Here is a 576,716-nt window from a genome sequence, read left to right on the forward strand (position 1 = left end):
CGTGCGGGAACACTGGTCAAGATGGGGAGGGGGATGCCTGACCTGGACAGGCATGATTAAGCAGGTTTGCAGGGGCTGGGTGACTGCAAAGAGCAGGACAAGGGTGAGTGAGATAAACTCCAGTTCCTAGTATTGCAAGTCCCCACTTTCTGAGACTATGTGACCTATGTGATCTAGACTTTGCAAGGGGCAAGGTGAGTTACAGAGGCAGAAGGAGGTAACATTTTAACTATTCCTCTTCAGAGAGAGTACTTTGGGAAAGAAACAAGAAGCTGAAAAGCTGAAAAAGCAAACAAGATACTGTTGTCACCAGAACCAAGAAATGAAAGTGTTGCACAGAGAAAGGACCACACAATTTTCCTCAATGTTTTCCCTCAAAAGAGCCTTGTACTAGGACTCAGTCTTTACTCTATTGTGTGACTTTCTAGTTGTGTTACAAGTTGAGCAAGTCACCTCCCTAAGTCCAAGATTCTTCACACTTAAAGGGGACTTCCCTGGTGGTCCAGTGGCTAAGACTCCATGTTCCCAATGCAGGGAGCCCAGGTTCCATCCCTGGTCATGGAACTAGATCACACATGCCACAACTAAGAGTTCACATGCCGCAACTAAAGATCCCTTAGTGCCACAACCAAGACCTGCCAAATAACCAAATAAAAATGAATATTTTAAAAAATAATAGGACCAGTCCTTCTTGTTAACAGACTGCTTTGAGGATCAAATGAGAATGGAATCATGTGAAGAAGGCCTTTGTTGACTGCAAAGCAATGGACAAACAGGAGAGGCTGAGAGTTCAATACATCTTTATTGTTATTTGTATTATGTGAAAATATAACTGCTGAATGGAGGACTGAAAGTTTTACTATTGGGAATCCTGAATTTGAAAGGCCATAATTCTTTAAAAGTCTCATTAGATATAATAGCCAGCTCTTAGAACACTGTGCTGGACACTGTTCTAAATCCTCCATGTACCTTAACTCACTTGATCCTAAAAAAAAAAACTTGTGAGACATGTACTATTATTAACCTTGTCTTACAGATGAAGAAGCTAAGGCTAAGAAAAGTGAACAAACACCCTAGGTCACACAGCTAGGAAAGTGGCTGACCCAGAGCTCAAGCCAAGTCTTTCCTATGCCAGAGCCTGACTTCTTGATCACTACACCAAACTTCCTCTAAAAAATATGCCTTGGAAAATTGGAAGATCACCATATTGCAATTTTAATGAATTATGGATCTATGCATCAATGGCAGCTATCATCACAAATGCAACCAGACATAATGTTCCTGAAGGAAGCACATATCACAACCTATGTGAAAACCTTTGACCTCCACCCTCCTCCTCTCAAAATTGAATCTGAATTAAACAAACCTTTTAGATTAGGGTTACAGTTACCAGATAAATTTCAGGATGCCCAGTTAAAACCGAATTTCAGATAAACAACAAATAATATTTTTAGTGTAAGCATGTCCCATGCAATATTTTATATGTCCCAAATGCTATATTTGGGACACAGTTATACTAAAAAAGGTATTGTTATCTGAAATTCAATTTTAACTGGGAACCCTGTATTTTTATTTGCTAAATCTGGCAACCCTACTTTAGATCCATTTATAAAGAACACCAAGGGCAGAGAAACATTAAAGGAACCAGAATGTGGCTATCTGCATCAGACTGTGGGTAAATGTATAAGACAATGCTGCTGCTGCTAAGTCGCTTCAGTCGTGTCCGACTCTGTGCGACCCCACAGACGGCAGCCCACCAGGCTCCCCCGTCCCTGGGATTCTCCAGGCAAGAACACCGGAGTGGGTTGCCATTTCCTTCTCCAATGCATGAAAGGGAAAAGTGAAAGTGAAGTCTCCCAGTCGTGTCCGACTCTTCGCGACCCCATGGACTGCAGCCTACCAGGCTCCTCTGTCCATGGGATTTTCTAGGCAAGAGTACTGGAGTGGGGTGCCACTGCCCTCTCCATAAGACAATGAGACTTCTTCAAAAGAGAAATGTTAAAGGAGAGAGAGAAAAGGAGAAACCTATAGACTAATGAAACATAAGAGACACAAAACTCAATCACAATGTGTAGACTGTTTGGATTCTGATTCAGATTATTAAAATCATCACAATCGTGATATTGTCAGTAACATGAACACTGTTAAGTAATTCCTTAAGTATATTGAGGAATTCATTTTCTAGTGGTATTGTGGGGTTTTTTTAAGAAGCCCTTATCTCTTTTATTTAATAGACACATTTTGAAATGTTTATAGATGAAGTGGCATGTCCAAGAAGTGCTTCACAATAATCTGGATGGGAGGGAAGTGGAAAGGGTAGTAAGACTGGCTTTGAATTGAGGATGTTGAAACTTCCTTAAAATGGAAGCAATTTACATCCTTTACAGCCTTTTTTACATGCGATTTCATTAGATTTTTCTATTTCTGTTTATGTTTGAAATTCCCCATAATTAAAAAAAAGGTTTTTGAAAAAACAATACCTAACACAGTGCCTGACCTATTGTAAACACTTAATACACACTTGCTGGCAGGTAAATGAGTTTGTTAATTAAAAAAAAAAAAGCTTCCAGATGGTCATCAAATGGAGAAACATTTTGAAATGAGACTGTAAACAGACTCTGTATGATTCCAATACCTTTAGACTATGAAATTTTTGCACCTTGTTTTATGTCCCTGGATATGCTTCAGTGTCTCCTGGTTTATGATCTACGGGAACTTGAATAGAATTTGTATCCTGCTGTTGTGTGAAAATTGTATAAATCTTAATTATGTTGAATTGGTTTTAAAAAATAAGTAAAACTCTGGTTACTACATCAAAAAGCTCATATACCATGATCAAGTTGGGTTTATTCCAGGGATGCAAGGATTCTTCAGTATACTCAAATTAATCAATGTGATACACCATATTAACAAACTGAAAGATAAAAACTATATGATAATCTCAATAGATGCAGAAAAAGCCTTTGACAAAATTCAGCACCCATTTATGATTAAAACTCTTCAAAAAAATGGGCATAGAAGAAACCTACCTCAACATAGTAAAGGCCATATACAATAAGCCTATAGCAAACATTATTCTCAATGGTGAAAAACTGAAAGCATTCCCCCTAAGATCAGGAGCAAGACAAGGGTGTCCACTTTCACCACTATTATTCAACATAGCTCTGGAAGTCCTAGCTACAGCAATCAGAGAAGAAAAAGAAATAAAAGGAATCCAGACTGGGAAAAGAAGAAGTAAAGCTCTCACTATTTGCAGATGACATGATACTGTACATAGAAAACCCTAAAGATAGTATCAGAAAATTACTAGAGCTAATCAGTGAATTTAGCAAAGCTGCAGGATACAAAATCAATACACAGAAATCACTTGCATTTCTGTATACTAACAATGAAAAATCAGAAAAAGAAATTAAGGAATCAATCCCATTCACCATTGCAACAAAAAGAATTAAATATCTAGGAATAAACTTACCTAAAGAGACAAAAGAACTGTACACAGAAAATTATAAGACACTAATGAAAGAAATAAAAGACAACAGAAACAGATGGAGAGATATTCCATGTTCCTGATTAGGAAGAATCAATATTGTGAAAGTGATTATAGCACCAAATGCAATCTACAGATTCAATGAATCTCTATCAAATTACCAATGGCATTTTTCACAGAACTAGAACAAAAAAATTCACAATTCATATGGAAACACAAAAGACCCTGAATAGCCAGAGCAGTCTTGAGAAAGAAGAATGGAGCTGGAGGAATCAACCTTCCTGACTTCAGATTATACTACAAAGCTACAGTCATCAAGACTGTATGGTACTGGCACAAAAACAGAAACATAGACCAATGGAACAAGATAGAAAGCTCAGAAATAAACCCATGCACCTATGGGTACATTAATTTTGACAAATGAGGCAAGAATATACAATGGGGCAAAGACAGCCTCTTCAATAAAGGGTGCTGGGAAAACTGGACAGCAACATGTGAAAGAATTAAATTAGAACACGTCCTAACACCATACAAAAAGATAAACTCAAAATGGATTAAAGACCTAAATGTAAGACCAGAAGCTATAAAACATAGGCAGAACACTCAATGACATAAATCAAAGCAAGATCCTCTATGACCCACCTCCTACAGTAATGGAAATAAAAACAAAAGTAAACAAGTGGGACCTGATTAAACTTAAAAGCTTTTGCACAGCAAAGGAAACTATAAGCAAGGTGAAAAGACAACCCTCAGAATGGGAGAAAATAATAGCAAACGAAACAACTGACAAGGGATTGATTTCTAAAATATACAAGCAGCTCATACAACTCAATACCAGAAAAACAAACAACCCAATCAAAAAGTGGGAAAAAGACCTAAACAGACATTTTTCTAAAGAAGACATACAAATGGCTAACAAACACATGAAAAGATGCTCAACATCGCTCATTATTAGAGAAATGCAAATCAAAACTACAATGAGATACCACTTCACACCGGTCAGAATGGCCATCATCAAAAAGTCTACAAACAATAAATGCTGGAGAGGGTGTGGAGAAAAGGGAACATTCTTGCACTGTTGGTGGGAATGTAAATTGATAGAGCCACTATGGAAGATGGTATGGAGATTCCTTCAGAAACTAGGAATAAAACCACCATATGACCCAGCAATCCCACTCCTAGGCATATACCCTGAGGAAACCAAAATTGAAGAAGACACATGTATCCCATTGTTCATTGCAGCACTATTCACAACAGCTAGAACATGGAAGCAGCCTAGATGTCCATTGACAGATGAATGGTAAAGAAGTTGTGGTACATACACACAACGGAATATTACTCAGCCAAAAAAAGGAATGCATTTGAGTCAGTTCTAATGAGGTGGATGAACCTAGGACCTATTAAACAGAGTGAAGTAAGTCAGAAAGAGAAAGATAAATATCGTATTCTAACACATACATACGGAATCTAGAAAAATGGTACTGAAGAATTTATTTACAGGGCAGCAATGGAGAAATAGACATACAGAACAGACTTATGGACATGGGGAGACGGGAAGAGAGGGTAAAATGTATGGAAAGAGTAACATGGAAACTTACATTACTATATGTAAAATAGACAGCCAACAGGAATTTGCTATATGGCTCAGGAAACTCAAAACAGGTGCTCTGGATCAACCTAGAGGGGTGGGATGGGGAGAGAGATAGGGAGATTCAGAATAGAGGGGATATATGTATACCTATGGCTGATTCATGCTGAGGTTTGACAGAAAACAACAAAATTCTATAAAGTAATTATCCTTCAATAAAAAAATCAATAAACTAAAAAAAAAAAAAAAAACCCTCTGGTTACTTAGCTCCAAAAAAGAATTAAAAATTAAATGAGATTGCAAGCATGAATATGCCTGAAAACACAAATGAGATTCATTTATGGACCAAACTATACTCAAATGGAAACAATAATGAATTTGCTCAGACAGGGAATCTGTTTATTAAAGATGAACATCTGTGAAATTCTAGGCAGCAGAGGTTACATATATTACAGGTATTAACTTTGGTATACACAGAAGACACCTTTAACCCTCCAAAAAGATGTTATGCAGAAAACAATCCACCTTAGATTTTCTTCAATATTTACTATTCCACTGAACTGTTGTGGAAAATCACGTTAATTTCCCAAAGGCCTTTGGACAGATTTCAAAAACTTGAATGTTCAAATGCAAGTGACTGCCAATTACTAAAAATTAATGACTTCTCATGCTGAATAATGCATGCACTTGGCAGGAGGACTTTAACAATAATGCAGTGTTGTCAGTTTTGAATGCAGTCTTGCCTTACCTGCTGGGTACATGAAGGCAACCAAATTTAAAAGCAACCCTCTCCAACCTGACAAGGTGCAGGTTAGTGTGTTTAGTGAAGTCTTTAGTGCAGGAGAGATAAGCTGTTTATTTTATGCTTAATATTACACTATATGGATACACTTTAATTAATTCAACCATTGATGGATATTTTCCACTATTATAAACAACAATGTTTTTGACCATATACATTTAGCCTTACATTCTGGTGCTTTAATTTCTACAGGAGAGATTACAAGAAGTGGGTTAGCTGGGCCAAAGAATATTTATAAATATTCTAAATTTTAGCAAAAACTACTTGCATGTATTTTTTAAATTGGGACTACAATGAGGAATGACGTTTTAAAAATGCAATCACCTAACTACAAGTCAACCATCTCACTAATCTCACTTCAAATGCTAAGTACACTTAAAACACTGCTTTAAGTAGAGAACTGGGTTCTTAACCTCTCATTGGCAGTGATTTTGATGTTGAAAATTCCGTGGTTTATTGTTTCAGAACATCTTGTATCAGTATTTTCAGTTTGGTATTCCCTCCTGTACTAGAAAGAAGCAGTGATTTAAATTGACTCTGTGCCACTGTCTCTGAATTCTGAGTGCCACTTCTGTCTTTCCTTGGTCCCTTTTTGCAAGGAGAGATTGGTTGTCTGCACTCTCTAAAAGTATTTTTATTGGTATCTTTCCCTCATTCTTTTTCTCCTTCTAATCTTAAAGATCCCTTTATTTGCTGTTCTTCAAATTCAAAAATAACAAATGCTTGTTATGACCAGTGAAACAATGCAAACAATGCAACTGAAGAATGTATAAAGACAAAGCTAATCATTCACACCTCGACCTCCTGATGTGATCAATATTAACAGGCTGCTGAGGAGCCTTCCACAATTCCCTTTGCTCATTACCAACAGATCAAACATATGTGCACATATATAAAATTGTTTGTTTTCTGCAAAGCATAATCACACCATACACATTATTCTGCAACTTGTTTCACTTAGTGTGTGTGTGTGTGTGTGTGTGTGTGTGTGTGTGTGTGTGTGTGTGTGTGTGTAGATATAGGTCATCGCTGGTGGCTCAGTGGGTAAAGAGTCTGCCTGCAATGCGGGAGACCCAGGGTCAATCCCTGGGTTGGGAAGATCCCCTGAAGAAAGAAATGGCAACTCACTCCAATATTCTTGCCTGAGAATTCCATGGACAGAGGAGCCTGGTGGGCTACAGTCCATGGGGTTGCAGAGTTGGACATATACACACATAGTTGGACATACACACACTTCACACACACATACACGTGAGGTGGTTGTGGTTTAGTCAGTACACATGTATTAATATATATGTGACAATAGACAATATATGTCATTTAACAAAATATAGTGGAGATACTCTGCAGTCTTAAGCTCTTTTCCAGTTCTAAAATTTATTTTTGTATTCCTTTGGAGAACGTACCACCATGTATTTGTAATGGATTATTTAATGTCTTTCTTCCCAGCTAGACTGAGAGTTCCTTAAAGGCAGGGGGCTAATTTTGTTCGCCATTGTATCTCCAGAATTTAGGGTAGTGCTGCCAGGACAGTGCGTGCCTAAAATCTATTTGTTCATTGTTTCAGTGCTTCCTGAAACTTTCAGTCCACTTAAACTGGGTCACTGCCAATACTCAAATATACGTGTCTTTAGGAACTCAGGGCTGGGTAAATCACCACTCAAAGTTATTTGGATGGAACCTGGTGACAGTACATTTTAAAAATGTGTAAGATTTTGTGCTTTTTAGCAAAAACCCCTTTATGTCACAAAAATGAATTTTAAGACAGCTCACATGTTTAGCAGAAAGCGAGCTCTACACTTGTAATTAGACCTGAGTTCTAGTTCCTCTTCTGTCGTTAATTACTCCGTGATCTTTAGAAAGTTCCTTACCCTTCCTTTCCGGTCCTGGTTCCTCACCTGTAGTTCTAACATTCATTAATTCCACAAATATATACTGCCCACGCCGTGCTGGTACTAAGGCTAGTGATACAGGGGTGAGCAGCATAACAGCTAACAGCTAACTCTAGGCTTGGTCTTTTGCTAATAAGAGTCAAAGGCACTATCTCATTCAATCTTCTATGCGATAGCACTACCGTGATAATTTGTGTACTTTACAGAGGGTGAAACTGAGGCATAGCGAGCCGACCTAACCTCCCCAGCGTACCGAAGGACGCGGTGAAGACAGCACTGGATTCCGGTCCGCGGGGCTTCAGATACCGTTCCAATAACCTTAGCGACTCCTTGCCCTCATAATTTGGTGACTGTTTCAGTGGTCTGCATTTAACCCCAGCACAGGGGTACTGGATGGAGCACCCTCTTGGTGCAACCCCTCAAGAGTTCGTCAGAGAAACCATTGAGAGACCTGACACGAGCTCGGTCAGGTGGAACGCTCTACCTCGCTCTCGCAGTTTCCACGCCCGTAAGGTGCAGAGATGGGAGGCGTCTGCGGGTCGTACGCGCGCACGCACGCCTCTCTGGGCGTCCCGTTGGGTACGGGCCAGCGTGCGGGTCACGCCAGCCCGACGCGCTTCTCGGAACTCGGCAGGGGGCGGGGAGAAAAGGCGCGCTGCGTGCGCGCCGGCCCTTCCGACGTCGGTGCGGCAGGAGGCTCCGCCCGTCCGGGGGCTTCTTTGCCCCGCCCCCTTCCCGAGCGTTCGTGGCGGCCACTTCCTGGCCTTCCCCACCTTTTGCGAAACCACCGAGAGGACACCGCCTGCATCTAGAGCAGCCCGACCAGGAACGTAACCGAGTGGCGCGCGAACGTGAGAGGAAAGCTGTGCGCGGCTGCGCTTTCCCGCCCCTGAGCCGTTCTAGACGCGGGTGAGTGCTAGGGCTTCGGCCCGCACCTGGAGCTGCCGGCGGAGCAGCCCCCGGAACGACTCCGCCCCTCTCAGGGATAGGCCTGGGCCCTGGCTCACTCCCAGCATGCTCCACGCGGGGTGCCCAGGCAGGTGCAGTGGGAGGAACAGTGAGGGGGAGAGATTGAGCGCCAGCTTCCTAGAGGTGCTCCCTCTAACCCTCCTTGGGGTTTTGGGTTGACCATGTTCTCCCCCTCACTTCTGTTCTCCATTTCATCCTCCTCCCTTTTCCATACTCCACCCCAACCACCTTCATCTAAAGAGACTCGTATGGAAAACCACTCTGGTAGTTTCTGCCTTGTTTATGCCCGTGTGCAGTTTTAAGTTTCCCTCCCCTCTGCACCAAATATCCTATCATGTGCATCACATATCATGTGCTACTCCTTAGGAAAATTTGTGCAAATGATTTATAACTAGTATCCCCATCAAGAAGAATCCTGACATCCATATGCCATTATCAAGCTAAGAAACACTAGTGAATTATCATATATTGACCAGAAATAATATGAAATGTCGAAGATCTATATAAAAGAATTCATTTTGCAGTGCCTCTGACAATTCTGCTTGTTTCCTGTCAATTCTCTTTTCCTTATTAGAGCTGTGTTTATTGACCGAGTTCTGTGAGTGATACAGAAAAACTCTCCTGCCTCTTCCCCCACTCTCCCACCCCTGCTTAAGAATTACGGCTGTCAAGCTATTCCACACCTGGTCTTTCAAAGGTAATGGAAGTCAAAGTCCATGTCCTCTAAAACCAAGGGATGGTGTCCTTGAGGCAGTATGGTGATGTTAGGTGCAAAATATCAATTATGGTTAACAGATCCTACATGTTTGTTCATTTATAGGAAAACAGGGTTATTCAGTAACTTGTTTATTAAATTATCAATAATTCGGATAGAAGCACTGTTGAGGGCATTATTCTGTACTAGAAAAAGTATTAAACTGATGTCAGGATATCTGATTTCTAGTTCATTTCTACTACTAACTGTGACTTTGGGTCAGTTACCTAACCTCTGCAGACCCTGTGTTTCCCTATCTGTAAAATGAGAAAAGTGACATTAAGTAGCTTCTAAGCCCCACTTTCAACTTTAAGAGACAAAGGGAAACACCAATACAGTATACTAACGCATATATATGGAATTTAGAAAGATGGTAACGATAACCCTGTATGGGAGACGACAGCAAAAGAGACACAGATGTATAGAACAGTCTTTTGGACTCTGTGGGAGAGGGCGAGGGTGGGATGATTTGGGAGAATGGCATTGAAACATGTGTATTATCATATGTGAAACGTATCGCCAGTCCAGGTCCGATGCGTGAGACAGGGTGCTTGGGGCTGGTGCACTGGGATGACCCAGAGAGATGGGATGGGGAGGGAGGTGGGAGGGGGTTCAGTACGAGGAACACATGTACACCCGTGGCGGATTCATGTCAATGTATGGCAAAACCAATACAATATTGTAAAGTAATTAGCCTCCAATTAAATAAAATTTTTAAAAAAGACAAATGCAATAAAAAAGAGAGACAAAGGGAAAAAGCTAAGTAGCTCATAACATTCCTTGTGGAGATAGAGGGGAGATTAGGAAATTTTCAACAGTTGTATTTAATGTTGACATTTCTTTCAATTTCTAATTGAAATCAAAGTGTAGACTTTTTACTTCCCCAAAGAATAAACAGATGCCTTTGGAGGAAATAAAAATGTTCATTAATGGTCCCCAGATATGCCTTATATTGACTCAGTTCTCATCCAAATAATTTAACTTTTTTCATTATGGGCTTTTATTACATCAGTTAGTTGAGATACTGTGTTGGAAATCATTTAGTCTTAGGAACAAGAGGGTAAATATTAACAAATATGGTATCAATTCCAAGAAACTGGCTTTAGATGTACTCAAAACACCTGATAGCAGCCATTGGTTAAATAACGCATTAGACTGAGAACAAAAGCCAGCACAGATACCAGTGGTGATATAGCAATTGTAAGTGGTTTTATCTGTTCAGTTTAAGGTTTTCTTGTAAAAGTCCATTTTTAGCCACAGAGGTATTTAAATAATATAATGCAAGCTTGTGAAACAAAATTCCTTTAAAGAAAATGATGGACAGACGACCTCTGTAACATTGGTTTCTGGGGTCAGTGCTTTAATTCAGTACTTGGTTAATTAAATCCCCATAGATGAAATGCAGAAATAGTCTCCCAGAAAATTCTACGGCTGCAAGGTACTTCTGCAAAGTTCCAGTTTATACCGAGCAGTAATCAGATACTATTGGAAGCAAAAAATTCTTAAGATTCTCTTGTAATATTTGCAACTGATTCCATGTCAAACCTGGGAGCCTTTTTTTCCCTTAACATTAAGAGCCAAATGTAAGTATAGGGGAACTATCAAATCATTAGACTAATCCTTTACTATTAAGTATCCTAAAGTTCTTTTTCTTCTTTATAGGAAAAATGCTTTCTGAAAGCAGTTCATTTTTGAAGGGTGTAATGCTTGGAAGCATTTTCTGTGCCTTGATCACTATGCTAGGACACATTAGGATTGGTCATGGAAATAGAATGCACCACCATGAGCATCATCATCTCCAAGCTCCTAATAAAGAAGACATCCTGAAAATTTCAGAGGATGAACGCATGGAACTCAGTAAGAGCTTTCAGGTATACTGTATCCTCCTGGTCAAACCCAAAGATGTGAGCCTCTGGGCTGCAGTGAAAGAAACTTGGACCAATCACTGTGACAAAGTAGACTTCTTCAGTTCTGAAAACGTTAAAGTGTTTGAGTCAGTTAACATGGAAACAAATGACATGTGGTTAATGATGAGAAAAGCTTACAAATACGCCTTTGATAAATATAGAGACCAATACAACTGGTTCTTCCTTGCACGCCCCACTACGTTTGCTATTATTGAAAACTTAAAGTACTTTTTGTTAAAAAAGGATCCATCACAACCTTTCTATCTAGGTCACACTGTAAAATCTGGAGATCTGGAGTATGTGAGCATGGAAGGAGGAATTGTCTTAAGTATAGAAACAATGAAGAGACTTAACAGCCTTCTCAGTATTCCTGAGAAGTGTCCTGAACAGGGAGGGATGATTTGGAAGATATCTGAAGATAAGCAGCTTGCCGTCTGCCTGAAATATGCTGGAGTGTTTGCAGAAAATGCAGAAGATTCTGGAGGAAAAGATATATTTAACACCAAATCTGTTGGGCTTTTTATTAAAGAGGCAATGACTAATCACCCAAACCAGGTAGTAGAAGGATGTTGTTCAGATATGGCTGTTACTTTTAATGGACTGACACCTAATCAGATGCATGTAATGATGTATGGGGTATACCGTCTTAGGGCATTTGGGCATGTTTTCAATGATGCATTGGTTTTCCTACCTCCAAATGGTTCTGACAATGACTGAGAAGTGAAACAAGAGCATGTATATGATCGCTGTACAGGACATTTGTTGTTGTTATTTGTAGTAACAACTGCATATATATATCCAACACAGCAGTATGTTTCTTTTTTTTGTTTGTTTTCTTTTTCAATTTGGTGGCACTGATTTATTCCCACATTGAAGTTTAGTAGTACATTTTAAAATAGGATGGATTTTTTTTCTTAAAAAAATATGATAATTTCAACTGTGTTGGAAAGAAATGTCTTAAGAATAATAATTTTACAAATAAAGGATATAAGTAATATATGTGATAAATTCTAAAGTATGAACATTAAAATCTGGGTGGCACATATTTTTGCTGATTGGTTAAAAATTTAACATGTCTTTTTAGCTTGCTAAGATACACAAACGAAATGAATCTGTGATTAAAGTAAAACTTTTAGCTATATGTTTTTCTGTTACTTCTAATGTTGGTTTATGTTCTAAGCCCTCATAAGTGCCAATGGATTTGCTTTCTCAAAATACACAGCCAAGCAACCAAGATAATGTTCCCAACCCCTGTTAAAGTGAAAGTTGAAATCTGTCCCTGAAAGTGAAGATTACTTACAAAGGTTAATAATTTTCCCGGGAGCTAGTTTAGTGGCATTCCTCGGCATATACAATTTCTCTATGCATATACTGAAATTGGAGTGGTGACCATAAGGAATGTAATGTCATTTAACTGCATTGTTTCCCAGTTAATCAAGCTCTCAGCTATGGCTTGAATAAAAATATACCGGTTGAGATTGATTTACTCCTGCAGAGCAAGTGAGTTCTGTGGAAATCTCCTTTGTTGTTTAATGACTAAGTTGTGATCAGTTGTTCTGAGACCTCATGGACTGTAGCCCACTAAGCTCCTCTGTCCGTGGGAGTTCCCAGGCAAGAATACTGGAATGGGTTGCCATTTTCTTCTCCAGGGGATCTTCCAACCCAGGGATCAAACCCGAGTTTCCTGCATTGCAGGCAGATTCTTTACTGCTGAGCCACCAGGGAAGCTCCTTTTTCCTTAGTCTCACAGTCATGTCCAACTCTTTGCGACCCCATGGACTATAGCCCGCCAGCCTTCTCTGTCCATGGAATTCTCCAGGCAAGAATACTGGAGTGGGTTGCCATGCCCTTCTCCAGGGAAGCCCCTTTAAATCCCCTTTAAAGAACTCCTTTTGGTAGTCTGGCCGTTTAATTTACCTGGGTTGAATCTGCCCTGGTTTTTGTTTACCTGTTCAAATTTTGAGATTTTTTTTGCATGTTCTTGATTGTACCATATGTTGATTGCACCTATTTGGTGTGGAGGCCTTAACCTCACCATTCCCCTCGGATTGCTATGCCATTTGCCTGATTTCAGTAGCTACCTAGAAGCTTTAAGGATGGTGGATACAATAACTTCTGTCTTTATAAATTTGTGAAATACTTGGAGCTGACTTGCCCTCTAATTGGGCCTGCACAGGCCATATTAAGTCAGATCCATAACCCTCCACAGGGTGTGAGACCATGACATTTTAGAGATCAATTTTTCTTGTAACTGGCCTCATGATGTTAATAGTCTCCCACAGCTTTTATAAGCCAGAAAGAGAATTTCCTTAAGAGGGCCTTGGGCTACAAGTTATCAATCATCAGAGTAGTATATAAAACCCTTTTTTTAATTTGTACGATCTTCCTCATTGGGGCTCTTGGTTAAGATGAAAGGTTATTAATTTTGAAAAATAATAAAAACCCTTTTATCAAGCACCCTAATATGTGGTCTCAGATGTAATTACTACAAACCAAATCATATTCAGTGAGTACAATGATGCACAGTATCTCACTGAGTGTGACACCCAGTTTACAAGTGTCACCTTGCCCCCAACACCAATATATTAAAATTTTTTCTAGTGTATTATCACCTCCAATTACATTAGGGTATCAAAATATAGTTGAAATAAATATATTAGAGAATGCATTCCATTGTTTGATTTCCTAGTGGGTACTAAGGTAACAATTGCTTTTTAAACCAAACTGATGCTCTTGATTGTATTTTTATATGAGTATTCCTTTATAAAAGGGACTTCCCTGGTAGCTCAGCTGGTAAAGAATCCACCTGCAATGCGGGAGACCCCGGTTCAATTCCTAGGTTGAGAAGATCTGCTGGAGAAGGGATAGGCTAGCCACTCCAGTATGCTTGGGCTTCCCTAGTGGCTCAGCTGGTAAAGAATCCCCCTGCAATGCGGGAGACCTGGGTTGGATCCCTGGGTTGGGAAGATCCCCTGGAGAAGGGAACAGCTATCTACTCCAGCATTCTAGCCTGGAGAATTCCTTTGTAAAATGTTAGTTGTCTTAAATAATATACTGTCTTTTTTAACATATTTGTACCTAGTCTTATAGATAAAACTGGAATCAGTAACACAGAAAATTGTGCTACAGAGGTCATGGTTACAGATTTGATCATCATGCATTCAGTAGTCAAAAACTGTAACCCTAACTACACTCTTACTGGGAAGAGAGTTGGGAAGAATGGAGGTCTAATGAGAATTGATCATGACTGTGAATATATTTTACATAAGGCTGGCTAATGCCTGCTATATTGGACAACACAGGTCTAAACCAGTTACACAAGTGTGAGAACCACTGGCTGAATGTGAATGAGAGAAAACTAAGTTTCTTCTAAAAGTTATATTTATCTTTCTGGTTTTCTTGAATGCAGTGGAAACTGCACCTTGACTTTCACTAGGCCCCAGGCCATCTCCTTGCACAAGCTCAGTCACTAGACCTTCTTTTTCAAAACACTGGATTTGGAGCAAAATGTAGATTAGATCTCTTGGCTTTTTTCTTCATGTAGCTAGAAGATTGCTTGTGTATCAAACCTGATTTATAATGCCCAGATTTTTCTGTAATGCATTTAAACAAACCCATCTATTGGTCCTTCTTAAAGCAGGGAACACCTGTACTAGAAAAGTTACTGAAAGCACAGTTTAGTAATGATGTACCACTAATTTTCCACTCGTTTAAAATATTCCGTTCCTTTTAGTGCCAGCTCACTTTGATTGATGCATTCAATGCATGTCTGAGTGGTTATGTGAAGAGCCTGTTTGTAAAAATTTAGCTTTCTACTGGCATAGGAAAAAAAATTCAGAAATTTTTGCCAACCTTCCCACAAAGGAGTCCCCAAAGTCTAATGAAAGAATAATAACTCAATTCCAATGTCAGTTCAGTTCAGTCGCTCAGTCGTGTCTGACTCTTTGCAACCCCATGAACCGCAGCATGCCAGGCGTCCCTGTCCATCACCAACTCCCAGAGTCTACCCAAACCCATGTCCATCGAGTCGGTGATGCCATCCAGCCATCTCATCCTCTGTCGTCCCCTTCTCCTCCTGCCCCCAATCCTTCCCAGCATCAGGGTCTTTTCCACTGAGTCAACTCTTCACATGAGGTGGCCAAAGTACTGGAATTTCAGCTTCAACATCAGTCCTTCCAATGAACACCCAGGACTGATCTGCTTTAGGATGGACTGGTTGGATCTTCTTGCAGTCCAAGAGACTCTGAAGAGTCTTCTCCAACACCACAGTTCAAAAGCATCAATTCTTCAGCACTCAGCTTTCTTCACCGTCCAACTCTCACATCGATAGATGACTACTGAAAAAATCATAGCCTTGACTAGATGGACCTTTGTTGGCAAAGTAATATCTCTGCTTTTAAATAGGCTATCTAGGTTGGTCATAACCTTCCTTCCAAGGAGTAAGCATGTTTTAATTTCATGGCTGCAATCACCATCAGCAGTGATTTTGGAGCCCCAAAAAATAAATTCTGACACTGTTTCCACTGTTTCCCCATCTATTTCCCATGAAGTGATGGGACCAGATGCCATGATGTTAGTTTTCTGAATGTTGAGCTTTAAGCCAACTTACTCTCCTCTTTCACTTTCATCAAGAGGCTCTTTAGTTCTTCTTCACTTTCTGCCATAAGTGTGGTGTCATCTGCATATCTGAAGTTATTGATATTTCTCCCAGCAGTCTTGACTCCAGCTTGTGTTTCTTCCAGCCCAGCGTTTCTCATGATGTACTCTGCTAAGCAGGGTGACAGTATAAAGCCTTGACATACTCCTTTTTCTATTTGGAACCAGACTGTTGTTCCATGTCCAGTTCTAACTGTTGCTTCTTTACCTGCATAGAGGTTTCTCAAGAGACAGGTCAGATGGTCTGGTATTCACATCTCTTTAAGAATTTTCCACAGTTTATTGTGATCAACACAGTCAAAGGCTTTGGCATAGTCAATAAAGCAGAAATAGATGTTTTTCTGGAACTCTCTTGCTTTTACGATGATCCATCAGATGTTGGCAATTTGATCTCTGGTTCCTCTGCCTTTTCTAAAACTGACAGAATGTGGTCCACTGGAGAAGGGAATGGCAAACCACTTCAGTATTCTTGCCTTGAGAACCCCATGAACAGTATGAAAAGGCAAAAAGATAGGACACTGAAAGATGAACTCCCCAGGTCGGTAGATGCCCAATATGCTAATGGAGATCAGTGGAGAAATAACTCCAGAAAGAATGATGGGATGGAGCCAAAGCAAAAACAATATCCAGCTGTGGATGTGACTGGTGGTAGAAGCAAAGTCCAATGTTGTAAAGAGCAATATTGCATAGGAACCCGGAATGTTAGGTCCATGAATCAAGGCAAATTGGAGGTGGTCAAACAGGAGATGGCAAGAGTGAACGTCGACATTCTAGGAATCAGCGAACTAAGATGGACTGGAAGGGGTGAATTTAACTCAGATGACCATTATATCTACAACTGTGGGCAGGAATCCCTTAGAAGAAATGGAGTAGCCATCATGGTCAACAAAAGAGTCCGAAATGCAGTACTTGGATGCAATCTCAAAAACTACAGAATGATCTCTCTTCGTTTCCAAGGCAAACCATTCAATATCACAGCAATCCAAGTCTATGTCCTGACCAGTAACGCTGAAGAAGCTGAACTTGAACGGTTCTATGAAGACCTACGAGACCTTTCAGAACTAACACCCAAAAAAGATGTCCTTTTCATTATAGGGGACTGGAATGCAAAAGTAGGAAGTCAGGGAACACCTGGCGTAACAGGCAAATTTGGCCTTGGAGTACAGAATGAAGCAGGGCAAAGGCTAATAGAGTTTTGCCAAGAGAATGCACGGGTCATAGCAAACACCCTCTTCCAACAACACAAGAGAAGACTCTACACATGGACATCACCAGATAGTTAACACCGAAATCAGATTGATTATATTCTTTGCAGCCAAAGATGGAGAAGCTCTATACAGTCAGCAAAAACAAGACTGGGTGTGGACTGTGGCTCAGATCATGAACTCCTTATTGCCAAATTCAGACTGAAATTGAAGAAAGTAGGGAAAACCACTAGACCATTCAGGTATGACCTAAATCAAATCCCTTATGATTATACAGTGGAAGTGACAAATAGATTTAAGGGACTAGATCTGATAGAGTGCCTGATGAACTATGGACGGAGGTTCGTGACATTGTTCAGGAGACAGGGATCAAGACCATCTCCATGGAAAAGAAATGCAAAAGAGCAAAATGGCTGTCTGAGGAGGCCTTACAAATAGCTGGGAAAAGAAGAGAAGCAAAAAGCAAAGGAGAAAAGGAAAGATATTCCTATCTGAATGCAGAGTTCCAAAGAATAGCAAGGAGAGATAAGAAAGCCTTCCTCAGCGATCAATGCAAAGAAATAGAGGAAAACAACAGAATGGGAAAGACTACAGATCTCTTCAAGAAAATTAGAGATACCAAGGGCACATTTCATGCAAAGATGGGCTCGATAAAGGACAGAAATGGTACAGACCTAACAGAAGCAGAAGATATTAAGAGGTGGCAAGAATACACAGAAGAACTGTACAAAAAAGATCTTCACGACCCAGATAATCACGATGGTGTGATCACTCACCTAGAGCCAGACATCCTGGAATGTGAAGTCAAGTGGGCCTTAGAATCACTACGAACAAAGCTAGTGGAGGTGATGGAATTCCAGTTGAGCTATTTCAAATCCTGAAAGATGATGCTGTGAAAGTGCTGCACTCAATATGCCAGCAAATCTGGAAAACTCAGCAGTGGCCACAGGACTGGAAAAGGTCAGTTTTCATTCCAATCCCAAAGAAAAGCAATGCCAAAGAATGCTTGAACTACCACACAGTTGCACTCATCTCACATGCTAGTAAAGTAATGCTCAAAATTCTCCAAGCTAGGCTTCAGCAATTCCAATATAATGAAAGGTAAAATGCTGTATTCAAAGGATAATGGAGGAAATGACTTATTTAGAGTATGAAATGATGAAATGAAATGATGGTGTATATCTGGGGTCTCTAGCATAGCAGAAAATTCCACTTTTATTAGTGTGGAATCTGTACAATATACTATTCCTTGAATATACTGAGTATCCATTAGCTCAACACTAGACTTGGTTATTTTGTGGAAACCAAAAAGGCCAAACACATGATTCATACAGGCAGTCAGAGAATCATTTCGTATATGCTTTGCATGAGCAATAAAACAAGACATTGTTTACTATTAGAATATGGTGGTCCTTTTTTCCTTAAAAATCATTTTGGTAAGTGCCGTTTCTCTCAACCCACATAATTCCCATTTCTTTGATAGCTTTCACTGATTCTGTGCAAGAATGGCCACACTGGTTTTGCTATTGCTTTGGCAGTTTAGTGAAAGACCTGGCAGGAAGAGCAGGGCCTAAAAATAAAACTCAGATTTTCTATGAATGGATGGATGGATGGGAGTGAGAAGCTCCATGTGCTCACTCGTGTCTGACTCTTTGTGACCCCATGGACTGTAGCATGCCAGGCTCCTCTGTCCATGGGATTCTCCAGGTGCAAATACTGGAGTGGGTTGCCATCCCCTTGAGGGATCTTTCCGACCCAGGGATTGAACCCAGGTCTCCTTTGGTGGCTCAGGTGGTGAAGAATCCACCTGCAATGCAGGAGACCTGGGTTCAATCCCTGGCTTGGGAAGATCCCCTGGAGAAGGGAAAGACTACGCACTCCAGTATTCTGGCCTGGAGAATTCCATGGACTGTATAGTCCATGGGGTCACAAAGAGTCAGACACCACTGAGCGACTTTCACTTCACTTCTGCATTGCAGGCAAATTCTTTACCACTGAGCCACCAGGGAAGTCCAGGAGTGAGGAAGTATGCCCTTAATTATGTGACAGGCTTACATTTGGGAAAAAAAAAGTAAGCAGTTCTTCTAATGAATGAGTGATAAGAGACATCTACAAAGGTACTCAAAGTGTAGAATGGGGATGTTGTAATAGTCAAAACACCAAGCCCATACCATCAGGAGGAAAGTGGTCCTAACTTGAGGCTTCCCTGGTGGCTAAGACAGTAATGAATTCGCATTGCAGGAGACCTGGGTTTGATACCTGGGTCAGGAAGATCCCCTGGAGAAAGAAACGGCAACCCACTCCAGTATTCTTGCCTGGAGAATTCCATGGACAGAGGAACCTGGCCGGCTACAGTCCAGTCCTAACTTGATGGAAGACTATTTTTTTTAATTAATTTTTATTGGAGTAGAGTTTACTATGTTGTGTTAGTTTCAGGTGTACAGCAAAGTGAGTCAGTTATACATATACATATATCCATTCTTTTAGATTATTTTCCCACATAGGTTATTACAGAGTATTGAGTATTTCCTGTGCTATACAGTAGGTCCTTATTAGTGTACATAGTAATGAGTATATGTCAATCGCAGTCTCCCAATTTATCCATTCCACTGATAGAAGACTTTAAATACTGCCACTGAAAATCTTCTTTTCCCTATTTACCACTCTAAGGTATTCCACCTCTAGAAGGAAACTTCAAGGAACACTGCTCATTCTCCATCCCAGTGCCATCCAACAGAAATGAAAGCCACATATGTAATTTAAAAATTTCCACTAATATTAGCCACATTTAAAAAGACAAGTGAAATTACTTTTAATATTATATTTTAACTCAATATATCCAAAATATTGCCATTTCAATGTATAAGTGACAGAAAAATGGAATAGTCTACATTATTTTATTAAGTCTTTGAAACCCAGTGTGTATTTTACAGTTACAACGCGGGTCTAACTAATTCCAGAAGTGTGAGACAACATCCCACCCTGGGGCTGACATGTGAATGGAGAAAACTTGAAGTTTCTTCTTAAAGAGCTGTTTATTTTTTTGTCTTGAATGCTATGGAAATTGCAACCTAACTTGTAGCAGGCCCCAGGCCATCTCCTTGTACCAGTTCCATTACTGGATCTTCCTTCTCACAATTAAATCATTGGATACTCCTTCTCCAAATTAACTCAGTAGATCTGGAATGAAATATAGATTAGACCTCTCAGCCTTTTCCCTTATATTGTTGTTGTTATTTAGCAGTTTCAGTTGCGTCTGACTCTTTTGCGACCCCATGGACTGTAGCCCATTAGTCTCTTTGTCCATGGGATTTTCCAAGCAAGAATACTGAATGGGTTGCCATGCCCTCCTCCAGGACATCTTCTTAACCCAAGACTGTAGCCCATGGACTGTAGCCATGTCTCCTGCTTTCAGGGAAATTCCTTTTTTGTAAGTATTTATTTATTTATGGCTGTGCTGGGTCTTTGTTGCTGCATGTGGGCTTACTCTAGTTGTGGTACACGGGCTTCTCATTTCAGTGGCTTCTCTTGTGGCAGAGCATGGCTCTAGGGCACGCAGGCTTCAGTAGTTGTGGCACCCAGGCTTAGTTGCCCTTCGGCCTGTGAGATCTCAGATCAGGGATCAACCCATGACCCCTGCATTGCAAGGTGGATTCTTAATCACTGGACCGCCAGGGAAGCCCCTGCAGGCAGATTCTTTACTATCTTAGCCACCCAGGCTAGGCAGCCACCCACTCTTACCTCATTCTAATCCTACTCATATTTTCCCACTGTGGTATACAGGCTCGGCCAACTTAAACTTATCTCCAGTAGCCCATAAACAAAGATGGTGATGCAACTGTGGGCCGAGACTAACATTTTATGAAATATGAGGGGAGATTTTCTGCAAAACAGGCTTAGCAATCAAGTTGAAATTAGGTTCAAATCCCAACTCTGCCATTTATTAGCAATGTATCTTCAGGAAAGGTAACCCTTGTTTCCTCATTTGCAAAATGAGAATTAAAATCTACTTCATGGAGGGACTTCCCTGGTAGGTACAGTCGCTAAGACTCTGTGCTCCCAATGCAGGGGGCCCGGGTTCAATCCCTGGTCGGGGAACTAGATCCCACATGCCACAACTAAAGATCCCGTGTGGCACAACTAAGATCTGGTGCAGTCAAATAAATCTATAAAAATAAATAAAATCTACCCCATGGAGCAGTCATAAAGATTAAGCAATATATATAAATAGAGCTTATATATACAGTAGGTACTCAAGGAATGTTATTTCCCTTTCCCTCTGGCCCATTTGAGCAAGTTTAACTAGCACTTTACACAGTTAAATATGTATCAATCCTTTTTATTAAGTATCTTTCTGGTAAAATATTAAAATATTGATGTGAATAACAGCTGGTGTTGCATATTCAAAGTCACAAGGGAACTCCTTAATTAATAGTTCTAAGATAACATCTACACACTGAATCTGTGCCATGCAATAAAACAGCTCTTCCTTGAGCAGCTTTTTAATAAAGTAAATATTTTTTAAGGAGAAAATTGGAAGTTCCTTTTAAGAATACATGTTCCCCTTTCAAGCAAATTAGACATTATTGGAGCCGAAATTGCCCAAATCAATATGATTTCTATCTCCTCACACTTTAATCAAGATACTTCTCTCTCTCTCTCTCAGTCTCTTTTGTTTTGTTTTGGTGTTTTGGCCATGAGGCACGTAGGATCTTAACTCCCTGAGGGGATCAAACCAGCACCGCCCCGCCTCCCCCCCATACACTAGAAGGCAGAGTCCTAACCACTGGACCGCCAGGGAAGATGCTTCTCTATATCAAAACAAACAAACAAACAAACTACTGCTTTAGTAAGACTCTTCCATCCACAATAAAAGCATCTGGGCTGTTGGTACTTGAGAGAAAACTGGATTTGACAATACCAAGAAGCTCACAAGGCCATGCGCCTTCTCTCAGACCTCTGCATTTGGGAGCAAGAAAGCAGAACTACTTTGTGGACTCCTTTAAAAACATTTTACAAAATATAAGATTTTTAACCCTGTAAAACACAAGATAAGTGCAGTGTAAGCTTACAAGTTTTTATGACAGTTTAGCCCCTACTATTTTTTAAGCATAATAAAGCATTGCCAGTGATAAATTATCTTCCAGTCATGTGCTTTTTTGAAAGCTATTTAGGAGATAGAGGTTAATTTGATGGGTTAGAGACTGCTGTTATCCCACTAAATGAAGCTGTTTGTACTCTATATTCAAATACAGTTCAGGTTGAGCTTTTTACAGGATTTTAGTTTCCTGGCCAGAGACTGAACTCATGCCCTCTGCAATGGAAGCAATGGAAGCACAGAGTCCTAACCACTGGACCAACAGGGAATTCCAAGGTTGAACTCTCTTAAACCCAAAATGCTTACATAAAAAAAAACTTTAGAAAGACTTTATTCATGCAGAAGCATACTTTTTCCTCACCCTGGATAAGCCAACTCTCTAAGAAAGCTGTCCACAGCCTATAGGGCAAAAAGGACCCCTCATAGCTCAGTCAGTAAAGAATCTGCCTGCAATGCAGGAGATCCAGGTTCGATTCCTGGGTCAGGAAGATCCCCTGGAGAAGGAAATGGCAACCCACTTGCCATTAGTATTCTTGCCTGGAGAATCCGATGGACAGAGGAGCCTGGCAGGCTACAGTCCATGGGGTTGCAAGAGTCAGACACAGCTTAGCAGCTAAACCACCACCACCCATCCTCCTCACCCTGCCCAATTTAATCCAGATGCTTAAGTGAACAGTGAATTTTGGCTTTAAAGAATGAATTCTGGATGGGGCAGCATTAGAACTACTGAGAACAGTATCCAGACTAACAAGTACATACAAAATCTTTCAGATCATGAAAAACTAAAAATCTGTTTAAACATCAATATGATGAAAAAGGCATTCCATACCTCACAGATAGGGAAACAAAAGTAGAAATTAAGTGCATGCAGCTTTTAAAAGTTGTCTTGGGACTTCCCTGGTGGTCCAATGGTCCAATGGTTAAGAATCCACCTTCCAATGCGGGATGTGGGTTCAATCCCTGGTTGGGGAACTAACATCCCATATGCTGCACAGCAACTAAGCCTATACATTGCAGCTACTGAGCCCATGTGCTCTGGAGCCCATGTGCCACCATTAGAGTCGATGTGCTGCAGCAAAAGGTCCCAGATGACACAAGGAAGATCTCACATGCCACAACTAAGACCTGACACAGCCAAATAAATAAATAAATACAAAAAATTATTTCACTAATCCTTTTATTTCTCAAAATGTTCAGGGACAAAATTTAGTGTACTTTAATTTTTCACTCCAAGAGGCAAATATTAATAGTACAATTAGTTTGGATGTTTTTTATCTATTTTTCCTCCCCATGACCTGTTCTAATGAACATGATATTATCAGTAGAAATTCCTGTGAATCATCTCCATGTCCTTTTCCATATATAAATTATATTCTCCAGGAAGCCAGCTCCTACACCAACTGACCAACCAGCCTGATAGTCTCAACACAGATTTTAAAACTGGTTCTCAATCCTGTTCATTCACTCCTGTTCTGATGGAGTTGTAGTCCTTTACAAGTACTTAATTAGTTTTAATACAATATTAGATAAATTTGCATTATAGTTCATTATATCTACTTATGTTTTTACCTGCTATAAAACAAAGCATAATAAAGTATACACATGATGCATAAAAACATAGACTACAAGTATACATTTACATGCATCAAACTCCACGTTGACAGGCAAGATTTCTTTAGGAGTATTGCTGAGAGACTAGGATATTAAGAATATAATTGTATTTAGTGTAATTTTTACTGCCCTGATACAATTAATGACATACTAAACGTAAGTGTTCTGACGGGCTTTCAAAATTTAATGGCCTAATTCTTACAGGTTATTGAATAACTCAGTAAATTTCTGATTGCTTGAGACCTCAGAAGTGATGGTTATATTAACACAGGATGCATACATACATTTTCTGTTTTTTCTCTCATCATAAATCAGTTTCAGTAGATACTCGTTTAGAAATTGGAACATTTTGAGTTTCCTGAAGAGCCTTGAGAAATGTATTCTCAAAATTAATGAACCTAGATAAACAAAGTTAAAATATTTACCACATTTTGTTTGGGCATACATTCATTTCATATTCCCATTACTATATAATTGCTACATAATTAATAGTCTCATGAACAACAAAAGGGTGAAATACTTATTATAATGAAATACCTCTGTAAATTTAGTCATTTACCATTCTTATAACTTCTGAAGTACTTCGCTTAGAGATACTGTATCCTTGGTAGCTGATTTGAATGTGCAGGGGGAACTGGGCTGGATATAATCATTATTTGACAAATGCCATCTGACTTTATGTTTGGGGACTATCAAATCTCTCCAATTGGAAATGTTCATGCCTGTCCTTTAGCTAAATCCAGCTGCTTGTTTTGGGTCCAGAACATTAAGAAAAGGAAAAATGCAGCTGCCAACCGAGCACCACCAAACCATTATAATAGTCTGCTAGAAGAGGGCTGACCGGGTCTTTATACTACAGCAAATCGGGACAACCATCTGAGTTGGAATGCTGAACTGTTGCAACTCCAAGACACCTGGATTTTTTTAACCTCACATTGGATACAATCTAAGGAATATGTTTATATTTGGTTCATGTATAATTTGTAAGTTTTGATGACTGAAACTGGAAATGTATTAGTAACTTCCTACTCACCATTACCCAGATTTTTAAAAATGTAACTTTACTCACTAGCCTGGAAGCTCCTTAAGGGCAAGGGTGACTTGTCTATTATTCATCTTTGTGCCACACACCTAGAACCTAGTAGATATTCAATAAATGTCCAGTGAGCTGAAATGACCTTGGCTGAGGAAAAGTGCACAAAAATGACTAGATTGTAGGTTGCCTGACACAAAAGTAATTTTCAAACTAAAAGTGAACTGAAGACACATTACCTATGAGAAAACAGGCTCTCCCCATATTCCTACTCTCAGGAATGTGGGTAAACTAAGTTTCCTTTATGCACAGTGCATCAAGAGGTTGATATACCTGCTAGTTCAACCTCTTTGAATTGGTTGACTGGGCTGCATGACTGGGCTCCCACCTGTGGAATCACAGCCCCAATTAACTCCATGACCTGAGGCCTCAGACCCGGGGGAAGTAGGAAATGTACATATTTAGCCCACATCACCAAGGCAACAAAGTCAATGTACCTGAACATAGTAAAAAAACAAGCACAGATGATGTTGAATATTTTAAAAGTGTTCCCTATACCCACTGTAACCGTGGTCAGAAACATGGATCAATTATTTCTGAAATCACACAATTAAAACTTCTCTAATATATGTGTGTGCTTTGTTTTTCATCGCTAACACTCCATAGGCAATTTTGGTCAATTAACATTATCTTAGTACCAAGAACAAAGATTCAAAGTTTGGTTTTGACATAAATGACTTATTTTCTTTTTAAGCATATAAGGAACTATAGACCTCAAATACGCTGCCTGTCTCCCAAATGAGGAGACATCTGAATTTGAAACTAGTAAGTCAGCATGAAATGAGACTATCTATTGAAGAAACCTACCCTGAAAGTTCATTTATAATTATGCCACTGATCAGATTATTTACACTTTTATCCATGAGGAATAAATAATAAAATATTAAAAATATAGCAAGTTGTAGATTATAACTGTCATAACAAAGGAAAATACATAGGACTTAAAAAGGATATAGGAAGAAAAATATCAGGGCACCTCTATGGGCTAAGAAAGAAAGATTTTGGCAGTCATAAGCATTCTAATTAATGATGAAGGAAGAAAAGTTCTCCAAGCCCTACCCCAGCCCAGATGAAAGACTCCCCCAAATTATCAACCTTCCTTTACTCCAATCCATCTTCACCATGAAACCTCCTGTTTACTAATTGTTTACCCGAAGCAGACTTACAACTATAAATTAATACACTTACATTCTAACATGGGAATCTCCCAAGTCTTACAGATTTTGCGGGAAATAGTTTCTCACTCTGAGTCAGACTCTGGATCTATACCCTTCACCTATGTTGTGAAGGCCCAGCTGCAACAGCCAGCCCAATGGTATCTCTCTTTTTACTATCCACCCTCACCTTTCTCACCAACTTCTAACTGTAACACAGGTCACCACAATCTTGTAAATGTCTGTATCTATCTTAAAAATAAAATCACATGTAGTATATTTGTCAACAACTAAATGAAGATGGCTGAGACATAGTATAACAGCAATGTTATTATGAAGAAAGACCTGTTATCACTATATAAATTCACAACTGCTGTTTAATTCTCAAAACAGCTTACTGTTCTTACTGAAGTAGGTTGATAGTCTTCACATGCCACTTATGATAAAAGATACTCATTCTTTAGGGAATACAGTAGGGACTCTAATCTGGAAGTTCTGGGCATCTGTGGAGTATGATTTCACCCATCTTCAAGACAGGGCATTAAATAAATTGAACCAGAATCTGATCAAGCCAACTGTTTACAGGCTATACGAGGAGTATAAAAACAAGTTAAATTACTTTACAGTGATACAATCAACAAAATCCAGAATGTGACAGGAAACTATAAGGCAAAACAACTAGATTTCTTAAATAATTAATTTAAAGGGAAAACGAAGGAGGGGGAACTTATAGATTAAAAGAGACAGATAAATAGCAACCAAATGCAACATAAGAACCTTGGCAGATACCAACTTCAAGCAAACCAATGGTTAAAAAAATAAAAAGGGAAACAATTAAGTCCATTTGTCACATATCTGAACACAGTTCAGATATTTGATAATATTAAGAAATAGCTAAATTTTTAGATGTGATAATGATATTGTGGTTATTCTTTAAAAGAAAACATATCTTTTAAAAATACATATTAAAGAAACTATGGATGAAATGATATCTCTGAGATTTGCTTCAAAATAAGTGGGAAGTAGGGTGGGAAGGAGTGAGACAGAGACGAAACAATATTGGCCATGAATTGAAGCTGGGTGATGTATTAGAAAGTCCAATATACTATCCACCCATACTTTTCTATGCTCAGAATTTTCCATAATGAAAAGTTTAAAAATGGAAATAGCAACCAAACTAAAAACACACACAAAAGAGAAGGGGCACTTCTAGGTGCCCTTGGGTAACGGGATAAAAATCCAAGTCTAATATATACACTATAATGTGTAAAATAGCTAGCTAGTGAGAAGCTACTGTATAGCACAGAGAGCCCAGCCTGGTGTTCGTGACACTCTAGAGGGGTGGGATGAGGGGAGGTGGGAGGGAGGCTCAAGAGGGAGGGGATATATGTATACTTATAGCTGATCCACACTGTTGTACAGCAGAAATAAACACAACATTGTAAAGCAGTTATCCTCCAATTAAAAATAAAAAATGTTTAAAAAAACCAGTCTAGCTTCCAGCCCCATTAATTGGTCAGATTTTCTGAGGCATCAGCCATATACTAGCAAGTTCATTTACCAAGTCTTGCCCTTCATCTTGCATCATTAGCCTAAGAAAGGACATTAAGTTGTCTTAATTAAGTTTAGTTACTTACCAGCTACCTTTTAATGTCCAACTTTGTAACCCAAATTTAACTTGAGTTTAAGAAAAATTAAAATAATTTTTGAAGCTAACAGAATTTTAGCATCTGTTGAATTTATTCAGCATAACCACAGAGGTATTGTCTTCATGTTGTCACACATAGACACAAACACAGATACAACACAATATCCATTTTTAGCCCAAATGCATTTCTTCTGAGGCTCATTTATATGTCTTCATATGCCACAGCCCATCATTTAAATAATGGATATTTTCAATGCCAATTCCTTTGTTGACTTTCTCACTGCAGAAGGAATAAAGCACATAAACATGTTGTTAAGTACTTTTACAGGCTTACTCATGGTAAATATAATTCAGGGTGCATTGCTATTTTGCAATTATTGAGCCATATATAGGGAATTTATTTATATTACACTAACATGATCATCTACATTAAACTACATTACTCTGCTGAAGTTCATGTCTTAAAGCGATTCTAGTGATCTAACTAGTAGGATCACAGAAACAGAGTAATGATGTTGCCAGACCAGGAGAACATCAAAGTGCTATAATTAACCCTGAAACAAAAGTAATAGGAATAATTTGGTCATCAAATGAGTTCCAACCTTTTTAAGTTTATTGACTATATTTTGGTAAACTGAAAGTCAAAGTCGCTCAGTCATGTCCAACTCTTTGCTACACCATGGACTATGCAGTCCATGGAATTCTCCAGGCTAGAATACTGGAAAATATACTGGAAAAAATACTGGAAAATACTGGGAAAGGGTAGCCTTTCCCTTCTCCAGGGGATCTTCCCAACCCAGGGATCAAACTCAGGTCTCCTGCATTGCAAGCAGATTCTTTACCAGCTGAGCCACCAGGGAAGCCCATGTTTTGGTAATGTATCACTAATATTTCCTTAATATTTTATGCCACCATGTAAAAATACAAGATAAATACTGTGTGGCACTAAATTATGCCACTGTTTCTAAAAACTAACAGCAAAATACCTTTCCCCACACCTAAGTGAAATCACACTAAACAAAAAAATTCCTAAAATACCATACACATACATATAATATAGCTGTGTTGGCACACAGGTTCTTTTCAGAGTACTAAAGAAAGAATGCAATCCCAGAGAGGAAATAACTTTCAATGGATTCCTAAGTCTTAGGAAAAATCAGAAATGAGGCTTCTGTGCATAAACATTTGTAAAACGTGGTATGAACGAGAGCAAAGTTCACCTGTAATTCTGACTCCTCCTGCGTGTGCACTAAGTCACTACAGTTGTGTCCGACTCTCTGTGACCCTATGGACTATAGCCTGCCAGGCTCCTATATCTATGGGATTCTCCAGGCAAGAACACTGGAGTGGGCTGCCATTTCCTTCTCTAGGGGATCTTCCCAACCCAGGGATCAAACCAGCATCTCTTATGTCTTACCTGCATTGGTGGGCAGGTTCTTTACCACTAGTGCCACCTAGGAAGCCCCTTACTCCATAGGTTACCTATATCTGAAAAACTAAGAGGGACTAACAGGAGACTTACATATCTTCTGCAGACATCTTCATGACTCCAACACACAGAGCATGCTGTTTTCCTTCTGCCATGATTGCCTGAAAACACACAGCTAAGAAAACCATTTATCTATCAAAATACCTTCGAGAGGGGGTGTCACATTACTGCTTAAGCCACTGGGAACCCAACTTGCATTTTCACCTAGTCCATTAACTCCTTGAAGGTAAGGATGTAGCACCATTTATGGGCACACTGCAAATATTCAATAAATGCTAAATGAATGGAATCTAATAATCATTCTCAGTTTTTGGGTCAAATGCTAATACTATAACCCAATGCCAACAAAAGAAGGAGAAGAAGAAAAAGAAATCATGCAAAAAAGGAGATAAAATTTTGCATATAAATATTAAAAAGAAATAAATATCAATTTTTCTAGTGCTTTAATCATTAAATGGTGGTTTTATATAAAGGATACATTAAAACAATAATTATATCCCCTATCTATCTTTAAGAGCCCAATGTAAGTTGCAATCTCTCCAGAACAACCAGAATGTTCTTGGTTCATTTAAAGTGTCTAAAATGGTAAACATTACAGTCCATATTTTCAAAGTTTCAAGTGTACACAGCACCTCTCTGTACTAGTTTTGCAGCTTTCCAACAGTCCATAATTATTTCAGAATAAAAGTAATTTAAAAAGTAAAGGCCAGATACTAGGAAAATTTTCCATTTAGGGGAAACTCCAGAACTTTATAAACTTAAAAAACTTAGAGTAATCATAAACATAAAAGGGTAACCTGTCCTCAGAGAATACTTTTCTCCATTGGTTTTCAATTCATTCATTCATTCCTTCAATGTTCCAAACATATTTGAACACCTATTACGTGACCAGTATCTATGTCAATACAAGTTGTTCCTAAGATATACAATTTATACTACCCCTTAGATATAACTTCCACAAGAGAGGACACCCTCCTCTGAGCACTCTTAAACCCATTCCAATGGCCTTCCCATTCCAGTGATTTCCCATCAAATATGGTTCCTTTCCTCAACCTGAGGCAAATGATCATTTTATCAATGACAGAAGATGTCATCCTGTCCAGACTAGTTGACAAAAAACTAATCTAGAATATAGCTGAAACAACACCAGAGAAATGGAAGGAATTCAGAATTATTCAGCTATGTCATGAGTTGAATAGATTCTTAAGGGCTAACTCTGACGTCAACATTTCTCTTTGAGAAAACATGTTCCGAAGCCCAAACAACCAAGTTAAAAATGAATTTTAAAATAAAAGTTCATTGGGACTTTAAAATAAAGCCATAGGGATTGCCAATGGTTCCTACTATTCACCAACATTTCACCTGATGCCTAAGTTCTTTTCCCTTTTGAGTGCTTTTTTACCAGGGTAATTCAAATGTAAAAGTAGCAAGATGATGTTCAAATAAGTGATCCAATCATATCATATACAACCTCTCTATTAATAATCAGGAGTTTTATACTGTGTCCCAAGTCTCATAACACTGAGCCCTAACAGAGCTGAAATGCAGCTGGGACTCTTTATTACTTGTTCTCATTTAACTTCTAACACAAAATAATGTTGCTTCCCACATCTTCAAATGTAAGCAGAAAGATACAACATAACAGTAACTTCCAAAAAATACATCTAATGCTCTCTTGGATGTTAGTTCTTTCAGTGATAACAAGAATACAATGAACACATATTTCAACAGAGCCTGGGAAGGATACAACAATCGTATCTACTGCAGCAGGGTAAAGTTTAGCTCCAGGAGAAGTTAAGCCTGGACACATGATATTTGCTCCACTGAGTACAAATTTGATGGCTCCTTTGTCAACCTGCTGATGTGGCAGGATAAAAGGATCTAGAAGAAAAGAAATACATTACACCAATTAATAAAACTAAAGACTCAACAGAAAAAGGCAAATGACATGAAAAAATATTTCCTGAAATTATAGTACTTTGACAAATGCGAAGTAAAACTGAAACACATTCCTTCACTTATAAAATTGGTATATATTTTTGAGAAAAGTAATTCCCAGTGCTAGCAAGAATGTCAGAAAACTGGCATTCCCATTTACTGCTAGAAGGATTATAAATAGGTACAGGCTTTCTTTAGGACTACTTGGCAATATGTACCAACAGCCTTGAAAAAGTTCAAACTCTTTGATTTAGTAATTCTACTTCTAGGACCTTATCCTAAGAAATAAATGAGGAATGCACAATATATTTAGGTAGAAAGATACTCATTATACCACTAATATTTATATTAGAAATAAACTGGAATCAACCTAAATGTCCAACAATTAAGAGATAAATGACTTAAAGTACACGTATAATATCTGTATAATAGAACCAAGTTTTTGGAGAATATGTAATACCCTGGGAAATATTGATAATATATGACAAGTGAAAAAAAAACAATAAAAATTTCCAAAAAGATCAGTGGTTGCTAAGGGTTGGAGGAGGGGAAGAGGTGGGAGGGGTGAGTAGGTAGAACACAGGGGATATTTAGGGCAGTGAAACTATTCTGTAAGATATTATAACCGTGGATACAGTGCCTGCTCAGTCGCATCAGTCATGTCTGACTCTTTGCGACCCCATGGACTGTAGCCCACTAGACTCCTCGGTCCATGGGATTCTCCAGGCAAGAATACTGGAAAGCATTGCCACGCCCTCCTCCAGAGGATCTTCCTGACCCAGGGATCAAACCCACGTCTCCTGCATTGCATGTAGATGCTTTACCACTGAGCCACCAGGGAAGCCCATGGATATATGATATTATGCAACTGACAAAACCACAGAATGTGCAACACAAAGAATGAACCCTAATATAAACTATAGACTTGGTTAATTATAATAATATACATAATAACATATCAATATTGGCTCATCGATTGTAACAAATGAAACATACCAATGCAGGATATTAAGAAGAGTGGGAAGGAAGTATATGGGAACTCTCTGTACTTTCTGTTCATTTTTTCTGTAAACCTAAAACTGCTCTAATGCTATCATATGACCCTACAATCCCACTCGGGGGCATACACCCAGAGGAAAATATGGTCTGAAAAAATGCATGTACCCCAATGTTCACTGCAGCATTGTTTACAATAGCCAAGACATGGAAGCAACCTACATGTCCATCAACAGACGAATGAATAAAGAAGATGTGGTACATATATACAATGGAATATTACTCAGACATAAAAAAGAATGAAATAATGCTATTTGCAGCAACATGGCTGGACCTAGAGATTGCCATGCTGAGTGAAGTAAGTCAGACAAAGGAGAAATATCCTATGGCATTCCTTATATGTGGAATCTAAAAGGAAATCATACAAATGAACTTATTTACAAAACAGAAACAGACTCACAGACTTACAGAATGTGGTTGCTGGAGGGGAAAAAGGATGGGGGAGGCAATAGTTAGGGAATTTTGGATCAGCATGTACACACTGCTATATTTAAAATGGATAACCATGTAGGTTCTACTGCATAGCACAGGGAACTCTGTTTAAAGTTATGCAGCAGCCTGGATCTTGGATGGGAGGAGAGTTTAGGGGAGAATGGATACGTGTATATGTATGGCTGAGTCCCTTTGCTATCCACCTGAAGCTATCACAACATTGTTGATCAGCTATACTCCGATATAAAATAAAGTGTAAAAAACTGCTCTAAAAATAAAGCTTATTAATCAAAAAAGGAAAAATATGCATTTACACATAACACACAGACACACAGACACACACAATATTGGAAATAATGCTATGGAAGTACACTGATATATTAACCATGGTTACCTCTACGTCATGGGAATACAAGTGATTTTACTTCTGTATTTTCAAGATCTCTAGATTGAAAACATGCTCCTTTTATAATCCTTAAAAAAATTTATTTGTGTGTGTGTATGTGTTTCTACTGGGCTTCCGAGGTGGCGCTAGTGGTAAAGAACCCACCAGCCAATGCAGGAGATGTAAGAGATGCAGATTCAATCCCTGGGTTGGGAAGATCCCCTGGAGGAGGGCCCAGCAACCCACTCCAGTATTCTTGCCTGGAGAATCCCACGGACAGAGGAGCCTGGCGAGCTACAGTCTAGAGAGTCGCCAAGAGTCACCTTCGCATGCACACACATGTGTCTACTAATAATTCATAACCTAACAACTAAATCCCTGAAGGATTTAAAACAACAATTATGAGAAAAACTTTTTAGACTTCTCAGGACTCTCTAGGAATAATAATAATAATTGGTAAAATGTAATCACTTTAATGTCTTACCACTAGCCTTCCCATTAGTCAGAGAACAAATAAGTCTTTTTCCTACCAAGACTAGAAATTAAACATGGTTCCAAATTAATTAAAACGGGTACTGATAAAAAGGAACCTGAAGGAATGAATGTGTTTACTACTCAGAAGTCATAATTTCTTTTGTAGATCTCCATCCTTATTAATATCTGCCCTTTAATAATAATTATGGTGATGATCCAGATCATGGGGATGATAACAAGTAACAGCAGTGGATGGACATTTACTGAACAATTACTACATCATAATAATGGCTATAATATTTCGACCACTTACTATGTTCCAGGCACTTTGTTAGGTGCATTACGTCTGTGTTACTATCTCATTTAATTCTCACAACCCTGGGAGATGTAACATATAATTGTGTCCATTTTCAAAGGTGAGGAAACAAAGCTTAAACAGGTTAAGTAACTTGACAAAAGTGACATGCAGTGGAACTTGAGCCTAGATCTGCCTGACAACAAGTTCACAGTTTTAACCACCATATCATCGTGCTTCTTGCACAACAGTAACTTTAAGATGTTCTAAAAGGTTGGTTCCCAGCAAAATATTATTAAATGGAAACATCTTTTTCTTCCAACTTATTATGAAAATGCTTAACATATAGAAAAACTGGAAGAACAGTTCAATGGACACTTTTCCTCTACCATTTAACATTTCAGATGCAATGCTTCACCATAAATAAGCATACATGCCAGACACATACTGGCTTGAAAAGGAGAAATTTTACTTATAGTTGAAAAACTCTTATACACTGGGACAGCATCTTCCTTTGGGTTTTCTTTTGCAATGTAATCAATCTAACAACACGCAAATGTGGGTACATAACAAACACTATTTTGTTTCTTAACACCTGGCCTTGACACTACTAGGAACTGGGATCCATGCTTTCCCTTATATAGAATTATCTCTATGAAGCAAATCTGGATACAGATGTAAAAGAAAATGTTTACAGCACTTATATAGTTTGTGAATATATATGTGTAATTATCGAATTGTTGTCTATTCTCCTCACTAGACTGTTAGCTTCCTAGGGACAGGGACCATGTCTATCTTTGCTTCCTATCACATTCTCAATACCTAGCTCAGTTCAAAAACTTTAAATATTTTTTCAATGAATGAATGCTCTTTCTTGGGCTTTTGGAATGCATAATGAGAGAATATGCATTTTTCAGATTTACCACAAGATGGAGAAGGGAGAAATCTTTTTAGTTTTATATTCCATATAACCTAGTACCAGTAAGTTAACTGTGGGACTCCCTGGTGGCTCAGAGGGTAAAGAGTCTGCCTGCAATGAGTTCGATCCCTGGGTCGGGAAGATCCCCTGGAGAAGAAAATGGCAACCCACTCCAGTATTCTTGCTTGGAGAATCCCATGGACAGAGGAGCCTGGCGGGCTACAGTTCATAGGGTCGCAGAGAGTCAGACACGACTGAGAGACTTCACTTTCACTTTTCTTTCAATAAGTTAACCAGAAGTCACTTTCAACTCCTTTTGTGTCTTTTCATATCCCCAAATACATATTTTCTAATAAGACTTACATTTGTGAAGTAATCTTAGGGTTGGATAAAAAGGCCCTTCTCTTTGTCTAAAAAATAGTAACTCTCCATTTACTGTAAGGATTTCTATATGTTCATGGCTGTAAAACAAACATCACAAAGCACCACAAGTTAGATATTTTCTTTCAAAAGTGAATATGCCAAACATCCTAAATAATGTATAATATGAATTATGCATATACAGAAGTTTTAAAAAAAATTTCAGTAAAGATCCAGGCCCCCCCCAAAACCCCACAAAATACTGCTTAAATTAACACCAGTCCAGTAGAGAAAAATACGATCTGCTACAATTTTATTTCACATTTTATTACATATTTTAATTTCCTTGGTAATTAATAAAACAAATCTCTAAAGCACAAGCTGAAATAAATTTGACTCTGAATAAAAACATTTAATTAACTCTTTAATAAAACAATTAGTACACAAAGCCACATTTTTCACATAGAAAAACGTGAAAATACAAATATTGATAAGTTTTAGGGTTACACATTTAGAGTAGATAAATAGTTAATATAAAGATAATCACAGTTATCATGAGTGCAATCCAATAATATGGTATTCAGCTTCTCTGAGTTTTACATAGAAAAAAAACAAAGACTTACCATCGCACTATTTTGACAGGGTCTTTCTTAGGCATGATTTGATTAAGCCATGGTTCAATACCTGGAAATTGTTCTATCAATTGATTCTTAATACCCTTTATAACTGAGGTTTTCAACTGGATGCAGTTGGACACATTTTCTTTTTCATCAAATCTGCCAAATGATTTTTGCAAGGAAAAACAAAAGGCATTTCTAAGAAGACATAACAGAATAGCTAACGGTATTATTGTAATTATTCACCTATTCCCAAGCAAATATTTAGATGTCTAAAATAATTATGGAAGAAATTGCTTTTAAAAATACAATTTCCCTTTTATTCTGTCCAGCACAAAACCAATGTCTTAATATCACACTGTCATATACACACAATTAGCTGGAGGGGGGCAGGGAAGGGGGGAGGATATGAGGCATATTTAACACAATAAACTGTAATCAGCTACACAAATGCTTTTCCTGGAAAATCTTACTCAGTTCTACCCAGAAAGAAACAGATTTCCACCTATAACAAAATCTGTGTAAAACAAAACAAAATGAAAATACCCTCAAGCGCAGGATACAAATGACCAAAGCAAACATTAACACAGAAAAGCAGCCCCTCCTATGCTAAGTAATCTGTTGAGCTTTTTTTGAAGTGATAATGACGGTATTTAACATCCCTAATTATTTTTGCTCAAAATGTCATGCACAAAACCCACCTTCCTTTGCCCATGTTCCCCCTTTGCTTTTTGCGTCTACCAAATCTGCAAGGCAAAGCCACTAGGTGCGTTCCAAAGAATTTTTGTCTTCCTCAACTGAATAGCCTATGGAGCAATCACGTTATTTTCAGGACAAGGTTAATCTGGCAGCTAGGCAATAGGTATGACAGTCCGCTAGCTTCCTGTCACCCAGACTCCTTCACTCCCATGACCCAGGAAGTCAAGCCTTCCCTTGTTCAGTTCCTAACTAGTAACCACATGGCAGAGAGCACAGGGCTGTCCTCTTGCTAAAGAGGGCATGTCCCTAAATCACAGTGCGAGGATGTGATTGGTAGAATTCTAGGAATGGAGCTAGGACTGGGAAAGGGGGCAAATGAGAAAGAGGGGTAACGCGATAGAAAATGAGAGTGGGAGGACCCAACCCGATTGAGGATTAGGGGCGAAAAGCTTAAAGAAATGTTGCAAGCATAGTACAGAGACATATAGTGTTGAGAGCATGGTACTACTGAAAAACCTTAAAGAGTAAGGATGGCAGGGGCGGAGGAGAGAGAAAGAGAATCTTTGCTCTTGTCCTCTTCCCCACCCCCACCCCCACCCCCCACCACCACCTTCGTGAGCAGCCGAGGGAGGCCACGGCATGTCCTTACTTCTTGAACATGATCCAAGGTGAAGGGGGCGACGATAGGGAAGGGCCCGGAATGGGGAAGAAAAACTGAATTAGCAAGGGTCCGGCAGATCCCCTTACAGGAGGAAGGCCAGCACTGACAGTCGGAGCTGTTGTCTTTATCCGGAAAGGGGGACAGCCAGCTGCACTTTACGGTGTTCAGAGACATTTGACTACTTCCGCTCCTCTAAACACGTCGGCGCTTTTGCTGGCCCTTTCTGGGTTACCGATCCCCATCCAGAGCCGGTAGCTGCAAGGGCGGGACTAGAGAAGGAAGACGAGATAGAGCCATCATTCTAGTAGCACAAGTAGAAGAACGGAGCCCAAGGGGCAATCAATCAAAGCTGTGGTTAAGGCCGGTGTGTCACTACGGATTCCTCAAAGGGTCAAGATTCTTCCAAGTTTCATCGCTACCTGCTGTTTACTTTTTAGTGGGAATGGGTTTTGCTCCCTGAGACAACCGAATGGATTGGTGCTTACCGACTAGCTTGAACCCGGGCAAACCTCTTGACATTATGTTAACATACTCGTGGCCTTGCCAAATTTAGCAAATAAAAGTACAGGACATTTGGATTTCAGATAAACAATGAATACTTTTGGGTTTTTTTTTTTTTTTTTGAGGTATAACTATATACCTCATCCATACTTACACTAAAAAAAAAATACTTGCTATCTGAATTTAATTGGGCTTCCTGTATTTTAATCTGGCAACCGTGTCCACTGACCACAGTGAGGTGCCCCCAAAGAATTATTCACGAGGTTACTGTCCCCTGCCTCACCCTCATATGAATTCAGCTATAAACTTAAAGAGGTACCTCCCGTGAATGGTAGAATGGCCTCTAGGCGATCAATACTAGACTAATCTGATTGAAGAGATAACAGATAAACACGTTTTACCTGTAATTTTAAAAAGGAGAGCAAATCAAGGGTTTTGATCAGCAGAGAAAGCATGCGTGTGTTAGTCGCTCAGCCGTGTTGACTCTTTGCGACCCCATGGACTGTAGCCCTCCAGGCTTCTCTGTCCATGGAATTCTTCAAGCAAGAATACCAGAGTGGGTTGCCATTTTCTTCTCTAAGAGAAAGCATAGAAAAATACAAAACCTGAATAAGCACTACCCAGGCGGTGGGGTAGGGTGCATTGATCTGTAAAACAAATATAGCAGTCTTTTCCAGGAGCAAATACTCTGCTGGGGAGATGGACGGTTGGAGCAATCACAGCAAACAGCATCATGTGTTTGAATTGTACAACTAACAACTCACCTTACCTTGATTCTATGGTAGCAACAATCTTCTGATTATAATTTAGCTTCCCATGAAGCTCTGCCCAGAAAGAACTCTGTTTTCAAATCACATCCACATGAATAACTGTAAATTAATAAATTGTCATTCTGTTTATACATCAGTTTCTTGTAAATGTCTTTAGCATTAATCTGCTTTCCCAGCATTAGTCGACTCCCTAACATTGAAAATATTGTTTAGGAACATGCAAAACTGAAGCCCAAACCCCCAGCTGTGCTTAGTGCTACACGGCCAAGACTTCTTACAAAGCAGGAGAATATTACTGGCAACTCTCACATCATCCTCGATGCCTGCCATGGAACAGCTAATACATTGTAACAGCCATAAACACTTATTAGTAAGCAGTTTGAGGTGGGAGAAAACAGATATTTTGCATTCTATCTAAACATGGTAACACCATAGTAATAACAATGTATTCCACTAGTAAATAAATTTTAACTTGATGAACTCTCAAACTAAAAACTTCCCAGGTGGTGTTAGTGGTAAAGAATCCGCCTACTAACGCAGATTAGACATAAGAGACCCATTCCAACCATGGGTCGGGAAGATCCCCTGGAGAAGGCATGGCAACCCACTCCAGTATACTTGCCTGGAGAATCCCATGGACAGAGGAGCCTGGCGGGCTACAGTCTATGGGGTCACACAGAGTCGGACAAGACTGAAGCGACTTAGTACACAGCACAAACAAGTAACACCTTGATGAAATTCCTAATTTCTTGAATTTCTTAATTTCTCTTTTTAATTTTACTTTTTGGCTGCTGCGCAGCTGTTCTTGAACCATTGGTGGAACCCCTGCCCCCTGCCTTGGAAGTTCAGGGTCTTAACCACTGGACAGCCAGGGACTAATTTTAGACTTATTAAAAAGTATTATGCTGAGTATTTGTAGTGCTAGAAATAATAGCCAACGTTTAATTCTATAAAAATTATACATACTCTAAGGGACTTCCCCTGGTGGTCCAGCTGTTAAGATTCAGTGTTTCCACTGCAGGGGGTGCGGGTCCGATTTCTGGTTGGGGAACTAAGATCCTACTTGCCGCCAGTCGCAGCCAGAAAGTAAAAAAAGAAAAAGAAATTATACATACTCTAAATTATAACAAATCCCACATACATGGAATAGACATATAGCTATATGTGCATACATATTTTAATCCACTTTCATATACTCTGATAATCACAGAGACCGAATCTGAAATATTAATATAACAAATGCCAAGTTAGGTCATTAGTATTAATGAGGGAAGTATTTAGTTCTGTATGCGTGCATGAACATCTTTATTCATAACCCACCTACACAGATACATAAGCAGGGTCCACTTTTCACTGCAGTGTGTTTCTGGTTTTGTGTTGTTCAGAGGATCACTGTAAAGTGGCTTCTATTTTTCCAAGACTACATTTGGGGGTTAACTCCTGACAGAACTCATCTTCAAATAAATCACTGCTACAACAAACAGCGTGTCATAAAAGAAGAAATATCAAAATAAACCTCTTCAAAAACAGAAACAATGAACTTCATTTATTCACACAATAGTTGTAAAGGACCTTGATGTTTTAGACATATATGCAGTCTCTACTATAATTGATGCAGAAATGTTCTGCGCAGTTTATTTTACAAGAGACCTCAATGTATATGCAGCACAGGACACAGAAAACCCAACTCTAGCATACATTTTACTAAACAAGTAACCTAGCTATAATAAGCTTTAAACATTGCATGATTGTATTTGCCATCTTAGAATTTTGAAAGAATTTTGTAGGGTCATCTTGACATGAGGCTCAAAAATGCTGCCCAAGGAAACTTATGGCAAGGCCTCCTTTTCTTCTTCATCAACTTCCTCAAGCAAGGCACCAAAACCCTTCAGTAAGTGCAAGTCGCTCAGTCGTGTCCGACTCTTTGCAACCCCATGGTCTATACAGTCCATGGAATTCTCCAGGCCAGAATACTGGAGTGGGTAGCCTTTCCCTTCTCCAGGGGATCTTCCCAACCTAGGGATCGAATCCAGGTCTCCTGCATTGCAGGCGGGTTCTTTACCAGCTGAGCCACCAGGAAACCCTTCAGAGTGTCTAGTAAAAAATGGTTTCTTTAGGAGGTGGGCCATACCTTTGAACACTGGGGGAGGTGCTTTCAACGCAAGAAAGAATTGGGCCACTGCCAGATCTCTACTGGATCTCTCATCTCAGAATCTGCAGCCTGTGAAGTCTTCCCTTAAGGTTACTTTTCCCACAAACTGCCCCTCAGCCTTCTACTTTAGAGCCCCCTGCAGCCTGGCTTTATATCCCCTACAAGATCAAGACACACCTAACAATCACACCACTACCCCCACCTATCAATCACTCTGCAGACCACAAGTGAGAAAATACACTGGCCCAGCCATTGCCTGGATCTTTCCATACCGAACAATATAAGGAACACCAGCAAAACAGCCTCTCCTACCTCCAGTCCCAAATACAGTTAAATCTGGGGAGAGCTGAGAGACCCCTGTTTATCAGAACTGTCAGAACTAACCATCTTGCCAGATTTATGGTAAGCCAAATCCACTGTGCCTCACTCACATCCCTGTTCTCTTTTGTCATTGTCCAAGGGGTTTCCCTGATAGCTCAGTTGGTAAAGAATCCACTTGCACTGCAGGAGATCCCAGTTTGATTCCTGGGTCAGGGAGATCCACTGGAGAAGAGAAAGGCTACCCACTCCAGTATTCTGGCCTGGAAAATTCCATGGACTGTATAGTCCATGGGGTCGCAAAGAGTTGGACATGACTGAGCAACTTTCACTTTTGATATGTAAGCACCCAGTTCAATCTATTTGCTATGTGACCTTGGGCAAGTCACTGAAACTCTTGTGCCTGTCTTATCAGCTGCAAAATAAAGGCTCTACTTTCTGAGGCTGTTATGATGATTAAATGAGAGAATCCATGCAAAGCATTCTTAAATTATTTGTATTGTTGTTATTAAACTATTGTTGTTGTTATTCTGCTTCTCTAAATTCATTCTTACATTCCTCTGTGCTTCTCCTCCTGCCACCTGAGCTCTCATTTCTACCTTAACTTCCAGGTGCTTCTGATGCCTCCCTGGAACACCATCCCAAGATTAACAAACTCTCCTACCTGTCCTCCAACTCATCCCTGAGTGTCCGCTGATACTCCTGGCTTTCCCCTGAGGTTTGAAATTCCCTTTCAGCCCTTTCCAGTGAAAGTGAGTCACATCAAGACACTACATGTATTGGGGAGTCAGGAGGTGACCTGGCATCCTCTTCCATCCACACTACAACTTCCAGACGATTCCTCCTTCACCCTCACACAACACAACCCTGATTCTCCTTCCTCTAAGTTTCAGACCATCTGGTTACACCTCGACTTCCTCTGTATTGTCCTCTACTCGTGGTTTGTTGAGGGCTTCTCCTGTGCCTCAGCCTTAAAGAATCCACCTGCAATGCAGGAGATGAAGGTTGAATCCCTGGTTCAGGAAGATCCCCTGGAGGAGGGCATGGCAAACCACTCCAGTATTTTTGCCTGGAGAATCCCCATGGATAGAGGAGCCTGGCAGGCTAGATTCCATAGGGTCGTAAAGAGTCAGACAGGACTGAAGCGACTGAGCACACACGCACGCACTCATTCACTGAAGATCCTGGTTCATTTCATTTTCTACTACTCTCCATCTCCTTCTCTTAATCTTTCCCAATTACACTGACCACCGTGCTATTTTCCAACACACCACATCTTAGGGGTTTTGCACTGTTTGCTCACATCTTAGGTCTTCTCACTGGTTGGTCCTTCTACCTGGAAGCTGTCTGTGTCTGCATGCATGCTCTGTCACGTCTGACTCTATGCAACCCTATAAACTGTAGCCCGCCAAGTTCCTCTGTCCATGGGATTTCCCAGGCAAGAGGACTGGAATGGGTTGCCATTTCCTCCTCCAGGGGATTATCCCAACCCAGGGATCAAACCTGTATCTCTTGTGTCCCCAGCATGGCAGGCGATTACTGCTGAGCCGTCCGGTCTACCTTGAAAATTCTCCCTCAGATCTCCATATAATCTTCACCTCCTCAGACCTTGGCTCAAAAGTTACCTTCTCAAAAAGAATTTCCCTAATCTTTCCATTTAAAAATGTCATCTACTCACCCCCCCATCCTTTTCCTTAGTTCAATTTTTCTATAGCATGTGTCATCTTCTAACATACTATAAAATTTACTATGTTATTATTTATTATGCTTCTCTGCTAAATTGTAAGCTCCACAAAGACAAGGATTTGTCTATTTTTTTGTTCACTGTTATATCCAAGTTCTTGGCACATGGTAGACATTCAATAAATACTAATGGAATGAGTAAATGAAATACTACTCTGGCTACCATGAAATTTCACTATTCCTCATTACAGCAACAATCTTTGATTCAGTGGCCTGTACTCACCATCTCTAATTCATCTACTCCTATTCTTTCTTGAGTCTGCTCCAGTCAGGCTTTTGCCACGACTATGCCACAGAAACAGCTCTCATCAATCAAGCTTACCAATGACTTCTATCTTGCCAAAACCACAAATCATTCTCAGTTCTGATTTTGCCCAAACTCTCAGTAGTATTTGAGTTGACTATGGTCTCCTTTTTGAAACAGTTTGGTACCTTAACTGCCTTAACACAACCCTCTCCTGATTCTATTTATCCCACACTGGCTCAGTTCAGTTGCCCAGTCGTGGCCAACTCTTTGCGACCCCATGGACTGCAGCACACCAGGCCTCCCTCTCCATCACCTACTCCCGGAGTTTACTCAAACTCATCTCCACTGAGTTGGTGATGCCATCCAAATATCTCATTCTCTGTCGTCCCCTTCTCCTCTTGCCTTCAATCTTTCCCAGCATCAGGGTCTTTTCAAATGAGTCAGCTCTGTGCATAAGGTGGCCAAAGTACTGGAGTTTCAGCTTCAACATCAGTCCTTCCAATGAACATTCAGGACTGATTTCCTTTAGGATGGACTGGTTGGATCTCCTTGCAGTCCAAGGGACTCTCAAGAATCTTCTCCAACACCATGGTTCAGAAGCATCAATTCTTCAGTGCTCAGTTTTCTTTATAGTCCAACTTTCACATCCATACATGACTACTGAAAAAACCATAGCCTTGACTAGATGACCACTGGGAAAACTATACCCTGGGCTATATGGACCTTTCTTGGCAAAGTAATGTCTCTGTTTTTTAATATGCTGTCTAGGTTGGTCATAACTTTTCTTCCAAGGAGTAAGCAGCTTTTAATTCATGGCTGCAGTCACCATCTGCAGTGATTTTGGAGCCCCCAAAAATAAAGTCCATCACTGTTTCCACTGTTTCTCCACCTATTTGCCATGAAGTGATGGGAGATGCCATGATCTTAGTTTTCTGAATGTTTTGCTTTAAGCCAACTTTTTCACTCTCCTCTTTCACTTTCATCAAGAGGCTCTTTAGTTCTTCTTCGCTTTCTGACATAAGGGTGGTGTCATCTGCATATCTGAGGTTATTGGTATTTCTCCCAGCAATCGTGATTCCAGCTTGTGCTTCCTCCAGCCCAGTGTTTCTCATGATGTACTCTGCATATAAGTTAAATAAGCAGGGTGACAATATACAGCCTTGATGTACTCCTTTCCCAATTTGGAACCAGTCTGTTGTTCCATGTTCAGTTCTAACTGTTGCTTCCTGACCTGCATACACATTTCTCAAGAGGCAGGTCAGGTGGTCTGGTGTTCCCATCTCTTTAAGAATTTTCCACAGTTTATTGTGATCCACACAGTCAAAGGCTTTGGCATAGTCAATAAAGCAGAAATAGATGTTTTTCTGAAACTCTCTTGCTTTTTTGATGATCCAGCGGATGTTAGCAATTTGATCTCTGGTTCCTCTGCCTTTTCTAAAACCAGCTTGAACATCTGGAAGTAGACGGTACACGTATTGCTGAAGCCTGCTTGGAGAATTTTGAGCATTACTTTACTAGCGTGTGAGATGAGTGCAATTGTGCAGTAGTTTGAGTACTCTTTGGCATTGCCTTTTTTACGGATTGGAATGAAAACTGACCTTTTCCAGTCCTGTGGCCACTGCTGAGGTTTCCAGATATGCTGGCATACTGAGTGCAGCCCTTTCACAGCATCATCTTTTAGGATTTGAAATAGCTCAACTGGAATTTCATCACCTCCACTAGCTTTGTTCGTAGTGATGCTTCCTAAGGCCCACTTGACTTCACATTCCAGGATGTCTGGCTCTAGGTGAGTGATCACACCATCGTGATTATCTGGGTCATGAAGATCTTTTTTGTACAGTTCTTCTGTGTATTCTTGCCACCTCTTCTTAATATCTTCTGCTTCTGTTAGGTCCATATCATTTCTGTCCTTTATTGTGCCCATCTTTGCATGAAATGTTCCCTTGGTATCTCCAATTTTCTTGAAGAGATCTCTAGTCTTTCCCATTCTATTGTTTTCCTCTATTTGTTTGCATTGATCGCTGAGGAAGGCTTTCTTATCTCTCCTTGCTATTCTTTGGAACTCTGCATTCAAATGGGTATATCTTTCCTTTTCTCCTTTGTTTTTGGCTTCTCTTCTTTTCCCAGCTATCTGTAAGGCCTTCTCAGACAGCCATTTTTCTTTTTTGCATTTCTTTTTCTTGGGGATGGTCTTGCTCTCTGTCTCATGTACAATGTCACGAACCTCCATCCATAGTTCATCAGGCACTCTGTCTATCAGATCTAGTCCCTTAAATCCATTTGTCACTTCCACTGTATAATCATAAGGGATTTGATTTATGTCATACATGAATAGTCTAGTGGTTTTCCCTACCTTCTTCAATTTCAGTCTGAATTTGGCAATAAGCAGTTCATGATCCGAGCCACAGTCTGCTCCCGGTCTTGTTTTTGCTGACGGTACAGAGCTTCTCCATCTTTGGCTGCAAAGAATATAATCAGTCTGATTTCAGTGTTGACCATCTGGTGATGTCCATGTTTAGAGTCTTCTCCTGTGTTGTTGGAAGAGGATGTTTGCTATGACCAGTGTGTTCTCTTGGCAGAACTCTGTTAGCCTTTGCCCTGCTTCATTCTGTACTCCAAGGCCAAATTTGCCTGTTACTCCAGGTGTTTCTTGACTTCCTACGTTTGCATTCCAGTGCCCTATAATGAAAAGGACATCTTTTTGGGTGTTAATTCTCCTCCTCCATTCAGCGTCTTCTTGTTGGATTGCTCCAGGACTCAGTCTGTGACCCTCTTGTCCATGATTTTTCCCTTGGTCAGTTTCATACCTTTAAATACAATCTATATACCATGGACGTCCAATTTTAAATCTCCAATCTGGAAATCTCCTCTACACTTCAGACTATCCGAAGTTAATATCTCCACTTGAATAATAGACATTGGAAACAAATTCATATCCAAAATAGAATTCTTAATTTCAGCCCCTTCCCCAACATGCAGTCATCCTCATCTCAATAAATGGGAGTTCTATCCACATATTTTCTTGTGTCAAATATCCATGAAGCCCTCTCTTCCTCACACATCCTTCACTTAGTCCATCACAAAATACTATCTTTAGGAAATATTTTTACTTTCAAAATATATCCAAAATCTGATCACTTCTCACATACCTCCAAGAGTATGACTTTAGTCAAAATCACTATTGTCTGTCACCTTGACTATCAAACTTGTCTCTTACTTGTTTTGCCTTCTCGCTTTCATTTCTTATGCCTGCCCCCTTACAATCTATTTTTTACACAGTAGGTAGGATGAACCTTTTAAAACATAAATCAGATCCTCTGACTCCCTTGCTCAAAACCTGCAGTGGCTTCCCATCTCAGTTATAATAAGATCCAAGGTCCTCCTCCTGCCCTGAAGGCCCTACATGGTTCAGCCTCCTCCACTCCTCCATTTACTATTACTCTCCCTTTCCCTCCCTTTGCTCCAGCCACCCTGGTTTTTTTGCTACTTCACAAGTATACCAAGTATGGTCCCTTGCTTCTCAGAGTCTTATATTTTTCCACTGGGCCTTGGATGAATAGAATTACATTAATCATAATCTTTGATTGATGGCACATTCTCTTATTAATCCAAGCATGTTCACTTTTAGTTACTTGTTTTTAATAATGTAACAAGCATCCATGAACCTAATAACTAAATCTAACTATATGGCCCCCAGTCTCATTCGTCTGCCTCCCCTCAGCCCCTGGCAAAGGATCATCATCCTGAATCTTGTGTTCATCATTTTGTGGTGCTCCACTTAATACAGTTTTACTTTATACATACATGTTGTTGTTGTTTAGTCTCTTAGTTCTGTCTGACTCTTTGCGACCCTGTGGACTGTAGCCCGCCAGGCTCCCCTGTCCATGGGATTCTCCAGACTAGAATACTGGAGTGGGTTGCCATTCCCTTCCCCAGGAGATCTTCCCTACCCAGGGATTGAACGTGCATCTTCTGCATTGCAGGAGGATTCTTTACCACTGAGCCAGGGAAGCCCACACATATATTCACACACATATATAGATATATACATATATGATATATATATATACAACATACATATATGTTATATATATGTGTGTATGCATACATATGTGGATATGAGTCTTTCTTTCTTAAAGTATATATATATATATATATGTATATATATGTATATACATATGTATTAACTTTTTGGTGGCATGGTACAGCATGTGGAATCTTAGTTCCCCCACCAGTGATTGAACCCATGCCCTCTGTGTTGGAAGTGCACAGTCTTAACCATTGGACCTCCAGGGAAGCCCCTCTTGAAGTATATTATTTATCATAATCTATTTTAACTTTATAGAAAGGTTATTAGGTTGTATGCTGTATGTACTCTTTCAGAACCTAATTTTTCCTCCTTAATATTTACTTTTCTAAGATTCATTTGTGTATCTTTGCATATTACTATAGTTCATTCATTTTAATTGATATATAATATTTCATTGTGTGAATAACACTTCAGGGTCTTGCCGCTTTTCCCCTCTGCCTAGAATGACTTCTCTTACATATCTACTTGTCTCTCTCCCTCCTTTCACTCATGCCATTATTCAAAGGCCACCTCATCCTAACACTATCTAAAAGAGTGCCCCATTTTACACTCTCTCTTTTACTCTTCCTTACTTTTCCCCATAGTATTATCACCCCTTCCCTGAATATTTTTGCTTTGCCTATCCAGATCCACTTTCCCCCTTTCCGCCCTGCTCTGTGCCCTGCAGTAGATTTTAATAATTAAATCCTTATCAATCCTTCATTTTAAATGTACCTCTCTTTTCTGCCAGTACCCTGACAGACAGGACTGCCTGATACTACTTATCTATCTTTTTGTTGATTGTTTCCCCCACTAAATGGTAAACTCCAAGAATCCCTGCTATATTACCAAGGCCTAGATTGGTGCTGAACTCATAATCAGCATGCAATAAATATTTAAGCGAATTGCTCATACACAGAATACCACATTTTAAATGCTTACACACAAAAAGTGCCTGCATGTATCCCTTTCAAACAAATGCCAATATTTCTTTGAGCTACATATCTAGTAGAATTGTAAAGTTGAGGCCTAAGTGGATATTTAATTTAGTAGATAGCACTAAATTTTCTCCATTCTCCAACAGAAGGAGCCAAGGCTCCGTGGAGAAATGGCTGACTCTAGGACTGGGACAGGGAAAATATAAAATGAGTCAGGAGCACCATAAATTTTTTTAATTATAAAAAACTGAACAAGCAGATAAACAAAAAACTCCTACAATTATAGACGTATGTCAAAGGGATACAGGAGCCAATTGAAAGAGCTTTCAATGGCCAAATTTGAAACAATTTGAGTAACAAAATTAAATATCATTGGATTATAATTCAAAGTATAGAATAAATGTTAACAAATCCATACTGATATTAACAAATGATTGAATAAATAAATAATAGGAGAGTAGATAAATCTCCTGTACAGGAGAATTCCAAATAATTTATATAGATGCTCTCTCAAGCCAGGGGAGCATAACTGCCCACTCCTTAAGTGTAGGATGTGCATAATAACTTCCTTATAAAGAGCGGAGTTTGAAAAAAGAGAAAAAGAGGAGTGTTGCAATAGAGAAACAAGCCAAACACTGCCTCAGCCAGGCACTCAAGGTTCGCTCATCAATGATAAGTCATGGTGAGAACACGTACCCTTGCTGTGATGTATAATTATGGAAAATGCATTAGACAAACACAAACTGAAGGATATTCTACAAAATATCTGACCAGACTCCTTAGAACTGTCAAGGTCATCAAAAACAAGGAAGGTCTAAGAAATGGTCACAGCCAAGAACAGCCTTAAGTGATATGATCACTAAAGATAATGTGGATTTGGGGTGGGGTCCTGAAAGAGAAAAGGGGGCATTTTGGTAAAAAGTAAGGAAATCTGAAGAAAATATGCACATATAGTTAATAATAGTGTATCAAGATTGGCTCATTATTTGATGGCATCACTGACTCCATGGACATGAGTTTGAGCAAACTCTGGGAGACGGTGAAGGACAGGGAAGCCTGCTGTGCTGCAGTCCATGGGGTCACAAAGTGTCAGACATGACTGAGCAAGTGAACAACAACATGGGTAAATTAGTTGTGATAAATGTACCATAGTAATATTAACAATAGAAAAAGCTGGATACAAGGTATATATGAGCTCTCTGTAATATTCTTATGTCTTTTCTGTCAATCTAAAACTATACTAAAAGTTTGTTAAATGTTTAGGAAATACCCTATCAGGATGGATATAATTAAAAATACAAGAAATATCATGTGTTGGCAAGGATATGGAGACACTGGAACCCTCACACACCACTGTGGGAAGACAAAATAGTACAACTTTGGAAAACAATTTAGCTGTTCCACATGATGTTAATTAGTTAAAGTGTTAGTCGCTCAGTCGTGTCCAACTCTTTATGACCCCATGGACCGTAGCCTGCCAGGCTCCTCTGTCCATGGCATTCTCCAAGGAAGAACACTGGAGTGGGTTGCCATTCCCTTCTCCAGGGGATCTTCCCCACCCAGGGATCAAACCTGGGTCTCCTGCACTAAAGGGAGATTCTTTACCATCTGAGCCACCATGGAAGCCCAATGTTAACTATGGAGTTATCAAATGGTCCAGCAATTCCACTCCTAGGCATCTATCCAAGAAATGAAAACGTAGCCCCACACAAAAGCTTGTACATGAATGTTCATAGCAACATTGTTCACAATAGCTAAAGAGTAGAAACAACCCAAATATCCTTCAGCTGGTGAAATAAACAAATCTGACTTACCCATACAACAGAATATGATTCAGCCATAAAAAGGAAGAATTCTGAGACATGTTACTACGTGGATGAGCTTTGAAAATATTAGGCTAAGTAAGAGAAACCAATCACAAAAGCCACATATTATATAGTTCCATTATATGAAATGTCCAGAATAGGCAAATACATAGAGACAGAAAGTAGATTAGTGGTTGCCAGGGTATGGGGAAAGGTGGGAATAGGATGTGTCAGCTAATGCATTCAGGAGTCTTTTGTTTTCCTGCAGCAAAGAGCTCAGTTTTTTATTAAACATGTAACCAAAAAGGTTTAGTCAAAAAAGCCAAAGCCCATGTCATCAACAGACTCTTCAGATTCTTCTTTCTCTGCTTCTACTTTCTTCTCCTCAGCTAGGGCAACAGTGGGGGAGGGGGAAAGACCTCTTGCCACGCCAGGTCCACCAGCCCCCACATTGCAGATGAGGCTTCAGATGTTGACATTAGCCAAAGCCTTTGCAAACAAGCCTGGGCAGAAAGGATCAACATTTACACTGGCTGCTTTAATGAGGGCATTGATCTTATCCTCCGGGAATGTCACTTCACTGTTGTGCAGGATGAAGGCCAAGCAGATGCAGGTGAACTCAGAGATGGAGGCCACACTGCAGGTGAATGCTAGGCAGGGGCTGCCTGAAATGGTCCTAGTGGCTGGATGAAGTGAGGGCCTCACCTCAACACGGCCTTAGCTTCCTCAGTAGGACTGATCACTTTAGAGGCAGCTGAGGAAAGGGACAGGATATCTTTATGGGGTGATGACTATGTTCTAAAATTAGAATGTGACAATGGTTGCCCAACTCTGTAAATATACTAAAACCATTGAATTGTCTGCTTTAAAAGGGTGAATTTTATGGCCTATAAATTCTATCTAGAGAAAGCTGTTATCTAAGGGACTTGAACCAGAAAAGAATTCTAAAGTGTGTTAATTCGGGGGGGCCTTTTTTCTGTTTTTAATTTCTAGTGTTATTGTATTGTGATCAGAGAATGTCATTCCTATGATTTCTTAATTTTTGCAGACTAATAAATGAGTTATTTCTGAAAATGTTCTTATGAGTATTTGCAAAAATAAATGCATTCTATACTGGTACAAGGTAATCTCATTTATATATATATATATATATATATATATATTTACTCAACCTTGTTAAGTAGTAGTATGAGCTTCTCTATATCCTTACTTATTCACATGATCTGATGATGTCTCAGAGAAATATCTCACTTCAAATATGTCTGAAAGTCTGCCCAGCAACCCCAGTACTTATGTCTTGTTAAGTTATTCTGAACTATTTCAAGCCTTCTCCATGTTTCTCAAATTTCTGCCACCCTTCCCCTAATCGTCACATCCTACTTTATATATAAGATACAAAGGAAGATTGCATCGCCTTCATCTGCCTAGTACCAAACATACAACTTACAACTGTCTACCCTCATCCCATTCGATTTAACTTTTTTTTTTTTACCGTTTCTTTGCTCACCACTATTTCTATTTCACATCATCCTCTTTTTCAGATTCATTTATTTCATTTTGCTGTAATTGGGCTTCTGTGGTGGCTCAGACAGTAAAGAATCTGCCTTCGGTGCAGGAGACCCAAGTTCAGTCCCTGGATGGGGAAGAGTCCCTGGAGAAGGGAATGGCAACCCATTCCCTGGAGAATGGGTCCTGGAGAATCCCATGGACAGAGGAGCCTGGTGGGCTACAGTCCATGGGGTTGCAAAGTGTCGGACACGACTCAGCGACTAACACTTTCACTTGCTGTAATACTTACCTGAGTAATTCATAAAGGTTCTGAATATGCCTACAACGAGTTCTAAATATATCAGAAAATTAGAATCTGAAAATTGGAGTTTTGTTCCTTGTATTACTTCACTCCTCATCCTTCCCCACTCAGGGCCAGTCATTCTATTTACAGTCACCCCTTGGCCTCCACAGAAGATTGGTTCCAGGACCCCAATGGATGCCAAAATCCTCAGATGCTCAACTCTCATATAAAATGGCATGGTATTTGCATACAAGCTATGCACATCCTTCCCTGTACTTTATTATCATATTTTTGAGTGTATTTATTTATTTTTATCGAGGTAATGTTGATTTATAATATTAAATAAGCTTCATATGTACATTATATTTCTACTTCTGTATACCCTACAACATACTCACCACCAAAAATTTAGTTTCCATCCATAACCTTACAGTTGATCCCCATTTCATCCTCCCCACCTTCCTCTGGCAACCACTAGTCTATTCTCTGTGTCTATGTCTTTGTTTTGGTTTGATTTGTTCATTTATATTGTTGCAATGGAATACTACTCAGCCATAAAAAAGAAATCTTGCCATTTTGCAACAACATGGATGGACCTTGAGGTTTTTATGCTAAGTGAAATAAGTTAGATGGGAGAAAGACAAATACTGTATGATTTTTACTCATGTGCAGAATATAAAAAACAAATAAACAAAAATCAAAACAAAATAAATAAACTTTTAAAAAACTGAAATATGGTTGATTTACAATATTATATGTTACAGGTGTATAATACAGTGATTCACATTTTTAAAGGTTATATACCATTTAGAGTCCATCCTAAAGGAGATCAGTCCTGGGTGTTCATTGGAAGGACTGATGTTGAAGCTGAAACTCCAATACTTTGGCCACCTGATGCGAAGAGCTGACTCATTTGAAAAGACCCTGATGCTGGGAAAGATTGAGGGCAGGAGGAGAAGGGGACAACAGAGGATGAGATGGTTGGATGGCATCAGCGACTCAATGGACATGGGTTTGGGTGGGCTCCGGGAGTTGGTGATAGACAGGGAGGCCTGGTGTGCTGCGGTCCATGGGGTCGAAGAGAGTCGGACACGACTGAGCGACTGAACTGACTGATTGACTTGAGAGTTATTATTGAAACTCCCATGATACTTTAAATCATCTCTGTGTTACTGATAATACCTAATACATGTCAGTGTTATGTAAATAGTTGTAAATACAATGTAAATGCTATGTATATAGTTGCCAGCTCTGCAAATTCATGTTTTGCTTTTTAGAACTTTCTGGATTATTTTCTATCGAAAGCCTTGGTTCTTCTTTATATGTTGTAGCTTTTCTCTAACTATTTCTGGTAATCCTTTGTTGTCTGTGCATATTAGTGAATAAGGGACAAATTGATTAGCAAAGATAGGTTGCCTGGGTTCCCTCTGCAGTTGTGTGTCTCTGTCCCGTCTCCTTAGCAGAAGGACTTTGTATAAGTGGGTTGTGTTTGTTAAACTGTCAGGCTTCCCTTAAAGTAAGTGCCTCTGCCAGAGTCAGAAAGGGCCGTTCTCCTTACTCTCTGCAAATTGCCAAAACAGTTTTACTCTGGCAGTGGAGAGCTTTAGTGTATTTCTCTCCTGTCCAAAGTTGCTTCTCTCTTTTTGTTTTTCCATATATTTTGTGGAAGTCCAGATTACACCAAGGTCTGCTCTGTTGTTGTTGTTGTTGTTTTTTTCTAGGATCCTGTATTCACACTAGCAAATTTTTGGAAGCAAATAGCTCACTTTCTTTAGTGTGAAATTTTAGGCTTTAACCTTGGAATGGGTTGGGGAAGGGGGTGTAGGACTGATCACAAGGAGGCCCAACTGATCCTTCTTTCCTGAATGCAATTCTTTAATTGACAGGAGAGCCTCCCCCCCTCCTTTGCATTTATTCATTCTGAAATTTTATTTTCTCTGGATTTAATCCAGTAATTTTCCCTTGCAGGTTTTGAACTGGACTCCTCCTTCTCTTTTATCACTATAATCATATTCAATTTCTATCCTCAAGGGATCTTCACAATTTCTGAACTGCTGATGGTACAGTTTGCTTTAATTATACCACTCTTGGTCCTTTTGCTATTCTGATGTTTTAAGAGATTTGGAGAAGAGAGGATGGAGACAAAGTTACAAGCACTTAGGCTGCCATCTTGATCTAATCTGAACAAAGTCATTTTCTTCTGTCAATTTGACTGAGGCAATGATAGTGGCTCACTCTGAGAGACCAGGGGAAATGGCCTCTTCCAGTTCTGGCTTCTGATTAGTCAAGATTTCTAATAAGGGTGCATTAAGATTGAGAAATCTAGTTATCTGCATGTCAGTGCTTCTGAGAGTGCCAAGGTAACAAATAGCTGGCATGATCTCAGAGCAGAAAAACTGTACACAAAAAAAGTGCCCCCTTCCAGTGAGCTGATTAGAAAAAGGCACTCCTTTGGGTTGTTGTTATTGCTGTTTAGTCGATAAGTCATGTCTGACTCTGCGCCCCGTCGACTATAGACTGCCAGGCTCCTCCTGGGATTTTCCAGGCAAGGATACTAGATTGGGTTGCCATTTCCTTCTTCAGGGAATCTTCCCAACCACAGGATGCAGAGGTAGAGCGGACAATACCTTAAGGGTATGAGGTGTCTTTCAGGGGTTTCAGAAATGTTCTGAAACTGACTAGTGATGATTACATGCATCTGGAATTCGCTAAAAATCATTGAATTTTACACCTTGAATGTGTAAATTGTATGGTATGTGCATGCGAGCTCAGCTGCATCTGACTTTTTTGTGACTCCATAGGCTGTAGCCCACCAAGCTCCTCTGACAATGGAATTCTCCAGGCAAGAATATTGGATTGCCATTTCCTCCTCCAAGGGATCTTCCCACCCCAGGGATAGAAACCATGTCTTTTTTGTCTCCTGCATCAGCAAGCTGGTTCTTTACTATTAGCATCTGCTGAGAAGCACTTCAAACACAAAGAAAAGTTTAAAGAACTTCACAATGAACACCAATATGCCCCCCAGGTAGATTGTAGATTAACATTCTATTGCTATATTCCAATAGCTTTATTGTATTCTAGCAGTACTAGAAAGAAACAGGAAAAAGAAGTATCCCATTCACAATAGTAGGTATGTGTGAAACATTAACTGGCAAGACAAATAAGGACTCCCCAAATTCAGCTGTCCCCAGACAAAGGATCAGGAAAGGAGAAACCTAGCAAGACAGAACATTTTAGAAAACTGATGTACTCTAGCCAAATGCCACGGAAAAACTGCGCCCCACCCCTCAGCCATGCCACCCTGGGAAGGCTACCTCGAGGCTGCCATCTCATTTCTTCCCCCCGGGCGCTCAGTGGAGACCACGTGAGGAGCCTGCCGCCCCTCCCTCTCCACTGGGAGGGCATGCAAGGAGACTCTGAGGAGAGTCAGAACTTTCCCAATCATTAGTGTTAGCTCAGGAAGTGCACCAGTCTTGAAACAGAACAACTTTGGTTGACCTGCCGATGTCCCATGGGTATTATTATAAAAGAGTGAATAACTCAGACTTTGGGAAACAAACATATCCATCGACAGTACATCTTTTGAGGTGTTCCTTTTTTGGCGCTCACTAGGCCTTGAGAGTTTCCTCTGAAGGGATTGGTCAGATTTGCTGTCAATTATCCTTGAAACCCAATAAGTCCGCCTGAAATCCAACCTTGGTAGGGAGCATTTAACTGGAAGGTTGGGCACTTGCCGCTTAGTGCGACCTTGTGAGCCCTGAGGTTGGTTCTAAGATCGAAGTAGATAGAACAACAAATAACAACCAGTCCTGTACATCCTCCTAGGACGGTGAGTGAAGTGGCCCCTTTGAGACTGGGTAACGCGGGGAGGGTTTCATGTCTGAACTTACTAACATGGACCTACTTTTTCGGCCAAGAGACCCTAAGTGGTCCCACATCTTTAGTTAGGTTTTCAGTTATTCTATATGTTGTCCTTTCGTTCGTTATTCTCAAACTTTTAGAAGAGGTAGATTAGAGTTACAGCTTTTATTAACGTGTGGGATGGAGAATTAAAGGCAACGTATGTGAGAGAGTATCTGTCAGAAAACTGCCTCCGACAAAGTGACGACCAGAGGAGGACCCTCAGCCACCGTAGGTCAGTAGCCCTGATGAGGTCACAATAGGAGATTATTAGAGACCTGGCTCAAATCACAAGTGAGCCCATACTTTGGAGAGCCCTCAAGGTAGTTGCGGGACAGTTGGAGGGGAGCCTAGCGCTATGCATTCAAGCCAGCAGGGGCTCAAGCCATAGAAAAAAAAAACTTTTTACCTTCCCGCTCTCACTAAGCCATCGGTATTTGAGGTAAGATTTGAAGGGCTATGCCAGACTTCCAGTTGAAGATGTTTGTCTTAACAAATGTGTTTTTTCTCCCCCAGACTAGCTTTCAATGAAAGAAGAGAAATAAGAATAGATCAATAGCCCTAGGGAATTACAGGGAAGGGTATGATTAGCGGGCTGAAATTGTGAGTATTTTCTTGAAGATAGGAAACAAATATGGTAAAATTAGTTGGGAAACCAGAGTCATTGAATCCATAACGCCATAGAGATATGGGAGAGGGCAGCTGTAAAACTGAATTCTCTGTTCTTTAACCTAACTCCCAAATACAGACGATGTCACAGTCACCTGGATCATGGGATGGAAGCAACAATGAAGCCATCCTAGAAAGCAGTGAAGATGAGGCATCTACTGGTGAGTAAATGAACTTGTAACACTTTAAGTCCAAATAATTGTTAAGAATATGTCCAGGAAGCTTGAGTCAATTACTAAGTTATTCCTGAGAAGATCAAGTATAATGAAACCACTAATAAAAAAAAGTAATAGCAAGGTGGAAATCAGTTTCCCTGAGAGGGATCAGGGGATGGTGATCAAGTGGGCACTTCTGCTTTTACTTTATTGTGGTTGTTTTAGTGAGAATGAACTCATGTAATATTTTGACAAAAACTTTATAACAAAGTTTGATCATATTTAGTGTTGCTAATGGTGTGCACAATCGGTGGTCATTCTGATGGTGGGTGTGTGTCTGCAACATTCCTTAACGCTAATATAGCTGTCTATCAAAATTTAAGTATACCTTCTGCCTGACCCAATTCTGTTTCTAATATATCCTCAGAAATACTTTTACACAGGCATAAAGGTCTATGTTACAAAATATTCATTGTTTGTAGTAGCAACAATTGGAAGTAACCAAATGTTCCAAAATAGGGGAATGGTTACATAAAATGTGTCTTTATTATGAAATAGTACGCAGCCCTCAAAAAAATTAGATAGACCGTCATGTACTGTCATAAAAAGATCTCCAATGTATATTAGGCTTAAAAAGCAAATTTTAGAGCTATACATATAGTAATGATACCATTTAAAAAAACACTAAAGCTTTCTATTTGTATAAATATATATATATATATACACATAAATACTGAGGAAAGCTATACACGAAACTTAGTGAACAGACACTTCCACTTTTTATCCTATATTCTTCTATACTTTGTATTTACAAAATGTTTGTGTGTCATTTGTATAAATAAACAAAACTGAAAGATAAGCATCAATGGAATAGAAATAATTCATAGAACTTCCCAACCACTAATAGCTAAAAAAAAAAAAAAGGAAATTCAGTCAGTCCAGCAAAACTAAGGAAAGGGGAAAAAGAAACAATGAAGTGTGGTAATTAGAATTTTTTTCTTAAGTGACAGGAATGTATATACATCCATAAACAGTTGTGCCTTGCTATCCACTAGGGAGTGGCTCCACGATCCTGTCTCCGCATCCCCCTCCCTCCCCGACCCCATTCCCCCATCTGCCCCCATCTCCCCCCACCCACTACCTCTGGAATCCCCAGATGTTCAAGTCTCTTATTAAAATTGTGTAAGTCTCATGTAAAATGATGTAGTACAGTCTCAACTCCACATATGCTAATGTGAACTGGCAGATACAGAGGGCTGAATGTACTATGCTGCCCCTAAAAATGGTAAGGTGAATTCTATGAGTACTGACACAGAAAAATGTCCATGGTATAATATTAAGTGAAACAAATATTCACAGAACAATTCACACAGTGTGATCTATTTTTTTTAAAGCAAAAACTCTGTAAATAGCTAAATATATAGAAAAAGATATTTAATTAGAAAACCGTTAACTGAAGTTACCTTTGGGGATTGGAAGAAGGTGTCACCTTTTTTTGTAGTCAAAGATTGTTGAGACTTGTACATCTCTAAATGTACAACTGATTGTATTACTCTCTTCCCTGCTTGAAGCCCTTCAGTGGGTTACCCATGACCTAATGGATTGAATCCAAATCCTGGAGCATGACGTACAAAGTTCACCATGATCCGAACCCTACCTGATTGTCTTCATCTCCCACCATCCTACTGCATGCCAGTCACACAGCATGTTATGCTTGTATTTGCTTAAACGCGCCATGCTTTTCTTCATACTTGAATGTCTTTGTACACATTGTTGCCTTTTTCAGTTAACCTGTAGGTTTCTAGATGGCACCATCCTGATATGACAAATTAAGTGCAGATTTGTATAATAACAATTCCAAGTATCCATCTTGTGGACTATGGAAAGTCTATTCTTCCACCAGGTTGGAGGGTGATTCCTCAAGCTCTTGAGTAATTGGGGGACTCCGCAAGTAATGCGTAAATATTCAAAAAATCAGTCCTAGTTGTCGTTTGTCATCTCTGCCAGGTATTCATTCCCCAAACTGCTATGCTAGCATTCAACTGATCACTGCTTGCTGTCTTTATACTTTTTTAAACTTTTTAAATATAATTTTAATACGTACAAAAGAATATGTGTGACATGTAATTTATGGAGTGTAATAAAACAAACATCCAAGAACCCATCATCAGCTTAAGAACTAGAACACTACCACTGCTTTTTTTTTTTAAACAGGACATTTTTTAAAATAAATATTTATTTTTGGCTGTGCTGGTAAATAAATATTTATTTTTGGTCTTTGTTGCTGGGTCTGGGTTTTCTCTAGCTGCGGAGAACTGGGGCTACTCTCTAGTTGAGGGGCACGGGCTTCTCACCATGGTGGCTTCTCTTGTTGCAGGGCACAGGCTCTAGGGCACTCAGGTTTCAGCAGTTGTGTCTTGGGGACTCCAGACCAGGCTCAGTAGTTGTGGAAATCTTAACCACTGGACAGCCTGGGAAGTTCCTACTAGAACATTACCAATGCTTTTGAATCTACATAGATTCTCCACCCTCTTGCTTCCCCTAAAGCAATCCCTTATCATGGATTTTGTGTTTATTACTTCCTTTCCATATTTTATTTTTATCACATTATATATCCATGAATTTTCTTATTTTTGAGTTTTAAAAAAAGTATCAAATTGTATGTATTCATCTGTGATTTGCTTCTTTTTGTGTAACATTCCTGTGATTTATGGATGTAGCTACAATTTATTTTTTAACACTGCAATATTTGCTTGTGTGAATATACCACATTTAGTCATTCTGTTGAAGAATATTCTCTTGCCATTCTTTGAAATCTGTCACAGGTGATACAGACTAGGAACAGAAAATCCTTAGCATGTTTTAAATCATTTTGTCCTTTGTGCTACCACTAAACATTCTCCATATGCCTCTTTTTTAGCACTTAGCATATTTAAGAGCAAGGGTCAGCAATTTTTTTTCTGTAAAGGACTAGGTAGGAAATATTTTAGGCTCTGCAGGCCATATTGTCTGTTGCAGCTACTGAACTCTGTTGTTTTAGCATAAAAGCAGCCACAGAAAATATGTAGATGAATGAGTATGGCAGTGTTCCAATAAAACACGCAGCTGGTTGAGTTTGGTCCACTGGCCATAGTTTCCCAAACCCTGCGCAAGTTCATCTGAATTCCTGTAGCATTGTCCACTATCATGGTCATAACATGCATCTGTATCATCTCATTTCTTTTTCATTATCATATTTCCCATGCCTCATCACACCCTCCTCCTGCCGTTTGTGATTCTGAGCTCCTATAGTTAATGATGAGGCCAACTTTTAAGTCCAATTCCTAAATGAGTGTGACTCAATGCAAGAATTATTATCAGTAGCCACAGCTGCAACAGCAAGTAGGGTACAGAAGTAAGGCCCAGTACTAAGAGACCTAGGAATTGCTGTACCAGATTTGAGTCTGGGCTGCTGCCTTGATTTCTCCCCTGTGCATTCTGGGGTTTCCAGTTAGGAGTAAAGCTATTCCCTGAAAACTAGTTTCCTTGGAATTTCCTAAATATGCCTTATTCTCTCTCACCTTCAGGATTTAAAGTGAAGGTGAAAGTTGCTCAGTTGTGTCCGACTCTTTGCCATCCCATGGACTATATAGTCCATGGAATTCTTCAGGCCAGAATACAGAAGTGGGTAGCCTTTCCCTTCTCCAGGGGATCTTTCCAACCCAGGGATCAAACCCAGGTCTCCTGCATTGCAGGCAGATTCTTTACCAGCTGAGCCATGAGGGAAGCCCAATGTGCTCCCTGTTTTCCTTCTTTGTGCCCCCTGCTCATTCACACTCCCTTGCCTGGCTAATTCCCACTTGCCCTCTGAGATTTACTTTCTCTGAAAACTATTCTTAACTGCCCAGCCCAACCCTTTCTCCTCCCCACCACACCCTACCTTCCTAAGCTGTGCAGAGGTCTCTCCTCTGTGTTCCTCTTCCAGTTCAGTCTCTCAGTCATGTCCGACTCTTTGCAACCCCATGGACTGCAGCACACCAGGCTTCTCTGTCCATCACCAACTCCTAGGGTTTGCTCAAACTCATGTCCATCGAGTCGGTGATGCCATCCAACCATCTCATACTCTGTCGTCCCCTTCTCCTCCTGCCTTCTATCTTTCCCAGCATCAGGGTCTCTGCCAATGAGTCAGTTCTTCACATCAGGTGGCCACAGTATTGGAGCTTCAGCTTCTGCATCAGTCCTTCCAATGAATAATCAGGATTGATTTCCTTTAGAGTGACTGCTTTGACCCCCTTGCTGTCCAAGGGACTCTAAAGAGTCGTCTCAACACCACAGTTCAAAAGCATCAATTCTTCTGCGCTCAGCTTTCTTTATTGTCCAACTCACACTTCCATACATGACTACTGGAAAAACCATAGCTTTGACTAGATGGACCTTTCTTGGCAAAGTAATGTCTCTGCTCTTTAATATGCTGTCTAGGTTGGTCATAGCTTTTCTTCCAAGGAGAAAGCATCTTTTCATTTCATGGCTGCAGTCACCATCTGCAGTGATTTTGGAGCCCAAGAAAATGAAGTATGTCACTGTTTCCATTTTTACCCCATCTATTTGCCATGAAGTGATGGGATCGGATGCCATGATCTTCGTTTTTTGAATGTTGAATTTTAAGCCAGCTGTTTCACTCTCCTCTTTCACTTTCATCAAGAGGCCCTTTAGTCCCTCTTTGCTTTCTGCCATAGGGTAGTGTCATCTGCATATCTGAGGTTATTGATATTTCTCCTGGCAGTCTTGATTTCAGTTTGTGCTTCATCCAGCCTGGTATTTTGCATGAAGTACTCTGCATACAAGTTAAATAAGCAAGGTGACAATTTACATCCTTGATGTACTCCTTTCCTAATTTGGAACCAGTCCTTTGTTCCATGCCCAGTTCTAACTGTTGCTTCTTGACCTCATACAGATTTCTCAGGAGGCAGGTCAGGTGGTCTGGTACTCCCCATCTCCTTAAGAATTTCCCACAGTTTGTTGTGATCCATGCAACCAAAGGCTTTAACATAGTCAATAAAGCAGAAGTAGATGTTTTTCTGGAATTCTCTTGCTTTTTCTCTGATCCAACGGATGTTGGCAATTTGATCTCTGGTTCCTCTGCCTTTTCTAAAACCAGCTTGAATATCTGGAAGTTCTTGGTTCATGTACTGTTGAAGTCTAGCTTGGAGAATTCTGAACATTACTTTGCTAGTGTGTTTGATGAGTGCAGTTGTGTGGTAGTTTGAACATTCTTTGGCATTGCCTTTCTTTGGGATTTGAATGAAAACTGACCTTTTCTAGTCCTGTGGCCACTGCTGAGTTTTCCAGATTTGCTGGCATACTGAGTGCAGCACTTTAACAGCATCATCTTTTGCTCATCAATAGCTCAGCTGGAATTCCATCACCTCCACTAGTTTTGTTTGCATTGATGCTTCCTAAGGCCCACTTGACTTCACATTCCAGGATGTCTGGCTCTAGGTGAGTGATCACACCATCATGGTTATCTGGGTCATGAAGATCTTTATTGTACAGTTCTTCTGTGTATTCTTGCCACCTCTTCTTAATATATTCTGCTTCTGTTAGGTCCATACCATTCTGTCCTTTGTTGTGCCCATCTTTTCATGAAATGTTCCCTTGGTATCTCTAATCTTCTTGAAGAGATCTCTAGTCTTTCCCATTCTATTGTTTTCCTCTATTTCTTTGCATTGATCACTGAGGAAGGCTTTCTTATCTCTCCTTGCTATTCTTTGGAACTCTGCACTCAGATGGATATATCTTTCCTTTTCTCCTTTGCCTTTTGCTTCTCTTCTTTTCTCAGCTATTTGTAAGGCCTCCTCAGACCACCATTTCGCCTTTTTTGCATTTCTTTTTCTTGGGGATGGTTTTGATCACTGCGTCCTCTACAGTGTCACAAACCTCCGTCCATATTTCTTCAGGCACTCTATCAGATCTAATCCCTTGAATCTATTTGTCACTTCCACTGTATAATTGTAAGGAACTGTGTTCCTATTACCAGCCTTTATCCACTCTGTCCTATAATCGTCTGCCTCACCCACTAGGCCAGTTGAGAACTGTTTGAGGGCAAGGGTTGTCTTTGTATACTCAGTGACTGGATCATAACTGGTCCTGAAACAAGGTTTGTTCAGTGTTTGCCTGGATTTGACTAGGAGAAGGAGCTGGATTCAACCTCCAGTGAAGATCAGCCACTGGCTGAGGGTCCAGCCAGGGGATGGACTGACTTTCTATAGCCAAACTGCCACTCTCTCCTTGAATGTGCATTGCTTGCTGCTGTGTCCTGTGTACTTGATGATAGCCTGCACTAAGTCCAAGAAGCTTGTTCACCTTTTGGGCACTGTGATTTGGCTCATCTCAATAAAGGAGTTGTTTCATTATTCCTCATTTTTTTCTCCTGGTGAGTGGGGCTCTGGACATTTTTTCCTAAATTGTCTATACCTGAAAGAATTTTATGGCATATCTCCTTACTAAATTATAAACTATGGGAAGTGTACTGTATTTGGAGTTAGAGAAAAGCTAGATTTGGTTAAGTCTGTGCTTTTTGGGCTTCCCTGGTGGCTCAGATGGTAAAGAATCCACCTGCAGTACGGGAGACCTGGGTTGGATCCCTGGGTTGGGAAGATCCGCTGGAGAAGAGAATGGCTACCACTCCATTATTCTTGCCTGGAGAACTCCATGGACAGAGGAACCTGGCAGGCTATAGTCCATGGAGTCACAAAGAGTCGCACATGACTGAGCAACTTAAATGCCAATATTCAAATGTTTGTTACTTTTGCAAGTCATTTTAACCTCCTTCCACAAGCTTATTTCTCATCTGTAAAATGCGGATGGCACTTGACCTATCTCACAGTGTGGTTATGAGGACAAAATAAGATTATGTGTGAAAGTGCTTTGGAAAACTGTAAAATCAACTGCAAATGGAATTTTGTATTAGTTCTGTATTCCCTTCTGACATCTAGGACCATGCCTTGCCCAGAGTAGTTTGCTCAATACATTTTTGTTGAATGACCAAATGAATTGGCAAGAGAGATAATGCTATCTGTGGGAATAAAGGACATTTAATAGAATCAGGAAAAACAGATCATTTGGCAATAGAAACATCCATATGGTGAGTGATAATTCAGAAGTGGGTATTTATGGATAGCTCCAAACCCACATTCCCAATGTCTGCTCTTTGTTTTGCTTATTTTAAAAAGATGAATTTTCTTTTAACATGATTTTGGCAGCTGAGATAGCTGTTAAATTTGACTTGAAGCTAAATATGCAGTCCTTTCAAAGCAGGGTTGGCCCCAGGCAATACTGTGAGGTCAGTAAAATGTACTCTCAGAAATCTTTCCTCCCTTGATGGTAGCTTTTCCTCCTACCCACACTGCAGGGCCTACACAGAGTTCTGTTTACCTCCAAGCCCTAAAGGCTTTTGTATTATCCTTTGTTTCTAAGAAGCATTCACCTAAAAGGGTCAGGAACTAAGTCTTTCTGGTTAATTTGCATTTGAAAGGATTCACAGAGAAGGCTACTATTTTTATCAAAAGGAGTGAATAAATCGTTGTGAAATTTCAGGCATTAAAAGAAATACAAAGGGTTATTAGCCTCATTCAGATCACCATGGTACTTACTTCACTTACTGCTGTGGTCTCAATTCTGGAGTTATTTAGAATCACCCAGAGAGCTTCTTAAAAATACTGATAATTGAGATTTAATTCCATTGGACTAGGTTCAGTCAGTCCAGTTGCTCAGTTGTGTCCGACTCTTTGCGACCCCATGGACTACAGCACGCCAGGCTTCACTATCCATCACCAACTCCCGGAACTTGCTCAAACTCATGTCCATCGAGTCAGCAATGCCAACCAACCATCTCATTTTCTGTAGTCCCCTTCTCCTCCTGCCTTAAATCTTTCCCAGCTTCAGGGTATTTTCCAATGATTCAGTTCTTCGCATCAGGTGGCCAAAGTACTGGAGCTTCAGCTTCAGCATCAGTCCTTCCAATGAATATTCAGGATTGATTTCCTTTAGGATTGACTGGTTGGATCTCCTTGCAGTCCAAGGGACTCAAGAGTCTTCTCCAACACCACAGTTCAAAAGCATCAATTCTTCCACACTCAGCTTTCTTTATGGTCCAACTCACATCCAAACATGAAAAGTGAAACTGAAAGTCACTCAGTCGTGTCCGACTCTTTGCAACTCCATAGACTACACAGTCCATGGAATTCTCCAGGCCAGAATACTGTAGTGGGTAGCCTTTCCTTTCTCCAGGGCATCTTCCCAACCCAGGGATTGAACCCAGGTCTCCCGCATTGCAGGCGGATTCTTTACCAGCTGAGCCACCACATGACTACTGGAAAAATCATAGCTTTGACTAGACGGACCTTTGTCGGCAAAGGAATGTCTGTGCTTTTTAATATGCTGTCTAGGTTGGTCATAGCTTTTCTTCCAAGGAGCAAGCGTCTTTTCATTTCATGGCTGCAGTCACCATCTGCAGTGATTTTGGGGCCCCCAAAACTAAAGTATGTCACTGTTTCCATTTTTACCCCATCTATTTGCCATGAAGTGATGGGATCGGATGCCATGATCTTCGTTTTTTGAATGTTGAATTTTAAGCCAGCTGTTTCACTCTCCTCTTTCACTTTCATCAAGAGGCCCTTTAGTCCCTCTTTGCTTTCTGCCATAGGGTAGTGTCATCTGCATATCTGAGGTTATTGATATTTCTCCTGGCAGTCCTGATTCCAGCTTGTGCTTCATCTAGCCTGGCATTTCGCATGATGTACACTGCGTATAATTTAAATAAGCAAGGTGACAATATACAGCCTCGATGTACTTCTTTCCCAATTTGGAACCAGTCTGTTGTTCCATGTCCAGTTCTAACTGTTGCTTCTTGACCTCATTCAGATTTCTCAGGAGGCAGGTCAGGTGGTTTGGTATGCCCATCTCTTTAAGAATTTTCCACAGTTTGTTGTGATCCACACAGTCAAAGGCTTTAACATAGTCAATGAAGCAGATGTTTTTCTGGAATTCTCTTGCTTTTTCTCTGATCCAGCAGATGTTGGCAATTTGATCTCTGGTTCCTCTGCCTTTTCTAAATCCAGCTTAAACATCTGGAAGATCTTGGTTCACATACTGTTAAAGCCTAGCTTGGAGAATTTTGAGCATTACTTTGCTAGCATGTGAGATGAGTGTAATTGTGCAGAGTTTGAACATTCTTTGGCATTGCCTTTCTTTGGGATTTGAGTGAAAACTGACCTTTTCCAGTCCTGTGGCCACTGCTGACTTTTCCAAATTTGCTGGCATATTGAGTACAGCACTTTAACAGCATCATCTTTTAGGATTTTCAATAGCTCGGCTGGAGTTCCATCAACTCCACTAACTTTGTTCATAGTGATGCTTCCTAAGGACTAGGTTCAGACCTGGGCATAGGTGTTTTTTGGGAACCTCTGATTTAAACCTAAATTGGCCCTGCTCTTGAGAGAAGGAAAAGCTGAAGGCCATTGGAAGATTAAACCTTAAAGCAAGATGGAGGTAGAAAGACTCAACTCCATAATAAGCAAGTGCTTGGCAGCACCAAAGGAAGAAGTAGTCTGTGACCGATTTGTCCCCCACTCCCAAACCCCCAGGGGAAACTGCCTGGCCCTGTTAGTCCTTAATTCTACTTTCCAGATGGTTCACAGGTAGGACAGTACATAAAATTTCTGAAACAAGGGGATAAATACTCTAATGGTTGCTATACCCAAGTCAGTAAATCTTCAGTTGATAACTGTAGAAATGATATAACATAGAAATGATCTTGTTTTAAAAAATGAGATGTGTCATTTATTTACATTTTACTGACTATCATAGATTAAGCGTTTGTAATTAAGTTCCTTGCTTTATAAAGCAATTCCAGCATGGGCAAAGGGTGAATACACATTGTATAGTTGGATCATCATTGCTTAAGCTTTGGCCTCCTCAGTCAGCCCCCAGCAGTCCCTTGCTGCTGATAGCATAACAAAGCCCTTATTATGATACAATGTTTACTATGTCACCACTGCTTGGTTTGACGCATCTGTATTTCTCTCCTTCAAAGATGGTCCTTCAGAAAAGTGGATAGAGAACATGCACCACCTTTTCCCCAGAAATTGTCTTTTCTGGACACATTCTTAAACAAGGCTTGCTGCAGAAACATGTTTCTGAGCAAGCACTGTCTGCTGTTTTTAAGAAAAAGCCCACCCATGAATAAGAAGGCTTCAAAGAGTGACTATTCACTGACAAGCCCCTCCTCAGAGATGTCTAGAGAAGAACCCAAACCAAGCACCCTGGGGAATCCCCATGATCAAAAAAGGAAAACTTCTTACACTCTGCCTTTTTAGAGATGCCTACAGAGTAAGAGGGGTGGACATTAGATAGTCCTGTCTTTATTTGTATCTCTTCCTTTATGCATATATTTACCTTTATAAATAGCTACAGATTTATTTATTTACTTGATTAAAAGAAGGCCAGTAATAACTATACTTCATCTGGCGGTATTAAGTTTAATTAATGTTTCTAAGGTATGAGTTGAACTCACAAGATGAAAGATTCTGTGTATGGAATATGTGTACAGTGCCCAATTGGATTTAATCGGATAATGCCATAAATGTGTGGTATCTACATCGCACAATTTTATTAATGTGGTTTCATTGAGTTAGCCATGAAAAATGTATTTTACTGTTGAGAACGTCTTTAATATTTGTTGACAAACATTTCAGTAGACACCCAGGTGGCGCTAGTGGTAAAGAATCCACCTGCCAATGCAGGCAACACAGGAGACAGGGGTTTGAGCCCTGGGTGGGGAACATTCCCTGGAGGAGGAAATGGCAACCCACTCCAGTATTCTTGCCTGGGATGTCCCATGGACAGAGGAGCCTGGTGGGCTATAGTCCATTGGAGACACAAAGAGTTGGACATGACTGAACATGCACGCATGATTGTATGTTTTGTTTAGCCCCAATTAGTTGATTCTTGACGTCAAAGATGTTTTACAAAGCAACGTGGGTTTTTCTTCCTTTTAAATTGGTCCAAAGTTCCAAACAGACACAAAGTTCTAGTCTTCATACATTACATAGTAATATCTAAGTTGGTTTGTGCCATAAAATGTAAATGTTAAATTTTTAAAATTACGTAAATTACATATCCATACTAAGATGTGCTGACACGACTGAGCGACTTCACTTTCACTTTTCCCTTTCATGCACTGGAGAAGGAAATGGCAACCCACTCCAGTATTCTTGCCTGGAGAATCCCAGGGACGGCGGAGCCTGGTGGGCTGTCGTCTATGGGGTCGCACAGAGTCGGACACGACTGAAGCGACTTAGTAGCAGCAGCAACTAAGATGTGCTAAATATGTAAGAATCGACCTGGACAAAATAAATTAAGGTTGTAAAATGTCAAAAGGAAGATTTTTATTAATAAGAAAAAAAGAAAAAATATTTTCCTCTAAATCTCACTTGAAGATATTTCACGGAAAACTTAACTAGTAGGTTAGCTACTGGGTCATTCAAAGTGAGCCTAGAGCTCAAGAGCCAAGTATCTGTGCTTTTAGAGCTAACATGTAACACGGAAGACTGAAGGGCTTAGATAACCACGTCAGATTGGGAGCTATTATTACAGCCACATAGTTGAATATTAACAGGACTTGGCTATCCTGTATGTTAGCATAAAAGTTTATCTTTGTATGGCACTAAGATTTGTAATTTTTTAAACAGCTAGCACTTCCATACATCCTTCTAAGGAATATAATTACATGAATTAGAACATAGCCTACAGGTTTTCTTTTTTTGGGGGGGTCTTGAAGGGTCCCTGGTTAAACTGCAAATCCTCCTAGAAAGGGTACCACTTTGGGCCATTATCAGTTGGCCCATCCATATACCCTTCTAAGGAATATAACTACATAAATGAGAATGACCTTTATCATTAAGTCCTGAAAATTGGCCAGTTAATCCTCCCTTATGAAGACATGGTGTTATTCTCATTCAATGAAATATTCAACTCACTAAGTATTTACTCTGCATTTACAGTTGTTCAGCACCATGTGAAATGTGAGACACAATAAGGAAGGGTTTAATATTTGGGGACACCTTCCCTGGCCTTAAGAGCTTACAAGTCTCATTTTGGGCAGGAAGAACATGGCACATTCAAAACAAATAGGAGCCCATCTTTCCCCTTTGAGGCCTCTTTCTCACTTCTCTGTGGCTCTGGGGCCTAAGTTCCATTAGAGCCTTGCTTTCAGCCTGTTGTCATCAAACCACACAAAGCTGGATAGTGGCCCAAGGTGGTACCTTTTCTGGGAGCATTTGCTTTTTAATGAAGGACTTTTTTAGACAAAAAATAAAAAGTGAACCTGTGTAAACAAAATTAGAAAACTGATTTATTCTTAGGATTCTGATTTGTCTATCTCAAACTATACAATACAAACTGCTTTTATTCCCCCACAATCCCGTTACTACCCTGCTTTTAAAAGCCCAGTTTGGTCTCCATACTGTCTACTTTGGCCTACAGGGTAGACTCCAAAATTGTTTACTTCACCTGCCAGGCATCCTTGAGCCTCATCTTTCTTACTTCCAACCAGAGATACTGCTTTCCAGCCTCACTGCATTTTTCATATTTCCATAAACAGGCCAGGTCCTTTCACAACTCCCTGCTTTGCCCGTTTCCACTGCCCAGGGTGCCTTTCAATCCTCTCCCATCTTGTCTTTTTGGCAACTCCCTCTTTGAGACCCAGCATAAACCTCGATTCCTCTGTGAAGCTCAAACTATTCCAGACTTCTCTCAAATGTCTTTCACCTGTTCCCACAGCACTTTGTATGTTGGTTATAGTACTGCTATAGAAACTAATTTTGAAACTCTTCTCCCACTGCTTCTCAGTGACAGGACCTGGTATTGTGTCTGGCATACTAAGTGTTTCAGTACATGCTCCTTGAATGTTTCTGCGGTTAGGAAGAGCAACAGGTTGGCAAGAATAGTTTTGTTTGCCAGGTTCTCCTACCTCCCCTCCCCAATACCCTCGGGTTAAATAAAAACTCCCAACAGGGGATTTACATGGCTTATTGTTAATGTAACCAAATTTAAAGGTTTGTTTTTAGGATTAATGTTTTAAAATTTGGGCTTGTGTACTATATTGGTAGAAAACATTGACTTTTACCGATATTGTTCTCTTAAAATGTCTGGGAAATAACATGAACCAGGATTTCGTAAAAAGAAGTGGCTTTGTTTAGTCTGTAAATTACCGGGTTAACGGCTGATGGGAGTTGGGGTTGGGATTGGCCCTAGGAATTGTGCTAGAGGGACGTGTTAGTTACCTTCCTATTTCTTGGCCTTTTAGAATGCACCCTTTTAACTCTAGCCAGCCATCTTAGAGAATGCTCCCGGTAGGAAGGTAACAGGATTTGCATCTATGTTACTGAGGAAGGTATCAAAACTCAGTATTGAGTCAGCGGTGTCCTTGACATGAAAGAGAAACAATGTATAGCTCAACTGAATGAAAAACTCATGTATCTTTGTATCTAAGCTCTTTTCCTTTTCCTTCCCTATCATGACATCCTCCATAGCATCAGGCATAATGGCATGACCGTGTTTTCCTCCATTTCGAGTTACTCCTCTCGCCTTGCAACCCCTCCTTATTCCTTTCTTTCAAAGTTCTATTCTCCGTTCCTTTACTTTTACTCCCTCCCTCTTATTTTCCCAGCTAGCTCACCCCGCCCCTCACCGTCACCACCTTCCCTCCCCTGCAGACTCCTTCCCGCTCCTTCTCCCGCCACCACCTCTCCCTGCCCGCCTCGCATTCAGGAAGCTCCAATCCGGAGCTTCGAAGGTGTCTCGAAGGCCCGCCCCCCCTTCCTTTCCCCTTCTCTGCCCCCCCTCCCCCCCCCCAGTCCTGCAGACTTGGGGGCTTCAGGATCTGGGCGCTATGAAAAGTGTCTGCCCAGTCACTTCCGGTAAGGGCGTTGCGGCGCGAAGCTTCCCGCGGGACCGTTTAGGAGAGGGTGGGAGTTATCGGTGGGCCGGGGGAGGAGAGTGCTGCCTTGGAAGGGGAGCTGGAGAGGGAGGGGTAGGGAGAGCGAGCGCGAGGGCAGGAGCGCAAGCGTCTCGGGCGCCTCAGCGGCCCCTTTCCCACCGTCTCCCCCCGCACCAGCTCCCCCGCCCCCCGGATGCCTGCAGTGCTTCTCTCCACACCCCCCCCTTTCGCAGTCTGACGCCGCTCCTCCCTCGGCGCCGCGTGACCGGAAGTGGCGCCATCTTTAGCCTCCTGTGCTATTGACAATAACGAGCTCCGGTTCTCTCCCCCTCCCCCCTCCCCTCTAGCACTGCATCTCCCCTCCCAAAGAGGGAGAAAAGGAGGAGGAGCTGCAGCCTCACAGACTTACTGAGTCGCTCCTGCAGAAAGGGGGGAGAGAGACTGAAAAGCAGGGGAGGGGGACGGCACGGCCGTTTACCTGTCCGCCTCCTCATTCGCTCTCCCCCCTTGTTCTGCTCACTCCTGGTGTCAGCCTATCCTCCTTCCCAAACCCTCCCATTCCCCGGGTGGAGCCCCCCCTTCACTTTCCTTCTCGTCCTCTGTGTTTCTCCTCTCTCCCTTCCCCCTCTAGCATTGCCACCTTCTCTCCTACACGCACGCAGGCATATAAACGTAGGTTTTTGATGCTCGTCTGCCTGTTGACCCCGCTATTTTCATGTTTCCAACAGGTTTTTCTTCCCCCAATCCCTCAGCTGCTGCTGCTGCTCAAGAGGTCAGATCAGCCACTGATGGTAATACCAGCACCACTCCGCCCACCTCTGCCAAGAAGAGAAAGTTAAACAGCAGCAGCAGCAGCAGCGGCAGTAACAGTAGTAACGAGAGAGAAGACTTTGATTCCTCCTCTTCCACTCCTCCTTTACAACCCAGGGATTCGGCATCCCCTTCAACCTCGTCCTTCTCGTGCCTGGGGGTCCCAGTGACTGCTCCCAGCCACACACCGATACAGAAGAAGCTGCGTTTTGAAGATAACCTGGAGTTTGTAGGGTTTGATGCTAAGATGGCTGAGGAATCCTCCTCGTCCTCGTCCTCATCTTCACCAACTGCTGCAACATCTCAGCAGCAGCAACTTAAAAATAAGAGTATATTAATCTCTACTGTGGCTTCGGTGCATCACGCAAACGGCCTGGCCAAATCTTCCACCACCGTCTCTAGCTTTGCTAACAGCAAGCCTGGCTCTGCTAAGAAGTTAGTGATCAAGAACTTTAAAGGTAACCAGGGCCAAAATCCATGATCACGTACTCAGGATTTGACACTTGAGTGGTCACGTGCTCTATTTATGCTAATATGTTAAACAGTATAGAAGTGGCCTAATGTGTTATGCATAATCAATGAGGAGGAGGGAGGTCCTTTTTGGGTGGAGGGTTCATTTTCCGGGGGTGGTTAGTATCCTTCTGCCGAAGCATACACCAGGTATTTCTGTGCAGTATTTTGAGGTCTGTCTCAGCCTATTGTATCTGATCTGTTATTCTTCATAACATTGACAGTCGATATGATTGATCCGGATTTTACAGGTGAGAAATTTGTATTCTAAAAATGTTTATTTATTTCAGGTGCATAGTGAACCTTGGCACTGCTGGGATTTTTATTTTTATGCTTCAGTAGGCCATATTATCTGGTCCCTAGAAATTGAGGTAGCAATAGTGATCTTTTCATGTTCCAAGAAGACCTTTGGTTAGATTTTTAATGTTGAATACTACATTCTTGAAACTCATGAAAGCAGTAGGTGGAGAAAAGTATTTATGATCTCTGCATTTCTTTCCAAAGGTAGGGTTTGGAAGTGGAAAATACTGTGTATACACAGAAGTAGTAACTCGAGTAGTAACTCATCTATTTTTTTATCACTGAAATGGGTTTTAAAGTACTGACCTGCAGCTTTTAGGAGAATTTGTTCAAGTTTTTGAGGTATGTGATTGAGAGTATTATGAATGCATTGATGCAAATATAAAATTAGCAATTTTGCATAATGTAATTGAGCTGAGTTACTTTTTAATCTATTTGTTTTGGTTTCTCTGCCTGACTTTTTCAACACCCTAACTGGCAACTAATGCTACAATGTTTATTAAGTGGAAAAGTAAAATGAATGAACTAAAGTAATATTTACCAGATCAGTGCCTTGTGGCTAAATATTAGTATTGAGAGAATTAGATTCCCCATGCCTGTATTTTCACCATTGGTGTACAAATCAGGAATATGCTCTATTTTGTCTCAAGCAGAGGATTATAGTGTTGTTTATTTTTAACGTTTTCTTCTTCCTATCACTCCACTCCCACCTCCAGGCTCTCAAGTGTTGTAATCTTTCTGATTTAATAGTAGACCTTTCTGAAGTAAATATGAATTGTAATTGACTAGTTTGTTCACTGTTTTACTTTAAATATATCAGTTTAATAGCCAAGGATTTTTAAAGAGATGAGCTATGACCCTAATTGTATACTGGTTTCAGAGATTTTGTTTGGGTTTTTGTTTCTCCCCTCCTGAAATAGAAACACATTATTAAGGTATCTGGATGTTCTAATAAAACAATTGCTGGTCAAGGAAGTTTAAATGAAAGCCTGAATTAAGATGTTCCTGTTCATTCTGAAAGTGCTACATAGGTTCTGGAGTTATTATGATGTTTTGATTTTTTTATATTTCATTCTGCTCATAAATGTAGTTTAAATTAAAAATTGAATTAAGGTGTTTCTCTCCATTTCTGTAGATGGTACATAAATATGGGAGTCAAACAGACCTGAATTAGAATCCCAGTTTTGCCATTGACCATCTGTGGTGACCTTGGGCAAACTTTATTAAATGAGTCTTCCAGCCTTAGTTTCCTTAGTTGCAAAATAAGGATAATAATACCATCCTTAAGACATTATTAGGAAGATTAAGATGTTTATAAAGTACTTTGTACATAGCAGGCACTCAGTATTTTAAATCTCAGGTACAAAATTCATGTTGACTTAGGTTTTACACATGATGAAATAGGAACAGGATTAGTTTTATCTGTCATTTTCAGATTTTTATCTTTTGCAGTAATTCAGACAATAGAAAAAACTCTCACCTTCAGTTTTAATAGGTGAGATAAAATGACTTACACAGTGTTCTGGCATTTTAAATTTTATTACTAAGCCTAAATATAATGGTTACTTTAATAACTAGGTATGATAATTATAAACATCACAATTTACCCTTGAAGAACAATAATACTAGTAGTTTATGGATACTTTTGTTAGTATATCTTACATGTTATTCTGATTGTCAACCTTTTATATATCATCTAGATAAGCCTAAATTACCAGAAAACTACACAGATGAAACATGGCAGAAACTGAAAGAAGCAGTGGAAGCTATCCAGAATAGTACTTCGATTAAGTACAATTTAGAAGAACTCTATCAGGTATGTATAGATGTGGATAACCAGATTTGGTTAGCGTAAATTGAGGTGCAGTGCATATGGAGTTAACTTTCTGAAATGGGTGCTTATGTAGACTTTTTGTTCCCTTCTCGTTCCAATTTCTTGTTTAATGCATGCACTGACTTATAAACAGACCATATATTCTGACATCAACTATGGCTACAGTCTTATTGGTATAAATTGGGCTTATCTTGGACCCTTCTAATTAGGATTTATAGTTAGGAGTACCTTGGTATAGTAAGTTTTACCTGTAATAGAAACCTATAGCTTGGATCCCAAAGATAATTTCTGGTGACATTTTCTATTGTGATACTTCTTGCTAAGCGATGTTACCTATACGAAAGGCCTCAAGAAATGCCATATACATTATTCTACCTCTTTCCTGTTAGCATGCTTTTGTCGTTTCGTTCTCTTCTTTATGTTTGTCTTATCTCTTGGCCTACAAGACACACCTTAGCCCCCAAAACGAGCAGCAGGTTGTTCATCAACTTGGTCTGACGTTCAGATTTGTTTCTTTTGCTTAACAAATGGATCTGTCCTTGAAATGTTTAACTTAAAAATACAGTTGCTGGTTTAGACTTCTTGCTACCAAGATACTTTGCCCTACTGTATTTTTGCCATAACCAATTCAAGAAGTTACTTTCTATTATAGTGTCAGCAGTTTCATATTTTAAAAAAATGCTGCACAGTTTTTGGCTTGAGTGTTTGTATTCATGAGTACCTTGTAAGAAATTATGTTAGTTCAGTTTATCAGAATTTGTAATTTTCATCTATTCATTTTAGTTGTAGAAGTAGTATGGTGATGGACAAATAGTGGATCAGGAGTCAAAAGACAAAGGGATCTAGTTTTGGCTGTATTAGCCTGTTATCTTGGGCAAGGTATTAAACTTCTCTCAGCTTCTGTTTCCTCCTCTGTAAACAGGGGGAAGAACTACTGTATCTATTTCACCAAGTTGCCTATAAGACTCAAATAAGATGTTTGTGAAAAATACCTTGAAGCACTATGATAGAAATATAAGTTGATGTTATCACTAGTTATTTAATAAGCCACAGTATGATTTCTTTTACTTACAGTGTGTCAATTGAGATCACCAGTTTCTGTTGCTATTTAAATAAAATATATCAGTACTTGCCAAACTCTCAGAAGGGTGCCCACTGCATAGTAATAATGCTGTGTAATCTACACAAGGGTCAGGGAGTAGTAGTAGTACTAAGGTGTTACTAAGGATAAGCCCACCTCATTTGGCTGTGTTGGTACATTTCACATGTGGATCCTGAGCTGTACAATAATCAATGGAGAATTACAGTTAGACTTGAAGCAGTTATGTGGTCCAGTGTCTTTTCTTCATATAGTGTATATGATAGCCTACAAAGTAGGGTTATCCCGTTTAAGCATTATAGAAACGCTTTGTGAACTAAGTAAGGTAGTAGTTACTATCCCCACTCTATGAGGAAATGAAATCTCAAAGGGACTCTGCACTGGAGAGCATATTGGCAGAGCAGGGGACTTAAACTGAGATGCTCAAATTTTTAGTCCAGTGCACGCACTCCACATGCCTCTGTAGTGCAGTGTTTGAAGCAAATAGATAGTCTTACTTTAGGGGAAAAAAACTCTGTCATCAGAGAAGGTAATTTTTGTTCATACATGAATGTATATGGTGTTTCTATGGATATGCTGGCATACAGCTTTAATTTCAGTAATACGTTACATATTTCATGTTTATAACATATTTAGTTTCTAGTTTTTTAATTTTATTTTTTTAATTGGTGGAAAATTGCTTTACAAGGTCGTGTTGGTTTCTGCTGTACAATACAAATCAGTCATAATTATATATCTATATCTATATATATATATACTCTCTCCCTCTTGAGTGTCCCTCCTCTCCCCCCACCCTACCCCTCTGGGTCATCACAGAAGGCCAGACAGGGCTCTCTGTTATATAGCAACTTCCCACTATCTATCTATTTTACACATGATAGTGTACATATGTCAATGCTACATTTTCAATTCATCTCACCCTCCCCTTCCCCTGCTGTGTCCACAAGTCCATTCTCTACTAGGTTCATCCACTACCATTTTCCTAGGTTCTATATAAGTGCCTTAATATACAATGCTTGTTTTTCTCTTTGTGATGATTGTAGTTGTTAATGAACTCTATTTACTTTACTTTGAATATTTTTCTGGAGCTTTTGGGTTAAAAAATATTTTTCCTGATAATTTTTTTTTTGGCCATGCAATGTGATTTGTGGGATCTTAGTTCCCTGACTAGGGATCGAACCTGCGCCCCCTGAAGTGGAAGCACGGAGTCTTAACCCCTGGACTGCCAAGGAAGTCCCTTTTCCTGATAAATTGCTTCTGTTAAATCTCTTGATGTTTCAGGAGCTCATAGCTCACATTTTTTTGTGTTTTTCCTTTCTTATACTTCAGAATTTCTACCTGCTGTTGTTGAGTTGCATTTCTTTAGCCTAAAATCAGTTATAACTTTTCACTGTTAGCATTTTTATAATACTTCACTACTTCTGCTATAATAAATTTAAAAGCATTTGTTTCTAGCTCTTTTGTTGTTTTCTACCTTAATTTTGTAAATGCTCCTTTGGATTGTTCTCAGAAAGATTATATTGAGATGTTCAAGTTCAAAAAAGAGGATAAAAAGTTAAATTATTTCATACCATCTGGATTTCAGGTGCTTGTTTGATTTTTGAGTGGTTAAAATGTAACTTAAAAATACTCTCCTAAAATTGAAACAATGTAGAAATATGTAGCATACCAAACAAAAGTTCTCCAAACTCCTCATTCCCCACCTCTCTCTCTCTATCTGTGATGTAAATACTTATTTGGCATATGTCTATGCATAACTTTTTTCTATGAATGAAAAACCATTTAGCTTTAAAGCTTAAGCATGGAAGTCTTCCCTAGTGTAGATTGCATGTACTTCCTCTTAAGTTTTTAATTTTTAGAGAAGGACTTGCTGTTCTGAGTATATTTGCAATAAGTAAATGTCATCTTTTAAAAGTGATTCAAAGTGAGACTTACCTTTCCTCCACAACCTTGAAATCCTGTGAGTGAGACAATGGTTCGTGTTGTTTTGGTTTAGATATTTTTGTTTGTTTACTTGTTTATTTTTTAATATTTATTCTTCATTGTGGCATGTGAACTCTTAGTTGTAGCACATGAGATATAGTTCCCTGACCAGGGATTAAATTTGGGCCCTCTGCATTGGAAACACGAAGTCTTAACCACTGGACCACCAGGGAAGTCTCTGCTTGTTCATTTTTGATTGACGACAGATAGGAGTATGGTTAAATGCACTGACTTTTGAGTTGATCAGCCTGCCTTAGATTAGAGATCTGCAACTCATGGTAACTTTGGGTCAGTTACTTTTCTTTTTTTTTTTTTTTAAATATTTTATTTTTATTTATTTTTGGCTGTGCTGGGTCTTTGTTTCTGCACAGCTTTTCTCCAGTTGCGGGGAGTGGGGGCTACTCTCCACTTGTAGTATGAGAGCTTCTCGTTATGGCGGCTTCTCTCATTGCAGAGCACGGACTCTAGGGTGCTCGGGCTTTGGTAGTTGTGGCACATGGTCTCAACTAGAGCTCAGGCTCAATAGTTGTGATGTATGGGCTTTGTTGCCCCACGGCATGTGGGATCTTCCTGGATCAGGGATCGAACCCGTGTCTCCTGCATTCGCAGGCAGATTCTTTACCACTGAGCCACCAGGGAAGCCCCGGTCAGTTACTTTTCTAAGCCTTGGTTTTCTCATTTTCAAAACAGGGAGACTAACACTACCTGTATGGCATGGTTGTAAATAAATACTGCGAAAAAGTACTTAACTACACAGCCTGCTATATGTCTGTGTTATCGATGATAATGATAATAAGCAGTATTTGGGGCTTTAAAAAAAGAGATCTTTATTTTGAGATTACATTTTATTATACAGCTCTAAAGCCACACGTTTTTAAATTCTAAATCCACACTAGGCCAAAGCAGCTGGCTGATAAATAGATTGTATTCCAAAGGTGCATCAGAAAACATCATTAGCCAAACTGAAAAAATAATAGAAAAAGAGAAGAACTGTCTAGGAACACTGTCCTTCTGCACTTCTCAAGAATGTGTCTTGTTTTTACATGTGGTATCTTAATAGTTGGAATCTTGGTTTTAGTGTGTGACTTTTTTTTACTAAGTAATTTTTAAGTAATGGGATTATTTTCCTCATGTTCTCAGCCTTGTGTGAGTAGCTGTGTAGTGTTGTTGTTGTTTTAATAATTATTTATTTATTTGTGGCTGTGCTGGGTCTTCATTGCTGTGTGGGTGTTTCTCTAGTTGCGGCAAGCGGGGGCTTTTCTCTAGTTGCTGCGAGTGGGGGCTTCTCTGTAGTTGCAATGCTCAGGCTTCTCATTAAGGTGGCTTCTCTTGTGGAGGACATGCTCAATAGTTGCGGCACATGGGCTTAGTTGCTCCATGGCATGTGAAATATTACTGAATCAGGGATGGAAGCTGTGTCTCCTGCATTGGCAGGCAAATTCTTTACCACTGAGCGACCAGGGCAGCCCCTGTGTAGTGTTTTTAAATCAGCTGCTTTTTTTGGAGCTGGCTGGTTATTTCTATATGAAAGTGTTACATTTATTCTTAATATGAATGTCTAGTTCTTATCTTTGAAGGTAAGTTTAGTTCCTACTTCAGATCCGATGAAAATAATTCATTAATAATGGGAACTCTGGTTTGCTTCTTGTGAAATAAATCTTAAATAACGAGCCAATTAGTGGTTGTAAATGAATCAATTAGTGATTTATTAATCTAGTGGATGGCCACAATACTAGAAACAAATAGTGCATCCATCCAAGTATAGTTTATTTCCCATTGTAAACTGGAGTTTCTTAAGCAGTCATTGGATATGAGAGACTAGGTAGATTCTTAGCAGAGGTGATTATTGTATTCTGTGTTGATCACTAGCTATTGTGTTCTGTAAGTTTAACTGTTGATATTTTTAAGCTTAGTCTGTCACATTACTATTACTCCTGTTTTTACTGAATTGTTAATACTATCCCTGCTATTTATCCCAACTACAAATTCTTAGTCCTTGATAATGTGTCTTATTTAAGCTGTTTTTATTGGATGTAAAAAGAAAAATAATTTAGGTTTCATTATTTGGCTTCCTTCCTGCAAGTCTCAGTTTTTGATAATTTTGATCATTTCATTTTAGCCATTTTTACTAGACATAAAAAGACATAATTTGGGTTTTATTGCTGTATCAGTTGAAAAGTTTTGTGGTGTGCTTTTTCTTTCTCTGTTTGAAAAATAAGCCCCAACTCATTACATCAGCGACCAGAGTTCAGCACCCTGGAGGGAATTGAATCTTTCTTAAGTGTCTCTTGTTGCTGAATCAGAAAATTTTCTAGATTTCCTCTCTTACCATTAATTTTTGCATTCTTTGTATTTTTTATCCTTATTTTAATCCTCATTTTTTAAATTCTAGTCTTAACCTCATTTCTACTCTTTATCCTAAATGGAAGCTTATGTGCCTTTGCTGTTTCTTAAATCTTGTATTCCATAAAGCATCAAATTTCAGGAACTATAGTTTTACATTTCATTTGCTACACATTGATGTTTTCTTTGGAGTTTTGTTTGTTTGTTTTTCTTCAGATAAACGTTTCTGATGCAACTTGGAGGGAAGAGGCTGGGATTTGGAACAATAAAAGTTAAAACTTTATTAAAATGTTCTTATTTTATAGCTGACACCTGCAAAAAGGATTTAAGGCAGCATATTTAACCAGTAGTGATTGGGAGCTTAAGTAAAAAGATAGTTTTATTTAAGAGTCTTATAGAATTATCTAGATTGTTTAATATAGTTACCTGTGAAATGATGTTATGTTAGTAATAATTATACCAGATCAAACTTCCAAGGATTTCCAGAGTGTTTAGTGAAGTGTAAAATAATACATTTCTAAAATTCCTTTTCAAAGATCTGGAATAAAATAGAGTTTACCTCAAACTCCTAAGTGGTGATTTAACTCTTATTCGTATTTCTATCCCAACACCTAACAGGATAGAGTTCTTAGTAAACACCCCATTCTTCTTGAGTCAGTGACTGTTTACTCTGTGCAAAGCTAGACAAATGCCATGGACATATAGAGATCACTTAGACCTTGCCCCTGAGGTCTTGATATTCTAGTAGACTCATGAAGTTAGTAGTTCGTGACCAGCATTTTTTTAAAGAAGTAAAATAGAAAATATCGGAATAGGTCACATATAGTAATAGTAAGTGCAGGTTCATGAAGATATTGTTTTGTTTACAAGAATTAATTTTATGTGCAATGGGTTGTGACATAAAATGTATTTCTTACTGTGGCTTGTCAAAAACTTTTGGAAGCTACTGTTTTAGGCACACATGATTGTTCCAAACAAACCTTGCTTGAAAGTGAGGAAAGCAGAGTATTTAGATCATGGGGTGTATGGAAGATTATAAACAGACATGAGAGTAAATAATGGTAATATTGAGCCTTGAATGCCATGCTAGAAAGTATGATGGTGGGAAAGATAGTGTTTTATTGGGGGAGGCAGGTACTTAAATTTTTCGAATATTTTATATATTCATCTGGCTCAAAACCCAAAAACTATTAGAGAGCATGTAGTGAAAAGTTTCACTTCCACTCCAACCTCCCTCCCCCAGCAAACAAATGTTATTAGGAGTAGCATTCCAGAAATGTTTCATGTGTGCAAAAACAGCTGTGTGGAGGTGTTCTCAATTAATTTTCTTTATATATATATATATATATAGTAGACCATGCACCGCACCATTCAGTCCTTTGTATTTTTTTATACCTGTTAGGGAACTTCTCCATAACAGTACCTGAAGAGCTTGATGGAAAGGTTCTTAAGGTGGAAAATTATTGTATCTGGTCTATATGTTAAGCAGTCAAGGCTAAATTAGAGACTAGCAAGGGGTTGTGTTCCATCTTGACCTTCAAAACTCACCTTAGAGCCTCCTGCCTTTGCCTTTCCTTCTTTTATTGCTTCTAATAACTTAAGCCTGGTGACAGAGGATGAGATGGTTGAATGGCATCACCAATGCAATGGACGTGAACTTGGGCAAACTCCAGGAGATGGTGAGGGACAGGGAAACCTGGTGTGCTGCAGTCCATGGGGTTGCAAGCGTCGGACACAACTTGGTGACTGAACAACAACGAGCAGTCTCAAACCACTCTCCAGCTAAGCGCACACGAAGCCACAGGCATATAATGTGTGTGCACATGCACTTAGCTGCTTGGCTGTGGCCAGCTGTTGGCAACTCCACGGGCTGTAGCCCGCCAGGCTCCTCTGTCCATGGAGCTCCTCAGACAGGAGTGCTGGCGTGGGTTGCCATTTCCTACTCCAGGGCATCTTCCCAACTCAGGGCTCGAACCTGCATCTCTTGCATCTCCTGCATTGGCAGGTGGATTCTTTACCATTGCTCCACCTGGGCCCAGTTCTCTGTTTCTCACTATTCCCATAAGCTCTTTCTCCACTTCCCTCTGGGTCTTTGGAACTCCACGTCTTCACTTCTGCTCAGCAAGCCTTTCCTGACTTTTCCCTGCCAGAAAGATTGAGTTAGAGACCTCACCTCTATGCTTATCCCCATCGTAGCACCTAATAGTGTATTGTAATTACATGTTTTCTGACCAGTTTTCGCTTTATGCTGTAAGCCCTTTCTGTGTGTAGGACACATTGCTAGTTATAAGTACATTAGTTTTTTGAATATTTACTATAGTCACCTGGTTTAGAGCCCCAGAATTATCAAAGAACATACAGGTACATGAGCCCATGGTCTGGTCTCTTGCTGTCATTAAGGAGAGTTGGGAGCTGGGATATACACATTGAAAGATACAGTGTTGATTCAGTGACAAGTCAGTGTGGTATGATTGTTGATAGTGCCGTACAAGTCATTGGTAGCTGAGACGGTTAAGGAAAGCTTATTGGAAGAAGTGGAACCTAGCTGAGTAGTAAGGGAATGCGGTATCCCGTATGAGAAGATAAACAGGTGGGATGACAACTAATGTATGGGAGAAAGTATCACAGCAGAAGGGAATGGTAGAAGTAGGACTTGATTGAAGTGGGAAACGTAAAGAAGATGCAGTACAAAGAATTTAAGCAGAGAAACAAGAAATGCTGACAAAATTAGTCATGCAAAAGGAACACCAAGATACAATGAGAAGACTACTAAAGGAGGAAGAGAGAGAGTCCATAGGGGACCAGTGTGAGGCACATGAAATAAACATAAACACACTTGGACATTTGTGGCCTGACCCAAGGCCCCATGGTAAGTGGTGTCCAGCAGGAACTTAGCTTTCTTATTCCTCTTTAGCTGCTGGATCTAAGTGGTCTGCTATTTCCTGGGAAGATGTAGCACCTTTCCTCCTTTGGTATAAGTGGTTTCCTTTAAGCTTTCTTTTCATTTATGATTTTATTTGCTGGACCTGCATGCTGGGAATATGACTTCCAACTACATATTTATAAAATTCCAGTCCAACCAACAGGACTTGGATGGTCCCTTAGAGTCAATCTTAATGGAATTTTTGCCTTCTTTTATGGTGAGAAAGAAATCCTGGTGTTATACTTAAGTCATTAGTGGTTGGAATTGTGGATTATTTGAGTTCTACCATGCCTGTTGTATTAAATTTGAAAGTCTTTTGATACACCTAAGAAGAAACTCAGTGAAATCTCAGTTTTGTCCTTTTGGGATCTGACTATAAAAGACCAATCCAACAATTAGAAGAAATAAAAATTCAGTATTTCTTTAGTAATTAATGTGTATTCCATTGTGCAAAATTTAAAACATCTTTATTTAAATATTCTTAAGCTGCAATGTTGGAGAAAAATCCTTGTATTATTTCATTCTCATAACACTGCTTGCAATAAATTCTGCATTGCTCTGTTCAGGAAAACCAAAGAAAGTATAAATAAATTTAAATTCAGTGGTAGTTGAACTGCCCAGTGAAAGTGAAAGTCACTCAGTTGTGTCCGACTCTGCAACCCCATGGACTATACAGTCCATGGAATTCTCCAGGCCAGAATACTGGAGTGGGTAGCCTTTCCCTTCTCCCCAACCCATCTAATAAACAATTGGTGAAATTATTTTTCAAACTCAGAATGGAATTCTGCTTATGAAAACAATTAACATTTTTATGAATAAGACAGAATTTATATGTAGCAGTTGTTATAATTTGGATGTCTTTACAAGGGGAGAATTTGGCTTGATTCCCCCCATACTTAAACTGTACTGCCAGAATAAACAAGATTAATTTGGGGAAGGGTGGTATAGTACACTGGTTATGAAAAAAGTTCACTACTTGCATTGATAATTGGTTGTTTTACCTTGTGTTTTAAATGGATGAATAATCCTTTTTAATAAGCTGACATGGTAGAAGTAACAAATAATAGGAATTTGATGTCAATAATCAAGAAATATGTACACACACACACACATTCACTCCTTAAGAAAGTATGTATTTAATTTTGCAGGCTGTGGAAAATCTCTGTTCTTACAAGATTTCTGCAAACTTATACAAACAGCTGAGACAGATTTGTGAAGATCACATCAAAGCACAGATTCATCAGTTCAGAGAATATCCTTTTAAAAACAAAAAACCTTGTATTTTCATCTTTTCCTCCCTCTCTGTCCCTCACTTTTTAACCCAGCTTAAAATGGAATGCCTATGTTTTGTAGATTTGTTATTTTTTGTTCATCTCGCCTCTAGGGAAAAAAAGAAGCAAAATCTCACTTTTTACCTCTAATTAAATTAGGGTCCAAATCTACATTGTACTGCTAATGTAAGTAAAGTTTCTTTGTGTCTTTACTCTTTTTGTCCTAACAAATTTCCATTTGAGGGAAGATAATCAGGAAATAATAAACTGAAAACACAATGCTCAATTATATCTAAGACTTGCTTTTTGTTGTTTTGTTTTGACCTTGTGACATGTGGGTTCTTAGTTCCCAGCCATAGATTGATCAGACCCATGGCCCCTGGAGTGAAAGCAGTCTTAACCACTGGACCACTGGGGGAGTCCCTAAGACTTGTTTTTAAAGGTTTTTTTTTTTTTTTTTCTTAGTGGAATCTAACATGTTTTTACAGTTTAAGAAGTAGCATTTTGTTCTATAAGTACTATTTAGTTTCATTTAGTATGTAGGGCATTCCATATTTAAGACAAATGTGCTCTTAAACATTGCATGTATTACTTCTACTAAGCATTTTTAAAATGTCCTTAACGTGTATCTCACAGACTCTTTGGATAGTGTTCTTTTTCTCAAGAAGATTGATAGATGTTGGCAGAACCATTGTAGACAGATGGTAAGATAGAAAAAAGCATTACATTTCAGTTAAATATTGTAGTTAAAATAAGTGTCTTCAAATACAAGAATATTAGTTTTAAAAGTTTTGCAATAGGGGGACTTAAAACTAATTTTGGTTGAGGTTTCTACTTTAAAATTGCAAGTTATGGGCAAACCAGTAGTTTAGAATGACTTATACCTTAGACTCATTTTTATTTTTGTAGCACTATAAGTAAGTGTTACAAGTGCAAAATGTAAGTAAGTGTTACATTTTATCAGTTTTAATGGCTATCCCACCTGTTATTTGGTTACCTACCAAAGTGCCTCCTGGTCCTGCACTTTAGCTTATTCACATCACAACCTTTCCTTTTTCCCTAATCTGATATTATTTTAAACCTTATATTCTGCAAGTTAAAAATCTTAAAATCCATCCCACACACCCAAAATCACATGTATACAATTTTAAGATAGTTTCACCCTGAGAACTGTTGCTGAGAAAAAATTACATGCCCTTTTATTCTGTTTTGATTTTTAGTTAATTTTCAAGTTTCAAAGAGGTCATAGACCATTTTAAGTGTCTTTTTTTCCTAGAAACTACAGCAAGAATTAAGATTTATTAATAGCTTAATAAAAAATGGTATGGGCGTATTGTCAGATGTGTTAATCTGTATGTTTGATCTAGTAGTCTAGTATATATACAAGTAAACCCTGCAGTCTTATTTTATAAAATATTTCAGCTTCCACAACATATAAAAAATTGTTTGATTTCTTTTTTTCATTGACAGATCATGATCAGGAGCATATTTTTGTTTCTGGATAGGACTTACGTTCTTCAGAATTCAATGCTACCATCCATTTGGTAAGAATGCAAGAAAAAAAATTATGAAAAGATTTGTTAACAAATCATAGTCGAATTTTAATTACACTAATAGAGCAATACAGGGAATATTCTCCTAAAAACTCACATTTAGCTTCTAGACTTGTATTTAGAGCAGTTTTACCTTCTTATTTATGTCTTTTCTATGCTAATATTGGAGATAGCTAACATTCTCTGAGCATATATAAATTTATGAAGAAGTTTTTTGTTAGCCAAAAGGATTAACGTTTGCTCTGGACTGTCTGAATGTGCATCATTTTGTTGCTGATCAAGAGTTCACTCATTATCTTTTAACATTATTAGGGAAAATTCCATGTATACACAAAAATAGAAGAGTATAATGAGCTCTTCCCCCCACCATGTGCCTAGCGTCTACCTACAGTAATTATCAGAGTTCACTGATTTCTAAGTACTGAAGGCAGATGACACGTGAGCAATTAAGCCTTCATTACGAGTACAGTGAAGACCATTTTATAGCTTTGAACTAATTTTGTCTCTTGATTTGACCAAGGAAGAAATCCACCAAAGGAAATAAATCAATAAAACTTAGTTATGGAGGAAGATGGGAATTTAGCTTCAGTTCTCATTAAAGACAAAATGAGTTTCCTGTATGCTTTAATCTAATAATGTTATTTAAAATTAAATATGTGGATTTTATACTTTTACAGTTGTTGCTTCAAAGCCTGGAACCCTAATGAACATGTGGTGAGAAGTTAAGCAAGCCTCTCCAGAAGTGGTATCGTTTTAAATTAATTTAGATTATGTGTATTTTTTTTTTTTATTTTAGGGACATGGGACTGGAGTTATTTAGGGCTCATATTATAAGTGATCAGAAAGTCCAGAATAAGACAATTGATGGCATTCTTCTTTTGATTGAGACGGAAAGGAATGGTGAAGCAATCGATAGAAGTTTACTCCGAAGCCTTTTAAGCATGCTCTCTGATTTGCAAGTAAGTTAACTACTTCACTTAACTACAGAAATGATTGCTATACCTAGTCTGATGTTTAAAAAACAAACAATTTCCTGGCTGTCCAGTGGTTAGAACTCCATGCTCTCACTGCTGAGGGGCCTGGGTTCAATCCCTGTTCAGGGAACCAAGATCCCACAAGCCCCGTGGTGTGGCCAAAAAAACTTAAAAAAAAAGCCAGACTCATAATGCTGTTCACATAGAGGGCATTCAGTAAACATTTATTGAATAGTTGAACTTCTTTACTTTGTTACCTGCTCCCAGATTTATCAGGATTCTTTTGAACAACGATTTTTGGAAGAAACTAACCGACTGTATGCAGCTGAAGGCCAAAAATTAATGCAGGAAAGAGAGGTATTTAAAAATCATGATGAATAAATCCACTGTGTCTCATAAACCCCCCCCCTACTTTATAGAATGTAAGCTGCCCTTTCATTTATCTTCCAAATATTATGCTGCTATAATTTTACATGTGATTTTACATATGATTCAACCCTGTCACATTTGACAGGGCTACTCCCAGGATCTTTTGGACTTGACAGTTACTAAATGATTTATGGGGAGGAAAACAATATATAAAAAACTTATCTTTGTAGGTACCTGAATACCTTCATCATGTTAATAAACGTCTAGAAGAAGAAGCAGACAGACTTATTACTTACTTAGATCAGACCACCCAGTAAGTATTACACGCTCAGCCTTAATAGCCTTAACCTGTGCTGCGGAATCACTTAAGGCACTTTGGGCATCCCCAAACATGTTAGTAAGTATTTTCAGGTAAAACTTGAGACTTTAACAGTTGTTTTCATAATGCAAACTTCAAGTTGTTCTTTTCCCTACTTAATTAGTTTAGTCAAGGGTTTGATTATTGGTTGTCCATATATGTTTAGCATGTAATTAAAGAATAGTATTAAAAGCTAATGTGATCTTTGAAATCTTCAGGCTGATTAAAATTCAGCGAGTGTTCATAGGAGAAAGTATTTGTCTGCTTTCCTAAATATTACCAACCAAGAAATTCCTATAAGCAGATAGGCAGATACTTCCTAGTAAAAGCAGAGAAGTTTGGGAAAAGCCAGCCATGGCAAGACCATTGAAATATTTATTTCGTGATATACCAAAATTTTGAAATACACAATGTTTTCCTTCTAGGCATAAAGTAGAGTAACTCTGAGTGCAATAAATTTATACAGAAGAATAAGAATATTGAAATTAACAAAGTGAGCTAGTTAATTTGTTTATCCCCCAGGAGAGACTAAATTTTCAGCAAAATCAAATGTCTAATTCTAAACTTTTTTTTCCTTATAGGAAGTCATTAATTGCTACTGTGGAAAAACAACTTCTAGGAGAACACTTAACAGCAATTCTTCAGAAAGGTAATTGGCAATTTACAAATAAGAGATTACTTTTAAAATGGTAGCAAACAAGTAGAAACATTTTTAAAGCTTGCCTTTTTAAAGGTTTGATAGCAGATTACTGCATTCCTAAGGTAGGACACAACGCTTTGCCCTTATTCATCACAGTAAACTTTCAGGAGGTGCCTCTTTCCTTAACTTTAAAGATACAAGAAGTGAGATGAGAGGAGTCTTAACCAACTCCAGTAAAGAAACAGTAGGAATTTGGGGATTCTTAATTTTTGAGGAAAATTAAATAAGGAATAATAATAAGGAAATATTAAATATTAAGTATTTAACATTTAATATTAAATTAATATTAAGTACATTAAATATTAAATAATAAGCAATAATAAGGAAATACATTCCTTTTTGCACTAAAGTGTTTTGTTTCTAGCATATAAAACCAAGCATTTCTATTAATCCTAAGTGATATATGAGTATACCCTGAATTTTACTTTAACAGTGTTACAAATAGGCAAAAGTCTTATCTTTCTCTCCAGCCATCTTTTGTATAAAATATCTTAGAACTTTAATGCAGTTATACTTTTATTTCATTCTGAAAATCAAATACTTTAGGACTTCATTTAAACTTGGCCTATTGATGCATACTTTTTATATACCACAGGCCTTATCCAATACTCTGAAATATAACTGTGTACAGTAATACAAATATAATATGGCTATTGCACATATGAGGTATTTGTAACATGTATTTGAAAGTGAAGTGAAAGTCGCTAGGTTGTGTCCGACTCTTTGCAACCCCATAGACTATACAGTCCATATGATTCTCCAGGCCAGAATACTAGAGTGGGTAGCATTTCCCTTCTCCAGGGGGTCTTCCCAACCCAGGGATCAAACCTGAGTCTCCTGCATTGCAGGCGGATTCTTTACCATCTGAGCCACAAGGGAAGCCCAAGAATACCATATTTACACAGACCAATTTTTATAAGTTGGTTTATACATGTGATCTACTGTGTTAAATGGTATAGACCATTATATAATTTTTCTTTTTATGTAAGTTCCCTATATTTAGTTTTCACTTGGAAAGGTAATTCTCTTTGAGTTTAATTCAAAGCACATCTCTATATTAAAATTCACAGACTAGTCATAGTTCAAACCAGTATCAGAATAATTTTAACTTCTTTTTCATTAAAATACCTGATATTTTTGTTCACTTTTTTTTAAATACCAAATTTTCAAAAATCAGGTTTAAATAATCTCCTTGATGAAAACCGAATTCAAGATTTATCTCTCCTGTATCAGCTCTTCAGTAGAGTTCGAGGTGGCGTTCAGGTTCTCTTACAACAATGGATTGAATACATTAAGGTATTAACATTAACCATTTTTTTTCTCTCATGGCTTATAATCTGTACACCTAGAGTACATATGAATAAGTGGTTTCTTATTTGTTAAGATCCTTTTTTTTTCAAGTAATGGGAGTTTTGAGAGCAGTCAACCTGAGAATGATAGCCATGTGGCAAATTAACAATAAAACAGTTCTCTTCTTGATGTCTGATGTGATTTCTAGCTCCAATAATTATAGTAGTGAATGTGGAAAAAGGAATAGGACTTTTATTGGATCCAAATTTCTTTCCTTTGATCTTACACTGAAGGCAGGTTGCCATTTTTTAAAAATTCAAGCTGACTTTAAAAGTAGGGAAAAAACCCTAGAAACTTCTACAATAAGACCCCATTATGATATTTTATACCCAGTGGCTGTTCCTTACCTTGTGATTATAGATGAGTGGTATCAGTCTGGATGTTTTATCACTTTATCTTTTCTTGATTTCAGAACCTGCTTTATTTTATTTAATTTTTTGAAATTTTAAAGTATGTGGGTATGTGTATACACTTAAAATATAATTTAGGGGATTGTTTTCATTGCAGATAATTAAATTCTAGTAAAAAGTCATTTTTGTTTTTTTAGGCATTTGGTAGCACTATTGTAATTAATCCTGAAAAGGATAAAACCATGGTTCAAGAATTGCTGGATTTTAAAGATAAGGTTGACCATATAATTGATATCTGTTTCCTGAAGAATGAAAAATTTATCAATGCCATGAAAGAAGCATTTGAAACATTCATTAACAAAAGACCAAACAAGCCTGCTGAACTTATAGGTATTTTTCCAGTCTCTCTTCCCATTTAATGTTCTTCTTTTATAAGGTTTTGTATATTAACATCTTTGTGCCATGTCTTTCAGTAACAGTCTAATTTATTTCTAGTTGCTTAGTTGGTGGTTTCTAAGAAGCTGGATGCAAGGAGTAGTCCTTCATGCTAAAGAATATCTCAAAGCCCACATTATCAAACATGGTCTTTCTTTGTAAAACAGTACATTGGACCCTGTTTACTTTTTATATATATAAAAAGCTTGATAGCTGTTTTACAAGCCAACAGCAATTTAGAGGTGGGACGGGGTACTTTTTCTAGAGGCCCACACACAGGAAAGGCTAGCACAAAATTACAGTTGCCGGTGAGAAAGAATGTTCAAGATGAAAATAAACTTAGGAATCTGGGCCTATTTAGAGTAGAGAGTGTGGTGTACTGCAGTTCTTCTCAGTTTTTCCCACCTGGGTCAGAGGAGGAGGTACGTGAGGAGATCCTTCACTAAAAGGATGAAATTTTGTTGGTTTATATTTACCCTTAAAATTTTTGCAATTTTTGCCTCCTACTCTGTAATGTATCTGGTTTGTTTTAATAGAAAAGTAGTATTTCAGATTGCCTACCATAAGTGTAAAATGAACATTCCAGAAGATGTGCTGTGTCTTTCAGTGACTTTGACTCCTGCACAAGGCTGTAAACACCTCCACCACCACCACCCCACCAGAGTTTCTTTATCCCATCAGTATGATGGAAAGTACATTATGTCTGGAGCCAGAAGACTTGGGTTTGAGTTGAGGCTCTTATGTTTTTTAACTCTGTGACACTAAACAAGCCGCTTGATCTCCCTGACTTTGGAAACTTTTTTTAAAAAAATGCATGTGTACCATACTCCTTTTTGGTATTTATAGTGACCAGTAGCTCATGGGTACTGATGATCACTGAACAACAAACTTTCCCCCCATTTTAGCAAAGTACGTGGATTCAAAGCTTCGTGCAGGCAACAAAGAAGCTACCGATGAAGAACTTGAAAAAATGTTGGATAAGATTATGATTATATTTAGATTTATATATGGTATGTATTTTTGTTTTAATATTATTCTTTTAAAACAAGGTACTCAACAGAGAAACTGGCAAGTAAAATCAACCTGTAAGGTATATTTACTTGGGGGTTAAATATTTAAAATTCTATTAAATTCCTTGCATTTAATTTATTGGGATACTTGAGGAATGTTGCTTAATTGCCTTGTGCTCTGACTTTTCCACTATTAAGAGTCTTGAATTTTGCTACTTATTTTAATCTCAGGAGTACTGATGCTAGAACTACTAGTCAAATAAAGCTTTTCTAAAGAAAAGTTAATTCAGTCTTAATTCTCTATAGCAAAGAAGTCTTTAAATGTCTGGCACAAAAATCTACCTCTAATGTTTCTTGCATTTAGCAAACTTGGATAAAATGTGTACATTTAAATGACTTGGGTTAATGGTGTGATTTATTAAGCACTTTGAGTCAATTGTGTCAAAACCTTATATTGGAATATAAGAGTTATATTTTATTATTTATATAGGCAAGGATGTTTTTGAGGCCTTCTATAAGAAAGATTTAGCCAAGCGCCTTTTAGTTGGGAAAAGTGCATCTGTAGATGCGGAAAAATCAATGCTATCCAAACTTAAACATGGTATGTTTGTCATTCTTCTGTTCCTTTTCTTCTTTAATTTCTGAGAGAAAATATTAGCTTAATTTCTACTCTTTCAGTCAGTTGCCTCTTTTGTCAGTCATTGTAAGTTCATATGATTAAAAACGTAAATTGAGTCAGCTCATGAGGTTTCCAACCTATTTACATATCCAGAGCTGTCGTGATTTTTTTTTAATAAAACATTGTTCTTGTTTTTATCATTGGTATAAAATTTCCCATTTATCTTGTGCCTAAAAAGTAGATAAAGTTACTACAGGATTAAGATTTGACTCTGAATTAGTGGGGCATACACTTTGGGGTAAGGCTTTTTTTATTCTTATGAATAGTTACAGACCATATTTCATCCTAAAGTAAGTTTCACATTTCATGTTTTCAATTCTAAATGCTTTGTTTTTAACCACTTTAAAATATTGTAATTGTACAAACATCTTTACTAGAATGTGGAGCTGCTTTCACCAGCAAACTTGAAGGAATGTTTAAAGACATGGAACTTTCTAAAGACATCATGATTCAGTTCAAACAGGTAAAAGTGAGTTAAACTCTCAATTCCTCCAACTTAAATGTATTTTGTTATCTTCTTACTTTGGTTTGTACTGAAGAGGATAAGTAGAAACTTGTATTTGTTATAAATACTTCATAGCAACTTTGATGATAGTCACAGTAGAGGAAAATAATTACCAATGAAATGTAAGTATATTTGACCTACTTCAAAATTTATTCTCAATATACTCCCAAAATAACCCAAAAATAGAGATGAAATGTTTTGAGCAGAAGAAGTCAGGACAGGAAAGGCTGTAGCTAGGGAAAACAGGGCTTCTAGCATCTAACCACTGTTGGTGAGTTGCATGTTCAGAGCTAGTGATGGAGATGGAAAAGGTGATAGAGTGGTTGTATAAGGCCTTTGGGGACCTTGGGAATGAAATGCTAGATCTATATATTTTGCAGATGTTGGTAGAAGCTAGTTTTGAAAAATTTAAGATTATAGGTAACAGTGATAGCAAGATAGATTTTCCTCTCCTAGGGTTTTAACAGTGATTTCTTTACCACTATGTTGCTATGGTGGGAGATGAGAGTGGAAGACTCAAGAGAAAGATCAGGGTTAGTAGGATCATGGGTCCTGTAGTAGCTACAGAATAGGGTTTACCTGCTTTGCCCTCTCCCCTTCTCCTTCCTTCCCCATTTCACGTCACTCCCTGCAAACACACAGTGGAACAAGTGAAAAACCAGAGACTTGGGCTGGCTGGTGGGGTGAGGAATGGGGGGTTGCTGCCAGGTTTTCCAAGCCACATAGCGGTCTCCAAAAACGGAGACTGCAGGTGGTATGAGGAAAAGAATGGAGAAGAAATCCTGTAGCAGCCCAGTCATATGTGAGAAATTATTTAAGTTGTTAATGCCTCTGAAGGAGTCACCTGATCCTTGTGTACATTGTAGCAAAATGTTACCTGGTGTACTTTTCTGGCGCTTTTAATACAGGCTTCGTTTATAGCCCTTTTAATAGTTTTGCATTTTATTTTAAAGATGGTCAGTATTCACGTGTAGTTTTGTAGTGGGGAGCTTCTTGAATGGGTCATTTTTATGGCATGAAATGTATGCATTTTTATTTTTTAAGATCTGTGTGTGTGTGTTGATCTTATTGTAGTATATGCAGAACCAGAATGTACCTGGGAATATTGAATTAACTGTGAATATCCTGACAATGGGTTACTGGCCAACATATGTGCCTATGGAAGTTCATTTACCACCAGAGGTAAGAGTTACTGTTTTTAAAGTTTGTGTAAACACACCCACACCAAATGTCAACTGTTTTTAATGTTTTATTCTTTTATTTATATTACTCTTGTACTTGTATCATTAGAGCATAGCTTAAGATGCCAATTCCTGAGTTTGGAGCCAATTTCCTTGACTCTTCTTTCAGTTCCCCAGATTGTATTAGTACCCATCACTGCCCAACTCTCAAAAATTCTTGATGGTATATTACCTGGGCTGGAGGGTGGGATTGATGAGTGATGGATACTTGAGTAAATCCATCCTAACTCCTGGGGAAATGTCGTGACCCAAGACTGAAGCTTAGGAAAGGGTTAAGGTTAGAGAGATAGATACTGAGTCCTTCATGAAGATGATCATGGAAACTCAGGGAACAGATCTTCCTCATTAAGAGAGAAAATGTGGAAACAAGAAGAACAGGCCTAAGGCAGAACTTTGAAAAAGGCTCACAATTAGTAGGTGGTAGGAAGAAGTACCTATGAAGGAAACCAATGAAGAAGCACTAGTGAGATAAAGGAACTAGCATGGTGCAGAGGCACAAAAAACATTGGAGATGAATGTTTCAGAAGAGGGCTATGGGACTTCCCTGGTGGTCCGATGGCTAAGACTCCTGGCTCCCAATGAAGGGGGCCCGGGTTCGATCCCTGGTCAGGGACTATATCCCATATACTGCAACTAAGTTTATAAATAAATATTTTTTTTAAAAAAAAGAGAGGATGATAAAATGTTGCAGACAGATCAGAGAGGGTAAAATCTGATTAATACGATTAAATTTGGTGGTTATTACCTTACATCAAAGTGATCAGTGGCCCTATTAGGTATAGTCTTTAAAACTTCCGGACTTCCCTGGTGGCTCAGAGGTTAAAGCGTCTGCCTCCAATGCGGGAGACCTGGGTTCGATCCCTGGGTCGGGAAGATCCCCTGGAGAAGGAAATGGCAAACCACTCCAGTATTCTTGCCTGGAGAATCCCATGGATGGAGGAGCCTGGTAGGCTACAGTCCACGGGGTCGCAAAGAGTCGGACACAACTGAGCGACTTCCCTTCCCTTAAAACTTCCACACATTTTTACACATGTAAATATAAAAAAGTAGTGAATGTGATTCAGAGCTTAAATAAAGCATTATTTATTGTAGATGGTAAAACTTCAGGGGATCTTCAAGACATTTTACCTTGGCAAACATAGTGGCAGGAAACTTCAGTGGCAATCAACTCTAGGACACTGTGTGCTAAAGGCAGAGTTTAAGGAGGTAAGTGGATGTTCCCCCAACTTAGTTTTCATCTTCATCTTTGATAGAGATCATCCCTCTTAACTTGAAGGTTTTTAAGGTGTTTTATAACTTTGTCTTATATATGTGCATGACATAGTGATAGCTTGTCACAGCTCTGTGTATATGAATGTGGTCTTTTCCACACTTGATTGGGCTCTGCTGCAAAACAAAACCAGTAACTCTTTTCTCCCACATCCTTTCCCCACCTATGGATGCAAAATTCAAGCTGCCACTTTTGACAGGAAACTTCTTTTTTTGTTGCTGGGAGCTAGAGAGGAGAGTGGGAGTTAAGGGGAACAGTTCTCATATCTAATTTCAAAAAATCCTACAGCTTTTCATGACTAATCCGAATCAGACAAATTGAAAATGCATTGAAATAGTGATTTCTTACTGCTCATAATAAATATCTGTAATGACAGATAAAGCTGAGTTATTAATTTTCATTACTTTGTTGTTCTGTTTTAATTATAAGGCTTAAAAAAGACCTGTAGAAAGGTCACTCAATCCTTCCTCCTATTTTAGGTAGGATCACACCTAAACCCTCCATTGCACATACTGGCTTTTCTGGATAATGTTAATCTGTGTTTTAAAATCCACTAATTGAAAAATGCTTTTCCAGTAAGAGATTAGTTACTTGATTAATTTTCATGTGCTTTTTAAAAAAAAATGATGGCTAAACACTGTTGTTTCTCCAACAGGGTAAAAAAGAACTCCAGGTCTCTCTTTTTCAAACACTGGTGCTGCTAATGTTCAATGAGGGAGAGGAGTTCAGTTTAGAAGAGATCAAGCAGGCTACCGGAATAGGTTTGTGTTGAATCAGTTGATTAGCAAGCATTATTCAGTGTCCACTATGTGCACCCCACTTGGTTAAGTGGTCTGGGGGACTCTAAAGAAATAATCCCTCTCCTCAGCACTTAGAACCATGGGGAAGGGGGGAAATGACACTCAAAATAATTTCACAACCAGTGAGCACCAGTCTGTGGTGCTGACGGAATGTGTTAGTTCACTGAAGCAAGAGATCACTGTGGGCTGGCACAATGGGGAACACCTTCATGAAGGAGGTAGGGTTTCAGCTTGAGCCTTCAGATTTTAGTTATGTTGCAACAGGAAATAGCGTGAGAAAAGGTGTGGAGAAAGAAACGAGCACACCTTGGGCAGATGTCATTTGGGCAGCTTGCCTAGAATCAGTAGACAGTAGGGCAGCTTGGAAGGTGAAGAGATTCCAGGCCAGAAGCTCTTGGGGTAATTCAGGCATAAAGTGATAAAGAGATTAGACTACAGTGAGGCCAATGAGAAGAGAGACAAGGCATCTCTAAGGAAGCAACTACTAGATGCATGGAGGATGAAGGAGAGGAAAGAGTTAAAAGATGATTCCGGGATTTCTCACCAGAGTAGGTTGGTAGCTTCATGACTAACAGTTGGAAAGAAGATGCAGTTTTATGGGGAAGATGATGACTAAAATATTGGATATACTGAAATTGATGAGAGTAAAAGAGCCAGGTGGAGGTAGCCTTTAAATGTGGGACTGGGGAAAAATGGGATGTCATTTCTGAAGGTGTGATGGTTATCCACGTGGAATGATAATTGAAGCCTTTAGAGGACGACCAGGGAAAAAGTGATTGGGTGGGACAAAGAGGATGTTGTTCATGAACCTTGAGGAAAAAGGAAACAGTTGTAATAGATGGGTAGGGTAGAAGCTAGACTGAGGTTGAATGTAGCTGTCCGTGTTGATGTGCTAGTAACACATAGCTAAACCACTCTTTCTTCTTCAGAGGATGGAGAGTTAAGGAGAACATTGCAGTCATTGGCCTGTGGCAAAGCCAGAGTTCTGGCGAAAAATCCAAAGGGTAAAGATATCGAAGATGGTGACAAGTTCATTTGTAATGATGATTTCAAGCACAAACTTTTCAGGATAAAGATCAATCAAATTCAGATGAAAGAAACGGTACTTTTTTTTTGCATTCTCCTCATCCTGATGTACTGGAATTATATGTGTTCATAGTAAAGATTTATAAAGAAGATTTTAGCCTAGAATACCACCACCAGCATTAATATTATCTGGGCCTGTATCTAGCTCAGTGTATTTCAGTATTTGATTTTGCAGGGTTTTGCAGGGGGTAGGGTGTACACAGTTGGGCCTAATACTCAACATAGTTTTATATAGTGCTTTTTTGTGTGTTTTAGGTCTTTATTTTTCCATGCCATTAAACATCTTTGTAAAATGGGAGATGGCCACACAATATTCTTTTACACAGCTCTAATAATTTATTCAGCCAATACCTATTGTTGGGCAGTTAAATTTAAAACTTCTTAGTATTATAAATAAAACAGCAAGGTACATCTCTATACCTAAATCTTAATCTTTCTGATCTTTCCTTATAAATTTATCACGGAAGTAGATCTTTTGAGTTAAAGAGTGTGAACATTTAAGAGTCTTAATACATTATGCTATTTTGTGTTCCAGAAAGACTGGACTAATTTACACTAATAGCATGAGTGCCTGTCTCACTGTGCCCTCGCCAGCAGTAAAGATTATATTTTCTTTTTCATTCTCTTCCAGCTTGCTTGGTGAAAAATTGGAATGATTTAGTTAGTACTTTTTTGATCAACAGTGAATATTTTGTTTTTGTCATTTGAGTTTGTAAGAGACTTTTATTAAGGAAACCAGCAACTCAGCATTTCCTGAAACCAGTTGGTTTGAATCCCAACAAAGTTTAATGTAGTACTTGAGAAAAAGTTTTAATATGGGGTAGAGGTCAATGTGGGCTTCCCTCATAGCTCAGTTGGTAAAGAATCCACCTGCAATGCAGGAGACCTGGGTTCGGTCCCTGGGTCGGGAAGATCCCCTGGGGAAGGGAAAGGCTACCCACTCCAGTATTCTGGCCTGGAGAATTCCATGGACTGCATAGTCCATGGGGTCACAAAGTCGGACAGACTGAGTGACCTTCACTTGCACTTTCAGAGGTCCATGTTGAGCTTCCCAGGGGGCGCTAGTGATAAAGAACCCACCTGCCAATGCAGGAGACATGAGAGGCATGGGTTTAATCACTGGGTCAGGAAGATCCTCTGAAGGAGAGCATGGCAACCCACTCCAGTGTTCTTGCCTGGAGAATCCCATGGACAGAGGAGCCTAGTAGGCTATAGTCCATAAGGTCGCAAAGAGTCAGACACGACTGAAGTGATTTAGCATAGCACAGAGGTCAGTGTTGCAGACAAGTCCCTATCTTGTTAACATTCACAACAAAGATGTGATATTCCCTTTAAATTACCGTGTCATTTTAAAACGTGTGCTGTATCAGAAAGAAGCTGACTACAAAATGCCCAAACTAGGGACTTGCCTGACAGTCCAGTGGTTAAGACTCTATGCTTCCACTTCAAGGGGCATGGATTCGATCCCTGGTCGGGGAATTTAGATCCCACACACTGCACAGTGTCTCAAAAAATAAAAAAGCCCAAAGTACTCTTAATTTACATACTAAAGAGGAACATGCTAGCTGTAATAGTAACACTGGTTAACTGGCTTTTTCAACTCTGCATTTCTGATTTCTGTATTACAAAATCAAAATCAATTTTAAAGTTTGACTCTTAGAAGAAAAGAAGTTTGACTCTAATTAGCTTAGCTGAGCGGTACCATATTTTGTTCGAGTCAGATATCAGTGTCGGTCACTTTTACAGATAAGCTAATGTCATACAGAAATCTGGTCAGCAACTGCTTGTGACACGTTAAGACTTGGAGAACAGAGTAAAAGGAAATGATACATTCTTCATCAGCTGTCCCAAGAAAAGCCGAGATGATATTTTTCTATTAACTAATATTGGCATTACTTCATTGATGTAGGACACTAGGACAGACAGGAGTTATGGTCATGGGGTTTTTTTTTTTTTTTCTGTCATTGTCTGTATTTATGAGGTTTCTGTTGATAATTCGGCATATTTAAAGCGTTAATTGTGTCATGGACCTAAAAGGTACAGTGTGTCAGTAATCAGGTTTCACTTCAGGTGCAGTTCCTAAGTTTAAAAACTTTTTTCTTAGGTTGAAGAACAAGCTAGTACTACAGAAAGAGTATTTCAAGATAGACAATATCAAATTGATGCTGCAATTGTTCGAATTATGAAGATGAGAAAGACACTTAGCCACAATCTCCTTGTTTCAGAAGTGTATAACCAATTGAAATTTCCAGTCAAGGTAGGTACTTCTGTATTTTATTGAGCTGCTTATATATAAAAATTATATTGTTTTATATGTATATATAAATTAGATTTTTTAGACACAAATCTTACAAACATAGAATAAACCCTCAAGACTATTTATTAAGTCTTCTGTTTAGTTAGCTTGTGTAAGGGTCCATTAAAAACCATACAGGCAATTACATTCCAATTTAATAAAACTCTATAATGTCATCATTAGGCATCTTTTTGTAAAATTTACTGATAGTTCTGGCAAACTAAAATTAGTCATCACCTGGATATGTTTCAATATAAATTCCCAGTAATAAAGCACCTTAGACAATGTGGTGGTGTACTGGACTGTATGTATCTCATGTTTTAGAAGATTCCCAAACTCTTGAGATGATAAATACTTGTTAGACTTTGGATAGACTCACGGCCCTTTCACCTTTTGAGCTTGTTTTCCTCTTTTGTAAAATGGAGATAATAATAGTACTTACCTCATAGGATTATTGTGAAGCTTAAATGAGATGATATTTGTAAAAACTCAGCACTGGGCCTGACACATAAATGCTAGTTAGCTGTCAATACTGTCTCCTCATGACCACACTCACCCTCATCCTCTGCCTTAACAATCATTTCACCTCCAGCCAGAGAGCTCACTGATACTAGCTAGCTAAGGAAGTTATTAGGACCACTATAATAAATATGCTGATATTCTTGGTCTTTCGCCATAATTAAGAGCAAGTCATTTTGATTTTCAAACCTTGGAATTCAAACTTCACTGAAATTTTGACTGCCCCATCAAACTACTTTCCCTCTTTAACTTTCTTGATCAAGTAGGCATTTTACACAATCTGAAAAGCTCTTAGCAAGCAAGATTATATTTTCCTTAAGGCTAGATACAAAAGACAGTGGACTTTTGTTGCCCAACAGCTAAGATTGCAATTGAGAACAAGCTATAAGCTTTCTTAATGATTTTTCAACAAGTAGAATTTAAAAATTCAAATCATTTTTGGCAAGTAACAGTTAAATCTTACATTAAACCTGAAATACGGAGATCTGAATTATGAGATGATACTTCACTTATCAAGCCATTTGTTGTAGTAGTCTTGTAAATAGTGATTTCCATAGTATATCTGTAATTTATCAAAATGCAACCTGACTTTGAATTTGAGTAAACTCTGGGAGATAGTGGAGGATAGAGGAGCCTGGCATGCTACAGTCCGAGGGGTCTCAAAGAGTTGAACATAACTTAGCTATTCAACAACAACAGCAACAAAACCTGACTTTGAGAACCAGCTTTTTTCCTAATTTAGGATCTAGTTATCTTCTCAAACTATCTTGGCAAAACTAAATAGCGTTCTGTTTCCTTAAACTAGAATGTGTTCTTCATGTGAAGTTATGATTGTCTTTTGTATTTGTGCAGAGAGTAGCTGGTTCTTAGCAGACCTCTCTAAAATAGAGAATGTACTATATAACAATAGGACAAGATATGACAGTATATGTATAGTAGAAAAACATTTTTAACCTGATTTATTTTCATCATGCTTTCCTCTTTAAGGAGATTTGAAAAAGAAAAAAAAAATATTAAGGAGATTAAATACATTCAGTGAGCCAAAGCTGTTGTTTTTTTTTTTTTTTTAATTGAGTATTGGTAAAGGGGCTTGAGCCAGTGGGTTATGAACTATGCACTGAAAATTTGCCTTCTCTTACAGCCTGCTGATCTTAAGAAGAGGATAGAGTCCTTAATTGACCGGGACTACATGGAGAGAGACAAAGAAAATCCAAACCAGTACAATTACATTGCATAAAATGTTGTTGGCCTTGAAGCATTTGCTGTCGTACAATAGCCAATGGATAAACTAACCTGTTGTTGTTTGAATTCTTTTATACTACCAATGACCAAATGAAGCAGTGTAATGGGAATAGTTGAGTGACTTTTCAGTGGTTAACATGCCCATTTAAAGAGTAATACTTAACTTTAAGAAGAATGTTGTTGAACTCTTTGCATGTTATTTAGTATGATGTGCAGAAAACTCTTTAAGAAAGTACCCGGTTTTCATGATTCCTATTTGGAACTGGGGAAGAGGTCCTTATGGCTATTACAGAAGGAGGAGGGGGTTCTTATACACCATTTAATTATGAAGCAAAAGGTTTATTTGCTTAAAATGTCATTTAAAGATACTTAAACTGCATGCAAACTTTATTTACTGTACAGAGTTCTGGATGTATTTATCAAATAGAAAAACCACCCTGGAATTGATTGTTCACCTGTTTTGTGATTTCCCTTGAAGAGAAAAATACGTTGTCATAGCTCTTGATATTTTACTAAGTAATGTTCTGTTACACTGAAAGGGACGTTTTTAAAATTTTTATTTGGAAACAAGTTTTCAAGTAGAGGGACAGTTGCTTACATATTGTCTTGTATACACACCTCCTAAAATGTTCGATTTATGAGATGTGTGTATATAGTTCAGCCCTGAGTTTACTGTGCTGATTAACAGGTACTTATAAAAATAGCTGAAATAGAAAATTGCTGATCAGTTGTACTAGAAGAACATGGTAGGAGAGAAAAACCCAACCATTTGTTCATATTAAAAGTGAATATAATATGAACTTTGCAAAAGAGACCAAACCTACATTTTGTAACTTTTTACTAGAGCAAAAATTCACAAACTAGTTTTCAACTTCCTCTAGACTTTAACATTGTTTGGACAGTTTTGTCTTTAACTTGGACCAATTGTAGATTGTTACAGGCTTCCTGGGATTTAGCATTCCTATTTTCTCTACCAAAGTTTTTTTGGAAGCACCTCAACTCTCCTTTTCGTTGGCATATTAGTCTTTCCTGTCATCCTTATTTTAACTTCCTTAAAGCCCTAGATAGAACTAGATCCTTCCTCATTTTCCCCACACATCCCCTAGTTGAGATTTCAAATTCTGTATTATGCTGATCTTATTCTTTTCAAAGTTGTTTGAAAATAAAGAGTTCTCATAGCCACTGGACACCTGCTTTTCAGAGGAATGTCCTAGGATTGTTCATACATAGAAAACAGCAAAAGTATTGTTTTTTTTTTCAAATTGATAATGTGAGTAAAAAGCTTCTCCTTACCATCAGTGGTTTTTTGTTTTTGTATTTGGGGTTTTGTTTTGCTTGTTTGTTTGTTTTTCCTTGAAGCTTTGAAGGGAATTGATCTTGGAGGAGAAGCAGAAATTTTGTTATGGTTAAAAAAAATCAGAACTGCTATAATGCTTTTTGCAGCAGTTTATTTCCTTGACTATTTGAAGCTATTAGGAAGAATACTTAGGTCCTAACTGAGAAGATGTTTGGCTCTTGTGTTTGCTATTGATTGTTTTCTTGAGATCTCAAAGACCTGTGACCATATTTTTTTTAAGTTGCCCGTTTTCTAATTGCATCACTTTACACACTGTTGTCTAATAATATGTGGTATTTAGAATGCCTTCCTAATTATTTTGAGCAGCCATTGCCTGTATTTTCTTAGCACCTCCTTGGTTTTCTTACACGAACTCATCTGACAGGGAAATGTAGCTTTTTTGTTTGCCCTCTCTGCATACTGGACTGTCTGAGTCAGTGTTCTAACTAATCCCTGATGGTCTCTGAGCTACTGTTCTACCAGACTCAATAGTTATGTGCTTCAGGAATTTTTCGGTAGAATTGATCCTGTTAGGAGACTGTTTATCTTAAAAGCTGGTCCCTTCACTGAGGCTATTAATTTTTTGAAAACTTGATGCTATTTCAGCTGAAAAAAATTGGCAAGACTATTTAAAAAATTGAGGGAAGCCATATAAGAAATTGAAAAGTAATCGCAAACAACATTGAGTAGTTGTGACTTTCAGTTCTGTATCAGTTGAATTTTTGTGCTCTTTTCCCTGTGTACGTGGTGGTTCTATTTTTCTCCAATAAAACTTTTTATTTAAAAAAAATTTCTGGAGAAGATCTTTAAAATTCAGATATTGTAAGAAATATACAACCACAGAACTTAAAATATTCTTCCTAGTGATTAATGAATTCATAGTTGTCAATTTTATTTTTAAAATTTCTCTTTATTTTTGTGGTGGTTTAATGAGAATGCTATAGGAGTGTGGAGGGGAAGGGGATGGTAACGGGTGATTTCCAGGAATCCCCAAGGTGAGTATCATTAACTGTCCTATTTTAGAAAAATCAAGCACAAGTATAAACATTGTTGCATCCAAATCTTTAAAGTAAAATAGTTTATAAAGTCAATATGAAACTAGTCTAGATTAAAGTTGAGAAGTTATTTATTGTTTTTGTCACTAAGTCGTGTTTAACTCCTACAGTCCCATGGAGTGACTGTAGCCTACCATGCTTCTCTGTCCATGGGATTTTCCAGGCAGGAATATTGGAGTGAGTTGCCACTTCCTTCTCCAGGGATCTTCCTGACCCAGGGATTGAACCCGACCACATCTCCTGCATTGTTAGGCAGGTTCTTTACCATTCAGCCACTGAGGAAGCCCCAAAGTTGAGAAAGAAAGAAAGCGAAATTGCTCAGTTGTGTCCGACTCTTTGTGACCCCATGGACTGTAGCCCACCAGGCTCCTCTGTCCATGGGATTTTCCAGGCAAGAATACTGGAGTGGGTTGCCATTTCCTTCTCCAGGAGATCTTCCCAACCCAGGGATTGAACCCGGGACTCCCGCATTGTAGGCAGACGCTTTACCATCTGAGCCACCAGGGAAGTCCTCAAAGTTGAGAGGGATTGGTGTTTTTCAATATTTACTAGAATTCACCAATGGAGCTATCGGGTCCTGAGCTTGCTTTTATGGGGAATTTTTTGATTATTGATTCAGTCTCTCCACTTAACAGTTTTTTTTCTGATTTTATGTTTCTTCTTGAGTTGGTTTTAGTATTTTGTCTTAAAATAACTACTCTGACTTTTGTCTAGTATTTGCTTGGTATAGCTCTTCCTTGCCTAACAGCCTTTCCTTATATTCTCATACTTTGGTGAGTCTCTTCATGTTAGGTGAATTTTCCCATTTTTTCCCCTAATCTGACAATTTTTGTCTTTTTTTTTTTTTACATAATATACATTAAATTTTTTTTTTTACTGGAGTATAGTTGACAATTTCTGTCCTTTAAGTGGAAAATTATATCCATTTGCATTTGTTTCTAACATCTTACTTGTTGCTCTCTATCCTACTTTTCTTTGCTTTTTCTCCTTTCTCAGCTTTAAAAAATACATATATTGAGTTCTGTTTGTTTACTTTCTTATTCTATTTTCCCCACTACTTATTTGGAAATTATATATTCTATTTCTTTTCTTTTACTGATTACCTTCACTATCTTAGTATGTATGCTTAAAATCTAAAATGAATGTCTAAATTTTCCTCCCAATTAATACTAAGATGTTAGAAAACTTTAATACTGATCACCTCTTCCCCAACTTACACATAATTATTGTCCAGTGCTTTAGTTTTGTCCTCTTTTTTAAAAATGAATACCACAAATTAAAACATTAGTCTGCTCAAACACCACCTTCTCAGGGAAGCTTACCATAGCCATTATATTTAAAATTTCAACTTGCCCACCAGCCCTACCACACACTACCAATTCCACACTCACCCTACTCTTTTGCCTTTTTCACGTATCATCTGTCACCTTTTACATGCTATGCGGTTTACTTGTTAATGATACTCATGGCACATTGTATGTTGAGAATAGAGTTAAGCTCTATTAGGGTAGAGACCTTTGTTTTGTTCACTGATGTATCTCAAACACTTACGGAAGTTTCAGGCCATGGTAGGTGCATTAGTTTCCTGTGGCTGCTGTAACAAATTACCACAGATGTCATGGCTTAAAACAACAGAAATTAATTCTCACAGTTTTGGAGGCCAAAAGTTGGAAATCAGCTTTATTGGGCTGAAATCAAGGTGTTGCCAGGGCCACACTCCCTCTAGAGCTACATTCCCTGACTCAAGTCCCTTGCCTCCACTTTAAAAGCTGGTTCCATAGCATCTTTTCTCTGACTGCTTCTATCACATGACTTACTTCTGTAATTTCTCTTTACCTCTCCTTAAAGGACAGGTGTGATGGCATTTTGGATCTACCCAGATAATCCCAAAAGAACCTCTTCTAAAAATCCTTAAATCACATCTATAAAAGCCCCTTTTCCAAATAAAAATTGCACATTTGTTATCCCCACTGTGATTTTAATTTTCATTTTCTTGATTACTAATAAGGTGTGACATTTTACATGTTCCAGGGATTAAGACCTAATATCTTTGGGTGAACATTATTCAGCTTACTATAGTAGGTGATAAATAATACATGCTAAGTGAACAGTTTATTTTATACTAAGTATAGATTATATACTTGTCAGATTCTTCCTTCACCATCCCTCCTGGCATCTCAGAGCTTGTTTCTCAGTTAATTTTCTTTCCTTCTTGAAGTACATCTTTCAGAAATGTATTGGGTGTAGGTATATTGTGTAAATTTGTTTTTTCTTGACCAGGAACATTTTTGATTCAACTCTGTTTTGAAATGTTATTTTTCAAGCCACACAATTCTTGGTTGCCTGTTATTTTTTCTCAGCACTTGGAAGATACCATCATACTGCCTTCCAGGTTCCATTATTGTGATAAAGAATCTGCCATTAGCCTCATTTTTTTTCCTTTACAGGCGATCGTGACTTATCAGTCTGATTACAGTTCAGATCGCCTCTTTGCAGCAGATGTTCTGCAGCTTCAGTATGGAGAAGTGTGGATTCGCTCTTATTTATCCTTGGCATGTAATAGTGCCTCATTTGCATGTGAATTCATGTCTTAAATTAGTTCTGAAAAATTCTCAACCGTTTTGTTTTTCGACTGTTGCCTCCTCCATTCTTTCTCCTTTCTCCCCCTGGAACTAAGTCAGGCATATAAAGCTTCTTAATCTTATTTACCACGTCTATCTCTCTTTCATATTTTCCACCCTTAAGGCTGCCTTCTTGGTAATTTCTTTAGAACTGTTTTCCAATAAACTAATTCTGTCTTCAGTGCCCAATCTTCTGTTTAATTCATCTACTGAACTTTTAAACAGTTTGAATTTTTTTTATTTCTAAAAATCCTGTTTGCTTCTTTTACAAATCTACCTAATCATTTCGATAATCTGCTGTTAATGGCTCATTTTCGTGGTTCTTTTAATTAAATATTTTTTTTTACATTAGCAACATTTTTTTTTTGTATCAGGTAATTGCAATATATAAAGCACTTGAGGGATATGTATTTGTTGTTTATTATTTCTGCTGATTCATTGAGGGTGGTTTGTTTCCTTGCATATTTGTTATCCCCACTGGGATTTTAATTTTCATTTTCTTGATTACTAATAAGGTTAAGCATGTTTTTCATATATTAATTTAGCCGTATGGATTTCCTCTTTTGTAGTGTTCCTGTTCAAATATTTGGCCATTTTTCTTATGGATAGTCTGTCTTTTCCTTTTTTTAATTTTTCTCTTTGTTTTGGGTTTTTTGTTTTTTGTTTTTTTTTTTTTGCTGCTTCACGTAACTTGCGAGATCTTAGTTTCCCAAGCTGGGATTGAACCCAGGCCATGGCAGTGAAAGTGCTAAGTCCTAACCACTGGACTGCCAGGGAATTCCCTCTGATTTCCTCTTTGAATAACGTTGGTATCCACTTGTTTGTACTTTTCCCATTTTCTTCCTGTATTGGTTTCTAGTTTCATGCCATTATGATTCAGAAAAAAATGCTTGATACAGGGAGTTCCCTGGTGGCCTAATGGTTAGGAATATGAGCTTTCAGTCTGTGTGTGTCCTTATACTCATGTCTGACTCTTTGCGACCCCATGGACTGTAGCCTGCTAGGCTCCTCTGTCTGTGGAATTATCCAGGCAGGAATACTGGAGTGGGTTGCCATGCCCTCCTCCAGGGTATCTCCCTGACCCAGAGGTCTAACCCACAACCCTTACGTCTCCTGCATTGGTAGGCGGGTTCTTTACCACTAGTGCCAAGAATTTCCAAATGTATAAGCTGGATTTAGAAAAGGCAGAGCAACCAGAGATCAAATTGCCAACATCTGTTGGATCATCAAAAAGGCAAGAGAGTTCCAGAAAAACATCTACTTCTGCTTCATTGTCTATGTTAAAGCCTTTGACTGGGTGGATCACAACAAACTGGAAAATTCTTCAAGAGATGGGAATACATCTGTGTCTCTTTTGCTGTCTCGCATACAGGGTTATTGTTACCATCTTTCTAAATTCCATATGTATGCGTTAGTATACTGTATTGGTGTTTTTCTTTCTGGCTTACTCAATGTATGGCAAAACCAATACAATATTATCAAGTAAAAAAATAAATAAAAATGGGAAAAAAAAAGAGATGGGAATACCAGACCATCTTACCTGCCTCCTGAGAAACCAGTATGAAAGTCAAGAAAGGACAGTTCGAACCAGACATGGATCAATGGACTGGTTCCAAATTGAAAGGAGTACATCAAGGCTATGTCACCCTGCTTATTTAACTTGTATGCAGAGTACATCATGCAAAATACCAGGATGGATGAATCACACCCTGGAATCAACATTGCTGGGAGAAACATCAATAACCTCAGATATGCAGCTGACAACCCCTAATGGCAGAATGCAGAGAGGAACTAAAGAGCCTCTTGATGAATGTGAAAGAGGAGAGTGAAAAAGCTGGCTTAAAATTCAACATTCAAAAAACTAAGATGGGGACTTCCCTGGTGGTCCAGTGGCTAAGACCCTGTGCAGGGCGCCCAGGTTCGATCCCTGGTCAGGGAACTAGATCCTACGTGCTGCAACTAAGACCTGGCACGGTCAAATAAATAAAAATAACTTAAAAAAAAAAAAAAAACCCTAAGATCATGGCATCTGGTCCCGTCACATCATGGCAAATATGTGTGTGTTAGTCGCTTGGTCATGTCTTGACTCTTTGCAACCCCATGGACTGTAGCTTGCCAGGCTCCTCTGTCCATGGGATTCTGGCAAATAGATGGGGGAAAGATGGAAACTGTGACAAGTTTTATTTTCTTGGGCTCTAAAATCACTGTGGACAGTGACTGCAGCCACAAAATTAAAAGATGCTTGCTCCTTGGAAGAAAAGCTATGACAAACCTAGATAGCATATTAAAAAGCAGAGACATAACTTTGCCAACAAAGGTCTGTATAGTCAAAGCTATGGTTGTTTTTTTCCAGTTGTCCTGTACAGATGTGAGGGTTGGACCACAAAGAAGACTGAATGCCAAAGAACTGATGCTTTTGAACTGTGGTGCTGGAGAAGACTCTTGAGAGTCCCTTTGACTGCAAGGAGATCAAACCAGTCAATCCTAAAGGAAATCTGTCCTTTCAGTGAAAGGACTGATGCTGAAGCTGAAGTTCCAATACTTTGGCCACCTGATGCGAAGAACTGACTCTGGAAAAGACCCTGGTGCTGGGAAAGATTGAGGGAAGGAGGAGAAGGGAGTGACAGAGGATGAGGTGGTTGGATGGCATCACCAATTCAATGGACATGAGTTTGAGCAAACTCAAGGACAAGGAAGCCTAGAATACTGCAGTCCATGGGGTCACAAGGAGTCAGACACAACTGAGCGAATGAAAAATACGGGGCAGAAGCCAGAAGCTGGTTTGTTGCAAGCATGTGTGTGCATGCCTTGTCAGAGGGCACAGCCTCTGGGCACCTCTGTGAGGGTCTGCACTTGCCCTGCACGTATCCCATGTCTGAGAGAGTATAGCGTTAAACAGCACATAAAAGCCACCATGGTGGGTTAAGAGAGAGACTGGGGAAAAAAGGAAAACTTTTTCTGTGCCTTTTGCATAAAGGCGTTTACATTTTCATTTTGACTGGGCCCTGCAGCTTATGTAGCCAGCATCCATCAAAGGACTCACCTAATTTTTTAACCATCTTTCAGAGATCAGTTTTTATTTATTGCCTGATGTGTGTTTGAAATACAATCATTGTTTCATGAGTTTTGTATGTTTTTTTTTTAATCTTTTTTGGTTGTTTCAAGCAGAACATAAATTCAGTCCTTGTCACTCCATCTTGGCTGAAGGCAGGAGTCCTCTACCTTTCCATACATTTATCTTGAGTGTTATGCATTAGTATTGTGCATAAGTATTATGCAACTGTATAAAAGCTCAACATCAGATTAATGGCAAGCTAAACTAATAATAATATTTGGAATTCTTAAAGATAAATACATAAGACATAGAGACAATATTGGGGACTTCCCTGGTGGTCCAGTGGTTAAGAATCCGCATTCCACAGCAAAAGAGACACATGTAAAGAACAGACTTTTAGACTCTGTGGGAGAAGGCGAGGGTGGGATGATTTGAGAGGATAGCATTGAAACATGTATATTGCCATATGTAAAATAGATGACCAGTTTAAGTTCAACGCATGAAGCAGGGCACTCAAAGCTGGTGCTCTGAGACAATCCAGAGGGGTGGGTGGGGAGGGAAGTCAGAGGGGGGTTCAGAATGAGGGGACACCTGTGTACCTGTGACAAATTCATGTCGATGTATGGCAAAAACCACAATACTGTAAAGTAATTATCCTCCAATTAAAATTAATTAATTTTTTTAAATTGGAAAAAAAAAACAAAAGAATTCACTTTCCAATGCAGGGGACGTGAGTTCAATCCCTGGTCAGGGAACTAAGATCCCGCATGCCGCAGGGCAACTAAGCTTGTGTGCCACAATTAGAGAGCCCCTGCACTCTAAAACCCATGTTCTGCAATAAGACAGGCCTGTGCACTGCAACTAGAGAAGCCCCCATACCACAATGAAGACTCAGCACAGCTAAAAATAAAATAAATTTAACATTTTTTTAAGAAAGAAAGAAATGGATACAATCTCATTAAAATGAAAAACATATAACTCTCAGGGAAATCATTTCAGGAAATTTGACCAGAATCTGTTCTTAGGCTTTAATATCTGCTCCAGAATCCCAGCACCCTCCCAGGCATCCCTGAGTTCCAGGATAGCATAGTGAAAGGGTTAGTTGCTCAGTCAGGTCTGACTCTTTACAACCCCATGGACTGTAGTTCACCAGGCTCCTCTGTCCATGGGATTCTCCAGGCAAGAATACTGGAGTGGGTTGCCATGCCCTTCTCCAGGGGATCTTCCTAATCCAGAGATCAAACCCAGGTCTCTCACATTTCAGGCAGCTTCTTTACCGTCTGGGCCACGAGGGAAGCCCTATAAAGTGTTAATCCACAAATGGGTTATCCTGCTCAATTTCCCTAAAGACACAAGCTGGCAATTAATCATACAAGACCAGTTTGTCACCAAACCAATTATCCAGAGGCCTCCTAATCCAGAACACAGTGTTTTGAAAGGGCACATGAAATCTATCATACCCCATGTAGCCTGGCCAGGATTGCATTTGAAGAGTAAAGGTCAACAAGGGGCAATTTCCACCAGACAGATTAGTAATGTCACTAAAAGGCCAGGGCAAGGGCAAGTACCTAGAAGCCGGGGGACCAGGGCCTCAGGTGCGGCTCCCTCCCTCATCCCACCAAAAGAGCACACCGCCTCTCCCTTACCTCTCCTCAGGCACATTAAGGTCCAACCCCCATCTCCTCAGGCACACGCTCCTCGGTCATTAAGGTCCAACCCCCATAAAGGCTCCAACCATGAGCATTTAACCAGTCTATGAAGAAGCAAAGGTATGGTCACCTGGAAAGAGCACTGGACTTGGAGATAAAAGATTTGAGTTTAGGGCTTCCGTGGTTAGAATTCTGGGCTTTCCCTGCTATGGCCCAGATTCAATCCCTGGTTGAGGAACAAGATCCTGTAAGCTGAGTGGTACCACAAAAAGAGAGATTTGAGTTTACTTCTATTTCTCACACTACCTAATGGTGGGACCTTGAGCATTTCTGGGCTTCCCTGCTTCATCTGAAGATGGAGAAATACTTTTCTTACCTTCATTTGTATGACTGTTGTGAGGATGAAATTAGATAATAGGCTTTTTGGTGTAGTGAAAAGAGCATGTTGGGACTTCCCTGGTGGTCCAGTGGTTAAGAATCTGCCTGCCAGTGCAGGGGACATGGGTTCGATCCCTGATCTGGGAAGATCCCACATGCCTCAGAGTAACTAAGCCCATGTGCCACAACTACTGAGCCCGAGTTCTACAGCCCGTGCTCCACAACAAGAGAAACCACCGCAATGAAAAACCCATGCACTGCAACAGAGAGTAGCCCCCATTTGCCGAAACTAGAGAAAGAACCTGTGCAACAATGAAGACCCAGCACAGCCAAAAATTTAAAACTTAGTTAATTATTAAAAAAAAATAAGACATGAGGCATGTAGGAAAGAAAAGTAGAATACCGGATGTAAATCCAACTATATCAATAATAAAATTGAATATAATGGGATGAAAATTTTTTAAAAAATAAGAGCATGTTGGATTCAACAAAATAATGCTTCCCATTCCAGTATAAACACTTCATAGATGTGTGACTTTAGAGAAGTGGCTCAGACAGTAAAGAATCTGCTTGCAGTGCAGGATATCCGGGTTCAATCCCTGGGTCAGGAAGATCCCCTGGAGAAAGGCAACTCACTCCAGCATTCTTACTTGGAGAATTCCATGGACAGAGGAGCCTGGTGGGCTCCATGGTGTCGCAAAGAGTCAGACACAACTGAGCGACTAACATTTTCTTTCGTAGGTTTCCAATTCCAATATAAATACTCCATAGTTGTGTGACTTTCAGGAAGTTACTTAACCTTTCAGAGCCAGTTTCCTAATCTGTAGAATGGGATAACAGTATCTGTCTCACAGGGATATTGTGAGGATTAAGTGAGATAATGTTCAGAAGTGCCTGACCTCTAACAGGCATTCAAGAATTCTCTAAAGAAGACATACAGATGGCTAACAAACACATGAAAAGATGCTCAACATCACTCATTATTAGAGAAATGCAAATCAAAACCACAATGAGGTACCATTTCACGCCAGTCAGAATGGCTGCTATCCAAAAGTCTACAAACAATAAATGCTGGAGAGGTGTGGAGAAAAGGGAACCCTCTTACACTGTTGGTGGGAATGCAAACTAGTACAGCCACTATGGAGAACAATGTGAAGATTCCTTAAAAAACTGGGAATAGAACTGCCATATGACCCAGCAATGCCACTGCTGGGCATACACACCGAGGAAACCAGAATTGAAAGAGACACGTGTACCCCAATGTTCATCGCAGCACTGTTTATAATAGCCAGGACATGGAAGCAACCTAGATGTCCATCAGCAGACGAATGGATAAGGAAGCAGTGGTACATATACACAACGGAATATTACTCAGCCATTAAAAAGAATACATTTGAATAAGTTCTATTGAGATGGATGAAACTGGAGCCCATTATACAGAGTGAAGTAAGCCAGAAAGAAAAACACCAATACAGTATACTAATGCATATATATGGAATTTGCAAGATGGTAACGATAACCCTATATGCAAGACAGAATAACAGACACAGATGTATAGAACAGTCTTATGGACTCTGAGGGAGAAGGTGAGGGTGGGACGTTCTGGGAGAATAGCATTGAAACATGTATATTATCATATGTGGAACAGAACACCATTCCAGGTTCGATGCATGAGACAAATGCTCAGGGCTGGGGCAATGGGATGACCCAGAGGGATGGGATGGGGAGGGAGGTGGGAGGGGGGTTCAGGATGGGGAACACATGTAAACCCATGGCTGATTCATGTCAATGTATGGCAGAAACCACTACAATATTGTAAAGTAATTAGCCCCCAACTAAAGTAAATAAATAAAAAAAGAAGTAATAATCAAGTATAAAACCTAGATGATAATATTTTATAAAGTTCTATACAAATGGAACAAAGGTATATGCAATGGGGGCAACTTGATTTTTTTTTTTAAGGATGCAACCCTTCTTCATAAAATTGATTATCCTGGCTCTTGGCTATAACATCTTTAAATTCAAGATTTCACAATAATGGTTTTCAGTGAAGCTCTGACAGTAGTGTCATTAAAGGATGACAGAAATGACTTTCAGAAAGTTGGCAGAGACCTCTAGCTCTCCCCATAATAAGGTGTTCTCGGAATTAGCTTAGGACATTAACTTCCTTAGGCAAAATACATAGTTCTTCTTGATTTTTTGGCCTCCATAGGCTTCACGTTGTTCGCATGTTGCATAATCTAGTGTTTGCCCATCAGAATATTTACTATTTTTCAATTACTCATGTATATTTTTGTACAACACTGGTAATTTTCATACCTATTCTAATTTCCTTTCTTTTGTAATCCTATGTCATTATTACTAGGACTTTCAACACTCTTACTGCTTTTGTATGTATCATATATATTAACAATGTTCATTGAACAGGTCAAACCTAGGCAAAATCACAGCAAACACACCTGATGAATGTCAATGCCAGAGACCAAAATGACAATCAATAAGCTGCTGGAGGCAGAGAAAGTTGATGACATTTGCCCTCCATAAAGCTTTGTGGCTCTAAGAAATGTCTCAAGTTGAGGAGTTTCTGTACATATAGGGAACTTACTTATGCCAGGCATTGTGCCAGGAGCTGGGAGTGCAATGGCCAGCAAGAGAGACCTAGTCTCTGCTCTCCCCAAATTCTCAGTCTAACAAATCAGGAAATGGACAACTGCCATGCAGTGTGATAATATGATGGGGAGCTAGAGACGCAGAAAGGAAGGTCACCTAAACCAGATTTGCAGAGCAGAGAAGACCGCTGGAGGAAGTGATGTCTACACTGAGACCAGAAGCACAAGTAGGATTGAGTCTGGTCAAGATGGAGAGAAGAAGGTTCTACGCAGGAAACATGGTCTGTTCAGAGAACTGGACTTCATTCCTGCTGGGTGCAAATTGTGATGAGGAGGGCTGCAGAGAGAAGCTGGAGCCAGGCCACACAGGGCCTTACAAACCATGGGGAGGGAGTGAGGAGGACCCTTGCAGTCTCCGCTGTCTCTTCTTAGTGTAAACTTGGACAAGTCATTTAAGATTTTACGCCTCAAAAAAAAAAAAAAGATTTTAAGCCTCAGTTTCCACATGTGTAAAATGAGGACAGTACTCTAATAATACTTACTTCATAGGCTTGTATAAGAGTTCATGAGATAGCACACATAAGATACCTAATACATAGAATGTGCTTAATAAATATTAGCAATTATTATTTCTATGTTATTTCATCTAATATGAACTTGACATAATTTGGCTGGTTGGAAAATTGCTGATCTCATATATTTTTATAGTATATATGTGTGTATGTATATACATAGACATAGACATCCATATCTATAGTTTTTTTCAAATTACATTTATCTTTGTTTTGTTGATTATAAAACGGAAGTTTTATACGTTGATATACTCCTATTCAGCCTCCCTTTATTTTCTCATTTGTCTTCCATGACTTTATATCTTAAATATTATCATGCGTCTAGTGACAATATCTTCTGTCTTCCTGTCAGTCTTTATTTGAAGCTTGCTTGTTCTGTGGCTTCCTACTCTTCGCGTCTAAATTGATAGCCTTGGGAACGGGCGCCCTCTGGCGTTCATCTTGTGTCAGTTCAACAGACAACGTCCCATTAACTGTGATCTGTGGTCCCTTGCCGTCTATGGGGTCGCACAGAGTCGGACACGACTGAAGCGACTTAGCAGCAGCAGCAGCAGTGGTCCCTTACCTATTGCCTTATGTGCAGAAACCCTCAGTCCCAGAGAATGTGAAGTTTGTTAAAGCTACAGGTTTTGCAATACAAAACCTCTGGCTATCATAAAGTGTCCTTGGCCTTGAATTTTCAAAGGTATCAAACAGCTACTTATTAGCCTACAGTTCATATTATTGTTGTTGCTCTTGTTCAGTTGCTCAGTCATGTCTGACTCTGCGACCCCATGGACTGCAACATGCCCAGGTTCCCTGTCCTTCACTATCTCCTGGAGTTTGCTCAAACTCATGTCCATTGAGTCAGTGATGCCATCCAACTATCTCATCCTCTGTCACCCCTTTCCCCTTCTGCCCTCAATCTTTCTGAGCATCAGGGTCTTTTCCAGTGAGTTGACTCTTCACATCAGGTGGCCAGAGTATTGGAGTTTCAGCTTCAACATCAGTCCTTCCAATGAGTATTCAGAGTTGATTTCTTTAAGGATTGACTGATTTAATCTCCTTGCAGTCCAAGGGACTCTCAAGAGTCTTCTCCAACACCACAGTTCAAAAGCATCAATTCTTCAGCACTCGTGGTCCAATTCTCACAACCGTACATGACTACTGGAAAAAACCATAGCTTTGACTCTACAGACCTTTGTCAACAAAGGGGTATCTCTGCTTTTTAATATGCTGTTTAGGTTTGTCTTAGCTTTCCTTCCAAGGAGCAAGCGCCTTTTAATTTTGTGGCTATAGTCACCATCCACAGTGATTTTGGAGCCCAAGAAAATGAAGTCTGCCACTATTTCCATTGTTTCCCCATTTATTTGCCATGAAGTGATGGGACCAGATGCCATGATCTTCATTTTTTGAATGTTGAGTTTTAAGCCAGCTTTTTCACATTCCTCTTTCACCTTCCTCAAGAGGCTCTTTAGTTCTTCACTTTCTGCCATCAGGGGGTTGTCATCTGCATGTCATTACTGTTTGAGCCACCAGGGAAGCCCGAGTTGGACCATAAAGAAGACTGAGTGCCAAAGAATGGATGCTTTCAAACTGTGGTGATGGAGAAGACTCTTCCGAGTCCCTTGAATTGCAAGGAGATCAAACTGGTCAATCCTAAAGGAAATCAACCCTGAGTATTCATTGGAAGGACTGATGCTGAAGCTGAAGCTCCAATACATTGGCCACTTATGCGAAGAGCCGACTCAATGGAAAAGACCCTGATGCTGGGAAAGACTGAGGGCAGGAGGAGAAGGGAACAACAGAGGATGAGATGAACTCAAAGGACATGAGTTTGAGCAAGCTTGGGGAGATGGTAGACAGGAAAGCCTGGCGTGCTACAGTCCATAGTGTCACAAAGAGTCAGATATGACTGAGCAACAACAACATCTGCATATCTGAGGTTATTGATATTTCTCCCCGAAATCTTGATTCAACCTTGTGATTCATCCAGCCTGGCATTTTGCATGATGTACTCTGCATAGAAGTTAAATAAGCAGGGTGACAATATACAGCCTTGACGTACTCCTTTCCCAATTTGGAACCAGTCCATTGTTCCATGTCTGGTTCTAATTGTTGCTTCCTGACCTGCATACAAGATTCTCAGGAGGCAGGTAAGGTGGTCTGGCATTCCCATCTCTTGAAGAATTTTCCACAGTTTGTTGTGATCCACCCAGTCAAAGGCTTTAGCATAGTCAGTGAAGCAGAAGTAGATGTTTTTCTGGAACTCTCTTGCCTTTTTGATGATCCAGCAGATGTTGGCAATTTGATCTTTGGTTCCTCTGCCTTTTCTAAATCCAGCTTCAACATCTGGAAGTTCATGGTTCATGTTATGTTGAAGCCTGACTTGGAGAATTTTGAGCATTACATTGCTAGAGTGTGAGGTGAGTGCAATTATGCATTCTTTGAGCATTCTGTGGCTTTGCCTTTCTTTGGGATTGGAATGAAAACTGACTTTTCCAGTCCTGTGGCCACTGCTGAGGTTTCCAAATTTTCTGGCATATTGAGTGTAGCACATTCACAGCATCATCTTTCAGGATTTGAAATAGCTCATCTGGAATTCCATCACATCCACTAGCTTTGTTCGTAGTGATGCTTCCTAAGGCCCACTTGACGTCGCATTTCAGGATGTCAGGTTTTAGGTGAATGATCACACCATCGTGATTATCTGGGTCATGAAGATCTTTATTGTACAGTTCTTCTGTGTATTCTTGCCACCTCTTCTTAATATCTTCTGCTTTTGTTAGGTCCATACCATTTCTGTCCTTTATTGTACCCATCTTGGCATGAAATATTCCCTTGATATCTCTAATCTTCTTGAAGAGATCTCTAGTCTTTCCCATTCCATTGTTTTCCTCTAATTCTTTGCATTGATCACTGAGGAAGGCTTTCTTATCTCTCCTTGCTATTCTTTGGAACTCTGCATTCAAATGGGTATATACTTCCTTTAATCCTTTGCCTTTCATGTCTTTTCTTTTCTCAGCTGTTTGTAAGGCCTCCTCAGACAACCATTTTGCTTTTCTTTTTCTTGGGGATGGTCTTGATCACTGCCTCCTGTACGATGTCATGAACCTCCATCCATAGTTCTTCAGGCATTCTGTCTATCATAGCTAATCCCTTGAATCTATTTGTCACTTCCATTGTACATTTGTAATGGATTTGATTTAGGTCATACCTGAATGGTCTAGTGGTTTTCCCTATTCAATTTAAATCTGAATTTGGAAATATGGAGTTCATGATCTGAGCCACAGTCAGCTCCTGGTCTTGTTTTTGCTGACTCTCCATTTTTGGGTGCAAAGAATATAATCAATCTGATTTCGGTATTGACCTCCTGGTGACGTCCATGTGTAGTCTTCTCTTGTGTTGTTGGAAGAGTGTATTTGTGACCACTTAAGGTCACAAAGCTACAAAATTGCAGAGCTGGGACTGAAGCCCTGGCCAGCTGCTGCCCAAGCACATATTTAAGTGTGCTATACCTATGGTGATAAAACTTCTTGTCCAAACTGAGACATTTTTGAGAGTGAAGGAGCTCTAAAAATAACTATATAATTTTTGAAATATTAAGTTTTTTCACCAAATCTGATTTAATTATCTACTGTGCAAAGCTTATGGTCAAAAGTAAAATCCTTTGTTAAAAAATGAAAATCAAATCTACTTGTATATATTAAAGCAAGATATAAGTTACTTATATTGATTGGACATTTAAAAGTAGCATAAGTAGAGTAATTTTTATTGGTACATATTCACATAGTCTGATCAGTTTCTTAGTTCTGCCTTTTACAGTGAATCTTTAATACATCTTTGTGAAAATGTATATTTTTCAATATGGTATTCTTATTTTTAAATTTTTTAAATAAAATTGTCTGCAATAATTTTCAACCTTGAATTTGATGGTTAAGAAATTTCAAATTGTTCATGTCTTCAATTGGCACATTTCTGTAAATCACCCTATTTTTCTTTCTTTAACATATCATCTATTTTATTTATTCATTTCTGGCCACACCATACGGCTTGTGGGGGCTTAGTCCCCCAAATAGGGATGGATCCCGTGCCCTCTGCAGTGAAAGAGCTGAATCTTAACAACTGGACCACCAGGGAAATCTCTGTCTATTTTATTTTTATTGAAGTGTAGTTGATTTACAATATTATATTATTTTCAAGTGTACAGCACACATAGTGATTCAGTAGTTTTATAGGCTATACTCCATTAAAAGCTATTACAAAATAATGGCTATATTTCCCTGTGCTGTACAATATATCCTTGTTGCTTACCTACTTTATATATAATAGTTTGTATCTCTTAATCCCATATCTCTCTCTTGCCCCTTCCCACTTCTGTCTCTCCACTGGTAACCACCAGCTGATTTCCTATATCTGTGACTCTGTTTCTGTTTTGCCATATATATTCATTTGTTTTATTTTTTACTTTCTGCATATAAGTGATATCATACAATATTTATCTTTGTCTGAGTTATTTCACTAAGCATGATAATCTCTAGGTTCATCCATGTTGCTGCAAATGGCAGAATTTCATTCTTTTTATGGCTGAGTAATATTCCATTGTGTATATATATATATATATATATATATATATATATATATATGCCTGCTAAGTCGCTTCAGTTGTGTACAACTATTTACGACCCTATGCGCTATAGCCTGCCAGGTTCTATGTCCACTGGAGTGGGTTGCCATTTTCTACTCCAGGGGCTCTTCCCAACCTGGGGATAGAACTCCACATCTCTTATGTCTTCTGCATTGGGAGCTGGGTTATTTACCACTAGTGCCACCTGGGAAGCCCATATATATATATATATATAGTATATATGTATTGTATATACATGTGTGTAAGATATTACCACATCTTCTTAAGCCACTCTTCTGTTGATGGACACTTGGATTGCTTCCATCTCTTGGCTACTTTAAATAGTGCTGCTGTGAACATTGGGATGCATGTGTCCTATCGAATTAGTGTTTTTGTTTTTTCTGGACATATACCCAGGAGAGGAATTACTGCATTGTATGATAGGTCTATTTTTAGCTTTTTTGAAGACCCTCTGTACTATTTTCTATAGTGGCTATACAAATTTACATTCCCAACAACAATATGGGGGGTTCCCTTTTCTCCATAACCTCACCAGAATTTGATGATAGTCATTTTTGACAGGTGTGAGGTGATATCTTGGGATTCCCAGGCGGCGCAGTGGTATTCCACCTGCCAATACAGAACATGCAGGAGACACAGGCTCAATCCCTGGGTCAGGAAAATACCCTGGAGTAGGAAATGGCAACCCACTCCAGTATTCTTGCCTGGAAAATTCCATGGACAGAGGAGCCTGGCAGGCTACAGTCCATGGGGTCACAAAGAGTCCACCACGAGTGAGTGACTGAGCATGCATGAGGTGATATCTCATTGTAGTTTTGATTTTCATTTCCCTAATAATTATTGATGTTGATCATCTTTTCATGTTCCTGTTAGCCATCTGTGTATCTTGGGGAAAATGTCTATTCAGGTCTTCTGTCCATTTTTTGATTGGGTTGGATTTTTTAAAATAGAGTTGTATGAGATATTTACATATTTTTTATATTAATCCCTTGTTGGTCATATCATTGGCAAGTATTTTCTACCATTCTGTAGGTTGTCTATTCAAAGCATCATGCATCAATGTACCCACTGCTATATTCAAAATAGATAACCAACAAGGACCTACTGTGTAGCACAGGGAATGCTGCTCAATATTCTGTAATAACTGAAATGGGAAAAGAATTTGATAAAGAATAGATCCATGTATGTGTATAACTGAATCACTTTGCTGTACACTTGAAATTAACACAACATTGTTAATCAACTATGTTTCAATATAAGTTTAACAAGAAAATACCACACATCAGGAAATACTTCCATAAAAGTTACTTAGAAATTGTCTCTATGTTTCTTTTGAAACTTTTGCCAAATTTAGATGCTGAAAATCATAGGCCTTCTCAATTTCATTTCATTCAGGTACAGAACATAAATCTAGCCAATTAAAATTTTATTCAATTAAGATATAGGAGCTCTGTCAACTTTTTTTTCCTGCACTGCACTGAGTCAGTTGTGGCACATGGGATCTTTAGTTGCAGCCTGAGGGATCTAGTTCCCTGACCAGGGGTGGCACCCAGGCCCCCCACATGGGGAGCAGAAAATCTTAGCCACTGGACCACCAAGGAAGTCCCAGGAGCTCTATCAAAATTTTAAGTGTCTTCTCACAAGTCAAGATATCCCAAAGCACAGTTGCAGAATTTCACAATTAAATCCTACTCATTGTTTACCATAATTTGCTCCAGACCTTCATTAGGGTTACATTTGAATGCCTTCCTGTTTTTGCTAACTGCCATTTTGCTATGCCAAAGCCTTTGACTGTGTGGATCATAGCAAACTGGAAAATTATTCAAGAGATGGGAATACCAGACCACCTGACCTGCCTCTTGAGAAATCTGTATGCAGGTCAGGAAGCAACAGTTAGAACTGGACATGGAACAACAGACTGGTTCCAAATAGGAAAAGGAGTACGTCAAGGCTGTATATTGTCACCCTGCTTATTTAACTTATATTCACAGTACATCATGAGAAACGCTGGGCTGGAGGAAGCACAAGCTGGAATCAAGATTGCCAGGAGAAATATTAATAGCCTCAGATATGCAGATGACACCACCCTTATGGCAGAAAGTGAAGAAGAACTAAAGAGCCTCTTGATGAAAGTGAGAGAGGAGAGTGAAAAAGTTGGCTTAAAGCTCAACATTCAGAAAACGAAGATCATGGCATCTGGTCCCATCACTTCATGGCAAATAGATGGGGGAACAATGGAAACAGTGGCAGACTTTATTTTGGGGTGCTCCAAAATCACTGCATATGGTGATTGCAAACATGAAATTAAAGACACTTGCTCCTTGGAAGCAACCTATGACCAACCTAGACAGCATACATTAAAATGCAGAGACATTACTTTGCCAATAAAGGTCTATCTAGTTAAGGCTATGGTTTTTCCAGTAGTCATGTATGGATGTGAGAGTTGGACTATAAAGAAAGCTGAGCACCGAAGAATTGATGCTTTTGAACTGTGGTGTTGGAGAAGACTCTTGCGAGTCCCTTGGACTGCAAGGAGATCCAACCAGTCCATCCTAAAGGAAGTCAGTCCTGAATATTCATTGTAAGGACTGATGCTGAAGCTGAAAGTCCAATACTTTGGCCACCTGATGCGAAGAACTGACTCATTTGAAAAGACCCTGATGCTGGGAAAGATTGAAGGCAGGAGGAGAAGGGGACGACAGAGGTTGAGATGGTTGGATGGCATCACTGAGTCAATGGACATGAGTTTGAGTAAACTCTAGGAGCTGGTGATGGACAATGAGGCTGGCGTGCTGCAGTCCATGGGGTTGCAAAGAGTCAGACATGACTGATCGACGGCACTGAACTGAACTGAACTGATTTGCTGAGAGCTTCAAAAGCCAAAGGGATTTTCTTTTTAGGACTCTATTTGTTGATTTTTATTAAACATTTCCAACTAATGTTGAATAAAATAACCCCAAGTTCAGAGAACTCATTATAAAAAGTTCAATACCACTGTAGGACACTTAGGTGGACTAACAAAGGGTTTCAAAAGCACAAACATTTCTAACATCTGACTGATGATGAAGGGCAAAGAGAGAAAGCACATGCTGAGTTTTTCTTTCTTCTTTTGGATAATCAACATAAATTTTGTCACATACAAAAATAATAGTTTAGACCCTAATTATGTTTATAGAAAAAATATATTTGTAAATTTGACACTACATAATCTCTTTCAATAAGCATCCAAACAGCTACTTTGGACGCAGTCATCAATTGTATATGAACTACAACCGTCCCAAGGATCTTCCTGCTCTACAGATTTCTTAATCAAGTCAGAACACTATTTTTTACCATGACAATTTCCTCTGTTAAAATTTATGCTCATCTTATCACCAAAAAAAAAAAAAAAAAAAACCAAGTAACTTTATCTTCAATGTTAAACATTTTTTACTGAACTTACAATAGCATTTACAATGCTGGCAAATGTTTCACCTTCATCAAAATTTACTTCCAAAACTTATTTTGGGAAATTCCCTTGGTGGTCCAGTGCTTAGGACTCAGCACTTTTCACTGCCAAGGCCCAGGTTCAATCCCTGGCCAGGGAACTAAGATCCCATAAGCTATGCAGCACAGGTAAAAAAAAAAAATTAAAAAGTCAAAATTGTTATTTGATTGCATGTGTTGAATGAAATAACTGAACCATTATTAATCTAGCTTCTCTTCTATTTGAAGCACCTAAAGGCACTAGTATAAAGTTGGCATCATGGAACCATTCGTTGGACTAATACAGCCAATACCTTCATGGCTACTGTTTCACTTTTCATATGTGAACAAGAACATTTAGAGTAAAAAGTAAGCAAAATAATTTTAGGACAACCACTTGATATACTTGACAAGTCACGCTGCACAGAGTTACATGTAAACCTTCTATACCCGCACGTGGAAATCCTTGATCCCTTCTTCTGAAATAGATGGTGATTCTTCTTCAGCAGATAGATGTCTTCTAGTTTCTGTGCGGTTATATCAGTGTGGCCTCCATGAATAGTAAACATCAATAGACATTATGTGTGAGCTACATATATGTCATCAACTTCAGTGCCTAGATTTTTATAAACACATACTTTCATTTACTTGTGCTCCTTACTTCTAAGAAGATTTATTGCAAAATAGAAAAGCATTATCAATCAATAAAATATAGTTGTAGATTTCTACTATGTAGAAATTATACAACCACAGTTGCAAGAATATTCAGACTGTTTGGATGGACTGCTAGCTTCTCTTCCCGATACATCTTTCCTGTAGACCTAACCTTAATTTCCCACATCTCCCATTGACCCTTCTAACTAGTGACCTGACAGCTTCTACAACTCATATCTGGAGCTCTCAGGCAAGAAAACAACTGGCCAGTGTGCAGGTGGCAGGCAGTGGAACAGTGTCAAATACGTCCTCCAACACCACCTGAAACCTGACGTTGATAGCTGTCCCTGGCTGCCGCGATCTGGGCACATTTCCTTTTATCCCTCGTGGGAAGGTTAAACTATGTTTGTCTGAAAAGGGTTAGAAAAGGAGATGCATTATCACTAGCTGTTGTTCAGATGTGCAGGATTCTCAAACTGAAACTTGCAGAAGAAGCAATGTGGGCTGCTCTTGTCTTATGAGATGGTCCACACTCTCCGTGGAGTGTGCTTCTCTCTAAATAAATCCATTTCTTACCTATCACTTTGTCTCTGGCTAAATTCTTTCTGTGATGAGACATCAAGAACGTAAGAGTCCTGAGACAGGTGTGTGATCTCCGTTAAAAGACTGTGGCTAAGACTCTGTGCTCCCAATGCAGGGGACCTGGGTTCGATCCCTGGTCAGGGAAATAGATCCCATATACTGCAACTAAGGACTGGCACAGCCTAATTAATTAATTTTTAAAAAGAAGCAGCAGCAATGTGGATGCCTATTAAACACACTGATCCTGGGTCTAACCTGAGAGATTCTAATTGGCTAGAACAGTGTAGTGACCTGGGTCTGGGAATTTAAGAAGCATCCCAAGCCATGAGAAACATTGTTATGAAGCCAGATTGATCTCTGGGGCAGCTCTGAGCTAAGAGTTACTCTGCCTCTAGCCCCTGGGCTTCCACGCTAGCTCAGGTGGTAAAAAAAAAAAAAAAAAAATCTGCCTGCAATGCAGGAGACCCTGGTTTGATTCCTGGGTCAGGAAGATCCCCTGGAGAAGGGATAGGCAACCCACTCCAGTATTGTTGGGCTTCTCTTGTGGCTCAGCTGGTAAAGAACCCGTCTGCAATGCAGGAGACCTGGGTTCGATCCCTGGGTTGGGAAGATCCCCTGGAGAAGGGAAAGGCTACCCACTCCAGTATTCTGGCCTGGAGAATCCCAAGGACCATATAGTCCATGGGGTCACAAAGAGTCAGACTCGACTTTCACTTTCAGCCCCTGGCCTCCCCTCATTCTAACTTCTTGTTCCCATGCTATAGAAAAGCCTGCCAATCACAAGGGACCCATTTGGCAATAGACTGCTCTCCTTTCCTCTTGGGGAGAGCAAACTCTGCTCATATATGTACAAGTGTCTGGAGCACAGACATTTCAACTCACTTTTCCTGCTATCCTCTATCAAGGGAGGACTGCCAATCTTTTTCCTTAACATGTTGAGATATGCTTGGAATTCAGTGTTCTGAACAGTCAGGAATGGTGTGTGCTTCTGCGTCATTGGTTTACCCCCTAATCTGATTCCCGTTCAAGGAAGGACCTGATGCCCAGCTCCAGAGAGTATGCTCAGACCCCAGCAGTCAGCCCAGCCACTTTGGGGTCAGCTTCCGTGTCAGGTCTCAAGGTCATGGGGGTAGCCTGCTTCAGATGATTGAGAGAGAGAGGCAGATAAAGGCCTGGCCTTGTCAGCCCATCGGGGACAGTCTGCCGGGCAACACTCGCTCCAGACCTCCCTGTGGGGTTGTTCACGGTCTGTAAGGCTGGCATCACTGTTCCACATTCCCCTCTGTCCAATCCTGCCTCCCACACTGCCCTTTCACAGATACTGATCTTTAAACATCTTGCACCCCCAATTCTACTTCAGCATCTGCTTCTGGAAAACCCAAGCCATGAAACCCCACTTCTTGCCCCCACAGCAACTACACTAAAGTACATAAAGTCCATGGCAGCACTTCAGTGCAAACTTAGATGATTCCCGGTAGTTCAGCACCAGGTGACACGCCCTGGGTCCCCCGCATGAGGCTTCCCTGTGTCCTGGCCCTTAGCCACAGGAAAGGCCGCAGACATTGCCTTGAAGGACTCGAAGCAGGGAAAGCTTCACGGAGTGGGCTGAATCTCAGGTGAACATTTCAAAGCAGGGAGAGAAAAGAGGGAAGAGAACCAGCACCCACTGAGTATCTCTTTCATCTAGGGCTCTCTGCTAGCAACTTATTTTATTTCATTAATGCGGTGCTCACAATACTATGGGGTAGGTAGTTCCCCAGTAATAACAAAATAATAGGTATTTTGATTGAGGGAGTGCAGGACTTAAGAGTACCTGACACATTGTCAGGTACATCAGGTACTCTTCTGAGCCTTCACATTTCACTGTTATCTCATGCATGCCTTGCCGGTCTTCAAGGCCTTGGAAGCTTTCAGATTTTGAAGACATTCCTCAGACTCCCAGCCTCTAATACCAGAGTTCCATGGATTTCACTTCAGATCAACTTTTGTGATAGTCATTCTCCCAGCAATTCTGCAGGAATTTACTATGAGGAAGTGGTCCAGATTTGAGGCCCCTCTAGACGCGGGGCTTCAACCGAAGGATGCCGCTGTCTACTCCTCTTCTGCTGACCCTGATTCACTCAGGACTCTGTGAGGGAGCTGAGGCTTAGAGAAAATTGGGAACTCACTTCCGCGAGTACAGCTAGCAAATAGCAGAGTTTGAGTTCAGACCTTAGTCAGCCTCACTCCTTAGCCTGATTCATCGCCTACTGGTCTGTGATGTTTTCTGTTCTTTCTGTTCTTATTTGGTTTTGAGGTACACTGGCTTGGTGTTTTCTTAGCTATCACAGCCATTGTAAATAAAACGCTAATGAAATAGCCTCCTCTGGGGAAAAAAAAAAATCTGCAAATAAAACCATGTGCTCCAAAGATAGAAATATAGATCAATGGAACAAAATAGAAAGCCCAGAGATAAATCCACGCACCTATGGACACCTTATCTTCGACAAAGGAGGCAAGAATATACAATGGAGAAAAGACAATCTCTTTAACAAGTGGTGCTGGGAAAACTGGTCAACCACCTGTAAAAGAATGAAACTAGAACACTTTCGAACACCATACACAAAAATAAACTCAAAATGGATTAAAGATCTAAATGTAAGACCAGAAACTATAAAACTCCTAGAGGAAAACATAGGCAAAACACTCTCCGACATAAATCACAGCAGGATCCTCCATGACCCACCTCCCAGAATATTGGAAATTAAAGCAAAAATAAACAAATGGGACCTAATTAAAATTAAAAGCTTTTGCACAATGAAGGAAACTATAAGCAAGGTGAAAAGACAGTCTTCAGAATGGGAGAAAATAATAGCAAATGAAGCAACAGACAAACAATTAATCTCAAAAATACACAAGCAACTCCTGCAGCTGAATTCCAGAAAAATAAACGACCCAATCAAAAAATGGGCCAAAGAACTAAACAGACATTTCTCCAAAGAAGACATACAGATGGCTAACAAACACATGAAAAGATGCTCAACATCACTCATTATTAGAGAAATGCAAATCAAAACCACAATGAGGTACCATTTCACACCAGTCAGAATGGCTGCTATCCAAAAGTCTACAAACAATAAATGCTGGAGAGGGTGTGGAGAAAAGGGAACCCTCTTACACTGTTGGTGGGAATGCAAACTAGTACAGCCACTATGGAGAACAGTGTGGAGACTCCTTAAAAAACTGGGAATAGACCTGCCATACGACCCAGCAATGCCACTGCTTGGCATACACACCGAGGAAACCAGAATTGAAAGAGACACGTGTACCCCAATGTTCATCGCAGCACTGTTTACAATAGCCAGGACATGGAAGCAACCTAGATGTCCATCAGCAGACAAATGGATAAGGAAGCTGTGGTACATATACACAATGGAATATTACTCAGCCATTAAAAAGAATACATTTGAATCAGTTCTATTGAGATGGATGAAACTGGAGCCCATTATACAGAGTGAAGTAAGCCAGAAAGAAAAACACCAATACAGTATATTAATGCATATATATGGAATTTGAAAGATGGTAACGATAACCCTATATGCGAGACAGAATAAGAGACACAGATGCATAGAATAGTCTTACAGACTCTGAGGGAGAAGGTGAGGGTGGGACGTTCTGAGAGAATAGCATTGAAACATGTATATTATCATATGTGGAACAGAACACCATTCCAGGTTCGATGCATGAGACAAATGCTCAGGGCTGGGGCAATGGGATGCCCAGAGGGATGGGATGGGGAGGGAGGTGGGAGGGGGGTTTAGGATGGGGAACACATGTAAACCCATGGCTGATTCATGTCAATATATGGCAAAAACCACTACAATATTGTAAAGTAATTAGCCCCCAACTAAAATAAATAAATTTATTAAAAAAAAAAAAAACCAACCATGCGCTCACAATATTGTAAAGCAATTATCCTTCAATTAAAAATAAATTTTAAAAATGTGCTTATATTTACAGAAATTTAAGGCTTTAAAATAAGTAACAACTCACCGAAAAGGGCAATCAATATTAATTTTTAAACCACTGAGTGACATAGATAAAAGAAATATGTTTTTGCATTTTATCAGTTTCAAGCATATCTCATTTTATTGTACTTTTCACATATGGTGTTTTATTGGGTTTTTTTGTTTTGTTTTGTTTTACAAATTGAAGGTTTGTGGCAACCCTACATTGAGAAATTTATCAGTGCCATTTTTTCAACAGTAATTACTCACTTTGTGTTTTTGTCATGTTTTGGCAGTTGTCACAATATTTCAATTTTTTTCATTATTATTATATTTGTTAGTGACATGTGATCAGTGATCTTTGATGTTCGTATTGTAATTGCTTGGGGGCACCACAACAGTACCCATATAGGACAGAGAACTCAATGGATTGTTGAAATGACAACAAAGGAGTTTAGAATTTTGTATAAACTTAACTAATAAAGCAGCAGGGTTTGAGAGGACTGACTCAGTGGACAAAGAACGTCATCTGCCATTTTAGTAAATAAAGGATGTTGTGGCCACAAAGCCATCAGTCACTGCAGCTTCCCCCCACAGTGCACCCTGAGGGGATTCCGGATGGAGAAAAACTGGACACTGGTCCTAGATGGTTGAGGTTCATATCAAAGGAATAATTTCAATGACTCTTGCATCTTCCCACAGATAGAAAAGCACTAAAATCATTCACTTGAGACACCCAGTTTTTGGTGATTAGGAGTAATCTTTTTCTGTTCCGAATACATGTTTTGTTTTTCCCAGCAAAAACTCATATGGCTCCTCCCTTACCTCTTTAGAACAGTCCCTCAGAGCTATCTGAGAGGCTGTATCCTGGGCTATAGTCCTCAGTAAGTCTGCTGAATAAAACATAATTCTCAACTTTCAGATTGTGCTTTTTTTTTTCAGTCAACAACTCCAATTTTGAAAGAAGTTCTATGTGGGTAAAATGCTATCAGTATATTACATCCTATACAATACATTACCTTAATACAGAAATCATTCATGACAGGAAGAGTCCATCGACTTGGCAAACTTCATTCTTGTCTTATTTTAAGAAATTGCCACAGCCACCCCAGGCTTCAGCAAACACCACCCTGATCAGTCAGCAGTCATCAACATGGAAGGAAGACCCTCCACCAGCCAAGACATTACGACTTGCTGAAAGACATTACAACTTGCTGAAAGTTCTGATGATAGTTAGCATTTTTTAGCAATAAAGAATTTTTTAATAAAGTGTTTTTAAATAAGGCATGTACATTGTTTTTTTCAGACAGAATGCGGTTGCACACTTAATAGACTACAATATAATGTAAACATAACTTTTATATGAACTGGGAAACCAAAGCATTCATGTCCCTCACTGTGTTGCCCTGGTCTGGAACTGAACCCCCTATAACTGCAAGGTATGCCCATACTTATATAGTCTTGCTTAGCATTTATTAGTTAATCCGCTGTGTTCCTTTTAAACAGCTTTATTGAAACATAATTGACATTCAATGGCAAAGAGTCGAGGCACTGAGGGACTTTCACTTTCACTTAAAATCATGTCCGACTCTTTGCAACCCCATGAACTGTAGCCTACCAGGATCCTCCGTCCATGGGATTTTCCAGGCAAGAGTATTGGAGTGGGTTGCCATTTCCTTCTCCAGGGGATCTTCCCGACCCAGGGATCGAACCCGGGTCTCCTGCATTGTAGGCAGATGCTTTTATCATCTGAGCCACCAGGGAAGTCCCATTTCATTTTCAAACTACATACATTTGGTGTCTTGGCCACTGGTTAAGACTCCATGCTTCCACTGCAAGGGGTGTGTGTGTGTGTGTGTGTGTGTGTGTGTGTGTGTGTGTGTTTTCTCAGTCCTCTGTGGCTCTTGTGTGTGTGTGTGTGTGTGTGTGTGTGTGTTCTCAGTCCTCTGTGGCTCTTTGAGACCCCATGGACTGTAGTCCACCAGGTTCCTCTGTCCATGGAATTTTCCAGGCAAGCATACTGGAGTGAGTTGCCATTTCCTACTCTAGGGGTAGGGGAACTGGGTTCGATCCCTGGTAAGATCCCACATGCATTGCCGCAGTGAAAGTCACTCAGTCGTGTCTGATCCTTTGTGACCGCATGGACTGTGGTCCACTAGGTTCCTCTGTCCCTGGAATTCTTCAGGCAAGAATACTGGAGTGGGTTGCCATTCCCTTCTCCAGGGGATCTTCCCCACCCAGTGCTTGAACCAGGTCTCCTGCATTGCAGTCTGATTTTTTTACCAACTGAACCGCAGAGCCAGAAACCAAACCAAAACAACGAAAAAACTACACATATTTAAAATGTACCGTTTGATGGGCTTTGACATAGGCACATTTACGAACCAGTTGTGGTGTGTCTTTCTAAGTGACGTATAGCCAACCCAGCAGAGGCAGCAGGCTTTGGTGCAGATTCTTGCAGCCATAAAGGATACCAGGTGACTAAGTGCGCCGGAGAAAGACGTCAAAGCACCTACTGTCAGCGAACTTCTGAAAGCACCAACTTTAGACATAAAGGACCGTACTTTATTCTTTTCTCCGAGAGGTCGTGATTAACTGCTAAGAATTACAGGCTCCTCTTGGCGCCAAAGCCAAGAATAAAGCAGCATCACACTGCAAAAACAAAAGGCGTTTAAAGGCTAGGCCTCCAGGGGGAGAATGGTCCTGGAGGAATGCCTGGAAAGCGACAAAGCCTCCGGAGTCACTAGCTCAAAGTACAATTGTCGCTTTGCTGAGCAAGGTCGCCTTGACCGCTGGCAGCAAGCACGGCCGCCCACAGCTGCAGCCGGCCCTCCGAAGGTACCAAACGCAGGAGAGACAAAAAGCCAATGTTTCGCCCAGATCGATGTGTTCCAGTTCCCGAAACGCTGACCCACGTGTCCAGAGGCGCGCCTAGCTGGCCCAGATCCCCCTCCTTCCGCCACCCCTCCCGCTCCGACCCTCGGCGGGCCACCCCGCCGAGGATCCAAAGCATAGAAACCCACGCTCCCCGCGCCGGTAACAACACCAAGAGGGGGTGGAGAAGGGAGGGGCCAACCACTTCTTGTTAAGTTTCGTTTTCATTAAAAACTTCACGTGACTGCCCGACTCTTGACTCAGCGATTTCTCCAAACCTCCTCCTTTAATGTATTGGTTTGTCGTCACCGCCTTCACCTTTTTTTTTGATATACTCCTACCTGCCAGTTTTGAACTTCTACACGGAATTCTCCCATTCAGTGCAAAGAACAAATAACTCACGCGTTAAATTCCTTTCACCAATTCACTTCAAGCCGGTAAAATGATGAGATAGGGATTTTAAATAATCACTTAACATAGTTTCCTCACTCATTTTCCACGGAAGCAACTGCCACGCATTTTCTTGAAAAGATCTTAAAGGTGTTGATTATTCCCTCCGTTCCTCTCCCATAGTTTCTGAATTATTATAGATTTATTCTTAAGCAAATAGGGGAATTAGCTGAAGACGATAAACGGATGTCCTGAAATTCCGACACCCCTCCCCCGACAGGCACACCCCACCAGTGACAATTCTGAAAAGTTTTTCAAATTGAATTTTTAGAACTCAAACCTTGATTTTTGTTTTTAAAGGTTTATTTTTATCTTTGTGATAAAAATACTTACACTTATTATAGAAAATATGGACAATCAAACAACTCAAAAGACAAAAGGAAGTTATTTACAATCTCAACATTCAGAAACAATCCCTGTTAATAATTTGATGTCTCTCCTTCCAGGTTTCTTACTATGGATTTTAAAAAATTATTACAATGATACAATTTTGTTTCCAATTTATGTTCCCGCATAACAAGACTTGCATTTCCCCACTGTATGAAGAACAGAACTTTTAATGACCCTTGGAGAGTCCATTGGATGAATGTGACACGGTTCACTTAATCCTCCATTTTGAGACATTCAAGTCCAACATTTTCAACTGAGCAAACTATTTGAAATAGTTCTGTGGTAAATTCGTCCTGGGAACTGAGGCATCCTCTGAAATGCACATAGCCACTCCCAGGTCAAATCTACCTTTATATAAGTGTAAGGGCAGAAAATTTCTCTTCCCTTCTCATTTCTTTCGCTGAGTTGACGTAAGACAAGTTAACAGGAGAAAAAACAATTTAAATTACGTTTACTTACATATGTACAGAAGCCGCACAGGGAAAAAGAGGAGTCAGCAGTAGTCAGGTACTTGAGGTTTCTGTACTTTGCAGAGCTGAGGAGAAGTGGGTAGGGCTCTGGGGCTTCAAAGGAAAGGAAAACCATTCACAGGGAGATGGGAAGAGGAAATGTTTGGTAAACAAATGTTTGCCAGGCCAGTCAGGAAGTCTTTCTGATATAATAAAAGTTCTCTCTGTTAATTGCCCTCTTCCTGGTGCAGGCTGCCTACCTCAATTCTTCAAGGGGGAGGGGAAGAGCTTTTCCTGAGTCTGTTGGGGTTTGCCACAGTGGCACATTTCAGGGTGGTGTGTTGTACTCCCCCCTCATGAAGTTTCTGAGTTCTCATTTATTTGGTTTGTTTGAGGTAATACGGGCTTCCCAGGTGGCGTAGTGGTAAAAAAATCCGCCTGCAAGGCAGGAGATGCTGGTTTGATCCCTAGGTCGGAAAGATCCCCAGGAGGAGGGCATGACAACCCATTCTGGTATTCTTGTCTGGAGAATCTCGTGGACAGAAAAGCCTGGAGGGCTACAGTCCATAGGGGTGCAAAAGAGTCAGACACGATTTAGCGGCTAAACAACAAGCTAATATAGGGGCTGTTGTATGAGTTTTCTGTTCCTGCTTTAATGGATCACCACAGACTTGGTGACTTCAAACAACACAAACTTATCTTACAGTTCTGGAGGTCGGAAGTCCAAAAATCGAGATGCCAGCGGGGCTGGGTTCCTTCTGGACACTCAAGGGGAGATTAGTTTCCTTGCCTTTTCTTAAAAAAAAAATATTTTTAGTTTATTAATGTTTTTGCCTGCTCTGTGCAGCATTCAGGATCTTAGTTTCTTTACCAGGGATGGAACCTGTGCCCCCTGCGTGGAGTCTTTAACCCCTGGACCACCTTGGAGGTCTCTCCTTGCCTTTTCTAGTTTCTATAGGCTGCCAGCATTCCTTATCACATAACATCACTGTCTTTTGTTATTTTCAAACATTTGTAAATTCCCTCCTCTAACAACTACTGAGGCACAAGGAATTTCAGGAAGCTGTGGAATCCAAGATGATAAGAGTGCTTAGAAGTCATTTTACCTAACTTTTCTTTTAATGCTGAAATGCATTCTTACCTTGTCTGGATAAATGCTCCTTCAGCTTCTTTGTAAACACTTCCTGTGACTCTGAACAAGTCACTATGAGTTATTACTTTTTAAGATCTTATTGTTAGAAAGTCTTCCTTCCTACTGACCTGAATTCTGGCCCCTTGTGACTTCAAGCTACTCTTCCTATTTTCTCTCCAGAGTTCCGCAGGACACTGTCCGCCCTCTTCCTTGTGCTCGTCCTGTAGGACTTTATAGACAGCTGCCCTGTTAGGACTTCGGTTCTCCAGCCTGAGCAAGTCCCCATGGGGAGATTTCTCAGTTCCTTTCCATTCTGGTCTCCCTTTCCTGGAGGCTCTCTAATGTGCTGAAACTGTGGTACCCAGCACAGAAATCCTTTTTTTTTTTTGGCTGTGCCAGGTCTTAGGTGAGGCATGTGGGATCTAGTTTCCTGCCTAGCAATTGAACCCGTCCCCCTGCACTGAGAGCATGGAGTCTTCGCCACTGGAGCACCAGGGACTGGATCTATGGCTCCAGGGCAAAGTGCACTAGAATATCACTGCCTTTGACTCAAGTTTTCTTCTAAGTGGTCCAAGCTTGCACTTGACACTGTTTCTTTTTTTTTTTTTTTGACTCACACTGTTGACTCACATTGAGTTTGTCAGTAATAAGGACCTGCAGATCTTTTTCATGTCAGTGTTCGACAAGTAGGGTCTCTTCCATCCTGTACTTGTGAAACAGATTAAAAACAAACAAATGAAAAGTAAAACCAGACTTTATGTTGATCTCTATTTAATTTTACCTCACTGGTTTGGACCCATTATTTCAGCCTAGACCAAGTCCCTTGAGGAGCAGGCCTTCTACTAGGCTGTTTATCCTCAGCGCTGCCTGCAGTGCTTAACAGGGTGCTGCAGTCATCTACCTTCCTTGTCTGAATACTAATGGTATCTGTAAACTACTGGAATGTTCAGTGCTGAATAAAAGGCATCTTGTTAGAAATATTGATTCATTTGAATCTCAGTCATCAGAATAGCTCGATCTCCTAGATTGGGATCATTTGCAAAGTTTATGACCACTTAATTTTAGGGAAAGTGTTTATATCATTTAAAACACAGTTTTTTTCTTTTCCATACTTACAGTCAATTCTAATGCATTGGAAATTAACATTGTCCTTCAGTGTGAGTCATTAGTTTAACAATGAACAAATCTTGTTTTTTTTTTCTTTAGAGCAGAGAACCATAATTGCTTTCCCGTATCTGGCTTATAACAGCTACAGATTCATTTTCTGCCAAAAGCATGTTTTTAAGCAAGTAAATGGACCACAGACTTTCCTAGGTATATTTTCATTTAGACTAGAGTTCCTCAAAATGTATCCCACAGACCTAGTACACCTGAATAACCTGGCTATTTTCTAAAAATGCAGGTCCCTGGGCCCCAACCAGTCTCTTAGATTCTCTGGTAGTGAGGCTCAGAAATTATCATGTGACATTAAGCACAAAATATTCTTATGGACACTAGAGTTTAAGAACCCTGCTTTAGGACTTCCACACAGTGATCTATAGCAGTGGGTCTGAACCCTGGCCATACAAGATAATCATGCAGAAAGTGAAAGTCGCTCAGTGTCTGACTCTTTGCAACACCATGGACTATACAGTCCATGGAATTCTCCAGGCCAGAATACTGAAGTGGGTTGCCTTTCCCTTCTCCAGGGGATCTTCCTGACCCAGGAATTGAACTGGGGTCTCTCCTGCATTGCAGGCAGATTCTTTACCAGCTGAGCCACCAGAGACCTCAAAACCTCTGCCACACAGATCACACCTGGGATGAAGTCAGAATCTCTCGAGAGGGACCCTGGCATTTGTATGTTTTTTAAAGTTCCTGGCTTTTCCGGTAGTTATGTATGGATGTGAGAGTTGGACTCTAAAGAAAGCTGAGTGCCGAAGAATAGATGCTTTTGAACTGTGGTGTTGGAGAAGACTCTTGAGAGTCCCTTGGATTGCAAGGAGATCCAACCAGTCCATCCTAAAGGAAATCAGTCCTGAATATTCATTGGAAGGACTGATGCTGAGCCTGAAAGTCCAATACTTTGGCCACATGATGTGAAGAACTGACTCATCGGAAAAGACCCTGATGCTGGGAAACATTGAGGGCAGGAGAAGAAGGGGATGACAGAGGATGAGATGGTTGGATGGCATCACCAACTCAATGGACATGAGTTTGAGCAAGCTCTGGGAGTTGGTTATGGACAGGGAAGCCTGGTGTGATGCAGTCCATGGAGTTGCAAAGAGTCAAATATGAATGAGCAACTGAACTGAACTGAACTGAAAAGTTCCTCAAGTGATTCTAATGTGCAGTCATTGTTGAGAAACACTGATTTTTTTGAAGTACAGCTGACTGAGAAACACTGATTTATATGTTCCACAGTATAGTTTTTTTTTTCACGTCTTTAGGTTAAAATCTATGTTTTATATACAAAATTGTATACCTAAAGTTCTCTTTTCTTTTTTAAAAAGTTTTATTGAAGTATAGTTGATTTACAATGTTGTGTTAATTTCTGCTGTCCAGCACAGTGTTTCAATTATACATATATATCCATTCTTTTTCATATTCTTGTCCACGATGATTTATCACAGGATATTGAATATACTTCTGTGCCATACAGTAGGACCTTGTTGTTTATCCATCCTATATATACTAGCTTGCATCTGCTAATCCCAAACTCCCCATCCATCCCTCCCCCCATCCCCCTCTCCCTTGGGAGCCACTAGTCTCTCTATGTCTGTGAGTCTATTTCATTCCACGAGACAGATTTCAGGGTTAAATAATATTTAAAAACTTGTGAAATCTCAAAACAAAAACCCCTTGAGCTTATAAAATGTCGCCCACTTACTTTGGACTTTGAATTACTTGTGCTGGAGTAAAAAAAGAACTTGTCTCTGTGAGGAGATATACAAGGTGCCTCTTATTCAACACTAAACATTCCAGTAGTTTACAGACACCATTATTATTCAGACAAGGAGGGTTGATGATTACAGCACCCTGCTAAGCACTGTGGGCAGTGCTGGGGATAAACACCCTAGTAGAAGGCATGCTCCTCAAGGGACTTAGTCTAGCTGGAGAATCAAAATGAACCTAGGAGGAACTTTCCTGGTGGTCCAGTAGTTAAGACTCCGGGTGCTTCCAATGCCAGGGGCTTGAGTTGAATCCCTGGTAGGGGAAATAAGATCCCACAACCTGTGTGGTGCAGCGCCTCCCCCCCCACCCCCGCCCAAAAAAAAGAGCCTGGAAAAGGAGTGAAAAGCAGCTATACAAAACCTCATCACAATGAAGTACCAAACTGCAGAACATATGTTAAATGCTAGTTTAGAAGCTCAGCAGAGAAGGAGGATTTGAGCTGCATCCTGAAAACATTTCAAGATTTGAATTGTTGGTGGGACACATGGACAGCTTCGTGGATGCAGGGTATTATAAGTTCAGATGACTTCAAGTGCCAGGCAACAAAGTTCTCCAACAAACATTGACTTAAGGTCATTTGGACTTTTATTATCCCACTTAACAAGAAGTTGGGAAGTGGGCAGTTCCAGGATTTATATAGCAACTCAACCATATCATCAATATTTTTGTCTTTTTGCTCTGACATCCTCAGATGTCTTGCCTCATGGTTCCAACAATGATGTCTCCCCTCGTGGTTCCAAGATAGCTGCCACAGCACCAGACATCATATCCTAAGTCTACTACTTAACTCAAGAGGTTGATAGAGTCCTTTCCCACATTTATCTCATTTTGAAAGAAGAAAAGTCTCTCCCAGAAGCGGCCTCGGAGTCCTCCTCATGTCTCATTAGCCAGAACTAGGTTACTTGATCATCCCTATATCCACCATTAGCAAAGGCTTGTATCAGTGATTTAGAGCAATTGTGACTCACTTCTTGGAGATGTGCATATTGTCACTTGTAACATAATCAAGTTTCTGTCACTTAGGAACTAGGGGGAATGACTCTTTGGTAGGCAACAGGCTGTGCCTGTGACAGGTGTGATGTCAATGAAAACTTATGCAGCAATAAGGAGACCAACCAGCTAGAGCAGATAATGTAAAATGTATAGATAAGATTGGCTTGGTAGAGAGGAACTAAATTTTGGATGCCTTAAAAGCCAAGCAGAAAAAATCTAGAGTTAATACAGTTGGAAAGAGAGCTAGCAAAGGGTTTTGAGGAGGAGGAATATGTGATAAGAGCAGTCTTTGAGGGACATCAACGTGACATTGGTGTGCAGGAAGGGCTGGAGTCAGGGAGATCAACTAGGCAATGAGGGCCTGGTCTAGGGTGGGAATAGAAAGCTAAGGATGGATTCAAGAGAAATAGTGAAAGAAACATCAACAGAATTTGGTGAGTGGCTAGTTTGGGGTATGGAGGAGCTGGATTAAAGATAATGTCAAGATATTAAAAACAATGTGTAGGGACTTCCTTTGTGGTCCAGTGGTTAAGACTCCACTCCTTGCCTCCACTGTCGGGGAGAGGGGACACAAGTTCGACCCATTGTTGGGGAACTAAGATCCCATGCCTTGCAGCGCTGCCAAAAAATAAATAAATTTTAAAAATCACACTAAAAAATAAAAACCATGTCTAGAAATCTTTGTGAGGACAAAGGGAATGAGGAAGGACACTGGTCTTGGGGAACAAGAGAAATGATTAATTTGGTTTAAGAGAAATGAAGTTTGCGGTGACCATGAGCTGTGTAAGTGGATACGACCAATGGGCAGACAGATTTTCAGAGATCAAAAATAGCACCTAGTGTTAGAGACTTTGCACAGCAGTGTAATTGATAGAAACAGCGACACTGGAGCTAGCTAGTGGTGGTTGTGGTTTAGTTGCTCAGTTGTGTCCAACTCTTTGTGACTCCATGGACTGTGGCCTGCCAGGCTCCTCTGTCCATGGGATGTTCCAGGCAAGAATACTGCAGTGGGTTGCTATTTTTTTCTCCAGGGGTTGAACCTGGGTCTCCTGCATTGCTGGCAGATTCTTTACCAACTGAGCCACCAGAGAAGACTGCTAGGGTTTGCACTTAATAGATATGCTGTCATGGGCAATGCTATGATTGAATGTCTGTGTCCCCACTAAATTCATATGTTGAAGCATTAATGCCCAATGTAATGATGTTCGGAGGTGGAGCCTATGGGAGGTAATTAGGTCATGAGGGTGGAGCTTTCATGAATGGGATTAGTGCCTTATGAAGATAAACATTAGAGAGATGATGTCTCTACCATGGGAGGGCACAGAAAGAAGGTAGCTGTCAGCCAGCTCTGACTGTCACCAGACACTGAATCTGCTAGCACCTTGATCTTGGACTTCCCATCCTCCAGAATTATGAGAAAGAAATATCTGTTGCTTACGCCACCCAGTCTATGGTGATTTGTTACAGGAGCCTGAGCTGACAGACAGGCAAGTTATTTAGCCTTTTTGTGCTTCTGTTTCCTTATCTGTAAAACAGAGACAATACCTACTTCATAGAGTTGTTGTGAGAATTACATGTGAGAAAGGCTTATAACAGTCCCTGGCATATAGGATGTGCAGCTGTTACTATTTTTTTTGGTGTCACCAGCTTAGAGGTGACCCTAGAGGCCTGCCATGGGTGTGCTCTTCAAGTCTTCTTGTTTCAGCTGTTCTTTTTAGAACAAAAGATACCAGAATCCTTCATTATCAGACAGGCTTATCTTGGAAACCCAGAAAGAACCTTGGGTTTTATTTATTTATTTGGCTGCACTGGGTCTCAGTTGCAGTAATGTGAACTCTTAGTTGCAGCACGTGGGATCTATTAATAGTTCCCTGACCAGGGATCGAACCTGGGCCTCCTGCAATGGGAGCTTGGAGTCTTAGCCACTGGACCACCAGGGAATTCCCAGAACCTAGGACTTTTGACTGTTACAGCTGAAAGTGATCATGGTGATTTTCCAGTCCAATGTTTCTTTTTTTTTTTTATAAATTTATTTATTTTAGCTGGGGGCTAATTACTTTACAATATTGTAATAGTTTTTGCCATACATTGACATGAATCAGCCATGGGTTTACATGTGTTCCCCTTCCTGGACCCCCCACCCACCTCCCTCCCCATCCCATCCAATGTTTCTTATAAATTTTTTTTAGCCAGAGAGCCCTTTGTTCAAAAGTTTCCCACAAATTCCACCATCTAAAAGAGAAAACTGGAGCCATTCCAGTTGGTGTGGGTAGGACATCCCGCCTGCCTGCTCTGAGATACGTCCTCTGGACTCCCTGGAACGCACTTTGGGAAACTCTGCTGTTGTTCAAACCCTAAGCAGCAGAGGAAATTGTGATTAAGTGGCCAAAAGAGATAAGGTGCCTGAACAGGCCACAGAACGAGGAGCGGCCAAACTGGGCTCAGGAACCAGCTTCCCTGGGTTTTATGCTGAGGTGCGTGAGCGAGTATTGGGTGCTAGCCCCGTGCTGGATGCTGCACGACGGTCGGTGTCTCCATTCTGGTTAGCGGGGCTTCAGATGGATGTGCCTACCCCTGGAAGCCATCCTGGCTCGCAGAAATCACTGAGTCTGGGGAGAAAGGGTGGGGAAATCCAGATGGAAGGAAACGGATGGAATCAAGTGAAGTGAACTCATTTTTCTTGCCTCCTATTATATCCCTAATGAAGGAGCTGGCCAGATGGACTGTTCCTCAAAGCCCATTGTAAAGGCAGCAAGGACTTCCATGAACAGTCAGCCAGAAAAAGGAATAAATAACGTCTGGAAGAGTGAAGTTGCAGAGGTGTGGGTGGTAGGATGAATCGGGAGATTGGAACTGACATATATACACAACTATGTATAAAACATTGGCTTCCCTAGTAGCGCAGATGGTAAAGAATCTGCCTGCAATGCAGGAGACCCGGGTTCGATCCCTGGGTCGGGTGGATCCCCTGGAGAAGGGAATGGCAATCCACTGCAGTATTCTTGCCTAGAGAATTCCATGGACAGACCGTGGGGTCACAAAGAGTTGGACACGACTGAGCGGCTAACACACACGTGTATAAAACAGACAATGAGAACCTACTGTCTAGCACAGGGAACTCAATGCTCTGTGGTGACCTAAATGGGAAGGAAATGTAAAAAAGAGGGGATACATGTATACTTATAGCTGATTCACTTTGCTGTATAGCAGAAATTAACACAGCATTGTAAGGCAACTATGCTCCAATAAAAATTAATAATAAAAAAAAGAATGACGTTGCTAGGAAACTTACATATTTCAATTCATAAGAGTGCTAAAGTCTCCATGTAATAAATTCCGGAACTGAACAGGGCCCTCAGCGTCTTCCTGGCCTTTCTCACTGACATGAAAATTTAACGAAGGGGGCCTTTTAGAGCACAGGGTGTGAGCCAGCGGAGAATAGAGCGCTCTCCTCCAAACCCTGACTGCAAAGGAAGGGAGTGAGATGACATGATTGCTTCAGCAGCACACCATCTCACAGTTCCATGGGTCCTGATGTTCTGGGTTCCCTCTCCTTCATAATCTACTGAGTGCAAAGAGAAGCTGGAGATTCCAGTGAAGAGCTAAGCGAGGAATGTATGAGTGTGTGTGAGAAAGAGAGAGAGACTCAGATAAAAAAGAGAGAGTGCGACATAGAGACATATAGACACAGAGAAAGCGAGAAAGTGGTAGAAGTGGAAGTAAGAAGTGAGTTCACGGTCAGCTGGCTGGCCTAGTGGAAAGAAGGCATGTATGTGGCCACTTTCCCTGATGTGATGCAGATGGAAAAAAACTTGGGAAATATCCTGCTGGGGAGACCATTCTGGCCAGCTCACCACCTAGGTTGTATGATCTCCAAAAGCTGGAGCCTATTCTTAGATCTGCCATTCATTTGTGAATTCAACAAGCATTTACTGAGCACTTACTATGAACATAAGATTGGTGGAAAAAATGGCCATGTTCTCTGCCCTAAAGAAGCCTGAAGGCTCCTGTGGGGTCTAGGCCAGTGAACAGTCAATTAGAGCATGCTGGATGCCATAATGAGGGAAGTACAGGGTTTTAGGGAAGCAGTCAGTGAAACCCCCTTAATTCAGCCTTGACTGGTTAATGATTTCTTGGGAGAGGCTCATGTCACCTGAAAGAGAAGCAGAAGCCAGCCTGGTGTTGCAGGAGGTAGGAGGAGAAGGAATATTCTAGGCAGAAGTCAGACCACAGGTTATTTTAATTTTCTTCTTTGTATTTAGCGGTGTGTCACAAATGTTCTTCATTGGCTATGTGTTCATTTATATAGAAAGAATTTTAGGGACTTCCCTGGTGGTTCAGTGGCAAAGACTCCAGGATCCACAGGCAGGGGGCCTGGGTTCCATCCGTGGTCAGAGATCTAGGTCCCACATGCCACAACTAAAGATCCTACATGCCGCAACTAAGACCTGGTGCAGCCAATTAATAAATATTAAAAAAAAAAATTAAATATGAAGCAAAGCAATGGCCCTCCCTCAAGCAGTGAGCACCAGTGCCAACTTCTTTAGGTCTGTGACACACTGGCAGAGAGAAGGGAATGCGACAATTGCTACTACTAATAACAGTGACAGCAGTATTTGTTGAGTGCACTACACATCAGCGTTTTCCCTGTACCTCATTCAATCCTTACCATAATCCTATGTGATAAATATTACTATTATTACCTCCATTTTTATGGATGTGGAAACTGAGGCCCTAATTGTACTTACTTATACAATTAGTAAGTAGCAGAGGGAGGACTCAAATCGTGGCAGTCCAATGCTAGAGCCAACACTCAACTACTTCACTATCTCTGCTGCTACTGCTGCTAAGTCGCTTCAGTCGTGTCCGACTCTGTGCGACCCCACAGACGGCAGCCCACCAGGCTCCTTCGTCCCTGGGATTCTCCAGGCAAGAATATTGGAGTGGGTTGCCATTTCCTTCTCCAGTGCATGAAAGTGAAAAGTGAAAGTGAAGTCGCTCAGTCGTGTCTGACTCTTCGCGACCCCATGGGCTGTAGCCTACCAGGCTCCTCCATCCATGGGATTTTCTAGGCAAGAGTACTGGAGTCGGGTGCCATTGCCTTCTCTGATCACTATCTCAGCCTTCTTTAAATGATAAAGGCGACACACACAAGAGACTGATTAGTATTTAAAGTTGGCCCTCTTCTAAGAAGCAACTTCCTGCCACCAGCTGAGTATGTTGTTCTCCTCCAAGTCAGGAGGGGGTGTGTGAAGAGGAAGACTGGATGCACACAGAGCATGGACTGACCTTCCCAAGTTTGCATGATAATCTGATGGCTGAAAAGGGTGCCAAACATCCACTTCAGCATCACAATGGCTGGGCCACACACCGCTCTGGCCACACTAGCAATGCTTACCTCATGACAAGTTTCCCCTTTTGAAAATAGCCACATAAGCCTAAATGATTTATTCAAATTCCCTTATTATTAATGGTGGGTTTCCCTGGTAGCTCAGACGGTAAAGAATCTGCCTGGAGTGCAGGAGACCCGAGTTCAATCCCTGGATTGCGAAGATCCCCTGGAAAAGGGAATGGCAACCCACCCCAGTATTCTTGCCTGGAGAATCCCATGGACAGATCATGGGTTCGCAAAGAGTTAGACATGACTAAGCGACTAACACTTTCACTTTCATTATTAATGGAGTTGTCCTGTGATGCTCAGGTGGTAAAGAATCTGCCTGAGATGCAGGAGACCCCGGTTCGATTCCTGGGTCAGGAAGATCCGATGGAGAAGGGAAAGGCTACCCATTCCCGTTTTCTGGCCTGGAGAATTCCATGGGCTGTATAGACCATGGGGTCGCAAAGAATCGAAAAGGATTGAGAGACTTTCACTTTCCTGTGATGCAATCCCTATGCTAACCACAAGGGGGTGCTGCAGACAGATCTAGGGATTTGTTTGGGGGAATGGGTTTAAGAATATTTGGGATTTTATAAATCGAGGTACAGCTACACAATGAAAGCTAATTAGAAGAATGAGGTCAAGATATATGACTTTTATGGACCGTCTGCAAAATATGCCACTGAGTGAGAAAAGCAAGTCACTAAACAATATGAAGAGCATGCTTGTAATTATGCAATTTTTAAAATGTAAATATATATGCAGGTACATGCATCATTTTTTCCTGAGAGTTAAAAAAAATAGATTCTTACCAGTTACTACTTTGAGGAGTGGGACTGGAGTCCAGGGGGAGGCGAAAGTGTGCTTCTTTTCGGTTTTATAAGTTAAAAAATTATTTGATTATTTTAAAATGATTTGCACTCACTAATTTTAAAACCATCATTACAAAAACAATTTGATTGCTGTAAAAATTGAAATATTGCAGGAGTTAACAGAAGTCCTTTCTCTTCCACCTTTTAACCCCATCCCCCAGAAGACAGGTGACCTCTGTTTGGTTTCTGGATCAGCAGCATCAGAACCGCATGGGAAATTGCCAGAAATGCAGATTCTCAGGCCCCACCCCAGACGTGCTCGAACTCCACAGTGGGACCCAGTAATCTGTGTTTTCAAAAGACTTTTTGGTGATTGTGATACACTCTCCAAGTTGAGAGCCATTAGCAGGTTAGACCAGCTCTTTGGCAGGCAGGTGGAGGAGAACACCGCTGCAGAAATGAGTAACTCCAGCGGCCTGCCTCCACTCACTCAGTGCACTCTAGGTTGAGGCTGGCAGCCCTTCCAGTTCACTGTGACCTCTCTGTTGGGGCTGAGTCACGACCAGCTTGTCTCAGTTTGGAGGGGCAAGGAAAAGAGTGGAGTAGAAACTTAAAAAATAAAAGAGTAAGGAAAGGGGAAAAATGGCAGAGAAAAAATGCAAATAAAATAATTACATGATTTGGAGACAAAAAAATGTTGCCCGCCATTTCACTAAACAAAGAATGTGCCTCGCCCCACCCCATCAAGCCATCAGCCCCTGCAGCGCACATGCCCAAAGGCATTCAGGATGAAGAAAAACAGGATGCTGCTCCTAAATCCTTAAGATGCATATCTAAGGAATAATTTCAATGAGCCTAGATTCTTGCATCTTCCCATGCAGAGAAAAGCAGTAAAATCATTAACTTGAGATTTTTTTTTGTGATTAGCAGTAATTTTTTTTTGATGTTCATTTACTTGTTTTATTCCCAGCAAAAACTCCTGGCTCCTTCCTTACCTCTTTGGAATAGTTCCTCAGACCAGTAAGTTTCTCGAATAAAACCTAACTTTTAGATGGTGTGTTTTTCTTCAGTCAATAGATGGCAGGGAGATGAGACTAGAGCCTCAGGGCTGCTCATTCATTCATTTAATAAGCATTTATCATTTTTCCATTCTAAATCTATACGTTGATGTTCATTTCCTCCCTCGGACCTACACATTTCATTGTCATCATTTACCAAATCTGAGAGGGTCATTATCTCTTCCACTCTTCGGTGTGTTCACTTTTCAGGGAAGTGTTTACTAGCGATTCTCTGCTCTCAAAGCTGCTCAAAAGGAGTCAGAATCTACCCGGGGTGGTGTGGGGCTGGGGGTGGGCGTGGGGGAGGGGACTGAGGAGTTTTGCGCGGGCAGGTGGGTACGGGGTCCCCTAAGAGAGGAAGTGCACGTGAATGCGCTCCCTTTCCTGGCAACAACAATCAAGTCCACAGCTGGGAAGCTCCGATCCCAGGGGAATCTCACAAAGTTCTTCAAACCACCGACCTTAGTCCCACTTAGGAATCTGCCTCTCCTGCAGAAGAGTCAGGGGCAAGTTCCTTCAACTGGCGAGGTGATGGGAGACAGGGCAAAAAAAATGCGAGTAGTTCTCGCAGTGTCTCCGAGGGCGGAGACATTAAACAACTGCGTGTATGGACGCTCAGCCCAAACAAAGGTTTGAGAATTTTGAGCCTGTGTTTTCTGACAAAAGAACCTAACCTTTACTCACGAATCCCCCACCCCCACCCCCATCCTCCAACAACAACAACAAAAAACAAACACTGTTCTGTCTCCTGAAGGAGGCTGTCCGGGTCAAGAAACCAGCGTTTGTTTTGTGGGAATGGCGGTGATGGGGGCGGGAGGGGGCGGATTTAGCTTGTAAGAGCTCTGATATCTCTCTCTGTTCCATGTTTTCATTTGATTGACATCTGCAAGAAGTTCAGTACAATTGGTTAAACGGACTACTTGACTCACTGGGGCACTTTGTTTTCTTATATTTTAAACAAATGAGCATTTATTTTCATAGAATCCTAGACTTGCAAAGCTGGGACTACCTGACAGTTCATCTCTGGCCCATTAATACTGTCTTGGGGAGTTCTAAGAAAAATACAATGCCCAGGCGCCAAGCCTTACCTACTGAATTAGAAAATCTCAAGGGGCGGGACCAAGGGGCATCTCTAGTTTTTAAGCCCTACAAGTGATCCCAGAGTGCAGCCAGCGCTGAGAAACAGCTCTAGTCACACGTTTCTATTTTACGGATATAGAAGCTCAAAGAGATGAAGTGAAGGTCATGGTGTCAGTCAGTGGTATCTCATGCCAACCTCTTCTGAATGTCCGCCCAGTGTTCTTTCCACTATGCTCTTTTATCTCTTCTTAGCATTTCGCTGAACATGAAATTTAGGCAGTTTATAGTTGAGGGAGAAGGGACAGAGTCCCTTCATTAAAGATTGAGCGGGGAGGGGTGGGGGCTTGGTATGCTTCCTTGGAGGTCCAGGGATTAAGACTCCTTGCTTCCACTGCAGGGCTCATGGGAACTAAGATCCCGCATGCCTGCATGCCATGCAGCACAACCAAAATAAAAAAAAAGAATTAACGGGGTGGGGGGGGAGCACTTCTGAGCGCTCAACTCAGCTGCGGGTTCTCCAGGACAGAGCTGCTTCCTAGCTTTATCGATGGGGCAGTCCGTTTCACTCATGACAGAACACATTCAGTGTTCTCACTTTCAGGAATTAATCACAATCAAGCGAAGGACAGTGGGGGAATAGATCTTAATATTGGAGCAGGGGTGGGTGTTAGGGTGAGAAGTCACAGGTCCTACGTAAGAAACAGTAAAAACTACCAACTTCCTCAGAAAAATACACATATGTAAATCTTGCCTGTAATTTTGGGGGATTCACAGACACCCATCCCCCACCCCTAGTTTATCCATTGGAACCAGATTAAGATCTCCTGGGACTAGATGATTTTGAAGCTCTATTTTCTGGTCCTGGAAATGTAGTCTGGGAACCATAGGAATCAGAATCACTTGGAGTTCTTGTTAAAATAAAAGAACTGATTCCTAGGAGTGCCACAGACCTACTGTTTCAGAATCTCTGGGGAATGAGGTGAGGATTCTGCATGTTATTAAAAATGACCCTTTTGGAAACTAACTGAGAATCAACACTTTGTCCCAATTTGAGATCTTTATAGTTTTTGAATGCTTTCATTTGTTGAATAGTTTAGGTTTCATCTGCTCAGTTGTCAACTATACCAAATAGTGTGTTTAGCGTGAATTCTAATTAAAGAATATTTACATGTGTATAGGTAGAGAAAAACAGCTTGTTGGATGGACAGGTAGATAATGGTGTCCCTCTCTGTGTACTCGGAATATGGATGATCCTTTCTTCCCTTGTCCTTCTATTTTATTTCTCTCTTCCTCATTTTCTTTCTTTCTATATTTAAATAAGACTCTTCCTCTTTCTGAGTTCAGTTTCCCCATCTGAAAAACAGGGTGTTGTAACTAGGTGAACTTGAAGGCCTGCTCTGGCGTTCACTGACTCCATATCATCCTCTAGCTCTCTTGTCCTTTTAATGACATGAACTGCATGGGCAACAGCGTTTGGAGAATAATCATGTTTTATTTCTGTAGGTATGACGTTGCAATACTTGCTGCTGCTGCTGCTAAATCGCGTCAGTCGTATCCGACTCTGTGCGACCCCATAGAAAGCAGCCCACGAGGCTCCTCTGTCCCTGGGATTCTCCAGACAAGAATACTGGAGTGGGTTGCCATTTCCTTCTCCATGCAATATCTAGCAACCATTTTTACTCCAGCAAAAGTGTTCTCAAGGAGTCGGAACTGAAATAATCTATACTATATACACCCCCCAAAAAAGTTCGTCTCTCTTTAAAAAAACCGCAGAAAGGGCCGTCCGCGCGCATCTTTTAGGAGCGTAAAAATGACTGTGAACCAAAAAGCCAGGGTGTGGTCACCCCTGCCACTGGGCCCAGCATCACCACCCCTCGGGCCGCTTTCAAGCGCGCAGATTGGCTGAAGGCGAGAAAGAGCCCCGCCCCTCGTCTTATGACCCGCGCCGAAAGCGCCGAGTCCTGGCTTTTGCAGCGTTGTGGTCGGTGGTCAGCGGTGCTCTTATCAGGGTTCCGCGAGTCTTTTCTCTGCTGTCGCTGCTCTTGTCGCCGCCGCCCGCTCTGCGGAATCATGGTGTGCTTCCGCCTCGCCCCGGTTCCGGGCTCTGGGTTCCTTCTCCTTTGCCTAGTCCTGGGTGAGTTGTCGGGCCCTTCTGCTTAGTCCGTGATCCTGGGCCCGGGGCTCCCAGTTCAGAGGCCGTAACCTGAAAGACTGGTCCGGAGGAGAGGGGGTTGAGAGGCTGAAAGACAGACACTGGGCGTTGGCGCTTGGCCCGAGGTGATGAGCAATGACCTAGCGAAGGCCCGACCGAGGGATGGCGAGAAACAAGGGCCCATGAGAATAAAAAGGAGCAAGGGGTGGGGGTGGACGCCGAGGAAGTAGGTAGGGAAGAGTGAGGAGTGGAGCAGTGGGGGTGGAAAGAGTAACTTGGGGGAGATGCTAAGGAGAGGTGAGCGTGGGAGGGCGGTACGTGCGGATTCTAGGGTGGGACGGACAATTTGAGCCTTGGTCCTAGGTTCAAGGAAGAGTTTTGAAGATGGTGGAAACCTGTAGGGCGGGAGAGAAAACTGAGGAGGGAAAGGGACTGCCTGCTTGGAGAAGCTTGGGTTAAGGGGGGTGGGGGACAGATAGGGGGGGATTCTGAGGGGCAGTGAGAGCTTGGGGGGGTAGGAGTTTAACGCTGTGGAGGAAGGGTGATTAAAGAGATGATAAATTGGGGTTTGGTACTTGGAGTGTTGATGGGGAAGGGGGAGCTAAGGTGGCTGGGGCAATTTCCACACGAGAAAACTTATACCCAACCTCTAGAGACTAAAAGGGATGAATACAAACTTCGGTGGGGAGTGAATATCTGACTTGGAGGTGCTGAGGACATAGTTATTTTTTTTAAACCAGTTTTGTTACTCCCTTCCAGCTAGACTGATTAAAAAAAGGTCCCCAGATATCGAGGGTGGTGTGTCTGAGTCTTCTATACTGCCACTTCGCGTTTAGAAGCTTCTTTTCTTCTCTCTCACACAACCGGCCTATTACCGCCTTGTTTTCGGAGGAGAAGGAGGGCAGGTGATTTCCTAAGGATCGGGTTTTTACCAGGTCTTAAGAATGATTGGCTGACTGCTGGCGCTGTGAGCGCTCCACCCCCACCCCTCGACCGGCACGCTTTAGGTCGCCGAGGCCCTTAAATGCCTGAAAGGTGAACTTTGACCAGAATGTTTCTTCCTGACCTGATAAATTGAGCTTGTTCCTACCTGACTTGCCATTTGTGACATAATAAAAGACCAGAAGGGGCAGACTCAGATGGGAGTAGGGAAGAAATAGGTACATTAGGGGCCCGGGAAGGGCAGTGAGAGGCACACATTTTCTAATTCACACTTCAGTAGAAGAATAAAGTCAACACGTGGAATGGTGGATTCTCAACCAGGGGGCATTTGGCAATGTCTGGAGACATTTTGGGTTGTCATAACTGGGGATTGCTTTTGGCATCTAGTGGGAAGAGGCCAGTGGTGCGTCTAAACATCCCACAAGGCACAAGACAGCACTCCCCCACCCCCACCCCTACAAAGAATTACCCATCTCAGAATGTCAGTAGTGCCAAAAGATGAGGAATCTGGCTCCAAAGCCATGGCGTTGGAAGGGGTCTGGATCATCTGCTGATTCTTAAGGATCTTGGGTGGGGGTGGGGGTGGGGGTGAGGTGGGGGGAAGTTCCTGTCAGATCAAAACTATTTCCAGACTAAAATTAAGACATTTGTCTTTTTCACTCTCATTCTCTCCTCAGTACGGTGGAGTTTTCCAGAAGCTATAGAATGTGTGACGACATCACCACTCTCATGGGTCTGACGTGTTTTAGTCCCGTTTTTAGTTTTAATTTCTAGTACAGCAAGTAGCAATGGATATAAGTCACATAAACAAAGCCCTTTGAGGTCCTCAGTGGATAAGAGAGTAAAGGGGCCCTGATGCCAGAAGGGAGTCCAGCTGTGCATTTAGTGCAGGAAAACCTTCTGTAGCCCTTTTGAAAGGGGCCATAGAGCTTTGCTCAAATGTAATGTGCAGCCTTGACTCCCCTGTGAAGCACTTAGGGAGGCCAAGTGACCCTATGAGAGGATTGTTTACAGTGAGAAGCACCTTATCAGTGACTAGAACACATCTGACCAAGGCATCTGGTAATCAGTAGTTCTCTGCCAATTGGATCGGCAGAAACAACACTGTTATTATTCAGAGAAAGGGAAAAAAAATCATTGTCTTGTTGGCTTTCTTGTCTTTTTTTTTTCCTTTTAATGAAAGCGTTTTTGTGTGTTCTTTTTACAAAAGCAGTGCTTGCTCATTGCAGAAAATAAACACGCAAAAAGAAGCACATAAAAAAACCCATCAGCTCATCTGCTAGTTTGCCATTTATTGTTTGGGACTAAGCTAGATTCATCCTCTTGGAAGATTTCCAGAATGGAGTCCCTCCACAGGGAATCCAGTTCAGAACAGGGTTTGCAGAAAAGGTAACAATGTTCCTAGGTCAGATTTTTGGAAGGTACCAGGATAAAGTAGAAACGCCCTTTTCTTTGCAGCTGCTTTTGCTGCCAGCTGTGGGTGCAGTGGGGAACTCAGACTCCTGTGTGTGTCTGTGTGTGTGAGAGAGAGGGAGCTCATCCTATGTGTGTTTAAGAATTTAGCAATTCTTCAGTTGCTTGGAGGATTTTGCAACTTCCCTTTATATATCAAAATGGATACCAATAATAGTTTTTTGGAAAGTCAATAAAGTATCTGCTGTAAATTTCACGCTGTTCCTGAGTACTGCAGAGGGTCCCATGGAGGAGGATTTGTTCCTGGATTTATGGTCTTATGAACCCTTAATGCACCAGCTGCACCGGTTTCACTTGGTAACTTTATAACTCTCCCGGCTCTACCAGGTAGCTCTTTAAAAATAGCTGCTTTAGAGTAAGTATAGAAAGGAATTTTTAGAGCCTGTGTATTGGCCTTTTTCATAGAGATTCAGTTATGCTAGTATTGATTGGGATGAATTAGACCTGCCTAGAGAACTTCTAAAGAAAAGCTGCCTAGAGGTGTTATAGAGTAGTGGATGAAAAACTTTTCCTAGCATCATTGCTTATGTTACCCCTGTGACATTATAGATTTCAGAGTTCTGTGGTTACTGATTCCCATAACTAGTCTGACTTCTGGTTTTTATAGGGTGGAGGCTTTTCTGGGTGGGGAAAAACCTGATAGAAATGTCCCAAGTGTGTACTTCGCTGGTAGAGGAGTCCCTCCTTCCCACAGTTGTTGATGGAAGCCACTAGGCGAAAGGGCTCCATGGAGCAATGAAGAAGACGGTCAGGTTCCTGCTCTCAGGGAGCTTACCCCTTAGTGGGGGAACACAGCCCCGCAGGTCAAGAATCGAATTGCAGTGTGATAAGCAGGTGAAGGCAATGAGGGCAGGATATGAGGAAGGAGAAAGAGCAGCCAGTAGGGAGGGAGTGGTGGGGTTGACCCTCGTTGACGTTTGTGGTCAGAAGGCCTTCATTGTTGGGTGACTTTTGAGCAGAGACTTGAAGGAGGCCAGCCCAAGTGACTTATTTGAAGGAAAAGGAGTCTTGTCTTGCCCAAACACCTAGGTTATTAGGCTGGCCTGTTTTCCATCCTTTTATTCCCCCCCCAGTACTAGGCAAATCCCTGTGGATTTAGTCTCTGAGTGGAGACTGTCTGCTGTGCTGTTAATGTTAACTTCCCGTTGCCTCCCTGGCACAGGCACTGGGGGGACGGAGTTAACTCAGTAGGCTTTTGTTGAAGGTCTTTGTTGGTGAGCGCTGGGGAGACATCGGTGAACTAGATTAAGTTGGTTCCCTTTTTCTTCTGTGAACCTTACATTAGGCTTTGCAAGATATTTTTCTGTGTTTTCAGATGGAGAACTTTAAGATCAATGCTAAGCTGTACAGATGATTATAAACCAACTGATTAAAGTATAATCCCATATAATAATGCTGGTATCTTACCTATTGTTCACTAAGTTGTGTCTGACTCTTTTTGACCCATGGATTGTAGCCTGCCAGGCTCCTCTGTCCAGGGGATTTCCAGATAAGAATGCTGGAGTGGGTTGCCATGTCTTTCTCCAGCTTCAGGGTATCTTTCCAACCCAGGGATTGAACCCGCGTCTCCTGCATTGGCAGGATTCTTTACCGCTAGGCCACCAGGGAAGCCCCATCTTACCTAGATCCCTTCACTTAAACCTAAGCGGTAGTGAAGGTTCACCTGGGGAACTAGAACCTCCTAGGTGAGGAGAATAAGATTTTCACAAAGAACCAGTTTATCTCTCTTGGAGATGATTGAAAAGTGAAAAAGGAAGCTCTGAGATTTTTCTGTAGCCTTTCCACTGATAACTTTGGTTTCACTGTTCTGCTGAAATTATTCTAGTTTTAATAAAGATACTCGAAAGGACAGGCTTATTATTCGTCTATTGGTCATTGGTTATCACATCTGATAGGATTTATAGATATTCACATATTTCCCATGAGTGCAGCTTTCTTCCACTATATCCTTGAGTGGAATTTGTGATGAAGGATTATTTCACAGCATTATAGCTGAATTCAGTGATCCTTGGTGCAAGAAGATTGCTCTTCCTCCTATAGTGACGAAAGCATTCCGATCATAATTTCAGATTAAAGTGATCAGAGATCCCGTCAGCTCCAAAAGTGTACTTTATAAGTACTTGCTGGTATCCTGCCGTGCATTGCAAAAGAATTCTGGAGGTCTGCCCAACACCACTCAGCAATAAGCACTTTCCATTAGTTGAATGGAAATCTTTTATTTCCTTACCCACTCTGACCTTAAAAAAATATTTCATAGCTTGAAATCTATTATTTCTTTTAATTTTTAAGAGATTTACCAGAAATCCAGAGTACCAGGAACTACCACGTGGTAATTGTACTTACATTAGGAATTGAGGAACAGTCAGTTTGACTTGGTTGACTCAACAAACCTATAAGTTGAAAACAAAGTGTAAATAGATACTGTATGCCTATGTCCTGATTTTTTTTTCATGTTTTTGTTTTTAAGATCTTTTGTTCAACCTCATTCTGAATTGATAAGTTTGAGGACAAGAGTCCATCACTTAATACAATGAAAGTAGACATACCGAAAATTGGGGAGGGATCCCTTTAGGTGCTGTGTTTCTTAGAAAGGAAAAAAAAAACTTTTAAGTTGGAATCTCTTAACTTGCATGGCAAAGGTCTCTTAGCTCTGAAGGGCTCTCCTGCTTTTGAAGAATGTGTTAGAGAAATACACTGTACAATTCTTAGCAAGGTTAACTTGCCCAGAATCTCACAACCAGTGTTTAAATTGGACTGCCTGATTTGAATTCTAGCTCTTCAGCTCCAGTGATGTGACTCTTTAATTGTCTCATCCTGTTGCCTCTTAGATCATTGTTTTTGATTGGTTTTGTTTTACCACTATTATGATGTTCCCACCCCACCTCCATATTGTTTACAAATGTATGTTTTTCAACCACACTTTGGATCGAAAAGACTTAGGAAAACCTAGCCACCTTTTGCTGTGTGTCATGCTTAGAGACCAGAGTTCTGAGTCCTAAAAGAACCTATAAACGATTTCTTTGGAAACGAGGATATTTGCATTTGGGAAAGTTGATTTTGCCTCCCCACCCCCTTTTGGAGAGTAAACTCTCAGGTCTATAATTACACAACCTAGGATATATTCAGCTGTGTTTTTTAATGTCATAAAGCCTTTTAGACAAAAATGGTTGGCTAGTCTAAAATCAGACACTTTGATAGGATGGAAGTGGCTTGCTGAAGATTTTTTTTAACCAAAATGTAAATGTTTCAACTATAAACTTCTGGGAAAAGCATTCTTAGCTTAAATCCATGTCAAAATGTATTGCAAAAAACCAACATGGGGGTTGAGGGCAGTATCCAGAAGACTGATGGGTTGGGTTCATGATTTGGAAGAGGTGAAGGCTTAGACTTCCTGTAATTAGATTAAGCTGTGTTCCAGGTCCTGATTGCATGGTATTTTCACCTGGATATAATCAATCAGTATTTATTGAGAATCTAATATATTCAGCACTGCTAGGGATGGTGGGAGATAGAGGGAAGTAATAGGTATAGTCTCCCCTTCTCTGACACCTATGATGGATGACATTCATAAACAAGGCACATTCCTAGGGGCTGTGCATAGATAAGATCATCTGCCTAAGGGAGAATATTGGAATTCAAATGAGTAGCAGAGACCTTATCAAAAGGGAATCTTGAATCTATTTGTGTATATCATTCATTCACGGACTTTGATACTTTTTTTATTAGCTAACAAATTACCTGCTGTATACTATAATATACCCTGGCACATCAGTTTGTTGCAAAGTTACAGTTGAAAACTGTTTTCGAGCTTTCAGCAATAGAGGAGACAGGATTTACAGGCATATAATAACTGAATAATTCAGGGTAGTATAAAATACATGGAAGTGTGGCAGTATGCACTATGAATGCTCCTTGAGGGCTGTTACAGTCAGGAAATCTTTAAGGAGAGAATGGTGGCCGAAAAATGGACAGCTTATTAGTCTGGGTTCTTAATTATAAACAACAGAAATTAAATCTCATCAATTTTTAAGCAGAAAAGGAATTTCTTAAAAAGATATTGGGACATGTGCATACCCTTAGACCCTGCAGTTTCGTTTCCAAACATATACTCAATAGACACACAACACACACCTGTGTTCACTGATGCATCCATTTGTAATAGAACCAAACTGGAAACTATCCAAATGTCCATAAGCAGTAGCATAGACATGTAGTGGAGTATTGACCCAATGCAAGCAGGCTGTACATAGAGAATTAGAAATGACCGACCACAATTACGCACAATTCCGTGGGTGAATCTCAAAAGACATAATATTGTGTGAAAGAAGCCAGATACAAAAGAGAGCATAGTGAAATGATTTCATTTACATCAGGTTGAACAATAGGCAAAAGTAAACTGTGCTGTTTGTTAGAAGTCAGGTTGTTGGCTGCCCTTGGAAGGGAATTGGTAACTGGAAGGGGGGGGGAAGTGAGGGAACTTTCAGAGGAGCACTTGGAATGTTCTGCATCCTGACACAAGTGGATTCAGTTTGTGAAAATGCTTCAAGCTGTATACTTTATGCACTTGAAATCCCTTCCATGTGTATGCTATATACTTTTCTGTATGTATGTTACACATCACACATCAAAAACAAAAAAACTCACCTTGTAAGAAAGGTACAGTGGATTACTCAGAATTACTGGAGTTCTTGACTATGTATCCCAAAGCCAAGTTTAGTGCCCCAACTCATGCCACTGAGCTGCACTGCCACCGCCAAGCATTAAAAAGCAACTTGCCCTGCTGGCTGGCCACTGCCACATTTTCAGCTGTTACAGTGGCGGGGAGGCAGTATCGGCCAGAAATTGTTTTTTAAAGAGGGTGGGGGTGTTGTGGATTTTGGGACAGCCAGAAATAGTGAAATCCCCTCTGAGGTAAACAAGTCTATTTCAAATGTTAGGAGCGGTAGACACCTGGGACAGAGGTTGACTAGAGCATGGCAAATGGGTCCAGTGGAACAAGTTCAGCCGGATTGAAGGGTGTGTTCTGGGAACATGGCCTTGAGAGAAGTTGAAGGAATAGGGTGGGACAAGATTAAAGATTACTTTGAAAGTCGGGCAGAGGAATTAAATTCTAGCATGGGTATTTTGGAGCCTGTAAAAGGTTTTGAACAAGACAGTATCCTGAGAGGAAGACCATTAATCGCAGCACCTCTAGGGGTTGCTGGGAGGCATCTGTAGTAAGTTAGGGGTGTGCTGGTGGATTTGGAGTAGAAATTAAAGGCAGAGATTGGATTTCAGAGGGAATTGGAAGGGGAAAAAAATCAATAGGACTTAACGAAGAGAAGGAAGAAGCCAATTCCCAAAACCTTTTGTGCCTGAATGTCTGTACAGGGTGCTGCCTTTCCTTTCAAGCCAGTGAGGCTGAGAAGGGGGGAACGAGTTTGGAGGAAGTTGAAGAATGGATGTTTTGGAATTGTCAAGTTTGAGGTGACAGGCATTGAGTAAAAGTGGCCCTTGGGCAGTTGGGGGTGGAAGAAGCCCTCTGAAGGCACAGTTCTCCCAGGGAGCTGGGTTGTGAAGTTGGAGGACAGAATGTGCTGGGCCCTTGGGCCAGTCCTCGGTTCTGGGGTGGTGGGTAGGCTGGCTGTTTTGATGTTAGTTTTGATGTCAGTTGCTCAGTTGTGACCAACTCTTTGTGACCCCGTGGACTGCAGCACACCAAGCTTCCCTGTCCATCACCAACTCCTGGAGCTTGCTCCGACTCGATGGACATACAGATGGACTCACGTCCATTGAGTCGGTGATGCCATCCAACCATCTCATTCTCTATCGTTTTGATGTTAATGTAGCGGCAAATACAGACGACTGCCTGTGCCTTCTGTTCCAGAGAGCCGAGTTCTCCGCCCTTGATACTGATCCGCTGAAACCAATTGCTGTTTCACACGGTTTTGTTTGCTACTCTAATACCTTTGGAAAGAAAATGATTAACACATGGCAGGCTTTTTTGTTTTTTTTTCAGATAGTTTTGAATGCTTTGGTTTTTTTTTTAATGAGTTTATTCAGAATCAACAAAGAATTTATTTTATTTTTTGCTTTGTGTGGGCTTCTCTAGTTGCAATGAGCGGGGGCTACTCTCTAGTTGCGGTGCACGGGCTTCCCTGGTTGCAGAGCACCGGTTCTGGGGCTCACAAGCTTCAGCAATTGTGGCACACGGGCTTAGTGGTCCCGCAGCATGTGGGATCTTTCCAGACCAGGGATCAAATCCATGTCTCCTGCATTGGCAGGCAGATTCTCATCCACTGTGCCCCTAGGGAAGTCCTGAATACTTCGAATACTAGGAGAATATGTTAAGATGGAGGACTTTAAACAGACCAAGAGAATGTGTATGGAAAGCAGGCCTCCAGCTGATTAGAAGAATTCTGAGCTGCAGTTCTCAACACCACTGCAGGGTAGCCTTGGATCAGTGATGGCAGCTCCATTCCAGATTGTTCTGAGAAAAAAATGACTGTAAAACCTACTTAGGCCTCACAGGTCTTTTGGAGCCTGTAGCCAGTACATTTAGGCATTATTGGTAACCACGAGCTTAGGCATATCAGATTCAGGCTTGGCGAGGCAGCTTGGTCTCCAGAGCATGACGCGGGCTTTGTGTACAGCTTGAAAGCTGTTGCTGAGGCACGCCTTCTTGGTATTCCTCTTGGGACTTGATTCTCTATAGTCTAGAGCATGCCTTCACTTGTAGGTGACGCTGGCATGCTCAGGTATCATTCATGGCTGTACAGTTACTCAACAGAAAACCGTGCACCCCTTGGTGAGACAGTGAAGAAAATCCTTAGATGGTGGTCCATCATTTATGCTGCTGGTGTGTTTGCTGGCATATCGTGTTTTGAGTCCTTGGGCTCTTCAATGAAATAGGTGATGTCCCCCATTTAACCTAGTGTAGAAGATCAGAGTCAAGTTAGCTGGAAAGCCCCAAAGCTTTTCTGTCCCTGAAAGGTTTCTCTGCTAAAAAAAAAAAAAAAGGTAGCACGTTGAGAATGGAGGAAGGGACTTGGAGTCCACGTCAAAAGATGAATTAGGCTTTCTAATCGATTAGGTTTTAAAATGAAACCGAAATGATGAACGTTGCATTTATAAAAATTAACTTTTTGCTTGTGGATCTAACAACCTTTGCAATATGCTTTCTTTGGTCACATGATACACATGCTTAGACCTGGCCCACATCTTTACATCAGAATAAAAGAGTTTGCCAAGACTTCTCAGTGTCATAGGTCATGTAGTTTGTGACAGGATTTAAAGCACCAAGATATCGTTATTTTTGTAGAGAAGGTTCCACCAGCTGGTTTGAGAAAACACCCCTTCCACATTTCCCCATCACCTCATTTACCTAAAAAAAGAACAAAAGTCTTAATAAGTAATAATTGCCTAAAACTAGCAAGGCACAGAGTATGGAAATGATTATTAGGTTGAACTTCAGTGATGAATAGAGCTTGCTTTTATTTTATATGTTTTTGTAGTCCAATTTAAAAATCTTATTGTTTTTAATCTAGGCGCTGTCTCGTCTTATGCATTGGAACTTAATTTGACAGATTCATCAAAAGCCACTTGCCTTTATGCAAAATGGCAGATGAATTTCACAATACGCTATGAGACCACAGATGAGCATAATGTAAGTGTTATTTTTCTTTGGGTTTTATAGTAGGAATTTAATTGTACTTTTTTTATCCTTTGCATTCATTTATACAAATTTAATTTCATGTTAACTGACACCATGTACATTTTGTGGAGCCATTCTATTTAGCATGTACACTTAAAGGTATTCTATTTAGTTTTAGAGTGAATTTTTTATTTAGGAATGAATATTTTAATTCATCAGTTCTTTGGAGGTTTTTTGGAGTTGGTTAAGGGAAAATGATCTGAAGACTGTGGTGTTTCAGGTCTAACTACTTCTATAATTTTTTAACATGTACTAACATCAAAGCTTTTTTAATTAGCCTGCTATTAAAGTCTCCTTTGGGTGGAGGTGGGTTTATCCTCTCAATCCTTTTTGCCTTATTTCTTTTGGTTGAGATTCTGCCTGCTTACAGCCTGATATATTTTTTTTTTTTTAAAGTCAACAGCTGAACTTCGGACTGGTTTTCCTTTTGTTTTTAGACATACATGAATTTGTTCAGAGGGACTGGTGTGTAGCTAAAGAATCGGAAACCTGTCAGCATAGATGGGGCAGGCTGGCCAGTGGGGTGTGATGGCAACTTCACAGTGGCACTCCTGGTGGAAATGCTTGTTCTCATTGCTGCCTGTTTGGGACTAAGCCCCAGATGTCTTTTTCTTTTAGAAAACTGTAACCATTTCAGACCTTGGTGCTGCAACCTACAATGGAAGCTTTTGTGGGGATGACCAGAATGGTCCCAAAATAGTGGTGCAGTTTGGGTCCGGTTTTTCCTGGATTGTGAATTTTACAGAAGAGGCATCATCTCCATCTACTTATTTAGTTGACCACATCTCATTTTCCTACAACACTAATGATAACACAACATTTCCTGATGCGAAGGAAAAAGGTAACCTTAAGAATTGGATTGTGTTTGTGTTCTCTTGCTCTTCATTAATAATGAACTATGTAAATAATTTAAAAGCCATGCTGATGCACGTCTGTCTCCCTAATTGGAATGGAAATGTCATGTCTTTGGATTCTCTTGCACAGCATAGTATTTGACACAGTGAGAATGTTTGATGTCATTGCTCGATGCTTTACTGTGTACCATGTAGTACCCTAAGTATGTTGCCAGCATCATCTCACTTAAGCCTTAACAGCAACCCTGGGAAGTAGATGTCATCTCAGCTTTACAGGCCTGATGAGATTAGATATCTTTCCCAAAGGTCACACAGGCTAGTAAGTGGTAAGCTGGTGTTTGAACCAAAGTCTGTTGAGCTTATAGAGTCCATGGCACATAACTACTGTTATTTACTTCATTCAATAGTGGGCAGTCAATAAGTGTTGAATGAATGAGAAAATCCTTTACTGATAACTATTTTAAATGGGTACAAGTTTAGTAACCTGAGACCAGCAGAAAAACTTCAGCTTCAAATCTTGTTACCATTTATACAGGATTTTGACTGTAAAGTAAAAAAGGTAAGGGGAAAAGTTGTTAAAAAAAAAAAAAAAAGGTAAGATGACTGAAGTCAACATTTGCTGCTATTTTAATAGAGACAATTTTAGGTCAAAATGAACTTGGGAAGGCATTGGGAATTAGGCCATTCTGGTAACTCCAGAATATTGGAGTTGGGTAGCCTTTCCCTTCTCCAGGGGATCTTCCCAACCCAGGGATCGAACCCAGGTCTCCTGCATTGCAGGCGTATTCTTTACCAGCTGAGCCACCAGGGAAGCCCAAGAGTACTGGAGTGGGTAGCCTATCCCTTCTCCATCAGATCTTCCTGACCCAGGAATCAAACTGCGGTTTCCTGCATTGCAGGTAGATCTTTACCAACCGAGCTACCAAGAAAGCTGCTCTGGTAACTTATTAGAAGTGAAATGTGTATTAAAATATTCTGAAGGCATGGATAATGGAGATTTCAGTCTTGTTAGGGATATAGTTGTCTCCTTTCTTTCTCTTCCACTGAGATTGGGATATTAACATGGTGTTCCTAGTAGCTTAGCATTTCTCACAGATGGTATTTCATCCTGACCCCAGAAACACAAATAGATGGGCTTCAGTTGCCTGGTCTGGGGGATGAGTAATTCATTTGGATTTATGGAGTATCAAAAGATTATATTTTTAAAGACCCAGAAATGAGTGAGCTCATGTAAAACATGGGCGGTATCACTAACTGAGACTCAGAAATCAAATCCTAGTTTTCTTTTTATTGATCTCTTAGTTTGAGAGGATAACTGAGGCAAGTTTGGTATTGGATATCTTGTATATTTAGCTTTCTGCCATATATCGTCTTTCAGAACTAGGATTAGGATTTGCCCCTAACTTTCAAGGAGCTTAAGAACTAGTTGGAGAGACAAAGTGAAGTTGTTTTCCCAAGTATACATGGAAAAATTGGAAAGTATTGAGATCTGTGTGGTTTTGTTATTGTTTGTATTTTTGTGGTAGAGGGTTCATAAATCTTTTCTGACAATGTGAGGAAAATTCTAGACTCTTTCTCAAGGTACAGAGTGAACTTTGCCTATGGTACATAGTCCCTGAGCCCATCAGTGGATGCCTGTGGACTAGAGGGCTTGATGACAAGCAGAGGACGGCATGCATTGTAGGAGTGAGAAAGCTTGGTGTAGAGGAGGAGGGCCTGAGCTGAAACTTCGCCTAATGGTAGATTTTGAGTAAGCGGAGAATTTTGAGCAGAGTATTTCCAGCAGGGGGAAGCACAGTATGTGCAGTAGTGATTGGAGAGCTGCCCAGTTAAAATAGAGGCTGTGCATAGTAGAAGGAAAATCATGTTGGCCAGGTGCAGTGAGTCTAAATTAATAGGGGGCTTTGGAAGCCAAGGAACTGCTCTTAGCTTGATCGGGTAGGCACTGGGGAACCATTTCAGATTTTTAAGCAGGAGAATGATGTAACAAAAGCAAGAGACAGTAGTTTATAAAGAATGTTCTGCAGGATTAATTGGGAAGTGAGACTACAGGCAGAGATACCAGCTTAAGAGACTGTTACAGAACTCAGCGGATGATGTAATGAGTACCTGGACCAAGGGGGGGGTGGTAGTAAAAGCAGATGGGGGTTAATCTGACAGATTTGATGGGTAGACTGTGGACTCTGAAACATTAACACCGATCTCTCCCCCCATTTATTTATTTATCTTTGGCCATGGGCTTCCCAGGTGGCTCAGATGGTAAAGAATCCTCCTGCCAAGTGGGAGACGTGGGTTCGAGCCTTGGGTCGGGAAGATCCCCTGGAGAAGGGAATGGCTACCCACTCCAGTATTCTTGCCTGGGAAATCCCATGGACAGAGGAGCCTGGCAGGATACAGTCCATGGGGTCGCAAAGACTGGGACATGACTGAGCTACCAAACAGCATCAGCAACATTTTTTTGGCTGTACCACATGGCTTGTGGGAATCTTAGTTTCCTGACTAAGGGAAGATACAGTTTTTATTGCTAGCTTCTGTAGTATTTGAAACTATTTGAGATTTTAAATGACTCCCTTAAACTGTTGATGTTAGTTTTTTGAAATAATTTAGCATAGTATTTTTAGGCATCTGGTAATTGAAGTGACTTTGAAGTTGTTTTTTGTTTTTGGCTGTGTTTCTGGGAGTTTAGTTCCCCAACCAGCAATTAAACCCGCACCCTCGACAGTGAAAGACTGGAGTCCTAACCACGGGACTGCCAGGGAATTACCTCCTGCTGTTTCCTTTACGTTTTTCTTTTTCATGATTAAAATACAGTGTACTCTGCTCAGTGTTATGGGCCAACTTGGATGGGAGTTGGGGGTTGAGGGGAGAAGGTGCTGTGCTTCACCGCCCAGTCGTGTCTGACTCTCTGCGACCCCACGGACTGTAGCCCACCAGGCTCTTCTGTCCATGGGGGTTCTCCAGGCAAGAATACTGGAGTGGGTTGCCATGCCCTCCTCCAGGGGATCTTCCCAGCCCAGGGATCGAATCCTGGTCTCCCTCATTGTAGGTGGATTCTGTACTGTCTGAGCCACCATGTATATGTATGGCTGAGTCCCTTCACGGCTCACCTGAAACTATCACAACATTGTTAATTGGCTATACCCCAATACAAAATGTATTTGGTGTTAAATAAATGAAAAAATTTTAAAAAATTACAGTGTAGAAATATAAAAGTACAGGAAATAACAGAACCACACATAAACCCATTACCCAGAACTAATGCCATTTTTTCCATGTTTGCCTCATTGATTTATTTCAAGAAATAAAACCTTGCCAGGTACTCTAGAGGTTTCCTTTGTACCCACTCCTCAGAGCCATTTTCCTCCCTGCCTCCCAAGAGGGGACCACTCTTGGGAGTTAGGAGTGTAGCCTTCCTGTCTATATGTTTGTATTTGACTAATATATATGTCAATATATGTTCAGACACAATACATCGTTCTAAAAATGACAGTTTTATAGTGTAACTCCGGTGTGTCTACGACTTGTTTTTGCACTCATTTGTTTTTTAAGGTCTGTCTATGTACAGCCAGTTCAGACATCTGTTCACTTAGTTAACAGTGAAAAACGGTTTTGGAGGAAACTGTTCTGGTTCATTGGTTAAAATTTTTTTTTTCCTTTGGCATTTCACTATAGGCATTATAATAACTACACAGAAAGCAAACTTATTGCTTTCATATTCTGTGATTTTCCTAAATGGAGTAGTCTCTCAATTCTTTCCAGGAAGAGGTTTCAAAAACTCATTTTAGTTACTTTCACTTTGGGATTGTAGCACAAAAATAATCCTTGATTATTCCATCTCTCTTGTTTATTTTGTCACTAAGTCCTGTAGATTCTACCTTAGATATGTGTTTTCGATTTGCCTCTCTGCTCTCTTCTTGGGCTTCCCTGGTGGCTCAGTGTGATAATGAACCGCTTGCCAGTGCAGGAGATGTGGGTCCAATCCCTAGGTCGGGAAGATCCCCTGGAGGAGGAAATGGCAACCCACTCCAGAATTCTTGCCTGGGAAATCCCATGGACAGAAGGACCTGGCGGGCTACTGTCCATGGAGTCACAAAGAGTCAGCCATGACTGAGCACGCACGCATGCTCTCTTCTTACTGCCCCTCACTGTCTCGGTTTAGGTAACTCCTCCTCATCTCCCCTGCTTTTTAATACTTTTATTTATTTATTTTTGTGCTGGATCTTTGTTGCTTGCAGGCTTTTCTCTAGTTGCGGTGACCAGTTGTCACCTCTAGTTGTGGTGTGCGGGCTTCTCATTGAGGTGGCTTCTTGTGGAGCATGGACCATAGGACACATGGGCTTCGGTAGTTATAGCACGTGGGCTCTGGAGCACAGGCTCAATAACTGGGGGCTTAGTTGCTCTGCGGCATATGGGATCTTCCAGATCAGGGATTGAGTCCATGTCTGCTGCATTGGCAGGCGGGTTCTTTACCACTGAGCCACCAGGGAAGCCCTCATCTTTCCCCTTAACCAGGTCATTAGCCTACTAACTAGTTGACCTCTTAAATGACTTGGCTTAAAAAGTTTTCTGCTCTGCCTGACCTCTACAGTTTTGCTGTCTTCCTTAAAATAAATGACACGTTTGTTATTTCCAGCTTTAAAAACTGAAACTGACCTTCTATTGCTAACAAAACAGTGCCCAACCTGTCCTTAGGTCATAGAATATGCTGCAGTGTGACCACCTGCAATTTATCTTTCCTTCATAATCCCAATCACCCCTTTCCTCTTAACCCCTTGTGTTTCAGCCACAGTGAATTTGTCGGTCCCTGAACGGGCCCTGTCTGTTGTCACTTCAGGAGTGGGGTGGGGCAGGCACACAGAAAAGGTGAAAGTCTATGTATTTATATGATCACTTTCCTCCTACCTTCTTGGAAATAGCTGTTGTTAAATCTTGTCTTACAGGAGTTTTCACTGTTAATTACCATGTGGCACTCAAGATTCCATTGAATGACATCTTTAGATGCAATAGTTTGTCAACCTTAGAAAACAGTGATGTTGTCCAGCACTATTGGGATGTTCATGTACAAGCTTTTGTCCAGAATGGCACAGTGAGCACAACAGGTGAGCACTTTAAAAATGGAGACATTTCTATACTTGGGTCCTAACTTAAGATTAGAGTATACCAAGAAGCTTTAGTTGAAGTATTATCTGAAGCATTTATATGTTAAGACTTACAGCTACATTACATTGTAAAGTTTTTATAATTAACAGCAATTCTTATTTTGGTAGAACTTGCACTTTCAGGTTTCTGTTGGACATGTGGCAGGATGATCTTATGAAATGCCCTACCTCTAGTGTTCTCTGTGGGTAAAACCTAATCTTTGTTGGAACAAATCCTCAAATAGCATTTGATGCTCAGCTCTTAAGCTTTTGAAGATCCCAGACAAAAGCTGAGAAATTGGATTTCTGTGTTCTAATCTTGACTTTTATAAATTGATTTTGTAACTTTTATATGACTGTATTGGAAATACATTAATTTCTCAGGCACCAGTTCTGGAAAATGACCAACACTTCCTAAGAAGAGGTTGAAATGCCTATGATTTGCTGTAGGGGCAACGCAGATAAAAGGTTCATTTGTATTTAAATCTCAGTGATTTTTAAATTTTTTTTTCAGCTAAAAAAACTTTTTTTTTTTTTTTAATGTAGGGGCAAACTGTTTTCAAACTTAAATCTCTGATTTTCATCTCATAAACAGGTGATGTTTTGGGGGAACAAAGGGTATAAAAAGATGAGTGTGTGGCCACATGTGAGTAGATAAAGGATTTGTATGTGTCTGGAGCCCATCTGCTGTGTCATAACTTTTTTAAGATTGTCTGCATATGAAGCAGCAGTTTGAAGACCTGCCTCATTTAGTTTAAAATACTAATAATACTTTCAAGACATTCCCTATCCCGAATATAATCCTTTTGGACTTACGTTTTGAGAAATATGTTGCTCTTCCCTGACCTTATGAATTAAACAGTTTATTTTGTCCTTGTATGTTTTTAGAGTTTTTGTGTGATAAAGATAAAACTGTAACCACTGCCGTGCCCATCATTCCCACCACGGTGCCATCTCCAACAATACCAGTGATCGGATCCTATTCAGTTGTAAATAGCAATGGTACCTGTCTTCTGGCTACCATGGGGCTGCAGCTGAACATTACTCACGATAAGGTATAGTTGCCTGTTTTTATTGATATGTTCTTTTCTGTATCTCCTTCCCAATGTGGTGGCTCCAGCCTTCAGCTCAACAGTGGTGTGATAGACTGATGCAGTTTTAAATAGTGATCTGATGTTGTCTTATAGAATTGTAACTAATTTGAGTTAATACAACCATAAAGAGTTAATGTCGCTGTCAAGGGATTGTCTTGGCCAGCGGGAAACCTATTAGTGTAGATTCTTTTGCCATCAGCAGGTCAGAATATGAGCAGTTGTTTTTTGTTTGTTTGTTTGTTTTTAACAAGCAGTCTCTTCTAAAAATTTTATTTTTATTTTTTTCTGTGCTGGGTCTTCATTGCTTTGGGTGGGCTTTCTCTAGTTCGTGGTGAGTAGGGGTTACTCATCGTTACCATGCACAGGCTTCTCATTGTGGTGGCTTCTCTGTTGTGCAGCACGGGCTCTAGGCACACGGGCCTCAGTAGTTGCTGCTCTCCAGCTCTAGAGCTTGGGCTCAGTGGTTGTGGTACACGGGCTTATTTATTTGCTCCATGGCATGTGGAATCTTCCTGGACCAGGGATGGAACCTGAGTCCCCTGCACTGGCAGGCAGATTCTTATTCACTGCACCATGAGGGAAGCCCAAGTAGTTGATTTTTGTTTCAGTTAGTTTAAAATACAACTCCTTCACACTTATGTGAGGGCTTCCCTGGTGGCTCAGATGGTAAAAAAATCTGCCTGCAGTGCAGGAGACCCTGGCTCAATCCCTGGGTCAGGAAGATCCCCTGGAGAAGGGAATGGCGACCCACTCCAGTATGCTTGCCTAGAGAATTCCGTGGTCAGACCATGGGGTTGCAAAGAGTCGGACACAACTGAGCGACTAACACTGTAAACATGGAACAGTGCAACTGTTTCTCCAGCTATTTGATGATTTGAATGGTATAGGTAGGTAAATACAGAAAGGAGTACCTGATGGCACTTCTGCTTGCAAAGCTCTGTTGGGCCTACAGAGGGCGTCCTGGAAAACTGATCCCATTTCCAGTGTCTTGGGACTTAAACAAGCTAGACAGATGGCTCTTGTGCTCCATAAAAAATGTCTTTTCATTTGGCTCATTGTTTGAGGAAGCTTCCCTCTTGTCTTCCTTTTTTTTTTTTTAAGTCTGCTGAGTTACAGCTTGAGGGGCTTGTGCCAACTTTGAAAGTAAGACATCATACATTTAAGTATCCAGGAGACAAAAGGAGTTTTTGTTCTCCATGAACTTGATCTTATTGGAATATAAGGTTTTGCTATAGATTTTTATGGTTAATCTATGCCTTTCTCCCCTCCTCTTCCCCTAAAGGTTGCTTCAGTTTTTAATATCAATCCCAACACAACCAACGCTACTGGCAGCTGCCACCCTCAAACTGCTCTGCTCAGGCTGAGCAGCAGCAACATCAAGTATCTCGACTTTGTCTTTGCTGTGGTGAGTAACAAGTTCATCAAGAATTAGGATCATTCTCTCAGAAGCACATCTGAAAGTCTCTTTGTGAATGGGTGTGTATGTTTATGTGTTGAGGGGGATAATTATCTCTATTTTCCATTTCAACATTACTTAATTATACTGTGTAGTCCACTGATTCCTGTTAATCCCACAGGGTCACTTCCATGTTCTGTAGACTGGGCTCATTCTCCTCTTCTGCTGTTATATAGACTTAGGTAGGAGTAAGAATTAACCCATATCAAAAAAATATATAATCTGTCCAAATAGATACATGTAATAATAAAGTCTATTTATAAAAGACAAAGTACTTTCCATAGTTTTTTTCCATTATTGGTTAGAAAATTCTCCTGTTTGTCTATTATAATATTTAGGCTTTTTCAAGGTTATACTACTTGTCAGAGTATCAGTAATAATGATAGCTAACACTTACTGAGTACTCACTGTGTCCAAGGCTCTACATGTTTATAATGGCAGTTTATATGGATGGTTTATAATGGCAGCATCCAGGTTTTCTTTGTTCATGGTCCTATCAAAGGCTGGACCCTAAACAGAAGTTTTCATGCATGTTCTACTTCTAGCTAGCATAAGTTAATCATTGGGGACCTTTATTTCCACCTTATCAAAAGCAGTTGTTATCCCCATAATTTTTTGAAGGGTGTGTGTGTGTGTGTGTGTGCGCGCGCGCATGTGCGTGCACAGGTTATGGCAAATTGGAATGGGGAAGAGGGGCTAGCTACCCATGAGGGAACCTGTTGACCCACCAACAGTTAATATATAAGTGGCTAAAAACAGTTGTACTTTTAAATCAGATTACTCATATCTAGGGATGGGGAAATAGCTTCAACATGTGATATATGAAAAGTTAGGTATGTCTTTGTTTCTTGTCTAAACTTGGTATTTTGAGTATAAAGCCTTTTTCCTCTATGGAATATATACGGAGTAATTCATAATTATATTTTAGAAAGATTTATAAGAATCTTCTTTTTCCAGTATGTAAATAATTTCTCCATTACAGTACATATATGACCAGTGAACCGCTATTAAGAATGTATAGTTAAGCTTGTCATCTTCGATGTGGTAGACCAAGCTTCCCAAGTTACCTCATAGAGATTATATTGTAGTCAATAAAAACGAAGAAAGCAATATATTAGATTCATTCCCTTTTGAGTGATTGAGCTTGATCTTTCTAGCTGAGGTAGGATCCTAGAGGGAACATGGTTTTTTCTGACTCTCATGGGGAAATATGTAATACTTAATTCCAGAAGACTATTGTAAAATGTAGTTCAAAATAGTGACATTTTAACCCTGCTACAGGCACTTTGAAAAGTCTAGAAATATCTGCAGTGTCACCAGAGTTCAGTGGGGCCCATCTCACCTTCAATCCTATCATGACAGTTGCTTCTCAGGATAATTGAATTCAGTGTGTATACAGGATGCTTTTTATACTGTTGATGAGGTTCTAATGGCAAGTATACTGGGGTGGTTTGCCATTCGCTCCTCCAGTGGATCACATTTTGTCAGAACTCTCTCTCCTATGTCCCGTCTGTCTTGGATGGCCCTACGTGGCAAGGCTCTTAACTTAATTGAGTTACACAAGCCATTCGCCATGACAAGGCATATGGCTTTTTTTTTTTTTTCCATTGGAAAAGCCGTGATGCTGGGAAAGATTGAGGGCAAAAGGAAAAGAGGGTGTCAGAGGATGAGATGGCTGGATGGCATCACCATTGCAATGGACATGAACTTGGGCAAACTCCAGGAGGTGGTGAGGGACAGGGAGGCCTGACATACTGCAGTCCACAGGATTGCGAAGAGTCAGACATAACTGGGCGACTGAACAACAACAACACAGGATGCTATGGTGGGATACAAAGAAGGCCTGTATTCTTAAGATGCCCATGATTTATTGGTCAAGGTGTGTGTGCGCATGCGCCCAGTTGTGTCCAACTGTTTGTGACCCCATGGACTGTAGCCCACCAGTCTCCTCTGTCCATGGAATTTTCCAGGCAAGAGTACTGGAACAGGTTGCCATTTCCTTCTCCAGGGGATCTTCCTGACTCAGGGATCAAGCCTGCATCTCTTGCATCGGCAGGCGGATTCTTTACCACTGAGCCCCTGGGGAAGCCCCAAAGTGGTAAAGATAACAGTGTACAAATAACCACCACTTTTATGGAAGGCCTTGAATGCCATGCTGGCTTTTGGATTTGATTCTGTGGAAAAGTAGACTGTGCTGTAGGAGGTGCATTCAAAGTGGGGTGAGTGCTAGACCAGAGGAAAGTACAAAGTGCTATGGGAGTAAAGGAGGGCTTCCCAGGTGATTCAGTGGTAAAGAATCTGCCTGCTATTGCAGGAGACACAAGAGTCCCAGGTTCGATCCCTGGATCAGGAAGATCCCCTGGAGAAGGGGATGGCTGCTTCCAATATTCTTGCCTGGAGGGTTCCATGGACAGAGGAGCCTGGCGAGCTACAGTCTGTGGGGTCACAAAGAGACACAACTGAGCGCCCCAACACAACAATGGGAGTATAAAGGAACAAGCTATTAATTCTGGCTGGAGGAGAGTCAGGAGGGTTTAACAGAAGAGATGGCATTAAAGCTGGACATTCAAGAATGGGTCAGATGTGTACACATGGAATATAAGGGGAGTAAGTGAAAAAGTATAAAATATCTCTGGATAAAGGAACACAATCAAGACCAGGTGGAAAATGAGACATGGAGCGTGTTTAGTGAGTGATAAGTTTGGAAGAGTGTTTGGGACAAATTGCGGAGAGCCTTGAATGGCGAACCAAGGAGAGATGGGGTGAGGTTGTCAAGACTTCTGTGTCCTTTCTCCTGAAGTTCTCTTAGTCTGCCCCCTTGTTTTCATTCCCTACCAATTTCAGCCTACATTACCACTTACCTCCTAACTAGTTTCAGACCACCTTCTAACTAGAGCCCCCTTCACCTCCCCTCCCCTAATGTACTTCAGCATCAGCTGAATCTTCTTGAAGTTTAGCTCTTTCTCAGAAACCTGCAGTAGTTCTGTTTTGCCAACAAGAAAACATCTAAATCCCATGCCAGGGGTAGTTCAAGCCTCCCCTCCCCACTGTGCAAAGTAACCTGCGTATCCAGCTTTATGATTCCTTCTTTGCCTTGTGAATCTCATGCTTCCATCACCCTGTTCCCTGTGCACATCCAGTGTGGTAGGAGAGCGGCCAAGGAACCAGCACTCAGGCTCTGCAGCCGGACTCCCTGGGGTCAAATCCCAGCTAACTCGGCTAACTCGGTAGCCCTGCGGAAGTTGCTCAACACCCTCCATGGATCAGTTATCCCATCTCAAAATGGGGTGTTGAAATGCTTCCATGAAGCCTCCTGGGTAAAGTTTTAGGAACAGTGCTTGGCACTTAAAGTTCTCAAATGCCAGTGTGCTTGCGATGATGCTCATTTCTGACTTCTTTACTCAGGCTCTTCCCTTCTTGAATACTCATTTCTGCTTCTTTCCTAATTGAATCCTACCCCATTCGAATGGCCCGCCCCTAACCTTCTGTTGCCTTTGCTCCTTCCCTAGTTGGAATTCCTCTCCTTTTATTCATAATTTTATCACTTTCTTTTTGGTAGTATGGTTATTTATTTTTTTTATTTGTCTTCTCTTGCAGATTGTAAACACAATGGGGGCAGGATCCAAATGTGGTCCATTTTACTGGCTCCCTGGAACACTTAGATGTGTTACCTTGTACATACTAAGTGGTGAAATAATTAGAAGGATTGTCTAATCAGGTTAATGCTTCAGAAAGAAAGTAGCATTGGAGGAAAAACAGAGCTGGACAGGCAGAAAGGCAGGGAGCCCTGTGAATAGGCTGTTGTGATCCAGGCTAGAGGTGGTAAGGGCTTGGAAAGTGACAGAAAGATCGGAATGGAGGGAGTGAATTGCTGAGTGTCTGGGAACCAGGTGAGCACATCATCTCTGGTCCCAAAGTTGGAAACAAAAATGAAGAGGAAAAGGGTTTCAGTCGCATTTTGAGTCTCTTGACTTAGTTGCAGTTTGTGCTACTGGGCCAGGTCTAATCCTTGGTTGGATCTTCTGGGTAATAGTATTAGATTGTTCTCCTTCCATAGATGTTAACTGTGTTTGTAAACAGCTGTGATGCGTTTACTAACTGGATGCTTTTTTTCACACAGAAAAATGAAAACCGATTCTATCTGAAGGAAGTGAATGTCAGCATGGTTTTGGTTAATGGCTCTGGTAAGCAAACCATTGGCCTGGGGGGCGGGGAAGAGTATGGGTTTCACTGAAAGAATACAAACCATAATTTTCTTGTTAACCAAATAAGATAAGAGCCTTATTAAATGGAACAGAAGATTCTATGTCAAAATTGGGCTTTGACCATAACTTAAAATCGGTAGCTTAGAACTAGTGTTCTATCTTTTGCAATATCTCATATTTTCAAAGCATAGTAAGTAATAGTTAAGAATGTGACTGGGTTTTAGACTGTCACAACATCCATAGAGAGATAGGGAACCTAGTTAGTGATCTTTAAGAATGGCTTTTTGTGGGCAGACCCTGTACCCTGAGCTCTCCCGTATTTCACAGAAAAATCCTCAGGATTGTCTTCCCCCTCCCCCCTTTTAAAAAAATATTGACAGGATAAGAAGTTACTAGCATTTTTTTTCCTTTAAAGTTTACAGCATTTCAAATACCAATCTCAGCTACTGGGATGCTCCCCTGGGAAGTTCTTATATGTGCAACAAAAAGCAGACCGTTTCCGTGTCTGGAGCATTTCAGATAAATACCTTTGATCTAAGGGTTCAGCCTTTCAGTGTGACAGAAGGAAAGTATTCTACAGGTAAGAATCAAGCAAGTTTTATTAATAATTTATGCTCATAGGTTGACTGCTAGGTGGCTTTTCTTCTGGGTCGTGGAAATTTAAGCCCTGGAATAGAGAAATATGAATTCACCTCTCAACTCTTGTAGCCCTGAGCAAGTAGTGTAACTGTATTAGCTCATCATTTTGCTCAAATTAGGTGTGTTTTGTAATCTCAAAACCATTTGCAGCAAAGTTCTTAAAGCTAAAAACTGATAGGTGCTTTAACTGAGCTTCACATAAGACGCAGACACTCCTCCATGGGTTGTCATTTGTGGGAAGGATGGCATTAGAGAGCAGCAGTTTTTGAGCAATTTGACTGCCTTCCTGGGGCCATCTTCTCACTGGAAACATTTTCATACTCGAATTAAAGCAGTTTGGTCTCATTTTATTAAGACAAAAGATTGCGGTAGGAAAGCCTCAGATGTAGCCTATGTTTTGGCCAGCTAGAATGATCTGGAGAGTTTTAGAAGCATGTGCCAGTGTGAATGAGGCTCTTTGAAGGTCTACTCGGGGCTAATGGTGGTATTTAACAGATTTTTAGTGAAAGCTTTGTGAACGGCTCATTACACTGTTTATACGATTATGAAAGATGCATTTGGTATTTCAAGATTAAAATCTGCATGAAGAGGGAAAAGTACATAAAATTCATTAATTGACTCGTCCTTTAAACCTGATTACATAAAATGGACGGTTTGTGGATCACAGCTCTGCCTAGCAGAGCCACACCAGTCACCCACATCCTTTTCAACAATGAATTGAGTGGTTTAGAAAGAAATGTGGAAGCTGCATCGGAAAGTGAATGTGCCATGAGCTGCTCAGCGGTTTTGTAGTAGTGCTGAACACCTAGCCGGTCTTGGTTAGGCCAGAATAAATTAGGCTCTTGACCCTACCATTCTTGTGATTAGAGGGGTTGATCACAATTAAAACATAGTCTCAAGAATTCATTTTCCCCTTTGTCAGTTTTTGCTTGTGTGCTCAGTCACTTAGTCGTGTCTGGCTCTCTGCAACCCCATGAACTGTAGCCCGCCAGGCTCCTTTGTCCATGGAATTTTCCCTGCTAGAATACTGGAGTGGGTTACCATTTCCTTCTCAATTATTATTTTTTTTTGCTTCTCAATTATTTTGATCCTTTAATCGTTTTACTTTTAAGTCTTTATCAAACTCCTCCCCTACATTATTACCTTCAAATTATAAGTCCAGATTTGTGTTTAGAACTTCAGATTATTTGCAGTGTGCAGTCAGCTCAAGCCTGTTAATCTAGTCAGCTAAAACATAGATGAGCTGTATTTTTTTCTCTTATTTGCCGCTTTGGTTTTCATATACATAGAATTAAAAATATCACTCAAAGGAGTATACAACATTTAGTACTGATACTGAATGTGTAATATATTTGTGGAGCTAGGTTCTTGACTGGTAATACTTGACTGTATAGGAGGAGGAAATAGACTTTCAGTAAGGTAAAGAGTGTTGATTGGATTTTACTGAATCAGACTGCTCTCTAGAAATGGAAAAGATAGCCCCTGTGAGCCCTGACTGGATTGATAAATGTGGTAAACACACTCAAATTAGTCAGAGGTCTCAATTTCTTGACTTTCAACAGCCACTAGAAGCGTTTCCTCAAAGTTGAGAATCTGCAGGCTTTTTTTGTAAAGGCTCAGACAGTGTTGCAGCTTTGGAGGCCATATGGTCTCTGTCACAACTATTGAGCTCTGCTGTTGAGGCATGAAAAGAGCCACAGGCAATAAACAAGTGAACGTGGCTGTTTTCCAGTAAAACTTGCCTTGTGGATACCAGAAACTTGAATTTCATGTAATTTACATGAATCACAAAATCATCTTCTTTTGTCTCCCCGCCCCGCAATCATTTAAAAATGTTCAAATGGCATTTTTTTTAACTTTTGGGCCAGATCTGGTTCACAGGCTATAGTGTGGCTCTTCTGATCCCATGATGAAACCTTCCTGAAACCTTCCTGATCTGCTCCCAGTTTCCCTAAAGACATCACTCTTCCACGAAGAGTCTGTACTGGCTATGTAAAAATCTGGCTAGATTGGCTCCCTTCATTTCTGATAAAGTAATACTCCTATTTTGGAAAGCACTTGGAATATATAAACAAATATAGACACATGTATGTGTTTTACAAAAAGGAGTATATATGCATATATATCTAATATATACATACATACATGAATGAAAGGACAAATAAGTTTTAGGAGTTTGATTCTAGAACAATCCATAATTTATGTAGCTTTATCATAAAAACAGACCTGTCTTAATTAAAGTTGATCTTTTAAGAGCATTTTCTAACTTTTTAATGAACATCTTTTACTTTTGGAACATCTTTTTTTTTTATTATACTCATTCTTTGTTACACACTTTTTCTCACCTACAGCCCAAGAGTGTTCGCTGGATGATGACACCATTCTAATACCAATTATAGTTGGTGCTGGTCTTTCAGGCTTGATTATCGTTATAGTGATTGCTTACCTAATTGGCAGAAGAAAAAGTTATGCTGGATATCAGACACTGTAACACTAATCTACATGAGGCTCTGTTACAGAATAATAAAAGCAAGTACAAGTTCCAACATGCAATACTGTTCAACTTAAGGTATATATAGTTTACAGTGCTGATCTTAAAACAGGTGGTATTGGGGGATTTCAAACTCAAATAGATAAAAACACCCCTAAAATGATAAACTATAAATTAATCACATGATTTTGGCTTTTCCAGCTAAGGAATTTAAAACATTTTTATAGTGCCTCCCCTTCAAATGTGCAAAATCTCATGGATTATAGATTCTGTTTTACATTGTCTTGAATTGGTATTTCATTGTTGTCACTTTAGACATTCTGACTAGAACTACGCAGTTTAGGAAAAAGAGCTTAACCCCCTCCCCACCCTGGTATGTAGTCAAATTGAGACAACACATTCTACAGTGGATTTGTACTTGCTCCTTTTGCATTTCTTAGTGATTTTGTTTGCAGGTTAACTTAGCTGCTTTGGCATTACTGCATATTTGACTATGAGAGATATGCCAATAGATGTGAACAGGGTCTAATAGTATTATGTTCTTAGCAACTCATGCTTTTCTAATGCCTTTTGAGTACACTTGTACTTAATATGGCTGTAGTGACAAAAGATACAAAAGCTTTTAAAATTTTAGAATAGGTGTTAATCTTACCGTTGAATCCTTTCTTTAAAAAAAAAACTGGGTAATTCAGCCCTCTAAGTGGTAAGACACAAGACTATTCCAACTGGGCATTTCAATCCATTTTCTAGATGCTTTAGAGATAATTGCTAGGCAGTGCCAATTTGGGGTGTTAGTTCTTTGTACCCGTAAATTGGCCCCTACACACAGTGCTAATATTAATGTCACTAGATTTATGTAGATTTCTCTTTAGTCTTTGAGTCTCCGTGTTGGTGGTAGTTTGTTTTATTCTATCCTTTTCCTTAAAGAAGAAATGCCAGTATGTCCTAGAACCTAGATAAAGAACTTGGACCTAACCCAAAAGTCTTCCTCTCCTCTTTGTTGACAAAAAAGCTGTTCTTCCTTTTCAGCTTGCATTGATGGCTACATTTACGAACGTGGCTTTCATATTTAAATAGTTCCGTGCTAATCAAAGCTTATGTTACTATTGTTCATTATGGTAGCATCATCAATTCACATACTTTGTGTTAAGTTTTGTGCTGTGGGGAGAGGCACCAATTGTCCATTTCACCTGCACCACCTAATGTTTATAGGAGAAGGCAAAGCATTTCAACTTGATAACAGGTATTTCCTGCTGCTTCTAATAGGTCTTTTTTTGGCTTTGAGATGGCGGAGCAATTAAAAGAATTGTTAATATTCAGCAATATTTGGCAGGTTCTGTGTTTTGGGGAGGTGGGAGATTATGTACCCCTCCCTTCACTAGAAAATGAGATAGCTAGGTTCCAAAATGTTATTTGTGTTGAATTAATTTGGTAGTCCAGCAGTATACACACAGAGGCCATAGCATGTTAGCCAGCATATGTCTGTAACTACATTTTGAGTTATATTGGCATGATATTTTCTCCTACTTAAATTTGCTCTGTTTAGAGTGCCCTGAAAATCTTACTGGCTCAGAATTAGATTCCTAACTAGCCCCTCTCTAGAAAGCTACTCGGAGCTGCTTTGCCAGCCTAAGGCACTTTTTAAAGGCTAAATATAAATCTGATTTTTTGAAATTTTTTATTTAAATAATGTTTTAGTGTAAGATTGTTACTCTTATAGGAATGGACAACGCTTCCAAGAGTATGAGCCTTAGATATTTCTCAAGAGTCAAAACAGAGCAGCTTTTTTAAAAAATAAAAATTGGAAGCACAAGTGGGTGGCCCTGGCTTAATGCTGTTAATGTTTCTAGAAGTTTCTACCTTTAGATTATATACCTGATTCATATTAAAATACCTCTAGTTAGCACTGTTTTATGGAGAACCTGACTTAATTGACTATTTTCATACTTTACATGGGCCAGTTTATAGGCTATTGCTCACACTTATTATTTCATATAGCCATGTGTTCTTTGTACCTTTTGTAGTTTTGTTTTACTGGGTTTACATCTTGATGGTCTAACAGTATTTGGTTTCTGGGTGTTTCTCACGGGATAGCATTTATATAAAGAATCTGGTCCATGTAAAAGCTTTTCATGTTTTTTCCTCAAATGTTTAAACCACTAGTTGATGTATGGCATTTCTCTTCGGTTATATGACTGTCCATTTGCTCAACATATTGCTTCTAAAACAATAAAGATTCTTTTATTTCTTAAGGAAATTTGCTCACATTTCTTTCCTGTTGGCTAAAGTCTAGATTTTGTATACTATATAATGGTAATTTCTTCCTAAATGAAAAACTTAAGAAATGCTTAGAACTAAATTATTTCCAGAATGTTCTGTGTATTACTATCTGGGAGAGTGGTGTGTGTGTATATATATATATAGGTCCTTACTGACGTTGGGGTGGCTACAGAGTAAAAATCAGGTCAGGGATGAGATGTGTATGGGGTGTGTGTGTGTGTGTAAGCTCCCCAGTTGAATCTAATACGTAGCCAGTTAGGAAACCAATGATCTAGAATATTTTATAGTAAAAGCGACAGAGTATCTCTGTATACTTTTCTCAACATCTAAATTGAGACTGATATTTAATACCTGTACATTGCAGCCACACAAACCGAGCTATTGATCCAAGCCAAAACAGGATTGTATGTAATCTTTCTCTCAGATCACCTTAAAATGCATGAAACTTCGAATTTCTAGATGACTTCCCAGTCTACCTTAGTGTGTCACATACAACCATTTAGCAGCCTGGCTCCCTTTCCTCTGGATTACCCAGTTAAGCCTGTGGCTGCCAGTTAATTATCACAGTTCCCAGCTCTACTAGCGACCACATGCCTTTGGTCAAGCTACTCAACTGGGGTCTCGCAATTTTTTCATCTGGGGGCTGAGGGTTTTCAAGTCTTGTTACTCTTATTTCTTTGAGTGAAATTTTTCATTTCAATGAAGAAATACATCTGAGTATTTCTAGAAGAAACCTGATAAGCTATTGTTAGGGATAAAAAACCTATTTTCATCAAGTGTAAAACATACCATCTGAAGTTTATTGTATTTTTTAGGAGCAATTCTTAAAAGAATCAAGATATTTTTAGGATTATAGCATTTTTATTTCTCTTTAAGTAGATAATATTACTTTGTCTTAGGCTTATCTTTCTCCTACCTATCTCCTGATCTTTTATCCTAGTACCTAATTTTCTGCATCAGTAATATTTTTGAAACTAGTATAGAGTAGCTTCAAGTATCTTTTCAGATCCCTGTAATAAACTTCAAACAGTTTGACTGTAGATCTGAAAGGTATGTGATAAATGTCACATAAGAATGTGCTTCTTAATGCTGACTCTTCCAAAGTGAAATTGACTCATTGGTTTTAAAGAGGTGTTTGTTTTCTATTTTATTATAAATGTACATCTTGACTTTTCAACCTTCACCCTGAAAATTGTATCTGACAAATTTCTGAACTAACAGAAAATTGAAGATTAACAGCATTTTAAAAATCCATGAGATTTGAATGGCCATGAAATTTTACCTTCAAAAATCTTCACTGCTTCTGTGATTATTAAACTCTTCCACTTTTCCATTCCCCAGAAATACTTTCAGTATGGTCTCAAGTGTACATTAGGCAGATAGAGCAGGTCAGAATGACTTACAGAAAGAGGTTTTTCTTTAAGATGTGATTTTATTAAAATTTCTGTTTTACCAAAACATCTTTCTGTTACCTGAACAATTTTTACAGGTTGAATTCGTAAAATCAATAGTTATTATAAATTAATACTTCACATACTAATTGAGAGCATTTTAGGTAAATGACAGCATCTAGAAAGATCTTTGTGTTAGTGGAAATTGCCTTTTTGATCTAAGAATATTTGTCTTACATGAAAGCCTTACTGGCAGTATTTATGAAAGTCGTTTCAGTACTGGGCCAAATACCCAATTTGGGAAAGAGAGGACTTTGAATTTGTTTCCAGAATAAGAAATTTATCTACTAATGAATTTTTTTAAAATCAAGTTATATAAAATCCAAGGCATAATACTTTATGGTACATGTCACCCAAGTGTTTATATGCTGACTGGTAATTTGGGAAATTGAAGGGGAGGAGCTCACTGGGTGATCTTAACACCATAAACCCACAAAAGTCACATCTGGCGATCTCAGCTATCCTGATTGTTAACAAAACCAAGAAGCAAGTGAAAAAGATCATTGAGCTGGCAGCCAAAGTTGATGTCACAAAGTCCATAAACTCTAGGATTGCATCTTGTTCCCAGTTATTGCTCCAGAGACTAGTGAAAGGCTGGCACATTTCCTACATGAAAATACAGATTTGCCTTGCAGCTATTCATTCTTGTCAGCGCAATTCTAATAAGCATAATTATCTGATTTATCAATCCCTGGTAAATTGCAAGGGAGGAGGAGAATTAGGTCAGTAAGAAGCAAAGAAATAAAAATAGAAGTTGTGGTTCAACACACTAGCTGCTTCCTGTCTCTGCAAACATACCACTGTCTACACTGTTGCTTTCTTCTGGAGTCTCAATAGGTTTTCTTCTGGTCAGTGCTTCTAGAATTGCATTTCTCCTGCCTCCCAGGAGGCATCTTCAACCTGTAAAAAACTCATGGCTTTTTCCTTGATCTTGTAACCACATAAGTCTCTCCCACCCTGAAGATAACCTTTCTTGACCCTGTGTCCCCCTTCTGTTTACCTTTCTTTGGTCCCTCTAAACTTCTCATAACAAATACTGTGTTCCCCATCCCAAGTTCTTGATCTCCTAACCAATCACTTGCCACTCACTCTTAAACCTGCAACAATATGACTCCTAGCCCCCACCCTCTGTATTGCTTCATCCAGTGGACATTTCTCAGGCATCTCTAATGATTGACACTATTCTCCCATGATAATGGAAACTATTTCCTTCGCTTCTGAGGCACCGTTTTCTATCTACCTTTCTTTTTCCCTACTCGTTTCTTCTTCGTCCCTGGTTTGACCTATCACTTAAGTACATCAACCACTTGGTTAAGACACAGGCATCTGAAACTTGAATGTCTCCCTGTTCCACAGATCCCTCTCTACCCTCTCCCAACACACAGATTTTAAAAATTAAGAAATTAACCCTCACAAAAATAATTACATATAAAACTGAAATGCATATTATTCCTCTGTATTCCTTATCACCATGAATGGCACCAGCATCTTACCTAATCACCAAAGCATGGGATTGGAACCCATTCTATTATCTCCTACCACACCGCCTACATCCATTTGGTCAATTCTGTCTTCTCATTGGCTCTCTAGTCCATCCCTTCTACATCTGCACATTACTGAGTTCAGGACCGAATTATTGGTCATCTGGCTTCTAGCAGTAGAGTTGCTTCCTAACAATACCTCCAGCCTTCCATCTGCCATAACTTCTGAAACAAATATACTGCTTAAAATTCTGGAATTTTTTTTTTTGCTATCAGTATAAGGCCAGACTACCTAGAGCATACAGTTCCTTTGTAAGCTGGTCCTAACATCCTTTTTCCACCTCTTTTCCAAGAGTATTTCTTAATCCATTATTTTAGCTATGCCAGCCTGCTTACCTTTCACCCAAAACCCTGTGTTTTGTTACCATCCATAGGTCCATATTTTTGTCTATGCTATTTTGTATACCTGGAATGCATGCACATTACATGCACAGCTAATTCCTACTCATTCTTAAAATCTCAGCCCCAGTGTCACCTTTTTCAAACTGTGTCTTGGGTAACAAGGCTGAGTTGAGTGTGCCTCTGAAAAAATTCATTGACACTTTGTGTGTTCCCTGCCTGTATTATAGCACATTTTGCAATTGTAATCACTGATTCTCTTGTCTGACTTGTATACCAGACTGAAATCTTGAGGCTAACAGTTATTTAATCTGGGCCGGTTGATCTCTTTCTTTCCTTACTACTAAGTGACCGCATATTGTTCTGCATCGAGTCTTCTGCCTGCTTTGTATAGTTGCTCATTTGGCTCATTTCATTATTGCTTCCCAATCTGCGGTGCACCTGGCACTATGCTGCTTCAACTTCATAACAGTTTGCTTCTGAAAGCTCACAGCTTGATCATCAAGGAAAGGCTAAATATATTTATCCATTATCTTCTGTTTAAGAAATCTGGGAAGTAGGCGATCGTTTTATGTCTTCCATCCAAAATGTGACTGTATTTTGGGGGGGCAGGTACTTAAAAGTATGTTTTGGTTATTTGGAAAATCACTTGTGTGGGACATCTCATCTGCTGGTAATGAGTGCCAGTGATTTGTTGCCTGGGTATGAAAAACGAATGTGTGTGTTGGGAAGAACTGTCATTTTTAACTTAAAGTGTACACATTAGAAATGTCACTGTTTTTGTTCTCAATTGTCCTTTCTCCACATCTAGCTCAAGACTGCAGTGCAGATGACGACAACTTCCTTGTGCCCATAGCGGTGGGAGCAGCCTTGGCAGGAGTGCTTATTCTAGTGTTACTGGCTTACTTTATTGGTCTCAAGCGCCATCATGCTGGATATGAGCAATTTTAGAAACCTGCATTCTGATTGATTATATAAAAATACATGCACATAACAAGATTTTCTTCCTTTTCAGTTTTGAAATATTTTGTGAAGATTGATATAGCGAAACTTTAAGTCTTAAATCAGTCCCAGCGTTTTGAGATCATTCTTTATTAATAAAAACTGTAAATAGAACAGCTTAAAATGGAAAATGCGTCATGTTAACTGGTTCTGGAGACAAATTTGTTGAAAAGAACGTCGGTATGCAGTGTTTCAAGGTCTATCTTAAGAAGCCTTGGCCAAATTTGGATTCTAACCTAAGATGCCTGAAACTTATTAACATGGCCGTATGGAGGTTGAATGTGTAGTTGTCTCTTCATGGAATTAATAAATATTGTTTCACTACCTGTGTTCTGTTTTCAGTGTATAAGAACTGAACTATCCTGATTTAAACTCATCACAGTGCTTTTGCATATAGTTGATTAAATAAACGTTGATGTGGCATAAATGCCCATCATATGCTTAAACTTGGTTTTCAGTTGAATGTCCTCAGGACCGTCAGCATTTTATGTGACTTTTGCTGACTTAACTTTGAAGCTGAAGTCAGTATCTTAGGCTTGTGATTTTTCCCTAGGTATAAAACAGACCCAAGAGACCACAACAGAGCTTAAACTGGCTTCAGAATTAAGAGCTTTTTTTTTTTTTTAACAAAGTTTCTTTTTCAGCAGTATAGACTGAAAAGATTCAAGCCTATTTAACCACTTGCCTTTTTTTTAATGTTTTTCTCTTCCTTGGATGCCCAATTAGCATTGAAAGATAGAAATATTCTATGAACTAATTAGGAGAGATGGTGTTGTGTTTCTCTACCTCATCTTGTTGATCTCTGGAGCATTAAAATCTATTTAGTGTTGTCATGAGACTGGTACTTGTGAAATGTAAGCTAACAGCGATCTCAAAAGGCAGGCAGTGAGGCATAGCAACTAGGCTCTTAGTTTTTCCAAGACAGCCCCTGTGGAGCAGAGCATAGATGGGGGTGTAGAGAGAAGCTGTTGGCGTTAAAATGAACTAATCAAGTCCCTATTGAAGCATGCTCCGTGTTAGAAGTGCAGCACAGATACTGAATGTATAGACAAGTAAATAGGAAGCTTGAGAATTTCACATTGAAGTGATTATTTTGTTCAGAATTTTTATAACTCACTAATCAGTATTTTGGCACCCAGCTATCAGTCTCTGAAAGCTTTCAGTAAAAGACGGTAAATCCTTTTAATAAAAGCTATTGTCATTGCTGAAATTCATATTACATATTAGAATGGTAGCAACTTTTTTTTTATGCATGACAAAAATGCAAGAGGAGAAAAATAAAATCAGGGTAAAAAAGCAAGTTATTGTTTGATCATAAATCACACCAAATACCATATTTGTTATGTGCGTGAGATTTATAAAGGACCTTAAAGACTATTTACTATAAACCCCGTAATTTTTACAGAAAGAGAAGTGACTTCACTGAGGTTATATATCTAGTGGACAACAAAAGCATTATTACCATTTTGATTTAAAAGAGTCCCAATGAAATCTAGTCACTCAATAGTAAAACTGGTTTAAACTTGAAACTATGAGATCAGCATTGGACACTTTGAGTTTCTGTACTAATTACTTCCAATAACTGATACATGACACCAACTTATTTTTGAAGGTAGTGTTGGCTTTTTGAATGGCTCCTATTTTGATCTGTTTGCTACTTCAAAGCCTAAAATCTCCTTGGATGGGATCACAAACATGGGAGGAAAAGAGAAGGGAATAAACACTTGTTGACCTTCTGATGTGTATCAGATACTTTAGAAATACAATTGTTTTTAATCCTCATACCTTATAATATAGGTATTATCCCCCTTTTATAGATGAAGAAAGTGAAGCTCAGTTTAAGTTACTTGACCAACATCCTTTAGCTAGTACTTGAAGGAGTCAAGATTTAAGCTCAGTTCTGTCTCAATCCAGAGCTCAGAATCTACACTGCACGTGCACACAGCCTTCCTGGTGGTCCAGTGGAGTGTCCACTGGATTTTGCTTTTCTTCCAGGCCACTGCTCAGCGAAAAATATATGTAACCTAATAGTTACCTAATGCTTGTATGAAAAAAATTATACTGCATTTTCTTGATCATAAATCCTTTTTAACTTGAATTTTATTATTCATTCAGAATTTTTATTTATATTTTCACGACAGTTGTGGCAAGGGAGGAAGGGAGTGGGGAAATACACAGGCAGTGGTTTTATGTGAAAATGATAGCTCTTTTCCCGTGGTGCTATTAGACAAATCAACATAAAATCTTCCCATATTAGGCAAGCACAATTCTTTGTTTCAGACCCTTTCCCGTTGTCCCCTTATGGTTTTTGTACTGAGGAATTCGGTGTGATTGAAGATGGAGTGACAGTGAGATACAGGAGAATTGGTTAGTTGGAAATGTTAATATTTGGGTGGATATAGTAAAAATAGAAGATGGGGTAATGCTCTAAAAGACTAACCTATGTACACTTTCAAAATGCTTGTTTCTTGTTTGCTTGTTTCTGCTTAATTGCATTCCTTACTAATTTCCTTTCCTTGCTTTCTGTCTGTTCTTTTCTGACAGCTGAAGAATGTTCTGCTGACTCTGACCTCAACTTTCTTATTCCTGTTGCAGTAGGTGTGGCCTTGGGCTTCCTTATAATTGTTGTCTTTATCTCTTACATGATTGGAAGAAGGAAAAGTCGTACTGGTTATCAGTCTGTGTAATTAAATCTAGTAGGGTTTGTTTTTTTTTTTTTGGCTATCAGAAGTTATGTCTTCCATTGGCTAAAAGCCGGGAAATGCTGTGCAGTTGTTTGGGATATGCAGATTAACCTCAGTGAGTTGCTAGCTAACTTGGGTATGAGTAGCACTCTTAGGACCAATTTCTGTTTTTTATTTTTCTGTTTTTTGTTCCTTTGTAAAAGTGTAATTGAAAGAAAAATTGTGGCTTACTGTATCTTTTTTAGTAAATAATGATTTTAAGCCTCTGACTCCAATTATGAAAGCATTTCTATTGAAGGGTAATTTTATATGTTGCAGTTACTTGTATTTTGCCTCTTTGTTTGACATTATTTGCAAAATTAAAGCTGTTGGAGAATTTAACTTGGTTCAGAAAATAAATTCAAGAACATAATGGAATTCATTTTCATTGGTGGCAAACATAAAATTTGGTTTGTCATCAGACATAGTTTTCCCAAGATTATTTAAATCTTGATTTTTCTGCTAGTTAGCAAGAAAGGAATGTTTTCCCAATATTGTATTTAATAGCAAAAGTCTGGCTGTTTTCTTAATTACAATTAGTGGCTACTCTTTTAACAAGGACGTCTTTTTTTTCCTACTAGAGTTTGGAATATATTGACTATCTCAGACTTGCCATTTATGCTGAATGTTGAAGTAAGATCTACAACCCTTTTTTTTTAAGGTGTTCATAGCAAATTTTTTTGCTGTACCCTACAACACGTGGTATCTTAGTTCTTCCACCAGGCACTGAACCCTTCCCCCTGCAGTGGAAGTGCAGGGTCTTAACCACTGGACCGCCAGGGAATTCTCTGGGTTATTTATTTTTTTTAGAGTTATAAATTAGAGTTTTTGTTTCCCCATGGAGCCTTACCTTGTTCAGAAAGTTAATTGATCCTCCACTAAAAAAGAACAAGACAAAGCTTTATTTTGTGTGCTGTCTGCACTCTCTCATCCCCTGTATGATAAATTTTTAATGTGTTGGTTTATTTTTCTTACAACAGCAAGTGCTAACTCCAGAAACTAGTGGGCCCTAAAGTATCATCAGTCAGATGGCTGCCTGGCCAAAACTGGACCAGGAATATTCTGTTAATTTGTTGATCTTGATAACAGACTTGTATCCCTGTAAGGGCCCCTAATGGCTCTGGCTGCTGGAGCCAGATACTAGAGGCCTCTCCCAGTGTCTGCTTGATTGGCCAGGCTATTGAATCGTCCTGTGATTTGGAAGCACAGTGCTGTATCTCTCTAGTGTGCAGCTTTGCACACGTGTGATTCATGTGATTTGCAAGAAGGCAGATGCTGATTTTATCAAGCTATTTTCTCTCTATGTAACTAAAAAACAAGCGTCTTCCAAAGATTTGCCTTTGCTTTAAAAACTTTCTTGGATTAAAAAATTAGGCTTAAACCTTAAATAAAGTTCATTATTAAATCCAAGGATACGATCCCCATCTACCTCTCAGCACAGTGCAGATGCTCTCCACTGTATTGCTGCCATTAAGTGATGCCAGAACTCTGCCAATAACTGTGGCTGGAAATTTTCATTAAAAAATTCATCAACATCTTTCTTTACTATCTTTATATGTGCACCTCAAAAGCATATATTCCAAACTGGAGTAGAAAGTCAGAATGCTCAACTACTCTTCCCTTAGAATTTTCTAGTTCTGACTTGCAGACTTGAGCTCTCCTCGATTTGCTAAGTATATAAAGAATGTTTTCTTTAAAAAAAGTTTTTACACAATTGCTTAGCTGTTATTTGGTCAAAGTGATGGCAACATAACAGTGGCTTCGTTTCAATAAATATTTTTGAGATGATTGTCTAAAAGCCAGGTTATTTAAATCAGCTTGTGACCTTGCCAGGTATATGGGTTGGAAAATTCAGATACATTTAAAAGTATGGGTTCATTTAAAAGTTTTCTACCTGTTGGGTAAGACACTAACATCATTAATTCTTCAATGAGTATCATGGTTTTATCTTAGATAATTAGCAAACATGTTTAATTCTTCTTTGAAAATTAAGATTAATTAAAATATAAAATTATCAGACTGTTAGAGAAAAAAAACTGCTTCAATTCCAATAAAATACAGGAAGCCCAAAATCTATGAACTGAGTGTTCAATAAGCTTTGCTCACTGAGTTCATGTTTATGTCAGTACAACAATGGATCAGATAGTGGGGCTTTGAACTCATGAATATAAAGAATTATTTTCACCTGAGCTTCTTTGGAAGAACTGATGCTTGCTGTTACCTAAAGTTTTGGATATATCAATATAGTGAACTAATTAATACCTACAAAATAAAGCATACTGTGGCACTCCTGTTTCATCTGATATGTGTGAATTTTAGATCGATGGATTAAAATATAATAAAGATCATTCAATCTATATTACTATGGATAACTTCATTTTCATTCCATGTTCTCAGTATTTAGAGGTTGGATTGGTTTGTATAACTGAGTTCCTCACATTTTTGTCTCTTGAATTGTCAATAAGACTCATGATATCATAGGTCTGCAAATTTACATAGGGCTGTCATTAAGGCATTAGAACCTTTAATGTAGACATTTCAAATATGGGGACCTATATGGTCACGAAAATTCCAAGAAGATATTGAAAATAAAAAAAATTAAGAGCTTTATAATAATTGTACTTTTAACATATATATCTGTCTGCATTGATAAACTGTATTCACTGTTGAAATTGGTTCCATTCTGAGCAAGATACACCTCAGGGATATGACGGGCAGAAGAGGAGCTATCCATTTTCTGAAAATTCCTTTGAATTCCCAATAACCCAGTCTAATGCTCAAATGTTATATGACTCAATTAAATGGCACACATTCCTTTTTACTTAAGAGACATTTTTGGTGGGAGAAGGAATTGAACTTTGGATCTCTCCATAGTTCCTGAGTAACGGGGTTTCATTTTCTGATTGTTAAATATTTAATGGGCTTTAATTCAGTCAGAAAATGGCCTTACCTTGCATTTTTGGGACTGGGGCAGGGTGTCTTTCTTCTCTCAGCTGAATATATTTCATAACTGCACCTCACAAAATCTCTGAAAGAAGCATTTTATAAAAGATAGCAAGTAGAGTGGTTCCATGTATGTTGCTGTCTATCTAAAAAGTCAATGTGGAGGTCCATCTTTTTTAAGTTCAGTGTGTATACTGTAAGTGCTAGAACACCTTTTAGAATTCTAAGGAAACGTTTTGCTTTCTCTTTGCTATTATTGTCTTTTTATTATATTTTGATGGCAGTGTAAATTTGAGACCCTCTATTTCAAGAGAGTGTGAACAGGAAAAATCTTGGTATCCAATTCACTTTTAGTAGGAAAATGCAGCTATAGTTTTATTGAACAATTACAGTGCTGTGCATTTTATACACACATTTAATTCACTTAATCCTCACAGCAACTCTCTGAGGTTGGGTAGTATCATTCTCAGTTTACAGAGGAGATAACTGAGGTTTGAGCTGTTATTTAACAAAAGTCCCACAAAGAGTAAGTGATGAAACTGACATTTGAGCCAAGCTCTGTCTACCTTCAAAGACCGTGCTCTTCACCACCATGCATCTTGGCTTCTAAGAAAGAATAGATTAAAAAAAAAAACATATACCTTACATTAAATGGTTACAGAAATCTGACTTCTGTACTCTTCTGTCCTACATGTAGTCGCCCTATAAACGTTCTTCAGTATTCTTAAAATAACTTGAGTTTAGTTCAGCCCAGTTGAAGTGAGAACGAATTTGGTGGCAGCGTGCGTTGTGAAAGATCAAACCAAGGCCACTTTGTGCTGCATCTCGTTAGAGATGTTAAGCCCTGAATGGCACTGTTTTTCAGAGTAGCCTCATCTAGTTATTCTGATCACGTATCATTATCATTCTGTCCTCAAATTGTTCTGCACCATGAATCATTCTGACCGTGCATTAGTGTGTTTAAGAGACTAAATGGATCTGTCTCCTCACTTTACCTAAATTAATGTCATCCCTACTCCCCAGCCATCCCCTAACTTTAAGTGCAGTGTAGCCATGACACTTGGCAGTCCTTGCTGGGTGGTTCTGAGCCCCCAGTATGCAGTTCCTACTCCTATCTAGAGCCTTTCTGAGAGGGCGTTGAAACATGTATATTACCATAGGTAAAATAGATAACCAGTACAAGTTTGATACATGAAGCAGGGCACTCAAAGCTGGTGCTCTGGGACAACCCAGAAGGATGGGGTGGAGAGGGAGGTGGGAGGGGTGTTCAGGTTGGGGGACATATATACACCCATGGCTGATTCATGTCGATGTATGGCAAAAACCACCACAGTATTGTAATTAGCCTCCAATTAAATAAACAATTTAAAAAAATCCTCATTCACATTTGTTGTTAGTCGCTCAGTCATGTCCGACTCCTCGTGACCCCATGGACTGTAGCCTGCCAGGTGCCTCTGTCCATGGGATTTTCCAGGTAAGAATACTGGAGTGGGTTGCCATTTCCTTCTCCAGGGGATCTTCCTGATCAGGGATCGAACCCACGTCTCCTGCACTGCAGGCATATTCTTTTACTGCTGAGCCACCAGGGAAGCCCTTATTCACGTACTTATTTTCCAGCCATAATCTGCAACTCTTCCGCTCCCACCTTATCTACTCTCCTGTACTCCCTCCTCCAGCCATACTGGCCCTCTTGCTGCTCCTCAAAGACCCTAAGGGTGTCTTTCCTTCAAGGCCCTTGTGTTTGCTCTGCCTTCTACCTGGAAAGATCCCCTAGCTATCCTCATGGCTCATCCTCTAGTCCCATTTAGGTCTCTTCAAATGTCACCTAGTCAGGGAAGCATTCCTTGACCACTCTATAACTCCAGTGTTCCCCCCTACACCACTTTCCATCCCCTTTAGTCTGTTTCACTTATATTACTTACCACCCATTACCATCTGACGTACTATTTCACTTGCTAATCTGTATTTCATGTATGCTTCCCACTAGAAGGTAAACTTCACAAAAGCAGGAATCTGCAGTGTTTACATAGGCTGTTCCAGTCTCTAGTGCCTGACACATGGTTCACACTGAATAAATATTTGCTGATGGATAAGTGGTCATTTTTTGTAGTAATAGCTAAACACTAACTCCTTAATACCTTGTTTTATCAAATCTAAGATGCTATCAGTTGTAAGATAAAAATGTGAAAAAAACATACATCTTAGAGTTGATATGCATCAGGCACTGTGGAGAGTACTATTCCTGCATTATATAACACCTACCATTAATCCACTGAATGCATCTGGGATTCAGACCCAAGCAGTCAGAGCCAAGCCTTAAGCATTCTACCATTATAACCTCCCTTCAGTATGACATACTGCTTCTTGTGTCATCTTCAATTCCAAAAACAAAAGTCTGGCGGCTATGATTTTCCATTTTAAAGCAGACAGTATTTAATATTCATGTTTCCTTCTTTTTAAGTGCTACATAGCATAGCATGGCAGGTATATCAGAAAAGAATTTGCATCCTTGCTCTTGACACACAGCAGGATGATAAGTAACTTGGAAAAGTTATTCAACCTCTCTAAGCCTAGGTTTCTTCATTTGTAAGATGGAGATGGTACTATCTTGTACTTACTATCTTGTAGGGTTTTAAAGGGAATTGAATAAGATAATGCCACCAAATTTACATAGTAAGCTCACATAAACAAGAGCTTTTAAAAAGTCATATAGGTTGGAATCTTCTTCCTAAAGATGATAGATGTCAAATGTTTAGACAAGATCATGGAAAGAGGAAGTGAAGAGAATAGGGCTGAGATAAAGCCTTAAGGAGCAGAAATCCACTCAAACTAGGTTATAAAAAGAACAATGAAGTATGAAGTGATTGTATAAGTCTCACAGAATCCAGTCGAAGAAGTACATTTGAGACTCGAAGAGAGTTAAATTATAAAGCTTCAACTGAGAATAAACAGGTGATAACTATCAAAATATAGAAAAAAATAAGTGATAACTTTACTGCATTTATTAAGATGTGTTATAAAGCTCGGATCAAATGTTAGATGGATAATAATAATAGACCAACAATTTAATGGACAACATATATACACACACTGTATTAGGTATATGATAAAGATGGTCCTTTCAGATCAATGGGGAAAGACTGGAACATTGAAAAATGATGCTGAGATACTAGGTTGATTATTTTGGGGAAAAATACATTGAGACCTACCTCATAAGTACCAAGATAAATTCAAGGAGTTAAATTTTGAAAAACTGTAAAAGGTACAGAATCAGATATAGGTGGTTGTCTTTTATCTCAAAGGCCTTCCTAAGAATAAAAGAAAATGAATAAATGACAATGGAAAAGATTTCAGTATATAAAACTATAATACTTCTATCAAAATGCCACCACACACAAATCAGAGATAATCTACAAACAAGGGAAAATACTTGGCATCCTAATTATGACAAAGGGTTAGGTTAATATCCTTACTATCAAATAAAAAGATGAGTATTCCATGAGTACACTTAGGACATGAATAAATCATGACAAGAAATACAAATGGATAAGTAATTTCAAAAAATACTCCATCTTTCTATATGAGCAAAGAAATACAAATCAAACTAAGATCTTTCAAACTGGTTAAGATTTTTTAAATGGTTATATTTACTATTAGATTTTGAAGAGCTGACTCATTTGAAAAGACCCTGATGCTGGGAAAGATTGAGGGCAGGAGGAGAAGGGGATGACAGAGGATGAGATGCTTGGATGGCATCATCGACTCGATGGACATGGGTTTGGGTGGACTCCGGGAGTTGGTGATGGACAGGGAGGCCTGGCGTGCTGCGGTTCATGGGGTCACAAAGAGTAGGACACGACTGAGCGACTGAACTGAACTGAACTTTCTTCTTGTAGCTCAGCTGGTAAAGAATCCACCTGCAATGCAGGAGACCCATTGGGAAGATGGAGAAGGGATAGGCTACCCACTCCAGTACCCTTGGGCTTCCCTGGTGGCTCAGCTGGTAAAGAATCCACCTGCAACGTGGGAGACTGGGTTTGATATCTGGGTCGGGAAGATCCCCTGGAGAAGGGAATGGCTACCCACTCCAGTGTTCTGATCTGGAGAATTCCAAGGATGGTATAGTCCATGGGGTCGCAAAGAGTCGGACACGACTGAGTGACTTTCACATTCATATTTATTCTTGAGCATGGTACAGAAGAGTCTGCACACTAATATTGTTGAGAGTGAAATGAAAATTTGAAAATAAATGCCCAACGAGAACTCCTTAAGTACAATAAGTTGAAACACTGACATGACAGCATATTACATGACCATTTAAAGTCACATTCTCAAATAATTCAAATATGAGACAGTGTGCCTTATTGCTAAGTGAGAAACAGATGTAGGAAAGGAATATGTACTGAATTAATTTGTTTTGATAAATAAATCTCTATATATCTGTAACTGCTCTGCCACCCAAAAAGTGCTTCTCTCAATTCCTATACCTTCCCCCATGTGGGGTGCAGAGCCCACCATAGAAGGGATCCAAATTTGAGTCACTACTTTTACAGTTGAGGAGGCTACAAAAAGTATGTACCATATTGTGTCTTGGTGTATATAAATATGTGGTTCTAAGTGTGTGTATATGTAAAGTAAATACATTAAAGTATAAACAGTAGTTACCTCCAGGTTTGGGGATTGTGCATGGCTTTAATTACTTTTCCTACTTTTGTTTTGGTGAATCCAGTTTACTCTGATAGTCAGAAAGGGCCTCAGGAAAATAATTTCCCAGGAGAGTGAGTTATGAATCTCCTTGGTTCTCCCTTGCATCTTGCTCATAAATAAGGGTTGACTCTCTGAGAGGACAAACCTTCCACTCCTGCCAGGTATCAGGGCTCTGCCCTCATTTGAAACTTGTTTTTATTAGAGAAAACTTTGACATTGCTCATTAGTCTGGCTAGCTGGCATTTGCCAGGCACTGGGCACAGCTCTCACCCTCGGCGGAATGCAGAAGCACACCTATCATGGAGCAGTCTTTTGTTGCCTCCAACACATGAGCGGGGCTTCTCCCCATCCCTACACTTGCTGCCTGTAGAGGCCCCCAGAGGAAGGGTCAGCTTGGAGCCACTACTTCTGCAGTTGTGTGAGACGAATGGGAGTGGAAGTGTTTATGGCAAGGGGCTCTATGGAGGTGGGGTGGGGAGCGTGGCAGCCACCCTACACTTCTCCGCTTTCTGCATCACTCTCCCTGTAACTTTCAGCAGGCTGACACCCCTAGAAGCCATGTCCACACTCCTTCCAGCACTTTCTTTTGTAGCATCAACACTCCACAACAACCAACCCTGACTCTTTGGCCACCTCCACTCACTTCCCTCTCCACCAGACTGGCTCTATGATTCTGAGTCCTTCCATTATAGTCAGATACATCCAGCAAGGTATTGACAGACCCTGTTAACTGCTAGTAACTGGTAAGGGTACAAGGTTGAGGTTCTGATATAGCAGAAAGGGCATGGAGTTCAGTGCCAGGTGACTAGGGTTAGAACCCATGCTTCACCAACTCCCAATTAAATGACTTTGGGTAACTTACTGAGTTGCCACATTTGTTAAAATGGGAGTAAAATATCCTCCTTGAAGAACTATTAGAGGCATCTATTATACCTATACTTTACAGAGCTGTCACCAATGAGAATAATAACCATAGTGTCACATGATGGTCACTCTGTGGTATGAGAAGTCACACTTTTATACCCATTACCCCATCATCACAGAGATTCTAACGGTGGGGGAAGGGAGCCGGCACTTTTGGGGGATCAGAGAAATTCAGTAGCTTGTTTTAGGTCACACAGCTAGTAATTGGTAGAGCAGGTGTATGAGCCCAGTCACCCAGACTCTTAAACAACTTACTGCCTTTACCTGCGTGTGCCCAGCCTGGGCACAGCCAACCTTAATGATTCTGGCCAGAGATTCATGCAGGTTGCTCTGAAAAAAAGTCAGCCCTGAAACGTTAGGTGATTACATTGAGCTACGGAAGAGTTGTACCTGGAGAGTCTGGTTTTTCACAGTTCTACAGACATTCCAATGGACATCAGAGTGTGTTGTGAAGCCTTAAGTGAGTCAGCCATAATGAGATCCAGGGTGATTTGTTCCCATTACACTATGGGTTACAAACAAAGGTTCTCAAACTTTAGTAAGCACCAGAAACACCTGTTAGACCCTACCCCCAACAGCTTCTGGAGTCAGGAGGTCTGAGGTAGAGCTTGAGAATTTGCATTTGTGATTAAGTTCCCAGTTGATCTTGATGCTGCTGGTTCAAAAGCCATGCATTGAGAACCACCAGATTAAAATATACTATAATATTCCCATCTCATCTGTGTCCTGTCCTCCCAGAATTCCAGGGAGTTACCAGCATACACAAGTGTATCACAAAACCAGGGCTCCAACCCAGAAAGCTTAGCTTTGTGTTGATGTCCCCGATGGTCCCCTTCCTCCCCAGCGCCCTCCTGAATAACCAAGGCCTCCCGGTAATCAGGACCCTGGGAGCAAGGGCGCTGGTGGGGCAGCTTCATGTCTGTTCTTTGCCCCATGTGTCTCTACACCAAGCAGGGAGCCAGACTCGACCCCTTTTGCCTCTGGGGGCCTTCGCCACGTTAGCCGACTGGCTAAGCCTGGCTCTTCTCCAGAATCCTGAGCACCTTGATGGGATTGTGCATAGGAGGGAGGGGACAGTGCCCTGCGGGGCAGGAATTTCTACTCAAGGCACTTCTGGGAGACAGGGCCTCAGGGAAATGGCTTCTTGGTGGAGGTGAGGAGGCTGGACACGAGGCACTAGGGCTCCCAGCCTAGGCAGAAGCCCCCTCCTCACCTCACCTCACCTCTCCTCTCTCATGCCCCATGGGCCCAGGAGTAGCAGAGAAACCCACCTTCAAGGACTTGGAAGGTGAGGGGAGCAGGGACAATCACAATGGACTGAAGACCCCACAGAAGTCCCTCCTCCCAATTCTTGAGTAACTTGCAGGAAGAGAAGGGGCCCTTCAATAGTGAATGGGATTGAATTCTCCAGTCACCTCAGTGGGATGGAGGGAAGAGGTAGATTTAAACCGCCGCTTCTGACCAAACCTGCCCCTCGGTACACACAACACAGAAGACACAGCAGGTAAGTGAACACTCTTTATTACTAGTTAGAAGCAGAAAACCTCTGACAAATGCTGAGCCTGGTGAGCTGGAATCTCCTGGAGGAACTCGAGGACACCTCTTGTTCAGACTGGAGCCTGAACTGACTTCCAGCCCCTGAGCGGACCCTGGCTCCCCCTGGCTTGCAGCAGCTGCCTCAGGGGAGCAGAGAGCCTGAAGACACCAAGTGGAAGAGAAGGGCCCAGGGGCATTCTCAAGAGTGCCTATCCCAGTCCAGTTCTATTTTTAATCTAGTTCAAGAAAGCACAATTCGTAGCACAATGCCTGTCCTAGAAAATACATTTTATTCTTCATCTACTCTTGACTGAAAAAGGGCTTGGGATGGGAGCAGCCTGGGGCTGAGGGCTTGAGTGTGTAGCAAGACAACCCAGTAGTCTATCAGAAAATCAGGAAAATAGTTGTCCCTCTGGGGGGGGGAGGGGATCAGCAGGAGTATGAGAAAAGTCCTGCTTGTACTTTTGTGAGGCTACATTCCCAATATATGCTCCTGCTCATTTATTGCCACTGGGATTAATGTGATGAGCAGTTCAGTCATTTGAATTCTTCCATGAAAGTCTCTTTGATTTTGCCCCCAGAACTGTAGAAATGAATGTTGACTTTATTTCAATTGGGTTTACTTAAAAGCCACACTATATTTAAGGCAAAGAAGTCATACCTGGGAGGCGGTCCTAAGATGGCGGACGAATAGGACTGGGAGACAACTTTCTCTCCCACAAATTCACCGAAAGAACATTTAGACGCTGAGCAAATTCCACAAAACAACTTCTGAATGCTGGCAGAGGACATCAGACACACAGAAAGGCAGCCCATAGTCTTCGAAAGGATGTAGGACAAAATATAAAAGATAAAAAGAGAGACAAAAGAGGTAGGGACAGAGATCTGTCCCGGGAAGGGAGTCTTAAAAAAGAGAGAAGTTTCCAAACACCAGGAAACACTCTCTCCGGCGGGTCTGTGGCAAGCCTTGGAATCGCAGAGGGCAAAATAACCGAGAGGAAAAATATATAAATAATTAAAACCCGCAGTTTACGTACCTAACAGCAACTCCCAGTGGGTGCGCAGCCCAGATGCGCGCATCCCCAACTAACAAGAGGGGGCTGGGCAGGGAGGGGCGGGCTGCATTGCTTTGGGTAAGGACTGGGCCTGAATGCCCTGAGGGCAATCTGAGGGAACTAGACTGAGACAGCAACCTAGACCGTGGGATAGCTTTCCCGTGAAAAGCCTTAACCTAAGACACCGCCAGGCCGGCCTGCTCCCAGAACAAAGGACTGAGCAGAGTAAACAGGCCGTGGACCGGCCCATCCCCCACAGGAGACAGGCAGGGGAGGGCAGCCAGAGCCGGAAGGGCGGAATCGCGGCCCCAGAGAGGCATCCTATACCAAACTGCAAACAGACCTCACTGCTAACCAGGACTTCTTGGGACTCTGGAGGGTCGACACCTGCCAAGAGGGTCGCAGCCAGAGATCAGCTCCCCAGGGGAGAGCATGGCACAACTGGGAAGCTGCGCCCGTTGTACACCCAGGAAACCGAGCAGCTGGGACGGGGGAAGGGAAAAAGTCACAGGCCCCGACCGCGCTAGCCAAAAACCTGGTCACTTGAGCTGCTCGGACCTGGGAAGGGCACAAAACCCAGGCTCAACCAAGTCTGAGCCTTTGTGAAGTACCCGGGAACCAGAACCTGAGCCGCTTAGACCCAGGAAGTACAGGCAACCCCAGGGGCCGCTCCAGACAGTTCCCAGCAGTGCAACCTAGAGCCTGAGCAGTGTAGACTGGGAAAGCACATAGGCCGTGAGCGGGGCAAACCCAGTGTGGCCGAAACATTGTAAGCACACGCCAGTGAGATTTGTTTGCAGTGTTCCTCCCTCCCCACAGCAGGACTGAACAAGTGAGACTGAAACAAACAAACAAAAAAAAGTGACCACCCCCACCCCCCTTCCATCAGGGTGGAAACTAGACACTGAAGAGACCAGCAAACAGAAGAAGCTAAAGGAAACAGAAGGAATCGCTTTGCAAGAGACAGATGCAACAGATTAAAACTCTAATTAGCACCGACTACATAGGAAGGGGCCTAGAGACCTTGAAAAGTACAAGCTGGACCAAGGAACTATCTGAAAATGAACTGACCCCACACTGTCCATAACAGCTCCAGAGAAAGTCCTAGATAGATTTTTACTATTATCATTTTTTTAAATTTTTAAAACTTTAAAAATTTTTTTAAATTTTATTTTATTTTCTTATTTTATTTTAAGTCCCCTATTACTCCTTCAATATTCATTTTTATAACCTACTATTACCTTGCCAAAAAAAGGCCCTATTTTATTTGTATTTTTTATATATATATTTTAAGACCTTATTTTTTTAAAGCAAACTTCATATATATATATATATATATATATATATAATAATTTTTGTGACTCTGGTGGGTTTTTTTTTCTTTTTTTTGTCTCTTTTTTCGTTCTTTTTTTTCTCTTTTTTTAATATGGTATTTTTGAGAACCTAACCTCTGCTCTAGATTTTTAATCTTTGCTTTTTAGTGTTTGTTATCAACTTTGTATCTTCAAGAACCCAATCTTCAGCACCCGTTTTTACTTGGGAGCGAGATCACTGGCTTGATTGCTCTCTTCCCCTTTTAACTCTCCTTTTTCTCCACCAGGTCGCCTCCATCTCCCCACTCCCCCTTTTCTTCTCAACCCAACTCTGTGAATCTCTTTGTGTGTTCTGGGCTGTGGAGAACACTTAGAGAACTGATTACTGGCTGGATCTGTCTCTCCCCTTTTGAGTCCCCCATTTCTCCTCCTGGCCACCTCTGTCTCCTTCCTCCCTCTTCTCCTCCCTGTGTAACTCCGTGAACATCTCTGAGAGATCAAGATGGTGGACAGCACATAGGGAAGTGATTACTGGCTAGCTTGCTCTCTCCCCTTTTGATTCCCCTCCTCCTCCTGGCCACCTCTATCTCCCTTCCCTCTTCTCTTCTCCATGTAACTCTGTGAACCTCTCCGGGTGTCCTTCACTGTGGAGAAACTTTTCATCATTAACCTAGACGTTTTATCATCGGTGCTGTATAGATGGAGAAGTCTTGAGGGTACTGTAAGAATAAGACTGAAAACCAGAGACAAGAGACTTAAGTCCAAATCTTGAGAACACCAGAGAACTCCTGAATCCAGGAAGCATTAAACAATAGGAGCTCATCAAACGCCTCCATACCTACACTGAAACCAAGCACCACCCAAGGGCCAACAAGTTCCAGAGAAAGATATACCATGCAAATTCTCCAGCAACACAGGAACACAGCCCTGAGCTTCGATATACAGGCTGCCCAAAGTCACACCAAACCCACTGACATCACAACAGACAACACAGACATACAAAGGATCATAAGAGACTATTATCAGCAACTATATGCAAATAAAATGGACAACTTGGAAGAAATGGATAAATTCTTAGAAAAGTACGACTTCCCAAAACTGAACCAGGAAGAAATAGAAAATCTCAACAGACCCATCACAAGCACGGAAATTGAAACTGTAATCAGAAATCTTCCAGCAAACAAAAACCCAGGACCAGATGGCTTCACAGCTGAATTCTACCAAAAATTTAGAGAAGAGCTAACACCTATCCTACTCAAACTCTTCCAGAAAATTGCAGAGGAAGGTAAACTGCCAAACTCATTCTATGAGGCCACCATCACCGTAATACCAAAACCTGACAAAGATGCCACAAAAAAGAAAACTACAGGCCAATATCACTGATGAATATAGATCCAAAAATCCTGAACAAAATCCTAGCAAACAGAATCCAACAACATATTAAAAAGATCATACATCATGACCAAGTGGGCTTTATCCCAGGGATGCAAGGATTCTTCAATATCTGCAAATCAATCAATGTAATACACCACATAAACAAATTGAAAAATAAAAACCATATGATTATTTCAATAGATGCAGAGAAAGCCTTTGACAAAATTCAACATCCATTTATGATAAAAACGCTCCAGAAAGCAGGAATAGAAGGAACATACCTCAACATAATAAAAGCTATATATGACAAACCCACAGCAAACATTATCCTAAATGGTGAAAAACTGAAAGCATTTCCCCTAAAGTTAGGAACAATAAAAGGGTGCCCACTCTCACCACTACTATTCAACATAGTTTTGGAAGTTTTAGCCACAGCAATCAGAGCAGAAAAAGAAATTAAAGGAATCCAGATTGCAAAAGAAGAAGTAAAACTCTCACTGTTTGCAGATGACATGATCCTCTACATAGGAAACCCTTAAGACTCCACCAGAAAATTACTAGAGCTAATCAATGAATATAGTAAAGTTGCAGGATATAAAATTAACACACAGAAATCCCTTGCATTCCTATACACTAACAATGAGAAAACAGAGAAATTAAGGAAACAATTCTATTCACCATCGCAACGAAAAGAAGAAAATACTTAGGAATATATCTACCTAAAGAAATGAAAGACCTATATATAGAAAACTATAAAACACTGGTGAAAGAAATCAAAGAGGACACAAATAGATGGAGAAATATACCGTGTTCATGGATTGGAAGAATCAATATAGTGAAAATGAGTATATTACCCAAAGCAATCTATAGATTCAATGCAATCCCTATCAAGCAACCAACAGTATTCTTCAGAGAACTAGAACAAATAATTTCACAATTTGTATGGAAATACAAAAAACCTCAAAGAGCCAAAGCAATCTTGAGAAAGAAGAATGGAACTGGAGGAATCAACCTGCCTGACTTCAGGCTCTACTACAAAGCCACAGTCATCAAGACAGTATGGTACTGGCACAAGCACAGAAATATAGATCAATGGAACAAAATAGAAAGCCCAGAGATAAATCCATGCACCTATGGACACCTTATTTTTGACAAAGGAGGCAAGAATATACAATGGAGAAAAGACAATCTCTTTAACAAGTGGTGCTGGGAAAACAGGTCAACCACTTGTAAAAGAATGAAACTAGAACACTTGCTAACACCATACACAAAAATAAACTCAAAATGGATTAAAGATCTAAACGTAACACCAGAAACTATAAAACTCCTAGAGGAAAACATAGGCAAAACACTCTCCGACATAAACCACAGCAGGATCCTCTATGACCCACCTTCCAGAATATTGGGAATAAAAGCAAAAATAAACAAATGGGACCTAATTAAACTTAAAAGCTTTTGCACAAGGAAGGAAACTATAAGCAAGGTGAAAAGACAGCCTTCAGAATGGGAGAAAATAATAGCAAATGAAGCAACAGACAAACAATTAATCTCAAAAATATATACAAGCAACTTCTGCAGCTGAATTCCAGAAAAATAAACGACCCAATCAAAAAGTGGGCCAAAGAACTAAACAGACACTTCTCCAAAGAAGACATACAGACGGTTAACAAACACATGTAAAGATGCTCAACATCACTCATTATCAGAGAAATGCAAATCAAAACCACAATGAGGTACCATTTCACGCCAGTCAGAATGGCTGCTATCCAAAAGTCTACAAGCAATAAATGCTGGAGAGGGTGTAGAGAAAAGGGAACCCTCTTACACTGTTGGTGGGAATGCAAACTAGTACAGCCACTATGGAGAACAGTGTGGAGATTCCTCAAAAAACTGGAAATAGAACTGCCATATGACCCAGCAATCCCACTGCTGGGCATACACACTGAGGAAACCAGAACTGAAAGAGACACGTGTACCCCAATGTTCAATGCAGCACTATTTATAATAGCCAGGACATGGAAGCAACCTAGATGCCCATCAGCAGACGAACGGATAAGGAAGCAGTGGTACATATACACAATGGAATATTACTCAGCCATTAAAAAGAATACATTCGAATCACTTCTAATGAGGTGGATGAAACTGGAGCCTATTATACAGAGTGAAGTAAGCCAGAAAGAAAAACACCAATACAGTATACTAACATATATATGTGGTATTTAGTTAATCGGTAAACATAACCGTGTATGCGAGACATCAAAAGAGACACAGATAAATAGAACAGTATTATGGACTCTATGGGAGAGGGCGAGGGCGGGATGATATGGGAGAATGGCATTGAAGCATGTAAATTATCATATGTGAAACAAATCGCCAGTCCAGGTTTGATGCATGATACAGGGTGCTCAGGGCTGGTGCACCGGGATGACCCGGAGGGATGGGATGGGGAGGGAGGTGGGAGGGGGGTTCTGGAAGGGGAACACATGTACACCCATGGTGGATTCATGTCAGTGTATGGCAAAACAAATACAATATTGTAAAGTTAAAAAATAGATAAATAAACTAATTTTAAAAAAATAAAAAAAATAAAGATTAAAAAAAAAAGAAGTCATACCTGATATAATCGGTATGTCAAACTAGGCTCTCTCCTGTCATGTAGCCAATTTCACCCAATTGAGTTAAAATGTGTGCACCAGATAACCACGTACAGTAGTAATTCCTAGTACATACTAGACAATCAATAACTGTTCAATGAATTAATGAATGCAATTTGACAAACTTGCTAAATCCCTAAAATTTAATATTACCCTCCCACCCCTCTTTGAAATTGTCATTCCCTTTTCCTCAACAGACACATTAAGCTTAACAAAATCTGTTAGCCCTCCCTTGTTACAAGATGTGCGTCAGAATGTCTTCTTTCCTCTGATTCTTCATTCTTTTTTTCTGCTCCAGCCAGCTGAGATCTCAATGAGGCGAAGGCTGCTGAGAGCTGGAAGGGCATTTTGTGGCGATTCACAGATGGGGAGCTGGACCTTCTTCAGCCTCATCCAAAGGTCCTGGAGCTTAGAGACACAAAGAACAGGCCCAAACCAATGAATGTTATAAAAACAAATCAAGGAGCAAATATGAACATGGCTGCAGTATAGAGCATAACAATAGCATTCTCAAGGAAAGGCAGTGTTCCTGGAATAAAATGTTATCTTATGTTCTAAAAGCACAGTTATTCTCAGCCAAAGTCCTGGTATCATGGGAGAGAGGGGCTAAGAAGAATACAGGAAGGAGAAAAAGAGAATGTTTAATCACATCAGCCCCTATACCTTAAGGTGTCAACCAATCGGTAGCAGCCATCAACAGTCCACCACCTGTGAATTTAAATGCCATTGGAGAAATTTTTCTTTAAAATTTAACATATTCAATAGAATCTCATCTTTCTTTGAAACAATACACATATACACACATATACATGTATAATATGAAAGTGGGGGAAGAGATCCATATGTAGAAACATATTGTGTTAAAATGGTTATGGCTTGTTGGTAGGATAATGAAAATTTTTGTTTGATGGATTTTCAAATTTTCTATGATGTAAATAAAAGTTTTTGATCAGAAGGGGACCTCTAGAAATTGATTTCCCTTTAGAATATGTCTCCATTCTTTTTCCACATCCCTGAATTCAGTGAGGAGCTTCTTTGGGGCAAGACTTCCCACCTCAGTTAGTTTCTACATTTTCTTGCATTCATCGCAAGCCAAACATCAGGAAAAATTAATCCCATTCTGTACCTTAGGCAGTCCCAATCCCTCCTCCTGAGGATCCCTATTCCTAGGGTTTAAAGGCTTTCTTACCATCTGGCGTCCTGGGCATCTGATCCTGAGGTTGTTGATCCATTGGGTCATCTTGGAAGTCCCCCACAGTGTTTCCGAAGTGGGGACTTTCCCCTTGGCCTTCGATCCTCTGGTCCCCCGGCGGGGCTACCTCTTCCTGGGACACAGCTACAGGCCACATACCAGGTGCATACATCACCCCAGCAGGCATCTGGGGGGCCGGGTATGCTGCTGCGGCGGCGGCTACTTCGGCTTCTGAGAGTATCCTACGTTGGAGAGGTGGTGGATATGGCATGTGCATGGGGCATGGCATATGCATGGGGCATGGCATGGGAGCTGGGGGTTGAACAATCTGGGCCCAGGGATCCTGGGCTCCCGGCACATACAGCACACCGCCTGCTGAAGCATTCTGCGCCTCCTCCCTCTGGGCCTGCAGCTGCCTCCGCTGCGAGGTTGCGACTAGCAACTTGTTGCGCTCCTCAGGGGTCAGGGGCCACGTGTCAGCCCGGAGCTGCGGGGATCCAGAGGGCTGGGACTGCCTCTGGGCCTGCAGCAGCTGGCTGCGCAGGGCCTCGCGCTCGCTCAGTGCCTGCTGCAGGTCTTGGTGCGTGCGGCACAACTGCATGATCATCTGCTTACGCTCCTCACACAGACGCTGCAGCTGCGAGGCCAGGGCCCAGGTCGCCGTCTCGCGCTCCTCCACCTTCTCCTGCAGCCGCTGGATGCGGCGGGCCTGCTTCTCTTGCTGCCTCGTGGCTACCCGCACGCTCAAAGCCAGCGCACTCCAGGCACAGGCCCTCTTGCGGTTGCGAGGCATATGCAGGTCGGCCAAGACGGACTGCAGCTCGTCTTCGATCTCATTCCAGGGCCGCGAGCGGTAGGTCACGTAGAAATCTGGGCCGCCGCCGTTTCTAAGTACTTCCTGGTTGATGAACATAACCACGTCGCTGTGGCGAAAACCGCTCTTGGGATCTCCGATGTCCAAGGCCATGACCTCCGCGGCCTAGTCTGCAGAGACGCTGCAGCTGTGGTGAGCGATGGCCGCTAAACCGATCCGCCTCTCGGCTCCTCACTCAGTCCTCCTTCAGCTCAGTCCTGGCCTCCTCTTTCGCCTCCTTCCCCTCACACTCACGAGTCCCCTAACGAAGAGTGAGGTGACCCGCTCATCACACCGCGTGGTGCATCAGAGTTGCGGGCTTCGAGTGAGGCTGCAAGGCATGGTGGGAGCCCCCGTCCTCTGCCTGGAGCCCCTTGTATGGCGGAAAGTGGGGCGCCTGCTCCACCGGCGACGCACTTTCCTTGGCACAACGCCTCCTACAGGGCGGGCTGGCTAGTGACTACGGTGCGCCGCACAGTGAATTCGCGTTTCCAAGCGATTCTGAAGCACCTGGATACTAAAGAATTTCGAATCTGGGAGTCAGCTGAGTGGGCGGGGTCTTGGGGATGGGGTCTTGGTGTGGGGGTGGGGTCTTTTGGTTCAGCGCCCTCTCGCTTTACTGTCAGCCGCTATTTCACATTTTCTATATGGTTTCAAGCTGTCTGTACTCTTCCCTGGAGAAGGCAATGGCACCCTACTCCAGTGTTCTTGCCTGGAGAATCCCAGGGACGGCGGAGCCTGGTGGGCTGCCGTCAATGGGGTCGCACAGAGTCGGACACGACTGAAGCGACTTAGCAGCAGCAGCAGCAGCAGCAGCACTCTTCCCTAAACCTAAAGCAGACAGCCTTGGAGTTCGGCTCATCAAGAAAATCAAGTGATTGAGCCATGAAGCCCCTTGGTTTTCCTTGCTGAACCCTATCTTCAAGCTCTAGATCCCAGTTCCTCCTATTCCTTTTATTCAGGGACTTCACTACATCTTCCCCACCCTTCTCCACCCCCACCCCCACCCCCCTTATTCCCTGCATCTCAGCCACGCTGCTCCACCCCTGTGCTACTGGGTATTTTTCTCCCAGACGGTAAGCCTGTTCAGGTTCCCTATGTGCTTGGAATAATTTCCTCCCTCTAACCTATGTCTTGGACTTTCTCTCTTTTCATTAGAATAGTCTATACTAGGTCCACTTCACTGTGCTCCCTTTACCGTTCAACCTGCTGCACTTTGGTTTTCACCCTACAAAAACTTTAGTGAAAAATCTCTGATAAGGTCACCAGTAGTCACTATCTCACTACAAAAGCAAGTGGATACTTTGATAGTTTTTATGTGATTTTTTTCAGCAGGCTTTGATTCTTTTGACCATTACCTCCTTGACACTCACTCTATCCTGTCTTGCTTTCTGTGACATCAAATTCTTCTGGTGCTCCTTCTGTCCCTCTGGCTTATCTTTCTGTTTCTTTCAACTGTTTGTTTTTCTCTGCCCACAGCTCCAAAGTTAGTATTTTCCCAATTTTGTCTTCAGACCCCTCCCCTTTTCATTCTATATGTTCTCCTTGAATGAGCTTATTCACTCCTATACTGTTATTTTATTTTCTCTGGACTTCAACCCCATCAGCTGTAAAATGGGAATATAGGTAGGATCTACCTTATAAGGTTGTGAAGATTAAAATGTTTAGAATATGTTAATTCTTATTACAATGATTACATAGTTGCTGCTAATAGAAGTCATAATAGTGGTAATGGTGGGGTGATAGTTTTAACAGTCTATGCCCAGTCACAGCCCAGATCCTGTCTGGTTATATATGTGTATATATATATATATATATATATATATATATATACTCATACACATATACATAGAGAGAGAGATAGTTGATTTATAATATGATATTAGTTTCAGGTATATAACATAGTGATTCAACATTTTTATAGATTATATTCCATTTATGGTTATAAAATATTGGCTATGTTCCCTGTGCTATACAATAAATATATCCTTGTAGCTTATTTATTTTATACATAATAGTTGGTACTTCTTAATCCCATACTCCTATCTTGCCTTTCCCCCTTCCCTCTCACCCCTGCTAATCACTAGTTTGTTGTCTATATCTGTGAGTCTATTTCTTTTTTGTTATATTCACTAGTTTGTCTTATTTTTCAGGTTTTTTAGATATAAATGATAATATACAGTATTTTACTTTCTCTGACTTACTTTACTAAGCATACTATCCTCCAGGCCCAATTACGTTGTTGCAGATGACAGAATTTCATTCTTTCTTATGGCTGTGTAGAATTCCATTGTGTGTGTGTATGTGTGTGTGTGTACCTCAGATCTTCTTTATCCATTTATCTGTTGATGGACACTTAGGTTGCTTCCATATCTTGGCTATTGTAAATAATTGTAGGTAATGCTGCTATGAACATTGAGGTGCGTGTGTCTTTTTGAATTAATGTTTTCATTTTCTTTGGATATATACCAAAGAATGGAATTGCTGGATCGTTTGGTAGTTCTATTTTTAGTTTTTGGAGAAACCTCCATACTGTTTTCCATAGTGGCTGCACCAATTTACATTCCCACTAACAGTGTACTGCAGTTGCCTTTTCTCCACATTCTCACCAATACTTGTTATTTGTGGCCTTTTTGATAATGGCCATTCTGACAGGTGTGAGGTGATAGCTCATTGTTTTTATTTACATTTCTCTGATGATGAGCACTGTTGAGCATCCTTTCATGTCTGTTTGCCACCTATATATCTTCTCTGGAGAAACTATTTTGGTCTTCTGCATATTTTTTGAATGGGTTGTTTGTTTTTTGATGTTGAGTTGTACGAGCTATTTATATAGTTTGGATATTAACCCCTTATTGATCATATCATCTGCAAGTATTTTCTCCCATTCAGTAGCCTATCTTTTCATTTTGTCAGTGGTTTCCTTTGCTGTGCAAAAGTTTTTAAGTTTAATTAGGCCCCATTTGTTTACTAGCCAGAGCTAGTGCCAGCCTGCTGATAGGTAAAGCCAGGTCCTGGGATCTGGCTACAGGGCCTAGGAGGGGTCCCAGAATTGGTTCCTGACACAGCTGGCAGCAAGGCCCAGAGTATCTTGAAGCTTGTATTGATCTGCTTGTGGGTGGGACCAGGGCCCAGTCAGTCCTAGTGCTGGTTCTGTCCTGCTGGTGATTGATCTGGGTCTGTAGACTTCAGGACTATGGTTTTCCTGGGGCTGGTGTTCACCTGCGGGGGCTGAGGCATGTCTTGAGGCTAGAGGAGGCTTGCTAATGGGCAGGGCCTGGGATTCTGGGGCTAGTGTCTGCCCACTGTTGTGTAGAGCTGGGTCCCAGGATCTCTGGCCACAGGAACCTGATGGTCCCTGATCTATTACGTGTGCACTGATGTGTGGGGCCTGCTTCTGGGCCCTCTCATGGGCAGGGCCTAGTCTAGGGGTGGCTGTGGGCTCAGAGGATCTTAAGGCAACCTGCCTGCTAGTGCATAGGGCTGTGCCCCCTCACAGTTAGTTGCTTGGCCAGCGGTATCCCAATACTGGTGCCTATGGGCTGCTGGGCATGAGTGGGGCTGGATCTTGAAGCTAATAAGCTAGAGGGAGGATTCCAAAATGGTGCTTGCCAGCACCAGCGTCTACATGTTAGAAAGAGCTCTTGGAAATGGCTGCCACCAGTGTCTGTGTCCCCAGGGTGAGATATAGTTGCCTCTTGTTTCTCTGGGAGATTCTCCAGAGCAGCAGGTAGGTCTGACCAAGGCTCCTTTCAAATTAGTGCTTCTGCCCTGCATGCCGGAGCATATAAGATTTGGATGCACACTTGAAGAGTGGAGTCTCTTTCCTCCAGTCCTCTTCGTCTTCGGAAATTGAACTCAGCTGGCCTTCAAAGCCAAACCTTCTGGGGGATCATCTTTCCCCATGCAGGACCCCTGGACTGGGGAGTCCAATGTTGGGCTCAGACCTCTGTAGTTATAATTATTCTCCCCTTTGTGGGTCACCACTTGGGGGGATGAGACTTGACTATATTAGACTCCACCCTTCATACCCCTCTTGTTGTGGTTTCTTATTTATATCTTTAGTTGTAGATTATTTTTTCTTGTAGGTTCTGGGCTTTTTCATTGATAGGTGTACTGTAAATCATTGTAATTTTGATGTGCCTGTGAGAGGAGATGAGCTCAGGGTCTTTCTACTCTGCCATCTTGGCCCGATCCCACAATTTTATTTTTTTTAATTTATTTTATTTCATTATTATTTTTGGCCACACTGTGCAGCATATGATATCTTATGTGAGATCTTAGTTCTCTGACCAGAGATCAAACCCACATCACCTGCAGTGGAAGTGCAGAGTCTTAACCACTGGACCACCACGGAAGCCTCTCTATAATTTAAAATACTACTTCCACCACAAGTCGAAGTATTCCCAACCTAGACATCTCTCTTAAACTTAAGATCCATACATTTTTCTTCCTTTAACATGTAGCTACTGAACACATATAGAGTCACTTTTTGAAAGTAAATTTGACAGATATTATAGATTGTTTGGATGGGGGTTGTAAAAATTGAGAGGAAAAAAAAGGAGACAAGGATGACCCCTAGTTTTTAAGTTTGAGCAATTGTTTCAGAGATGTGGTTTGTGACGTTTTTTAGTGACCAGACTAGAGATATCAAGCAGGCCTTCTGGGATATACAGGTGTGGAGCACAGGGAAGAAATCGATGGTACTTAACAACCAAGGACTTGAATGAGATCTCCTAGGGAGAGAGGAGAATAGAAAACAGAGGACTGAGTCTCAGGGCACTCCAATTTATAAATACACAGTTATAGTATAGTCAGTTATTAAAAGCACAAAAATGATTCTGTGCCAATTCCTATTTAACCTTTAAAACCAGGTAATTATGATGTATGCCATTTCAACCATAGAAAAATATGAAAAACTCCCCCAGATCATTTTATATAGCCATTATCATATAATATCTGATGACAAAAATATAGTACCAAAAAGAATACTATTGACCCATCTCATTTATAAATATAGCTGCAAAGAGATTGTACCAACATTTATATGGTACTTTTGGTTCATATCCAAGAACAATTCCTTGTTGTGAGATTCTTGCATTATATATGAAGGAGTATAATAACTCTTAAAGGTATATTAAAGATGCGTATTGTAAGTTAAAGATATATATTCCACACCATAGAAAAAGATGGGCAGCTCCCCAGTTCATTTGTGAAGCTGATAAAGCTAATAGCCAATCAGAAAAACAGTGTGCAAGTTAATATTGTATAAATATACTGACCCATCTGCAAAAATCCTACATATCTGAAAATGGACAGTATCGACATTCCTATGACAGCAAACCCTACTTTCTTCCTTGCTAACAGAACCTCTACATTGCTTAGTCAGTGGCGTATGAACCCTGGGCAGGGTCTTGTGATTGACTTAGGGGTGGACATGCAACCCTGTGCTGGTCAGTGAGATATATCAGGAAATTCGCTGGGAGTTTCAGAGAAAGATTTTCCTTTGTGATTAGATAGAGGGCCAGTAAAGTGAAAACCTTTTACCACGAGCCCTCATCCTTAGGATGCCAGTATGAGGTTGTGTTGTTTGCAGCTGCAGCGGTTACCTTGAGACTAGGAGGGGAGACATGGCAGACATATGTTGTGACCATGATGTAGGGTGAGCCTCCATCCAAAATTTGGTCCAGATGTCCAGACTGATGACATCATATGCACAGTAAGAGGGTTTTAAAATGTTTATTCTATTAAAGAGCTTTCTGAGGAGAACAGCCAGACCTCCTGAGTTGGTCCAAAAAAATGGCTTGAGAGAGCAAAGAAAGACTGGCTGGGGATTTTAGTTGTAGTTAGAGTTGGGGCTGTGGTGACAGTGCCTGTGTATAGGTGGGGGCTTGTGGTTTGAAACTCTTGCCATTACCAAAGGAGAAAGCACTAAGGCTTTCTTCTTAGCTTTCCCAGATGAGGAGGTACAAGGGGAGTGTGAAGGTTGAGGCCTAAAAGCTGTCCGCAGTCAAACATCAAAAAGCGAAGTCAGACTCTTCATGATAATTCACCCCAATGTTTGAGTGATGACAGAAGTGTACATCACTTCATTTAATTGAAGTTGATTATGGCACTCTATGCAGCCTGAGGGCTTCCCAGGTGACTCAGCAGTAAAGAATCCATCTGCCAAGCAGGAGACACGGGTTTGATCCCTGGGTAGGGAAGATCCCCTGGAAAAAGAAATGGCAAACCACTCCAGTATTCTTGTCTGGGAAATCCCATGGACAGAGGAGCTAGGAGGCATGAGAGAAGGCATGAGAGAAGGAGTCTAGCCAAGGGGCGCTAATGAGAGTGGGTGTTGTATTGCAATTTTGACAGAATCTAGAGCGTTTGTTGGAAGGGGCTCCATTCAAGGTGGGCTGATTTGCAAATAATTGCATAAATGGGTTAAAGGAAAATTTGTAAATAAGGAATATGTAACCTCCAGACACGACTGAGCGACTTCACTTTCACTTTTCACTTTCATGCATTGGAGAAGGAAATGGCAACCCACTCCAGTGTTCTTGCCTGGAGAATCCCAGGGACAGGGGAGCCTGGTGGGCTGCTGTCTATGGGGTCACACAGAGTCGGACACGACTGAAGTGACTTAGCAGCAGCAGCAGCAGCAGCAACCTCCAGAACCCAAAAGGCCTAAAAGATACTGGGCTTGTTTTAACACTGTGTAAGTTGAGAATTAATAACTATTTCTTGACAGTGTCAGGTACAGAGGGGTCCTCCGTTTACCAAATAATTTTCAGGAATTTACAGAGGTATTGGGGTCTTGCACTGTGTGTGAGGCAATGGCCTAGCCCCCTTTTTGAGCTCCCTTGCGATCATGTGTTTGTCCTGAATAAATGTGCCTAGTGAATAGCCTCAGAGGAGGGTGTCAGGAGTATAAAGCCGTATCTGTGCCCCTGGAGAAAGCTGGATGCAGTTAAGATTATTTTGCAAAGATTGTGTGCGATGGCAAGACTGTTGATGTGCTCCATAGATAACCAGGTAAAGGTGTATCATGTACCTTAGGAGGGGAAGGCACACTACAGGTGAGAGACTTTTGAAATAGAGACTGAACAGAATGTATTAGTCAAATCCGTTACAGAAAAATACCTACGATTTGCTTGGACATAGTGAGTAGTTTCAATAATTTTGAGTATGGAGACCTTAATGGGTGGGACCACAGCACTGAGGCTACAACAATCTACTGTGGGGCATCATTCATTCTTTTTTCACTTGAAAGTCTTTAATAATTAATGCCAAAAGTTATACATTTTTCTTTATTCACTTAAGACTTATATAACATACCTTTTTCTCTTGGTAGATAATTGCTTTACAATGTTGTGTTGGTCTCTGCCATACATCAGTGTAAACCAGTCTTAATTATTGTTGTTGTTCAGTCACTAAGTTACGTCCAACTCTTTGCAATCCCTTGGACTGCAGCACGCCAGGCTTCCCTGTCCTTCACTATCACCCGGAGTTTGCTCAAACTCATGTCCATCGAGTTGGTGATGCCATCCAACCATCTCATCCTCTGTCATCCCCTTCTCCTCCTGCCTTCAATCTTTCCCAGCATCAGGGTCTTTTCCAATGAGTTGGTTCTTCTCATTAGGTGGCCAAAGTATTGGAGTTTCAGCTTCAGTGTCAGTCCTTCCAATGAATATTCAGGGTTGATTTCCTTTAGGATTAACTGGTTTGATTTCCTTGCTGTCCAAGGAACTCTCAAGAGCCTTCTCCATCACCATAGTTCAAAAGCATCAATTCTTCGGCACTCAGCCTTCTTTATGATTCAACTCTCACATCCATACACGACAATTGGAAAACCATAGCTTTTTGACTATATGGACCTTTGTCAGCAAAGTGATGTCTCTGCTTTTAAATATGCTGTCTAGGTTTGTCATAGCTTCTCTTCCATGGAACAAGCATCTTTTAATTTCGTGGCTGCAGTCAGCATCTGCAGTGATTTTGGAGCCCCAAAAAATAGAGTCTGTCACTATCACTTTTTCCCCTTCTATTTACCATGAAGTGATGTGACCAGATGCCATGATCTTAGGTTTTTGAATGTTGAGTTTTAAGCCAGCTTTTTCACTCTCCTCTTTCACCCTCATCAATAGGCTCTTTAGTTCCTCTTCACTTTCTGCAGTAAGGGTGGTGTCATCTGCATATCTGAGGTTGTTGATATTTCTCCCAGCAATTTTGATTCCAGCTTGTGCTTCATCCAGCCCAGCATTTCGCATGATGTACTCTGCATATAGGTTAAATAAGCAGGGTGACAATATACAGCCTTGACGTACTCCTTTCCCTATTTGGAACCAGTCCGTTGTTCCATGTCCCATTCTAATTGTTGTTTCTTGACCTGCATACAGGTTTTTCAAGAGGCAGGTTAGTTGGTTTGGTATTCCCATCTCTTTAAGAATTTTCTACAGTTTGTTGCGATTCACATAGTCAAAGGCTTTAGCATAGTAAATGAAGCAGATGTTTTTCTGGAACTCTCTTGCTTTTTCCATGATCCAACGAATGTTGGCAATGTGATCTCTGGTTCCTTGCCTTTTCTATATCTACCTTATACATCTGGAAGTTCTTGGTTCGCATACTGTTGAAGCCTAGCTTAAAGGATTTTGAGCGTTACCTTGCTAGCTTGTGAAATGAGAGCAATTGTACAGTAGTTTGAACATTCTTTGCCATTGCCTTTCTTTGGAATTGAAATGAAAACTGACCTTTTCCAGTCCTGTGGTCACTGTTGAGTTTTCCAAATTTGCTGATATATTGAGTGCAGCACTTTAACAGCATCCTCTTTTAGGATTTGAAATAGCTCAGCTGGAAGGAATTCCATCACCTTCACTAGCTTTGTTCATAGTAATGCTTCCTAAGGCCCACTTGAGTTCACACTTCAGGATGTCTGGCTCTAGGTGAGTGACTGCACCATCGTGGATATCCAGGTCATTAAGATCTTTTTTGTATAGTTCTTCTTTGTATTCTTGTCACCTTTTTAAAATCTGTCCTGCTTCTGTTAGGTCCTTGCCATTTTGTCATTTACTGTGCCCATCTTTGCATAAAATGTTCCCTTGGTATTTCCAATTTTCCTGAAGAGATCTCTAGTCTTATTCTATTGTTTTTCTCTATTTCTTTGCATTGTTTACTTAAGAAGGCTTTCTTATCTCTCCTTGCTGTTCTTTGGAACTCTGCATTCAGTTGTGTATATCTTTCCCTTTTTCCTTTGGCTTTTGCTTCTCTTCTTTTATAATTATAATTATGACTGATTCACATTGATGTATGATTATATATATGGCTTCTCTGGGTCAGGAAGATCCCCTGGAGAAGGAAGTAACAACCCATTCCAGTATTCTTGCCTGGGAAATCCCATGGACAGAGGAGCCTGGTGGGCTACAGTTCATGGGGTCGCAAAGAGTCGAATACGACTTAGCGACTCAACAACAGCATTAGTCACAGCTTAGGCTGGAATCAAGACAGATGATTCATTCTAAGACACACAGATAGGTCTGGGCCAAGACAGACAACCCAGGGTCATTCCCTTTAAGGAGGGCTCTGATCCCATACTTCTAAATGCCAATTAATTATTGAAACGTCTGACTTAGTTAAATCTATAACAGAGCTCTGTAGGATTCAGCCAATGCAGTACAAAGCAGCACAACTCAAAGGGCAAGCTAGCCAGCAGGCATCAGAGTCAGTTAGCAAGCCAGAGCAAGAGAAGACACACCCCTGGTGGTGGTGATCATTGTCTCAGCATTCTGCTCACAGTACTCACTGTGGACACCCTACAGAGACAGCATGGACTCCCGCCCCAAATTTGGTTTTGATGTCAACACTGAAATTGCTTACATAATGAGGCTTTCTGGGGCAACCAGGGCAGGCATCTCAAACTGATCTGAAATGATGTGAGGGAGGAAGGAAAGAAAGACTGGCTTGGGATTTTTTCTTTCTTTTTTCTTTTCTTAATACTGGAGTGGGCTGCCATTTCCTTCTCCAGGGGACCTTCACGACCCAGGGATCAAACCCACATCTCCTGCATTGGCAGGTAGATTCTTTACCACTAGTGCCACCTGGGAAGCCCTGGCTGGGGATTTTTATGGTGGTCTGGGGAGTGGTGGGCTGGAGTGAAGGTTTCTGTCCATGGTTTGGGGCCCAGGGGTTTGAATCTATGGTTGGTGCCAAAGAAAGGAGAACCCAGGCTTTCTTACCAACTTACCAAGATGTGAGGCACAAAGGGAAGAGGAAGGGTGAAGCTTAAAAGCTGTCAGCAGTCAAACACTGAAAAAGGGATTCGACTTTATTAGAGCACACTTCTAATGGCAATATGGAAAAGTGAGAGAGCTGGGTCCTTGATGAATTTATTCAGCCTCTCAAAGGCCTTGGAAACACCTGCTCCAGACTTCCACTGTTGCTGAATAATTCAGTGTCTTTCTGGTTAACAGGCTATTTTTAATTATCTTTCTGTTAGTTGCAGTTAATTCTGAACTGATCTAGTGTTGAAAATATTGTATAATCCATTATTATCATTTTAGATATATTCAAGGAATACAAAGGTGGTTCAGTATAAATAAACCTGTACTTGTAATTCATAACAAAATGAATTAAAGAAGAACATCATGGGTCATATTAATAATATACTTTAATTGCTTTCATAAAATCCAGTAACTATCCCCAATAAAAACACAAGGTAAAAGAGGAATAAAAAGACCTACCTAAAGGCTCCTTACTAAAAATAAACAACAAATATCATTCTGAAGAATGAAACACTAAAAAATTTCCAAGATAACCAAGAATTACACAGGAATGCTATTATAATTATTCTTCCACATATTATAATCAATGTAATAAAGGAATAAAATGATTTAGTATAATAAATATTGAAAAAAATCATAACTTTTTCTGGTGTGAGTATATACCCAGAAAATCCAAGAGACACTAATAAGTACTAATACGACTGATGACATCATCGAGGTTGCTGGATACAAAGTAAATATTTATTCAGTCATTTGTTTATTTATTTTAAAATATCTGTTTATTTATTTGGCTGTGCCAGGTCTTATTTGCAGCATGCGGGATCTTTACTTGTGACATGCAAATTCTTTAGTTGCACCATGTGACCTCTTAGCTGTGGCATGTGGTATCTATTTCCCCAACCAGGGATCGAACCTGGGCCCCCTGCATTGGGAGCACAGAGTCTTAGCCACTGGACCACCAGAGAAGTCCCCAAAGTAAATATTTAAAAGTTAAATTTTCTCTGTAGTAAGAACAAATGAGGATAACTAAAAATGGAGAAAATACCTCATTCACTGAAATGACTTAAATTATAAAATACTTCACAGTAGATTGGTAATGAGGTAATTCCTTTAGGTCCAACTACATTTCCCAGAATTCCCTTTCCTTTATGTTTCCAGCTAGGGTGGGACACAGGAGAGATTATTGTGGGGGACTTCGAGGCCTGAAGGGAAGCAGTAGCCATCTTGTAGCTTGAACACATTATTTTTTTCTGCTGACTGACTTCAGTGGCACAAGACGGCAACTGGGTTTGAAACTGTCCCACCTTCCCCTCAATTCTCCTATAAGTTTTCTGAGTCCTGGGTCAGGTGTGTGAGTTTAGTTTTGTGACAGTGCCTTAGCCTCTACAGGATACACAGTCCATCAGGGTCAGAGGAAACAAGAACTGACATGTTTCAGTTCATCCTTAGGAATGCTAGCTCATGCTTGTGAGGTCCAGTTTGTTTTTGTTCTCTCTCATACTTCATATCTACATCCATCTTGCCTTCCTGACTATCTGCTCTGTGGACTTCAAGTTCCAGCTTCAGATGTGAAGATAGGAGCCTTACAGTGACTTCTTAACTAGTTCTCACAATTGTGTAAGGTAAAATCTCTATAACAAATCCCTTAAAAACTACACACATACACTCACATGCACACTCACATGTGTGCACATGTACACATACACGCAGAGTAGTCCTACTACTTTAACTGAAGCATGACTGAAATACTTTGAAATAAAATTTAACAAAAAAGGAGGTAGATTTTTTCTACCGGCCAAGATGGTATAGTAGAGACTGGATTTACTCTCTTATTACAAAAAGATTACTACATTTTTACAAATGGACACCAGATATGAAATAACGGTTTTCAAGTCACAGGACATTAAATAATGAAGGACAGTGATCCCTGAGAAATGGGAAACAAATGAGGTGATCCCCATGTTTGCTCAGCATACTGTCTGGAGAGTTTCCAGGACACAGCATAAGGAGAGGGAGTCAGGTAGAAACTGAAAAACTCCATGAGTTGAGGAGAGGGAGTGAAGAATCTGGGAGACACTAATGCAGCCAGTATTTGCAAGACAGAGTAAGACTATATACATATATATGTATATGCATATAACTTCAGAGACCTGCAGAGGGTCCTCTCAAGTACTGATGTGTTCACATGTGAAAAAACTACTCAAAGCTAAGGAATTAATCACAAAAAAGGATTAGAACACAAATAGACATGGAAATAGTGCCTGTTCCCTTAAGCCAGACTGGTAATAATCTCACAATTCATGGAACATTGGGTAGAATACTGAGGTTCTGGCTTAGGTGGTGGAGGAAATTTAGACTCAAACTGAACACTGCTCTCAAACCACCTAAAATATCATAAAAGTAAGATCCTAAAGGATTTAACTGTTTCCATGCAATAACTTAAGTGTCTCTGAGGAAAAAGCTTCAATAATTGTAGGATTACAGAAACAACTAGTACTCAACAAGTTAAAATTCTCAATGTTGGTTATCTAATAAAAAATGGCTAGGCATGCAAAGAAGCAAGAAAACTTAAGTCATAATGAGATGAAAAAAAAAATCAACCTATCAAAAGCAGCCCCAAATAACAGAGATGTTGGAATTAGCAGACAAGGGCATTAAAACAGTTGTTATAGTTACTAAAACAGTTATAACTATAACTCTGTATGTTCAAAAGTTGTAAAGACATGTATAATATAAAAAGACAGAAATAAAATCTACGAAATTGAGAACTGTGCAATTTGAAATAAAAATATACTGAATGAGACTAACAATAAATTAGACATTGAAGAAGAAAAAAATAGTAAACTTGAAAATATACCAATGGAGACTATCCAAAATGACACACTCAGAAGAAAAAGCATCCAAAGGAATGAACAAAGCATCACTGAGCTATGGTAAAACTGTTTTTGTGTAACTGGAGTTCTCAAAGGGAGTACAGAAAATGGTTGAAAACTTTCCAAAATTACATGAAAGCTATGAACCCACAGATCCAAGAAGGTCAAAGAACCTCAAGCACACAAAATATTAAAGAACACTACACCAAAGCATATATGATTAAATTGCTCATGAGTGAGAGAGAAAATCTTTTTTTTTCACCCCACTGTGTAGTTCGCAGGAAGGATCTTAGTTCCCTGACCATGGTTTCAACCAGAGTCACAACAGTGAAAGTACTGAGTTGTAACCACTGGACCACTAGGGAATTCCCCGAGAAAATCTTAAAAGCAACCAGAACAAGGCATGTTACATAAAAGGATGATAGTAAATTTCATATCAGAAATTATGTAAGATGACAGAAGAGCAAAACCTTTAAAGTCTTGAAATTAAAAAATGATTGTCAACCTAGAATTTTACCCAGTGAAAATATTGTTAAAAAACAATTTTTACTCAGTAAAAATTAAAGATCTTATTTGCTTTATTCAATGATTCATGAATTGGACAGCATCCCATCTAGTAGAAAGGCATTTCCAGGAACTGTACAAAATGAAAGATTTTTATAGGTAGAAGGGAACAAGAGCAAGGAAATTATGCTAGCAGATTCGTTGTGGCAAGGTCACTTTCCTTTAGGGGATGGCGGGGGTCTATCAGGAAGATTGACTCACTAGTACTGATCAGGTAATTCCTGACTGATTGGTTTAAGATTCCATTTCTGGGAAAGCTGAAACTGTAGTTAAGTCTTGTTTGGTGATGTGAGGCTTAGCATAAGTGACTCCATTTGTGACCTGTTGTATTATTTTTAACAATATCAAGAAAGAAGGTGAAATATTTATTCAGATATACAAAAGCTGAAATAATGCATTACTAGCTGACCCAAACTGTAAGTGTTAAAGGAATTTCTTCAGGCAGAAGGAAAATGATAGATGGAAATGTAGATTTCTACAAAGGAATAAAGAACGCTAGAAATTGTTACAATAAGGAGATATACACACATATATGATTTTTTCTTATTTCAATCCCTAAGATATAATTGACTTAAAATAATATTAACAATCTAGTGTAGATAAAGCAACCCTAAAATAACAATAGAGAGCTAATGCTAATAAAACCAACAAAGGCAAAAGTGAAATAACAAACAATATGCAATTAATCAAAAATAAGCCAAAAAGAGGAGAAAAAAGAATAAATGGGGCAAATACACCATTGAAGTTCTACCCCAGTTAAGTCAGAGGTTCTCAAGAGAATGGATTTAAAACCAAGGCTCAATTATAAGTTGCCTGCAAGAAACACACTTTAAATATAAAAATGCAAATAATTTAAAAGTAAAAGAATGTCGGGAAGGGGAACACATGTAAACCCATGGCTGATTCTTGTCAATGTATGGCAAAAACTATTACAATATTGTAAAGTAATTAGCCCCCAAGTAAAATAAATAAATTTATAAAAAAATAAAAAAAAAATAATCTGGAAAAAAAAAAAAAAAAAGTAAAAGAATGGATTTAGCAATGATTTATTGGATTTGACACCAAAAAATGCAGGCATCAAATTTTTTAAAATATATAAATTGCACTATGTCAAAATTTAAAACATCTTTGCATTAAAGGACACAATCTTTGCATTAAAGGACACATTAAAAACACAGATTGAAAAGGAATCCTCATGGAAAGGGAGAAATATTTATAAATCTGATAAAGGGTTAGTATGCAGAATATATAATGAACTTCTACAACTGAATGATTTAGAAAACCTTATTTAAAATACGGGCAAAGGTAACAAGATGGTGGACTAGGAAGTTACAGGCCCTCCTTTCCCCACAGAGTCACTGAGTTACACTGAGTTAATAATACACAGACCAGAATACCTCTGTGAAAACTCTAGAGACCAGTTGAGAAGCTACAGCAACTAGGCCTTTATAAAACCAAGAGGGATTCCAGTGAAAGAGTAGGAAAATTCATGCATTTTGGTTACTCGTTCGTGTCACTCCCTCTGTGTAGCATAGTACAGAGTAACCAGGAGGAAAACCTCCATACCAGAGCACCTCCCCCCAGAAGGAATAAAAAAGGAACATATGTCCAACATTCTGACTTGTCTGGGACGGCCAGAGGGACTAGTTTCTGTCTTGCCTGATTCAGAACACTGATGGGACCAGCACCACGGTTTGGAAGCCACTGAGAGCAGGTTTGGGCTTCTCAGGTGGAGCTAGTGGTAAAGAACCTGCCTGCAAATGCAGAAGACATAAAAGACGTTGGTTTGATCCCTGGACTGGGAAGATCCCCTGGAGGAGAGCATGGCAACCCACTTAAGTATTCTTGCGCGGAGAATCACATAGACAGAGGAGCCTGGAGGCCAAAGTCCATAGGGTCGCAAAGAGTCGGACACGAACGCATGAAAAGAGAAATATTTAACAAAAAAAAAAAAAGAGAGAGAGATTTGAAAGTCACCGAGAATAAAGAACAGCATGTTAGGACTGTAGTTCTTCAAGCAGACACCAGGGGGAGCAAGAGATCAGAAACGGTTTGAGAGGTTTCAGAGATGCTTGGAGAACATCTTCCCTTGCAAGTAGCTAGCGCTTAAACATTGGGAGAAGTGGTTGTTTTTCAAATGCCCAAAGCCCAGCAAAAAATTACAAGAAACAGAGAAACATGGCCCAATCAACGGAACAAAATAAAACTCTTGGCATCAACCCTAATGAAACACAGATCTATGAGCTGCCTCACATTCATTAACATGGCTACTATCACAAAACGGAAAATAACAAATGATGATAAGGATGTGGAGAAATTGGAACCTTTGTGCACTGTTGAAGGGGCTGTAAAATGGTGCAACTGCTATGGAAAATTATATGGATGTTCCTTTAAAAATTAAAAATAGAACTACCATATGATCCAACAGTCCCACTTCTGGGTGTGTACCCCAAAGAATTGAAAGCAGAGTCTTGAAAAGATATTTGTTCACCCATGTTCATAGGAGCATTATCCATAATGGCCAAAAGGTAGAAACAGCCCAAATATTCATCAGCATATGAATGGGTTAACAAAATGTGGAATATGCGTACAATGGAATATTATTCAGCCTTAAAAAGGGAGGAAATTCTGTCATATGTTACAACATGGATGAACCTTGAGGACATTATGCTAAGTGGAATAAGCCAGCCACATGAAGACAAATACTGTATAATTCCACTTATATGAGGTATCTAAATTCATAGAAACATAAAGTAGAATGTTTGTTAACCAGAGGCTGGGAGGAAGGGGAAAAGAAGAGTTGCTGTTCAATGGGTACAAAGTTTCAGATTTGTAAGATGAAAAAGTTTTGGAAATCTGTTTCACAAAAATGTGAACTCACTGAACAGTACTGGACTCTACACCTAAAAATAGTTAAGATGGCAAATTTTATCTTGTGTGTATTTTTTTTTGGCCACAAAAAATATCCTAAAGGAATAATCAGAAGTGTGCAAAGGGATTTTAGCACAAGGATATTCACTGATATTTAATTTTTAATATCAAGAAAAAATAAATAACAACCTTAATGCACAATTTAGAATTGATTAAATAAATTTTGATGCATCCATACTCTGGATAGTACATAATGCTATTTAGCTATTAAAAGTCATGTTACGAACAAAAAAGTGATACATGTTAAAGCAAATGTAATATTAATAACAATGAAGTGTGGTGTTTATAACATACATAGAAGAAAAATGTATGATAAATAGCACAAAGATGAAATGGAAGTTAATTGTTGTAAAGTTCCTATACTATACATGAATTGGTGTAATATGACTTGAATGTAGAGAGTGATAAATTAAAGATTTCTACAGTGAAACCCTAAAGCAATGTCTAAAAACACACACACAAGAAATAAATGAAACAATAATAGCTAATAAGTCAATAAAGTAGAATCATTTTAAAAACAATTAATTCCAATGGAAGACAGAAAAACAAGAAAGGGAGAACAATAAACATATGGGACCAACAGAAAACAAATGGCAAGGTAGTAGATTTAAATACAACCAAATGAATAATCACATAGTATATAAATGGTCTAAACAACTCAAATGGTAGAGGTTGTCAGTATAAAATATATGATATCTACATAATTAAATATATAATGTTTTTTCTTATTACTGAAATCTCTTTAAAAATAGTTTACTGTTTAAATAAAAATAATAACAATGTGCTGAGCAGCTTATGATATATGAATCAGTAAAATGTAGGATAACAATAACAGAAAGACCCACAGGGGAGAAGTCGAACATATGGTTCTATGGTAAGGCTCACATACAATATGTAAAGTGGTATGATATAACTTAAAGGTAGATTGTGATGTTAAAGATATATACCAGAGGTTCTCAATCAGGGGTGACTTTGACCCCTGGAAGACATTTTGGAATGTCTGGAGACATTTTTGATTTCCGCAACCAAAGCGGGTACTACCGATGTGTGCTGGGTAGAGGCCAGGGATGCTGCCAAACATTCCAAAATGTACAGGATGGTCCCTGAAACAAAGAATTACCTGGACCAAAAAGTCAACAATTTTGAGATCGAGAAAACCTGCTATAAACTCTAAAGCAACCATTGAAATGGAATCTTTCTTGCAGAAACTGACAGGCAGGTCAAAAAATTTACACGGAAATTAAAGGTATGCAGTAAAGTTAAATTTTTTTTTTTTAAAAAGAAGAACAAAGTTGGAAGACTCACACTTCCTGAGTTCACAACTTGCTCCAAAGATTTTGGCAAATCTTGTATTTGATAAAGGTCTAGTATCCAAAATATATAAATAACCCTAACAAATGAAGAGTAGAAAGACAACCAAACTAAAAATGAGCACAGGGTCTAAATAGACATCTCTCCAAAGAAAATATACAAATGGCCAATGAGCACAAGCAAAAAAATGCTCTCTGTCCTTAGTCATTAGGGAAATGCAAATCAAAACCACGATAAGGGGACTTCTCTGGTGGTTCAGTGGCTAAGACTTCAAGCTCCCAGTGCAGGGGGCCCGGGTTCGATTCCTGGTAAGGGAACTAGATCCCACATTCTGCAACTAAGACCCAGAGCAGCCAAATAAATATATATATAAAAAAACATGATAAGATGCCACTGCACTCCCAGTGGGATGGCTATAATAAGAAAAAAACAATAAAAGTGTCAGCAAGGATATAAAGAAGTTGGAACCCTCATACTTTGCTGGTGGGACTGTAAAATGGTGCAACTGCTTTGGAAAACAGTATGACAGTTCCTCAAAAAGTTAAACATAAAATTACCATATGACCCAGAACTTTCTCTTCCTCTATATATAGATGGATAGATAGATAGACAGATAAGTGATACATAGATAGATATTCTCATCCCTATTAAAAGTCACTCTCCATTCCCCTTCCTTCCAGCCCTTGGCAACCACAGATGTATTGTGTCTTTATGGATTTGCCTATTCTGGAAACATCATATAAATGGAATCAAACATGTGACCTTTTGTGCTTGGCTCTTTTAGCATAATGTTTTGAGATTCATCCATGCTGTGGCATGGATCAGTATTTCATTCCTTTTATAGTTGGATAATATTCCACTGTATGGATATGTTATATTTTGTTTATCCATTCATCAGTTGGTGGACATTGGGGTTATTTCCATTATATATTATTCCAACAATATTATGTAGTTTTCAGTGTGTAAGTCTTACACTTGTTTTGTTAACCTTTTCCTAAATATTTTATTCTTTTTTATTCTATTATAAATGGAATTGTTTTGTTAATTTCATTTTTGAATTGTTCACCACTAGTGCAGAGAAAGACAATCAATTTTTTTTGCTGATATTTTATCTTGCAACCTTAGTGAACTTATTCTCTAGCTGTCATAGTCTTTTAATAGATTCCTTGGATTTTCTATATACAAGATGATGTCATCAGTCAGAGGATTGGAGGGGAGGGAAAGGATGTTACCCTCATCCTGCATCTTATTTGTGAACATATTTGTTCTGATGCGAGTCAAATACTTTTATGATTCAAGTTATTAATAACTATTTTATGAAGATTGTGTCATTCTATTCTGAGAAGAAAACGTTTTATGGAAGCCAGACTTTGAATGTAGATTTAAATTATGGAATTCTCTTTGGTAAAGACAAAGTAGAATAAATCAAGATAGCTTCTTTCTCTCTTTCCACCTTGCTTTTTTTCCAAGCCAAAGGTGTTGACAAAATGCCAGAGTAGAGTGAAAGGGCTGTCTTTGGAGACCTTAATGTTAAAATTTTGAAAAGATTTTAGTCTACAAGTATAGGAACAACCATAAGTGGATGTAGGATTTGACAGGACACTGACAAAATGCAGTGGACAGCTCTTCTATCTTCCACTCATGCACCTTTCTTTGGTAAAATCACTTCAGTTTTCCTCAGGAGGATCACCTCTTCCTGACTTTCATTCCAGGCAAGCTGAGTGGTATTGATATCACCCCAAGCTCCAGGGCTGGGCATGTGACTCAAGCCTGGCCAACTAGAGAAGTTTCTCCTTGTGGCCACAGAGGTTGGTTCAGGGATGGACACAGAATCCAATTCAAGCCAAAGAGAGACTCAGAATTTTTATTTGATCAGGGAAGAGAAGCTACCTTTTCAAAGGGAAAGTGAAAGTGTTAAGTTGCTCAGTTGTGCCAGACTCTTTGCAACCCCATGAACTGTATAGCCTGCCAAGCTCCTCTGTCCATGGGATTCTCCAGTCAAGAATACTGGAGTGGGTAGCCATGCCTTTCTCTGGGGGATCTTCCCTACCCAGGGATCGAACCCGGGTCTCCCAAATTGTGGGCAGATTCTTCACCATTTGAGCCACCAGGGAAGCCTTTCAAAGGAAAATTAGCCTTTGAGGACATAGGCCTGATAGTGCTGACAGCCATTGTACATATCTTGATTTGTGGAGCCTGAGAATGAAGCCAATGTGATGGAAAGCAGTATAGAGAGATGGAGAAAGACTGGTTCCTAATGACATAGAGTTCCAAGACTTGGCTCTGCCTGAAACCAAAGTAACCGGGACCTGGACTTTTTAGTTATATGATTCAGTAAATTTCTTTTTATCTTTAAGTCTATTTGAGATTGTTTTTATTCATTTGTTTTGTGACTTACAAGCAAAAGAGTTTTAAATGACATACCGAAGGATACCAGATTAGGAAAGTATGAAGGAGGAAATTGGAAAAGGGAATGAATATTAAGGAACAGAGAAAAGAGTTTCTATCATGGGAAAGCCTGCTGCCTCTGACCCCAAAGCCGTGGAGCAGAGTATGCATGAAGACAAAATGCCCCGGTCACTGGAGTCAGTTCAGTAGATGGTTCTAGCACTCTACCAGGTTCCCAGGAGTCTGTGCTCAGAATCTCAAAATCTTGGTGGCTGTGCTAGATGTTTTGTGTTTGACCCTCCAAAAGTAGTCCCCCCTCCCCTTTCCACCCTGCTTTCTTCCTTGGGAGACTGACCTGTATGGACCACACCAGAGGGTTTACTTGCCCTCTGACTTTTGGTTGGGTTTGGGCAATGGGAATTACCAGCAGGAGATCAGAAGGAGGGAGGAAAATTAAATCAAGGTATTTATTCTCCTGTTTCCCTACCTACTAGGTCACCTTGAGATAGCTTAGTTCTCCAGCAAGGTCACCACTTCTTTCGAGGTGGTCAGCTGTACCCTAGTCAGTCCTTCTGGGTTTTGGGAACCAATTCCTAACCCCGTCCCTTAGGGCCTAGGGAAGGTTAAGAGTTTAGCTTGTACTAGCCTAGGTTATTGTGCTATTCTTTGTGGTTCCCTACATTGACACATTTATAATTAATCTGTTTGTAAATAAATCCTTTACCAATTATTCTATTTTGTCAACATGCTGTCTATTTCTTATTGTAATCCTAACTGATGCTATGGCTAATCAGGGGCCCGCAGAGAAGTATATCTTGAATACAGGGCTGTCAGATTGAGAGCCTACTACATCCTTCTTAAACCTTTTGGATCCCTCTATCAGCTTTTCTTCTTTTCTAGCCTACAACTAAAGAACTGTGTGAAGTAGGCGGGACTGTTCTGCATCCTAGCCCCCCTCACACCCCTCAGTACATACACAGACACCCAAAATTATTTTCTGCCTGGATAAAATCACACTGTAAATCACACTTCTGCATGATTTGGTTAAATTGCTTTATCATGTTTGAAATTAGTAAGGAAAAAGGACTCCAACACAGAACCTAGGTGGGGGAAATACATTGGGATCACAGACCTCCCCCCAGTCAAACCATATCTGCCTAGTAGACCTTAGCCCAGGGCAGCTTACAAAGAAAGAAGGGGTTCCTACTGCAGCCTAGCCTCTGAGTCAAACAAGGGAATGCAAATATTTCTGTCTTTAGCTGCAATTACCACTAGAGATTTGCTCTGGGAGACAGTCTGTGGTCAGATGTGCCCCGAAGTCACTTAACTTGCAGTTTCTCTTTGAATTTCTGTTCCTTTTCCCTGCCTCAAAGTTTCTCGTGACGTTCCTCTTCTATGCAAACAAACAGAATAATTTATACTAGAAACTCAACCTTGATGAAGAAAGGCAGTTTACTCTGACAAAACAGTCTTTCAAGAAACTGGAGCATGAATGATGCAAAAGGAAAAACGCTTAGAAATGGAACAACTTTTAGTTTCAACCTCCTGTGGCTGAATCCCAAGAGTCGGGGGAAAAAAGGTGGGAGGGAGAAGAAAAAAAAAAAAGTCTTAAACTAATAGGCTGTCAGTTGTCAAGTTTTCCACCCACGTGTCTGCCCAATATTCCTGTGGGGAAATCAGTGGTACAGTTTAGAAAGAGGAAATCATACACTCCTTTTTTATTTTAATTTATTGCTGTCAACATCTCCCCAAGACAACATTAATGTTTTCTACATGAAGATTCCCAGCAAACAGATGCCTAAGAAAGGTAACGTTAGAATAATAATTTCAAGGGCTAAGAAGTAAAAAATCCTAAGTCTAGCATGGACAAAAATCATGAAGGCATTTGGAAGTAGTATTTCTTATTGACAATCAAGTAAAACCAAGTGCAGTGCAACAGATGGTATACAAATCAAATCCTGGTACAGCACCATTTAGGGGACTATTTAAATTAATCCACTGGAAGTTTCTTCAATTGTTAGAATCCAGTTTTAATGACTATATTATAATATCCAGTTCTGTATAATAAAGCTATTTTTAAATGTCCTGGCTGACATCCCCAAGTATCCTACTTCTATTCAACATTGCTTTGAAACTGTGGAAATGATGGATTCCATTGAATGAGAAATACTGTATGACAAAAGATTCATAATTCCTTGTCTGTTTTATAGTCAACGTATTTAACAGGATAATGTATTATGTATAATATATAGCACCAGTTGAATTCCTGTGAAATGTTAACTATTCTAACTCAAATTTGACATATGTTTTCAAATGTTTGGGATATCATTCATTGATTTTTAAAAAGATGGTACTTCCTGGTAAGCAGCAGCTCAGAGTAGAAAGAGCACTGGACCTGGAGTCAGATGCAATGCAGGTTGTTTTCACTAAACGCTCTCTAACTTCCTTTCCAGATCTACTGTTCTATTATCTGTTACTACTAAATCTCGAGACTTTGATCATTTGAGGTGATTGTTAAGAGGTTTTCAAGTTGTTATCTTCAAGTTGGTTTCTTTTTAAAGGTGAGTTTTGAAAGTCGAATTTGGTAAGGAAAGGAGTTGAAGGGAGACAGTTTCGTTGTTTTTTGTATTTTCCACAGATCTGCTGTTGTGTGTCTTTGAATCACTTGTTAATAGCAGTCAGCCCCCCTTTACTGTCACTAAGAGTTGGAAAGGTGTGTGGGAAGGAGATTCCAAAGAGCAGCAGCAGTCCTTTCTGCCATAAGCCAAGAGAGAAGCACTACCTGAGAGACCAGATTGCTGTGATATGTTTACATAAGTGGCTCAAATTCCCATGATTAAATACCGTGGACTTTCTTAAGAGAGTTCACTTAAGCAAATGTTGCTTTTGTTCTCATATTTCCTTCTTCCCCAACCCACTTATATTTACAGCTCCACATCAGTGTCTGACAAGTAGAAATCACAAGACTAAAATGTCCAGAATTGATCTCAACATCTTTTTCTCCAATCCTACTTCACTTATGTATTCCCAGTCTTAACTGACAGTATCACCATCCCAGTGGTTCTTGCCAAGGTCAGAACCTTAGTGTCATTCTTGAGTCCTTCTCCCTCACTGCCCATTCCCCAGTCTTGTCCCTCTGCAATGCACCCTTCACAATGTGGCTGCCAAAGTGCTATTTCTGAAAAGTAAGTATGATCGCAAAGTTTCCCTGCATAAAAAGCTTTTGTTTGTTGTTGTTTAGTCACTAAGTCGTGTCCGACTCTTTGTGACCCCATGGACTGTAGCCCGCCAGGCTCCTCTGTCCATGGAATTTTTCAGGCAAGAATACTGGAGGGAGTTGCCATTTCCTTCTCCAGGGGATCTTCCCCACCCAGGGATTGAACCCATGTCTCCTACGTGTCTTCTGCTTAGCGGGTGGATTCTTTACCACTGAGCCACCTGGGAAGCCCATAAAATGCTTTAATGACTCCTTTTCTCCTACTGGGTAAAACTCAAAGGCCTCTTTCAGTACCTGATGCCTTTCTAGCCCAGTCCACTGCCCCTCCCTGCCGTTGCTCTGAGCCCTTTACATTCGAGTTACATGAGCTGCTCACAGTTACCCAAACACACCATGGTCTTTCATGATTGTGACTTTGCATGTGAAATTTCCTCTGCTACTTTCTCAGCTTGAGTTATTTTTCTTCATGTTCCCATAGCATTCCCACATACTAATATTAAAACTCTTGCCACACTATATTGTAGTTACTTCTTTACTTGTTTGTCTTCACTACCAAACTGTCAGTTCCCTGTTTTGGGAGAAGGTAAACACTGTAGAGGAGAGTCTGACTCTGGATATTTCCAGGTGGCCTTTAAGCTTGCTTTGAACCCTGAGACACTATGCTCTTCTCTGACACTCTCTTTTTCTCCTGGTCCCAGCCCTCCCCCTAGTAGAGATAAGCAGTGGAATGGTCATATGGCCAAAGATAAGACAAAGCAGCCTGGCTGATCTACAACCTGGATAAACATCTGCCTCGCACCATTATTTTTTTTTTTTAGAAAATGAAAAGCTGGCTAATGGGACTTGAATATAGGGTGGCCTGGGAGGAGATTTCTGTCTTACCATGTATCAGTTGGGAGACCCTGACTTCAATCCCCAAAAGTGTAGCAGAGGGTGTGAGTGTGGTCAACACATCCATTCCTGAGGTCTCAAAGAACATCACACTGCTGTCAAACAAATAGCCCAAGAAGAATTAGGTGGTGGAGATCATCCTTGTCTTTTCCTCTGCCTGAAGCTGAGACAACCTTTTTGCAGGAACATTTGCCTTTGGATGACTACACCATAAAGCAAGGAATCTAATAACAGCCACATCCATGTGGTAGGTGTTCTCCCCAGTTGCACTGGGCCTCACCTCCCCAAAAGAAGTCACAGGGAAGGTCTATGTTCTGGTCTATCCCAGAACAACATCCAGTTATCAGTGACTTCTGTTCCAGTTGGAGATAACCTAGTTGGTGAAGAAGTATTTAGTTGCCCATGGAAGCCTATTTCACAAGCACCGTTGGATACAGAGTTCCCTGGGCATGGTGGCCCTAGGTGTATTCTAGATTGGTCTGCTTGGTGATTCTCAGGGCAGGACCTTGCCAGGCAGGTTAACAAAAAGGGTTAGTTATCAGCCTGGTTGGAAGGAATCTCACCTCTAAAAACAACACATTTTTAGAAAACACGATGAATTTATAATTGTTACGGAAATTCTCCTTCATGGCTACTGTGAATTTTATCAGATACTATGTTTACACTACAATGAGACTTCTAGCAGCAAGTAAGGGTTTTAGTTGTAAGTGGGGGAAAAGGAAACGAATATCATCTATTTGTCATCAGGAGAGACTACCTTTAAAAATCAAATAGTTCCCACAATGCCATTTTGTACATATGTCAAAGGCAAGGAAAAATGGTCTACTGTCTCAGGTATCCATCTGGCTGTGTCCTGATTGAAGAAAAGAATTCAGGTGCTACCAGGGTAACATGAAATAAAACAGAAACAGAACTGGTGGGAGTGGCCCCCCGAAGTTCTTAGGTTTCTATGTTTAGAGTAAAGATTACCCTACCCACAAAACGATCATTGATGACATCATTTATGATGCCTTTGCCCTTCAGTTGGCACTGCACAGGCACCGCTTGGTTCTTCACTACATCTGTAAAGTGCATTGCCACCAGCGGGGAGGTGTAGTTAACCTGTAGGTGGAAGAAGAATGAATTCTAAGTGGGAGGAGGGGAGGGGGCATGGGGAAGGACTGTAGGATGGATGTGATTGGATGGTCAGTGCAGGATGGAATAACCTCCACAAAGGGAACTGTGTAAATCCCATGATGCCGAGTCACAGGTGGCTGAAGCAACTGAGATGCTCTCTCTGCCCTGGGACTGGGGTAAATGACACATTTCTCTCATAAGTCGGTGTCAGTTGTCTGACTGTCCTCTGGGGAGAACCAGTTCTAACTCAGCACGATATGGTTTTCTGGGTATCAGACCATGAATCAAACCAGAACTAGTATTTATTAAGTCTCCATGCTGGCGCTGAAGCCTTCACTGCCCCAAGACTCCAAGCAGGAGAAACAGGAACCCGATTATTTGGGCATCATTGAGTGCAATGGTAAGTGATTAGTCTGCTCCTGGCTCTGCCACTAATTAGCTGTGTGACCTTGGGCAAGTCACTTCCTCTCTCTGAGCTCTCATTTCTCTAACTGTAAACTGAAGGAGTGAGGCCACACTATGTTTGAGATTCCTTCAGATTTGGCAAAGAGTGGTTGGGATAGGAATTGGTGGAGTGAACTCCTGGTCTGGGCCAGCAGCTGTTCACCCCTTTGCTATTACTACCTGCTGCTCCCTAATTCTCATTGATCCCAGTCTTCCCTGTCTCTAAGCCCCTTCTGACAGCAAAGACTAAAGGGGAGTACAGACTTACATGAGTCAGTTTGCCATAGTAAGGGTAGTAGCGGAGGTCAAAAGAAGCCGACTCTGGGTAGTAATTGATGGATCGGATGTCATTTTCGTCACCTCTCTGTAAGTAGAAGCAAGTATGTATCAGGTGCTGGGTCCCTGAGTTGGAGCCTGAGCTAAAGGGGCCTGAGGCCCAGGTGGAAACACTGTGTGTCCACCTCAGGAAGATCAGGAAAGCAGAGTGAGGCATAGTTCAGGCCAGACTTATTGCCAGAGGAGTGTTTCCAGGGAAAGACTGGGCTTTGGTTTTGCAGTTCAAAGAATTCCGAATAGAAGGCTCAGACCATGGGAGGCTGAAGGTTCTCAGTGTAGCTCCGTGCTAGCTCCTAGGAGACTCAGGCGGAAGGGCTCCAAGGGGCTCCAATGGGCTTGCAGTACCTGGTGTTGCTCTGGCAAGAGGGCCTACCATGCCAGCCCCTCTGCAAAGAATCATACTGGGCCTGGCACCCAGCCCTGGACTCTGGAACCGAGGCAGGTGTAAATTAGAACATGCTCTGTAAATCCCACTCTACAACACCATACACGTGGTGTGCTCAATTCTGGTGGAGGTCAAACCAGATGCACAGGGACACAGCCTGGATGTGGCTCACCTAAACGCGTGTCTCTGACCACATTCTCTGAGGGGCTTCATTACAGGGGGTAGGGTCAGGAGGATAAGCAAAGGGGGAATGATTAAATAAACAAGTCTACCCTCATTTAACTTCTATGCAGAGTACATCATGTGAAACGCCGGGTTGGATAAAGCATAAGCTGGGATCAAGATTGCTGGGAGAAATATCAATAACCTCAGATATGTAGATGACACCACCCTTATGGCAGAAAGCGAAGAAGAACTAAAGAGCCTCTTGATGAACGTGCAAGAGGAGAGTGAAAAAAGTTGGCTTAAAACTCAACATTCAGAAAACTAAGATCATGGCATCCGGTCTCATCACTTCATGGCAAATAGATGGGGAAGCAATGGAAATAGTGAGAGACTTTATTTTCTTGGGCTCCAAAACCACTGCAGATGGTGACTGCAGCCATGAAATTAAAAGACACTTGCTCCTTGGAAGAAAAGCTATGACCAACCTAGACAGCATATTAAAAAGCAGAGACATCACTTTGCTGACAAAGGTCCGTCTAGTCAAAGCTATGGATTTTCTAGTAGTCATGTACAGATGTGAGAGTTGGACCATAAAGAAAGCTGAGCGGCGAAGAATTGATGCTTTTGAATTGTGGTGTTGGAGGAGACTCTTGAGAGTCCCTTGGACTGCAAGGATATCCAACCAGTCCATCCTAAAGGAAATCAATCCTGAATATTCATTGGAAGGACTGATGCTGAAGCTGAAACTCCAATACTTTGGCCAACTGATGTGAAGAACTGACTCATATGAAAAGACCCTGATGCTGGGAAAGATTGAAGGCAGGACTGGAGAAGGGAACGATAGAAGATGAGATGGTTGGATGGCATCACCAACTTGATGGACATGAGCTTGAGTAAGCTCGGGGAGTTGGTGATGGACAGGGAAGTCTGGCATGCTTCACATGGGGTCACAAAGAGTCAGACATGACTGAGCAACTGAACTCAACTGAACTGACCCTTATCATAGTATGTCAGGTAGGACTTTCTGCCCATGCATTAGGTTTGCCCTAGAGAGCCGAGGTCTGGAGGTTAGTAAGAGACAAATAGTGAATCCCTACTAGCAAATCACTCACTCAGGTCATGTGATTACTTCTATCAATATACTATAATGGCTTAGTATAAACTGAACTCTCCTTAATTTATTCTAGTAATTACCTCATCCTGCTTGACTTCCACAAGTGGGTGTGGATTTGACCAGTATTGATTATTATAGAATGTATAATGACTCAATTTTCTTTTTTTTTTTTTTAAAAAAAGACAGTTCTCAGCAAGGTTCAATGTAAGCTGAAAAATGAATGATTTCCACTAGGGAACTCTTAGTTCATTTGAGTCGCTCAGTCATGTCTGACTGTGACCCCATGGACTGCAGCACACCAGGCTTCCCTGTCCATCACCAACTTCTGGAGCTTACTCAAACTCACGGCCATCGAGTTGGTGATGCCATCCAACCATCTCATCTTCTGCCGTCCCCTTCTCCTCCCACCTTCAATCTTTCCCAGCATCAGGGTCTTTTCAAATGAGTCAGCTTTTCCCATCAGGTGGCCAAAGTATTGGAGTTTCAGCTTCAGCATCAGTCCTTCCAATGAATATTCAGGACTGATTTCCTTTAGGATTGACTGGTTTGATCTCCTTAGGGAATTCTAAGCAGGACTCAATCCAATTACTATGCTAGTTTAAGACTGAGTTCATCTTCATGGTTTATTTATATATTCTAAAAAGTAATGAAATTTATTTTTGGTGAATGGTGTGTGGAATCAATTCCACCATTTGTAGTCACACCTCTCATGTGTGTATATTTATACATGCTCACGTATATGTGAACAGAATGAATGTCCTTCCTACCTTGGTCACTGGGCAAGCATGGCCTGACCTTTCAAAGCTCATCTTCAGTGTCATCACCTCCCATGTGGAACTAATCTTTCCTTCTTTTATGTCCCCACTGCATCTGTATTACTTGACTGCCTTGATTTCAGAGACAGATTCATATTTATCTTGGCACCCCCAACACCGAGCAGAGTACCTGATACTTAATAAGTGATTCATAAATTCTTGCTGAATGTGAACTACTGCTGAATAAATGCCACCTTTTGCTGCTTTCTGATCTGCCACCATCAAGACTGGAGTTTTGAGTGGCATTTCTGGTACTGAGAATGGGATTCCCTGGCTTCACTTATTTGTAAGACATCTGCCCAGGACTGGGGGCACAGTGGCTGTTAGCAAACAGGAGGCAGCTACTGCCAGTTTAAGAAGCAAACCCAAGATCTAGGGCTTTTTCCTACAAGGGAGCTAATTGGCACAGATGAGATAGGAGTTAATGGTCCCTTGAAGGACAGTTAATTAGCATATTAATGGAGTTCTGTTTATACTTCCTTTGTAGTCATTTGTTACTGCAACACCCAGTGCCACTGGTCATTGCTGCAAAAAGTGAAATTCAGTTTTAAAAGCAGGGACTAATGACTCTAATGAAAGCCGCTTGTTTAGTTCAAAGAAACAAGTAATTAGAGCTAAAAGCAAAAGTGTAAACAGAATCCCAATTAATGACTTGGCACATTGTTGTTCCCTGCTGTGGCCCTTAGCTGAGGTTCAGTCTTTGGCTTTCACAGGTATAAATCAGCACACACATACACACACAAACACTACACACACGAATACACATGAATGGAATGCTTTCTGGAAACAGGGAGGACTGAAGTTATAAATGGAGGCGTAGTTATGAAAAGATTAACCCTTTCCCTGATCCTTAGCCAACTGTCCATGGCAAAGCCCTTGGAAGAGATGACCCACCTTTTTGCAAGAAACAGATGTGCTAACAGTACTTATTCAAAAGGGCACTTTACCTGAACTTTGCAGGAAACCTTCACAGGGTCTCCACGCTCAGGACGAAAGCCAACAATCTAGCAAAAGAAAAAAAAAAAAAAAACAGATTTGACAGTAAAAAAGTGAGGCTTTTCTAAATCCCCCTAGAGTCATCACTTCTTTAGGCACAAACTTGATCTATTTGTCCTCTCAGAAATGTTACAGAAAGCAGAAGATGCAAAATATCTTCAGAGCTACACAGCTCAGGTTACTCCTTGTTTTATTTGTGGCTGATATTCATACAATGGTAACTGCAGCAAGATTATCCTGAAGATGTAAAGAACGTACTGGTGTCAAGAGGAGAGCATGCCTGATAAGGCTCTGCCACCCCAAGGCATGGCGGGAGAGGAGGAAAATGCATTTCTGGTGATATAAGAATTGCCTCCCACACCACCTTCATGTCAGTCCCCTGTGCCAAACAGCTCAAGATCTCATTCCTGATACAGGCATCCAAGGGCAGGTTCAGGGGTGCTGGAGAAGAATCCAAATAGAAAGTGTTCAGGGAGAAAAGGAATTATTACTTGGTAGGTTTATCCAGTTGTTTGCATTACTGATGCTCTTGGTAAAAATGGCCAAGCTTAACAGTGTATAAAGACAGAACCCAAGAGACATGGAGTGGCCAGAGCCCTCCTACCCAACTCATGCACTTTTCATCACCAGAGTATCATGGGCCAATATACCCGGTTCATCTTTAGAAGGATGCAAGGCTGTCCAGTAGAGTAGCCAAAAGTTGGGTCTTCCAGGCCAGAGCAGTTCTTCAGGAAGGAGCGCTTAAATTGGCAGGCCTTCTTGTCTTCATCCTCATCACCATCTTGGATGAAGTACTGGCCCGGGGGACAGTCTACATTCATTTCCTCTTGAAGACTGTCATTGTAACCTAAAGCATGTGGGGATGGCAAAGGGTCATGTTAGGTGCCACAGAGAGGGCCAGGTTTTCAGTGGTTCTCCTCCCTGGTTTCCTTTCCCCAGCTTACTTGTGCTCCTCTGAAAGCCCACTCAGCCTGTCTTAGACCCTGTGACCTGGCATCAGGGGCCCCAGGCCCTTCATCAACAACATCTCTCCAAGAAGCCTTCTAGGCTAGTCCTCCTAGCCCACTTGGATTGCCTGTCCCCTTGCTTTTCATTCTCTTGGAACTTCTTCCATATCCGTCTCTGGATTGTAGTATGTTTGTCGCTTTATAACTCTTCTATATTTTCCATTATTTCTTTTCTGACATGGTAAATTGTAAACGTGGAGGGCTGCCTCTTTTATTAATACTTCTGGGAGAGGAAGAGGCGCATAGTAGGTGGATTTTGAAAGAAGGATTGAGTCATATCGAGGCATGGGATATAGATAGAGGCAAAGCACGGGGGTCATATCTCTTTAAGTTCAGTCTAGGCAACCTCTCTTTGAGGTCGATCAGAGGCACCTAATGCAAGAAGGTGAAAACTGTGTGTTGTGGAACAGGAGGAAGGGGGAGGAAGAAGAGGAGGAAATAAACCAGCTCCTCATTCTTTATAGAGGGAAGTTAGCACTGAAAAATAGAAACTTAGGTTGAAAGACAGGAAACAATGACAAACGTAGGATCTCCACTGAGAGGGTGAGGGGGTGAGGTCTTGTCTGCTGAGACCCGAGGCACTCAGAGTTAGTGTCCCTTTCCCTTGCATGGAATTTAGCATGTGTCCAAGGTACACATGGCTTCCCTGATAGCTCAGTTGGTAAAGAATCTGCCTGCAGTGCGAGAGACCTGGGTTCAATCCCTGGGTGGGAAGATCCCCTGGAGAAGGGAAAGGCTACCCACTCCAGTATTCTGGCCTGGAATTCCATGGACTGGGGTCCACGGGGTCACAAAGAGTCTGACACGACTGAACGACTTTCACTATCACTTTCAAGGTACACGTATCAGGGAGAGGGCTAAAAAGGTCCGTCTGTGAGCTGACTCTTTGAGCTAGTAGACGCCATAGAACTGGGCTTTAGAAATGACTACATTATTCCCAGTTTGGTTCTCAATGATGAAATCCGGTTAGTCCTATTAGATCCAGCCTCCATGCATTTATGTTCCAAGTAGCTCAGTTTTTCAGAGGAGATTGTGCCACCAGAGGTAAAACTCCAAAAGTACTGCTGGACCCTTATCTAGACAGACTGTGACTTGGGCTTGATATTAGAAGCAACTGGGAATTTTAAATCGATTCCAGTTATGGCTAAGCTTTTATTTTTCCTTTGACAAAGCTACATTCAATTCAAAGTTTTGTTTTAATCTCTCTCTCTTTTTTTAATCTTTTTTTTTTTTTGAAGAACAAGAACTATGTTCAAATAACTTTCTAAATAGAAACTCTAATCACGTGTTCTTTGTTTCTCTTGAGGATGTTCCTTTAAAAATAATGTGACATGGGCATGACCCTTATTGCAAAATCTCTGTCCTCACAGGAATGAAATTGATACTCTGGGATGTCTATTTCAGAGATGTGTTCCTTTTAAAAAGGGCATAGTATCTACACTTAGGAACTAAAAAACCCAATGCTTTTCCCAATGTTCCCCACCTCTGTCATCAGGTCAGAACTGATATTTCTGCATCTTCTGTCTTCTCAGAGGAATTTCCTCAGCAGAGATTCTGATAGTACATTTGCAATAGCTCACAAGCATTTTGAAAGAAGAGAAGATATTGTGCTGGCTATGATGCCCAAAACATTTTGGGGAGCCAAAAATGGGACTCCATGGATTCACAAAGAACCATGCCCCTCTCATTGTACAGGTGAGGATTCTGAATCTCAGACTTAATCAATATGACACTGATACAAACCTGAGTTTCTAATTCTTGGTCATATGGCAGCAGCATAGAATTGTGAAAAGCAGCACTTCTCAAGCTTTAAAGAGTGTAAAGACCACCTGCAGATCCTCATTTAGCAGGTCTGGGTGGGGCCTGAGATTCTCCCTTTCCAGCAAACTCCCAAGTGATACTGATGTTGCTGGTCCCTGGATCATACTTTGAGTAGCAAGGGTGTCAAGAACAGAAACAAGGGTTTAAATTGAAACACTGGTTCGGCTACTGGAAGACTTTGATCAGGTTTCTTCCCCTTTCTGAGCCTCAATTCCCCCATTTGTAAAATGGGGACAATAGACTCTGCGATGCAGGGTTAAAGTTCAGTGACAACATTTATGCATTTAAATAACGCTTCCTATCACATAAGAGAATCCTCTTAGTTCAGTGCATGTTCTGAAGGCCACCCCCATCACTAGGTTTCAGCCAGCCTAGGACAACCAAACCAGTCTAACTGGCTTTTCCCCCACAAATAATAGGTGCAGTTAACCCATGGGTTTACTTTGATAGCTGAAGAAATACAGAGACTGTGGGCTCTATGTTTAACCTTAACCAAGCTGCTACGTCAGTTTTCACCCTGTGTAAGGGCTTCTCAGAAAGCCATTCATTTGCCCCTAAAAATGTTATCTGATGATACTATACAGATAGGCATTTTGAAAACACTGGCTATCAAAATATTGGAGTGACTGCCACCCAGAGGTTTGTCCTCCAACTCCCTTTTGGACTGCTATTTAAATAAAGAGCCTTAAATAAAGGCTCTTTAAGATGGATCATCCTTTAAGATGGATCATCTCCAAGAAATGAATTCTCTCACCTTGAGAAAACACAAGAGGTAAGAGTCTTCCAGTTCTGGAGAACACTCTCCTTTTCTCATCACCACCTGCCCCCCCCCCTGGAATTATGTTTTATAATTGATCATTATTGAGCCATCTGAATATGTCTAGGACATAACTAGGTGCTCTAGGGTATTGCCAAGAGAACACACTGGTTATAGCAAACACCCTCTTCCAACAACACAAGAAAAGACTCTACACATGGACATCACCAGATGGTCAGCACCGAAATCAGATTGATTATATTCTTTGCAGCCAAAGATGGAGAAGCTCTATGCAGTCAGCAAAAACAAGACCAGGAGCTGACAGTGGCTCAGATCATGAACTCCTTATTGCCAAATTCAGACTTAAATTGAAGAAAGTAAGGAAAACCACTAGACCATTCAGGTGTGACCTCAATCAAATCCCTTATGATTATACGGTGGAAGTGAGAAATGGATTTAAGGGACTAGATCTGATAGACAGAGTGCCTGATGAACTATGGACGAAGGTTCGTGACATTGTACAGGAGACAGGGATCAAGACCATCCCCATGGAAAAGAAATGCAAAAAAGCAAAATGGCTGTCTGAGGAGGCCTCACAGATAGCTTGGAAGAGAAGAGAAGCGAAAAGCAAAGGAGAAAAGGAAAGATATTCCCATTTGAAGACAGAGTTCCAAAGAATAACAAGGAGAGATAAGAAAGCCTTCCTCAGTGATCAGTGCAAAGAAATAGAGGAAAACAACAGAATGTGAAAGACTAGAGATCTCTTCAAGAAAATTAGAGATACCAAGGGAACAGTTCATGCAAAGATGGGCTCGATAAAGGACAGAAATGGTACGGACCTAACAGAAGCAGAAGATATTAAGAAGAGGTGGCAAGAATACACAGAAGAACTGTACAAAAAAGATCTTCACGACCCAGAGATAATCATGATGGTGTGATCACTCACCTAGAGCCAGACATCCTGGAATGTGAAGTCAAGTGGGCCTTAGAAAGCATCACTACGAACAAAGCTAGTGGAGGTGATGAAATTCCAGTTGAGCTATTTCAAATCCTGAAAGATGATGCTGTGAAAGTGCTGCACTCAATATGCCAGCAAATTTGGAAACCTCAGCAGTGGCCACAGGATTGGAAAAGGTCAGTTTTCATTCTAATCCCAAAGAAAGGGAATGCCAAAGAATGCTCAAACTACTGCACAATTGCACTCATCTCACACGCTAGTAAAGTAATGCTTGAAATTCTCCAAGCCAGGCTTCAGCAATACGTGAACTGTGAACTTCCAGATGTTCAAGCTGGTTTTAGAAAAGGCAGAGGAACCAGAGATCAAATTGCCAACATCCGCTGGATCATCAAAAAAGCAAGAGAGTTCCAGAAAAACATCTATTTCTGCTTTATTTACTATGCCAAGGCCTTTGACTGTGTGGATCACAATAAACTGTGGAAAATTCTGAAAGAGATGGGAGTGCCAGACAACCTGAGCTGTCTCTTGAGAAATCTGTATGCAGGCCAGGAAGCAACAGTTAGAACTGGACATGGAACAACAGACTGGTTCCAAATAGGAAAAGGAGTACATCAAGGCTGTATATCGTCACCCTGCTTATTTAACTTATATCCAGAGTACATCATGAGAAACGCTGGGCTGGAGGAAGCACAAGCTGGAATCAAGACTGCTGGGAGAAATATCAATAACCTCAGATATGCAGATGACACCACCCTTATGGCAGAAAGTGAAGAAGAACTAAAAAGCCTCTTGATGAAAGTGAGAGAGGAGAGTGAAAAAGTTGGCTTAAAGCTCAACATTCAGAAAACTAAGATCATGGCATCCGGTCCCATCACTTCATGGCAAATAGATGGGGAAACAGTGCAAACAGTGCCAGACTTTATTTTTATGGGCTCCAAAATCACTGCAGATGGTGATTGCAGCCATGAAGTTAAAAGACGCTTACTCCTTGGAAGGAAAGTTATGACCAACCTAGATAGCATATTAAAAAGCAGAGACATTACTTTCCAACAAAGGTCCATCTAGTCAAGGCTATGGTTTTTCCAGTAGTCACGTATGGATGTGAGAGTTGGACTATAAAGAAAGCTGAGTGCCAAAGAATTGATGCTTTTGAACTGTGGTGTTGGAGAAGACTCTTGAGAGTCCCTTGGACTACAGGGAGATCCAACCAGTCCATCCTAAAGGAGATCGGTCCTGGGTGTTCATTGGAAGGTCTGATGTTGAAGCTGAAACTCCAATACTTTGGCCACCTCATGCGAAGAGTTGACTCATTGGAAAAGACCCTGATGCTGGGAAGGATTGGGGGCAGGAGGAGAAGGGGATGGCAGAGGATGAGATAGCTGGATGGCATCACCGACTCGATGGACATGAGTTTGGGTAAACTCCAGGAGTTGGTGATGGACAGGGAGGCCTGGCGTGCTGCAGTTCATGGGGTCGCAAAGAGTCGGACACGACTGAGTGACTGAACTGACTGAACTGACTGACTGACTAGGATATTCCAGAAGAGAAAGCAAGTTCTCTGTCCTAATAAACTTATCACCTTACTGGCTTATATGCTTTCATATAAACATATAACTTACCATCTTTGGCTTATATGCTTTAAGGCAACATACAATTACAAACCACAGTACTTTTGATTGTATCTACAGGTGCTAAGGGGGATGCAAGGTAAGGAAAAACCAGAATGGGCAGCGTTAGTTAAGACTGGGATTTCAGAGCCAAGTGATTTTTGCATTCCCACTCATCACCTTTCCAAAGATATTCTCACCATTCAGAGGCACTTACCCTGGAGAAAGCCATTTAGACTAATCACATAATGCTGCCAAGTGTCAGGTTCAGAAACGTTGAAGTTGAAGTTAAGGCTATGGGCGAAGGGTCTGATCATAACTCCTGGCAATGAAAACAAGTCTTGGATATATTAACCCGTTCTTGGGATAACTTTTTTGTATCGATTCCCATGAAACCATTCCCCTCCACCCCCTCCCAGGCAATCAAAATGAAAAGGACAATAATCTGCCAAGTACCATTTTACTTTTACTCCTAATAATTGAATCCCTAAGTCATTACCGGGAAGAGCCAAAGTTAATTGAGGCTGAACATGCCGTGCAAGCAGATTTCTGTCCAAGGTGTTGGGACAGCTCAGGGTATTTGGGCACTCACCAGGAGGCTTCACCCTCTCAGTGAAGGTCGGCATGTAAGGACTGATGGTCAGAAATAGCGTGTACATGCAGAGGGTGATCACAGCAGCCAGGGAGGCATAGAAGAAGAAGTAAATGACTAAGATCAGGCCTGCAGAAAAATCAGAGATGAGGGTGGTCAGTGCTGGCCAATAAGCCCTGCGTCTGCATTTGAACTCACGAATCAGAACCATCGCAAAAACACGTGACGTGGCTTTTTTTGTAATTCCCCAGATTCAGTATGTCCTTGCTTATTCAGATTTCACCAATTTGAAATTGGTGAGAATTGCATCAGAGGTCTGATTGCAGTTTTACTCTTTACAGCATCTCCGATGGAAGGGCTTGCTGAGCAAATGGTGACCATGAACGAGATTACAGGGGAGCAGAGTTTAAAGTACTGCAGAGGGCAAGTTGCTTGGGAGTACTCTGGGCGATGGCCGATGTCCTACGTACAAATCATTCTCTGCTATTCATCAAAGCAGGTGTCCTAAAGAGTTCTAGCCACTTGGTTCTGATGATTATATATATTTGCAAGTGATGAAAACAGCATTTCTTCACATAGCCCATAATTCAAACTTTTGATTCATTTCCACTGGACTTGCCTCTAATGAAGGCAAAGCAAGGTTTCACTTTATGTACTTCAAATCTTATTCATATTTGGCAAAAGTTTAAGTGACTCTGATTTCAAAAAGGACACTAACACAGGATGGGGAAGGAAGGAGGGGGCAACTGTACTTACAGATACCTGCCACCTGTGAGCTCTAACTGTGCGCTTGAGCAAGTTATTGAACCTTTGGGCACTCCCCAATTCCTTGCAGATAAAATGGTGATAAGTTTAGCACGTCCCTCATATTCTGATCTGTGTCCCTAACAATATTCGAAATTCAGCCTTTCCTTCCATCTTGTGCTGATGCTACCACTTTCTAGCTGTTGAATGTTAGACATGCTATTTACCTCTCTGGGCCTCAATTTCCTCATCTGTAAAATGAAGATAATAATAGTACTGACTTCTTAACATTGAATGATGCATATAAATAGCATAGCACAGGCCCTGGCAGACACTCAGTGCTCTATAAATGACACTCTTCATCACTGTTATTATTAATATTATTATTGCCATAGTTTCCAGAGGCACAGTTGTGTGCATTCTTCCTCCGTGGGCTGGATCAGGGCCAGGTTTGCCCCGGGATTAGGCAGCACAGAATGAGTGAATAAGCATGCCCCTTTTGGGGGCTGTCTCAGAAAATAGCATTTAAGTCTGCTCACAGCAGTGACATGATGTCAGAACTATGGATTTGAACCATGTCATGAGCTGGAAACCAGAACAAACCACCTAACTCTGCTGTACCCCAAACCAAATCCAAATGTCAATTTTTAAATTGAACCATGAACCAAATAAAATTAACGACCCCCAAAAGGAGTCAGGAAAAGGAGAAAAAAATTCCTTAGGAATTTAACTGGAGGTGAACCTTTATGTTTTCTAAGACGCACTAAAGTGGAACTGGAATACGAACACCTCACTTCAGTTGGAGTCCCCAGAGAAGAAACAGCAGCACCTTGTGTGTCTGTGGTACTTGGCTCCTGTCCACTGGCTGGCCTGATAGGATGTGCCCTGTGCCTCCTCCTCCATTGCTCTACCCCTGTCCTCATCCTGGCAACCCATCCACAGCTGGAACCATCCTAGGGGACCAGAAGGCTCAGTTTCATGGATGAAAGGAAAGCAATGGAAGACAGGTACATTCCCCTGGAGACGTCTTCCTTCTTGCCCAGGATGTGTGGCCAAGAAGCTGTAGACGGGAGAATGGCCAGGAGTCTGTGCCCTGGAGCCTGTGATAGGCTGTCTCAGCTACACTGTACCACCCCCACCCCCGGCAAAACCAAGCACGGTACCCACCCAAACCCACTGATCCCTCCAACCTTTTCTGCTCCAAATATCCAAATTTTACTTGGGCTGCTCCTCTAGGTAATCCAGGGTTCGCCCCTGAATGCCCCACCCAAGCTTGGATAGGCAATTATATCTTGAATAGACAGGATACTCACAATCCCAACTCTTCAGTCCTTCCACTAAAACACCCCATCAGGTCCTGAGGCCCTACCATCAGGGCCTTGCTCACTGCTAGAGTTCATGAAGACAGTGTGGTATTCTGGCAAGAGAAGGAACTCCAGTGTTCGTCCAACCTGGGTTTGAATCCCAGTCCTGCCACTTATTAACTGTGTGACTTTAGCTAAGTTACTTACCCTCTCTAAGCCTCAGTTTCTGCATCTGTAAAATGGGGACAATAATATTACTACCTCATAGACTTCTGGTCAGTACCCAATAAAATAACATATAGCTCCTATGAATAGAAGTTGCCCAGCTATAAGAGGAAAAGCCCAGAATATAATAACAGGCTGGGTGAATATGTCTGTCATGTTGATGTCCAGGCTGGACGGGGTTAGTAAGTGCTTAATTGGCACCTAGTTCTCAAGCAAGAGGACAGCAAGGCATGTGGTGACCTGGGCATTAACATAACTATTTGCCCTTTGTCCAAGGCTAGCCTTCTGAGACCTGCTTCCCAGAGGCCTGGATATGCAATGTCCCCACTGCCACATCTCCCCTGGATACTCGAACCTTCCTCTCTTGTCTCCATGTATTGGCTTATGGATTCTTCTCTGCAGGCACAGTTTGGGTCAGCTTATCTGGTTAAGTTCCAATGGCTGTTTAAGGGTTAATGCAGGGCTTCCTCCTCCCAGAACCACACTTGCATTTCACAAGACCTGTTTTTCCAGTCCTCTTTAGGCAAGCCAGAGACAGCTGTGCGCCCTATGGAGCCCCAGTGAGTGTCCTGCATTTGTCTGCAGCTTCCAGAATGTCGGAATGTTCCTTGAAAGGTACATTTGTTCCAGTTGAGAGTTGAGAGTTCAAGGGATGGGCAGGGGTGGGGCTGGGAACTGAAGAGGGGTGAACGGAGGTGGGTGTTGTTCGGAGCCCCACACCTGCTATTCCCAATTCCAGGAAGCTGGGCTGGCCGTCTCACCCTGACTGAGCTGAACTAGAAACATCAGCTACAAAGGAGAGAATTCTCAGTTAAAGGGGCCTTTAGAAGGCATGAACGTTGACTTCAGCAATGTAGACTCTTGGCACTGGGGGACTCTTATTTCACCCATAGACTTATCTGTTTTTTCTTCCATGGGTTAACTGAGTTTAGCCCAGCAGCTGCTCTTTTCCTGGGATGTGCAGAGAGTGTGGCGAGTGTGAATTTTACCACAAGCTAAATCACCTGAGAAGGATCAGCATTAAGAGTTCAAGAGGTGAGTAGGAGGGACCCTGGGAGAGGAGTGCTGGGGAAGCTGTGAAGTAACAGTGGTGGCTGCATGTGGACTGCAATTCTGCCATGTATCAAGAAATACAGGAGCTTGGGCTTGAATTGCTAGAAATGATCCCTTTAACCCATTTTTCTCTAAACACCCTGGAGCTGTAGAGCACTCACAACCTGGGGCCAGCGGCAGCCCTGGCTATCCTTCTCGGACAAAATGGGGTGAAATGATGAGACTGTACAAACTCTTGGTCAGGTTAGCAGGGACTTGAGTCTCGTATCCTAGGAATAGTCTTCTGTGTAATACTTTCGATTTTACCATGTCCATACCTTATTGGAGTCTCAGGCTGCTCCTGTGGGAGAGAAAGGGAGATACTGCTTCCCTCGTTTAGCAGGTGAGGAAACTGAGGCTCAGAGAGGATAAATGATGAGCCCAAAGTTACAGATAGAAAATGACAGGGCTGGGGCTTCCATAAAATCTGTGCTTTTTCAACTCATTCTTACTGTCTCTCTGCACTACAAAATGCTGTTGAGCCCAGTGGATTTCAGCTACACAATCGTCTGTTCACCCACTTGGAGTTTGTTCTGATGAGATCTGCCCATTATTTCCCTAGGCATTGATCCGGTTACGTGAAGAGCTAAGAGAAGTTTGCAGACAAGCCCATCCAACGTGTGGTAAAGGAGTCCTGGACACCAAGCCGAAAGCAAAGGACACCCGACTGGGGCATTGGGACCACTGGGACTTACTCCAACTCTGACCTGTTCGGGCCAGAGACGTCCTTTTCTCCGGATCCCACAGGTAATCATTTACAATCTGCAGTTTCTGCCACCAGGCACCGTCTGTTTCCTGACTGTGACTCTCTTCCTCCTCCTTTTCCGCCTCTTCTTTCTCCTCCTCTTCTTCCTCCTCCTCCTCCAAATCAGGTACCACCATCACCCTAGCCTCTTCTTCTGCTTCTTCCTCTTCATCCGCTAAGTAGTTCTGGTTCACTTCATCCTGATCATCCTGAAACAGTCACAACACATAACCCCTTCTTTTGGAAAAGAAAATTTCCCATGGCACATCCCACCAGCCAAAATAAATGAAAAACAACTCAATATTTGGAGATGCTTCCGATGTCCACTTACCCAGAAACATACCTGTTGTTACAAGAGGAAGATTTCTTTCTCTCTGTTCTCTTGTAGGAAATATCCTTTCTATGACCCATTTTGACCCAATATTCTTTCCATAGAGGTGCAAGTGTTATTCTCGGCTGCAGGCATTTGGGCTGTTCCCCTAGGACTGTTCATGTCATTACTGTGTCCTGGGGCCATGGCTTCCCATTAACTTTGGCCTGTCAGGGCAGACTGAGCTCAACACTGGAGGATGGAGGAGTTTTAGACACTTATGTCCGTGATGGCACATTCTCAGTCCAAGGCAGCTTTGTCCTAACACCCTGGATGCTTTCAGCTGCTCACCCTCACCATCCTAAGTTGTGGCTAAAAATAGCTTGGAACAGACATCAGGAGGAAAAGCCAGCTGCTGTACCCCTCCTCAAAACTTAGACTGTCTTCCCCACAGAAACAAGAGATTGGGGGTGCAGTTCTTTGCTGCTTCTCTGACTATTGCCCACGCTGGAACCTCTGCCTGCCAGAAGCAGGTTGGACAGACCACCTGAGGGTTGGGATGGCAACTGATATTTCCCTCGTCTTCCCCACCCCCAAGCCCGTACCCTTGGAAGAAATCTGGGCACGTAGAAATGCTCAGCACATATTTGTTGATTGACTGATTGCAGCCATTACTTGAGATCTGAAACTGTAATCTTCTCCAAGTGGTTCTAAGAAAATTAAACAAAAATGAGAAAAACCCAGACTTCACCAAATGGTATTTCAAATGCCTCCCAGCCACAGGCTGGCGAGTTGGATCTCTGCTCGTTGTGGGTCTGCCAAGGCTCATTGCAGCAGCAGAAAATGAGGCCACCCTCCCTTCTCTGTGCCGTCCAAATCTGAAGAGCGGCAGGGCCTGTGCACCTGTTGGGGGGATGTGTCCAATGATAGAGGCCAGGGGCTCCATGCTGCCCTCTCCCTGCCTGATTCCTCAAAGGCCATTTAGAGGACACTCAGCTGAAAGGGCTGACGGGGGGAGCGGGGTGGGCCAGAGAGCTAGATTGTTCAGGATCCGTAAAAGTGACACAGAATGACAAGGCTCTACTCTCAGCATTCAGTCTGCCCAGCGTTGTCTAGCTCTTGATTACAAGCACTCTTGAATTGCTCTCTAATTTGTTCAAAGGTACAGTCTTAATGTCACGCGCGTATCAGACCTGACAGGGATCTTGAAGATTCACTTGTCCACGTGAGGCCCAGAGAGGCAACAGGATGTAGCCAGAATCACGCAGCTAGTTCACGATAGAGCAGACAGTCTCTGAACCCATGTCTCGCAATATCCCTGAAAATGATGTTTCTCCCCTACCACTCTGAGCGCAAGAGCTGAGAGGTGATTGAGCAGATTGATGGAGCACAGCAATGTGTTAGATTCTGTGTTCCCAAGAGGCTGGAGGTGCTCACAACTGGAGATTTCTAACTCTGACAAGGACTCACGGGGTAAGGCTTAGGAAAATAAACCCCCATCACTCAATGTTGAACAGATTAATACATGTTCTTAAATCTCTTTCACTTGTTTGTGTACATAGGTACCCATTTGACCTCCAGAATTACATTCTGAGCACCTGGGATGGGGGTGGGTGGGACGGAGCCATATTTTCTAACTCCTTGATGGCCCTCCACATCGTGGAGCCTGCAGCTAGATAACCAGTGGGCACTGAACAAACATCAGTGATAACTGCCTGACTGAAAACTCCTGAACCATGTCCTTGCCTAGGCGCTCATCTGGACTGTAGTGGGTAGTCAGTCATCCTGGCCTCCAGAGAATGTGATGTAACTTAAAATCTCGGAGAATTTGAAGTATAACATTTCAAGGTGAAGGAGTTTCTATTCCCTTTATATTTTCTGGAAAATCTCCTTTTCTCTCCCAGTTGCCTGTTTTGCCTGCCTTCCACCCCTGCTCCACAGAGGAGGCAGCTGGCTTTGGCCTCTGCCTGATCTTGTTTGTAGATATGAGCTCTCACGATAATCCCATTAAAGATGGCTTGTCATTAAAGCTTTACCCTCCCGGGAAGAATTAACCTTCTCAGAGCTAATTTCCCCACAGCTCTCACACTGCCTGGGCTTCAGGAACTGCAAATATCTTTCTCCCTCACCCCAGCTTCCAGGTATAGGAGAACCTCACACTGTACAAGAGGGGCACTTTGGGGGCAGCTCAGTGTTTCATGGAACCCAGTAGGGAATCCTTTTGTAATGAGAGGGCCTGTTTTTGTCTGTTTCCTAAAGTGGCACTGACCTCCTGTGATAGTGTGTGTGAGTGTGCAGAGATGGAAGAGTGGGTGTGTGCTGGGGCCGTGGTGTTGCCCTAAAAGGAAAGAGTCTGAAGGGCAGAACATGGCTCCATTTTGAGCACTCTAAATATATAAACATATAAACAAATACATAAACAAACAGTATGACCCGGAAGATAAATTTGTGCCCTGCATTGAGTGACACCCTGTAAACATTCGAATGGTTGATTAATTTTAAAAGAGACATTAGCACACAATTATTCACTGCATCAAATTCTCTCTTTGTAAACGTGATCAAGTGTTCCCGATAAAGCAAGATCCCCTGATGTATTTAAAATCCAAAACAAGGGACAGATAATTAAACTTGTACACAACACTTTAGCAGCATTATAGAGAAAAGAATCCAAATAAGGAATGATTTTATATGCCCTACAGACTGTGACTGCTCTGAGAACTGGAAGGGACTTTGAGGAGTGTCAAAAGAGAGATTCTACAAACTGTGGCTAGAAAGTTACGAGAAGCCCTCCATAGGTTGGTATGAGGTTAGAATTCATGTCTTCCTCTGCTGGCTGTTGAGAGTCTCCACTTAGCTCCCTGGCTGGGGAGTGGTCATTCCCCAAGAAAAAATGGATTAAGCTTTGTTTCTTCCTGAAGCTCAGATCACAGCCCTCTCTGGGGGAGATTTCAGAATATACTTCCCAGCAAAAAAAAAAAAAAAAAACAAAACACTGCATGTGGCATATACTCATGATTTCTAGCAAAGTAAATGCAAGGAAACTTTGGGTTCAAAGAAAATTTTAATGCACCCTGGAGATAAATGGTGGCATTGAAGGTGGGGTGTGTGAGTGTTGGGCAGGGTAGGGTGGCAGGCAGGAAGGCCATGGGTGCTGGAGGGTTAGGGAGTTGCATGCTGCAAATATGAAAGAGCATAGGATGAGAAGTGAGGAAACCTGCATTCTCACTTTGGCTTCTCCAGTAAATGGCCAGTACCTCCCGTGCCCTGAGCCACAGCAGTCTCCTTTACGTGATGAGGGATTCTAGAGAAATGATGTCTGGGACTGCTCCCAGCTTCTATCTAGTATTCCAGGATTTTAGCTATAGCTTGGAATTTCAGCTTTAGAAAAAGAGTAGCCGGGTTCCTCAGAAGCTCCCACCCAAAGGGACTGAGACAACTGGGTAGGCAAACGCCTTTCATTTCCTCTTTCCCTTCCCTTCTCTCTTGGCTCCATTTCTTGCTATTGGAATGAAACCTCTACTCCCAGGCTCCAAAAGGTCTGTTCAAATTCTAGACTCCCACGAAAACATTGTAGAAGGCCCCCTCATTCTCTGGCATCTCCCCCTGTCCCTTATCTTTGTTGCGCAGGAGAGAGGCTTCCTCCTTCAGTCTAGCCATTCAGGGTGCAATGGGGTCCCGGGAGTCACTGCTCACGCTTGAAACCCTGGGCTTCCTTAAACTTCACTGTTCCTGCCCATCCTAAAGAGAAGCAGCCCTAAGTCATGACCTACACAACCCCCACCCACCCCATTCTAAAGGGACAGCAAAAATATTCTGCTCCCCGGGACTCACAAGTCTGTAGCGATAACCGTAAGGCAAGGCCGGAGCCCTTCTGGACCGGAGCTGCCTTCTCATGGCTGTGCAGTGGGCAGAGGCGCAGCAGAGGCAGGCGAGTGGGTGAGAGCTCTGGAGCTGCTGCTGGTACAGGAGACACTGGTTGCTGGGGCTACTTGGCGCCTAGTAAAAGTGAACCCTCCTGGCATGAGCCCTTCCCCAAAATAATCTAACATGCCCCTCTCTCATTGGTTGGCCCCTTCTCTGAATCAAAGGAAAGCCCTTATGGAAAAGCAAGCTCATCATTACAGGGAGGGGGAGATATTCTGGGTCACAAGGATGAGCGACTCACCCCCCCCCGCAGCTTCACTTCTCTTCCCACTCCCTGCCCTTCTCTAGCGCCTGAGCTACTATGGGCCCAATGGCAGTCTTCAGTTGTGTCCTTCTCAGTTGAGAGCTGGATATCAGTGTGTGCAGAGGGTGGGGCCTGGGTGGGAGTTGGGGGTGAGGGGAGTTGGCCAAGAATAACTTTCTTTTTTCATAAGGCTGATCTCATGCAAAAGGATCTAAGGTGTCAGGAAAGATTCCCTTTGCTCTCCCCACCTCCCCCGCCCCACACTAAGCCACCTATAATATTCCTTATTTGTGTCAATCCACCAGCCCCTTAAATATGGATTATGCATTCTGATTTTAGAGGCCAGGCTCCTGCTTGGCCCATCCCCCCCACCAAAGAGGGCCTTGGATATAAAGAAACCTTTTTTCTCTCCCACATGTCAGAATGGCCCCATCAGCACTGCCCCTCACACACACACCCCTTGGAATCCTGGCCAAATTTCTGTAGTGGTTGAGATCTATATTTATCCCTTAGCATCAGGGCAGGGAACAAGCCAGAACTTTGCAGTGTCGGTTTCCCAGACATATATAACTTCTGAAGCCAATGTGGGATCCACCAAAAGAAAAATTAGTAGAAACAGTCAAGAACATTGTATAGCAGTTTTGGTCTGTTTGGTTCACCCCACTGGAGCCTGGGTAGCTAAAAGGCCTAGGAGGAATATGTGATCCTTCACAAATCCCCTCCCCTTCCCATCACACCCAAGTGACTGAGAATGTTGCAAGCACTGAGATTCTGGGCATATTGATAACCAGGAAAATCAGCCCAACCACTTAGAAAGATCGATTTATTCAGAATGCCAAACCTAGGCTGTTCTTATGAAGACAGCTTCAATAGTGGCTAATTTAAAATAAAGACTCTATTTACTAGAACGTTACTACATAGGATTCTTTTTTAACAGAGTCTCCTCTGATACCCTCACTTGACGAGAAAGAGAACACTGACAAAGAAAAGAGAAACTCATTCCTCTTTTGGGATTTCAATGAAAGCAAAATATATTCCAGGGTTTACCCTGGCCTCATTAGACATTGAGCTTTACCTCTTATGCTTTCTCCACTTGAACTTTGTGTGTGATTCCTGATGTTAAGTATATGAGAAACTCGAAGCTCTTGGAAGCCTCAAAAACCAAACAAAGGATAGATACATTGGTCTTGTCTTACTAAGGCAGAAAAGAAGTGTACAGTTATGTTAGCAAGATTTAAAAAATCAGGAGTAGGGGGTAGCATTATTCACGGTAGCCAAGATATGGAAAGAGCCTGAGTGCCCTGTCAACAGAGGAATGGACGAGGAAGGTGTGGTGTGTATACATACATATGATGGAATATTACTCAGCCATGAGAAAGAAGGAAATTATGCCATTAATGACAACATGGATGGACCTTGAGGGAATTGTGCCAAGTGAAATAAGTCAGACTGAGAAAGACAAATACTGTATGATTTCACTTCTATGTGGAATCAAAAAAAGCCAAATTCATAGAAATAGACAGTAGTTACGCTAGGCATGGGGGAATTGGGGAGATGTTGGTCAAAGGGTATAAACTTCTAGTTTTGAAGTGAATAAACTCTGGAAATCTAATGTGTGGCATGGTAATTGTGGTTAATAGTACTGTGTTATATACTTGGAAGCTGCTAAGAGAGTAGATCTTCCGTCTTCTCATCATAAAAAAGAAATAGTAATTATGTGATGTGCTAGAGGTATTAGCTCGCCCTATGGTGGTAATCATTTTGCAATATATATGTGTATCATGGACAAAATCACATTGAACACCTTAAACTTACATAATGTTGTATGTCAATTATATCTGAATAAAGCTGAGAGGAAAAAACCAACAATAGAAGACAAAAGGGAGTTTGGATTAAAGTGAACTCAGGTAACAAAGTGTTCCATTCTCCAGAATCTCTCATTCCCTAGCATTCTGGGTGATTTGGGGTTTGCCATATACTTAAGATATTTGCAATGTACTTTGACTATAGCCCAGGCTGCCTTCTGGAATGCCAGCTGTTGGGTGGGGTACAATAACAAAATCCCGTAGGATCTCAAAGACAGAAATCTGTCTGAGCTCACACTCAGAAGACTAAAGGAGAAACCATTCCTGCCAATTTTGGAAAAAAAAGCAATCTGCTTAACAGGACAGCAGACTGGAGCCAGAAGTGACCAATGGAGCTGCAAATGAAGCAGTGGCTACAGAGGCGAGAGAGGAGGGAGAAAGGAGAGGCTTTGAATTTGATACTGAGTTCAGAGGCAAATGATTCAAGTCAGTCCTTGTGCACAGATGTTAGCAGCTGCTTCTGTAAGCCCCTTTTCCTGCTTGCCTGCCTCAGTCAAACCACATGGCTGCTGATGGGGAACAGAAACAATCTTATGGACCTGGTCGTCCTGTTCCCAGGAAGGAAGAGAACATAGCACTTTTGAGAGATTCTTTCCTTCTGCCATGAGAGAGGCTAGTTTATGGCATCTGTTCTTGTGAGCTATTTACACAGTTGGGTGGGGGTGGGGGTGGGGTGTGTCCCTGCCTGGAGTTTGGCTAAGTCCTCGGGGAGCCTCTAGAAGGTCATGTGCAGTGGCATTATGAGTACTGCCTAGAACCCCAGTCCCTCCCAGTGACCTTGAGGACTCTGAAGTCACGGGTGAGGGAACTCCAGGCTGGCCGAGGAGCTGAGGCTGCCATGAATGCTGCCTGCATAGGGTGTCATCTTGAAAATTCATGGAGGAGGGGAATCTCATTCGAGACTGCAAAGATCAGGGAAGGCTTCCCAGAATAGGCGGGATTTGGGCTGGACCTTGAAGGGCAGTCCTTCAAGCTGGAATGGCTACTGCTCGACTTTGATGATGCCAGTATGGTCCCGGGTGCCCAAAGCCCCCCCTCCCGAACAACTAGCCTCTGAGTAGTGGCCAGCAGGCGTGGCCACCGGGCTCACTGGCTAAGGCCAAAGGGTTTCTTTGACCTGAATGGTCCAGATAATGGCCCCGGATCCTTATTTCGCTGGGTTCCAGGAAGAACCCTTAGCGCATCACATTCCTGAGCAGTTTCCATCTGTCGAGTACAGTTATACAGTGAGAGATGCTTTCATTTCGAGGGACTGAGGGCCCTAAGTTGGTGACTGCATCAATCTAGACCCCTGGGGAAAATATGAAGGCTTGGGAAATAGTGAGGTCCTTGTGGAGTTTCAAGCCTATTTCCAGTGGCTAAAAGGCACTAATGAGTATAATGCAGGCAAGAGATGTTGGTTCAAACAAACAACTAATTGGAATTAAGAGAAGAAGTGTGCAGAGGCCCCTAATGAATGGATATGCTAATTGGTCTTCTTTGCTAGCCCCTTGGGCTTTGGCTGTGACATAGACTAGCCTATTAGACGCCTGCTCTGTAATAGCTGCTGAATGCTGGGGCCCTTTATTGCCATGGTAACATTGATGTCGAGAGTCTAGCTGAGCCCCGGATCTCTTAATTTACTACTCAGGCGGCTACAATTCTTTGGGTTTTATTATTCTTCGTGCCCCGGGTGCCAGAGTGGCAGTGAATCATGCTTATTCATCCTCTGCACCGCCCACGGTGTCTTTGAATAAGTCAGGGTGTCTCTTACTGTGGGTGATGAGCAGATTATTAAGTTCGAGCCTATTTCTGCCTTAGCTACACTAGTGCCTCTCAGAAACCCAATGCACCTCTCTAACCACTTGCTTCCTTGCTGTGTCACATGGCTTTTGGCAAGCTGAGTGATGGCACTGCAGTGGGCCCACGGGCCCAGCCTCCCAGGAGCTCTGTGCTTGCTTGCCGGGTGGGGTGGGGTGGGGGTGGGGGAAGCAGAGCAATACAGGTGGGACAGCAGCAGCTAGGAGAGTGATCCTTGCAGATCCATGCCATCCAAAGGGGGCGGTCAGAGGGGGAGGAAGGTCACTGCAGAGAAGATCCTGTCTGGGCACTGGTCCTGGAGGTTTCAGTCTCTCTAGGGTCGGGGGACAAGCCTCTATAGAAAAGGAGATCCCTTATTCTGCATGACTCTTACGGAGGAAGGGAGCATCCCCTAAAGCCAGGAGTTACTAGGAGGATGGATTTCACTTTATTTTATAAGAGATCATTATGGAAAAAAAAAAGCTGGTCACAGGCACCAGCTGCCTCTGAAACTTTTGCATAACTTGATCTGCATTGTTGTTTAGTCCCTCAGTCGTGTCTGACTCTGTAGCCCTCCAGGCTCCTCTGCCCATGGGATTCTCCAGGCAAGAATACTGGAGTGGGTTGCCTTTTCCTTCTCCAGGGTATCTTCCTGACCCGGGATTGAACCCAGGTCTTCTGCCTTGCAGGCAGGCAGATTCTTTACCTTGCAGCCACCACAGAAGTCCCAACTTGTCACGATGCTATGCTATGCTAAGTCGCTTCAGTGGTGTCCGACTCTGTGCGACCCCATAGACGGCAGCTCACCAGGCTCCACCGTCCCTAGGATTCTCCAGGCAAGAATACTGGAGTGGGTTGCCATTTCCTTCTCCAGTGCATGAAAGGGAAAAGTGAAAGTGAAGTCACTCAGTCGTGTCCGATTCTTAGCGACCCCATGGGCTGTAGCCTACCAGGCTCCTCCGTCCACGGGATTTTCCAGGCAAGAGTATTGGAGTGGGGTGCCATTGCCTTCTCCACAACTTGTCACTGGAGATGCCCAAACTTTGGTCTCTGAGTAAGAGCTGTTCTGAGCATGTGCGGCCAGGGGATGAAGAGTAGGATGGAAGGTTTGCCAGATGACCTCTTAGGACTCCTCCAACTATGGAATCTTTTGTGTCTATATATGACGTTGTTTAATTTGTCAGGACATATGCTAAACTTGGATGATACTTTATATGTATGGGTGCTTGCTTTAACAGCACATAGGCTAAAATTGGGATGATATTCTATATGTGTTTGTCTGTGTCTATCTCCAGCCAGAGATGAAACCTTGCAACAGGTGCAGAAATATTTTCCTGACACCCCTGTCACTAAGAAACGGGCAACCTGAAGCTAAAGATAAATCATTCAATAACCCCCCTCCTCGATTACAAATGACTCTTACTAGCAGGAGAGAGTCTTGGTTTCTGTGGTTTTGTTTGTTTTCTTTTTTTCATTTCACTGCAGCATTTGACTGGGCATCGTCATGGCAGAATTGGCAGACTAGAGAAAACTGTGGGCTACACAAATTTGGAGCACCTTTACAAGTTTTTTTTTTTTGTCGTTGTTGTTCCTGTTTATTGGGAATGGAGGGTGTAGGGTGAGAGCGAGAGGTTTTCTTGACCTAACTAGAATCTAAGAGGTAGCATTTTCCCCCGTGACAGGCTGGACAGAGTGCTGTAAACCTAAAGGCAGTCAATCAAATGTGCAAAGCACAGAAAGGGGCTGTTAAGCAACACCGGTCTTTTCCACCAAAGCCTGCAAGCCTGTTGATTATCAAGCAGCAGCCTTTCCTCACACAAAGGACAATGATATTAATCCAACCTGAACCCACTCTGGATTCAGCAAGCACCAGTCAGAAATCACAGTGGCTCTCAGCTGCCTCTTAAATCAAAATGAAATTCATAAGCAAGAGCTTAAGGTCCCTCCATCAACATCCCTGTTCGGTTACTCACTTGTTGCAAGACCACAGGAATGCCAATTGATCTCGCTGTTCTCCATCTTGAAAGATAGTAATGTTCCTGCTTCCTCATGCTTAGGGATGCTGTGGGCCTAGAACTCTTCAGAGGAAAATGGAAAGAGGATTCTGAAGTCAGTGGGATTCTTGCTCATTAGGGAGCAGAACTGAGTGTTTAAAAGCATATGCTTTTTAATTGGTACTGGATTTGAATCCAGTTCCCACTTTTTTTTTCTACTATGTTTTAATTTATTAATTGAAGGATAATTGCTTTACAAAACAGTTCCCACTTTTAATAGCTGTGTAACCTTGGGGAATTTGCCTCACTTCTCTGAGCCTCACTTTTCTCATCTGTAAAGTCACCTGATTGGCATAGGATCCAATGATGTAATTTACATACAGTGCTTGGCTTAGTTCACCCCACTATTATTATTATTATTGATAATGATACAAATCTAACAGGCAAAAATACCTTGTCCATTTTCAAGGACTCTTCCTCACAAGGCCAGTGACCTAAGTAAGGGGAGCAAGCTCCCTTGGGTTGTAGGCAGTGCCCCCATCTGGTCTACTAATGTCTCTCAAGCTAGGGATTTGGAGCTAGGCAAGAGGGAGAGGGTCTTTGGAGGTGGAGTTAGAGGTGAAAGGTGAAGGCTGATATGCTAAGCCCGAGGTATTGTGGAGGCAGATCAGGCCTTGGAGGACCCTCATTCACATCACACCATGGAAAACAGTGGTTCAAACTTCAGTGCACTCAAGAATCACCATAAGAGCTCCTTAAATATGCTTATTCCCGATTACTCCATAGATTACTTATTAATTACAAAGGAAACATGTACCTTTTCAAAGAAGAATTCTAGAAGACACCACCTTAAATAAGGGATCAAATTTAGCATCACCAATAACAGGGTAATGGCATGTGAACCTCCCGATGTGACACGCTGGGAAGTAAACAATATTATTCCTGTAGTATTCTTGCCAGAGATGTTTAATACGAATCTAATCATGAGGAAACAATCAGACAAATCCAGACAGTAAACAAGACAGCCAACCTGGACTCTTTAAAAATATCAGTATTTCATTAAGGAAAAAAGCCAAACGTACTGTTCTAGAATCTAGATTAGCAGAAACTGAAAAGACAGTAAAACAAAATCCATGATTCTTGATTGAATTACAAATAGCTAGGATGTTTGGGAGATAATTTGAGAAATTTTGAAATGAGTCAATATTGAATAATGCTATTTTGTCAATGTTACATTTCTTGGATGTGATAATGGTATTATTATTTTGCAAGGGAATGAGAGAATGCTCTTGTTCATAAGAGATACATGCTGAAATTAGATGCAATTTTAGATGCAAAACTTTAGATGCAAAGTGGCATGATACTTGCAATTAAATTTCAAATGTTGTAGCCAAATACATACAAATACATACATGTTTTTATGTGTGTATATAGAGAGAGCATACGTGCAAATCTAAAATGTTACTGTCCTGGTTAATTTCCAGGAAGGATATGCTGCTATTCATCATAGTTTACTCTCAGATTTCTCCAAATATAAAGTTGGGGACAAAACATAAACCCTTTCCTACAATTCCATCCTTCCCAGATATGCCTTCTCATATCCCCAATGTCCCTTGAACCCCAGTTCTTAGATGCCTAGTATCCTCTATCCCATAGCACCAGGAGATAGTTTCAGTTAAGGAGACATGAAATCAGGGAAAGCATCATGAAGGCAGCTACATCTGAGCTTGGCCTCCAGGATTGGAGCAGGATTTTGCTAAACAGAGATAGCAGGAGAAGAACTTTCCAGAAGGAGATGATTACTCAAATGGAGCTTGAAGAATATAGAACAGAGGTCCTCAACTTTAGTGGATACAGAGTTATATGAGGAGCTTTTACCTATGCAGACTCTCTGATCCCAACTTCAAAATTCTCATTCTGTAAGACTGAAATAGAGCCCAGAAATTTGAAGTTTTAAAACACTAAGATGGGTCTCCTGCAGGGGTCTGAGGACCATGATTTGGGAAAGACTGGCACGGGCAGCTGCCTATTCCACATGCACACACAGAACTGGCCCTGTCTCTCTTGTGTTCAGTCGAATCTCTCATAGATGGATTGTCACCAAGGCTGATGTAAAACTTCAGGGGAAGTCCTCTGTACTAGACCTGTCAGTCATGGTGCCTGCTGTGTCCACTACTGTGCTCATTGCCTCCTGGTCAGGAAAGCAAATCCAGCTAGGTGTGGCCTAGGGTGTCCTTGACTGTAGCAGGAATGGGCCCCCACAATTTGGTGACAGATAAGTGCATGTGTGCATGCTAAGTGGCTTCAGTCATGTCCAACTCTTTGTGACTCTGTGGACTGTAGCCCGCTGGGCTCCTCTGTCCATGGAATTCTCCAGGCAAGAATACTGGAGTGGGTAGCCATGACCTCCTCCAGGGGATCTTCCAGACCCAGGGATCCAACCCACATCTCTTATGTCTCCTGCATTGGCAGGCAGGTTCTTTACTATTAGTGCCACCTGGGTAGCCAGGCACAGTTCTGTTCAATAGGATTGACGGTAACAAGCTAAGGCAGTCAGACCAGCAACCTGTGGCACTGTTCCTATAGACTACGGAGGGAGAATTTCCCAGTCCCTGGCAAGAGGAGACTGGAACAGACTTCCAGAGGGAATCAGGGACGTTGTATAATAACACGATGCTGATGACTAAGCCACTTTGGAACCTAGTAGTTCTCCATGCTGTGTGTATCTTCACCGTAATCTTTTCTCGAGATCTCCTAAGTAGACCTCTGTTATCTAAGATAAAAGAAGTAAATTAATGTGCCTTCTCTGAGGTTTCCAGTTCTTGGAGAATTGCTAATGCCCACACTAGCAAGAAGGAAACTGTCTCTACGGCACGTTGCTATTCACCTGAGGAGCCTGCAGGACTGAAATAAACAAATTGTTTCCTTGTCTCTGGCCTCTTCCAACAGACCTACAACTCAAGAATAGAAACCCTGAGCCCACGTGCTGGAGACTCTCCTTATCTTTCAGATGCCTGCATCCCAAATGCCTCCCTTTCTTGTCCCCAGTCATCTGTGCTTGGTTCAGGATGGTGGCACCTCCAAGTTGTGTAGCCCTTTTCTGAACTGTTTGCTTCCCACCAACCCTGGCTCCAACCCAAGCAAAGCCCAGCTTGGTAAATCCACGCCCAGAAGTCAAGGAAGTGAAACAGTCCTCCTCTGTTCAGATAAGAGCAACAGCTGCTAGAGGGGGTCAGGCAGGGGATAGCTGAAGGTTGTGGGGAGGTTTTGTCTACTACTCTGCCAGGGGACCGTTTGGCCAGGAGGACCGGTTATCTGGCTGGACTCTCAGGCCCAAAGACACAAATCTACATGTATGTAGATTTTGCATGCAGAGAATTCATGCAAAAGAAGAATTCATGGTCCAGTCAGACTTTAGGACTCCCAGTCCCCAGCTCTGTGCAGTACACCAATCCTTACATCACCCTTCTACCCTGCCTCTGTGGCAGGAAGCATGACATGTCTAGGCATTGGCCCTTTCTTCTGGCAGGATGACAGAAGCTGTCAAAAGGAAGAATCCTCACCCTACCCTTCATCCTACTCTTCTACCTCCTGGAGACTAGGACACCAGCCTCTGAACTCACTAAATATACAAGGTATGGAAAGGGATGCTAGCCCCAAATCTGCTATGAGTGCACAGCAGAATGTTGAACTGCTTAGTCACTTAAATTTTTTGGACCTATTTCCTTAAAGGGCTCTTGTGAGGATGGCATATGATCACTCTGGTGCAAGAGCTAGACAAATCATCAGGTCTTCTGGTAGACCATTCCTCTGGGGACATGATCAGAGGGAATGACCTCACTGCTCCCCAGCCTCTGATTTCCCCTCTCTCCAACCGTGTGCTGGCAGCTGTAGTTCTAACTTCAGTGAATACAGAGAATGATGGCCTGACATGCCAACACTGTTGAAGATCAAAAGAGTTTGTAGATAATGAAAGCAAAAGACCTATATGAACAAAAGGTATATTTGGGACTCCTGAGATTAGAAATCTCTACTGAAACCACTTTAATACATGGGTTCAAAACATATGGAAAATGGGATCTTGGGGTGCCACCATTGTATACTCTCTGAACTACTACCTAGATGGCCCAGCAAGTACTCTCTGAACTACTACCTAGATGGCCCAGCAAGCATATAGGAGCCCCAGGGCCTCGTGATGTAAAGTTTGGCAAGTATCCTCCAAAGTGCTAAACCTAGCTGGCTATTTATTTAATTGTATTAAAGTGTGAATGTTAATTTACTTTCTTTTTTTAAAAGTTATTTACTTATTTATTTTTGGCTGTGCTGGGTCTTTGTTGCTGGGAGGGCTTTCTCTAGTTGCAGTGAGCAGGGACTACTCTCTAGTTGCAATGCGGGAGCTTCTCATCATGGTGGCTTCTCTTGTTGCAGACCACAGGCCCTAGAGTTTGCGGGCTTTAGTAGTTAGAGCACTCGGGCTCAATAGTTGTGGCTTGCAGGCTCAGTTGCTCTGAGGCATGTGGGATCTTTCTGGACCAGGGATCAAACCCATGTCCCCTGCATTGCAAGGTTTCTTAACCACTGGGCCACGAGGGAAGCCCTAGTTGGTTATTTATGAAATATCTAAGTTGCTCCAGTTGTTGTGTCCTCTGGGAATTTTTGTTCATTGAGATGAATATGCCTGACAAAAGCCTGACTATCATAAGAACCATAACCCTGGGCAAATAGTATGATTAAGAAGATGAGATGATAGATGAAGGACTCCCATTCACCTGGGAGACAGAGGGAAAGACAATTATAATCAGATACTTTAAACCTCTTTGCTTCACCGAACACTCCAATCATCCAATTTGAAAAGTAAAGTCAGACTTAATGACACACGGTATGGGGCAGCGGAGGGCAGGGAGAAATGACATCATATGATATAGCAACTAGCCCTATGTATAGCTCAGGAAGCAGCAGCATCCTGGGAAAAGAGTGTGGGTTCTGGAGTCAAACAGGTATGGATCCCATTCCCATTTTTGACACTTTACCTGTGTGACCACAGGACCTGTGACGGTTCTGAGATTTTATCTCACTTGCAAGTTACCAACTGAGCTGCCACATCTTTTCATGAATGCTGGCAGAAGATGTGAGACTCCTGGGCCAGCCGTAGTAGTGACCAGAGTATAAGCATTTTCTTGTGTCAGTTCCCTTTGCCCCCAAAGTCTCAGAGGAGCTACTCAAAAAGGACCAGGTGACAATTGCACATGCTGTGGGTTGTATTACAGGAGAGCAACACTGACCTTAACGAGTCTGAACCTTTCAGGCTGAGCAGTAGGTTTGCCTTTCCACTGGCCCAGAGGGAAACACTGGATCTTCCAAAGCTGTTTACTGTACAAATATCCTGAAAAAACTAGTCCAGTACAGGGTCAGTCACTGTCTCTGTTCATAGGATGTGCAGAAACAGGAGAGATTCATGAGCATTTGTCTCACAATAATGATCATCAACAAATTATTAAACCTTTTTGAATCTCTTTTTTTTTCACCTGTAAAATGTAAAATTGTCATATTGCCTATCTTGAAGAATCATGAAGATTAAATGAGTTCATACACGTTAAAGCACCAGATACCTAGAAGATGCTCAACAACTGTTAGTGTCCTTTTACTCATGCTCACTTTCTCACCACAGTTACTAGAAGGCCCTACTATTCTACACTTCCTGTTTCCTTCTTGCAGTCACTTCATGGCTCCCAACAAAGACTTCAGTTCATTTATCCCCACCTTTTCTCACTCATTTGCTAGTTTCCATCTACATCCTGTCAGGATTTCAGTTCAGTTCAGTCACTCAGTCGTGTCCGACTCTTTGTGACCCCATGAACCGCAGCACACCAGGCCTCCCTGTCCATCACCAACTCCCGGAGTCCACCCAAACCTGTCCATCGAGTCGATGATGCCATCCAGCCATCTCATCCTCTGTCGTCCCCTTCTCCTCCTGCCCTCAATCCTTCCCAGCATCAGGGTCTTTTCCAATGAGTCAACTCTTCGCATGAGGTGGCAGAAGTATTGGAGTTTCAGCTTCAACATCAGTCCTTCCAATGAACACCCAGGACTGATCTCCTTTAGGATGGACTGGTTGGATCCCCTTGCAGTCCAAGGGCCTCTCAAGAGTCTTCTCTGACACCACAGTTCAAAAGCATCAATTCTTTGGTGCTCAGCTTTCTTCACTGTCCAACTCTCACATCCATACATGACCACTGGAGAAAACATAGCCTTGACTAGACAGACCTTTGTTGGCAAGTAATGTCTCTGCTTTTAAATATGCTGTATAGGTTGGTCATAACTTTCCTTCCAAGGAGTAAGCGTCTTTTAACTTCATGGCTGCAATCACCATCTGCAGTGATTTTGGAGCCCCCCAAAATAAAGCTGACACTGTTTCCACTGTTTCCTCATCTATTTCCCATGAAGTGACGGGACCAGATGCCACGATCTTAGTTTTCTGAATGTTAAGCTTTAAGCCAACTTTTTCACTCTCCTCTTTCACTTTTATCAAGAGGCTCTTTAGTTCTTCTTCACTTTCTGCCATAAGGGTGGTGTCATCTGCATATCTGAGGTTATTGGTATTTCTCCCGGCAATCTTGATTCCAGCTTGTGTTTCTTCCAGGCCAGCGTTTCTCATGATAGAAGAACTTCTATGCAGCGTTTCTCTGCATAGAAGTTAAATAAGCAGGTTGACAATATACAGCCTTGATGTACTCCTTTTCCTATTTGGCACCAGTCTGTTGTTCCATGTCCAGTTCTAACTGTTGCTTCCTGACCTGCATACAGGTTTCTCAAAAGACAAGTCAGATGGTCTGGTATTCCCATCTCTTTCAGAATTTTCCACAGTTTATTGTGATCCACACAGTCAAAGGCTTTGGCATAGTCAATAAAGCAGAAATAAATGTCTTTCTGGAACTCTCTTCCTTTTTCAATGATTCAGCGGATGTTGGCAATTTGATCTCTGGTTCCTCTGCCTTTTCTAAAACCAACTTGAACATCTGGAAGTTCACGGTTCACCTATTGCTGAAGCCTGGCTTGGAGAATTTTGAGCATTACTTTACTAGCATGTGAGATGAGTGCAATTGTGTGGTAGTTCGAGCATTCTTTAGCATTGCCTTTCTTTGGGACTGGAATGAAAACTGACCTTTTCCAGTCCTACTTAACTGATTAATTATGTAACAGATATTTATAGGACACTGACTACCTGTCAGATGCTGTGTTGGGTGCTGGTGATAAACCAGAGAATGAGAAAGACATGGTCAATAGCCTCATGGAGTATGCCCTTTTGTTGGGGAGATGGACATTAAACAAATAAATTAGAAATGATTGGTCACCAGGAAAGCATGGCATATGGAAGAGAGGATTATCCCCATTTCTCTCATTTGACCTGCCCCGGCTCACTGAGAGAGCCTGTCCACATAGGATCCTATCTCTTACCACTTTTCTTTGATGGACTCAACTTCACTCCTGGGCCCTAAGTAGGTGAAAGGTCAATCTAAACTTGTGGACCAGCTAGGATGTAGAACACTGTCCATGGAGTGGAATCCTATTACTTTCCAAGACAGGCAGCAGCACTGGCGATAGAAAAGAGGGTCAGAGAAATAAGATTTCTGTAATGTGCTGAGGACTTGAACACGTCCCAGTTGACATTAGCAGACAGTCTTTTTATAAAACTTTTTCTTTTGTATTGAGGTAAGGCAATGGCACCCCACTCCAGTACTCTTGCCTGGAAAATCCCATGGACAGAGGAACCTGGTGGGCTTCAGTCCTTGGGGTCGCTATGAGTTGGACACGACTGAGCGACTTCGCTTTCACTTTTCACTTTCATGCATTGGAGAAGGAAATGGCAACCCACTCCAGTGTTCTTGCCTGGAGAATCCCAGAGACAGGGGAGCCTAGTGGGCTGCCATCTGTGTGGTTGCACAGAGTTGGGCAAGACTGAAGCAACTTAGCAGCAGCAGCAGCAGCAGCAGCATAGCCAATTAACAACATTGTGACAGTTTCAGGTACACACCAGACCAACTCAGCCATATATATATACATGTATCCACTCTGCCCCCAAAACTCCCCTCCCATCCAGGCTAGCAGACATTCTTTAAGAGAAAACACAGCTGCCAAAGCTGTTACTTTGTTGTTGTTGTTGGCTGCACTGCAAGGTGTGCGGGATCTTATTTTCCCAATTAGGGATACAACACGGGGGCCCAGCAATGAAAGTGCGAGTCCTCACCGTGGACCACCAGGGAATTCCCCAAAGGTGTTTTTGAAAGCAAATCCGTTGGCCTTCACTTTTAAGGAATCTACCTAATGCCCTCATTTACCACAATTAATTAGCAACACAGCCCTCCCTCCCCATCTTCAAAGGTCAGCCTCACCTCTGGCATATAAAGATATGATCATATCTCCAAACCAGTGAGATGTTTTCTCTTCCTTCTCCTAGCTGAACATTCTTTCTCTCCAATAGGATTGTAAGAACCTTGAAGGCAAGGCCTGTACCTTCTCTTGTAATGCATGTCCACTGCTTCCCTTCCCAGCAAATCCTGCATCTGTTCAGTGACACAATCTGTTCTCCAAAAAAAAAAAAAAAAATCGAGCTAAAAAAAGGAATGATGCTGTGCAATGGTATGGTGTTTACAAGCATATTCGAGGTTATTTTATTTATAAAAATTCCCAGACTTCTCTGGTTAGTCACTCTTATGGTATCAACAAAAACATTTTTCCCCCGAGTATTTTGTTAGGCCAAACAGATTTGTCTCCCTAGTTTCACAGATAGAAAGTCAGGTGTTAATTTGAACCAACCCCGTGCAAATACAGTACTGCTAGGAATAGAAGCAAGGAAACATTATCCCTAACTCTCTCTTTAATCATTAGCTTGGCCTCTTAGTCTAATCCCCTTGATCAGGAGTCAAGGACCTTTCCAAGCAGTATACCAAGACTTCTGTCACTGTTCCTCCCCAGGGCAAGGGGCAAGAAGTGATTAACCTCAGGGGAGGGCATGAGGGAGAAGATGGTTACCTCTCAGCTATTGTAACTTGGAGGTCAAGGGGAGAAGCCAACTCTCTGAAGAGAATGAGATTGGAATGAACTTTCAAGTGCTTATTCTGAGGAGACCCTCATAAGATGGGAAGAAGCAGCTATGACATTTGCAAAGATGAGCCCATGCACTAAATCTGACTGTTTACTTATCAAGAGTGAACCTAGAGACCTTGGAAAGTCAATAATTCCTTACTTGGTTCTAGAGAGAAAGATGGTGTAATAGGGGAAAGCATAGAATTTTGACTTTGATGGCCCACTATGCTTAATTAAGTCTAAAGTTAATATATTGACATACCTCCTAAAACATGTGAGAAACTTAGAGCACTATAACTGTAATCACTTCTCCCCAGACATTCCTTCCTTTCAAAAAGCTGTGAAACATAATATACATACAGATTTTAAAATAGACTTTGCTTTTTAGAGCATTTTTAGGTTGACAGCAAAAATGAACAGAGTATAGAGAGTTTCCATATACTCCTTGCCCTCAACAACCTCCCCCACTATCAACATCCCATACCAGAGTGATATATTTGTTACAATCAATAAGCCTCCACTGACACATCACCACTATCCAAAGTCCTTCCTTTACATTGGGGTTCCCTCTTGGTGTTGTACATGCTTTGCATTTCGACAAGTGTATAATGGCATGTATCCACCACTGTAGTATCATACTGCCTTAAAAGTCCTCTGTCCTTCATCTATTCATCCATCCCCCTACACTAACCCTTAGTGACCACTAACCTTTTCACTGTTTCCATAGTTTTACCTTTTCCAGAATGTTATATAATGAAAAAATGTGAAAAGCTAATGCCATAGGAAAACCACTAACCAGGTCAAGAAATAAAAGATTGACAACACTCAAGAAATAACCATCCTCCCATGTAGACTTCCAAAAGTCTGGACTCTTCAAAATATAAATAACATGAAAAGCAACATCAGGAGGTTTTAAGTTAAATGAATCTAGATAGACAAAGCAACAAAATGCAATACATAAACTTTGGTTGTTGGTTCCCCACCTCCACCACCCCAAAAAAGGCCCATAAAAGACAATTTTGGAGGTATTTGAATATGGACTATTTATTAGATGATATGTACAATTATGTTCATGAATTCAAGAATGTAATTGTATTGCGGTAATATAGGAAAATGTCCTTATTTAGTGGAGATGCATACTGAAGTAATTAGGGATTTTTCCTGATGTCTGAAACTTATTTGATATGGCTCAGCAAAAACTATACATGGATATATATGGAAGTTCCACTCTGGCAGGACAATGTGAAGAGCTCAGTGGACCAGCTCTCCAGTGAAACTGGTGAAAATTATGAAAAAACTCGCTGGAAATGATCCTAAGGACATACAGAAAATGAAGAAACATCTGCTTAAGAAAGAGTCTACTAAAATTTGATTAGAACGTGGGGAGTATGTGGTATTGGAACCAAGACCCATTCTCTTCCACCCCCTTTCCTAGCTCTGCAAGAAGGAAATGCCTCTCCTGATTGGTGCAAGCAAGAACACAGGGCTCCAGCTTTCCCTAGCTCGCAGTTGGAAGGTTGCCTTCTTAGCAGATGCAGGATGTGAGCTTTTCTCATCTTGCCCTTAGCTACCTGTTGCTGAGGCTAAGATCCAGTGAGCATGGCCAGGAAGCACAGGCTTCATTCTTTTACCCACCACCCACTAGTGGGATGCAGGCTCTACCTTGGGCATGGCCCCACTGAGAATACTGGGGCCCCATTACTTTCGTTCTGGCTTGTAAGGTGGTGGTTCTGTGCTGAGAGAATTGAGTCTAGAAAACTCGGAGCTATAGCCCTCCATTCCACTGAATACCAAGCTCCTAGAAGCAGAAGAGATGGAAGGAACAGAAAAATTATTTGAACAAATGATGGCTAAAAACTTCACAAATTTATTGAAAAATATTTGTTTACACATCCAAGAGGGGCTTCCCAGATGGTGCTAGTGGTAAAGAACCTTCCTGTCAATGCAAGAGATGTAAGAGATGCAGGTTTGATCCCTGGGTAGGGAAGATCCCTTGGAGGAGGGCATGGCACCCACTCCAGTATTCTTGCCTGGAGAATCCCATGGACAGGGGAGCCTGGCGGGCTACAGTCCATAAGGTCACAAAGAGTCGGACACGAGTGAAGCGACCTAGCACAGCACAGCACACATCCAAGAAGCTCCACAAATTCTAAGGATATACAAAACAAGACAAAAACAGGAAATGCAAGGAAATACAAAACAAGGAATTTATAAAAAAACACTTAAAACTCATTATTACCAAGAGAAATAACCCAGTTGAAAATTGGGCAAAGGATTTGAATAAACATTTCTGCAAAGAAAAAATGTAAATAGTCCGTAAGCACATAAAGAGGATGCCTGACATCATGATTGATCAGAGAAATGCAAATTGAAAGGGCAATGAGATTCCATTCACACCCACTAAGATGACTATAATAAAAGGTCAGATAACACAAGTGTTGTCAAAGATTTGATAAAATTATAACCCTCATACACTCCCGATGGGAATGTAAAATGGTGCAGCCACTTCAGAAAGCAGTCTGGCAGTTCGTCTAATTGTTAAACATAGAGTTATCACATGACCCAGCAATTCAACTCCTAGGTACATACCCAAGATTTGTACACAACTGTTTATAATATAGCAGTATTATTCATAATAGGTAAAAGGCAGAAATGACCCAAATGCCTATCAACTGGTAAATGGATAAACAAAATGTGACATATCTATACAATGGAATATTATTTGGCCATAAATAGGAATGAATTTGGCTTCCCTGGTGGCTCAGACAGTAAAGAATCCACCTGCAATGCAGGAGACCTGGGTTCGATCCCTGGATTGGGAAGATCCCCTGGAGAAGAGAATGGCAACCTACTCCGATATTCTTGCCTGGAGAATCCCATGGACAGAGGAGCCTGGTGGGCTACAGTCCTTGGGATTGCAAAGAGTCAGACACGATTGAGCAACTAAGCACAGCACAGGAATGAATTGCTGTTATAGATTGAATTATTCATCCCCCAAATTTATATGTTGAAACCCTAACCCCCAATGTGACTGAATTTGGACATAGAGCCTTTAAGGAGATGCTGAAGGTTAAATGAGGTGCTAAGGATGGGGGTCTTCATCCCATAGCACTGGCATCCTTGTAAGAAGAGGAAGAGACACCAGCGACCTCTCTTTGCAAGTCAGAGTGGAAAGAGTAGAAAGGCCATATGAGAACACAGTCAGAATGTAGCCATCTGCAACCCAAGGAGGAGTCTCACCAGACACCAACCCTGATGGCACCTTGATCTTGGACTTCCAGTCTCCAGAACTGTGAGAAAATAAACTTGTTGTTTAAACCTCCCAGGTTGTAGTATTCTGTTATGACATACCAAGCAGACTTAACACAAGTAGTGACACGTGCTAGAACATGAATGAACTTTTAAATGAAACTTTCTACATGAAATTTTTTAAACTTTTTTAAAACTTTCTACATGAAAGAAGCCCATCACAAAAAAATCACATGATTCCATTTACATGAAAGGCCCATGATAGGCAAATCTACAGAAACAGAAAGTATATGCTTGCTTGCTGAGAGGAGGGGGGTTGGGGAATTGATAGCTAAAGTATGAAGTGTACATCTGAGGTGATGAAAATGTTCTAAAATTGAATATGCTGATGGTTGCATATATCTCTGATTATGCTAAAAACCATTGAATTGTACACTTAAAATGGGTGAATTATATGAGATAAGAATTACATTTCAAAAAAGTTGTTAAAATATAAGTGTACATGGAGAGATATAAAGCAAAACACTAAAATGTTAGCAACTGCTATATCTAATTAGAGGGTAGGTGAGTATTAATTGTATTATTCTTTCAACTTTTCCTGTATCTGCAAAATTTTCCATAATAAAAAATTGGGAAAAAATAGAAGCAGCCCTCCCATGTGCTCTTCCTGATCACTCCCATTTTTCCACTTCTAAGAAATAACCGATATCCTGACTTTTGTTAACCATGTTCTTGCTTTTCTTTATAGTTCTACTGCCTATGTATGAGTTCTTAAACAATGTAGATTAGGTTTTCCTATTTTTCTACTTTGTATATATGGAGTCATACAGTATGTAATATTTGTTCTTGGTTTGTTTCCATCAACATCATGTTTGTAAGTTACATTCATATTGTTGCATGTAGCTGTAGCTCATTAATTTTCACTGCTGAATAGTTTTCCATTGTTTGGAAATATCACAATTTTTTATCTTCTCTACTTCTGGTCAACATCTTCGGTTATTCAAGTGTAAGGGCTGTTAAAACAGTGCTGCTGAGAACTTTCTTGTATATGTCTGTTGATTAACATATATACAAACTTCTGTTGGGTGTATACATAGAAGTGGAATTGCTGGGCCACAGAAAATACATTAGCTTTAAACCTACTAGATAATGCCAAACTCTTTTGAAATGGTTAAATCAGATTACATCTTCACTAGCAGTGTGTCAGAATTCCTATTGTTCCACATCCCTACCAATGGTTGGTATTGTAAGGATTAAAAAACAACATCAGCCATTTCTGGTGGATGTGATGGTATCTCATAATGGTTTTATTTTGCATTTCTCTGATGAAGTTAAGGACATTTTCATGTATTTATTGGCCATTTGGTTTTCTACTTTTGTGAAGTAACTGTTTATTACTTTTTACCCATTTTTAAAATTTTCTTATCATATTCCAGCAGCTCGGTATATGTCCCAAGTCCTAGAACTTTATTTGCTACATGTATAATGCAAATATCTCTGCTATTGTATGGATTAATTTTTAATTCTCTTAATGGTAATTTTTAATGAAATGTTTAATTTTATTGTAGTCAAAGTGTTAATTTTTTCTTTTATGGTTAATAGTTTTGTGTGCTGTTTAAGATTCTTCACTATCCCAAAGTTGTGAACACAATCATTTACATCACAAAAGCATAATTTGCCCTTCAAATTTAGACATATAATCTACTTGTACTGATCTTGGGGTATTCATTGAAGTAAGGGTCCAATTTCTTTCTTTTTTTTCTATATGGGTAGCCTATTGTCCCAGCACCATTTTTGAAAAGAACCATCTGTATCTCTTGGCTGTTCTTTCAAGAAGAATTTGCCATCCAGCTGCAAGGAGTATAGTCAGCTGTCAGCCTCTAGATGAAGCACCTTTGAGATCGCTAAAGCATTTAAGCAGATACAAGCTCGTCCCACGCAGCCCCTAGCTAGTACCTAAGCATGGGAGGCATACTAAGGCCTGGTCCTTTGAGGGTTTTCTTTAATGAGCTCTTCACTTTCACAATCTGAGGTTCTCCTTTCCCAAACCTGCTTTCCCGTCCTTTCAGATGTTACCCACCAATAAACCTCTCGTACTTCGTTCTCCAGTTCAGTGTCTCCTTACCAGAGGACCTAAACTAACATATCTGCTACCAGGAGTGATCCAAGAAATCAGGCAGTAAAATGGAATTTGGGAGATGGGATCACTCACGACCAGGCTGTCAATGCAGACCCCGCACCCAGTAGTATGTGAAGGATGGATTGTCCCAAGCACCAGATGGTGGCGCTCTTGCTAAAACTTTCGCAGGTAGTGTCTTGGGGAAATAGTCTATGAAAGGGAATAATGCCTTGTCAGTGCAATGATTCAGGCTTTTGGGAAATGGGTTGGGAGAAGAGGGAATCATACAAAGACAATGAAATTTGCCAGCTCTCATTTAGTTGCATTGATACCTACAGAAGGATAATAAAAAGGTGAGGGTTGTTAAAAAACACTGTGAAATCCAGAACGTCTCTTTGGTAGCTTACACCAAAGCTCTTGTCTTCCGCGGTGGAAGAACAGAAAAAAAGTCTCAAGGCCACAAACTCACGATTGTAAAGAGTCGAGGAGCTTCGAAGATGACTGAACATCTGACGAAGGCAAGTCTGTTGTGCTAAAGTGAGAACCTTGGTTGGGAAAACTTGGGACATGGGCTGGTGAGTGAGCCTGAACATTTTGACGTCTGTTTGAGTCTGTTTGGGCCGCTCTAACAAAATACCACAGATTGGCTGACTTAGAAACAAAAGAAATTTAGTGTTCACAGCTCTGGAGGCTGGAAGTCGGAGATTAGGGTGCCAGCATCGTCGGGTGAGGGCCCTCTTCCCGGGTTGCAGAGTTCTCTCTGTGTCCTCACATGTGGAAGGGGCTAGCGAGCTCCTTGGGGTCTGTTTTATAAGAGCACTAAGCCCATTCGTGAAGGCTCCAAACTCGTCACCTAATCACCCCCAAAGGCCCCACCTTCTAATACCATCACATTGGGTATTAGGATTTCAACATATGAATTTAGGTGGGGACACAAATATTCAGATCATAGCAGCTCTCTAGGCTCACATTGCCAGATTTAGCAAATAAAAATATAACAAAAATTCAAATATCACCTGGGACACACTTATACCCAAACCTTATTCATGTATCTGAAATTCTCACTTAACTGGGCATCCAGTCAATTATCTGACACCCCTACCCTAGCCCCCTCTGCACCCTCAGAACCTGTTCAATGGCCCATTTCTTCTTATTAAAAAATAGCACTCCAGCCAACCCCATCCCCCATGTGGGAAGACACAGCAAAGGTTTCTGTCTCTGAAGGCAGCAGGAGAACCCCCTCAGGATCTGCCCCCACCTCTTCTCCTGCCAGCCCCAAGTATCAGCATAACCCATGTAAGAACAACATGAGCCCACTGCGGAGGACAGGCCCTAGAGCCCAAGGTTTCATTTAGTCGCTAAGTCGTGTCCGACTCTTGCGACCCCATGGACTGTAGCCTGCCATGCTTCTCTGCCCAGGGGATTCTCCAGACAAGAATACTGGAGTGGGTTGCCATTTCCTTCTCCAAGAAGCCTAAGGGAGCCACACATATTAGCTAGAATGTGTCAGCAGGAGTCAGAAGGGTATTCATGGGACTTGATTGTGATGGTGCTCAATCAAGGGGGCCATGTCATAAGACTGGAAAAGGGAGAGTTTATAGATTTTGTGGTACTCTTAAAGAGTTGGACACAACTGACACTTTCACACTTTCTTGGGATACAAGATTTAATTGTCATAATACTTCATTTTCTGTGTCCACTTGACTGGGCTAAGGGATGCTCAGAGAGCTGATAAAACATGATTTCTGTGTGTCCCATGGGAGTGTTTTTGGAACAGATGAGCATTTAATTCAGTAGACTGATAAAGAGATCCACCCTCACCAGCGTGGACAAGTATCATCTAATCTGTTGAGGGCCCAAACAACAAAAAGGCAGAAGAAAGGTGAATTTCCTTTCTCTCTTCCTGAGCTAGAATGTTCATTTTTCCTGGCCTCAGACATCAGAGATCTTGGTTCTTGGGCCTTTGGACTCAGAAGAAATTATATCACCAACTTACCCGGTCTCCGGCTTACGACAGCTGATCATGGGACTTCTTGGCCTCCATTACCATGTAAGCCAATTCCTATAAATCTCATCTTACAAATGTCTATATATATCCTATTGATTATATTTCTCTGGAGAGCTCTTACTTTTTAAAATATTTATTTATTTGGCTGCGCTGGGTCTTAGTTGCAGCTGGTACTGCATGCAAGATCTGTAGTTGCAGCATGTGGGATCTAGTTTCCTGATCAGGGATCAAACATGGGCCACCTGTGTTGACAGTGCAGAGTTAGCCACTGGACCACCAGGGAAGTCCATGAAGAGCCCTTATTAACACAGATTTTGGTACTTGGGGTAGAATGCTGCTGTAACAAATACCTACAAATGTGAAAGCAGGTTTGGAACTGAGTAATGGATAGAGGGGTCTTCCCTGGTAGCTCAGTTGGTAAAGAATTCACCTGCAATGCAGGAAACCTGGGTTCGACCCCTGGGTTGGGAAGATCCCTTGGAGAAGGGAAAGGCTACCCACCCCAGTATGCTTGACTGGGAAATCCCATGGACAGAGGGGCCTGGCAGGCTACAGTTCATGGGGTCACAGAGAGTCGGATACAACATAGTGACTAAACAACCACCTCCAATGGGTAGAGGCTGGAAGAATTTGGAGGTGCATGCTAGAAAAAGTCTACATTGCCATGAACAGGCCATTAAAGGTGGTTTGGGTAAGAGTTCAGAAGAAGGTAAGAGTATAGAGAGAGCTTCAGTCTTCTGACAGAATACCTCAGTGGTCCTAAACAGAATGGTCACAGCATGGACACTAAAGGTCATTCTGATGAACTCTCAATGGAAATGAGGAACATCTCATTGGAAACTGGGGGAAAGGCCATTCTTTTTATAAAGTGGCAGAGAGTTTTGTCGACTTATGTTCATGTCCTAGAGTTTTGTGGAAGATAGAATTTGTGAACGATAAAGTTGGATATTTGGTTGAAGCTATTTCTAAGCAAAGTGTTGAAGGAGCAGCTTGTCTTCTCTTGACTTCTCATAGTAAAATGAGAGAAGAGAGAAATGGCTTAAAATTGTTCATCAAAAGAAAAACAGAAATTAAAAGTTTGGAAAATTCTCAGCCTATCTGCATGGCAAAATATTGAGAAAGCATGTTGGAATGAGACCATGATAGCGTGACCAAGCGATAAGGGGATTAGTAGGGGTGTCAGCCAGGAAGAGGGCCCTCACCAGGACATGACTATGCTGGCCCCTAAATCTTGGACTTCCCAGCCTCCAGAACTGTGAGTGATACATTTATATTGTTTATAAGCTACCCAGCCTGTAGTATTTTATTACAGCCACCTGAATGGATTGAGGCAATACTCCAGCCAGGACTGTAGGGAATGACACACAGACACTGCTAGGGTGACTCCTAGAAGCCTGGGGAATGTGAGCCTCACATTAAGTGAGGTTGAAATGCCCGAGTTGCTATGGGAGACACTGGAGAAAGGGATTAAAAGACCTAAAGCCATAGGCACGTTGGAATGTATATATTTTGTTCAGTCACTTCAGTCATGCCCGACTCTCTGCGACCCCATGGACCATGGCCTGCCAGGCTCCTCAGTCCATGGAATTCTCCAGGCAAGAATACTGGAGTGGGTTGCCAGTTCCTTCTCCAGTGATAAAGTATGAAGTGAGTGAAGTGAGTGGAATGAAGTCGCTCAGTCGTGTCCGACTCTCTGAGACACCATGGGCTGTAGCCTACCAGCCTCCTCTGTCCATGGGATTTTCCAGGCAAGAGTACTGGAGTGGGTTGCATATATTTTATGTGAGCCCAAAAGACCCACTGGAGATTATGTTCCATGGAGGGGCTCAGGGAACACACTATTCAGCAAGGTCATGAGGAAAGTTCTAGCAAGATGGGCAGCAGCATTACCAGGAAGCTGAGTGCTCATTCATATATAGACCTGCAATGAATGAGCAGGAGCCTGAGAAAACCATGATCCCTTGCCAAGTTCCTGGACCTGATTCAGTTTTTAAGACCTGGAACCCAATGGCTGAAAAAGTGGCCAGGTCCCCAGAAAGAAGGACCGTAAATCACCATGGAAATTATAGACCATAATACTAGCCCCGGTTTTTCCCCAAAGGGACCTAATGGCATTTATTTGGGTGACTGTCCATTGGGGAAAGAGGAGACATTTAGAGGACTACTGGACATTGATACCCAGACACCCAAAGTGTGATCATGACTCCCTTATTAGAGAGTGGGTTATAGGGAGACTGGGTAATAAATAGAGTCATTGCAAAAAGACATCTTACAAGGGGTTCACTAGGTCTTTAGACTTACCAGATGCTCATTTCTCTGGTCACTGAGTCTTTGCTGGGATTGGCATACTTGGCAGCTGGAATAACCTTCACACTGGGTGTCTTGTGGGGTAAGAGCTACAATAGTGGAAAGACTAGGTTGGTGATTCTAAAATTTTAGGTGACAGTCAAGATAATAAATAAAAATCAATACTCCATCCCCTACCCCAGGATGGGACATGGCAGAGATTGGTGCTACCCTAAGGATCTCAGAGATGAAGGGATGGTGTTCCCCATTTCATACATTCGCCAGTACAGACCCTGCAGAAATGAATAGAACTTGAAAGATGAGTGGAGGTGACTGTAAGTTAAGCAAGTAGTAGCCAATCACAGCTTCTGTGCTGGTCATGGTATCTTTACTAGAGCTGATTAATTTGGCTTTTAGGTATTACATGATGTATGGCCATTGATTTAGCAAATATGTTCTTTGCTAGTCCAAACAAGAAAGAGGATCAGAAAGAGTTCACAGTACATGGAACATATAATAATATTTTTATTTACTGTTTTGTCCAGTGATATGTTACTTCTTCTCCCTATGTCATAAAACAGTTCAAAGAGATCTGGCCTCTCTTAACAGCCACAAAACATCACATTTATCCATTACATTAATGACATCATTGTGCTGATTGAGCAGGATGAGCAAGAAATGGCTACTACTCCACAAGCCTTGGTACTGGTACAGACACGTGCTCTAGATTGTGGGAGATAAAACCTGTAGAGATTTAACGAAGTTTTGTTGTTGTTTTTTTTTTTTTTTTAAAGGATCCAGTGGTTAGGAGCATGCAGGAAAATCCCTGCCAAAGTAAAAGACAAATTGTGGCACCTTGTAATCCCTCCTACAAAGAAGAAAAACCCAGTACCAGGAAGAACTATTTGGGTTTTAGAGCAAATCATTCTATACCTAGGAACACTAGGTCATATACCTGGAGTCAGGGAAGTCTACCACCTTTGAATAAGTCATGGAACAGGAAAGGACTCTTTTTCAACAGATCCAGGAAGTGAAAGCAGTTCTGCTGCTTAAACCATATGATCCAGCAGACCCTATGGAGTGGGAAGACTAAGGGGTGAGAAAATATGTATTGTGGAGTTTATGCCAAGTCTCCGTGGGCTGCTGTTACAAAACAGGGACAAGATGAGATATGAATGGAACTTATGTAATCCATTTGGACAACTCCTGGTAGTCCTTTGCCTTGCTCCATTTTAATTGTGAATGGACAAGTGCAGCAACCCCAAACCGAGGTGTGTATGGTTGCCAGGGACTCAGGTTTCACAGTAATGAGGGTTTCACTGACATCACCAAGTAAGCCAACAGGACTAGCAGAGGTGATATCTGAGGGTGAGAAGAACTTAGGATGGATAGTGAAGGAAGCAGACAACACACATAAAGCAGCTGCAGAATTTTTCACCCATACCCCTGCAAAAAATATACCCACTACCTAGAGTACACAATTTGTTTACAGCTATTTTAAGTCTAGGTTAGTCAAAATATTGTGTTCAGAAGTTTCTTGGGTTAGTTCTCTCTCCACTCCCAATCCCTAAAGTGGTTGTGTTATTTATTTGAAATACTGTTAAGTTAGTTTGTTTCTGGTTTTATTCCATTTGGGGCTTCTGTTCCACCCCATACTTGTGGAATTTATTTATTTATGACTTTTGTATATTGATTTTGTATCCAGCAACCTTGCTAAACCTGTACTTACTCTCATGCAATTACTGCTTAGTATTTTCACTGTAATATTTTTTAAAATACCACAAGTTATACATTATTGTTTTGCCTTGTTTGTTTGGATTTACTCACATCATCACCAATTCTTTCTCAATGTTTCTTTTTGTGGTTTAGACCTTCTTTTTGATATCATTTTTTTCTTGAAGTACATCCTTTACTAAACTCTCTGTTTATATGAAAATGCCTTTATTTCACCATCATGCACAAAGATAATTTTTCCTGGGTATTAATTCAGAATGGACAGATTTTTAGCCCACCCTTTGATATCATTGCACTATCTTCTGATTTTCATTGCTGCTATTGAGAAGTCTGCTGACAGTCTGCCTTTCCTTTGTGGGGGAATCTATATTTTCTCTCTGGCTACTTTTTTAAAACCAAAAATTGTGTTGATATAATTTTAGATTTACATATAGTTGAAATAATAATACAAAGACATATCTTGTATACTTTGCCAAGTTTCTCAATATGCTGTGCTGTGCTAAGTCACTCAGTCATGTCTGACTCTGTGACGCTATGGACTGTAGCCCGCCAGGCTCCTCTGTCCATGAGGATTCTCCAGGCAGGAATACCAGAGTGGGTTATCATGCCCTCCTCCAGGGGATCTTCCCAACCCAGGAGTCAAACCCAAATCTCCCAAATTGCAGGCAGATTCTTTACCATCTGAGCCACCAGGGAAGCACCAGTTTCTCAATAGCAACATGCAAAAACAATAGTGTGATATCACAACCAGGGTATTAATATCCACTGAACTTATTCAGATTGCCCCAGTTTTACTCACATTCATTTTTGTGTATATGTCTGTATGTGAGTGTATTTTAAGTTCTATGCAATTTTATCACCTGTACAAGTTTGTGTATCCACCACCAGAGTCAAGACAATAAACAGTTCCAACACCACAAGAATCCTTCATCTTGCCCCATTATAACTACACCCACCTCCCTCTGACCCCTTTCCCCTGTCTATCTTTAAAAAATACCAATCTGTTCCTTGTTTTTATAATGCTGTCATTTCGGCAAAAAACAAGCTGGGAACTACACTGGATTTCAAACCATGAAGAACATGGCCAAGGACAAATGCATTTGTAAACTCAGGTTTTTCTCGTTTCTCTTATCTTTCTTATTGTGCCTTCTCAATCTTCTGGGTCTCAAAATTACCCTTAAATATTGCTGTTATTCAGACTTGTGGACACAGCTGGGGAGAGGGTAGGGATGAATTGAGATAGTAGCTTTGAGACATATACATTACCATGTGTAAAATAGATAGCTAGTGAGAAGTTGCTGTATAACACAGGGAGCTCAGCTCAGTGCTCTGGGGTGAACTAGAGGGGTGGGGTGGGGGGATGGGAGGGAGGCTCTACATACTATCATATGTATACTGATAGTTGATTCACGTTGTATACAGCAGAAACCAACACAACATTGTAAAGCAACTCTCCTCCAATTAAAAATAAATTTTAAAAAATATTGCTGTTCTTCACAGTTCTTTCCTAAAATGTCTGTTCTTCATATCATACAAATTCTTCCTGAGTGAGCTCACCCACTCCAGTATTTTAAACTATTCTGATACCTTCCACATTTTAATCTCTATATCAGATTGACCCAGCCTTCAAATTTATATATTCAGTTTCCTATTGGATATCTCTAACTAGATAACCAACCGATATCTCAAACTCCAAATGTTCAAAATTGAATTAGAATGATGTCAGCAATAATGATGTGGTAAGGACCACAGAAAATACTCTTTTCCACAGAAGCAGTGTGAACACTGGTAATAATGGTCACAGTCAACTTTTTTAGATCTCTGGGAATTAACAAATGCTTGCAGGAATCAGAGAGTGTTTATTGAAGGAAAACAGGTAAGTTATGGTAAGAACAGCAAACTTAGTGGCATTGCTCTATGCCCATCCCCTTCTCTCCAGCTGTGTAGTAGCCTTTAACAATGACAACCCACAGTCATGTGGAAAACTGAGAGCCTGGCAGCCACTAAGGGAGGCAAAATGAGGTTAGAGCTCCTTCAAAGCCCTATGCCCATATAACTGTCATCATTTGACCTGTCTGATATTTCTCTGGAAGACCTCACTCACAAGACTTGTCTTTATTTGACCTGACTCAGAGCTCACCCATTGTGAACAGCCTTTTCCCTGAGGGTGTTTGTTGAAATAGTAAGTGGCAGTTATTTAACATCATTGGTACTAAGTGTAATAGATAATAGTTGGGACACAATAGGCTAACCATAAAACTTAAAAGGAAAAGCAGGGAAACAAAAGATCCATAGGGGTTTTTACAAGCTCTGACAAATTCCTAGGAATCTAGAAGGCTACATACATGTGTTGGGCTATGTGCATGCTCAGGAAAAACCTGAGGAGGCCCAAAGCTCTCACCTCTGGATGATTTTGAGGTTCTACATAATCATGAAATACAGCTAAGGCAGAGTTTCAAATGATTTGGCTCAGTGTTGAAAGCTCCAAAGTAAACACAGAGCCCCTCAATAAATACTTGGAGACATTGATTCCAGGCATTTAAGGAATCTCTACCTAATCATGAGCTGATCAGTAAGCTAACCAAGCAAAAATTTCAGTGGTCACACATGACAAAGAATACAAACTTTACAGAATTACTTCAGAAAAGTCATTAACCAAACAAATAGCAACAATAACAAAGACAAACAGAAAAACAAAGCAAAACATAAAACACCCTGAACATAAAAGAGAATCTAATTTCAGGAGTAGCCATATTATATTTTTCAAAGAAAACAGTTTGAGACATTCAAAGAAACATGAAAGATTGGTTCATACACAGTGGGGAAAAGAAGTCAATAAGAACTGCTCCTGAGAAAGCCCAGACACTGGAATCACTAGACAAAGACTTTAAATGAGATGTTTTAAATATGCTGAAATAAAGGAATGCAAGTCTCCTGAACTAAAAGCAAAATATGAAAATGATGTCTCACCAAATAGCAATCATCAACAAAGAGATAGAAATTATAAAATTAATGGAATAGAAAGTATGGAATTGTAAAGTACAATTACTGAAATGAAAAACTCACTAGAGGGACTTGACAACAGAAATGAGCCAGCAGGAGAAAGGATTAATGAGTTGAGGATAGGTCAATTAAGATTTTTGAATTTGAGGAGCAGAAAGAAGGAATAAAAAGAAAAATAAACAGAGCCTCAGAAACCTCTTGGACACAGTGAAACATAGGCACAATGGGTGACTCAGAAAAGAGAGAAAAAATGGGGCAAAAATATACTTGAAGAAATAAGGTTAGAAAGCTTCCCAAATTTCATTAAAAAAAGAAAACATGAATCTACGCATCTGAGAAACTAAACAAATCCAAGTAGGATAAATGTAAAAAGATCCACACCTAGACACATCATAATCAAATTGTCAAAAGACAGAGAAAAAGAGGTCATCTTGAAAGCAGCAAGAGAGAAGTGACTCATTAGATACAAAAGTTACTCAATAGATTGGCAGCTAATTTCTCATTGGAAACAATGGAGGCCAGAGGCAGTCAGATTACACTTTAAAAGTGCTGTAAGAGATGGGATGGGATGGGGAGGGAGGTAAGAGGGGGGTTCAGGATGGGGAACACATGTACACTCATGGCTGATTCATGTCAATGTATGGCAAAAACCACTACAATATTGTAAAGTAATTAGCCTCCAATTAAAATAAATAGATTTAAAAAAAAGTGTCAGTTGTTGGGAATGTAAAAAAAATAAAAATAAAAGTGCTGTAAGAAAAAGACTGTCAATTAAAGAATTCCATATCCAGCAAAACTTTTCTTCAGAAATGAAGGAGAAATTAAGACATCCTCAGATAAACAAAAACTAAGAGAGTTTACTGCTGGCAGATCTGCCCTACAAGAAATACTAAGGTGATATTTTCAGGCTTAACTGAAAGAACACTAGGTAGCAACTTGAATGCACATGAAAAAAAGTCAACTGTTAAATTTAATTACATAGGTAAGCATGAGACAATATAAATATATTTTTTTCTTCATAAATCCTTGTTTTGATCACCACCTCTTCACTGGTGAAGGATGAATTCCCCATTCTAGGTTTATAGGGATGGCTAGGACTGATGAGATGGATAGCAGTTTATTAGTCACATATACTCACAGCCCAGGGGAGGAAAGACACCGCATGCCATGCAGGGCCACGAGGGGGTTGTACTTGGAACAGGGTGAACAAACATGATCTGAAGGAGTCAGAGTTTATAATATCAAGAGAATGAGGTGACTCTTAGTTTCCACACAAGGACGTGATTGGCTTGTTTGAATAATTCCAAGGGCTGGCAGACAACTAAGGCATGCTACTCTGGGTTGAGTAAGAACTGTGCCTAATCCCCATGGTAAGGAGAATTTTTTGGCTAGGGGGCTTTATCATCCATATGAGCAGAGTGAGGAGGGGAACTTGGAGTTAGGCTATTTGAGGCCCTCCTGATTTTACCAGCTGTCAAGGCACCACTTATTAAGAATTACATCACACCTGACCTCTTGAAGGCCTTCATATCAATTTAAATCTTGGTCACAGACTGAGAGTTTCAGGGAGTAGGAGAAGTACTTCCCTAGGAAGTGAAGGAGCAGCTTGACCAGGAGAAAGAGGGCCACGTGGTGAGGTGAACATTGAAAAATATTAACTTCAGATGTGATCCGCTTTTGGCCAGTAAAGTCACATGAGGGTTATGTGTGGCATTGGTGAAGAGAGTACATGTCCCCAGGGGGCATGAATTGAAACTAATCAGAGCCTGTGGCAATAGTGACACCCAGTGGGGGGTCCCTTTGCCACTCTGTACCTTAAGTAAGAGTTCTCTGTGGAGCTCAGTTTGCCGTTCAATTAAACCAACTTCTTAGGACCTACAGTAGAGGTGGAAGTTCCAGTGAATACCTTCTTTAAGAGCCAGCATTGTGTATTCTGAAAAATGAAATGAGTCTCTTTGTCATGATCAGTAATGTCTACAACTCCAAAGGGAATAAGAAGTATCCTGGTAAGGCCTTGTACTGTGGCCTTAGTATATGTCAAAATGTGGGTGACCTTGATTTATGTTTTGGGTATCTATGAATCAAGAGATTTTCAGAGTTCTTTACCCCAAAGGGGGCACTTCTTGGGCAATGACCCAAGAATTTGTAAAAATATGTAGATGAGACTACTTTTTGGCCAGGGCATCCAATGTTAAAATGACTACCTGAAGTATGGCCCGTTGTGCTGACTCTCATGTACTATCCTTTTCAGAGACACTCGGGTTAAAGGATGAAAAACAGCAACATTCTACTGAACTGCATCAAGTATGATGGTGCAATACCACCCATAAAGTGTATGAACTCCCATTACTGGTCACTTAGTTGATCCTAAGGGAGTCCCATGGTAGCCAAGGGTCTGGGAGAGGCTTGACCTCCTTCAGCATCATGACATCTGGCAAATGACTGAGGAGGCATATGACTGGCTACGCCTCCTGTAGCTGGAATCTACTCGAGGGCACAGGTTTGGCTCTATCCTGGGTCAAGGAGGCCTCATTAGCTGTGATGTGCTTGTGGGGTGCTGCTTTCAAGACCCAAGGCATAATGTGCAGCGAGGTATAGAAGGTAAGAGGCTCAGGGACTGTAAGAAAACTGCGAGAAACTCAAATTTCAGGGGATCTCAATATGTGGCCTTCAATTGCTGTCCTGATGGTATATAGTGCAGGCCTGTGAAGGGCAGCTGCTTGCATCAGAAACCTAGGGACAACCTATGGTCATTTGTAGGTGGCCTAGAGATTCCAGGAGGCATGAAAGGAGTTTGCCTAAGCTACAGTGAAGGAGTCTGTGAGGGCACTAACAGAAGTGCTTTTTGATTTCAATTTGACAGATTCTAAAGCTTTCTGTTGGAGAAGGCCCCATTTAAAATTGGTCAGTTTGCAAGTAACAGCATTAGTGAGGTCAAGTAAAATTTGTAAGTGAAGAATATGGTGCCTCTGGAACCAAAAAAAGAAAAGAAATACTCAAAGATGTGGGACTTCCCTTGTGGTCCAGTGGTTAACACTCCACCTTCCAATGCAGGGGACTCGGGTTCGATCTTTGGTTGGGGAACTAAAATCCCACATGACCCAGGTCAACGAAGTCTGCCTGCTGCAGTGAAGGCCCAGTGCAGCCAAAATTGAAAAAAAAAAAGGTTTTCATATTGGACTTGTATTAACGTTGTGAGCACTTAAAGGGTCAATAACTGTTTCCTGACAGCATCAGAGATGAAGCAGCTGTCAGTCTACCAAAGAATTTTCAGGATTGTAACAGAGGTAGTGAGGCTTTGCACTGTGTGTGGAAGAATGGTCTGTCCCCTTTTTGTGAGCTCCTTGTGAGTATTTGCATATCCTTAATAAATGTGGTAAATGAACCTCCTTGAAGTAGGATATCATTGAGGTAATGTCATATCTGTATTTCCAAAGAAAGGCAGATGCAGTTGGGGTCTTGGGTGTGACGGCAAGGCCATTGAGATTGAGGTACCCCATGAGTAGCCTGGGAAAGGTGCTTTGTGTCCTTTCAGAGGCGAAGCCAAACAGCAGTTGAGACAGATACTGGACAGAATATATTATCCAAATCTATAATACTTATAGCAAAATAGTTGCTGAGTGGCTGGAGTAGGTAATTCCAATAATACTGAATATTGGATGCAGGAGCCATATGGATAAGACCACAGCATTCAGGCTGCAGTTACATACTATGAGGCACCATTCCTTCTTTCCAGGTTGAGGAATAGGCCAAACTAGGATGTCAAATGAAGGAGCAGTGGAGATAATCACTCCTTCACTAATTAGGTCTTATCTGTAATAAGTTTTAATCCTGGAAGGCCCTATTTTAGGTTACATTAGGTCACATCAATTATTTTAACTGGGGAATCCATGGCACCTCACTTATTCAAAGAAATTTGTAAGTGCCAAAACTTTATTTAATTTTGATTAATTACTCATTGGGTCAGAATGCCCATGCCCACTTCAGTTCAGTTCAGTCGCTCAGTCGTGTCCGACTCTTTGTGACCCCATGAATTGCAGCACGCCAGGCCTCCCTGTCCATCACCAACTCCCGGAGTCCAACCAAACCCATGTCCATCAAGTCGATGATGCCATCCAACCATCTCATCCTCTGTCGTCCCCTTCTCCTCCTGCCCTCAATCTTTCCCAGCATCAGGGTCTTTTCAAGTGAGTCAGCTCTTCGCATCAGGTGGCCAAAGTATTGGAGTTTCAGCTTCAATATCAGTCCTTCCAATGAACACCCAGGACTGATCTCCTTTAGGATGGACTGGTTGGATCTCCTTGCAGTCCAAGGGACTCTCAAGAGTCTTCTCCAACACCACAGTTCAAAAGGATCAGTTCTTCGGTGCTCAGCCTTCTTTATAGTCCAACTCTCACATCCATACATGACTACTGGAAAACCCATAGCCTTGACTAGACGGACCTTTGTTGGCAAAGTAATGTCTCTGCTTTTAAATATGCTGTGTAAGTTGGTCATAACTTTCCCATGCCCACTACAGGATATTTTAGGATAATGGGTGCTGTGACCATGGGGAATTTAGGCAAAATAATTCTGATGGCTAAGGTAGGGCATACCTATTTGTCCTACATTTTACAGTCAGTAATTCCCTTAAGATTATAGTGGGTACCTTGTTTAAATTTAATGGGTCCCCAGGTATAACGATAATTTGAGCTCCAGTATTGACTAAGTCCATGAAGGTTTGTTAGTTGGTGCATTTCAACTGCAAATGTTGAAGTTAATTCAGAACCTGTGTTGTAGAGGTGTGAAAGTGCCCTTTCGTCTTTCTGCTGTATAAATTATTTTAGTCAATGTTGTATTTCCTGTTGTATCAAATTGGGGACTTGTGTTTCAGTTTAATTTTTTTCCTGTAGCCCTGAGAATTGAGCTCCTGTTGCAGTGGAGGCATAAGCAGAAGAGTGGTGTAGCAGCAGATCACTGGGGCCACAAGTCTGCTACAGCCCTACTCTTTCCCCCATGGGGACTGCCCTTTTCCTCCTCTCTTCTTTTTCTTAAAATTTCCTCATAAAAACTTAGATTTCTAGCCATGTAGAACTGCTGCTTTCAGTTTCTGTCTCTACCCAATCGCCTGTGATGTGGACCTTCTTGGTTGTTATGGGGAAAGGTTCAGGGCCCCTGGGGCCCACTTCATAGGCAGCTGCCTCCTCCTCCAGGGAATGCCAATCTTTCCTGAGTTGAGGTCCACATCCAGTAAGATCATTTTGTCTGTGGCCTGAATGGGATTCATCAAGCCCTGTGATTGCAAGATTAGGACTTCTGGCGTGCTGGCAAGCAGCAGTGTTAGGCAAAGCCCAGGCACACTGGCTAGGGGTTATAGATTGGGATAGAAACTAAGTATGAAATATTCCTTCCCATTTTTAAAATCATGGGTGCCTGGGCCATGGGCCACCATGAATGTGCACCTCAATACCTTTGGGAGTCAGGAGAGCATACAGGACAGTAGCAAGGGAAGCAGCAGTACAGGAGCGAAGCAAGAATGCTATCCTCGCCTGAATAACAATGACTATTAGGCAACGAATAATCAAGTAATTCTTCTCAGGATGATGGTATCTTTCCTTTCCATGAACCTTACAAAGAAGTGTCCCCAGGCCCGTCCTGGCAGTGCACAATCATGAACAAGGTAGGTGATGGCTGTCTGAATGCCTAGTGACAGTCACCAGGCTAGACACTGACCAGAGAGCTATAGCTCCACCTTTGGTAACTGTGATCAAGTGCCAAGTGGTCAAGATGCTGTGTGTGCTGTCTTGACGGGCAGGTGCCTCAAAAACCACCTGCCAAATATGGGTGAAAACCAATAGCATACCATAATGGGATATACTCAAACAGCGACCATTCTTATCTTGAGGATTAGAGCGTTCAGAGCAGGAAGAGACCAGCAAAGACAACACATTGCCTTGCAAGCCAAAGCACAAGTCCACTGGACAGAACCGCCAAGTCTAGACAGCATTTGCCACATGATGGAACCATTTCATTAGCCATGAATAGTTAATTAAACCTGAGGGTGTCCTTGGTCATGGTTGGTCCACCTTGTTCATGACACTGATTGTGCTGATTACCTCCTCTTCAACCCCCTGTTGAGGGAGGGATGCTGCCCTAGGGTTATGGGGATGACCAAACATACAACACCCAACACTGGACAGATGAAACAGACAGCAGTTCATTAGTCACATATATTTACTGCCTGAGGGAGGAGGACACTTCCTGTAACACAGAGCCACAAGCAGTTTGAGCTTGGGAACAGAGTGAACAACCAGGGCTGTGAGCGGAGACTTTGTAGTATCTAGAGGATGGGGACTTCCCTGGAAGTCTAGTGGTTAGGACTCTGCGCTTCCACTGCAGGGGGCATGGGTTCAATCCCTGGTCTGGGAATTAAGATCCTGCAAGCTGCAAGGCACAGCCAAAAAAAAAAAAAAAAGAGGATAGAGTAACCCCTGGTTCACATAGGAGGCTGAGATTGGCTTGTTTAGTTCTCTGGGCTGGCAGGAAACTGGAGCCCACTACTCAGGGAGAAGCAGGAACTGTGCGTGGTCTCCATGATAGAGGGCCGTTTGCTAGAGGACCTTATCTGTGGAAGCAGAATGGGAAGGGGAATTTGCAGTGAGGTCATTCAAGGCACTCCCAGTTTTACCACATATCAAGGCAATGTGTGCGTGCTGCGTGCTTAGTCACTCAGTCGTGTCTAACTCTTTGCAACCCCCAGGACAGTAGCCCACCAGGCTCCTCTGTCCATGGGATTTTCCAGGCAAGAATACTGGAATGGCTTGCCATTCCCTTCTCCAGGCGATCTTCCCTACCCAGAGATCAAACCCGGGTTTCCTACATTAGCAGGCAGATTCTTTACCACTGTGCCACCGGGGAAGCCCATCAAGGCAATACATAATATTCATTTTAGGCCATATACCACATTCCTTTCCCCCTTCTTTCTGTTTTAAAAGACAACTTGTGTAAAGCAATCATGATAAATCTGTGTTGATGACATACAATGTATAAAGATGTAATTTATGTAACAATAACAGCATAAAGGAGCAGGGAGAGAATGGAGCATTCTTGGATCAAAGTTCTTAAATAATGTTGAAATTAATTTGGTGTTAATTTTGGTTGGTTTTTATAAATTAATATACTAATTGCAACCCACAGGGAAGCCACTAAAAATAACTGAAAAAATAGTAAAAGAAACAAGGTAATAAAAATGGTAGAGTAGAAAATAATTCACTTAACCCAAAAGAAGGCAGTAATGGAGCAACTGATGAATAAAAAAGATGTGAAATATAGAAAAAAAATAGCAAAATAGCAGACACAAATCCTACCTTTTGCTAATTACATTAAATTCAAATAGATTAAACACTACAATCAAAAGGCAGAAATTGGAAGAATGGATAAAAAAGCATGATCCGATTATATGCAGTCTACAAGAGACATGCTTTAGATTCAAAGACACGATTAAGTTAGTTAAAATTAAAAGGATGAAAAAAGACATATCATGAAAACAGTAACCCAGAGAGAGTTGATATACTAATATAAGAAAAATAAACTTTAAGATAAAAATTGTTACAAGAGACAAGGAAGGGCATTTTATAATAATAATAGGGTCACTAATTCAGGGAGATATAACAGTTGTAAATATATACATACCAAAAAACAGACCCCCGCCAAAATACATGAAGCAAAACCTGAGAGAATTACAGAGAGAAATAGACAATGCAACAGTTATAGTTGAGGACATTACTACTGATCTTAGAGAAATTTTTTAAAGGCATATTATGAACAAATGTATGCCAACAAATTAGATAACATAGATGAAATGGACAAATTTCTAGAAAGACACAAGTTAGCAAAATTGATTCAAGAAGAAATAGTCTGAATAGACCAATACAAGTAAGATGATTGAATCAGCGATCAAAAATTCCCACATACACTCACAGACACAAAAAGTCCAGACCAGATAGCTTCCCTGTCAAATTCTACCAAGTGTTTAAGGAAGAATTAATACCAATCCTCTGCCCAAGCCAAAAACCTAGAAATCTTCATTGACTCTTCAGTTTTTATCACCCCACCCCCACCAGGTATCCCAAGTGCTTAGCACATTTTTGTTGATGTTGTTGCTCATTCACTAAGTCGTGTCCAACTCTTAGCAGATAATAGGCATGTATTTATTTATTCAATGAATATTGTGTTCTTACCATAGTCCAGGTATCGTTCTAGGCATTAGACCTCCAACAACAAACAAAACAAGTCCCTGACCTCATGGGATTTACATCCTAGAGAATGAATGCGTTAATCTTTTGATACTTAAATCAGGCACCACTTCTCCCCTCCCTTCTTGGTCCTTTCAGAATCCAGCAGAAATCTCCTTTATCATTCCTTTTAGTTTCCTGTGCTGAAATTTTATATACATATATATATATATGTATATCATATGTTATATACATATATATATATTGGGGGCTTCCCTTGTGGCTGAGCTGGTAAAGAATACTGCAATGCAGGAGACCTGGGTTCGATCCCTGGGTTGGGAAGATCTCCTGGAGAAGGGAAAGGCTACCCACTCCAGTATTCTGGCCTGGAGAATTCCATGGACTGTATAGTCCATGGGGTCGCAAAGAGTCGGACACAACTGAGCAACTTTCACTTACTTACTTATACATATATTTACAAACCTCTCTCTGCCCACTTAACTGTGAATTCATTGAGGGAATTCCCTGGCAGTTCAATGATTAGGACTCTTGTTTTCTTTGCCAGGGCCTGGATTCAATACTTGGTCCAGGAACTAAGATCCCTACAAGTTGTGTGGGGAACAAACAAACAAAGCAAAAACCAACCAAACCAAACCAAAACAAAACAAAACAAAAAACTGCAAACTCGTTGAAGGAAGGATCTTATTTATTTTTCGAATCTTAATTATTTCTAGGACCTGGTACGTAGCAGGGGCTTCCCTGGTGGCTCACATGGTAAAGAATCTGCCTCAATGCAAGTGCTCAAAATAGTCAAGATGTTTTCTAACTTTGAATACAATGTCTACCTTCTCTGGTTCAGTTCTGCCTCTAGACCCTCTCACACGCATCCACAGCCTGATGGAGCCAGGAACACTGGTCTCTGCTTTCCTGGTTTTCAGATTCATTTCATACACAGTACCCTGGGGTGGTGCCTTGGGGAAGCCTGAGGGTCCTTGCTGGTGGAGAAGAGCCTGCTCAGCATTACTTTGAGTTTAGAGAGGGTTGTTACAGCCCTCTCCACTTTGATTTCTTTTCATTCTATTTTTTTTTAATTTATTTATTTTAGTTGGGGGCTAATTACTTTACAATATTGTAGTGGTTTTTGCCATACATTGACATGAATCAGCCATGGGTTTACATGTGTTCCCCATCCTGAACCCCCCTCCCACCTCCCTCCCCATCCCATCCCTCTGGGTCATCCCATTGCCCCAGCCCTGAGCATTTGTCTCATGCATCGAACCTGGAATGGTGTTCTGTTTCACATATGATAATATACATGTTTCAATGCTATTCTCTCAGAACGTCCCACCCTCACCTTCTCCCTCAGAGTCCATAAGACTGTTCTATGTATCTGTGTCTCTTATTCTGTCTCACACATAGGGTTATCGTTACCATCTTTCAAATTCCATATATATGCATTAGTATACTGTATTGGTGTTTTTCTTTCTGGCTTACTTCGCTCTGTATAATGGGCTCCAGTTTCATCCATCTCAATAGGACTGATTCAAATGTATTCTTTTTAATGGCTGAGTAATGTCTAGTCAAGGCTATGGTTTTTCCAGTGGTCATGTATGGATGTGAGAGTTGGACAGTGAAGAAAGCTGAGCGCCAAAGAATTGATGCTTTTGAACTGTGGTGTTGGAGAAGACTCTTGAGAGTCCCTTGGACTGCAAGGAGATCCAACCAGTCCATCCTAAAGGAGATCAGTCCTGGGTATTCATTGGAAGGACTGATGTTGAAGCTAAAACTCCAATACTTTGGCCACCTCATGCGAAGAGTTGACTCACTGGAAAAGACCCTAATGCTGGGAAGGATTGAGGGCAGGAGGAGAAGGGGATGACAGAGGATGAGATGGTTGGATGGCATCACCGACTCGATGGACATGGGTTTGGGTAAACTCCGAGAGTTGGTGATGGACAGGGAGGCCTGGCGTGCTGCGATTCATGGGGTCGCAATGAGTCAGACACGACTGAGTGACCGAACTGAACTGAATATTCCATTGTGTATATGTACCACAGCTTCCTTATCTATTCATCCAATGCCTTTTCATTCTAAAAGGCTACCATTTCCACTGTAAACTGGGGCCTTAATTCCAAGCACTTCCCCTGTGCTGGGTCAGGTCCCTGTGGTGATTCTGGGGTACACCCTGGAGGGGTTAAGTGGAAGCTTTTCAAACTGGGGAAACAAACAGCAGCAAGAAAGTGTGACTACCTCCTTCACCCTGGCTCTACTACTGGGAAAACCTCTCAAACCACAGGTCTTGGTGAGGACAGCCCAGCTCAGTCAGCTTGGGTCGAAGGCACACCATGGCATTTGAGTGGCAGTACATGGCAGTCAGGGGCTTCCCTGGTGGTTAGGTTGGTAAAGAACCCACCTACCAATGCAGGAGACGCAAGAGACGAGGGTTCGATTCCCTGGGTCTGGAAGATCCCCTGGAGAAGGAAACAGCAACCTGCTCCAGTATTGTTGCCTGGAGAATTTCATGGACAGAGGAGCCTGGCGGGCTACAGTCCATGATGTGGCAAAGAGTTGGACATGACCGATCGCACATGCATACAGACACACACACATACATGGCAATCACCTAGGTATCTGCTGCATTTCCTACCTGTTAGGGAGTATAATACTGACTACAGCGACTTCTCGGACAGTCCAGTGGTTAAGACTCCAGGCTTCCAACGCAAAGGGTGTGGGTTCAATCCCTGGCTGGGGAACTAAGATCACACAGACCGTATGGTGTAGTCAAAAACTTGTTAGAAAAATCATTTAAAAAAATACTGACTACAGAATTTCTGCAAGTCAGTATTATGGCCTCTGTGCTTCTGATGAGAAAATAGGCCAAGAAGGGTTAATTAGACCAAGGAGAGACCATTTTTCATTTCGCTTAAGCCTTGAGAACACCTGTGGGAGGAGTGGAGGAACGCACGCTTGCATGTCTGAGTGTGCTGGAGGAAGCTGTCAGGGAAGGCCTTGAAGCTGGTGGGGGGAGCACTAAGAATGATGGATCTGAGGGGCCTTGGGGATGGAGAATAATGATAGGAGTGGGTTAAAGGAGCTGCCAGGGAAGACCCCCGGGGGCAGGCAGGAGGCTGACAGTAAAGGTCTTCTGAGTGGGGAGGAGCTGACAGTCTGAAAGTAGTGACCCTACACAGAGCCATAGAAGGGCTGCGGCTGTTTGCTGAATTTCCTTACTAGTTGAGCCAGTGTCCTAGCTGGGCCCCCCTGGGCTGGACTAATAATGTACGTGCCCCACTACAGTGCCAACACATCAAACAAGCCACCATTAGAACAGGATCATTTTCCTCCAGGCAGCTGCTTGCTGCAATCATTCTGCTGATTAAATTTCATTCTGGAAAGTACTGCACAGACATTAATCAGGTGTCACAGCCACTCCATCCTATAGAGCCAAAGCCTCTTTGACCTTTAAAAATACACCCAACAGTTGCTAGAACACAGGCCCGCCCACAGAAATCTATGCTGTTCTCGCCCCCATTCCAACCCATCTTCCTCTCTCCTGGAGACAGAAGAGGGAAACAGAGACCCTTCTGCCATTTTAGCCTGGGGGGAGTCTGGTCAGCCTTCCATCTTGGGGGTGCCCACAACCCCCATCATATGTGGGTTTGAAGGTCTGGAAGGGATTCCCCATCTCAAAATAGCTTCCACACTGGCCCGATCCACAACCTGACATTTTCACCCTCATAAGCACTCTTCCCAGTTAAAACACTGTAGTCTCCAGAAATCCCCCATCTAAACAAAATCAAATCAAATTGGTTTATCTGGAAGAGAGAATCCATAAATAATAACAGCACCTCACAACCACAGAACACTCTTCCTTGCTTTCAGTGGCCTTTTCCCTACACTACCTCGTTTCATCTCTACATCAACCCTGAGAAGAAGATGTTAGTCCTAACCCCATCTTGCAGATGTCAAAATGGAGGCTCAGAGAGATTAATTGATTTGATCAAAGGCCGAGGGCTAGGAAATGGTCTCTTGATGCCAACCGTTAAGCGCTCTCTGTCATGCTAACACAAATGAACACTGGCAACTGAGAGTTCTGAAAAGAAATGTGTTCTGATGGGGGTGCAGGCAGTGGCTGAGGTCGCCTCCAAGGAGGGTGACTCTTTCTAGGGCCTGCAAGCCACCAGAAGGTTAGTGGAGACAATGAGCACCTGGGCGTAGTGGGGAGACATGGGGAGGGGAGAAGGGTGGAAAGCAGTCTGGTCTCCCTCCATTCAGATGTTACTATTACTGTTCTCGTATTTCTTTCCCCCAGGCCAGTCGGTGGCAAAGAAAATACCTTTATATCTCATTGGGTCTTCCTGCCAGAATTGGTAGAGAGATGCTGAATAGAAGTGGATGAGGGAAGGTCACATATTTGTGTCCCCCTGTGTTGGGCCGCAGTGCCCACTCTGGTCCAGGGCATTAGTATGAAGATAGAGCATTACGACACTGTCAGTAATGCAAGACAGTGCCCTGTCCTTAAAGCATAATGTCATTTAAAATGCAGTGTGTAGTAGACTGCAGCTTAATTGGAAAGGATGCCTTAGACCATTCTGGATGCTACAGAACATTTGGCATGGCCATTAAAAACTGTTCTCCAGAGCCCAGGAAACTAATTGCAAATACTTAGGTAATGCACAGTTGATGGAAAGAAGATTCCCCCTAAAGCTGATTCCATGGTATATACACAGCGATGTTTATTGCACTATTGCTTGCAACTATGAAAAACTGGATCTAAATGAAATGTGCAACCAAGGGGACTTGGTTAAATAAGTCTGAAGCATTCCCACGATGGAATGTTACACAGTTGCTAAAAAAATGAGAGAAACCTATATATACTGACATGGAAACATGCCCATGAAATAATATTGGGCTTTTAAAAAATGTAAGTCACAGAATAATGTTTATAGTTTGGCTCCATTTTTGTTCACTATCTATGTGTGTAATTCTCTGTGTGTGTGCCTATTCTTGTATATGCATAGGAAAAGTGGAAACACACACCAGACTTTTAATAGAAGTTACCTCTGAAGAGTGAGATTGGGGGGGGGAAGAATTTCACTTTTTAATTTATACAAATTGCTATATTGTTCAAAGTTTAAGTTCATATTTCACTTTTGCAATCGTTGGCTGTTTGTTAAAGGAAGTCAACCTCTATTGAACCCCCTCCTCGTTACAGTAGGATCTGAGCATCTGACAGAGCTGAGAGGCAGGCAGAACTTGCTACAGGTCTAACTGAGCTACAGAGCTGTATTTCTTGTAAACACTAAGACCCTAAAATACAACTTTACTAAGGGTATCCTTTCTAATAAACAAAGCTGCTCATTTTACCCTCTCTCTAGGCTATCTTTCCCTCAAATTCCCACTGCCCCACCTTACCCCAGGCAGCATTCCTCTTATTTTCCCAGACAGGTCAGTTTTCCAGAAATCTGTTCCTTTCAGACAATCCACAGAGTAGACAGCCCCCTACTGGTGTAATTTCCAGGGCATAGAAAGAGTTGGATCAGAGAAAGTACTTGCCACCTGCCAGCATCAACAAGCTTTAATCACAAACTGAAAAAGAAGTACAAATTCCCTTTAGAGAGGTGGCACATTGCCTGAAACTTGCACTCAGGCAAGAAATACTGAAAGCAAAGCAGTGTGTGTGTGTCTCTGTGTGTGTGTGTCTGTGTGTCTGTGTGTGTGTGTGTGTGTGTGTATGAGGGAGAAGAACCAAAGTGAGTCCTGAGTGGCCCCAAATGCACACTGCAGGGAGGACAGAGTACAATTTATGAAACATTCACCTGTTCAATTTGTTTATAAAATAGAATTTGGAGGGTTTGGGAGGCTAATTTTAATAAGAATACATGCTCACTGAATATATTTGAAAGATACAGAAAAGTATAAAGAAGCAGGTAGTCGCCTGAATCCCACCTCCCAGAGGTAACTACAGTGAATGTTTATGACTTTCTTTCTAGTCATTTTGCTCTGCATATAGATGTAATTTTAAACAAAATCGGAATCAAACTATGCATGCAGTTGTTAACCTATGTGTTCACTCATTATTACGGATATTTCTATGTCCTTAATATTTGAAACAGCTTTGATACTGGGTTGGCCAAAAAGCTCATTCAGATTTTTCCATCAGATGGTACAGAAAACACGAATGACCTTTTTGGCCAAACATAACTATATAACATGTGCATCCTATGGCTGTGGTATCACCTGGTTAATCTTTCCCCTAAATTTGGGCATTTCAGGTTTTTTTCCCCCCAGTTTTCCTCCTTATTATAAATAACATTGCCATGGACATCATTGCACATAAATCTCAGTCCAGATTTCTCTTTCCTTAGTACAGATTCCCAGAAGTGGAATTACTGGGTCACAGAGTGTAAACATTTTCAAAGGCTCCGTGGAGCAGTTTGAACTGGGAGCAAATCTATTGCTTCCCAGAAAACACTGAACACAGAAATCCTCTCCAGTCCAAACCTGAACAAAGCAGTTGGACACACACGCCCCTGCCTGCGACAATGCCACATCTAATTAGGTGTTTAATGAATGTTTTTTGATGGGGATAAGGGAAAAGGATGTACTGAGCTCTGTAATTAATTAGAGGAAGGAAACAAGGCAGTTACAGCTTCATTAAATCCTATTTGATGCTCCCCACCAACTACCATCTCTGGCAGGTAAACCAGGGCATCCAAACCATGAAACCCACCAAACAATCCCCCAACCCATTTCTGTGGGCTTGTGGCCACTCGACTTCATTTCCTGCCCCTTCTCCCTGATCAGAAAACAATACGTACGGTGAATTTTTCTGTACGGATTTTTCCTTCAGTAAATAGTTTACAGTATAAAATATGTTAATTATGTTTACTCACTGACTACTCTCACTCTAACCTTAACATTCTGTGATTATTAACCTCTGTCACATTTATTCTAAAATTCAAAAAAGCATTATCTGGCCTTTTTGAATATCAAGATTTCCCCAGTGTATTCACTGCTGCATGCATTATTGTTCTCTGTTTTAGGCCTTCAAATTGAGAAAATGTGAAATTCTGTGGAAAAAACCACTAGGTTTTAAAAAGTAACTACCTTCTTTCTGTAGGAAGAAACAGGTTGTTTGTTCTTCAGAACATTCCTATCAAAAATTTACTAGAAGTATGTATACCTGTATCATTTTTTATGCTTTTGGTAATGTTTCCAAACCATCTACTTTGAAATCAGAATCATTTCGTTATATTCATTTTCATATAATTCTCTTGATACTCTTCACCACACATTAGTGATCAGAAGTGAGATGTAATTTCTATTCCCTGTCCATAAGAGCTAAGTAGGTGTAGTAATATAAATTGAAGGGAATTTTATTGTGCAAGAATGGACTATTGTTAGGCTTGACTGATTGAAGATGAACTTTGATGTGGTGTATTGGAATGCTACTAAATGCAGCTTACAATGCCTAACAAAAGATATATTATCTTATTATTGAGAAAGTTTACTTTTTAAAACGAGTATTTAACTCTCAAAACAAACAAAAGTAAAAGTATGCATGGAGAAAAAACTCAGAAAAGATGCATTCCAACTTGTTATCTCTGGAGAGTAGAATTGTGGGGGAGGGGGTAATTTATCACATCATGCATCTCTGCAGTTTGGAGAATATTTAGTGTTATGTTTTATTTCAGGAAGCAGATAAAAGCTAGGGGATAACAAGTGCCATAGGTATACAGGATGTAAATTACCCCCTCTCCCATAATTCTACTCCCTAGAGACACATGTATACCAACAGCCGATTCATATTGATGTATGGCAAAAACCATCACAATATTGTAAAGTAATTATCCTTCAATTAGAATCAATCAATCAATTAAAAAAGTGCCATACATTCAACAAGTATCTAAGTTCCTACTTCATACCAGGCATAACTAAGAGATCATTATAGAAATTTTGAAAGCTGCAAAAAAAGACATTGGGTATGTATGAAGGAGAACAAAAGTGAAAATAAGGAAACGACTGAGCAGTTGTTTCTAAGGTACTTGTGGACTGGGACACTTGCTGCCATCTGGACCTGCCCTCCAACTCTTGCTCCTACATCTGTGGTTCCCTGTGGACACCTGCTGCCTAGCTGAACCCCAGGTTGGCTTCTTAACTGGTCCTTCTGGTCACTGACTGTAACCAGGTGTGTGTTACATGCTAAAACTTCTCCTTTGTAAGGTAAAGCCACAAGGGTGATGACCCAGACACTTTCCCATGTTGATGATGGGAATGTATTTACTACAAATATTTTGGGGGGAAATTTGGCAATATGTATTAAAAACCTTGAATATATTCAGCCTTGATGATCAAAATCAGAATAGTGGTTGCATCTAGAAAGGTTACTGGCTGGGAACGGGGCTAAAGGGAGTCATCTGAGATGCTGGAAAGGTTCGACATCTTGATCTGGGTGGTGGTGACAAGTATATTTATGTAAAAATTCATTAATAGGTACACTTTAGGCCTGTGAACTTTACTGTATTTTTTTTTTACTGTATGTTGATAAACATGTTTTAATTGGGAAATATACATTTGAAACTTTAGAACCAATGATTCCACTGTAATGTTGTATCCCATGGTAATAAATATGCCAATATTTAGTTCACTGTGTTATTTATAATGTTGAAAATTAGAAACCTCTAAAATATTGCTGGGAGAAATATCAATAACCTCAGATATGCAGATGACAACACCCTTATGGCAGAAAGCGAAAAGGAACCAAAGAGCCTCTTGATGAAAGTGAAAGACTGAAAAAGCTGGCTTAAAAGTTAGCATTCAAAAAACTAAGTTCATGGCATCCGGTTCCATCACTTCATGGCAAATGGATGGGGAAACAATGGAAACAGTGACAGATTTTATTTTGGGGGGCTCCAAAATCACTGCAGATGGGGACTGCAGCCATGAAATTAAAAGACGCTTGCTCCTTGAAAGAAAAGCTATGACCAACCTAGACAGCATATTAAAAAGCAGACATTACTTTTCTAACAAAGGCCCAGATAGTCAGAGCTATGGTTTTTTCAGGGGTCATGTATGGATGTGAGAGTTGGACCATAAAGAAAGCTGAGCACCAAAGAATTGATGCTTTTGAACTGTGGTGTTGGAGAAGACTCTTGAGAGTCCCTTGGACTGCAAAGAGATCAAACCAGTCCATCCTAAAGGAAATCAATCCTGAATATTCATTGGAAGGACTGATGCTGAAGCTGAGGCTCCAGTAGTTTGGCCACCTGATGCGAAGAACTGACTCACTGGAAAAGATCCTGATGCTGGAAAAGACTGAAGGCAGGGGGAGAAGGGGACAACAGTGGATGAGATGGTTGGATGGTATCACCGACTCAATGGACATGAGTTTGAGTAAGCTCCGGGAATTGGTGATGGACAGGGAAGCCTGGCATGCTGCCGTCCATGGAGTCGCAAAGAGGTGGATACAACTGAGAGACTGAACTGAAAATATTCCATAGCAGGGAATGATAAATAAATGATGTTCCATCCATTTAAAATCATGTCATCAAAAATTTCTTACTGGTACTGGAAAACACTAATGAGACAGTGTTTGGTAACTGATGCAGGTCACAGAATAGGAAGGAAACAATAACAAAGTAAAGACAGGTACCAGCTTTGTTTCCTGGTGCTGTGGTGATTTTCCTGGTACCCAAAGAAAATTACCAGCTAATGATAGAAACCAGTCCTGCTTTGTTGGCGAAATAACACCATCAACCATGGTTCTCCTCTGATTTACCTGTTTTCAGTGCAGGCACTGGTACTAGACATTGACCTGTGGTAGCCTGGGTGGACACAACTGAGACGTTTGGATTCTTTCAGGTTCTCCTTTATTCTGAAGCTCCTTTCTTATCCTTGTCAACTCATGTCTGGAGCTGAGAGGTAGGTGGTGGTAACCACAGTGGAGAGGGAATGGTTAGGATGTAAATATGTATGTGTGTGTATGTGTGTCTGTGCATTTGTGAATACTGGTGTTGCCACTATTCCAAATATGCATGGATGCATATATGTGTATGTACACATGTAGACATGATCTCTCTAGCCTACATCCCCAAATTTGGAATCATGAAGGTACTACAGTAATTTGACCAGTCAAACTGATCATCAAAATAAGGAAGTGATGGAGTGCTATGGCTATTCCCAGAGTGAACGTGTTAGAGGCAGGGTGCCATCTGGCATTTTTCTAGTGGTCTGAAGGCTTTTGGGGAGCACGCTCATCATTGGTTTGAAGGAGAAGAGAGAAGCAGGCTGCAGCCCCACTGGCAAATGTCTCCTCATGCTATAAAACAGCTTGCAACCCAGGGCAACACTGTATGCTTGATTAAGCTTGCAATGAAAAGGATTTATTTTAAGCCATTTTAATAATTTCTTTTTTATCAGACGCTAACCAAGCAGTTTTATAGTATCTTTCATTAGCATGAAAGACCTGTTCCTTCATCTAGGCGGCTTGCCTACTGGTAAATTTTACTATGAGCTGATGTATGTAGAAAACCCACAAGTGTTTTGACAGGAAGAAAATCAGGATAGAGCCCATGAAAAATCGCCTCTTGCTTTTTAATTGTCCGGCTCATTCTGAGTTAAAATAAACTTTCTTTTGGAGGAAAGGGGGTCTCTGTGCCAGGCTCAGCTGAAATGTGTTTTTTTTTGTTTTTTTTTTTTCCGATTTCCCATTCTAGTCCCTCCACTTGTGCCAGGTCCTCTGAGCAAACAAGCCCAGCATCTCTGGGGAGAAGACTGCTACTACTCTCTGAGCTGCCGCAGCTGCTGCTATTGTCACTGCTACTGGTCTCCAAGTCATTTTTAACTTGACTGAGAGCCTGCTGTGTTCCAAGTCCCATACGGTACCCCGAGAGACAGTGTGAAGGAAATACACAGTATGCTGTTCTTTGAAATAGCCAGCTTCTCTAGTATTTTGTAAAACAGTGTTTCATTTTCGCGCCAGATTCAGAAATACAGATGGTGCATAAAGCAAGGCTCACTCCCCCAGTAAGGGTTTCCGGCTTTGATTATAAAGGTCAAATTACATATGCCTTCTGTGTCAACTCACAGGTAATGTGCTTCTCTCTCAAGTGAAAAGACCGCATTCGATCCACTGTAACCAGCATAGTAACAAGTTTCCGTTTGGTTTCTTTAGGGCTCTCTAGCTGTATGGTTGCTATTGGGGAACCCAAATCCCTGAAGAAGGTGTAAAGCTGTCTTTTCCCGCCTGTATAAAAACCTCTTCAAGGCTACCTTCACAGCAACAAAATCAGTTAATCATGAAGTACTCCTGAGAAATCAGTGCTGGTTGCAGGAGTTCTTCCTGTTAAATCTGTGGATATTTAGAGTGGGGAAAGAGACGAGTAAACAGAACTGGAGACAAACATGGCAGAATATATATATGGGGTTTCTCTCTGCCTTTGTGGGGCTCTTGGAGACTCTGACACATAAGCCAAACATGCTTAAGACACACACCTCTACAATCGTGGGCATCCTATCTCTTTCTAGGACATGAATCACAGATTTTGAAACCGCATCTATAGCATGCTGCTGCTGCTGCTGCTGCTAAGCCGCTTCAGTCGTGTCTGACTCTGTGCGACCCCATAGACGGCAGCCCATCAGGCTCCCCCGTCCCTGGGAGTCTCCAGGCAAGAACACTGGAGTGGGTTGCCATTCTATAGCATAGGGCTGCTAATAATACCTGACACAGCCTTCAGCCTGGCCCCTGGGGTGCCCAAGTTCTTGACAAAGGATTGAAAAGCTCCCTTTTCAACCGTCAGGAAGCATCTCTTCTTCCTTGGGAAGATGGGAAAGGACAAGGGCCTTTGGTTCCGTTTCCTGGATAAGGAAAGAAAGTAGATTAGCCAGCCAGAGCTGGAAAGAAACAGGTATTCTTCTTCATCCCATCAACTCTCAGGAGAGTTTTATACTTGATCTGGGTGTGTTTTGAGGGTACACATGGAGAGAGGGTTGTAACAGTCATCGGGGGAAGTGGTCGGAAGGAGGCCTGGCAAGCAGAGCCCGGGAGCTCTCACTGGGGCAGAATGAACGCCTTCAAACCGTTGATTCACCCACTGCTCTCCCCTCCCTCACCTTCCACCTCCCTTGGCCATCAGGCAAATGTCTCAAGGCACACCAAGGAGACCTCCTCTTGTTCTGCCACTTGGGAGATGTCAGAACCATCCTCTGGGCCAACAACAGAGTGATTCCAGCCCAAGAGCCTGATGGGGTCTGGAAGAACAGGTTGGGGAGGACTTGATTGTTCTCCAAGAGCAGGAACCTTCCTACTGTGTCCCCAGTTTCCCTCAGCAATCCACAGTGGGTCTGTCAGCCATGACTTTCTCACTCTTGGTGAAGCTACTTGTGTTTTCATCCTGTTGCACCTTTCCAGGCTAATGAATTCTTCAGGTTTTCAACGTGCTATACACAGTAGCATTTCTCTACTAGCTGTCTTAGCAGGAAGAGCACTGACCTGGGAGTCCAACCAACTTAGGTTCACATTTCACCTCTGTCACTGACTAGCTGAGTGAATACAGGAATTTTTCATCTCTTCTCTGAGACTCAGTTTCTCCATCTGTAAAATGGAGCTATTGATACCTCCTCTTCCTGCCTTGCATGGCTGCTGCGATGAGAAAATGAGATCGTTGACCTAAAAGAACCTTGAACAAAAGCACAAATTCAGGTGCCGATGCAGAGTCATATTTGCTTTTGCTGAATCTACATCTAGCTTTTAGGGAGCTATTGGTTCTAGAATTCTCAGATTTGGTGAATAAGGCTGTGTTCCCTCGCTCTATCCCTGGATAATTTTATACACTCTAGTCACATCCCTTCCCAGCCTTCATCTTTCTAGACTGAAGAGTCTGCATTTGTTTAATCTATCTTCATATGGCAGCCCCCTCCACCCTCCCCCATCCCCTTGATTATAGAGTGGCCCTTCTCTGGATCATCTCCAGCTCCATTATGTCATTCTGGAAGCACTAAGACCAAATCTGCACAAATGTGCGTGCGTGTGTGTGTGTGTGTGTGTGTGTGTGTGTGTGTGTGTGTTCTCAGCTCTGAACCTCTTACTCTGCCCCCTCCCCAATTATAAATCCTAGAACAGGATGCTAGCCCAAGACCCTCTCTCCAAAGTACAGAGAAGGCCACTCGGCCCCAGGCTGTAGCCTCCCCCTCTTTCTCTACGCAGTCCCGGCCCCAAGGGGCTAAAACGGCTCCCTGTCTGGCTTGGGAGGCTGGGAGGTGGATAACTAGGATGTGGGGGGGACGAGGGGGAGGGAGGAGAGGGGTCTTGCGCAAGCGCACGTCGCTGCTCGGACCGCCAATGCTGCTGCCTCCCGGAGCAGAGGGAGGCAGGAGAGGAGGGAGGGAGAAGAGGGGAAGGGAGGGGGAGGAGGCACTTGGGCTGCAGCTTGCAACCGAGGCAGTCTCTTCTCAGCTCTCCGGAGGGACGGGGAGCAGCAGCCGCGGAGTAGGATGCTCAGCGGGGCGCCCTGAGCCGGGGGCGCCTGAAGCAGCTTCGGGGGCCGGGGCCACAGGGCAGCTCTCACCATGCATCAGTCCCTGACTCAGCAGCGGTCCAGCGACATGTCCCTGCCGGATTCCATGGGTGAGTCTAGCCGCCCTGCCTCGGGGCGGCGGCGGCCAGGAGTGAGTACGCTGCCCCCTGGACCGCGAGCGCCCGGGCCGCCCCGGGGAGCCAGGGGGCGGGAAGCGGGGCGAGGGAGGGGGGTCCGCGCGCCCCAGCATCGAGGTCGCGGACCCGAGCCCCAAGGGAGCTTGCCGGCGGGGGCGGGGGCGACGCGCGGAGCTGCGAGCGCCCAGCTTGCGTCGGAGTATCCCTTACCGGAGTGCGGGTGTGCGCGTGTTTGTGTGCGTGTGCCGACAGACTTGCAGCCGGCGGTAAATCTCAGCTGTCTGGGGGATCAAAACACTTCCCTGCAACCTGCGCCTTCGCTTTCCATTCGACGCTCCCTCTTTGCAAAGTCCCCGTCACTTCTAAGAGCTCACCACTAACGATAATTAGAAGAAACAGGGTCCTCGCCCCCTCCCAACTCAGTCGAAGCTGCCCTGAAATTCAGAGCTGCAGTGGGGGGAAGCCTGACTTGCACCTCGCTGATGGGGGTGGGTGGGTTGCGCAACCCTGGGGGATGGGCGGCAGGAGGGGGGTAAGAAGAAACGGAGGGGGGGCTGGCAGGAGGGCAATTCCTTAGGAATCTCTCAACACAGCCCAGCTCGGCCGTCTGCAGCGGCAGGATCAACATTCCTTGAATCCTATTTTGCTCCTAGTGCACGGAGTGTGCGTTGACTGTAAAAAAAAAAGGGGGGGGGGACGAGTGAAAGCGCAAGAAAGAGCGAGCGCGAGACCGCACATCTTCTGAAGTCGCGCTTTTCCTCTCCGGGTGGAAGAGAGGGGGAGGGGGGATCCACTAGACTGATTTTGTTCAACACCTTTCCTCATGAAAAGTGGGGAACAGCTGCCTCCAGGCATCAATTTGGCTGCTCCTTGAAGCCGCTTTTAGGTAGTTACAAACAAACAAAAACCTCCGTCCCCCCTCAGCTGTTAGGCACCTTCCCAAGCCCTATGATTTCACTGGGCGGAGAAATTAATTTGGAGCCCAGGAGAGCGGGAGGGGATCGTCAAGCCACGATTCCACCTAATCCTCACATTCGCCTCGGATACATGTGAACCACACCGAATCCCCGCTTTCCAACATACTTTACATTCTGCAAAATCCCTCCGTCCCGAATTCTTGCCATCCAGCCTGCTCAGATCTTCTCCAAAGAATTTGCGGGAACATCGAGGGGAGGGGGCAGGGAGAGGGCTGAACTCCCTACGTAAGCTCCCTACTGCCTGCAAAAGACTCTGCCTCAACAGAATTCGTTCACCCGAGGGGCCTCAGAAACTATCTCTTGGATGGTGGAAAGATCCCTATTTTTAATTGTTTTGCCTATTCAGTACAAGAATTTGCTTTTTTAAAAAATTATTTTTAAGGGTGTAGTTATTTGCAACGTGGTACAAATAAGGCCAAGGACTCGGGTCCGAATCCAGAACACAGCAGTACCAGACTCGCCCCACTCCCCAGGTCTCTCTACCCCCCCCCACCCAACGCGCGCGCGGGCGCGCGCGCGCAGACACACACACTCACAAGCGCACACGCACACAGAATGCACTCCTCACCTTGGCCAGCTGTGGCGCCAACGCAGCCCTGGCTCCTCGACGCCGGGCTGGTGCGCGAGCGAGGGCTGGATGGCAGAGTGCGAGGTTCCGGCCGCGCGCATTCCCGCAGCGGCCACAACCACCTGCAAAGCCGGCCGCCCGCGCCAGCCCCTCTGCCAGTGCGGGAGTGGGCAGGTTAGGGACCCCGGGTTAGAGCGTTGCTCTTAGGCACCCTGTTGGGGAACGGGGATGAAGAGAGTTCTTTCTTGGGCTCCCAGGGGCCCTCAGCCAATCAGGCGTTTCCCGAAAGATCTGCGCAACAAGAAGATGAGTGGGCTTCGCCCAGTCTAGACTCGACACTGCGGGAAAAAGAATCACAGATCCCCTATGGACGTGCGAGCCAGCTCCACGCAGCCCGCTTCGTAAAGTGCGCAGACCCAAGGCAGAGCAAATTCCCAAGTCGAGTGGTAACCCTGGGTTTCCAGAGTTTGGACAGGGGAGTCTCCCCGGAGTTCCCTGGCGTAGGTCCCGCACAGCCCAGGCCTGAATCAGCGTCTGGCTACTTCGGAGCTGCTCCCACTTACCTCAGCCCTGGCAACGCCACCTTCCCTTGCAGGGGGGAGGGGAAGTGGAGGTGGGTGGGTTAGTGTTTCAGCCTACAAGGGTAGCATTTCTGAGGGAATTCCCTCTACACGCAGGACACAACTTCAGCCAAAACAATAAAATAGAAAACACACAGACACACACTGCACCAAGGTGCCTGCACTCTAAGCTTGCCGGCTGCCTGGAATTGAGCGATGAATCCGTGACCGGGGCGGAGCAGGCGCTTGGACGGTAATTTGACTCTGGCGCCCCTTCATCCCCCTCCCGGCAACCCCGATCTCCCTTTTGGCAACACCGCCCCCAGGCGCTAAAGCACCTCTACTACAGCGGGGCTCTCCTACCCTTGCAAATAACACATTTGTAATTCACCGGTGGACTTGGAGGTCTCTAGTCAAAGTATTGCCCGAAGCGGGGATTTCAGCACCTTTAAGGAAACGTTTGGGAGATTGGCAGAGCCTTGAGGCTCTTGCGTGGGCAGCCACCTGTTTCCACGGATGCTCAAGGCTGGACTTCCTGACACCCACCCTGTATGGTCCAGCTGACCCAGGTAAGCAAATCCTAGTGGGTTCAAAGGTCAGCGCGAAGGATTAGCCAGTCAGCAACAACCTAGTGCACAGGACAAAATTATGGGCCTCAGTCCTTGCTGCACTCTGATAGAGACTGCATCCCCTGTCATCAAGGTGGCAATCGAGAACATGTACATGTACAAGGTTAAAAAAAAAGTGAGCAGATACCATCCATCCTACCTTGTGACAACCCACACCTTGGTTCTTGTCAGATATATAATCCTGGGACTGGTGGATATCTTATGGGTTGTGGACCAGACGCACAATTACAGCATAACTGTAGCAGTTATAATGAATAGACTTCCTGAGTGAGGTAGCTAGGAACTCAGGGACATGAAATAATGAGTGATTAGAGGAGATCAAGCTTGATCAAGGAGAACTTCTTGGAGGAGGTGAATTTTGAGCAGGTCTGAGAGGAAGGGAGGGACCCGGATTCAATGACCGCAGTGCAGGTGGGGGCTCTGACCAGGGAGGGGACTGCGAGGAGGGAGAAGCTGGCTGTATTTGGAAGGGTGGAAATGGCAAATAATTGGGCCCTTCTCAAGAGCAGAGCATCTTGGTCGTCATGAATCTGGAGTGGAGGTGGGGCACTGCAGAGAGGGAGGGCTGCAGTGGTTCTGCAGGGAGGCTGCTGGGGGCGGGGGGGGGGCGCAGACAATGCCAATGACGGGATTCAGACTCTCCTACTGCTGGTGGTTGCAGGGGTGGTTGTTGTCTAAACAGAAAGATACTGGGCACCACGTAGACAGGCTACTGGAAGCCAATGGAATTATCCCACTGGTTGGGCAGAAGGCTTTTCGTTCTGGGGAGCCCTCAGATGCACCCTATTAAAAAAAAAAAAAACAATTCTATGAGTCTCGCCCATGTTTATTCACACAACCTCCCCTACAGCCTTCCTGATTAGGAAAGGAAGCGATTTTGAGATGTGGCCTCTTGTTTATTCAACAAGTATTGACTGCTCACTAGGTATCAGACACTGGTGGGCGCTGTTTTCACATACCTGCGGCTGTACTGAAGTACCTCATGGTGTTCGAGTTTTTTTTTTTTTTTATACACTGATTTAAAATCAGAATAAGATGTCCCTGTGTATATGGGAACATCTAAGGCCGGCCCCACGTTGTACACTAAGAACAGAACTCTGCTTCTCTGTTCTTCAATAAAACAACAGCCAGGAAAATGTCCTAAGCAGACACGAAGAGCTGCTTTTGGGAGCCTGGACCACACCATCAGAGAACAGGTGTGTCTTGCTCGAGGTAGATGTGACTTTTCAGTCAAATTGCCTCTAAAGATAAATGGAAGGGTGATTCTTCACTTTTCAAAAGGATTCACCCTGGGGTTCCTTAAAATGGTCAGCTCCCTAAGTTCAGCTAGAGATAATTTCATTCTACATAATTTTAGTCCTTATAGTATAAAACAAGGGGTGACTTGGGGGAGGGTGTGAGGGGACAGAGGATAGATATTCAACCTAGTGATGGGAGAGTTTTCTTAGGAATTTGATCCAAAGCTAATCCTATCTGGGGGCTAGGCCCCTGTGGAGCTCCAGGATCTCTGCCTGGGTTTCTCAACTGACTGGATTTTCAATTTAGGTTCTAAAGCAGTAGAAAAAAAAAACAAAACCGATTTTCAAATGACACCATGTGGTTTGCTGAGTCACTTTTCTGACCTGGCTCCTGTGCTTTTAAGAGTTAGAGTGATATTTGCTAAGGGGACCCAAAAGCTGTGAATAAAATCAAAAGCCAGTTGGCCGGGAAGGAGCCAGGTGAGTGATACAGCCCCAAATTTAGAAAGACCAAGACCGTATATACACACACTCCCCCACCTCTAGACTCTAAAGGTGAAGTGTTTTCCCTGTGAGGTGTTGAGACACTTTCGTGTGTCACAAAGATACCCTTGTTGTGTCCAGCTGTTTCCTAACTCTCTTTGGCTAGCATGGGGTCTGGGAGGGCTCAGATGGTGTAGAAATGCAGACAGGGATGGGAGGCCATGTTGGTAAGTTTATGTTGTGTGCTTGCATACTCAGTCGTGTCTGACTCTTTGGGACCCCACCAGACTCCTCTGTCCATGGAATTTTCCAGGTAAGAATACTGGAGTGGGTTGCCATTTCCTTCTCCAGGGGATCTTCCCGATCCAGGGATCGAAACAGAGTCTCTTGTGTCCCCTGCACTGGCAGGCGAATTCTTTACCAGTAAAGTCTATGTTAGAGCCCCTCTGTGGAGCCACCTAGCAGATTCACTGAGAAGCTGTCATCAAATGGATGTCAGACCCTGGTTTAGAGACTCATTTAAGGTCCCTGTAATCCAGAGGAAGGGTAACACCTTCAGATAAACAGGAGAAATCAATCCTGCTCCCCCATCCCCAACCCTTTGCAGTCCAAACCTCCCAGTTCAGCTCCTCTGATTACCAGCAGTCAGCTCCCCATTTGCAGCCCAAAGAGCCCTCTCACACGAAGGGCCCTAATAACACAGGTGTCTCCAGCTCTCCTGAGGTTTTCCCCTGAAGGCAGGACTCAGCACACACATCCCAGAGGAGCCCCCTTTCCCAACTCACTTTACCTCTCCTCGCAGGGTGCGACAAGATGCTTTAGTCTGTGAGTGCCTCTAAACACTCAGGCCACTTCTACATTTCGATGTAAAATGGTCTTACAATAGGACCGTATTAGAAATGACCCTGATGAGTCACGTCCCTCACTTTCGAGGCTGATGTCAAGGGAGAGACCGCCAGCCCCTCCCATCTCCCTTGGAGCCTGAGGCAGGGACTGCACTAGGGGAGACGAGATGGATGGTGGGGCTCACCCAGGGTGGCTCTTCTTCCCTCAGGGGAGGGGGCATCTGCTGGGGGCGGCAGGGCCAGCCACAGCCCCTCCCTCTCAGCACCGCCAGGCCTCCTGGGTCTCACTGGCTCTCTCGCCCCCCCCTTCCTTCATCCCCTCTCCCCTCCCTCCCTCCCTGTGGTGCAGTCTGAGCTTCAATGGCAGCCGCTTCCTGAGGCTGCAGCGAGGCCTCCCAGAATGACAGGGTCCTAGGAACAGTCCCAAGTGGCCTCTTCAGGCCCATAAATGACAGCCAAGCCACCTGGGTGGGTGACCCCGTCATAACACTCCCCTCGAGAGAACTGGACTCTCAGAACTAGTCCCCCAGTTGTTTATTTTTATTAGAACTCCTAGGTGGTAGGTACCTCATCCCTCCTATTTCCTGTTGAGAACCCCCTCTGAACAAGGAGTGTTGAACAGTGCTCTATTCCTTTAAAAAAATTAAATTGAAAAGCGAGTCTAGATACCATTTTTCTATTTGACTTCATAAGCCTGTTTTCGAAAAGAAAAATATTGGTTTGCGCTATCATGTCTGATAAGCACTGAGTAGGAGAACGGGTCTCTCATCATTCGTATTTACGTCATCCTCACATAAGCCTAAACAATGTAAGCTATAATCCTCCCCATCTACCTCCTCTGATATAGATCTTTGGGGACTAATGGCCTCCAAACATTTGCTTTATTACACACATTTGTTTTGTGGCAAACCTTGCCAACACACCATTTTAAAGTTTATACATGAGGTGGCAAATGTCAGAAATAAATGAAAAAAAAAAATCCCAGTACCTGGCTTGGTTCTGGTATTTACACTGAAAATGAAATTTCATATCTCCAGCTTATGAGAAAATCCTTCTTAGTTGCATATTGGTTTTAAAATATTGTCATTTAATATCTTCACAGTATGCTTTTCATTTATCATACACCTGGTAATTTGGCTTAAAAAAACACTCTACTAAGTGGGTATGACACATCTTTTATCAGATGCCAAAAGCACAAAAATGTGTTCAGTTTTGTTTTTATGTAACTGGTACAGTTCCTTCTGATGTTTATTTTCAAACAGGAAATGTATATATTTTACTGTAAACGTAACCCCTGACGACTGCACAAACCTAAAGCTCCATCTCTTCTCCATCATCCGACTCCCCAGAGATCATCCCACTTACCAGATGGAGTAGGGAAAGAACACCTTCCTAGCGACTTTTTTCTTTAAGTCCATCCCTTCTGCGGCCGAAATGGGCAATTTCCGTTTCTCTCTGTGCTTTCAGGAGCCTTCAATCGGAGGAAACGAAACTCCATCTATGTCACCGTGACTTTGCTCATTGTGTCCGTGTTAATTCTCACGGTGGGCCTCGCTGCAACCACCAGGACCCAGAATGTGACTGTTGGAGGTTATTACCCGGGAGTTATTGTAAGTATCAGAGGCATAGGTAGGTCTCAGCAGCTTGCTAGCTAGAGACTTTTGGTTCTATTCTGATGGCTTTCAATTCTGTTTGAGTTTCTGTGTTTGCTCAGGTTTCCTCGTTTATATATCTCTGTGTTCATATAGAGAGACAACTCGGGCCTATTTAGAAAAGCACTGGACTAAGAAGAACCCTAGCTCCATGCCTAACTAGCAGTGTGATCCCGAGCAAGTCCCCTCACTCTTTGGACCTCAGTTTTCTCATCTAGAAGATGTTAGTAGTTAGCAGTGTTAACTTTAGGCTGAGGTTCTTTCCTCTCTGGGCATCTGGTTTCCTATACATAACAGAGGTCACTCGACCTTACTTGAACTCTGAGGACCCTTGCAACTGGATAGTCTTATGACCCACAGCACACTGATCTCCAAAGTCATCCTGCCGTCCTCTCAGGAAAAATATGTGGAATATCCACTCCTAAAGTATGTGTATGTATTCACTTACAAATTATATACATGTTCATAAACCTATTAAAATGGAAATTCAAAAATTAGATAAAAGTGAATGCACTTTTAATTTTTAATATCTTCATACTAACACTAATATTCAAGGAATGATACACACTTTGTATGAAGTCTCATTAAAGTTAGTGGCTATAAATCCTTATTTCAAGTAACCTACTAGATAATTTTGAATATGTGGGACTTTCTTCTCAGATATGATTGTCATTGGCATCATTGCGTTTTGAATGTACTTTCACATCTCACAGGTTGGCAAAGAGCTTACCCTGAGAGTTCCTGTCATTTTCTCACTGTTACTTTATTAGGGTCATCTTCTTTGTGGTTTATCAACAGGAGTCTTTGCTTACCCCTTGTCCGTTTTGTTATGACTAGTTAGGACTAAATAAGACTATCTGGGAACACATAATCTGCCCCACCCCCAACCTCCTGCTGCTTTCAAACCGCTTTCCTCCCAAAGGATAGCTGCCTTGTCACCTGACGTTCACACTGAGGGAGGGCGCCAGTGACAGTCCGTGTGTTGAATAATTGTAATGCGCAATTTCCTATTCTTTCGGATAAACAAAAAATAGGAAACAAGAGTTCGAATAATTTCTTTCCCTACTTGAGTGGATTGTTTTACCCATCCCCAGGCTGCATGCAGTCCACTCTGGAAAGCGCTGAACTCTGCATACAAAACCTCATTTGATGCTAAATCATCACATCATATATGAAATGAAATATATACCATTTTGTCAATTATACCTCAGTTGAATTAAGGAAAAAGAAAAACAAACAAAAACCTCATTTGGATCTACACATGCTACTACTGACCCCCCAAACTTAATTGAATATCAATTAAATGACTTCCCAATTGTAACTGCTAGAGGGTGGGAAGGAAGTTAGTTAGGATGGGATTTTGTTGTTGCTGTTTTTACATTTTAGGTTATCACAGAGGACAGACGAATTTGTTGTTTTTTGGTCTCTCTTCTTTTTTACTCTTTTTTTTTTTTGAGTGGTGGGGGTTGGAGAGAGAAGCAAAGGAAGGGAAAGGGATTAAAGATGGATGCCTTTGACAAGCCAGCACTGTGAGTGACCAAGCCTGACGCCTGTTGCCTAGGTCACCGATTCCACAGTCAGCCTCCTCAATAGCCCTGGACGCTGGCACCCAGCTGCTGAAGGCCGCCCACCCCACTGGGGGAGTTCCTTCTTGGGCCCACAGGGCTCCCCTCAGCCAAGGGCAGGTGTCCCACAAACAGCATTTGGTGCCCTCTGCTAAGCATGTGACGTGAGAACTCACCCGGTCTACTTCCTGTGGTGAGGCAAGAAAACCAGTCGTCAGCAGAATTGGATTTTATTTTTAAACACATGAAGGAGGGGGGGAACGGAGCGGGGGGGTAAGATTGCATTTTGGTGGCTTGGGAAAGCAATTTATAGGGTCTGTGTGACTTTGTGGGCTTCAGGTAACTGCATTTAGTAAGAGATTTCTGACTGCTGAGCACATGCTCAAGCCAAGATTCAGACTCCCCCTGGGTGAGGGGAAGGTATTTTCCATGTCATTTAAGAGTAACAGCTGCTATTCATGAACGGTGGCTGTGAACCTTCTCTGTAGAATATCCGCCTGTGGGTGGCTGGGTTGGAATACATTAACAAAGGAAGGAGGGCTGGTGATTGTTGTTATTGGAGTACCTGATGTTCAGCTAGCACTGGAAGTTGAAGCAGTGGGAGAGCGTCTGTGTGTGTGTATCTTACTGAGAGCTGATATGGAAATGTTAATCAGAGAGCTGGCCTTATGGGTTAACCTTAAAATTTTTGCTTTTATAGTTCCTGTGGATTGTTTCTTTAAAATGGGTTTTAATTATAGAAAGTGAAGGGGGGAAGATTGCAGGTTGAACAGCCGAAAAATCAATTTGAGGTGATAGGTCAGATCATGTTATAACAGATACAATAATGACTCATACCTCTGAAAAAATAAATGCCTGAGAATCTAGATTTATTCGGGACCTGGGTGCTTTCACTAATGGAATAGTTTGGTTATTAGAGAGTTATTATATAGACTCTAAGCCAGTGGTTTCCTTACCTTGGTGTGTATTTTAATAAACACCCGGGGGAAGTCTTAATTCAGGTGGATCGGCAGCCATTTGGAGAACTAAAACACAATAAATAAACTATGCTTAGCAATAAAACCAGAATGAGCGAAATGTGGCATCTTTAGATTCCGTACTATCAAGTTGGCCAGTCTGAATATAAATAACTATTGTATAGATTTGGGGAAAAAAATGTCAGGTTATTTGGAACTCTGCTGTTTTAGGACTCTGGTTAAATGCGTATGTGAGAATGTAAAATTTTAAAACAGACCAATTAGGGAGCAGTTATGAGATTAAATGATGACTTACCATACACTTCATTTAAAAATATTGAGATCTCAGGCATTGAAAAATCTAAGTCATGTGACACTTTTCTGCGGCATCTTTATTTTACCAAATGAGATAGATGCCTTTTGACAATGAGGTGCGTTTTGATAGGGTGTTAACTACTGTACCTGAACCAGAATGTGGTGTCATCATCTTAAGACACGTGTGCAACAGACATCTTTAAAGGTGTGCTCATCTCTACAGGCTGAACTGTGTCATTTTTAAAAAATTAAAACCAACCCAGAAAGACAAACTGGCTTAGGATTTTTACTGTCCTCAAATATTCAAGACATAGTCCATTCTGGAAGAGTTCCAGTGAACTTTCTACCCAGGAGTACTAAAAAAAATAATAATAATAAAATGAAATAAAACAAGAGCCTCGGTTGTATGAAGCCGGAAAAGACAAAGGAGAAAGCCCACTCCTTCTCTATAGCTCTAACCTTAGATCCAGGAGAACGAGGTCTCCAAATGTGTTTCCCATGCAACCCGCAAGATGGAGTTGGCCACCTGATCAGTGCTAAAAGTCTTTCATGCCAACATCTTTTCCCCTACCTGTTGTACTGCTAGGGCCCACATCCACCTGGGTTTTCTTTCAGGAAAGAAACCAGGAGTTTCTGTCCTCTTTCCCAGGCAGGGAAGGGAAGGCTCAGTTAACTGAAAATTATATCAGAGTTGCCATGGGGGAGTAGGAGGCAGAGACAACAGGGATCATCCAAAACTATCAATAGCCCAGAAACCTTCTCTAAGGCCAGTGTGGCTTCAGCTTCATATATGAATACTCTTGAAATCCAACAAAATTTTGACTAACTGGAATGCTCAGGAAATATAAGGAGCTCTGAACAGTGGGATTTTGTGGTTTTGTAATCACAAAATAGTTTTATAGTCACCACAATAAACAGTGGTTTATTGTGAATGAGGAAGAAATTTTTTCTACCTCTTGTTTGAAACTGTTTCTAAAATATAAGATCATTCTAAGATAAAGTTCCTTGCTTAGTAAGTATGTTTCAAAGATGAGTCTTGAGTCTTGATTTGCTTGATAAGACTAACCCTCCACTAGCTTCCTGTTGTCTCCTTAGCATTGTCATTCAAATCTCTCTGAAGATGCCCTCAGCCTGGTCTCCCACACCTTTCTTTTGCCAAAATTGTCCATTCACAGTCCCCTGAACATTACTTGGGCTGGGACGTCCTCCCAGTGCTCTCTCTCTGTTTATCCAAATGTTCTTTTCTATCCCATCTTAAAGACAGCTGGGACATTTCTCAGCTACTGGGATCCACAGTTGTGTCTACCATCTTTGAACTCTCTACCTTAGATTCTTTCTACTCATAATTGTTGGAAAATAGTCACAATTTGTTTTGTGGGATGTTGGGCTATATTCTCATTTAGCTTTTGTTTATATACATCAACAATACCTTATCTAAACCCTTGGGCCAGCTGTGTTTGCAAATTTAGTTTTTTTTATATATATTTTAGAAAGATAATACAGTGCATCCATCATATATTGGGTTGGCTGAAAAGTTCATTTGTGTTTTCCATAAGCTTTAGAAAAACATGAATGAACTTTTTGGCCAACCCAATATTATCTAACATCCCAGTGGAGTCTTGAGATATACCCAGTAATCAAGCATCTTCATCCTTCTACAGTGAACTGTGAATTTTTACACTAAGTAGATAAACATTATAATATAACCTCACAGCAGTTTGAGGTCAGGTTTTGCCACTAAGTTAGTTACAAAAAAGCCTTTTGGTTTTAAGAGCTTTGTTAATTTCAGGATTACAGAATGGGATTGTAGACCCATTACCTAATTATAGTTCCTTGAGGCTATCTCATTGGTCTTGGTATCGTATCCTACCTCATTTCCTGGCCTCCAAATCACAGGTCTAGCACTGAGCCTGCCAGAGTAGCTGTCCAGTGAAAACTTATCGAATGATTAATCCTTTTGAGCTTCATCCCTAGGACGGGACTAGGCATGGGTTATAGGGTGCAGTCTAAAAAGAGCCCTGGAATCTGGTTTCTAATGATTTGTCTTTTTTCCCCTACAATTGGAGAGCAGCCAAAACAAAGCAAGCTGGTTATTTGTTCAGGTAATGGGGAGTCAAGATGGAGGTCCAAAGGTCTGAACATTCCACGATTCAGTGCAGCTCTCGAGGGAGGACCATAGAGCTTACCTCTCTGAGGCCTCTGGGGAGCAAACAGTTGATTAGAGGCCGCTGCCTAGTTGCAGGAAATTCTGTTGAATTTTTTCCTCCCTTGCTTTCACCGCCTCAGCTCTTCCTCAAACAGGATCTCTCACTCCCTCCTTGCAGAGAGCATCTTCCCTGATGGGAGTGGGCAGTGGCAAAGGTCACTGTTCTGCTCACAGTGGCCACAAATGCAGCAAAGTGTGGCCGGAAGAACACCAGCTGTTAATCAGGGGATCTGAGGGCTACTCCTGGTTCTGCCTGAACTTGCTGTCAGAGGGGACAAGCCCAGACAATTCTCTAGGCCTCCATTTTGCTGTCTAGCAAATGGGACTCATAGGAGCTCCACCAAACTCTGTAACATGACTGTGATCAACATGGAGGGCAAGCGCTTCTTTAAATTCAAATGCTTTTCATACGTAAAGTAGTTTTAGCGGCACTGGCGAGTTAGTGCCATCATCCAGATGAGTGCATTCTTCCAGTCAGAACTCAGGTCATCTTAGTGTCCCACCTGGTGAACTCTGCCTGTCTTTGACCCCGTTTATCTCCTTCTCTGTGAGATCTGAAAACGACTGTGTATTTAACAGCCTCCCTTGTGCAGGTCACAGTACATACATGCCTTGTCTCATTTTATCCCCACAGCAGCCCTGTGTGGATGAGATCTTTGTGATTCCCATTTAATAGAGGAATAGAGGAATAGAGGAGGAAACTGAAGCACAGAGTGGTTAAAGAACCAGCCCAAGACCACACAGTTTCTAAAAATAGCAGAGTCAAGGATATAATACAAAATGAATTATTCTCAGCTTCTTTCTCACCTTGTTTCTACCTCACCTGTGGTCCTTCGGCCACAGACTCTCTCCCTCACTAGGCTATGCATTTGTACAGGGCAGGGGCCATGTCACCTTATTTATGTGACAAAGGTACTCAGTGAGGGTTAGAAAATGGAATGAGTTGGAGTGGAATAGAAATGGAATGGAAGGAAAGGGGAGGGAACTGGGTAAAGTGACTGGCTGCCCTGGGATTTCCAGACAATTCCATGAGGCTTCAGGCTGCCTCTTCCGGTCATTGCCATCAGAGAGTTATTTGTGAGTGTCAACAAAAGCGAGTGTCTTTGCTTTGCTTCCTGTCTTAAGGCAAAGATTGCCATTGGGGATCAGGGGACATTCAGTGAATATCTGTGGAAACTGATGAACCACTCAGTAAAAGGACTTATTTTCCTTGTAAGAAGCTGCCTCTAACTTTCTTTCAATCTCCACAAATGGCCCAGAGTGTCATAAGCACAGACTATTCATGGAATTCTTCCTGAAAAAATAGAAACTGTGAACATATTGGAAGGGCAGATAAGATGGAATATGAAACTCTTCTGAAATAGAGCAAAGAATAATAGGATTTCCCAGCTTAAATCAGATTCAGTTCAGTTCAGTTCAGTCGCTCAGTCGTGTCCGACTCTTTGCGACCCCATGAACTGCAGCACACCAGGCCTCCCTGTCCATCACCAACTCCCGGAGTTTACCCAAACCCATGTCCGTCGAGTCAGTGAGCTGCTCAAAAGTCAAATGTCTTTTAAAAAAGTGATAATAATCACTAGAACAATAACTCCTATTTACTGAGTACTTGCTGTGTGCTAGGCTGTGTGCAAAGTTCTTTGACTGCAGCATCCTGGCTAATCCTTACAAAAATCCTGCAAGACAGCCACTTTGATGGTCCCCATTTTCCAGCTAAGGAAACTGAGGTTTAGGGAGGTCAGTCAGTTTGTTCAAGGTTGCACAGATACAAGTGAAAGAGCTGGGTTTAGAAGCCAGGCTAGTCTGATGACCAGCTTTTGATCACTATACTTTAAAATTTTTATTTATTTGTTATTTGGCTGTGTCTGATCTTAGTTGTGGCATGTGGGATATTTTGTTGTGGTACACAGGCTCTCTGGTCATGGTGCCCAGGCTTACACAGTATGTGGGATCTTAGTTCCCTGACCAGGGATCAAACCTGTTTTCCCCGCACTGCAAGGCAGATTCTTAACCACCGGACCACCAGGGATGTCCCTAATCACTATACTTTTATCACAACGCATTTTAATTACATTTTAAACAAGACCAGGTGGGAGACAGGCATAGAGTAACTGTTGAGAGGATGTTCTCTGTAGGGCCTTGGATGGCACGGAATACACCCTTATGCTCTTCAGCTTGTATTTCCCAAGAGGGGCTGCTGGCTGAGTGGCCCTACAGAATGAGCCTTGGAAATTTGCATTCATTCCTTCCCTTCAATCTCTTTCTTCCTTGGGTCTCTGAGGCAAGCGCCCAGTCCCCCTACACTGTCCCACCAGGCTCCTGCCCAGCCTTTGGGTCCTTTAGATTTCCAAGCCTGGTGTAAGGCCTGGAGGGCCTCAGGCTGAAAGAGATACTCCTGTGAGCCAAGGTAAGGGTGCAGTTGGAAAGCCTGATCATTAGTGAAGCTCAAGAGAAATGTAACTACACCACTGGACTTGCGCTAAGATTTATTGGTCCATTCCCACCACATTTTACTTCTTCCACTTTCATTCCTGATAACGGCCATCGGTTAGTGATTGTTCCAGCCGAGACTGGCAGACTCAGTCCACTAATGGCAGAACTGAGAGCAAAGTGGGATTTGCTACTCCGAGCCATCATCCCAGACACTAAGACAGGGAGATTGTTTCTCAGCGTTTTACACTGCCATTTCTGCTCACCCTTTAATGAATGCTTTCTGTCCATAAATGAAGCAGAGATGGAAGAAGAGGTGAATAAGTGCTCACATAAATTGCAGTGGGTCAACCACAAATACAAGCTTTCAAAAAAAATTGTTCTTTTTCTTTTTAAGTCTAGGTTAAGGTGCTTGCTGATTTCTAAAGTACTTCCTAGGTTTGATTAGTGTGGCAGATGCATCAAAAATTTCTATTTCCAACCTTTATTTTGTGATTTGTGCATCAGGGTAGAAGGTCTCTTTTCAAAAAAAAGATAAACATCAGAATATAATGCGTGCTTTTCACCGTTATCCAACTCTTACTGACTCACTGGTCACATGCTAGGTAATGGATATGGAAATCGAAATCAGCAGGCTCTGAAAAGATATGGTTGACTTTTACTTTTAGCTTTCGGGCACTTGAGTTTCTTTTTAGGTGTGATTCATATCTACAGGGGCAAATTGGCAAATGGTGGGAGAAATGCTTTTTTAGCTCATACTGTATTTGTGTGCATAACAACTGCACGAGTTTAGCAGGTTATTTTCTGCGATCCTGAATCCTGTCCTGAGGCTGGAATGATTGTGTGGTCAGGCTGACCATCTATGCCCTGTTGCTTTACAGCTTGGCTTTGGATCGTTCCTTGGAATCATCGGATCAAACCTCGTGGAGAACAAACGGCAGATGGTAAGTTTTCATGGCTACACAATCAGACCACCTCTTCATCTGAAAGAGCTCAACATTTCTGTGGATGGGTAGCACACTTCCTAAGGTTGCCCACATTGGACCACGAAAGAAACAGCTACCTTCCCCTAAGCTTCCAGAAAACTTGTTTTACAGTGACCCTGTGGTGTGGGACTTATTCTCACCTTGCCTGATGCTCTCTCAGTTGCCCAGCTGGTCTCCTTATGTCACAAGGATGCAATAATCTGTATCTTCCCCTTTGCTTTTCTCCTCATCAGCAAATGAGTGCATCAGCCTAGCCAGTCAGGCCACTGTCCTCTCTTGGGGTACCTTTGCTACTCTGATTCCCGCACTCAGTGGCCACCCTTACCCCTTCCTCTCTGATGTATAGCCTGAGATTTCCATCTAAGGGACTTTAATTAACAGAACAAATACATATAGGGCACAAGAAGACAAAATAAAATTACAAAGCCGGTCTCCAGTAGTCCCATGACCCTTGGTTCAAAGCTACCTGTGTGATGAGGTGGAGAAGAAGGATGGGCATATACTGGGAGGTAAAACTCACCAAGTTCTCTGTCCGAATGGGGCCCTGCAAGGGCAAGCTGTTGTGTCTTCCTGCTTCAGCCTGAGACGGCTTTGTAGAGGGCAAGAGAAGAAAGTACAGACCAAATTGCAAGCTTATTGCAGCTTTATAGGCTTGTAAATCAAGAGGCCTGGTGAGTGGTCAGATGGTGGACTGATTAGGCTCCCCAGTACAAGTCTCTGTGGCATCTAGACTTTGATAATGGAGTCTATTTAACAGCAAGTTTAATCAGATAATGTAATAGCTCCAGGGACAGAGAGCTCTAACCATATGTTCTCCCCCAGCAATGTGGGGAATTGGCCTCGGGGGAGTTCTAATAGTCCTCTTCTTCCATTTCACCTGGGCTCTCCCACAGCCAGTTGTGTTTGCACTCTGGGTTTAAATTATTCAAAATAACAGGGGAGTTCTAATTGTAGAGCTGATCGTAGCATAGCTAGTAATGCCAATTTCATGACATCGTTCATCCATTATTTACCAATCCTTTGTACTGCTGTGAAGTGAGATTTATGGGACAAGGTTTCTGAACAACTCCCAAAGGAGATCTGTATTTCCTTGTAGCCTGTTGAGATGGGAGAACCTTAGGGTGGTCTTGACTTTTATTTCCCCTCTTATCCCTGGAGAGCAGCCTGATGTCATCCTATTTCTCCCCTTTCCCCCCCAAAAAGCACCTCAAGGAGTGTTGTTTTGAGGGTCAACAAGGGCAGATGGGGGCTTCCCACGTGGCTCAGATGGTAAAGAATCTGCCTGCAATGCAGGAGACCTGGGTTCGATCCCTGGGTCAGAAAGATCCCCTGGAGGAGGGCATGGCTACCCACTCAGTATTCTTGCCTGGAGAATCCGATGGAGAGAGGAGCCTGGTGGGTTACAGTTCTTGGGGTTGCAAAGACTGGGACACAACTGAACAACTAACACTTTCACAAGGGTAGATGGTGGGCTCAGACAGTACCTACCCCCGACCCTGGAAACACCTGGAAATGTCTACCTCTTCATTGGATTGTAGTATTACCCTTGTAATGGGAGACACATTATTAGGAAAATTTCTGTTACCTAACACGATCAGGGAATGGAGCCATCTAGTTCCAGCAAACAATTTTCATACTTGAATTTTTTCGTATAGACTGCACAGAATTGATCCATTTCGGAGACTTCAACGCTTGTAAAATGTCTTTGACATCTAAGCCATAAGTTGTGTGGTCTCCTTCCTCTGTGATGCAGGGCCATGTCGGGTTGTGTGGGGCCTCAGAGTCATCCCTTCTTCATCCCTCCCCACACCACGAGGGGTTGGGAAGATCACTGCACTAGGAGTTGGTGGGCACAGGCTCTCCCATAGCCTGACCAGTGACCTGGGACACACCATTTCCCCTCTCTGAGCCTCCAACTCCAGAGTAAATAAAATAGGGATTGGACTACATGATGTCAAAGGTCCAACACTTTTCTGAGTCTGAGAGTGGAAGAGCCATGCAGCCTGATTCCTCAGCCGCCTCTTCCTTGGGTACTCACTGACTCATGGAGTGAAATTCTTAGCTTGCCCTGAAAATGTAGGACATGCCCCAGTGGCCCCTTCTCTGCGTCCCCCTCCCACTCATGTTACTGAAAAGGGCCCCTCCATGGGGTGGCAGGCCAGCGTTCTGCTTTGCCTGGCAGTCTCTTGGGGATCGCCTTGTCCCCGGAAGCAGTACGAGTGGAAGGCTAACAGACACTTTTGCTTTGTCCCCCCACAGCTGGTGGCTTCTATTGTCTTTATCAGCTTTGGTGTGATTGCGGCCTTTTGCTGTGCCATAGTTGATGGGGTCTTTGCTGCCAGACACATTGTGAGTATTTTTAGTCTGGGGTTAAGGTAAGTGTGCAATACAAGGAGGCTTCATCGAGCGGGTGTGTGCTGGGTGTGTGCTGAGGGCTGTGAGGGGTGCGGAAGAAGTAGAAGACAGGATCCCTGCCCCATGGAGGTGACGTCAACGTGAGGACCTCCCGGAATGCACTACAGAACTGGGGCTGAGCTGGGGGGGTGAACTCTAGGTGCCAGAGTGGTTTACCTTGGGTCAGGCCAGGTTTCCCAGTCGGGGAGGGGCTGGAGGTCGTTGAGATTTGGAAAAGTCAAAGAGAAGGGCATCGGGGCCAGGGAATTGGCATTGGGAGTGAGGAGGCAGGGAGAGAGAACCCCGGTAGCTGACCTCTGCTCGCCATCTCCAGCAGCGACAAGAGTGGCCCATGAGGACAGATGCGTTGTTTTTGGCATGTGGAATCTAGTTCCCTGACCTGGGCTGGAATCCGTGTACCCCTGCTTTGGGAACGCAGAGTCTTAATCCCTGGACTTCCAGGGAAGTCCCCCAGACACCGTTTCTAGGATCGTTGAACTTTGCTGTCTTCATAGTTGGAGAGGAGTGATGTGATTGGGGTCTGGAGAAAGCCCCAGAACTAAAAGTCTCCAGAACAATCCCAGTCCTGGTGTTCAGGCGCCAAGTGCTTCCAATTCTGGAGAAGCTAGGCCTCGAGGAAGGCCTGAAACCCAAATCTGTGCTTCTTCTCAGGGAAGCCTGGGATTCGGGTCCTTCTCGTGGGCCCCTCTAGAGGAACCCTCACCCCTCACTCTGTGCTTTCTTAATCTGGCCTAGGGCCACCTTCTCCATTGGACTCAATAGACACAGTGCCCACAACCATGAACTTTTATAGGGTCCCAGAAAAATATAATTTATTTTCAAATCAGAGGAAAAATGATGACCTTTTAGGCTGAAAAAAAAGTTTTCACATGTAATAGAAATTTGTCTTTATACCAACGCAGTCATAACATATAATTAAAATAAATGAAACATCTTATTCAATATTTTGAATGGAAGAAGGAGTCCACAGAAGGCAAAAGTCCCGGGGAGGTCATAGCATGGCCCTGATCTGGCCCACAAACCCCAAGCAAGAGTGAGCTAAGCTGCTTACTGAGCCCCCACAACCCACTCAGACACTTATTTTTATCCCCAACTGAACCAATAGCGAAAATGAAAACATAAAGCAATTAAAAATCCATAAATAAAAAAGAAAATGAAAACATCCTATGAACTAGTTGGAATTGTATGTTTTCTAAAACAAGTGAATTAGAGCAAAATTGAATCATAGCATATTCTGTGGATCAATGATATTTTATTCCATTTCAGTCATTGGCTAACAGTCCAGGTTAGCCTGAGGGAGAGTCTTGGGTATGGATGGATCTGGGCAAGGGTGATTTGCAACACTGTTTCAATCCCAACTTGTTCTTGGACTCTCCTCCCAGACATAAGAATCAGTCCCTCACTTGCCAAGCTTAGTGGAATTCACATTGTCAGTATTGGCATGTAAGGAGATCATTTCTGGACAGGGGGAAAAGTATGGTGTGGGAGAGAGAGGTTTTTTGCCCAGTTTTCTTTTGGGGCCAAGAATACGTCGGTTCTTGTATCAGATTCATCCTTTATTATTTTAGCTGAGAGCAGCCATCTTTTTCTTTTTGAAAAGGCAAATGACACAACAGGAACTTGTGACATCCACTCTCCTACCACCCTAACCACCCTAAAATAGCAATTCTACCGCATAGGCAATTTTCACATATTACCCCCTGAGTATATATACTTATTTTTGTAGTGTGCTTGCAGTCAGTCATAGTATTGTGAGCTATTTTGTTTCAACAGGCACCATCTTAATGACAATAATTCTGTTTTTGTGTGGTGAATTTAGCGTTTCAATGTGCCTTGACATCTATTATCTCATTTGAGACCCACAGCCATCCTGTGAGATATATAGGGCAGGCATTATTATCCCCATTTGACAAGCACTCTTCACTCCGAGGTAGTCTCCATGGCAACACAGGCCTAGTGGCCAAGAAGCCTGCAGTAGATTTTCATGGCATCATGAGCTAAAATGGCTTCCTCCTTTTCCCTCCTCCTCCCGCTTCTAATTTTTTTTTAACCAGCTTTATTGAGACATAGTTCACATCTCATCTAATTTATCCATCTGAAGTACATAATTCAGTAGCTTTTAGTACATTCATGGGTATGTGTAAACTATCACCAAATCAATTTTATAAGGTTTTCATCATCCCCCAAACAACCCCATAACCTTTTAGCTATCACCTCCCTAATCTGTCTGCTACCTCAAGTCCTAGGCAACCACTAATCTACTCTCTTTTCCTATAGATTTCCCTTTATTAGTTAACATTTCATATTAATGGCATTATATAATATGTGGTTTTCTGTGACATCTTTTACTTAGTATAATGTTTTCTACATTCATCCATATTGTACCATATGTCAGTGCTTCCTTTCTTTTTGTGGCCTAATAATATTCCATTGTATGGATATACCACATTTTGGTTGCTCATTCACCAGTTGAAGGACATACAGGTTGTTTCCACCTTTTGGCTTTTATGAATAATGCTGCTATAAACATTTGTGTACCAGTTTCTACGTGGACCTATGTTTTCATTTTCTTTGTGTATATACCTATGATTCGAAGTATTGGGTCATATGGTAACTATATTTAAAATTTTGAAGAACTGCCAATTTTCCAAAGTGGCTGCATCATTTTATAGTTGCACTGAAAGTGTCCGAGTGTGCCAATCTCCCATTATTAGCTGAGTTTTTAATTCTAACCATCCCAGCAGGTATGAAATGGTTTCTCATTGTGGTTTTGATTTGCATTTCCCTGACTCCTAAACTCCAGAAGGTTTTGATTGGTGGTCTTAGCCAAAAGGCAATGGGAGAAAAATCCAAGTTATATTTACTGTAAGTTTCTTCCAGCCTCTGACTCTAGGTCATCTGTACCTCCTGCTGGTAGTGGCCTGCAGTAGAGCATTTGATTCAAGGGTTTGGGGTAAAGCTGGATGAGTCTTTGAGAAAACCTTTGTGCCTACACTGTACCTGTCCGGAGACATCTACCAGTCCTCACTGACACCCAGTTCTGTTTTGTTTTGTTTTTTACTTCCATATGTGACATGACCCTGTGAAATTTTGGAGAAGGAGGCTTTATTAATCAATGGTGATATCTGTTGGCCAGCTTAAATGAAAGGCACATTTGGACCCCAGCACTGCTTGGGTGGGTTAGAACCAGCCTTTCCTGTTGTGGAGCCCCTTTAACCTCATGGTGTCCTGTCCTTTTGTTTATTTTTTTTGGCCGCATCCCATGGCATGTGGGAATCCAGTTCTCTGACCAGGGATTGAACGTGCGGCCCCTGCAAGTCTTAAGCACTGGGCCACCAGGGGAGTCCCATGGTGCCCTGTGCTCTGGCTCAGGGGCATATGAGCTTCACTTGCCTTCTTACACAGCCCTCTGAATATGTCTCATTCCTTCTCTCCCTTGTCTCTAATTTCCATCCTTCCCCTCCCTGAAGATCGCCGTTAACTAGCCGGGAAAGTCACATCACCTTGTGCCAGTTTCTTCTCTTCTACCTGGATGCACTAGGAACTTAGTTACCCCTCGGGGTAACATGAGGACGGGATGAACTCATGGGCGTGAAGGCACCCTGAGAGGGCCTGGCCCTGAGCACTCCGACTCTCAGTGGAAGGAAGCTCGTGGCCAGCACTCCGGCTGGCCATTGCTCACCCTTCAGACATAAATAAAAAGCTGTCGGCCGGCTCAGTGGCCTTTTCTTACCTGCCAGTCACGTGGGCTTATTCCTCCCCTGGGGCCTCAGTGCAGAAGGGCAGCCACAGGCAGCACACGGGCCACCATCACACACACACACACACACACACACACGTTGATCTTCGTTTAGGCAGTTGGCAGCTGAATGCTCTTTGTAGAACCAGGAGGTCAAGAGGTTACAACCAGCACATCGAGCTCCCCCCTACCCCTGCCACAACCGCGGAATGATAACTACTACCATTGCCCAAATTGGGACAATAAACCCCGCCAGTCGTGACCATGAGAACCCTCATGCCTTTCCAGCCTGACTCCAGGCTGAGTCCCAGGGCAGGATACTTTGAGAACACAGAGCAGCCAGGTAGAAGCAACTGGACGGGGCAGCAGGCAGGGAGGCAGGGAGCACGTGGGTGACAGGTACAGGAGACGCTCAATCACACGTGTGAGGGAAAGCAGCCATCAGGATGATTGGCAGTGGTGAGAGAAGTGGGTTCAGTGGGGATGGGGCAATAGATAAACTCCCTCTGCCAGGGTGCTTTGGCCCACCTCCAAAGGTCAGTGTATAAACTGCTGATCCTGTGCTAACCTGCTCTTGGCTGAAGCCCCCTCCCACTCGGGATGCTTTGTGTCCTGTGAAAGTTGGACAGCATCCCCCGCCTGCCACTTTCTGGGCAGCATTGGGTGGCATCTGTCTGTCCCACCCCAATCCCCACCCCCCGCCCGTGCCTGAGAGCTCCCTCACAGGAAGCTGGCCAAACCAGCAGGGCTAGTCAACTTTTTCTGGGCTTTAGCAGTATTTTTGGAGTTCACTGTCTTTTTCTAATCTGTGTAGTTGAGTGAAAATGGCTCATAATTCAGTTGAGTTAAAACCTAGTGTGGGCTCCATGGTTGCCCATCCCCCTGGGATTTGCTTCCTGAGCTCTTCTTTCTGGAAAAACTGTGGCAATGACAACAGGGAGGACGAGTCAGCCTACCCTGGTCCTGTCCTCAGGTGATAATGAGACCTCATTGTTGGAGCTGGCCTCCCTCCGTTGCAGAGTGTCATGTCGCAATCACCTGGAGTTTTGACTCCTGTTCCCTGGGGATTCTTTGCAAAGAGACAAAGACTAGAAATAAAAGAAAACCAGAACGGAAATTTTAAGAAACACATTTCTCAATCAATTTCCTAATTTCTCATTAACTAAGTGGCCCAACAGAAAGTAGTTACTAGAACATTTTTATCTGATCCTCACAGAAATTAACCCAACACTACTTTCTCTGGGATGTGTGTGTGTTCAAATCTTTTCTTACCCATCAGAGTACCTGCCGCTTTGTTTTCCAAAGCCCAAAGACTTTTGATTTGCTGTTTCCCTTTCCAGGATCTGAAGCCCCTCTATGCTAACCGGTGCCACTATGTCCCCAAGACATCTCAGAAGGAAGCTGAGGAGGTAAGAGCCAGAATGGGGCTACCCGTCTTACCTTTGGGGAAAGTCTCCTGTTCTGCCTGGAACCCTTTTTCTTTGACTCTCTTCCCGAGGCCTGCAGCTTGCTGAGAGGTGTCTTTAGTTGATTTGTTCAGTGGTTCAGTTCAAGGCAAGGTGCTAATGGGGCCACGGTCATAGGTTAGTGCCTCATGAGGCCTAATCAGATTCACTTTGTTCTGTGGTCACAGGCTGCCCCTCTGACCCCAGCAGGCAGCCTCACTGTGTGTGGCTTTGATCCTGAGAGGGACAGAGGAGAGTACAGAGGCCACAGGGCAGATCCTTCCCCACGTCTGCGGAGGATGGTTCAGCTGCCTGGACTTGATGTTTAGCTGGAAGTAAAGTGGGAGGCCCACCAAGGCAGAAGGCCTGGACCCGGGAGGCAGAGCCTGAGTCTCATATGTGGGAGGGGTCAGGAGCCAAACGAGGGTCATTGAGAAGCCTGCTTCAATTTGAGGCTCTGGGGCAGCTGTCGGCCTGGCCCCGACTCCCCTGGTCTCGTGACACCCCCAGGAGGCCAGTCTGATGATGCTTGAGTGGACACGTGAGGTGGTATCTCTTCCACCCCACACAGCTCTCCTTGGGTCCCTGTCACCTCACGGAGAAGCCGAGGCAGTGGGTGGTGAAGTGAGGTGAGGCTTCAGGTCATTCTCGGAGAGCTTTCATTTCAGCTCACAGCCACCCTTCCCCAACCCAGAGAGCCCTTTAACATGAACCTCTACCGTATGCTTCTAGCAACATCGACCATTTGGTTCTCTATTAACCTCAAATTGAGACTCAACCCCCACTCTGAGAATAGTTAGAAAAATGCTAAACTTGTGATTGTTGGAAAAGGGTGAGAAGTGGGTGTAAAATGGTGACTGCATTCCATAAAATGGAACGGCATCAGGGGAAGCCGTTCTCCCTAAAATCCAGTGTGAATGGTGCCTGGGGAGGCCGGCAAAGCTATGGCCCTGCTCCCAAGGCGTTAGGTCAAGTACTTACATGGTGACTTTGCCACCCACTTGCCCCACTTTCCTTCCCTGATCAGCAATCCACTATTTTTCCTAACTATTCTTGGGTTATAAAGGAGTAGAAAGATGTACATGCTGACAATGTGTCAGAAAGGCTTGAGCTTTCGGATGAAGGACCCAATATAGAAAAAGTGCCTGTTTACCACCCATATTCTCTGTAACACAGCAAAACACATTTACAAACACTTCGTTGCACCTGTATTGGGGTGGGGGGAGCCTGGAAGATTTTTCACAAACAAGAGACGGTAAATGGAAGTTAGTTTTTCTTTTTTTGTGGGCAAACTCGAGATGTATAAAATGTCATTGTTATTCTCTTGATTTCATCATGATCGCATTCTTGTGTTACCTTGGTGACTGTAAAAATATGAATGATGACTTCCATAGGTTCACTTGTAACCCTGGTCCCCCTAACCCTATTTTTCCTGTATAAGGTCATAAGTTCCTCAACCAAAAATTCTCCTTCCGCGAGGGTTATGAGGAACCTTACGCAGGCAGCTCGAGAGGTACTAGTGTACTTCAGAGTGCATGTGACCACCCCTCTGTCTTCCTTCCTCAATGTGGTCCTCTTTCCTCCTGTACCCCGATTCCCCCTCGTAGCCTCATTTCCTACCATCCATTTGTTCTTCTGTCTGCCCTTCCATCCGTCCTTCCTCCTCTCCATCTCCACCCACCAGGGATGGGGTGCTGAGGGCTGTGGCTGAGGCTGGATGTGAGCCCAGCTCCACAGTGACTTGCCTCATGCACGAGATCAGCCAGCCGCCCGCCCAGCCCCATCCCGGCTGTGCTTTGGTGTGTTCATTTCACAGCCATCCTTACCGTCTCCATCAGTTCACTAGCTCGCACTGCCAGTCCTGGAGGGTGCTGCTCCCCCATCCAACTCCAGCTCACCCGCTCACTGCTGTGTGTCCGCAGGTGAACTGCCCTCACCTCAGCCGTGGATTCTGCACACCTCGCATTCGGGGCAACACCTGCTTCTGCTGTGACCTCTACAACTGCGGCAAGTGAGTGCCAAGCCCCTGATGGTGTGACCACCATGGGCACAAGAAGGACTAGGTGGGGGAACGGTCCACAGTAGGGATCAGAGAAGCAGAAGACATTGGTGTGTCCATGGATTTCAGCTGACAGGCGTTACCTGCCATTTCTATGCCAGGCAGCATGCTAAGTGCTTTCAAAGTGCTGATCTCATTTCATTCTTACCCATGATTTATGTACAATTATTCTTCCCATTTTACAGTTGGTAAGACTGAGGGTCAGAGGAAACAGATGGCTAGTCCAAGGTCACACAGAATTTGACAATGGTAGAGGGAGGGTTCACACCCAGTTCTAAGTCCAAGTTCAACAATATTCAACAAACAGTTATTGAGCATTTTCTCTGTGCCTGACCTTGTTCCAGATGTTGGAGATTCAGTAGCAGCAGCAGCAAAAAAAAAAAAAAAAAAAAAATTCCTTGCCCTTATGGAACTTAGATTTTATTAGGGAAGATAGTTAACGAACATAGGAATATGTAACATGCCAGGTGTCAATCAGAGCCCTGAAAAAAAAATGAAGCAGGAAAAGTAGGTAGATAGTTTCAAAGTGGGGAGTGTGAGTGCCATGTTGGATAAAAGGAGCCAGGGAAGAGCTCTTTGAGGAGGTGAAATTTGTGAAGAGATCTGAATGATGCCAGAGGGCCAACCAAGTAGATACTTGAGGAAAAGAGTATCCCAAGCAAACAGAAGAGCAAGTGCAAAGGCCCTGAGGCAGGAGCAGGCTTGGTGGTGCTAGTTCTGCTACAACCACTCTGGCGCTCTGCCCTTCAATGTTAAAACATCATTTATTCTCTTTCAAAGCACATTTAGGTGCCAGAAATACAGAGAGTCCTGCTGAGGAGCTTGTAGGCCAGAAGGGATGACAGACTTGTGAGCCATTGATTACAGTCTATTGTGAGAAGTGTGGTGGGGATCTGGGGAGGTACTGGGGAACCTCTCAATGCAAATGACTGGAAGCCAGAGTTGCTGAGGGGTGCAGGGAGGAGGCCTGTCCAGCAGGAGGGGATGTGGGAGCTGAGGCTTAAAGGATAAGGCGGGAGTTAGGAGCAAACTTAAATTAGGGGTGGAGATGGGGAGGGTCTTCCCAGCAGTTGTGGGGGTGGGGGTGGTTTTACTAGGTAGTAGGAGGTGAGGAGTAGAGCCCTAGTCACATACCAGACCATAGGAATGCTTTTGGACTTGACCCTGTAAGCAACTGGGAGCCACTGAAGGGTACAGCATGGTAGATGGATTTGAGTGGCTAGAGCCCGGAGACAGTGAGGGAGCCACTGCCAGAGTCCAGGCCAAAGGGAATGGAGCCTAGATGAAGTTGTTGTGGGGATGGTGGAAAGCAGGGAGTACTTGTAAGAGGAATTTAGAAGGTGGAGTAGACAGGAGTGTGTGAACGTGTGATTCAGAACATAAGTAAATGATCCTGCATGTCATGCACGTGTTTTCTTCCAGCTCTCAGTGCAAGGGGGCTGAGGAGGGGAAGGGAGGAAGGGAGGAGTTGGCAGAAGGGGCCTGGATGGAGCTAGATCCAGAAGGGTCAGGTGGATGCACTCCTCCTCACTCACACTCCTTACTCTCGGTATTGGGGGACCAGTTTCTTCACTTTGAGGATTAAGACCTGACAGACCAGAGGCAGGGGAGGGGGAAGGGGGAGTAGGAGGAGAAGGGGGAGTAGGAGGAGAAGAGGGATTCACCCCAGCGCGTTTACTTTCTCTGCTAGCACTGGTCTCATTTTGTTAAAAGATTTGGCAGTGGAGGAAGAGAAACTGAAAGACTCAAATGAGGTTTGGGGATTATCTGGGAGGTTCAATTATTCATGTTGTAATAATAACTAACGCTTGAAAAGGACTTCCCTCCTTAGTGGTGATGGAGAGCTGGCTATAATTGTACTTCCTGAGCCCATCCTTCCAAAAATGATCAAAGAAATGTAAAATAGGTCCTAGGGGATTTGGGGTTATTTTGCTATCTTTCCTCTTGCCTCACCTTATCTGCCTCCCTCCCCCTGCTCAGTCCACCCCTCCCTTTTTACCTCCTCCTTCCTTTGGACAACCTGTCCTCTGGCCACGTCTCCTCTCCCCTCTCCTTTTCCCTTCCCAGGCCTCCTGAGATCCCAGGAGGTGAGAAGAGGCTGGCTGGGAGGGCTGACAAGTGATTCCTCGTGGGCACACCTTTCTCTCTGCAATTAGGTGTGTTTCTGAAAAAGGTCTGAATAAACGAAATCCTACTTTAATTTCCATTTAGCTGAGCCCTTAGGTGAACTTTTTTTAAAGTGGAGACTTAAGCCCAATTTATCTTCCTGTCAATCTGAACTTCATAATAAGTGACTTTCTTAAAGCAAGTTATGCCAGGGTTGTCTTCAAGGCCCTAAAGAAATTTTATGAGGTGCTCTGCTAAAACTCTGGGCTCCCCAAAGGCAGCAAACATGACTTCATCTTATCTGTATCCTCAGGCCCCAGCACAGGACCAGGCTCGATTAAAACACCTGATGACAAGGGAGTGACATGTATTGGAAAGGATCAAAAAGAGGAACACCCTTTTCTCCAGGAAAATAAAGTACTGGACCAGGCGACTAACAGGGCTACGGGCGGACAGTGGGGGTGTGGGGTGTGAGTACTGCTCCTAAAGACCTTTGAGCTGGAAACACTGCTCACCCACCTGATGTCTGGAGACCAGCCTCAGGCGGTCATCGAGTCCTTGCTCAGGTCTGTAACATTGAGAGTCCAAGGGCAAAGCCACCAGAAAAGCACTTCCTGAGCTTTTCATCAGGAAACCGTCCCATGCGATCAGAAACCAAGGCCATGAGACTTCAGAGGTGATGATCCTACAATAGAAGGAAAGGATTTTCCTTGACCTGAGGCTTTTTCCAGCCAGCTCGAAGGAGACCTAACCTCCAGGCCTAAATATAGCTAGCTGCAAGCCTTCTAAGGCTCGGAGACTTTAATTTTGCCGAGTGCATATTTGTTTTCCTCACACGAAGCCTATTTTTAATCAATTGCCAGCTCCTCCAGTCCATTTCCTGGAAAGGAGGCCAAGAAAAAAAAAACTGGGAACAAAAACATCAGGCAGTCATTTGTAGGGCACTACGGAAACAGAGTTTCTACTGTCCCCTCGAAGCCACAGACCTTCTTTGACGTCAGGGGCAGTGAGGTTTTAACACCAAACCTAGATGATTCTGTTTCAGCCTGTGCAGGAAGGTGGTTTTTTTAGGATACAGCTCCTCAGAGGCTGCCTTCTAGCCTTCCCTTGCCTTTCGAGAGGTCAAGTCAATATCATTGGTTTTTGTCGTGTAACCTACAGGAAGGGAAAGGAAATGGGGGTGGTTTGTGAACTGCCGCCACTGGTAATGAAATGAAAGATGATAGCTCGCTTTCATCCATTCCTCCCTTTGGCGAACTTTCTCTTGAGCTCCTACTATGTGCCAGGGACTGTTCTAGAAGAATACGTATTGATAAAATAACATTTTGCCCTTAAGGAATTGAGTTTACCAGGGGGATCATGGGAAGGTGGAGAAAGGTGCGCAGAGGTGGCGCACAGCCTCTATCTGTCCATGGGGAGTTGGTGAATAGTTCCAGGCCCTTATGGAAGAGCAGAAGGATGCCCTTCGGCTTTATCCAAGATCTGGTGCCTCCTAATGTGTTGAGTGGGGACTGAAATGAAGAGAGGTTATCTGTTTCTCCAGATATACCCAGCAAGTTAAGAGCATGTGGGTGAAAGCCCAGATTGGGTAATCAGTCTTACGATCAATGCAATGATTTGTCTTTGAACTCAATTGCTCATTCCCCAAGTATCTGTTTATGACCCACAACAATTCTCTCACTGAGCTCGGAGGCAGTGAGGGAGACACAACAGAAGTGTAAGAGATAACCTTGCCCTCCAGAGGTTAGAATTTAGATGGAACTATCATGTCCACCTTGGCCTTGGTTGCAGCTTCAGCTCTGATTAGGCTCCAGGTAAATATCGGATCAAATGAATAGCTGCATTACTGATATATGCAAAGTGCCGAACTAAGAAGAAGAGACTGAGGCTGTGGGAGCCCAGGGAGAAAGGTGATGAATGGGCACTGGAGTCCTTGAAGAATGAGACGAGTGTGTGGAAGCTCTGTGCAGTGGGAGAGATCAGGAGAGGCTGAGAACAGAAGGCAGTACCTCCCAGGCAGGGGGAGAAATCTGAACAAAGGTCTGGAATAACTATCCCACCTGGCTAGTTTGGTGCTTCTGAGGACCAGCCTGGCTGGAGTGTGGATTCCATTTTGGAGTCGGATCATGGCAGACTGAGGAATTGGGGCACATTTTCTTGAAGGTAATGGAGAGCTGTGGAAGGGTTTTGATTAGCTGAATGACTTAGTTTTTCAAACATGTTAGGAAGCTGAAGCAGGCGGTGGTGGGTTCTGGCAGGAGACCTTGCAGTCATGAAGGTTTGAGGGTAGGAGCTGTGAGAATCGGAGAAGGCAATGGCAACCCACTCCAGTACTCTTGCCTGGAAAATCCCATGGACGGAGGAGCCTGGTAGGCTGCAGTCCATGGGGCTGCACAGAGTCGGACACGACTGAAGCGACTTAGCAGCAGCAGCTGTGAGAATACAAAAGATGGAATTTCAGAGGAAGTTCTGCCCGGAGACTAAACCAAATGGAATCATAAATCTCAAACAGAAACAAACCACATTAATTTGCTAAACCCTTAACCAGATCTAGTATTAATGTTCTTTTGCTTCATGGCTCAGTAAAAATAACATAGTAGCTGCTGAACCCGCTCAAACTGAAACCAAACATATATTCTCTACAATTATTGAATATTTTTCAACGAACTACTAACCAAGCCCCATGTTGTGGTCGGTGTCCTTAAAGCATCACTACCTTTAAGAACACAATTCAGGACTTTGAATCATTTTGCCAGAGGCTGGCTCTTAGAAGGGAAAAAAAACAGCTACGTGTTCAGGTGGTAGAGTACTGCTAGAATACTTATATTGTGCTGGAATACTACTTTCGTGCATTCACTTGTGAAATCCCCCAGACTCAGAGAGGTTAAGAAAGTTGCTCAAGGTCAGACAGCAAATAAGTGACAGAGCCAGGGTTCAAGTGCAGTCTGACTCCAGAGTCTGCTCAGCTGTACTGCCCATCTATATATCTACAGGTGTTACCAGCCTGCCCTTGGTGTATTAGGACGTAAGCACTTCACTACTTTCAAAGATAACTTGGGAGAAGTCAGAAGCTGATTCTCAAGCTTTCCCTGCACCCCTACAACCCTAAACTCACCATTACACACAGGGATCCCCTTTACAGGGGAGCATCCTTGTAGAGCGGTGCCTTTTTGAGCAGTAAGTCATCTGTGTATTTGTCCCATCCCCAGGCCTGAGTACTGTACCCACTAATAGGAGGCGCTCAGTGTATGCTTCCAGGCAGTGTCCAGCTATGTTCCCCAAAACCCTGAAATCCAATTCAAATTCTGATGAATTGAAACACTGTTAAAATTCCACTGTGGAAGCTTACTATTTAAAACAGTGGGTCTCAAAGATCAATGAACTCAGTTAACACAAATCCCAGAGCCTCACCCCCCGTGGCAGGGCCTCAGAGTCTGGATGTTTAACCATCTCTTTCTCAAAGATGCATGTGCACACACAGAGACGCAGAGAGACACCCACGAATAACACACTGACACACACAGGCTGGCACGCAGACACACAAACACAGATGATTTTGACACAGGCTGTCCCATAACCACACTGGTTTCAATTCTTTAGAGATACACTGGTTTTGAAGAATTCTAAGATAATTCATCTGTAAAGTTTAAAAGTCTTGTGTGAATAATCTCTCCCTGATTCATTTTGGTGGTTAACCTTTAATTTATTTTTTTTTTTCATTTTTGGTGTTCTTATAGTAGGAAAGTCGCATGTAACAACCATCCTGATGCCAGGGTGTTTGGTTGTAAGTTTAAGAATCACAGTGTTTGAGATTCATTATTGATTCCAGTGGCCAAGTTGTAAACTAATTTGCAATGTCCAGGAAGACAGGAACTTTTGTTTAATTAATTTAACAGATAACACCTTTCCTCAGTGTGTGCAAATGTGTGGAGAGATTTCTCTTCCTCTTTTTGTAAAATCCTCCAATCCCATTGGACTAGGGCCCCACCCTTAGACCTTAGGGGCTTCCCAGGTGGCGATAGTGGTAAAGAACCCGCCTGCCAATGCAGGAGATGCAAGAGACTCAGATTCGATCCCTGGGTCAGGAAAATCCCCTGGAGGAGGGACTGGCAACCCACTCCAGTATTCTTGCCTGGAGAATTCCATGGACAGAGGAGCCTGGTGGGCTACAGTTCATGGGGTTGCAAAGAGTCAGACACAACTGAGCGCTTAACAGTGTCCTGTACCTTAGACCTTATGAGCTAACCTTAATTTATTTTCTCCTAAAAAGCCCTTCTCCAAATACAGTCACTTTGGGAGTTAGGGTTTCAATATATGAGTTTCAGAGGGGGACACAATTCAGTTCATAGCAAGTAGTGGGCTAGAGAATGACGGGGCTGGATTAGGGATTATCTTTGGACAGAGTGGTCAGGGAAGGTATCTCTGAGGAGGCGCTATTCAGATTTTGTGCAGGAACTCAGCTTTAGTACTTTATTGGGATGTTGTTGTTTGTTGGCATTTCATTTTATTTTGAAAAAGGAAATACTGAAATCATTGAAGCCTGAATTCAGATCCCAGCTCTACCACTTACAATTTGAGGAAGTTCCTAACCTCTGTGTGCTTCAGTTTCTTCATCTGTAAAATGGGAATGGGGGCTAATACTTATGTCATAAATATTGTAAGGATTCACAGTGCTGCCTAATAGAACTTTCTGTGATGACAGAAATGCTTTGTCCAGTATAGTAACCAGCCACTAGTATGACCCTTAAAAGTGTGGCTGCTGAGCATTTAACGTGTGCCTAGCGAGACAGAAGAACTGGATTTTTAACTTAATTTTAATAGACACCTGTTGACTAGGAACAGCCATAGTAGCACAGATGTGATGAATCCACGTCTGTAAAATGCTTAGCCCAATGCTTAGCCCCGTGCCGGCACACAGCAGGTATCAATAATTGCCATCTGGGATTAGCATTAGTGATGGTAACAAGTATTTCTCTGGCAGATAGGAGGGGTTTTGGGGAGGAGGATAAACAGCAGTGACACTTTGATTCATTATACTATCTTGATCCCCAAGTGCTTCCATGTCTGTTATAATAGTGCCCCACATGACCCCCTGTCTTTTCACTGGGCTGCATGGTAGCCAAAGCCCTGGGGGATAGCCTGCTCCCTGGCGACTGACTGGGTCCCCTTCTCCCCTTCCAGCCGGGTAGAGATCACTGGTGGCTACTACGAGTACATCGATGTCAGCAGCTGCCAGGATATCATCCACCTCTACCACCTGCTCTGGTCTGCCACCATCCTCAACATCGTCGGCCTTTTCCTGGGCATCATCACTGCCGCTGTCTTGGGGGGCTTTAAGGACATGGTAAGGAAGGAAGTGACTTCGAATTTCCACAGAGGCCCCTCTTCCTGTTAAGGGTGGGGCAAGGCTCGGCGGGTGGGGGCCATGGGGACCCACGTTTTGAAGGGAGGAACAGAAACCATTGCTTCAAGAATGTAGCTGCCGTGGAAGGGGGGAGGGCGGGATTTCCTGGCGGTCCAGTGATTAGGACTCCGTGCTTTCACTGCCCAGGGCGCCGGTTCAATCCCTGGTCCGGGAAGTGAGGTTCCACAAGCCACATGGCATGTGGCACAGACAAAGGAAAAAAAAATGTAGCTGCCTTCAAACATCTTAAGTCGAAGGAGCCAGGTCATGTCCTCAGCCTGCAAACGTGTCTTGTTAACATGAGACATTGCCTGTGTTTTTGACGCACATTCTGGGGACGGGTGGGGTTCATGCTTGTTATGTAAACATAGCCTGTCATTACCCCCACTCCACCCGCACACACTTTTAGTAGAGAATCTTTTGGGGTTGTTTTCCCTGTTACAGACTTTGGGAGAGCTGGAAGACGTTTTTAGCTACAGGTAGAAAGTAAGGCTGTCTCCCCCTCCCCAGGAATTTCCTCCTGCAGTTTCTCCAGAAAGAGTGAAAGGGAAAGCCCAGCCTCAGGCTGAGCTGCTTGTACATATTCATGTGGCTGTGAATATGCACCTCAGGGCTCAGCACCCAGGAGGTCCTCCATAGTCCTGGGGTCTTCCCTCTTTTGCTTTTAAAGCATTTCAAAGCTTTTGTTTGCTTATTTAACAAACCTTGATCTCTAATTATGGAGATAATAGCTTTAGAGCTCGGGTTGTCAACCTGGCCTCCTGTTAGAATACAATCACCTGAGGTGCTTTAAAAAACCTGCTGGCCTGGGCCACTCCTTCAGAATGCCAATTTAATGGGTCTAAATTGAAGCTCAGGCAGCAGTACTTTTCCCAGGGATCAAAGCCACGTCTCCTGCGCATCTCTTGCATTGAAGACGGAGTCTTTACTGCTGAGTCACCAGGGAAGCCCCAAGGTTGAGTAGGGTTGCTTTAAAGGAATGTCCCACCCATGTCTAGGAAATTATTTTGTGCCTAAAAAGGGCTTCCTTTGACCCCAGAAACCACGGAAGAGAAAAAAACTGTAGTTTGCGGCAACAAGTTCCCAGCAGAACCGGGCTGACTGGTAGTATTGAGTGTTCTGCTGTTGACCCTATGGCCAGAGAAAGTCTTCCCTGCTCCTATACAGCCTGTATGTCTGTCTTTTTTCCCTCCCTCTCTTATACATGAGGCTTCCCAGGTGGTTCAGTGGTAAAGAATCCACCTGCCAAGGCAGAAGATGCAAGAGACGCAGATTTGATCCCTGGGCGGGGAAGATCCCCTGGAGGAGGGCATGGCAACCCATTCCAGTATTCTTGCCTGGAGAATGCCATGGACAGAGGAGCCTGGTGGGCTACAGGTCATGGGGTCGCGAAGAGCAGTTGTGACTGAGCACACATGCATACATGCATTTATTATTTCCACGCCCCTTCTCCCACTCAGGAGAGCTCAAGCCCTAAGCCTGGTGGAGGCATGGGGCTAGGGTGGGGGGCGGCTTGGAGGGAGAAGGCTGTCCTCTCAGTTCGAGCCTGAGGGAGCTTTGGCATGAGAAAGCTTCTTCAGAAAAGCTGTTTCTGGGTTGGGGTTTCTTTGGAGAAAAGAATGCACTTTGTCCTTTTCTTTAAAACTTGTATTGGAGTATAGTTGCTTTACCAGGTTGTTACTTTCCACTGTGCAGCAAAGTGAATCAGCTATACATATACATATATCCCCTCTTTTTTTGGATTTCCTTCCCATTTAGGTCACCACGGAGTACCAAATAGCGTTTTCCCCAGGGGACAGACAAAAGTAGTGGTCTTGTGTAGGCTCTGAGCCGCTCTGACTGGAAGAGAAGCTTCTGGTTGGAGTTGGCGAGTTGAGATGGGTGTTAAGGGTTCTCTGAATTTTCTCTGAGCTCTGAGACGTGGACAGCCAAGCACCCTGAGGCACAGAGTGACTGGCGGCCACTTGCTAGGCTCTGTGGGGCTCCTGTAAGGATCCCTGTCACAACTCAGTAAACCAATGATGTATAGATTTATTTCTGAACTCTTTTTTTAAAAATCATTGAGGTATAGTTGACTTTACTAGAGCATATTAGTTTCAGGTGTACCATGTGGACTGTTCATTTCACTGTAACCTTTGATCTCTAGGGGAGTAAGGGGTTTGTTGACAGTCTGTCCTGAGAGGTGGCAATAATGGCTCCTTTACTCTCTATAAAGGGCTTTTGCACAATTCCTTTCTCCGCTCCTCCCCCACTACTACTACCTCATGAAGTATTACTCCCACCATTAATGGTTGAGGAAACAGGCCCACAGGAGGTCAAGTGACCTGCTCAAGGCTAAATAGCAGAGCTGGGAGTGGAGCCCAGGTGTGTCAAGTGCCAGAGCCTTTGCTCCCGCCACTCCATCCCAGCTGCCCCTGAGGTGCATTCGACTAGCCCTTTCTGGTTCCATAGGTGTTTTAATAGACCTCACCTTCTTTGTTTAGTTTCTTTAATTTTAAAAATTAAAAGCCAGTTGTTTCCGACTGTTGGGAGCTTCTCTGAGAAATGAGGAGGAGATTGAGGGAAGACCTGAGCCTCATCCAGTGCCAAGCCTGGGAACCCAATAGAGGGCCAGTAGGGAAAACAAAAGATGAAGGCAAAGAGCAGAGGCAGGAGATTTGATTAATGACCAGAGAGAGCAAGTATGAGCTATATACTAAGACAGGGCACCAAAGAGGAACCATTGTTTCGATCGCTTTATGAAAATGAGACATGGTGTAGAAAATCCTGGAACATCAACCAGAAAATCCTTGGCCTACGTCCAAATGTGCTTGGTGCCTCATGGTGATGTGTCTCTACCCTGAGTAGAATGCCTTCGGGGCCTCAGGGAGGCCCAGGGGTGCTGGCTGATGAAAGTCATTCCTGAGGAGTGAGGCCAGGAGCCAAAGGCTGTGAGCTGGCAGCCTTCAATGGGATCAACTCGGAGCACTGTTTCCAGAGTTGTGGGAGCCTGAAAGGAAAAAGGACATCTTCATTCCCTGACCAGAGGGGCTTGGTGCCAAGGATCTTGAAGAAATGTTGGATGACCACAGTGTTTGTGGCTCAAAGATATGAGAACTTGAGATGAATCATAAGAAGTAATACTATCTTGCCATTTTTTCCTGCTTAGTGTATCTGGTGTAAAGTAGGGAGAAATCAAAGTGGTCTTCTTTCCAAAGTCCACAATCATTGTCTTTGAAGGGACTCAGTTCTGTCTGGGCAAGATGGATTTGACCATTTCCTGTGCCTGGAGGAGGAAATGGCTACCCACTCCAGTATTCTTGTCTGGAGAATCCCATAGACAGAGGAGCCTGGTCGGCTACAGTCCATGGGGTTGCAAAGAGTCAGACACAACTGAAGCAACTTAGCACAGCACAGCACATTTCCTGTGCTTGCCAATCACCATTTGTTTCACTGGAGCTCAGAATGCTACTCATCAGAAGTGGAGATCTCTTAACTTAAGCCCCAGAATTATTGGTACAGAAACACACATTCCTATATACACACACGAATAGAAACAGAGCCTAGATTTATTGTAAAATCAGAATTATGGATTTAAAACTGTAACCAGACCATGCTCTGGGGCAATCCCTTTTGCTCCCTCCCTGCCTCACTCCCAATTTCACCCCCCTTGACACTCTCAACCTCTATTGGTACCTTGTCCATTTTCTCTACATCCTCTGCACCTCTCATCTGTGGCTTTCCTGTGCTTATTTCATCTTCCCCCTGTGTTTCTTTCTCTATAATATTCAACTTCCTTTCAAAGAGGATCCTGGACCCCCAGCCTTGCTACACACACAAAACCTTTTCTAGACAGAGTTTATATTCCCTGATTGCTTCTCTGTGGTTGCATGTGTGTGCTCAGTCGTGTCCCACTCTTTGTGACCCTATGGACTGCCAGGCGCCTCTGCTCATGGGATTCTCCAGGCAAGAACACTGGAGTGGGTTGTCATTTCCTCCTCTAGGGGATCTTCCCGACCCAGGGATTGAACCTGCGTCCCTTGCATCTCCTGCACTGGCAGGCAGGTTTTTACCACTGAGCCACCTGGGAAGCCCTCTCTTTGCATAGAAGAGCTGGTTTTGTTTTGCAAGAGTTGGAAGGTGTGGTTTTAACTGGCACAAGGCCAAGGGAACATGATTTCTGGGACTTCTTCAGGGGTGACATTTCTTCTTGGAATCCTGGTGGAGAGGTAAGGGCATTGCTGAACACTCTGCTTCTGTAATGCGAGCCAGCCCTTGGAATGGTCAAGACCTCAGCCCTCTCCCACACATGAGAGAGGCTGAGAAACATTTCTGTGGTTGTCTGTGAGCAGCATCATAATGACTGAGGTTTGTAGCTCTTCAAACCTCCTAGAGATGTAAACAGTAACCCACTCCAAGGAAGAGAGCAACAGACTGTGTTGAAACTTGTTCTACGGGAGTTTCCTCTGCCAACACCCCAACATGGTTGTCTGTGCCATTGCCAAAGCCTGCCCACACATTTTCATCACTTGAGAGGAAGCTTCTGCTCGCCGTTAACGCAAAGTAGATACATAACCAGAAACAAGACACGTGGACTTTGTGGACAGCTCTAGATTATATGCACGAACAGAGGGGGTGTCAATGACATGGACCATGGAAAGGACATTTCTCCCACACCTTGAGCCATGTGGCACTCATAAGGTACAAAGCACAGTCCTGCTTGGGAACTCATGAGCAGTGGTGACTTCCTCTAGCAGTGTTTTGGCCTTATTGAAATCCAGACTCCCATCTTAGACAAGATTGGCTTTAACCCTTGAAGGGCTACACACACCATGCTATAAAAAGGGTATTCAATTCTTTCTGCATTGTTTTATTTTCCCATAAATGTGTGTGTGTGTGGGGTATCAATATACTCTACTTGGTCTTGATTTCTGTGCTAGGGTTTTGCCTCCAGCCCCATAGGGCTGAGGCGAAGTGAATACCTTCATGTATGCCTGCATGCTCCTTAGCGAGGCTGGAATCTGCAAGAACCCTTACAGTTTTTACAAACTCTTCATGATTGATCATATTTTTGTCACAGTGAGAGCAGTAGTCTTGTTGGTTTGACATTTTGTATTGGGGGGGGTCTCAATTTTTTTTTTCCTTTGTGTTTTGAAATCAAAGATTTCAACTATTCTATTGGTTTGAATTTTTCAAAATAGTCAGTGTGGGGAAATGACACAAGTGATACATAGTAGTTGTGAAAACTTTGGCTGTATAGTTGAGAGTAAAGAGTCCCCATTTACTTCCTAATACCACTGCCCTCCCCACAGACAGCCATAGCTAACAGTTTGTTGTGAATCTTCCCAGATTAATTTCATTGACAAGTGTATATTCATATATAATTGTTTGGGTCTTTACATAAACTGGGATTATGCTGTAGTAATAGAACATGGTGACTTTTTAAAAGATTTTATTTTTAGAGCAGTTTTAGATTCACAGCAAAACTGAGATGAAGGTACAGAGATTTCCCATAGACTTTCTTCCCCGACACACAGTCTCCCCCATTATCAGCCTCCCCTGTTATCAACACCCCCCACAGAGTGGTACATTTGTTAGCAAAGATGAATCTATATTGACGCATCATAATTACCAAACGTCCATAGTTTACCTTAGGGCCCACTCTTGGTGTTGTAATTTTATGGGACATAGAATATTGGACAAATGTACTGGACAAATGAATTCTATTGGACAGGTGTATAATGACATATATCCATCATTCTGGCATCAAACAGTATTTTCACTGCCCTAAGTAGCCTGTGCATTCTGCCTGTTCATCCTTCTTCCCAATCCCAACCCCTGACAACCAGTGATCTTTTATTGTCTCCATAGTTTTGTCAGTGGCTTGCTTTCTTAAACACTGTTTTTAAATTTAATTTTTGACTGTATGCAGGCTTTCTCTAGTTGCAGTGAGCAGGGGCTACTCTTCGTTGAGGTGTGTGGGCTTCTCATTGCCATGGCTTCTCTTGTTGCAGAGGCTGGGCTCTAGGCCCTCAGGCTCAGCAGTTGTGGCACCTGGGCTTAGTTACCTCGTGGCATGTGGGATCCTTTCGGACCAGGGATCAAACCTGCATCCCCTGCATTGGCAGGCAGATTCTTAACCACTGGAGCACCATGGAAGCTCTGTTTTGTTTTTTATATTTACCAATATATCCTGGACAACTTCCCTGTCACTAACTATAGGTGCACATCATCGTTTATCAACAGCTCCATAGTATTCTGTAGTATGGATGTCCCGAGGTTTATTTAACCATTCCCCTAGTGATGAACATTTATATTGTTTTTGATTTTACAGAACCCAACTCTCCCAGCACTGAACTGTTCTGTTGAAAATGCCCATCCAACTGTTTCTTACTATGCTCGTCCTCAAGTGGCATCCTACAACACCTACTACCATAGCCCTCCTCACCTGCCACCTTATTCTGCTTATGACTTTCAGGTATGTTTTGAGAGAAAAAGAACTCTCTGTTACCCTTGCTCTCGCTCATCCTCTCTTATTCTCTCCCTAATTATGGATCCCTCCTAATATATATGAGGTAGCCAGGCTTTCCATCCCACAGCTTGTGGGTACCTGTGAAGCTTAAGGACTGCATAGGCAGGCAATAATGGTGGAGGCTGGGAAAGACACAAGAGGAGAAGCAACAGAGTGATGGATGGAAGGAGGAGAGAAGGAGATAGGATTCAGATGTCCCAAGTGGCGTTGACCTCCCCTGAGGTACTCATGAGTACGTCACCACAGACCCCTGTCCAACGGTGGTTTTTTCCATTTCTCTGCCACAGGAAGAGGCTTGTCTAGTCCTGCTCCATAGCACAAGGACATGCTGAGTCACACAAGGGTTTGAATCAAATCTGTAATGAGAAAGCAATCCCTTCTTTTTTTCTAGACTTCCTAACTGGGACTATACAGAGAAAATATTTTTTATAACACCCTTCTCCCTTCCTTTTTAATTTTTTTGCCTTATTATCATGTGGGTCAGAAATAGTGTTACCAAATTTGCACTTTCCCATTTTCCTGGAGAAGGCAATGGTACCCCACTCCAGTACTCTTGCCTGGAAAATCCCATGGACAGAAGAGCCTGGTAGGCTTCAGTCCATGGGGTCTCGAAGAGTCGGACACGACTGAGCGACTTCACTTTCACTTTTCACTTTCATGCATTGGAGAAGGAAATGGCAACCCACTCCAGTGTTCTTGCCTGGAGAATCCCAGGGACAGCGGAGCCTGGTGGGCTTCCGTCTATGGAGTCACACAGAGTCGGACACGACTGAAGCGACGCAGCAGCAGCAGCATTTTCCTTTTGAGCTAAGATGAAGCACAGAAAAACAGAACCCAAAAGGCACTTCATTAAAGGGAATTCATTGTACATGGGCAGAGCGCTGAACTAGACACTTCAGGAAAACAAATGAAACAGTCTTTTAGGCATTTACAGTGATTATAAATCCCGGACCACAGAAGAGTGGGATTCCACTTGAATCTGATTAATTCAAAATTGGGGACCAGGGAAATGCCTTTGAAAGGAGGCAAACCCATAATGAATTTCGTTCTATTGACTGAGAGTCCTGAATGTTCCAAAGGGACATAAAAGCATGACTGTTTGGGGGTGCTTCCAATTAACCAGCCAGTTTGGAAAAATAGAGCCCTTGGAAAACCTAATTTCTGCCTCAGATTAACAAAATAATTGAAACTGAAAACCCTCCCCATTTAGTTGAGTAAAGTGTGCTTTGGTTTGATTTAGACACTGTATGGGCAGGTCTAGGATTCTATACTGCAATAGGAATATGTTTCTATAGTGTGAATGTAGACTTGTTCACTGTCATAAAATTTAGCACCAGCACAAGGAGGCATCCATTAAAGCTTGGGGGAAAGTGTTAGAACTTGTTTTAAAGCCTACTGTATTCACAGGTAGACAACTCGGGGGACTTGTTCCCCAAATAGATAATATAGACTGGAAAACACAAATATGCTCTGAAAGGGCATAGATAATTGCAATAGTGACAGGGGCAAAAAGGAATCCTTTAAGAGAATTCAGGGACATTGAACCTAGCATGAGAGGGTCACCATTCTTTGAGGCATCCATAACCAAAAGTCATCCTGGGATAGAGGGGCCATGCATGGCTCTCAAGAGGCTGCTTCCATTTTTTTTTTTGCTTCCATTTTTTTATATGGAAGTAAATTATATTGATTAGATTGGTTTTTGGACTTTTCACTTTATAACAAACCCCTGGAGTAGGAACAGTAACCTCCTTAGTAATGGCTACTGCAAACTCTTAAGATAGGAAGTTCCTGTTTGTGTAACGGAGCTATCTTTCTGTCCATCATTACTCATTCAGAACCATCCCAGGCATGAAAACAAGGTTGCCCAATGCCAATGGTGGCCCAGACTGTCGGTTTCAGTTCAGTCAGTGTTTACTCTGTGTTCCCATGTGCCAGACACTGTACTCGGAGCTATGGATGTAGAGACTAAGTGAGACCTAGGCCCTGCATTAAGAGATCAGTCTAAGGACCTGAGTGGGGATGCTCAGGGGCAGCAGTGAGAACAAGGATGTATATCCAGGTCTGTCTGAGGCCAGAGACTGGCTTGGGGAATTCTTTGCAGAAGCTGTAAATCTGAGCACAGTATCGATCTTTTCCCTAGTTAGTTTCAGAATATTTCCATGTTTTACTGGTTTAAATTATGGGCTTTCTAATCATTACTCAGAAAGGTTCTCTTGACTCACTCTTACCGTGTGATTACATGGCTCCCCACTCCAAGGACTGCTGGGCCACTTTTTATACCTCTCCTGGTTCTTTCCAGAGGTTCAAGCTGTCTTTTATATTTCCTTTTTGGAGACTTTCTAAACTTGTGGGTTTTAAGGGATATGATTTTATTTGGCTTTGCTGGGTCCCCATTGCAGCGCACAGGCTCTTCGTTGAGGTCTGTGGGCTTTCTCTCATTACTGTGTGGGCTTCTCTAGATGTGCCGCATGGGCTTAACTGCCCTGTGGCGTGTTGGCATGTGGGAATTTAGTTCCCTGACCAGGGATTGAACCTGTGTCCCCTGCATTAGAAGGTGGATTCTCAACCACTGGACCACCAGGGAGATCCCTAAGGGATATGTTTTTAAGTGGTATTTGTTTCCTTCTAGAACTTATTCAGCATTTTGTTTTAGTATTTGAATGGAGCTTTCTTTTGTTCACCAAGTTCTAGTCCCTTGTCGTTTCATACAAGGAAATACCAGTCTTTACCCAAGAAAGCCAGGAGGATTAGGGCCATCTGCTGTGTTCCCAGATAAATGGAAAGCAGTCAGCAAAATGCATACCAGCTCTGACAATAAAAGCAGCAGAAGCACAGACCTAACAACAACAACAAAAAGCCAGAGCTCCCTTATTCTCTTAGATTGTATTGGGGGCCCAAATAATAGCAGGAAAACGGACCTTTCTGGGTTTTGTTCTGAATGATTACCCCAATTTGATCATTTTCAAATAGAACTATTTATGTCATTTTGAAGACTTCTCTTTCCCTTTTTATCCTTGAGGCTGATGAGATTTATAGGGTGTTCTTTTAACCCCGCAAAGTCACACCCTTGTTGGGTAGCTGTCCAGTCAGCAAGCTTGGGAAGCATTTCTTGTGGTCAGATGGGAGCGAGGACGTGGGTCTGGTCAGGTGGCCCTGAGGATGTTGTGAGGGCTGGGCTTGGAGAAACAGGATTCTTGCAGACATTGGACTTGAAGCCAAGGCTGTCAGTGCCTCCTTGCTCACCTTCCTGCACTCACTTCTCTTGTACCTTGCACTCACTTCCAGGTAGCCAGGCAGTCCATATCCTGTAGGGTCTGAAGCATCAGTTTCTACTTCTGCTGGGAAATTCAACCCTGTGTATCTTTGGGGTCCACTTCCCTGGGGGCTCAGTGGTAAAGAATCCACCTGCCCAATGTAGGAGATGTGGGTTTAATCCCTGGGTTAGGAAGATCCCCTGGAGAAGAGAATGGTAACCCACTCCAGTATTCTTGCCTGGGAAATCCGATGGACAGAGGATCCTGGAGTGCTATAGTCCATGGAGTTGAAAAAGAGTCGGACCCGACTTAGTGGCTAAACAACAACAACAAGCTTTAGGGTAAATCCCTTAATGATTCCAGTCTGACCTACTGGGCCAGAACCCCTACTTCACTCTAACCATGTCCCTGCCCTGTCCATTTGGTGAATCGCCAAGTTTAGCTTAAAACAAAAGCCTTTGCAAAATGCCACTGCCTCTGTGGATGGTCTTTATTAAATCACAGAAAGGTACACTAGGTTTCGATGTAGCCACTGAAAAGGACCCCATTATAAATTGGGCCTACTGAATGAGAGGATGGAGGCCATCTTGGGGGAGGTGGTAGATTGAGCAGGTGACTGACAACCTTAGAAGGCCGCCACCGCCACTCAGCCTTCTATTTCCCCTCTCCTGCCAAGCTTCTCCTTGCCTCTCCTCCTCTCTCTTGTTTCTGATCCCTCCCTTTTTCTTGCTCTTCCTTTGCTCCACTCTTCTCTCTGTCTCTCCTGGGTTTGCTTTCTGGGCCAGAAACAGAGGGGGAATGCAAAGAACCAAGAGACCCTGGATTTTACCCTTGGAACACAGCATCTTTTGCTGGTGTAACCTTCATCACCCGGCCAGTTCCAGGGCTCTTTAGGGAGTTACTGCCTACCAGCGCTTCTGAAGAGAGAAGCACACGTGATAGAAATGCACATGGGTCTTGCAGAGTGTGGGTCCGCCTGGGGCAGGGAGGGGCAGATTGAGGCGGGAGAGGGGAGCCAAGTGTCTGTGAGGGTGCTCCTACCTCCTCTGTCCCTGCAGTAAGCCACCCCAGCCTCTCAGAAGCAGCTCAGGAAGCTTGGAGCCCAGCAGTAGGCTATTTAGATGCTTTTCATGCTTTGTGGTGTGAAAGGATTCAAAGCTCTGTTCTTCTGAGTGGCCCATCCTGTCCCGTTAGTCAAGTCTTAGGCAGGAACTAAAGTGCACCGGGCCTGCTCCCCAGCTGCAACAAAGCCGAAGCTTTCCCAAGGTGCCTGCTTGTTGCTAGGAAACTGCATGCTGGTGCCACCCCTCCACCCCAACCCCGCCATCCCAAGGGCGGGGGTGGACTATGGCCGGTTAGCTTCCTCGCTCTGCCATTTATCCCTAAGAATCCAGCATCATCAGAGGGCAGTGAGAAGCATCCCACCCCCATCCCCCTAAATACCTTCTTATACAGGAAACTTCCCTGGTAGTTCAGTTGGTAAAGAATCTGCCTGCAATGCAGGAGACCTGGGTTCGATTCCTGGGTTGGGAAGATCCCCTGGAGAAGGGAAAGGCTGTCCACTCCAGTATTCTGGCCTGGAGAATTCCATTGGACTATAGTCCATGGGGGTCGCAAAGAGTCGGACACAACTGAGCGACTTTCACTTTCACTTCACGGGAAACTGAGAGGTGAAAACCCAAGGTGGCTGTGCCACCCCCTCTTAGGATCAAGGTCTACAACTGCCCCCAGCAGCCTGTTACTGCCTCTCAGGACAGAACAAATGGCCTTTAGCTCCACCTTCGAAACTTGCCTTCCCTTCTGTCTGGGGGGCAGAGAACTGGCCTCCTGACTCTATCCTGGAGCGGGATTTAGAAAGGCAGAGTGTCACATCCCTGGACACAGAGATCTTGTCCCTGGTGGGATTTTGCTCTCCTCTCTGGTTTAAGAGGATGGCGAAAGCAACAGAGGAGGAGGGAGAGAGAGGAGAGATCATGAGACTAATGTCAAAGAAAGCATATCTCTTCCTGGAGGGAGAAGAAATTTGGAGATTTTTGGAAGCAGTCTGGCTTGTCTCAAGTCAACTGCCTCAAGCTCTTTTATTTATTTATTTTTCTGCGTCGGACACGACTGAAGCGACTTAGCAGCAGCAGCAGCATGCAGCATGTGAGATCTTAGTTCCTCAACCAGGGATTAAGCCCGTGCCCTCTGCATTGGAAGCATTAACCACTGCATTGTAAGCACTAACCACATAACCAGGGAAGTCCCTCAAGGTTTTTTTTTGTTTTGTTTTGTTTTTTGTCTTTAAAGGCTTTCTATGACCCTGTCATTCCTTCTCTCAGATCAAAAGGATGGATGGGGTGGGGGAGGATCAGTCCTGACATTATGTGGTAGGAGACAGAGATTTCAATGGCTAAAGCAAGACCTAGAAACCGGGATATCCCTTTCTAAGGAGTGCAGAAGTCAGGACTGGGGATAAGGAGAATCAGCCAACTGGTCTCAGGCTCCAGACACCTCATGGCAAGGCTGACTCTAGATTGTTCTAGGCCTGGAAATGACATGATCAGCTTAGACTCCAGGGCTTCCTAGGTAGCTCAGTGGTAAAGAATCCGCCTGCCAAGCAGGAGACGTGAGTTTGACCTATGATCCAGGAAGATCCCCTGGAGAAGGAAATGGCAACCCACTCTAGTATTCTTGCCTGGGAAATCACATGGACAGAGGAGCCTGGTGGGCTACAGTTCCTAGGGTCTCAAAGAGTCAGACATGACTTAGCAACTAAACAATCAACCACTTTGACTCTGGCCAGCAGAACAAAGTAAAGGTATTGACCTCCCCAAACAGCACTTGAACTCTTGAGAAATTTTGGTATAAGTGGGTCTTTTTTTTTTAATATAGCAGTTCCTCCTAGAGCTAAGGCACAACAGAAAATTGCCATTCTGCAGCCCTATTGGTTGGCTTATGTTTGCTCTTATTGGAGACCCCTCCAGCCTTCAGGCCTCAGCCATGCTCCACCACTGGAGCAAGGCCACAGTACCCACAAGATGTGACTGTAGTCTTTGAAAACAGATTTTATTTCTAAAAAACATGCCAAGTTCATCTTCTGTGCTCTATGAGTGACTGAAGTCTTAGTCACTCATCCAACATTGATTGAGCAACTTCTACTTTCAAATCACTGTTCTGAGCTCTGGGGGAGAGAGCAGTGAACAAAACAGGTCAACTCTCCTTAAGCAGGAAAGTCAGGATCAAGGGTATACACTGGCTGGGAAAGAGAAGTGGCAGATTGACTCCTAACATGCTGATTCACTGGGTATTTTTTTTTTTATCCCATATCTTGCTCCCTTCCCAAAGTGCCATGCATGCTCCATTGCTTTGTCATATCCAACTCTTATGGTCCCATGGACTGTAGCCCACCAGGCTCCTCTGTCCATGGGATTTCCCAGGCAAGAATACTGGAGTAGGTTGCCATCTCCTTTTCCAGGAGATCTTCCCAACCCAGGGATCCAACCCATGTCTCTTGTATTGGCAGGTGGGTTCTTTACTACTGAGCCACCTGGGAAGCCCCCGCCAAAATAACACAGAAGTAGGAGCAACAAGTGGAGAGGGCAATGGCACCCCACTCCAGTACTCTTGCCTGGAAAACCCCATGGATGGAGGAGCCTGGTAGACTGCAGTCCATGGGGTCGCTAAGAGTCGGACATGGCTGAGCGACTTCACTTTTACTTTTCACTTTCATGCATTGGGGAAGGAAATGGCAACCCACTCCAGTGTTCTTGCCTGGAGAATCCCAGGGACGGGGGAGCCTGGTGGGCTGCTGTCTATGGGGTCACACAGAGTCAGACACAACTGAAGCGATTTAGTGGCAGCAGCAGCAGTAGGAGCAACAGGATAACTGACTGAGAGGTCCAAAGGGCTGGGGAAGAGGATTCTAAGGCATCTCTGCCTGAGCTTTGCAGCCTGAATGAGAGAGAAAGTGGGACCAGCTCTGTTTCATGGCCCTCATTAACCCTTCGAGGTTTAGGGGCTCTGGGTTGTTCCAAACCAGGACACACTGGGTCCATATTCATTTTTAAATAATGACTAATGTTGGGGAATTGCAACCTCATGGTGGAAACTGATGTTTTATTTTGATTGCACAGCATTCCAGCATCTTTCCATCCTCCCCTCCCTCTGGACTTTCTGACGAGCCCCAGTCTGCCTCGCCTTCGCCCAGCTACATGTGGTCCTCGAGTGCTCCACCCCGTTACTCTCCACCCTACTATCCACCTTTTGAGAAGCCACCCCCTTACAGCCCCTAAAGAGGAATGCCCGCTGGCTGTTGAGATTATTGTGGCTTTTGTATTTCTGCTTTAATGGAAGTGTGTAGGGTACAAAATTTAAAGTGTGACTCATGCATAAAGTTTGACAGTGGTTGCCAGGCTAGGGAAAGATAGGGAAGAAGTTTATTTGTTATTAGTGCAGAGGAGGGGTGGCCAAGCTGAGCCAGGACAGTGTGGCAGGATAGGTGGCAGGACAGCGCGAGGCTGGGGAGCCATCTCAGCAAGAAGCGTGTCTGGTCTGGGCCTGCATTACCCTATAGCCCCACCTCTGTAGCCCACAGAAGCGTGGTTGCCATCTGCTTCACTTGGTGTAAAAGGAGTGTTGTCCTCACCCTTGGCAGATTGCCACCCTAGCACCTCAGTTGAAGCGCCTGGCTTAGAGGCCCTCTCTTTCCCTCCCACTAAAGTCAGTCCCTAAGGAAAATTTCCCAGATGACAGGGCTACATGGTAGTTCCAATGCAGAGAGTTCTGGCTAAGATTTTGTTTGCTTGTGTCTGATGCTGAAAAAAGCTGGCCATATCCCTTACTTTTTTCTCTGTATTGTAAAAATGGATGTTGTGATCATTCAGCTCAGCTTTTGTGATTGGTACCTCCCAAAGGGAAAAGTGCAATATTCCTTTGAGTAGTGGGGAACAGGATTGATTGTTCAAGAAGCACTGACATACACAGAGCCGCATGTGAGATGTTTTAAGTAGATCCCAGTTATACATCAGGTAACTTAGGAAAACAGCGGTTTACTACATGTTGCGTTTGCTGTGGGAGATAGAAGTCTTATGGTTAAAACTGAGTTTTAAAAATGCTAGAATAGGTTCTTGGGTCGTGTTATGAACTGTTACTAATCTTTGTGACTATTTAATCTTCAAATATTGTGCTTCAACCCCAGCAAACCGCATGTATCCTGCACCCAACCCCAAAAGAATCATCTGTATTTTAATGCCACTGCTCTAATTGGTCCTTTTTTCTGTTGAGACCAATCATGACAGTATTCAAGATTATGGAAGTGTTACAATGCCGCTTTAAGTCTGCAAAACCTCAAATGTAGCCAACTTAACAAACTCTTAAGTGTTATTGTAGATTTAAAATCCATCTGGCACATTGTGGTAGGTATTTGTACAGTTCTTTTAATTATATATAGCTTTAAAACTCAACCTGATGAATTTAACACTTTGGCACCCATGCCTTCACTTCAGAATGAACACTTTCATTGCGATCTTACGTTAACCTGAGAATTGATTTAAAGGAAGATCGATAATCCTACACTTGTAAAAAAAAATACAGGGCTATTGTATTTTAGACAGAACATATACAGGAAAATTTTCCAGCCAATTTCGCTACCTCCCAACTTGATGGATTAGAGGTAGCAGGCAAATGCTGGTGCTCCCATCTACCTTGTAGACACCCAGCCATCAAGAATTCTCAAGGCACAACAAGTGCACTCACTGTTCACAGTAAATGTTTGCAAAACATTCAGTTTAACTTTTGACATCACAAATGATGTCTCATCTGAATTTCAAATCTGAACAATTATAATCATTTTGCGTTATGTAACACTATTATTTTCTACTGTTCTGAGCATATTAAAAATTCTATTGGATTTCAAAAAGGGACTAATAACCAATTGACTTACTATACAAATATCAACTTGTGATACTCAATGAAATTTCTTGCTGTTTACACTTTACATTTTGCTTTAATGAACATGTATGAGTATTTAATTTTTTAAAAGGCACCATTACACAGTATATCCTACATTTATCACATTTCTTAAAGTGTTAAGATTCTAGGACTCATTTCTATGTATTTTTCTTACTTTACAAAATAACTTGAAACAGTATAGATTTTGTAACTTAATTTTAGCAGCTTTTTTATTACATTGAATTATAAGAACTGCATGTTACCTTAGAAAAGTTAATTTTGCTGCTTTACTCTTTTGCAAAAACATTTGCTGTAATGAAGGAATTTGTATTTCCAAAATGTACCTTGACTGCATTTTGTAATATTTACCGCTTTATTCCTAATTCTGCTTTAAAGTATTGAACTGGGCATGAAAAATTAAAATAATCCAGAACCTGTGTAAACTGGATGTTGCTTAAAATCTGTATCACTGCCATGTTGGAAACCCAGACTGCTTTTGTGATGTTTCAAATTAATAAAACTATTCTCCTCCTTATCAACTTACATGTGTCTTCATGGAATCAACAGAAGTATCACAAATGCTCTAAAGCAACTGACAGCAGCTGACTCACTTCTGACTATTATGGTTCAAGATATAATGGGCATGCGATTAACCAACATATAAAACCTAACAGGAAATTCTGTCGTACTGTCATCAGAAATATAGTTCCAGTCTCCTGCTACAAAAATTTAAAAATAACAGAATGTAATAGTCTATATAATTAATGAAAAATCATCTTGTAAAAAAAAAGACACTCAAAAATCAGGATTAAAACATTTTATTTTTGCCATAAGAAGCTCTACGAACTACTATCAGGTAATGGTTAATGAAAAGTAGAACTTAAAGTCATGACAGGGAAGACTGTACAAGTATGAACACTACAGCACTGGGTGGAAATGAACAAAAGTTTCATATGATTGACAGAGGTGAGAAAGCCAGTACTGTTGAATTAGTATTTAATTCTTTAGAGTATGCACACCTTGACAATACAAAAAACTTTTACCATTTTTACCTTTATCTTTTTGGTACAATGGGAAAAATGCAGCATTGACTCCTCATAGTGGTTGTATGTGGGGGATCATTACCAGCAAAATGATAAAATATATTTTAAAGTGACTCTCTCAAGATTGCTATGGCATATAAAAATCTTTGCTTAGTTTGATCACTTTCATTTTCTGTCATCTCTTTGAACAAATTGCTATTTCAAACAGTTCCTATCCAGAATATTTATAGGTAATTTAGCATAGGAGCAAATCTGAAGCCAACTTGAAAGAATAAAAAGAGTTCAATTGCCAGAAAACTAAGTATAAAATAGGAAAACACCATGACAGGTTTTGAACAGCATCTTGCTACAGATTTCCAACCCCATAAACACTGGGAGTGAAGGGTTTTAATTCCCAGAGTATTCCACATGGATCCTGAACTTTGGATATAGAGACTTCTAAAAAAACTGAAGACCCTGACATACGTTCAAGTAAGAGTCTTCTGGCAAAAATACAATTTAAAGTGAATTTTCCAGTTTTCCTCCTCCCAAAAAACTCTAGAAGATACCTTCAGTAGGCAAAGTTGAAATTTCAGACTCAGAACTTAGATAGAGCACAGCAGCAGCAAATAATTTTATCAAGATAATTCAGAATGGATAGTTTTCCATTATAGAATTCCTAGTTTGTCATAATGGCCTTGTAGAAACCAAGTTTTATTGAAAAAGTGAAAGTGTTCCTCACTCAGTCGTAACTGACTCTATGCAACCCCATGGACTGTAGCCTTCCAGGCTCCTCTGTCCATGGACTTTCCCAGGCAAGAATACTGGCTTGGGTAGCCATTCCCTTTCCAGAGGATCTTCCGGAGTCAGGGATAGAACCCAGGTCTTCCGCACTGCAGGTGGACTCTTTACCATCTGAGCCATCTGGGAAGTTAGCAGTTAAGTCTGAAAGGACTGGAAGTATCATTCACACTTGTTGAATTATGTCTAACTGGTGAAACAGCATAAATGAAACAAACAAATTTCCACTGAAAACATTTCAGAGTGTACCCTATAGTCAAAGAGTAATGTTATCAATACATATACAGAAAGGAAACAGATATTGCAATTCCAGAGCTCAGACTCTTAAGCTGTATGGTAATTTAAAAATTTTCTAAGGATTAGTTTACAAAATGATCTTAAGGTCTCAACTCACAGAACGGAAAACATAAAAGATGCACATCATTCTAACCCTCGGTAAGCAAAGGATTGCATTATTTTTCTTTCTCCTCATTGTACTGCAAACGCTGATGCCTGAAACCCTCGGTTACCATCTTAAGAAATACTGAAATCATTATCTTCAAGTCTAGCTTACTGTCAGAAGGATGATGTATACATGAGAAATTATGATTAAAGCTTTAAGTTCAAAGTCAAGAAATAGACTATTTTCAAAAATACATCGTTAAGGAGAAAGAAAATATCTATGTTGAATTAAGAAATACTTAAGCAAGTTTACAAAGGACTAATAACTATGCACAACAATCTTTTTCAGTATCTAATCATATTTTTTTTCCTTTGCAAAAATTTACAGAAGTTTAACAAGTCAATCCTGTTATAAACGCTAGGCTATATATTTGTTCCAACCTGCTTCCCTTTTAGTACTGGCACTTCAGTAAGTTGTGACTTTATTTTCTAAGTGTTTAAACGTGTCATTTTAAAAGGGAGAAAGGTGGTATTTATTGTTCTCAAGATAAATGGGAATCAACAAGCCTATTTAACTTCCTTGTATAGCTTCTGATTGCTATAATACTGCAGCAATTTGCAGACGGAATGGAACTTATTTTAGGAGTAAGCACCTAAAAGGTCTCTCTGAAAGGAAAATACTAGATATCTGATTCAGCTATGTCAAATAAAAACTTCCTATTAGAGATTCTAAGTAATATGAACATTTAAAAATACATGCCAGTAGCCTCCCACCCAAAATATGTAGGAGTCTCATTTATGAAATTTGTCATTTATAAAGATGCATACATAAACATTAGTTTGGTGGTGTTCAGATTCAAAATTTGAAAAATTTCATGGGAATATTTTTTAACCATAATGAGCAAAAAGGAAATCTCCATTCACTTCCATTCTCTGTCTCTATCATATAAGAGCACAGAATTTAAAGCAAATTTGATAAAACTTTTAATCTCTTCCTGTCTGCATTACAGAGATTTCTTTTTTGCCCATAGAAACCACACTGCAAAGGTATATATACAGTAGTCCAGGCGCCAAGTCTTTTCGAGACTATGGTAATAAAAGTGAAGTTTAATTCTAATTAGCTAAAACTCGTTCATTCTTCAAATGAGAAACTTGTCTGCACGGCTATTTTCATGAGGGGTGGGAGGCAGGAGGCTGCTATCCATTTGGGTTAGCGAAATATACAACCAAGCAGAGACTTACTCTGAAAATTTCCAGGACAACTTTAGAAGTTCTCATTTACTCTTTATGCCATATACAAGACACAACACACATTTATAGTCTCAATAATAAGAAAATTGAGAATTCAGCAGTAAAGTGCTAACACGGAAGGGGAAAGTTGCAAGATATACTAGGATATGCTAATAACTCCAGTTATTTTCAAAGAACATTCAAACTGATTCAAATTCTATTCAGCAAACTATCTCTCCAAGCTTTTTTTTTTCCTTTTTGCCTCTTTTAAATGTGCTGAAAGCTAACTATATAAACAGATACTTGGGGGAGGGGGAAGTTCTCAACCTCTATTCAAACTTTCAGAATAATTTGCTTCTAAAAATTATGAACAAATAATACAACTAGACTACCTTCAGATGACATGGCAGATCAAATGAACTTGTTTTCACCTTTGTTTTACAGGTATTTTCAAAGCCCTGCCCCTTAAATCCAAACCAAAACTTTCTGATATTTCAAAGGAGTTCAGTAAGATTCTGGTATTATAAATTCAAACTCAGTACTGCCATCTGTTACATTCTGTTTAAAAATGGAATCATTTTCCTGCTGAATAAAAATATCTTCCCAGGTCATGGGCTTGTTCTGAGGAGCAGATGTGGTCCCTACTGGAGGTTCTTTCCCAGCATCAACCTTATACCCAATACCATCATCCTTCATTACAGGCATAGTGCCTGACCTATCAGAGAGGTATGCATATTGTCTGATCTGTAAAGACCTGCATGGATGTAAACGATAAAGCTTTGAGTCTCCAGAAGGATCTTGACTATGAACAGACTTTATGTGTGAAGACATAAACTGATAGTTGATGAAAGACTTGCCACAGGCCAAACACTGATATCTTCGCTCTCCTGTGTGATGAATTTCATGCTTTGTGCGATATTCTGCAAGAGGAAAGACCTTCTCACAGTAACGGCAAGGATACTTCTTCTCCCAAGAATGAATGTTAAAATGTCTCCGCAAGCTTGTCAGGCAGACATATGACCTTTTGCATACAATACAGATATAATAGACCCTTCCATCTACTATTAACTCATAGTGATCATCATGTTTAACTTTCATACGTTTATTTGCCATCTCACTGCTAGGTGTTTTTGGTATCTCGTTCCCAAGTCTGGCCTCCCCTTCGTCAGGGTCATCTTTGACAGGGATAACTATATCATAAGTATCTTCACCAATATTTGCATAAACCTTGCAACCCGTTGACAAGCCTTCAATTTCAGTAGCTGTATCTAAAGTAATAATCTTCTGACCCTCCATTAGATGTTTGGATCCTAAACCTGGATCATTAGTGTTTCTCGTAATTATATCTGAAATTTTTAAAGAATTGGAAACTGGCTCTTGCAGAAGTGTAGGAATCTGCATCTTCTGTATCAACGATCCATCAAAAGTGGTATTTGGGGGGATCTCAGCCTGTGGGACCAAAGATGTATTACTGACAGCGGAATCTGGACTGGAGCTAATAGTGTCATCATCATCATCTATAATTTCCTCCTCCTCCTCTTCATTGGCCTTGTTTCTTGGTAAAACAGCACTGTTTGGTGGCTGCTGATTCTGTACAAGTAAATTGATTGAAGGAGACATGTGATTTGGAAGTGAAGAACTGACATTTGGTGGTGTAGTAAGTGGTGTCTGATTTAACAAAATGATGTTGGGAGTCAGATGTGTTGGGGCCGAAGACACCAACAATTTTTCACTTCCCTGTGTCTGGCTCAGAGTTGCCTGATTCACAGAAGCAGGAAGTTTCTGAGTAGGAGTGATGTTTGTTAAAGGGGGAGAGCTATTGCTCACACAAGGTGCATCATCTGAAATAGCAACAGAACCTGGGTTAGGCTGGACCTCTGCCACTGTGTTGGTACTTGGCAAAGTCTCCTTTGCAGGCAGAATCTCAGAGCAGAAAATGACATCATCGTCGTCATCATCTGAATCAGTAACAATGATCTTTTTTGTCTCATAATCTTCAGCAGACAAGGAAAAAGATTCTGTTATAATTGGCATTATAGTGGCCCCATTTTCTTGGGCTTCATCTTTTGATTTTTGTATTTCAGGAGGTGAGGTTTCTGCATTACCATCCTGAGCTGTACCTGAGATGCTTTTAACCTGTGACAGCGGGACACCAAGCTCTGCTATAAACTTAACTCCTAATAACTGCCCTGATTTAATTAACTCATCAAGTAAATCTGATCTAACACGAACAATTTTAGAACTATAGATATAATTGAGAATTTCTGCAAAGATCTCTGCTCTTATAAAGCTCAGTTCAACAACTTGCCCAGCAACTGAGAAGAGCTGATGGAAGTAAGTACTAGAAGCTGAAAGAATGTTCCTATGGGCTCGGAATTTTCGGTCTTCCACAATAACAGTAACATCACAAAAGAGTCCATGGCCACGTTGCTCGTTCAATGAGTTCAGCAGACTGCCAGAGTATTGAATGTCTGTAGCAGAAATTAGTTTTCTACTCTCCATGCCTGTAAGAGAAGGGAGAAGGGGAGATGCGTGATTAGGAAAGAAAAACACAAGTACTTCATTATTTAGAATTTTAGCTACAGCATCATTAAATAGTTTGTTGGAGTTTTAACGGAAGTTTGGTGTAACTTTTTGGTTTTTATATAAACTGATTTTACAGGTTTTTATATATAACTGTTCTTTGGACCACATGTCAAATCTCATGACTTCCCCCTGAGAAGAGACAAGCAAGTTTTAAACTGATCTACAGATTTGAACACTAATCTCTTCCTTTGAATCTTAGATACATGCATCACCACTAAGCAATTTTTAAAGACTAATTGTCTTGTTCCAATTTTGGATTTTCTCAAGAGTTTAATTTTTAACTGTCTGAACACTTTAAGAAAAATCTTCATTATGAACACATAAAAAGTTATTTCACTTGTAAATGAATGATGTATCAGAAAAGCTTGATGTGTGCAATACTAAGTCCAAAATAGGTAGTCTTTCTAAAAGTGTAACTTATCTTTAACAACATATTCAACAGCTACTCCCTGCGGCCACAGACTGAACCAGTGTTCATAAACACTGGCAACTATTACCTCTAAAGTTTTTATGTTCTTATTTTAACGGGGATGCTTCATCTGGATAAACTATGAAACACCTTTCTTAACCTCTCCTCTTTTCTTCTTCCCCTCACCTGTCTACCCCCACAATCTCCTGAGATGGAATGTTAGAGCGCCAAATGAAGTCAACAAATGCTATTGTGAAAAAACAAAACAAGGGAAAAGTTTACCATTTCTTAAAGCTCAATTGTGTGAAAACACAAAACATTTCCTTTTGTTGGGAAAGAATTATGAGCACTGATATGAGAATTTTCTTCACACGGAATGAATTAGTCAAAATGAAGATATAAACTTACTGGAACAGACCAGACATCACTCTAGAAAAGGGGGAGAGGGAATGTCAACAAATAGTATTGCTGTATACCACCCTCTAAACAGTTTTCAGCACTTCGCATAAGATATTTCCGGTAACGATTTAAATGCATAAAATGATGCATGTATATATAATTAAAAATTAGTTGATAAGTATTTTTGGTAAAGAGACACTTATATTGCTAATATTCTTTCCCTTTAGAGTTACCAAAATAGTACCACTGTCACAGTGCTGAAGTTATACACATGTGGAAGGCAGGGAGTCTCAAATATCTTCTAAAGTTTTCAAAATTATAGCTTAAAAACAAAAAAAAAAAGGAGAAAAGTCTAGAAATCAAGGATTTAAAACATCATGTTATAAGGCATTGCTTGTTAACAGTACCAGGGAATTCCAGGTTACCACGAAGGCATTCATCAGAAAGGGTGACCTTTGGACAGCGAGACAGCTACCAGCGCTTCCGAAATATGGGCATTTCGACACAAGTCACTTTTCAGTGGATAGACAGGTTTTCTGAATACAGTTCCACTATTTTTGTCCTTTGCAAATGGGATTTCCCAACGGGGCAAGGATTTCAATGTATGCGTCCAGGTGACACCAGGACTTGGTTTCATTTTGTTGTTTAGGTTTCTTCCTCTTTCCCGTCCAGGTGGACCCAGGATCAGCACAAATCGGTTTGAACCCATCCCAACCCAGATCCGCGACCAGACCGTGGAAAAGCCATTCTGCACGCCCATGAGACAAATCCTTGACCGAGGGCAGGTGACGGGGGAAAAGAGAGAGACGCCACCCGCGAGAGTGAAACAACCTACACGCGGCTCCCACAACGCGGCAGCTGAACCCCATCTTCCTCTCTCCACCCCCTCTTCCCCATTCGCACCTGACCGGCTGCAACCGAGGTTTTCAACCCGGATTCACGTGGAAAAGCAGTTTCTTGCAAATACAGATGGAAGGCCGGCCAGCACGGCCAGGGCGGGGGCAGTCGGGCAAGGCGGCCGGCCGGGAAAGTAGAAGGTGGCGAAGCGGAGGGTGGGGTGTTGGGAGGGGATGTGGCCAAGCAGGCGGCATTGTTATGCCCTGGGAAGGGGAGGATGGGCCTGGCCGAAAAGCTCTAAATCAAAGTCGGGGCGAGGAGGGGGAACTGGCGCAAAAAGGCAGGCGAGGGCCGTGGAAAACGCCGAGTGGTTCTCCGCGGTGGGCTCTCCAAGCTCCGGGCCTACCCCGGACGCCCGCAGCCCCGCGGCCCCTGACGGCGGAGGGAACCGCGCCGCGGCCCTCCCGGTTCGTCCCCTCCTTCGCTCCCGAGCCCACACAAAGAAAAGGGCCGGAGAAGCGGAGCCTCCGACTCCGCCGCTTCCTGGTTCAAGTGAGGAGAAAGCGAAGGCAGGCGCGGCCCAGAGACGGAGGAAGCCGGTGCGCTCCCTCGCCCCGTCCCGGGTCGCGGCCGGTTCCTCACCTGCTTCCCGGCGCCGCCGCTTCTCGTCGTCGGGCCGCCTGGAAGGGTGGGAATCCTCCAGGAGTCAGAAGCCGGACTCTGCGGCTATTCGGCTTCTTCTTTAAACGTCGCTCCAGTCTTGGTCAACGTTGACGCGGCTACCGCCTCCCGCCGCCACCGCTGCCACAGCTGCCTCACGCCGCCGACAGAGGGCACCGCGCGGGGGCGACACGCTGAAGACGAAGGAGCCCTCCTCTTCCGAGCGCGGTTCGCCTCTTTCCGGAGAGGCCCGAGCGCTAGGCCGTCCCACTTCGGCGCCTCGCTCCGCCTTCGGCTCCTTCCGCAAGGGGCGGAGGAAGACTGGGAAGCGCCTGGAGCGCTCGGCCCCTTCCGGAGGGCGAAAGGGTGGGAAAAAGGAAAGGGAAAGGGAAAGATGAGGTAACGCGGTAATAACGGTTGGGATGCGAGGGATACTAGTCCCTTTCCTCTACGTTCCGTGTAAGCTTCTAGGGCGTAAAAACTTCTAGAGACTAAGGTTTCATTTCTTTTGAAAGTGCGAGACTGCCCTATTTAATAGCCTGTTTGTTAGATGATAACGGAGAAGGCAATGGCACCCCACTCCAGTACTCTTGCCTGGAAAATCCCATGGACAGAGGAGCCTGGTAGGCTACAGTCCATGGGGTCGCTAAGAGTCGGACACGACTTCACTTTCACTTTTCCCTTTCATGCACTGGAGAAGGAAATGGCAACCCACTCCAGTATTCTTGCCTGGAGAATCCCAGGGACAGCGGAGCCTGGTGGGCTGCCATCTTTGGGGTCACACAGAGTCGGACACGACTGAAGTGACTTAGCAGTAGCAGCAGTAGCAGTAGATGATAAAGCAATCCTAAAGGAAATCAGTACTGAATATTCACTGGAAGGATTGATGCTGAAGCTGAAGCTCCAATCTTTTGGCCATCTGATGCGAAGAACTGACTCATTGGAAAAGACTCTGATGCTGGGAAAGATTGAAGGCGGGAGGAGAACCGGATGAGAGAGGATGAGATGGTTGGATGGCATCACTGACTCGATGGACACGAGTTTGAGCAAGCTCCGGGAGCTGGTGATGGACAGGAACGCCTGGCATGCTGCAGTCCATGGGGTTGAAAAGAGTAGGACATGACTGAGCGACTGAACTGAACTGAAACCACCTTGACATATAATCAGAATGAATATAATCAAACGTAATGAATCAAGTCATGATTTATAATTCAAGTTGTAGGATAACAAGCACATTCTAACACCTACTTTGAAGAAATCAGTTTTGGGGAAAGTAGTATCTTCTGAACTGAATACTAAATGATGCAATATTGTTAATTCCTTCGTTGCAACTATTGTTTTCTGACCACCTGTTTGATCTGTACCAAATTAAGATTCGGTACAAATTCATTCAAAGTGAATAAGCCAAGGTCTCTACCTTTTCAAGGAGCTCGGTAGACAGGTACACAAACATCGACAAAATACAGAACACAGAGAAGGGACTAGCAAACTGAATTAGAGCTGCATCTTGAAAGATAAAGAATAACACTTGCATTGTGTGTGTGTATTACTTTTATTTACATAGCATTTCTTCCACAGAGGGCTTTATTGTCCACACATAGTAGGTGTTCAATAATTGTTAAGTGAATGAATACATGAATGAGTTGTGCTAATTTGAAAAGCCCCTCTGGTAATCCACTTCTGACTGAGCACCATGATGAATGAAGTGACAGGATGGGTGTTTGGAGAGCCAACTATTTCCCTTCAGGCTGGTTATTGATCATATCCAACTAAGGAAACAAAATAGTAGCATTTTCTTCAACAATCAGAGCCATTCACTACGTTCCTTTCCTTTTCTAAAACAAATATGTACAGGATAATATTGCATCAGTTTCCAAAAACTTGAATTGGCACTTACTTACCATTCAGTTGGAACCTTTCCACTTCCTTCCTACAAAAATCCTGGAGAAAATGTCCATCAGGATATTCCAGAATAAAAGCAGATCTACTAAGTATATTTAATTTTCTTCAACATAAAAGCAGACAAGGATGTCATCATCTATCGACCTCTAATCTATTCTACATTCTCCTCAATAAAGTCAAGTCACATAGTAAAATATCAAAGTAGTGTAATACAGCTGTATTTTCACATGGAGATAAGAAATCCATACGAAATTCCCTAGGCGTTTCTCGAAGGTTTTGTATTGTGGTAAAAAAAAATTTATGTGGGAATCACTGCATTATTAATATAAACACGTTTCATGGAAAATAGAAGTGTGCTGTTGTAAAAGAAACTAAGACAGATGGTAGTGTTTTCTTGGCAACTGAGCACTTAACAAAACTACTTAGGACATTAATGACCATTTTTCTGAGTCATCCTCTCACAAAATTTAGTAGCAAAAAAGTATTTAGGAAATAGGACAAAGTACATCTTCAAAGTTTAGGATCTATTTATCTTTCAGTAGCTTAGTTGAAAAAATCTAAAACAAGATATTTCTTTGAAATACAGATCATAGTAAATGCCACTCTTGATATCAAATAGGTGCTGGTTACCTCTCAGTAAACTGTAAGATGCAATACAATTTCTTTTACGTCACCACCAACAGCACCAAGACCTCCAACCGAATTGCCTAGCCTTTGTCCCTTTCCTGAAAGGGCTTTAGAAGTGTGGAGCCTCAGCTGAGGTATGATGAAGGCCTGTTACTTCAAAGTGTAGGAAACTGCCTCTTCCCTTCTGTCCACGTGGCTCACTCCCTAACTCAGCAAAAACTAAGACAAAATTAAGAAGCTGCCTATAACCCACACACCTAAGGTCAATTAATCTATGACAGAAGAGGCAAGAATATACAATGGAGAAAAGACAGTCTCTTCAACATGTGGTGCTGGGAAAGCTTGCGACATGTAAACCAATGAAATCAGAACACTCCCTCACACCATATACAAAAAACTCAAACTGGCTTAAAAACCTAAATGTAAGACATGACACCATAAAAATCCTAGAAAGGAACATAGGGAAAACATTCTTTGACATAAATCATTGCAATATTTTCTTAGTTCAGCCTCTCAAGGCAAAAGAAATAAAAATGAAAAGAAACAAAAGGCACCTAATCAAACTTAAAAGCTTATGCACAGCAAAAGAAACCATCAACAAAACGAAAAGACGACCTATGGAATAGGAGAAAATGTTTTCAAAGGATGCAACTGATAAAGGGTTAATATCCAAAATACAAAAACAGCTCATACAACTCAATATCCAAACAATTCAATATCCAAAATGTAAAAACAGCTCATATAACTCAATATCCAAACAATTCAATCAAAAACTGGTCAGAACACCTAAACAGACACATACAGATGGCCAACAGGCACATACAAATTATTCACTAATAATTAGAGAAATGCAAATCAAAACCAGTCAGAATAGCTATCATCAAAAAGTCTACATATAATAAATGTTGGAGAAGGTGTGGAGAAAAGGGAATCCTCACACACTGTTGCTGGGAACGTAAGTTGGTGCAGCCACTATGAAAAACAGTATGGAGGTTCCTGAACAACAAAATTCTGTAAAGCAACTATCCTTCAATTAAAAAGTAGATTAAAAAAAAACAACCCTTATGCTATCATTTGTGACCAGAAAATCATTGTATAAATAATAAAATATGTAAACTTGAGAACTATTGGATCACAACATTACACAGAAGCATTAAAGCACAATTACACCCTAGCAAAAATAAAAATAAAAACAACTAAAAATAGAACTACCATATGATACAGCAATTCCACTCCTAGGTATATATCTGGAAAAAACACAAACTTTAATTCAGAAAGATACATACACATTAATGTTCATAGCAGCACTATTTACAAAAGCCAAGACATGGAAACAATCCAAGTGTCCATCAACAGACGATTGACTTAAAGAGATGTGGTATATCTGTGCAATGGAATATTATTACTCAGTCATAAAAAAGAATGCAACATTGTCATTTGTAGCAACATGGATGGACCTACATAGTATTTTGCTTAGTGAAGTAAGTCAGAAAGAGAAAGACAAATACTATATGATGCCATTTATATATGGAATCTAAAGAATAATACAGATGAATCTGTATACAAAACAGAAGCAGACTCACATTCACAGAAAACAAACTCATGGTTACCAAAAGGGAGAGGGAGAGAGGGAGGGACAAGTTGGAAGAATCGGATTAACGGATACAAACTATTATATATAAAATAGATAAACAACAAAGATTTACTGTATAACACCAGGAACAATATTCAATATCTTATAATAACTTATAATGGAAAATAATCTGAAAAAATAAACATATATAACTGAACACTTTGTTGTACACTTGAAACTAACACAATATTCTAAATCAACTACTGTTGTTGTTTAGTTGGGAAGTCATGTCCAACTCTTTTGCGACCCCATGAACTGTAGCCTGCCAGGCTCCTCTCTCCATGGGATTCTCCAGGCAAGAATACTGGAGTGGGTTGCCATTCCCTTCTCCAGGGGATTGTCTCCACCCAGGGACTGAAGCCGTGTCTCCTGCATTGCAGGTGGATTCTTTAGCTCTGAGCCTCCAGGGAAGCCCTAAGTCAACTACACTTCAATTAAAAAAAGAATTTAAGGGCTTCTCTGGTGACTCAGTGGTAAAGGATCCACCTATCACTGCAGGAGAGCCGGGTTTGATCCCTGACCCGGAAAGATCACATGTGCCACAGAGCAAGTGGGTCCATGCGCCACAACTACTGAGCCTGTGTTCTAGAGCCGGGGAGCCACAACTACTGAAGGCCGAGCACCCTAGAGCCTGTGCTCGGCAACAACAGAAGCCACCGCAATGCCTCATGCCGCAACTAGAGGAAGCCCGTGCAGCAACGGAGACCCAGAACAGCCATAAATAAATAGATAAATAAAATCTTTTTTAAAAAAGAATTGTAATAGAAAAAAGTTAGCTGTAATCAAAGGGGATCTAATAATCCTGAAACGTGAGTTCGATCCCTGGGTCGGGAAGATCCCCTGGAGAAAGAAATGGCAGCCCACTGCAATATTCTTGCTTGAGAAATGCCATGGACAGAGGAGCCTGGCAGGCTACAGCAGTCCATGGGGTCCCAAAAGAGTCAGACACGACTTAACAACTAAACAACAATAATAATCTGAAAAGGACTTTTTTGGTAGTAAAAGCACATCAGACCAAGAAATTTGAGTGGCCTAAACAGTTGCTTTGGAGACAAGATATTTGGAAAGTTTCACTAATTTTCTGTTTCTCAACAAGTTATTTCACCTTTCACTTTCTCTTTATCTCCAGGCTTAACCTTACTTCAAATAACCTAGCAGGTTTTTTTTTAAAGATATTTATTTGGTGTAGTTTTTAAAGACAAGAACCTTTATCAGATGGATTTGGAGGTATCAATTGTTTCAAAGGCTAGAAAGATTTTTGACTGGCTGATAATGGAATCCGGTTTTAAAACTGCATGTCGGGTTTGTTTGCCTTTGCCTTTTTTGAACTTGATTATGAATTCCATGAAGCCAGCAACTGTCCTCTCCTATGTTAAAACACCAAGAACCTTGTGGGTGCATAATATATATTAATTGATGATGATAAAAGAGAAAAAATGACATTTATTCAGTCCTATAGCCCTTCCCCTAAGTTGTGCTTAGCTACACAAATTTAGAAAGGTCACTGCATGAGTATAAGAAGAAACCACAGTAAGGTATCATGGAAAAAACAAATACTTGGGCAGCTGTGAGAGCACTGGGATTCTGGTATTTCCACTTAGCTGTGTGACCCTGAGCCTGATTCTTCATCTGTAAAATAAAGATAATAAAACCTCCCCATAGAGTTGTTTTGAGGATTAAATGAATTAACTACGGATAGTGTCAAACTGCTTACATTTTCCATTTGTGAGGCCTGCCTTGACCCAATAGATGGTAGACTGATATGGTTACTTGAATTATTGAATGAATGAGTGTCTGGAACCTTATAAGTGCTAAATATGCTTACTTTGTCATCACTCTCCCCTTTTCTGCTTTATCTCAACTATTCTTTCTTTAAGTGACTTGCTTGATAACTGCTGATTCTCTTTTTCTTCTTAAACCCTTCCAAAGGCAATTGCATAGGGATACATAACCCTCGTACAGGGAAAGAGGAAGTGGACATTGCTGACAATAATACAATCTACTCCCCAAAAGCAACAGGTAGCCTATTTCAAATATGAAAAAAGTTGAGAGAATGCACTACCCAGGCATCCTTTGTGAAAAACTGCTTGGCAATATGAAATCAAATCTGATAAGAAATGAGTCAAAATAAAGAATTAAGACTGGACATTTTGCAATGAGCCAATCTACTTAAATGGAGGACTAAGACCAAACAACAAGGTTGATTATGAATATGTGATAGAAGAAACTATTAATATTATATACAACCTGACACAATAAAAATCCATTCATGTGTTCATTAAATTCATATCACTTAGTACCTACTCTGTGCCAGGAAATGCCCTACACACTGTAGATACAATCATCATCAAGATGAAGTCCTAGTGGGATTTCCCTGGCGGTCCAGAGGTTAAGATTCCGCCCTCCCAAGGCAGGGGACATGGGTTTGATCCCTGGTTGGAGAACTAAGATCCTTCATGCCATGTGGCTTGGCCACATTTAAAAAAAAAGAAGGTGAAGTCCTAGTCTTCACGAAACTTAGATTCTAATGTGAGAGACATGCAATAAATATGTTGTCTAAATATATAATATCAGATAGCAATGAGTGCTATGAAGAAAAATAAACAGCATAGAGGGAGAGAAAATGATGAGGGTGGTCCTGTAAATCTTTTCAGGGACGACCTCTCTGAAAAGATGATGTGTGAGCAAAGAACAGAATGAACTAAGGGAAAGAGTCATGCAAATATCTGGGGAAGCATTCTAGGCAGTGGAACACGTCAGTGCCCTTCAACCAAAGACCACCAGGAACATACTCACAGCTGACAAGTTGGGTTTATTTTTCTTTGCAGGGAGGGAGAACAAACACTATAGGGAACTGTAGGGGTGTTTCAGTAAGAGAAAGTTAGAAAGAACCTACTATAGTATTTGGATGATTTAGGGCATTGGGCATCTCAATGATCTCATCTGTAGGGAGGACAGACTAGGGCAAGGATAAAGCTGTAATGGGTAAAGAAGCAGTCACCCATGTTGGTGAAGAAGGGGGTGTTTGGTGTTTTGTGGGTGGCAGAGCAACCATTTTTTTGGTCTGTGCTTAGAAAAAATTATGAAGTGGTTTCATTTTGTCTCACGTCGTCAGTCATCTAGTGATGACTGACATGTAGACTGGTGTTCTGTAAGTTTATGTCCAACAGAAGAACATGGCCTGAGTGCTAGCTGGCTTCCAGATATCAGGGGCTGCTTTCCAACCCACTTTCTCTAACAGCAAGTGAAAGACCTTAGAATATCAGGAATGAATTTGAGATGGTGGGGGAGGAGGTATAATAGTGGCTATTTCTTTATCTTTACTAGAAAGAGTTGATAGTGCATTATTATTGTAAGGGACATACTTATGCCTGTGTGCTAAGTAAGTCGCTTCAGTCGGGTCCCACTCTTTGCTACCCTACGGACGGTAGCTCGCCAGGCTCCTCTGTCCATGGGATTCTCCAAGCAAAAATACTGGGGTGGGTTGTCAGCCCTCCTCCAGGGGATCTTCCAGATTCGGGGATGGAACCCAAGTCTCTGCATCCACAGGCAAGTTCTTTACCATTAGCACCACCTGGAAAGCCCAGGACATACTTATACTAAAACATTATTCATTGGTTAGTGAAATTCAAATGCAATCAAGCCTACTGTATTTTTTTTCCTGCTAAATCTGACAGCACTAAAATAAACACACAGTCAGGTGCATAGGAAATACTTTGAATACTTTGTGCCTTTTCTTTTCTTCCCACTTCGATTTTTATTTTAAATCAAGATAGACTCAAAAAAATAATGTAACTCGATTTGGGCCATTCCTGTATATTCTGTATGTACATATATACGCACATCTGTGCATATATTGGGCTTCCCAGGCAGCGCTAGTGGTAAAGAACCCGCTTGCCAATTCAGGAGACATAAGAGACCCGGTTTGCGTCCCTGGGTCAGGAAGATTCCCCCAGAGAAAGGAAAGACAACCCACTCCAGTATTCTTGCCTGGAGAATCCCATGGACAGAGGAGCCTGGCAGGCTACAGTCCATAGGGTCGCAAAGAGTCAGACACGACTGAGCGACTTAGCACGCGCCTGCATATACTATGTATATGTACACACACACACACACACACACACACACACACACACACACACAAGAAACAGTAAGCACCCAATAGTACAGAGCATAACGTAACACACAGGCATAGAAAGCACCTGAAACACAAGCAGAACTGGCTGTGTTGGTGATATGGCCACTCTGAAATGTACCTTGTGGTGTGTCATCCTTCCTTTCAGTCATTTCAAGGACAAGGCTGAGGAAGACACGGTCACTGATCCAACTTAGACCTGGCGAGCTTCCTGAGGAACCGGAAGGATGCGCGGAACCGATTGCAGCGGGCGGCTTTTTTATACGGACGTACACGTCGTTTCACTTTGGCTGGACGCCACGTAGGCCCGGGGAAGGGTTTTGCCGACGTACGCGGAAGGTTTCTGCGGTTTCCTCGGCGTTGGAGGGCTTGTACGGCGGCGGGTTCTGGGAGCCAAAGAGAACGCGATCTTCGCCGTCTCGCGAGTGTGCCCTCTTTGGTGGCGACAATGGCTCTGGTGTCTGGCTCGCGCAGCCCGAAGTGGGACGCATCGCAGTTCCTGGAAGAGCCCCGAGCCCGCGGAGCCGGTGCTCTCGCCTGCTCTCGGCCCTGGGACCGGAATGGCCTCGGTCGTCAGCTGGGTGTCCTCAGCCGAGGCCCCTGAAACCAGCCCTGCGACCCCGGCTCGCGGTGTCGTTGGCGAGAGCGGCCCTCGGCTCCTCGGGGCGGACCCTCCTCCGCGTCTGCCTCCTAGTCCGCCGAGCGCGGCCGCCAGGATCGCGGCTGCGGGAGCAACGAGCCGGGACGATCTCCTGGACAAGGCCCAGGAGGAGGTGAGTGAGACGGCCGCACCTTCGCTCTGAGGAGCCCACCTGCCTTCAGAGTCCGCCTCATCTCTCGTCCCACTTCTGAACGGTCTCAGTTAAGTAAGCATTTCTACCTTACTCGCACCCATCTCCATCTTTTGCTTCTGTCCTCGACAGCTCCTTATTCGCCCGTTTTCTCCCTTAATTCTCACGCATCCTTGGGCCCCTTCATGTGGGCCCCTGACCCCTCCACCCGCTTCCAGCTCTGGTCTGGCAGCAGACATGGCCAAGGGTCCCAGATCGATTTATAGTGTTTATTTACTTTGTCATTTGTGAGCAAGTTTTTATTCTCGCTAGACTGAGTTCCTGGAAAGGAGGAGCCCGATTTTATTCATTACAGAATTCGCAATGCATAGCACTTAGTAAGAGCTCAACCACTGTGTGCTGAAGGATCAGTTTGAGATGATAACAGGATGTGTAAGTGAAGATTCTTTGTAGGGAGTTGGAAAGGGTTGTAATGAAAGAGTTTCAATTGGAAAAGAGAAAACTTTCTCCGAAGACACGATTGGGTGAATGTAGGAAAAGTGATGTGTGTAACAGCAGATGAAGCTAAGATTGAGACCACTTTTTTGTGAAGTGATCTCAATCTTAACCTTGAGGAATGAGGGGAGGGTGAGATCAGTTTTCCTCTAATGAAAGTGAGTATTGGAGTGGGAAAATAGTTTAAGAAGTTGTTCAGTCGCCCAGTCCTGTCTGACTCTGCGACTGCATGGACTGCAGCCCTCCAGGCCTGCCTGTCCCTCACCATCTCGGTAGGTTTGCCCAAGTTCATGTCCATTGCATCAGTAATGTCATCCAGCCATCTGAACCTCTGACTCCCTCTTGTCCTTCTGTCCTCAATCTTTCCCAGCATCAGGGACTTTTCCAATGAGTCAGCTGTTCGCATCAGATGACCAAAATACTGGAGTTTCAGCTTCAGCATCAGTCCTTCCAAAGAGTATTCAGGGTTCATTTCCCTTAAGATTGACTGGTTTGATCCCCTTGCTGTCCAAGGGACTCTCAGGAGTCTTCTTCAGCATCACAGTTCAAAGGCATCAATTCTTTGGCATTCTGCTTTCTTTACAGTCCAGCTCTCACAACTGTACGTGACCACTGGGAAAACCATAGCCTTGACTATAGGGACCTTTGTCAGCAGAGTGACGTCTTTGCTTTTCAGCACACTGATTGCTTTCCTGCCAAGAAGCAAACGTCTTCTGATTTCATGGCTGCAGTCACCATCCGCGGTGATTTTAGAGCCCAAGAAGAGGAAATCTGTCACTACTTCCACCTTTTCCCCTTTTATTTGCCATGAAGTAATGGGGCCGGGTGCCATGATCTTAGGTTTTTTAATATGTAGTTTTAAGCGGGCTCTTTCACTCTCCTCCGTCACCTCTTTAGTTCCTCTTCGCTTGCTGCCTTTAGAGTTGTATGATCCACATATCTGAGGTTGTAGATGTTTCTCCCACCTATCTTGATTCCAGCTTGTAACTCATCCAGCCCGGCATTTCTCGTGATGTGCTCCGTGTATAGATTAAGCAGGGTGACAGCAGACAGCCCTGTCGTACTCCTTTCTCAGTCTGGAACCAGTCGGTTGTTCCATAAACGTTCTAACTGTTGCTTCTCGGCCCTCATCCAGTTTTCTCAGGAGACAGGTAAGATGGTCTGGTATTCCCATGTCTTTAAGAGCTTTCCACAGTTTATTATGGTCCACACAGTCAATGGCTTTAGCGTAGTCGATGAAACAGAGGTAGATGTTTATCTGAAATTCCCTAGCTTTCTCTGTGATCCAGCAAATGTTGGCAATTTGATCTCTGGTTCCTCTTCCTTTTCTAAATCCAGCCTGGACATCTGGAAGTTCTTGGTTCACATAATGCTGAAACTTAGCATGCAAGATTTTAAGTATGACCTTACTAGCATGGGAGATGAGTGCAGTTGTCCAATGGTTAGCACATTCTTCAGTACTACCCTTCTTGGGAATTGGGATAAGGATTGACCCATCCCAATTTAAGAAGGAAAAGTTCAAATTATTGCTCTGTAAGTATTCATACCTGCTAGGTGCTTCGAATGTGTTAAAAATGAGAAATTTACAAACGTTACAGGCATTGAGGGGCAGATTGACAAGACGACAGCTGGGAGATGTCTCAGTTCAGTTCAGTCGCTCAGTCGTGTCCGACTCTTTGCGACCCCATGAATTGCAGCATGCCAGGCCTCCCTGTCCATCACCAACTCCCGGAGTCTACCCAAACCCATGTCCATTGAGTCAGTGATGCCATCCAACCATCTCATCCTCTGTCGTCCCTTCTCCTCCTGCTCCCAATCCTACCCAGCATTAGGGTCTTTTCCAATGAGTCAACTCTTCACATGAGGTGGCCAAAATATTGGAGTTTCAGCTTCAACATCAGTCCTTCCAATGAACACCCAGGATTGATCTCCTTTGGGATGGATTGATTGGATCTCCTTGCAGTCCAAGGGACTCTCAATTGTCTTCTCCGACACCACAGTTCAAAAGCATCAATTCTGTGGCGCTCAGCTTTCTTCACCATCCAACTCTCACATCCATACATGACCACTGGAAAAACCATAGCCTTGACTAGACGGACTTTTGTTGGCAAAGTAATGTCTCTGCTTTTAAATATGCTATCTAGGTTGGCCATAACCTTCTTTCCAAGGAGTAAGTGTCTTTTAATTTCATGGCTGCAATCACCATCAGCAGTGATTTTGGAGCCCCCAAAAATAAAGTGTGACACTGTTAGATGATTCTTTTTCTTCCAGTAGTGGAGGTAGTACAGCATAGTGAAGAGGAGGATAGTGGCTGGATTCAGGATTCAGATTGCCTGAGTTTGGAAACCCTGCTTTGCCACTTAATACCTGTATAACTTTGGGTGTCAAGAGTTTACCTGAGCTACTCCGTGGTATTGCTGCCTTCACATCCATTTTGTTTGCAGGGACCTTAAACTGACCCTAGCCCCCTCCTCTAAGCACATGCCCTTGATAGCAACTCATAGAGTCACAAGCAAATTTAAGTTCCGACATGACTTCCCAATAGCCCACGTGATCTTCAGTCTCCCCTGCCTCCCAGGGCCTCTATGCTGTGTGGCCACCTTAGGGAAACCCCTGTGGGGCTTACCGAAACCCCCATTCTTTTGGTCTAAACTGACCAAAATGGCCCTCGCCTGGGAACTCCAAAGCACTCCATCCACAGACCATAACAAAGGCGTGTGCCCCAGGTCCTGCCACTCTGTGTCTGTGCCCTAGCTTGACCTCCCCGCCTGGCCCCTGGAGGTGTGCTGGGCACTTCCTCTAGGACTTATGAGGAGTAAACTACTCTGTTTCAGTTTCTCTTGTGGTCTGGTGTGGAATTCTGGCTCAGCATCGGGCACCCTGTGCTCCACTTAACAAATGTTAATTTAAGAAAGTCAAGGAGCTTCCCTGGTGGCTCAGTGGTAAAGAATCCGCCTGCCAATGCAGGAGACACGGGTGCAATCCCTGATCTGGGAAGATTGATCCCACGTGCCGGTGAGCAACTGAGCCTGTGCACTGCAACTACTGAGCCTGTGTTCTAGAGCCCGGGAGCTGCAGCTTCTGAAGCCCCTGCCCTCTGAAATGGGGGAGGCCATGGTGTTGAGCAGCCCATGCTTGGAAGCTAGAGAGCAGCCCCTGCTCCCCGCACCTAGAGGAAGCCCACGCAGCAACAAAGACCCAGCCCAGCCAAAATAAATACATAAACAAAGTTATATATAAAAAATCCTCTGAAAAAGTCAAAACATCAGGCAACTTACTTAACCTCCCTAAGCTACATTTTTTCACCTATTAAAAAAAGGGGGGGATAAAAATAGTGCTGACATTTTTAGGGTTGTAATGCTTTAGTGCCTGGAAGCAGGAACAATAAAAATAGTCCTGAGTTATATTGGAGACCTACCTGTCCAAGTTACAGGTTTCGGAAAGGTTCCCCCTCGCCCCATCTGTGTCCGTCAAAGACCAAACAGCTTATTTAATTTTTATAGGTATTTATTTTTGGCTGTGCAGGATCTTCGTTGCTTTGCGGTGTGCAGGGGCTACTCCTTGTTTTGATGAGTGAGCTTCTCTTGCTGTGGAGCACCGGCTATAGGCACTCAGACTTCAGTAGTTGTGGCTGTCAGGACCCAGAGCTTGGGTTCAGTAATTGTGGCACAGGGCCTTAGTTGCCCTGAGGCATGTGGAATCTTCCCGGGCCAGGGATCAAACCCGTGTCCCCTGCATTGGCAGGTGGATTCTTATCCACTGTGCCACCAGAGAAGTCCTCAAACAGCTTATTTTAGAATCCTTAACCAAAAGCTGTAAAACAGCTTGGATGAAATTTGCATTTGTGCATGTAGAAGATCATTTATCTTTAAGAGTCCAGATGAAACCAGGTAGCAGCAGGGACTGTTTTATTAGGTCTCTTCTTCACACTTGGTGAGAGAGAGGATCCCTCCCAAGGGTTAGGGGACTGCTGAACACAGGCCACCTGACATTGGACACATAAGATCCACTCTGCAGGGATAACCTCGAGCTGTACTCCCCCTTGGATAAAGGCGGTTGTTTGGCTAGGGGACCTTTTCTGCAGGAGCAGAGCAGGAAGGGGAATTTGCAGAGCAGGAAGGGGAATTTGCAGTTAGGCCATTGGAGGCCCTATGCGTTTCCCCAGATGTAAAGGCAGTACCTATTATTGGGCCTTAATTTTCAGCCCCATACCACAAGGACTGTGCATCTTTACAGTCTGGCAGGCATCATTCCTTACATATTCCAAGGACTATTTTCTGTATGTTTACTTTTTAAAATTAATTTATTTTTTATTGAAGGATAATTGCTTTACAGAATTTTGCTCTTTTCTGTCAAACCTCAACATGAATCAGCCATAGGGCAGCAATGGAGAAACAGACATAGAGAATAAACTTAGGGACATAGGGAAAGGGGAGGAGAGGGTGAGATGTATGCAAAGAGTAACATGGACAGTTACATTACCATATGGAAAATAGATACCCAACAGGAATTTGCTGTATGGCTCAGGAAACTCAAACAGGGGCTCTGTATGTTTACTTTTTTAAGCATTTTATTTATTTATTATTTTTAATTTTCGCCCATGCTGGGTCTTGGTTGCTGTGTGGGCTTTTCTCTAGTTGCAGCGAGTGGGGGTTACTGTCCAGTTGCAGGCTTCTCATTGCTGTAGCTTCTCTTGTCGTGGAGCATGGGCTCTAGGGCACTCGGTTTCAGTAGTTGTGGCTCCCGGGCTCAAGTGTGTGTGTGTGTGCGTGTGTGTGTGTGTGTGTTAGCTGGTGAGTCGTGTCCAACTCTTTGCAACCCCATGGACTGTAGCCTGCCAGGCTCCTCTGTCCATGGAATTCTCTAGGTGAGAATACTGGAGTGGGTTGCCATTTCCTTCTCCAGGGGATCTTCCCGACCCAGGGATCGAACCTGGGTTCCTGCACTGCAGGCAGATGCTTTACCGTTTGAGCAACTAGGGAAGCCCCCGGGGCTGACGAGCACAGGCTCTGTTGCTCTGAGGCATGTGGGATCTTCCTGGATCAGGGACTGAACCTGTGTTTCCTGCATTGGCAGGTGGAGTCTTCACCACTGAGCCACCAGGGAAGCCCCTATACCAAGGTTTGAGTAATTTAAAGTTTAAAACATAAAGGGAGAATAGAGTTACTGGACTTGTTCAATTTGAATATATATAAAATATGATAGAATTCAGCTATTTTTAAAAATTTTGTTGCTATAAAATATTTCTATATATTGAAATCCATGGGTTCACACCAATACCTCCAATCCCAACCCATAGCACAGGGCTCATTTTAGCTTTTCCCTTTTGTCCTGAATTCAGCTATTGAGCTATAATTTACATGCCTCTAGCATCTGGATTTCACTTTCACTTTTCACTTTCATGCCTTGGACAAGGAACTGGCAACCCACTCCAGTGTTCTTGCCTGGAGAATCCCAGGGATGGAGGAGCCTGGTAGGCTGCCGTCTATGGGGTGGCACAGAGTCAGCCACGACTGAAGCGACTTAGCTTAGCAGCAGCGTCTGGAAAATTAAGTGAGATATAATTAGAGAATTGGGAGCTCCTGAAGTGTGGGGACTCTCTCCAAAGAGTCCTTGTTTTAGACTGAATTGTGTGCCCCCCAAATGCATATGTTGAAGCTCTAACCCTCGAAGTGACTGTAATCAGCTATAGAGCCTTTGAGGAGGTAAGGAAGGTTAGATAAGCTCATGAGGGGGCTTCCCAGGTGCCGCTAGTGGTAAAGAACCTGCCTGCCAATGCACGAGATGGAAGAGATGGAGGTTCGGGTTTGATCCCTGGAGCAGGGCACGGCAACCCACTCCAGTACTCTTGCCTGGAGAATCCCATGGATGGAGGAGCCTGGCGGGCTTCGGCCCATAGGGTGGGTTGCAAAGAGTCAGACACAACTGAAGAGACTTAGCATGCACCCACAGCCAATTAACAATCTAGTCAAGGCTATGGTTTTTCCAGTGGTCATGTATGGATGTGAGAGTTGGGCGGTGAAGAAAGCTGAGCGCCGTAGAATTGATGCTTTTGAACTGTGGTGTTGGAGAAGACTCTTGAGAGTCCCTTGGACTGCAAGGAGATCCAACCAGTCCATCCTAAAGGAGATCAATCCTGGGTGTTCATTGGAAGGACTGATGTTGAAGCTGAAACTCCAGTATTTTGGCCACCTGATGCGAAGAGTTGACTCACTGGAGAAAACCCTGATGCTGGGAAGGATTGGGGGCAGGAGGAGAAGGGGACCACAGAGGATGAGATGGTTGGATGGCATCACCGACTCGATGGACATGGGTTTGGGTAAACTCCGGGAGTTGGTGATCGACAGGGAGGCCTGGTGTGCTGCGATTCATGGGGTCGCAAGGTGTCGGACACGACTGAGCGACTGAACTGAACTGAGTACCTTCAGGTGAACAGTGAAGGGACCTAGCCATACATATACCTGTATCCATTCTCCCCCAAACTCCCCTCCCATCCAGGCTGCCACATAACATTGAGCAGAGTTCCATGTGCTAGACAGTAGGTCTTTGTTGGTTATTCGTTTTTTTTTTTTTTTTTCAGTTGCTCAGTTTTTTTTTGTTTTTTTTTTTATAAATTTATTTATTTTAGTTGGGGGCTAATTACTTTACAATATTGTAATAGTTTTTGCCATACATTGACATGAATCAGCCATGGGTTTACATGTGTTCCCCTTCCCGGACCCCCCACCCACCTCCCTCCCCATCCCATCCTTCTGGATCATCCCATTGCCCCGGCCCTGAGCCCTTGTCACATGCATCGAACATGGAATGGTGCTCTGTTTCACATATGACAATACACATGTCTCAATGCCATTCTCCCAGAACGTCCCACCCTCACCTTCTCCCTCAGAGTCCATAAAATTGTTCTATGCATCTGTGTCTCTTATTCTGTCTCGCATATAGGGTTATCGTTACCATCTTTCAAATTCCATATATATGCATTAGTATACTGTATTGTTGTTTTTCTTTCTGGCTTACTTCACTCTGTATAATGGGCTCCAGTTTCATCCATCTCAGTAGAACTGATTCAAATGTACTTTTTTTAATGGCTGAGTAATATTCCATTGTGTATATGTACCACAGCTTCCTTATCCATTCGTCTGCTGATGGACATCTAGGTTGCTTCCATGTCCTGGCTATTGTAAACAGTGCTGCGATGAACATTGGGGTACACGTGTCTCTTTCAATTCTGGTTTCCTCGGTGTATATGCCCAGCAGTGGGATTGCTGGGTCATATGGCAGTTCTATTCCCAGTTTTTTAAGGAATCTCCACACTGTTCTCCATAGTGGCTGTACTAGTTTGCATTCCCACCAACAGTGTAAGAGGGTTCCCTTTTCTCCACACTCTCTCCAGCATTTATTGCTTGTAGACTTTTGGATAGCAGCCATTCTGACTGGTGTGAAATGATACCTCATTGTGGTTTTGATTTGCATTTCTCTAATAATGAGTGATGTTGAGCATCTTTTCATGTGTTTGTTAGCCATCTGTATGTCTTCTTTGGAGAAATGTCTGTTTAGTTCTTTGGCCCATTTTTTGATTGGGTCGTTTATTTTTCGGGAATTCAGCTGCAGAAGTTGCTTGTATATTTTTGAGATTAATTGTTTGTCTGTTGCTTCATTTGCTATTATTTTCTCCCATTCTGAAGGCTGTCTTTTCACCTTGTTTATAGTTTCCTTTGTTGTGCAAAAGCTTTTAATTTTAATTAGGTCCCATTTGTTTATTTTTGCTTTTATTTCCAATATTCTGGGAGGTGGGTCATGGAGGATCCTGCTGTGATTTATGTCGGAGAGTGTTTTGCCTATGTTTTCCTCTAGGAGTTTTATTGTTTCTGGTCTTACGTTTAGATCTTTAATCCATTTTGAGTTTATTTTTGTGTACGGTGTTAGGAAGTGCTCTAGTTTCATTCTTTTACAAGTGGTTGACCAGTTTTCCCAGCACCACTTGTTAAAGAGATTGTCTTTTCTCCATTGTATATTCTTGCCTCCTTTGTCGAAGATAAGGTGTCCATAGGTGCGTGGGTTTATCTCTGGGCTTTCTATTTTGTTCCATTGATCTATATTTCTATCTTTGTGCCAATACCATACTGTCTTGATGACTGTGGCTTTGTAGTAGAGCCTGAAGTCAGGCAGGTTGATTCCTCCAGTTCCATTCTTCTTCCTCAAGATTGCTTTGGCTATTCGAGGTTTCTTATATTTCCATACAAATTGTGAGATGATTTGTTCTAGTTCTGTGAAAAATACCATTGGTAGCTTGATAGGGATTGCATTGAATCTGTAGATTGCTTTGGGTAGAATACTCATTTTCACTATATTAATTCTTCCAATCCATGAACACAGTATATTTCTCCATCTGCTTGTGTCCTCTTTGATTTCTTTCATCAGTGTTTTATAGTTTTCTATATATAAGTCTTTTGTTTCTTTAGGTAGATATATTCCTAAGTATTTTATTCTTTTTGATGCAATGGTGAATGGTATTGTTTCCTTAATTTCTCTTTCTGTTTTCTCATTATTGGAGTATAGGAATGCAAGGGATTTCTGTGTGTTAATTTTATATCCTGCAACTTTACTATATTCATTGATCAACTCTAGTAATTTTCTAGTAGAGTCTTTAGGGTTTTCTATGTAGAGGATCATGTCATCTGCAAACAGTGAGAGTTTTACTTCTTCTTTTCCTATCTGTATTCCTTTTATTTCTTTTTCAGCTCTGATTGCTGTGGCCAAAACTTCCAAAACTATGTTGAATAGTAGTGGTGAAAGTGGGCATCCTTGCCTTGTTCCTGACTTTAGGGGAAATGCTTTCAATTTTTCACCATTGAGGATAATGTTTGCTGTGGGTTTGTCATATATAGCTTTTATTATGTTGAGATATGTTCCTTCTATTCCTGCTTTCTGGAGGGTTTTAATCATAAATGGATGCTGAATTTTGTCAAAGGCTTTTTCTGCATCTATTGAGATAACCATATGGTTTTTACCTTTCAATTTGTTAATGTGGTGTATTACATTGATTGATTTGCAGATGTTAAAAAAACCTTGCATTCCTGGGATAAAGCCCACTTGGTCATGATGTATGATCTTTTTAATATGATGTTGGATTCTGTTTGCTAGAATTTTATTAAGGATTTTTGCATCTATGTTCATCAGTGATATTGGCCTGTAGTTTTCCTTTTTTGTGACATCTTTGTCTGGTTTTGGAATTAGGGTGATGGTGGCCTCATAGAATGAGTTTGGAAGTTTACCATCTTCTGCAATTTTCTGGAAGAGTTTGAGTAGGATAGGTGTTAGCTCTTCTCTAAATTTTTGGTAGAATTCCGCTGTGAAGCCGTCTGGTCCTGGGCTTTTGTTTGCTGGAAGATTTCTGATTACAGTTTCGATTTCCGTGCTTGTGATGGGTCTGTTAAGATCTTCTATTTCTTCCTGGTTCAGTTTTGGAAAGTTATACTTTTCTAAGAATTTGTCCATTTCTTCCAAGTTGTCCATTTTATTGGCATATAGCTGTTGGTAGTAGTCTCTTATGATCCTTTGTATTTCTGTGGAGTCTGTTGTGATCTCTCCATTTTCATTTCTAATTTTGTTGATCTGATTCTTCTCCCTTTGTTTCTTGATGAGTCTGGCTAATGGCTTATCAATTTTGTTTATCTTCTCGAAAAACCAGCTTTTAGTTTTGTTGATTTTTGCTATGGTCTCTTTTGTTTCTTTTGCATTTATTTCTGCCCTAATTTTTAAGATTTCTTTCCTTCTACTGACCCTGGGATTTTTCATTTCTTCCTTCTCTAGTTGCTTTAGGTGTAGAGTTAGTTGATTTATTTGATTTTTTTCTTGTTTCTTGAGGTACGCCTGTATTGCTGTGAACCTTCCCCTTAGTATTGCTTTTACAGTGTCCCATAGGTTTTGGGTTGTTGTGTTTTCATTTTCATTCGTTTCTATGCATAATTTTATTTCTTTTTTGATTTCTTCTGTGATTTGTTGGTTATTCAGAAGCGTGTTGTTTAGCCTCCATATGTTGGAACTTTTAATAGTTTTTTTCCTGTAATTGAGGTCTAATCTTACTGCATTGTGGTCAGAGAAGATGGCTGGGATGATTTCAATTTTTTTGAATTTACCAAGGCTAGATTTATGGCCCAGGATGTGATCTATCCTGGAGAAAGTTCCATGTGCACTTGAGAAAAAGGTAAAATTGATTGTTTTGGGGTGGAAACTCCTGTAAATATCAATTAAATCTAATTTGTCTATTGTATCATTTAAAGTTTGTGTTTCCTTGTTAATTTTCTGTTTAGTTGATCTATCCATATGCGTGAGTGGAGTATTAAAGTCTCCCACTATTATTGTGTTATTGTTAATTTCCCCTTTCATACTTGTTAGTATTTGCCTTATATATTGTGGTGCTCCTATGTTGGGTGCATATATATTTATGATTGTATATATTTATGATTGTTACGTCTTCTTCTTGAATTGATCCTTTGATCTTTATGTAGTGTCCTTCTTTGTCCCTTTTCACATCCTTTATTTTAAAGTCTATTTTATCTGAAATGAGTATTGCGACTCCTGCTTTCTTTTGGTCTCCGTTTGCATGGAATATGTTTTTCCATCCTTTCACTTTCAGCCTGTGTGTGTCCCTAGTTTTGAGGTGGGTCTCTTGTAGACAGCATATATAGGGGTCTTGTTTTTGTATCCATTCAGCAACCCTTTGTCTTTTGGTTGGGGCATTCAACCCATTTACATTTAAGGTAATTATTGATAAGTATGATCCCGTTGCCATTTACTTTGTTGTTTTGAGTTCGTGTTGAAACATCCTTTCTGTGTTTCCTGTTTAGAGAAGATCCTTTAGCATTTGCTGGAGAGCTGGTTTGGTGGTGCTGAATTCCCTCAGCTCTTGCTTGTCTGTAAAGCTTTTGAATTCTCCTTCATATCTGAATGAGATCCTTGCTGGGTACAGTAATCTGGGTTGTAGATTATTCTCTTTCATTACTTTAAGTATGTCCTGCCATTCCCTTCTAGCCTGAAGGGTTTCTATTGAAAGATCAGCTGTTATCCTTATGGGGATCCCCTTGTGTGTTATTTGTTGCTTTTCCCTTGCTGCTTTTAATATTTGTTCTTTGTGTTTGATCTTTGTTAATTTGATTAATATGTGTCTTGGGGTGTTTCGCCTTGGGTTTATCCTGTTTGGAACTCTCTGGGTTTCTTGGACTTCTGTGACTATTTCTTTCCTCATTTTAGGGAAATTCTCAACTATTATCTCCTCGAGTATTTTTTCATGGCCTTTCCTTTTATCTTCTTCTTCTGGGACTCCTATGATTCGAATGTTGGGGCGTTTCATATTGTCCCAGAGGTCCCGGAGGTTTTCCTCATTTCTTTTGATTCTTTTTTCTTTTTTCCTCTCTGCTTCGTTTATTTCCATCATTCTATCTTCTACCTCACTTATCCTGGTTATTCGTTTTAAATACAGCAGTGTGTACATGTCCATCCCATACTCCCTAACTATCCCTTCCCTCCATCCTTCCCCTCTGGCAATCATAACTTTGTTCTCTAAGTCTGTGAGTCTCTTTCTGTTTTGTAAGTTCATTTGTTTCATGTCTTCTAAAATTTCACAGATAAAGGATGCCATACGATATTTCACCTTCTCTGTCTGACTTACTTCACTCAATATGACTATGCAAGTCATTCATAAAAATGTTATACAGGAGAAGAGGAAGGTCAGAGCTCAGTGGCACGCCACTGGAAACCTCCATGCAGGTTGACATTTATCCATCAGGCAGCATTCTACATTTCTCTGTCTTGTTCACAGACATACCATAAAGACCTTGTCAAACGCCTTGCTGATATACAGATACTGAGTGCTTACATTTTTACTGATCTGCCAAGCCAATAATCATAATCAAAAATAGAAATGAAATGAGGTTTGTCTAACGACTTGTTCTTACAGAATTTATGCTGCCTTCTGATGGTTACTACTTTTTTCTAAGTGCTTACAAATCCTCCGTTTAATAGCCTGTTTTAGGATTTTGCACTCAATCAGCATCATGCCCCTTGTCTAACCCAAGGAGCCCATGTTCTTTGTGTCCCTTTTCAAAACCAAAGCTCATATTAGGGTCTTCAGTCTTCTGACACATGTCCCCATATCACAATCCCAAAACGTGAACAACTGTGACTAGGCCATCTAATCCACAAGACCTCTCACGACTCTGGAATATAATTTCAATTCATTTAGAACAGTTGAGTGCCTTCTTACAGCCGCCTTGCCTGTATTAGGCTTCAATTTATGGTTATGATATTGATTACCCTTTTAGGTTTGAATCATTATTTTTCACAAAAAAGATGAGATCATTCATTCAGTACCATTCCGTGAGTTCCATGTCTATCCTATCCTTGCTCTTCTTGTTCTGAACATATTTATTATAAACTGTTCTGTTATCTTTAGCAGGTTTTTTCAACCTTTAGGGTCATTTCAGGGATGGTTCTTTTTGGCATTTTTTTACCACACCCTCTTATATTCATTGATCCTTGATTTTTGTGCCTTCTTTTCCGTACATGTTCTTTAGAAATACAGGGTGGAGAGCACCCAGTAGAGGCACCCTGGTTTCAATAGCCAGCACATCTCCCAGCTGACTCTTTATTCATCTCCTTTTTTTCACTGTCTCCAGGCACGTAATCATACCTACTTCGGTGTAGAAAACCACTTTCCTAAAGTCTAGGATCTTGCTTTATAGAGTAGTTAGGGAGTTTCAGCTAAAATGGTTGCTTTCTCTAAAAGTTTCTGTCACCTTCAGTTCACCAATTTCTCTTTTTTAGTCAGTGAGACAAGCAAGTCTCTTTATCATTTTCTCTACCTTCTAGGAGGTGGAGTTGTCAACAATGGAGGTTGAAAACTTGTCAGATATTCGCTTTTAGTTAAATGATATGTCTAGCAGATGTCTGTGGAGCTGAAATCACTCACGTTTACTACATTTGCTCTTAGAACAAAAAGCCTGTCAGGCTATAGTCCATGGGGTCACAAGGAGTTGGGCACAAGTGAAGGACTTTCACTTTCACTACTAAGTAAATCCACCATGTTTTATTTTTCTTATTAAATCACAAATTAAGTTAGATTTACCAGACAATCCATTGCAATGGTTACTGCAACTAAGATGTGTGGATTGGTGAGAGTATCTATTGAAATGATTTACCATGAGACTTTGAAAATGCAGAAATATCAGGTTAAATGCAAGTACAGTAGGTTGAGTGGGTTCAAGATGAGGAGATATTAATGGCAAACACTGTAACTTTGTTCTGACTTCTGTCATGAACTGGACATTATGGGACTTTGGATAAATAGGTTAAAATCTCTTCCTCCACTCCATCTATGCCGTATCATGGACCACCTCGGGAGGGTAGAGTAGGAATTCATAAATAGGCATTCAGGTGAAAAATGTCAGATAACAACTGTAACACACAAGATGATTTTTAAATGGCTTTCTGTGGTTGAAATAAAAAAAGTATTATATTTCAAAATAGTAAACCATTTCACTCTCAACTGTTGCTGAGTCTGTAAGGATCATGGGGTTGTTTTTTTCCCCCCTTGCAGTTGCTGTGTAACCCAAGTAAGATCTTTCACTGAAACGATTTACTGCTTCTGTTTCCCATGCAGATTTCTTTCTGATATTTCATTGTCCTCTATTATCCATTATACATAACCTTTAGCTACTAATGCCTGTAGGCTGTACTGCCCCCAGTCCACTAGTGGAAATCACATCAGTATCAATGGGACATCAATAGTTGTTCTGTGCATTATGGCTCTGTAAGTGGTCATTGAAAATCAGTGGAAATCCAGCAAGTGAACAGTCAGAGCTGGATTATTCAGGCAACCAGCCCCATCCTCACTTCTACCCACTATTACCTTTTGGGTCAGCAAAAAAATTTGATTTCTTTGAATAAGTTTTGAGGTCATAAAATTTAGTGAAGGGAGGCATGGGAAGATACTGATTATATGAAGATATTATGGCGATTGTCATCACTTACCCATAAATCTGTAATATTTTCCATCTGAATCAAAAAAAATGTCCTTATGCTTCATCCTCTCTGATATTTTGGCATCAGTGATGTATCAGTGCCAGTCAGAAGCACATTTGCTTGAATTTACAAATAAGTCATATGAAGTCGTAGTCAGGAAGACAGATGACCATATGGAAGGCATCAAGCGGAGGCCAGGCTAAGGTACTTCATCAGTGGTTGTAAAGGGCACAAACTTGGCTTCTCTGGTAATATTTGATGTTTTGATCAAGTTTCTCCACAGTCAGCAGTTTGTACATAAGAGGCAATAGAAACTCACAAGAATATGTTGTGTTTGGGGCCAGATGGACTGTTGCATTAAATGAGTTAGGGAGTAGGGATTTCTGGCTCTCAAACTAAATATGATCAGTTAATGATATTGATGTTCCTTCTCTTTTGCCATGAAATTAGTAGTGATTCCTACCACCTTCAGGGGATGCAAGTAGTGTTCAAACTCTACAGATGAAATAAGTCCATAAATCTCTTTGCCATGACATACTATATACTCCACATGTAGAAAGTTGACCAGTTCAGTTCAGTTCAGTCACTCAGTCGAGTCCGACTCTTTGCAACCCCATGGACTGCAGCACTCCTGGCTTCCCTGTCCATCACCAACTCCCGGAGTTTGCTCAAACTCATGTCCATCGAGTTGGTGATGCGATCCAACCATCTGATCCTCTGTCGTCCCCTTCTCCTCCCGCCTTCAATCTTTCCCAGCATCAGGGTCTTTTCCAATGAGTCAGTTCTTTGCATCAGGTGGCCAAAGTACTGGAGCTTCAGCTTCAGCATCAGTCCTTTCAATGAATATTCAGGACTGATTTCCTTTAGGATGGACTGGTTGGATCTCCTTGCAGTCCAAGGGACTCTCAAGAGTCTTCTCCAACACCACAGTTCAAAAGCATCAATTCTTTGGCGCTCAGCTTTCTTTATAGTCCAACTCCATACATGACTACTGGAAAAACCATAGCTTTGGCTAGACGATCCTTTGTCGGCAAAGTTGACCAGAATGATTATTAATACAGAATTAGGAGAGAGAGAATATTGAGCCCAATTCTGTGATCAAAACTTTAAGAATGGAACTATTCAAGAGGGCAGAGTGCCTACTTCACTTGCTCTCTGCACAAAAATTGAGTAACAGTGAGTTCAGGGTTTTCTTCTGCCCCCTTTGTGCTAGTCCAAATTAACCTCCTTTCTAGGGCTGTGATTATGGTGGAGGAATAACATGCTGAAAACGACAGAATGAGAGGAGTAGAGTGTGCTTATTTTGCCTACGTGACAAAAAAGTGCAAATATTTTAAAATATAGGGAAGAAATAGAGTAAGACAAATTTTGATTTTTGGAAAATTCAAAAACTTAACTTTTGTTTTCTTTTTTAATAGAGAGAATAGAAATGGAGTTTTTTTCCCCCAACAATCTAGCTAGACAATGCCCTCTCCCACAAGCTATACTAGATATAGATAAATACACTCACCAAAAAGCATCTCTTTCAATTACTAGTTAACTTCATTAATGCCTCTGTGCCTCACTTTCCTCATCTATAAAGTGAGAATGTTGATAACACCATCCTCACAGATTTTCTTTTTATTTTTTAATATAAATTTATTTCTTTTAATTGGAGGCTAATTACTTTACAATATTGTATTGGTTTTGCCATACATTGACATGAATCCACCACGGGTGTACATGTGTTCCCCATCCTGAACCCCCCTGCCACCTCCCTCCCCATCCCATCCCTCTGGGTCATCCCAGTGCACCAGCCCCGAGCACCCTGTCTCATGCATCAGACCTGGACTGGCGATTCGTTTCACATATGATAATATACATGTTTCAATGCCATTCTCCCAAATCATCCCACCCTCGCCCTCTCCCACAGAATCCGAAAGACTATTCTATACATCTGTGTCTCTTTTGCTGTCTCACATACAGGGTTATCGTTGCCATCTTTCTAAATTCCATAAATGAAGCAGAGCATATAAAACACTGAGGACATTTCTTAGTAGATCTAAGGAACATACTTAATTTTGTTTTTTTTAAAAATAATATTGAAATCGAGTTTTTTTTGCCCCAGCAATCTAGATAGAAAAACCCCTTTCCCACAAGTTTCCTGGGTATAGATAAATACTCTCACGAAAAACCCATCTTTTTCACTTACTTGTAACTTCATTAATGCCTCTGCACCTCAGTTTCCTCATCTATAAAACGGGAACATTGATAATACTCTCCTCGTGGATTTTCAATTTAATTGAATGAAGCAGAGCATGTAAAACACCCAGGACATCACTTAGTAGCTCTAAGTAACATTAAGTTTTTTTTTTTTAATAGATAGAATTGAAATCAAGTCCCCCCCCCAATAATCTAGATAGACGATGCCCTTTCCCAAAAAGTTTACTAACTGTCGATAAATACGCTAACCAATAAAACTTTCATTTACTAGTGACTCATTAAGTCTCTGTGCCTCAGGTTCCTCATCTATAAAATGGGAATATTGACAACACCTTCCTCCTAGATTTTCTTTTTAATTAAATGAAGCTTAACATGTAAAACAGCCACCATTGCTTAGGAGATCTAACTAACATACATAATATTGGTTTTTTTTAAGAGTGTTAAAATCTTTATTTTTCCCCACAGCCTTGTAGATTTTCTTTTACCTTACTGATTTTTATTTTTAATTAAATGAAACAGAGCATGTAAAAACCCAGGACATTCTTAGTAGAGTTAAGTAACATACTTAAGTTTTTAAAATAGAATTCAAATTGATTTTTTCCCCCCAAAATCTAATAGACAGTTCCCTTACCAACAAAGTTTATTAAGTATAGATAAGTATGCTCACCAGTACATCATCTTTCACTTACTAATAACTTTCTTAATGCCTCTGTGCCTCAGTTTCCTCATATATAAAATGGGGATGTTGATAACACCTTCCTTGTAGATTTTCTTTTTGATTAAATGAAGAAGAGCATGTAAAACAACCACGACATTGCTTAGAAGATCTAAGCAACACACTTACTTTTTTTAATAGAGAGAATTGAAATTGGGTTTTTTTCCCCCAACAATCTAGCCAGAGAATGCCCTTTCCCACAAAGTTTTCTAAATAGATAAATACACTCACCAAAAAGCATGTATTTCCCCAACTAGTAACGCCATTAATGTCTCTGGGTCTCAGTTTCCTCATCTATAAAATGCCAATGGTGATAACACCTTCCTCGTACATTTTATTTGTAATTAAATGAAGCAGCGCGTGTAAAACACTGAGGACAAGCTTAGTAGAGTTAAGTAACATACTTAATTTTGTTTATTTTTAATAGAATTGAAATCAAATGTTTTTCCCCAAACATTCTAGATAGATGATGCCCTCTCCCACAAAGTTTACTAAGTATAGGTAAATATGGTTAGCAAAAGCATCTCTTTCACTTACTAGCAACTTCATTAATGCCTCAGTTTCCTGAAGTATAAATGGGGATATTGATAACAATTTCCTCCTAGATTTTCTTTTCAATTAAATGAAGCAGACCCTGTTAAACACTGAGGACATTGCGAAGTAGTCTAAGTAACATACTTAATTTTGTTTTTTCTTTTTAATAGAGATAACTGAAATTGACTTTTTCCCCCACAACATTCTAGATAGACAGTGCACTTTCCACAAAGTTTACTGAGTGTAGATAAATATGCTCTCAAAATAAAGGATCTCTTTCACTCACTAGTAACTTCATTGATGCCTCTGTACCTCAGTTTCCTCATCTATAAAATGGGAATGTTGATAACATATTCCTCGTAGATTTTCTTTTTAAGTAAATGAAGAAGAGCATGTAAAATACCCAGGACATTGCTTAGTAGATCTAAGTAACATACTTAATTTTGTTTTTTTTAATAGAGAGAATTGAAATCTAGATTTATTTCCTCACAATCTAGATAGTCAAATCCCATTCTCATGAATTTTGCAAATGTCAATAAATACCTCACCAAAACACATCTCTTTCACTCACTAATAACTTCATTAATGCCTCTAGCCTGTTTCCCTGTCTGTAAAATGGGAATGTTGCCAACACCTTCCTTGTAGATTTTCTTTTCAATTAAATGAAGCAGAGCATGTAAAACACCCAGGACATTGCTTAGTAGATCTAAGTAACATACTTAATTCTGTTTACTTTTTTAGTAGATGGAATTGAAAACAAGTATTTTTCCCCAACATTCTGGATAGTCTTTTCCCAAAAAGTTTACTAAGTCTAGTTAAATATGCTCACCAAAAAGCATCTCTTTCACTTACTAGTAACTTCATTAATACCTCTGGGCTTCAGTGTCCTCATGTATAAAATGGGAATGTTGATAACACCTTCCTTGTAGATTTTTTAAAGTAAATTAAGCAGCGCATGGAAAACACCCAGGAAATTGATTCATAGATGTAAATAGTATAGTTAATTCTGGTTTTTTTTAATAGACAGATTGGAAATCAAGTTTTTTTCCTGACAATCTAGACAGACTTTGACTTCTCCACAAACTTTACTAAGTATACATAAAAAATGCTGACCAAAAAGAATCTCTTTCACTTATTATTAACTTTTTAATCCCTCTGTGCCTCAGGTTCCTCATCTGTAAAATGGGAATGTTGATAACACATTCCTCGTAGATTTTGGTTTTAATTAGATGGAGTTAATCACGTAAAACACCAAGAACATTACATAGTAGATCTAAGTAACACACTTAATTCAGGTTTTTTTTTCGATAGAATTGAAATTGAGTTTTATTTGCCAACAATCTAGATAGCCAGTGACCTTTTGTGAAATTTTACAAAATGTCCATAAGTACGTTCACCAAATAGCATCTCTTCCACTTACTAGTTATATCATTAATGCCCCTTTGCCTCAGTTTCCTCATCTATAAATTGGGAATGTTGATAACACCTTCCTAGCTGATTTTTTAATTAAGTGAAGCAGAGCATGTAAAACACACAGGACATTGCTTAGTAGATCTAAATAACATATTTAATATTTTTAATAGGTAGATTTGAAAGTGGGTTCTAGATACAAAAAGCCCTTTCCCACGAAGTTTTCTAATTATAGATAAATACGCTCACCAAAAAGTATCTTTCACCTACTGTTAAATTCACTAATGCCGCTGTGCCTCAGTTTCCTCATGTTTAAAATGGGAATGTTGAAAACGCCTTCCTCGTAGATATTTTTTAATTAAATGAAGGAGAGCCTGTAAAACAACAAGAACATGCTTAGAAATGTAATACTTAATTTTTGTAATACTTAATTTTTGTAATACTTAATTTTGTAATTAATACTTAATTTTGTAATTTTGTAATACTTAATTTTTTTTTTTTTTTAGAAGAGAGAGTTGAAATCGAGTTTTTCCCCCCAATAATCTGGACCAACAATGCACTTTCCCATAAAGTTTAGTGAGTCTAGGTCCATACACTCACCAGAAAGCATCTCTTTCACTTTCTAGTAACTTCATTAATGCCTCTGTGCCTCAGTTTACTCGTCTATAAAATGGGAGTGTTGATAACACCTTCTTCTTTGATTTTTTTCAGTTAAATTAAACAGAGCATATGACACATGCTAAGTAACATAAGGGTGTTACTTAGTAGATCTAAGTGAAATACTTAATTTCTTTTTTTTATAAAAGAGAGTTGAAATTGAGTTTTTTTTTCCCAACAATCTAGATAGACAGTGCCCTTTTCCAGAAAGTTTACTGAGTGTAGATAAATACGCTCTCAAAGAAATCATCCGTTTCGCTTCTTGTAACTTCATTACTGCCTCTGTGCCTCAGTTTCCTGTAAAATCTGTAAAATGGGAATGCTGATAACACCTTCCTTGTAGATTCTCTTTTCAATTTAATGAAGCAGAGCATGTAAAACACCCAGGATATTTCTTAGTAGATCTAAGTAGCATACTTAATTTTTTAAAATAGAATTGAAAGAGTAATTTTCCCCCAAAATCTAGATAGACCATGCCCTTTCACACAATGTTTACTAAGTATAGATAAATAATGCTCACCAAAATCATTCCTTTCACTTATTAGTAAATTTGATAAAGCCTCTGTACCTCAGTTTCCTCATCTATAAAATGGGAATGTTGATAACACCTTCCTCATAGATTTTCTTTTTGATTAAATGAAGAAGAGCATGTAAAACACCCAGAATATAGCTTAGTAGGTCTAAGCAACACACTTAATTTTTTTGTTTTAATAGAGAGAATTGAAATCGAGTTTTTTCCCCCAACAATCTGGACAGACCCACCCTTTCATAGTTAAATATGCTCACTAAAAGCAAGCACTTTTGCCATCTCCTGTTTGACCACTTCCAATGTGCAGACTTTATTTTTGGGGCTCTAAAATAACTGCAGATGGTGACTGCAGCCATGAAATTAAAGGACGCTTACTCCTTGGCAGGAAAGTCATGACCAACCTGGACAGCATATTAGAAAGCAGAGACATTACTTTGCCAACAAAGGTCCATCTAGTCAAGGCTATGGTTTTTCCAGTAGTCATGTATGGATGTGAGAGTTGGACTATAAAGAAAGCTGAGCGCCGAAGAATTGATGCTTTTGAACTGTGGTGTTGGAGAAGACTGTTGACAGTTCCTTGGACTGCAAGCAGATCCAACCAGTCCATCCTAAAGGAAGTCAGTCCTGAATGTTCATTGGAAGGAATGATGTTGAAGCTGAAACTCCAATACTTTGGCCACCTGATGCGAAGAGCTGACTCACTTGAAAAGACCCTGATGCTGGGAAAGATGGAAGACAGGAGGAGAAAGGGACGACAGAGGATGAGATAGTTGGATGCCATCACTGAGTCAGTGGACATGAGTTTGGGTAAACTCCAGGAGTTGGTGATGGACAGGAAAGCCTGGCATGCTTCAGTCCATGGGGTCGCAAAGAGTCGGACAGGACTGAGCAACTGAACTGAATTGATTGATAAAAACACTCACCAAAACGCATCTCTTTCCCTTAGTAGTAACTTCATTAAGGCCTCTAGCCTCAGTTTCTCCATCTATAAAATGGGAATATTGACAGCACCTTCCTAGTTGATTTTTTTTTTTGATTAAATGAAGCAGAGCATGTAAAAACCCAGGACATTGGTTAGTAGATCTAAATAAATATTTATTTTTTAAATATATAGATATGAAAGCAGGTCTATTCCCCCAATAATCTATATAGAAAATGCCCTTTCCCACAGAGTTTTCTACATATAGACAAATACGCTCAACAAAAAGCATCTCTTTCACTTGCTATTAACTTCATTAATGCCTCTGTGCCTCAGTTTCCTCATGTTTAAAATGGGAATGTTGAAAACACCTTCCTCGTAGTTTTTTTTAATTAAATGAAGGAGAGCCTGTAAAACAACAAGAACATGCTTAGAAATGTAAGTAGCATACTTAATTTTGTTTTTTTTTTTTTAGAAGAGAGAGTTGAAATCGAGTTTTTTTCCCCAATAATCTGGACCGACAATGCACTTTCCCATAAAGTTTAGTGAGTCTAGGTCCATACACTCACCAGAAAGCATCTCTTTCACTTTCTAGTAACTTCATTAATACCTCTGAACCTCAGTTTCCTCATCTATAAAATGGGAATGTTGGTAACACCTTCCTTGTAGATTTTCTTTTTAATTAAATGAAGTAGAGCATGTAAAACACCAAGAACATTGCATAGTAGATCTAAGTAATACACTTAATTCAGGTTTTTATTTTTCGATAGAATTGAAATTGAGTTTTATTTGCCAACAATCTAGATAGCCAGTGACCTTTTGTGGAATTTTACTAAATGTCCATAAATACGTTCACCAAATAGCATCTCTTCCACTTACTAGTTATATCATTAATGCCCCTTTGCCTCAGTTTCCTCATCTATAAATTGGGAATGTTGATAACACCTTCCTAGTTGATTTTTTAATTAAGTGAAGCAGAGCATGTAAAACACACAGGACATTGCTTAGTAGATCTAGGAAGCATACTTAATTTTTTTTAATAGAATTGAAATAGAGTTGTTTTTCCCCATTAATCTAGATAGACGGTGCAGTTTCCCACAAAGTTTACTAGGTATCCATGCATGTGCTCACCAAAACGCATCTCTTTCAGTTACTAGTAACTTCATTAAGGCCTCTGTGCCTCAGTATCCGGAGAAGGCAATGGCACCCCACTCCAGTACTCTTGCCTGGAAAATCCCATGGACGGAGAAGCCTGGTAGGCTGCAGTCCATGGGGTCGCTAAGAGTCGGACACGACTGAGCAACTTCGCTTTCACTTTTCCCTTTCATGCACTGGAGAAGGAAATGGCAAACCACTCCAGTGTTCTTGCCTGGAGAATCCCAGGGACGGCGGAGCCTGGTGGGCTGCCGTCTGTGGGGTCGCACAGAGTCGGACACGACTGAAGCGACTTAGCAGCAGCAGTAGCCTCAGTATCATCATCTATAAAATGGGAATCTTGATAACACCTTCCCTGTGGATTTTCTTTTTAATTAAATGAAGCAAAGCACGTAAAACACCCAGAACATTGCTTAGTAGATCTAACTAACATACTTAACTTTGTTTTTCTAAACAGAATTGAAATGGAGATTTATTTTGCTCACAATCTAGATAGTTAACGCCCTTTCCCAAGAATTTTACTAAGTATCGATAAATATGCTCAACAAAATGCATCTCTTTCAGATACTAATAAGTTCATTAAGGACTCTAGGCTTAGTTTCCCCATCTATAAAATGGGAATGTTGATAACACCTTTTTTGTAGATTTTCTTTTTAATTAAATGAAGTATTGCGGGTAAAACACCCAGGATATGTTTAGTAGATCTAAGTGACATACTTAAATTTGTTTTTGTTTTTAATAAAGATAAATGAAATCCAGTTTTATATCACCTGCAATTTAGGTAGTTAATACCCTTTACCACAAAATATACAAAGTTCGGATAAATACACTCACCAAAAGCTTCTCATTTACGTTGACAACTTCATGAATGCCTCTGTGCCTCAGTTTCCTCATCTATGAAATGGGAATGCTGATAACACTTTCCTCGTCTATTTTTATTTAATTGACTGAACCAGAGCATGTAAAACACACAGGACATTGCTTCATAGATCTAAATACCACACTTAATTTTGATTTTTTAAAATACAGAATTGAAATCGAGTATTTCAATGTGTGATACTTTCCACAATAATCTAGATACAGAATGCCCTTTCCCACAAGTTTTCTAAGTATAGATAAAAACGCTCCCCCAAAAGCATCTCTTTCACTTATTGGTAACTTTATTAATGCCTCAGTGCCTCAGTTTCCTCATCTATAAATTGGGAATGTTGATAACACCTTCTTCTAGATTTTCTATTTAATTAATTAAAGGAGAGCATGTTAAACACCCAGGACATTTCTTATTAGAACTAAGTAATGTACTTAATTTTTTCAAATTAAATAGTAGTCAATATTTTTCCCCAAGAATCTAAGCAGACAATCCCCTTCCAACAATGTTTACTTGTATAGATAAATATGCTCACCAAAATGCATCTCTTTCAATTACTAGTAACTTCATTAATGACTCAGTTTCTTCAGTAACTTCATTAATGAATCAGTTTCCTCATCTATGAAATGGGAATGTTGAGAACACCTTCCTCGTAGATTTTCTTTTTAATTAAATGAAGCAGAGTATGTAAAACACCCAGGACATTGTTTAGTAGATCTAAGTAACATACTTAATTTTGTTTTCTTTTTAATAGAATTGAAATCGAGTTTTTTTGCCCACAATCTAGATAGTTAATGCCCTTTACCACAAAGTTTACAAAGTTCCAATAAATACTCTCACCTAAAAGCTTCTCATTCACTTTGGTAACTTCATTAATGCCTCTGTGCCTCAGTTTCCTCATCTATGAAATGGGAACGTTGATAGTATCTTCCTTGTCAATATTTATTTAATTTTATGAACCAGAGCATGTAAAACACACAGGACATTGCTTTGTAGATCTAAGTAACATACTGAATTTTGATTTTTTAAAAATATATAATTGAAATCAAGTATATTTACCCAACAATCTAGATAGACAATGCTCTTTCCTACAAAGTTTACTAAGTACAGATAAGTACGCTCACCAAGAACCATGTCTGTCGCTTACTACTAAATTCATTAATGCCTCTGTGCCTCAGTTTCCTCATGTATAAAATGTTGATAACACCTTCCTGGTAGATTTTTTAAAGTAAATTAAACAGAGCATGGAAAGCACCCAGGACATGCTTCGTAGATCTAAGTAACATACTTAATACATTTTTTTTTAATAGATGGATTGGAAATCGAGTATTTTCCCACCAATAATCTAGATAGACAATGCCCTTTCCACAAACTTTAAAATGTATACATAAATTTGCTGACCAAAAAGACTCTCTTTCACTTATTAACTTTTTAATCCCTCTATGCCTCAGTTTCCTCATATATAAAATGGGAATATTGATAATACCTTCCTCATATATATTTTTTAATTAAATGGACCCAAACATGTGAAACACTAAGGACATTGAATAGTATATCTAAGTGACATAGTTAATTTTTTTATATTGAATTATTAAAATTGAGTTTCTTTTGCAAATAATCTAGATACTCTAACCTTTTGTGAAAGTTTTACTAAATGTCCATAAATATGTTCATCAAATAGCATCTCTTTCACTGATTAGTAAATTCATTAATACCCCTTTGCCTCAGATTTGTCATCTATAATTTGGGAATGTTGATAACACCCTCCTAATTGATATTTTAATTAAATGAAACAGAGCAATTAAAACACTGAGATTATTGTTTAGTAGAGCTAAGTAACATACTTAATTTTGGGTTTTTTAAAATAGAATTCAAGTTGAGATTTATATAGCCCACAATCTAGACAGTTAATGCCCATTACCACAAAGTTTCCAAAGTTCCGATAAATACACTCATCAAAAGCATCTCATTCACTTTGGTAACTTCATTAATGCCTCTGTGCCTCAGTTTCCTCATCTATGAAATGGGAATTTTGATATACCTTCCTTGTCTATTTTTATTTAATTGACTGAACCAGAGCATGTAAAACACACAGGCCATTGCTTAGTTGATTTAAATAGCATACTTAATTTGATTTTTTTTTGGAATGGAATTGAAATCGAGTAACTTTCCCCAGAAATCTAGATACACAATGCCCTTTCCCACAAAGTTTAATAAATGTAGATTAAAAATGTTCACCAAGAAGCATCTGTTTCACTTCCTGGTAAGTTCATTAATGCCTCAGTGCCTCAGTTTCTTCATCTGTAAATTGGGAATTGTTGCTAACAGCTTCTTGTAGATTTTCTATTTAATTAATTAAAGCAGAGCATGTTAAAGACCCAGGACATTGCTTATTAGAACTAAGTAGCAGACTTAATTTTGTTTTTTTCAAGAGAGAGAATAGAAGTCGTTTTCTTCCCCCAACAATCTAGGTGGACAAACCACTTCCGACAGTGTTTACTTGTATAGATAAATACGCTTACCAACACGCATCTCTTTCAGTTACTAGTAACATCATTAATGCATCTGTGCCTCAGTTTCCTTATCTATAAAATGGGAATATTGTTAACATTTTCAAGTAATATTTTTAATGAAGCAGAGCATATAAAACACCCAGGAAAATCTTAGCAGATCTAAGTAACATACTTCGTTTTGATTTTTTTTAATATAGAACTGAAATCGAGTATTTTCCCCCAACAAACTTGATACACAATTTCCTTTCCAACCAAGTTTAATAGAGAGTATAGATGTCGATTTTATCCCCCAACAATCTAGATAGATAATGCCCTTTCCCACAAAGTTTACTAAGTATACATGAACACGCTCACCCAAAAGCATCTCTTTCACTTACTAGTTACTTCATTAATGCCTCAGTGCCTCAGTTTCCTCATCTGTAATATGGGAATGTTGATAACACTTTCCCCATAGATTTTTGTTAACTAAATTAAGCAGAGCATGTAAAACACTGAGTATATTGCTTCAGAGATCTAAGCAACAAACTTAATTCTGTTTTCTTAAATAGATTGGAAATCGAGTTTTATTTCCCTGACAATCTATGTACCAATGCCCTTTCCACAAAGTTTACTAAGTATAGATAAATTTACTGACCAGAAAGTATCTCCTTCACTTACTATTAACTTCTTTAATACCTCTGTGCCTCAGTTTCCTCATCTATAAAATGGGAATGTTGATAACACCTTGTTCGTAGATTTTCTTTTCTCTTAAAGGGACCCAATCATGTAAAACACAAAGGACATTGCTTTGATCTAAGTAACATACTTAATTTTGTTGTTTTCAATACAGAATATTGAAAACGAGTTTTTCCCCAAGAATCTAGATAGATAATGCCCTTTCCCACAATGTTTACTAAGTATAGATTAATACACTTTCCAAAAAGCATCTCTTTCACTAACTTGTAACTTTAATAATACCTGTTTCTCAGTTTCTTCATTTGTAAAATGGGAATGTTGATAACACTTTCTTTGTAGATTTTCTTTTATTTTTTATTAATGAAGCAGACCATGTAAAACACCCATGACATTGCTTAGTAGATCTAAGTGAAATACTTAATTCTTTCTTAATAGATAGAATTGAAATCGAGTTTTTATCCCCCCAAATCTAGATAGGCAACTCAACCTTGAAGAGTGGGGCAAGGGGCCGTTCCTTTGACGGTGAAGGTAACTGTGGAGCTCTGCATACAGGGCTGGACTCAGCTCCCCACCTCTGGCTACAGGCACCCTACAATGGGGCATGTTTGCCCTTTACTTGGGCCTGTGTTGTAGATCAGGAAGAGTTTCCATCTTCCCCATCGCTGCCCTTCTCTCCTGCACCTCATCTCCCTCCCCTCCCTGCTCTCCACCCTACCCCTTCCCTCCCCTCCCCTCCCCCTCTGTCTCTCCTCTAACTTCTGGAATTCCCTTTCTCCACTGAGAAGTGCCACACGAAAGCCAGGCCAGACTGAGGGTTTTATGGTTGTACAAGAGCTGTTTACAGGTGTCTTGGGGCACGTGACTATCCTGAATATTAAGAATAGCTCGTAACCATGAGTCCTGTGCTTGACGTTGTACTTGATTTATCCTGTTTCTACCTGCTCCCTCATCACTATCATCATCCCCCTTTTAAAAGAAGTCAAACCGGGGTGGAATTGCTCAGTGTCACTCCGTGACAAGCTCTGCGCTGGCCTGATGATGAAGTGGTTCCACTCACTGCGCTTTCACATGTGGCCCCTCTTCTACCACTGGGTTGGAATAGAGAAGGAGGAGCAGGTAGACAGAGCTGGGGCTGCTCTATCAGCCAGCCTGCCTTTGAGGGGGACAGGGATTTGGTCAGACAGCCTCTTAGGTACCTTAATCCTGGAGGACATTAATCATTTTTGTCATTAATTCTCTTGATAAATTCTTTAAACCTCTCTTCATGTCTCTCTCTCTCTGTCTCTCTCTCTCTCTTTTTTTTTCCATGCTGCATGGCATGTGGGATCTTAGTTTCTGCCACCAGGGATTGAACCGGCATTCCCTGCAGTGGAAGTACAGAGCTTAACCACTGGACTGCCAAGGAAGTCCCTCAAGTATGTCATTCTTAATGACACTTTAGTGCAGGTGTGGGGGAGAGGAGGTGACATTTGTGTGCACATCACTAATGCGCTCTTTGGAAGCTTGTCTTTGGGAGAAGTAGTTCCTTATATTGTGGGCAGTAACGCTTTGGCATTGAAGATTCCCAATAAAACTTTATTTATATTTTATGCAGAAGAAAACAAGAAAAAAAGAAGTCTGGTCATTCAAAAGAAAGATCCAAGGAAAGGAAGAAGAAAAAGTCATCTAAAAGAAAACACAAGAAGCATTGTGACGATAGTGACAGCGACTCTGATTCTGACAGACTCCAGTGGTGAGAAAGCCAATATCATTCTGCCCACCTTGCTTTCAAGAAGTAAAACTTAATACTAGAAAAAGGTACTTAATAATAGCCAAGGGTTTTGAACACGCACTGACTTTCTGTCAGGGACCCTGCTAGGTGCCTGATACCACCATTGCTGTGTGCTCCACACAGTCACTGTAGGACGCATCTTAGAGTTGGGGAGACAGAGGGCCCGAGCAGGTTATAAGTACCGCCTGAACCCAAGGTCACACAGTTTGGATTCAGAGCTAAGCGGTGTGACTCCAGAGTGGTGGTGTGTAGCTGCACAAGGCCTGTGGCACCCAACCAAGTTGGGGTCAGTCCGTGAGACGTGTGGTGCCAAACCAGGCCATAGGGGGCTGCATCAGCCCAGTGGAGCGGCTCTTTTGAGAGATTCTCACATTCAGTGGGCAGCTTTGTGCGATTTTCAAAGAGGCACAACATAGGGGACCCTTCAGGCCAGCAGCTGATTTCTGGAAGACACTTCCTATGGGGCTGCATCACAACAAAGCCCCCTTTTTGTGCCCTCCCCTGGCTGGCGATCGACAGAGGGTGCCTCCTCTGGGGACACATTACAGACAGACCCCCTTCCCCTGATGTTACCTTTCTTCCTTCCTGCTGGAAGACTGAGTTTTCCTGAAGCACAGATCTCAGCATGGCAGTCCCTGCTTAAAATCCTCCCATAGCTCTCCGTGGCCTCAGGGTCAAGTCAGACCCCTGTTGATCGGTGGATCTCTCATCACATGTACACTGCGCTCTCCTGCATTGTCCAGTGTGGCCTGAGAGTGACTTTCATCTCCTCATCTTGCACGTCCTTTCTCCTGACTCTGCCATGTGGTACAGAGTTCGGCTGCCTACACTGCCAATCTCTCCTTGCATGTGTCTTGGCCTACTTGCTGCATGGATGGATGTGCATTACTCTTGTAATTAAACTGACTTTAGAAGGAACTAGCTTAAGAGTCACCTTTTCATGGTCAACCATTCCTCACCCACCCTCCCCAAATCAGCCTGATGGTGAGACTCCTCTTATACCCAGAGCACCCCCCCAACTTCCCTGTCACTCAGATTCTGCTGACCCCCTTCCCTCTGTCTCCTCCACTAGACTGAGCTCCTGGAAAGCATCCCCCCAAACACACACAGCCTGAAGATACTCAAACATCCAGAAAAGCGAAGGGAGTTGTGTTATTAAGGCCATATACAGTGCTTGTCACTCACTGAGGTATAACATCTGTTAGCATTTTGACATTTGCTTCAGATAGGGATTTTTTTCTTGTCCTTGACATATTCCAGGTAAAATACACTAAGAATTTCTGTATGCAGCTCATTAAAAAAAGGACATCTTCTTAAATACAGTACCATTATCTCAACCAGTGAAGTTAATAATTCCTAATATAATCTAATACCCAGTATAACTTTAATGTCTATGCTTCCAATGCCTAGCACGGTTCATGACATAAATGTTGAATGAATAAATCTCTGTGATATAACAAATGGGACAGCAAAAGCATGTCTACCTGGTCAAAGATATTAACGTTTTAGAGGTATACATTTTATCAATTTTAATGTGTTTTATTTTTCATATGAAGATAACAAAAGGAAGATGAAGAACAAGCCCAGCAAAAGTAAAGGAAGCACAAAAGGCCAGGTTTTTTTCTTTAATTTTTATTATGGAAAAGGTCAAATATATATACAAGTATGGAGAATAGCATAATGATCTACCATGTACATATCACCAACTTGAACAATTATCAATTTACGGGAAGTTGTCAGCATTCCACATTTATTGTGAAACAAAACCCACGTATCATTTCATGTATAAACAACTCAGCATGTTTCTCTAAAAGATAGACATTCTTTTTTCAACATAAACTTATTACCATTACTGTGCCCAAAAATTTGACGGTAACTCCTCAGTTCATTTTTCTTTTTGTTTGTAGCCTGGCAGTGTCACATGAGGAAGACGGCATGAAGAAAGCCGAGGTCTCGCTGCTTCTTTTCAATGATCCATTCATCTGGACTGTTAAGCAGGGCTGCCCTCTTGCTTCCCGCAGCACTGAATGGAAAGGTTCCCTTTTAGTGTTTAATCGTCAGGCACTGGGGTCCTCTCAGTGATTCTGAATGAGACAATACCTTTGAAGGCATGACTGTCACTCCTGAGCCGGAGATGACACAATAATATGGCTCCTGTGGTGGGGGCAGGGGAGAAAAGGGAGAAGAGCCTTTCTGGGCTTGATGGAGTCTCCTGTGTTTCCTTTGAAGCAGTAGTTCCTTTGGGCCAGAATGGTTTGTTCCCCTCAATCCTCCACATAGAGGAAGAACAGTGAACAGAATTTGGAGCATCTAGAACAAAAGTAGGGGAATGTTAGGATGCTGCCTTCCCAGAAAATCCTATGAACAGTAGTTTCTTAGGAAGATTCCTTTAGAGTCCAGGCTCGTGCCTGAACTCTTCATCAGGAATGGAGCTCGGCCCCGTTTTGCAGCACAGCGTTCTCTCACTCGAGACTTTCCCCACCCCATCTTTCACCTACATGTGTCTGAGAAGTGCAGGCCTAGTGATAGTGACTCAGGGATGTCACCTCATGAAAAGGGACCAGGTTGACATTCCTTACCAATTCTTTTTTTTCTTTTTGACAACAGTTTTATTTATTAACTTTTGGCTGGGCTTGGTCTTCATTAGTTCTCATGGGCTTTCTCTAGATGCAGCAAGCAGGGGCTACTCTCTAGTTGTGGTGTGGAGTCTTCTCATATGGTGGCTTCTAATTGCGGAGCATGGGCCCTAGAGCATGCAGGCTGTAGTAGTTGCAGCCCTGAGGCTCAGTCGTTGCAGCACATGAGACTTGTTACTCTGTGGCACGTGGGATCTTCCCAGACAAGGGATCGAACCCATGTACACTGCATTGGCAGGCCAATTCTTAACCACTGGGCCACCAGGGAAGCCCTCAGCAATTCTTATCCATACAGTACTAACCCCATTTTGCATATAAAAGCAAGTAAACAAGAGAATTCACATCTTTTCTGAAAATACGCCCAAAACGCCTTAAAAAACACAGTGTTCTGTTTTCATTTATTCAGTTCATCCATCAGGCATTTGGTGAACTGTTCTTGAGGTGCTATGAAAAATTTGAATCTGGCAGAAAAACAGTTTAGAAAAACTGTCATAGAAAACAGGTCTTTCAAGACAGGGGCAACAAAATGAATGCTGTAGACATGGGCCCTTGCCAGGCTAAACCAACCTAACACAAAGGAAGGCACAGGTGGAGGAGACAAGGATGGCATGGGGTGCCTGGGTGTTTGGGGCTGCAGTGGCAGCAGAGGCACCCAATTCCAGATGGGCCTGAAAACAATGTGGCCCTATGGGGTCCATCCAGGATTAGGACGAGAGGGTGACCCATGGCCACAGGGGACATATGTCTGAGAATTACAGCCCTCTGATATCACCAACACTTGGCCCTCCCATTCGTAAGCCTTGAGCAGTTAAGAGAAAAACGCAACATGCAAATCTATATGCTGGTGATGAAATGGAAGAAACTATTTTATTGCTAAAACCTCATAGGAAGGCTAATGCTGCATCCCTCCCTCCAGCCCATCCTTCGTGTTGGTAGACTGTACGTGCCAAGCTCTGGTCTAGGCTTACTCTTTGCTCTTGTCCTCTCACTTTTAGTTGTCTTGGATTATTTTCCGGGTCCTACATGTAAGCCCGCTGGCGAACAGTACCGTGTCCTTGCTGTCAACGCTTTGCCTGGTAACAGGGTAAAGAAATGTTAGTGCTCTAACAGCAGTCCAGCCGTTCTCTCCCTCCTGGCTATGGACAGTGTTACCCTGGTCTTCGGGGGGAGCTGAGTGTGATAACAACTCAACCCCTTTCAAAGTCATAGTGAGGGAAACAGCACCTATTTTAAAAACCCATCTTCAGTCTGAACTAAATAAATAATAGGAAGGAACATGTTGGCTTTATAGACAGAACGATGACTGAGGGGATCTTTTATCCACCTAACCTCTTGAGAGTTAGAAAGGTGGTCTGGCAAGGGGGTTCAGGGGGCTTGTGACTTGTCTTACTGGGACATGAGAGTTGCTGAAGCTCTGGATACTGCCTTAATATTTTAGTCTTGAATGCTAAGGAAAGTTCACCTAACTAGGTTCAACTCCATTCCAACTCAGTTTCTTCCCAGCCAATAATTTGGAGGGAAAGAGGCAGACCACCGTCATTTCTGCATACGCCAACCTGTCCCCACCCTCCAGCTTTTGTGGGCTCAGGACACTGTCAGCTGATTCGGTTCTACCCTCAGGTTCAGGATTCTAGATGGACGGTGATGTTGCCTGGAGTGGTGAAACACCATAAGTCCTACCAGCCCGTCTCCTCACCTAGGAGATCCCAACATCATCAAGTGTTCTAAGGCAGGAGAGTGGAACTAGGCGTTTTAGAACAAGGTCAACCACAGTGTGGCACCCCCGTGCTCACTGCAGCATTACTTGCAATAGCCAGATAAGGAAACAACCTCACTGTCTATCCACGGATGCATGGACAAAGAACATGTGTATACAGGCATGGCTCGGAGATACTGTGAGTTTGGTTCCAGACCACAGCAGTGAAGCAAATAGCACTACAAAGTCATCCACACGAATTTCTTGTTTTCCCAATACATATAAATGTCATTTTTACACTGTATTTGTAGTCTATTAGTTGTGCAAAATCATTATGTCTTAGAAAACAGCATAAATACCCTAATTTAAAACTACTGCTAAAAAACGTTAACCATCATCTGCGCCTTCAGCAAGGTGGAATATTTTTGCAGTAGTAAGAGATCACTGATCATAGATCACCATAACAAATATAACAATGATGAAAAAGCTTGAAATATTGCCGAAACTGCCAAAATGTGACAGAGGCAAGAAGTGAGCAAATGCTCTTGGACAAATGGCACCAGTACACTTGCTAGATACAAGGTGGCCACAAACCTCAATGTGTGAAAAAGAAACACATTATCTGCAAAGTGCAGTAAAGTCAAGCACAATAAGTGAAATATGCCTGTATATGCAGTGGAATACATCCAGCCACAAAAAAGAAATCTTGAATATGCTACAACATAGATGAACCTTGAGGGCATTATGCTAAGTGAAATAAGTCATAAAGATAGATACTGTATGACCTCACTATTACATGGACAACTATGAAAACAATCCGCCAAAAAAAATTAAAAAGAAAAAACTCACACAAAAGAACAGATTGGTGGTTGCCGGAGGTGGGAGAAATGGTCAAGGGGTTCAAAGGTACAAACTTAAGTCACAGGGGGAATGTGTAATGTACACTGTGGTAACTACAGTTTATAATATTTGTATTTTCTATTTGAAAGTTGTTAAGTGAGTAGCTATTAAAAGTTCTCATAAGAAAAATTTTGGTGTGGTGACGATGTTAACTAGACTTATTGTGATCATTTCACAGTATATAAGATAACTGAATCACTGTGTTATACACCTGAAACTAATGTATGTCAATTCCATTCATTACAGTCGCTCAGGCATGACCGACTTTTGTGACCCATGGACTGCAGCATGCCAGGCTTCCCTGTCTATCACCAACTCCCAAAGCTTCCTCAAACTCAGTCTACTGAGTCGGTGATGCCATCCAACCATTTCATCCTCTGTCGTCTACTTCTCCTCCCTTCAATCTTTCCCATCATCAGGGTCTTTCCAGTAAGTCAGGTCTTCCCTTCAGGTGGCCAAAGTATTGGAGCTTCAGCTTCAACATCAGTCCTTCCAATGAATATTCAGTACTGATTTCCTTAGGGTTGACTGGCTTGATCTCCTTGCACCCCAAGGGACTCTCAAGAGTCTTCTCCAACACCACAGTTCAAAAGGATTAATTCTTCTGCACTCTGCTGTCTTTATGGTCCAACTCTCACATCCATCCATGACTACTGGAAAAACCATAGCTTTGACTAGACGGATCTTTGTTGGCAAAGTAACGACTCTGCTTTTTAATATGCTGTCTAGGTTGGTCTTAGCTTTTCTTCCAAGGAGCAAGTGTCTTTTCATTTCATGGCTGCAGTCACCATCTGCAGTGATTTTGGAACCCTAGAAAATAATGTATGTCAATTGTACCTCAATAAAAATAATTTATTACAACTGTGGAGGTGGGGGTCACACGAACGCCTTTTCCCAGGATGTCTGGCAACTGTTACCAAAACCATGTCAATTAAACCGCACCATCCACTCAGCATCTTAGTTACTGGTGTTTACATTGCATTTAATCATTTTGGAAGTTTCCAGACTACAAATTATGTCAGTATAGCTTCCTCTGCTTTCCTGACTCCTCATTTTTGCTCTGTAATTTTAGGATTTAGGATCCTTCCTCTACATGAGTACATAAAGAAGACCAGTGTAATAGAGCTCATTTTGAAACTGGAAGTGTTAGTCGCTCAGTCGTGTCCAAATCTTTGCAATGTCGTGGACTGTAGCCCACCAGGGTCCTCCGTCCATGAAACTTTTTAGGCAAGAATAGTGGAGTGGGGTGCCATTTCCTCCTCCAGGGCATCTTCCCAACCCAGGGATTCAACCCAGGACTCCTGCATTACACGAAGATTCTTTAGCTTCTGATCCAGCAGGAAAGCCCAATTGAGCTCATTTTCAGTTCAGTTCATTCGCTCAGTTGTGTCCGACTCCTTGCGACCCCATGGACTGCAGCACACCAGGTTGGGAGAATTCAAACAGACCAGTGTACCTCCCTAACAACAAAATGTACCTCCCTAAACAACCAGAGCCCACAGTGGGCTATTGGGCCAGCATTAGGTCTCTATTCCCAGTAGTGGTTACAGAAAGAGCAAGTCTACTATATTTGCAAAAGAGAAAGGGAAAAGCATATATTAAGTGTTTCTTCCTGGGAGTTCCCTGGTGGTCTAGTGGCTAGGATTCTGAGCTTTCACTGCCATGACCTGGTCAGCGAACTGAGATCCTGAAAAGCACAAAGTGTAGACCAAAAAACCCCCCAAAAACCAACAGTAACAAAAAATGAATTTCTTCTCATCAGTAGAAATAATCATCTGTAACTATGTGGTGATGGACATGAACTACACTTGTAATCATTTTGTAATGTATGCAAATAATAAATATTATATTATACACCTGAAACTAATATATGTCAGTTATACCTCAATTTAAAAAAAAAGGAGAGAAAAGGAAGTTCTTGGGTATTCATGCTGTAGCTTGGAAATAGATGAGAACATTTTCTCATTTCCCTTGTTTCTTGTGGCTCTTTCGCCCTTCAGAAGTCCACTAACAGACCACTATGTAAACCTAGGTGAAGCAAGTCACCAAAACGTCAGGTTTTCTTTCCCTGTGAGCTTCCTTTGCCTGTGTGACAGAGCAGAGGCCTGGGCTTCCCAAGCCCTGACCAGACCTGACTGTGAGCCCAGCCTCCAGCCTTAGGCTCCCAGCCCTGCTTTCTAGACCCTTCACCTCAGCCCCAACCAGGTCTGCAGCCCAGGTCCATCACAACCCTCATACAGAGTTTCTGCAGCAAAGGTAATGAAAAACCTTTCCTGATTTTTCCTCCTATCAATGCTTCTTTGATACAACTTAAGGTTTTCTATGGTCTCAGGTATTCACCTCTTGATCCCATGACCTAGAAATAAGTCATCACTACTTGAGGAAATGAAAAAGTACTTCAGATTAACACAGGTCCAAATCTACCCTGAATTGATAGCTACCCCACCATCACCAAACAAATTCCACAAAACCCACTTGTTCCTAAATTGTACCACAAAAAGTGGTTTAAAAAAATCCTTAGATTAGAAATTCCTCAAGAGAATATTCACTTATGCCTTTGATAGTTTCATAACATTGAATCTGTGTGATATCTTCAAGGCATATTTTGACTATATATTAAAATTCTCATTTCTTACCCTTTTTCGGTCACTGAAGTTTTGTCCGTAATTGTTCATTTTTGGTTTTGTTTTTATTGACAAGTTTAGGGCTGCCGCTCCCTACCTTGCATTACCACATGCTGAAAAACAACAGCAGGACATGGACTTGAAGGTTTCAACCCCATTCATCTGAGTGCAACTAAGCATGCTAGTTACTCCTATAGTGTGTTCTCTGAACCAATTACTCCCTTGTACCAGCGCTGAAATAGTCACAAAATCACAGATTTTACCTCAGATTATGCTTGGTTTTGAATATTTGAAATAGTACAATTGAACCCTCTTATAACCCAGCTCCTCAGTGCATTAAGTACTTTCAGGTCATATTGAGTCCCAATGTGAACTACTCAGAAGATAGAAGTATTGCTTTTAGGAGGGCTAACTTCCTCCCTAAAGGATATTTGTGTGAGGAGGACCTGAACTTTATTGGAAGAGACTGTATCTATATATATATTCAGATAGATAGGTTACCACAGGTGTAGGAAAAGTGGCTCTATTTTTTTCCTTTGGGAACTATGTTCTCACTGGTAATGGGCTATTTCCGTAAGCTTGAATTTACTGATCCCATTTACTACCCCTTAGAGCCCCTAAGGGCTTCCCTGGTGACTCAGCTGGTAAAGAATCTGCCCACAATGCAGGAGACCTGGGTTCGATCCCTGGGTTGGGAAGATCCCCTAGAAAAGGGAACGGCTACCCAGTCCAGTATTCTGGCCTGGAGAATTCTATGGACTGTATAGTCCACGGGGTGTCAAAGAGTCAGACAGGACTGAGTGTCACTTTCACTTTCAGAGTCCCGAAAGTTCCAGTCTTATTTCCCAATCATGGAAATCGCCATAAGCACAAATCAACATGAGAATGGCCAGGACAAAAGTCCACGCCCGGAAGCAGGTTTTAGGATGGCTGATCTGCGAAATTTTTTTCAGGTTTACTCACGTGCACCCTGACTGCAGTCTCATCCATGTGCCTTCCAAGCTCCTTCCTTAGAGAATGAAATCAAAATGTTCAGTATTTGGAGATGTGGGTGAAATTAAATATATGGATGTTATTTCCTGCTTGATTTTAAAATTTCCAAGAGAGTGCCAGAAAAACATCTATTTCTGCTTCATTGACGATGCCAAAGCCTTTGTGTGGATCACAATAAACTGGAAAATTCTGAAAGAGTTGGTAATACCATACCACCTGACCTGCTTCTTGAGAAACCTGTATGGAGGTCAGGAAGCAACAGTTAGAACTGGACATGGAATGACAGACTGGCTCCAAAGAGGAAAAGGAGTACGTCAAGGCTATATATTGTCACCCTACTTATTTAACTTATATGCAGAGTACATCATGAGAAACGCTGGGCGTGAGGAAGCACAAGCTGGAATCAAGATTGCCTGGAGAAACATCAATAACCTCAGATATGCAGATGACACTACCTTTATGGCAGAAAGTGAAGAAGAACTAAAGAGACTCTTGATGAAAGTGAAAGTGGAGAATGAAAAAGTTGGCTTAAAGCTCAACATTCAGAAAACTAAGATCATGGCATCCGGTCCCATCACTTCATGGCAGATAGATGGGGAAACAGTGGAAACAGTGGCTGCCTTTTTTTTCTGGGCTCCAGAATCACTGCAGATGGTGACTGCAGCCATGAAATTAAAAGATGCTTACTCCTTGGAAGGAAAGTTATGATCAACCTAGATAGCATATTAAAAAGCAGAGACATTACTTTGCCAACAAAGGTCCGTCTAGTCAAGGCTATGGTTTTACCAGTGGTCACGTATGGATGTGAGAGTTGTAGAAAGCTGAGTGCCAAAGAATTGATGCTTTTGAACTGTGGTGTCGGACAAGACTCTTGAGAGTCCCTTGGACTGCAAGGAAATCCAACCAGCCCATCCTAAAGGAGATCAGTCCTGGGTGTTCATTAGAAGGACTGATGCTGAAGCTGAAACTCCAATACTTTGGCCACCTGATGCGAAGAGCTGACTCATTGGAAGAGACCCTGATGCTGGGGAAGATTGAGGGCAGGAGGAGAAGGGGCCGACAGAGGATGAGATGGCTGGATGGCATCATTGACTCAATGGACATGGGTTTGGGTGGAGTTAGGGAGTTAGTGATGGACAGGGAGGCCTGGCGTGCTGCAGTTCATGGGGTCACAAAGAGTCAGACACGACTGAGGGACTATACTGAACTGATCCCCTTCATGCCCCCTACCCTAGTACACATTCTGCAATACACAGCTCTAGGCTTGCTTTAGGGGGTGGTATTCCCTCTTGTGCAAAATGTTATTGTGGCATCAAAAAAAATCAGTAAACAAGACAAAAATATTTTAATGCAGTATTTAACAAATATCAAAATAAAATAGCACATGATGAAAATATTATTAAAATTTAAACGTAGGTAATTATGACCCAGAACTTGCTCCACTGTACCTCATGCGCCGTTCCAACAAAACACTATTAACAAACCAGGTCAGTGGCCAGAGTTTCCCTACTTGATGGATTTAAATACCGCAGGATGCCCAGGAGGTACCGCCTCCACCACAGAGTCCTGAGGGAGGTGTCCCTGTTAGCCTTGGGCCATCCAGGTGGATTTTGGCTCTGAAGAGGGACTGCAGAAGAGAACCAGAGGAACCCAGAGCCAACCGAGCCCCCTGGAGAACTAGGCAGCTCCAGGGTTAGCCGTGTACTTGGGAACCAGGTGAGGTATCTAGTGCCCTGGAAAAGGCTCTCCATCCATGGGCTCAAAGGGTGAATGTGATGCGGTGGAGGCGCCTCTGCAGGTTCCTGTGTTTCCCCACCCCCACCCCCTCATCTCTGGGCCCCAGGCGGTCAGCTCCAGCTGCTGCTGCTGCTGCTTCCGCCTGGGCTCCTGGCCGCCTCCTCGTCCTCCCCCAGCCCCACTTCAGACCGCACTTAGCCCTCTTCTCCTCCTACTACCATTGCTGAGACCACGGGAGGCTTCATATCTGGAAAAGGAGAAAGGCCGAGAGAGAGGCTATAGGGAGACGGAGGGCCGTGACTGTGCAGCAGCTGAGTCCGGCCCACCGGCCTCTCCCAGGGAAAGGGCATTTCCTGGGCTTCGCCAAAGCACCTGACCCAGCCCGGGCTCTGACCATGCGGTTCTTCGCCATCTTCCAGGCTGCAATAGCATCACCCAGGCTGCGCCCCCCCACCCCACCTGCCCCCAGCGGAGGCTCCAGTCTTGAGTGCTGTGAATGAATCGGCCTCTGTGCCGGGATCTGTGCAGATGTCCCACTCTGGGATAGATCAGAGGCAAACCGCCAGGTCGGTGCCTCTTTTGGGCACCTGGTCCGGGTTAAAGCTTGTGTTGCTGGTCCAATGTGTACCTGCTCTTGCTTAGGTGTCCTCCCTCCTCGACCCTCCTCCCTCCCGCCCTGCCCCTTGACCAAGGTAGGTGGGACCCTCTGGGGGCACTTGAGGCCAGGGCATGGCCATAAGCTGGAGGCCTGCCAACTTGGGGTGGGGAGGGGCAGGGAAACGAGCCCTCACTGGCCCCTGGAGCCAGAGCCCTGGAGAAACGTTAGGAGAACATCTCTCCAGGGATGCAGGCTCCTAGCCCACAGTTCCTCCAGAGCGAGAGATGCAAAGATGGGGCTGGAAAAACCCACAGCCCAGTGGTCCACCTTGTCCTGTGGGCTCTGAGTATGTCTCCACCCCCCACCCCCCTCCACCACGCCAACTCTGTAACTAATGGATGGGGCTCTGGTTCTGTTTCATTCACCCGCAAACTCCATGAATGGGGCTAGTGATTCAAATGCAATGATTAGCTAGGGGGCTGCTTGCTCTGGCCCTCGGGGGCTCTATCTGCAGGGCACACAGTGTGCTCAGAAGCCGGCTGTACGAAACGCAACCCGCCCCAGGCGAAAGCAACAAGTACTACAGATTTGCGCTAACCCACGTCAGAGTGCAGGCGGAGACCCCGGCCAGTGCTTGGTGCTCTCCTGAAAGCTTACAGTGAAAGTGGACCTTCCTTCAGGGCCCTTCCTTCAACTTAGCAGGTAACTTGGAGCTCTGCATACAGGGCTGGACTCAGCTCCCCACCGCTGGCTGCAGGCACCCTACAACACTTGCGCCTGTGTTCTAGATCAGGAAGACTTTGTTTCCATCTTCCCCATTGCTGCCCTTCTCTCCTGCACTTCTGTTCCTTCCTTCCCCTCCCCCTCCACCCCTCACCAACCCACCCTTCCCCTCCCCTCCTTCTCTGTCTCTCCTCTAACTTCCTGAATTCTATTTCTGCAGTGAGAAGAGCCAAATGAAAGCCAGGCCAGGCTGAGGGTTTTGTGCTTGTTCAAGACATATTTACAGGTGTCTTGGGGCATGGGAATATCCTGAATATTAAGAATAGCTTCTAACCATGAGTCCCATGCTTGACGGCATACTTGATTTATCCTGTTTCTTCATCATAATCATCATCCCCCTTTTAAAAGAAATCAAACCAGAGTGTAATTGTTCAGTGTCACTCACCGACAGGCTCTGTGCTGCCCTGAACCACTCACTGCATTTTCACACGTGGCCCCTCTTCTACCACTGGGTTGGAATAGAGAAGGAGGAGCAGGGAGACAGAGGTGGGGCTGCTCTATTAGCCAACCTGCCTTTGAGGGGCACGGGCATTTGAACAGACAGCTACTTAGGTACCTTTATCCTGGAGGACATTAATCATTTTTATCATTAATTAATTGTGTTGATAAATTCTTTAAACCTTTCTTTCTCTCTTTTATTCCCACGCCCCATGGCATGTGGGATTTTGGTTTCCGCCACCAGGGATTGAACCGGTGTCCCCTGCAGTGGAAGCACAGAGTCTTAACACCTGGACTGCCAAGGAAGTCCCTCAAGAATCTCATTCTTAATGACACTTCAGTGCAGGTGTGGAAAAGAGGTGACATGTGTGTGCCCATCACTAATGTGCTCTTTGGAAGCTTGTATTTAGGAGGAGTAGTTCCTTACATCGTGGGCAGTAACACTTTGGCATTGAAGATTTCCAATAAAACTTTACAGATGACCACATCACACTGCTTTATATTCACCACTTCAGTCACTTTCTCTTTATTCATTTATTCATGAGGGTCTGTGAGAAGGGAGATGTTTATCCTCTGATGATTCCCAATGAGGACAGGATGGTTTCCTGTGAAAATGACATCTGTCCTGCGCGTTTTTGAACCTGTGAGCATCAGTAAGCCTATGTTGGCTCTGGTATACAGGCCCTGTGCTGGGCGGTGTGGGAATGTCACAATACGCAACCCAGCCATTGTGCTGTGGGTTCTCAGCGTCTCCAGAGTCAGATCAGCGCCCACCAGAGAAAGAAGCCACTGATTACGGAGGCGCGTTGCAGAGCCCCACCATCTCCTCACTCTGTGACCCCGGGCAAGTTGGCTGACCTCTCTCTGTGCCTCAACTGTCAGGTCTATAGAATGGATCTAACGATGGCACCTGCCTTTCGGTATTGTGAGGTGTAAATGGAGTAAAAAAGGTAAGGCCCGTGGTGAGCACTCAACCAGCATCAGCTGATGCTGGAGTCAAGGGATGAAGAGTGTGGTCAGTCTGTATCCTCGTCCACACTGACACTGAAGTTGTCAGGTGAGGAGTTATTGGCAAGAACAGAAGAATTTATATGTTGAAACCACATAGAACAGTGCCTGGCACAGTAGATAAGGGCTTGATCCATGTGAGTTATTGGTGTTATTTGTATTGCTATTGCTATTATTTATATTGTTACTTTCATGTTATTGATGAAATCTGCTTCTAATTCAGAGACTCTGACCTAAGTCATTAGCTGGGCGTGAGAGCTGAACCTGGAAAGAGGGGATGGTTAGGAATCCAATAGAGTACAGAGTTCAAGCAGAAAAGACGTGCGCCAAGGGCCTAGGCTAGGAGCATGCAGGTATGTCCAGGAGACGGAGGAATGTCAGGGATCCATAGACAGTGCATGTTGGAAGGGAATCTGGGGCATCATAGGACATTATTTTGAAAGGGAGGAAATCAAGATGTGGCAAAAACTGTGCAAAACTGTTTTTATTCTATATGTAAGGGGGAACTAGGCTTCTGAGGTGGCTCCATGGTAAAGAATCGGCCTGCCAAGCAGGAGCCATGAGTCTGAACCCTGGGTTGGGAAGATCCCCTAGGGAAGGAAATGGCAACCCATTCTAGTCTTCTTGCCTGGAGAATCCCATGAACAGAGGAGCCTGGCAGGCTATGGTCCACGGGAATGCAAAGAGTCAGACATGACTGAGCAACTGAACAACAGGGTGGAACCAGGAGCTATTTCCAGCAAACAAGTTACATAAGCCCATTAATATTTTGAGAAAGTAACACAGGCTGCAGGAAGTAGGAAAGGAGAGATGGAGAAGCTACAGTTAGGCATCAAGTATGAGTTTGTGGTTAAAGTAAGCCAGATGAGGGCCTGGGGATGGGAATGGGAAAAGGGAAGAATCAGAGAACTCAGGGATTTGGAGATAATTTGGGGGAAGAGTGTTGAATGGCTCTGAAGTTTTGAGCAAGATGACCGGAGGGTGGTGATGTCATTATGCAATTTAGGGAACACTGCCTGTGGTGGTAAACCAACAGTGAGCGTTACACACCTAGAATCTGAGATTCATGGGCAACTCAATGAACTTTTAGAAACAATCCTGGCATTCAGGATAGACAGCAGAGATAAAGGCATAGATACGTATGGACAAATCATGACAGTGAAGGGACGATGGTGGAATCCACAAGGGTAGAGGAGATCATAAAGGGAAAAGTGAGAATTCAAGAGTGCTAAGGACTGGGCTTTGGGTGACAACTGAACCTTGAAGAGTGGGGAGAAGAAAAGTCAGCAAACAAGGCAGACAAGGAGCAGCTGGAGAAAGACACTAAAACGCCAAAGAGAGCAGCTCACGGAAACCAAGAGAGGAGAGAAGTTCAAGAAAGAGAAAGTAGCCAACTGTGGAGAGACATACGCAGAAATAAAGGAGGCTGAGACCTGAATGTGCTGTTTGGTAAGTCCTCACTGAACTAAAAAAGCCTTTTGTAAGGCAGGAGTCCTCTTCAAGGGATTGTAGAGAAAATGAGAGGAAGAAAAATAAGTTGGCACTAAAAGCAGAGTACAGTTTAAAAGAGTTTGACATAAAAAAGAAAGGAGGCTTCCCTGGCGGTTCAGGGGTTAAGAATCTGCCTTGCAGGGCTTCCCAGGTGGCTCAGTGGTAAAGAATCTGCCTGCCAGTGCAGGAGACACAGGTTGGATCCCTGGTACAGGAAGTTCCCACATGCCATGGAGCAGATAATCTCGTGTGCCACAACTATTGAGCTTGTGCTCGAAATCCTAGGAAGCACAACTGCTGAGCCCACAAGCTGCAACTATTGAAGTGCAAACACCCTAGAGCCCGTGCTCACAGCAAGAGAAGCCACTGCAATGAGAAGCCCATGCAGTACAACTAGAGAGTAGCCCCCACTCACCACAACCAGAGAAAGCTCACACGTAGCAACAAAGACCCAGCACAGTCAAAAATTAATAAATAAATATTTTTTTAAAAAGAAAGCAAGGGTGGGACTTCTCTGATGGTGCAATGGCTAAGACTCTGTACTCTCACTACACGGGACCTGGGTTCAATCCCTGGTCAGGGAGCTAAGATCCCACCTGCCACAACAAAGACCCAGTACAGCCAAATAAAGAAATAAAATATTAAAAAAGTAATAATCAACAATTAACACTAAAAAAAGAAAGCAAGGGTAATAGAGCTTTAGTTAATTGTCATGTACAAATCTTTTTCTTTTTTGACAAATCAAAAATTCTTTCATCAGCCGCAGTAGTCAAACCACCATGGTATTGGTACAGAAACAGACATATAGATCAAAGGAACAGAATAGAGACCCCCAAAATCAACCCACGCTCCTACTGTCAATTAATCCATGACAAAAAGGGCAAAACTATACGATGGATAAGACGGTCTCTTCAGCAAGCAGTGCTGGGAAAACTGGATGCTACACATGAAAGAGTGAAATTAGCTCATTTCTTCACACCATACACAAAAATAAACTCAAAATGGTTTAAAAACTTAAATGTAAAACAAGACACTGTTCAACTCTTAGAAAAAACATAGGCGAAACATTCTGTGACATAAATCATAGTAACATTTTCTTTGATCAATCACCCAAGGCAAAAGAAAGATCAATCAAAGCAAAAGTAAACAAGTGGGACCTAATCAAACTGAAAAGCTTATTATTCACAGCAAAGGAAACCATCAACAAAACTAAAAGAAAACCTACTGAATAGGAGAAAATATTTTCAAAGGATGCAACTGACAAGGGGTTAATATCCAAACTATAGAGAATTGCCTGGCAGTACAGTGGTTAGCACTCCTCACTCACTGCTGAGGGCCCGAGTTCCTTTTTTTTTTTTTTTTAATTTTTTTTGTATTGTAGTATAGTTGGTTAACAATGTTGTATTTGTCTCAGGTGTACAGCAAAGTGATTCAGTTATACATACACATGTATCTTTTTTTTTTTTCAAAAATTTTCCCATTTAGATTATTACAGAATATTCAGCAAGACTTTTCTGGTGGCTCAGTGGTAAAGAATCTGCCTGCAATGCAGGAGATGCAGGTTCAATCCCTGGGTCAGGAAGATCCCCTCGAGAAGTGCATGGAAACCTACTCCAGTATTCTTGCCTGGAGAATCCCATGGACAGAGGGGCTTGGTGGGCTATAGTCCATAGGGTTGCAGAGTCCAACACAACTGAAGTGACTGAGCATGCACTTACGTTGAGCAGAGTTCCCTGCGCTATACAGTAGGTCCTTGCTGGGTATCTATTTTATTTTATTTTTAATTAATTTATTTATTTTAGTTGGGGGCTAATTACTTTACAATACTGTAGTGGTTTTTGCCATACATTGACATGAATCAGCCATGGGTGTACATGTGTTCCCCGTCCTGAACCCCCCTCCCACCTCCCTCCCCATCCCATCCCTCAGGGTCACCTTAGTGTACCAGCCCCGAGCACCCTGTCTCATGCATCGATCCTGGACTGGCGATCTGTTTCACATATGATAATATACATGTTTCAATGCTATTCTCTCAAATCACCCCACCCTCGCCTCATCCCAGAGAGAGCCCAGGTTCTATCCCTAATTTGGAACTAAGATCCCACAAGCCATGCAGCATGGCCCCAAAAACACTGCAGAAAAAATTAAAGATTAAATTTAAAAAGTAAACCTAAGAAATCTAAAATACACAACCAGCTCATACAACTCAATGCAGGAAAGATAAGCAACCTAATCAAAAAATGGGCAGAAGACCTAAATAGATATTCTCTAAAGCAGACATACAGAGAGCCAAGAGGCACATGAAAAGATGACCAACATGGCTAATCATCAGAGAAATGCAAATCAAAACCACAGTGAGGTAACACCTCACACAGGTCAGAATGGCTATCATCAAAAAGTCTACAAACAAATGTTAGACAGGGTGTGCAGAAAAAGAAACCCTCCTATACTGTTGGTGGGAATGTAAATTGGTGCAGGCACTATGGAAAATGGTATGGAGGTTCTTCAAATAATTAAAAATAGAATTACTATTTGATCCAGCAATTCCATTCTTGGATCCAGAAAAAAAAATGAAAACTCTAATTTTCAAAGACATATTCACCTTAATGTTTATAACAGCCAAGTGCTCATCAGCAGAAGATTGGCTGAAAATAATCTGAGATACACACACACACACACACACACACACACACACAATCGGCTTCCCTGGTGGCTCAGTGATAAAAAATCCACCTGCCAACCAGGAGACTCGGGTTCAATCCCTGGGTCAGGAAGATCCCCTGGAGAAGGAATTGGCAACCCACTCCAGTACTCTTGACTGGAGAATTCCATGGACAGAGGAGCCTGGAGGTCTATAGTCCATGGGATGGCAAAGAGTTGGAAATGACTTAGCGATTAAACAACAAAACAAAACACGGTTGTCGGGTTTGATCAGAGAAGCAGAGTGAAAGTCCACGAGGGATATATTATAGAGATTAGATCTCATGCACTGGTGGGAGCGGAGATGAAGTCTATGAAAGGCTATCGCCTTCACAAATGATGGTGGCCTGAAGTCACTGAAGACAGTCAAGGCCAACAGCTGGGCAGACAGGTGCATATGAAGTGGGGGAGAGCAAAGACCAAGTGGAAGCTGCAAGGATTCCCTTGAACCCACAAGGACAAAGTAAAACCCGTGAAGACATAAAATCCTGTACATCTGCCTCTTACTGTCTCCAATCGAGAGAAGGAACTGGCATCCTGTGCCACAGAGCTGCTCGTGAACACGGCCCAGGTCCTGGAGCTGTTGCAGGAGATCACTGTGCGGGCTGGAGTTGCTGCGGGCCCCTCTGCTGGCCCACGCCCACAAGGGGTGCCGGGGAGTCGGTGCCAATGCATACAAGTGGCAATCGCACCTGCTCTTACACCAAACTTCGGAACATGATGGCCGTGGCCTCACTCCCACCTGCCAAACCTTGCCCCAGCTTTTCTTCCGGCCAATCTTCACTCAGGACAGGGAAGGCAATCCCAGGAAACAAAGCTCGAGCCTAGCTCAGTTGACAACGCCACGACAACAAGCGGAGACAGACACCACGGTAGAGTGGACCTGGTCATTTCTGGAGGGAAGGATGACACACCATGGCAAAAGACACACAGGGGGTCATTCCGGGCCTCAGTTACAGACAAGGATGTCCCAGCATTCGGTGCTCAGATTCCACAAAAGCTGTGTCCGCAAAGGACTCACGTAACCACCACGTTTATGCCGCCCATCCTGTTGAGTGTCTCTGTCCACAATGCTCGGTGGAACGAAGAGGAAGCTACCGTAAGTGAGCATGGAGCTGCTGGCAGCATTTCAGAAAACTGGTCACCATGACATCTGGTCACTGACCGCGGACTTCTGAGCTAGGCCACCAACCTCCGGACGTTCCACCCAGCTTCTCAAAGAGGGTGAGTGTTCCTAGGGAGATACCCGAAAAAATGAAAAGACGAATTTGGAAAGATACATGCACCACAGCATTCACTGCAGTACTATTCACAATACCCAAGATACGCAAGCTGCCCAAGCGCCCATCAGCAGAGGGATGCGGAAAGAAGATGAGGTGTGTATATACAGACACACAGTGGAATATACTCAGCCGTAAAACGAAGGAGATCCTGCCATTTGCAACAACATGGACGGACGTGGAGAGTATTATGCTTAGTGAAGTAAGTCAGAGAAAGACAAACACTGTATGATATCACTTGTATGTGGAACGTAAAAATAAAACAAGCTAGTGACTATGACCCTAAAAAAGAAACTAAACTCACTGATATAGAGAACAAACTAGTGATTCCCAGTGGGGAGACAAAGTGGGGAAGGACAAGATAGGAGTAAGGGATTGATAGGTACAAACTACTTTGTATAAAATAAACCAGCTACAAGGACATATTGTACAGCACGTGGAATATAGCCAGTATTTCATAATAACTATAAATGGACTATAACATTTAAAAATTCTGAATCACTATGTTGTACCCCTGAACCTTACATAATATTGTACATCAACTATAACTCAATTAAAAACAGGGAAATACAAACAAAATCAACCAATAAAACAGAGTGAGTGTTTCCTTATTTTTCATGATCCTTGGACAAATAAGGGTGACACTATATAGGCTTTGGTAAGAAGAGTGACTAGTTTCCAAAGCTTTAGGTGGGAATATGAAGCTGAAATCTGTTCCGGTGTGACTCTTGGATATCTTCCAAGATTAAAAAGCAAAGTTTGAGAGGCAGCAACTTCTGATTCTGTGCTCTCTCCCACATCTATTAGGAATAAGAAACAGTGGGCCCGTGGATACAAGAGAAAATCACAGGAGAACAGCTTGAAGATACGGGGAAGTTGCAAAGTTGATAGCGCAGATATTCTGCTGATTTTATGGGATAAGATGGGCTTGGAGCATTTTCCAAATGAGGAAGAATCAGAAGTGGCTTTATTCATCACAAAATAGTTGATTTTTACATAGAACATCCAACGAAAAGCTCTGCTTTCCTGGTTTGACTGGCAGAAAGCTATATAAGCAGAGTATGGTAAATAGCTCCATAGCCCACACTTCATTACTTCATTTAAACTTATTACTTATCCTCTGGATAAACAAAGTTAGAAATAGAAAATATTAATTCAGCTTCTAAAGTTGTACACCTAAGAACTTCGTCAGGAAATTCTGATTACTCTCTTTTAAAGAGTAATAGAAACTATGGGAGTTATTTTGAAGAATCAGTTTTCTTCAGGGGTCATGGTGCTATTAACAACAATAGTAACAACAATAATGGCTACACTGATTTAGGACTTGCTATGTGCCAGGCACTGACCAATTATTTTACATGTATTATCTCATTTAATCCTCCCCCATACCTGTAAACAATCAGTAGCCTGATTGCTTCCACTTAAAGATGAGGAAATTGGAGCCTAGAAAGGTTGTGATTTGTGTAAAGACACACAGCAAGCTCCAGAGCCAGAGTCCAAACCCAGTTGCCCTATGTTCCTACAAAAATTCACACTGGGGACTTTCCTGGTGGTCCAGTGGCTAAGATTCCGAGTTGCCAGTGCAGGGGTCCCGGGTTCAATCCCTGGTCAGGGAACTAGATCCCACATGCCACACCTAAGAGTTCACATGCAGCAACTAAGACCCAGCGCAGCCAAATTAATTAATTAAAATAGTCTTTAAACTTGACATATAAAAAAAAATTGACACTGATCAAGGGGTAGGCATTACTTTGGCAAAAGATGTATAAACAGGAATGTTGAGTGCAGCATCTTTTAAAAGAGTTTAACAGTTGAAAAAAGCTTGTTTATCATAAGGAACTGATTAAATTAATGAAGGCCCCTCCATCCAACAGGTTTATGCATCTGGTAGGAGCTATATGGCAAAGAATTATGGATAATATGATGCAATTTTAGTTGAGACAGCATTTTACCAGTATTTACATATACAAATATGTATATTTGTATACAGGGGCCGGGGGCTGGGGGCAGCGGCAGCCGACAGGGGCTAGGCCGGGCTGGGGGCTGGGGGCCGGCGGCGGCGAGAGGAATTACCCAAGGCCCAAGGTAAGAGAAACCCAAGTAAGACGGTAAGTGTTGCGAGAGGGCATCAGAGGGCAGACACAGTGAAACTAGAATTACAGAAAACTAGCTAATGTGATCACTCGGACCACAGCCTTGTCTATCTCAATGAAACTAAGCCATGCCGTGTGGGGCCACCCAAGACGGATGGGTCATGGTGGAGAGGTCTGACAGAATGTGGTCCACTGGAGAAGGGCATGGCAAACCACTTCAGTATTCTTGCCTTGAGAACCCCATGAACAGTATGAAAAGGCAAAAAGATAGGACACTGAAAGATGAACTCCCCAGGTCGGTAGGTGCCCAATATACTAATGGAGATCAGTGGAGAAATAACTCCAGAAAGAATGATGGGATGGAGCCAAAGCAAAAACGATACCCAACTGTAGATGTGACTGGTGATAGACGCAAAGTCCGATGCTGTAAAGAGCAATATTGCATAGGAACCTGGAATGTTAGGTCCATGAATCAAGGCAAATTGGAAGTGGTCAAACAGGAGATGGCAAGAGTGAACGTCGACATTCTAGGAATCAGTGAACTAAGATGGACTGGAATGGGTGAATTTAACTCAGATGACCATTATATCTACTACTGTGGGCAAGAATCCCTTAGAAGAAATGGAGTAGCCATCATGGTCAACAAAAGAGTCCGAAATGCAGTACTTGGATGCAATCTCAAAAACGATAGAATGATCTCTGTTCGTTTCCAAGGCAAACCATTCAATATCACGGTAATCCAAGTCTATGCCCCAACCAGTAATGCCGAAGAAGCTGAAGTTGAACGATTCTATGAAGACCTACAAGACCTTTTAGAACTAACACCCAAAAAAGATGTCCTTTTCATTATAGGGGACTGGAATGCAAAAGTAGGAAGTCAAGAAACACCTGGCGTAACAGGCAAGTTTGGCCTTGGAGTACAGAATGAAGCAGGGCAAAGGCTAATAGAGTTTTGCCACGAGAACGCACTGGTCATAGCAAACACCCTACTCCAACAACACAAGAAAAGACTCTACACGTGGACATCACCAGATGGTCAACACCGAAATCAGATTGATTATATTCTTTGCAGCCAAAGATGGAGAAGCTCTATACAGTCAGCAAAAACAAGACCGGGAGCAGACTGTGGCTCAGATCATGAACTGCTTATTGCAAAATTCAGACTTAAATTGAAGAAAGTAGGGGAAACCACTAGACCATTCAGGAATGACCTAGATCAAATCCATTATGAGTATACAGTGGAAGTGACAAATAGATTTAAGGGACTAGAACTGATAGACAGAGTGCCTGATGAAATATGGACAGAGGTTCGTGACACTGTACAGGAGACAGGGATCAAGAAAATCCCCATGGAAAAGAAATGCAAAAAAGCAAAATGGCTGTTTGAGGAGGCCTCACAGATAGCTTGGAAGAGAAGAGAAGCAAAAAGCAAAGGAGAAAAAGGAAGATATTCCCATCTGAATGCAGAGTTCCAAAGAATAGCAAGGAGAGATAAGAAAGCCTTCCTCAGCGATCAATGCAAAGAAATGGAGGAAAACAACAGATTGAGAAAGACTAGAGATCTCTTCAAGAAAATTAGAGATACCAAAGGAACATTTCATGCAAAGATAGGCTCGATAAAGGACAGAAATGGTATGGACCTAACAGAAGCAAAAGATATTAAGAAGAGGTGGCAAGAATACGTAGAAGAACTGTACAAAAAAGATCTTCACGACCCAGATAATCACGATGGTGTGATCACTCACCTAGAGCCAGACATCCTGCAATGTGAAGTCAAGTGGGCCTTAGAAAGCATCACTATGAACAAAGCTAGTGGAGGTGATGGAATTCCAGTTGAGCTATTTCAAATCCTCAAAGGTGATGCTGTGAAAGTGCTGCACTCGATATGCCAGCAAATTTGGAAAACTCAGCAGTGGCCACAGGACAGGAAGAGGTCAGTCTTCATTCCAATCCCAAAGAAAGGCAATGCCAAAGAATGCTCAAACTACCGCACAATTGCACTCATCTCACATGCTAGTAAAGTAATGCTCAAAATTCTCCAAGCCAGGCTTCAGCAATACATGAACCGTGAATTCCAGATGTTCGAGTTGGTTTTAGAAAAGGCAGAGGAACCAGAGATCAAATTGCCAATATCCGCTGGATCATCGAAAAAGCAAGAGAGTTCCAGAAAAACATCTATCTCTGCTTTATTGACTATGCCAAAGCCTTTGACTGTGTGGATCACAATAAACTGTGGAAAATTCTGAAAGAGATGGGAATACCAGACCATCTGACCTGTCTCTTGAGAAACCTGTATGCAGGTCAGGAAGCAACAGTTAGAACTGGACATGGAACAACAGACTGGTTCCAAATAGGAAAAGGAGTCCGTCAAGGCTGTATATTGTCACCCTGCTTATTTAACTTATATGCAGAGTACATCATGAGAAACGCTGGGCTGGAAGAAACACAAGCTGGAATCAAGATTGCCGGGAGAAATATCAATAACCTCAGATATGCAGATGACACCACCCTTATGGCAGAAAGTGAAGAAGAACTAAAGAGCCTCTTGATGAAGGTGAAAGAGGAGAGTGAAAAGGTTGGCTTAAAGCTCAACGTTCAGAAAACTAAGATCATGGCATCTGGTCCCATCAATTCATGGGAAATAGATGGGGAAACAGTGGAAACAATGTCAGACTTTATTTATTGGGGCTCCAAAATCACTGCTGATGGTGATTGCAGCCATGAAATTAAAAGACGCTTACTCCTTGGAAGGAAGGTTATGGCCAAACTAGATAGCATATTTAAAAGCAGAGACATTACTTTGCCAACAAAAGTACGTCTAGTCAATTCTATGGTTTTTCCAGTGGTCATGTATGGATGTGAGTTGGACGGTGAAGAAAGCTGAGCGCCGAAGAATTGATGCTTTTGAACTGTGGTGTTGGAGAAGACTCTCGAGAGTACCTTGGACTGTAAGGAGATCCAATCAATCCATCCTAAGAAAGATCAATCCTGGGTGTTCATTGGAATGTCTGATGTTGAAGCTGAAACTCCAATACTTTGGGCACCTCATGCGAAGGGTTGATTCATTGGAAAAGACCCTAATGCTGAGTAGGATTGGGGGCGGGAGGAGAAGGGGACGACAAAGGATGAGATGGTTGGATGGCATCACCGACTCGATGGACATGGGTTTGGGTAGACTCCGGGAGTTGGTGATGGACAGAAAGGCCTGGCGTGCTGCAATTCATGGGGTCGCACAGAGTCGGACACAACTGAGCGACTGAACTGAACTGAACTGACATATACAAAAACATCTGGAAAATTATACATAAGAATACGCCAATCATTTTGAAGTGGTAGGATCCAAGGTAAATGAATACATGAACTTCCAACTTTTCCTACAACAATTACCTAATAAAGAATAGAACAAAATCTTTAAACATCACACTACTCCCTTTCCCTGAGAGATACTGCTTCCAGCTTGAGCTCCAGACTGGAAACTGACTGCAGTCACGTGCTCTGTCACTATCCTCTCTGGGCCTCCTGTTCCACGTATGTACTAAAAAGAAGGTGGTGTAATTTCAAAACTTCCTTCCCGCTCTAACATTCTTTGACTTGGTCCATTTCATTCCTAGAGAAGATCTTTACAAAAAAACAAAAATACAAAAAGGTCTTGTGGGGATTTAATGTCCCAAAAAGGTCTCCTCACACCTTCCCTGCTGTCCTGGGCATATGAAGCTGTTGTTTCCATTATTCCCTTCCCATCAGTCCTTGGTAAAGGGAATGGTAATGCATTTCCCCAGAAATGTGTTCAATCACTCTAGAAAAATAAGTCTTTTCCCAGAAAATCCATTTTTAATTTATTTTTTATTGGCCTACAGTTGATTTACAACATTGTGCTAGTTTCAGGCTAGTACAGCAAAGTGAATCAGTTAGACATATACATATATCCACTCTTCTTTATTTTTTAAAAAAATGTTCTGCAAAGACGTTTAAAATACTTATTTTATTCCAGATAATGTATTTTTTAAATTTTCTCTTGTTGACTTAATTTTTTTTTTATTATTTTGTATTAGAGTACAGCCAATTAACAGTGTTGTGATAATTTCAGGTGAACAGCTGAAGGGCCTCAGCCATACATACACATGTGTCCATTCTTCCCCAAATTGCCCTCCCATACAGGCTGCCACATAACATTGAGCAGTATCCACTCTTTTTATAAGAGTCTTTCCCCAATACAGCGTATTGAGTTCCCTGTGCTACACAGTAGGTCCTTCTTTGTTATCTATTTTATATCTATTAGCGTGTGTATGTCAACCCCAATCTCCCGAGAAAGACGATTCTTAACCTACACGTTAACAGACAAACAAAAAACACTGGATGCTGAAACAACACACCCAGCAACCCAAGCCAAAAAAGAAGCAAAAGCAAACTGGCCAAACACAATCCCCGGTCCCGTTCTCAGTCCATAGACTCTTGGTTTCTTTCTTAAGATCACCTGTTACCTATACATCAGATCCAGGATAATAATAATGATAAAACTAACCTTTATTTCTCACTATCCATAGGGCCATTTAGGGCTGCCCAGGTAGCTCAGCGGTAAAGAAGCTGCCTGCCAATGCTGGAGACAGAACAGACACGGGTTCCATCCCCGGGCCGGAAAGATCCCCTGAGGTAGGAAATGGCAACCCACTGCAGTATTCTTGCCTGGAAAATTCCGTGCTCAGAGAAGCCTGGCGGGGTACAGTCCATGCACTCGCCAAGAGTCCCCTAACCCTAATCCTAACCCTAGGACACGACTCAGCGACTGAGCACACAGGCATAGGCGAACTCACTGCGGGGCAAAGGAGGTCCAGAGTCTGTTTCTTAGAAAGGCGGGGGCTGGCGGTGGCGGCCTTGACTCTCCCGCGCCCTCTGCCGGGGACGTGGCTCCACGCTGACTCTCCGCACTTGCGCCTTCGCTACAAGCTTCTCGCCCTTCGTGCGGTGATGTGAGACTGCTAGCTGACAAGGGGGTGAGCTGGAGATTACGGGGGGCTGCAGTGGGGACGTGTGGAGTCTGAGAAGTGAGGTGCAGACTGAGGGCGGTGTGGGAGTCTGTGGGGCGGAGAGCGATGTGCAGCCTGCGGGATGCAGGGTCACCAAGATCTACTTTCCGCTATGCGAGTGTGGTCCTGGCACCACCGGGGACGTCTCCCGCGTCCCGCAGCCCTGTGCTCTGCTTAGGAAAATGGTAGAAAGCGGGGCGAGGGGCAGTTTCCATGGAGCTTTTTAAGCCTGCCTCCTTCCCATAAACTGCAAAACCTGTCCTTACAGGGAAAGCGCTGGGTTTTCCATTAGCCTTCAAGCAGGACCGTTTATCAGCAATCCGTATTATGAAAACTGAGGACGTTTTTCAACAATTGCAAATCCTGAAACTATGTCTTGCAGGTCCTCCGCCGGGGGCCATTTCCCTGAGTCAATGGTCTGGAATCTTCCAAACTGACTTGCTCCACACCCCACTTCTCCCCCACCCCTACTTTCCATCCCCTTAGCAAATACTTTCCTAGACGCGTATTCACCTAAGAACTGTAATTCTGAGATCTCACGCATTTATGTCCACTTGCTGGTTGTGTTGCAGCAGGTGCATCACTACTCTGAGATAACAGCATCAACCTCTACAGAATCGATGAATGCTGCTGCTGCTGCTACTAAGTCGCTTCAGTCGTGTCTGACTCTGTGCGACCCCATAGACGGCAGCCCACCAGGCTCCTCCGTTCCTGGGATTCTCCAGGCAAGAGTACTGGAGTGGGGTGCCATTGCCTTCTCCGGAATGGATGAATAAACTTCCTTTATTCACTCATTCCACCTGTGTCAACTGAGCACCTACTCCATTTGGGCCCTGGGCTAGGTGCTGGGAAGAACTCAGGGAGAAAGACAGATGATTTCCTTCCTGTCATGAAATCTGCCTCCCAGCTAGGGACCCAGGCAGTAAACCAATAAATACACAAATGGTGATGTGTCCATGTAAGGAACGTGGTACAAGGAGAGAGAATACATGGATTCTGACTTGGGTTGTGAGGTCAAGGAAGGCCACTCCAGGAAGGGACACAAAAGCTTAACCTGAAGGATACCTAAGCTGGATGAAAGTTGTTGGGCAAAAATCCTGAATTGGGAAGGTTTCATATGTCCTAGGAAAGGCCCAGGAGTGGCTAGATATCAGGAGTGAGGAGGAGAGAGGCTCCAAAGGAGTTTGGAGAAGTAACCAGGGGACCGTTGGTGTTGTATGTTCTATGGATGTGGACAAATGAATTAATGACGTGTATCCATCATTATAGTATCAAACAGAGTATTTTCACCACCCCCCAAATCCTCTGTGTTGTTCCTACTCCTCTCTCCTCCCTCCTCCTGGCAACCAGTGATCTTTTTTCTGTTTTTTGTCTGTCTCCGTAAAGTGAAGAAGAACTAAAGAGCCTCTTGATGAAAGTGAAAGAGTAGAGTGACAAAGTTGGCTTAAAACTCAACATTCAGAAAACTAAGATCATGTCATCTGGTCCCATCACTTCATGGCAAATAGATGGGGAAACAGTGGCTGACTTTATTTTTCTGGGCTCCAAAATCTCTGCAGATGGTGATTGCAGCCATGAAATTAAAAGACGCTTACCCCTTGGAAGGAAAGTTATGACCAACCTAGACAGCATATTGAAAAGCGGAGACATTACTTGGCCAACAAAGGACCGTCTAGTCAAGGCTATGATTTTTCCAGTGGTCATGTATGGATGTGAGAGCTGGACTATAAAGAAAGCTGAGCGCCAAAGAATTGATGCTTTTGAACTGTGGTGTTGGAGAAGGCTCTTGAGAGTCCCTTGGACTGCAAGAAGATCCAACCAGTCCATCCTAAAGGAGATCAGTCCTGGGTGTTCATTGGAAGGACTGATATTGAAGCTGAAACTCCAACAGTTTGGCCACCTCATGCTAAGAGCTGACTCATTTGAAAAGACCCTGATGCTGGGAAAGATTGAGGGCAGGAGGAGAAGGGGACGACAGAGGATGAGATGGTTAGATGGCATCATTGACTCGATGGACATGGGTTTGGTGGACTCCGGGAGTTGGTGATGGACAGGGAGGCCTGGCATGCTGCGGTTCATGGGGTCACAAAGAGTCGGACATGACTGAGCGACTGAACTGAACTGAACTGACTGATACTTCTGCCTTTTCCACAATGGCATATAAATGGACTCCTTTTCTTTCTCCAGGGGATCTTCCCAACCCAGAGGTCAAACCCAGGTCTCCCGCATTGCAGGCGGATTCTTTACCAGCTGAGCCACAAGGGAAGCCCTGATACATCCAAAGAGCTAAAGAAAACAACGTCTAAAATCTAAAGGAAAGATTCCACTCCAATAAGAGCTTGCAAGTCATCATTCCCACCCTCAAAAGAAAAAAACATGAACAGATTAAAAATCAATGACTATTCTTGGCTCCATCACAGAATTGAAGTCATGGGACCAATTGTAATCCCCAAACTGGAGAAAGAGGTGCTTCTCGAGATTACAGATTATAATGAACACAGATCAGCACACCTGAGGCAGAAAATGCTGAAATCTAAAAAACCGGAACTTGAAAGGTAGCTTCAATGAATTGCTGGTGACTGAGTGTGGACTAACTTGAGAATTAAAAATTGCTAGGGACCTAATCGAAGCAACCCACAATCATAGCGTTTACCCCTAGGATCCTCAACAGGTTTTCTTGGTAAAGATCAGAGAAAAATTGCCTCCTGTTTGACCAAGAAAAAGGGGAGAAGTAACCATTTGAAAACAAGCCAAGAGCATTCTTCATAACAATGGCCTATGCAGCAAGGGAGAAGACTTCACCGGAGCCTTCTTGGACTTGGGGTGAGGGAAATTACCAAACTTCAAACCCCCTGGACGTTCACCCTCACAGAAGAGAAGAAAAAAGCTGAGAAGTACTTGTGAAGGTCATAGTCCAGGGGGTCAGGGACACTAAACAACTGACCCAAAACCATCAGATTATAGAACGTGTCTCCTCAACCCAGACGTGACCAAACATCAGAAAGGGCTCATAATACAGTGGGTCACAGCTGAAAGAACGGAAGGCTCAGACTCTATTTAAGAAGCAGTTTCTATGGGAAACGAAAGACGCCAGCAGACAAACACAAAACACACGTGGAAATTGACTCCTGTGATACTACAGATGCAGACAACAGTAAACACAGCATATCTCTTGGCCAGATAAAAACAAGATGTCATACAGAGGCCTGTGTGCTTCCAAATACCTGATCATTACTGGCTTTCAACAAAAAAAATCACACAGCATGATAAAAGGAAAGAAGAAATAGTCTGAAGAGACAAAGCAAGTGTCAGAAGTGGATTCAGGTATAGCAGAAATTACCAGACTGAGAATTTGAAATAAATATGATCGATATGCTAAGGGCTCTAGTGGAAAAGGTGGGCAAACAACTTGCAAGAACAGATGGATAATGGAAACAGAGAGACAGAAACCCTTAGAAAGAATATACAGGCAATAGTAGAATCAATACCTGTAAAGAAATTAAGAATACATTTAATGGACCCATCAGATGATTGCAAAGGGCTGGGATTAGAATCAGAGAGTTTGATGACATATCAATACCCCCTCCAAACTGAAATGTAAAGACAAAAAGATTAATAAAACATGGAATAGAATATCTTCCAATCATTGTGGGACAGTTACAAAAGGTACAGCGTGTATAATGGGACCGCTCAAAGCAGAAGACAGAAAAGGAACAGAGGAAATATTTGAAGTAATGAGAGCTGGGGTTTTTCTAAAATTAATGACAGGTCGACACATCTAGGAAATTCAGAGAATACCAAGCAATATAAATGTCAAAAGGAAAAAAAAAAAAAACACCTGGGCATATCATATTCAAATTGCAGAAGACCAAACAGAGAAAATCTTGAACAAAGGAGAGAATAAAAACACCTTACCTAGAGAGGAACACAAGCAGTCCCCACAGGGAGTCTTGCTCTATATGCCAGTCTGAGTCTTGGCCAGAAGCCTGACCGAATGGCAAGGCCATTAGCCACATCCACGGTTCAGTGAAGATACAGCAAACCTTCTTGTTGAAGTGACCCGGACAGACATCCACACTGCATGAGGCTCTGCCCATTGCAATGAGCATCCCTCGCCACACTCAGTAAGGGAAAGGGCCACCTCAGATTCGATGGCAGCTGTGCCCCATTCCTGCTTGTTAGTAGTAGTTGACCGGAGGAGCCATCAGGTGTGCTGATCAGGCCCATTTATGGTCCACGACCGGAGTCCCCAACCTCCGGGATCTGATGCCTGATGATCTAAGTGGAGTTGATGTCATGATAATAAAAACAAAGTGCACAATAAATGTAACATGCTTGAATCGTCCTGAAACCACCACGACCCCCACCCCATCCATGGAAAAATTGTCTTCCACAAAACTGGTTCCTGGTGCTAAAAGGATTGGGGATTGGGGATCCAGGAGGTCTTTGTACCTAGACCCTCACAGGGCCAGTGGAAGCAGTGGCTCTTTGGGCAACATGCCAGGGAGCCAAACACCCCCTGAGAACCTTTCAGGGAGTTGTGAGACCCCACCTGTTCTGCATTTTGCTCATTCCTGTATGTACCATTTCTATAGAAGATTCCTGAACCACCTCCACCAGGTGAGTTGAGACATCTGCTTGGATCATGCCACAGTTGGAATTTATGGTCTTAAGATTACAATAGGGGCTTCTCTGGTGGTCCGGTGGTTAAGAATCCACCTTCCAAAGCAGGGGATGCAGGTTTGATCTCTGGTCAGGGAACTAAGATCCTACATGGCTCGGAGCTACTTAGCCACTCGCACCCACAACTACAGAGCCCATGTGCCTTAATGAATTATCCCACATGAAGCAACGGAGATCCCACGTGCCACAACTAAGACCTGACATAGCCAAATAAATAAATAAATATTTTTTTAAAAAATTACTTCACAGCCATGAATCATGTGCACAGTTATCAACCAAGGGCCAATTAGAGGCTAATAACAGTGTCCTGAGCTGACCGAAGACACTGGGGCTCCCTGATTCATCTCCAGATTCACCAACAAAGGCGAAATCCAGGGCCGTCACCATGCAGACTCTAGTGGGACTCCGTGTCAGGTTCCTCATAATCTGGTCCTGGCCCCAGATTAGAGTTCCTTAGCGGGGATAGCCCATGAATTTCCCTTGAGGCCCCAGGATTGCATGAGTAGACCCAGAGATGTCTTTGGGAGAACCCTTGCCCAGATTGTCCAGAAGAGGGCACCTGAATACCATTTTTACATTATTCTTTCCGTTGGTCTGTGCTGTGCTCAGTCCCTCAGTCCGGCCCTTTGCGAGCCTGCCTGGCTCCTCTGTCCATGGGGATTCTCCAGACAAGAATACAGGAGTGGGTTGCCATGCCTTGCTCCAGGGGATCGTCCCAACCCAGGGATCAAACCCAGGCCTCCCACATTGCAGATGGATTCTTTACCATCTGAGCCACCAGGGAAGCCCATGAATACTGGCGTGGGCAGCCTATCCCTTCTCCAGGGGATCATCCCGACCCAGAAATCGATCTTGGGTCTCCTGCACTGCAGGTGGATTTTTTACCAACTGAGCTACCAGGGAAGCCCCAACTTTTGCTACTTCTGCAATGACTATTTTTTTTCCTTCTGTGCCCAGGAAGAGGGGAGAATTGTGCTTTGGGGCCTGCTGTGGCACCAGAGATTCATAGCAGTTGATCTGACGGGCTTTGTGGGATTCAGGCAAGTGAGCAGAACTGAGGCCAGTCTCCAGCATCAGCAGTATTCATAGCTCTGGAGCATGTGTGCTCATCAGTGAGGGGCCATACAAATCCTCCTTCTGTCTTGGCTGAGGGGCATTGACCCTACTGAGGGAGAACTCAAGACACATCAGTCCTTGCGGCACTGAGAAAATTCTCCCCGCTTCTGGGAAGCAGTGGGCTCTTTTTGACTCCTCCACCTTTTTGTTCTGTCTGCCTTATTAGTGTCTTCATCATCTTCGTGGTAGCAAATGTTTCTTGAACACCTACAGCTTGCCAGGTTTTCTTCTGAGTGCTCCACGTGAATCTCTTCATCTTCTTTTCAGTTCTATGAAGTACTATTAAGATCCCGTTGTAGGGATGAGGCTCAGAAAGCTGAAACAGTCTGTTCAAAGTGACAGAGATCTGATTTGAATCCGAGTCCAGTTCCTCTTCTTGCTATAAGGCCTCGCTGCCTCTCACACTTCCTCCTCCCCACCCGCATGCGTCTCCCTCTCCAGGTCGTCTGAGCAGCATAGTCTCTGTGTGGGTCCTGGGTTTCTGTGCTGTTCTCCAGGCAGTGAGCTCAGAGATGGCACTCAGCTAAGCGCTTCCCTTTCTTTGTTGGGGCTGAGACATTGTCTTAACAGGAGAAACCAGCCACTCCGTATGCAAGCACCATGGTTAAGGGCAGGCGCTCCAAGCATTGGAGATTTCCTAGACTAGTAATATTAGTAAAATAAAACTGGGTTTGGACATGGGTCATAATCTTTTCATTTTACCAATTAAGACCTTGTCATACTCCTCCTACTGCTAATATTAATAACAGAAATAATATCTAAAAAAAGCTTATAGAGAATGATTCCCATGTACTATTTTCAGTCTTTCAAAGAACTACCTGATGTAGTCCTCACAAAAAGCATATTCAATAGGCATTATGTTTATCCCCATTTTGGAGGCAAGGAAATTGACAAAGAGAAACGTTTTGTAAATTACTCCTGACTCTGCTGATAACCGTTATGGTAGACTGTGTTTACTCTCTCATCTGTGTTTCATAAAAGATATTTTTAAAAGAAACCATCAAAGGACTTCCCTGGTGGTCCAGTGGTTAAGACTTTGCACTTCCACTGCAGGGGGCATGGGTGCGATTCCTGGTTGGGGAACTAAGATCCTGAGTGCCACAGGGTGTGGCCAAAAAAAGATAAGAAAAGAAAAAAAAGCAACCATCAAGCACAACCAGAGGCCCTGATCTCAGAATTTAGGAAAATCAACTAAAAGCACGGATGGTTCAGGGTTTGTCTTGAACAAAGTAAATGCTGTGTCTCTGTTTTGTTCTTTGATTTTGTAATTTAATGTGAAAATACTACTATGTGCTTGGAAAATTAAATGACTTCATACATCAGTTCAGTCCCTCAGTCGTGTCCGGCTCTTTGCGACCCCATGAACTGCAGCACGCCAGGCCTCCCGGTCCATCACCAACTCCCAGAGTTCACCCAAACTCATGTCTATTGGGTCGGTGATGCCATCCAACCATCTCAACCTCTGTTGTCCCCTTCTCCTCCTGCCCTCAATCTTTCCCAACATCAGGGTCTTTTCAAATGAGTCAGCTCTTCTCCTCCAACACCACAGTTCAAAGACATCAATTCTTCGGTGCTCAGCTTTCTTTGCAGTCCAACTCTCACACCCATACATGACTACTGGAAAACCCAGAGCTTTGAGTAGACGGGCCTTTGTCAGCAAAGTAATGGCTCTGCTTTTTGATATGCTGTCTGGGTGGGTCATAGCTTTTCTTCCAAGGAGCAAGCGCCTTTTAATTTCATGGCTGCAGTCACCATCTGCAGTATTTTGGAGTCCAAAAAGATAAGTCTGTTACTGTTTCCACTGTTTCCCCATCTATTTGCCATGAAGTGATGGCATGGTCTTCCTTTTTTGAGTGTTGAGTTTTAAGCCAGCTTTTTCACTCTCCTCTTTCACGTTCATCAAGAGGCTCTTTAGCTCCTCTTTGTTTTCAGCCATAGGGGTGGTGTCATCTGCATATCTGAGGTTATTGATATTTCTCCTGGCAATCTTGATTCCAGCTTGTGATTCATCCAGCCTGGCATTTCACACGATGTACTCTGCGTATAAGGTCAATAAGCAGGGTGACAACCTACAACCCTCATGTACCCCTTTACCAATTTGGAACCAGTTCATTGTTCCGTGTCTGGTTCTAACTGTTGCTTCTTGACCTGCCTACAGATTTCTCTGGAGGCAGGTAAGGTGGTCTGATATTCCCATCTCTTGAAGAATTTTCCAGTTTGATGTGATCCACACAAAGGCTTTGGTGTAGCCAATAAAGCAGAAGTAGATGTTTGTCTGGAATTCTCTTGCTTTTTCTATGATCCAACGGATGTCGGCAATTTGATCTCTAGTTCCTCTGCCTTTTCTAAATCCAGCTTGAACATCTGGAGGTTCTCGGTTCACATACTGTTGAAGCCTAACTTGGGGAATTTTGAGAAACACATTGCTAGCATGTGAGATGAGTGCAACTGAGTGGTAGTTGGGACATTCTTTTGCATTGCCTTTCTTTGAGATTGGAATGAAAACCGACCTGTTCCAGTCCTGTGGCCACTGCCGAGTCTTCCAAATTTGCTGGTGTATTGAGTGTAGCACTTTCACAGCAGCATCTTTAGGCTTTGAAATAGCTCAGCTGTTGCCATAGCAGCACTCAAACTTTCCTTCTGAAAACCCTGAGGAAGAGGGACTCATAAACTTCTTCTGAGGCTTCTGCCGCAGCTGCTCACAGGTTGGATGGCCACTCAGGTAATTATTTATTTTTCATTGAAGGATAATTGCTTTACAGCATTCTGTTGGTTTCTGCCCAACATCAACATGAATCAGCCATAGGTGTACATATGTCCCCTCCCTCCCACCTCCCTCCCCATCCCACCCCTCTAGGTTGTTACAATGCCCCTGTTTGAGTTCCCTGAGTCATTCAGCAAATTCCCAATGGCTATCTATTTTACATATGGTACCATATGGTTCCATGTTCCTCTCTCCATGCATCCTACCTTCACTAAGGTATTGAGGGTTAGTAAGGGAGGACTCTTAAAAAATCATCTGCAGTGGTTCTCCCCATTCATCACCCAGAGCCCAAACTTGACCGTGCTCCTGACCTTGCACAGCCATTCAGCCAAATAGCCTCTCCTCAGGAAGGTAAAGGGAGAAAAGGAACTAGGAAAGGACAGGGCATGTTGCTGTGCTAAGTCGATTCAGTCCTGTCCAACTCTCTGTGACCCCATGGACTGTAGCCCAGCAGGCTCCTCTGTCCATGGGATTCTCCAGGCAAGAATACTGGAGTGGGTTGCCATGCCTTCCTCCAGGGGATCTTCCTGAGCCAGGGATGGAAACCGAGTCTCTTGTGTCTCTGGGAGTGTTCTTTACCCCTAGTGCCACCTGGGAAAGGCCCTTAGGAGAGAGGGTCAAGAATGATCTGTCTCAGTCATATGTGAGAAAAAAATCCCAGCATTTTCCTTCTCATGTTGGAGCCTGGGCTCCATGAGGGAGTTCTAAATAAGACCTTTCCATAAATAAACACCCTGCCTCATTGGCTTGGCCTTAGACATCTTGGATTTGGCTCCAAGTCAATTCATCAAAAGCCATCGTTTTACCAAAAGTCAAGACACAGAATGACCCAGTGAACAAGTAGGTCATTCTTTGAAGGATTAAGTTACTATATGACTAATGTGCCAGAGCTTACCAAACTTACCAACTTACCAAAACCTTTACTGTGGTTTTGTGTATTTACTTCAGCTTGTTGTTACTTAACATACAAAAATGCACATATTTAATATATACATTTCGATGCGTTTGGACATATATACAAAACCATGAAACCATCACAATGTTGTTATTTGTTTTAAGAGAAGAAATAATCTGGTTTTTCTAAAGATTCTATTTATTTATTTGTCTGCACTGGGTCTTTGTTGCGGCAGGGCAGATCTTCCATCTTCATTGCAGTATGTGGGCTCTTTAGTTGCAGCATGTGAACTCTTAGCTGCTGTGTGTGGCATCCAGCTCCTCGACCAGGGTTCCAACCCGGGCCCCCAGCATTGGGAGTGCAGAGTCCCAGCCACTGAACCACCAGAGAAGTCCCAATGCTGGTATTTTTAAATCCAGAGTTTACTGCGGTTTTCTTTGGGCACAGTGGCATGGCCAAGGGCTGGGGAGAGCCAGTTCCATAAGGTTCTGTGCCTGGATGCTCCCCCTCCCCATTCTTCAGTCCCTCCTTCCTCTGGGATAGGCAACTGGAGAAGACTCTCTTCCTCTGCCAGCAAATGACCCCCTCCTCCACCCCAACCCCCAGCTACAAGGGGAACTTGGCTGAGGGCCTTCTCCTTCTCCTCACAAACCCTTTCCTGGGTGGTTTCTACCTGGGAATTCCATTTGAAGAAGAAAGGCAAGGTCTTCCTGCTTCTTTTAAATAATGTGATTATCCTGCATCAGTGCTCAGGGACCACTCCTCCTGGCTTCAGGCAGCACTCAACCAAGAGCCTTCTTTGCAGTAGTAAATTAGCTGGAACCCAGGTTCTCTCCAGGATGTTGAAGGTGACAGGATATATCTGAAGGCCACATGATCAGCTCTGAGCTGGGGAGGGAGGGCTATGGTTTCCACCTCTGGGAGAGGGGAGGGAGAGGGAAGAGTCTTACACTGGCCTAGACAGAGTCTCCTCTTGCATTTCCTCTACAGAGCCAGGAACTCCCCCTCCCACTAGAGTGGTTTCTATCTGCGCCGCCCCCAACCCCACATACCCTCCACAAAAGGGAAAGCGGGGAACAGAACTATGAGAGAATCAGGTTAACACCCAGCTCCCTCTTCTCCATAAAGCCCTATGAGCTGCCCCTGTAGAAGTGGCCCTTGGGGTCCTTGCCTCTGACCTCGTCACCATGAATGTGGCTCAGGCCTGCCTGGGAACACACTCTCCTCCCTTGGAGACTCACGCCACCCGTCTTGCACATCTCGGTGGTCCCAGTGGGGCAGAGAGGGGGGAGGATGGGTGTTGGAGATGAGGGTGGAAGAGAACGGATGCGTCTGTGTACACTCCTCCTGGGCACCTGGGAAACGTCGGAGATGTGCGTGGCCTACTGATGGTGACTGTGGCTCAGCAGTTTCCATCAGATGCACTAACCTATGTGACACACAGAACAAATATGCAGAGAATTCACAACTTTATTGAAAATACAGAAAACGTGCCCTAAAACAGTGGGTCAATGACTCAGCATTTGTATTTAACACACTTGGCAGGCACTGTGTGCCTGATGGTGAGGTATCAGAACTTCATTCTGGCTCAAAGGCACTTTCACCAAAGCTGTCAGAGAGACCATTCAAGAGGAACCGGGGCTACAGAAAGGCCACTGGTGGTAGGGGACCAGGAAAGGCCCTGTGAGGGCGGCCGGAGTGAACGGAGGGTGGTGGAATCCAGGGCAGAGGAGGCAGAAACAAAGGGGGTAAGGTTAGCATGGGCAGCAAGAGCAGCATGGGGGGCATGGGCGGCATGGGGGCATGGGGGCCATGGGCGGCATGGGCAGCAAGAGCAGCATGGGGGGCATGGGCGGAATGGGGGGCATGGGCAGCATGGGGGGCATGGGCAGCATGGGCATCAGCTCCAGGGGCATCGGCTCCAGAAGGACCCAGTCCCAATTTGGCTCCTGAATGAGGATGGTGATGCAGGGTCCACCCCAGTTGCTGACCACAGGGTAGGCCGGGAGCTGAAGGGGTGCACCTCTGAACCTCAGTGCTCTCTGGCATTTCTTCCACATGGTCCTTCTATGCTTAAACCACACCTCCAATCAGAGAGAAAAACGGGCTGCGTTAGTACATGGAGCATTTAATGTCAGACAGGAAAAAACAGAGCGGGGAAATCTTGGTGACTTGAAGATGGGAAACTGCACCAGGAGAAGAAGCTATTTCCTTCTGGTTAAAAGTTTTTAGGACATTTACTTAAAGGCCCTGCCATCAGTCCCCCACCCCACCCCCAGCAAATGAGCACCGACGATGTGCCTGGCTCTGGACTGGCTTATGGCCTCGTCTGTCCCCCCACCTATTACTATTCCTGCCCCTAACCCCACTCACTAGGCAGGTGCGCCTTCGTGATGGGGGAAGTTGAGCACAGGATAAAGTGGGTGCCTTTTAAAATCATACTGAGAGGAACGGGACCCATTTTGAATGACCCGTCTTTGGTGCACAGTAAATAATCAATAGGCGCGGGCTGGATTTGTAAATAAAAGCTGTCCTCGGGGACCGATGCGACGGTCATAGAGACAGAGCTGGTGTTGCCAGGGAGGTTTGGTCGTGGGGGCCCAGGCACTCTGTGGCTCGTCTGCTGACACCAGTGGAGCTGAAGCCCTGGACACCGCCTTAGTACTAGACTGCAGATCAGAGAGGTTTAGACTGCTGCTGCTGCTGCTGCTGCTGCTTAGTGGCTTCAGTCCTGTCCGACTCTGGGCGACCCCATGGACTGCAGCCTGCCAGCCTCCTCTGTCCATGGAACAAACTTCGCCCAAATTGACCGACATTCTTAAATCTTGGCCAGCCAAGAGATGGGGGCGGGGGGAGGAGGCAACCACTGTTGTCTTTCTCAGTTCTGCACTCTCCAGCCTGTCCCACCCTCCAAACCTGCCTGCGCTCAGGACCCAGTCAGCTCCCTCTGCTCTGAGTGTGGCTGCAAGGCCTTGGACCAGAGTCTCTGGTTCCCAGCATGGCCCTGCTCTCTAGGTGCTGCCACTCAACCAGCAGGGCCCCATCGTCCCCTCATGCTTAAGGCAAGAGGGTGCAACCTGCATATTAGGAAGATAATCGACAACCACCCGGGTCAGGATTCACAAAATGGCTCCTTCTGAAATATGAGCCAACTCTTAACAACTGAAAGAAAAACCTGTGCTGTGGGTGCCACTGCTCCCTCAGCATCCCACTTATTGGAATTACATCATATTTAATAGTTTTGCATGTTTTCACACCGCAAATTTTACATGAAACCAAGGGCCTCCTCTCTCTACCGCCTCATTTTTCCTCTCCCATCCTTAGTATCTGGGCTCTTCTGATGCATGAATATGTAGTCTTAAGGAGCCAGATTAATAGAGCTCCTTTTGAAGGGGGAGATAGAGTGTACCAGGGATCAAATCTGCATAAAGATAAGCAAAATGCAAAACTGGCTAACTGAAGTTCTGGCGGCTACTACTTCCATATTCCCAGTACTGCTTTCATAGAGTAACTCTTGCTGTGTGTGAAAACAAGGGGAGATGTCTATTAAATATTTCTTTGGGAAATTCGTGCCATAGAATTTGGAAATAGGTGGGAACATTCTCTCTTTTCCCTTAGTTGTTTCCTGTGGGTCCTTTTCCCTTCAGAGCTCCACTAAGAGACCACTATGTAAACCCAGGAGAAGCATGTCACCAAAACTTCAGGTTTTCTTTCCCAGTGAGCTTGCTTTGCCTGCATGAAAGAGCAGAGGCCCGGGCCTCCCAAGCCCTGGCCAGACCTGACTGTGATCCTAGTCCCTGGCCTTAGGCTCCCAGCCTTGCTTTCCAGACCTCCCCACCCCAACCAGGTCTGCAGCCCGCATCCATCACCACCCTCACACAAGGGCTCTGCAGCAAAGTGAATAATAATACCTTCCTGATTTTTCTTCCTTCCTTCCTTAATTTTCTACTTTAAAAAAATATTCCCTTGATACAACTTACTCTGTTCTAAAAACAACTATTCAGTTTCTGTGCCTTGAGGTACCGAGTAGTCATTACCATCTAAGTAAATGGGCAAGTACTTCGAGTTAACACAAGGAAGCTACTGGCTTGGAGCCATGGACCGTGGGCCATCAGAGAGAGATTCTTCAAAACCAATCCCTGAAAATAGTACGAAAAGGGCAGAAAAAAATCCTTAGCCATTAGAAATTGCTCAAAATAATATTCACTGATACATCTGGCAGTTTCATAATGTTGCATATATGCAGTATCTCCAATAAATATATTGATAGTGTCCAATTTTCTCAAACTCACCTTTCTAGGTCAGTGGAAATTTATTCAACTTATTTTAATATATATATTTAGACAAATTCCTAAGGGTCGCACATCTTTCCTCCATCTCCATCATAATGCACAACCGACTATGTTAGCAAAGTTTTCAGACTGCACATCAAACAATTTCAGAAAATTAAAATTTACAGCTGAAACTCTACACTGCTCTGAGTGAGTGTGAGTATGTGTCTGCTCAGTTGTGTCCGCCTCTTTGCGACCCCAGAGAGCCTGCCAGGCTCCTCTGTCCATGGTATTTTCCAGGCAAGAATACTAAAGCAGGTTGCCATTTCCTTCTCCAGGAGGTCTTCCTAAAACAGGGATGGAACCCCCGTCTCTTGTGTCTCCTGCGTTGCTCTACCAAACACACAAGAACAACAGCAGGAGGATCGGGCACTTGGAATTGTAAATTATCCCCCTCCCCATCAGTCTCAGCTAAACTAAACGTACATTTGTTGCTCATATGTTGCGTCCTGAGGTGAATTATTCCCTTACCCAAATGCCTGAATACTTGAAAATTCACTCCTTGCAGAAAGAGCTGATGCCTGGCTTACGTATTTTAGATAATTTAGTATACTTGGACCCCCTTTGTGTGCTGAGTCACTCAGTCGTGTCCAACTCTTTGTGACCTCGTGGACTGTAGCCCACCAGGCTCCTCTGTCCATGGGGATTCTCCGGGCAAGAATACTGGAGTGAGTTGCCACTCAAGGGGTGGACCCCCTTATAACCCAGCTATTTGGTGCATTAATTTGAATAATTCCTAAGTCAGACTCAGTCCCAACATGAGTCCACAGAGAATTGCCCCTAAAGGATATCAGTGTTAGAAGGAGTTTACTTTACTGAAGTTCCCAAAGCCCCAGAAGTTCCAATCTTACTTCCCAAACATAGTGAAGGCTACAAAAACAAACCAACGTGAGAATGTCCAGGACAAGGTATCCAGTTCCTGAAGTGGGTTTTAGAAGAGCTGTTACGCCAAAGTGCTTTTTCCCAGTTTATTCACCTGCATTCTATCTTCAGTCACTCCCATGCGTCTTGCAAGGTCCTGTCTGAGGGGGAATAATTACAAACATTCAGCATTTGACATTATGCATGAAATGAAATGTATGTTGTACATTTCTCACTATTTAAAATATTTATTCAGAGTAGCCAAGATAACAGCATAGGAAAACTCTGAGCTCACTTCCTCCCTTGGGCACACCAAAATTACAACTATATACAGAGAAGCTCTTGATGAGAATGACCTGAAAGGTGAGCAGACAAGATCTTCCACAACTACAGCTATAAAGAAGGAAACACGATAAGATGGACAGGAAGGGTGGAGAAGGGGTATAGTCAAGACTCACACCCACAGGTCGGAAACCCATATGTGCAGTGCTTAGTCGCTCACCGGTGTCCCACTCTTTGCGATGCCATGGACTGTAGCCCACCAGGCTCCTCTGCCATGGGGATTCTCCAGGCAAGAAAACTGGAGTGGATTGCCAAGCCCTCTTCCAGGGGATCTTCCCAACCCAGGAGTCGAACCCAGGTCTCCCGCATTGCAGGGGGACTCTTAACCATCTGAGCCACCAGGCAACCCATATACAGGAAGATAATTATAATTGAAGAGATTTACCACAAGAAGCAAGGGGTCTGAGCACACTAGATTTCCTAGCCTGGGGTCCTGAGCCGGGAAGATAAGCTCTCGGAACATTTGGCTTTGAAGGCCAGCAGGGCTTCCTTTCAGGAGACCCGGGGGCTGTGAGAAATTGAGACTCCACTCGGAAAGGATGAACCCAAAATCTCACATGCTCCAGGACCCAGGGCAGAAGCAGTGATTTGAAAGGAGCCTCGGTCAGACCTGCCTGTGGATCCGGAGAATCTCCTGAAGAGGCAGGAAACAACTACCGCTCACCCTGGGGACAAAGACGCTGGCAGCAGCCAGTTTAAGGTGCTCGTTGGACCGTGAGGACTCTGCTGCTGGCAAGGGCCATTTTGAAATCTTCCCTCTAGACTATTAGTACTGTGACCCAGCCCTCCCACCAGTCTATTGGCACTAATCCCGACACACCCCAAACCAAGCAGCTAGCCAGGCAGGGACACAGCCTCACTCACCAACAAGTCAGTTGCCATAGGACCTCCTGAGTCCCCAGTCACCCAAGAACCAGACTTGCCCGCCAGAGGTCCCAGGACCCAGCCCCAAACACCAGTGGGGCCAGCAGCCTCTGCACTAGGCAACGCCTGGTAACCAACAGACCTGGGGTCCACCCATGGTAGTCAGCCCACCACAACAGAAGGGCTCATGCAGCCCATACAGAAAGCACCCCTGGAGCATATAGCTCTCTCTGACGACCGGAGGAAGTGACACAGTATATTTAATGTGATCAAAGGAAAAAATCTACAACAAAGAATACTCTACCTGGAAAAGCTATCATTCAGAGTTCAAGAAGAGATAAAGACTTTTAGAGACAAGCAAAAGCAAAGTGTTCGACACCACAAAACATGCTTTAAAAGAAATGTTAAAGGAACTTCTCTAAGCAAAAAAGAAAAAGGCTATTAATACAAATAAGAAAAGAGTAAAAAGTAAAGTTATAAGCTTTTACACAGCAAAGGAAGCCATAAAGAAAACGAAAGTCCATAGGGTTTACGAAATAGTAGAAAATATTTGTGAATGATGCAATCGACATGAGCTTAACTTTCAAACACTTCATACAACTCAATAACAGCAACAAAAAACAACCCAATCAAAAAATGAGAAGACTAAATAGACATTTCTCCAAAGAAGACATGTATGTGTGTGTGTGCACACATGTGCTCTACTGTGTCCAACTCATTGTGAATGTGTGGGACTGGAGCCTGTCAGGCTTCTCTGTCCATGGAATTTCCAAGCCAAGAATCCATGGGGTCACAAAGAGTTGGACACAACTGCGCGCGCGTGTGCCCGCACACACACACACACGCACACACACACACACACGTGTCTTCTTTGGAGAAATCTCTCCTTTGGTCTTCTGCCCATTTTTTGATTGGGTTGGGTTTTTGTTGTTGTTTTTATTAAGTTGTATGAGCTATTTCTGTATTTTGGAAATTAAGCCCGCCCAGACATTTCTTCAAAGAAGACATATAGATGGCCATCAGGCACGTGAAAAGATTCTCAACACTGCTCATCCCACATCTGGGCATATATCTAGAAAAGAGAAAAACTCTAATTAGAAAAGATACACACACACCGATGTTCATAGTGGCACTGTTGACAACAGCTAAAACATGGAAGCACCCTAAGTGTTCATCAACAGATGAATGGATAAAGATGTGGTATGTATATGCAATGGAATATTACTCAGCCATAAAAAGAATGAAATTCTGCCTTTTGTAACCATGTGGATGCACCTGGATAGTATTAGGCTAAGTGAATTAATTCCAACAAAGACAAACACCGTAAGATATCACTTACATGCAGAATTCAAAAAAAACAGTACACATGAACTTTTTTACAAACAGAAACAGATTCACAGACGTAGAAAACATATTTCTGGTAACCGAGGAGGGGGAATGAATTGGGAGTATGAGATTAACAGATGCACACTACCATATATAAAATAGATAAACAACAAGGATTTACTGTATAGCACAGGGAAGGTTATTCACTATCTTATGATAAACTGTAAAGGAAAAGAATCTGAAAAAGAATACATATACACAACATGTATACGTAAGTATAACCAAAAACACTATCTATATAAACCTCATGGTAGCCACAAACCAAAAATCTATAATGGACACACATACAACAAAAGAGAAAGCAATCCAAACATAACACTAAAGAAAGCCATCAAATCACAAAGGAAGAGCGCAAAGAAGAAGAAAAGAACAAAAAGAAAAGAATTAACAAAATGGCAGTAAATATATACTTACCAATAATTACTTTAAATATAAATGGAATAAACGCTTCAATTAAAAGACACAGAGTGGCTGACTGGACACAGAAACAAAACCCACGTACATGCTGCCTACAGGAGTCTCCCTTCAGATCTAAAGACTCAGACAAAAAGAGAGAGGATGGAAAAAGGTATTCATGCAAATGTCAATCAAAAGAAAGCTGGGGTAGCAACACTTGTATCAGATAAACTTGTCTTTCAAACAGAGACCATAACAAGAGACAAAGAAAGACTACATAATGAACATGCAATCAGCTCAAGAAGATGTAACAACTGTAAATATATAGGCAGCCAACATAAGAGCACCTAAAATACATACAGTACATACAAACAAACATAAAGGAGAAACTGACAGTAAGCATCACATTCAGGACTTTGCCACCCCACTTACATCAACGGACAGATCATCCAACAGAAAATCCATAAGGAAACACTGACCTCAAGTGACATATTAGACTTAATGGACTCATAGAGCATCCCATCCAAAAGCAGCAGAATACACGTTCACATTTTAGGAATGTCGACATTTTAGGAATCAGTGAACTAAGGTGGACTGGAATGGGTGAATTTAGCTTGGATGGCCATTATATATACTACTGTGGGCAGGAATCCCTTAGAAGAAATGGAGTGGCCATCATAGTCAACAAAGGAGTCCAAAATGAAGTACTTGGATGCAATCTCAAAACCGACAGAATGATCTCTGTTCATTTCCAAGGCAAACCATTCACCATCACAGTAATCCAAGTCTACGCCCCGACCAGTAACGCTGAAGAAGCTGAAGTTGAACGGTTCTATGAAGACCTATAAGACCTTCTAGAACTAACACCCCCCAAAAGATGTCCTTTTCATTATAGGGGACTGCAATGCAAGAGTAGAAAGTCAAGAGATATCTGGAGTAACAGGCAAATTTGGCCTTGGAGTACAGAATGAAGCAGGGCAAAGACTAATAGAGTTTTGCCAAGAGAACGCACTGGTCATAGCAAACACCCTCTTCCAACAACACAAGAGAAGACTCTACACATGGACATCACCAGATGGTCAACACCGAAATCAGATTGGTTATATTCTTTGCAGCCAAAGATGGAGAAGCTCTATACAGTCCGCAAAAACAAGACCAGGAGCGGACTGTGGCTCAGATCATGAACTCCTTATTGCCAAATTCAGACTTAAATTGAAGAAAGTAGGGAAAACTACTACACCATTCAGATATGACCTAAATTAAATCCCTTAGGATTGTACAGTGGAAGTGACAAATAGATTGAAGGGATTAGGTCTGATAGACAGAGTACCTGATGAACTATGGACAGAGGTTCATGACATTGTACAAGAGGCAAGGATCAAGATCATCCCCAAGGAAAAGAAATGCAAAAAGGCAAAATGGCTGTCTGAGGAGGCCTTAGAAACAGCTATGAAGAGAAGAGAAGCGAAAGGCAAAAGAGAAAAGGAAAGATATACCCATTTGAATGCAGAGTTCCAGAGAATAGCAAGGAGAGATAAGAAAGACATCCTCAGCAATGAATGCAAAGAAATACAGGAAAACAGCAGAATGGGAAAGACTAGCAATCTCTTCAAGAAAATTAGAGCCCGGCGGCCTCTAGGTTGCGGCGGGGAGGGGCCGCGGCGGCGGGCGGAGCCCTCGGAGCCAGCCTCCAGGGCGCGGGTGTCCGCGCCGCCGCCTGGCCCGCCGCCTGGCCCGCCGCCCGGGTCGGGTGAGGTGGGGGCCGTGCACGGCTCTGGTCCCCCCCGGCCCGTCCCCCTCCGGACCGGGGCGTGCCGCCCGGTGGCTCTCCGTCCGCTCCTCGCTCCTCACGCAGCCCCTCCGCACGACCCCGAGCGGAGGCGCCGAGAGAAAGTGAGGAAGAGCAGGCTGCGGGAGGGCCTGGATTTGCTAGTGGAACTAGGTTTTTCCCGAAAGAGGTGACAGAATAACTGAGAAGAATCTGCTGGACTGTGGAGTCCAGTCCTGAGCTCAGTAGGGAAATAGCAAGCTCATCTATAACCAGATCTACAGCATATACTTTTTTTAAGAATCAACATTGAGCAATTTTCTGAAAGTAAACCGTGAAAGCCCTCTTGGAGGCCGCACACCTGTCTGCGAACTTGAACCTGAGAAATGGACGTTTTTTCCATCAGGGTGATCTCCTTCTTCAGCTGAATCATCAGAAGTGGTGAGAAGAAGAGACCCCCTACCCAACCAAACTGCTTCAGACAAATTCAATCAGTCTATCAAGGAATGGAGCTGTGCAGCGTGGCCAGATCACCATCTGCCTGCACCACCACTGAGCTGTCTCTCTAGGACTGCCACCTACATGTAGGCTGCACCCAGTGCAGGGCATCTGGCTGAGGCAGGGGTTGGGAGTGAAATCCTGCTCCATTCACCAAGCCAAGTTTATTGGTGCCTGGCCAAATGATGTGGCTTCTTTTTCTGATTTGCAGCAGTGCACCCTGTACGGTCTAGTGGCATGTCTGACCATCCCCATCCCATACCCCAGTCCTATCTGAGATTCTCTTCCTTACCTCAGATGGATTCAAGATTTTCATGAACAAATTAGGTGTCTTGCAAAAGATGAAACGTTTGACCCCAATTGAAATTAATTTCATAGGTGAAGCTCAAAATATTACCATATGTAGGAATTATGTATATATTTATACATGTATGCATATACAGTTAAGTAGATACCATTGTCTATGTATCAGAAGTTAGCACAGTTTAAATGGGTAAATGTTTAAAATAAAACTATTTGGGGTATTTGAAAAAAAAAAAAAGAAAGAAAATTAGAGATACCAAGGGAACATTTCATGCAAAGATGGGCTCGATAAAGGACAGAAATGGTATGGACCTAACAGAAGCAGAAGATATTAAGAAGAGGTGGCAAGACTACACAGAAGAGCTATACAAAAAAGTTCTTCATGACCCAGATAACCACGATGGTGTGGATCACTCACCTACAGCCAGACATCCCGGAATTCGAAGTCAAATGGGCCTTAGGAAGCATCACTACAAACAAAGCTAGGGGAGGTGATGGAATTCCAGTTGAGCTATTTCAAATCTTAACAGATGATGCTGTGAAAGTGCTGCACTCAATATGCCAGTAAATTTGGAAAACTCAGCAGTGGCCACAGGACTGGAAAAGGTCAGTTTTCATTCCAATCCCAACGAAAGGGAATGACAAAGAATGCTCAAACTACCACACAATTGCACTCCCCTCTCACGCTAGGAAAGTAATACTCATAATTCTCCAAGCCAGGCTTCAACAGTACGTCAACAATGAACTTCCAGATGTTCAAGCTGGATTCAGAAAAGGCAGAGGAACCAGAGATCAAATAGCGAACATCCGTTGTATCATCGAAAAAGCAAGAGAGGTCCAGAAAAACATCTATTTCTGCTTTAATGACTATGCCAAAGCCTTTGACTGTGTGGACCACAGCAACTCTGGAAAATTCTTAAAAAGATGGGAATACCAGACCACCTGACCTGCTTCCTGAGAAATCTGTATGCACGTCAGGAAGCAACAGTTAGAACTGGACATGGAACAACAGACTGGTTCCAAATCGGGAAAGGAGTAAGTCAAGGCTGTTTACTGTCACCCTGCTTATTTAACTTATATGCAGAGTACATCATGAGAAACGCTGGGCTGGAGGAAGCACACGCTGGAATCAAGATTGCCAGGAGAAATATCAATAACCTCAGATATGCAGATGACACCACCTTTATGGCAGAAAGTGAAGAAGAAATAAAGAGCCTCCTGATGAAAGTGAAAGAGTAGAGTGAAAAAGTTGGCTTAAAGCTCAGCGTTCAGAAAACTGAGTTCATGGCATCTGGTCCCATCACTTCATGGCAAATAGATGGGGAAACAGTGGAAACGGTGGCAGACTTTATTTTTGGGGGCTCCAAAATCACTGCAGATGGTGACTGCAGCCATGAAATTAAAAGATGCTTGCTCCTTGGAAGAAAACTTATGACCAACCTAGACAGCATATTAAAAAGCAGAGACATTACTTTGCCAACAAAGGTCCGTCTAGTCAAAGCTATGGTTTTTCCAGTAGTCACGTATGGATGTGAGAGTTGGACTATAAAGAAAGCTGAGCGCTGAAGAATTGATGCTTTTGAACTGTGGTGCTGGAGAAGACTCTTGAGAGTCCCTTGGACTGCAAGGAGATCCAACCAGTCCATCCTAAAGGAAATCGGTCCTGAATGTTCATTGGAAGGACTGATGCTGAAGCTGAAACTCCAATACTTTGGCCACCTGATGGGAAGAACTGACTCATTGGAAAAGACCCTGTTGCTGGGAAAGATTGAAGGCAGGAGGAGAAGGGGATGAAAGAGGATGAAATGGGTGGATGGCATCGCTGACTCAATGGACATAAGTTTGAGTAAACTCCGGGCGTTGGCGCTGGACAGGGAGGCCTGGCATACTGCAGTCCACGGGATCACAAAGAGTCAGACACGACTGAGCAATTGAACTGAACTGAACTGAACGCGTTCTCAAGTGTACATGGAACATTCTCCACAAAACAAGTCTCAATAAATTTACGAAAATTTAAATGGTATCAAACATCTTTTCCAACTACAGTGCTGTGAGACTAGAAATCAACTACAAGGAAAAAAACTTCAAAAAAAACACAAACACATGGAGGCTAAACAAAATGCTACCGAACAATGAATAAGTCATCGAAGAAATCAAAGATGAAATAAAGAAAAAATCCAGCAACAAATGAAAATGAAAACACAATAATCCAAAGTCTATGGGATGCACTAAAAGCAGTTTTCAGAGGGAGGTTTGTAGTAATTCAAGCTTACTTCAGGAAATAAGAAAAATCTCACATAAGCAACCTAACCGCACACCTAAAGGAACTAGAAAAAGGAGAACCAGCAAAACCCAAAGTTAGTACAAGGGAGAAATCATAAAGATCAGAGAAGAAATAAATGAAATAGATTTTAAAATATATAAAATAGCAATGCAAATAAGAGTTGATTCTTTGAAAATGTAAATGAAATTAATAAATGTTTAGCCAGACTCATCAAGAAAAAAGAGGGTCCAAATCGATAAAATCAGAAATGAAAAAGAAGTTACAATCAACACCACAGAAATACAAAAGATCATAAGAGACTACTATGAACAATTATTTAGACATCAATAAAATGATAACCTAGAAGAAATTAACAGATTCCTAGATATGTACATTCTCCCAAGGCTGAAGCAAGAAGAAATAGAAAATTTGAACAGATCAATTACTAGTGATGAAACTGAATTGGAAAATTAAAAAGGATGTATTTATTTTACAGCAGCAGGAATATAGCCAATATCTTATAATAACTTCAAATGAAGGATAATCTATAAACATTTTCAGTCAGTATGTTGCACATCTGAAACTCATAGAATATTTGAAATCAACTACACCTCAATGAAACAGACATCAGTAATCACGAGAGCAATGCAAACCCAAACTACAATGAGATGTCACCTCACACAGGTCAGAATGGCTCTCAAGAAGAAGACTCCAAATACCACATGTTGGAGAGCACGCGGGGAAAGAGAGCGCTTGCGCACTGTTGGCGGGAGTGTAAACCGGTGCAGCCACCGCGGGGAACAGTATGAGGTTCTTCACAAAATTAAAACCAGAACCACCGCATGACCCAGAAATTTCAATCCTGCGCATATATCTGGAAACAAAACAAAACACTACCTCAGAAAGCTACACGCACCCATGTTCATGCAGCATTATTCACAACAGCCAAGATATGGAGGAAACGTAAGTGTCCATCATCATGCTGCTGCTGCTGCTGCTAAGTCGCTTCAGTCGTGTCTGACTCTGTGCGACCCCATAGACGGCAGCCCACCAGGCTCCGCCGTCCCTGGGAGTCTCCAGGCAAGAACACTGGAGTGGGTTGCCATTTCCTTCTCCAGTGCATGAAAGGGAAAAGTGAAAGTGAAGTCGCTCAGTCGTGTCCGACTCTTAGCGACCCCACAGCCGGCGGCAGCCCGCCAGGCTCCTCCATCCATGGGATTTTCCAGGCAAGAGTACTGGAGTGGGCTGCCATTGCCTTCGAAACGGATTAAGAAGATAAGGTATAGACATACAATAGAATACTACTCAACGTGACAAAGAATGAAATTTTGCCATCTGCAACAACATAGATGGACTGGGAGGGTATTATGCTTAATGAAATAAATAAGTAGGACAGAGAAAGGCAAATAGTGTATGATATCACTTATATGTGAAATCTAAAAATGAAAACAAACTATTGAATATAACAAAAAAGAAACAAGTCTCATAGATATAGAGAATAAACTAGTGGTTACCAGTGAGGAGAGACAGGAGAGAGGGACAAGATAGGGGTAGTGGATTAATAAGTACAAACCGCCATCTATAAAATAAATAAGCTACAAGGATATATGGCACAATCCAGGGAATATAGCCAATATTTCATAAGAACTATAGTGGAGTACAACCTTTAAAAATTGTGACCTCGCCTTCTCCCACAGAGTCCAGGAGTCTGTTCTTTATGTCTGTGTCTCTTTTGCTGTGTCAGAGAAATCGTGACATCTTTAATCTACCACAGATCCCAATATTCGATGTGTATAATCCTAATCATTGTAACATGTTTTTTTTTAAAGCAGAAAAAATTGGAAATAACCTGAACATCCATCACTGGAATTAAATAAGTTTAAATTATCTTAGTAAGTTAGTTTAAATTTATAAAATTAAATACTATGCACCCATTAAAAACAATGGGGATATTTTTAATAAAATATTATAAAAATATTACCATGAGATATTTTGAGTAAAAAAAGCACGGGTTAGTATGTGTGTAGTATGGTACCATCTGTGTGAAAGGAGGAAAATAAAATGCATTTGTATTTACTTGTATTTGCACGAAACAGCTATGGAATATGCATTCTTGTTGGGGGTGATATCACCACTGAAGGGGTAAAAATTGGTTCTTGTGTGGGAGGAATCTGAATATTTTTGTGTAAGGAGCACAGTTATATGTAGAGTACAAAAACAGATACACAGTATACCTGTGTATTCAAATTAAAGGAGGAGCCAATAATCAGGAAGAAATGTCTTCAAAGCCTCCTCAGGAGAGTGACGATGCAAAAAGGTTTGCGGGAAAAAAGGATGAGAGACATCCTTTTCTAGAAGGATGTAAAGAAATGAGTCCAGATGGCTGTCTGAGAGAGCAGAAATGAGTTACTGGGAAAAGGAAGGGACAAGAATAAGGATGTTCAGTGTGTTCTCGTTCATATTTTTAGTGTTGGAATCATGGGACAATAGCATCTATCTAACTTTAAAAAACTGTTGTGTGAAAATTGTATAAATCTTAATTATGCTGAATTGGGTAAAAAAAAGATACAAGCTTTTGGTTATAAGAAGAATAAGTACTAGTGATGTAGTATACACATGATGACTATAGTTAATACTCCCCTATGATGTATATGAAAATTAAGAGAATAAATCCTAAGAGTTCTCATTACAAGGAAGAAAATACTTTTTGATATCTATGTGAGATGATGAATGTTCACTACATTTATTGTGAACATGTAATCATTTCATGATGTGTATAAGTGAAAGCATTATGCTGTGTACCTTAAACCTGTACAGTGATATATGTCAATTTTATCCTAATATATCTGGAAGAAAAAAACTGAAAAAAAAAATAAAATAAAAAAAAAAACAGTAACTCTTTCATGAAATTGTAAGATATTAAATTACAAGATATAACATATAGTATAATGGTGCTAGATGCATATGACAACTATGTAATATAAATTATATCTGATTATAATGATCATAATCTGGTTACAATCATTGATTATATCTGGCTTTGTTATTTTCACATGCTATGTGAGTACCATATTTCTGAGAGTTTCTCTAAATTATCTCTTTTGTCTTTCCATTAATATCCACTACAATATTGTCACCTAAATCTTAAATAATTCTCAAATATGTCCTCTCCTCCATATCAGAGTTGCTGCTGCCTTTGTGTAGGCTATAATCTTCCAATGGTATTATAAAAATAAGCTCCTAATTCTATTTTGCAATTATCTAAACTTGATATAGAGTTTTATGTCTTCATATCTTTGCCCTAGAAGCATCTTTAGACATCATCATCAACTCTGTTGTATGGTTATATATTGATTCTGCCCAATATGTAGCAGTAAATATAAAAACAGAAATGATAGTTTAACTGGCTTGTATATAAAACTGTTCATTTTTTTAATGCAGAAATTTTCTTCACAAAGATAAATATATTATTGTGATATTCTGATACTATTGTTTTTATTAAAAAACACAATTCTAAATAAATACTTTGAAATCAAAAAAAAATGTGAATCACTATGTTGTACGCCTAAAACTTACGTAATATTGTATATCAACTATTCTTCAATTTTTTAAAAAAGGTAACTTTCAAGTCTCCACCAAAAGTCTATTAGAACTAATAAATGAATTCAGTAAAGTTTCAGGATTCAAGATTAATATATAGAAATGTGTTGCTTTTCTATACACTTAATAATAAGCTATCAGAGAAAGCAAGAAAACAATCCCATTTAAAATAGCATTAAAAAGAATAAAATACCGAAGAATAATCGTAACCAAGGAGGTTTGGTTTCACCAAAGGAAGCGCAATACACTTTCACCAAGTGAAAGACCTATACTCTGAAAACCATCAAACCCTGCTGAAGGCATTTAAAAATTATACCAAGAAATGCAAAGATAATCTATGTTCTTGGACTGGAAGAACTAATATCGCTAAAATGTCCATAAAACCCAAAGCAATCTACAGATTTAATGCAATTCCTATCAAAATACATGGCAGGGAAGGAAATCAAAAAAAAGAGGGGCTGTGTATATGTATAGCTCACTCATTTTGCTATACTGCAGAAACTAATACAACATTGTAAAGCAACTATACTCCAATGAAAATTAACTAAAAAACAAAAAGTACCTACAAAAAAGTGGAATATATGACATTGTTCACCCTACAATAAATTCACCCAAAAAAGAAATAATCCTGAAATTTATATGAAACCCTCATAAGACCCCCAAATGGCCAAAGTAATCTTGAGAAAAAAGAACAAAGCTGGAGGTCTCACACTCCCTGGCTTCAGACTATACCACAAAGCTATAGTCATCAATGCACTTCCCTGGCAGTCTAGTGGTTAAGACACCTGACACCGCCCTTTCACTACAGGGGGCTTGGGTTCCATCCCTGGACAGAGAAGATTCTGAATGCCATGGGGTGCGGCCAAAAAAAAAAAACAAAACAAAACACCTCAGTATGGTACTGGCATTAAAAACACATACACTAGAACAGACTAGAGAGTCCAGAAATAAACCCAAGTACTTACCGTCAATTACTCTATGACAAAGCAGGTAAGAACATACAATAGGGAAAAGAGTCACTTTAATAAGTGGTGCTAAGAATACTGGACAGCTGCGTGTAAAAGAAATTAGAACATTTTCTCACAGAACATTAAAAAATAAACTCAAAATGGATCAATGACCTAAAGGTAAGACCAGATACTATAAAACTCCTAGAGGAAAACATAGGCAGAACACTCTTTGACATAAATCACAGCGATAATTTTTGGGATCTGTCTCCTAAGGCAAAAGAAATAAAAGCAAAAACAAACAAATGAGACCTAATTAAACTTAAAGGCTTCTGCACAGCAAAGGAAACCATATACAAAGCAAAAGGACAACCTACTGGACGGGAGAAAATTTTTGCAAAGGATATTACTGACAAGGGGTTAATATCCAATATTTATAAAAACAGGTCGGGCTTCCCTCATAGCTCAGTTGGTAAAGAATCCACCTGCAATGCAGGAGACCCTGGTTCTATTCCTGGGTCGGGAAGATCTGCTGGAAAAGGGATAGGCTACCCACTTCAGTATTCTTAGGCTTCCCTTGTGTGGCTCAGCTGGTAAAGAATCTGCCTGCAATGCAGAAGACCTGGATTCGAGCCCTGGATTGGGAAGATCCCCTGGAGGAGGCAAAGGCTACCCACTCCAGTATTCTGGCCTGGAGAATTCCATGGACTGTAGAGTCCATGGGGTCACAGAGTCGGACACAACTGGGTGACTTTCACGCCACTTCATACAACTCAGTATCAAAAAACAAAGAACCTAATGCAAAAATGGGCAAAGACCTGAATAGACATTTTGCCAAAGAAGATACACAGATGGCCAACGGACATATGAAAAAAAAATGCTCAACACTGTTAATCGTCAGAGAAACGCAAATCAAAACCACAATGAGATCACCTCATACCTGTCAAATGGCTATCATCAAAAGGATAACAAATGTTGGCAAGGATGTGGAGAAAAGGGAATCCTACACTGTGGGAATGTAAACTGGTGCAGCCACTATGGAAAACAGTATGGAGGTTTCTCAGGAAAACTCAAATTAGAACTACCATACGATCCAGCGATTCCACTCTTGGGTAAATATCAAAGAAAACGAAAACAGTAATTCAAAATGATATCTGCACCTCAATGTTCATAGCAGCATTATTTACAACAGCCAAAAGATGAAAGCAACCTAAGTGCCCAGTAACAGATAAATGGATAAAGAAGATGTGATATATATATATATATATATATATATATATATATATATATATATATATACAATGGAATACTTCTGTCATAAAAATGAATGAAATTCTGCTATTTGTAACAATGTGGATGGACCTAGAGAGTACTATATTTAGTGAAATAAATCAGAGGCAGAAAGACAAACACTGTATGATTTCACTTACACGTGGAATCTAATAAGTGAAACAAATGAAAAAACGTAGCTAAACAGAGACAAAATTATAGATACAGAGGAAAAAAACAGGTGGTTGTCTGAAAGGAGGGGTGGGGGGAGGAGAGAAATAGGGGAAGGAGATTAAGAGGTAAAAACTTCCAGTTACAAAATCAATAACTGGTATGAAATGTATGGTGTGGGGAATATAGTCAATAATTATATAATATCTTTTATGGTGACAGACTTATGGTGATCATTTTTAAATGTATAGAAATAATGGTACACCCATGGCGGATTCATCTCAATGTATGGCAAAACCAATACAATATTGTAAAGTAAAAAAATAGATAAATAAATAAATTTAGAAATAATGAATCACTATTTTGCATAACAGGAACTAACATATTGTTGTAGGTCAGTTACACTTCAAAAGTAATCAAACTGAAAAAAAAGAGATTAGATTGGTGGTTACCAGAGGGAGTCAGGTGGGGGAACTGGGTGAAGGCAGTCAAAAGGTATAAATGATGAATGGATAAGGAAGCTGTGGTACATATACACAATGGAATATTACTCAGCCATTAAAAAAAATACATTTGAATCGGTTCTACTGAGATGGATGAAACTGGAGCCCATTATACAGAGTGAAGTAAGCCAGAAAGAAAAACAACAATACAGTATACTAATGCATATATATGGAATTTGAAAGATGGTAACGATAACCCTATATGCGAGACAGAATAAGAGACACAGATGCATGGAACAATTTTATGGACTCTGAGGGAGGAGGGTGGGACGTTCTGGGAGAATGGCATTGAGACATGTGTATTGTCATATGTGAAACAGAGCACCATTCCATGTTCGATGCATGTGACAAGGGCTCAGGGCCGGGGCAATGGGATGATCCAGAAGGATGGGATGGGGAGGGAGGTGGGTGGGGGGTCCAGGAAGGGGAACACATGTAAACCCATGGCTGATTCATGTCAATGTATGGCAAAAACTATTACAATATTGTAAAGTAATTAGCCCCCAACTAAAATAAATAAATTTATAAAAAATAAAAAAAATAAAAAAAAAAAAAATAAAAAAAAAAAAAAAAAAAAAGGTATAAATGAGATATAGGCAGTTCTGGACACCCAAATCAAGGGGCATCTTGAGTTTGACACTTGAGAAAGGGAGAAATTGGGCTGATTCTTAGAATTATCACACAGCAAAAGCCAACCGAACTTGGAGTAATCAAACTGAACAGAAAATACTGAGCCAAAGTTGATGCTATTTACCATCCTTTCTCATTAACTCATCTCCTACCACCATGGAGGTTTCCATGAAACGGTTTGCCTACAGCCTCTCCAATCAGTCCTCCTCTGTCTCTTGCAAGCTTCTGTCACTCTTTCAATATTCCCTAGCTCATTGAGTATTCCACCAGCCATTCAGTTGGGCAAATCAGAAATTCAGATATTTTTCTTAATCATTTCCCTTTACTCCTATGTCCAAATTACCATGAATCGCTATCAATTTTACCTGCTAAATACCTCTTTAATCTGTTCACTTCTATCCATTACCACACCATCACCTCTGGCCTTGCCTACTGAACAGCCTCCTAGGATCAAATCTCAGCCACATTCGAGCTGTGTGGATCTTGGGCAAGTCTCTTCACGTCTCTGGGCTTCAGTTTTTCTAACAGGTCAAGCAGGGATAAAAAAACAATAGCTGCCACATTCACATAGGGTTGTGAAGATTCAATGACAATCTGTAGGAAACCCTTTAGGGCAAGTGCTTAACACAGTAAGTACAATGTAAATGATAGCTTTTAAAATCTTTTCTGCATTCAGACACTCAGCAATCCATTCATTCTCCACTCTGTGGCTTGCTTTAGGGACAATTCTACCTCCGGCACAAACTTTAAGGGTAACTAAAAATTCAGTAATTAAGACAAAGGATGTTCTAACGTAGTATTTGGGCTTCCCTGGGGCTCAGCAGGTAAAGCTTCCTCTTGCAATGCCGGAGACCTGGGTTCGATCCCTGGGTTGGGAAGATCCCCTGGAGAAGCAAACTGCTATCCACTCCAGTATTCTGGCCCGGAGAATTCCATGGACTATACAGTCCGTGGGGTCTCAAAGAGTCTGACACGACTGAGCGACTTTCACTTTCACATTCAATGTAGTATTTACATTAACGCAAATATAATCCATGAATAACTGATGACCAATATTTTAAATCAAAGTAGAATCCAACCGCGCACGTGCTCCACCATACCTCCAGCGACTCATTTGTTAACTATGGGCCGACAGTTTCCCGACATGACTTATTCAAACTCCCCACCTTAATACTGACTCGATTCCCACCGGGCAGAGCCCCCGCCCCAGGCCCTGGGGTTTTCAACTCCAGAGCTGAGGACAGGGACCCGCTCGCCTCAGCCCGCGCCCCCGGAGCCGCCCGCTTACCGCATGGCCACGCTGAGATACGGAGTGTGGTGGAAAATTCTCTCCAGCTCCCGCATCTGCTCCAGCGTGAAGGTGGGCCGGGAGACTCGGTGGCGCCTGCCTGCCCCCCTCCAAACCTCGATGGCGGCTCCCCGGCGCTGCTCCTCCCCGCCCTTCTCTCCGCCCTCGCCGCCGCCCGCGCCCGCCTCAGCGTCTATCTCAGCCTTGGCGTAGCGGCTTCCCCCGTCTGGGGGGCCCGCATCTCCCGCGGCCACATTGCCGCCTTCCTTTTCTTCTCCTTCTTCGTATCCCGCCTCTTTCCCCTCCGCGGCTGCTCCCTGCTCAGGTTTGGACTGAGCCTTCGGCTCCTCTCCCTCTTCTCCAGGAAGCGAGATCTTCGCGGGCTCAGCCTCTGCAAGAGAAGAAACCCGAAGACAAAGGTCAGGCCGTCGAGCGAGCCCGCTGAGGAAGAGGAGGGAACCCGCCGCGTCTGAGGAGGAATCCTCCTGCTCGCCCCTCCCTAGGGAAATTCGTTTCCTGGTATCCTCTGAACCGAGTGCCCAGCCTGCCACTGACCGTGCACTTCTTCCCAATTGTCCTTGACCCCCAGCCTGAGGAAGCCCGCAACGACCGCGTCGGTGTCGCTATGGGCACTGTGGCCACGCTGCGGCTGAGGCTTCATGTTCCGACCGCTGTCCAGGAGGCTGTGCCTTCAGCGGAGGCTGTCCTGGGTCTCCCGAGATCCCGGCTCTAGACTCAGGGCTAGAAGCGGCGGCCCGCGATTCGGCACCGTTAGGGCTACACTGGCGTCGGGTCAGGACTAGAGTCCGGATAGACGCCCTCCGGGGGTTTATCGTCGGCTGCTGGGGGTTGGGTCGGCTGCAGTGCGCATGCGGCAGGAGCTTGGCGGTCCTGGCGGCAGGGGGAGGGAGGGGGGAGGAGGTATGGGGGGCAATTCTAGGTGCGCACCACAGGGGGCGCTGGTAGGGAGCATGAGTGAGAGCAGAACTCAGGCCCCCAAGTTGCAACTTAGCTGACCAAGTACTGCGCACTTGGTCCGGCGTCTTCCCAGACCGAGGGCCTGTGCCTGATTTGTGGATGGGAAGAACGGGCCCTCACCCTCGCTCCGTAGACCTTGGAGAAACGTTTGGGGACTAGCTCCTGGCTCAGCCCGCCATATCCAGCAGCCAGTACTAAGCAAGGAGAAGCAATCAAACTAATATGTTCACCCCTTGGTGTCGCCGGGGATTGGTTCTGGGACCCGCCAGGGATACCAAAATCTGCGGATGCTCGAGTCCCATAGCGGGCCCTCCGCATCTGCAGATGTGAAACCCATGGATATGGAGGGCCGTCTGTGTGTCTACAGAAAAAAACCCGTGTATAAGTGGACCAGCTAGGCCTTTGCTTGCTCTGAGTTTTTGCAGTGAGGCTGAAGTCCGAGTCTGCCATACTCCAGCGGTCTCCAGGAGCAGGAGTTCAGGGCTGGGTTTTCTGAGCAGGTGGGGTGCTCAGATGCGCTATGAAAACAAAACAAAACCCCAGCCCACTCCCTTAAGAAAGGCCCTTAGCCTATTTTAGTAACGAATCCACATCAAATATCAAGTGTGGAAACCTGCACAGTGTTTAGAACACTCAAGGGGTACAGAGAGCACCCCTTCCTTTTGTTTTTGCCTTTGTTGCAACTATGGATTGTGCTACATCTTTATAAACAGCCCCTATTGCTTCTGGCTGTAAATCCTCTAGAGGTATACATGTACCCTGGGGTGGACTCCTGTGGACGTGGCTAAATTACCTGCTTTCTTGCAGCTGCCTCCCCCACCCCCTTATCTCGCCTCATCATGTTTTCTAGAAACCTTCCTGAGCCCTTTCTGAGGAATAAATAAATTTTATTCATTGTCAAATAAAAGAGAGCCAGGCTAGATTGCAGGCTCTATGATTTTTCCTTGAAGAAGTGTTTTATGGATGCCCCAAGGCTTGTTAATATCCTAAATACTGAAAATAACTTCTAACAATGGGCCCTATACTTGACCATGTACTTATCTTGTGTTATCTTACACAACTGTTTTTGTCAACCCCATTTGAGATCAGAAACCAAATCATTTTTGTGGGCTCCTGAATGTATCATGGGACCAGGTCATCTCACCTACAGTGCCTAACGCATAATACCTTTTGCTTCATGTTTCTGGAGAGTGGCTAAGAAATTAACTAAAAAAGGGGTTGGTGACCAATTCTTTTTCAAAAAGATGGTAAGAGATGGCAATCTGATACCTCTTCCTGATTTTAACCAAGACGTTTCCTCCTCATGTTGGCCCTGGTTGAGTTCAGCAAGCCTCTGCCTCTCTTGGCTGGATATCTTATGCACAATTTTGTCTTAATATTAGTTATGTCATGAGAGACCTATTAGAGTTTTCATCATGATTTGCATTAGACTAGCTAAGAATTCTATGAGAGCTCAGGAAGTGTGTCCCTTTACAGCTCAGATTTCCACAGTGAATTTGTGTTTTCCCAACTGTAGTAACCCATGTGACCCTTGACAAACGTTGCCTTACTTTGGCATCAGTCATGATAGTGTTTTTCTTTAAATTTTACTTAACTTCACACTTTTAAAACCTTAAATACTGAATGGAGCCTCAAGTAATAACCACGAATCATGGTTTGATGTATTAGATTGATGGGAGTGAAGGGCCCTGGAGCCAGATTGTTGGCCTATAAATCCTGGCTGTGCTAACCACTTGCTAGCTAGCTAAATTGTTAGGTTACTCATTCTCACTTAATCTTGGTCTCTACATCTGTAAAACGAGGATAGCAATAGTAACTACCTCACCAGGTTATTGTGAGAATTAACTGAGGTGATAAAAACAAAGTGCTACCAATAGCCATCCTATGTTGCCTTACATTTCTTTTTTTTTTTTAATATTTATTTATTATTTATTTTGGCTGCACCAGGTCTTAGTTGCAGCACATAGGATCTTCAGTCTTCATTGCAGCATGTAAACCCTTAGTTGCAGTATGCAAGATCTTTAGTTGCAGCATATGGGATCTAGTTCCCTGACCAGGGATTGAACCCGGGCCCCCTACATAGGGAACACGAAGTCTTAGCCACTGGACCACCAGGGAAGTCCCTGTCTTACACTTCTGACTTTAGTCAATTGTATGGTTTATTTATTTATTCACAAAGGTCCATGAGAGAAGAGAGATGATGGTTATTCTCTGGCAGTTGGCAATGAGGACAGAGAGTTTTCTTGAGAACGTGTCGCTGCCATGTTTTTTGTCCCTATGTATGCTTCAGTCAGTAATCCTTTGTTGGCTGCTGTGTTTACAAGGCCCTACCTCAGGCAGTGTGGAGAATGTCATGATTCCAGACACAGCTGTTGTGCCATGGGTTCTCACAGTCTGGAGAGAGAGAGATCAGTCCATGTGAGAGAAAGAAGCTGAAAATTCTGGAGACAGAGTGTCCAGCCCTACCATCACTAACTTGCTGTGTGGCTAGAGGTAAATTAACTGACCTCTCTGTGCCTCAGATACCACCTTTGTAGGGGGAGGATCATGATGGTAGCTGCTGGACAGTGTTGTGACATTTACATGAAGGAATACAAGAAAGGTCCATGGTGAGGGCTCAGATAACTTCCGCTGATGCTGAGTTAAGGGGTCGGGACTGACTGGGGGCCTGCACCACGACTGAAGATGCTGGACATGGAGTATCACCCCTGCTCCTGAATGGATATGAGAGTTGGTAAGGATGCCACATGGCCATGCTTGTTCATGCTGGTGACACCGTATGGGAGCTCACTGTGCACCCGGGCCTGACTAATCGATCTTATTGGCCCGAGGAGGGGGCCATCATTCTCTTTAGTTCCTAACCAAGGTAATGGAGGCTCTGAGAGGTTCAGTGACTTTCCCAGGGTTACACAGCCCAAAGGTAGGGCCAAGATTCACACCTTTGAAAAGACTATTCTTAGCAGCCCGTGGTAGAAGCGGGTTTGGTGTTTGTGGGAAGGGTGTTGTTTGTACCCCACAGGATGGATCAGATACTGGCAGATGCTGAGCAGGCTGTGCTGAGAATCCCAGGGAAAACAGATAGCATGAAAAATAAAATAAAATAATAAAACAGGGAGCTTGATGTTGTAAATCAACTACACTTAAAAAAAAAAAAAAAGGTAGCACGAGCAGCCCCAGGAGGCATGAGTGCAAGCTTGTCTCAGGGAACCCCAACACAGCCAGATGTGGCCAGGTGAGTACAGATAAAGGGTGACTTTTTTTTTAAATTGGCTGTGCTGGGTCTTCAGTGCTGCACGGGCTTTTCTCTAGTTACAGTGCATGGACTTCTCATTGTGGTGGCTTCTCTTGTTGGGGAGCACGGGCTCTAGGGCGAACAGGCTTCAGCAGGTGTGGCACGTAGGGTTCAGTAGCTGCAGCTCCCGGGTTCTAGAGCACAAGCTCAATATTTGTGGCACACGGGTTTAGTTGCTCCGAAGCATGTGGGATCTTCCTAGACCAGGGATTGAACCCATGTCTCCTGCATCGGCAGGCGGATTCTTTACACTGAGCCACCAGGGAAGACCGAAAGTGTGGCTTTGAGAGGGAGTCGGAAGGAGAGCCTGAAGGTAACACTACCGTGGGTGAGAAATAAAGTTTAAAAGGTAGATTGAGGTCAGAATTATGAAAGGAGTCAGAATGCCAGCATCTGGACACGGATCAGTGTAGTGGTTTTGGTCAGGGGCAGTGATAATGAAATCAGGGTCTTAGGATGTGGAGGAGAGGGGGAGAGTCTCTAACTTGGCTCCCAGCTCAGCTCACTGCATTTATTGCGCTCAGCCACAAGGATGGACACAGCTTCCTGACTTGGAGGCCATGGTTGGCCACCAGGGAAATCATGGGCCTTCTTGAACTTGAATGTAAATTGTTTAATGATATATTTTTCCTTTTTAAAAGATTTTTTAAAGTAAAATTTTCTGGCGTACGTATTTTTTTAATATGTATTTATTTAGTTTTATTTGGCTGTGCCAGGTCTTAGTTGCAGCACACGGGATTTTTAGTTGCAGCACGTGAACTCTTAGTTGCAGTATGTGGGATCTAGTTCCCTGACCAGGGATCGAACCCAGAGCCCCCTGCATTGGGCACATGAATTCTTAGCCACTGGACCACCAGGGAAGTCCCTGAACTTGAATGTAAATTTTAAGAGTGTGTGCACCTTTCATCAGATAAGTAAGGGGGTGCATGATGACACTAACTATCCCCTCCCCAAACACAGACCAGAGTTTTGAGTAAAGATGCCAGGCTTTAGAGTTGGAACACTTGAATCTGGTTTCAGCACACAGCATTGTTCTTTAGTTGCCTTCACACAACCAGAACTTTGGCCCCAAGTTCTTGTCACATGACACTGAGCACGCCTTGTATCTCTCTGAGAGTCGTGTAAAATAGGGTGACTATTGTTATGACTACTACTAACTAAAATAAAAATCAATCACCTTACAGAATGCTTTTTCTTTTAATTTTTTAGTTTCTCTCTGTCTGTATTTCACTTAGCATAATGTCCTCTAGATTCATCCATGTTGTGGCAAATGGCAAGATTTCCATCTCTCTCATGACTGAATAATACCCCACTGTATATGTATACCACATCTTTATCCACTCAACCATCAATGCATGCTTAGGTTGTTTGTATGTCTTGCTATTTTCAGAATTCTTGTGATGCGAGATGAAGTATGGAAAGATACTTTATTAATTTTAACTGACTAAAAATGTAAAGAGTGATTTCTATTACTGTCGTTTGTCTTAAGCAATTTGACTTTTTATTTTTTTAAATAACTTTTATCATGAAATTTTCAAACATACACAAAGGTAGAAAGAATACAGTAATTCAATAATGAACCCTCATAGAAATCATCGTCCAGATTCAATATTTATCAGGATTTTGCTAAACGTGCTTCATCTATCCTGTTTTTTCTTCCCTCTTCTTTGTTCCCTCCCTTCTTCTTTCTGTCCTTTTCTCCTCCTCCCCTCCCCACTCACTCTCCTCTTCTGGCGGTGCTAATTTGAGAGGAACTCAAGACATGTATTTTCATCCTTATATCTTTATGTGTACTTTCTTTAAAAATACAGGCTTTTTCCTACATAACCACAGAGCCATCCGGGCACCTCAATGGTACTAATAATCTCTTGGTGTCATCACCCAGTCGCTTGTATTCAGAATTACCTGATTGCCTCAAAAGAGACTTTTTATGGTTGGTTTTTAAAAAGATATTATTTTTTTTTTTTTTTACTTTGCTGGGTCTTAGTTGCCGCACGTGGGATCTAGTTCCCTGACCAGGGATAGAACTCAGGCTTCTGCATTGGGAACACAAAGCCAGGGAAGCCCCTATGGTTGGTTTTTATAGGATATAAGTTTTTCTGTATCTACACTGATACAGTAAGAGGAAAACTCCAGGGGAGGGGGTTTTTGTATATCTAATTCCTGCCTTAGAAAGGGGAAGAAGAAATAAAGACAGACTTGGATATCTACTACTACTGGTGGTTTTATGCGGCAATAAAAGTGATTCTGTTTTTGCATTCACTGCCCTATCTCAGGACACCATGGGCCCTTCGGGTTTGTTCCGAGTCACTGTGGCCGAGTCATCCCAGTCCAGACGGTGGGATAGAGCATCTCTTTGCTCTAACCAGGCCTTAAGCGTAAAATTTCATGATTTTTCTTTAAATTCTGCCTGACCTATTAGGCCATTATGACAAGCAAGCTTGATGAAGCAGGAACCAGGCACCTCACTAAGGATATATTACCCTAAGACAGCCTGGGCTCAAGCCTCAAAGGATTGCTCTCTACAGCCGCATTCTCTGCGAGCATCCTTCAGGGGGAAACCTCAAATGACATTTTTGGTCCTTGCCAGGAGTAGGAAAAACTATTTGCTTTTAGTCTACTCGATGGAAAGAAATGCAATTTGCCAATCCCATTGACTTTCAGATGTTTCAGGTTCTAGGTCAATCTCTATCTCTTGGAAGAAGCCTTCCCAGCTCACAGTACTCTTGTCTTCTGAGCTTTTACTGCTCTTAAAATGGGACCAATTCATCGGATCCCAATCACACATTACTTCCAGTGCAAGTCACTGTTAAATATATGGAAGTAAGATGGTGGGACACATGTACACCAATGGCTGATTCATGTTGATGTATGGCAAAAACCACCACAATATTGTAAAGTAATTAGCCTCCAATTAAAATAAAAAAATTATATATATATATATATGTATATATATGAAAGGATGACCAGTGTGTGTGTGTGTATATGTGTGTACATGGGTGAATGTGGTATGTGTGCAGGTATATGTGTATTTTGTGATTTCTCAATTAGATGGTAAACTCCTTACACTTTACACACTTCTTAGTATTTCCCATGTAGTTCCCCAGAGCAGTGCTGAGGGATTTGGGAGTGAAGCGAAGGTGGAAGAGTTGCTCTGGCTGAGCCCTGAGACACACCTCTGGCTAGGCCACACCAAATTCCAGGAAAGCAAGAAAGAAGGTAGAGAGATGACCTTTTCATCGTCGTTTTTAAGTTTCTGATCAAAACAATCAGTACTGAGAGGAAATCTTTAGCAATAAAGGCTTCGAGGTCATGGAAGGAAAATTCAACTAATGTCCCCCCCCCCGAAAATAAAATAGGAGCCTTAGCTGATAGCCAGTGAGAAGAGGAAACATTACAAAAAGAGACTTGTCGATTGGTTGGTGAATACAAAAGAAGACCGGATGGCTTTGATCAAGGCTACTGAGCCTGGAGACTTTTATTAGCTGAGCTTGTCCAGTGTTGGCTCCATCCTCTTATTTTCCTTCCAGCCCGTTTGGCAGACTCTGAGGTAGCAAAGATCTTCCCAGAAGGGGTCTAGCACTTACTTAGTGGTCTTCCATGTGGGTGGAGAAATGGGTGAGCAACATGATCTCCTCTCTGTCTGAAACACTGTGTGCAGAGCCACCCTGGGAGTCTCATCTGAACTACAAAGGCTCTTCTTTCCTGTTACGTTCTCTTTCTTCATAGTTGTCATCCTTTTCCTCCCTGTCATTTGTGTGTGCGCGTGTGCATAATTGTTTAATTCCGTGTCCATGTACTGTAAACAAGGGCCAACGGCATAAGTAAGTCATGGAGTAACAGAAAATACATGAGTTAAAGTCAAATGTAATCTGGAACAAGGAACTGAATAGCCACAAGCAGAAAATAAAATTAAACCCTTATCTTATACCATATACAAAAATCTCGACTCAAAATGCACCAAAAATTTATAGACGGTTCCCTTATCGACAAAGTTTATTAAGTATAGATAAGTATGCTCACCAGTACATCATCTTTCACTTACTAATAACTTTCTTAATGTCTCTGTGCCTCAGTTTCCTCATATATAAAATGGGAAAGTTGATAACACCCTCCTCCTAGATTTTCTTTTTGATTAAATGAAGAAGAGCGTGTAAAACAACCAGGACATTGCTTAGAAGATCTAAGCAACACACTTTCTTTTTTTAATAGAGAGAATTGAAATTGGGTTTTTTCCCCCAACAATCTAGCCAGAGAATGCCCTTTCCCACAAAGTTTTCTAAATAGATAAGTATGCTCACCAAAAAGCATGTATTTCCCCAACTTACTAGTAACGCCATTAATGTCTCTGGGTCTCAGTTTCCTCATCTATAAAATGCCAATGGTGATAACACCTTCCTCGTACATTTTATTTGTAATTAAATGAACCAGAGCATGTAAAACACTGAGGACAAGCTTAGTAGAATTAAGTAACATACTTAATTTTGTTTATTTTTAATAGAATTGAAATCAAGCTTTTTTCCCCAAACATTCTAGATCGACGATGCCCTTTCCCACAACGTTTACTAAGTGTAGATAAATACGGTTAGCAAAAGCATCTCTTTCACTTACTAGCAACTTCATTAATGCCTCAGTTTCCTGAAGTATAAATGGGAATATTGATAACAATTTCCTCGTAGATTTTCTTTTCAATTAAATGAAGCAGACCCTGTAAAACACCGAGAACATTGCTTAGTAGTCTAAGTAACATACTTAATTTTGTTTTTTCTTTTTAATAGAGAGAACTGAAATTGATTTTTTCCCCCCGCAACATTCTAGATAGACAGTGCACATTCCACAAAGTTTACTGAGTGTAGATAAATATGCTCTCAAAAAAAAAAAGGATCTCTTTCACTCACTAGTAACTTCATTGATGCCTCTGTACCTCAGTTTCCTCATCTATAAAATGGGAATGTTGATAACATATTCCTCATAGATTTTCTTTTTAAGTAAATGAAGAAGAGCATGTAAAATACCCAGGACATTGGTTAGTAGATCTAAGTAACATACTTAATTTTGTTTTTTTTTAATAGAGAGAATTGAAATCTAGATTTATTTCCTCACAATCTAGATAGTCAAAGCCCATTCTCATGAATTTTGCAAATGTCAATAAATACCTCACCAAAACACATCTCTTTCATTCACTAATAACTTCATTAATGCCTCTAGCCTGTTTCCCTGTCTGTAAAATGGGAATGTTGCTAACACCTTCCTTGTAGATTTTCTTTTTAAGTAAATGAAGCAGAGCATGTAAAACACCCAGGACATTGCTTAGTAGATCTAAGTAACATACTTAATTCTGTTTACTTTTTTAGTAGATGGAATTGAAAACAAGTATTTTTCCCCAACATTCTGGATAGTCTTTTCCCAAAAAGTTTACTAAGTCTAGTTAAATATGCTCACCAAAAAGCATCTCTTTCACTTACTAGTAACTTCATTAATACCTCTGGGCTTCAGTGTCCTCATGTATAAAATGGGAATGTTGATAACACCTTCCTTGTAGATTTTTTAAAGTAAAATAAGCAGCGCATGGAAAACACCCAGGAAATTGATTCATAGATGTAAGTAGTATACTTAATTCTGTTTTTTTTTAATAGACAGATTGGAAATCAAGTTTTTTTCCTGACAATCTAGACAGACTTTGACCTTTCCACAAACTTTACTAAGTATACATAAACAATGCTGACCAAAAAGAATCTCTTTCACTTATTATTAACTTTTTAATCCCTCTGTGCCTCAGGTTCCTCATCTATAAAATGGGAATGTTGATAACACATTCCTCGTAGATTTTGGTTTTAATTAGATGGAGTTAATCATGTAAAACACCAAGGACGTTGCATAGTAGATCTAAGTAACACACTTAATTCAGGTTATTTTTTTGATAGAATTGAAATTGAGTTTTATTTGCCAACGATCTAGATAGCCAGTGACCTTTTGTGAAATTTAACTCAATGTCCATAAGTACGTTCACCAAATAGCATCTCTTCCACTTACTAGTTATATCATTAATGCCCCTTTGCCTCAGTTTCCTCATCTATAAATTGGGAATGTTGATAACACCTTCCTAGCTGATTTTTTTATACTAAGTATTTTATTGTATGCTGCCATCAGTGTATATAAAATAATTACCCTTGTGAAACAGAAAATTATGAATATTCAGAGAGGTAGACATTAAGGACTGACAAAAGTAGAAGTTTGTATAGTGTGGCACGTTACAGAGAGGCTTTTGTACAGGCTTCAAATTTAGCTTTCCTTTGAATATTCACTGGTTTATGAAAAGTGGTTTGGAAAACCTTGTCAAGATTCGTCTTACTACAAAAAGGAACAGACTTTCTGGGGCCTGAAGGGATTTGTACTTGAAGATACTCCAGTCAGCAGAGGGTCATGTTGCGCATTCTGCAGACAGAACTGTTTCAAATCGTCAGCTGCCTGGGAAACCTTCACCAGATTGAGCCCGGCCTCCAGCCGGAGCTGCTGAACCACTTTTTTCGTAGCCGCGACGCTGGATGAACCCGACATGGCGCGCTCGAAAGGATGGCAGATCCGCGGGCCGTCAGCAGGCCTGCGGTGGGTCTGCTGGGCCAGTCGGCTGAGCTGGGGGTGAGGCTTGGAACTTTGTCTCTTAAGTTTCCGGTCCTTTACCCCCCTAGATGATTTTTTAATTAAGTGAAGCAGAGCATGTAAAACACACAGGACATTGCTTAGTAGATCTAAATAACATATTTAATATTTTAATAGGTAGAGTTGAAAGTGGGTTCTAGATAGAAAAAGCCCTTTTCCATGAAGTTTTCTAATTATAGATAAATACGCTGACCAAAAAGCATCTTTCACCTACTATTAAATTCACTAATGGTGCTGTGCCTCAGTTTCCTCATGTTTAAAATGGGAATGTTGAAAACAACTTCCTCATAGATTTTTTTTTAATTAAATGAAGGAGAGCCTGTAAAACAACAAGGACATGGTTAGAAATGTAAGTAGCATACTTAATTTTGTTTTTTTTTTTAGAAGAGAGAGTTGAAATCGAGTTTTTTTCCCTAATAATCTGGACCGACAATGCACTTTCCCATAAAGTTTAGTGCGTCTAGGTCCATACACTCACGAGAAAGCATCTCTTTCACTTTCTAGTAACTTCATTAATACCTCTGAACCTCAGTTTCCTCATCTATAAAATGGGAACGTTGATAACACCTTCTGTGTCGTTTTTCTTTTTAATTAAATGCAGGGAGGCAGGTAAAACAAGCCGGACTTTGCTTAGTAGATCTAAGTATCATACTTAGCTTTGTTTCTTTTCTAGTAGATGGAGTTGACATTGAACTTTTTTCACCAACAATCTAGAGACAATGCCGTTTCTGCAAAATTTACTATCTGTCCATAAATACACTCACCGTAAAGCATCTCTTTCATTTACTAGTAACTTCATTAATGCCTCTGTGCCTCAGTTTACTCATCTATAAAATGGGAGTGTTGATAACACCTTCCTCTTTGATTTTTTCAATTAAATGAAACGGAGCATATGACACATCCAGGATGTTACTTAGTAGATCTAAGTAAAATACTTAATTACTTTTTTTTATAAAAGAGAGTTGAAATTGAGTTTTTTTCTCCAACAATCTAGACAGACAATGCCCTTTTCCACAAAGTTTACTGAGTGTAGATAAATACGCTCTCAAAGAAATCATCCGTTTCACTTCTTGTAACTTCATTACTGCCTCTGTGCCTCAGTTTCCTGTAAAAACTGTAAAATGGGAATGTTGACAACACCTTCCTTGTAGATTCTCTTTTCAATTTAATGAAGCAGAGCATGTAAAACACCCAGGATATTTCTTAGTAGATCTAAGTAGCATACTTAATTTTTTAAAATAGAATTGAAAGAGTAATTTTCCCACCAAAATCTAGATAGACCATGCCCTTTCACACAACGTTTACTAAGTATAGATAAATAATGCTCACCAAAATCATTCCTTTCACTTACCAGTAAATTTGATAAAGCCTCTGTACCTCAGTTTCCTCATCCATAAAATGGGAAAGTTGATAACACCTTCCTCATAGATTTTCTTTTTGATTAAATGAAGAAGAGCATGTAAAACACCCAGAATATAGCTTAGTAGGTCTAAGTAACACACTTAATTTTTTTGTTTTAATAAAGAGAATTGAAATCGAGCTTTTCCCCCCAACAATCTGGACAGACCTACCCTTTCATATTTAAATACGCTCACTAAAAGCAAGCACCCGTGCCATCTCCTGTTTGACCACTTCCAATGTGCAGACTTTATTTTGGGGGCTCCAAAATAACTGCAGATGGTGACTGCAGCCATGAAATTAAAGGATGCTTACTCCTTGGCAGGAAAGTCATGACCAACCTGGACAGCATATTAGAAAGCAGAGACATTACTTTGCCAACAAAGGTCCGTCTAGTCAAGGCTACGGTTTTTCCAGTAGTCATGTATGGATGTGAGAGTTGGACTATAAAGAAAGCTGAGCACCGAAGAATTGATGCTTTTGAACTGTGGTGTTGGAGAAGACTGTTGAAAGTCCCTTGGACTGCAGGGAGATTCAACCAGTCCATCCTAAAGGAAATCAGTCCTGAATGTTCATTGGAAGGAACGATGTTGAAGCTGAAACTCTAATGCTTTGGCCACCTGATGTGAAGAGCTGACTCACTTGAAAAGACCCTGATGCTGGGAAAGATGGAAGACAGGAGGAGAAAGGGACGACAGAGGATGAGATGGTTGGATGCCATCACTAATTCAGTGGACACGAGTTTGGGTGAACTCCAGGAGTTGGTGATGGACAGGGAAGCCTGGCGTGCTTCAGTCCATGTGGCCGCAAAGAGTCACACAGGACTGAGCGACTGAACTGAACTGAACTGAACTGATTGATAAAAATGCTCACCAAAAAGCATCTCTTTCCCTTAGTAGTAACTTCACTAAGGACTCTAGCCTCAGTTTCTCCATCTATAAAATGGGAATGTTGACAACACCTTCCTAGTTGATTTTTTTTTTTGATTAAATGAAGCAGAGCATGTAAAAACCCAGGACATTGCTTAGTAGATCTAAATAAATATTTATTTTTTAAATATATAGATATGAAAGCAGGTCTATTCCCCCAATAATCTAGATAGAAAGTGCCCTTTCCCCCAGAGTTTTCTACATATAGACAAATACGCTCAACAAAAACATCTCTTTCACTTGCTATTAACTTCATTAATGCCTTTGTGCCTCAGTTTCCTCATCTTTAAATTGAGAGCATTGATAACACATTCCTCATTTATTTTCTGTTCAATTAACTGAAGCAGAGCATGTAAAACACCCAGGACATTGTTTAGGGGATCTAAGTAACATACTTAATTCTTTTCTTTTAAAGAGTGAATTGAAGTCAAGTTTTATATCACCCTCAATCTAGATAGTTAATTCCCTTTACCACAAATTTACAGTTTCCATAAATATGCTCACCTAAAAGCTTCTCATTCACTTTGGCAACTTCATTAATGCCTCTGTGCCTCAGTTTCCTCATTTATGTAATGGGAATGTTGATAGCACCTTCCTTGTCAATATTTATTTAATTAAATGAAGCAAAGCATGTGAAACATCCAGGGCATTGCTTCATAAATCTAAGTAACATACTGAATTTTTCTTTTTTTCATATAGAATTGAAATCAAGTGCATTTACCCAACAATCTAGATTGACAGTGCTCTTTCCTACAAAGTTTACTAAGTATAGATATAAACACTCACCAAGAAGCATCCCTGGCACTTACTAGGAAATCATTAATGCCTCTGTGCCTCAGTTTCCTCATCTATAAAATGGGAATGTTGATAACACATTCTTCATAGATTTTTTTAAAAATTAAATGTAGCATAGCATCCAGCCAGTCCATGCTAAAGGACATCAGTGCTGAATATTCACTGGAAGGACTGATGCTGAAGTTGAAACTCCAGTACTTTGGTCACCTGATGCGAAGAAATGCCTCTTTGGAAAAGACCCCGATGCTGGGAAAGATTGAAGGCAGGAGGAGAAGGGGACCAGAGAGGATGAGATGATTGGATAGCATCACTGACTCGATGGGACATGAATTTGAGCAAGCTCCGGGAGTTGGTGATGGACAGGGAGGCCTGGCGTGCTGCAGTCCAAGGGGTCACAAAGAATTGGACACGACCGAGCGTTTGAACTGAACTGAGCGTGTAAAATACCCAGGGCATTGCTTACTAGATCTAAATGAATTGCTTTTTCTTTTTATTAGACAAAATTGAAATCGAGTATTTTTCCCCAACAATCTAAATGAACAGTGGCTTTTCCTACAAAATTTGCTAAGTATACATAAATACGCTCACCAAGAAGCATGTCTGCCACTAGTGAATTCACTAATGCCTCTGTGGCTCAGTTTCCTCATCTCTAAAATGGGAATGTTGATAACACCGCCAAGTAGATGTTTCTTTTAATTAAACGAAGCAGAGCATGTAAAACACCCAGGGTAAGCTTAGTAGATATAAGTAACATACTTAGTTTTGATTTTTTTAAAATATACACCTGAAATCGAGTAGTTTCCCCCAACAAACTAGATACACAATGCCCTTTCCCGCAAAGTTTACTAATTATAAATACGTTCACCAGAAAGCACCTCTTTCAGTTACTAGTAATTTCATTAATGCCCCTGTGCTTAGTTTCCTCATCCATAAATGAGAATGTTGATAACACTTTCCTTGTAGATTTTCTTTTAAGTTAAATGAAGATGAGCATGTAAAACACCTGGACATTGCTTAGATTTAGGTAACATAAATACTTTTTTTTTTGTACAAAGAATTGAAAGCAAGTATATCCCCCCCACCAATAATCTAGATAGATGATGCCCTTTCCCACAAAATTTACTGAGTATAGACAAATACACTGTCCAAAAAGCATCTTTCAGTAACTTGTAACTTTAATAATGTCTCTGTGCCTCAGTTTCCTCATTTATAAAATGGGAATGTTGATCAAACCTTCCTTGTAGATTTCCTTTTTAATTAAATGAAGGAGCGCATGTATACACCAAGAACATTGCTTAATAGATATAGCAACATATTTAATTTTTTGTAATCGATAGAATTGAAGTCGAGATTTTTTCCTCCAACAGTCTAGATAGACAAGGCCCTTTCCTGCAAAGTTTACAAAGTATAGATGAATACGCTCACCAAGAAGCATCTGTGTCACTTACTACTAAGCTCACTACTCCCTCTGTGCCTCAGTATTCTCATCTATATAATGGGAATGTTGATAACACCTTCCTAGTCGATTTTTTTAAATTAAACAAAACAGAGCATGTAAAACACCCAGGACATGGCTTAGTAGATCTAAGTAACATACTTAATTTGATTTCTTTTAATATAGACCTGAAATCGAGTGTTTTTCTGAAAAAAACTACATACAGAATGTCCTCTCCCACAAATTTTACTAAGTATAAATAAATACGCTCACCAAAAACATCTCTTTCACTAACTAGTGACTTTATTAATGCCTCTGTGCCTCAGTTTCCTCATCTATACCTGGGAATTTCATTTTAATTGAATGAAGCAGAGCTCGTAAACCACAGTCCATTGCTTAGTAGATTTAACAGGCATACTTCATTTTTCTTTTATAAGAGAGAGTTGAAATGATGTTCTGTCCCTAAACAATCTAGATAGACACTGCCCTTTCCCAGAAAGTTTATTAAATAAAGATAATTATGCTCAGCAAAAAGCACCTCTTTCACTAACTAGTAACTTCGTTAACAACTCTGTGCCTCAGTTTCCTCTTCTATAAAATGGGAATGTTGATAACACCTTCCTCGTAGATTTTCTTTTTAATTAAATGAAGCAGAACATGTAAAACACCCAGGACATTGCTTAGTACATCTAGGAAGCATACTTAATTTTTTTTTAATAGAATTGAAATAGAGTTGTTTTTCCCCATTAATCTAGATAGACGGTGCAGTTTCCCACAAAGTTTACTAGGTATCCATGCGTGTGCTCACCAAAACGCATCTCTTTCAGTTACTAGTAACTTCATTAAGGCCTCTGTGCCTCAGTATCATCATCTATAAAATGGGAATCTTGATAACACCTTCCCTGTAGATTTTCTTTTTAATTAAATGAAGCAAAGCACGTAAAACACCCAGAACATTGCTTAGTAGATCTAACTAACATACTTAATTTTGTTTTTTTAAACAGAATTGAAATCGAGATTTATTTTGCTCACAATCGAGGTAGTTAATGTCCTTTCCCAAGAATTTTACTAACTATCGATAAATATGCTCAACAAAAAGCATCTCTTTCAGAAACTAATAAGTTCATTAAGGACTCTAGGCTTAGTTTCCCCATCTATAAAATGGGAATGTTGATAGCACCATTTTTGTGGATTTTCTTTTTAATTAAATGAAATATTGTGGGTAAAACACCCAGGATATGTTTAGTAGATCTAAGTGACATACTTAAATTTGTTTTTGTTTTTAATAAAGATAAATGAAATCCAGTTTTATATCACCTGCAATCTAGATAGTCAATACCCTTTACCACAAAATATACAAAGTTCGGATAAATACACTCACCGAAAGCTTCTCATTTACGTTGACAACTTCATGAATGCCTCTGTGCCTCAGTTTCCTCATCTATGAAATGGGAATGTTGATAGGACCTTCCTTGTTGATATTTATCTCATTAAGTGAATCAGAGCGTGTAAAACACCCAGGGCAAACTTAGTAGATCTAAGTAACATACTTAGTTTTGATTATTTTTAAATATAGAACTGAAATCGAGTATTTTTCCCAAACTAGATACACAATGCCCTTTCCCACAAAGTTTACTAAGTCTAGATAAATACGATCACTAAAAAGCATCTCTTTTCACTAACTAGTAAGTTCATGAATGCCTCTGTGCCTCCCTTTCCTAATCTATAAACTGGGAGTGTTGAGAACATCTTCATCGTATGTTTTCTTTTTAATTAAGTGAAGCAGAGCATCTACCACACCCAGGACATGGATTAGTAGAACTAACATACTTAATTTTGGTTTTTTTAATAGAGAGTATCGAGACAATTTTTTTCCCAACAATGTAGATAGATAATGCTTTTCCAATAACATTTACTTGTATATATGGTTATGCTCACAAAAACGTATATCTTTCACTTCCTAGTAACTTCATTCATGCATTGTGCCTCAGTTTTCTCATCTATAAAATGGGAATGTTGATGGCACCTTCCTCATAGAATTTTTAAACTAAGTTAAGCAGAGCATGGAAAACACCCAGGACATTGCTTTGTAGATCTCAATAACATACTTAATTCTGTTTTTTTAATAGGCAGATTGGAAATCAAGTTTTTTTCCCTGATCATCTAGATAGACAATGCCCTTTCCACAAGCTTTACAATGTATACATAAATTCACTGACCAAAAGAACCTCTTTCACTTCTTATTAACTTTTTAATCCCTCTGTGCCTCAGTTTCCTCATCTACAAAATGGGACTCTTGATAACACCTTCCTCATATGTATTTTTAAATTAAATGGACCCAATCATGTGGAACACTAAGGACATTGCATAGTAGGTCTATGTAGCATATTTTATTTTTTACATTGAATTGAATGTTTGTTTTTTTCACCATCAATCTAGATAGTGACATTCTGTGAAAATTTTACTAAATATCCATAAATACATTCACCAAATAGCATCTCTTTCACTTATTAGTAAATTCACTAATGCCCTTGTGCCTCAGTTTCTTCGTCTATAATTCAGGAATGTTGATAACACATTCCTAGTTGATTTTTTGTAATTAAATGAAGCAGAGCATGTAAAACACCCAGGACATTGCTTAGTAGATGTAAAGAACATATTTACTTTTTTAAAATAGAATTGAAAGCGGGTTTTGTCCCCCAGCAATCTAGGTAGAAAATGCCCTTTCCCATGAAGCTTTCTAAGTATAGATACATAGGCTCACTAAAAAGCATCTCTTTGAAGCACTATTAACTTAATTCATGTCTCTGTGCTTCAGTTGTGTCCTCTTTAAAATGGGCACTTTGAAGAGAATTTACCTGTAGATCTTTTTCCTTTCAGTTAAATGAAGCAAGCATGTAAAACATCCAGGACATTGCTTAGTAGAGCTAAGCAATATATTTCATTTAGGTTTTTTTTTTTGAAAGAGAATTGAAATCGAGTTTTATATCCCCCACAATCTAGATGGTTAATGCGCTTTCCAACCAAGTTTAAAAAGTTCCAATAAATATGCTCACCAAAAAGCCTCTCGTTCACTTTGGCAACTTCATTAATGCCTCTATGCCTCAGTTTCCTCATCTATGAAATGGGAATGCTGATAACACTTTCCTCATCTATTTTTATTTAATTGACTGAACCAGAGCACGTAAAACACACAGGACATTGCTTCATAGATCCAAATACTGCACTTAATTTTGATTTTTTAAAATACAGAATCGAAATCGAGTATTTCAATGTGTGCAACTTTCTGCAATAATCTAGATACTAAGTATAGATAAAAACGCTCCCCCAAAAGCATCTCTTTCACTTATTGGTAACGTTATTAATGCCTCAGTGCCTCAGTTTCCTCCTCTATAAATTGGGAACGTTGATAACACCTCCTTCTAAATTTTCTATTTAATTAATTAAAGCAGAGCATGTTAAACACCCAGGACATTTCTTATTAGAACTAAGTAACATACTTAAGTTTTTAAAGTTGAATAGTAGTCAATATTTTTCCCCAAGAATCTAAGGAGACAATCCCCTTCCAACAATATTTACTTGTATAGATAAATACGCTCACCAAAATGCATCTCTTTGAATTACTAGTAACTTCATTAATGCCTCTGTGCCTCAGTTTCCTCATCTATGAAATGGGAATGTTGAGAACACATTCCTCGTAGATTTTGTTTTTAATTAAATGAAGCAGAGTATGTGAAACACCCAAGACATTGTTTAGCAGATCTAAGTAACATACTTAATTTTGTTTTCTTTTTAATAGAATTGAAATCGAGTTTTTTTGCGCACAATCTAGGTAGTTAACGACCTTTACCACAAAGTTTACAAAGTTCCAATAAATACGCTCACCTAAAAGCTTCTCATTCACTTTGGTAACTTCATTAATGCCTCTGTGCCTCAGTTTCCTCAACTATGAAATGGGAATGTTGATAGTATCTTCCTTGTCGACATTTATTTAATTTTATGAACCAGAGCATGTAAAACACACAGGACATTGCTTTGTAGATCTAAGTAACATACAGAAATTTGATTTTTTTAAATATATAAAGGAAATCAAGTATATTTACCCAACAATCTAGATAGACAATGCTCTTTCCTACAAAGTTTACTAAGTACAGATAAGTACGCTCACCAAGAACCATGTATGTCGCTTACTACTGAATTCAATAATGCCTCTGTGCCTCAGTTTCCTCATATATAAAATGGGAATGTTGATAACACCTTCCTGGTAGATTTTTTAAAGTAAATTAAACAGAGCATGGAAAGCACCCAGGACATGCTTCGTAGATCTAAGTAACATACTTAATACTTTTTTTTTAATAGATGGATTAGAAATCGAGTATTTTCCCACCAACAATCTAGATAGACAATGCCCCTTCCACAAACTTTAAAATGTATACATAAATTTGCTGACCAAAAAGACTCTCTTTCACTTATTAACTTTTTAATCCCTCTATGCCTCAGTTTCCTCATATATAAAATGGGAATATTGATAACACCTTCCTCATATATATTTTTTAATTAAATGGACCCAAACATGTGAAACACTAAGGACATTGAATAGTATATCTAAGTGACATAGTTGATTTTTTTATATTGAATTGAAATTGAGTTTCTTTCATGAACAACCTAGATAGTCAATAACCTTTTGTGAAAATTTTACTAAATGTCTATAAATATGTTCATCAAATAGCATCTCTTTCACTTATTAGTAAATTCATTAATGCCCCTTTGCCTCAAAGTCCTCATCTATAACTTGGGAATGTTGATAACACCCTCCTAATTGATATTTTAATTAAATGAAACAGAGCAATTAAAACACTGAGATTATTGTTTAGAGGAGCTAAGTAACGTACTTAATTTTGGGTTTTTTTAAATAGAATTCAAATTGAGTTTTATATAGCCCACAATCTAGACAGTTAATGCCCATTACCACAAAGTTTCCAAAGTTCCGATAAATACACTCATCAAAAGCATCTCATTCACTTTGGTAACTTCATTAATGCCTCTGTGCCTCAGTTTCCTCATCTATGAAATGGGAATTTTGATATACCTTCCTTGTCTATTTTTATTTAATTGACTGAACCAGAGCATGTAAAACACACAGGACGTTGCTTAGTAGATCTAAATAGCGTACTTAATTTGATTTTTTTTTGGAATGGAATTGAAATCGAGTAACTTTCCCCAGAAATCTAGATACACAATGCCCTTTCCCACAAAGTTTAATAAATATAGATTAAAGATGTTCACCGAAAAGCATCGCTTTCACTTACTGGTAAGCTCGTTAATGCCTCAGTGCCTCAGTTTCCTCATGTGTAATATGGGAATGTTGATAACACTTTCCCTGTAGATTTTTGTTAACTAAATTAAGCAGAGCATGTAAAACACTGAGTACATTGCTTCAGAGATCTAAGCAACAAACTTAATTCTGTTTTTTTAAATAGATTGGAAATCGAGTTTTATTTCTCTGACAATCTATGTACCAGTGTCGTTTCCACGAAGTTTACTAAGTATACATAAATTTACTGACGAAAAAGTATCTCCTTCACTTACTATTAACTTCTTTAATACCTCTGTGCCTCAGTTTCCTCATCTATAAAATGGGAATGTTGATAAAACCTTCTTCATAGATTTTCTTTTCTATTAAATGGACCAAATCATGTAAAACACCAAGGACATTGCTTTGATCTAAGTAACATACTTAGTTTTGTTGTTTTCTTTCAATACAGAATATTGAAAATGAGTTTTTCCCCAAGAATCTAGATAGATAATGCCCTTTCCCACAATGTTTACTAAGTAGAGATTAATACGCTTTCCAAAAAGCATCTCTTTCAGTAACTTGTCACTTTAATAATGCCTGTTTCTCAGTTTCCTCATTTGTAAAATGGGAATGTTGATAACACCTTCTTCGTAGAGTTTCTTTTTTTTTTTAATTAAATGAAGCAGAGCATGTAAAACACCCATAACATTGCTTAGTAGATCTAAGTGAAATACTTAATTCTTTTTTTAATAGATAGAATTGAAATCGAGTTTTTATCCCCCCAAATCTACATAGGCAACTCAACCTTGAAGAGTGGGGCAAGGGGCCGTTCCTTTGACGGTGAAGGTAACTGTGGAGCTCTGCATACAGGGCTGGACTCAGCTCCCCACCTCTGGCTACAGGCACCCTACAATGGGGCATGTTTGCCCTTTACTTGGGCCTGTGTTTTAGATCAGGAAGAGTTTCCATCTTCCCCATCGCTGCCCTTCTCTCCTGCACCTCATCTCCCTCCCCTCCCTGCTCTCCACCCTACCCCTTCCCTCCCCTCCCCTCCCCTCCCCTCCCCCTCTGTCTCTCCTCTAACTTCTGGAATTCCCTTTCTCCACTGAGAAGTGCCACACGAAAGCCAGGCCAGACTGAGGGTTTTATGGTTGTACAAGAGCTGTTTACAGGTGTCTTGGGGCACGTGAATATCCTGAATATTAAGAAGAGCTCCCAACCATGAGTGCTGTACTTGACGTTGTACTTGATTTATCCTGTTTCTACCTGCTCCCTCATCACTATCATCATCCCCCTTTTAAAAGAAGTCAAACCGGGGTGGAATTGCTCAGTGTCACTCCGTGACAAGCTCTGCGCTGGCCTGATGATGAAGTGGTTCCACTCACTGCGCTTTCACATGTGGCCCCTCTTCTACCACTGGGTTGGAATAGAGAAGGAGGAGCAGGTAGACAGAGCTGGGGCTGCTCTATCAGCCAGCCTGCCTTTGAGGGGGACGGGGATTTGGTCAGACAGCCTCTTAGGTACCTTAATCCTGGAGGACATTAATCATTTTTGTCATTAATTCTCTTGATAATTCTTTAAACCTCTCTTTATGTCTCTCTCTCTCTCTCTCTCTGTCTCTCTCTCTCTCTTTTTCCATGCTGCATGGCATGTGGGATGTTAGCTTCCGCCACCAGGGATTGAACCGGCGTTCCCTGCAGTGGAAGTACAGAGCTTAACCACTGGACTGCCAAGGAAGTCCCCCAAGTATGTCATTCTTAATGACACTTTAGTGCAGGTGTGGGGGAGAGGAGGTGACATTTGTGTGCACATCACTAATGCACTCTTTGGAAGCTTGTCTTTGGGAGGAGTAGTTCCTTATATTGTGGGCAGTAACGCTTTGGCATTGAAGATTCCCAATAAAACTTTATTTATATCTTATGCAGAAGAAAACAAGAAAAAAAGAAGTCTGGTCATTCAAAAGAAAGATCCAAGGAAAGGAAGAAGAAAAAGTCATCTAAAAGAAAACACTAGAAGCATTGTGATGATAGTGACAGCGACTCTGATTCTGACAGACTCCAGTGGTGAGAAAGCCAATATTCTGCCCACCTTGCTTTCAAGAAGTAAAACTTAATATTAGAAGAAGGTTCTTAATAATAGCCAAGAGTTTTTCTTTTTTTTCTTTTTTTAATAGCCAAGGGTTTTGAACACGCACTGACTTTCTGTCAGGGACCCTGCTAGGTGCCTGATATCACCATTGCTGTGTGCTCCACACAGTCACTGTAGGACGCATCTTAGAGTTGGGGAGACAGAGGGCCCGAGCAGGTTATAAGTACCGCCCGAACCCAAGGTCACACAGGTGGGATTCAGAGCTAAGCGGTGTGACTCCAGAGTGGTGGTGTGTAGCTGCACAAGGCCTGTGGCACCCAACCAAGTTGGGGTCAGTCCGTGAGACGTGTGGTGCCAAACCAGGCCATAGGGGACTGCATCAGCCCAGTGGAGCGGCTCTTTTGAGAGATTCTCACATTCAGTGGGCAGCTTTGTGCGATTTTCAAAGAGGCACAACATAGGGGACCCTTCAGGCCAGCAGCTGATTTCTGGAAGACACTTCCTATGGGGCTGCATCACAACAAAGCCCCCTTTTTGTGCCCTCCCCTGGCTGGCGATCGACAGAGGGTGCCTCCTCTGGGGACACATTACAGACAGACCCCCTTCCCCTGATGTTACCTTTCTTCCTTCCTGCTGGAAGACTGAGTTTTCCTGAAGCACAGATCTCAGCATGGCAGTCCCTGCTTAAAATCCTCCCATAGCTCTCCTTGGCCTCAGGGTCAAGTCAGACCCCTGTTGATTGGTGGATCTCTCATCACACGTACACTGTCGCTCTCCTGCATTGTCCAGTGTGGTCTGAGAGTGACTTTCGTCTCCTCATCTTGCACGTCCTTTCTCCTGACTCTGCCATGTGGTACAGAGTCCGGCTGCCTACAGTGCCGGTCTCTGCTTGCACAAGGCTTGGCTACTCACTGCATGGATGGACACGCATTACTTTTGTAATAAAACTGACTTTAGAAAGAACTGGCTTAAGAGTCACCTTTTCATGGTCAACCATTTCTCACCCACCCTCCCCAAATCAGCCTGATGGTGAGACTCCTCTTGTACCCAGAGCACCCCCTCCCTCCCTACTTCCCTGTCACTCAGATTCTCCTGACCCCCTTCCCTCTGTCTCCTCCACTAGACTGAGCTCCTGGAAAGCATCCCCCCAATCACACACAGCATGAAGATACTCAAACATCCTTGAAAGTGAAGGGAGTAGTGTCATTAATGCCATCTACAGTGCTTGTCACTCACTCAGGTATAACATCTGTTAGCATTTTGACATTTGCTTCAGATAGAGATTTTTTCTTGTCCTTGAGATATTCCAGGTAAAATACACTAAGTATTTCAGTATGCAACTCATTAAAAAATGGCATTTTCATAACTACAATAGCATTAACTCAGCCAATAAGTTAATAATCCCTTATATCATCTAATACCCAGTGTAACTTTAATTTCTATGCTTCCACTGCCTAGCACGTTTCATGACGTAAATGTTTGAATGAAAGAATCTCTGTGATATAACAAATTGGGCAGCAAAAGCATATCTATCAGGTCAAAGATATTAAAGTTTTAGAGCTAAATGTTTTATCAATTGTAATGTGTTTCAATTTTCAGATCAAGATACAAAAGGAAGGCAAAAAAAAAGCCCAACAAAAGAAAAGGAAACACAATGACCAGGTTTTTTTCTTTAAGTTTTATTATGGAAAAGGTCAAATATATATACAAGCATGGAGAATAGCGTAATGGTCTACCATGTACATACCACCAACTTGAACAATTATCAGTTTACGGGAAGTTGTCAGCATTCCCCATTTATTGTGAAACAAAACCCACGTATCATTTCATGTATAAACAACTCACTATGTTTCTCTAAAAGATAGACATTTCTTTTTTCAACATAAACTTATTACCATTACTGTGCCCAAAAATTTGACGGTAACTCCTCAGTTCATTTTTCTTTTTGTTTGTAGCCTGGCAGTGTCACATGAGGAAGACGGCATGAAGAAAGCCGAGGTCTCGCTGCTTCTTTTCAATGATCCATTCATCTGGACTATTAAGCAGGGCCACCCTCTTGCTTCCCGCAGCACTGAACAGAAAGGTTCCCTTTCAGCGTTTAATCGTCAGGCACTGGGGTCCTCTCAGTGATTCTGAATGAGACAGAATACCTTTGAAGGCATGATTGTCACTCCTGAGCCAGGGATGACACAATAATATGGCTCCTGTGGTGGGGGCAGGGGAGAAAAGGGAGAAGAGCCTTTCTGGGCTTGATGGAGTCTCCTGTGCTTCCTTTGAAGCAGCAGTTCCTTTGGGCCAGAATGGTTTGTTCCCCTCTATCCTCCACATAAAGGAAGAGCAGTGAACAGAATTTGGAGCATCTAGAACAAAAGTAGGGGAATGTTAGGATGCTGCCTTCCCAGAAAATCCTATGAACAGTAGTTTTTTAGGAAGATTCCTTTAGAGTCCAGGCTCGTGCCTGAACTCTTCATCAGGAATGGAGCTCGGCCCCGTTTTGCAGCACAGCGTTCTCTCACTCGAGACTTTCCCCACCCCATCTTTCACCTACATGTGTCTGAGAAGTGCAGGCCTAGTGATAGTGACTCAGGGATGTCACCTCATGAAAAGGGACCAGGTTGACATTCCTTACCAATTCTTTTTTTTTCTTTTTGACAACAGTTTTATTTATTAACTTTTGGCTGGGCTTGGTCTTCATTAGTTCTCATGGGCTTTCTCTAGATGCAGCAAGCAGGGGCTACTCTCTAGTTGTGGTGTGGAGGCTTCTCATATGGTGGCTTCTAATTGCGGAGCATGGGCCCTAGAGCATGCAGGCTGCAGTAGTTGCAGCCCTCAGGCTCAGTCGTTGTAGCACATGGGACTTGTTACTCTGTGGCACGTGGGATCTTCCCAGACAAGGGATCGAACTCGTGTACACTGCATTGGCAGGCCAATTCTTAACCACTGGGCCACCAGGGAAGCCCTCAGCAACTCTTATCCATACAGTACTAACCCCATTTGGCAAATAGAAATAGGTAAACAAGAGAATTCACATCTTTTCTGAAAATACCCCCAAAACGGCCTATAAAAACACAGTGTTCTTTTTTTTTTGTTTTTTTTTGGTTTTTAAATTTTTATTTCAAAAGCTTGGATAGCTTCAATATCCAGGTCGTGGCAAAATCAGGACATGTGTAAAATACCTTACAATACATTAGATTCCCGAAAGGTACCAAAAAGTACAGTAAAATTAACACTTCCATTATAGGAAATGTATGACACAAATAATATAAAACTAAAAGGTGAAAAAAAGGTGACACTGGTTTTCTAAGGTACAATTTACTCTTTACAACCAGGGTCCACAGGTCCAGGCTGCAGAGCGGCAGCAGGAAGCAGACCCTCCAATCTGGTTCTGGGTAACCCGGTAATAAAAATCAGCCCATAATGCCGCTCTGGCCTCTTGAGAAACCACATGCTGCCTAAACAACTAGAGCTCTGGAAATATTAAACAGGAGAGTGATTTCCAGGGAGGAAATTTTAAATAAGATGCACATGGGATAGAAAGTTTGCCAAGTTAAATTTGGTATATAATCGTGTTCACTCGATACCAAAACAAAGCGTGTGTGGTCAGTCAGGCACTCCTGCTGAAGCCTCAGTATGGCTTGTAGTTATTCTGATGGCCACCGCGTCGCTGGCTCTTCCCGTAATTTGTACTATCCTGACCTCCACTTCTGCCGCCGCCACCACTGCCTCGGTTCCCTCGATTGCGATTCCCACCACCCCCAGAGCCATACTGCTGCTGTTGATACACCTCTTTGGGCTGAGCCACCTTGATTTCACACTTACTTCCACTGATGGTGTGCAACTTTTCCTCCAGAACTTTCTTCACAGGTTCTTCTTCTTTAAAGGTGATGAAAACAAAGCCTCGTCTTTTGTTCAACTTTGGATCCATTGGAAGCTCAATGGCTTCAATCTCCCCAAACTCGCCGAAGTACTCCCTTATCTTCTCCTCAGTGGCTTCAGGATTCAGACCCCTTACAAAAATTTCCTTTACTGGGTCTTTCTTGATGGCCATGGCTTTTTTGGGGTCAATGACACGGCCATCCAGCCTGTGCTCCTTCTGGTCTAGAACCTTCTCTACGCTGGCTGCACCTTTGAAGAGGATAAATCCAAACCCTCTTGACCGGCCAGTGTTGGGATCCATTTTTATTGTACAGTCAACGACCTCTCCAAATTTGGTAAAATAATCTTTTAGATCCTTTTTGCTGGTATCCCAGCTCAGGCCACCAACGAACATTTTTCCCGCGTCCTCCTCATTCTGGCTGGCGTTGGTCTGGTCGCCCTCGGCGCCGTTCTGGTTGCTGGCCGGCGACTCGCCTTCAGGGGCAGCCTCATGTCCGTTCTCCGTGGCTCCATCGTCTCCATGGGCTGCTCTTCACCCGCTTCCGACATTCTAGGCCGAGGCACGCGGCTCCTCGAAATTGCCAAAATGTGACACAGGCAAGAAGTGAGCAAGTGCTCTTGGACAAATGGCACCAGTACACTTGCTAGATACAAGAGGGCCACAAACCTCAATGTGTAAAAAAGAAACACATTATCTGCAAAGTGCTGTAAGTCAAGCACAATAAGTGAAATATGCCTGTATACGCAATGGAATACATCCAGCCACAAAAAAGAAATCTTGAATATGCTACAACATGGATGAACCTTGAGGGCATTATGCTAAGTGAAATAAGTCATAAAAATAGATACTGTATGACCTCACTATTACATGGACAACTATGAAAACAATCTGCCAAAAAAAAAAAGGAAAAACTCACACAAAAGAACAGATTGGTGGTTGCCAGAGGTGGGAGAAATGGTCAAGGGGCTCAAAGGTACAAACTTAAGTCACAGGGGGAATGTGTAATGTACAGAGTGGTAACTACAGGTAATAATATTTGTATTTTCTATTTGAAAGTTGTTAAGCGAGTAGCTATTAAAAGTTCTCATTATAAGAAAAATTTTGGTGTGGTGACGATGTTAACTAGACTTCTTGTGATCATTTCACAGTATATAAGATAACTGAATCACTGTGTTATACACCTGAAACTAATGTATGTCAATTCCATTCATTACAGTCGCTCAGGCGTGACCGACTTTTGTGACCCATGGACTGCAGCATGCCAGGCTTCCCTGTCTATCACCAACTCCCAAAGTTTCCTCAAACTCAGTCCATTGAGTCGGTGATGCCATCCAACCATTTCATCCTCTGTCGTCTACTTCTCCTCCCTTCAATCTTTCCCATCATCAGGGTCTTTTCCAATGAGTCAGGTCTTCCCTTCAGGTGGCCAAAGTATTGGAGCTTCAGCTTCAACATCAGTCCTTCCAATGAATATTCAGTACTGATTTCCTTAGGATTGACTGGTTTGATCTTCTTGAACCCCAAGGGACTCTCAAGAGTCTTCTCCAACACCACAAAAGGATTAATTCTTCTGCTCTCTGCTGTCTTTATGGTCCAAATCTCACATCCATCCATGACCACTGGGAAAACCATAGCTTTGACTAGACGGATCTGTGTTGGCAAAGTAACGACTCTGCTTTTTAATAGGCTGTCTAGGTCGGTCTTAGCTTTTCTTCCAAGGAGCAAGTGTCTTTTCATTTCATGGCTGCAGTCACCATCTGCAGTGATTTTGGAACCCTAGAAAATAATGTATGTCAATTGTACCTCAATAAAAAAAATTATTATAACTGTGGAGGTGGGGGTCACACGAAAGCCTTTTCCCAGGATGTCTGGCAACTATTACCAAAACCATGACAATTAAACCACACCATCCACTCAGCATCTTAGTTACTGGTGTTTACATTGCATTTAATCATTTGGAAGTTTCCAGACTACAAATTGTGACAGTATAGCCTCCTCTGCTTTCCTGACTCCTCATTTTTGCTCTGTAATTTTAGGATTTAGGATCCTTCCTCTACATGAGTACATAAAGACCAGTGTAATAGAGCTCGTTTTGAAACAAAGTGTTAGTCACTCAGTCGTGTCCAAATCTTTGCAATTCTGTGGACTGTAGCCCACCAGGGTCCTCCGTCCATGGAACTTTTTAGGCGAGAATAGTGGAGTGGGGTGCCATTTCCTCCTCCAGGGCATCTTCCCAACCCAGGGATTGAACCCAGGACTCCTGCATTGCACAAAGATTCTTTAGCTTCTGATCCAACAGGAAAGCCCAATTGAGCTCATTTTCAGTTCAGGTCATTCGCTCAGTTGTGTCCGACTCCTTGCGACCCCATGGACTGCAGCACACCAGGACTCCATGTCCATTTTGGGAGAATTCAAACGGACCACGGTACCTCCCTAGCAACAAAATGTACCTCCCTAAACAACCAGAGCCCACAGTGGGCTATTGGGCCAGCATTAGGTCTCTATTCCCAGTAGTGGTTACAGAAAGCAAGTCTATTATATTTGCAAAAGAGAAAGGGAAAAGCACATATTAAGTGTTTCTTCTTGGGAGTTCCCTGGTGGTCTAGTGGCTAGGATTCTGATCTTTCACTGCCATGACCCAATTTCAATACCTGGTCAGGGAACTGAGATCATGAAAAGCATGAAGTGTAGACCAAAAAAACCCAAAAAGCCATCAGTACAAAAAATGAATTTCTTCTCATCAGTGGAAATAATCATCTGTAACTATGTGGTGATGGACAATAACTACACTTGTGGTAATCATTTTGTAATGTATGCAAATAACAAATACTATGTTATACACCTGAAACTAATGTATGTCAGTTATACCTCAATTAAAAAAAAACAGAGAAAAGGAAGTTCTTGGGTATTCATGCTGTAGCTTGGAAATAGATGAGAACATTTTCTCGTTTCCCTTGTTTCTTGTGGCACTTTCACACTTCAGATGTCCACTAACAGATCACTATGTAAACCAGGTGAAGCAAGTCACCAAAATGTCAGGTTTTCTTTCCCTGTGAGCTTCCTTTGCCTGTGTGACAGAACAGAGGCCTGGGCTTCCCAAGCCCTGGCCAGACCTGACTGTGAGCCCAGCCTCCGGCCTTAGGCTCCCAGCCCTGCTTTCTAGACCCTTCACCTCAGCCCCAACCAGGTCTGCAGCCCAGGTCCATCACAACCCTCACACAGAGTTTCTGCAGCAAAGGTAATGAAAAACCTTTCCTGATTTTTCCTCCTATCAATGCTTCTTTGATACAACTTAAGGTTTTCTATGGTCTCAGGTATTCACCTCTTGATCCCATGACCTAGAAATAAGTCATCATTGCTGCTGCTGCTGCTGCTGCTAAGCCGCTTTAGTCGTGGCCACCTCTGTGCGACCCCACAGATGGAAGCCCACCAGGCTCCCCCATCCCTGGGATTCTCCAGGCAAGAACACTGGAGTGGGTTGCCATTTCCTTCTCCAGTGTGTGAAAGTCAAAAGTGAAAGTGAGGTCGCTCAGTCATGCCCGACTCTCAGCGACCCCATAGACGGCAGCCCACCAGGCTCCCCTGTCCCTGGGATTCTCCAGGCAAGTATACTGGAGTGGGTTGCCATTTCCTTCTCCAGTGCATGAAAGGGAAAAGTGAAAGTGAAGTCGCTCAGTCGTGCCCGACTCTTAGCGACCCCATGGACTGTAGTCTACCAGGCTTCTCCGTCCATGGGATTTTCCAGGCAAGAGTACTGGAGTGGGGTGCCATTGCCTTCTCCGGAATGGATGAATAAATCTCCTTTATTCACTCATTCCACCTGTGTCAACCGAGCACCTACTCCATTTGGGCCCTGGGCTAGGTGTTGGGAAGAACTCAGGGAGAAAGACAGATGTTTTCTTTCCTGTCATGAAATTTGCCTCCTAACTAGGGATCCAGGCAGTAAACCAAGAAATACACAAACGGTGATGTGTCCATGTAAGGAACGTGGTAGAAGGAGAGAGAATACATGGTTTCTGACTTGGGTTATGAGGTCAAGGAAGGCCACTCCAGGAAGGGACACAAAAGCTTAAAATGAAGGACGCCTAAGCCGGATGAAAGTTGTTGGGCAAAAATCCTGAATTCGGAAGGTTTCATATGTTCTAGGAAAGGCCCAGGAGTGGCTAGGTATCAGGAGTGAGGAGGAAAGAGGCTCCAAAGGAGTCTGGAGAAGTAACCAGGGGGCCGTTGGTGTTGTACGTTCCATGTATGTGGACAAATGTATTAATGACGTGTATCCATCATTATAGTATCAAACAGTATTTTTGCCACCTCCCAAATCCTCTGTGTTCTTCCTACTCCTCCCTCCTCCCTCCTCCTGGCAGCCACTGATCTTTTTTCTGTTTTTTGCCTGTCTCCATACTTCTGCCTTTTCCACAATGTTATATAAATGGACTCATACAGCATGTAGCCTTTTGAAACTGGCTTCTTTCACTTACTAATAATGCATTTAAGGTTCTTCCATGTGTTTTAGTGGACTTTTTTCAGATATATTAATGTATACAAGTGTGGAGAAGTGAAAGTCACTCAGTCACGTCCAACTCTTTGTGACCCCATGGACTATAGAGTCCATGGAATTCTCCAGGCCAGAATACTGGAGTGGTAGCCTTTTCCTTCTCCAGGGGATCTTCCCAACCCAGGGATCAAACCCAGGTCTCCTGCATTGCAAGTAGATTCTTTACCCCTGAGCCACAAGGGAAGCCCTAATGTATCCGAAGAGCTAAACAAAAGAATGTCTAAAATCTAAAGGAAAGATTCCACTCCAATAAGAGTTTGCAAGTCATCATTCCCACCCTCACAAGAAAAAAACATGAACAGATTAAAAATCAATGACTATTCTTGGCTCCATCACAGAATTGAAGTCATGGGACCGATTGTAATCCCCAAACTGGAGAAAGAGGTGCTTCTCGAGATTACAGATTATAATGAACACAGATCAGCACACCTGAGGCAGAAAATGCTGAAATCTAAAAAACCGGAACTTAAAAGGTAGCTTCAATGAATTGCTGCTGACTGAGTGTGGACTAACTTGAGAATTAAAAATTCCTAGGGACCTAATCGAAGCAACCCACAATCATAGTGTTTACCCCTAGGATCCTCAACAGGTTTTCTTGGTAAAGATCAGAGAAAAATTGCCTCCTGTTTGACCAAGAAAAAGGGGAGAAGTAACCATTTGAAAACAAGCCAAGAGCATTCTTCGTAACAATGGCCTATGCAGCAAGGGAGAAGACTTCACCGGAGCCTTCTTGGACTTGGGGTGAGGGAAATTACCAAACTTCAAACCCCCTGGACGTTCACCCTCACAGAAGAGAAGAAAAAAGCTGAGAAGTACTTGTGAAGGTCATAGTCCAGGGGGTCAGGGACACTAAACAACTGAGCCCAAACCATCAGATTATAGAACGTGTCTCCTCAACCCAGACGTGACCAAACATCAGAAAGGGCTCATAATACAGTGGGTCACAGCTGAAAGAACGGAAGGCTCAGACTCTATTTAAGAAGCAGTTTCTATGGGAAACGAAAGACGCCAGCAGACAAACACAAAACACACGTGGAAATTGACTCCTGTGATACTACAGATGCAGACAACAGTCAACACAGCATATCTCTTGGCCAGATAAAACAAGATGTCATACAGAGGCCTGTGTGCTTCCAAATACCTGATCATTACTGGCTTTCAACAAAAAAAATCACATAGCATGATAAAAGGAAAGAAGAAATAGTCTGAAGAGACAAAGCAAGTGTCAGAAGTGGATTCAGGTATAGCAGAAATTATCAGACTGAGAATTTGAAATAAATATGATCAATATGCTAAGGGCTCTAGTGGAAAAGGTGGGCAAACAACTTGCAAGAACAGATGGATAATGGAAGCAGAGAGATAGAAACCCTTAGAAAGAATATACAGGCAATAGTAGAATCAATACCTGTAAAGAAATTAAGAATACATTTAATGGACCCATCAGATGATTGGAAAGGGCTGGAATTAGAATCAGAGAGTTTGAAGACATATCAATAGAAACCCCCTCCCAAAGTCAAATGTAAAGAGAAAAAGATTAATAAAACATGGAATAGAATATCTTCCAATCACTGTGGGACAATTACAAAAGGTATAGCATGTATAATGGGTCTGCTCAAGCAGAAGACAGAAAAGGAACAGAGAAAATATTTGAAGTAATAAGAGCTGGGGTTTTTCTGAAATTAATGACAGGTCGACACATCTAGGAAGTTCAGAGAACACCAAGCAATATAAATGTCAAACAACAACAAGAACAACAACAAATCACACGTAGGAATATCATATTCAAATTGCAGAAAACCAAACAGAGAAAATCTTCAACAAAGGAGAGAATAAAAACCCCTTACCTAGAGAGGAACAGAGGTGGTCCCCACAGGGAGACTTGCTCTGTATGCCAGTCTGAGTCTTACCAGAAGTCTGACCGAATGTCACGGCCATTAGCCACATCCACGGTTAGTGAAGATACAGCAAGCCTTCTTGTTGAAGTGACCCGGACAGACATCCACACTGCATGAGGCTCTGCCCATTGCAATGAGCATCCCTCGCCACACTCAGTAAGGGAAAGGGCCACCTCAGATTCGATGGCAGCTGTGCCCCATTCCTGCTTGTTAGTAGTAGTTGACCGGAGGAGCCATCAGGTGTGCTGATCAGGCCCATTTATGGTCCAGGACAGGGGTCCCCAGCCTCCGGGATCTAATGACTGATGATCTAAGTGGAGCTGATGTCATGATAATAAAAATGAAGGCATAATAAGTGTAACATGCTTGAATCGTCCTGAAACCACCATGACCCCCGCCCCATCCGTGGAAAAATTGTCTTCCACGAAACTGGTTCCTGGTGCTAAAAAGATTGGGGATTGGTGATCCAGGAGGTCTTTGTACCTAGACCCTCACAGGGCCAGTGGAAGCAGTGGCTCTTTGGGCAACATGCCAGGGAGCCAAAACAGCCCTGGGAACCTTTCAAGCAGTTGTGAAACCCCATCTGGGCTGCGATTTGCTCATTCCTGTATGTACCATTTCTATAGAAGTTTCCTGAGCCACCTCCACCAGGTGAGTTGAGACATCTGCTTGGATCATGCCACGATTGGAATTTATGGTCTTAAGATTACAATAGGGGTTCTCTGGTGGTCCGGTGGTTAAGAATCCACCTTCCAATGCAGGGGATGCAGGTTTGATCTCTGGTCAGGGAACTAAGATCCTACATGGCTCGGAGCAACTTAGCCACTCGCACCCACAACTACAGAGCCTGTGCACCAAAATGAAATATCGCACATGAAGCATCGGAGATACCACGTGTCACAACTAAGACCTGACACAGCCAAAGAAAGAAATAAATATTGTTTTAAAAGGTTACTTCACAGCCATGAATCATGTGCTCAATATGCACCAAGGGCCAATAACAGGCCAATAATTGTGTCCTGAGCTGAGTAAGACACTGGGGCTGCCTGATCCATCTCCAGATTCACCAAGAAAGGTAGAGGGCCATCACCATGCAGACTCTAGTGGGACCGCCTGTCAGGTTCCTCATAACCTGGTTCCTGGCCCAGATTACAGTTCTTTAGGTGAGAAAGCCCATGAATCTCTCTTGAGGCTCCAGGATTGAGTGAGTAGACACAGAGATGTCTTCGAGAAAGCCCTTGTCCAGATTGTCCAGAAAAGGGCACCTGAACACCATTTTTACATTACTCTTTGCATTGGTCTGTGCTCTGCCACATTGCTCAGTCCGACTCTTGGCCAGCCTGCCAGACTCTTCTGTCCATGGGGATTCTCCATGCAAAAATAAACCACCCAATCAAAAAGTTAGCCAAAGAACTAAACAGACATGTCTCCAAAGAAGACATACAGATGGCTAACAAACACATGAAAAGATGCTCAACATCACTCATTATCAGAGAAATGCAGATCAAAACCACAATGAGGTACCATTTCACGCCCGTCAGAATGGCTGCTATCCAAAAGTCTACAAGCAATAAATGCTGGAGAGGGTGTGGAGAAAAGTGAACCCTCTTACACTGTTGGTGGGAATGCAAACTAGCACAGCCACTACGGAGAACAGTGTGGAGGTTCCTCAAAAAACTGGAAATAGAACTGCCATATGACCCAGCAATCTCACTGCTGGGCATACACACTGAGGAAACCAGAAGTGAAAGAGACACGTGTATCCCAATGTTCATCGCAGCACTGTTTATAATAGCCAGGACATGGAAGCAGCCTAGATGCCCATCAGCAGATGAATGGATAATCAAGCTGTGGTACATACACACAATGAAATATTATTCAGCCATTAAATAGAATACATTTGAATCAGTTCTAATGAGGTGGATGAAACTGGAGCCTATTATACAGAGTGAAGTAAGCCAGAAAGAAAAACACCAATAGAGTATACTAACACATACATATGGAATTTAGTAAATCGGTAAAGATAACCCTGTATGCGAGACAGCAAAAGAGACATAGATATATAGAACAGTATTATGGACTCTATGGGAGAGGGCGAGGGCGGGATGATATGGGAGAATGCCACTGAAGCATGTAAATTATCATATGTGAAACGAATCGCCAGTCCAGGTTCGATGCATGATACAGGGCGCTCAGGGCTGGTGCACCGGGATGACCCGGAGGGATGGGATGGGGAGGGAGGTGGATTCATGTCAATGTATGGCAAAACAAATACAATATTGTAAAGATAAAAAAATAGAAAATAAACTAATTAAAAAAAACAGTACAAATGAACTTTTTTACAAAGCAGAAACAGATATACAGACATAGAAAACAAATTTATGGTTACCGTGGAGGGGGAATAAATTGGGAGTATGGGATTAACAGATGCACACTACCATATATAAAATAGATAAACAACAAGGATTTACTGTATAGCACAAGGAAGGTTATTCACTATCCTATAATAAACTATAATGGAAAGAATCTGAAAAAGAATACATATACATACATATGTATATGTAAGTATAACCAAATACACTGCTATCTATATAAACCTCATGGTAACCACAAACCAAACATCTATAATGGAGACACATAAAACCAAAGAGAAACGAATCCAAACATAACACTAAAGATAACACAAGTCACAAAGAAAGAGAGCAAAGAAGAAACGAACAAAAAGAAAACAGTTAACAAAATGGCAGTAAACATATACCTACCAGTAATTACTTTAAATATAAATGGAATAAATGCTTCAGTTGAAAGAAACAGAGTGGCTGACTGGACACAGAAACAAAACCCGCATACATGCTGCCTACAGGAATCTCCCTTCAGATCTAAAGACTCAGAAAGTGAGATGATAGAAAAAGGTATCCCATGCAAATGTCAATCAAAAGAAAGCTGGGGTAGCAACACTTGTATCAGATAAACTAGTCTTTCAAACAGAGACCATAACAAGTGACAAAGAAAGACATTACATAATGAACATGGAATCAACTCAAGAAGATGTAACAACTGTAAATATATAGGCAGCCAACATAAGAGCACCTAAAATACATACAGTACATACGAACAAACATAAAGGAGAAACTGACAGTAAGCATCACATTCAGGACTTTGCCACCCCACTTACATCAACGGACAGATCATCCAACAGAAAATCCATAAGGAAACACTGACCTCAAGTGACATATTAGACTTAATGGACTCATAGAGCATCCCATCCAAAAGCAGCAGAATACACGTTCCCAAGTGCACATGGAACATTCTGAACAAAACAAGTCTCAATAAACTTAAGAAAATTGAAATCATATCAAGCATCTTTTCCAACTACAATGCTGTGAGACTCGAAATCAACTACAAGAAAAAAAAAAACTTCAAAAAAACACACAAACTCGTGGAGGCCAAACAAAATACTACTGAACAACTAATGAGTCATCGAAGAAATGAAAGACAAAATGAATAAATACCTGGAGACAGATGAAAATGAAAACAGAATAATCCAAAATCTATGGGATACAGTCAAAGCAATTTTAAGAGGAAAGTTTGTAGTAATTCAAGCTTACCTCAGGAAATAAGAAAAATCTCACATAAGCAACCTAAACACACACCTAAAGGAATTAGAAAAAGGAGGACCAACAAAACCCAAAGTTAGTACAAGGAAAGAAACCATAAAGATCAGATAAGAAATAAATGAAATAGATGCTAAAATATATAAAATAGCAATGCAAATAAGAGTTGATTCTTTGAAAAGGTAAATAAAATAGATAAAACCTTTAGCCAGATTCATTGACAAAGATGGTCCAAATCAATAAAACCAGAAATGAAAAAGTTATGATCAAAACCACAGAAATACAAAGGATCATAAGAGATGACCATGAACAATTAGACATCAATAAAATGGATAACCTAGAATAAATTAACAAATTCCTAGAAATGTACAATCTTCCAAGACTGAAGAAAGAAGAAATAGAAAATTTGCACAGACCAACGACTCGTAATGAAACTGAACTGGAAAATTTAAAAGGATATATTTTACAGGAGCAAGAATATAGTCAATATTTTATAATAACTTTAAACGGAGAATAATCTATAAAACTTTTGAATCAGTATGTTGCACATCTGAAACTCATAGAATATTTGAAATCAACTACACCTCAATGAAATAGACATCAGTAATCACGAGAGCAATGCAAACCCAAACTACAATGAGATGTCACCTCACACAGGACAGAATGGCTCTCAAGAAGAAGACTCCAAATACCACATGTTGGAGAGCACGCGGGGAAAGAGAGCGCTTGCGCACTGTTGGCGGGAGTGTAAACCGGTGCAGCCACCGCGGGGAACAGTATGAGGTTCCTCACAAAATTAAAACCAGGACCGCCGCATGACCCAGAAATTTCAATCCTGCGCATATATCTGGAAACAAAACAAAACACTACCTCAGAAAGCTACACGCACCCCAGTGTTCATGCAGCATTATTCACAACAGCCAAGATATGGAGGAAACGTAAGTGTCCATTAACACAGGAACGGATAAAGAAGATATGGTATAGACATACAATAGAATACTGCTCAACATGACAAAGAATGAAATTTTGCCATCTGCAACAACACAGATGGACTGGGAGGGTATTATATTCAGTGAAATAAATGAAATAAGTAGGACAGAGAAAGACAAATAGTGTATGATATCACTTATATGTGGAACCTAAAAATGAAAACAATCTATTGAATATAGCAAAAAAGAAACAAGTCTCACAGATATAGAGAATAAATTTGTGGTTACCAGTGAAGAGAGAGGGGAGAGAGGGCAAGATAGGGGTAGTGGATTAACAGATACAATCTACTATGTATAAAATAAATAAGCTACAAGGATATATACTACAACACAGGGAATAAAGCCAATATTTCATAAGGATCACTATGTCGTACAGCTAAAACTTATATTGTGTATCTCTCAGTTCAGTTTAATCACTCAGGAGTGTCTCACTCTTTGCGACCACATGGAATGCGGCATGCCAGGCTTCCCTGTCCATCACTAACTCCCAGAGTTTGCTCAAACTCATGTCCATCGAGTCGGTGATGCCATCCAACCATCTCATCCTCTGTTGTCCCCTTCTCCTCCTGCCTTCAATCTTTCCCAGCATCAGGGTCTTTTTAAATGAGTCAGTTCTTCGCATCAGGTGGCCAAAGTGCTGGAGTTTCAGCTTCAGCATCAGTTCTTCCAATGAATATTCAGGACTTATTTCCTGTAGGATGGACTGGTTCGATCTCCTTATAGTCCAAGGGACTCTTGAAAATCTTCTCCAACCACAATCTTCTCCAGCACAGTTCAAAAGCATCAATTCTTTAGCACTCAGCTTTCTCTATAGTCCAACTCTCACATCCATACATGACTACTGGGAAAACCAGAACTTTGACAAGACGGATCTTTGCGAGCAAAGTAATGTCTCTGCTTTTTAATATGTTGCCTAGGTTGGTCATAGCTTTTCTTCCAAGGAGCAAGCATCTTTTAATTTCATGTCTGCAATCACCATCTGCAGTGATTTTGGAGCCCCCCAAAATAAAGTCTCTCACTGTTTCCATTGATTTCCCATCTATTTGCCATGAGGTGATGGGACCGGATGCTATGATCGTCATTTTTTGAATGTTGAGTTTTAAGCCAGGGTTTTCACTCTCTTCTTTCACTTTCATCAAGAGGCTCTTTAGTTCCTCTTCGCTTTCTGCCATAAGGGTGGTATCATCTGCATACCTGAGGTTATTGATATTTCTGCCGGAAATCTTGATTCCAGCTTGTGCCTCATCCAGCCTGGCATTTCCAATGATGTACTCTGCATATAAGTTAAATAAGCAGGGTGACAATATACAGCCTTGACATACTTCTTTCCCAATTTGGAACCAGTCCATTGTTTCATGTCTGGTTCTAACTCTTGGCTCTTGATCTATATACAGATTTCTCAGAAGGCAAGTAAGGAAGTTTGGTATTCCCATCTTTTGAAGAATTTTCCACAGTTTGTTGTGATCCACACAAAGGCTTTGGCATAATTGATAAAGGAGAAATAGGTGTTTTTCTGGCATTCTCTTGCTTTTCCAATGATCCAAAGAATGTTGGCAATTTGATCTCTGGTCCCTCTGCCTTTTCGAAAACCAGCTTAAACATCTGGAAGTTCACAGTTCACATACTGTTGAAGCCTGGCTTGGAGAATTTTGAGCACTTGTTTGGTAGCGAGTGAGATGAGTGCAATTGTGCGGGAGTGTGAAATTTCTTTGGCATTGCCCTTCTTTGGGAATGGAATGAAAACTGACCTTTTCCAGTCCTGTGGCCACTGCTGAGTTTTCCGAATTTGCTGGCATATTGAGTGCAGCACTTTCACAGCACCATCTTTTAGGATTTGAAATTGTTCAACTGGAATTCCATCACCTCCACTAGCTTTGTTCGTAGTGATGCTTTCAAGGCCCATTTGACTTCACATTCCAGGATGTCTGGCTCTAGGTGAGTGATCACACCATCATGGTTATCTGGGTCATGAAGATATTCTTCGTATAGTTCTTCAATGTATTCTTGCCACCTCTTGTTAATATCTTCTGCTTCGGTTAGGTCCATACCATTTCTATCCTTTATTGAGCCCATCTTTGCATGAAATGTTCCCTTGGTATCTCTAATTTTCTTGAAGAGATCTCTAGTCTTTCCCATTCTATTGTTTTCCTCTCTTTCTTCACACTGACAAAGCCTGTCTTAGCTCTCCGTGCTATTCTTTGAACACTGCATTCAAATGGGTATATCTTTCCTTTTCTCCTTTGCTTTTCGCTTCTTTTCTTTTCTCAGCTATTTGTGAGGCCTCCTCAGACAATGATTTTGCCTTTCTGCATTTCTTTTTCTCGGGAATGGTCTCGATCACTGCCTCCAGTACAATGTTATGCACCTCCGTCCATAGCTCTTCAGGCACTCTGTCTATCAGATTTAATCCCTTGAATCTATCTGTCACTTCCACTCTATAATCATAAGGGATTTGATTTAGGTCATACCTGAATGGTCTAGTGGTCTTCCCTACTTTCTTCAATTGAAGTCTGAATTTGGCAATAAGGAGTTCACGATCTGAGCCACAGTCAGTTCCCAGTCTTGTTTTTGCTGACTGTATAGAGCTTCTCCAACTTTGGCTCCAAAGAATATAATCAATCTGATTTCGGTATCAACCACCAGGTGATGTCCATGTGTAGAGTCTTCTATTGTGTTGTTGGAAGAGGGTGCTTCCTATGCCCAGTGCATTCTCTTGGCAAAACTGGGTTAGTCTTTGCCCTGCTCCATTTTGTATTCCAAGGCCAAATTTGCCTGTTACTCCAGGTATCTCTTGACTTCCTACTTTTGCATTCCAGTCCACTATGATGAAAAGGACATCTTTTTTGGGTGTTAATTCTAGAAGGTCCTGTAGGTCTTCATAGAACTGTTCAACTTCAGCTTCTTAAGCATTACTGATCAGGACATAGACTTGGATTACTGTGATATTGAATGGTTGGCCTTGGAAACAAACAGAGATCATTCTGTCATTTTTAAGACTGTACCTAAGTACTGCATTTCGGGCTCTTCTGTTGACTATGAGGGCTACACCATTTCTTGTATGGGATTCTTGCCCACAGTAGTAGATATAATGGTCATCTGAGGAAAATTCACCCATTCCAGTCCATTTTAGTTCACTGATTCCTAAAATGTCGATGTTCACTCTTGCCATCTCCTGCCTGACCACTTCTAATTTACCTTGATTCGTGGACCTAACATTCCAGGTTCCTATGCAGTATTCCTCTTTACAGCGTCGGACCTTGCTTCTATCACCTGTCACACCCACAACTGGGTGTTGTTTTTGCTTTGGCTCCATCTCTTCATTCTTTCTGGAGTTATTTCTCCACTTTTCTCCAGTAGCTTGTTGGGCACCTATCGACCTGGGGAGTTCATCTTTCAGTGTCCTATCTTCCTGCCTTTTCATACTGTTCATGGGGTTTTCAAGGCAAGAATACTGAAGTGGTTTGCCATTCCCTTCTCCAGTGGACCACATTTTGTCAGTACTTTCCACCATGACCTGTTCGTCTTGGGTGGCCCTACATGGCATGGCTCATGGTTTCATTGAGTTAGACAAGGCTGTGGTCCATATGATCGGTAAAGTTTGGTCCTTTACAGTCCATCGGTCCAAATGAATTCAGTAAAGTTTCAGGATTCAAGATTAATATACAGAAGTCTGTTGCTTTTCTATACACTAATAATAGAATATCAGAGAGAAAGCAACAAGTTAGACAGATAATGCTTTTCCTACAATGTCTACTTGTATATATGAATATGCTCACCAAGACGTATCTCTTTCACTTACGAGTAACTTCATTCATGCATCTGTGCCTCATTTTCCTCATTTATAAAGTGGGTATGCTGATAACACCTTCCTCTTAGTTTTTTTTTATTTTAACTAATTTAAGCAGGGCATGGAAAACACCCAGGACATTGCTTCGTAGATCTAAGTAACATAGTTAATTCTGTTTTTTTTTCTATTATAGACACATTAGAAATTGAGTTTCCCCTACAATCTCATTAGACATGCCCTTCCCACAAACTTTACTAAGTATACATAAATTCAGTGACCAAAAAGAATCTCTTTCACTTCTTATTAACTTTTTAATCCCTCTGTGCCTCAGTTACCTCATCTATAAAATGGGAATGTTGATAACACCTTCCTCTTGGTTTTTTAAAGCTAAATTAAGCAGAGCATGGAAAACACCCAGGACATTGCTTTGTAGATCTAATTAACATAGTTAATTCTGTTTATTTTTCATAATAGACACATAGGAAACCGAGTTTCTTTCCCGCTAAAAACTAGACAATGCCCTTTCTGAAACTTTACTAAGTATACATAAATTCTGTGACCAAAAGAATCTCTTTCACTTCTTATTAACTTTTTAATCCCTTTGTGCCTCAGTTTCCTCATCTGTAAAATGGGAATGTTGATAACATCTTTCTTGTAGATTTTATTTTTAATCAAAGGGACCCAATCATGTAAAACACCAAGGATATTGCATAGTACACCTAAGTAACATACTTACTTGACTTTTTTTTTAGATAGAATTCAAATTGAGTTTTTTTCGCCAACATCTAGATAGTCAATGATCTTTTTTCAAATTTTTGCTAAATGTCCATAAATACACTCACCAAATAGCATCTCTTTCACTTACTGCTAAATTCATTAATGGCTCTTTGCCTCTGCTTCCTCACCTATAAAGTGGGAATGTTGATAATACCTTCCTAGTTCATTTATTTTTTTAATTAAAGCAAAGCACATAAAACACCCAGGACATTGCTTAGTAGATCTAAGTAACATATTTAGTTTTTTTTTTTTTCTTAAGAGATAGAACTGAAATGGAAAAACACAAAATTCTGTAAAGCAATCATCCCTCAATTAAAAAAATGAAGGAAAAAAAAAAGAAAGAGAGGTACAGGCAGTGTGTTCAGCAAATCTAAAGATGGCATAGTGGCTTGGTGTGTCTTAAGAATACTAAAGAAGCCAGCATAGGTTGAAGGGAATGAAGGAATAGTAGGTAAAATCAGAGGGTTAGTTTGGGGTTAAAAAATACAAAAAAATGGAAGTGTTTTTTGCCCCCAACAATCTAGATACAAAATGCCCTTTCCCACGAAGTTTTCTAAGTATAGATAAATATGCTCATCAAAAAGGATCTCTTTCACTTACTATTAACTTCATCAATGCCTCTGTGCCTCAGTTTCCTTATCTTTAAAATGGGAATGTTGAAAACACCTTACTTGTAGATTTTAATTTTTTTAGTTAAATGAAGCAGAGCATTTAAAACATCCAGGACATAGCTTGGTAGACCTAAAAAAATATTTAATTAGGATTTTTTTTCATAGAGAGAATTGAAATCGAGTTTTCTATCGCCCACAATATACAAGTTAATGCCCTTTCCCACAGTGTTTACAAGGTTTTGAAAATACACTCATCAAAAAGCATCCCATTCATTCTGGCAACTTCAGTAATGACTCTGTGTCTCAGTTTCCTCATCTATGAAATGGGAATGTTGATAACACCTTCCTCGTTTATTTTTATTTAGTTGACTGAACCAGAGCATGTAAAACACACAGGACATTGCTTAGTAGATCTAAATAGTGTACTTAATTTTGATATTTTTAGATATAGAATTGAAATTGAGTAACTTTCCCCCAAAATCTAGATACACCATGCCCTTCTCCACAAAGTTTATTAAGTGTCGATGGAAACATTCACCAGTAAGCATCTCTTTAACTTACTGGTAATTTCATTAATGCCTCAGTGCCTCAGTTGCCTCCATCTATAAATTAGGAATGTGGATAACACCTTCTTGTAGATTTGCTATTAATTTATTAAAACAGAGCATGTTAAACACCCAAGGCATTGCTTACTAGGACAAGCAACATGCTTAGTTTTTTAAAATAGAATAGAAATGTGTTTTTTTCCCCGAAAAATCTAGGTAGACAATCCCCTTCCGACAACGTTTACTTGTATAGAAAAATACGATCACCAAAACGAATCTCTTTCAATTACTAGTAATTTCATTAATGCCTCCGTGCTTCTGTTTCCTCATCTTTGAAATGGGATGTTGACAATACCTCCCTCATAGATGTTCTTTTTAATTAAAGAAACCCAATCATGTAAAACACCAAGGACATTGCATAGTAGATCTAAGTAACATACTTATGTATTTTTCTTTTTAGATACAATTGAAATTGTGTTTTTCTTACCAACAATCTAGTCAATGATGTTTTGTGAAAATTGTACTATATGTCCATAAATCAGCTCACCAAATAGCATCTCTTTCATTTACTAGTAAATTAATTAATGCCCCTTTTCCTAATTCCTCATCTATGAAATTGGAATGTTGATCACAACTTCCTAGTTGGTATTTTTTTTATTAAATGAGGCCACACATGTAAAACACCCAGGACATTGCTTAGTAGATCTAAGTAACATATTTAATTTTTGTTAATAGAATTAAAACAGGAAACCACAAAATTCTGTAAAGCAGTTATCTTTCAATTAAAAAACTAAAAAGAAAAAAGAAAAAGAGACTTACAGGCAGTGTGAAGAGCAAGCCCTAAGATGTCAAGGTGGCTTGCTGTGTCTGAAGAAGGGTAAAGGAGCAAGCATATGTTGAAGGAATGAAGAAATAGTAGGAAAAATCAGAGGGTTAGCGAGAGCCTGGACAAAGAAAAAAAAAGGAATTGAAAGTGGGATATTTTTCCCAAACAATCTAGATAAAGTGCACTTTCCTACAAAGTTTTCTAAGTATAGATAAATACACTCACCAAAAAGCATCTCTTTCACGTACTATTAACTTCTTTAATGCCTCTGTGCCTCAGTTTCCTCATCTTTAAAATGGGAATGTTAAAAACACCTTACACGTAGAGGTTTTTTTTTTTTTTTTCAGTTAAATGAAGCAGAGCATGTAACTCACTAGCTCATTCCTTATTAGAACTAAGTAAGATACCTAATCTTTTTTTTCATAGAATAGAAGTCGATTTTTCCCCAACAATCTAGGTAGACAGCCTCCTTCTGACGTTTACTTGTATAGATAAATACGCTCACCAAACTGCATCTCTTTCAATTACTAGTAACTTCATTAATGCCTCTGTGCCTCAGTTTCTTCATCTTTAAAATGGGAATGTTGAGAACACCTTCCTCGTTTATCTTCTGTTCGATTAAATGAAGCAAAGCATGTAAAACACCAAGGACATTGCTTAGGGGATCTGACTAACATACTTAATCTTTTTTTAATGGAGAAAATCCAAACTGAGACTTATTTTGCTCACTAGCTAGATAGTCAAAGCCCTTTTTCATGAATTTTAACAAGTGTCGATGAATACGCTCACCAAAAAGCATCTCCTTCACTTACCAGTAACTTTATTAATGCCTCTAGCCTGAGTCTCCTCATCCAAAAAACGGAATAGTTGATAACACCTTATTTGTACATTTTTCCTTCAATTATATAAAGCAGAGCATGTAAAACACCCAGCACATTGCTTAGCAGATCTAACTAACATACTTCATTTGCTTTGTTTTAAGACAGACAGACTTGAAATTGAGATTATTTTGCTCACAATCTAGATAGTCAAAGCCCTTTCCCATGAAATGTACTAAGTATTGATAAATATGCTCACCAAAAAGCATTTCTTTCACTTACTAGTAACTTCCTTATGGCCTCTAGGCTCAGGTTCCCCATCTATAAAATGAAATGTTGAGAACACATTCCTCATAGACTTCCTTTTTAATGAAATGCAGCGGAGCTCGTAAAACACCCAGGCCATTGCATAGTAGATCTCAGTAACATATTTGATTTTGTTTTTTTTTAATAGAGAGAATTGAAATCAAGTTTTATATCGCCCTCATTCTAGATAGTTAATGCCCTTTACCACAAAGTTTGCAAAGTTTCTATAAACATGCTCACCTTAAAGCTTATCATTCACTTTGGTAACTTCATTAATGCCTCTGTTCCTCAATTTCCTCATCTATGAAATGGGAAGGTTGATAACACTTTCCTCATTGATATTTATTTAATTCAAAGAACCAGAGAATGTAAAACACACAGGACATTACTTCATGGATCTATGTAACATACTGAATTTTGATTTTTTTTTTAAATATGGAGTTGAAATCAAGTATATTTACACAAGGATCTAGATAGACAATGACCTCTCCTACAAAGTTTACTAAGTATAGATAAATACACTCACCAAGAAGTATCTCTGTCACTTACTAGTAAATTCATTAATGCCTCTGTGCCTTAGTTTCCTCATCTGTAAAATGGGAATGTTGATAACACCTTCCTCCCAGATTTTCTTTTTAATTAACTGAAGCAGTGCAGGAAAAACACCCAGGACATTGATTAGTAGAACTAAGTAACATACTAAATTTGTTTTGTTTAATAGAGAGTAGAGAAGTTGACTTTCCCCCCCAACAATCAAGACAGATAATGTTTTTCCTGAAATGTTTACTTGTATATATGAATATACTCACCAAAACGTATCTCTTTCACTTACTAGTAACTTCATTCATGCATCTGAGCCTGTTTCCTCATCCATAAAATGGGAATGTTGGTAACAGTATCCTCTTAGTTTCTTTAAAACTAAATTAAGCAAATCATGGAAAGCACCCAGGACATTGCTTCGTAGATACAAGTAACATATTAATTCCAGGTTTTTTTTAAATCAATTGATTGAAAATAGAGTTTTTCCCTCCTACTATCTAGATAGACAATGCCCTTTCCACAAAGTTTACTAAGTGTACATAAATTCACTGACCAAAAAGAAATTCTTTCACTTATTATTATCTTTTAACCCCCTGTGCCTCAGTTTCATCATCTATAAAATGGGAATGCTCATAATACCTTCCTCGTACATTTTCTTCTTAATTAAATGCACTGAATCATGTAAAACACCAAGAACATTGCATAGTAGATCTAAGTAACATATTTAATTTTTTTGATCGAATTGAAACAGAAAAACACAAAATTCTGTAAAGCAATTATTGTTCAATTAAAATTTTATTTAAAAAAAGAGAGAGTTACAGGCAGTGTGCACAGCAAGGCTTAAGATGGCAAGGTGACCTGGTGTGTCTGAAGAATAGTAAAGAAGCCAGCACATGTTGAAGGAATGAAGAAATAGTAGGTAAAATCAGAGGGCTAGCTAGGGCCTAAAATAAAAAGAATTGAAAGTGGGCTCCCCCCCCCAACAATCTAGATAGAAAATGCCCTTTCCGATGAAGTTTTCTAACTATAGATAAATACGCTCACCAAAAACCATGTCTTTCATCTACTGTTAACTTCATTAATGCCTCTGTGCGTCAGTTTCCTCATCTTTAAAATGGGAATGTTGAAAACACGTTAATCGTAAAGTTTTATTTATTTTTATTTTTCAGTTAAATGAAGCAGAGTATGTCGAACACCCAGGACATTGCTTAGTAGACCTAAGTAGTATATTTAATTTAGATTTTTTTTTTCATAGAGAGAAATGAATTCTGCGTTTTGTATCGCCCACAGTCTAGATAGTTAATGCCCTTTCCCACAAAGTTTACAATGTTTTGATAAGTATGCTCACCAAAAAGCATCTCATTCACTTTGGTAACTTCATCAATGCCTCGGTGCTTCAGTTTCCTCATCCAGGAAATGGGAATGTTGATAACACCTCCCTCGTCTATTTTTATTTAATTGACTGCACCAGAGCATGTAAAGCACACAGGATATTGCTTAGTAGATCTACATAGCATACTTAATATTGATTTTTTAAAATATAGAATTGAAATTGAGTAACTTTCCCCTATAAATCTAGATACACAATGCCCTTTCCCACAAACTTTACTAAGTTTAGATAAAAGCACTCACCAAAAAGCATTTCTTTCACTTACTGGTAACTTCATTAATGCCTCTGTACCTCCGTTTCCTCTTCTATGAAATGGGTATGTTGATAGCTTCTACCTTGTTGATATTTATTTAATGAAATGAACCAGAGCGTGCACACCACACAGGAAATTGCTTCATAGATCTAAGTAACAGACTGAATTTTGATATTTTTTTAAATGTAGAATTGAAATCGAGTATATTTACCCTAGATTCTAGATAGATAATGCTCTTTCCTACTATGTTTATTACTTATAGATAAATACGCTCCGCAAGAAACCTCTCTGTCACTTGTTAGTAAATTAATGCCTCTGTGCCTCAGTTTCCTGATCTATAAAGTGACAATGTTGATAACACATTCTTCATAGTTTTTTTTTTTTAATTGAATGTAGTAGAGCATGTAAAACATCCAGGACACTGCTTACTAGATGTAAATGAATTGCTTACTTTTCTATTTTTTTATTAGATAGAATCGAAATTGAGTTTTTGCCCCAATAATCTAGATGAACTATGCAGTTTCCTCCATAGTTTACTAAGTACAGATAAATACATTTACCAAGAAGCATGCATGTCACTTACTAGTAAATTCATTAATGCCTCAGTGGCTCAGTTTCCTCATCTATAAAATGGGAATGTTGACAGCATCTTCCTCGATGATAGGTATTTAATTAAATCAGAATGTTGATAATGCCTTCAAGTAGATTTTTCTTAATTTAAGGAAGCAGAGTCTGTGAAACACCCAGGGCTAGCCGTGCTGGAGTGGCGGGCTGCTGCGTGGCGCTGGAGCGACTTTGAGGAGATACACCATGTCCAAGGGCAAAGGAGAAGCCCCAGAAAGATAGTAGGAAGGGCGAAATCATGTTTAGAATCAAACCGCATATCCACCAGAGACGCTCAGAGGGCTCAAACATACCTTGTGCACACCAGGACCCAGAGACCCCACAGAGATTGAGACAGATCTGTGTTTGAGTGTCTCCTGAGGAGGTTTGGTCAGCAGTGGACTGCTGCAGGGGCAGGGACCCTGGGTGCAGTAGACCTGGGTATGACATAAGGCCTCTTGGAGGAGCTTCCCATTAAACCCACCATAGAGCCACCAGAATTTACACGGGACTGGGTAAACAGATTCTAGGAGGGCACAAACAGAACCTGTGCACACCAGGACCGAGGAGAAAGGGGCAGTGACCACACAAGAGAGTGACCTAGACTTGCCCATGAGTGTCCAGGAGTCTCTGACAGAGGCGTGGGTCGGCGGTGGCCTGCTTCAGCATTGGGGGCACTGAGTGTAGCAGTGAATGCATGGGATCTTTTGAAGGAGGTCGCCATTATCTCCATTACCGCTACCATAGTTAGGTCTCAAGTCAAATAACAGGGAGGGAACACAGCCCTGCCCTTCAACAGAAAATTGAATTAAAGATTTACTGAGCATGGCCCTGCCAATCAGAACAAGACTCACTTCCCCCTCAGTCAGTCTCTCCCATCTGGAAGCTTCCATAAGTCTCTTAACCTTCTCGATCAGAGGGCAGACAGACTGAAAACCACAATCACAGAAAAGTAAACAATCTGATCACATGGACCACAGCCTTGTCTAACTCAGTGGAACTATGAGCCATGCCATGTAGGGCCACCCAAGATGAACAGGTCATGGTGGACAGTTATGACAAAACATGGTCCACTGGAGAAGGGAATGGCAAAACGCTTCAATATTCTTTCCTTGTGAATGCCAAAAACAGTATGAAAAGGCAAAAAGATAGGACACTGAAAGATGAACTCCCCAGGTTGGTAGGTGCCCAATATGCTACTGGAGATCAGTGGAGAACTGGCTCCAGAAAGAATGAAGAGATGGAACCAAAGCAAAAACAACACCCAGTTGTGGATGTGACTGGTGATGGAAGCAAGGTCCCATGCTGTAAAGAGGAATATTGTATAGGAACCTGGAGTGTTAGGTCCACAAATCAAGGCAAATTGGAAGTGGTCAAACAGGAGACGGCAAGAGTGAACATCGACATTTTAGGAATCAGTGAACTAAAACGGACTGGAATGGGTGAATTTACCTCAGATGACCATTATATCTACTACTGTGGGCAAGATTCCCTTAGAAGAAATGGAGTAGCCCTCATAGTCAACAAAAGAGTCTGAAATGCAGTACACGGATGCGATCTCAAAAATAACAGAATGATCTCTGTTTATTTCCAAGGCAAACCATTCAATATTATACCAATTCAAGTCTATGTCTTTTTTTTTTTCCTTATAAATTTATTTATTTTAGTTGGGGGCTAATTACTTTACAATATTGTAATAGTTTTTGCCATACATTGACATGAATCAGCCATGGGTTTACATGTGTTCCCCTTCCTGGACCCCCCACCCACCTCCCTCCCCATCCCATCCTTCTGGATCATCCCATTGCCCCGGCCCTGTCTTGACCAATAATGCTGAAGAAGCTGAAGTTGAAGGGTTCTGTGAAGACCTACAGGACCTTCTAGAACTAACACCCACAAAAGATATCATTTTCATTATAGGGGACAGGAATGCAAAAGTAGGAAGTCAAGAAATACCTGGAGTAACAGGCAAATTTGGCCTTGGAATACAAAATGGAGCAGGGCAAAGACTAACCCAGTTTTGCCAAAAGAATGCACTGGTCATAGGAAATACCCTCTTCCAACAACACAAGAGAAGACTCTACACATGGACATCACCTGGTGGTCAATACCGAAGTCAAATTGATTATAGTCTTTGGAGCCAAAGATGGAGAAGCTCTATACAGTCAGCGAAAACAAGACTGGGAACTGACTGTGGCTCAGATCATGAACTCCTTATTGCCAAATTCAGACTCCAATTGAAGAAAGTGGGGAAAACCACTAGACCTTTCAGGTATGACCTAAATCAAACCCCTTTCAATTATACAGTGGAAGAGACAAATAGATTGAAGGGATTAGATCTGATAGACAGAGTGCCTGAAGAACTAAGGATGGAGGTTTGTGACACTGTACAGGAGACAGGGATCAAGACCATCCCCAAGAAAAAGAAATGCAGAAAGGCAAAATGGTTGTCTGAGAAGGCCTTACAAATAGTTGAGAAAAGAATAGAAGCGAAAGGCAAAGGAGAAAAGGAAAGATATACCCATTGGAATGCAGAGTTCCAAAGAATAGCAAGGAGAGATAAGACAGCCTTCGTCAGTGATCAATGGGAAGAAAGAGAGGAAAACAATAGAATGGGAAAGACTAGCGCTCTCTTCAAGAAAATTACAGATGCCAAGGGAACATTTCCTGCAAGATGGGCACAATAAAGGACAGGAATGGTATGGACCTAACCGAAGCAGAAGATATTAAGAAGAGGTGGCAAGAATACACAGAAGAACCACACAAAGGGATCTTCATGACCCAGATAATCATGATGGTGTGATTACCCACCTAGAGCCAGACATCTTGGAATGCAAAGTCAAGTGGGCCTTAGGAAGCATCACTACGAACAGCTAGAGGAGGTGATGGAATTCCAGTTGAGCTATTTCAAATCCTAAAAGATGATGCTGTGAAAGTGCTGCACTCAATATGCCAGCAAATCTGGAAAACTCAGCAGTGGCCACAGAACTAGAAAAGGTCAGTTTTCATTCCAATCCCAAAGAAAAGCAAAGCGAAAGAAAGTTCAAAGTACCGCACAACTGCGCTCATCTCATACAATAGCAAAGTAATGCTCAAAATTCTCCAAGCTAGGCTTCAACAGTATGTGAACCGTGAACTTCCAGATGTTCAAGCTGGATTTAGAAAAGGCCGAGGATCCAGAGATCAAATTGCCAACATCCTTTGGATCATCAAAAAAGCAAGGGAATTCCAGGAAAATATCTATTTCTGCTTTATTGACTAAGCCAAAGCCTTTGACTGTGTGGATCACAAAAAACTGTGGAAAATTCTTCAAGAGATGGGAATAGCAGACTGCCTTGCCTGCCTGCTGAGAAATCTGTGTGCAGGTCAAGAGGCAACAGTTAGATCCGGACATGGAACAATGGACTGGTTTCAAATTGAAAAAGGAGTATGTCAAGGCTGTATATTGTCACCCTGTTTATTTAACGTATATGCAAAGTACAGATGTGAAATGCCAGGCTGGATGAGGCACAAGCTGGAATCAAGATTGCTGGGAGAAATATCAATAACCTCAGATATGCAGATGATACTACCCTTATGGCAAAAAGTGAAGAGGAACTGAAGAACCTCTTGATGAAAGTGAAAGAAGAGAGAGAAAACCCTGGCTTAAAACTCAACATTCAAAAAACAAAGATCATGATATCTGGTTCCATCACTTCATGGCAAATAAATGGTGAAACAATGGAAACAGTGACAGACTTTATTTCCTTGGGCTCCAAAATCAGTCACATATGAAATTAAAAGATGCTTGCTCCTTGGAGGAACAGCTATGAACAATCTAGACAGCATATTAAAAAGCAGAGACATTACTTTGCCAACAAAGGTCCATCTAGTCAAAGCTCTGGTTTTTCCAGCAGTCATGTATGGATGTGAGAGTTGGACTATAAAGAAAGCTGAGCGCCAAAGAACTGATGCTTTTGAACTGTGGTGTTGGAGAAGACTCTTGAGAGTCCCTTGGTTTGCAAGGAGATCAAACCAGTCCATCCTACAGAAAATCAGTCCTGAATATTCATTGGAAGGACCAATGCTGAAGCTGAAACTCCAAACTTTGGCAACCTGCTGCGAAGAACTGACTCACTGGGAAAGATCCTGATGCCGAAAGGATGGAAGGCAGGAGGTGAAGGGGACAACAGAGGATGAGATGGTTGGATGGCATCACCGACTCTGGACATGACTTTGAGTAAACTCCAGGAGTTGGTGATGGACAGGGAAGCCTGGCGTGCTGCAGTCCATGAAGTCTCAAAGAGTCAGATACGACTGAGCAACTGAACTGAACTGACAGATATATAATATTATATAAGCTTTAGGTGTACAACATAGTGATTCTTATGAAAGAAGGCTGTATTTCCTGTGCTGTACAATATATCCTTGTAGCTTATTTATTTTATACATAGTAGATTGTATCTATTAATCCACTACCCCTATCTTGTCCCTCTCTCCTGTCTCTCCTCACTGGTAACCAAAGTTTATTCTCTATATCTATGAGACTTGTTTCTTTTTTGTTATATTCAATAGCTTGTTTTCATTTTTAGATTCCACATATAAGTGATATCATACACTATTTTTCTTTGTCTGTCCTACTTATTTCATTTATTTCACTAAGCATAATACCCTCTGAAGCCACTAAGCAGCAGCAGCAGTCTAAACGTTTCTGATCTGCAGTCTAGTACTAAGGCGGTGTCCAGGGCTTCAGTTCCACTGGTGTCAGCAGACGAGCCACAGAGTCCCTGGGCCCCCACGACCAAACCTCCCTGGCAACACCAGCTCTGTCTCTATGACCGTCCCTGTGGTCCCGTCTCTATGACCGTCCCAGTGGTCCCCGAGGACAGCTTTTATTTACAAATCCAGCCCGCACCTGTTGATTATTTACTGTGCACCAAAGATGGGTCATTCAGAATGGGTCCCGTTCCTCTCAGTATGACTTTTAAAAGACACCCACTTTATCCTGTGCTCAACTTCCCCCATCACGAAGGTGCACCTGCCTAGTGAGTGGGATTAGGGGTAGGAATAGTAATAGGTGGGGGGACAGACGAGGCCATAAGCCAGTCCAGAGCCAGGCACATCGTCGGTGCTCATTTGCTGGGGGTGGGATGAGGGGCTGATGGCAGGGCCTTTAAGTAAATGTCCTAAAAACTTTTAACCAGAAGGAAATAGCTTCTTCTCCTGGTGCAGTTTCCCATCTTCAAGGCACCAAGAGTTCCCTGCTCCGTTTTTTCCTGTCTGACATTAACTGCTCCATGTACTAATGCAGCCCCTTTTTTCCTCTGATTGGAGGTGTGGTTTAAGCCTAGAAGGGCCAAGTGGAGGAAATGCCATAGAGCACTGAGGTTCAGAGATGTGTCCCCTCTCCTCCCGGCCCACCCTGTGGTCAGCAACTGGGGTGGACCCTGCATCACCATCCTCATTCAGGAGCCGAATTGGGTCTGGGTCCTTCTGGAGCCGATGCCCCTGGAGCTGATGCCCCTGGAGCCGATGCCCCTGGAGCCGATTCCCCTGGAGCTGATGAAAAAGCTGCGGTTGTTGCCATGCCACTCGTCCCCCTCTGTTTCTGCCTCCTCTGCCCTGGGTTCTTCTACCCTTCATTCACTCCGGCTGTGCTCACGTGGCCTGGCCTGGTCCCCTACCACCGATGGCCTTTCTGGAGCCCCGGTTCCTCTTGAATGGTCTCCGTGACAGCTTTTTCCGAAGTGCCCTTGAACTAGATTGAAGTTCTGATACCTCACCAACAAGCACACTTCCCCCAGTGCCTGCCAGTGTGTTAAATACAAGTGCCAAGACATTGTCCCACTATTTTAGGGCACGTTTTCTGTATTTTCAATAAAGTTGTGAATTCTCTGCATATTTGTTCTGTGTGTCACATGGGTTAGTGCATCTGATGGAAACTGCTGAGCCACAGTCACCATCAGTAGGCCACGCACATCTCCGACATTTCCCAGGTGTCCAGGAGGGGTGTACACAGACCTATCCATTCTCTTCCACCCTCATCTCCAACACCTATCCTCCCCCCACCCTGCCCCACTGGGACCACCGAGATGTGCAAGATGGGTGGCGTGAGTCTCCAAGGGAGGAGAGTGTGTTCCCAGGCAGGCCTGAGCCACATTCATGGTGACGAGGTCAGAGGCAAGGACCCCAAGGGCCACTTCTACAGGGGCAGCTCATAGGGCTTTATGGAGGAGAGGGAGCTGGGTGTTAACCTGATTCTCTCATAGTTCTGTTCCCCACTTTCCCTTTTGTGGAGGGGATGCGGGGTGGGGGTGAGAGTCCTGGCTCTTCAGAGGAAATGTAAGAGGAGACTCTGTCTAGGTCAATGTGAGAATCTTTCCCCTTCCTCCCCTTCCCTTCTCAAAGAGGTGGAAACCATAGCCCTCCTTCCTCAGCTCAGAGGTGATCATGTGGCCTTCAGATGTATTTTGTCACCTACAACCTCCTGGGGAGAACCTGGGTTCCAGCTAATTCAGCACTGCAAAGGAAGCTCTTGGTTGAGTGCTGCCTGAAGCCAGGAGGAGTGGTTCGTGACCACTGAGGCAGGATCAGTTCAGTTCAGTGGCTCAGTGTCCGACTCTTTGCGACCCCATGGACTGCAGCATGCCAGGCTTCCCTGTTATCACCAACTCCCAGAGCTTGCTCAAACTCATGTGCATTGATCTGGTGATGCCATCTAACCATCTCATCCTCTGTCGTCCCCTTCCCCACCTGCCTTCAATCTTTCCCAGCATCTGGGTCTTTTCAAATGAGTCAATTCTTCATGTTAGGTGGCCAAAGTATTGGAGTTTCAGCTTCAGCATCAGTCCTTCCAATGAATATTCACGACTGATTTCCTTTAGGATTGACTGATTTGTTCTCCTTGCAGCCCAAGGGACTCTCAAGAGTCTTTTCCAACACCACAGTTCAAAAGCATAAATTCTTTGGCACTCAGCTTTCTTTATACTCCAACTCTCACATCCATACATGACTACTGGAAAAACCATAGCTTTGCCTAGATAGACCTTTGCTGGAAAATAATGTCTCTGCTTTTTAATACGCTGTCTAGGTTGGTCATAGCTTTTCTTCCAAGGAGCAAGGATCTTTTAATTTCATGGCTGCCGTCACCATATGCAGTGATTTTGGAGCCCCCCAAAACAAGTCTGTCACTGTTTCCACTCTTTCCCCATCTATTTGCCATAAAGTGATGGGACCAGATGCCATGAACTTAGTTTTCTGAATGTTGAGTTTTAAGCCAACTTTTTCACTCTCCTCTTTCACTTTCATCAAGAAGTTCTTTAGTTCTTCTTTGATTTCTGCCATAAAGGGTGGTATCATCTGCATATCTGAGGTTATTGATAATTCTCCAGCAATCTTGATTCTAGCTTGTACCTCATCCAGCTCAGCATTTCACATCATATACTATACATATAAGTTAAATAATCAGGGTGACAATATACAGCCTTGCATACTCCTTTCCCGATTTGGAACTAGTCTGTTTTTCCATGTCTGGTTCTAACTGTTGCTTCTTGACCTGCATACAGATTTCTCAGGATGCAGGTCTGGTGGTCTGCCACCAGAATTTTCTAGTTTGTTTTGATCGACACAGTCAAAAGTTTGCCTTAGTTAATAAAGCACAAGTAGATGTTTTCTTGAACTCTCTTGCTTTTTTGACGATCCAATGGATGTTGGCAATTTAATCCCTGGTTCCTCTGCCTTTTCTAAATCCAGCTTCAACATCTGGAAGTTTATGGTTCACGTAGTGTTGAAGCCTAGTTTGGAGAATTTTGAGCATTACTTTGTATTGTGTGAGATGAGTGCAATTGTGCAGTAGTTTGAACATTCTTTGGCATTGTCTTTCTTTGGAATTGGAATGAAAACTGACCTTTTCCAGTCCTGTGGCCACTGCTGAGTTTTCCAAATTTGCTGGTTTATTGAGTGCAGCCCTTTCACAGCATCATCTTTTAGATTTGAAATAGCTCAACTGGAATTCCATCACGTCCTCTAGCTTTGTTCATAATGATGCTTCCTAAGGCCCACGTGACTTCACGTTCCAGGATGTCTGGCTCTAGGTGGGTAATCACACCATCGTGGTTATCTGGGTCATGAATATCTTTTTATAAGTTTTATAGTTTTATAAAACTATAAGTTTCATAGTTCTTCTGTGTATTCTTCTCGCCTCTTCTTAATATCTTCTGTTTCTTTTACCAATACCAATACCAATTCTGTTCTTTATTGAGTCCATCTTTGCATGAAATGTTCCCTTGGTATCTCTAATTTTCATGAAGAGCTCTCTAGTCTTTCCCATTCTATTGTTTTCCTCTCTTTATTTGCATTGATCACTGAGGAAGGCTTTCTTATGTCTCCTTGCTATTCCTTGGAACTCTGTATTCAAATGGGTATATCTTTCCTTTTATACTTTTATACTTTCCTTTTATACTTTATACTTTGCCTTTCACTTCTCCTCTTTTTTCAGCTATTTGTAAGGCCTCCTCAGACAACCATTTTGCCTTTTGGTATTTCTTTTTCTTGGGAATAGTCTTGATCCCTGCCTCCTGTACAATGTCATGAACCCCCGTCCATAGTTCTTCAGGCACTCTGTCTATCAGATCTAATCCCTTGAATCTATTTGTCACTTGCACTGTATAATTGTAAGGGATTTGACTTAGTTCATACCTAAATGGTCTAGTGGTTTCCCCCATTTTCTTCAATTTAAGTCTGAATTTTGCAATGAGGAGTCCATGATCTGAGCCACAGTCAGCTTCTGGTCTTGTTTTTGTTGGATAATCATGTTATTTAAAAGAATCAGGAAGACCTTGCCTTTGTTCATGTTGCCTTCTTTAAGTGGAATTCCAAGGTAGAAAACCCCTAGGAAAGGCTATGTGTTGAAAAGAAGGCCCTCAGCCAAGTTCCTGTTGTAGCTGGTGGTTGGGGTGGAGGAGGGCGTCATTTGCTAGCAGAGGACGAGTCTTCCTGGGTTGTCTATCCCAGAGGGAGGAACTGAAGAATGGGGAGGGGACGCATCCAGGCACAAAACCTTATGGAACTGGCTCTCTCCAGCCCTTGGCCAAGCCGATTTGCCCAAAGAGAACTGCAGTAATTCTGTATCTAAAAATAACAGCATTGGGTTTCCCTGGTAGTTCAGTGGCTGGGACTCCGCACTCCCAATGCTGGGGGCCTGGGTTCGAACGCTGGTCAGGGAGGTGGATCTCACATGCAGCAGCTAAGAGTTCACATGCTGCAACTAAAGAGCCCACATACTGCAACGAAGATGGAAGATCTGTCCTGCCGCAACAAAGACCCAGCACAGACAAATAAATAAAATATTTTAAAAAATCCAAAACAGATTACTTCATCTCTTAAAACAAATAACAACACTGTGATGGTATCGTGGTTTTGTATATATGTCCAAACTCGTCAAAATGTATACATTAAATATGTGCATTTTTGTATGTTAAGTAACAAGAAACTGAAATAAATACATAGAACAACAATAAAGTTTTTGGTAAGTCGGTAAGTTTGATAAGCTCTGGCACATTACTCATATAGTAACTTACTCCTTCAAAGAATGACCCACTTGTTTACTGAGTCATTGTGTCTCGACTTTGTTAAAAGGATGGCTTTTGAATAATTGACTTGGAGCCAAGTCATTTTTGATCCTCTCTCCTAAGGGCCTTTCCCAGGTGGCACCAGTGGCAAAGAACTCTGGAGACATAAGAGACTCGGTTTCCATCCCTGGCTCAGGAAGATCCCCTGGAGGAAGGCATGGCAACCCACTCCAGTATTCTTGCCTGGAGAATCCCATGGACAGAGGAGCCTGCTGGGCTACAGTCCATGGGGTCACAGAGAGTTGGACAGGACTGAATCGACTTAGCACAGCAACATGCCCTGTCCTTTCCTAGTTCCTTTTCTCCCTTTATCTTCCTGAGGAGAGGCTATTTGGCTGAATGGCTGTGAAAGGTCAGGAGCACGGTCAAGTTTGGGCTCTGGGTGATGAATGGGGAGAACCACTGCAGATGATTTTTTAAGAGTCCTCCCTTACTAACCCTCAATACCTTAGTGAAGGTAGGATGCATGGAGAGAGGAACATGGAACCATATGGTACCATATGTACAATAGATAGCCACTGGGAATTTGCTGTATGACTCAGGGAACTCAAACAGGGGCATTGTAACAACCTAGAGGGATGGGATGGGGAGGGAGGTGGGAGGGAGGGGACATATGTACACCTATGGCTGATTCATGTTGATGTTGGGCAGAAACCAACAGAATACTGTAAAGCAATTATCCTTCAATGAAAAATAAATAAATAAATACCTGAGTGGCCATCCAACATGCAAGCAGCTGCAGCAGAAGCCTCAGAAGTTTATGAGTCCCTGTTCCCCAGGGTTTTCAGAAGGAAAGTTTGAGTGCTGCTATGGCAACAGATGAGCTATTTCAAAGCCTAAAGATGATGCTGTGAAAGTGCTGCCAATACAGTATACTAATGCATATATATGGAATTTGAAAGATGGTAACGATAACCCTATATGTGAGACAGAATAAGAGACACAGATGCATAGAACAGTCTTATGGACTCTGAGGGAGAAGGTGAGGGTGGGATGTTCTGAGAGAATAGCGCTGAAACATGTATATTGTCATATGTGAAACAGAACACCATTCCAGGTTTGATGCATGAGACAAATGCTCAGGGCTGGAGCAATGGGATGACCCAGAGGGATGGGATGGAGAGAGAGGTGGGAGGGGGGTTCAGGATGGGGAACACATGTAAACCCACGGCTGATTCATGTCAATGTATGGCAAAAACTACTACAATATTATAAAGTAATTAGCCCCCAATTAAAATAAATAAATTTATTAAAAAAAAAAGAAAGTGCTGCGCTCAATGTGCCAGCAAATTTGGAAATCTCAGCAGTGGCCACAGGACTGGAACAGGTCAGTTTTCATTCCAATCTCAAAGAAAGGCAATGCAAAAGAATGTTCCAACTACCACTCAGTTGCACTCATCTCACATGCTAGCAATGTATTTCTCAAAATTCCCCAAGTTAGGCTTGAATAGTACGTGAACTGAGAAACTCCAGATGTTCAAGCTGGATTTAGGAAAGGCAGAGGAACTAGAGATCAAATTGCTGACATCCGTTGGATCATAGAAAAAGCAAGAGAATTCCAGACAAACATCTACTTCTGCTTTATTGGCTACACCAAAGCCTTTGACTGTGTGTATCACATCAAACTGTGGAAAATTCTTCAAGAGATGGGAATACCAGACCACCTGACCTGCCTCCTGAGAAATCTGTAGGCAGGTCAAGAAACAACAGTTAGAACCAGACATGGGACGATGAACTGGTTCCAAATTGGGAAAGGAATACGTGAAGGTTGTAGATTGTCACCCTGCTTATTTAACTTATATGCAGAGTACATCATGAGAAATGCCGGGCTGGATGAATCACAAGCTGGAATCAAGATTGCCAGGAGAAATATCAATAACCTCAGACATGCAGATGACACCACCCCTATGGCTGAAAGTGAAGAGGAACTAAAGAGCCTCTTGATGAAAGTGACAGAGGAGAGTGAAAAAGCTGGCTTAAAACTCAACACTCAAAAAAGGAAGACCATGCCATCGCTTCATGGCAAATAGATGGGGAAACAATGGAAACAGTAACAGACTTATCTTTTGGGGCTCCAAAATCACTGCAGATGGTGACTACAGCCATGGAATTAAAAGACACTTGCTCCTTGGAAGAAAAGCTATGACCAACCTAGACAGCATATTAAAAAGCAGATACATTAATTTGCTGGCAAAAGCCTGTCTAGTCAATGCTGTGGTTTTTCCAGTAGTCATGTGGATGTGAGAGTTGGACTGTAAAGAAAGCTGAGCACCAAAGAGTTGATGCTTTTGAACTGTGGTGTTGGAGAAGACTCTTGAGAATCCCTCGGACAGCAAAGAGATCAAACCAGTCAATCTTAAAGGAAATCAGTCCTGAATATTCATTGGAAGGACTGACGGTGAAGCTCAAGCTCCAATACTTTGGCCACCTGATGGGAATTATTGACTCATTGGAAAAGACCCTGATGCTGGGAAAGATTGAAGGCAGGAGGAGAAGGGGACATCACCGATGATGGACATGAATTTGAGCAAGCTCTGGGAGTTGGTGATGGACAGGGAAGCCTGGTTTACTGCAGTCCATGAACTGCAATGAGTGGGACATGACTGAGCAATTGAACGGAAGTGATGGCAACGATAATATCAACCAATGGGAAGTAAAACTCCTCTGCTTCGGTTCATTCAAGGAGGGGGAATTGGAGACAGCTGTAAATGGCAACCCACTCCAGTGTTCTTGCCTGGAGAATCCCAGGGACGGGGGAGCCTGGTGGGCTGCCATCTATGGGGTCGCATAGAGTCGGACACGACTGAAGTGACTTAGCAGCAGCAGCAGCAGCAGAGGGAAGGAGGGTGTCGTCAGTTACAGAAACTTACCTGACCTCAGTAACAGGAAGAGAGTATAGTTGCCTTACTCAGTTTCTTCCCAGCAAGAGGTGAGTTTGCAGGGTTGTGCCAAAAGGAATTACAATGATAAATGTCGCAGCTGATAAGTATTGTATTCTTATGTGACAGTCACTGGGTTAAGGTCTCAGTATTTATCTAGACGTTTTCTTCTCAAAGCACATATTTTCACATTAAATTGCAAAAAAAAAAAAAAAAAAGAGAGAGAGAGAGAGAGACAGCATTTGCTTTGCCCAAGACAAACCCTGAACTATCTGTGTTTTTAGTTGATTTTCCTAAATTCTGAGATCAGGGCCTCTGGTTATGCTGATGGTTTCTTTTTTCCTTTCTTACCTTTTTTTTGGCCATACCCTGTGGCACTCAGGATCTTACTCCTCCAACCAGGAATCGAGCCCATGCCCCCTGCAGTGGAAGTGCAGAGTCTTAACCACTGGACCACCAGGGAAGTCCTTTGATGGTTTCTTTTAAAAATATCTTTTATCAAACACAGATGAGAGACAATATACTATAACGGTTTTCAGCAGAGTCAGGAATAATTTAGAAAACGTTTCTTTTTGTCAGTTTCCTTGCCTTCAAAATGGGGAAAAGGATAATGCCTACTGAATATGATTTTTGTGAGGATTAAATCAGGTAATTCATTGAAAGATTGAGAATAGTATATGGTACATGGTAATCTTTCTCTATGAGCTTTAGATATTATTTCTGTTATTAATATTAGCAGTAGGAGGAGTATGACAAGGTCTTAATTGGTAAAATGAAAAGATTATGACCCATGTCCAAACCCAGTTTTATTTTACTAATATTACTAGTCTAGGAAATCTCCAATGCTTGGAGCGCCTGCCCTTAACCATGGTGCTTGCATACGGAGTGGCTGGTTTCTCCTGTTAAGACAATGTCTCAGCCCCAACAAAGAAAGGGAAGCGCTTAGCTGAGTGCCATCTCTGAGCTCACTGCCTGGAGAACAGCACAGAAACCCAGGACCCACACAGAGACTATGCTGCTCAGACGACCTGGAGAGGGAGACGCATGCGGGTGGGGAGGAGGAAGTGTGAGAGGCAGCGAGGCCTTATAGCAAGAAGAGGAACTGGACTCGGATTCAAATCAGATCTCTGTCACTTTGAACAGACTGTTTCAGCTTTCTGAGCCTCATCCCTACAACGGGATCTTAATAGTACTTCATAGAACTGAAAAGAAGATGAAGAGATTCACGTGGAGCACTCAGAAGAAAACCTGGCAAGCTGTAGGTGTTCAAGAAACATTTGCTACCACGAAGATGATGAAGACACTAATAAGGCAGACAGAACAAAAAGGTGGAGGAGTCAAAAAGAGCCCACTGCTTCCCAGAAGCGGGGAGAATTTTCTCAGTGCCGCAAGGACTGATGTGTCTTGAGTTCTCCCTCAGTAGGGTCAATGCCCCTCAGCCAAGACAGAAGGAGGATTTGTATGGCCCCTCACTGATGAGCACACATGCTCCAGAGCTATGAATACTGCTGATGCTGGAGACTGGCCTCAGTTCTGCTCACTTGCCTGAATCCCACAAAGCCCGTCAGATCAACTGCTATGAATCTCTGGTGCCACAGCAGGCCCCAAAGCACAATTCTCCCCTCTTCCTGGGCACAGAAGGAAAAAAAATAGTCATTGCAGAAGTAGCAAAAGTTGGGGCTTCCCTGGTAGCTCAGTTGGTAAAAAATCCACCTGCAGTGCAGGAGACCCAAGATCGATTTCTGGCTTGGGATGATCCCCTGGAGAAGGGATAGGCTGCCCACGCCAGTATTCATGGGCTTCCCTGGTGGCTCAGACGGTAAAGAATCCATCTGCAATGTGGGAGGCCTGGGTTTGATCCCTGGGTTGGGACGATCCCCTGGAGCAAGGCATGGCAACCCACTCCTGTATTCTTGTCTGGAGAATCCCCATGGACAGAGGAGCCAGGCAGGCTCGCAAAGGGCCAGACTGAGGGACTGAGCACAGCACAGACCAACGGAAAGAATAATGTAAAAATGGTATTCAGGTGCCCTCTTCTGGACAATCTGGGCAAGGGTTCTCCCAAAGACATCTCTGGGTCTACTCATGCAATCCTGGGGCCTCAAGGGAAATTCATGGGCTATCCCCGCTAAGGAACTCTAATCTGGGGCCAGGACCAGATTATGAGGAACCTGACACGGAGTCCCACTAGAGTCTGCATGGTGACGGCCCTGGATTTCGCCTTTGTTGGTGAATCTGGAGATGAATCAGGGAGCCCCAGTGTCTTCGGTCAGCTCAGGACACTGTTATTAGCCTCTAATTGGCCCTTGGTTGATACTGTGCACATGATTCATGGCTGTGAAGTAATTTTTTAAAAAAATATTTATTTATTTATTTGGCTATGTCAGGTCTTAGTTGCGGCACGTGGGATCTCCGTTGCTTCATGTGGGATAATTCATTAAGGCACATGGGCTCTGTAGTTGTGGGTGCGAGTGGCTAAGTAGCTCCGAGCCATGTAGGATCTTAGTTCCCTGACCAGAGATCAAACCTGCATCCCCTGCTTTGGAAGGTGGATTCTTAACCACCGGACCACCAGAGAAGCCCCTATTGTAATCTTAAGACCATAAATTCCAACTGTGGCATGATCCAAGCAGATGTCTCAACTCACCCGGTGGAGGTGGTTCAGGAATCTTCCATAGAAATGGTACATACAGGAATGAGCAAAATGCAGAACAGGTGGGGTCTCACAACTCCCTGAAAGGTTCTCAGGGGGTGTTTGGCTCCCTGGCATGTTGCCCAAAGAGCCACTGCTTCCACTGGCCCTGTGAGGGTCTAGGTACAAAGACCTCCTGGATCACCAATCCCCAATCTTTTTAGCACCAGGAACCAGTTTTGTGGAAGACAATTTTTCCATGGATGGGGTGGGGGTCATGGTGGTTTCAGGACGATTCAAGCATGTTACATTTATTGTGCACTTTGTTTTTATTATCATGACATCAACTCCACTTAGATCATCAGGCATTAGATCCCGGAGGTTGGGGACCCCGGTCCTGGACCATAAATGGGCCTGATTAGCACACCTGATGGCTCCTCCGGTCAACTACTACTAACAAGCAGGAATGGGGCACAGCTGCCATCGAATCTGAGGTGGCCCTTTCCCTTACTGAGTGTGGCGAGGGATGCTCATTGCAATGGGCAGAGCCTCATGCAGTGTGGATGTCTGTCCGGGTCACTTCAACAAGAAGGTTTGCTGTATCTTCACTGAACCGTGGATGTGGCTAATGGCCTTGCCATTCGGTCAGGCTTCTGGCCAAGACTCAGACTGGCATATAGAGCAAGACTCCCTGTGGGGACCGCTTGTGTTCCTCTCTAGGTAAGGTGTTTTTATTCTCTCCTTTGTTCAAGATTTTCTCTGTTTGGTCTTCTGCAATTTGAATATGATATGCCCAGGTGTTTTTTTTTTTTCCTTTTGACATTTATATTGCTTGGTATTCTCTGAATTTCCTAGATGTGTCAACCTGTCATTAATTTTAGAAAAACCCCAGCTCTCATTACTTCAAATATTTCCTCTGTCCCTTTTCTGTCTTCTGCTTTGAGCGGTCCCATTATACACGCTGTACCTTTTGTAACTGTCCCACAATGATTGGAAGATATTCTATTCCATGTTTTATTAATCTTTTTGTCTTTACATTTCAGTTTGGAGGGGGTATTGATATGTCGTCAAACTCTCTGATTCTAATCCCAGCCCTTTGCAATCATCTGATGGGTCCATTAAATGTATTCTTAATTTCTTTACAGGTATTGATTCTACTATTGCCTGTATATTCTTTCTAAGGGTTTCTGTCTCTCTGTTTCCATTATCCATCTGTTCTTGCAAGTTGTTTGCCCACCTTTTCCACTAGAGCCCTTAGCATATCGATCATATTTATTTCAAATTCTCAGTCTGATAATTTCTGCTATACCTGAATCCACTTCTGACACTTGCTTTGTCTCTTCAGACTATTTCTTCTTTCCTTTTATCATGCTATGTGATTTTTTTTGTTGAAAGCCAGTAATGATCAGGTATTTGGAAGCACACAGGCCTCTGTATGACATCTTGTTTTTATCTGGCCAAGAGATATGCTGTGTTGACTGTTGTCTGCATCTGTAGTATCACAGGAGTCAATTTCCACGTGTGTTTTGTGTTTGTCTGCTGGCGTCTTTCGTTTCCCATAGAAACTGCTTCTTAAATAGAGTCTGAGCCTTCCGTTCTTTCAGCTGTGACCCACTGTATTATGAGCCCTTTCTGATGTTTGGTCACGTCTGGGTTGAGGAGACACGTTCTATAATCTGATGGTTTGGGCTCAGTTGTTTAGTGTCCCTGACCCCCTGGACTATGACCTTCACAAGTACTTCTCAGCTTTTTTCTTCTCTTCTGTGAGGGTGAACGTCCAGGGGGTTTGAAGTTTGGTAATTTCCCTCACCCCAAGTCCAAGAAGGCTCCGGTGAAGTCTTCTCCCTTGCTGCATAGGCCATTGTTACGAAGAATGCTCTTGGCTTGTTTTCAAATGGTTACTTCTCCCCTTTTTCTTGGTCAATCAGGAGGCAATTTTTCTCTGATCTTTACCAAGAAAACCTGTTGAGGATTCTAGGGGTAAACGCTATGATTGTGGGTTGCTTCGATTAGGTCCCTAGGAATTTTTAATTCTCAAGTTAGTCCACACTCAGTCAGCAGCAATTCATTGAAGCTACCTTTTAAGTTCCGGTTTTTTAGATTTCAGCATTTTCTGCCTCAGGTGTGCTGATCTGTGTTCATTATAATCTGTAATCTCGAGAAGCACCTCTTTCTCCAGTTTGGGGATTACAATTGGTCCCATGACTTCAATTCTGTGATGGAGCCAAGAATAGTCATTGATTTTTAATCTGTTCATGTTTTTTTCTTGTGAGGGTGGGAATGATGACTTGCAAACTCTTATTGGAGTGGAATCTTTCCTTTAGATTTTAGACATTCTTTTGTTTAGCTCTTCGGATACATTAGGGCTTCCCTTGTGGCTCAGGGGTAAAGAATCTACTTGCAATGCAGGAGACCTAGGTTTGATCCCTGGGTTGGGAAGATCCCCTGGAGAAGGAAAAGGAGTCCATTTATATGCCATTGTGGAAAAGGCAGAAGTATCAGTCAGTTCAGTTCAGTTCAGTCGCTCAGTCGTGTCCGACTCTTTGTGACCCCATGAACCGCAGCATGCCAGGCCTCCCTGTCCATCACCAACTCCCGGAGTCCACCAAACCCATGTCCATCGAGTCGATGATGCCATCTAACCATCTCATCCTCTGTCGTCCCCTTCTCCTCCTGCCCTCAATCTTTCCCAGCATCAGGGTCTTTTCAAATGAGTCAGCTCTTAGCATGAGGTGGCCAAACTATTGGAGTTTCAGCTTCAATATCAGTGCTTCCAATGAACACCCAGGACTGCTCTCCTTTAGGATGGACTGGTTGGATCTTCTTGCAGTCCAAGGGACTCTCAAGAGCCTTCTCCAACACCACAGTTCAAAAGCATCAATTCTTTGGCGCTCAGCTTTCTTTATAGTCCAGCTCTCACATCCATACATGACCACTGGAAAAATCATAGCCTTGACTAGACGGTCCTTTGTTGGCCAAGTAATGTCTCCGCTTTTCAATATGCTGTCTAGGTTGGTCATAACTTTCCTTCCAAGGAGTAAGCGTCTTTTAATTTCATGGCTGCAATCACCATCTGCAGAGATTTTGGAGCCCAGAAAAATAAAGTCAGCCACTGTTTCCCCATCTATTTGCCATGAAGTGATGGGACCAGATGACATGATCTTAGTTTTCTGAATGTTGAGTTTTAAGCCAACTTTGTCACGCTACTCTTTCACTTTCATCAAGAGGCTCTTTAGTTCTTCTTCACTTTACGGAGACAGACAAAAAACAGAAAAAAGATCACTGGTTGCCAGGAGGAGGGAGGAGAGAGGAGTAGGAACAACACAGAGGATTTGCGGGGTGGTGAAAATACTCTGTTTGATACTATAATGATGGATACATGTCATTAATTCATTTGTCCACATCCATAGAACATACAACACCAACGGTCCCCTGGTTACTTCTCCAAACTCCTTTGGAGCCTCTCTCCTCCTCACTCCTGATATCTAGCCACTCCTGGGCCTTTCCTAGGACATATGAAACCTTCCCAATTCAGGATTTTTGCCCAACAACTTTCATCCAGCTTAGGTATCCTTCAGGTTAAGCTTTTGTGTCCCTTCCTGGAGTGGCCTTCCTTGACCTCACAACCCAAGTCAGAATCCATGTATTCTCTCTCCTTGTACCACGTTCCTTACATGGACACATCACCATTTGTGTATTTATTGGTTTACTGCCTGGGTCCCTAGTTGGGAGGCAGATTTCATGACAGGAAGGAAATCATCTGTCTTTCTCCCTGAGTTCTTCCCAGCACCTAGCCCAGGGCCCAAATGGAGTAGGTGCTCAGTTGACACAGGTGGAATGAGTGAATAAAGGAAGTTTATTCATCCATTCCGGAGAAGGCAATGGCACCCCACTCCAGTATTCTTGCCTGGAGAATCCCAGGAACGGAGGAGCCTGGTGGGCTGCCGTCTATGGGGTCGCACAGAGTCAGACACGACTGAAGCGACTTAGTAGCAGCCGCAGCAGCAGCATTCATCCATTCTGTAGAGGTTGATGCTGTTATCTCAGAGTAGTGACGTACCTGCTGCAACACAACAAGCAAGTGGACATAAATGCGTGAGATCTCAGAATTACAGTTCTTAGGTGAATACGCATCTAGGAAAGTATTTGCTAAGGGGATGGAAAGTAGGGGTGGGGGAGAAGTGGGGTGTGGAGCAAGTCAGTTTGGAAGATTCCAGACCAGTGACTCAGGGAAATGGCCCCCGGCGGAGGACCTGCAAGACGTAGTTTCAGGATTTACAATTGTTGAAAAACGTCCTCAGTTTTCATAATACGGATTGCTGATAAACGGTCCTGCTTGAAGGCTAATGGAAAACACAGCACTTTCCCTGAAAGGACAGGTTTTGCAGTTTATGGGAAGGAGGCAGGCTTAAAAGGCTCCGTGGAAACTGCCCCTCGCCCCCGCTTTCTACCATTTTCCTAAGCAGAGCACAGGGCTGCGGGGCGCGGGAGACGTCCCCGGTGGTGCCAGGACCACACTCGCATAGCGGAAAGTAGATCTTGGTGACCCTGCATCCCGCAGGCTGCACATCGCTCTCCGCCCCACAGACTCCCACACCGCCCTCAGTCTGCACCTCACTTCTCAGACTCCACACGTCCCCACTGCAGCCCCCCGTAATCTCCAGCTCACCCCCTTGTCAGCTAGCAGTCTCACATCACCGCACGAAGGGCGAGAAGCTTGTAGCGAAGGCGCAGGTGCGGAGAGTCAGCGTGGAGCCAAGTCCCCGGCAGAGGGCGCGGGAGAGTCAAGGCCGCCACCGCCAGCCCCCGCCTTTCTAAGAAACAGACTCTGGACCTCCTTTGCCCCGCAGTGAGTTCGCCTATGCCTGTGTGCTCAGTCGCTGAGTCGTGTCCTAGGGTTAGGGTTAGGGTTAGGGGACTCTTGGCGAGTGCATGGACTGTACCCCGCCAGGCTTCTCTGAGCACGGAATTTTCCAGGCAAGAATACTGCAGTGGGTTGCCATTTCCTACCTCAGGGGATCTTTCCGGCCCGGGGATGGAACCCATGTCTGTTCTGTCTCCAGCACTGGCAGGCAGCTTCTTTACCGCTGAGCTACCTGGGCGGCCCTAAATGGCCCTATGGATAGTGAGAAATAAAGGTTAGTTTTATCATTATTATTATCATGGATCTGATGTATAGGTAACAGGTGATCTTAAGAAAGAAACCAAGAGTCTATGGACTGAGAACAGGACCGGGGATTGTGTTTGGCCAGTTTGCTTTTGTTGCTTTTTTGGCTTGGGTTGCTGGGTGTGTTGTTTCAGCATCCAGTGTTTTTTGTTTGTCTGTTAACGTGTAGGTTAAGAATCGTCTTTCTCGGGAGATTGGGGTTGACATACACACACCAATAGATATAAAATAGATAACAAAGAAGGACCTACTGTGTAGCACAGGGAACTCAATATGCTGTATTGGGGAAAGAATCTTATAAAAAGAGTGGCTACTGCTCAATGTTATGTGGCAGCCTGGATGGGAGGGCAATTTGGGGAAGAATGGACACATGTGTATGTATGGCTGAGGCCCTTCAGCTGTTCACCTGAAATTATCACGACATTGTTAATTGGCTGTACTCTAATACAAAATAAAAAAAAATTAAGTCAACAAGAGAAAATTTAAAAAATACATTATCTGGAATAAAATAAGTATTTTAAAAGTCTTTGCAGAACATTTTTTTAAAAAATAAAGAAGAGTGGATATATGTATATGTCTAACTGATTCACTTTGCTGTACACCTGAAACTAGCACAATATTGTAAATCAACTGTATGCCAATAAAAAATAAATTAAAAATGGGTTTTCTGGGAAAAGACTTTTTTTTCTAGAGTGATTGAACACATTTCTGGGGAAATGCATTACCATTCCCTTTACCAAGGACTGACGGGAAGGGAATAATGGAAACAACAGCTTCATATGCCCAGGACAGCAGGGAAGGTGTGAGGAGACCTTTTTGGGACATTAAATCCCCACAAGCCCTTTTTGTATTTTTGGTTTTTTTTGTAAAGATCTTCTCTAGGAATGAACTGGACCAAGTCAAAGAATGTTAGAGCGGGAAGGAAGTTTTGAAATTACACCACCTTCTTTTTAGTACATACGTGGAACAGGAGGCCCAGAGAGGATAATGACAGAGCATGTGACTGCAGTCAGTTTCCAGTCTGGAGCTCAAGCTGGAAGCAGTATCTCTCAGGGAAAGGGAGTAGTGTGATGTTTAAAGATTTTGTTCTATTCTTTATTAGGTAATTGTTGTAGGAAAAGTTGGAAGTTCATGTTTTCATTTACCTTGGATCCTACCACTTCACAATGATCGGCATATTCTTACGTATAACTTTCTGGATGATTTGTATATGTAAATACTCGTAAAATGCTGTCTCAAATAAAATTGCATCATATTATCCATAATTCTTTGCCATATAGTTCCTACCAGATGCATAAACCTGTTGGATGGAGGGGCCTTCATTAATTTAATCAGTTCCTTATGATAAACAAGCTTTTTTCAACTGTTAAACTCTTTTAAAAGATGCTGCACTCAACATTCCTGTTTATACATCTTTTGCCAAAGTAATGCCTACCCCTTGATCAGTGTCAATTTTTTTTTATATGTCAAGTTTAAAGACTATTTTAATTAATTAATTTGGCTGCGCTGGGTCTTAGTTGCTGCATGTGAACTCTTAGGTGTGGCATGTGGGATCTAGTTCCCTGACCAGGGATTGAACCCGGGACCCCTGCACTGGCAACTCGGAATCTTAGCCACTGGACCACCAGGAAAGTCCCCAGTGTGAATTTTTGTAGGAACATAGGGCAACTGGGTTTGGACTCTGGCTCTGGAGCTTGCTGTGTGTCTTTACACAAATCACAACCTTTCTAGGCTCCAATTTCCTCATCTTTAAGTGGAAGCAATCAGGCTACTGATTGTTTACAGGTATGGGGGAGGATTAAATGAGATAATACATGTAAAATAATTGGTCAGTGCCTGGCACATAGCAAGTCCTAAATCAGTGTAGCCATTATTGTTGTTACTATTGTTGTTAATAGCACCATGACCCCTGAAGAAAACTGATTCTTCAAAATAACTCCCATAGTTTCTATTACTCTTTAAAAGAGAGTAATCAGAATTTCCTGACGAAGTTCTTAGGTGTACAACTTTAGAAGCTGAATTAATATTTTCTATTTCTAACTTTGTTTATCCAGAGGATAAGTAATAAGTTTAAATGAAGTAATGAAGTGTGGGCTATGGAGCTATTTACCATACTCTGCTTATATAGCTTTCTGCCAGTCAAACCAGGAAAGCAGAGCTTTTCGTTGGATGTTCTATGTAAAAATCAACTATTTTGTGATGAATAAAGCCACTTCTGATTCTTCCTCCTTTGGAAAATGCTCCAAGCCCATCTTATCCCATAAAATCAGCAGAATATCTGCGCTATCAACTTTGCAACTTCCCCGTATCTTCAAGCTGTTCTCCTGTGATTTTCTCTTGTATCCACGGGCCCACTGTTTCTTATTCCTAATAGATGTGGGAGAGAGCACAGAATCAGAAGTTGCTGCCTCTCAAACTTTGCTTTTTAATCTTGGAAGATATCCAAGAGTCAGACCGGAACAGATTTCAGCTTCATATTCCCACCTAAAACTTTGGAAACTAGTCACTCTTCTTACCAAAGCCTATATAGTGTCACCCTTATTTGTCCAAGGATCGTGAAAAATAAGGAAACACTCACTCTGTTTCATTGGTTGATTTTGTTTGTATTTACACGTTTTTAATTGAGTTATAGTTGATGTACAATATTATGTAAGATTCAGGGGTACAACATAGTGATTCACAATTTCTAAAGGTTACACTCCATTTATAGTTATTATGAAATATTGCTATATTCCCTGTGCTGTACAATATGTCCTTGTAGCTGATTTATTTTATACAAAGTAGTTTGTACCTATCAATCCCTTACTCCTATCTTGTCCTTCCCCACTTGGTCTCCCCACTGGGAATCACTAGTTTGTTCTCTATATCGGTGAGTTTAGTTTCTTTTTTGGGGGTCATAGTCACTAGCTTGTTTTATTTTTTAGGTTCCACATACAAGTGATATCATACAGTGTTTGTCTTTCTCTGACTTACTTCACTAAGCATAATACTCTCCACGTCCGTCCATGTTGTTGCAAATGGCAGGATCTCCTTCGTTTTACGGCTGAGTATATTCCACTGTGTGTCTGTATATACACACCTCATCTTCTTTCCGCATCCTTCTGCTGATGGGCGCTTGGGCAGCTTGCGTATCTTGGGTATTGTGAATAGTACTGCAGTGAATGCTGTGGTGCATGTATCTTTCCAAATTCTTCTTTTCATTTTTTTCGGGTATCTCCCTAGGAACACTCACCCTCTTTGAGAAGCTGGGTGGAATGTTCAGAGGTTGGTGGCCTAGCTCAGAAGTCCGCGGTCAGTGACCAGATGTCATGGTGACCAGTTTTCTGAAATGCTGCCAGCAGCTCCATGCTCACTTACGGTAGCTTCCTCTTCTGTTCCACCGAGCATTGTGGACAGAGACACTCAACAGGATGGGCGGCATAAACGTGGTGGTTACGTGAGTCCTTCGCGGACACAGCTTTTGTGGAATCTGAGCACCGAATGCTGGGACATCCTTGTCTGTAACTGAGGCCCGGAATGACCCCCTGTGTGTCTTTTGCCATGGTGTGTCATCCTTCCCTCCAGAAATGACCAGGTCCACTCTACCGTGGTGTCTGTCTCCGCTTGTTGTCGTGGCGTTGTCAACTGAGCTAGGCTCTAGCTTTGTTTCCTGGGATTGCCTTCCCTGTCCTGAGTGAAGATTGGCCAGAAGAAAAGCTGGGGCAAGGTTTGGCAGGTGGGAGTGAGGCCACGGCCATCATGTTCCGAAGTTTGGTGTAAGAGCAGGTGCGATTGCCACTTGTATGCATTGGCACCGACTCCCCGGCACCCCTTGTGGGCGTGGGCCAGCAGAGGGGCCCGCAGCAACTCCAGCCCGCACGGTGATCTCCTGCAACAGCTCCAGGACCTGGGCCGTGTTCACGAGCAGCTCTGTGGCACAGGATGCCAGTTCCTTCTCTCGATTGGAGACAGTAAGAGGCAGATGTACAGGATTTTATGTCTTCACGGGTTTTACTTTGTCCTTGTGGGTTCAAGGGAATCCTTGCAACTTCCACTTGGTCTTTGCTCTCCCCCACTTCATATGCACCTGTCTGCCCAGCTGTTGGCCTTGACTGTCTTCAGTGACTTCAGGCCACCATCATTTGTGAAGGCGATAGCCTTTCATAGACTTCATCTCCGCTCCCACCAGTGCATGAGATCTAATCTCTATAATATATCCCTCGTGGACTTTCACTCTGCTTCTCTGATCAAACCCGACAACCGTGTTTTGTTTTGTTGTTTAATCGCTAAGTCATTTCCAACTCTTTGCCATCCCATGGACTATAGACCTCCAGGCTCCTCTGTCCATGGAATTCTCCAGTCAAGAGTACTGGAGTGGGTTGCCAATTCCTTCTCCAGGGGATCTTCCTGACCCAGGGATTGAACCTGAGTCTCCTGTTTGGCAGGTGGATTTTTTATCACTGAGCCACCAGGGAAGCCGACTGTGTGTGTGTGTGTGTGTGTGTGTGTGTGTGTGTGTGTATCTCAGATTATTTTCAGCCAATCTTCTGCTGATGAGCACTTGGCTGCTATGAACATTAAGGTGAATATGTCCTTGAAAATTAGAGTTTTCATTTTTTTTTCTGGATACAGGAATGGAATTGCTGGATCAAATAGTAATTCTATTTTTAATTATTTGAAGAACCTCCATACCATTTTGCATAGTGCCTGCACCAATTTACATTCCCACCAACAGTATAGGAGGGTTTCCTTTTCTGAGCACCCTGTCTAACATTTGTTTGTAGACTTCTTGATGATAGCCATGACACCACCCTTATGGCAGAAAGCGAAGAAGAACTAAAGAGCCTCTTGATGAAAGTGAAAGAGGAGAGTGAAAAAGTTGGCTTAAAGCTCAACGTTCAGAAAACTAAGATCATGGCATCTGGTCCCATCACTTCATGGGAAATAGATGGGGAAACAGTGGAAACAGTGTCAGACTTTATTTTTTTGGGCTCCAAAATCACTGCTGATGGTGATTGCAGCCGTGAAATTAAAAGACGCTTACTCCTTGGAAGGAAGGTTATGGCCAACCAAGATAGCATATTTAAAAACAGAGACATTATTTTGCCAACATAAGTCCGTGTAGTCAAGGCTATGGTTTTTCCAGTGGTCATGTATGAATGTGAGAGTTGGACGGTGAAGAAAGCTGAGTGCCGCAGAATTGATGCTTTTGAACTGTGGTGTTGGAGAAGACTCTTGAGAGTCCCTTGGACTGTAAGGAGATCCAATCAATCCGTCCTGAAGGAGATCAATCCTGGGTGTTCATTGGAAGGACTGATGTTGAAGCTGAAACTCCAATGCTTTGGCCACCTCATGCAAAGAGTTGACTCAGTGGAAAAGACCCTAATGCTGGGTAGGATTGGTGGCAGGAGGAGAAGGGGACAACAGAGGATGAGATGGTTGGATGGCATCACTGACTCGATGGACATGGGTTTGGGTAGACTCCAGGAGTTGGTGATGGACAGAGAGGCCTGGTGTGCTGCGATTCATGGGGTCGCAACGAGTCGGACACGACTGAGCGACTGAACTGAACTGATTCTGACCTGTGTGAGGTGTTACCTCACTGTGGTTTTGATTTGCATTTCTCTGATGATTAGCCATGTTGGTCATCTTTTCATGTGCCTCTGGGCTCTCTGTATGTCTGCTTTAGAGAATAGCTATTTAGGTCTTCTGCCCATTTTTTGATTAGGTTGTTTATCTTTCCTGCATTGAGTTGAATGAGCTGGTTGTGTATTTTAGATTTCTTAGGTTTACTTTTTAAATTTAATCTTTAATTCTTTCTGCAGTGTTTTTGGGGCCATGCTGCATGGCGTGTGGGATCTTAGTTCCAAATTAGGGATAGAACCTGGGCTCTCTGTGGGAGAAGGCGAGGGGGGGGTCATTTGAGAGAATTGCATTGAAACATGTATATTATCATATGTGAAACAGATCACCAGTCCAGGATCGATGCATGAGACAGGGTGCTCGGGGCTGGTACACTAAGGTGACCCTGAGGGATGGGATGGGGAGGGAGGTGGGAGGGGGGTTCAGGACGGGGAACACATGTACACCCATGGCTGATTCATGTCAATGTATGGCAAAAACCACTACAGTATTGTGAAGTAATTAGCCCCCAACTAAAATAAATAAATTAATTAAAAATAAAATAAAATAGATACCCAGCAAGGACCTACTGTATAGCGCAGGGAACTCTGCTCAATGTAAGTGCATGCTCAGTCACTTCAGTTGTGTTGGACTCTGCAACCCTATGGACTGTAGCCCACCAAGCCCCTCTGTCCATGGGATTCTCCAGGCAAGAATACTGGAGTAGGTTTCCATGCACTTCTCGAGGGGATCTTCCTGACCTAGAGATTGAACCTGCATCTCCTGCATTGCAGGCAGATTCTTTACCACTGAGCCACCAGAAAAGTCTTGCTGAATATTCTGTAATAATCTAAATGGGAAAATTTTTGAAAAAAAAAAGATACATGAGTATGTATAACTGAATCACTTTGCTGTACACCTGAGACAAATACAACATTGTTAACCAACTATACTACAATACAAAAAAAATTAAAAAAAAAAAAAAAGGAACTCGGGCCCTCAGCAGTGAGTGAGGAGTGCTAACCACTGTACTGCCAGGCAATTCTCTATAGTTTGGATATTAACCCCTTGTCAGTTGCATCCTGTGAAAATATTTTCTCCTATTCAGTAGGTTTTCTTTTAGTTTTGTTGATGGTTTCCTTTGCTGTGCATAATAGGCTTTTCAGTTTGATTAGGTCCCACTTGTTTACTTTTGCTTTGATTGATCTTTCTTTTGCCTTGGGTGATTGATCAAAGAAAATGTTACTATGATTTATGTCACAGAATGTTTCGCCTATGTTTTTTCTAAAAGTTGAACAGTGTCTTGTTTTACATTTAAGTTTTTAAACCATTTTGAGTTTATTTTTGTGTATGGTGTGAAGAAATGAGCTAATTTCACTCTTTCATGTGTAGCATCCAGTTTTCCCAGCACTGCTTGCTGAAGAGACCGTCTTATCCATCGTATAGTTTTGCCCCTTTTGTCATGGATTAATTGACAGTAGGAGCGTGGGTTGATTTTGGGGGTCTCTATTCTGTTCCTTTGATCTATATGTCTGTTTCTGTACCAATACCATGGTGGTTTGACTACTGCGGCTGATGAAAGAATTTTTGATTTGTCAAAAAAGAAAAAGATTTGTACATGACAATTAACTAAGGCTCTATTACCCTTGCTTTCTTTTTTTAGTGTTAATTGTTGATTATTACTTTTTTAATATTTTATTTGTTTATTTGGCTGTACTGGGTCTTTGTTGCGGCATGTGGGATCTTAGCCCCCTGACCAGGGATTGAACCCAGGTCCCGTGTAGTGAGAGTACAGAGTCTTAGCCATTGCACCATCAGAGAAGTCCCACCCTTGCTTTCTTTTTAAAAAAAATATTTATTTATTAATTTTTGACTGTGCTGGGTCTTTGTTGCTACGTGTGAGCTTTCTCTGGTTGTGGTGAGTGGGGGCTACTCTCTAGTTGTACTGCATGGGCTTCTCATTGCAGTGGCTTCTCTTGCTGTGAGCACGGGCTCTAGGGTGTTTGCACTTCAATAGTTGCAGCTCGTGGGCTCAGCAGTTGTGCTTCCTAGGATTTCGAGCACAAGCTCAATAGTTGTGGCACACGAGATTATCTGCTCCATGGCATGTGGGAACTTCCTGTACCAGGGATCCAACCTGTGTCTCCTGCACTGGCAGGCAGATTCTTTACCACTGAGCCACCTGGGAAGCCCTGCAAGGCAGATTCTTAACCTCTGAACCACCAGGGAAGCCTCCTTTCTTTTTTATGTCAAACTCTTTTAAACTGTACTCTGCTTTTAGTGCCAACTTATTTTTCTTCCTCTCATTTTCTCTACAATCCCTTGAAGAGGACTCTTGCCTTACAAAAGGCTTTTTTAGTTCAGTGAGGACTTACCAAACAGCACTTTCAGGTCTCAGCCTCCTTTATTTCTGCGTATGTCTCTCCACAGTTGGCTACTTTCTCTTTCTTGAACTTCTCTCCTCTCTTGGTTTCCGTGAGCTGCTCTCTTTGGCGTTTTAGTGTCTTTCTCCAGCTGCTCCTTGTCTGCCTTGTTTGCTGACTTTTCTTCTCCCCACTCTTCAAGGTTCAGTTGTCACCCAAAGCCCAGTCCTTAGCACTCTTGAATTCTCACTTTTCCCTTTATGATCTCCTCTACCCTTGTGGATTCCACCATCGTCCCTTCACTGTCATGATTTGTCCATGCGTATCTATGCCTTTATCTCTGCTGTCTATCCTGAATGCCAGGATTGTTTCTAAAAGTTCATTGAGTTGCCCATGAATCTCAGATTCTAGGTGTGTAACGCTCACTGTTGGTTTACCACCACAGGCAGTGTTCCCTAAATTGCATAATGACATCACCACCCTCCGGTCATCTTGCTCAAAACTTCAGAGCCATTCAACACGCTTCCCCTAAATTATCTCCAAATCCCTGAGTTCTCTGATTCTTCCCTTTACCCATTCCTATCCCCAGGCCCTCATCTGGCTTACTTTAACCACAAACTCATACTTGATGCCTAACTGTAGCTTCTCCATCTCTCCTTTCCTACTTCCTGCAGCCTGTGTAACTTTCTCAAAATATTAATGGGCTTATGTAACTTGTTTGCTGGAAATAGCTCCTGGTTCCAATTTGTTGTTCAGTTGCTCAGTCATGTCTGACTCTTTGCATTCCCGTGGACCATAGCCTGCCAGGCTCCTCTGTTCATGGGATTCTCCAGGCAAGAAGACTAGAATGGGTTGCCATTTCCTTCCCTAGGGGATCTTCCCAACCCAGGGTTCGGACCCATGGCTCCTGCTTGGCAGGCCGATTCTTTACCACAGAGCCACCTCAGAAGCCTAGTTCCCCCTTACATATAGAATAAAAAGAGTTTTGCACAGTTTTTGCCACATCTTGATTTCCTCCCTTTCAAAATAATGTCCTATGATGCCCCAGATTCCCTTCCAACATGCACTGTCTATGGATCCCTGACATTCCTCCGTCTCCTGGACATACCTGTGTGCTCCTAGCCTAGGCCCTTGGCGCATGTCTTTTCTGCTTGAACTCTGTACTCTATTGGATTCCTAACCATCCCCTCTTTCCAGGTTCAGCTCTCACGCCCAGCTAATGACTTAGGTCAGAGTCTCTGAATTAGAAGCAGATTTCATCAATAACATGAAAGTAACAATATAAATAATAGCAATAGCAATACAAATAACACCAATAACTCACATGGATCAAGCCCTTATCTACTGTGCCAGGCACTGTTCTATGTGTTTTCAACATATAAATTCTTCTGTTCTTGCCAATAACTCCTCACCTGACATCTTCAGTGTCAGTGTGGACGAGGATACAGACTGACCACACTCTTCATCCCTTGACTCCAGCATCAGCTGATGCTGGTTGAGTGCTCACCACGGGTCTTATCTTTTTTACTCCATTTACACCTCACAATACCGAAAGGCAGGTGCCATCATTAGATCCATTCTATAGACCTGACAGTTGAGGCACAGAGAGAGGTCAGCCAACTTGCCCGGGGTCACAGAGTGAGGAGATGGTGGGGCTCTGCAACGCGCCTCTGCAATCAGTGGCTTCTTTCTCTGGTGGGCGCTGATCTGACTCTGGAGACGCTGAGAACCCACAGCACAATGGCTGGGTTGCGTATTGTGACATTCCCACACCGCCCAGCACAGGGCCTGTATACCAGAGCCAACATAGGCTTACTGATGCTCACAGGTTCAAAAACGTGCAGGACAGATGTCATTTTCACAGGAAACCATCCTGTCCTCATTGGGAATCATCAGAGAATAAACATCTCCCTTCTCACAGACCCTCATGAATAAATGAATAAAGAGAAAGTGACTGAAGTGGTTAATATAAGGCAGTGTGATGTGGTCATCTGTAAAGTTTTATCGGAAATCTTCAATGCCAAAGTGTTACTGCCCACGATGCAAGGAACTACTCCTCCTAAATACAAGCTTCCAAAGAGCACATTAGTGATGGGCACACACATGTCACCTCCTCTTCTCCACACCTGCATTAAAATGTCATTAAGAATGAGATTCTTGAGGGACTTCCTTGGCAGTCCAGTTGTTAAGACTCTGTGCTTCCACTGCAGGGAACACTGGTTCAATCCCTGGTGGGAGAAACCAAAATCCCACATGCCATAGGGCATGGGAATAAAAGAGAGAAAGAAAGGTTTAAAGAATTTATCAACACAATTAATTAATGATAAAAATGATTAATGTCCTCCAGGATAAAGGTACCTAAGTAGGTGTCTGTTCAAATGCCCCTGCCCCTCAAAGGCAGGTTGGCTAATACAGCAGCCCCACCTCTGTCTCCCTGCTCCTCCTTCTCTATTCCAACCCAGTGGCAGAAGAGGGGCCACGTGTGAAAATGCAGTGAGTGGTTCAGGGCAGCACAGAGCCTGTCGGTGAGTGACACTGAACAATTACACTCTGGTTTGATTTCTTTTAAAAGGGGGATGATGATTATGATGAAGAAACAGGATAAATCAAGTATGCCGTCAAGCATGGGACTCATGGTTAGAAGCTATTCTTAATATTCAGGATATTCCCATACCCCAAGACACCTGTAAACATGTCTTGAACAAGCATAAAACCCTCAGCCTGGCCTGGCTTTCATTTGGCTCTTCTCACTGCAGAAACAGAATTCTGGAAGTTAGAGGAGAGACAGAGAGGGAGGGGAGGGGAAGGGTGGGTTGGTGAGGGGTGGAGGGGGAGGGGAAGGAAGGAACAGAAGTGCAGGAGAGAAGGGCAGCAATGGGGAAGATGGAAACAAAGTCTTCCTGATCTAGAACACAGGCGCAAGTGTTGTAGGGTGCCTGCAGCCAGCGGTGGGGAGCTGAGTCCAGCCCTGTATGCAGAGCTCCAAGTTACCTGCTAAGTTGAAGGAAGGGCCCTGAAGGAAGGTCCACTTTCACCGTAAGCTTTCAGGAGAGCACCAAGCACTGGCCGGGGTCTCCACCTGCACTCTGACGTGGGTTAGCGCAAATCTGTAGTACTTGTTGCTTTCGCCTGGGGCGGGTTGGGTTTCGTACAGCCGGCTTCTGAGCACACTGTGTGTCCTGCAGATAGAGCCCCCGAGGGCCAGAGCAAGCAGCCCCCTAGCTAATCATTGCATCTGAATGACTAGCCCCATTCATGGAGTTTAGGGGTGAATGAAACAGAACCAGAGCCCCATCCATTAGTTACAGAGTTGGCGTGGTGGAGGGGGGTGGGGGGTGGAGACATACTCAGAGCCCACAGGACAAGGCGGACCACTGGGCTGTGGGTTTTTCCAGCCCCATCTTTGCATCTCTCGCTCTGGAGGAACTGTGGGCTAAGAGCCTGCATCCCTCGAGAGATGTTCTCCTAACGTTTCTCCAGGGCTCTGGCTCCAGGGGCCAGTGAGGGCTCGTTTCCCTGCCCCTCCCCACCCCAAGTTGGCAGGCCTCCAGCTTATGGCCATGCCCTGGCCTCAAGTGCCCCCAGAGGGTCCCACCTACCTCTGTCAAGGCGCAGGGCGGGAGGGAGGAGGGTCGAGGGAGGGAGGGGGGTCGAAGAGGGAGGACACCTAAGCAGGAGCAGGTACACATTGGACCAGCAACACAAGCTTTAACCCGGACCAGGTGCCCGAAAGAGGCACGGACCCGGCGGTTAGCCTCTGATCTATCCCAGACTGGGACATCTGCACAGATCCCGGCACAGAGGCCGATTCATTCACAGCACTCAAGACTGGAGCCTCTGCTGGGGGCAGGTGGGGTGGGGGGGCGCAGCCTGGGTGATGCTATTGCAGCCTGGAAGATGGCGAAGAACCGCATGGTCAGAGCCCGGGCCGGGTCAGGTGCTTTGGCGAAGCCCAGGAAACGCCCTTTCCCTGGGAGAGGCCGGTGGGCCGGACTCAGCTGCTGCACAGTCACGGCCCTCCGTCTCCCTATAGCCTCTCTCTCGGCCTTTCTCCTTTTCCAGATATGAAGCCTCCCGTGGTCTCAGCGATGGTAGTAGGAGGAGAAGAGGGCTAAGTGCGGTCTGAAGTGGGGCTGGGGGAGGACGAGGAGGCGGCCAGGAGCCCAGGCAGAAGCAGCAGCAGCAGCTGGAGCTGACCACCTGGGGCCCAGAGATGAGGGGGTGGGGGTGGGGAAACACAGGAACCTGCAGAGGCGCCTCCACCGCATCACATTCTCCCTTTGAGCCCACGGATGGAGAGCCTTTTCCAGGGCACCAGATACCTCACCTGGTTCCCAAGTACACGGCTAACCCTGGAGCTGCCTAGTTCTCCAGGGGGCTCGGTTGGCTCTGGGTTCCTCTGGTTCTCTTCTGCAGTCCCTCTTCAGAGACAAAATCCACCTGGATGGCCCAAGGCTAACAGGGACACCTCCCTCAGGACTCTGTGGTGGAGGCGGTACCTGCTGGGCATCCTGCGGTACTTAAATCCATCAAGTAGGGAAACTTTGGCCACTGATCTGGTTTGTTAATAGTGTTTTGTTGGAACTGGGCATGAGGTACAGTGGAGCAAGTGCAGGGTCACAATTACCTATGTTTAAATTTTAATAATATTTTCATCATGTGCTATTTTTGCACTAATTTTGATATTTGTTAAATACTGCATTAAAATATTTTTGTCTTGATTACTGATTTTTTTTGATGCCACAATAACATTTTGTACAGGAGGGAATACCACCCCTTAAAGCAAGCCTAGAGCTGTGTATTGCAGAAATGTGTACTCGGGTAGGGGGCATGAAGGGGATCAGTTCAGTTCAGTCGCTCAGTCATGTCCAACTCTTTGCGACCCCATGAACTGCAGCACGCCAGGCCTCCCTCTCCATCACCAACTCCCTACATCCACCCAAACCCATGTCCATCGAGTCGATGATGCCATCCAACCATCTCACCCTCTGTCGTCCCCTTCTTGTCCTGCCCTCAATCTTTCCCAGCATCAGGGTCTTTTCAAATGAGTCAGCCCTTTGCATCAAGGGGCCAAAGTATTGGAGTTTCAGTTTCAACATCAGTCCTTCCAATGAACACCCAGGACTGATCTCATTTAGGATGTACTGGTGGGATCTCCTTGCAGTCCAAGGGACTCTCAAGAGTCTTCTCCAACACCACAGTTCAAAAGCATCAATTTTTCGGCGCTCAGCTTTCTTTATGGTTCCAACTCTCACATCCATATATGACCACTGGAAAAACCATAGCCTTGACTAGACGGACCTTTGTTGGCAAAGTAATGTCTCTGCTTTTTAATATGCTATTTAGGTTGGTCATAACTTTCCTTCCAAGGAGTAAGCGTCTTTTAATTTCATGGCTGCAGTCACCATCTGCAGTGATTTTGGAGCCCAGAAAAATAAAGTCAGCCACTGTTTTCAGTGTTTTCCCATCTATCTGCCATGAAGGGATGGGACCGGATGATCTTAGTTTTCTGAATGCTGAGCTTCAAGCCAACTTTTTCACTCTTCTCTTTCACTTTCCTCAAGAGGCTCTTTAGTTCTTCTTCGCTTTCTGCCATAAGGGTGCTGTCATCTGCATTTCTGAGGTTATTGATATTTCTCCAGGCAATCTTGATTCCAGCTGGTGCTTCCTGCAGCCCAGCATTTCTCATGATGTCCTCTGCATATAAGTTAAATAAGCAGGGTGACAATATACAGCCTTGATGTACTCCTTTTCCTATTTAGAACCAGTCTGTTGTTCCACATCCAGTTCTAACTGTTGCTTCCTGACCTGCATACAGGTTTCTCAAGAGGCAGGTCAGGTGGTCTGGTATTCCTATCTCTTTCAGAATTTTCCACAGTTTATTGTCATCCACACAGTCAAAGGCTTTGGCAAAGTCAATGAAGCAGAAGTAGATGTTTTTCTGGCACTCTCTTGGAAATTTTAAAATCAAGCAGGAAATAACATCCATACATTTAATTTCATCCACATCTCCAAATACTGAACATTTTGATTTCATTCTCTAAGGAAGGAGCCTGCAAGGCACATGGATGAGACTGCAGTCAGGGTGCACGTGAGTAGACCTGAAAAAAATTTCTCAGATCAGCCATCCTAAAACCTGCTTCCGGGCGTGGACACTTTTGTCCTGGACATTCTCACGTTGATTTGTGCTTATGGCGATTTCCATGATTGGAAAATAAGACTGGAACTTTCCGGACTCTGAAAGTGAAAGTGACAGTCACTCAGTCCTGCCTGACTCTTTGACACCCCGTGGCCTATACAGTCCATAGAATTCTCCAGGCCAGAATACTGGACTGGGTAGCCGTTCCCTTCTCTAGGGGATCTTCCCAACCCAGGGATCGAACCCAGGTCTCCTGCATTGCAGGCAGATTCTTTACCAGCTGAGCCACCAGGGAAGCCCCTAAGGGGTAGTAAATGGGATCAGTAAATTCAAGCTTACGGAAATAGCCGTTTAGCAGTGAGAACATAGTGCCCAAAGGAAAAAAATAGAGCCACTTTTCCTACACCTGTGGTAACCTATCTATCTGAATATATATATAGATACAGTCTCTTCCAATAAAGTTCAGGTCCTCCTCACACAAATATCCTTTAGGGAGGAAGTTAGCCCTCCTAAAAGCAATACTTCTATCTTCTGAGTCGTTCATATTGGGACTCAATATGACCTGAAAGTACTTAATGCACTGAGGAGCTGGGTTATAAGAGGGTTCAATTGTACTATTTCAGATATTCAAAACCAAGCATAATCTCTGAGGTAAAATGCATGGTTTTGTGACTATTTCAGCGCTGGTACAAGGGAGTAATTGGTTCAGAGAACACACTATAGGAGTAACTAGCATGCTTAGTTGTACTCAGATGAATGGGGTTGAAAGCTTCAAGTCCATGTCCTGCTGTTGTTTTTCAGCATGTGGTAATGCAAGGTAGGGAGCGGCAGCCCTAAACTTGTCAATAAAAACAAAACCAAAAATGAACAATTACGGACAAAACTCCAGTGACCGAAAAAGGGTAAGAAAAGAGAATTTTAATATATAGTCAAAATATGCCTTGAAGATATCACACAGATTCAATGTTATGAAACTATCAAAGGCATAAGTGAATATTCTCTTGAGGAATTTCTAATCTAAGGATTTTTTAAAACCACTTTTTGTGGTACAATTTAGGAACAAGTGGGTTTTGTGGAATTTGTTTGGTGATGGTGGGGTAGCTCTCAATGCAGGGTAGATTTGGACCTGTGTTAATCTGAAGTACTTTTTCATTTCCTCTAGTGATGACTTCAGAGAAGGCAATGGCACCCCGCTCCAGTACTCTTGCCTGGAAAATCCCATGGACGGTAGAGCCTGGTAGGCTGCAGTCCATGGGGTCGCTGAGAGTCGGACATGATTGAGTGACTTCACTTTCACTTTTGACTTTCACACATTGGAGAAGGAAATGGCAACCCACTCCAGTGTTCTTGCCTGGAGAATCCCAGGGACGGGGGAGCCTGGTGGGCTTCCATCTGCGGGGTCGCACAGAGTTGGCCACGACTAAAGCGACTTAGCAGCAGCAGCAGCAGCAGCAATGATGACTTATTTCTAGGTCATGGGATCAAGAGGTGAATACCTGAGACTACAGAAAACCTTAAGTTGTATCAAAGAAGCGTTGATAGGAGGAAAAATCAGGAAAGGTTTTTCATTACCTTTGCTGCAGAAACTCTGTGTGAGGGTTGTGATGGACCTGGGCTGCAGACCTGGTTGGGGCTGAGGTGAAGGGTCTAGAAAGCAGGGCTGGGAGCCTAAGGCCGGAGGCTGGGCTCACAGTCAGGTCTGGCCAGGGCTTGGGAAGCCCAGGCCTCTGCTCTGTCACACAGGCAAAGGAAGCTCACAGGGAAAGAAAACCTGACGTTTTGGTGACTTGCTTCACCTAGGTTTACATAGTGGTCTGTTAGTGGACATCTGAAGGGCGAAAGAGCCACAAGAAACAAGGGAAATGAGAAAATGTTCTCATCTATTTCCAAGCTACCGCATGAATACCCAAGAACTTCCTTTTCTCTGTTTTTTTTTTTTTATTGAGGTATAACTGACATACATTAGTTTCAGGTGTATAACATAACCTTTGTTATTTGCATATATTACAAATGATTACCACGAGTGTAGTTAATGTCCATCACCACATAGTTACAGATGATTATTTCTACTGATGAGAAGAAATTGATTTTTTGTTACTGTTGGTTTTGGGGGTTTTTTTGGTCTACACTTCGTGGTTTTCAGGATCTCAGTTTTCTGACCAGGTATTGAAATTGGGTCATGGCAGTGAAAGATCAGAATCCTAGCCACTAGACCACCAGGGAACTCCCAAGAAGAAACACTTAATATGTGCTTTTCCCTTTCCCTTTTGCAAATATGATAGACTTGCTTTCTGTAACCACTACTGGGAATAGAGACCTAATGCTGGCCCAATAGCCCACTGTGGGCTCTGGTTATTTAGGGAGGTACATTTTGTTGTTAGGGAGGTACACTGGTCCGTTTGAATTCTCCCAGCCTGATGTGCTGCAGTCCGTGGGGTCGCAAGGAGTCGGACACAACTGAGCGAATGAACTGAACTGAAAATGAGCTCAATTGGGCTTTCCTGTTGGATCAGAAGCTAAAGAATCTTCGTGCAATGCAGGAGTCCTGGGTTCAATCCCTGGGTTGGGAAGATACCCTGGAGGAGGAAATGGCACCCCACACCACTATTCTTGCCTAAAAAGTTTCATGGACGGAGGACCCTGGTGGGCTACAGTCCACGACATTGCAAAGATTTGGACACGACTGAGCGACTAACACTTTGTTTCAAAACGAGCTCTATTACACTGGTCTTCTTTATGTACTCATGTAGAGGAAGGATCCTAAATCCTAAAATTACAGAGCAAAAATGAGGAGTCAGGAAAGCAGAGGAGGCTATACTGTCACGATTTATAGTCTGGAAACTTCCAAAATGATTAAATGCAATGTAAACACCAGTAACTAAGATGCTGAGTGGATGGTGTGGTTTAATTGACATGGTTTTGGTAGTAGTTGCCAGACATCCTGGGGAAAGGCTTTCGTGTGACCCCCCCTCCACAGTTGTAATAATTTTTTTTTATTGAGGTGCAATTGACATACATTATTTTCTAGGGTTCCAAAATCACTGCAGATGGTGACTGCAGCCATGAAATGAAAAGACACTTGCTCCTTGGAAGAAAAGCTAAGACCAACCTAGACAGCATATTAAAAAGCAGAGTCATTACTTTGCCAACAAAGATCCGTCTAGTCAAAGCTATGGTTTTTCCAGTGGTCATGGATGGATGTGAGAGTTGGACCATAAAGACAGGAGGGTGCAGAAGAATTAATCCTTTTGAACTGTGGTGTTGGAGAAGACTCTTGAGAGTCCCTTGGAGTGCCAGGAGATCAAACCAGTCAACCCTAAGGAAATCAGTACTGAATATTCATTGGAAGGACTGATGTTGAAGCTGAAGCTCCAATACTTTGGCCACCTGAAGGGAAGACCTGACTCATTGGAAAAGACCCTGATGATGGGAAAGATTGAAGGGAGGAGAAGTAGACGACAGAGGATGAAATGGTTGGATGGCATCACCGACTCAATGGACTGAGTTTGAGGAAGCTTCGGGAGTTGATGATAGACAGGGAAGCCTGGCATGCTGCAGTCCATGGGTCACAAAAGTCGGTCACGCCTGAGCGACTGTAATGAATGGAACTGACATACATTAGCTTCAGGTGTATAACACAGTGATTCAGTTATCTTATATACTCTGAAATGATCACAATAAGTCTAGTTAACATCGTCACCACACCAAAATTGTTCTTATAATGAGAACTTTTAATAGCTACACGCTTAACAACTTTCAAATAGAAAATACAAATATTATTAACTGTAGTTACCATACTGTACATTACACATTCCCCCTGTGACTTAAGTTTGTACCTTTGAACCCCTTGACCATTTCTCCCACCTCCGGCAACCACCAATCTGTTCTTTTGTGTGAGTTTTTTCTTTTAAAATTTTTTGGTGGATTGTTTTCATAGTTGTCCATGTAATAGTGAGGTCATACAGTATCTATCTTTATGACTTATTTCACTTAGCATAATGCCCTCAAGGTTCATCTATGTTGTAGCATATTCAAGATTTCTTTTTTGTGGCTGGATGTATTCCACTGCATATACAGGCATATTTCACTTATTGTGCTTGACTTTACTGCACTTTGCAGATAATGTGTTTCTTTTTCACACATTGAGGTTTGTGGCCACCTTGTATCTAGCAAGTGTACTGGTGCCATTTGTCCAAGAGCATTTGCTCACTTCTTGTCTCTGTCACATTTTGGCAGTTTCGGCAATATTTCAAGCTTTTTCATCATTGTTATATTTGTTATGGTGATCTATGATCAGTGATCTCTTACTACTGCAAAAATATTCCACCTTGCTGAAGGCGCAGATGATGGTTAACGTTTTTTAGCAGTAGTTTTAAATTAGGGTATTTATGCTGTTTTCTAAGACATAATGATTTTGCACAATTAATAGACTACAAATACAGTGTAAAAATGACATTTATATGTATTGGGAAAACAAGAAATTCGTGTGGATGACTTTGTAGTGCTATTTGCTTCACTGCTGTGGTCTGGAACCAAACTCACAGTATCTCCGAGCCGTGCCTGTATACACATGTTCTTTGTCCCTGCATCTGTGGATAGACAGTGAGGTTGTTTCCTTATCTGGCTATTGCAAGTAATGCTGCAGTGAGCACGGGGGTGCCACACTGTGGTTGACCTTGTTCTAAAACGCCTAGTTCCACTCTCCTGCCTTAGAACACTTGATGATGTTGGGATCTCCTAGGTGAGGAGAAGGGCTGTAGGACTTATGGTGTTTCACCACTCCAGGCAACATCACCATCCATCTAGAATCCTGAACCTGAGGGTAGAACCGAATCAGCTGACAGTGTCCTGAGCCCACAAAAGCTGGAGGGTGGGGACAGGTTGGTGTATGCAGAAATGACGGTGGTCTGCCTCTTTCCCTCCAAATTATTGGCTGGGAAGAAACTGAGTTGGAATGGAGTTGAACCTAGTTAGGTGAACTTTCCTTAGCATTCAAGACTAAAATATTAAGGCAGTATCCAGAGCTTCAGCAACTCTCATGTCCCAGTAAGACAAGTCACAAGCCCCCTGAACCCCCTTGCCAGACCACCTTTCTAACTCTCAAGAGGTTAGGTGGATAAAAGATCCCCTCAGTCATCGTTCTGTCTATAAAGCCAACATGTCCCTTCCTATTATTTATTTAGTTCAGACTGAAGATGGGCTTTTAAAATAGGTGCTGTTTCCCTCACTATGACTTTGAAAGGGGTTGAGTTGTTATCACGCTCAGCTCCCCCCGAAGACCAGGGTAACACTGTCCACAGCCAGGAGGGAGAGAACGGCTGGACTGCTGCTAGAGCACTAACATTTCTTTACCCTGTTACCAGGCAAAGCGTTGACAGCAAGGACACAGTACTCTTCGCCAGCGGGCTTACATGTAGGACCCGGAAAATAATCCAAGACAACTAAAAGTGAGAGGACAAGAGCAAAGAGTAAGCCTAGACCAGAGCTTGGCACGTACAGTCTACCAACACGAAGGATGGGCTGGAGGGAGGGATGCAGCATTAGCCTTCCTATGAGGTTTTAGCAATAAAATAGTTTCTTCCATTTCATCACCAGCATATAGATTTGCATGTTGCGTTTTTCTCTTAACTGCTCAAGGCTTACGAATGGGAGGGCCAAGTGTTGGTGATATCAGAGGGCTGTAATTCTCAGACATATGTCCCCTGTGGCCATGGGTCACCCTCTCGTCCTAATCCTGGATGGACCCCATAGGGCCACATTGTTTTCGGGTCCAACTGGAACTGGGTGCCTCTGCTGCCACTGCAGCCCCAAACACCCAGGCCCCCCATGCCATCCTTGCCTCCTCCACCTGTGCCTTCCTTTGTGTTAGGTTGGTTTAGCCTGGCAAGGGCCCATGTCTATAGCATTCATTTTGTAGCCCCTTTCTTGAAAGACCTGTTTTCTATGACAGTTTTTCTAAAGTGTTTCTCTGCCAGATTCAAGTTTTTCATAACACCTCAAGAACACTTCATCAAATGCCTGATGGATGAACTGAATAAATGAAAACAGAACACTGGAGGCGGCAGCACCGCGCGGCCGGGGGCGAGCTGTAGAGTCGGTGGGTTCCTGTCGCTGCGGAGGCGGAATAGGAGAGCGCGAGGTCGCAGCGGCTCCGTCCGTAGACGGGGGAGAGGCCCGGCAGCGCGAGCGTGAGCGCGGCCGAGCCCGCGGTGCCTTCTCGGCGGGTGGGGACGAGCGGGCCCCGCGGCGTCATTGGCGGCGAGGAGCCACGCGCCTCGGCCTAGCATGTCGGAAGCAGGTGAAGAGCAGCCCATGGAGACGACGGGAGCCACCGAGAACGGACATGAGGCTGCCCCTGAAGGCGAGTCGCCGGCCGGGACCGGGACCGGCGTCGCGGCGGGCGCTGGAGGCGGGAGCGCGGCGCCCCAGGCCGGCAACCACAACGGTGCCCAGGGCGACCAGATCAACGCCAGCAGAATGAGGAGGACGCGGGGAAAATGTTCGTTGGTGGCCTGAGCTGGGATACCAGCAAAAAGGATCTAAAAGATTGTTTTACCAAATTTGGAGAGGTTGTTGGCTGTACAATAAAAATGGATCCCAACACTGGCTGGTCAAGAGGGTTTGGATTTATCCTCTTCAGAGGTGCAGCCAGTGTGGAGAAGGTTCTAGACCAGAAGGAGCACAGGCTGGATGGCCGTGTCATTGACCCCAAAAAAGCCATGGCCATCAAGAAAGACCCAGTAAAGAAAATTGTTGTAGGGGGTCTGAATCCTGAAGCCACTGAGGAGAAGATAAAGGAGTACTTCGGCGAGTTTGGGGAGATTGAAGCCATTGAGCTTCCAATGGATCCAAAGTCGAACAAAAGACGAGGCTTTGTTTTCATCACCTTTAAAGAAGAAGAACCTGTGAAGAAGGTTCTGGAGGAAAAGTTGCACACCATCAGTGGAAGTAACTGTGAAATCAAGGTGGCTCAGCCCAAAGAGGTTTATCAACAGCAGCAGTATGGCTCTGGGGGTGGTGGGAATCGCAATCGAGGGAACCGAGGCAGTGGTGGCGACCGCAGAAGTGGAGGTCAAGGTAGTACAAATTACGGGAAGAGCCAGCGACTCGGTGGCCATCAGAATAACTACAAGCCATACTGAGGCTTCAGCAGGAGTGCCTGACTGACCACACACGCTTTGTTTCGGTATCGAGTGAACACGATTATATACCAAATTTAACTTGGCAAACTTTCTATCCCATGTGCATCTTATTTAAAATTTCCTCCCTGGAAATCACTCTCCTGTTTAATATTTCCAGAGCTCTAGTTGTTTAGGCAGCGTGTGGTTTCTCAAGAGGCCAGAGCGGCACTATGGGCTGATTTTTATTACCGGGTTACCCAGAACCAGATTGGAGGGTCTGCTTCCTGCTGCCGCTCTGCAGCCTGGACCTGTGGACGCTGGTTGTAGAGAGTAAATTGTACCTTAGAAAACCAGTGTCACCTTTTTTTCACCTTTTAGTTTTATATTATTTGTGTCATACATTTCCTATAATGGAAGTGTTAATTTTACTGTACTTTTTGGTACCTTTCGGGAATCTAATGTATTGTAAGGTATTTTACACATGTCCTGATTTTGCCACGACCTGGATATTGAAGCTATCCAAGCTTTTGAAATAAAAATTTAAAAACAAAAAAAAACAAAAAAAAAGAACACTGTGTTTTTATAGGCCGTTTTGGGGGTATTTTCAGAAAAGATGTGAATTCTCTTGTTTACCTATTTCTATTTGCCAAATGGGGTTAGTACTGTATGGATAAGAGTTGCTGAGGGCTTCCCTGGTGGCCCAGTGGTTAAGAATTGGCCTGCCAATGCAGTGTACACGGGTTCGATCCCTTGTCTCGGAAGATCCCACGTGCCACAGAGTAACAAGTCCCATGTGCTACAACGACTGAGCCTGAGGGCTGCAACTACTGCAGCCTGCATGCTCTAGGGCCCATGCTCCGCAATTAGAAGCCACCATATGAGAAGCCTCCACACCACAACTAGAGAGTAGCCCCTGCTTGCTGCATCTAGAGAAAGCCCATGAGAACTAATGAAGACCAATCCCAGCCAAAAGTTAATAAATAAAACTGTTGTCAAAAAGAAAAAAAAAAGAATTGGTAAGGAATGTCAACCTGGTCCCTTTTCATGAGGTGACATCCCTGAGTCACTATCACTAGGCCTGCACTTCTCAGACACATGTAGGTGAAAGATGGGGTGGGGAAAGTCTCGAGTGAGAGAACGCTGTGCTGCAAAATGGGGCCGAGCTCCATTCCTGATGAAGAGTTCAGGCACGAGCCTGGACTCTAAAGGAATCTTCCTAAGAAACTACTGTTCATAGGATTATCTGGGAAGGCAGCATCCTAACATTCCCCTACTTTTGTTCTAGATGCTCCAAATTCTGTTCACTGCTCTTCCTTTATGTGGAGGATAGAGGGGAACAAACCATTCTGGCCCAAAGGAACTGCTGCTTCAAAGGAAACACAGGAGACTCCATCAAGCCCAGAAAGGCTCTTCTCCCTTTTCTCCCCTGCCCCCACCACAGGAGCCATATTATTGTGTCATCCCTGGCTCAGGAGTGACAATCATGCCTTCAAAGGTATTCTGTCTCATTCAGAATCACTGAGAGGACCCCAGTGCCTGACGATTAAACGCTGAAAGGGAACCTTTCTGTTCAGTGCTGCGGGAAGCAAGAGGGTGGCCCTGCTTAATAGTCCAGATGAATGGATCATTGAAAAGAAGCAGCGAGACCTCGGCTTTCTTCATGCCGTCTTCCTCATGTGACACTGCCAGGCTACAAACAAAAAGAAAAATGAACTGAGGAGTTACCGTCAAATTTTTGGGCACAGTAATGGTAATAAGTTTATGTTGAAAAAAGAAATGTCTATCTTTTAGAGAAACATAGGGAGTTGTTTATACATGAAATGATACGTGGGTTTTGTTTCACAATAAATGGGGAATGCTGACAACTTCCCGTAAACTGATAATTGTTCAAGTCGGTGATATGTACATGGTAGATCATTACGCTATTCTCCATACTTGTATATATATTTGACCTTTTCCATAATAAAACTTAAAGAAAAAAACCTGGTCATTTTGTTTCCTTTTCTTTTGTTGGGCTTTTTTTTTTTTGCCTTCCTTTTGTATCTTGATCTGAAAATTTAAACACATTACAATTGATAAAACGTTTAGCTCTAAAACGTTAATATCTTTGACCAGATAGATATGCTTTTGCTGCCCAATTTGTTATATCACAGAGATTCTTTCATTCAAACATTTACGTCATGAAACGTGCTAGGCAGTGGAAGCATAGAAATTAAAGTTACACTGGGTATTAGATGATATAAGGGATTATTAACTTATTGGCTGAGTTAATGCTATTGTAGTTATGAAAATGCCATTTTTTAATGAGTTGCATACTGAAATACTTAGTGTATTTTACCTGGAATATCTCAAGGACAAGAAAAAATCTCTATCTGAAGCAAATGTCAAAATGCTAACAGATGTTATACCTGAGTGAGTGACAAGCACTGTAGATGGCATTAATGACACTACTCCCTTCACTTTCAGGGATGTTTGAGTATCTTCATGCTGTGTGTGATTGGGGGGATGCTTTCCAGGAGCTCAGTCTAGTGGAGGAGACGGAAGGGGGTCAGGAGAATCTGAGTGACAGGGAAGTAGGGAGGGAGGGGGTGCTCTGGGTACAAGAGGAGTCTCACCATCAGGCTGATTTGGGGAGGGTGGGTGAGGAATGGTTGACCATGAAAAGGTGACTCTTAAGCCAGTTCTTTCTAAAGTCAGTTTTATTACAAAAGTAATGCGTGTCCATCCATGCAGTGAGTAGCCAAGCCTTGTGCAAGCAGAGACCGGCACTGTAGGCAGCCGGACTCTGTACCACATGGCAGAGTCAGGAGAAAGGACGTGCAAGATGAGGAGACGAAAGTCACTCTCAGGAGAGCGACAGTGTACGTGTGATGAGAGATCCACCAATCAACAGGGGTCTGACTTGACCCTGAGGCCAAGGAGAGCTATGGGAGGATTTTAAGCAGGGACTGCCATGCTGAGATCTGTGCTTCAGGAAAACTCAGTCTTCCAGCAGGAAGGAAGAAAGGTAACATCAGGGGAAGGGGGTCTGTCTGTAATGTGTCCCCAGAGGAGGCACCCTCTGTCGATCGCCAGCCAGGGGAGGGCACAAAAAGGGGGCTTTGTTGTGATGCAGCCCCATAGGAAGTGTCTTCCAGAAATCAGCTGCTGGCCTGAAGGGTCCCCTATGTTGTGCCTCTTTGAAAATCGCACAAAGCTGCCCACTGAATGTGAGAATCTCTCAAAAGAGCCGCTCCACTGGGCTGATGCAGCCCCCTATGGCCTGGTTTGGCACCACACGTCTCACGGACTGACCCCAACTTGGTTGGGTGCCACAGGCCTTGTGCAGCTACACACCACCACTCTGGAGTCACACCGCTTAGCTCTGAATCCCACCTGTGTGACCTTGGGTTCGGGCGGTACTTATAACCTGCTCGGGCCCTCTGTCTCCCCAACTCTAAGATGCGTCCTACAGTGACTGTGTGGAGCACACAGCAATGGTGATATCAGGCACCTAGCAGGGTCCCTGACAGAAAGTCAGTGCGTGTTCAAAACCCTTGGCTATTAAAAAAAGAAAAAAAAAAAAACTCTTGGCTATTATTAAGAACCTTCTTCTAATATTAAGTTTTACTTCTTGAAAGCAAGGTGGGCAGAATATTGGCTTTCTCACCACTGGAGTCTGTCAGAATCAGAGTCGCTGTCACTATCGTCACAATGCTTCTTGTGTTTTCTTTTAGATGACTTTTTCTTCTTCCTTTCCTTGGATCTTTCTTTTGAATGACCAGACTTCTTTTCTTCTTGTTTTCTTCTGCATAAAATATAAATAAAGTTTTATTGGGAATCTTCAATGCCAAAGCGTTACTGCCCACAATATAAGGAACTACTCCTCCCAAAGACAAGCTTCCAAAGAGTGCATTAGTGATGTGCACACAAATGTCACCTCCTCTCCCCCACACCTGCACTAAAGTGTCATTAAGAATGACATACTTGGGGGACTTCCTTGGCAGTCCAGTGGTTAAGCTCTGTACTTCCACTGCAGGGAACGCCGGTTCAATCCCTGGTGGCGGAAGCTAACATCCCACATGCCATGCAGCATGGAAAAAGAGAGAGAGAGAGACAGAGAGAGAGAGAGAGAGAGACATAAAGAGAGGTTTAAAGAATTATCAAGAGAATTAATGACAAAAATGATTAATGTCCTCCAGGATTAAGGTACCTAAGGGGCTGTCTGACCAAATCCCCGTCCCCCTCAAAGGCAGGCTGGCTGATAGAGCAGCCCCAGCTCTGTCTACCTGCTCCTCCTTCTCTATTCCAACCCAGTGGTAGAAGAGGGGCCACATGTGAAAGCGCAGTGAGTGGAACCACTTCATCATCAGGCCAGCGCAGAGCTTGTCACGGAGTGACACTGAGCAATTCCACCCCGGTTTGACTTCTTTTAAAAGGGGGATGATGATAGTGATGAGGGAGCAGGTAGAAACAGGATAAATCAAGTACAACCTCAAGTACAGCACTCATGGTTGGGAGCTCTTCTTAATATTCAGGATATTCACGTGCCCCAAGACACCTGTAAACAGCTCTTGTACAACCATAAAACCCTCAGTCTGGCCTGGCTTCCGTGTGGCACTTCTCAGTGGAGAAAGGGAATTCCAGAAGTTAGAGGAGAGACAGAGGGGGAGGGGAGGGGAGGGGAGGGGAGGGAAGGGGTAGGGTGGAGAGCAGGGAGGGGAGGGAGATGAGGTGCAGGAGAGAAGGGCAGCGATGGGGAAGATGGAAACTCTTCCTGATCTACAACACAGGCCCAAGTAAAGGGCAAACATGCCCCATTGTAGGGTGCCTGTAGCCAGAGGTGGGGAGCTGAGTCCAGCCCTGTATGCAGAGCTCCACAGTTACCTTCACCGTCAAAGGAACGGCCCCTTGCCCCACTCTTCAAGGTTGAGTTGCCTATGTAGATTTGGGGGGATAAAAACTCGATTTCAATTCTATCTATTAAAAAAAGAATTAAGTATTTCACTTAGATCTACTAAGCAATGTTATGGGTGTTTTACATGCTCTGCTTCATTTAATTAAAAAAAAAAAAGAAACTCTACGAAGAAGGTGTTATCAACATTCCCATTTTACAAATGAGGAAACTGAGAAACAGGCATTATTAAAGTGACAAGTTACTGAAAGAGATGCTTTTTGGAAAGCGTATTAATCTCTACTTAGTAAACATTGTGGGAAAGGGCATTATCTATCTAGATTCTTGGGGAAAAACTCATTTTCAATATTCTGTATTGAAAAAAAACAACAAAACTAAGTATGTTACTTAGATCAAAGCAATGTCCTTGGTGTTTTACATGATTTGGTCCATTTAATAGAAAAGAAAATCTATGAAGAAGGTTTTATCAACATTCCCATTTTATAGATGAGGAAACTGAGGCACAGAGGTATTAAAGAAGTTAATAGTAAGTGAAGGAGATACTTTTTCGTCAGTAAATTTATGTATACTTAGTAAACTTCGTGGAAACGACACTGGTACATAGATTGTCAGAGAAATAAAACTCGATTTCCAATCTATTTAAAAAAACAGAATTAAGTTTGTTGCTTAGATCTCTGAAGCAATGTACTCAGTGTTTTACATGCTCTGCTTAATTTAGTTAACAAAAATCTACAGGGAAAGTGTTATCAACATTCCCATATTACACATGAGGAAACTGAGGCACTGAGGCATTAACGAGCTTACCAGTAAGTGAAAGCGATGCTTTTCGGTGAACATCTTTAATCTATATTTATTAAACTTTGTGGGAAAGGGCATTGTGTATCTAGATTTCTGGGGAAAGTTACTCGATTTCAATTCCATTCCAAAAAAAAATCAAATTAAGTACGCTATTTAGATCTACTAAGCAACGTCCTGTGTGTTTTACATGCTCTGGTTCAGTCAATTAAATAAAAATAGACAAGGAAGGTATATCAAAATTCCCATTTCATAGATGAGGAAACTGAGGCACAGAGGCATTAATGAAGTTACCAAAGTGAATGAGATGCTTTTGATGAGTGTATTTATCGGAACTTTGGAAACTTTGTGGTAATGGGCATTAACTGTCTAGATTGTGGGCTATATAAAACTCAATTTGAATTCTATTTAAAAAAACCCAAAATTAAGTACGTTACTTAGCTCCTCTAAACAATAATCTCAGTGTTTTAATTGCTCTGTTTCATTTAATTAAAATATCAATTAGGAGGGTGTTATCAACATTCCCAAGTTATAGATGAGGACTTTGAGGCAAAGGGGCATTAATGAATTTACTAATAAGTGAAAGAGATGCTATTTGATGAACATATTTATAGACATTTAGTAAAATTTTCACAAAAGGTTATTGACTATCTAGGTTGTTCATGAAAGAAACTCAATTTCAATTCAACATAAAAAAATCAACTATGTCACTTAGATATACTATTCAATGTCCTTAGTGTTTCACATGTTTGGGTCCATTTAATTAAAAAATATATATGAGGAAGGTGTTATCAATATTCCCATTTTATATATGAGGAAACTGAGGCATAGAGGGATTAAAAAGTTAATAAGTGAAAGAGAGTCTTTTTGGTCAGCAAATTTATGTATACATTTTAAAGTTTGTGGAAGGGGCATTGTCTATCTAGATTGTTGGTGGGAAAATACTCGATTTCTAATCCATCTATTAAAAAAAAAGTATTAAGTATGTTACTTAGATCTACGAAGCATGTCCTGGGTGCTTTCCATGCTCTGTTTAATTTACTTTAAAAAATCTACCAGGAAGGTGTTATCAACATTCCCATTTTATATATGAGGAAACTGAGGCACAGAGGCATTATTGAATTCAGTAGTAAGCGACATACATGGTTCTTGGTGAGCGTACTTATCTGTACTTAGTAAACTTTGTAGGAAAGAGCATTGTCTATCTAGATTGTTGGGTAAATATACTTGATTTCCTTTATATATTTAAAAAAATCAAATTTCTGTATGTTACTTAGATCTACAAAGCAATGTCCTGTGTGTTTTACATGCTCTGGTTCATAAAATTAAATAAATGTCGACAAGGAAGATACTATCAACATTCCCATTTCATAGTTGAGGAAACTGAGGCACAGAGGCATTAATGAAGTTACCAAAGTGAATGAGAAGCTTTTAGGTGAGCGTATTTATTGGAACTTTGTAAACTTTGTGGTAAAGGTCGTTAACTACCTAGATTGTGCGCAAAAAAACTCGATTTCAATTCTATTAAAAAGAAAACAAAATTAAGTATGTTACTTAGATCTGCTAAACAATGTCTTGGGTGTTTCACATACTCTGCTTCATTTAATTAAAAACAAAATCTACGAGGAATGTGTTCTCAACATTCCCATTTCATAGATGAGGAAACTGAGGCACAGAGGCATTAATGAAGTTACTAGTAATTCAAAGAGATGCATTTTGGTGAGCGTATTTATCTATACAAGTAAATATTGTTGGAAGGGGATTGTCTCCTTAGATTCTTGGGGAAAAATATTGACTACTATTCAACTTTAAAAACTTAAGTATGTTACTTAGTTCTAATAAGAAATGTCCTGGGTGTTTAACATGCTCTGCTTTAATTAATTAAATAGAAAATTTAGAAGGAGGTGTTATCAACGTTCCCAATTTATAGAGGAGGAAACTGAGGCACTGAGGCATTAATAACGTTACCAATAAGTGAAAGAGATACTTTTGGGGGAGCGTTTTTATCTATACTTAGTATCTAGATTATTGCAGAAAGTTGCACACATTGAAATACTCGATTTCGATTCTGTATTTTAAAAAATCAAAATTAAGTGCAGTATTTGGATCTATGAAGCAATGTCCTGTGTGTTTTACGTGCTCTGGTTCAGTCAATTAAATAAAAATAGATGAGGAAAGTGTTATCAGCATTCCCATTTCATAGATGAGGAAACTGAGGCATAGAGGCATTAATGAAGTTGCCAAAGTGAACGAGAGGCTTTTTGGTGAGCATATTTATTGGAACTTTTTAAACTTGGTTGGAAAGCGCATTAACCATCTAGATTGTGGGGGATATAAAACTCGATTTCAATTCTCTTTCAAAAAAAAAAACCTAAATGAAATATATTGCTTAGCTCTACTAAGCAATGTCCTGGATGTTTTACATGCTTGCTTCATTTAACTGAAAGGAAAAAGATCTACAGGTAAATTCTCTTCAAAGTGCCCATTTTAAAGAGGACACAACTGAAGCACAGAGACATGAATTAAGTTAATAGTGCTTCAAAGAGATGCTTTTTAGTGAGCCTATGTATCTATACTTAGAAAGCTTCATGGGAAAGGGCATTTTCTACCTAGATTGCTGGGGGACAAAACCCGCTTTCAATTCTATTTTAAAAAAGTAAATATGTTCTTTACATCTACTAAGCAATGTCCTGGGTGTTTTACATGCTCTGCTTCATTTAATTACAAAAAATCAACTAGGAATGTGTTATCAACATTCCTGAATTATAGACGAAGAAACTGAGGCACAAGGGCATTAGTGAATTTACTAATAAGTGAAAGAGATGCTATTTGGTGAATGTATTTATGGATATTTAGTAAAATTTTCACAGAATGTCACTATCTAGATTGATGGTGAAAAAAACAAACATTCAATTCAATGTAAAAAATAAAATATGCTACATAGACCTACTATGCAATGTCCTTAGTGTTCCACATGATTGGGTCCATTTAATTTAAAAATACATATGAGGAAGGTGTTATCAAGAGTCCCATTTTGTAGATGAGGAAACTGAGGCACAGAGGGATTAAAAAGTTAATAAGAAGTGAAAGAGGTTCTTTTGGTCAGTGAATTTATGTATACATTGTAAAGCTTGTGGAAAGGGCATTGTCTATCTAGATGATCAGGGAAAAAAACTTGATTTCCAATCTGCCTATTAAAAAAACAGAATTAAGTATGTTATTGAGATCTACAAAGCAATGTCCTGGGTGTTTTCCATGCTCTGCTTAACTTAGTTTAAAAATTCTATGAGGAAGGTGCCATCAACATTCCCATTTTATAGATGAGAAAACTGAGGCACAATGCATGAATGAAGTTACTAGGAAGTGAAAGATATACGTTTTTGTGAGCATAACCATATATACAAGTAAATGTTATTGGAAAAGCATTATCTATCTACATTGTTGGGAAAAAAATTGTCTCGATACTCTCTATTAAAAAAACCAAAATTAAGTATGTTAGTTCTACTAATCCATGTCCTGGGTGTGGTAGATGCTCTGCTTCACTTAATTAAAAAGAAAACATACGATGAAGATGTTCTCAACACTCCCAGTTTATAGATTAGGAAAGGGAGGCACAGAGGCATTCATGAACTTATTAGTTAGTGAAAAGAGATGCTTTTTAGTGATCGTATTTATCTAGACTTAGTAAACTTTGTGGGAAAGGGCATTGTGTATCTAGTTTGGGAAAAATACTCGATTTCAGTTCTATATTTAAAAATAATCAAAACTAAGTATGTTACTTAGATCTACTAAGTTTGCCCTGGGTGTTTTACACGCTCTGATTCACTTAATGAGATAAATATCAACAAGGAAGGTCCTATCAACATTCCCATTTCATAGATGAGGAAACTGAGGCACAGAGGCATTCATGAAGTTGTCAACGTAAATGAGAAGCTTTCGGTGAGTGTATTTATCCGAACTTTGTATATTTTGTGGTAAAGGGTATTGACTATCTAGATTGCAGGTGATATAAAACTGGATTTCATTTAGCTTTATTAAAAACAAAAACAAATTTAAGTATGTCACTTAGATCTACTAAACATATCCTGGGTGTTTTACCCACAATATTTCATTTAATTAAAAAGAAAATCCACAAAAATGGTGCTATCAACATTCCCATTTTATAGATGGGGAAACTAAGCCTAGAGTCCTTAATGAACTTATTAGTTTCTGAAAGAGATGCTTTTTGTTGAGCATATTTATCGATAGTTAGTAAAATTCTTGGGAAAGGACATTAACTACCTCGATTGTGAGCAAAATAAATCTCGATTTCAATTCTGTTTAAAAAAACAAAATTAAGTATGTTAGTTAGATCTACTAAGCAATGTTCTGGGTGTTTTACGTGCTTTGCTTCATTTAATTAAAAAGAAAATCTACAGGGAAGGTGTTATCAAGATTCCCATTTTATAGATGATGATACTGAGGCACAGAGGCCTTAATGAAGTTACTAGTAACTGAAAGAGATGCGTTTTGGTGAGCACACGCATGGATACCTAGTAAACTTTGTGGGAAACTGCACCGTCTATCTAGATTAATGGGGAAAAACAACTCTATTTCAATTCTATTAAAAAAAAAAATTAAGTATGCTTCCTAGATCTACTAAGCAATGTCCTGGGTGTTTTACATGTTCTGCTTCATTTAATTAAAAAGAAAATCTACGAGGAAGGTGTTATCAACATTCCCATTTTATAGAAGAGGAAACTGAGGCACAGAGTTGTTAACGAAGTTACTAGTTAGTGAAAGAGGTGCTTTTTGCTGAGCATAATTATCTTTATTTAATAAACTTTCTGGGAAAGGGCAGTGTCTATCTAGATTGTTTAGGGACAGAACATCATTTCAACTCTCTCTTATAAAAGAAAAATGAAGTATGCCTGTTAAATCTACTAAGCAATGGACTGTGGTTTACGAGCTCTGCTTCATTCAATTAAAATGAAATTCCCAGGTATAGATGAGGAAACTGAGGCACAGAGGCATTAATAAAGTCACTAGTTAGTGAAAGAGATGTTTTTGGTGAGCGTATTTATTTATACTTAGTAAAATTTGTGGGAGAGGACATTCTGTATGTAGTTTTTTTCAGAAAAACACTCGATTTCAGGTCTATATTAAAAGAAATCAAATTAAGTATGTTACTTAGATCTACTAAGCCATGTCCTGGGTGTTTTACATGCTCTGTTTTGTTTAATTTAAAAAAATCGACTAGGAAGGTGTTATCAACATTCCCATTATATAGATGAGAATACTGAGGCACAGAGGGAGTAGTGAGCTTAGTAGTAAGTGACACAGATGCTTCTTGGTGAGCGTATTCATCTATACTTTGTAAACTTTGCAGGAAAGGGCCTTGTCTATCTAGACTGTTGGAGGAAAAAATCTCGACTTCAATTCTATCGATTACAAAAAATTAAATATGTTGCTATATCTATTAAGCAATGTTCTTGGTGTATACATGCGCTCCTTCATTTAATTAAAAAGGAAATCTACAAGGAAGGTTTGATCAACATTCCCATTTTATAAATGAGGAAACTGAGGCACAGAGACATTATTAAAGTTACAAGTTACTGAAAGATGCTTTTTGGACAGTGTATTTGTCTATACTCAGTAAATTTTGTGGGAAAGGGCATCATCTATCTAGATTATTGGTGGGGGGGATATACTTGCTTTCAATTCTTTGTACAAAAAAAAAAGTATTTATGTTACCTAAATCTAAGCAATGTCCAGGTGTTTTACATGCTCATCTTCATTTAACTTAAAAGAAAATCTACAAGGAAAGTGTTATCAACATTCTCATTTATGGATGAGGAAACTAAGCACAGGGGCATTAATGAAATTACTAGTAACTGAAAGAGGTGCTTTCTGGTGAACGTATTTATAATTAGTAAACTTTGCGGGAAAGGGCATTGTGTATCTAGTTTGTTGGGGGAAACTACTCGATTTCAGGTGTATATTTTAAAAAAATCAAAACTAAGTATGTTACTTATATCTACTAAGCTTACCCTGGGTGTTTTACATGCTCTGCTTCGTTTAATTAAAAGAAACATCTACTTGGCGGTGTTATCAACATTCCCATTTTAGAGATGAGGAAACTGAGCCACAGAGGCATTAGTGAATTCACTAGTGGCAGACATGCTTCTTGGTGAGCGTATTTATGTATACTTAGCAAATTTTGTAGGAAAAGCCACTGTTCATTTAGATTGTTGGGGAAAAATACTCGATTTCAATTTTGTCTAATAAAAAGAAAAAGCAATTCATTTAGATCTAGTAAGCAATGCCCTGGGTATTTTACACGCTCAGTTCAGTTCAAACGCTCGGTCGTGTCCAATTCTTTGTGACCCCTTGGACTGCAGCACGCCAGGCCTCCCTGTCCATCACCAACTCCCGGAGCTTGCTCAAATTCATGTCCCATCGAGTCAGTGATGCTATCCAATCATCTCATCCTCTCTGGTCCCCTTCTCCTCCTGCCTTCAATCTTTCCCAGCATCGGGGTCTTTTCCAAAGAGGCATTTCTTCGCATCAGGTGACCAAAGTACTGGAGTTTCAACTTCAGCATCAGTCCTTCCAGTGAATATTCAGCACTGATGTCCTTTAGCATGGACTGGCTGGATGCTATGCTACATTTAATTTTTAAAAAAATCTATGAAGAATGTGTTATCAACATTCCCATTTTATAGATGAGGAAACTGAGGCACAGAGGCATTAATGATTTCCTAGTAAGTGCCAGGGATGCTTCTTGGTGAGTGTTTATATCTATACTTAGTAAACTTTGTAGGAAAGAGCACTGTCAATCTAGATTGTTGGGTAAATGCACTTGATTTCAATTCTATATGAAAAAAAGAAAAATTCAGTATGTTACTTAGATTTATGAAGCAATGCCCTGGATGTTTCACATGCTTTGCTTCATTTAATTAAATAAATATTGACAAGGAAGGTGCTATCAACATTCCCATTACATAAATGAGGAAACTGAGGCACAGAGGCATTAATGAAGTTGCCAAAGTGAATGAGAAGCTTTTAGGTGAGCATATTTATGGAAACTGTAAATTTGTGGTAAAGGGAATTAACTATCTAGATTGAGGGTGATATAAAACTTGACTTCAATTCACTCTTTAAAAGAAAAGAATTAAGTATGTTACTTAGATCCCCTAAACAATGTCCTGGGTGTTTTACATGCTCTGCTTCAGTTAATTGAACAGAAAATAAATGAGGAATGTGTTATCAATGCTCTCAATTTAAAGATGAGGAAACTGAGGCACAAAGGCATTAATGAAGTTAATAGCAAGTGAAAGAGATGTTTTTGTTGAGCGTATTTGTCTATATGTAGAAAACTCTGGGGGAAAGGGCACTTTCTATCTAGATTATTGGGGGAATAGACCTGCTTTCATATCTATATATTTAAAAAATAAATATTTATTTAGATCTACTAAGCAATGTCCTGGGTTTTTACATGCTCTGCTTCATTTAATCAAAAAAAAAAATCAACTAGGAAGGTGTTGTCAACATTCCCATTTTATAGATGGAGAAACTGAGGCTAGAGTCCTTAGTGAAGTTACTACTAAGGGAAAGAGATGCTTTTTGGTGAGCATTTTTATCAATCAGTTCAGTTCAGTTCAGTTCAGTCGCTCAGTCCTGTGTGACTCTTTGCGGCCACATGGACTGAAGCACGCCAGGCTTCCCTGTCCATCACCAACTCCTGGAGTTCACCCAAACTCGTGTCCACTGAATTAGTGATGGCATCCAACCATCTCATCCTCTGTCGTCCCTTTCTCCTCCTGTCTTCCATCTTTCCCAGCATCAGGGTCTTTTCAAGTGAGTCAGCTCTTCACATCAGGTGGCCAAAGCATTAGAGTTTCAGCTTCAACATCGTTCCTTCCAATGAACATTCAGGACTGATTTCCTTTAGGATGGACTGGTTGAATCTCCCTGCAGTCCAAGGGACTTTCAACAGTCTTCTCCAACAGCACAGTTCAAAAGCATCAATTCTTCGGCGCTCAGCTTTCTTTATAGTCCAACTCTCACATCCATACATGACTACTGGAAAAACCGTAGCCTTGACTAGACGGACCTTTGTTGGCAAAGTAATGTCTCTGCTTTCTAATATGCTGTCCAGGTTGGTCATGACTTTCCTGCCAAGGAGTAAGCATCCTTTAATTTCATGGCTGCAGTCACCATCTGCAGTTATTTTGGAGCCCCCAAAATAAAGTCTGCACATTGGAAGTGGTCAAACAGGAGATGGCACGGGTGCTTGCTTTTAGTGAGCGTATTTAAATATGAAAGGGTAGGTCTGTCCAGATTGTTGGGGGGAAAAGCTCGATTTCAATTCTCTTTATTAAAACAAAAAAATTAAGTGTGTTACTTAGACCTACTAAGCTATATTCTGGGTGTTTTACATGCTCTTCTTCATTTAATCAAAAAGAAAATCTATGAGGAAGGTGTTATCAACTTTCCCATTTTATGGATGAGGAAACTGAGGTACAGAGGCTTTATCAAATTTACTGGTAAGTGAAAGGAATGATTTTGGTGAGCATTATTTATCTATACTTAGTAAACGTTGTGTGAAAGGGCATGGTCTATCTAGATTTTGGTGGGAAAATTACTCTTTCAATTCTATTTTAAAAAATTAAGTATGCTACTTAGATCTACTAAGAAATATCCTGGGTGTTTTACATGCTCTGCTTCATTAAATTGAAAAGAGAATCTACAAGGAAGGTGTTGTCAACATTCCCATTTTACAGTTTTTACAGGAAACTGAGGCACAGAGGCAGTAATGAAGTTACAAGAAGTGAAACGGATGATTTCTTTGAGAGCGTATTTATCTACACTCAGTAAACTTTGTGGAAAAGGGCATTGTCTGTCTAGATTGTTGGAGAAAAAAACTCAATTTCAACTCTCTTTTATAAAAAAAAGTAATTAAGTATTTTACTTAGATCTACTAAGTAACATCCTGGATGTGTCATATGCTCCGTTTCATTTAATTGAAAAAATCAAAGAGGAAGGTGTTATCAACACTCCCATTTTATAGATGAGTAAACTGAGGCACAGAGGCATTAATGAAGTTACTAGTAAATGAAAGAGATGCTTTACGGTGAGTGTATTTATGGACAGATAGTAAATTTTGCAGAAACGGCATTGTCTCTAGATTGTTGGTGAAAAAAGTTCAATGTCAACTCCATCTACTAGAAAAAAAACAAAGCTAAGTATGATACTTAGATCTACTAAGCAAAGTCCGGCTTGTTTTACCTGCCTCCCTGCATTTAATTAAAAAGAAAAACGACACAGAAGGTGTTATCAACGTTCCCATTTTATAGATGAGGAAACTGAGGTTCAGAGGTATTAATGAAGTTACTAGAAAGTGAAAGAGATGCTTTCTCGTGAGTGTATGGACCTAGACGCACTAAACTTTATGGGAAAGTGCGTTGTCGGTCCAGATTATTAGGGAAAAAAACTCGATTTCAACTCTCTCTTCTAAAAAAAAAAACAAAATTAAGTATGCTACTTACATTTCTAACCATGTCCTTGTTGTTTTACAGGCTCTCCTTCATTTAATTAAAAAAAAATCTATGAGGAAGTTGTTTTCAACATTCCCATTTTAAACATGAGGAAACTGAGGCACAGCACCATTAGTGAATTTAATAGTAGGTGAAAGATGCTTTTTGGTCAGCGTATTTATCTATAATTAGAAAACTTCATGGAAAAGGGCTTTTTCTATCTAGAACCCACTTTCAACTCTACCTATTAAAATATTAAATATGTTATTTAGATCTACTAAGCAATGTCCTGTGTGTTTTACATGCTCTGCTTCACTTAATTAAAAAATCATCTAGGGGGGTAAAGGACCGGAAACTTAAGAGACAAAGTTCCAAGCCTCACCCCCAGCTCAGCCGACTGGCCCAGCAGACCCACCGCAGGCCTGCTGACGGCCCGCGGATCTGCCATCCTTTCGAGCGCGCCATGTCGGGTTCATCCAGCGTCGCGGCTACGAAAAAAGTGGTTCAGCAGCTCCGGCTGGAGGCCGGGCTCAATCTGGTGAAGGTTTCCCAGGCAGCTGACGATTTGAAACAGTTCTGTCTGCAGAATGCGCAACATGACCCTCTGCTGACTGGAGTATCTTCAAGTACAAATCCCTTCAGGCCCCAGAAAGTCTGTTCCTTTTTGTAGTAAGACGAATCTTGACAAGGTTTTCCAAACCACTTTTCATAAACCAGTGAATATTCAAAGGAAAGCTAAATTTGAAGCCTGTACAAAAGCCTCTCTGTAACGTGCCACACTATACAAACTTCTACTTTTGTCAGTCCTTAATGTCTACCTCTCTGAATATTCATAATTTTCTGTTTCACAAGGGTAATTATTTTATATACACTGATGGCAGCATACAATAAAATACTTAGTATAAAAAAATCAGCTAGGAAGGTGTTATCAACATTCCCAATTTATAGATGAGGAAACTGAGGCAAAGGGGCATTAATGATATAACTAGTAAGTGGAAGAGATGCTATTTGGTGAACGTACTTATGGACATTGAGTTAAATTTCACAAAAGGTCACTGGCTATCTAGATCGTTGGCAAATAAAACTCAATTTCAATTCTATCAAAAAAATAACCTGAATTAAGTGTGTTACTTAGATCTACTATGCAACGTCCTTGGTGTTTTACATGATTAACTCCATCTAATTAAAACCAAAATCTACGAGGAATGTGTTATCAACATTCCCATTTTATAGATGAGGAACCTGAGGCACAGAGGGATTAAAAAGTTAATAATAAGTGAAAGAGATTCTTTTTGGTCAGCATTGTTTATGTATACTTAGTAAAGTTTGTGGAAAGGTCAAAGTCTGTCTAGATTGTCAGGAAAAAAACTTGATTTCCAATCTGTCTATTAAAAAAAAACAGAATTAAGTATACTACTTACATCTATGAATCAATTTCCTGGGTGTTTTCCATGCGCTGCTTATTTTACTTTAAAAAATCTACAAGGAAGGTGTTATCAACATTCCCATTTTATACATGAGGACACTGAAGCCCAGAGGTATTAATGAAGTTACTAGTAAGTGAAAGAGATGCTTTTTGGTGAGCATATTTAACTAGACTTAGTAAACTTTTTGGGAAAAGACTATCCAGAATGTTGGGGAAAAATACTTGTTTTCAATTCCATCTACTAAAAAAGTAAACAGAATTAAGTATGTTACTTAGATCTACTAAGCAATGTCCTGGGTGTTTTACATGCTCTGCTTCATTTACTTAAAAAGAAAATCTACAAGGAAGGTGTTAGCAACATTCCCATTTTACAGACAGGGAAACAGGCTAGAGGCATTAATGAAGTTATTAGTGAATGAAAGAGATGTGTTTTGGTGAGGTATTTATTGACATTTGCAAAATTCATGAGAATGGGCTTTGACTATCTAGATTGTGAGGAAATAAATCTAGATTTCAATTCTCTCTATTAAAAAAAAACAAAATTAAGTATGTTACTTAGATCTACTAACCAATGTCCTGGGTATTTTACATGCTCTTCTTCATTTACTTAAAAAGAAAATCTATGAGGAATATGTTATCAACATTCCCATTTTATAGATGAGGAAACTGAGGTACAGAGGCATCAATGAAGTTACTAGTGAGTGAAAGAGATCCTTTTTTTTTTTGAGAGCATATTTATCTACACTCAGTAAACTTTGTGGAATGTGCACTGTCTATCTAGAATGTTGCGGGGGGAAAAAATCAATTTCAGTTCTCTCTATTAAAAAGAAAAAACAAAATTAAGTATGTTACTTAGACTACTAAGCAATGTTCTCGGTGTTTTACAGGGTCTGCTTCATTTAATTGAAAAGAAAATCTACGAGGAAATTGTTATCAATATTCCCATTTATACTTCAGGAAACTGAGGCATTAATGAAGTTGCTAGTAAGTGAAAGAGATGCTTTTGCTAACCGTATTTATCTACACTTAGTAAACGTTGTGGGAAAGGGCATCGTCGATCTAGAATGTTTGGGGAAAAAAGCTTGATTTCAATTCTATTAAAAATAAACAAAATTAAGTATGTTACTTAATTCTACTAAGCTTGTCCTCAGTGTTTTACATGCTCTGGTTCATTTAATTACAAATAAAATGTACGAGGAAGGTGTTATCACCATTGGCATTTTATAGATGAGGAAACTGAGACCCAGAGACATTAATGGCGTTACTAGTAAGTTGGGGAAATACATGCTTTTTGGTGAGCATACTTATCTATTTAGAAAACTTTGTGGGAAAGGGCATTCTCTGGCTAGATTGTTGGGGGAAAAAACCCAATTTCAATTCTCTCTATTAAAAAAAGAAAGTGTGTTGCTTAGATCTTCTAAGCAATGTCCTGGTTGTTTTACACGCTCTTCTTCATTTAATCAAAAAGAAAATCTAGGAGGAGGGTGTTATCAACTTTCCCATTTTATATATGAGGAAACTGAGGCACAGAGACATTAAGAAAGTTATTAGTAAGTGAAAGATGATGTACTGGTGAGCATACTTATCTATACTTAATAAACTTTGTCGATAAGGGAACCGTCTATAAATTTTTGGTGCATTTTGAGTCGAGATTTTTGTATATGGTATAAGATAAGGGTTTAATTTTATTTTCTGCTTGTGGCTATTCAGTTCCTTGTTCCAGATTACATTTGACTTTAACTCATGTATTTTCTGTTACTCCATGACTTACTTATGCCGTTGGCCCTTGTTTACAGTACATGGACACGGAATTAAACAATTATGCACACGCGCACACACAAATGACAGGGAGGAAAAGGATGACAACTATGAAGAAAGAGAACGTAACAGGAAAGAAGAGCCTTTGTAGTTCAGATGAGACTCCCAGGGTGGCTCTGCACACAGTGTTTCAGACAGAGAGGAGATCATGTTGCTCACCCATTTCTCCACCCACATGGAAGACCACTAAGTAAGTGCTAGACCCCTTCTGGGAAGATCTTTGCTACCTCAGAGTCTGCCAAACGGGCTGGAAGGAAAATAAGAGGATGGAGCCAACACTGGACAAGCTCAGCTAATAAAAGTCTCCAGGCTCAGTAGCCTTGATCAAAGCCATCCGGTCTTCTTTTGTATTCACCAACCAATCGACAAGTCTCTTTTTGTAATGTTTCCTCTTCTCACTGGCTATCAGCTAAGGCTCCTATTTTATTTTCGGGGGGGGGGGACATTAGTTGAATTTTCCTTCCATGACCTCGAAGCCTTTATTGCTAAAGATTTCCTCTCAGTACTGATTGTTTTGATCAGAAACTTAAAAACGACGATGAAAAGGTCATCTCTCTACCTTCTTTCTTGCTTTCCTGGAATTTGGTGTGGCCTAGCCAGAGGTGTGTCTCAGGGCTCAGCCAGAGCAACTCTTCCACCTTCGCTTCACTCCCAAATCCCTCAGCACTGCTCTGGGGAACTACATGGGAAATACTAAGAAGTGTGTAAAGTGTAAGGAGTTTACCATCTAATTGAGAAATCACAAAATACACATATACCTGCACACATACCACATTCACCCATGTACACACATATACACACACACACACTGGTCATCCTTTCATATATATACATATATATATATATATAATTTTTTTATTTTAATTGGAGGCTAATTACTTTACAATATTGTGGTGGTTTTTGCCATACATCGACATGAATCAGCCATTGGTGTACATGTGTCCCACCATCTTACTTCCATATATTTAACAGTGACTTGCACTGGAAGTAATGTGTGATTGGGATCCGATGAATTGGTCCCATTTTAAGAGCAGTAAAAGCTCAGAAGACAAGAGTACTGTGAGCTGGGAAGGCTTCTTCCAAGAGATAGAGATTGACCTAGAACCTGAAACATCTGAAAGTCAATGGGATTGGCAAATTGCATTTCTTTCCATCGAGTAGACTAAAAGCAAATAGTTTTTCCTACTCCTGGCAAGGACCAAAAATGTCATTTGAGGTTTCCCCCTGAAGGATGCTCGCAGAGAATGCGGCTGTAGAGAGCAATCCTTTGAGGCTTGAGCCCAGGCTGTCTTAGGGTAATATATCCTTAGTGAGGTGCCTGGTTCCTGCTTCATCAAGCTTGCTTGTCATAATGGCCTAATAGGTCAGGCAGAATTTAAAGAAAAATCATGAAATTTTACGCTTAAGGCCTGGTTAGAGCAAAGAGATGCTCTATCCCACCGTCTGGACTGGGATGACTCGGCCACAGTGACTCGGAACAAACCCGAAGGGCCCATGGTGTCCTGAGATAGGGCAGTGAATGCAAAAACAGAATCACTTTTATTGCCGCATAAAACCACCAGTAGTAGTAGATATCCAAGTCTGTCTTTATTTCTTCTTCCCCTTTCTAAGGCAGGAATTAGATATACAAAAACCCCCTCCCCTGGAGTTTTCCTCTTACTGTATCAGTGTAGATACAGAAAAACTTATATCCTATAAAAACCAACCATAGGGGCTTCCCTGGCTTTGTGTTCCCAATGCAGAAGCCTGAGTTCTATCCCTGGTCAGGGAACTAGATCCCACGTGCGGCAACTAAGACCCAGCAAAGTAAAAAAAAAAAAATAATATCTTTTTAAAAACCAACCATAAAAAGTCACTTTTGAGGCAATCAGGTAATTCTGAATACAAGCGACTGGGTGATGACACCAAGAGATTATTAGTACCATTGAGGTGCCCGGATGGCTCTGTGGTTATGTAGGAAAAAGCCTGTATTTTTAAAGAAAGTACACATAAAGATATAAGGATGAAAATACATGTCTTGAGTTCCTCTCAAATTAGCACCGCCAGAAGAGGAGAGTGAGTGGGGAGGGGAGGAGGAGAAAAGGACAGAAAGAAGAAGGGAGGGAACAAAGAAGAGGGAAGAAAAAACAGGATAGATGAAGCACGTTTAGCAAAATCCTGATAAATATTGAATCTGGACGATGATTTCTATGAGGGTTCATTATTGAATTACTGTATTCTTTCTACCTTTGTGTATGTTTGAAAATTTCATGATAAAAGTTATTTAAAAAAATAAAAAGTCAAATTGCTTAAGACAAACGACAGTAATAGAAATCACTCTTTACATTTTTAGTCAGTTAAAATTAATAAAGTATCTTTCCATACTTCATCTCGCATCACAAGAATTCTGAAAATAGCAAGACATACAAACAACCTAAGCATGCATTGATGGTTGAGTGGATAAAGATGTGGTATACATATACAGTGGGGTATTATTCAGTCATGAGAGAGATGGAAATCTTGCCATTTGCCACAACATGGATGAATCTAGAGGACATTATGCTAAGTGAAATACAGACAGAGAGAAACTAAAAAATTAAAAGAAAAAGCATTCTGTAAGGTGATTGATTTTTATTTTAGTTAGTAGTAGTCATAACAATAGTCACCCTATTTTACACGACTCTCAGAGAGATACAAGGCGTGCTCAGTGTCATGTGACAAGAACTTGGGGCCAAAGTTCTGGTTGTGTGAAGGCAACTAAAGAACAATGCTGTGTGCTGAAACCAGATTCAAGTGTTCCAACTCTAAAGCCTGGCATCTTTACTCAAAACTCTGGTCTGTGTTTGGGGAGGGGATAGTTAGTGTCATCATGCACCCCCTTACTTATCTGATGAAAGGTGCACACACTCTTAAAATTTACATTCAAGTTCAGGGACTTCCCTGGTGGTCCAGTGGCTAAGAATTCATGTGCCCAATGCAGGGGGCTCTGGGTTCGATCCCTGGTCAGGGAACTAGATCCCACATACTGCAACTAAGAGTTCACGTGCTGCAACTAAAAATCCCGTGTGCTGCAACTAAGACCTGGCACAGCCAAATAAAACTAAATAAATACATATTAAAAAAAATACGTACGCCAGAAAATTTTACTTTAAAAAATCTTTTAAAAAGGAAAAATATATCATTAAACAATTTACATTCAAGTTCAAGAAGGCCCATGATTTCCCTGGTGGCCAACCATGGCCTCCAAGTCAGGAAGCTGTGTCCATCCTTGTGGCTGAGCGCAATAAATGCAGTGAGCTGAGCTGGGAGCCAAGTTAGAGACTCTCCCCCTCTCCTCCACATCCTAAGACCCTGATTTCATTATCACTGCCCCTGACCAAAACCACTACAGTGATCCGTGTCCAGATGCTGGCATTCTGACTCCTTTCATAATTCTGACCTCAATCTACCTTTTAAACTTTATTTCTCACCCACGGTAGTGTTACCTTCAGGCTCTCCTTCCGACTCCCTCTCAAAGCCACACTTTCGGTCTTCCCTGGTGGCTCAGTGTAAAGAATCCGCCTGCCGATGCAGGAGACATGGGTTCAATCCCTGGTCTAGGAAGATCCCACATGCTTCGGAGCAACTAAACCCGTGCGCCACAAATATTGAGCTTGTGCTCTAGAACCCGGGAGCTGCAGCTACTGAACCCTACGTGCCACACCTGCTGAAGCCTGTTCGCCCTAGAGCCCGTGCTCCCCAACAAGAGAAGCCACCACAATGAGAAGTCCATGCACTGTAACTAGAGAAAAGCCCGTGCAGCACTGAAGACCCAGCACAGCCAATTTAAAAAAAAAGTCACCCTTTATCTGTACTCACCTGGCCACATCTGGCTGTGTTGGGGTTCCCTGAGACAAGCTTGCACTCATGCCTCCTGGGGCTGCTCGTGCTACCTTTTTTTTTTTTTTAAGTGTAGTTGATTTACAACATCAAGCTCCCTGTTTTATTATTTTATTTTATTTTTCATGCTATCTGTTTTCCCTGGGATTCTCAGCACAACCTGCTCAGCATCTGCCAGTATCTGATCCATCCCGTGGGGTACAAACAACACCCTTCCCACAAACACCAAACCCGCTTCTACCACGGGCTGCTAAGAATAGTCTTTTCAAAGGTGTGAATCTTGGCCCTACCTTTGGGCTGTGTAACCCTGGGAAAGTCACTGAACCTCTCAGAGCCTCCATTACCTTGGTTAGGAACTAAAGAGAATGATGGCCCCCTCCTCGGGCCAATAAGATCGATTAGTCAGGCCCGGGTGCACAGTGAGCTCCCATACGGTGTCACCAGCATGAACAAGCATGGCCATGTGGCATCCTTACCAACTCTCATATCCATTCAGGAGCAGGGGTGATACTCCATGTCCAGCATCTTCAGTCGTGGTGCAGGCCCCCAGTCAGTCCCGACCCCTTAACTCAGCATCAGCGGAAGTTATCTGAGCCCTCACCATGGACCTTTCTTGTATTCCTTCATGTAAATGTCACAACACTGTCCAGCAGCTACCATCATGATCCTCCCCCTACAAAGGTGGTATCTGAGGCACAGAGAGGTCAGTTAATTTACCTCTAGCCACACAGCAAGTTAGTGATGGTAGGGCTGGACACTCTGTCTCCAGAATTTTCAGCTTCTTTCTCTCACATGGACTGATCTCTCTCTCTCCAGACTGTGAGAACCCATGGCACAATAGCTGTGTCTGGAATCATGACATTCTCCACACTGCCTGAGGTAGGGCCTTGTAAACACAGCAGCCAACAAAGGATTACTGACTGAAGCATACATAGGGACAAAAAACATGGCAGCGACACGTTCTCAAGAAAACTCTCTGTCCTCATTGCCAACTGCCAGAGAATAACCATCATCTCTCTTCTCTCATGGACCTTTGTGAATAAATAAATAAACCATACAATTGACTAAAGTCAGAAGTGTAAGACAGGGACTTCCCTGGTGGTCCAGTGGCTAAGACTTCGTGTTCCCTATGTAGGGGGCCCGGGTTCAATCCCTGGTCAGGGAACTAGATCCCATATGCTGCAACTAAAGATCTTGCATACTGCAACTAAGGGTTTACATGCTGCAGTGAAGACTGAAGATCCTATGTGCTGCAACTAAGACCTGGTGCAGCCAAAATAAATAATAAATAAATATTAAAAAAAAAAAAAGAAATGTAAGGCAGCATAGGATGGCTATTGGTAGCACTTTGTTTTTATCACCTCAGTTAATTCTCACAATAACCTGGTGAGGTAGTTACTATTGCTATCCTCGTTTCACAGATGTAGAGACCAAGATTAAGTGAGAATGAGTAACCTAACAATTTAGCTAGCTAGCAAGTGGTTAGCACAGCCAGGATTTATAGGCCAACAATCTGGCTCCAGGGCCCTTCACTCCCATCAATCTAATACATCAAACCATGATTCGTGGTTATTACTTGAGGCTCCATTCAGTATTTAAGGTTTTAAAAGTGTGAAGTTAAGTAAAATTTAAAGAAAAACACTATCATGACTGATGCCAAAGTAAGGCAACGTTTGTCAAGGGTCACATGGGTTACTACAGTTGGGAAAACACAAATTCACTGTGGAAATCTGAGCTGTAAAGGGACACACTTCCTGAGCTCTCATAGAATTCTTAGCTAGTCTAATGCAAATCATGATGAAAACTCTAATAGGTCTCTCATGAGATAACTAATATTAAGACAAAATTGTGCATAGGATATCCAGCCAAGAGAGGCAGAGGCTTGCTGAACTCAACCAGGGCCAACATGAGGAGGAAACGTCTTGGTTAAAATCAGGAAGAGGTATCAGATTGCCATCTCTTACCATCTTTTTGAAAAAGAATTGGTCACCAACCCCTTTTTTAGTTAATTTCTTAGCCACTCTCCAGAAACATGAAGCAAAAGGTATTATGCGTTAGGCACTGTAGGTGAGATGACCTGGTCCCATGATACATTCAGGAGCCCACAAAAATGATTTGGTTTCTGATCTCAAATGGGGTTGACAAAAACAGTTGTGTAAGATAACACAAGATAAGTACATGGTCAAGTATAGGGCCCATTGTTAGAAGTTATTTTCAGTATTTAGGATATTAACAAGCCTTGGGGCATCCATAAAACACTTCTTCAAGGAAAAATCATAGAGCCTGCAATCTAGCCTGGCTCTCTTTTATTTGACAATGAATAAAATTTATTTATTCCTCAGAAAGGGCTCAGGAAGGTTTCTAGAAAACATGATGAGGCGAGATAAGGGGGTGGGGGAGGCAGCTGCAAGAAAGCAGGTAATTTAGCCACGTCCACAGGAGTCCACCCCAGGGTACATGTATACCTCTAGAGGATTTACAGCCAGAAGCAATAGGGGCTGTTTATAAAGATGTAGCACAATCCATAGTTGCAACAAAGGCAAAAACAAAAGGAAGGGGTGCTCTCTGTACCCCTTGAGTGTTCTAAACACTGTGCAGGTTTCCACACTTGATATTTGATGTGGATTCGTTACTAAAATAGGCTAAGGGCCTTTCTTAAGGGAGTGGGCTGGGGTTTTGTTTTGTTTTCATAGCGCATCTGAGCACCCCACCTGCTCAGAAAACCCAGCCCTGAACTCCTGCTCCTGGAGACCGCTGGAGTATGGCAGACTCGGACTTCAGCCTCACTGCAAAAACTCAGAGCAAGCAAAGGCCTAGCTGGTCCACTTATACACGGGTTTTTTTCTGTAGACACACAGACGGCCCTCCATATCCGTGGGTTTCACATCTGCAGATGCGGAGGGCCCGCTATGGGACTCGAGCATCCGCAGATTTTGGTATCCTCGGCGGGTCCCAGAACCAATCCCCGGCGACACCACGGGGTGAACATATTAGTTTGATTGCTTCTCCTTGCTTAGTACTGGCTGCTGGATATGGCGGGCTGAGCCAGGAGCTAGTCCCCAAACGTTTCTCCAAGGTCTACGGAGCGAGGGTGAGGGCCCGTTCTTCCCATCCACAAATCAGGCACAGGCCCTTGGTCTGGGAAGACGCCGGACCAAGTGCGCAGTACTTGGTCAGCTAAGTTGCAACTTGGGGGCCTGAGTTCTGCTCTCACTCATGCTCCCTACCAGCGCCCCCTGTGGTGCGCACCTAGAATTGCCCCCCATACCTCCTCCCCCCTCCCTCCCCCCGCCGCCAGGACCGCCAAGCTCCTGCCGCATGCGCACTGCAGCCGACCCAACCCCCAGCAGCCGACGATAAACCCCCGGAGGGCGTCTATCCGGACTCTAGTCCTGACCCGACGCCAGTGTAGCCCTAACGGTGCCGAATCGCGGGCCGCCGCTTCTAGCCCTGAGTCTAGAGCCGGGATCTCGGGAGACCCAGGACAGCCTCCGCTGAAGGCACAGCCTCCTGGACAGCGGTCGGAACATGAAGCCTCAGCCGCAGCGTGGCCACAGTGCCCATAGCGACACCGACGCGGTCGTTGCGGGCTTCCTCAGGCTGCGGGTCAAGGACAATTGGGAAGAAGTGCACGGTCAGTGGCAGGCTGGGCACTCGGTTCAGAGGATACCGGGAAACGAATTTCCCTAGGGAGGGGCGAGCAGGAGGATTCCTCCTCAGACGCGGCGGGTTCCCTCCTCTTCCTCAGCGGGCTCGCTCGACGGCCTGACCTTTGTCTTCGGGTTTCTTCTCTTGCAGAGGCTGAGCCCGCGAAGATCTCGCTTCCTGGAGAAGAGGGAGAGGAGCCGAAGGCTCAGTCCAAACCTGAGCAGGGAGCAGCCGCGGAGGGGAAAGAGGCGGGATACGAAGAAGGAGAAGAAAAGGAAGGCGGCAATGTGGCCGCGGGAGATGCGGGCCCCCCAGACGGGGGAAGCCGCTACGCCAAGGCTGAGATAGACGCTGAGGCGGGCGCGGGCGGCGGCGAGGGCGGAGAGAAGGGCGGGGAGGAGCAGCGCCGGGGAGCCGCCATCGAGGTTTGGAGGGGGGCAGGCAGGCGCCACCGAGTCTCCCGGCCCACCTTCACGCTGGAGCAGATGCGGGAGCTGGAGAGAACTTTCCAAGACACTCCGTATCTCAGCGTGGCCATGCGGTAAGCGGGCGGCTCCGGGGGCGCGGGCTGAGGCGAGCGGGTCCCTGTCCTCAGCTCTGGAGTTGAAAACCCCAGGGCCTGGGGCGGGGGCTCTGCCCGGTGGGAATCGAGTCAGTATTAAGGTGGGGAGTTTGAATAAGTCATGTCGGGAAACTGTCGGCCCATAGTTAACAAATGAGTCGCTGGAGGTATGGTGGAGCACGTGCGCGGTTGGATTCTACTTTGATTTAAACTATTGGTCATCAGTTATTCATGGATTATATTTGCGTTAATGTAAATACTACATTGAATGTGAAAGTGAAAGTCGCTCAGTCGTGTCAGACTCTTTGAGACCCCACGGACTGTATAGTCCATGGAATTCTCCGGGCCAGAATACTGGAGTGGATAGCAGTTTGCTTCTCCAGGGGATCTTCCCAACCCAGGGATCGAACCCAGGTCTCCGGCATTGCAAGAGGAAGCTTTACCTGCTGAGCCCCCGGGAAGCCCAAACACTACGTTAGAACATCCTTTGTCTTAATTACTGAATTTTTAGTTACCCTTAAAGTTTGTGCCGGAGGTAGAATTGTCCCTAAAGCAAGCCACAGAGTGGAGAATGAATGGATTGCTGAGTGTCTGAATGCAGAAAAGATTTTAAAAGCTATCATTTACATTGTACTTACTGTGTTAAGCACTTGCCCTAAAGGGTTTCCTACAGATTGTCATTGAATCTTCACAACCCTATGTGAATGTGGCAGCTATTGTTTTTTTTATCCCTGCTTGACCTGTTAGAAAAACTGAAGCCCAGAGACGTGAAGAGACTTGCCCAAGATCCACACAGCTCGAATGTGGCTGAGATTTGATCCTAGGAGGCTGTTCAGTAGGCAAGGCCAGAGGTGATGGTGTGGTAATGGATAGAAGTGAACAGATTAAAGAGGTATTTAGCAGGTAAAATTGATAGCGATTCATGGTAATTTGGACATAGGAGTAAAGGGAAATGATTAAGAAAAATATCTGAATTTCTGATTTGCCCAACTGAATGGCTGGTGGAATACTCAATGAGCTAGGGAATATTGAAAGAGTGACAGAAGCTTGCAAGAGACAGAGGAGGACTGATTGGAGAGGCTGTAGGCAAACCGTTTCATGGAAACCTCCATGGTGGTAGGAGATGAGTTAATGAGAAAGGATGGTAAATAGCATCAACTTTGGCTCAGTATTTTCTGTTCAGTTTGATTACTCCAAGTTCGGTTGGCTTTTGCTGTGTGATAATTCTAAGAATCAGCCCAATTTCTCCCTTTCTCAAGTGTCAAACTCAAGATGCCCCTTGATTTGGGTGTCCAGAACTGCCTATATCTCATTTATACCTTTTGACTGCCTTCACCCAGTTCCCCCACCTGACTCCCTCTGGTAACCACCAATCTAATCTCTTTTTTTTCAGTTTGATTACTTTTGAAGTGTAACTGACCTACAACAATATGTTAGTTCCTGTTATGCAACCTAGTGATTCATTATTTCTAAATTTATTTATTTATCTATTTTTTTACTTTACAATATTGTATTGGTTTTGCCATACATTGAGATGAATCCGCCATGGGTGTACCATTATTTCTATACATTTAAAAATGATCACCATAAGTCTGTCACCATAAAATATATTATATAATTATTGACTATATTCCCCACACCATACATTTCATACCAGTTATTGATTTTGTAACTGGAAGTTTTTACCTCTTAATCTGCTTCCCCTATTTCTCTCCTCCCCCCACCCCTCCTTTCAGACAACCACCTGTTTTTTTCCTCTGTATCTATAATTTTGTCTCTGTTTAGCTACGTTTTTTCATTTGTTTCACTTATTAGATTCCACGTGTAAGTGAAATCATACAGTGTTTGTCTTTCTGCCTCTGATTTATTTCACTAAATATAGTACTCTCTAGGTCCATCCACATTGTTACAAATAGCAGAATTTCATTCATTTTTATGACAGAAGTATTCCATTGTATATATATATATATATATATATATATATATATATATATATCACATCTTCTTTATCCATTTATCTGTTACTGGGCACTTAGGTTGCTTTCATCTTTTGGCTGTTGTAAATAATGCTGCTATGAACATTGAGGTGCAGATATCATTTTGAATTACTGTTTTCGTTTTCTTTGATATTTACCCAAGAGTGGAATCGCTGGATCGTATGGTAGTTCTAATTTGAGTTTTCCTGAGAAACCTCCATACTGTTTTCCATAGTGGCTGCACCAGTTTACATTCCCACAGTGTAGGATTCCCTTTTCTCCACATCCTTGCCAACATTTGTTATCCTTTTGATGATAGCCATTTGACAGGTATGAGGTGATCTCATTGTGGTTTTGATTTGCGTTTCTCTGACGATTAACAGTGTTGAGCATTTTTTTTTCATATGTCCGTTGGCCATCTGTGTATCTTCTTTGGCAAAATGTCTATTCAGGTCTTTGCCCATTTTTGCATTAGGTTCTTTGTTTTTTGATACTGAGTTGTATGAAGTGGCGTGAAAGTCACCCAGTTGTGTCCGACTCTGTGACCCCATGGACTCTACAGTCCATGGAATTCTCCAGGCCAGAATACTGGAGTGGGTAGCCTTTGCCTCCTCCAGGGGATCTTCCCAATCCAGGGCTCGAATCCAGGTCTTCTGCATTGCAGGCAGATTCTTTACCAGCTGAGCCACACAAGGGAAGCCTAAGAATACTGAAGTGGGTAGCCTATCCCTTTTCCAGCAGATCTTCCCGACCCAGGAATAGAACCAGGGTCTCCTGCATTGCAGGTGGATTCTTTACCAACTGAGCTATGAGGGAAGCCCGACCTGTTTTTATAAATATTGGATATTAACCCCTTGTCAGTAATATCCTTTGCAAAAATTTTCTCCCGTCCAGTAGGTTGTCCTTTTGCTTTGTATATGGTTTCCTTTGCTGTGCAGAAGCCTTTAAGTTTAATTAGGTCTCATTTGTTTGTTTTTGCTTTTATTTCTTTTGCCTTAGGAGACAGATCCCAAAAATTATCGCTGTGATTTATGTCAAAGAGTGTTCTGCCTATGTTTTCCTCTAGGAGTTTTATAGTATCTGGTCTTACCTTTAGGTCATTGATCCATTTTGAGTTTATTTTTTAATGTTCTGTGAGAAAATGTTCTAATTTCTTTTACACGCAGCTGTCCAGTATTCTTAGCACCACTTATTAAAGTGACTCTTTTCCCTATTGTATGTTCTTACCTGCTTTGTCATAGAGTAATTGACGGTAAGTACTTGGGTTTATTTCTGGACTCTCTAGTCTGTTCTAGTGTATGTGTTTTTAATGCCAGTACCATACTGAGGTGTTTTGTTTTGTTTTTTTTTTTTGGCCGCACCCCATGGCATTCAGAATCTTCTCTGTCCAGGGATGGAACCCAAGCCCCCTGTAGTGAAAGGGCGGTGTCAGGTGTCTTAACCACTAGACTGCCAGGGAAGTGCATTGATGACTATAGCTTTGTGGTATAGTCTGAAGCCAGGGAGTGTGAGACCTCCAGCTTTGTTCTTTTTTCTCAAGATTACTTTGGCCATTTGGGGGTCTTATGAGGGTTTCATATAAATTTCAGGATTATTTCTTTTTTGGGTGAATTTATTGTAGGGTGAACAATGTCATATATTCCACTTTTTTGTAGGTACTTTTTGTTTTTTAGTTAATTTTCATTGGAGTATAGTTGCTTTACAATGTTGTATTAGTTTCTGCAGTATAGCAAAATGAGTGAGCTATACATATACACAGCCCCTCTTTTTTTTGATTTCCTTCCCTGCCATGTATTTTGATAGGAATTGCATTAAATCTGTAGATTGCTTTGGGTTTTATGGACATTTTAGCGATATTAGTTCTTCCAGTCCAAGAACATAGATTATCTTTGCATTTCTTGGTATAATTTTTAAATGCCTTCAGCAGGGTTTGATGGTTTTCAGAGTATAGGTCTTTCACTTGGTGAAAGTGTATTGCGCTTCCTTTGGTGAAACCAAACCTCCTTGGTTACGATTATTCTTCGGTATTTTATTCTTTTTAATGCTATTTTAAATGGGATTGTTTTCTTGCTTTCTCTGATAGCTTATTATTAAGTGTATAGAAAAGCAACACATTTCTATATATTAATCTTGAATCCTGAAACTTTACTGAATTCATTTATTAGTTCTAATAGACTTTTGGTGGAGACTTGAAAGTTACCTTTTTTAAAAAATTGAAGAATAGTTGATATACAATATTACGTAAGTTTTAGGCGTACAACATAGTGATTCACATTTTTTTTTGATTTCAAAGTATTTATTTAGAATTGTGTTTTTTAATAAAAACAATAGTATCAGAATATCACAATAATATATTTATCTTTGTGAAGAAAATTTCTGCATTAAAAAAATGAACAGTTTTATATACAAGCCAGTTAAACTATCATTTCTGTTTTTATATTTACTGCTACATATTGGGCAGAATCAATATATAACCATACAACAGAGTTGATGATGATGTCTAAAGATGCTTCTAGGGCAAAGATATGAAGACATAAAACTCTATATCAAGTTTAGATAATTGCAAAATAGAATTAGGAGCTTATTTTTATAATACCATTGGAAGATTATAGCCTACACAAAGGCAGCAGCAACTCTGATATGGAGGAGAGGACATATTTGAGAATTATTTAAGATTTAGGTGACAATATTGTAGTGGATATTAATGGAAAGACAAAAGAGATAATTTAGAGAAACTCTCAGAAATATGGTACTCACATAGCATGTGAAAATAACAAAGCCAGATATAATCAATGATTGTAACCAGATTATGATCATTATAATCAGATATAATTTATATTACATAGTTGTCATATGCATCTAGCACCATTATACTATATGTTATATCTTGTAATTTAATATCTTACAATTTCATGAAAGAGTTACTGTTTTTTTTTTTATTTTATTTTTTTTTTCAGTTTTTTTCTTCCAGATATATTAGGATAAAATTGACATATATCACTGTACAGGTTTAAGGTACACAGCATAATGCTTTCACTTATACACATCATGAAATGATTACATGTTCACAATAAATGTAGTGAACATTCATCATCTCACATAGATATCAAAAAGTATTTTCTTCCTTGTAATGAGAACTCTTAGGATTTATTCTCTTAATTTTCATATACATCATAGGGGAGTATTAACTATAGTCATCATGTGTATACTACATCACTAGTACTTATTCTTCTTATAACCAAAAGCTTGTATCTTTTTTTTACCCAATTCAGCATAATTAAGATTTATACAATTTTCACACAACAGTTTTTTAAAGTTAGATAGATGCTATTGTCCCATGATTCCAACACTAAAAATATGAACGAGAACACACTGAACATCCTTATTCTTGTCCCTTCCTTTTCCCAGTAACTCATTTCTGCTCTCTCAGACAGCCATCTGGACTCATTTCTTTACATCCTTCTAGAAAAGGATGTCTCTCATCCTTTTTTCCCGCAAACCTTTTTGCATCGTCACTCTCCTGAGGAGGCTTTGAAGACATTTCTTCCTGATTATTGGCTCCTCCTTTAATTTGAATACACAGGTATACTGTGTATCTGTTTTTGTACTCTACATATAACTGTGCTCCTTACACAAAAATATTCAGATTCCTCCCACACAAGAACCAATTTTTACCCCTTCAGTGGTGATATCACCCCCAACAAGAATGCATATTCCATAGCTGTTTCGTGCAAATACAAGTAAATACAAATGCATTTTATTTTCCTCCTTTCACACAGATGGTACCATACTACACACATACTAACCCGTGCTTTTTTTACTCAAAATATCTCATGGTAATATTTTTATAATATTTTATTAAAAATATCCCCATTGTTTTTAATGGGTGCATAGTATTTAATTTTATAAATTTAAACTAACTTACTAAGATAATTTAAACTTATTTAATTCCAGTGATGGATGTTCAGGTTATTTCCAATTTTTTCTGCTTTAAAAAAAAACATGTTACAATGATTAGGATTATACACATTGAATATTGGGATCTGTGGTAGATTAAAGATGTCACGATTTCTCTGACACAGCAAAAGAGACACAGACATAAAGAACAGACTCCTGGACTCTGTGGGAGAAGGCGAGGTCACAATTTTTAAAGGTTGTACTCCACTATAGTTCTTATGAAATATTGGCTATATTCCCTGGATTGTGCCATATATCCTTGTAGCTTATTTATTTTATAGATGGCGGTTTGTACTTATTAATCCACTACCCCTATCTTGTCCCTCTCTCCTGTCTCTCCTCACTGGTAACCACTAGTTTATTCTCTATATCTATGAGACTTGTTTCTTTTTTGTTATATTCAATAGTTTGTTTTCATTTTTAGATTTCACATATAAGTGATATCATACACTATTTGCCTTTCTCTGTCCTACTTATTTATTTCATTAAGCATAATACCCTCCCAGTCCATCTATGTTGTTGCAGATGGCAAAATTTCATTCTTTGTCACGTTGAGTAGTATTCTATTGTATGTCTATACCTTATCTTCTTAATCCGTTTCGAAGGCAATGGCAGCCCACTCCAGTACTCTTGCCTGGAAAATCCCATGGATGGAGGAGCCTGGCGGGCTGCCGCCGGCTGTGGGGTCGCTAAGAGTCGGACACGACTGAGCGACTTCACTTTCACTTTTCCCTTTCATGCACTGGAGAAGGAAATGGCAACCCACTCCAGTGTTCTTGCCTGGAGACTCCCAGGGACGGCGGAGCCTGGTGGGCTGCCGTCTATGGGGTCGCACAGAGTCAGACACGACTGAAGCGACTTAGCAGCAGCAGCAGCAGCATGATGATGGACACTTACGTTTCCTCCATATCTTGGCTGTTGTGAATAATGCTGCATGAACATGGGTGCGTGTAGCTTTCTGAGGTAGTGTTTTGTTTTGTTTCCAGATATATGCGCAGGATTGAAATTTCTGGGTCATGCGGTGGTTCTGGTTTTAATTTTGTGAAGAACCTCATACTGTTCCCCGCGGTGGCTGCACCGGTTTACACTCCCGCCAACAGTGCGCAAGCGCTCTCTTTCCCCGCGTGCTCTCCAACATGTGGTATTTGGAGTCTTCTTCTTGAGAGCCATTCTGACCTGTGTGAGGTGACATCTCATTGTAGTTTGGGTTTGCATTGCTCTCGTGATTACTGATGTCTGTTTCATTGAGGTGTAGTTGATTTCAAATATTCTATGAGTTTCAGATGTGCAACATACTGACTGAAAATGTTTATAGATTATCCTTCATTTGAAGTTATTATAAGATATTGGCTATATTCCTGCTGCTGTAAAATAAATACATCCTTTTTAATTTTCCAATTCAGTTTCATCACTAGTAATTGATCTGTTCAAATTTTCTATTTCTTCTTGCTTCAGCCTTGGGAGAATGTACATATCTAGGAATCTGTTAATTTCTTCTAGGTTATCATTTTATTGATGTCTAAATAATTGTTCATAGTAGTCTCTTATGATCTTTTGTATTTCTGTGGTGTTGATTGTAACTTCTTTTTCATTTCTGATTTTATCGATTTGGACCCTCTTTTTTCTTGATGAGTCTGGCTAAACATTTATTAATTTCATTTACATTTTCAAAGAATCAACTCTTATTTGCATTGCTATTTTATATATTTTAAAATCTATTTCATTTATTTCTTCTCTGATCTTTATGATTTCTCCCTTGTACTAACTTTGGGTTTTGCTGGTTCTCCTTTTTCTAGTTCCTTTAGGTGTGCGGTTAGGTTGCTTATGTGAGATTTTTCTTATTTCCTGAAGTAAGCTTGAATTACTACAAACCTCCCTCTGAAAACTGCTTTTAGTGCATCCCATAGACTTTGGATTATTGTGTTTTCATTTTCATTTGTTGCTGGATTTTTTCTTTATTTCATCTTTGATTTCTTCGATGACTTATTCATTGTTCGGTAGCATTTTGTTTAGCCTCCATGTGTTTGTGTTTTTTTTGAAGTTTTTTTCCTTGTAGTTGATTTCTAGTCTCACAGCACTGTAGTTGGAAAAGATGTTTGATACCATTTAAATTTTCGTAAATTTATTGAGACTTGTTTTGTGGAGAATGTTCCATGTACACTTGAGAACGCGTTCAGTTCAGTTCAGTTCAATTGCTCAGTCGTGTCTGACTCTTTGTGATCCCGTGGACTGCAGTATGCCAGGCCTCCCTGTCCAGCGCCAACGCCCGGAGTTTACTCAAACTTATGTCCATTGAGTCAGCGATGCCATCCACCCATTTCATCCTCTTTCATCCCCTTCTCCTCCTGCCTTCAATCTTTCCCAGCAACAGGGTCTTTTCCAATGAGTCAGTTCTTCCCATCAGGTGGCCAAAGTATTGGAGTTTCAGCTTCAGCATCAGTCCTTCCAATGAACATTCAGGACCGATTTCCTTTAGGATGGACTGGTTGGATCTCCTTGCAGTCCAAGGGACTCTCAAGAGTCTTCTCCAGCACCACAGTTCAAAAGCATCAATTCTTCAGCGCTCAGCTTTCTTTATAGTCCAACTCTCACATCCATACGTGACTACTGGAAAAACCATAGCTTTGACTAGACGGACCTTTGTTGGCAAAGTAATGTCTCTGCTTTTTAATATGCTGTCTAGGTTGGTCATAAGTTTTCTTCCAAGGAGCAAGCATCTTTTAATTTCATGGCTGCAGTCACCATCTGCAGTGATTTTGGAGCCCCCAAAAATAAAGTCTGCCACCGTTTCCACTGTTTCCCCATCTATTTGCCATGAAGTGATGGGACCAGATGCCATGAACTCAGTTTTCTGAACGCTGAGCTTTAAGCCAACTTTTTCACTCTACTCTTTCACTTTCATCAGGAGGCTCTTTATTTCTTCTTCACTTTCTGCCATAAAGGTGGTGTCATCTGCATATCTGAGGTTATTGATATTTCTCCTGGCAATCTTGATTCCAGCGTGTGCTTCCTCCAGCCCAGCGTTTCTCATGATGTACTCTGCATATAAGTTAAATAAGCAGGGTGACAGTAAACAGCCTTGACTTACTCCTTTCCCGATTTGGAACCAGTCTGTTGTTCCATGTCCAGTTCTAACTGTTGCTTCCTGACGTGCATACAGATTTCTCAGGAAGCAGGTCAGGTGGTCTGGTATTCCCATCTTTTTAAGAATTTTCCAGAGTTGCTGTGGTCCACACAGTCAAAGGCTTTGGCATAGTCATTAAAGCAGAAATAGATGTTTTTCTGGACCTCTCTTGCTTTTTCGATGATACAACGGATGTTCGCTATTTGATCTCTGGTTCCTCTGCCTTTTCTGAATCCAGCTTGAACATCTGGAAGTTCATTGTTGACGTACTGTTGAAGCCTGGCTTGGAGAATTATGAGTATTACTTTCCTAGCGTGAGAGGGGAGTGCAATTGTGTGGTAGTTTGAGCATTCTTTGTCATTCCCTTTCGTTGGGATTGGAATGAAAACTGACCTTTTCCAGTCCTGTGGCCACTGCTGAGTTTTCCAAATTTACTGGCATATTGAGTGCAGCACTTTCACAGCATCATCTGTTAAGATTTGAAATAGCTCAACTGGAATTCCATCACCTCCCCTAGCTTTGTTTGTAGTGATGCTTCCTAAGGCCCATTTGACTTCGAATTCCGGGATGTCTGGCTGTAGGTGAGTGATCCACACCATCGTGGTTATCTGGGTCATGAAGAACTTTTTTGTATAGCTCTTCTGTGTAGTCTTGCCACCTCTTCTTAATATCTTCTGCTTCTGTTAGGTCCATACCATTTCTGTCCTTTATCGAGCCCATCTTTGCATGAAATGTTCCCTTGGTATCTCTAATTTTCTTTCTTTTTTTTTTTTTCAAATACCCCAAATAGTTTTATTTTAAACATTTACCCATTTAAACTGTGCTAACTTCTGATACATAGACAATGGTATCTACTTAACTGTATATGCATACATGTATAAATATATACATAATTCCTACATATGGTAATATTTTGAGCTTCACCTATGAAATTAATTTCAATTGGGGTCAAACGTTTCATCTTTTGCAAGACACCTAATTTGTTCATGAAAATCTTGAATCCATCTGAGGTAAGGAAGAGAATCTCAGATAGGACTGGGGTATGGGATGGGGATGGTCAGACATGCCACTAGACCGTACAGGGTGCACTGCTGCAAATCAGAAAAAGAAGCCACATCATTTGGCCAGGCACCAATAAACTTGGCTTGGTGAATGGAGCAGGATTTCACTCCCAACCCCTGCCTCAGCCAGATGCCCTGCACTGGGTGCAGCCTACATGTAGGTGGCAGTCCTAGAGAGACAGCTCAGTGGTGGTGCAGGCAGATGGTGATCTGGCCACGCTGCACAGCTCCATTCCTTGATAGACTGATTGAATTTGTCTGAAGCAGTTTGGTTGGGTAGGGGGTCTCTTCTTCTCACCACTTCTGATGATTCAGCTGAAGAAGGAGATCACCCTGATGGAAAAAACGTCCATTTCTCAGGTTCAAGTTCGCAGACAGGTGTGCGGCCTCCAAGAGGGCTTTCACGGTTTACTTTCAGAAAATTGCTCAATGTTGATTCTTAAAAAAAGTATATGCTGTAGATCTGGTTATAGATGAGCTTGCTATTTCCCTACTGAGCTCAGGACTGGACTCCACAGTCCAGCAGATTCTTCTCAGTTATTCTGTCACCTCTTTCGGGAAAAACCTAGTTCCACTAGCAAATCCAGGCCCTCCCGCAGCCTGCTCTTCCTCACTTTCTCTCGGCGCCTCCGCTCGGGGTCGTGCGGAGGGGCTGCGTGAGGAGCGAGGAGTGGACGGAGAGCCACCGGGCGGCACGCCCCGGTCCGGAGGGGGACGGGCCGGGGGGGACCAGAGCCGTGCACGGCCCCCACCTCACCCGACCCGGGCGGCGGGCCAGGCGGCGGGCCAGGCGGCGGCGCGGACACCCGCGCCCTGGAGGCTGGCTCCGAGGGCTCCGCCCGCCGCCGCGGCCCCTCCCCGCCGCAACCTAGAGGCCGCCGGGCTCTAATTTTCTTGAAGAGATTGCTAGTCTTTCCCATTCTGCTGTTTTCCTGTATTTCTTTGCATTCATTGCTGAGGATGTCTTTCTTATCTCTCCTTGCTATTCTCTGGAACTCTGCATTCAAATGGGTATATCTTTCCTTTTCTCTTTTGCCTTTCGCTTCTCTTCTCTTCATAGCTGTTTCTAAGGCCTCCTCAGACAGCCATTTTGCCTTTTTGCATTTCTTTTCCTTGGGGATGATCTTGATCCTTGCCTCTTGTACAATGTCATGAACCTCTGTCCATAGTTCATCAGGTACTCTGTCTATCAGACCTAATCCCTTCAATCTATTTGTCACTTCCACTGTACAATCCTAAGGGATTTAATTTAGGTCATATCTGAATGGTGTAGTAGTTTTCCCTACTTTCTTCAATTTAAGTCTGAATTTGGCAATAAGGAGTTCATGATCTGAGCCACAGTCCGCTCCTGGTCTTGTTTTTGCGGACTGTATAGAGCTTCTCCATCTTTGGCTGCAAAGAATATAACCAATCTGATTTCGGTGTTGACCATCTGGTGATGTCCATGTGTAGAGTCTTCTCTTGTGTTGTTGGAAGAGGGTGTTTGCTATGACCAGTGCGTTCTCTTGGCAAAACTCTATTAGTCTTTGCCCTGCTTCATTCTGTACTCCAAGGCCAAATTTGCCTGTTACTCCAGATATCTCTTGACTTTCTACTCTTGCATTGCAGTCCCCTATAATGAAAAGGACATCTTTTGGGGGGTGTTAGTTCTAGAAGGTCTTATAGGTCTTCATAGAACCGTTCAACTTCAGCTTCTTCAGCGTTACTGGTCGGGGCGTAGACTTGGATTACTGTGATGGTGAATGGTTTGCCTTGGAAATGAACAGAGATCATTCTGTCGGTTTTGAGATTGCATCCAAGTACTTCATTTTGGACTCCTTTGTTGACTATGATGGCCACTCCATTTCTTCTAAGGGATTCCTGCCCACAGTAGTATATATAATGGCCATCCAAGCTAAATTCACCCATTCCAGTCCACCTTAGTTCACTGATTCCTAAAATGTCGACATTCCTAAAATGTGAACGTGTATTCTGCTGCTTTTGGATGGGATGCTCTATGAGTCCATTAAGTCTAATATGTCACTTGAGGTCAGTGTTTCCTTATGGATTTTCTGTTGGATGATCTGTCCGTTGATGTAAGTGGGGTGGCAAAGTCCTGAATGTGATGCTTACTGTCAGTTTCTCCTTTATGTTTGTTTGTATGTACTGTATGTATTTTAGGTGCTCTTATGTTGGCTGCCTATATATTTACAGTTGTTACATCTTCTTGAGCTGATTGCATGTTCATTATGTAGTCTTTCTTTGTCTCTTGTTATGGTCTCTGTTTGAAAGACAAGTTTATCTGATACAAGTGTTGCTACCCCAGCTTTCTTTTGATTGACATTTGCATGAATACCTTTTTCCATCCTCTCTCTTTTTGTCTGAGTCTTTAGATCTGAAGGGAGACTCCTGTAGGCAGCATGTACGTGGGTTTTGTTTCTGTGTCCAGTCAGCCACTCTGTGTCTTTTAATTGAAGCGTTTATTCCATTTATATTTAAAGTAATTATTGGTAAGTATATATTTACTGCCATTTTGTTAATTCTTTTCTTTTTGTTCTTTTCTTCTTCTTTGCGCTCTTCCTTTGTGATTTGATGGCTTTCTTTAGTGTTATGTTTGGATTGCTTTCTCTTTTGTTGTATGTGTGTCCATTATAGATTTTTGGTTTGTGGCTACCATGAGGTTTATATAGATAGTGTTTTTGGTTATGCTTACGTATACATGTTGTGTATATGTATTCTTTTTCAGATTCTTTTCCTTGACAGTTTATCATAAGATAGTGAATAACCTTCCCTGTGCTATACAGTAAATCCTTGTTGTTTATCTATTTTATATATGGTAGTGTGCATCTGTTAATCTCATACTCCCAATTCATTCCCCCTCCTCGGTTACCAGAAATATGTTTTCTACGTCTGTGAATCTGTTTCTGTTTGTAAAAAAGTTCATGTGTACTGTTTTTTTTTGAATTCTGCATGTAAGTGATATC

At 41.8% G+C, this 576,716-nt stretch overlaps 11 protein-coding genes, 2 long non-coding RNA genes and 5 pseudogenes across 46 annotated transcripts in view; 8 read left to right on the top strand and 10 right to left on the bottom strand.

The window, feature by feature from the left end:
- Positions 1–4,613: 4,613 nt before the first annotated feature.
- On the bottom strand, positions 4,614–8,755 carry LOC145536196 (uncharacterized). 2 transcript variants are annotated; one of them, XR_014075696.1, is made up of 2 exons: positions 8,254–8,755; positions 4,614–5,164 (listed from the first exon to the last, which is right to left on the bottom strand). It is a non-coding gene; the product is annotated as an uncharacterized LOC145536196 (long non-coding RNA). The 2 variants fall into 2 exon arrangements; XR_014075695.1 differs by having other exon boundaries at positions 8,023–8,750.
- Positions 8,496–12,881, top strand: C1GALT1C1 (C1GALT1 specific chaperone 1). Of its 3 annotated transcripts, none has more exons than XR_014075694.1 (2): positions 8,496–8,678; positions 9,313–9,435. XR_014075694.1 is itself a non-coding variant. In XM_081565014.1 (2 exons), the coding sequence occupies exon 2, from the start codon at positions 11,160–11,162 to the stop codon at positions 12,114–12,116; it is 957 nt and encodes a 318-aa protein (XP_081421140.1). In that variant the 5' UTR covers positions 8,496–8,678; positions 11,155–11,159; the 3' UTR covers positions 12,117–12,881. The 3 variants fall into 3 exon arrangements, 2 of the variants coding, with proteins under 2 accessions (XP_081421140.1, XP_081421139.1); XM_081565014.1 differs by lacking the exon at positions 9,313–9,435 and adding an exon at positions 11,155–12,881; XM_081565013.1 differs by lacking the exon at positions 8,496–8,678 and adding an exon at positions 11,155–12,881 and having other exon boundaries at positions 9,354–9,435.
- Positions 12,882–27,937: 15,056 nt separating this feature from the next.
- On the bottom strand, positions 27,938–37,519 carry MCTS1 (MCTS1 re-initiation and release factor). Of its 4 annotated transcripts, none has more exons than XM_081565018.1 (7): positions 37,276–37,519; positions 36,531–36,635; positions 35,836–35,988; positions 35,216–35,313; positions 31,101–31,234; positions 29,387–29,454; positions 27,938–28,144 (listed from the first exon to the last, which is right to left on the bottom strand). In XM_081565018.1, exons 2-7 carry the CDS (start codon positions 36,542–36,544, stop codon positions 28,063–28,065), a joined length of 549 nt encoding a protein of 182 aa, XP_081421144.1. In that variant the 5' UTR covers positions 36,545–36,635; positions 37,276–37,519; the 3' UTR covers positions 27,938–28,062. The 4 variants fall into 4 exon arrangements, with proteins under 4 accessions (XP_081421144.1, XP_081421145.1, XP_081421142.1 ...); XM_081565019.1 differs by having other exon boundaries at positions 37,178–37,519; XM_081565016.1 differs by having other exon boundaries at positions 35,836–36,027; positions 37,178–37,519.
- Positions 37,520–50,041: 12,522 nt separating this feature from the next.
- Positions 50,042–51,543, bottom strand: LOC145536464 (large ribosomal subunit protein P1 pseudogene; annotated as a pseudogene).
- A 4,143-nt stretch (positions 51,544–55,686) lies between these two features.
- CUL4B (cullin 4B) lies at positions 55,687–102,162 on the top strand. 7 transcript variants are annotated; one of them, XM_081565021.1, is made up of 22 exons: positions 55,687–55,866; positions 56,173–56,254; positions 70,955–71,494; positions 73,547–73,662; positions 83,177–83,306; positions 83,936–84,003; positions 84,770–84,843; positions 85,649–85,811; positions 86,094–86,183; positions 86,426–86,508; positions 87,135–87,202; positions 88,431–88,549; positions 89,151–89,343; positions 90,294–90,398; positions 90,889–90,999; positions 91,455–91,540; positions 92,657–92,764; positions 93,916–94,029; positions 94,749–94,854; positions 95,823–95,995; positions 98,084–98,236; positions 99,936–102,162. In XM_081565021.1, the coding sequence occupies exons 2-22, from the start codon at positions 56,176–56,178 to the stop codon at positions 100,029–100,031; spliced, it is 2,775 nt and encodes a 924-aa protein (XP_081421147.1). In that variant the 5' UTR covers positions 55,687–55,866; positions 56,173–56,175; the 3' UTR covers positions 100,032–102,162. The 7 variants fall into 7 exon arrangements, with proteins under 7 accessions (XP_081421147.1, XP_081421148.1, XP_081421149.1 ...); XM_081565022.1 differs by having other exon boundaries at positions 83,177–83,280; positions 83,934–84,003; positions 91,455–91,546; XM_081565023.1 differs by having other exon boundaries at positions 83,177–83,280; positions 83,934–84,003.
- Positions 102,163–146,137: 43,975 nt separating this feature from the next.
- On the top strand, positions 146,138–184,006 carry LAMP2 (lysosome associated membrane protein 2). Of its 6 annotated transcripts, none has more exons than XM_081565030.1 (9): positions 146,138–146,308; positions 156,268–156,386; positions 157,053–157,275; positions 162,229–162,387; positions 163,315–163,481; positions 164,803–164,925; positions 169,097–169,160; positions 169,597–169,761; positions 181,469–184,006. In XM_081565030.1, exons 1-9 carry the CDS (start codon positions 146,245–146,247, stop codon positions 181,609–181,611), a joined length of 1,227 nt encoding a protein of 408 aa, XP_081421156.1. In that variant the 5' UTR covers positions 146,138–146,244; the 3' UTR covers positions 181,612–184,006. The 6 variants fall into 6 exon arrangements, with proteins under 6 accessions (XP_081421156.1, XP_081421158.1, XP_081421160.1 ...); XM_081565032.1 differs by lacking the exon at positions 181,469–184,006 and adding an exon at positions 178,734–179,248; XM_081565034.1 differs by lacking the exon at positions 181,469–184,006 and adding an exon at positions 172,172–174,568 and having other exon boundaries at positions 146,138–146,337; positions 156,207–156,386.
- Positions 184,007–198,282: 14,276 nt separating this feature from the next.
- LOC145536202 (testis-expressed protein 13D-like) lies at positions 198,283–200,683 on the bottom strand. Its single transcript, XM_081565048.1, has 2 exons — positions 199,343–200,683; positions 198,283–198,561 (listed from the first exon to the last, which is right to left on the bottom strand). Exons 1-2 carry the CDS (start codon positions 200,310–200,312, stop codon positions 198,512–198,514), a joined length of 1,020 nt encoding a protein of 339 aa, XP_081421174.1. The 5' UTR covers positions 200,313–200,683; the 3' UTR covers positions 198,283–198,511.
- Positions 200,684–202,310: 1,627 nt separating this feature from the next.
- Positions 202,311–245,139, bottom strand: ATP1B4 (ATPase Na+/K+ transporting family member beta 4). 13 transcript variants are annotated; one of them, XM_081565039.1, is made up of 9 exons: positions 244,997–245,139; positions 240,818–241,064; positions 236,746–236,874; positions 236,371–236,475; positions 230,654–230,850; positions 229,955–230,011; positions 226,461–226,556; positions 225,607–225,733; positions 204,780–204,934 (listed from the first exon to the last, which is right to left on the bottom strand). In XM_081565039.1, the coding sequence occupies exons 1-9, from the start codon at positions 245,057–245,059 to the stop codon at positions 204,906–204,908; spliced, it is 1,050 nt and encodes a 349-aa protein (XP_081421165.1). In that variant the 5' UTR covers positions 245,060–245,139; the 3' UTR covers positions 204,780–204,905. The 13 variants fall into 13 exon arrangements, 11 of the variants coding, with proteins under 11 accessions (XP_081421170.1, XP_081421168.1, XP_081421167.1 ...); XM_081565036.1 differs by having other exon boundaries at positions 240,806–241,064; XM_081565041.1 differs by lacking the exon at positions 225,607–225,733 and having other exon boundaries at positions 204,401–204,934.
- A 10,139-nt stretch (positions 245,140–255,278) lies between these two features.
- On the bottom strand, positions 255,279–296,596 carry LOC145536205 (uncharacterized). The gene is made up of 5 exons (XR_014075700.1): positions 296,532–296,596; positions 294,390–294,526; positions 269,733–269,827; positions 259,362–259,549; positions 255,279–258,563 (listed from the first exon to the last, which is right to left on the bottom strand). It is a non-coding gene; the product is annotated as an uncharacterized LOC145536205 (long non-coding RNA).
- Positions 295,971–345,131, top strand: TMEM255A (transmembrane protein 255A). 3 transcript variants are annotated; one of them, XM_081565052.1, is made up of 10 exons: positions 296,003–296,294; positions 303,089–303,231; positions 311,624–311,686; positions 313,988–314,077; positions 319,223–319,291; positions 320,769–320,840; positions 321,250–321,338; positions 328,674–328,836; positions 335,210–335,353; positions 342,777–345,131. In XM_081565052.1, the coding sequence occupies exons 1-10, from the start codon at positions 296,237–296,239 to the stop codon at positions 342,933–342,935; spliced, it is 1,050 nt and encodes a 349-aa protein (XP_081421178.1). In that variant the 5' UTR covers positions 296,003–296,236; the 3' UTR covers positions 342,936–345,131. The 3 variants fall into 3 exon arrangements, with proteins under 3 accessions (XP_081421179.1, XP_081421178.1, XP_081421180.1); XM_081565053.1 differs by lacking the exon at positions 320,769–320,840 and having other exon boundaries at positions 295,971–296,294; XM_081565054.1 differs by lacking the exons at positions 320,769–320,840; positions 321,250–321,338; positions 328,674–328,836.
- A 263-nt stretch (positions 345,132–345,394) lies between these two features.
- On the bottom strand, positions 345,395–361,447 carry ZBTB33 (zinc finger and BTB domain containing 33). Of its 3 annotated transcripts, XM_081565051.1 has the most exons (3): positions 361,336–361,447; positions 352,900–353,265; positions 345,395–350,530 (listed from the first exon to the last, which is right to left on the bottom strand). In XM_081565051.1, the coding sequence occupies exons 1-2, from the start codon at positions 361,364–361,366 to the stop codon at positions 353,000–353,002; spliced, it is 297 nt and encodes a 98-aa protein (XP_081421177.1). In that variant the 5' UTR covers positions 361,367–361,447; the 3' UTR covers positions 345,395–350,530; positions 352,900–352,999. The 3 variants fall into 3 exon arrangements, with proteins under 3 accessions (XP_081421177.1, XP_081421175.1, XP_081421176.1); XM_081565049.1 differs by lacking the exon at positions 352,900–353,265; XM_081565050.1 differs by lacking the exon at positions 361,336–361,447 and having other exon boundaries at positions 352,900–353,085.
- On the top strand, positions 361,442–396,662 carry LOC145535593 (uncharacterized). The gene is made up of 5 exons (XM_081564022.1): positions 361,442–361,467; positions 361,520–361,987; positions 390,294–390,431; positions 392,378–392,420; positions 395,949–396,662. The coding sequence occupies exons 1-5, from the start codon at positions 361,442–361,444 to the stop codon at positions 395,973–395,975; spliced, it is 702 nt and encodes a 233-aa protein (XP_081420148.1). The 3' UTR covers positions 395,976–396,662.
- A 30,719-nt stretch (positions 396,663–427,381) lies between these two features.
- LOC145536017 (uncharacterized) lies at positions 427,382–448,684 on the bottom strand. Its single transcript, XM_081564382.1, has 4 exons — positions 447,905–448,684; positions 447,350–447,740; positions 431,237–431,282; positions 427,382–428,013 (listed from the first exon to the last, which is right to left on the bottom strand). Exons 1-4 carry the CDS (start codon positions 448,008–448,010, stop codon positions 427,684–427,686), a joined length of 873 nt encoding a protein of 290 aa, XP_081420508.1. The 5' UTR covers positions 448,011–448,684; the 3' UTR covers positions 427,382–427,683.
- A 9,079-nt stretch (positions 448,685–457,763) lies between these two features.
- LOC145535338 (guanine nucleotide-binding protein G(I)/G(S)/G(O) subunit gamma-5 pseudogene) lies at positions 457,764–458,177 on the bottom strand (annotated as a pseudogene).
- Positions 458,178–473,815: 15,638 nt separating this feature from the next.
- LOC145536096 (heterogeneous nuclear ribonucleoprotein A/B pseudogene) lies at positions 473,816–474,645 on the bottom strand (annotated as a pseudogene).
- A 61,574-nt stretch (positions 474,646–536,219) lies between these two features.
- Positions 536,220–537,137, top strand: LOC145536208 (heterogeneous nuclear ribonucleoprotein A/B pseudogene; annotated as a pseudogene).
- Positions 537,138–552,786: 15,649 nt separating this feature from the next.
- LOC145535340 (guanine nucleotide-binding protein G(I)/G(S)/G(O) subunit gamma-5 pseudogene) lies at positions 552,787–553,200 on the top strand (annotated as a pseudogene).
- Positions 553,201–562,747: 9,547 nt separating this feature from the next.
- Positions 562,748–576,716, top strand: part of LOC145535919 (uncharacterized) — a 20,237-nt gene continuing 6,268 nt past the window's right edge. The window contains exons 1-2 of the mRNA XM_081564260.1: positions 562,748–563,059; positions 563,224–563,614. Of these exons, the coding sequence (XP_081420386.1) occupies positions 562,954–563,059; positions 563,224–563,614 (497 nt within the window). The 5' untranslated portion in view covers positions 562,748–562,953. The remainder of the gene's footprint in view (positions 563,060–563,223; positions 563,615–576,716) is intronic.

This window comes from Giraffa tippelskirchi, chromosome X (assembly GCF_054371585.1).
Source record: "Giraffa tippelskirchi isolate mGirTip1 chromosome X, T2T-mGirTip1v1.2.pri, whole genome shotgun sequence".
Classification (NCBI taxonomy): domain Eukaryota; kingdom Metazoa; phylum Chordata; class Mammalia; order Artiodactyla; family Giraffidae; genus Giraffa; species Giraffa tippelskirchi.

What these genes read in the sequence shown, in the direction of transcription:
- LOC145535593 (XM_081564022.1), top strand. Translation starts at nt 361,442, where the DNA reads ATGCGCGGAACCGATTGCAGCGGGCG. An exon ending in GGAACCGATTGCAGCGGGCG is followed by an intron (nt 361,468 to 361,519) that starts GCTTTTTTATAC and finishes GACGCCACGTAG; the next exon opens with GCCCGGGGAAGGGTTTTGCC. An exon ending in GATTCTGACAGACTCCAGTG is followed by an intron (nt 390,432 to 392,377) that starts GTGAGAAAGCCA and finishes TTTTGTTTGTAG; the next exon opens with CCTGGCAGTGTCACATGAGG.
- LOC145536202 (XM_081565048.1), bottom strand. Translation starts at nt 200,312, where the DNA reads ATGGCCTTGGACATCGGAGATCCCAAGAGCGGTTTTCGCCACAGCGAC. An exon ending in GATGCCCAGGACGCCAGATG is followed by an intron (nt 198,562 to 199,342) that starts GTAAGAAAGCCT and finishes TGTGTCTCTAAG; the next exon opens with CTCCAGGACCTTTGGATGAG.
- ZBTB33 (XM_081565049.1), bottom strand. Translation starts at nt 361,366, where the DNA reads ATGACTGAAAGGAAGGATGACACACCACAAG. An exon ending in GAAGGATGACACACCACAAG is followed by an intron (nt 350,531 to 361,335) that starts GTACATTTCAGA and finishes CTTCTCTTACAG; the next exon opens with GCATGGAGAGTAGAAAACTA.
- LAMP2 (XM_081565029.1), top strand. Translation starts at nt 146,245, where the DNA reads ATGGTGTGCTTCCGCCTCGCCCCGGTTCCGGGCTCTGGGTTCCTTCTC. An exon ending in AGACCACAGATGAGCATAAT is followed by an intron (nt 156,387 to 157,052) that starts GTAAGTGTTATT and finishes TTTTTCTTTTAG; the next exon opens with AAAACTGTAACCATTTCAGA. An exon ending in TCGACTTTGTCTTTGCTGTG is followed by an intron (nt 164,926 to 169,096) that starts GTGAGTAACAAG and finishes TTTTTCACACAG; the next exon opens with AAAAATGAAAACCGATTCTA.
- C1GALT1C1 (XM_081565014.1), top strand. Translation starts at nt 11,160, where the DNA reads ATGCTTTCTGAAAGCAGTTCATTTTTGAAGGGTGTAATGCTTGGAAGC.
- CUL4B (XM_081565021.1), top strand. Translation starts at nt 56,176, where the DNA reads ATGTCACAGTCACCTGGATCATGGGATGGAAGCAACAATGAAGCCATC. An exon ending in GCATGCTCTCTGATTTGCAA is followed by an intron (nt 85,812 to 86,093) that starts GTAAGTTAACTA and finishes ACCTGCTCCCAG; the next exon opens with ATTTATCAGGATTCTTTTGA. An exon ending in TCATGATTCAGTTCAAACAG is followed by an intron (nt 91,541 to 92,656) that starts GTAAAAGTGAGT and finishes ATCTTATTGTAG; the next exon opens with TATATGCAGAACCAGAATGT.
- TMEM255A (XM_081565052.1), top strand. Translation starts at nt 296,237, where the DNA reads ATGCATCAGTCCCTGACTCAGCAGCGGTCCAGCGACATGTCCCTGCCG. An exon ending in GTCCCTGCCGGATTCCATGG is followed by an intron (nt 296,295 to 303,088) that starts GTGAGTCTAGCC and finishes CTGTGCTTTCAG; the next exon opens with GAGCCTTCAATCGGAGGAAA. An exon ending in GTTATTACCCGGGAGTTATT is followed by an intron (nt 303,232 to 311,623) that starts GTAAGTATCAGA and finishes GTTGCTTTACAG; the next exon opens with CTTGGCTTTGGATCGTTCCT.
- LOC145536017 (XM_081564382.1), bottom strand. Translation starts at nt 448,010, where the DNA reads ATGAAGCCTCAGCCGCAGCGTGGCCACAGTGCCCATAGCGACACCGAC. An exon ending in CAATTGGGAAGAAGTGCACG is followed by an intron (nt 447,741 to 447,904) that starts GTCAGTGGCAGG and finishes CTTCTCTTGCAG; the next exon opens with AGGCTGAGCCCGCGAAGATC. An exon ending in TGACTGAAGATAGAATGCAG is followed by an intron (nt 428,014 to 431,236) that starts GTGAATAAACTG and finishes CTCTGATTGGAG; the next exon opens with GTGTGGTTTAAGCATAGAAG.
- ATP1B4 (XM_081565035.1), bottom strand. Translation starts at nt 245,059, where the DNA reads ATGAGAAGGCAGCTCCGGTCCAGAAGGGCTCCGGCCTTGCCTTACGGT. An exon ending in ACGGTTATCGCTACAGACTT is followed by an intron (nt 241,065 to 244,996) that starts GTGAGTCCCGGG and finishes TGACTGTTTCAG; the next exon opens with GATGATCAGGATGAAGTGAA. An exon ending in TGAGAGGGTGAAGCCTCCTG is followed by an intron (nt 236,476 to 236,745) that starts GTGAGTGCCCAA and finishes TTTCATTGCCAG; the next exon opens with GAGTTATGATCAGACCCTTC.
- MCTS1 (XM_081565016.1), bottom strand. An exon ending in CCTAAGATTACTTCACAAAT is followed by an intron (nt 31,235 to 35,215) that starts GTAAGTCTTATT and finishes CTTTTCTTCTAG; the next exon opens with ATCCTTTTATCCTGCCACAT. An exon ending in CTGCAGTAGATACGATTGTT is followed by an intron (nt 29,455 to 31,100) that starts GTATCCTTCCCA and finishes GTGTGTTTTCAG; the next exon opens with GCAATCATGGCAGAAGGAAA.